The sequence below is a fragment of the Heteronotia binoei genome, chromosome 13, assembly GCF_032191835.1.
Source record: "Heteronotia binoei isolate CCM8104 ecotype False Entrance Well chromosome 13, APGP_CSIRO_Hbin_v1, whole genome shotgun sequence".
Lineage (NCBI taxonomy): Eukaryota > Metazoa > Chordata > Lepidosauria > Squamata > Gekkonidae > Heteronotia > Heteronotia binoei.
In genome coordinates this window covers 38,425,818-39,002,533 of record NC_083235.1, presented here as the reverse complement: position 1 = coordinate 39,002,533, position 576,716 = coordinate 38,425,818, and the positions used below count along the sequence as shown (strand labels likewise).

The 576,716-nt window shown below is 43.6% G+C and overlaps 4 protein-coding genes and 1 non-coding gene across 6 annotated transcripts; 3 read left to right on the top strand and 2 right to left on the bottom strand.

Moving 5' to 3' along the window:
• Nucleotides 1–6,260: 6,260 nt before the first annotated feature.
• On the bottom strand, nucleotides 6,261–34,991 carry TRIM25 (tripartite motif containing 25). The gene is made up of 9 exons (XM_060252277.1): nucleotides 34,064–34,991; nucleotides 31,976–32,071; nucleotides 30,285–30,518; nucleotides 28,249–28,405; nucleotides 26,663–26,755; nucleotides 25,126–25,179; nucleotides 13,486–13,512; nucleotides 12,322–12,429; nucleotides 6,261–10,160 (listed from the first exon to the last, which is right to left on the bottom strand). The coding sequence occupies exons 1-9, from the start codon at nucleotides 34,661–34,663 to the stop codon at nucleotides 9,631–9,633; spliced, it is 1,899 nt and encodes a 632-aa protein (XP_060108260.1). The 5' UTR covers nucleotides 34,664–34,991; the 3' UTR covers nucleotides 6,261–9,630.
• A 7,133-nt stretch (nucleotides 34,992–42,124) lies between these two features.
• On the bottom strand, nucleotides 42,125–58,025 carry COIL (coilin). The gene is made up of 8 exons (XM_060253434.1): nucleotides 57,824–58,025; nucleotides 51,571–51,985; nucleotides 49,683–50,817; nucleotides 49,157–49,243; nucleotides 47,811–47,858; nucleotides 44,571–44,640; nucleotides 43,070–43,158; nucleotides 42,125–42,323 (listed from the first exon to the last, which is right to left on the bottom strand). The coding sequence occupies exons 2-8, from the start codon at nucleotides 51,828–51,830 to the stop codon at nucleotides 42,234–42,236; spliced, it is 1,779 nt and encodes a 592-aa protein (XP_060109417.1). The 5' UTR covers nucleotides 51,831–51,985; nucleotides 57,824–58,025; the 3' UTR covers nucleotides 42,125–42,233.
• Nucleotides 57,955–85,460, top strand: SCPEP1 (serine carboxypeptidase 1). Its single transcript, XM_060253435.1, has 13 exons — nucleotides 57,955–58,216; nucleotides 65,994–66,139; nucleotides 67,626–67,715; nucleotides 68,786–68,941; nucleotides 69,675–69,749; nucleotides 70,463–70,535; nucleotides 72,436–72,473; nucleotides 72,720–72,848; nucleotides 73,750–73,834; nucleotides 75,305–75,418; nucleotides 78,689–78,826; nucleotides 83,188–83,351; nucleotides 84,011–85,460. The coding sequence occupies exons 1-13, from the start codon at nucleotides 58,150–58,152 to the stop codon at nucleotides 84,074–84,076; spliced, it is 1,341 nt and encodes a 446-aa protein (XP_060109418.1). The 5' UTR covers nucleotides 57,955–58,149; the 3' UTR covers nucleotides 84,077–85,460.
• A 15,465-nt stretch (nucleotides 85,461–100,925) lies between these two features.
• Nucleotides 100,926–397,710, top strand: RAB11FIP4 (RAB11 family interacting protein 4). 2 transcript variants are annotated; one of them, XM_060252683.1, is made up of 15 exons: nucleotides 100,926–101,191; nucleotides 193,062–193,149; nucleotides 218,806–218,894; nucleotides 368,975–369,198; nucleotides 376,452–376,643; nucleotides 378,489–378,623; nucleotides 380,985–381,020; nucleotides 382,507–382,606; nucleotides 382,903–383,006; nucleotides 384,052–384,192; nucleotides 385,301–385,382; nucleotides 387,592–387,729; nucleotides 389,285–389,443; nucleotides 391,826–391,969; nucleotides 395,550–397,710. In XM_060252683.1, exons 1-15 carry the CDS (start codon nucleotides 101,039–101,041, stop codon nucleotides 395,664–395,666), a joined length of 1,902 nt encoding a protein of 633 aa, XP_060108666.1. In that variant the 5' UTR covers nucleotides 100,926–101,038; the 3' UTR covers nucleotides 395,667–397,710. The 2 variants fall into 2 exon arrangements, with proteins under 2 accessions (XP_060108666.1, XP_060108667.1); XM_060252684.1 differs by lacking the exons at nucleotides 100,926–101,191; nucleotides 193,062–193,149; nucleotides 218,806–218,894 and adding an exon at nucleotides 319,410–319,430.
• Nucleotides 397,711–422,143: 24,433 nt separating this feature from the next.
• Nucleotides 422,144–422,215, top strand: TRNAT-CGU (transfer RNA threonine (anticodon CGU)). Its single transcript has one exon. It is a non-coding gene; the product is annotated as a tRNA-Thr (tRNA).
• Nucleotides 422,216–576,716: the final 154,501 nt, after the last annotated feature.

The following is a 576,716-nucleotide window of genomic DNA, read 5'->3' as shown; positions in this document are numbered from 1 at the left end:
CCCAACATGGAGGCTTTTATGTGAGTTGGGGGTCCCATGTAATGAAAAAACAACCCATAGACATGACATCACTGGATTGCAAGTTTCCTCACTCATACTCCACTGCATTGGATGCCGTCTCCAAGGGCAGGGATCTTGCAACACAAGGAACGTCATATTGTCTGCTTTAGTTTTCTGTGTGTTACAAGGTAAAGATGAAGCAGGGCTGCTTTTCTCAGTAGGTCTACATAACCACCGGAATGGCAAATTTCAGCTTCTGATTTGAAAGTGAGGTAGGATTGCAAAGAAAAGGTAGTATTGTGAAATCATGCAAAGCTATCTCCCCTCCCTCCTAGCCCCCATTAAGAATCTTTAATGAGCTTTTGAGTGACTAAACTATCCCTTTCAACAGCTGGCTGTGAACAGAGGGTGCTACTGTTAGATTCCACAGTACTCTTCCACCTGATCAGGGGCCCCAGGTTGGTGAGCATTACATTTGAACAATTAAAAACAACATTTAAAATTATTAATAAAACATGAACAAACAATACCAGCACCATGGAGGAAGGCCAGTAACTATTATGGGAGTATGCCAAATGAAACAAAGAAGCCTTCACCTGCTGGTGGAAGATACTGATAGAGGGAGGCAGATGAATCTCTCTGGGGAAAGAGTGCTAAAGTTTTGTTGCCACAGCCAAGAAGACCCTTTTTCAGGTTTCCACCCGTCTAGCCTCAGATGGTGAGGGCAACCAAAGCAGGTATGTGCTCAGACTCGGCTGCTTCTATGCATTGCTTTAAAAAAAATGCAGCAACCGGCATATCACAAACACACGTTTCAACATTTTATTCCAAAGACAAGATTCAACAATTCCATATGTAATACTTCCCTCCTCACACCACCAGGGAAGAAGGGAAGCCTAAAGGAAGAATGGAAATGCACACTGACTAAGGAAAGCCCAAGTGTCTGCCAGTCTTCCTCATCCTCCAGTGAAAAGCCTTTTCATTTGAATAATGGCAGCCAATAACAACTCCTACCTTACAATGGTCCCACCCACTTTTTTAAAAGCTGTGGGCACCAAGGGGAAGTACTGGTGGGTGGCATGGGAACCCCTTCCTTGGCCCCTGTCTTTTTGTTTTAACAGACGTTCATTACAGATAACCATTTTACCAATGTGTCCCTAGAATTCTGGAGATCTGTGTAAACTCCTAGAAGCTAATGCACACCCCAATGAATCCATGCATGCAGTCTGTTGTTACTCAAGTTGTTGGGCTTACCTTTTATTCACTTAGTACTGTTTCTCAGACTTTTGACATGAGTCAGCCACATCATTTCAGTAGTGTCTGAAACGCATTAACACATCTGAAAGGTAGTGTAGGAGATGCTAGTGGACAAAGGTTAGCAGCAGACACAAACAGCCTTCATATGGTGCAGAAAAAAATACTGACTCTCTAGTGGAAATAGAAACACTGAGGCAGCCTCTAAGGCCTGCTTGACATAGGACATGTTTTTCTTGAACAAATTTGTTCATTGAGAATGCTTTTTTGCGCTATACAGCAGCTTCCCAACTCAAATATTCAGGTCAAACAGTGAGCTGCATTTCATGTGTACAGAAATCCAGGACTCCAATTAGACCTTATCTCTGCTGGCTGAATGTTTGAACCCAGCACTAAGCTAGTCACCTAGAAAACAGGACATGAGTTTAAGGTGACAAAAGTTTGCAGCTTTCTTGCAACTTAAGGGGCTCTTCCTACAAAAGAAGAGGCCACTGTTGGCTGGAGGAGAGGTCCTTAGGCTGAACTTCCTCCAGCCCAAATATGCCACTGAGATTAAATGGCACTCCCTCTTTCTATACTATCCTGTTTTAAATCAGATCCTATGTCATCTAGTTTGATAATTCTTAATTCTGTACTTTTGCAGAGAATTTAGAGCTTCACATTTTCCTTTGAGAAGCAGCCCTTGTTCAACATTTTAGGAAATCAACAAAAGAAATGCAAGGAAGTCTACATGCCTTAAAGTGGTTCTAAAGAACCCTGAGTGGAAGGCAGATAATATGCTCATGTTGTTTTGCCTGTGAAGGAATTGTGCAAACCTTTGAGTTATGTTATAATAATAGTCAGGTAGCTTCTCTCAGATATCTCCACCTGCAAAACAGCTTCCAGATCCATTCCAACACAAATGTGCAGAATTTTCAAGGGTATTCAGGCATTGTTCTCCTTTGCAGAGAAAAAGGAATGGATGACAACATTAGCCAAATTGTGCTCAGAAAACTAATGATTAAATTTAGAAATATTCTTACTTGATTGTGGTTACTTAATGAGAATTTTTAGGAGAATTATAAGTCCAACCAGAACTACTCAAAGTGGGATTTCCTACCCATTTCAATAGAATGTGGCCTCTATCCTAAATTTTTTTTCAATTTCAAATTTTATTTTAAAATTGCAAAGCAAAACATTAAAAATAAATAAAAAACAATAATAGGAGCAAGCCAAAAAGACAATAAAAGAAACATCAATAAATACATACAAAGGTGTCTTAGACGTTATAGTAAAAATAAGCAATATAGACATAGCAAATCAATAAAAGATGAAATCTACATATTTCTTTGGCAATCTGCATAGTTTTAAAAGCTAAAATACTATTTATCCAACACTGAAATAATTTTTGGAAGAGTATAAAGCATTTAACTGTGACACCCCCCCTTCGTTTTTCACACACATATTGGTCTGTGCTCGAATCATTTTGGGAGCATGAATCCCTCGTGTTGGCATTTTCTCCTAAATTATCTCCTTCTTTTGAATTAGCTTTTATTATTTTAATGGATGATCCCTCCTTCCCTCCCACAGTTTTTGGACTTGCTCACATAATTGCCTATATTTTATGTAAATGGAATTGTTACACCGTAAAATGATATACAAATGTGTCTACCACACAAAGTCTAATAAAGAGCTTGAATAAACCCATTATTTACCATATAACGGCATCTGATAGCAGCCTGGGAAACACAGACCTGACAGATGCGGGCCCGTGACAAGGCCTGAAAAAAAGTGAATGAGGAGGGCTCCAATAGACCACAATTAATTGACTTTTAAAATAACTCCTTTTTTCACAGTTCTACTTGGCTGAGCAGGATTCACAAATTGCTGTCTTGAACTTCTTAATGGGACAAAATAGCTGCCAATGAAAGTCTAAATGACATGGACTTTGAATGGGAGCCGTACAATGACCACACCATGACATGTTTTTAACTGACATATTGATTATTTGAGAAGTAGGCACCACTCAATTGAAGGCAGAGGAGAAGGGGAGGTGAAAGAAGTGGGGTTGGGGGGGGGGCGGAAGGAAGAAGGAAATGGAAGCAGGGAAAGGATGCTATGCACATTCTAAAAAAGGTTGAACCTATTTGACACAAAGGAAGAAAACTCTTGTAAAACTGGAATTTTCAAAGCAAACTTTGATAATTGCTTCTAGACATTCTCACTGGAATAGCCACTTCTATCCATAGTTTGCAAGTGCAACCAGGTCTTGAAACTAACCATGGTTACTTTTGGCATCAGTACAGAGGGAAAGCTGCTGCTGCTGAAATGGAGAAGTTAGGATTACCAGCATGCCTAGAGGAAAAAATGTCCTGCCCCCTTAACCGGCTTAATGGGATATTGCACTCTAGATCAGGGGTGGCCAAATTTGATTAATGTAAGAGCCACATAGAATAAACATTGAATGTTTGAGAGCTGCAACATATGAACATCAGATGTTTGAGAGCTGAAAAGGAGGGAGGGAGGGAGACTGGAAAGAAAACAGATAGAGGGGGGAGGGAAAGGTAGAAAGAAAGCAACTCTAACTTTACATGCATTCTCCAAGCCAGCCAGCAGGGCAGTGGGGGCTTCAAGAGGCACACAATGTGTGAAAGGCACACAACATGTGGCTCCCAAGCCGCAGTTTGGCCACCCCTGCATTAGGTGTTCTTTACCTCAATGCCATGAAAAGCTTCAACTGCCCATTTTTTCACATGAAGCCTCTATTAAAAGAACAGGACATTTGTTCTCCAGACCTGTTTGCGTCCACAGAAGATGGGGAAAGTAATGTGTGATTTCCACTGTCATGGCAGTACCAGTCTCTGGTGAGTTCCTGGTTTTACTGAGATTTGAACCATACAATCAGAGTTGGAAAGGAGCTCCAGGGCCATTTAGTCCAACCCCCTGCACAATGGAGGAAATTCACCAATGCCTCCTCCTTCACACACCCAGTGCCCCCTGCTCCATGCCCAGAAGATGGCCAAAAAAGAAAAAAAAAACCTCCAGAATCCCTGGCCAAAATGGAGAAAAATTGCTGCCTGAACCCAGAGTAGTGAACAGCATTTTCCTGGGCATGAGAACTAAGCACCGATGCAGCCCTTCCTGCGCTCCTTCCCAGGGTCTGCCAGAGACCTCCTGCTTAATAAATCAGTCTCAAGCCACAATCCCAGGCAAAAAGAACCTGGTTTCTGAATAAAATATGCACCAGATTGCACTGTGCTATACCTCTGAATAGCTGCGACCTTGTATACCCTTGTTCTGCCTGCCCAGCACTGTTCTCTGTTGTAGAGGTAGGAAGTGGTCCTCTGGCACTAGGCACTTTCCACTCCCACACGACCACATCCTGCCTGAGCAAAAGGTGATGAGGGACCACTTTTGCAGAGGACAGCGACCCACATAACAGAAGGATGGCATCAGACCCAAGCCAATATGTACTTGAACCAAGCCCCATTAATTTCAGTTAGGCCTTCTTGCAAGTAAATTTAGAAATATGTCATATAAACCTGTTTTAATCCCTCATGCTCCCCTTGTAATATCAGCTAAGCAGCTTGGGAGTGCTGCGTGATACAGCTGTCACTTAGAAAACCAGGTGATTGATGTGGCTTGGAGCACATTTATCCAGCTCTAGCTGGTGTGTCAACTGTTTCCATTCCTGGGTCAGTCAGATTTAGTTACAGTGATCCATGCCTTAGGTACATCTACACTGGACTACTGCAATGTGCTCTTCTTGGAGCTACTCTTAAAGAGTGTTTGGAAGGCGCAGCTAGTGCAGAATGCTGAGGCTAGACTGCTGGTCAGGGCTAGCTATCAGCAGCATAAATCCCCACTACAGTAATTACACTGGCTTCTGATCTGCTCCTAAGCTCTATTTAAGGTATTGGTTTTGTCCTTTAGAGCTCTGCATGGCTAAGGACCAGGATATCTGAAGAACTGTCCTCTCAGACAGAGCCAGTTCGGTATAGTGGTTAAGTGCGCGGACTCTTATCTGGGAGAACCAGGTTTGATTCCCCACTTCTCCACTTGCAGCTGCTGGAATGGCCTTGGGCCATCCACAGCTTTCACAGAGCTGTCCTTGAAGGGCAGCTGCTGTAAGAGCTCTCTTAGCCTCACCTACCTCACAGGCTGTCTGTTTGGGTGGGGGAGGAGGTAAAGGAGATTGTGACCACTCTGAGACTTTGGGATTCATAGTATATAAGGCGTGATATAAATCCAATATCTTCTTCATGCCCTCCTAACTGTCCCACCAATTAAGACACTCATTTGGTGTGTACACAAGAGCAGACCTTTTCCATGATAGCCCCACAATTATGGAACAACATTCCCAGGGAGGTGCAGGTGGCCCCCTCAAGGTCAATTTTCAGGAAGCCACTGAAGAGTTTTGTTAAGGACTGCATTTTGATCAGTTGATTTAGCTTTTATGGCTTGCAATTAGAGTCTTTTGGGAGTTTTTTTAAAAGTTTGGAGTTTTTTTTAAAGAAAAAAACTCATTACTTATGTTTTAAAATAGTTGCTTTCATTTTTTAGAATGTTTATTTATACTGTAAGCTGCCTTGAGTTCTGCAAGACAAAAAGGCAGCCACTAGAGGTTTTAAATAATTAATGAAAAGAGAAACTAAAGCCATAAAAGAATGCTGGCAAGAACTTTGTAGTATAGAACCAATTGTCACTTGTTTACAAAAACCTGTCACAGCTTCAGGATGTTCCTGGCTTGGGGTCACCTTGTTATCTTCAAGTAAAACAACCAGTGTATTTTCAGTAACTTTTAAAAAATAACAATAGTGAGATAAATTTAGTGTACCTTCAGTTTTAATCCATATGTTCTATGGCTATAGGACAAATTAATATTCATTTCATATCTAAATAGACTGTTTAATTTAAATCAATTATTTGAATTGGGCTTTCCCCCTTAAGTGATTAAATCTCCATGATTTAAAATTAATCCACCCTGCAATATATTAACATTTTTAAAAAAACAAATCATACCACGATGATCGTCACAATCAAACTTTATTGAATTTTCCACTAGATTGAGATGCATGATGTAATAAGAACAAGTTGAAAGATTTTGGAAACTTCACAAGAATAAAACTGAACATTTCAAATGACAACATCTGGATTACAAACCGATCAGAACTACACATATAGTTGACAAATGACAAGAAATCGTGTGTGGCTATTTGTTTTCAAACGGTGCTTTTTAAACACAAAACCACAGATGAGCAAGCTAACAAAATCTCCTCTGAACTAGAAGTGCTACTTAGTGTTGTTTAGATTTAACATAAAATGTAAGATTATACAGTGAAGCAGTTAACATTAATTCAACTGTTTATTTTTTTAGCTTCCTCCCTTCTTTCTGTTACGCACATTCACACATGCTGAAACCTTCTCCCAATTTTTTCATCTCCTAGCCTAGAGCTACATTTTCTGCCAAACTTTTCACAATCCCTATGAAAGATCATCTTAATGGAGTTAACTACTACATGCACATATGACTACTAGATGTGCCTTCCTGAAGAATATCGCCTAGACTGAAAACCTAGACTGAAAACAGTTCACAGTGGGTTCCTATCCAGCCAAAAGGAGGATTTAACACATGACTTGACTCTCTTCCACTAAAACCAATGGGACAAATATGCCCAACTTTAAGCAGGGATCCATTACTATCCCTTAAGTATCTCTCTGGATTGAAATCAACCTCTGGCTGGTGATCAGCATTAAACCAAGCTGAAGACAAAAAACCATTAAGAGAAAAGGCATTGATCTGTCTAAAAGGAGTAAGATTCCTGAGGAAACCCAACCATCAATTCAAAGTCATTAAGAGATCCATTAACGGATTTTAGAAGACTTCAGTACAAAACCAAACAAAAAACAGCCCCAAAGCACTCAAAACACTAACTGAAGTACTGTCGTATATTCTAGGCTACACAAAACTTGGCTACAGTTGACTATCCATTGTATCCAATAAGGGAATTACTTCTAATCTGCAGAAAAGTGTGGCTAGTTTGTTATAATTTGTCAGAAGAGTGTCTAGAATACAAGACAGAGCTGGAGGAAGGAGTAGGCCTGTAAGACAGACAAAAATCTTTCCCCATGATGACAGGAAAAATTCTTCAACTACAGCAACTAAGCAAGGCTTACTGTGGGAAAATAACCTCACAGCTCCTGAATACTGAGTGATGTGCTGTGTTGGAGAAGAAATTATTTCACATAGAGATTTAACCCTCCACCAGTTCTCTTGGTGGATCAAAGGTTGATTTTTGCCCTAACAGCCACACTTCAGGTCAGTACTTCCGATTCCCATTTCTACCTTATATTCTGCTTGGTTCTGACTTGGGCTCTCATCTTTTGTAGCTCTCATAAGCTTAGACATGAGTCTTCCCAGTGACATCTGGATAAACTGTATAGTACAGTTCCCAACCTCTTTGTGACTTCTGTGTCTTGGGTTTCAGGAATATTTTCAAGAAACCATTTAGTGCAAAAACACAGTTGACTGAAGGCATACTCCAGATGTCACTACTAGTTTTAACGCATAATTCTTCCTTAACAGTACCCTAATGCTGGACCACTTATTTGATCAACAGAAGAACCCTTTAACTTGATTCTCTTCACCCACTTTTTTTTGAGAGAGAGACCAGTTTGCTGTACTTCTTTACTTAATCTTAAGCTTTCTCCAGAAGTCTCAGGGCTCTTACATGTTCCTGCTACCAGCACTCTCCAGTTTTATTTTACTTAAGCCATTATCATTATGTGTTTTGATGTATGAAGCTCTGCATTTTGAGAACATCAACACATTTGAGTCAAACTTCTTCCCAGTTCCTTATGTGATTCAGACAACACAAGTCTGCGTATGTCTCCCTAGCTTGTTTCCCCTTTACAAAAAAAGCAGCTGCAAAGTGATCCTCAGTATTCTGAGGGTGCACAGCTATCAGATCCAGGCTACATCATGCTCAAATCAAAACATGATGCCCTGCAATGTCACTGAATCCTTCCCAGACTGCTTCCCTTTTCAGCATAAAACAGAAGGTGAGAAGGACCCTTCAAAAACATGCTGCAAGCCTGGCTTATGTAAAGTGCTCTGAAGGTCTTGGGAGTCATACAAGTGATCTTTAAACATCTGGTTCCATAGCCAAATGCTACCAAAGATCTCACTTGAGAAACAACTTATGACACAAGCGAGACTGAACCAACTGTCAGTGGAGAGAAGAAGATCTGCACTATGAAGGCATGTCTGCAGCCTTTTGCCAGCACCCCTTCAAAATTACAGAACATTATTGGAGATATAAAGCTCAAAACAATAAGAAGAGAAAATCAACTTCCTCTTCTCAAGTAATCAACCACAGATGTGGTTCATTTTACATAAACCTCTCCCTTTTAGTAGAAGGCCTGGTTTTAAAATCATGACAATGCAACAAAAATCCTCCTTGTAACTTGTGCCCATTGCATGCTACATGTTGTGCCTTCTACAGCCCCTAGCTCTTTAGACCTGCGTAACTCTGAAGAAAAGAACTGAGCTAAGGGAGGGTTTATGTGATGCAAAAGGAACTTCTCCACATCTCCAGGGGCACTAAGATGAAGATGCTCTCAGAGCATTTTGTAAGTTCCTTTGTAAAAGCACTGCAAGTTGCAAGGTGCCCTGGAACACAAAAGGTGTTTTTTTAAAGAGTGCCTAGCCTCAACCCAGCAAAACTTCCAAAATTCCATCTTGCCGTTCTTCAAGACTAGGATTAACAATATTTGATACAAGAACAGACAAACACAGCTGTCTCCGTGCCCCAGCCCCATTCTCATCCATGAAAACAAAAGCCCTTTATAGGTCACTGAAAAAAATTAAAACAGATTCTAAATAAAATCTGGAAGGATCTGTCTGTGTATGTCCATCTATGCCCCTCTTTTGTCTGCCTGTCCAACAAAGATGGTCCAAAGAATTGTGAGATGCACAGCCAGCAATGGTATGCACAGAAAACATCTCACCTTCTGCTTCCTGACTGTGCCCTAAGGGAGTGATCAGGAAGGCACAGAAAACTTCTGCTCAAACAGGCCCACTGCTTTCCTCCAGAGTATAACTTGCTATGTGCACAATATCTACAATCCATCAAGCATTCTGTAGGCAAGCATCAATGAAAGGGACATTTCCCACAAGGACATTTCAGTGAGGCCTGTGTTCTTGACAGATTATGCTCTTAGTTTTCAGTAGCCCTGGATTTTCCTGACAGCAAATACAGCGGGAGTTTCAAAACCAAATAACTTTGTTTTGACTGCAGCAAGAAAGCGATACACAAGCCTAGATTCTAATATAAAAGGGAGATGGGTTCAGCATGCTAATGAACAGAATGAGCACATGCTGGTATGTTCAGCCACTCATTTCAACTGGCAGACTGAGATGGTGGTTCCGCTGGAGAACACCCAAAATGCAGGATACAGAGCTTCAGTAAACTGTGCTCGGAATTTGTAGAGGATGCTGATTTTCTCACTCACCCCAAAGAAAATAACAAATCCACCCTCATAATTCAGCAGGACCCCAATCTTCTTCACTTTGGTGTTGGGCAGGCACTTCTCGATGTCATTATGCCAAGCTGAAATCCGGGCATTGAACCATTCGATGCACCACGAGCTGCTGTTACGCCCAAGGCGGCTTTCAGCCCCCTGCCTTGCCATGGTCCCATAGCAGATCCCAACACCACAGAAGTTGTTGCGCTCCAGTTCCACTTCCCAGTAATGGATCCCTCTCTTGAAACACTGGAAGCCTTGCACTTGGGAGCAATACATGAAGCGCTGAGGGTGCAAGGGGTAAATCTGGGGGGTGTCGGACACGGATATTTTGGTGTTTTGTTCTGATAAAATCACCTTGTTATGCGCTGTATGGTAATCCAAAGTGAATTTTGTAGCAACTACAGTGGGGGGAAAAATTGATGGGCAATATGAGATGAACACTTATGTTTACAGAGCAAGACAAGTACAGGAGTACAAGGGAGAAAGAAGACAATCTTATTTCTGACTATTTGAAAGCAACTGACTATCTTCTACTTGGGTCTCAGATTCCTTGTCTGACAGACCATATGCAAAAACCAAGCCAACAGCATGAGAATGAAAACATAGAACAACATTTGGTTAGCATACAAGAATAGATTCAGGTGGGTAGCCATGTTGGTCTGAAGCAGAACAAAGTCCACTGGCACCTTTAAGATCAGCTAAGTTTTATTCAAGATATATGCTTTCATCTGCATGCGCACTTCTTCAGAAAGCTTATACCTTGAATAAAACTTGGTTGGTTTTAAGGTGCTACTGGACTTAAATTTTGTTGTACAGGAGTAGGCAAGTCCTAAATAAAAGACTTTGAAGATATCCAATACTAAGCCAAGTATGGCAGATCAGAATCTCCAATATATGAAAATATGGTCACACAATCCAAAAAGCATCTTCTTTCTATCATATTGGGGGGAACAGCAGTAGGCTTCATCACTCTTCTCCTTCCTCAACTATAAATCTTAATGCTCCGCTCCCTTTCTGTTATGCAACACACATACACATGTGAGTCTGCTGTTTACCTCAGGGTTCTCTGGGCTGCTGATCAATGAAGATGATTTCAAAAGGATATATAAAGCACAGGAAGATCAATAGGAAATTTACTTGTGCATACACTCTTCCCCAAACAATTTACAAAATGTGGCAATCTTTTCCATAAACATTATTTGTTATTTGCTTAGTACGTTAACTGCCACTTTTGGAAAGAAAGAAACAAGCATTGTGATGAATGGGTGCCATTTGAGATATTAATACAGCCGTCTATTAGATGAATAAATACAACAGGTATTGTTTTAAAGGATTCAAATATGTGTGGTATCTCCCACAACAATCCCAACTCATATCAGTGCAAACAAGAAAAAGCTAGGCTCAGTGGCAGAGCACCAGCTTTGGATGCAAGAGGTCCCACGTTCAGGCCTTGGTAGCTTCAGTTAAAAAGGATCAGAGATGACAGGGCAGGAAAACCATTTGCAAGCCACAAGTATCAAGAAAGACTGTTATAATCAACTAGCAGAAGACCAGCTGGAGGGAGGAGAGATCTGACACATCATTCTAATAGTCTTCCCACTACCAATGTTTACATTCATTGCTGATGAGCTTGTTTAAGCATAATAAGAAGCATCTATCCATTACCACCATCCTCCCACAGAACCTACTCTTTCTCAAGGGAACGCAGAGTGGCAAGCATAGCTTCCCTCTTCCATTTTATCCTTATAAAGGCCCCATGATTCTGACCTGGATGTCCCAGGCTAGCCCAATCTTGTCAGATCTCGGAAGCTAAGCAGGGTCACCCCTGGTCAGTACGTGGATGTGAGACCACCAAGGAAGCCCAGGGTTGCTATACAGAGGCAGGCAACAGCAAACCACCTCTGTACATCTCTTGCCTTAAAATCACTATGGGGTTGCCATAAGATGGCCACAACTTGATGGTGGTTCACGTCATCCTATGAGTTCAGTTAGGCTGAAAAGCCTCCAAGATTGATTCTAGTGAGCTTCATGTCCAAGAGGGGGGCGTACCCAGCATCCTAACCAGTACTCCACACTGGCTTCCTTTCCAATCTTGGCCTTCCTCCTACTGGCACCCCCACCACACCTGGACTTGGACTAAGAGAGAAGTAATGTTGCATTCAAGATGAGATGTGTATGAGTGCACACTGGCATTGAAAACACACTGACCCATCCACTCCTAAAGCTGCCTCGTTAGCAGCAGCTGAGTTACACAACTTGATGGATGACGACTGGCAACTCTGCCTCTAATGCAACCCTATTCCTCAAGCAAAATGCCTTACTTTCCCTACACAGGAATATACAGGTGCCATTCCCTACTGTGGCAGAAAGTGAAAGTTGATGCTACTTGCGGGGGCGGGGAGAACATGCAATATCTGTTCTTCACAATGCCAGCCAATAAGAAAAACAATGACTTTCCTCTGCTCAGTTGCATTCTGGATTCTATTTTGTGGCTGCATCAGAATGTGGAGGAATGCTGGGAACAATAGCAATCAGGATAGAAAGATCTGGGTCACTTACATTCCAGGAGCTCCTCTCTTGATTTAGTTAAAAAGGTTTCCAGAGTTCCTGATGGAGTTCCAGTTTGAGGCCTGCTGGAACTTCGTGCTCTCTGGGAAGGACTTGGTGCTATAGTTACAGAATGGAATAAAAAGCATGGGACACAAATACAAGGGAACGGCATGCTTTAAATGGGTTGATAAGCAAATCTTTACTAAGCACACCAAACATGGCAACTCATTTTCTGTTTTATATAAAACTACAAAAGCATCTTGCGGCAAAAAGCCTACCAAGTTCATTCAAAGATAAGCCTTGTGGTTTATTTCCATTCCGTGTGACTCAGGACTGTGCACCAGATTGTTGACAAACTACAGGACAGGATGATTGACATGGCGTGTTCAGAACTCAAAGCAAAGTGGGTTTATTTGCCTCCCCCTCTGCCCCTCTGCTAGCAGCAGGCATTCCTCGTCAGATATTCACAGCAGTATGCAGGCCACTGCATGCCTCTCCCACTCCCTCTAGTGGCTTGCTCATCAAACTGTGATTTGCTTTGGAACTGGCAGGAAGTTAATTACCTGCCATTTCACCCTGTTATAATATTACAAAGTGGCAGGAGGGAAGAGACACTACAAATGTGTAGCAACTTTCCCAAAATGAACTCTGTTCCTACCATCTCACAAGCAAAACAGTTCCAAACACTTCACAGTGTTTGCTCTTGCAATCACCCGTCAAGGTACAAACCAGGAGCTTGAGTCGACATACAAGACAGCTGGGAAATGTGAGAACCAAAGCCCAAATCTGTACATTCATGTCTTATTCTTTCCACAACAGACCACAGAGTGAGCAGTTCTGCTAGCTCAGCCTTCTGATCCTGCAGGGTTTTAGAGGGCAGGCCGTGCTGGTCTGCAGTAGAAGAGCTGGATTCAAGTCCAGTAGCACCTTAAAGGCCAACAAGATTTCCAGAGTGAAAGCATCTATCTGATGAAGGCAGCTCTGGCTTTCACCCAAAAATCTTGCTGGTCTCTAAGGTGCTCCTGGACTCAAATTCTGATCCAGCGCACATTCTGCTGAAATCAGTGGAATTTCTTCCCAGCCCATCCATACAGAAATGGGGTTCAACAGTTTCTTGGATTTAAAAAGCACCATATATTTGCAGGAAAGGGGCTTTTGCAAGACTGAACTTACTGCGTTTAGCAGGTCGCCTTCTTTGCTCTGAAAAACAAAAAGAGGAAATGTAATTACTCTGAAAGAAGATGGAAAAACATTTTCTAAACAGTTCTCTCAGAACATGCAAAGTGCAGCTAATGACTAAGGATGGAAAGACTAGCTTTGTGAGGATTACTCATTAAAATAGTTACCAGGAGTTCTTTACTTCAACCAGCAGCACAATTTTGCATGGTTGTAAAAACTAGTTGATTTCTAAGTCGTAATGTACAATGGGCCCACCTCAGCTGGTGAATTTGACCTAAACCCTCTATTTGTAGTGGTGGCCACCATGGCAAGAAAATGCACCCTGAACAAGCTCAGCGATACTCCTGTTTTTAAAGGATATGAAGGAAGGTCTAAATCCATGCATTAAATGTAATGGCAATGATGTGCCCCCACTCAGGGTAGAGGCCTCTTTCAAGCAAATTCTTGCTTTGATCAAGCAGTAAAGTTGTTCGAGAGGGTCTTTAAATACTTAAGCTTGCCAGCCAGTGTGGTATATGATCAGACAGCCACAGTTTCAATTCCCTTCTCTGCCTTGAAGACTGCTGCATAACCTTGAGCAAGTCACACTCTCAGGGCTACTGTGAGTAAGGAAGATGCATGCATTTGCATCTATTTATATCCCGCTATTTTCCCCAGTTAAATCAACTTAGAATTTAGTTCTCTCCTCCTCCTCTTACTTGCAACATCCACCCTGTGAGGCAAGCTAGGCAAGCTGAGAGTTTGTGATGGACCTCAGGTCACCCAGTGGGCTTCCAAGGCAGAGGTGGGGATTCAAACTCAGGTCTCCCAGGATCCTAGTCCAACACTCTATCCACTACCCCATGCTGGCTCTCATCACTGACCAGTGTATGATACCCTCAGATACCTGGAGGAAGGGTGGAATTACAATGTTCTAGATGTAGTTCCTTCCTTTAAAAATAAATATTTATCGTAGACAACTGTAAGGGCTTTGACATGATAAACAAGACTAAGCACCGGTAAAGTAGATAAAGTAGATATATCTTTGACAAAGAGGATATAAGAACTTTAGAATTCCACCGACTGACCAGAAAGTGCACCCACACAAAGACTTCAGTAAAACACAAAGTTAAAGTCGGACCTCTTCGCTTTTAAAGAGCCAGAGTGGTGGTAGTGGTTAGGATGTCAAGACTTGGGAGACCCAGGTCTGAACCCAGCCACCCCCTGACATGGAAGCTCACTCTGGGTTGTTGTCAATCTCATCTACACACGAATACATGAAGTTGCCTTCTATTTATTTATTTTTATTGGATTTATATCCCACCCTCCCCACAAGCAGGCTCAGGTCTCAGCTCTGCAAGGTCTCAGGAAACAAGCTGTCTTCACATCACCTACTACCTGTGTCTTTTAACTAGAGATGCCAGAGATTGAACCTGGGACCATCTGCAGAACACAAACCAGCTGAGAGGATAAAATGGAGGAGAGAAGAATGATTTAAGCTGCTTTGGGGAGAAAGGCAGCATATAAATGTGAAAAAACTGCACAGAGCTGGAAGACAGGAACCTTCCCTACCCCTGTATGCCACGGTCCTCATCAGGATCAGGCCCATGACATTCTGAAAGGTTAAAAACAAGTGCTAAAATGGCATCATGTCCTCCTAATAGACTCACAACATGGTACTGTCTAATTTGGCCCTTAGGCAGAGAAACTTTTTCCCCAGTGCTTATTAGCGAAACCCCTTAAACTCACGATTCTGAGGACCAGAGCCAGAATCTTCTGTGTGCAAAGCCTGTGTTCTACCACCTCTCTCAAAATGATGATGCAATGCCAAAACTACAGAAGCTGTCCTGCTGATTGCACAGGATGCTTGCATTATAAGGGTTTTGCCAGAATTAGGCGTGGCTGCATTCGCAAACAAGAAATCTTGGTTGAAGATATGGTGTCACGCAATAGAAAGGGTAGAGCTTCCTACTGAAAGCGAGTGAAGCCAGGCAAGAATAGTGCAAACTTCAACTGCATCTTTAAGCACAGTCAGGGCAATGGCCCATCACAGTAGCTGCAAAACCTCTGCTATGGCTGTATGGTGCTGCTTCAACATCTGTATAGACCAGGGGTGGCCAAACTGTGGCTCGGGAGCCACATGTGGCTCTTTCACACATATGGTGTAAGCCCCCACTGCCCCTGTTGGCTGGCTTGGTGAAGATATTTCTCTCTTTAAATCACTTCTCCAAGCCAAGCCAGCCAGCGGCTTGGAGAATGCATTTAAAGTTGCTTTATTTCAACCTCTCCTCCCCCCATCTATTTGCTTTCCTCCCTCCCTTGCAGCTCTCAAACATCTATTGTTCATGTCTCGTTGCTCTCAAACATCAGACATTTATTCTACGTGGCTCTTATGTTAAGTAAGTTTGGCCACCCCTGGTATAGATCCTGCCTTTCTTAAGCCTTCGTTTCCATGCAAGAGACTGCGGTTGGCAACAACCTGGAGAGAAGTTACTTCCCCCTTTAAGAGAGGCTCAATAATGTGGAAATGAGCAGCTGAAACTTTACATGGGATAGAGGTAAATAACATCACCTGATAAATAACATCTCTCAGTAACAGTAAGGACAGGTTTCTTACCTGTAACTGATGATCTTCGAGTGGTCATCTGTGCAGTCACACATATGGGTTTATCCGCAGGATCGAGCCCATCTCGGAGAATTCAAAGCAATCCTAAAGCGTTATTTTTGGCGCGCCTTTCCCCTCGTCCCGGGGAGGGGGCAGCGACTGCGCATGCCCAGACGAGGGGAAGGCGGCCAACCCACTCAGTTTCTTCCCGCCGCCGGGTAGGTGTATAAGGTGAAATTATGTGATAGTCCAGCAGCGGGGAAGGCTGGGTGGGTATGTGTGACTGCACAGATGACCACTCGAAGATCATCAGTTACAGGTAAGAAACCTGTCCATCTTCATTGTGGTCTCTGTGCAGTCCCACATATGGGTGACTGGCAAGCTACCTTGCAGGAGGCGGGTGCTGGATCTGTAAAAAAGATCTGCAAGTTAGAGTAGAATAAGCAAAATGAATTTGTACTCACAAAGTCCGCAGATGACTTAGTCGAAGATAGATCTCAGCACAGCCTGCCCAAAGGATGTGTCACGCCGGGCACGAACGTCAAGAGCGTAGTGCGAGGCGAAGGTAGATGGGGACGACCAGACCGCTGCAGCGCAAATGTCCTCCATCGGAACGCCCTTACAGAAGGCTGTTGAGGTTGCGACAGCTCTGGTAGAGCGAGCTCGCAAGTGCTCAGGCACGGGCTGCTTAGCCAGTTCATAGCATAAAGATATCGTGGAGGTAATCCACTTGGAGAATCTTTGAGTAGAAATTCGGGTACCCTGATTATGGGTAGCATAGGAGACAAAGAGTCTATTGTCCTGTCGGAACTGTTTAGTCCTTTCGATGTAGAAGGCCAGAGCTCTGCGTACGTCTAGGTGATGCAGAGTGCGTTGGGCTGTGTCTGTAGGATTCTGGAAGAACGCAGGCAAGACGGAAGGTTTCCCAAGGTGGAACGGCGATACGACCTTGGGTAAAAAGGCAGGATCAGGGCGCAGCACCACCTTGTCATGGTGAAAAATGGTGTACGGAGGGTCTGACCTGAAAGCGCAAATGTCGCTTGCTCGTTTGCCAGTGGTGACGGCTACTAGGAGGGCAGTCTTCCATGTCAAAAGGCTTAAGGAGATGGAACCCATAGGCTCAAATGGTGGCTTCATTAGCTGACTGAGGACCAAGGATAGGCTCCAAGCAGGTTGTATTTTGCGAATTGGAGGGTGAAGGTGGAAAATTCCCTTCAGGAAAGCCTTAGTGGCGGAATGAGAGAATACAGTGGAGCCGTCAATGCGAGGATGGAATGCCGAAATAGCTGCCAAGTGCACTTTCAGAGAGGAGTGAGAGAGACCAGCTTTGGAGAGTGTCAGGGTGTAGGTTAAAATCTGATTAATATTTGCCGCCTCAGGTTGAAAGGAATGTAATTCTGCATACTTAGAGAAACGCTTCCACTTGAGGTCATAGGCCTTTCTGGTGGCTGGTTTCCTAGCATTGAGGATGATATGACGGACCTCCGGTGTGAAAGTTAGGAATTGATTCTCCATGCTGTAAGTCGGAGGAGAGTAGGGTTGTGATGAAGAACCCTGCCCCTCTGCTGAGAAAGGAGGTCCTGAGTCTGCGGGAGGCGGAGAAAGAGTCCGTGAGACAGCAGAAGGAGAGTGGTAAACCACGGTTGACGTGGCCACCACGGAGTCACTAAGATGCAATTGGCATTGTCCGTCATGATTTTCTGCAATACTCTCGTGATGAGAGGAATTGGTGGAAACATGTACAACATTAGGCCGTTCCAGGATTGTAGGAAGGCGTCCCCTGCTGACAGTGGAGACGGCTGGCCGCGGGTGAAGAAGCGTGGGCATTGAGTGTTGTCTTGCGTTGCAAAGGCATCTACGTCCGGTGTACCGAACTCCCGAAACACGGGAAGGAGATAACGGCGGTTGATGGACCACTCGTGATCGTTGATGGGATGTCGACTCAGAGTGTCCGCTTGCGTATTTTGGATTCCGGGTAGATGTACTGCAGATAGGAAAATGCCGTGGGCAATGCTCCAGTGCCATAGGCTCAGGGCTCTCTTGCACAGTCTGATGGAAGCAGTGCCCCCCTGTCGGTTTATGTAGAAGACAGTTGCAACATTGTCCGAAGCGACTTGGACATGCTTGTTGTGGAGTGAGGGGAGAAAGGACCGCAGAGCCCTGTGAACTGCCATCAACTCCAGGCAATTTATGTGAAGGGAGCGTTCGTATTCTGTCCATTGGCCCTGTACGGTGAGCTGTCGTAAGTGGGCTCCCCATCCCCACTTCGAAGCGTCCGTAGTGACAATCACCGAGGGAGGAGTCCGAGCAAAGGACATTCCCCTGAGAAGGTGATGGCGCACAGTCCACCATTTGAGAGATGGAATGATGTGAGCCGGAATAGTGAGTAGAGTGAGCTGATGTTGACGCTGAGGATGAATGGTCCTCACGAACCAAAGCTGAAGAGGGCGCATATGTAGTTTGGCAAACAGGAGCACAGAGGTGGTGGCGGCCATGAGGCCTAGCATTCTCTGAAAAGTAAAAGCTGTCTGGGAGCGATGAAGAATAATGTCCCTGGCCAGAGACATGATGTGTTGTGCTCTGTCTTCTGGTAGATATGCCCTGCATGACAGAGTCGAGAGATGAGCCCCTATAAATTGAATGGATTGAGTAGGTGTTAGGTTCGATTTGGAGGTGTTGTCTCAGAGTCGCTACTACTACGGCCATGCATTTGGTGAATACTCTCGGGGCCGTGGAAAGGCCGAAGGGGAGAGCACGGAATTGGTAGTGTTGATCCCCTATGGCGAATCTGAGAAATCTCCTGTGATGATGGCTGATGGAGAGGTGAAAGTATGCGTCTTGGAGATCTATGGAAGCCATCCAGGCTTGTCCTGGGAGCAACGGAAGGATGGATTGAAGTGTGACCATCCGAAATTTCTTGTGATGAATATGGTGATTGAGTTTTCTGAGATCTAGAATGGGACGCAGGCCCCCGTCCCTCTTTGGAACAAGGAAGTAGCGGGAGTAGAACCCTGTGCAATGGTATGGGAGGGGAACTGGTTCTATGGCCCCCTTGGCCAGCAAGGTTGCTACTTCCTGGAGAAGATGGGGTGACGGAGGAGTAGAGATGAACCTGCGGTGAGTTGGGGTCGAATTGAACTCTATTGAGTACCCGTTTAGAATGATTGAGAGTACCCAGGAGTCGGATGTTATGGCTTCCCAGTTGTGGAAGAACGGCTGAAGTCTGATGTCTGAGAGAAAGGGAGTCGGAAGGGAGGCAGGGGAGTCAAAGAGACTGCTTGTTGGGGGGTGTTGTCTTCTTTGAGGTTTGAGGGCGAGCCCTTTGTTGGAATGGCTGCTTAGTTTAGGTAGGCTTGCGCCTCCAAGGTTCATTTTGACGAGGAGATCTGGACCGTTTGAAGTAATTGGGCCTCCAGGGCCTCTGCTTGGAAATGGATTGTGGCTGGGTGACTCCTAGCCGCTTTGCTCGTTTCCTGCTATCGTCGACGTTGGTGAGTATGTCATCCGTAGTGGCATTAAATAGTCCAAGACCATCAAATGGTAAATCCTCAATTTTAAATTTGATATCCAGCTGTAGGGAAGAAGATCTGAGCCATGCGTGTCTGCGCAGGGCGATGGCTGAAGCTAATGTCTTGGAGGAGCATTGGGCTGCGTGACGGGCAGTATTTATCTGTTTGGTCACTTTAGAAAGTTCCTGCAGGGCATGATTGGCTTGCTTCTGGGCAGGTTCCGGTAGGGCGGTGACCAAGGAACTCAGCTGTGAAGTGAGGTTGTAGGCGTAGGCAGAAAAATATGCCATGTAATTATGGATCTTGGTAGTCGCAGTAGTGAGGGAGTAAATTTTTCTCCCAATGGTATCTAGTTTTTACCTTCCTTCTCAGGAGGAACAGGGTGCCTAGTTTGTTTGGATTTAGAGGAAGAGTGGACGATCATAGAGTTGGGAGCTGGGTGACTGAAGAGGAACTTTGACTCTGGTGCATGCACCTTGTATAGTGCCTCAACTCTCTTGGACGTCGGAGGGACAGAAGCCGGCTTGTCCCAGGCTTCCTTTAGGGTTTCCAAATGGACTGGGAGCATAGGGAAAGAAGATCCCGTAGGGAGGTCTGCATTAACGAGGTCATAGACCACATCAGATACTCTAGGGACGTCAGAAGTTAGCTTCACGTTCAGAAATGTAGCCATGTTGGATAGAAGGTCCAGGTATGACTTGGGGCCCTCTGAAGGAGAGAGGTCTGCCGGCTTGGCTATGTCCAAATCAGGAGAATGGAGGTTTGAAGCTGAGGAACTGGATGATACGGACTGTTCAGCCTCCGAGTCATCTACGGTGTCAACCTCTGGGGTCTTTCGGAGCTGCTCGGGTGCAGGAAGCTCCAGTGTAGGTGGTTTCGCCGGCTTGATAGGTGACAACAGTTTAGGCCTGGGGTCACGTTGCTGATGAGGAGACTGGTCTCGATACTGACGAGGAGACTGGTCTCGGTACCGAGGGCGGTCGCGCTCGCGGGAGTAGTCCCTGTAATAAGCCCGTTCTCGGTGTCTGGAGTTTTCACGGGTCCGAAGGTCATCTCGGGTGCGATGTCTGTAGGAGCCGTAAGAGGGCGATCTATAGTATCTATGGTATCTGGAAGGAGATGGGGATCTCGACCTCGAAGGTGAAAAATAATAGTAGCGGTCTCTGTGTGCACTTCGGGATCTATCCTCTCGGAGCCGGGGAGGGTTTCTCGGAGTCGAGGGGTTCCTCCTTAATTCCGGTGAGGAGATCGGTCGAAGCGGTGAAGTGATTGGCTGTAGCGTGGGGAGCTCACGGAAGCGTTCCTGGAGAGGAATCGGGTGCTGGCTCCTGGACGAAGTCGGGGACTCGGTACCTAGGATTTGGTCTGGAGGTGACTCGTGCACCGATGGTGATCTAGAATCTATGCGCACGATTTCCAAAGGCGTGATAGCCGGTGTCGAGGAGGATGTCGAAGCCGAGGCGACAGCCGTCGAGGAAGGTCGAGGCGTAGGAGGTCTAAATATAGGAGGTCATGATGGGTTCGAGAGGGGGTCGAATCGCGTCGTCGGGTTCGAGTGTCTTATGAGCCAATTTTTGCCTCTTTGGAGACTCCGGGTTCGAGGAATCCTTCGGAGTCAAGTTCGAAGGGTCCCTCGGGATCGACTCGGTACGATGCCGTTTCTTGGAGTCGTCAGATTTCTTGTGGTGTTTGCCGGATTTATGCTTGCTGGGAATCTGAGCCACGGAAGCCACCGGCTGAGTCGTTCCCTTCAGAAGTAGGGAAGACGGCGATGATTGCGAGGTCGCGGCTTGCGCCATTTTGGGGTGTAGAGCGGACTCTAGCAAATGGCTTCTGAGTCTTGCCGCGCGGTTTTTTCTCGCCTGCTTGCCGAACTGGCTGCAGTGTGCGCACGAGTCGGTTCGGTGAGCCTCCTCGAGGCAGAGAGAGTGCCCGTCGGTAGAAGGAAGTTTTGCCGAACAGCGAGCGCACCTCTTAAAGGTAATTTTTTCTCTACCCTTCCCTTCCATCCGCCCGGAAAGAGGGGGGGGGGGGAAGAGGGGCCGAAAGGAAGTAAAGAGAAAGTTTTTTTTTTTTTTTAACGATACCAGAATGAAGAGAGAGGAATCGAAGAAGAAGAATGTAGATCAGGAGCGGGAACGTAGATCAGAGAGGACTGCAATGAAGCGGGAGATCAGCGAGATAGGTGTTTTCCGGACGGCGGTAAAGAAGAAACTGAGTGGGTTGGCCGCCTCCCCCTCGTCTGGGCATGCGCAGTCGCTGCCCCCTCCCCGGGACGAGGGGAAAGGCGCGCCAAAAATAACGCTTTAGGATTGCTTTGAATTCTCCGAGATGGGCTCGATCCTGCGGATAAACCCATATGTGGGACTGCACAGAGACCACGATGAAGATCATCAGTTACAGGTAAGAAACCTGTCCTTACTGTTACTGAGAGATGTTATTTATCAGGTGATGTTATTTACCTCTATCCCATGTAAAGTTTCAGCTGCTCATTTCCACATTATTGAGCCTCTCTTAAAGGGGGAAGTAACTTCTCTCCAGGTTGTTGCCAACCGCAGTCTCTTGCATGTTACTCTCAGTAACAGTAATCAAGATCAAATCCCCTAGTAACAGAGACCAAGATCTTATTCTATGATCAATAGACACTACTCAGGACCTCTGGATGACATCTATTTTGAGTAAATATTAGCTACCTGTCAAATCCCTCATGATCTCTTTTTTGCCGGCAGACACCAATTTGGACATAACATATTCTGTTGCTGAATTTGTAGCACTTGTGGTTTCTCTGTGCTATTAAACAGATGCATTTTAATTCACATATTTTAATATTTACTGTTTTGCATTTGTTTTGGCTTTGCTCAAGAGCTTTGTTCAGAGAAGCATAATAATAAAAGGAACAACACCCCCTTTAAGCCTGTTAAAGGGACAGGACATTTTTTTCTCCTCCAGATTGCGGGCAGTCCTAGCAGCAGTTTCATTTCCCAAGCATTTGTTAAGAAGTCAAACTAAGGTGTGTCCCAGCAAGCTGTTTTCCTAAGCCTACTAAAAACTAAGTGAAGCAGCCAGCACCCCCATCCAGTCACCTTTGAACTGCTGCAAGCCAGAACAGCACACACCCATATACACAATGCCATCAGCACACAGAATAGCCCAAGCAATGTAAGCCGCTGGCTTGTTCCAACTAGCTAATACCAACAACTATTCTACTTGTGGGAAATTAGCACATCAAAACAAAATGAGTGTGAAATGAGACTGATAATAAGAATCTGACCAAAACTTAATTATTAAAACTATTTAAATCTTTGGGCATGTGAGGACCCACTATTTAAAGCTTGAAGTGCTAGTGCTCTGACCTGGGTGGCCCAAGCTAGCATGATCTCATCAGCTCTCAGAAGCTAAGCAGGGTTGGCCCTGGTTACTACTTGGATGGGAATCCACAGCCTCTCTGCAGAGGCAAACAATAGAAAACCACCTCTTAGTCTCTTGTCTTGAAAACCCTACAGCAGTGGTGGCCAAACTTGCTTAATGTAAGAGCCACATAGAACAAACATCAGATGTTTGAGCCACAAGACAGGAAGGAAAGACGACAATTGGATGGGGGATAGGAGGAAGAAGTGAGGTGGAAAGAAAGCAACTTTAACTTTAAATGCACTCTGCAAGCTGCCAGCTGGCTTGGCAAAGTGATTTTAAGAAACAAATACCTTCTCCTAGCCAGCCAATTGGGGTGGTGGGGGCTTTGAGAGCCACACAATATGTGTGAGAGGACCATATATGGCTCCCTAGTCACAGTTTGGTCACTGCTGCCCTACAGCATTGCCATTACAGCTGCAGCTTGATAGCTCTTTCCAATGTAGCAGAAAGCCGTCTGCAAGAGTCACTTAGTGGTTTGGTTCAGTGACAGATCAGGCTGGAAGCAAAATCAGGAAAACAGCATTCTTGATTCACATCATGCATACATGAGGTCAGACTGAGGGCTCATGCCCAAAGGTCAAGTCTGAACCCTGGTACAAGGAAGCACATGAGCTTTTATAGCTTGCATTGATCATACATCATTCAGGATAATACATCATACAGGAATAGGGTGGAGACCCACACTTGAGTGGTGCACCTCAGGCACTTGGTACACGCTTTCCAGACATGGTCTTTACCTTTTGCATTCACAACATCTTTTACCACATAGTTTCCTGTGTAGATGAAGCTAACCATTTCCCATGTATACTGAGGTTTTTGGCCTAACCAACAACTTCCCGTGTAATGCATCTAATGTCAGCAAGTGTCACTGCTTCACATCTTTAAGCGTCTCCAGGAATTTCTCCCGGGTTGCCATATACTTCTACATTCTGTTTCAGCAAGCTCTTGGCAAGAAGCAAAGCACAGCTAACCACAAAGCTGCTTCTTCTTTACGGTAGGCCACAGCTTCAGTTCTCTTTTGCAAGCCGATAGACAGATTTCACATCACACACACTTTAATTTCTTTCCCTGCATTCCCCAGGCTTTGGGGCCTCAATCAATTTTCCTTAATTAATTCTCCTGGTCATTAAATTCAACCTGCCACACCACCACCAAGGCAGCTAGTAGTTCAACAGACACTTGCTTTTTAAAAAAAGAGCCAATTTATAGTGCCTATTGCCGCTTTGTGGGCTTTTGAAGTACAAGTTGTTTCTCATTTGGTCTATGAATTCCCAAACTGGGGTAACAGTGTGAGAAACACTGCTCTAAAAACAGTTTTCAGAGAGTTAACACTGTCCTTTCCACTAGGCAACATTAGAGCTGCCACTGTCACTGTGGATATTATATTACTGCAGCAGCTTCTACAATTAAGTTCATAATCATGAAGTATTAGCTACAATTGATGGAGAGTACAAGACCACTAAGATTCTGTCTTAGGACACTGCTGTTAGAAGCCAGCCAAGAATACAGGGATTTAGGGAGGCATGGGTTTTCTGAGGAATTACTGGCAAAGTACGTTTGTTTTTTTTTTATAAATAAATCCCAAAAAAAAACCAGATCAACCAATATTAAATGTCAAGATCTTACAAAGAGTGATAAATGTGGGTACGATCCTTGCCATTCCCAGTTGAAGGATTAAGTGGCAAATGGAGGGGATAAAGAAAGATCTTGTTCTTCCTGAGACTCCACACAGCATAATGAATGAGATGGCTTCTTGTGTCCAGATCAGAGTTGGGAGGGACCAGTAGCACATCAAGAATAATCATCAGCCCAAAGACAGCAAAATCCAAAATTCAGACTACAGTTTGTCACACAGCCTAGGAAGGCAAATAAAGGCAAATAACTCCAGTAAAATTAAGGCCATGAAGCTGGGGCTGCCTCTTCTTTTCTTCAGATCTATGAGAAATCTATGGAGTCTGGATTATATCTTTAATGAAACATAAGGGCAAGCTGTTCTCTCCCTACTTGGAAGAACTGCTCAGCAATCAAACCCCTCAAGCCTAAATCTCCCAAAACCTAAATTCACCAGTCTCTCTCTCTAGTTCTGCTTTGCATATAAAGCAAATGAAACTAATGCTGATCAGCACTCACTGGTCTCTGCAGCATCCTCCTCATTTGACTCCTTAGCAGCATCTTTTGAAGCATCTTTGGGAAGGAAGAACACAGACCCAAGAACAAAAACAGAAAATAGAATTCATGAAGCAGGAGTCACCAAAAAAACAAAACAAAACCCTGAGCACACAAAGTACAATGCAATGACTCGCAAGCAGATAATAGTTTCCAGTCTTAAAGCAAAGTGAGACAAGTAGGGGTGTGCATTTGGCTAAATTGCACCCAGAAAAATATCCAAAAAATACAGTGTCAGTATTCTCCAGATATTCTTTTAGACACTTTATTTGGCTGTTTTTCAGCTATCCAAAATGGTGGTGCCCCCAAAAAATCCCCAAAATATTTGGGATTTTTTGGGGCTGCCATATAAGTCCCTTTATAAATGCTTTCAGAGTTCACTCACACTGTGGAGTCACAGCGTGGAGAAATCATTTAAAGGGAGCATGATCCCTTTAAATACCTTTTCCCACCTCCATTTGTTTCAATGTAGGATGGAAGCACCATCTTTGGGGGCCTATAGAATTGGACTCCCTGGTCTAATCTTTTTGAAACATTATACCCTATGGAGACCAATGGTCCCCATATGAAGTCAAAGAATTCTGGATTTCCAAAAAATTCCCAAATCCAAATACCATACCAGTACTGGGATTTGGAAATATCAGAAAATACCATTTTTTTTGTTCAGTATACTTGAACCTGAAAAACACTGGGATAGTTTGCACTTCTCTGGACAAGTTATTTCATACTAAGCATAATGAATGAATGTGGATTCAATTTGTCATCAGCACACATGGTCATAAGACACATCCTATGAGTTGAGACAAATAATCTAGAATTCTGCTTCTGAATATAGGGCTCTCCACTTTGCTACCATAAGTAACAGCCATTGGTATACACATCTGTACCCATTCATAAGATATGCTGGACAATGTGTAGCATGTGGCATACCTGGCATTATACAATGACTGATACACTGTCTGCCCAGCCAGAAAGATACTGTTGTAAAATTTCCAGCTTCCCCAGACACAACCAAAACCAGGTGGGATTTGGAGATTTTCAGGCAAGCATTTGATTAAAAGACAGAAAAGCTTGTATCTACCCACCAAGAATCCCTATCTACAAACATACATTACCTTTTCAGTATTCAGTTTATGCAATCCCTAACATTTTCACAATAAAATCTGTAAAACAATTTCAATCTGTTACTCCATACTCTTTAGACACCCCCCCCAAGATGCTCAACAGTTCAGAATTCTCTGAATACCCCTTCCAGTCTCCTTATATCTCCAGCTAACAACAACAGTACCAACAACAGTCTGAAAAAGCTATGAAGGTACTAATGTCAGCAATCTGCACACACATCTAACCATTAATTCTGACAGAACAAAAGGAATGTGTCTACACAACAACAATGTCTCTATTATAACATCTTCAATCCTCCTAAAAATCTATGTCCATCTCTAGCTAATATTTGCTACCATGAAGAATTTGGCATGCAGGACTTGCATTCTATCCTTACTTGACAGAGCGTTCTTTTTTGCTGGTTGTTGGGGAACGTTTTTTCCCGGTTGCCCCATTGTCATTAGCGGCTTAGGTTTCCAGGGTACGTTTCCTGTAAAGAAATTATACACATGTAGTGATATGAATGAAACCAGCCTCATTACTAGCTCTGCACTGGGCATCTCCTTGTAATAGGGGGTGTGTTGTATGGGATTCAGGGATATAGGGAGATCTTATTCTTCTTGTTTCCAGTTCTGCATCTGCAGACAGTTGAGAAGGGACAGGTGATGCTACAATGCAGAGAAACACACAAGGACAATCTGTGTGCCACTTCTATGCCCATTTTATAAGATGAAAAGAATGAGGCTGAGATTCTCAACCTGACCAGATGATTCACACATAAATCCAAGTCAAATCTGAAAGTATAGCAGCGGGGATCGATATAGATCAAAATTAGATACATAAATAAATAGATAAATGAAATCAACCTGAATAGGCTGGGTTGGGGGGGGGAGCTTGAATAAAGAAAGTTTAAAAGGCATACATGATGTGAAATCTTCCCCTTGCCTTGCTTAAAAAGTCCCAGGCGAGTTAAGGAAGCTAGCAGTGTGGTCAGCTTGTGGGAACAAAGAGCAGCAAACAGAGAATTTGAAATTGCAACATGCTAAATGCTTACTGGAACAGAAATATCTATACATTGTGCCCCGGGAGAAATTCCTGGAGAAGCCCCAAAGATGCTAAGAATAACATGTGTATTATACCGGAAAATTGCCGTTAAGCTTGCCTTGTGATTGTAAATAATAATGCCATACATGGAAAGTACCTAAAAGCACCAACCCTGCTCCGCCTTGCATCTCCACCCAGTTCCTGTATGATTGATCATGCTGATGTATTAGAATTACAGCTATAAAAATTTGTGTTCTTCCTTAAATCGGGGTTCAGACTTTTAGATCCCGGCACTAGCCAAAAGTCTGACCCATGCATGCATGTTATTTCAATAAACAGCTGTTTTCCTGATTTTGCCTTTGGCTTAATCTGTCACTGACCAAACCACTAATTACATATTGCAGGGGGTTCCTGCTACAAAAGGATGCATTGGTCAGTCTTTTAAGGATTCCACAGTAAACCTATAACATCATGGATAGTTACATGTAAGTTTGCAAGGACACTGTGGTTTCCTGATATTCCAAGCAATAGTTAAAAGGTAAAGGTATTCCCCTGTGCAAGCACCAGTCATTTTAGACTCTGGAATGATGTTGCTTTCACAACGTTTTCACGGCAGACTTTTAACGGGCGGGTTTGCCATTGCCTTTCCCAGTCATCTATGCTTCCCCCCCCCCCCCCAACAAGCTGGGTACTCATTTTACTGACCTTGGAAGGCTGAGTCAAACTGGAGCTGGCTACTTGAACCAGCTTCCGCTGGGATCGAACTCAGGTCGTGAGCAGAGGGCTCTGACTGCAATACTGCAGCTTTACCACTCTGCGCCATGGGGCTCTTATAAGCAATAGTTAAGCAAACCTGAAGAATAACTATCCCCACAACTGTTAACAAAGCGAGTCAAGTCTCTGAAATTTGAACATGCTGATTTGTATCAAATTAAGCACCTTCTGTTTTCTTCTCCTGGGGCTGAGCCACAAGCTGCTTTACTGTTTCTTTAAGGACAAATGCTTTTTGATAAATTGTATGTATCAAGTTTTGATCCAAATCTATCTTGGGAATGAATACATCTTTGATAGAGGACTGCCGCAGTTTAGCTGCCTTCTGAAATAAAACAGAAAATTGTGAAGATTCACACTCTGTCAACTAAGGATTCCCGTTATCTTGAATGTAACAGGGACGCTTCACTCATTATGAATCAACAAAGACCACCAACTTACCACCCAGCAGTATTTTCTCATGCTTGGTCAAGTGTAATACTACAAAATGTCCCATGTGTTGTGAAAGTTGAGTCTTATCACACAGTAACATATGTGTTTCAGCACATGCACAACCAACTAACTCATTGTTGGGATTTTCTTTGCAATATGTACTCCTAGCTTAGTTTGGTTCCTAGTGCTGGTTCTGACCTTTAAAAAAATGAAACAATGTGGGGCCTGAACAATTACCTCTTCCCGTACAAACCTGTTGAGATTATCTTCACAGGTCCTGCTCTAGGTGCTCCACTCTTTAACATTAGGGGGAGTGGCAACCAGGCAGAGGACATTTTCAGTGGTGGTACCCTGTTTTTAGAACTGTATCCTGAGAGCCATTAACCAAGTATCTCTCTTAAGCCTTCTACATACCTGGCAAAGTCTCCTGATCCTTCATGGGCTTTTGCAACATGGGGAAGATATTTCCTTTCTTCCTTTCCTATGGTTGACCACAGAATCTAACTTTTCAGCTGCTCCTGGTTTAACTTAAACACTTCTTCAGTGTTACATTGGTGTTTTCAGTTTCCAACTATTTTTAATATATTGTTTTGCTGACTGTAAGTCATCTTGTGCTGATCCAACATACCCACTTGTGAGGAGGTATGGGAGGGGGGATCTCAACTTCAAGTACAAGCTGACAAGGTATGAACTTGCTGAGATTGAGAGGAAAAAAGATCTTGTGGTCATAACAGGTAGATCAATTAAAGTGTTAACCCAATATGCTGCAGTGGTGGAAAATGCAAACTGTACGTTAGGGATTATTAGGAAAGGGACTGAGAATAAAATGTCTCATGTTGTAATTCCCCTGCGTAGATCTATGGTGCGGCCTCATTTGGAATTCTGTGTACAGTTCTGGCCACCATATCTCAAAAAGGACATTGCAGAGTTGGAAAAAGTACAGAGGAAGGCAACCAAGATTATTAGGGGGGTGGAGGAAAGGTTGAAGAGTCTGGGACTTTACAGGTTAGAAAAGAGACAACTAAGGAGGGGGGTGGAGGGGACATGATAGAGGTTTATAAAATTATGCATGGGGTGGAGGAGAGTTGATGAAGAATTTTTTCCTCCAAAATACTAGAACTCAAGGGCATACAATGAAACTGATGGACAGAAGGTTCAGGGTGGACAAAAGGAAACACTACCCACAGAGTGATTAAAATGTGGAAGGTGTAGTGATGGCCACAGAAATAAACAGCTTTAAAGGGGGATTAGATGGATTCATACATGGAAAGTCTATTAGTGGCTACTAGCCATCGTGACTTAGAGAACCTCTGAACCCCAGAACCAGAAGGCAATATCAGAGAAAGGCCTTGGCCTCTATACCCTACTGTTAGCTGTCCAGCAGAACTGGTTGGCCATTGTGTGAGACAGGCTGTTGGACTGGTCTGATCCAGCAGGGATCTTCTTATGTTCTTATTACCAAAATAACAACCACGTGGAAGCTTAAGATAACCCTGATTGAATTACAGTAACCCACAGACCACCAAGTCATAGTACTACACACAGTGCAAATTATCTGTCTGACATTCAGAATTTATAGAATGCCAGGTCTTATAAGCAAATCTTGTTGTCCCAGCCTATCAAAATCTATACAAACTACCATAGGCATAACCTGTTATAAACAGATGAAAACGCATGACATTCCTATTCTACCTACATTAAATCTAATGAATCAAAGTTCTAAGCCTTTTAGAAGAGGCATATACAGAAAAGTTGAACAAAACAGTTTTTACCTTTAAAAATGTAATGTCATCATCTTCTATCAACATCATTTCAATCTGGTCTCTCTCCCCCTGGATTTCCTTTTTCTTCCGGCCCAAGATGGTATGGACATACTCAAACTTGTCTTTAACTCTTTTCTCTTCTGCTGCAACGTTGGTCATCGCTGCTTTTTCTTCTTCTTTAATTAATGCTATCATTTCCTGGAACTCTGCCCTCAACAAATCCATTTTGCGAGCAGCTATCTCCTGAAGAGAAACATTTGGAGATAGTTCACAGACGGTCAAGTGGGTAATGGGGCCAAAGGGCAGTGCACCACACTGTCTAAAGTGGTACAGTCTGCTGTAGTCTGATTTTTGTAAAATATCTGTGCAATCCTACATGCAGAGGATGGGCTCAAACTGCAATCACTCTTCATAGGCTCATTCTCCGGGATTATGAAACTCCCAAAAATTCAATAAAGTACTTCAAGTAACTACTGAATAAAGCTGTCTGAATTATTCTATCAATTATATATTGCATTGTTATCCTGTCCTTCCTCCAGGGTACTAGCAGTAGCAAATAGAAATATTCCCTTTTATCTTCTCAACAATCCCACAAAATAGGTTTGAAATAAGGACTGGTCCAAGGGTGCCCAAGGAGCTTCAGAGGACAACTGAGGACTTGCACCTGGTCCATTGTAGTCAAACAGTCTAACCCAGGGGTGTCAAACATGCAGCCCAGGAGCTGGATTAGGTCCCCAGAGGGGTCCTATCAGGCCCACGAGCAAACAGCTGTTTGCTTCCTTCTCCAATACAGCTTGCTTTGCCAGGCTTGCTCAATCACACAGGAGCTACAGAGCTAAATGCTCTCCTGGATGCAACTGGGTTTGCCTCCCCCTTTTCACTGTATTCATGCCTTCATGATCTAGTCTTTCTCAGTAGGAAAGCAATGTGAACTATTTAAAAGAGGAATAACAAGCCAGTGAGGTGGATGAGAATGAGAGTGTGTGTCCAGGCCAAGTTCACCCAGCACATTTGCTTTCTAGGCTGTGGATTTTTAACCTAGGCTTCCCAGATATGTAGACTGATTCTGATCACTATACATGGCTTTCTTTCTATTCTTGCACTGCCTCATAGGAGTTGCAGTTATTTTTCTGGGAAGATTATAGTTTTGAAGACAAACACATAGCCCTTACTCTGTGTCATGATGCCTCCACATGTTCTTGACCAGCATACAAAACAATTTATGTACAAAAGCTCACAATACCCAGCCATTTCTCCTAGGTTCTAGGCTCAAAGAACTGACCATGAGATTTCTGTAATGAATGTCTATAAATTAAAAGTAGGTTTGCTTTTACAGATATAAACCTGAACAGCAACCGAACAGCATAAGGAAGATTGCTACAGCGCATACAGCGTCTCCAGATTTTGAAGCAATAATTTAGAGTTAAATAAAGAAAATATTGCAAGAGTGCTTATCTTTTAAGCATGTTTTATTTTATTTTTTAAAAACGTTGTGTTTGTCTCTGTGTCCTTTATAAAATGTATCTCTCTGCTACCTGGCATTACATCTTATGACACAGATGGCTCATCCCAACAAGGTTTATGTCAGATCCGGCCCTCACAACAAATGAGTTCGACACCCCTGGTCTAACCACTACACCATGCACTCTAGTGCTAACTCACACTCCAAATCAAGCTGTAATTAAAATAAATTAACTTACACTGATTTGTTTCTGCTGCACCCGTACTTGATCCAAGGACTGTGAAGCTTTCTCATTTAGAGCATAGAGTTCTGTCAGTCTGTTCTTCAACTGAGACTGTTAAGAAATAGAATGTTCAGTTTTAGAACATGAAAAACCATTAGGGCTACCAGTAAGGCCCTGTTCTGCTCCAAACAACACTGCCTTCACCCACTTTGAGCAGTGAAAGGTCAGAGAAAATGCTGTTGCAGAGTAGAGTTGACTCATTCTCAGGTTACAAAGGTCAAATTTAAAGCCAAGGTTTGTTCTTTTTAAAGAGGGAAAATGGAATATGACTTCTCAAGTTTATACATGAAATGTATCCTGCTTTCTTACCTAAAAGGATTCCAAGCAGATCTCAGAGAACCAGAAGTACAGCAAAATCAATAAACAGACGTGCAGCATAAAATCTGTCAGTGTCAGTCAACAGTGCCTTATAAAATTCAAGTCTGGTCCCATGAAAACTCAACCCTCAAATCTCTCCATAGCCTAAAGGCCTTTCAAAATAGGAGGATGTGGACCAGCTTCTAAGAAATTCATTTACCAGCAAGGCTCTCCCCCCCTCCCAGTTATAAAAGATGACCCAAGAAAGCTAGTGACCCAGGAATCCTCAAGATGGTGCCCATGGAGAACATGGCATCCACCATCTCCTTTCCTGGCACGCACCAAGTGGTTTTAGAAAGGCCAGGTAGGGCTTCTGCCAAGCAGGTCTTCGGAGATCAGACTGCTATACAGATTTTTTAAAAGTTGCTTCAGCATCAGCTGCCACAACACAAGAACCTTCGCTGTGACAGTAGAGGTAAGCTGTTGAATGTAAAATATATAAATAACACATTCATTTTAAAAAGTCTTCAGTTTTAAATGTTGAAGAATTCGACATTTTGTGGTTGGCGGCCTAGCCTTCTATGGCAGCCATTTTATAGTTGCTCCAGTACTCTGTGTCAGAATTCCAAAAGTGCCTACAAGCTGAAAAGGGTTGGGGACCCCTGTAGGAACCACTTGCTAAAATTCAAGCAATGAAGGCCAACCAAGCAAGGACTCCTCTCCCAAAGATAGATGGGAAAACATAAGGGCCATTTGCAAACCAAAACAGGAGACTGAGAAGTAGATTTTGTGATTAACTGAGCTCAATGTCATATACTGAGATGAATCTTTGTGAGACAGTGTAAAATATACACAACTTTGAGAAGCTTTCCCATAACGAGTGTGTGGAATGAAGGGGAAATCTCCCGACCCAATGCCTGGACACAGAATTCTGCCCATTTCTCAATTCATCTGAAAACAGGTCTCTGCTTACCCCATACCCTGACATGAGTAGCCCAGGCTAGTATGATATTGTCATATCTTGGAAGCTAAGCAGGGTCTGCCCTGGGCTGGGTAGTATTTGGATGGAAGACACCAAGGAATACCAGGATCACCATGCAGAGACAGGCAATGGCAAACCACATGTGTTAGTCTCTTACCTTAAAAACCCTACATGTTCACTATAAGTTGGCTGAAACTTGACGGCAAATCTCCCCCCAGCCTAACCTCACATAAACACTTCCATGTTTGTCCATAATTGGATGACAGTTGGTATTTCCCAACTGGCTCGGCCACTTCTTTCTTCATGTCATTTCTCTTTACCTGACTGGTACTTCTGCACTTCCCAACAAGCTGAAGTGGCACTCTGTATACCATCTCTTTGGGGGTTTTTGGGAGGGGGGCAACGTCTTCATGGAGCTTCACAAAAGACTGTGCAACACTGGCTGGTACTCTTCAGACACGTTTGCATGTCTCCGCAAGCCTGCTCACTTCCAGTAATCCCAGGGTATCCATACAAACAACTATGACCACTCCACCACCCAAGTTCTCCAGTAATTGCAAAGAACCCCCCAGAGCTGAACAGGTCAAAAACTCAGTCGGAATCAACACCCCTTCTTGTATCCAATAAATCCAATATCTTCTTCTTATTCCCCCCCCCCCCCCAAATACTCCTGTCCCTCAGGGCTTTAGAGAAAGCATCTGGACTGAAGGCCCAAGAGCTCCCTCACTAATATGGAACGGGCCACCCCACTTCCCACGACTCACCTCCTTGGCCCCCTTGGCCTCTTGCATAGGGACGCAGGTGCACAACTTGTGCTTGACCAGGCATATGCAGCAGATGCAGGCGGCGTGTTCCTTGCAGTAGAAGTCCAGGAGCTTGTTGTGGGTCTGGCATTTCCTCTGCTGCAAGTCCTTCATGGGCAGGGATAACTGGTGGCCTTGGAAGGCTGGGCTGTCCAGGTGAGGCCTCAGGTGCTCCTGGCAGAAGGAGGCCATGCAGGTGAGGCAGGTCTTGGCCGCCTCCGCCTCCAAGCAACTGTCACAGGCCACTCTGGGGGGTTTGCTTCCGTCCCAGCCCTTCTCCTTGGAGACCTCCTGGGTGCCCTGCAGCTGCTCCACCACCTTGCACAGCACCGTGTTCTTCTTCAGCTCCGGCCGGCTGACGAAGGTGCTCCTGCACTGGGGGCAGCTGAAGGTGCTGGCTGCCCCGTCCCCCCAAGTCATCTCCAGGCATGGCAAGCAGAAGTTGTGGCCGCACGGCGTCGTGACCGGGCTCTCGAAGACGCACAGGCAGATGGAGCAAGTCAGCTCCTCTTCCAAGCCTGCCAGGGAAGAGATGGACGACGCCCTCAGCAGCTCCGCCATGGCCGCACCGAAGACAGGCTGCTGCAACTGCAACGACGAGCCAGCACAAAGCCGAAGAAAGTGAAACTCAACGCGAGCTAGCCGCTTGCCTATTCCTAGAAATCACGTGGCAAGAGGGGCGGGCGCCGCCAGTTAAACATCTCTCGAGAGCGAATCTGAAAGCAAACTGTTGCTCGTTGGCCCTTCGGCAATTGCTCCTTCCTTCCTCTGGATCATGCTGATAGAAAGATTGCAGAACGGCCCTCCTTCCTAACGACCTCTTTGCAAAGACGGCAGGTCCGCTACGCGTGGGCTCCTCTTTCCATGGCAGCGCTGGCCTGAGAGGAGCGAAGCCGCTTGCAAGTTCTGCCTTGTGTGCAAGTCATGCAAGCGCTTTCCGGGAACGCGGTTGCTCAAAAGTCAGCCCAACGGAGTTTGGCAGAACATATTCCCTTGGGCAAAATGTGCTTTGGACTGTAATCTAGATCTCTGGGTGCTTGACGTACGTCTACTGTCTATATGCACGAGCTGATTTGCTTTAGAGACAACTGTTTTTTTCTTGGATGGACCCAGTTGCAAACGAGGGCTTTTGTGCGATATGTGAATGTATCCTTAAACCAGAGATACGCATTCTGTGACTCGCAGCTTCATTCACTTATAACTATAGCGAGCTAAACGAGCCACTTCCAGGCCGCTATACGTGCAATAATATGAAATATAACGATTAACATCAAATATATAACTTTTAAAAATTCCCAATGTGCTAGGTTGCTAGTCTCCAGGTGGTGGCTGGAGATCTCCCGGAATTACAACTGATCTCCAGATAAAGATCAGTTTCCCTGGAGAAAATGGCTCCTTTAAAGGATGGGTTCTGTGGCTTTGTATCCTGCTAAGGTTCCGTATCTCCCCAAGCCCCGCCCTTCTCAGGCTCCACGCCCCAAATCTCTGGGAATTTCCCAACCCACACCTGGCCACCATATGAAAGTTGTCTCTCCCCAGCACTGTTGGACATGGACAGACCTCTAGGGTTGCCAAGTCCAATTCAAGAAATATCTGGGGACTTTGGGGGTGGAGCCAGAAGACTTTGGGGGTGGAGCCACGATCAAGGTTGTGACAAGCATAATTGAACTCCAAAGGGAGTTCTGGCCATCGCATTTAAAGGGATGTCACACCTTTTCAATTCCTTCCTTCCATAGGAAATAATGAAGGATGGGGGCACCTTCTTTTGGGTCTCATAGAATTGGACCCCCTGGTCCAAACTTTTTGAAACTTGGGGGGTATTTTGGGGAGAGGCACTAGATGCTATACTGAAAATTTGGTGCCTCTACCCCAAAAAACAGCCCCCCAAAGCCCCAGATACCCGCGGATCAATTCTCCATGATTTTCTATGGGAATAAATCTCCATAGGGAATAACAGAGTTCCCAGCACACATTTCCCTCCCCTCCTCCCGCTTTCTGACGATCCTGAAGCGGGGGGAGGGCCTCCAAACCGGGGGATCCCCTGCCCCCACCTGGGGATTGACAACCCTACAGACCTCCTGTATCGGAAGTTGAGGGGAAAGGGCTGGCAAGTCAGCCTTAGGATACAAAACAGTGCAAGCTTCCAAGTTCTCCATAACTTTTATTAGGCTGAATGTTAATAAAATACTTCCTTATGTTAAAAGAAGTGCTGGGAGTCAGTGGCGGACTGGGTCTAAAAATATTGGTTGCCAGGAGACATAGGGGGCCCACCCACAACTATAAGGCTATCATTTAATTTTTGTAAGAAATAAATAAAATTTTCAAAAAATATATCCATGGAAAAAAGGTACAATTAAAACTTTTGCGAAATAAATATATGCATTTCAGTAATTACGGTGTACATATTGTACATATCATGCAGTATACAGTAGATACTAAATGTAAATTCAGATTGCACTTTCCCTGGGGGAGCCGATCTCTGCCAGCTGGAGATCAGTTGTAAAAGCGGGAGAACCCCAGGCCCCACCTGGAGGCTGGCAGCAACCCTAAATACAACGTAAATTTTAGTTGCATTACAGTAATAATACTGGAACTTCTATTATATTTTCAAGCTACTAAAAGGTCATTAACATTTTTAACATATTGCCTAATGTTTAAGGGGGCTCACTTCATCAGGGGCTCACAGGGCACACTTGCCATTGGGCAAGCTGACATCCTGGCCAGTCCGCCACTGCTGAGAGTGCAGAGGCTGTGTAGGGGATGTTGGAGATGATGGACCCCTTGTCTCTGTCCCTGGCATGAGGCCCAGAGTTTAGCAAGGCTAAACAGTTTTTTGCAAAATAGGAACTACCTGCCAACCACAAGCCCCACAAGCCTTGCCTACTTTCTGAAATGTGGAGCAAGTGCCACACTGGGGAACAATGTCCAGAAGAGTCACATGTGATTCTCAAGCTCCTGACTATTGCCCTAGGCATATTTAAAGCATTTCTATGCTGGCTTTCCAACCAAATAGGGTGCCCCAAGGTATTGAACATTGAAATATTTAACACATTAAAAGAGTGGTTAAAATACAGTATACATGGAGGATTTAAGTAATTTAATAAAAAAAAATCACAACTAGGGAGGAGGGCCAATAAGTTTTAGTGTGGGGGGGGTGGTTGCTAAGCAGAACAAAAGTCTTCACTTACTGGTAAAAGACAGAGGGAGACAGGCAAAACTCCCTGAGGAAGTTCTAAAGTTTCAGCATGACTGAACACAGTGCATGGGTGGGTTAATATAGTCAGGCAGTCATTTTGGCCCCAAGCCATATAAGGTTTTAACGGTCAATAGTAGCACCTTGAACTGAGCCCGGAAGCAAACTGGGAGCCAGCATAGAACAGGCATTCAGAAGAATGAAGCAGGAGCAAGATGGTAAGGTACTATGGTGGATCTGAGGTTAATTCTGGGTTGGGAAATTCCTGGAGATTTTGAGCTCCCTGCAAATAGAAAGGAAAGGAAAGGTCCCCTGTGCAAGCACCATTCGTTTCTCTGGGGTGACGTTGCTTTCACAACATTTTCATGGCAGACTTTTTACGGGGTAGTTTGCCATTGCCTTCCCTGTCAAGCTAAAACTAGCTTTTTCATTTAAACCAATTTTTATTATTCTGTAATATATTGTAATAATGTTCATCATCTATTATTAAAAGTTCATATAAAAAACATCACATTTTTCTCCTCCCTCCCCTTTTCATGACCTCCAACGGTGTATTTTAAGTAAATTGCTAAAACTATAAAGTAATTTTTTCAATTAAAGAATCTTCATAAAAAAAATCTTACAAGATAAAAAGGAAAGAAAAAACCATATGTTATAATTATAATCCATCTTTGTTATAATCCTTTAGTCCTTTTTTGACTATAGTCCATATATTCTTCCTCCAAAGTTCAACTATTGTCAAAAATTGCCAAGTATCCTTTAACCTTCCATTGTTTTTCAACATAAATTTGAAATTTTCCCCATTCATTTTTAAACTTCTCTAGATCATTTTCTTTTAAGATTCTTGTAAGCTTGTCCATTTCACTCCAATGCATAACTTTTAAAGTCCAGTCCCACTTTTCTGGTATTTTATCCTGCTTCCACATCTACGCATATAATGTCCTTGCAGCTGAAAGCATGTACCAAATTATCGTTCTATCTTGTTTCAGAAATTTTTCCATTTATAATCCCAACAAAAAGATGTCTGGTGTCTTCTTAATATTATAAGTCAAAATTTTTGAGATCTGTTGCTGAATCATTTGCCAAAATTGTTTTGCCTTTTCACAAGTCCACCATATATGCTAGAAAGATCCTTCATGTTTTTTACATTTCCAACATCTGTCCAACACCTGATTATTCATTTTTGCCAGTTTCTTAGGTGTCATATACACCTATATAACATTTTAAAACAGTTTTCTTTAATGTTTTAACATGTGGATAACTTCATAGAGTTCTTCCATAAGTACTCCCATGACTCCATCTGTATTTCCTTATTTATATTTATCGCCCATTTTATCATTTGAGATTTGACTACTTCATCTTCCGTAGACCATTTCAACAATAGTTTATAAATTCTTGAAATCAATTTTTCGTTATCACCAAACAGCAGCATTCTCTCCAGTTCTGTTTGTTCTTCTCATTCCATCATTTTTAATGTCCTGTTCAAGCAAACTCTTAATCTGTTGCAATTGAAACCAGTTATATTTATATTGTAATTCTTCAGCCAATTTTAATTCCACCTTCCCTCTTTGTATTTTTAACAATTGTTTATATGATAGCCATTTCTTTTCATTGATATCAGAATATAATTTTATTACTTCTGTTGGCACAATCCAAAGTGGTTTCCTTTCATCTCGATATCTTTTATATTTTAACCATGTATTTAACAAATTGTTTCTTATATAGTGATGTGTGAAAAAACCATCCATCTCACTTTTCACATAACACATATATGCATGCCAACCAAAAACATTTCCATGACCTTCTAGTACTAGTAATTTTCTATTTAATAACGTCATCCATTCCTTAATCCACACCAGGCATACTGCATCATGATACAGCTTTAAATCAGGTAGTTGGAAACCTCCCCTTTCATTTTAATTCTTGTTTTTTTTCCCAGCCCATACAAATTCTGAAATTTTCCTTTGCCATTTGCTAAATTGTTTATTATCTTTCACTATTGGTATTGTTTGAAACAGGAACATAATTCTTGGTAAGACATTCATTTTAATTGCGGAAATTCTGCCCATTAAAGACAAATTCAACTTGTTCCATTTTATCAGATCTCCATCAATCTTACACCAAAGCTTCTCATAATTATTTTTGTATAGATCAATATTTTTTTGTTGTGATTTCCACACTTAAATATTTTACTTTAGAAGTAACTTCACATTCTGTTAGATTTTGTAGTTCTTTCGGTTTACTCTTTGACATATTTTTGCACAATATTTTTGATTTTTCTTTATGTAAAAACCTGCCAATTCTCCATACTCTTGTATCTTACGAAGCAACAATGGTGTTACATGAGTGGGATTTTCATTTATAAACATTACATCATCTGCAAACACTCTGTATTTATAAGAAAAACCTCTCTGTTTCAAACCCTCTATCTCCTTATCTTCTTGAATTTGCATAAGCAAAACCTCTAAAGTCATTATATCAATGGAGATAGAGGGCATAGCTAAAAGTAGTTTTATCCATGCAGTGCTTAAAAAAAAAAAAGATTGCATGGACTTGTTTATGTAAAGGAAAAACCATCACCTTCCATCCAAAGCGGCCCATTCCATTCTACCACGTCATTTTCAGGTATGGTTAAAATCAAGCCTGTCGTGGGTGGGGGATAGAACAGGCTGTTCCACTTCAGATTATATGTGGGGTGTCAAGCCCAGAGGCTGCTTCCCCATGCCAGCATTCCATCATTTTCCAGCCTGCCCAGTAAAATGCAGGCATCAGGAACCTTAAGCCTGTGGCAAATTACCCAGTTTGTTTGAAATAATGGCCTCCCAGATACACATCTTAAGGCTCTGGTCTTGCTCCCACAATTCTTTTCTTGCAGTTTTTAGCAGCCTCTGTGTCCTTCCAACAGGGCTACGCACTGAGGTAAACAGGTCACAAGAAAGTAACCTGCTGCTATCCTGATCAGGAATGCTGCCTCTCTCGATCATGGGAGGGTGTGACTACTTCTGTCTTTCCAGGCCTCGCCAGCTGTCCAGTTTTCTGCTCAGCTGGCTCTTTACCCTTTCTGCCTGCTCTGACTTTTTATTCCCTTTCCTCTTGCTATGCCCAATCCCCAGCTCTCTTGGTCTTCATTTGAGTGGGACTTTACTTCTGAGGCAGCCTCTTTCTCAAAGAGGCTAATGCTAGCAAGCTTTAGCCTCCCTTGCCTGTCCTTTAGATGCCCTGGAGGCCCAGCCCTGCATTTCCCTCCCCCTAGTGGCTACAGTGCAGCTCCTCTTGGGGAACTTCCAGGGTTCCTCTGCTTCCTACCCTGGCATGGAATATGACAAAACAAAAAACTGACTTTTGTAATACTCTGCCTTGTAAAAACTCTTTGCAAATAAAGACTAGCACATCAGAAGGGAAAATACTATCCTAACTTTTGGCATGCACCCTATTTGGATAGCCCAGGCTAGGCTGATCTTGTCAGATCTCAGAATCTAAGCCCTAGCTAGTGTTTGGATGGGAGATCTCCAAGGATTATCATGGTCATGATCATGACATGGAGGCAGGCAATGGCAAACCGCCTCTGAATGCCTCTTGCATTGAAAACCTCATGAGGTCACCATGAGCCAGCTGTGACTTGATAGCACTTCCCACCACTACCACCATTTGGATGGAAGGGCAACAAAGAGGCATAGAAATGTTTTAAGTAGAAAACTATTCATATCTAATTCAACTGGGAATTATTTATCAAGCGGACTGCAACTTTCTCAGGATTTGAGCTTGAACAATTCAGTGTGTAGAAAGATCAGGATAAATGCATGATCCTTAAAAGATAGGACAAAGTGGGAAATATATAAAAAAGACACTTTCCTGGAAAGAAATTGAGCATCTGAATGCATTTTTCCCTTCCAATAGTACTCCCCTTCTAACAGTACTCCATAAAACCTGTTCTCTAAATTGGCCTTTTCTTAAAATCCTTGATGATTCCTCCCAACAACTTTTCAAATGGTAATAATGTAGGTATGGCCTGCTTTTATGTTCTAAAAATTCTTGTGCCATCTCAGCTAGTTGAGTTTTGAACATGGGTAGGCTTGAAGAGTAATTTGGGGAACCTCTCAGAAAAATCTGAGTGTGAATACATTTACCCTGAGTCAGGGCCTCTTTGATTTATTTAACAATATTTGCAAAAAGTGTGGCTTTTAGTTAGACAATCATTAAGCAGCTTTAACGAGATGAGTTCAAACTATGATTTGATCCTACATGAAGGAAGTTGGGGAAGCTTTAGGCTTCAGAACTTCTCTTGACTGCAGTGATCTACTGAGTTACTCCTTTTATGCATGGTTTGCCATTATATCTGAAGTAGCAAACCATGGTTTGTCCTTGTTCTGCAAACTACAATTGCTAATGCTGGTTGATTTTCAGCCTACAGTCTTGGTTTGCAAGGCATGCAGAAGCAACTTTAAATTACTACATATGAAGGAAGAAAAGAGCATGAGAACAATCTGTGCAAAACTCAGAAATGTCCAGATGAAAGTAACAAAGAGAACCACAGAGAATGTGTAATGATTTTAAAAAACGGCCAAATAGTTTTGCAACACCCACCCAACCAAATTGGGTTTATGTATCACCTTAAGCTTACTGAATTTTCAAAATATTCTAGGGACATGATCCGCTTCACATGTAAGTCAATTGAAACAATCCTGCAGTGGCGCATTTCAAATATAAAGATAAAGGTAAATGTAATCCCCTGTGCAAGCACCAGTCATTTCAGACATTTTCACAGCAGACCATCTTTTCAGTTCTTAAGAAGTTAAACAAAAGAAAAACTGTTAAAAAGATAGCCATAATTACTTTTAGAAATCATTTATTTAAAAACATCAGTGTATGTATGCTATGCTCAGAACCAAAAGGAAAGCAGTTCAGACTATTTATACATGGGAAAAACAAGATCACATCCTAGGGATTTCCATTTTCAGTACTCAGTCCACTATTAGGAGGATCAATGATCAGTCTTGGCTCAATCAGCGCGTTCCAACTTTCGGTTATCTGAAAACAAAAAACATAAGACACCGCAAAATAAGTACATGAAATTTCATGAGTACTGAATGTGTTCAATACTTGTGGTGCAAAAGCATTTATCAAAAACATGAACTTCTACAAAAAAACATTAAGTGAACAAGGCTAGTGCACAATACAAATGCTTTCAGAATTATAGTTTTCCCTTCTATCTCTCTGTGATACTCTGCAGATTGAGAACAAAAGCAAAACAGTAGCCTGTTAAGTATCTATAAAGCCAAAGTGAGAAAATATCTATACTTTATTGTACTGGAGGGAGGGATCTAATATATATATATATATATATATATATATATATATATATATATAGGCGCGTAAACCTCTGTCCTGTAATTTACAACATAGGCTCCAAAACGTGATGCAGCACTCATTTTAGTAGTACTACAGACCCATAGTTTATACCAGGTGCCAATTAAAAAAAAATCAGTGGTAACTATCCAATTCCACTGTGGATACAGCACTCACACGTGAAGTATACCTGCAGAACCTCTACTCCTCAGAATACGCACAGACTGCGCAAAGTAAAATGGAAGGACTGTAGAATCTCCCAATCCCCATCCAGCCACCTTCCCTGTATGCTGCAAACTTGCATCCTGAAAAACAAGTGTTTTCTGCCACAGACATGGAACCATTCCCTACAGACTAAGTATGAAAAGTTTCAGAAGGATTTTTCAAGGATAATCCAGAAGGATTGCCAAAATAAACTGATACGCTACCTTTTTATCCTGAGAAACTGCATACTCTATAGTTTCTGCTCCATCTGCAGACTGGTAAACCAGATCAAACTTTCCAGGTTCTTTTGCCACTAAATACACATTAAAAAAAAGTACTGTTAAAATATTGCACAAAGGTACTCATAATTAGGGCTATAATCTTTATTTAAATACTCCTTTTGGATAAGTAAAAATGTTCCCCGATTAGCAGGTAACAGATTTAGCAGATCTGATATATTAAAAATACTAGCCCTACGCAAGAACAATAAATTACTATGATTATTGTAATGTCAGCACTTTAGCACTGTTTTAAGATAGTGTCTTCTTTATGACATATATATGTAAGCCTTAGGCCCACACCATAAGGAAAGGCGCTCAATATCCTTTTAAACAAATATTTTTAAGTACTGAAGATGGTAAGCATTTCCTCTTATCTCTCATGCAGGGGAGAAAACACGTAAGGTGCTACCTACTGCAGACACATGCATCATCTAAAAAACCAGAAATTCTTCTTGTTTCACACCTAATGTTTTTATTCCACTGCTATATCTGCATTTGAATGAAAATATTAGGTCTGCAAACAAGAATTCCTTTAGCTGAGAAACATGACAGGCAAAGCGCAGAAATGAATGCCAGCAACGAAAGGAACCAATGAGAGCAGTTCTTTGAAGCAGCCAATAGTTGGGTTCTTTGAAGCAGCCAATAGTTGGGTGCTGGGAAACAGTTAAGATGGGAAGAACTGGAGATCTAGTCAGTTACAGTTTGTCAGTGGAAAGGGAGAGAGAGAGAGGAGTTGCTGAAGGGCTAGTTTGACATAAGTATGAATTAAAGATATGTAGAGGCATCAGATATAACTTCCCCTATCTGGGGAACTGAGTGTACAAAGGCATGCCATATTCCAGAAGATTTGTTTGGCCTAGGGTGTAACTAAATTGCAGAGGAATGCTGTCATTATACTTTCATGAGATAAGGTTTTCCTTTATATCCCACAGTTCCTGGTAGATATGTTAATGGTTAATGTTAATACCTCAGTTGTGTATTTTATTTTGGAATCAACTTTGCTCTTGTTTACTTTTAAAAACTGAATAACCTTTTTCCCCCTTAAAAGTTTACCTATTATCAATCCAGGCTTGGCTGGGTTTATAGTTAGGCCCAGACTCTCATCACCACATCCCTTTTAAAAAATCCCATTGTAAAAAAACCCTAGTGTAAAGTGGGAAGCAGGAAACTGGGACAGAAAATCATGTGGGGTGGTGTCTAGCTCCTGGAAAACTGTCACAACAAACTCAAATTATTAACAGACTAAGATTTCTTTAATCAGATGACAGTGTTATTCATGTTACTGACAGTTGGCAGGAATAGAATTTCTATAATTAGTTTGCTGTTAAAACCAGATTAATGTAAGAATTAGTGAGAAATATAAAAGACTTCGAAGGGGATAGAGTATGATGCTCATAAGAACAACAAATATTAATGCTTAGCTATGCAGCTCTATAATACTTACCTGCTGAAAAAGAAAGAATTTCAAGTTCTAGCTGTTTGTTTGTGGGGTTCCAATTGGTTATTTTTGCCTCCTTTAAAAAAAAGTCAGATAAAAAGATAAAAAGTGGTATTGTTCAAGAGCAATTTCCACATTTTGTCTGCCCAGGATGGACACATTTATATACAACAACAAAATGCTGGCAGTGATAATCGATATATCATATATCATGGCATTTCCCATCGGCAGGGTCATGACCCAGCTTCGGGCCAGGGATCTCTGACCACTGGGTTGCGGGGAGACTAAGACAGCGCCCAGGCTCCCCTCCCCATTTAAACACCCACTGGCCAGGTGGGCAGATGGCAAAGGGAGCTCCAGGCTTCCCTCCCCTTTAAACACTACAGCGGGGTGTTTAAATGGGGGCTGGGGAGATCGCCTGCCTTTGCCATCTCCCGGCCAGGCGGGGAGATGGCAAAGGGAGATCCTGGGCTTCCCCACCCTTTAAATACCCTGGTGAGGTGTTTAAAGGGGGGGGGGAGAGAGATCGCCTGTCTTTGCCATCTCCTGGCCAGGCGGGGAAATGGAAAAGGGAGCTCCAGGCTTCCCTCCACCTTTAAACACCTCACCAGGGTATTTAAAGGGGGGGAGAAGGGAGATTGTCTGCCTTTGCAGTATCCCCGCCAGGTGGGGAGACATCATTTCCTGTCTCCCGGCTCCACTCCCAAAGTCTCCTGGCTCTGCCCCCAAATTTTAGTGGGCCAGGAAGGAGTGGTGTAAAAATAACTGGGCCACAGAGGGGGAAAGTCTGGGAAACCCTGATAGATCAAATCAACATATATCAAAGTGAGTTCCAAACATTTCACCACTCTGGTTGCATGAACAAGGAATAGAGGCCAAAGTAACTTCACAGACAGGAGAACCTTGTTTTTTCAGAGGTATAGCCAGGATTTTAAAAGTTGGAGGGCTTTTTCAGAAGTTGGGGAGCACTCTTTCCCATCCACTGCAGGGCTTGTCACTTCTCAGATTTCTTGGGTATGGACAAAAGCGAGAGGATCTGAAAGTGGCCAAGTCGAGGCAGCCAGCCCTAAAACTTTGGAGTCAACAAGGGACCGCACTTTGCATAAAAACAGGTGTGGGGGGGGTCCTTCCGTCACCCCAGCACTTTGCAGCCAGCAGCTCCATCTATTCCCCCCCTCCCTCCCTGGCCCATTCCAGGCAGCCTCCTGCTCCTCTGACTCCCTCCTTTCCACCTGCTGCTTTAATTGCTGCACTGCGCCCTGCTCAGCTCTCCTGGCTCTGGCTGTCGCTTTGCCAGCCCAGCCCAGCCATGGCAGAGGCACAGAGAGAGAGAGAGAGAAGCAGGGTGTTCCAGACCCAGCCTGGAAGATGGGGGCAGTGTCCTTACAAGCCCCTGCCCCATGGCTATGGGCCTTGGTTTTCTCAACAATAAAGATCACCTAACCCAAAGAAACACCAAACCAATGTGTCCCAAAATGCACTGAGAGGGGGAAAAAACCACTACTGTGACAGTGAGGCTCTCTTAGCCTTTCTAGGCCTCAGAAGTTTTTTAGATTGACCTCTAACAGGTGTACGTCAGCCTTCAGCATGAACTATGCCTGCATTTTTTAAAAGATATCTGTAATGTATAGGGTCAGAATGCTCTTTTATGAGAACTGACCTTGCTGCTCGAAACTGTTTTGCCAATTCAGAAGCCAAAATACCTCTTGTTCAGAAAAAGGGATTGTTTTTCAGGTAAGACAGAGAGCCTAAAATGATGGGGGAAAAACCACTGTTCTGACTTAGGGAAGCTTGTTCTTTAATCCTGCAATTTTTAATCATTTAATTTTCTCTTAGGAGAGTTTAAACCAAAGGATTCTCCCCCCCTTTTGGAAGGACAAAAGACCAGTTAGCTCTTATAACTAGGCAGTTACCAATGTACAGCTGACCTAACTTGAGAGTTGTCTGATCTCCTCAAAAGGAACACCTGTGATACTGCACTTGCAGCTTCAATGGCCCAAATTACTAAATGGCCCATATTACAAAAGCAGAGACTCTACAGTAACAAGGCATAGCCCAGGAGCATATAACTATGTAGATGTTGCCCAAGAATGCCTTTATATGGGAACAATGTAGTACAAAAACACACAGAGAGTGTTGTTAGCACAACCCATTTTGCTCTGCTTTTGTTAATTAGCCTAAGAAAAAAGTACAGCAAACCAAGAGAAAAAAACTATCAGTACACTTTTCAAAAATAAAGAAATGCAAGTTATCGATCCCAGCACAGAAAATATTTGTCAGCTGTATTATATTATTATTATTATTATTATTACTTAAAGTTATTAAATTTATAATCCACCCTCCCTCAAAGGGCTCAGGGTGGTGTAAGTCATAAATTAAACATAAATAATTAAACTATAAATAGAAAATAACAAATGGTTAGAACAAATAAAACAGTATAGTTTCTCCCGATAAAAGACGGCATAAATGTAACTTCACTCCCTCCACAGGATAAATTGCATACTGGGATCAATAAGGCCAGATTGAAATCATGATAAAAACTGTTGCTGCCTCAACTGTATATCCACACCCCAGACAGACAAACTGTCACATTTCATCCAAAACTTAAAATCAGCAACTAAGCAACTAAAATCAGCAACTAATTTATGGACGCTCTCTTGGCTTCAGCATTAAGGTACCTGGTCAACATGTGAAGCTTACTAGGAATCATACTGGGTGTTTTGCTTGCTAGGAGTTTAGATAAGATGCTTGTTTAGCAATACTGGTAGCTAACCGTATTGGTGCAAACTAAAATGCTTCGTAACTTAAGCATGCTAAAGGGAAAGACTAACAACATATTACTGGTTGAGGATAGGTAGGCTGGGTCAGAGTCACTGCATACCAGTTCAGAAAACATATTCGTGTAACAGACCCCGAAATTAGTCCATCTTAGAACACTGCATCCTGAAGGCCAGGTGGTTAGGCTGCATAGATGTTCCCCAAGATGCATCATCAGCTACTAAACTTCAACCTGCATTTGACTGAGATCAGACAGAGATCCTCAGTCCTACCTTATTGCCAATTTATTTGAGGACAGGACTGAACCAGACTTTTAAAATATATGGTATTTCCCCAAGCAAATTCATTGCATATATTACCTCAAAAAGCCTTTCAGCAACCCTGAAAGGTAAGCCAGCTTTATTACCTATCATTATTTTAGTATTTAAAAAGATATACAAGAAAATACCAAAATGTGAACAGCAGTACCTTGTACTCAGATACTTCAGGAGTGTAATTTTCAGTTAGTTCCAAAAGCTGTTAAAAGAAAATAAAGTCTTACAATATCAGTCATGCTTGTGGACTTTACAAATGACATCATCCCGCTAAGCGCCTGTCTCCACTCTGCTCCATTAAAACATTGATTCCCAGTAACCAGTTCCTGGGACTCAGAATGATCCATTTGGTCTTCACTAGTAATCTGATTTAAATCCCAACCTCTTGAAACGACTAAGGGCTGGTTAAGAGCATAGATGGATCCATGAACCTAAGGATGCACAACTGACACAGAACAAATAAATGAAGACTTTCGTACTATCAATCAGGGGAAAAAACCCTCTCACTCACTCACATTCCCCCCTCCCCATGAATTCTGCTAGGGGTGAGATGGAGACAAGTCCCAGCAAATGTGGGCAGGGAAGGGACACTATATATAAGATCCCAGGTTCAGTGCCTGGCATGCTGAGTTACAGCACTGCAGGATGCAAGACTGGTGAAAACTTCTGCCTGAAACTAGGAAGAGCTGCAGATGATCAGATGAGACTATACTGAACTGACTGAAACAACTATTTGACCAGGCATAAAATATTTAAATCCTGACCACCATTACCTTTCATTTAGGGGGAGTTGGTTGGTTCCCACACAAACATAAGCGTCTCACCAATAGCTTCTCTCACAAGACGCATGTACACAAGAACCACTTGTTCTAGCTGTTTGTGACTGAATCAGCACCCTCAGGAGAAATAATGGTGAGATCTTCAACCTGGCAGCTGTTTTCCATTTTGGAAGTATAACTAGTTTCTTTTTGACAGCTTATGGAACTGAAACATTTTCATTTCTAGTATAAGTTACAAGTTAAAATAATTTGCCTGAGAAGCTGTGCAGTCTTTTGGGACTTCTTTAGACAAGCTTTCCAATTATATATACAATATACACAAGCTTTCCGATGATATATACAAAACCTATTTTTCTTTAGCAAGGTTAACAGACATCAAGAAGCAATCTGTTAAATTTCCTTCTAGGCTACCTTTCTCAAAGAGATTCACATAGCCAACACTGTGTAGGCTATAACAGCAAGCATGCCATCTTTGAAGAATCACAGTTCCCATGCTTTGTAAGCAACACATTCACTGGCAGGTTTGGTAACAGCATACCAGAACTAAGCTAATAATCCAAGTATGTATGTACATGAAACTATACCTCACTTAACAAAACATACCAACAAAATGTGCAAACACAACACACCTATGTAGGTTAATTCTAGCCACCAGCATTGCTATGCCATGTTTTAACCAACAACTGGCACATGCTGCAAACACCAATTCAAAATTTCATACCTTAAAGGCTATTTTCTCTCCTACTTGTGGGGGAGCAGCTAACAGAGGCAGTGTACTATAGTCTTTCTTCGGAACTTCCACTGGATTCTATTAAACAATTATTAGAGACATCATTAGAGATTAATCCCAATTAAATACATTAATGAAAAGGGATAGGAGATTTTTAAAAATGTCAAAACTGTGAGGGACTTTCCCTATTCAGAAGCACTATAACTCTGATTTCCAGATGGCAGGGCACATGAGGAGGTGGAAATCACCATCAGGGTCTCCTGGCCAGCATCCAGAGGCATTTATACGGCTAATGCTAGAAACAGAATGCCCCACTATGTGGACTATGGTCTGATTCAACACGGCAACTGTGGAAGGGGGTAGGAAGAGTATCTAATGGAGGATACTGTTATATTTGTGGTTACATGTGCCATACACCTTGTTTACTTTTAATTTTGTGATCTATGTTTATTTAATAATGGTTTGTCACCAAACATATTGGGTATCAGTGAAAGCAAGCAGTGCTCATCAGACTCACCTGGATAATAACTGAAGTGTTGGTTGCTGCTTCATTTAACTGCTTTTGTTTCTGGTATTCACTGCTGTAATTAAAGAAAAAAGGACTTTCTCCCCTCCCTCTTCCCCTGGCCACCCCACGACACCCACGAACCCTAGGTCCTCTCCAAAAGGTGATTTCACCTCTCCCACGTCCCCTTCCAGCATCATTTGGGCTTGTAGTAAGTCCACAAGTAATAGCTGGCAGTTTTTTGCCACTATTTTCTCTCAAGGACTGACTCAATATAGTATTTGTCCTGGTCCTCTTGGCAGTGCAAGTCTCAGATTCGGAACTATCAGACTCTGAAGAGGAAGTTTCTGGTTTGGTCTTTGAAATCAGGCCTGATACAGTTCCTTGTCTGTTACTGGGTATTTTACATTTCAAGCTACTGCTCTGCTGCTGTTCCTTTTCCTCTGAACTGGAATCAGAATTCGAACTAGAGGACTGACCCCCAGCCTCCTTACTTTTTGCTGGCTTAGGCAAATCTCCAACTTTAGGCTTAGCAGCAAGTTTACAGGCAGAAGTGGGTTTCACAGGAGAATCCTCACACTGAGATTTCTGTGTGTGCTGTGCTGTCACCTTAGTTTTATGTGATAGCATTTGTTTGGTGCATGCAACACTATCATCACTGTCAGATGAAGTAAACGATTCACTTGAGGTTCCATCTTTCTTTGTGCTGGGTTTTGCAACTGTATTTTTCGTTGCTGAAAGTGTCTTTTGTGAAGTGTTCTTTGCTTCAAGTGTTTGTGCTTTTTGCTTATTGAGTTTGTTCTCTGCCACTTGCTTTTTCTCCTGGCTGACTTGATTTTTAAGTTTTCTGGAATGAGAAGTACTGCCATCACTTTTGCTGCCCACAGCATAATCTCTTTCTGTCATCTTTTTCCTTTTTTCCTTACGTTTTTTAGAACCCTGATTTGCACTGTTTTCTTCCTGGCTAGAAAAGTTGTCAAGGCTCCTCTTACTCTTCTTTGTTGTTCTGTGCTGTTCATCTTCTCTGTTAGAATCCTCTGCCTCCAACTTTTGCCTCTGTCGCTTCCTCTCTTTTTTTGAAGGGATTGTGAAACCATTGGTAGTTGCACTGTAACTGTCTTCTCCAATAACCTCTTCCAATTTAACTCTGTCAAGAAAACACACAAAAACAATTAAGAGTATATGTATTATTCTAAGAATTAATACATCATTAATACATCAGTAATACACCTTTAATCTGTTCTACAAAGATGTATGCAAATCCTATTGATTAGCAGAAATGTCTTCTTGCTAGTCCAGCTGTCTTAAGAACTAATAGTGCTCTGTGGACAGCTAGCAATCCAATTTCATCCATGTCTATGTGCAACTACATTCAGTGTGGCTTACTCCCAAATAAATATGCACACAACATATCCCAATGCTATATATGACGACTTGGAATATAGTGCACCAAGTCCATTGGAGCTTATTGCCAAGGAACATCCTAATCATGTGCTGACTTAGGCACATGCACAAGTCCATTGGTTTCTCCATGTTAAAAAAAACAAAAACCACCCAACCCGGGAGAGGGCAGAGTTGGGGAGGGGAGGGGCCTCAACAGGGTATAATTCCACAGAGCCCACCCTTCAAAGCAGTCATTTTCTCCGGGGAAGCTGATTTCTGCTAGCTGGAGATCAGCTGTAAAAGTAGATCTCTAGGTCCCACCTGGAGGCTGGCAACCCTAAAACCCCTAATTCGGGAATGCGATCTCATAAAGTATTATACAAATGTTTATGGTATTACAAAGTGCTAACCAGGTTCCCCCCGCCGGTTAACCTTTCCCACCCATCCTCTATCCTTTTTCCCCTCTGGGCTCGGCCTTCCCGCGCCTTCCTTTGAGGCGCCTTCGAAGGGTTCCCACCTGAGAGAGTCGTTATCCCGCACGAGCCGTGCACTTTCCGTTGGCGGCAAAAGAGCCCCGTCGAGGAAAAGGCTGAGTTTGGCGCGGCGGCTGAAGCCGAACTTATCCCGAATGAGGCTGCTCAAGTCGGTGACAAGGCGCACTTGACTCGGCTCCAAAAGCAGCCAACACAATCCACAAGTCGGGCTTCCCGGGGGCGGATAATCAAAAAGCAGCCGTACTCGCACCGAGCCCTGGCCACTCGCAAAGGCCGCCGCCATATTGGGAAAAAAACATGAACAGCTACGGCGTGCTGCATTGGACAAAGTAAATGAAAGAGGACGCACTCCGGGCGTGCGTGTTGGGAAACAGGATTTCGCGGGCAGCGCCCTCTGTCGGCGATGACGATGAATTGTGATGTTCCGGATTCTAGACACTATAAAGCAAAGGTTGATTTGACGATAACGGTAATTGTTGTTGCTAGTATGTTTCTCTTGAGCTGTACCTAGCCAGGCTAACGTTTCTCACCCCCCCTTACATCCTAGCTGACCCCTTGTGGTTTTCAGGTCAAGAGACGTTCAGAGGTCGTTTGCTACTGCCTGTCTCTGTTTAGCAATCCTGGACTTCCCAGGCAGTCTCCCATCCAGGCGCTAACTAGAGTCAACCATGCTCAGTTTCTGAAATCTGACAAGCTCAGGGTATCTAGCAGATTTTTTTGTTTTTGTGGAACCATTTACATAACAATAAACTGGGGTCTTATGACGCCTTAAAGACTAACTTTTTAATTTGACATTAAATTTCATGGTTTGTACAAACTTACAATGGAATAAAGTCTTGTTAGCCTTTAAGGTGCCCCAAGATTCTTGCTTAATTGTTGTAGTAGATTAACATGGTTGTTGTGGTGGAAAGTACTAACAAGTTGCACCAGGCCTGTAGCTACAGTGAGGCCCAGGCCACTTCATTCAAACCCCTCCCTCTTCTATCTGTATGACCCCTCCATTGGAGGGCCTCCAATCTGCCTCCTTTGCTTATCACCACTTGCACCTGCTCTGAACAAATACAGCATTACTACTGTAGCACTGCTGCCAGTCTCCTCTCTGCTGTTTCACTCAAAACAAGCTGCAGCCAGAGGCAATGGGGGTCTTGGAATCTAAGGGGGGCAGCCTTTTGGGAGGGTGGGAAGAAGGCTTCACTTTTGCCTGGCTAGAGAGGACAGCAGGGATGTGCTTCAGATTGACACAGTGTGGGGGGGAAGCCTACTTGCAGCCTGATCCCCCTGGAAGGTTTACTGAGACAAATGGGAGGGGGGGGGTGCTGTCACTTTACTTGAGAAGCAGAAAGTGTTTAGGACCAAACCAGGTGGTCCCCTGGCCCCCTCAAACAAAAAATGTTGCTGTGGCCCCACCAAATGTGAAATCCTGGCTACGGCGCTGAGTTGCACCCAAATATGGCCTCCTCTTAGGGTTTTCAAGGCAACAGGTGTTCAGAGATGGTTTGCCATTGCCTGGCTTTGTGTTGCGAGCCTTGTAGGCTTTGGCCGTCTCTCATCCAAATACTGACTGGGGCCAGACCTGCTCACATTCCAAGATCTGGGCTATCTGGCTCACAGCTGCTACTGTGGACACTCTGGAATTACTGATTTAACAATTTCATCACTCTGTTAAACATGCTGTCTTTTCTTGTACTCCTAGCATGGTTTCATTATTAAATTATGCTTTCAAGGCTGAAAAGTGGCCCAGTTGGATAGCCACCATGGTGTAGCAGCATCCCCCAAAGTGGTGCCCTTTCCTGGTGCCTGCCAACTGGTTTTTTTTTTAAGAAAGTGGGTGGGACCAAGTGGGGATTTGCCCAAACAGGGCTTCTAATTGGCAGTGCTGATTGAAAGGAATCAAGTTAAATAAGGCTTCTGCCTGAAATGTTGAAGAGTTACATGCACAATCTCTTTTCCTGCCATCTTGTGGTTGGCTGTGCCTCCTATGGTAGCCATCTTATTTTTGTGCCCACTGTGTCAGAATTCTAGAGGTGCTCACAGGCTCAAAAAGGTTGAGGACCACTGGGTTAAATTGTGGGAAGGGACTAGACTCAACTCATCACTTAACCATGAACCCCCCAGAGAAACACTGGATCCGCCTCTTTCTCTCAGGCTCTGAGGAGAAGTTGCTTGGCATTGTGTGTATTGGGAGGTAAAGCTAATGAATGATGGAGGAAATGCTCCTATGCATTTCATAATGTTATGAAGCCTAACCTACTTTTCAGCACCCCTCTCATGGATTGCTGCCTTGTCGTTGCAAGAGGGCTTGCGTGGTTCAATGAGGCTGTGGGCTATGCCATGTAGGGCCACCCAAGATGGACAGGCCATAGCTGAGAACCCAGACTAAATGTGATCCATTGGAGAAGGAAATGGCAAGCTGCTCCAGTATCCTTGCCAAGAAAACCCCATGAACAGAAACAAAAGGCTAAAAGATATGGCGCTGGAAGATGAGCTATAATAATAATAGATTTTATTTATATCCCGTCCTCCCCGGCTAGGCAGGCTCAGGGCGGCTAACAACATGTCCATACAACAATTATACAAACTTTTAAATCAACATTAGTCTTAAAATCATTCTAGTTTAAAATTGACATTAAATTAACAATAGGCATTTCTGGTGCTATTCTGCTATTCTGGAAGATGAGCCTCTCAGGTCAGAAGGTGCCCAATATGCTACTGGGGAAGAGCATTTCACAGAAACAGTGAAGCGGCTGGGCCAAAGTTGAAAGGACGCTCAGCTGTGGATATGTCTGATGGTGAAAGAACAGTCCGATGCTGCAAAGAACAATTCTGCATCAGAACGTGGAATGTAAGATCTATGAATCAAGGTAAGCTAGATGTGGTCAAACAAGAGATGGCAAGACTGAACATCAACATCTTGGGAATCAGTGAATTAAAATGGACGGGAATGGGTGAATTTAACTCAGAGGATCACTACATCTATTATTGTGGCCAAGAGTCCCATAGAAGAAATGGTGTGGCCTTTATAGTTGAGGAAGGCAGTAATGGGATACAATCTCAAAAATGACAGAATGATCTCGGTCCGTATCCGAGGCAAGCCATTCAATATCACAGTAATCCAAGTCTACGCCCCAACCACCGATGCAGAAGAGGCTGAAGTGGACCAGTTCTATGAAGATCTACAACACCTTCTAAAATTAACACCAAAAAAAGATGTCCTCCTCATCATAGGGGGCTGGAATGCCAAAGTAGGAAGTCAAGAGGTGACCGGAACAACTGACAAGTTTGGCCTTGGAGAACAAAATGAAGCCGGGCAAAGGCTAATAGAGTTTTGTCAAGAGAACAAGCTGGTCATAGCGAACACCCTCTTCCAACAACCTAAAAGGCGACTCTACACGTGGACTTCACCTGATGGGCAACACAGAAATCTGCAGTCAAAGATGGAGAAGCTCCTTACAGTAAGCAAAAACAAGACCTGGAGCTCACTGTGGCTCAGATCATGAGCTACTCATCGCAAAATTCAGGCTTAAACTGAAGAAAACTGGGGAAGCCATTAGGCCATTCAGGTTTTACCTTGATCACATCCCTTATGAATATACAGTGGAGGTGAAGAATAGGTTTAAGGAACCAGAGTTGATAGAGTGCCTGAAGAACTATGGATGGAGGTTCATGACATTGTACAGAAGACAGCATTCAGCACCATCCCAAAGAAAAAGAAATGCAAGAAAGCAAAGTGGCTGTCTGATGAGGCTTTACAAATAGCTGAGGAAAGAAAGAAAGCGAAAGGCAAAGGTGTAAAGGAAAGATTCATCCAACTGAATGCAGATTTCCAGAGAACTGCAAGGAGAGATAAGTAGGCCTTCCTGAAGGAACAATGCAAAGCAATAGAGGAAAATAATAGAAAGGGAAGGACGAGAAATCTATTTAAGAAAATTGGAGAAATCGAGGGAACATTTCGTGCAAAGATGGCCATGATAAAAGACAAAAATGGTAGGGACCTAACAGAAGCAGAAGAGATCTCAGTGTCCCAGACAACCATGACAGTGAAATCGATGACCTTGAGCCAGACATCCTGGAGTGTGAAGTCCAATGGGCTTTAGAAAGCATTACTAACAACAAAGCGAGCGGAGATGATGGTATCCCAGTTGAGCTGTTCAAAGTCCTAAAAGATGATGCTGTTAAAGTGATGCACACATTATGTCAGCAAATCTGGAAAACACAACAGTGGCCACAGGATTGAAAAATATCAGTTTATATTCCAATCCCAAAGAAGGGTAATGCCAAGGAATGTTCAAACTATCGCACCATTGCACTCATTTCACATGCCAGCAAGGTCATGTTAAAGATCCTACAAGCTAGACTTCAGCAGTACGTAGATCGGGAACTACCAGAAGTTCAAGCTGGGTTTCGGAGAGGTAGAGGAGCTAGAGATCAAATTGCCAACATTCGATGGATTATGGAGAAAGCACAGGAGTATCAGAAAAACGTCTTTTTCTGCTTCATTGACTACGCTAAAGCCTTTGATTGTGTGGATCACAACAAACTGTGGCAAGTCCTTAAAGAGATGGGAGTACCAGACCACCTCACATGTCTCCTGAGAAACCTGTATAAGGGTCAAGAAGCAACTGTCAGAATGGGATATGGAACTACTGATTGGTTTAGAATAGGAAAAGGAGTTCGACAAGGATGTTTATTGTCACCCTGCTTATTTAATTTATATGCAGAGTACATCATGCAGAATGCTGGCCTGGATGAAGCACAAGCCAGAATTAAGATTGCTGGGAAAAACATCAACAACCTCAGATATGCAGATGACCCTATTCTAATGGCAGAAAGTGAGGAGGACCTAAAGAACCTCTTGTTGAGGGTGAAAGAGGAGAGCACAAAAGTAGGCTTGAAACTCAACATCAAAAAAGCTAAGATCATGGCATCTGGCCCCAACACACCTTGGCAACACACCTTGGCCAGCGCAGAAGAATAGATGCTTTTGAGATGTGGTGCTGGAGAAGACTCCTGAGAGTCCCTTGGACTGCAAGAAGATCCAATCAGTCAGCCCTAAGGGAAATCAACCCAGACTGTTCTCTGGAAGGTCAGATGCTGAAGCTGAAGCTCATATACTTTGGCCACCAAATGAGAAGGGAGCACTCCCTGGAGAAGATCCTGATGCTAGGAAAGACAGAAGGCAAACGAAGAAGGGGACAGCAAAAGATGAGATGGCTGGACAGTGTTACTGATGTAACAAACACGAATTTGAGCAGACTTCGGAGGATGGTGGAGGACAGGAGGGCCTGGTGTGACTTTATCCATGGGGTCGCAAAGAGTCGGACTCAACTGTGCGACTGAACAACATTTTACAGCACGTTTATTTCATTTGTCACATTTATAACTTGCCTTTCTCACTGAGACTCAAGTTGGATTACAAAATATTTTTTAAAAAAAAATTCAATCAAACAGCATACGACATCCAGTAACAATGCAACAAGACTAGGATTAGGAATAGGATTAGAGAAAAGAGGGAAAAGTGCAAACAGGAAACTGTCTAAGGCAAGTCATATCCTAAAACAATAAAGGGAGTGGAGTACAAAGGTAGAAGACGGCACAATGAAAACAGTGGGGATAAAAATCTAAGAATTATAGTAGGAATATGGTTTTTCAAGGCAAGTGACATGCATTGTGGCGTTTTGAATCCAGACACTTCATTCTAAGAGCTCCCCTATGGTAATTATTCCTTGTAAGTGGTATACAAAGGGATAGGGTGCAACCTCTCTCTCTTGAGGAGCTAATTTTTTATGTCCAGGGAGTTTTCACACTAAAAGAGGGATTTCCCACCCCACCTGTAGTCTGAAGTGGCCCAGCCTTTTCCCTCACTTTATTCTGTAGCATGCATCTAACCCCAACTTAATTTATGTTGGGAATCCGAGCTGAGAGCCCGCTTAGAAACATCAGTTTCATCCATCCAGCCATGCAGGCATCCAACCAGCATTAACAGCAGGGCGCGTGTGAGCAAGAACAAAAAGTACCGCTCTGCGCACAGTTGTGAAATTCTCCCCTCAAACTCTGCCAACTCGACACATCCAGGCTCCTGCAACCTGAAATAAAGCAGCCGCCGGCTTTTGGATAGCAGTGCCGGCAACCCGCCATAGTACGAGTCTCTTATGCAGAGAATCACACCTGCAAGACGTCCAACAGGTTCACATCAAGCCTCTCTCTGTCCCCCACCCACTCCCCCCTTCTGTAATTTGCTTTAGAAAAGCCTGCAACGATTTGCTGCCAAATATGCACCTGAAGAAATGAGCTCATAAAAGCGTATGTTGTTGCTGGTATTAAAGGTGCCCCTGGAATTCGGTTTTAAAAGACCGCCACCCCACCAGCTCACAATGCGAAATATGTACAACGATCACGTGTCGAGCCTTGGGGGGAGTGGCCGTGGGAATGCTCCGGCTGCACTTCCCCGGAGGAGGCGGAAAGAGGGCGCCGCTGGGCAGCACGAGTGCCTGCCAGTTCCTTCACTAATCCCGGCTCCCCGCCACTTCCCTCTTTGAAAAGCAGCTGACTAGAAGCCGGAGTCATATGATTCCGACCGTGGAACTCCCCAGATACTCGCAGAGATGGTAGCGAAGCAGTGCCTGGCGGTGATGCTGCCGCTGCTGCTTTCTCTGGTGGCTTGCAGTTCAGGTGGGTTCCAAAAGTACACGAACGTTGCCGGGAGAGGGGACAGGTTTATAAAGGAAGTCTTTGGGTAAAGCCTATAATGGATAGCTTCGCTTGGATCTTTCAAATTCAAGTATGTGAGAGTGTAGTTTCACTTCCTCCGGGGAAACAGCTTGCTTTTTTAAAAAAGGCTTCATGAAGCAGAAGTTTGTGTCCGGTCTGCTGGTTTCGTTGACCTGACAAAACTGTCTCTGATGGTTCCCATGTGGGTGTTTGCTTAGTGCTACATTGGGGGCAGGGGGGAGAAGAGTCGGTGTCACTGGCACTATTTGAAACAGGCAGCTAGTCAAAATCCTTGCTTGTGTTGGTTTTGCTTTCCTATGAGCCCTCCAGGTGACTAGATGCAAAAGGAAATATCCTGAATCTGTGGCACGGAACTGGGTGGAACAATGCCTGGGAGGCTGTGTATGGGACCGGGCATCCCTAGTATAAATCTCTTCTATGCTCAAACCAGGGTCCTTTACCATTCAATATGAGGGAAGTTAAGTTGCTTACTTTACAGGGCTGGTAAAAGTTACAAAACAACATCTGTGAAGTGCCTTATGAATGATGCTGAGTATTATTACAAGCTGGGGGACTGTGAAGAATTGAAGGGGGAGTGTCATAAATGATTTGGAAGCTTCTTCCTTCTACCTAACTCTCCTTCTCTGGGGTTCTATAAAGTAGGGCTTGATCAGCACAGTTTCCCCCATCACTCTCTTTCCCTTTCTTTTATCTGGCTCTCTGGCCAACTTCCATTCTTCTGGGCCTCTTGTAGGATGTGGTGGAAAGTGGCATCAAATCGTAGTTTACGGCGACCCCTCATGGGGTTTTCAAGGCAAGCAGCATTCAGCTGGGAGGCTCTGTGCGGGACTGGGCATCCCTAGTATAAATCTCTGCTATGCTCAAACCTGGGGTTTCCTCAGTGGCCTCCCATCCAAGTGCACTTCGCTTCCAAGGGCTGGCAAAACTGGGCTAGCCATCCGGATTAGAACTCTTGTAGCAGGTTTGGTCCTTAACCGTCTCTGTGTTGCCAGGATGCTTTTCTTTTTGTTCATTTACTGTCATTAAAATGAAAGACATAACTGGGAGGTCTCCCTGAGTATGTAGTAACTCCTTCCTTGGCTGTGGATTTTTAAAATTTTACAGCTTTCATAAATGGCTTGAGCCACCTGATTGCCTAGATGTGTAAGAAAGATGAGATTTCAGTGGATGCTGCCTGCACCATTGTTGCTGGCTCTATACTGATTACAATTTCCTCTGACACCTATTTTTTTAACTGCAGGGATGCTGCTCGTGCCTGTATTTAACTTGCAGCTCCACATTCTATTGGTGTAACACTGTCATGTGCTGCTTAGAAGTAGAGTGCTGCCCTCTGTATGAACATTCTAGTTCTGGATCTTCAACTGAAGTCCAGGACATTTTTGCTGAAAAATAGATTCAATTCAAATGAATGGGATCTATTTGTAAACTACTTTGTATAGGGACACGTCCTATTAAAATCAATGAATCTCAAACTAGTTCCATTCCTGCGTTTTGCATGTCAATACTGAAGCTGGAGGCTATTGTCTGATTCTAGCAAGGTGGCTGAATGATCTTTCTGTCATGTAGTTAGATTTAGGCCCAGGGACAACTTTAATAACTGCTGAAACAGAAGGGCCATTGTGGTTTACAGCAGAGCAAGAGGGAAACAGCTACTCATTTCAGAGAAGCCCAGGTTTCATGGATGCAATATTTAATTAAGCCACAAGAAAACCCATTGAGGTCTGCACCTTAAAGGATTATATGTTTGAATGAAATTAAGGAGCTCTGGTCATTTTTAATTATTTGTGCTGATACCCTGCAAAAAGCATGTCTTTGGAAAAGTTAGGTTTGGCAACAGACCTGGGGGGAAAGCTATCTTGTCCCTTTAACAGAGGCTTAATGGGATGCCATTTACCAGGTGATGTGATTTGCCCCCATGCCCTGAAAAGCATCAGCTGCCCACTTCCACATGTTGGGCATCCAAGGCCATAACCAGAATTTTTGGGGGGAGGGGGCTCTGGGGAGCTGGGAGGGGAGCTAATTAAATTGATTTAAATTAAGTTGATGCTGTTGAAGGGGTTAGGGTCATTGGAAACCCCCCCCCTTCCCCAGCAGAGTTGGGTTTAGAGTGGAAAGATGGACAGAGTGAGAGAGCAAGAGGTGACAGCAGCAGAGCTCAGGACTGTGGGGAGCACTCAGCGCCCTGCCCCATTGCTGCAAGCATTGTGTTGCAACTGGACTGGCCATTCACACTCTCCAATGGCCCGGGGCAGCTGAGGCTGCCGCTCTTTTCCCCTTCTCCCATTGCTTTGGTGCCAAGAATAAAAAGGAGTGTGATGGAATGAGGCAGAGAGGCCAGCAGGCACTGCAGCTGCTCTCTGAAGCACCTTCCAAGTCTCCCCCCTCCCCCCCCCCCCGCTCTGCCATCAGCTCCCTGGGAAGCCGTGGAGGAGGGCAGTTAGGGGAAATGGGAGCTCACCTTTGCCTTCTATCATAATGGACCTCAATGAGCAAATGGCACACCTCTTGGGGGTGAAGGGATACTCACATTAGAAGCACTGCATTTTAAAAAGGGCATGGAGCCCTCTCTGCTGCACCTATGCCTTATTTGCCAAAAATGTATATGCACAATGTGTACTAGCTTGCAGGCAAGGCAGAATCGTTCAAGTCCAAGGTTGGGGGTCCAGACATTAGGCAAAGCAGAGTCAGTAGCTTAGCATCTATTAAACTTGTTGCATCAATGCTTAACAAACTTTCTTGGCCGGTTTTTATAGCCCCATACCTAAGGGTCATGCTTGCAGCCATCTATATGAAGTAATTCTGCAACTACTCATCTTTGTTATCAGCAGACAACTGATGTTAAGCCAGGAGGAGTACACTTCGCTGTCTTGTCTGTATCTCTGTTCTCATCCTCCATCTGCTGTGCTCTGTGGGTGATACTGGTGGGCTGGGAATGGCCAATTGAGGCTCACCTGCTGAACCAGGACAGGAGGGTGTTGGTGGCTCTGCACCAGCTGTTGGCTGTGAATCATGACAAGCCTGCTGCTCATTTCCTGCTGGTCAGCTCCTGTTAACTCAAGGTTGGCTACACGAGGCTCCTCTTCTCCTGAGGAGTCCTTGCTATCGCTGAGCCCTGGCTGACCCACGACCAGGGCTTTTTTTTGAGCAAGAACACACAGCAACTCAGTTCTGGCTGGCTTGGTCTCAGTGGGTGTGGCCTAATATATAAATGAGTTTCTGCTGCAAAACAAGGGTGACATCAAGGGTGTGTGGCCTAATATGCAAATGAATTCCTGCTGGGCTTTTTCTACCAAAAAAGCCCTGCCCACGACACAATACTTACAAAGCTGCCCTTTTAAATTAATATAATTGGGATTTCAAAGAACACTAACAGTAAGATTAGCCTTTTTCATGGCAGGAGTTTTACAGTTTATTGTGCAAGAGGTAGATATTTAACAGCAATAATTTATCTCTCCATAGAAATGCAGTCATGTACAGAACGAAGCAGCTGTTAGAGGCCAAGTAGGGGGGGAAAGGTGACGGCATTACTAGGGAGTAACTCCTTCTCCACCCAGCTGTAGGTGTAGGCCTGATTTCAGCAGACTGCTGTGTCATAAGTTTCTGGAGAGTCGTGTCCTACATCTTTCACAATCCACCAACAGGAGAATGAGTTTGGAAGCTCCATGAGATAGGACAGCTCTTGTGTAGGAATTGTTTTCCACACATAGCACTGCTCATCTGCTCATATATATTTCCACAATATAACCTGGAGACTCATTTATCTCTTAGTAAGTTTCAATCCCATCTTTCTTCCAAGGAGGGTGGCATTCAAGATCCTTCCCTTGACCGTTATATTTTCACTGGAGATTTGAACCTGGGTCTCCCTTGTCCTATTCCATGACAATAGTCTAACCACTACACTGCTCTGTCTCTCCCCTGACTTCTTCAAATCTTGGTGCTTTCTCCCACCCTGTCCCTTCTCTTCTGTCTGCAGGAAGGAGGGTGGGCAGTGGGACCCGGGGACAAAGGAGCAGAAAATCTAAAGACATAGGAGGATCTCTGCGTCCCTAACTGGTGGCGGCCAACATGGAAGTGTCAGCTGCTTATATGTGAGCAGGAACCAGATACTACCTATTACAATCTCATAGAATACGGGGATTTTGGCATACAACTTGTCCTCCAAGGATAAGAAAAACTGCACAACGAAAATCTCATCTACACAGTTATGGAAGGTGCAGGGGCAGTGGCAGGATCAGCATTGAGGGGTACCTGCTAAGACCTGCAGCCTGGCAGAAGATCTCGTCCTGGCTGGAGATGCTGACTTTTTCTCCCACTTTGCAGTAGGAGAAATGTCTCAAAGCAAAGAGCGAGAGATTGAGCTGTGATTAATTATCACGTATCAGGGGGTATAGTATAGCCAGGAGAGTCAAATATTGTCTGGCAGCCTGAAACTCTCTAGCTCTTATTGTGTCGAGCTAGGTTTGTTTTTTGGGCTGATTCAAGGTCACCCAGCTGACTTCTTGTAGAGGAGTGGGGAATCAAACCCTGTTCTCCAGATTAGAGTCCACCACTAAACCAAACTGTCTGTGGTTCCTATTCTAGATACTGGCCCAGAGGCCCTTGCCATTCCTGTTGCTTGCCCATTATAGACCTGAGAGTATCAGCTGAGCTCCTCAGCAGTTGGAAGGGGCAGAAGGGAGCTGTGATTGGATGGAGGGTTAGAAAGAAGGTGTGATGGTGGGGTTCTGGTTGGTTACTTTTCCTGTGGATTCAGAAGTACGGCCTGTTATGATACTGGAAGGGAGGAATGGAGCTAATATGTATCCCACAGATGGGCTTTATTTCTGAGTCACAGTGCTTAAGGATAGATCCAAGTGGGCAGCTCACAATACCTGATCCCCTCGTCTGATGAAGTGTGCATAAGAGAGTACACGAAAGCTTATGTTCTGAATAAAAATTGGTTGGTCTTAAAGGTGCAACTTGACTAGTTCTTAAGGAGATCAAGGGTGAAACAGAATGTCATTGTACTTTCAGGGTGTAAACAAAACAGTGCTTATTGCCTCTGAGAGAAACTGGCACATACTCAGGCCTAAGATAAGGATTGATAGAGATCACCTAGCGGAAGGTTTGTGGGCAGACTTATGCCCTCAGTCTTCTCTGTGTCAAATAGCTGCGGGCTGCTTCTGCCTTCCCCTCTCCTCTGCTTACTGTTTTGACGAATTGTCTGGCACTGGGGATGAGCTAACTGCCCACTGAATGCTGCCTCATTCAAGGCTGATGCTCACTGCTTTAATTTTTTTTTAAGTCACAGAATCCTTGAAGACAAAACAATTTATCTGGAGTTTTCTTTGAAACAAAAACAAGTGTGAATCTGTAGTGCTTTAATTAAGGGGGAGGAGACTGACAATCTTAGCTTTCTGTGTATTTTTAAAGAGCAACCAGGACTTTTTTGGCAAGAACTCATTTGTATATTAGGCCACACCCTCTGATGTTACCATTATTTCACACAGGGCTTTTTGGTAGAAAAAGCCCAACAGGAACTCATGTACATATTAAGCCACACACCCTGACACCAGGCCAGCCAGAACTGCGTTCCTGTGCATTCCTGCTCAAAAAAAGCCCTGAGACAACTAATCAGCAGCAGACATACCATTTTATTCTGCAGTGCAATATCATGATATAAGGTTGCCAGCTCTGATTTGGGAAATTCCTGGAGGCTTGGGGGGTACAGCCAGGGGAAAGTGGGATTTGAGGAGGGGAGGGACCTCAGTGGGTGTAATCCATAGAGTCTGCCCTCTAAAGCAGCCATTTTCTCCAGGGGAGTAATACAAGATAACCACCGGAAGCAATAAAACGTTCATGCAAAGCATGTAAACATGCATTTTTAGTGAAGTAAAACAAAAATAAAACTAAGGACCACTGAACATTCTTGAAATTTTTCCCACAAAGTCTCTCAACAGTCACAAATATGATAACCTCTTCAAATAGGACTTAATGAAGACGTGGGTGAAGTCTTTAAATTCTTAGTGTTCCACTCGTGATGCTACAGAGAGAATAAGGAACTGCTTTTAAAAGGACTCCTCATGGTTTCAATAGTTCTTCATCATCCTCTTTCTCCCGATGTTATACGGAGCCACAGCTCTACTCCTTACAACATGGATCCACGCATGCTCTAATTTGCTGCTACCAGCTCTTCTACTGGCCGATAGGAGCAAATTAGAGCATGTGTGGATCCATGTTGTAAGGAGTAGAGCTGTGGCTCCGTGTAACTTCGAGAGAAAGAGGAGTCTTTTTAAAAGCGGTTCCTTATTTTCTCTGTACCATCATGAGTGGAACACTAAGAATTTAAAGACTTCACCCACGTCTTCATGAAGTCCTATTGTCAGACCCAGAGGCAAGGAAAAGACAAATATAGTTCAAGATCTTTATTCCAGCATCATGAACAGATACAGGCCTTGTCGGAACTGGCTATCCCGCCAGTTCCTCACCCTTATAAACCTTTGCCTTAACCGTTATAATTCAAGCCAAGTGCACCAAGCTAAAGCAGGGGATTTTGTGCGAGTTCTTTGCTATTCTCTCATCACCTCAGGTGTCCGTTATCAGTCCCCTGGTTACATCTCCAGCTCTCTTGACCTTGGTTGCATAGTAACTAGCCAGTTCCCAAACATGCCACCCTCCCTTCAGATAAGCAGCAAGATGCTTCAAAGCTAGCATAGCAAAGCACAGCATTAGCATCGTATAATTGGATACATATGGCAAGAGGAACAGACTGGAATAAAACAAAATGGAGTGACTTTGACACCTATTTGAAGAGGCTATCATTCTTTGTGACTGTTGAGAGACTTTGTGGGGAAAATTTCAAGAATGTTCAGTGTTCCTAAGTTTTGTTTTTGTTTTACTTCACTAAAAACACATATTTACACGCTTTGCGTGCAAGTTTTATTGCTTCCGGTGGTTACCTTGTATTGCTTATCTTCACACCGGCTCCAGTTGTATTTACTATTTCCTCTAGGGGAGCTGATTTTTATTGACTGTATACCAGCTGCAATTCCAGGAGGTCTCCAGGTCCCACCTGAAGATTGGCAACTTTGGATGGGAAGCATTGTGCCGGTTGAATTAATTACTACCTGTCATGAAGATATTACAGACATAAACCATTTAGTGTGGGGGTGGCCACTGTATCCTCACTATGGTGTGAGGCTCACTGGGCAACACTGGAGACATCATTAGCTCTGAGCGTAATGAAACCTCTTTTGGAGAGTAGATTAATGGCAGCTTATGTGAGAGCTCTCTCAACCTCACCTACCTCACAGGCAATACTGCCTCTAAGCTGTGGAGTCTTGTGAGCAAAAAGTCTACTTGGTGAGCTATTGGCATTAAAGTTGTGAGCTACTGCGTAAATTAGTTTGCTCTGGTCCATTTTTCCTGAGCTAAGACAGAAAATGTGTGAGGTGGAGGCTAAAAAACTGTGAGCTGGCTCACACTAACTCAGCTTAGAGAGAAAACTGCTCACAGGGTGTCTGTTGTGGGGGAAGAAGATAAAGGATATTTTGTAAGCCATTCTGAGACTCTGATTTAGAGAGAAGGACGGAGTATAAATCTACGGTCGTTTTCTATATGGTGGGGTGCCATTTATGGAGAAGAGAGCAGTTTCATTCTCCCCTGCATGGGCATTCCTCAATACATTTGTAGCCAGATTGTCGGGTCTACACTGACTTTCATTGATCTTTTCTTTTAGGCTTTCTCCTAAAGGAACCAAAAGAACCCAAGCAGGCATGGGGGTATGTCCCTGTCAGAAGCAATGCAAGCATGTTCTGGTGGCTGTACTATGCAGACAACTCTGCCAAGAATTTCACAGAACTTCCTCTTATCCTGTGGCTTCAAGTAAGTTCAGTATAGGAAGTGATTTGTAAAAGAATTGTGCAGTCTTCATTTGGCAGCAGGCTGGAGCGATGCCCAGAAGTGCTGATCTTCTAAAAAGGAAAACGTCATGCTCATTCCCTTTGTTCTCCACCCTAATCCTAAAATATGTGCAAGCAGCAAAGAAAAATGCTGCAAATGCATCCCACCTCTGTGTCAATTATGCCCTGGATCCAAACAGGATTGTGTTTGCTTAGTTAAGAACATAATAAAGTTGGAAAGAACAATGACAAGTTCAGTCCCAGTATATCATTTTTCAGGGTTCAGCATTCTATCCCAACTGTTCTTCTTGTAATGGTGGCAGGAAAAAAACTCCACGAATGAGATGGTACTTTAAAGAAGTTATGAGCAACAAAAGAAATAGACAAATCTTTGCCCCAGAGAGCTTACGATTGAAATGATGCTGGTGGAGGAGACAGCAGATGGTGGGAGGAAAGAGAGAGCGAAGCAAGAGTAAAAAGGAATTGACTGAAAACTAGGTTACCAGTTTTTCAGCTGGCCCCAGTTGACCAACAAAGCTCTTTGCAGCATAACATGAAATGCCACCCCTTGGTGATTATTACAAGTCACAATAGGAGAAGGCTAGTTGGAAAGTTGGGAACCATTTGTGTACCATCCCTTGAGCTTCCTGGGAAAGTTCCCAGCAAGCCCCTGATGGCCAAGAGCAAGCTGAGCCGAGTGATCCCAGAAGTGTTGCCTGGCTTAGATTGGAAGGCATGGAGATGCTGGCCACAGGTGTTGGTTCACCTGTTTGTTGTCATTGCTGCAGCCCAACTCAGAGTGAAGCAGTCATTATGGTGTTGCTTTGCTTAAAATTGCAGCTTGCTCCAGGACTATGTCTGCATCCTAGTCCTCGGCCCTGGTCTTCATGATGGGGCTTCTAAACAGATGGAAACTTTGGAGCATTACTTATTAGAATGAGGTACCTTTTGCAGTATTAAGGATATGTGGATCACTCCTCTTCTCTGTGATAATGAGGGGTTGTCAACATCAAATAAGGTTAAAAAACTCTTGGCAGGTGTGGATTTAGGAGTTACATTGGTGGTAGCCAAATCTGTTGCTCACGTCATTAAATGTAAAGGACCTCAAGCACAGTAATTGGTTGGTTATTTAAGTTGTTCTTTTTGTTGATATTGTATCTAGTGTGACATTGTTCAAGGTATAGGCTATCTGAGCGGTATCATTAAAGCCATTAAAGTGTCCGAATCGCATGTTCCTGATGGCTGGCCCTGACTTAGCTGCAGTATTCTGGACTAGCTGCAGCTTCTGAACTTGGTAGCCCCAAGTACACTCTTGGGATTTCTGAGGCAATCACATTTCCTTTCAGCCATGGGCTTATTGTGTAAGACCCCAGCCTCCTTTTCAAGAGAAGAACAGTGGCAAACAAGTGTATAACTATACAGCTCTTCTGATTCCCCCCTTCTATGTTCTCATCTGCCTCATTTAATAGGGAGGCCCAGGGGCTTCAGGCTGTGGATATGGAAACTTTGAAGAGATTGGCCCTTTAGATGCTGATCTGAAACCACGAAGGACCACTTGGGTATGTGTCATGGCTTATCGCTCAAACATTCAGCTATTTTCCTAACCATCATTTTCCCCACAAACATGTGATTAAGCCGGGGGGAGGGGAGGGGGGGAATGCATGCTCTGTGCTATTTACGATGACAGCTCTTTCAAATTATGATTTTTAAATTTAGTTGGTCATATATTAGTGCATTTTTTTTTGTTCTCATTTGTTTCTTTCTGTCCATATAATGCATTTGGATATTTTCCCCACTTTTTCTTCCAGTCACCAATCTTGCCACCTTTGAGAGCCAATTTGGTGTAGTGGTGAAGAGCGGTGGACTCTAATCTGAAGAACTGGGTTTGATTCCCCACTCTCCCCCCCCCCCATGCAGCTAGCTGGGTAACCTTGGGCCAGTCCCAGTTCTCTCAGAACTCTCTCAGTCCCACCTGCCTCACAGGATGCCTATTGTGGGGAGAGGAAGAGATGGAGATTATAAACCACTCTCAGAGTGAAGGGTGAGGTATCAATCCAGCCCTTCATTTTCTTTTCAACTGGCCCCATTGCTTCATCTTCCATGGATGTCATGGAGAAGCTTTTGTTACCATTCTTACTGGTTTTGTTTGTTTTGTTTCCACTTCCTGTTAATATGTCAGTGGTGCTGTATTGTATAACCAGGAAAGGGAACCTTAAAAGTCAAACTGTACCAACACCAAATATATAACATCTGCATCCTTAAAAATCTTCTCTAAAAACATAAATGTTGCATGTGGAAAACAGCTTCTAAGGACACTCTGTTAACAAACCAGCAAAATTATTATTTTTTAAGCAGCTCATAGGAACTTCAGAGGGTCTGAGTTTGTTTGCTGCAAAATTCTGGGCTCAATCCACAACCCTGTTTTGATCTATTGTAAAGGGATCTCTTAATCTCTTAGGTGCTCTGCATGTTGACTGATTTGATTTTTAGCCCGCTTTGCCATGAACGGGTTCAGGATGGGGTACTATATAGTCATAACAATAAAAATACGTATAAACAAGATCAAAACTATCCACATCAAAACCATTGTTGCCAGTGTGGCTGATCCTGCTTTCCTTTTGTGGCACAGTTGCAGGCAGGAAGTGTGCTGTTCATTGATAACCCTGTCGGCACTGGCTACAGCTACGTTAATGACAGCAGTGCGTATGCCACAGATCTCTGTATGGTCACGTCGGATATGATGGTCGTTCTTAGAAGATTCTTCAGCTCGAGAACAGAATTCCAGGCAAGTGTGACCATTTGTTCCGTTCTCCTTAGGAGATAAAGAATTGCTTAATGAATGTCACCTGTGCAGGCCCTGACCAGGCACAGGAAGGATGCTGTGGTGTGCACCTTCCAGCCATCCCTGCTTGGGAACATCTATATGTGACAGACGGGGTTATTTGTCATTTTGCAGGATTGCCACAGTGCCATAACTAGCATTTAGCACTTGAACCTGGAATTCTGAGGCCAGGACTGTGTGTTCTGGCTGCCTTAAACAGTAATCCTTCTCCCCCACCACCCAAAATTTCCTCTAATGTTTTGTAAGGTGAAGTGTGGGTGTCTTTGTGCTTCCCCTACCCCTGCAAGTAGCAGGAAGTGTGGTGGAATGGCATTCTAGCCCCAAGAATCTCCCATCAAAATAGCACGTGTGTGAGTTGTTAAGCTTCTAGGTGTGGTGGTGATTATACTGAAATGCACTGAAAAGTCTAAAAATCTCTGAGCAGATCCGGGGAAGAACCTGGGGATATACACAGCACTCTGTTAGATGTGTGCTTCTTCATGTTTGTTGCACTAAATTCAGCATTTCAGGCTATCTTAAGAAAAATGTGCAGGAGCATAATTTATGTGATGGGTTTGTTAAGCCTCAAGTAGTTAGATTCTGGGGTGGAAGAAATGGATGAAGGTTTTAATTGGTGGGTGGTGGTGAGTGAATAAAATGCCCAGCACTCAAAGCCTTTATGGGGCTTCCCTTGCAGACAATCCCCTTCTACATCTTTTCAGAATCTTATGGTGGGAAAATGGCAGCTGCCATTGCTTTGGAACTTCATAAGGTAAAACAAATCCTTTCTTGATAAAGACAATAGACTCTTACTTGGTTACATGTTGTTGTTCTGTGACTCAGAGGAGATGGACATTAGGGTGGGTGGGCTCCTGCTACTCCACTTAGTTAAGATGTTTCCTTCGATGCAGGAATCCTCTTTCACCAGATAGTTGACAGAAGTGGTAGGATCCAACACATTATATTTGGAGCAGCTTTCCTCCTTTTGTGTCTTCTTCACCAGGAAGCAAAACCTTACTCTGCAGATAGTATGTACATTTTGGCAACTTGAATGCTGAATTGACAAGCAGTTGCCTCTCCCTGTCTGCCAGACAGACTGTCTGCTTTTTGTTTTAGAGAAACTCATGAATATAAATGTCACCTGCACAGCTATCTTGCATTGAGGCAGAAAAGTACTGTAGCCACTTCTCTCTGCTTGAACTGGTGAGTGTCACCAAGCATCCTTCAGGTCATTCCCAGCACTGTTCCTTGGATCCTTGAATTGGGGATTAACTCTGTGACTCCAGCCTGCAAAGCAGGAGCTTTTTCACTGATTTGGGATTCATCTTGCAAAAAAAGAAACAGACAGAGCCTGCTCAAGCAACTGGGTTGGAGGAGGGCATTGGTGATCTTATAAGCAATAGGTAATAAGGTCCCCCTGCATTGCTATAACTGAGTCAGCATCAGATGACAATCCTGACTTTTCTCTTGGCTTTGTTTTGAAAGGCAGTTCAAGCCAAGACGATCAAGTGCCATTTTCTCGGGGTAGCCCTTGGCGACTCATGGATTTCTCCTCTAGGTATGTCAACAGGAGTCTTCTGAATGTTTTGCCTCTTCCTCTTGTTTCACAAAGATTCCGTTAAAATCTCTTTTTGGTTTAAAGTGTTTTGTGTTTCATCTACAACTAAGGCATTTCTTTTAAACCAATAAAAAGCAGCAAGACAGATAAATAAAAGTCCAGATACAGAGGCACCTGAATTACACCTTAAGCATATCGTTATTGGGACCATCCCTCTGTCTTTTAGATTCAGACAGATGCAGGTTGTATGCAGAGAGACTTTTTACCCATTTTCTAAATGAGGGAATATGGTGGCAGTGCTGGCTTTACACAAGGAGGTCTGCCTCCAGCTCCCTGCAAGCTTTTGTTGTGCATCCTTGTGTCCTGAAATCTGTGCCCTAACTAAATTGTGTGAGAATGGAGCAGATTTGCAATGGTATCTAATCTATTTATTGTAATTTTATCACACTCTTCCTCTGAAGAGCTGTGTACGTAGTTCTGCCTGTTACTTTATCTTCACAGCAGTTCTGAGAGGCAAATTAGGCTGAGAAGGAAAATCTGGCCAAAGGTCACCCAGTTTGCTGTGCAGCAGAATGGAGACTTGCTTGACCACATGTTCAGCTTCAGTAGGGGTGGGGTTGCTGTGTTTATTCCAATGACTACTTTAAAAAAAAACTAGAGGCAGCTGAATTGTTGAATCAAGGAGGAAAGGGGACATAGAAAGAGAGGGACATTTTTCTGCCCTGTTATCTTGCTGGAATAGGCCCCATCCTGCCTTTATTCCTTCTGGGGAATACATATGGTTATCTCTGTGCCCCCATAGCAGGAGTAAAAATAGGTGAGGGGTGCTTTTTCCGGAAAGAAAACAGAAGTGGAAGAAACCATTAATGCTTCCCTCTTTCCTTCTACTATTGCCAACAATCCAGGAGGCTACATTTAAATGAGGGGAAGGGCAGCATGTGTAGTATGAGCCCTTGGTCTGTTTCGTTGTGTTTCTGCTTGCCATAGGGAGAAGTGGAAAGCTGTACAAAGCAGTCAGATATCCCTCCCCACACAGAAGTGTTGCTCATCCCTATCAGATGACTAAGACATCAAGTGACCCCTTTTCACATCACATTTAGGGGCAGGAAAGTGGTACTACATTGCCAAACTCTTCCCCTGCCCCCATTTGTTTAGGTAGGCCTTATTTATTTCCAAAAGTTGCATTCTTTTAAGGTGGCTAACAATTGAAAAAAATGATAAAATCACATTTTAAAGCCATTAAAATCGCCCCCCAAACACACATTATTAAACAATTTAAAACAGTTTAAAATGTACAAGACATTAAAAAAACACCAGCAAGACAGTAAAACATTAGGAAGGTGGGAGCAAGTTGGAACCTTGTTTTCCCCCACCCCCACCCCAGGGTTCCTCTTGAACATGGAGAGCTGCCTATATGAGTACTTTTCTTGTGCTGCTACACCTCTTCAAGGGAACATGCATAAGGTGAACATGAAGCTTTGTGACTACAGCACCATTCCTTCCCTCACTCTTGCGTTTAGTCCCTTCACAATATGGCGTGCAGAGGCTGAAAGCTCTAACCATACATATTCAAGCCTGTTTCATGATTAAAATCAAACCTAGGAACTCACTTTTGGGGGGAAGCTGATCGGCATAAAATTGCATGAAAATTCTATGCTTATATAGCGCAAGTTCAGCAGCACAGAATACTCCCAGCCTTCTCTGTAAGTAATTTGTGATTTGGTACAGGCCCACAGCTCCCATTTGTCTAAATCAAGCACCTGCTGGGGGAGACCTGCTTGGTGGATTGTGCTCAGTTGTAGGAAGCTTCATGGAAGTTAATTGTCATGCTGGGAAGATGCTACATCATTAAAGTGTTCTTTTTCTTTAACAATAACTTATTTTTCCCCTTGCTTCTTAGATTCTGTGTTGTCCTGGGGGCCTTACCTTTATAGCACTGTAAGTATTTACTCAGCACTACTTTTTAAACTTTTGCATTTTCATTCTTCATTCAAAAAAACCCCTCAAAAAACTGGTCATGCTGCATCAGGTGGGTGGCCCATCTAGCCCAGTCCTTATTTTCTCAAAGGAAGTCTGCTGGATGCTCCTGGGAGGATTGGAAACTATCTCCTCTTGTCTGCCCCAGGCATTTAGGGAATTGTATACCAATGACTCACCAGCTGGTGTTTGTTTTTCACATTGCAGTCTTACCTGGATGATAAAGGTTTAAAAGAAGTGACCAGTGCTGCCAAAAAGATCCTGAATGCTATGAATAACAAGGAATACAAATTGGCAACATTGCTTTGGAGTAAGGCGGAAGATATCATAGAAGAGGTAAGGGGGCTACTTTATTTTTTTTTTTTTAGTTGAGAGCAGATTAAATAACACTTTATGACACAGTAGCAACTTTGTCATTGAATAAGGAGGTGAGAAAGAAAATGGCTTCCCCAGCACTGGATGCAACTAGGGTCGAGGTCTCATTCACCTCTTTAACGTTTGCACAAGAGTTGGAGTGCTGCTGTCTCATGTGGAGGCGAGAAGTCATACCTATCCAAAATTGCTTATCTTATTAAAAGTACAGGACTCCTACACTTAGCTGCTTGTGGTTTCCCTCAGCCTGGATGGAAACTTGTGCTTCTGCTGTCTAGTATGGCTTAGCTAATTTGCTTAATCCATATAGATGGCTTTGTTTGTTTACATTTTTTAAACCCACAAGGTGGCATTTTATTAAACTGCTCCCTAACTGCAGCATGTACAGCTTTCTGTTACTGGTCACCAATGGTATGTGGATGACGCAAGTTGCTCTGTTTTGTGGCTGCAGGTGCATTTTAGTACATGGGAGGATCCTGCCTTATATTAAGGGCATGTTCTAGAATGGTGAACTTCAGCCCTGCATTAAGAATATATACATCTCATGCAAGCAAAGTAATTGGTTATTTACCTTTTTGGATTAGGTGTAGGCTTGGCTCCCATTCTTCCTCAATAGATTGTTGATAGTGAGTATGATGTTTGCTGGATCCCTTTGCCACTGAATTCCATTTGTAAACAAAAAAAACGGTTAGAATGCTGAGAATTCTTAGAGTTCAAAGGTCTCTAGTATTTGTACAGAAGTGCTGTTGGATGGGTTTTGGTGGCGGGAGATTGTTGTTTTGTTTCATTTTTAAAGGCATGTTTACAAAGTGCCACTTTGCTTTCTTGGTGAGACCTCCTTGCTGTATTCTCTCTTCTTTCCTAGAACACAAATGGTGTGAATTTCTATAACATTCTCACTCCAGAATCTTCATCCCTTACATCCATCGTGAGTGGATTGACTCCCTTTTGTAAGTTGAGATGGAATTTTTATGGCCAATTGGAAAAAATCAAGGCTTCTATGGGTTTATTAGCCTACCACAGGTTTTGAACCAGTTTAACAGTCATTTTCCTCCTCAGAGGACCCTGGGAGTTACAGATGAGTGAGAGAAGACTAAGAAACTGTGACAGAACTTTTTGCGCCCTCCCCAAATTATATTTCCCAGGATTCACATGAAACTGCCTTATGCCAAGTCAAACCACTTGTCGGTCAAGGGCAATCCTGTTTGTTCTGCCTTGCAGATGTTCTCCATGGTTTCAGGCGGAGATCTTTTGCATCACCTGTTACCTGATCCTCTTAATTGGAGGTGCTGAGGATTAAACCTGGACCTTCTGCATGCCAAGCAATTTTCCTGCCACTGAGCCACAACTCCTCTCTTCATTGGGGAAGCCATGCTAGTTAAGCTGGGTACGGCCAGTATTAGTAGTGTGGATAAGGGCTGTGTGTGCAGTTTATGAGATCTGGTAGTGTTTGTGTTGAGAATGGCTGTGTTCTCACAAAACATAGGTATTTGACTTCATTCCCAGACAGGAAACACACATGCTAAATAATGCACTTTCAATCCACTTTCAGTGTGCTTCGCAACTGGATTCTGCTGTGGGAAATGGCAAAATCCACCTGCAAACAGTAGCTGAAGTGGATTGAAACTGCATTACATAGCATGTGTGAAAGTGCCCATAATAACAAAAATGGGGAGAGGATACAAGGAATTGCAGGGAGATAAATGAATTCCGCCTTCATAGGGTTGCCAACCTCCTGGAGAGATCTCAAGCTCTTTCAGAATTACAACTGATCTCCAGGTTACAGAAAAAGGTTTCCCTTTAGAAAATACTGCTTTGGAGGGTGAACCTTATGACATTATGCCCTGTCTTTCCCAGGCTTCCTCCTCTCAATCCTCCAAGAATTTCCCAAAGTGGACTTGATAACACTAATTTTCATGGTGTAGTACTTGCAGGTCTAGGAAGTGGCTTTGGGGAAGGGACCCTCCTTGCCTCTTTGCAGCTGTTTGCTAACTGAGCTCTCCAGCTTTTTGTCTGCTGCAGAACTTCCTGTCTGGTTGTATTAATGAGGGTGGGGGAGAGGCTGGTGCAAACTCCAACAGAAACACTATTGAGCAATGGTTTCCAGTGTGTTCACTGTGGTAGTTCATAAAGTGGGCAGAGATTGCTGAATGTGGGTTTCATATTCCTTGATAAACCAGTTGAGCATTGTGCTCTTTTAAATTTGGTTTAAATGTGCAACAGAGATTACAGCATGTTCAAAATGTTGACCTTGTGTTAAAACTAAACATATAATATGGGCTCCCCTAACCCTAAAATGGAAGTGAAATTGGGGGACATCTGTAGGGGAGATGTGACAGGTAGGAAGGTGTAATGTCCTTAAATATTTGCTCCAACCTTGTTTTCCCTCTTACATAAATGTCTGCCTTCTTTTTTAAAAGTGAAACTCTTCCAGCGTCATGTGCAGCATCAAAATAAAGACAAGCTGAGTGATTTGATGAATGGACCGATCAGAAAAAAGCTGAATATAATTCCAGACCATGTCAAATGGGGAGGTATTGTACTATTTTTGTATGGCCTCTAAAGATTAGCTACTAGTAACATAATATGGCCTGCTGAGGAGTGCCCTAGACCTTCTCCATGACTTTCTTGCTCCTTGGGATATGTGATGCTAACTCTGGAACTCAGTGGGAAGCTCTGTCTGAGAAAGTGTATCTTAGGAAAGTATACAGAGGTATCCTTAGTAGGAACATAACTTTCTCAATAGGCATTTAGCTCTGGCCTGGTACTTCATTGACAAGAAACCTCCTCAGTTCATAGCTGTGGTTTTCAAATGCTTTCAGAGTTTGAGTGAGGTGACCCTGACCTGGATAGCCCAGGCAAGCCCAATGATCTCTTATCAGATCTTGGAAACTAAACACGGTCGACTCTGGCAAGTACTTAGATGGGAGACCACCTTGGAATATCAAGTCCGGAGGAGAGGGGCAGGCTTTATTCAGCCACCTCTCTGAATATCCTCCAGGCCCCCAATAGGGGTCAGTCACTAGAACAGGATTGCCAATCCCCTGGTTTGGAGGCCTCCCCCACTTCAGAGTAAAAGGACAGGTCCTCTTGTGGATCAAAAACTGGCTGAGTAATAGGAAGCAGTGAGTGAGTATAAATGGGCAGTCTTCGCAGTGGAGGACGGTAAGCAGTGGGGTGCCGCAGGGCTCGGTACTGGGTCCCATGCTCTTTAACTTGTTCGTAAATGATTTAGAGTTGGGAGTGAGCAGTGAAGTGGCCAAGTTTGCGGATGACACTAAATTGTTCAGGGTGGTGAGAACCAGAGAGGATTGTGAGGAACTCCAAAGGGATCTGTTGAGGCTGGGTGAGTGGGCGTCAACGTGGCAGATGCGGTTCAATGTGGCCAAGTGCAAAGTAATGCACATTGGGGCCAAGAATCCTAGCTACAAATACAAGTTGATGGGGTGTGAACTGGCAGAGACTGACCAAGAGAGAGATCTTGGGGTCATGGTAGATAACTCACTGAAAATGTCAAGACAGTGTGCGTTTGCAATAAAAAAAGGCCAAAGCCATGCTGGGAATTATTAGGAAGGAAATTGAAAACAAATCAGCCAGTATCATAATGCCCCTATATAAATAGATGGTGCGGTCTCATTTGGAGTACTGCGTGCAGTTCTGGTCGCCGCACCTCAAAAAGGATATTATAGCATTGGAGAAAGTCCAGAGAAGAGCAACTAGAATGATTAAAGGGCTGGAGCACTTTCCCTATGAAGAAAGGTTGAAACGCTTGGGACTCTTTAGCTTGGAGAAACGTCGACTGCGGGGTGACATGATAGAGCAGGGGTCCTCAAACTTTTTAAATAGGGGCCAGTTCACTGTCCCTCAGACTGATGGAGGGCCGGACTGCCGTTACTGTACAAGGCCGCGGGCCGTCAGTTCTCCGTCTTCTGCATCTCTCTCCCTTCCCCACACCACACACCCCGGCCTGGGAACTCACCTCACCTCGGTATCACCTCACACTCTGTCTCCGCCGCCTCAGCCCAGTGCCGGAAGTGTGCATTGCTAATGCGAGTTTAGGTCGAACGTCACTTCCGGTCTGATTTTGCCATAACCCGGCGGGCCGCATAAATGTCCTCAGCGGGCCGTAGTTTGAGGACCCCTGTGATAGAGGTTTACAAGATAATGCATGGGATGGAGAAAGTAGAGAAAGAGGTATTTTTCTCCCTTTCTCACAATACAAGAACTCGTGGGCATTCGATGAAATTGCTGAGCAGACAGGTTAAAATGGATAAAAGGAAGTACTTCTTCAACCAAAGGGTGATTAACATGTGGAATTCACTGCCACAAGAGGTGGTGGCGGCCACAAGTATAGCCACCTTCAAGAGGGGTTTAGATAAAAATATGGAGCACAGGTCCATCAGTGGCTATTAGCCACAGTGTGTGTATATATATAAATTTTTTTGCCACTGTGTGACACAGAGTGTTGGACTGGATGGGCTGTTGGCCTGATCCAACATGGCTTCTCTTATGTTCTTATGTTCAGGGTTATCAGAAAGTTGGGGGGCATGTCCTCTGGGCACGGCATTGTACTTGTGAAGCCTGGCACCCATCGCGTATGATGGAGAATCAATCTGTGGGTATCTGGGGCTGGGGGAGGGGGGCTGTTGTTTGAGGTAGAGACACCAAATTTTCAGCATAGTATCTGGTGCCTCTCCTCAAAAAAACCCAAGTTTCAAAAAGGTTGGACCAGATGGTCCAATTCTATGAGCCCCAAAAGAAAGTGCCCCCATAATCCATTATTTTCAATAAAGAGAAGGCTGCTCCATTTGAAAATCAAAATAGGCTAACAAAGCTGTTGCTTTGCCCTATGAGAAGTGAAGGCTCTCTCCTTCTCCTCTGACTTCATGTAAGCATGCTGTTCCTGGAAAATCTCTTCCAAGAAAGATCAAGGAAAATACAATTTAATGTGCATTATGAATCTTGTGAATGTGGCCAATGTATATTAATCTTCATACTTGGTGTAAGAATGTGGGGCAGATTCTATTTACCCTCTGGACAGTGAGGAAGAGTCCTTTAAAGAACAAAATGTTGGTTCCAGTGGGCTACTCCTCTGGGAGATGGGGTAAGCATACCTGAACTCCCCATTTATTCTTCCTTTGAAAGGAAGCATGCATGTGGGTCAAACCTTTCTATGAAGATATTTCTTTTTTTAAAAAAAAAACCTCTGTGAGTTTAGAAAGTACCATGATATGCTTTATGATGCCATAAATAGGTACTCTCCAGTTAGGTTCCTGTAGTAGCTACTTAGCCATCACTGGCATGGAGACGGAGAAGGGAAAAAACTGAGTTTAATCAGCATCTTTCCTTCCAATCCCAGTGTGAGTGCTGAAATACCTGTTGGTGGAACCAGAGTGAAGGTCTCTGTGGTCTGTAAATGAGTTCTGGGGCATAATCTGGAAAGTAGTGACATATCTCAGAACATATTCGCACAACCATGAAAGACTTAACACTCCTTTTTAAAAAAATAAAATCAGGATTCTTCTTCCAAATTCAGCACTGGTCATGAAATGCCATGCATTTCTTATGCAGAACAATAGGAGGCAATGAATCTACTTAAATGACTACCATTTGTTCCCTTAAAAGAAAGGAAATGGGGGTTCCATTTTGCTGTTCAAGTTTCTTTTTCAGATTACCAGATGTGCCCTGTTGATTTGGCTGATCACTCAAGCAGTGCTCTGCGAGTCCTCCTGATGATTATAAAGTCTCCATTGTCCTTTCTGTTCTCCACCCCCTCCCCCTCCCCCATTGCTCTAAACCTCCAGGCCAGGCACAAGATGTTTTCACACACATGGCTGAAGACTTCATGAAACATGCAATAGACATCGTAGATGAGCTGCTGGAAGCCAATGTCAATGTTACTGTTTATAATGGGCAACTGGATCTCATTGTTTCTACCATAGGTAAGGATGCTTCCTGCTGAGGGCAGAATGACAGAGACAGGGGGCAAATGACACTCTTCTGTTGCTCATTTGAAGTCAGTTCTGTAGGTCCCTAAATGGTCACACTGTCTCTTCCTATTAATAATTCTCTGGCTTTATACTCTGGTTTCTCTTCAGATTGAATCATTCTCTGGCTTTACATTTACTCATCTTTGCCATGAACTTTTATGTAAGTTTATTCCTTTATATCCCACAATTCTCCCTAATGGGGTCTCAAAGTGGCTTATTTCTTTCTCCTCTCCGCCATTTTATCTTCATGACAACCCTGGGAGGTGGGTTAAACTGAGAGTATGTGACTGGTCTAAGGTCACCCAGCAAGCTGCCATTGCAGAGTGGGGATTCAAACTTCATTATCTCAGATCCTCATTTCAACACTAACTGCAGCACATGTGGGTAGAAGGAGAGAACAAAATTTTCCTGTCCCATATCTGATGCAGTTAATTATTCCTTTCAGAAACCAGGATTTAACTAGTTTAATATCCTTTAATGCTGGCTGTGTCAACTCAATTCAATAAGTTCTTTAATCAATGCTGTTTGCCTCCAATGCATCTCACACTCCTTCACTGTGTGCCTGACACCTGTTCTCATTCTACACCCCACAAGCTTATTATTCCTTGCAAAATGCAAATGCAGTGAATTAAAAGTACATTATTGAAACTGATGTGTGGCAGTGAATTTGGCAGAGCAGGTGTGATGGTACAGAATGTTCACAAACATTCCAGTGGTCAGCGTGAGGAGAAGCAAGAGCTAGCAGTCTGCCAGGATTACCTAAGAGCTGAGATCACATGAGTAAGGAAGCAAAGAGACTGGAAACCCAAAGGAGCAGCCTAAAGCCCACCCTATAAGCTGAGTTAGTGTGAGCTAGCTCACAGTTTTTTAGCCTCCGGCTCACACATTTTTGTCTTAGCTCAGGAAAAATGGCCCCCGAGCTACCAAGTTTATGCAGTAGGCTCACAACTTTAATGCTAGTAGCTCACAAAGTAGCTACAGTTTAGAGGGCAAATTGCAAAGGAGAACAGTCAGAATAATGGAGCAGAGTAGTCAGTGAACTGAGTGGAGGAGTCTTGAGGGGCAAATGTGGGTAGAGGTAACCAAAGAACAAGGAACCTGAAGAGAGAGATGGGCTCAGAGGCTGTAGAAGACAAAATCACAAGTACCGTATTTTTCGCTCCATAAGACGCACCTGAGCATAAGACGCACCTAGTTTTTAGAGCTGTTTGTGTGAATTTAGAGGCATTTGTGTGAATTTTTTGCAGTATTCGCTCCTTAAGACGCACACACTTTTCCCTCCACTTTTTTTTGGGAGGAAAGTGAGTCTTATGGTGCAAAAAATACTGTATTTCTTGCTATATTTTGTATATGGAAGGCAGATATATGCTAGTGAGTTTATCTAATAGTAGCAGAGAGAGCAGTCAAGGGATAATACCAAAAAGTCCCCATTTTCTTGGGAGCACTCATCAGATATTTTTACTGAGACGTGTGGGCTTTTTGTTTTCAAGAATGTGCTGTTCCCTGATCAACAGCATGAGTGCCAGTCTTGGGACTCACTTCCTAAACACCCACATTCTTATGCTGCTCTAATCTGAGGATTTACCTGATTTCTGACTGATATTTGTAGTGTGAAACACTAAAATCCTGATTCCTCTCCTCGCAACTGCAACACCCCAGGTTAAGTCAGTTCAGAATTTCATGTACCTTACACAATATTGAGAAGCCATTCAAACAGAGCTTCTGCAAAGATTTCAGGTTTTTACGGCTGGTAACATCATTAGGGTTTGTAGAATCTTTCGGGCTCAAGTGCCGTGTTCTACTGGAGAAAGTTTTTCTTCTAGACGTTTCGTTCTCAGCTGCGGCAAACATCCTCAGTGCACAGCAGCCAAGAAGGTCAGAGCGCCTGCTCCAGCTGCAATGCCACTGAGGATGTTCTCCGCAGCTGAGAATGAAACGTCTGGAAAAAAAACTTTCTCCAGTAGAACACGGCACTTGAGCCTGAAAGATTTTACAAACCGTAAAGAGCTTCTGCAGTTCGCTGATGTTATAACAGGCACTGATAATCGGTTTGGGAACCATTTTGCTTGTACTCTAGTCATGTGCTAAGGGCATAGATTAGTTTGTTCTGAAAAACACATTGTACTGATGGAATGGCTGCACAATGTTTAAGGTTGCAGCTGGGTCATCTTATCTCTGACTGAAACCTGGACTTGTGTGTCTCATAAGATGAACTTATATTCAAATGCCCATATCTGCATTCATCATCCCTAAGGTGACATTTTGTGGATGTCTGACTTGGAACGAAGGTACTGGGTGTGCTTAAGATGCAGATAAATGGCATCTGGAGAGGTGAATGCAGAACCAATTAAAAAAACAATTTCAAAGGTGACTTCATGGGCAATACTAACTATGATTAGACAAAGCAGGATGGAGATGAGAAACTGTGCCATAAATTTGCATGCTTTCTCTCTGTTCAGTCCACGGGTGCACATCAGTTGCTTTGAGATTCTTGCTCCTGCTTTTAAATGACTCACTAATTATGTAATTAGAGTCCTTGGGCAATTACAGCCTACCTTTTAATATCTTTGGGATGTCTCATTCTGTTGCCAGTTGGAATGACTTCACTCTAGCATGCCTTTTTCATCTTCCAAGTTTCACACAATAACCTGGTGTTCTGTCCAGAGTCAATAAATCATAGAGTCATAAAGTTGGTTTCTCTGATTCTCTGATTCTAGTGTAGAAAGTCAGTTTGGGGATAGAGTTAAACCAGGATTAAAGCTCTAGTGCGAAATTGGTCAGTATTTCTCTTGGATCTTCCAGTGCCTCTGATATGAAGCTTTGACTGAGTAACCTAGAAATAAATGCATGATAAAGGGGCAGAGGGGAACAATCCCATTAATTAGAAGAAGAAGAAGAAGAAGAAGATATTGGATTTATATCCCGCCCTCCACTCCGAAGAGTCTCAGAGCGGCTCACAATCTCCTTTACCTTCCTCCCCCACAACAAACACCCTGTGAGGTGGGTGGGGCTGGAGAGGGCTCTCACAGCAGCTGCCCTTTCAAGGACAACCTCTGCCAGAGCTATGGCTGACCCAAGGCCATTCCAGCAGGTGCAAGTGGAGGAGTGGGGAATCAAACCCGGTTCTCCCAGATAAGAGTCTGCACACTTAACCACTACACCAAACTGGCTCTCCAAATTAGTCTCTCAGTAGGTCTCCTGATATTTTTTCCCACACCCATCTGGCTCTGATTTTTCTTGGCACTTAAAATTTAACTGTACTTTTGTGGTAGGTTTAAATGTCTCTAGAAATATCACATTACTTTCATGCTTGAAGTGCCTGTTTGCTAGAACGCCTGCTTTTGCCATTTTTTTAAAAAAATCTAAAAGTTTGGGGAACATAACCATTAAATTGCTGCAGTGATAACTCTGTCCCATTTCACTGATGAAACTGGAGCCTATCATTTGGCCAACTTTCTGAATTCAAGAATAATTCAATCTCTCCCCCACCCCCACCCCGATTTTTCTTGAATATTTGATGAGCAACATTTGACAAAATCCCCAGTTTATGCCAAGCACTGAAATTAGATTGACAGGCTGTATCGGAAAACGTTAGCTAGCTGACTTGCAGCATATTTAGTGCTTGACCTACAGAAGATCTCTGCATCTCTAGTTGATGCTCAGCAGCAGCCCATAGCTGACTGCCTTTGACGATTGGCAGTAGTGGCTGATGTTTTTGTAGGTGACTTGCAATTTGACATCTGACTACTATTGTTAATGGTCTTGTCTGCCCAAGCAGCAAATAAGGGAGCAGAGGGGACTGCATCACTGCAGGTGGGAATCTCCTGCATGGATAGCTCAAAACAAACCCAATAGGAAGTGAACGGAGCTAAAACCTCTTTCCTTGGAATGCCAGGCTTTCAGGGAGGTTTGTGTATGTATGTGTGTTTTTAATCATTGTGCAGTTGTTCCAAACAATCTGAAGTCCACCTTAAGGATTCTACCACTTTATTCTTCTGCACATGCAGATCAAATAATTGTCACTGTATCGCTGGTTTTCTTAGAATACAAAACCAAAAGGGGGATTTTCTTTCCCTCAGATTTTGTATTAAAATGTAAGTTCAAAAAGTTACCAGTATCTCCCTTGGATGAAAAACCAACCTTATTTGTGGTGATAATTAATTTTTCTTTGTGGAAGGCTGGTGAGGCTCCATTTGTTTGGACTGCAAACCTTCTGTTTCTGATTCCAACTTTGCATTCTGTGAAAATGGGCACCAGTCACCTTGTTGTCTATTATGCTAAGATCAGCCCTTTCTCTTTGTCTATACATTTAGGCCAAGAAGCCTGGGTCCGCAAGCTGAAGTGGCCCAAGCTGAAGCATTTCAGTAACCAAAAATGGCAAGCTTTATATGCGTGCTCCAAAACTGAAGAGACAGCAGCTTTTGTCAAGTCCTATGATAACTTAGCCTTCTACTGGATTCTAAAGGCTGGACACATGGTAAGTCTGTTTCAGAGGTCTCCAACCTTTCTGAGCCTGCAGGCGCTTTTGGAATTTTGACATGGGGTGGTGGGCACAGCCACAGAATTTGTCTGAATTGGGCCTTGCCACAATAATCCATGCAACAGTCACCTCCAGATTGGAATACTGTAATACACTCTATGTAGGACTACCCTTGAAAATGCTCCAGAGACTGCAGATTGTCCAGAATGTACTTGCCAAGTTGCTGACCAGAACATCAGGGTTGGCTCATATTACTCCAGTTTTGTGGCTCCTGCACTGGCTACCAATTAATCTCTGGATTCAATTCAAGGGGTTGGTGTTAACCCTTAAAGCCTTTAATGGTCTGGGACCCTCAAGGTGGCAGCCTACAATGAACAGATTATTTGTTTGACCTTGATGACTACACCAGGCCATGCTTCAGTCAAAATCAGTGGGACTTTTAGTGCTTAAACTGTGCTTGTGCTTGAGATTAGAAAGCCTTGCTTTTCTGAATTTCTTTTTTCATTTCATATGGAGATTTCTTACATTTTCTGGCTTATAGCCTCTAAATGGCAAAGGTCCCGGGATGATAGCAGGCAAAACAACCAAGTGGAAAGTGAAACCAGCTAGGAGTCTCTCTCAAACTGCTGAAAAATTGTGTGCTTTTCCTACCTCAGGTACCTGCTGACCAAGGTGATATGGCACTGAAAATGGTTCGGATGGTGACGCGCCAAGACCACTGACAGAATCGGGGCCAGCTGGCTTGGCTTCCTTGAAAATTGCGATGACCTGCTCTGCTTTTTAAAATTGCACATTGAACTACAGCTGGAACAATGGTTGTTCAGCACTGTTGTCTGTCTCTGCCATTGGATTCTATGCAAGATATTTCAAGGAGGGGTAGATGCTGCCCTTGAGCAGACACAACTGTGATTCTCTGTTCTGCACTGCATCCACCGGCTTCCATTGTGATGAACCATTTGCTGAAGGAGCAGCTTCTTGCTGTGTTACTTCTTGTATTAAATGCTAAGTGCTTTTGATCAGCTTCATGTTTAGGCAAAACTGCTTAAACAGTCCCTTCACAGTTTATGCCAAAACATGTTTACCAGGGAATACATCTCACTGACAACTGTGGGCTTAGGCCCATACAGCATGTACAGTGGAAGTCAATTCTTCTTCAACTCCATATGGGAGGGGGGTTAGCCTCAAGGGTAAGCAGTTCCTCTTCTCCATCCAGCCGCTTTTCCTGATTATGTTGGTTACAGCCATGTTTGAAGACACGGCTCCACAACCAGCATGTATAGATTGGCCCTTTGGCCTAGTGTAAGTGTAACTCTGGCTCCTGGTAATTTTTGCTTAAGGCCAAATCAGCTGCAACCTTCAGAGAAGGAAGGGGCTGGTTTAATCCCTTTTCCTCCAGCTTCCCAACCCCACCCCCCACTGCCTTTTGCTCCATAGGGAAAAACTCCCATATCTTCTGTAGGGCAAAAAGCAGCTGAGGGTGAGAGAAATTGAGTGGGAAAACAGCTGGAAGATCAAAGGCTAAGCAGTGCTTCCCCTGTTCAGTCAAAACAGCTGCAGAGGTGATTGGTATTATGATTGGGTATATTCTGAGCCTGAGCTCTCCCATCCAGAAGGCACGTTCTTGTCTTGTGTCTGGTCTACCTCCAGTACTCCCTTGGAAATGCTCAGGCTTAGTAGCCACCATGTTGTGAGTGCAGGCAGGGCAACGCATCGCAGTGTTAGGAGAGAAGTTGTGAAGGAGAAGTCCCTTCTTTTTACATTGCAATTTGACATCGGCTGTACCAAAATGAATCAGAGTACTGCCTAAATTTTTTTTGGGGGGGAGGGGGGCAGTAACTTCCTGTACTGAAGTCCAAGGGCTCTCTGTACATTTGGAGTGTGTTGTGTTGATGGCCAAAGAGCAGCCTGGGGAGCTAAAGAAGTTGACACAAGTGGCTGTTGTACGAGCCCCATAACCTCTATTGGGGCCCAGATTCATTCTTGTGCTCTGTTGAACCAGGCAGCCAGCCATTGGGGCTATTGCTGTGCACTCTAGTTTTCTTTTTCACTGTTTACAAGCCATTCATGAATTAAAAACAGCCACTCTTTTTGGAGTGGAAAATCCTAGATGTGTGTGAATTTCTTAATAAGAAGCAAAGAATCCCATAGTTCTGCAAAGCGAAACAAACAAGATTAAGGGGATTGTCTGATAGAGCAGGCAAACAGTCTTCAGTGTTAGCAGCAACTCATTTTCCCCTCATTCCCAGGTTCAAATTGCACCATTACTTGTGAACAATTAAGCTTTGCAGTAAAAGCTCTATTGCTTAAACAAGCTCTGTGTTGGGAGTGAAACCCAGTTGCAGCTTTATACATGGTTGAATGCATTCATTTCTAATGCTTTTGGATGAGGGGGAAGACTCAAACTATGTTGGCATGATGCATTACAAGCCCTGGATATGCTGCTTATAAAGCAGTCTTAAAGCCATCTGTAGGATTTGAATGCATCTTTATTTTAGAAATCTATAGTCCACTGTTCCACAAGTGTGTTCAGCATGTATGGTAAACTCATGTTGATTTGTTTCTAAGAGCTTGTCCTTCTCTAGTGGCCTGGTCAAGATGTGCAAACTAATTTTCTAAAAAAAAAAAAAAAAGATGTGCAAACTAATTAACCTTGGTATGGGTTCCAGCAAGGGTTACCAGCCCTGAGTTGGGAAATACCTGGAGCTTTTGAGGATGAAGACTGAAAAAGGGAGGGTTTGGGGAAGGGAGAGACCCCATCAGGGTCCACCCTCCAAAGCAGCCATTTTCACCAGGGGAACTGAACTGATCTCCATTGTAATACCAGGAGATCTCCAGGCCCCACCTGGAGGTTGGCAGTCATAGCTCTGACTCATAGCAGGGATCCATTTAGTATCCCTTTTGGCTTCACTTCTGTCGTTACTCCATTCTGCGAGGCAGCTGCCTTACTGCATATTTCTTGGTGTTTGTATGATTTTGGAATTGGTGGAAGCCCAGGAGAAATTTGGAAGAGGGCACTGAGTACAGAATTCAGCTTCCAAAGAATCTGCAATTATGAACAAGTAAGTTGTTAGTCTTCATACTCATGAAGATACACTTGAACAAAAGGTGAAGGGATAACTGAATCAGATTTCAAGAGAGGGGCTTTAGTGCCTTACAGAGCTTGCCCTTCCCTAAAGATTAGCAAAAGCAGATTATGCAAAGTGAGAAACTGCAAATATCAACCTTATTTACAGTGGTTGTAGTATTCTGCTTTCATTAGCTCTGAAATTGGATTGAGGGCACACTGGGGAGGGGAAAGATAGTAAAAATGCAAGTCTGGGGTTACAATTCCCTGTAGCCTTTTATTGTCCATACCTCTGTTTATGAAAACATTTATATCCTGTCTTTCGTCTTGATTCAAGGTGGCTTAGAATAATATATCACTTCTCTGACCTGGATAGGCTAGGCAAGCCCAGTCTCATTACATCATTGACTCTGGCAAGTACTTGGATGGGGACCTTGGAATACCCGAGTCAGGAGGACCGGGGCAGGCTTTATACAGCCTGAATATTCCCCAGGCCCCCAGTAGGGGTCAGTCACCATGACTTCCAGGCATTAAGAAATACACACACATCCAAGAATAATATACCATTGAAGTAGTTATTTTTTAAAAAGTGCTTTATTTTCTGCACAGAACTGCTCCCAAAATGGGAAAAGTGGTTTACATCTTTCTTCTTTCCTCCATTTTATCCTCAGAGCAACAACATCCCTTTGAAGTAGGTTAGGTTGAGAGTGTGTGAGTAACCAAAAGTCTCCCAGTGAGCTTCCCTTGGCAGAGTAGGGACCAAGACTCTTAACCACAACACCACAGTGCCTCTCATATCTCCTTCAGTGGAGATGTCAGGGCTGAACCTCGGGACTCTTGAATTTAAATCATGTTACTGAGGCAGGCACCCCATCTCCCTTTTCAAGCGGTGGGGCCAGAGGATTTGATGCTGTGTTTCTTGGAGCACCTTGCATATCATATGTAAATCCCTAGGCTTCTTTGTACTAAGAGCCCAGAGATGGAAAATGATGCAGAGAGATTGTACTATAAATGTTTGCCCAGGGTTAATGACAGTGCTGTTATTCCTCTGGAGTCTGGACCTTCATAAGGTTGCAATGAATTGCTGAGCCACTTGGTGGAGTAACAGGACTTTGAAATACCATAGGAATGTATTACTGTGAACTGATGGGGGCTTCCAATCGGTTAAGACTGAGGCTGACAGGCTGTTCCAGGAAGATGTGTATACCGTAATAAGCAGGAAAAATCATGTATTCCTTTACAGTGCATATGGTTTGAATATTATATGTGGGTTACCTCCATCATGGCGGGGAAATGAAGTTGCTCTATACTGAATCAGGTTCTTGGCAGTGGTTCTCTCGAGTTTCAAGCAGGGGTTTTTCACATCACCCACTAGTCAATTGTTTGCTAGCTGGAGATGTTAGGTATTAAACCTGTGAGCCTCTGCACACCTAGTAGATGCTCTATCATTGAACTGCAGCCCTTCCCACAAATATCATTCAGACAGCATTCTGGAGGCAATGTTCCTTCTATTTTTCCCTCTGAGCAGAGCAATTCCCATCCTGAACAGAATATAACAGCTGCAATCTTAAACTGTAGCTAGGATGTGAAATACCAATAAGATTCTCCTATGTATAGTAAATCTCATGTGTCACCCTATGCTATGCATACATTTTACTAAGTAAATATTAAGAAATTGTAATGGTCAACAACAAAGCAATCAAATGGTAACCCTGTGCACATATTAACACTGCAGAAAATATTCTATAAAGCTAAAGGGGTATACCATAAGAACAACAAATACAAACACTAAATACATGCAATGAATTCTCCAGGTTCTCAAGATTTAAAACAGTATGACACACAATGTCCAAATATCCATGTGTCAGGACTTCAGGGTTGTTTTTTTAAAAAATAAAGCAACCTGTTGCAATGTCCAGATAATGACATTTCAAAACACTTTCAAGCTGCAGAACAAACTTCCTGGCCGGAGCTCTTGCAGCAAACTTTCAAGGTCACAATCTTATCCAGAATCACCGAATCACTGTTAATGAAAAGCTTCCATGCAAGGGAGATGTAAACAATGGTGAGCACTGGGATGCACCCTTCCAGAATACAGTCGCAGTTTCATGTGTACTTTATCAACTTGCCTCAGTTGTTAATGAGTATTCCAAACTTCCTTTGATGGAATCATTCCAAAATTATTTGATGGAACCCAATGAGAATGAATAATTAGACTGTAGTGTGATTCCACCTGCACATTCAATATACTTCTCCCAAAAGTTCTTAATACCTTTTTACTAAAATGTATGCACACCATACGATGGCACATGAGATTTATTATACATAGGAGAATATTATTGTGGTTGCATTCGATATTTCACATACTAGCAACACTGTCATACTGAATCTCCTATATCTTTGCTGCTGTTGTAATCTCACAATGGGCAACGCAAGAACCTGTGTGGTTCCAGATTGCTGCTGAACAGGGTTTCCTGAGTTAATGTGCAGCTTAGAAGAAGCACTGCTTGGAGGGTTTGTTCATAGTGTATTATTGGTGTGTGGCCAGATTCACGACTACCAAGGATTGCTGGATTACAATTTAGGCCTTGTTGCTGTGCCCCTTCCAGTTAATTTGGTTTTCTAGTTGGAGCTGAGATATGCAAAGGTAAAAAAATTTCCACTTATCTTTTGGGTGTTCGAGTATTTTTTTTTTCTTTTTAGTCATGAAAATAGTAAGCCAGTTGGAGACTTGGGATTTATTCAGCAGATTTATACCCCATCCTTTCTCCATGAATCTCAAGATGGCACATATAGAAGCAAGCACATGTTATGCACACAACAAGCCTGTGAGGTAGGCTAGTGTGAGATAAAATTGGTCCCAAGATCACATAAAGTGAGTTTCAAGGCAAGAAGAAATTCAAACCCATGTTGGTGGGGCTCAAGCTGAATATGCTCTCCATTATGCTGCTCTGAGATGAAGTGAAGGATGGGAGCAAAAAGGACACAGCCAACAGCATAGACAACTATATTTTGCAGAACTCTTCAAATGTTGATCTGTTAGTATATTCCACATTGACTATTCTCTATATGCTAAGCACACTTGATTCTTTTAGTGCTTGCTTATTAAATTTGCTTCTATACTCTTTCTTCCATTCTGAAGTCCCTTGCACAAACATTTCTCATAATGCTATCCTCCATGGTAAATGTGAGGATTCTGTACCCGGTGGGTTAGTCCACTTGCATGGAAAAGTCCCATAAAAGCCTGTGTAAAAACTCAGTACAATGGCCCATATGACTGCAATATTCATTTACTATAAATGCAAAGCTTCTATAACATTGTCTCAGTGCGTTCTTGCAGAAATTCTAAAATTGGAAACCATATTGCTACAAAGTCAGAAGGAATATCAGGATTTTTCATTGATTTTGTAATATTATTTAATTTTGCCATAATGTACAAATTCCAAATTTTATTATGCTAAAGGTTTAAAGTTGGAGTCTTATCAATTTTCCATTTGCTGGCTATTGTCCATCTAGTTGCAAACAAAAGTAAGGTAATCTGTTCATGTACTACTTTAGGGGCTTTAATTTCTGGTCTAAAATTTAATAGTAAAGATACTGGAGTTAGATTAATTTGTTGTGTTAATGTATAAATTTATTTTATGATGTTTACCCAAAAAGTTCAGATTTTTGGACATTCAATCTAACAATGGATATATGTACAAATTTGTTTACAATTCCTCCAGCAATATGGTTGTACAGATTTAGTTATATGAGAAAGCTGTAGAGGAGTTAAATACCAAAAGGTCAGTTTTAAAAGATTGACGTTTTAATTTTATTATTGAAGAACAAATATTATTTCCCCTAATCTCACCCCAAACTTCTGAAAATGGAAAACTGCATATTTTGTGCCTTTTCAAAAAATAAGACAGAATAATATTTTCTTCCAAAGTTCCCAAAATCCTATATAATTTAGAAATAATAAGGCCATATCTATTCTCAGTGGCATATTGAATTAGGACTTCAAATAGAGGCAATTGTTACTTCATTATGTTGGGCAATTTTATTTGTGAGCATAAATGATATAAGCAACTATTGAACCACAGGTTTAAAAAGATGCAAGAATGGGCACACACAATGAACACTGGAAACCCTCACCAGCAGCATTGTACACATGACTCCTCTGCACAGTGACTGAACGCATGGAGAGGGACAGTAGGTGCAAGCACCCTGACTCAGGCCCCCACCTCCACATGACCACTCATTAATGATTAATGATGAATCATTAATGATTTCATTAATTATTTGGAGTTGGGAATAAGCAGTGAAGTGGCTAAGTTTGCAGATGACACTAAATTGTTCAGGGTGGTAAGAACCAGAGAGGATTGTGAGGGATCTGTCTATGCTTGCAGCTGCCACCACCTCCTGTGACAGTGAATTCCATGTGAATTCCTCCAAAGGGATCTGTCAAGGCTGGGTGAATGGGCATCAACATGGCAAACAAGGTTCAACGTGACCAAGTGCAAAGTAATGCACACTGGGGCCAAAAACCCTAACTATAAATTGATGGGGTATGAACTGGCAGAGACTGACCAAGAGAGAGATCTTGGGGTTGTGGTATATAACACACTGAAAATGTCGAGACAATGTGAGATTGCAATAAAAAAGGCTAACGCCGTGCTGGGAATTATTAGGAAGGGAATTGAAAACAAATCAGCCAGTATCATAATGCCCCTGTGGTGTGAGGTGTGGCCTCATTTGGAATACTGTGTACAAGTCTGGTCACCGCACCTTAAAAATATATATTATAGCATTGGAAAAAGTGCAGAAAAAGGCAACTAGAATGATTAATGGGTTGGAAGACTTTCCCTATGAAGAAAGGTTAAAACACTTGGGCCTCTAGCTTTGAGAAACATCGACTGAGGGGTGACGTGATAGAGGTTTACAAGATTATGCATGGCATAGAGAAGGTAGAGAAAGAAGTACTTTTTTCCCTTTCTCACAATACGAGAACTTGTGGACATTCAATTAAATTGCTGAACAGTCAGGTTAGAACGGATAAAAGGAAGTACTTATTCACCCAAAGGGTGATTAACACATGGAATTAACTGTCACAGGAGGTGGTGGCAGCAGCAAGTATAGACAGTTTCAAGAGGGGATTAGATAAACATATGGAGCAGTGGTCCGTCAGTGGCTATTAGCCACAGCATGTTGTTGGAACTCTCTGTCTGGGGCAGTGATGCTCTGTATTCTTGGTGCTTGGGGGGCACAGTGGGAGGGCTTCTAGTGTCCTGGCCCCACTGATGGACCTCCTGATGGTGCCTGGGGTTTTTTTGGCCACTGTGTGACCCAGAGTGTTGGACTGGATGGGCCATTGGCCTGATCCAACATGGCTTCACTTATGTACTTATGACCACCAGCTCCCTCATGGTGTCTACATGCAAAACAAGTGCCCCCTTCTGCTGAATGACAACATTCAGAAAGCAGTGTCCCCATCATGGGGAGGAAACGTACACACAGACACTTTCACACATTTGCACCATGCAACCAACTGAGAGATTCTTAGTCCCTATTCTGTAGCTTTAGAACTAGCATTGATCAATTATTTCAAACCAATATGTGAAAGTTTACCTCTGCAAGCTTCAGCTTGTGTGCTGTTCTCCTCCACCCTTCTAACCATTCTCTCCTTCTCTCCAACTCCGCCTGGTGGCTGCCTTCTCTTACCCTGATTTCCTCCAGATAATTTCATTTCAAAGCAAATCCTTGGGCTTTCCTGACTCTGCTCTGACACTTCTCCGGTTTCTGGCTCCTGCTTCGCTAGACCCACACTTCTTCAACTGTTCTCCCCCCCCACACACACTCAGACTCCTCACTATGGGACACCACGGTGCTCAGTTTGTAGGGTTGCCAATCTCCAGGTGGGGTCTGAAGATCTCCCAGAGTCACAGCTCTCCTCTGGATGATGAGGTCAGTTCCCCTGGAGAAGACAGCTGCTTTGGGGGGTGGACTCTGTGGGATTATACCCTACCAAGGCTCATCCCTACCCCAAACCCTGCCCTTCCCTGGCTCCACTCCATTCCTTTCCCAAGTTCCCAGGAATTTCCTAACCTGGAATGGCAATCCTGTGACAGTTTGTGCTCCCTCTCCTGGACTCTCTTGGTCTCCTGCTCCCACTTTTGGCCTTGGCAGGGAACAGGATGCTGCAGGCTCTGGGACTGGGCCATTACATTATCTTGGTACATCAGCATTATTCAGAACAAGCCAGTGTAGGCCTGGAGTGAGACAGTGAAACAACGATGTCATCCTATGTATGCGGATGCAACAACAGAACTCCCCAGCCTTTAATTAAAATTTACTAGAGCAAAAGGTTAATGTGTTTGGCCTAGAAGAGGAGTGCAGCTAGAAACACATGCACAATCATGCTTCTATTGTTCATCTCCCTGTTGAGAATGTTACATGGACCCCCTCTGGAGTGAATGCTGCCTGCAAAGATATTAAAGATGTTGTCACTGCCTGTTGGAAAGCAACCAGAATTACAAATGATAAGGTTACCAGCCTTCGGCTAATGCGGTTTCTGCACAAGCACTGTGACACCGGCTTCACGCTTACTAAATAAGTAGAGATGACACTGATGAAAAAACATCTGGCCCTGATGGAAATCCTACAAATGCTGCAGGTACCGGAGGGCGTCTCAGTGAAATTTCTCCTTCTCAGTCACTAACCTTTAACAAGCTGAAATGACAAGCCCATCCAAAGCGATATTTCAGGAGCAGAGAAATCACATCTGCTGTGAGCCAGGAAGCACATGATCCAAGCTAAGGGTATTTCTGGTCATGACTAATGCAGCAGCCAACACCTTATTATCCAGCAATTCTGGAGAGTTAGTTCCCATTCAGTGCTTCCATACCATTACAACATCAGCCCTGCAGCTACAACCATCATATCAGTCCACTCTCTCAGGCCCTTCTCACAAATTGGCATGCTCTAAGAAGTCAGTCCCCATCCCACAAAGGGATAACAAATTGCTTCTCAGTGACTACTAGAATAGAGAAAATGTCCATACCAATGATATATCATTATTAACTCTCAGCTCTACATCCTTCTGAGGTTGGTAAAATGAGTACCCAGCTTGCTGGGGGTAAAGTGTAGATGACTGGGGAAGGCAATGGCAAACCACCCCATAACAAAAAGTCTACCAAGAAAACATCATGATGTGACATCACCCCCTGGATTGGTAATGATTCAGTGTTTACACAGGAGACTACCTTTACCTTTATACATTATGCAGGAGACCCAATTAACTTTACCTGTAGCTCCACCCACCGGGGGCATAACAGCTTGGGAGAGGGGAAATTTAGAGCAGGAAAATGGTTCAGAGGAAAGGATTAAACACTTCTTCCCTCATGTTTCTGGGTGGTTCATCAATGTATCTAATTCTCCATATTCTCCATTACATATTCTCTCTAATCTGAGAATATGTAAATCCAGCAATGAACAGACAAGAAAAATCTTTTTACAGACCTGAAAAATGTTCCAAGTTTGCAGAAAAATCTGAAATCTTAAATAAAAATACTTTGAGGGGTTAAAACTCCCCAGAATAATAGAAACAGCAACTGTTTCTTAAGAAACTAGTGGGCTCAATGGCTGTTGCTTGGCAACCACAACAGTATTGGCAGCCTTTAATCATTGGTTTCTGTCAGTACAAGGCAGGAAGAGGGGGGCAGGACACTTTCCAGGTCTATGTGGGCCTTTGAGTGTGGACATCAGGGCCAGGCTTATCAGGAATTACTGGACAACTTGCTAACATGCAATTTGCATGGCTCACCCAGGCCCAGATGCTTGCTACTGTTCAATAGCAGTCACCCCACAAAATCAGTGTTGTACAGTGATTAGAGTTTCAGACTAGGATCTGGGAGACTCAGGTTTAAATCAACACTCTGCCATGTAAGTTCACTCAGTGATCTGGGGCCAGTTATAGATTCTCAGCCTAACATATCTCACAGGGTGGTTGTGAGGATAAAATGGAGGAGAGAAGAATAATGTTTCTTTGGGTCCCATTGAGGAGAATGGCAGGATTTACAAGAAGTAAATACAAAATACATATAGCTGAAGATAGAGAAGTAAATAAAAGTTAAGTTGGTGGGTGGGAAGGAGAGAAAGAAGCAAGGAAAGCTGAGGATATGGGGAATTCTAGAAAAAGGGACAGAGGAAACAGTGTGGGGAAGTGGATACAATGGGAAATGAGGTTCCTCCCCCACAAATCTTTGTGGATTCCCCATCATACAAGAGGGTCCAGGCTGTCAGCCAGCACCACACAACTAGGCCATAGTTTTTCCAGGCAGAGGCTGCCAGAAAGAGGGAAGTAATGAAAGCTGAAGGGGGAGGGGGAGGGCAGATAAAGTTAGGCTGGCTGGTGGATGGGAAGGAGAGAAGAAAGAAGGGAAAGGTGAGAGGTTAGGTGAGCCTTCAGGGAAAGAAAAAATAGTGGAGGAAGAAAAAATGAGATGCAAGTCCCTGTGGATAACCCGTTTGTCCCTTCCAATTAGAGTGTGTGGGATGAGCCATGCAACAGGGTACCCAGGTCAGTGTTTCACTTTGGTCCTGACCTCATATTCATTATACACTTGGGAAAACGCACGTGGATTTAGAGACAGGTGCTCAAGTTCTTGTTCAGCCATGAAATTTACTGAGTAGCTTTGGGCTAGCCAGTCTCTCTCTTAGCCCCACAAGTTTTTGCAATAATAAAATGGTATAATCTGTCCTTTATGAAGGGCAGGTGGGATACATAGATGATTAATGGACTGAAAATTCTACACTGACCACTGAACAATGAGCAATTTCTACTCTCTGACCCACACCAGCGGTATTCATAGTCATGTATTCTAGACCCAGATGTGAAAACAGGTTCCCTCCCTAAATAACTAGCACTTATTTCAGTAGCCTTATTTGTTTTCTCTCCCCCTCCACTTCTCCCTCTCCCCCCCACTCTCAACTGTTTCCAGTGACAATCTCCCTTGCCTTCATTCTCCCAGATTTTTTAGTACATTTGCAAACTTGATTGGCAGCTGTCAGATTTCAGTATTCAGCAACTTGTGATCTATAGCAAGCATATGCTACTTGTTCAGAACAAAGGGCCCTCAATAAATGTACCAGCAATAAAAGGTATCTGCCTGAGGGTGCATTTTAGTTGCATGTCATTAAACTATCACTGTATAAAATGCCATTACTACATGGCCAAACATGAAAGTTGCGCATGTACACACACACAATCTTCATATGTCTAAGAGCCACAAATAACAGTTCATGTCACTCTCCCTCCCTCACTAGAATACACAAACCACTGAACCCATGACGCTGGGTTAAGGGTCTCTACAGCTTTCTCATATAACTGTCTACTCGGACTGACAGTAGTTCTCTGAGACATCTTATTTACTGAATGCCATCTGAAATGTAATATTGTCAATTGATATCAGCACTAGATTGTTTTAATTGTTTTGTTTATTTTAATGTATAATGCAATGTATGTGAACTGTTCTGATTTTACTGGTTGTGAGCTGCCCTGAGCCTGCTCCGGCGGGGAGGGCAGGATATAAATCGAATAAACTTAAACTTCTCCAGAATTTCAGGCAGAGGTCTTTCACTTCACCTACCACCTGGTCGTTTTAGCTGGAGATGCTGAGGATTGAATTTGGGACCTTCTCTGTGCAAAGCAGATGCTCTGCTGCTCCAAGCCACAGCCCCTCCAAGATGGGGGGGGGAGGGAGAGGTGGAAAGAAAGCAACTTAAACTTTAAATGCATTCTCCAAGCTACCAGCTGGCTTGGCCTGGAGAAGTGATTTAAAGAGAGAAATTACTTCTCCAAGCCAGACGATGGGGTGGAGTGGGCTTCAAGAGCCACACAATATGTGTGAAAGAGTGGTTCCCAAGCCACAGTTTGGCCATCTCTGGCATATAGATTACGATTGTAGATGGGTTTAGTTTTAGATCTTTGGCAACCCTTAATAAAAACTTCTGTGTAAATGTGCCCCCACTGTTACATTATATAGGAAGCAGTTTAACAGATGGATTTGCTGGAAAATAAATGTAGCAACAAGCGTATGGAAGAGAACCATCATTTGGGTGGCCCAGATTAGCCCAATCTAGCTAAACAGGGCCTGCCCTGGTTAGTACTTGGATGGAAAACTATCAAGGAACAGGCTGCACCCCAGGGGGCCCACCTGGAAGTCGGAGGCAGTCCCTCCACAGGCCTCCCATGGCTACAAACCTGGAGGACAGCTATAGGGACAATATAACACGTGGCACTCTCTCATCTCCCATCCCTCACCTTCTGTAATCCCATTCATCCCTAGGCAGCTGTGGAAATAGAAATCTAAATGTTATTCCGCTATCTTGGGAAATGTATTGTTTATTAACAGAAGAGCAGGCAGCCTAGTAAATCTGATGATTGTGATGATCATGATGATGTCATCCAAGCCCTCATGGCAAAAGGTGTTCCTTGTGAGCAGGTGGTGGAGGAGGGTCTTCTGGGAGCAGAGCCCATCATGCAAGTGGTGATACGCTGCCTGTGGAGGTGGTGGATGGCTGCAGTGTTGAGGTCCTGTGTAGTGAGCGTCATGGCAGTTCCGCAGGGCCTGTAAGACAGCCCTCTTCCGGCAGGCCTATAACACCTAACTGATAATGAGAACATCTCTGGATGGAACAAAAATGCTCTTATAGACCGCTGGTTTTATTTTATCTTGTTTTATTAATTATGGTTTTAATTGTATTTGTAAACGTTTTAAATTGAATTATATGAATCATTATGTTGTAAGCCGCCCTGAGACACTTCGGTGAGAAGGGCGGGATATAAGTCCATTAAATAAATAAATAAAAGAATAAATGGTTGCCGCTACCAATAGCCCTAGCTGTCTTCAACTCCCCCGTCTATTGTCCCAGCTGGCGTCCCTCCACCCCAGAGGTGACTTGCAGGTGGGGATGATGTCATGGGCCTGTTCTCCTAGGTCAATGAGTAGGGACAAAGATGCAGTAGCAGCCAGAGCAGATGGGTACCAATCCCTGCTCCCATGAGGGAAGATGACTCTGCTATTGTCATACCTTCATCTCCACAGCCAGGGTGCTCATACAACACCCCTGGGATCTTGCCAAGGACTCTGCCCCCGCGTGTCTAGTGAGGACGAAATGGAGCTGAGAGATGGGAGCTGAGGTGCCTCTAGGGGGCAGCAAGGGCTTGGCACCTGCTTGGAAAGTCCCATGGACTGACGGCTGTGTTTTCCTCCTGTGCCCAAGTCCCTATTCCCTGACGTTCATTGCAACAATGGATGGGGGAGCTGGCAACATCTGTAACAGTGACTGCCAGGCACCTGGAGGGGCTTCTTGTTGTTAAGGGAAGTAGGTGAGGAACAGAGGCACATTGAGAGGCTGCTGGGAGACCTGAGTCTCTTTGGCATCCCTGGTACCTTCCACAGTCCCTGCCCAAGCCCATAGCTACAAGAGGGTTCTCACTGGGCAACACTCCCTCCCCAATTTGTCCAGCCTGGCTAGAAGACTGATTGTGCCATGTCTGCTCTGGTAGGAGAGACAGAGAGACTGAGGGGGGGGGGAACCCTTTTGTAGGTAAAAGCTGACCACTTATAGTTGGAGGTGTCAAAACTGACGATTTTATGGTTTGGCCAGGGAGGTCATTAGTATTTCTAAAGTGTTATTGGACTGGAGAGTAGGTGTGAACTGACCATGTCATTGTCTCTGGCCAGGGAGGTAATTAGCATTTCTAAAGGGTTAGGCCTGACGTGGAAAAACGTGGCTACTCAGTCAAAATAAAACAACAGCAGCTTCTCCATTCCTTTGCACAGTGCAATCCACTTAGCAGGTTTCCTTGCGAGTAAGTTCCATTGTGCTCAGCTGCCCCCTGCCAGCTCACCCCCTGTACCCTGCTGAGTCCTACCCTTCCCTAAATCCCACCATCCTCAAAATCTCCAAGTATTTCCCAATAAGGAGTTGGCGACCAAGCAGTCAGTAACACATCAGCTCCTGATTATATTGAAAGCCAATGAGGTTTATATTCACAGAGTAGGTTACTTTTTTCAAATTCTATCTGCCTTCTAAAAGGCACACAAGATGGCTTCCATAAACTTCGGAAACATCACTCCGACTGTATCTGAAGAAGTTTGCAAAAGAACTTTGTTGGTCTTAAAGGTGCCACTGGACTCAAACCTTGTTCTCCCACAGGAAGAGACCACACTAAATCTGGGAGTCTTAAAGCCAGCAAGCAGCAGTAAGAACAGCACACTGCTTGGTTAACTCTGCGGAAGCAACCTGTTAGAGAAGTGGAACACAGACCACTTCTCCCTTTCCAATCAAGGATTTCCAGTGCTGCAAAAAAAAGAAATGGAAATCATTTTGCTACTGAAAACAAAAAAAAATTAATGAGATGCACTTTGAAGCCAACTCCAAGCATTAACATCTCTTGCGGACAAACCTTTGAAACGCCAAGCCCTGCATTGCTCTTCAAAACAGCACTAATAAAAATCACAAGAGATGTAAAATGGCTGGAATAGCCAGGCAGGCTCATTAGCAGGCAGTGCTCCCCCTCCCCCCCAGCAAGTTGTAGAAATCTTGGCTGGACTCCAAACCCTCAAGTACCTGAACATTAGTCAACTCTCCCAGCAGCACTTGTTTCAAAAGCTCTAATCAAGATTTACATGACTGGAGGGCCAAGGGAAGCAGGCTCCTCTTCCACGTGTTTCTCCTGGATATCTGAGATTTGGTCACTTGACCCTTGTGTATATATATCTCCCAATCGCTGGGGGATTGGATTTAATTTCCTTTTGATTACAAAGCAAACAACTGGAAGAACAAAAAAACATTCTCTCAAGAAACCTGGCGACTTACTACTTACCAGTAGCGATGGTGCATTTATGTGCTAAATAACTTCAAAAATGCATCTCTCAAACTCAGGTTTTGAAAGTAAATATGAAAATGAGAATATTTACAAGTCTGGGCCAAAACTTCAAACACTCAGATGTCAATTTGGTTTTGGTGAAACTTTAAGTCACTTTGCTTTTCACTAGGGTTGCCAGCTGACCTGGAGAAAGATGTCCTTTCTCTTTAATAGATGCTCAGTGGGAAGTTATTTACCAGGTGATGTCATTTACCTCCATGCTTTGAAAAGCTTTGGCTGCCCACTTCTACACATTAAGCCCCTAGCCAAGGGAAAGAACATTCCCTCTGACAGGCCTACTTGCTACTGTCTAAATATCAGTGAACAGGCATTTTTACATACATTAAAAAGAACTGTCATTATGTGCAGATAAGCAATGATTGCTCATTATTATACTCCAAAACAAGTAGAAACTCATTTTAAGAATATAAGGTTATAAACTAGTGTTGGTGTAAGGGTTTTGGTTTGGACTAGGATCTGGGAAATCCAGGTTCAAACCCCAATTCTGGCCATGGTAACTTTGAGCCAGTAATTTCATTTTTCTTCAGGTCAGCAGGCAACCCTAATGTTACTCTGAGCTCCTTGGTAAAAGGGTGAGATAAAAATTTACTAACTTAAAATAGACATACTAGTTTAGTGAGTTCCCTTCTAAGGAAAGATGTTCAGGATTGTACCAAACCTTCCCTTAGCTGGAGACAACAAAGCCCTACTCTATGAAAATCTATGAATGCTTAATCAGAAATAAATGCCACTGAATTCCATGGGGCCTGCTGCGGGGCCCCTACTGAGTCTTATATAAAATCATGGCCTTAATGTGCAACTCTCTGCATTCTGGGTGAAGCCCAAACCTTGTAATCCTTGATACAAGTTCTAGGGATAAACGCTGATGAAGTTGTGTTTAATTAAACTTGCCCAGGGGTGACATCACATCACAGGGCATAGATCAGTCACTACATAATAGGCTTTTAGTAACCCTTTGTGCTCACAATTTGGGCAGCTAGAGAATTGTAATTTAATTGCTCCCCTCCAAATGTCAGTGAATTATTTTGGGAATTTTATATACTGCCTTTCCAAGATTTTACCTTTGCACGATCCGTCTGGATTCCCTTCTCTTGACCACTTAATATGGACTAGAATTCTTACAAATCAACCCCAGTATTGAAAGGAGAGGCATCGTCCATCTTCCCCTAATCCGCCTGTGGGTATAACAGAATGGTTACAGTCTGTAACTTACATGGTGCCATTGCATGTGTCCCCCAAAGAGCCCCCCGCCCCCCCCCCCCTTTCGCTCACGCATATAGACTTCTCATCTGATGATCAGAGTTAGCTGTAAGATGCAGATTGGTGGATTCATTTAACGGTGACAGAGGGATGCGAAGAAGGCAAATCTTCCGGGCCGAGACAGAGGGGACTTTACCCGCAAGCTCTCAGTGGTACCCGCCCCGTGCCGCGGTTTCCTTTGATGTGCATCCTTCCGCTCCTCCTGTCTCCTTTCTCCATTGTTCCCTCCCTCCCTCCTTCCCGCTCGCTCTCTCCCTCCTTGCCCGCCCGCGCCTCTGGCTCCTCCCTGTGCTGATGTCATTCGCTGGCTGCTCCTGCGAGGGGCAGCGGCACGAGCCGCTCGCGATGATGGCTACTGCGGAGCTGCTGCTGTGGGGGAGCCTCTCCCCGGCCGCCGCCGCCAGCTAAGCGCCGAAGGGCGCCATGGAGCCCGCTGGCCTCGGGGAGCCGCCGAATCTGATGCAGTTCCTGCGGAAGCTCAAGGAGGTCTTCGATGTGTGCGATGAGGACGCTGACGGCTTCATCCGGGTGGAGCACTTCGTGGCCCTGGGGCTGCAGTTCGGCCAAGAGGAGGAGGTAGGTAACGGGCTGGGGCAGCAGCGAGCGCTCAGGCAAGGGGAGGAATCCTTGGGGGGTGGGAGCCCGGGGCAAGCGTCTGGGTGCACCTACCGTCTTCCCGGAAAAGAGCCAGTTCTTGTTCTGCCCTGTGTGAGCACACTTTGAATTACACTGGGGGTCCTCCCCGCCACCTTGAGCACAGATTAAAGAATGGCCCAGGTCCCCTAGCCAAGTGCCGGGCAGAACCAACCCTGGGATCTATCTGAAGTAGCTAGATTTGGCCCTGGAATATGCGGAGTAGTGTGCCTTTGAGCATGGGCAGAATGCCATTCCCTGCCTGTTGAGGTCCCCACAAAATTGAGCCGAGCAGAAGAGCACCTTATGACGCTTGAGCCTTAATGGCTCTCTCTTTAGAAAATCAGCACTGATGGAGGCTTAACAATAAATAGGCCCCCACACAGCCACTTTTTTTCTTTTTCTATTGGCCATCTAGTTGCAACTGATGTCTGGTGGTCCCTCATGGGGTTTTCCCAGCAAGAGGCTAAGAGAGGTGGTTGACCTTAATGGCCCTCTCTTTAGAAAATCTGCCTCTGGTACTGCCTGGTGTTCCTTGGTGCGCTCCCATCCAAATACTAACCAGCGCTGACCCTGCTTAGCAGCCAAGGTCTGATGGGATCAGGCTAGCCTGGGCTATCTACCTGATTCTGATGCAAATGATAAACTTAGGAATTTGGTACACCCTCTCGCCCGCCCCACACACACCTGTGTTAGAGATCCACAGTGGAATACAAGAAGTCTATAAGAAAGATGATGGGGCTATGTCTTAATACCAATTCTGTAGTGCTAAACCCCATGGAAATGTACAGTGCTATAGAACAGAAAGACCCATCTATGGAGAATGGACCTACTGGCCTGAATTGCAGACTGCTGCTGTGGGGTTCCTATCTGGCCACCAGATGCCCTAATAGGTGTATTTATGTTCTTCAGTCCTGTACACAGTAGCAGTGCATGACTAACTGGCCTTGGGTGAGCAGCTGATGTGCACTGTACGTTAAAGCAGTTATATGCACTGATATGATTACTGCGAACCATGAGAATAATGTCATCGCTGTGATTTCAGTGGGCCATTATACTTTCCCTCCCTTTTTCTTAAGCTTTGTTCCCCACTGGGAGTCTTGGGTTGATCTAGTCACCTCTGGATGCTGTTGCCATCCTTTATCTTCTCCTACCGAGCCAACTAGTCTTATTTTCTCCAGGCTACTAACACACAACTTTTACCTGCTGTTTTTTATTGCCTAATTTCACTAGCAATTTACTGGTTTCATTGGGTGATTTTGCCAAGAATGTCAATATCCGTAGGGCAAAGCTCTGGTTCAATTTATTTTTATATTACTGAATGTAAATAGAATTCTCTTTCTCTAAAGCAGCCTTCAGGCAAGGAGGAACTTTGAATTACCACCCTTATTGGTTTAGTTTAAGACTTTGTTGCGCTTAATCAGTTTCACAGTGTTTGCTACTGTAGTCTTCCTTCTGCTGCTTGTATGGAGCACCACCAAGGTCTGTAGGCTTACTCCAGTGTAAAAAGCAGGGCCAGAGTCATAGGGACTCTGAAGTAATTATCTACTAAAGTAGAGTTCATTGCCAAAGGACATAAATTCTGTTCACAAGTTGCAGTGAATGCAGGTACAATCCATGTACAGTGTACATTTGTTTTTTGTTTATATGTGAGTTGAAGTCACTCTCATGTTACATTCTTGTACAGTGTACACTTGATTATCCCTTGTGCATGTGCTAAGTAATTCTTATGTTGGATTCAATGCATGTATATGTGGTTTAAACCCCACATTTAAAAAGTGCATTCACTGAGTGATTAAAATGTGGAATTTGCTGCCAGAGGACATAATGATGGCCACAAGAATAAACAGCTTTCAAAGGAATTCGATTCATGGAGGATAAATCTATCAGTGGTTACTGTTTACTAGCCATGGTTACTGAGGGGAACCTCCACATTCAGAATCACTAATCCTTTGAATCCTAGAGCCAGAAGGCAACATCAGGGGAAGACCTCAGCTTCTAGGCCCTGTTGTTGGCCCTCCAGAGGAACTGTTTGGCCACTGGTGAGACAGGATGCTGACTAGATGGACTATTGGTCTGGTCCAGCAGGGCTCTTCTTAAGCTCCTATATCATGTTTATTAAGCTCTTCTTCCTATCTATGGCCCCGTGGCGCAGAGTGGTAAAGCTGCAGTACTGTGGTCTGAACTCTCTGCTCACAACCTGAGTTCAATTCTGGCGGAAGCTGGATTCATGTAGCCGGCCCAAGGTTGACTCCGCCTTCCATCCTTCCAAAGTCGGTAAAATGAGTACCCAGCTTGCTGGGGGGAAAGTGTAAAAGACTGGGGAAGGCAATGGCAAACCACCCCATAAAAAGTCTGCTGTGAAAACGTGTGAAAGCAATGTCACCCCGGAGTCGGAAATGACCGGTGCTTGCACGGGAGACCTTTCCTTTCCTAAGTTCCTATATTGTGTGAATTACAAAAATGACCACTGGCATGGATGGCAGTAAAAGGGGACTAGGCACATTCAGGATGGGTCTGTCAGTGGTCACTAAATCGATAGCAAACCTCTGAATACCAGTGCTAGGAAGCAACAACTGGCCTTGTTAGTTAGCCCTTCTTGGCAACTATTTGGTCATTATCTTCAATGGAATACTGAACTAGATGGATCAGTGGTCTGGTCCAACTGGGCTCTTCTTAGCTTCATCTGAAATCAGTGGGAGGGGCTGGTGGTTTGCATTTTTTAAATTAGAGATCTTTGCAGTTTGTTTGAATTGTTTTTATTAATATTTTGTAATCTACGTTGAGTCGCAGTGAGAAAGAGAAGCTATAAATGAAGTCAATAACTATAATTAAAATACAACTTGAGATCTGCTTTCTTGATGTAGTTTAGCTGAGGTAGGTAGCCCTAAGTTATTTCAATGTCATACCTTATATTGGAGTTTGGTGGACTTGCTAGCCACCAAAACTGGTTTGGATACTTTGACTTTTTTGTTTGGAACCCCTGAGTTCCTCTTTTCGACTTGATTGCTTGAGCAGTAGCTAGTTTCCACAAGTGCAGTCATGTTAGTTTAAGTGTTTTTCAAGATTAATTTCTTTAGTCTGCTTGCTTGATTAGAAAAAGATGCTTCCTCTGAGGAAGTCCTGGTTCTGCAGAATGCAAAGTGACCAAGCTTTCGTTTTAGGGTTACCAACAAGCTTGGGTAAAACTGCCCTGTCCCTTTAATAGGGACTTGGTGTGGAAATGGATAGCTGAAGCTTTTCGTGGCATCTCCCATTTGAATGTTCTAGAGAAGGGGTGTCAAACATGTGGCCTGGGGGCCACATCGGGCCTTCAGAGGGCTCCTATTAGCCCCCTGAACAACTGGCTGCCATCTACTTCCTTTTCCCTCTCTCTTGCTTCCTCCTGCATCACAGCTTGCTTTGCCAGGCTTGCTCAATCACACAGGAGCTACAGAGGAAAGCCTCTATATTCTTCATTGGCTGAGACTCTTCCCTTGGGGAGGAAGGGGGGAGGGATAGCTTGCTTTGCCAGGCCCTCTAAATCACACAGCAGAGCTACTGAGCCAAGCCTCTCTTCCTTCTATTGGCTGAAGCTCCTCCCCATCCTGGTCCCTTGAGGAAGGAAGGAAAGAGCCAGAGCTTCCTTTGCTCACTTCCCTAGATCCCATGGGCCCAGTTCCCTAGATCCCATGGGAGAGATACAAAGAAAGCACCTTTAAGAGTAATGAGTGCTAAGATTTTAATCATGTTTTATTTTAAGTTTTAAAAAAATCTTTAATTGTTTGTCTGTGTCCTTTATAATGTTTATATCTCTGCTATCTGGCATTACATTTTATGACACACATGGCATGGCCCAATAAGGTCTCATTTATGGCCCTATGAGTTCGAACACCCCTGTACTAGCGTTTGCTTGGCTGGCTGGTGAACGGAGAGCTTTAATAACAAGATGTACATTTACCAGGTGAGATGAGTTGCCTGCATTCCCAGGGATGCTTCAGGTGCCCATGGGGTAAAGGCCATTTGCCTGGGTCTAGGAATGGTTTGAATAGTGAGTCTTGGCAGGTGTCCTGCCAGTGCTTCCCATTGATGCCAATTCCAGAGAGTCTGGGGACTAATGGCTGCCTAATGGATGTCTAAGAAGAGGAACATGGAGTCTGTCACTTTCATCCTGAGGGCACCTCCAATGGGCTGTGCTGGTTTCATTTGTGCACCAGCCCAGGATTGTCAACATCCTGTGAGCAGTTTGGGGCTTCTGAACCATTGGTGTTGGAAAACTGGCTGGCTTTGAGGTAGCCTCAGTGCAAAGGTGGATTCCTGATCCTGTCAATGTGGTTTGGGTTGAGCTTAGCATTGCTGATGCCATGTGCTGCCTTCATCACCTGCTTCCTTCCTGATTATGTTATGTTCATCTGCTTCAAGTTAGAGGCTGGTAGCATTGGAAATTTGGGGTAGTTAATGCCAACTGGAGATGATGCTTGTGCAGCTGCACATAGGGAAGGCTTTATATTACGGTAACTTGACAGAGGGCTCCTCTAGGTTTATCTGCAGTTGCAGACATTTGGGCAGGTGCAGCTTGTTATGCAAAGGCTGAAAAAAAGCTGCAGTTGCTAAGATTCCAGCTTTGGACAACCATAAAAGGAACATGAGGACTGGGTCTGGTTATCTTCTGCAAGGTATGGGTTTGGAGATTTTGGGAATGGAGCCTGAGGAGGGTGGGGTTTGGGGCATAATGCCATAGAGTCCAATTTCCAAAGTGACCATTTTCTCCAGGTGAATTGATTGATCCCTTTTGCCTGGAGTAATAGTGAGAGATCTCCAGCTACCACTTGGAGGCTGGCAACCCTACCACAAGACCTTATCATCCTGTAGCTATCCTGATGTAGTCCTGGGTTGTTGCATTAAGGCAGAACCTGGATGTGTTTGCTTTTGACACCGCAAAAGTCAGGAGGATTTTGCAGCATGATCCAGTGATCTCCTGTGGAAGATGTATGGGGAGGAAAACTAATGTTGCATGGGCCTGCTTAGTGCAGCCTGTCTAGGGGGCTGTCTAGATTTTCAGGAAGGGGGTTATTGGAGGGGCTGCGAGGTGGCTCCAGAACATTGTTAGGCGAGAAGTCACACCTCAGACTGAGTCAGCAGTGTGTGTGTGTGTGTGTGTGTGTTAGTGACACCTTTTTTTCTCATCTGACTCTGGCTCTTGCTGGACTCTCTCTGGGAAGCACATGGTTCTGCAGCACAGAACTCTTCCTCACTGATGCGACTTAGGTTCTCCCTTAAATCTCTGTCCTGGGCAACCCTGCTCCCTCCCATCAGCCTCCTTGATGCTTTATTGGAATTCCCCGCGTAACTCCCGAGTAGCAGGGCCTGATGTCCTTGTCCCCGACCAAGGAGGAAATGTCAGCAGCTGACCTGTTGGTTCACTGGTTGAGTTTGTGGCCCATTCTCCTGGGTGGGGAGAGGGAGCTCAAAGCTGGGGGAGGGCTCACAGGCTCGACTCCTGGACAGGGGCGGAGGGCCTTGAACACGTGTGGAGGCCTGGATGATGCAGAAATGTCTCCTGATCATCAGCTCTGGGAATCTTGCAGTGGACTGTGGAAGACTGCTGCCTAAGGCTGTGTGCATTAAAGAGGTACATGGAGGGGGGAATTCTGCTGGGTGTGACTGCTTCTTCCTGCATCTGACAGAAAAGCCTGTCTTAGAACAGTTTTCTCTGTATGAGACTCTTCAAAGTACAAGCATTGAACCTGTCAACCCCAGTGCAATCCCCAGGGGGAGTCTCCCTGCTGCAATTTCCTGAGGAAGCTTTTAAGCTTTGAAAAGGAGGCAACCAGGCTTCAAAGGAGTCCATGTTCTGGTCTTCCTGAAATGGAAAAGTCAAGAAATTAATGCTGAATCTGCCAAAAGGATTCCGAGCAGCTTAGCAAGATCATAGTGAATCCACACACACAAAACACATAGCATTGTGTTTTTGTAAAGAGTGCACCTGTTGAAATTCCTTTCTTTAACTGTGATAGGAGAGCTTGGTGAGCTTGGATTTTGGTGCATTGCTTGTTTTTGGTACATTGCCCTGGTGCAACAGTCTATGCTACATGAGTAGCCTCTGAGAACACCTACAAGAGAAGCAGTGGGAGTGGTGTGTCCCTCAATCCCCTGCAGTCTCTTGTTCGATGTTGGGACTCTACTTGCAGACCGTACATTGTGGGCATGTACTGCTGGTGTAGTGCTCCAGTCCTTTGATGCCTTTTTGAGGGATCCTTGGTTGCACCTTTCAGATGACACAGCATGGATGCTTGCTCGACCAAATGTCCCAGGCACGGACTGCTATGTCTATTTGTATAATGCTAGGCCAGTTTTTCCAGATGGAAGCAGAAAAAAACCCATTGTCCACCAAAAAACAATCCTACTGCTTCTGTTATCAGTGTATGGAACCAAAGCAGAACAAATCACTGCCCAGTTTAGGCTGCGATCAGTTGCACCATTTAATCTGTAAGTGAGGCAGCCCTGTTTCTGTCCATCCTTATTTGAAACTGAGTCACCCGATCAGACATCCTGACCATAATTCACCTCGCTGCGTGCCTGTCCCATCATTGACCGATCAGACAGCCTGGCCTTTGTGCATGCACATAAATAATGCCACTAATTGGCTCGCCCACGTAGGAACTATTTTCTAGAAGCAGGGCTTTTTTTGTAGCTCCTTTGCATATTAGGCCACACACCCTGATGTAGCCAATTCTCCAAGAGCTTACTGGACTCTTATTACATGGCCTACTGTAAGCTCTTGGAGGATTGGCTACGTCAGGGGTGTGTGGCCTAATGTGCAAAGGAGTTCCTGCTGCAAAAAAGCCCTGCCTAGGAGTGTGGACTAAACAATCATTGCTTTACTCACAAATCTCAGCTTTAAAAATAGAGTTGAAAAAAGTATTTGTGTTTGCTCAGAAGGTGTCCCTTGCAGTGCTTAAGGTACCTACTAGCCCCTGCTGCCTTTCACCGATTAAACAATTAAGTTATGTGCATACCACTAAGATTTTTTTTTTAAAGGCACTGAACCAGGATTTATTGGGATGCAAGCTGTGATGGCTTGATGATGCTGGAGTGATCAGACAGGGAAAATCCATTCATGGCCCATCATCTAGTGTTTAAGATCAGACTTTACATGCTGTCAAATAAGTCCAGAACTGAGTTGGGGCAGGACAGGTGCCTCACAGACCATTCCCAGCTGTTGCTTTCTGGATGTGCACTTTAAATCTGCATCCATGGCTTTGTCGGATATAAATGCATGCCTGGCCGCAGCCTTCATCTCCGTTGTCATGTTATTAGCTCTGTTCATTTCATATCTGCTCAAGGAGGTTGTGAATTTCTGAGGTAGACATTAAACTTAGGTCTTAGGAGTGCCTTTTAACTCAGAAAATCTGCAAAGAATCAGAGAAGGATTCAAGACAGCAAGATGCCAGACAGTATCCTCAAGTAAGATTTGTTTATGTCCCTTGTTTGTGGGTGAGAGAGCTGTCCATGTGAAATGGAAATAGCTGAAGTAACGATGACACTGTGGATTGGACTAAATATGTCTGCAGAGGGACAGATATGGTTAAGTGCTTATAAACCTCCAGTGAGAGATTAGGCAACACCAAGGTGGATGTGGCTCAAGCCCCATTTCTGCCACAATTGTCCGTGTTTTAGCATGTGAGACATATTCTGAAAGAGCTCTCTCAACTACTAATTAATATTGGATGAAGAGTTAGCAGAGGTTTTTAATTTTTTATTATATAACTATTCCTGTTTGAAACTCGTGCATTTAGTGATTTGTTTTATATGTAATTATAGTATTTTGGATCGGTTTTGATCTGGGTTTTGCATATATCTTAAATTAGATTGGTTTTCAATTGTTTGGAGTATTTGCTTTAAATTGAGTGGTCTTTTTGGCCTTTTCTTGTCTTCTGTATTAGATTATTTTATGTGTGTGTATGGGTTGTGTTTCTCTGCAATTTCTCAGGCACAGCAAAGGCTTTACTCGATTTGTTTAAATACTAAAATTATATCCCACCTTTCCTCATGTGTCTAATTCCATATGGTTCTTGTTTGCTCATGTGCTGCATGTGTGTTTATTGCACCACACTGGTCGTTGGTAACATGTTGGCCATGCTGTATCTTACGTCACTATGAATCCATGTATGGCTTCAGTTGCTGTCGTCATACAGACCGTAGAATTGTTATGTTTCCTCTCTCTGCTCCTGCAAAGAGCTCAGAGTGGCTTATGTGGGAGGCTGGTAAATAACATCACCAGGTAAACAAGTCTTTATGAAATAACAGAGTGCTTTTTTCTTCCAGGCAATTGGCATCCCTGTCCAGGCAGACTCTTGGGGGCATTCAAGTCTGGACCTCTTTATTTTAGCACTAGAGTAACATGTACCTTCTGAACACTTTAAAGCACTCAAAACGTTAAAAATGCTGGGGGGGGGGGGGAATTACCTGGTGCTGAATGAACAATATGTTGTGTGATGGAAGCTGCAGAATGCAGTGTTGGTCAGAATGGGATGTGTATAAATGAGAACCCTTCCAGAAATTATTTTTTTGTTTCTTTTACCACTCTTTTTATTTATTTTGTATTTATTTACTTTCCATTTATATCCCGCCCATTCCAAACAGACTCAGGGCAGCTAGCGATCATATAAAAACCAACATCTCCGTTTCAAATATAAAACAATAAGACAGTCAATTATAATTTAAAACAAAGTATTGGTGCTATACAGAGTATACAATTTATCTGTTGGTGGTCCTTCTGGTGAAGTTGCCCAGTAGCATAAAAGCGACAGCCTTCTCCCCTAGTTGTTATAGGCCTGTTTTAAAAGTTCAGTTTTACAAGCTCTGCAGAATTGGGAGAGATCCCGCAGAGCTCTTAGGACCTCAGGGAGCGCATTTCACAGCATTGGTGCTGCCACTGAGAAGGCCCTGGCCCATGTAATGCCTAGTCTGGCCTCCCTTGGTCCGGGGATGGACAATAGATTTTTAGTTCTTGAACGCAGTGCTCTCTGGGGAACATATGGGGAAAGGCGGTCCCTTAGATAGACAGGTCCTCGACCATATAAGGCTTTAAAAGTCAATACCAGCATTTTGAAACTGTCTCGGAACACAATAGGCAGCCAGTGCAGCTCTTTCAGCACTGGTTGAATGTGCTCCTATCTCAGAAGTCCCATTAACAACCGTGCTGCAGCATTCTGCATTAGCTGAAGTCTCCAAGTCAGAGTCAAGGACAGCCCCATGTAGAGGGCATTACAGTAGTCTATTCTCGAGGTGACCGTAGCATGGATCACCATTGCTAAATCACAGTGCTCCAGAAAAGGGGCCAACTGTCGTACCCACTGCAGATGGAAAAAGGCGGACTTGACAGTGGTTGCTACCTGGGCCTCCATAGACAAGGAGAACTCCAGGAGCACTCCCAGGCTCTTGACCTTCAGGGCCAAAATTAATGGCACCCCATCAAAAGCTGGCAAGGGGATCTCCCTTCCTGGGCCACCACGGCTCAGATAGAGAACCTCCTTCTTTATTGGATTCAATTTCAGTCAACTCAGCCTGAGCCAAGATGTCACAGCTTGTAATGCCAGGTCTAAGTTGTCTGGGATGCAGCCAGATTGGCCAACCATTAATAGATAGAGCTGGGTGTCATCCGCATATTGGTGGCACTCCAGCCCATACCTCCTGACAATCTGACAAGTGCACAATTGTATCATCCCGAAACCATTCCCCCCCTCCCCCTGGTCCATGGAAAAATTGTCTTTCACAAAACTGGTCCCTGGGGCCAAAAAGGTTGGGGACTGCTGTTGTAGAGTCTTCATTCATCTATTGAACAATGCATTTATATACCTAAAGGACATTATACCTGTATCTTTGTTGGTATTTGCATTGTTTTGTGGAGTAACTTGGCCAGTTTGTGTGGATTACAGTGTATGTTGAGATTTCTATGCGATAGGATGATCAGAACTGGAATTTATTAGTGCTTCAATATTGTTAAATTATTGTTGTGAAAATAGTCCTAGCGCTTTGTGGTGTTTGATTTATTTGTGTGAATACGCATTCAGCATATTGTGATGTCAAGTGTTCCAGTGAATTCTGACAAACACGGGTTCTTGCCTAGTGTCTGCAGAAACCAGTGTTGGCCAAGAAATGTAGTTAATGGGGAGCCAGTTTTTCTTGTAGTCTATCCCAGATACTAAATGTTGCTTCTAGAATAGGATGGAGTCTCTCTTTCTCTCGGCTTGACTTCGCGAACGAAGATTTAAGAAGGGTGCAGTAGTCCACGTCTGCTGCAGGCTCACTGGTGGCTGACAAGACCAATGAGGGACAGGCAGATCCGGCCACAGTGGCTGCAGGGAAAAGTCTGATTTGGGGTTGGTGCTGTAGCAGTGCGATCCTTCCTCAATCTCCTTTTGTCCTCAAGACCAGCTATGCGTGCGTTCTCAAAGGAAGGGACAGCCTGGTGGATGGTGTGCCCTCCATGCTTTGCGATCTGAGGCTAGGTCAGACCACTGGTGATGGTTGATGCGACAGGTGCCAAGGGATTTCTTCAAGGAGTCCTTGTACCTCTTCTTTGGTGCCCCTCTATTTCGATGGCCGGTGGAAAGTTCGCCATACAGAGCAATCTTGGGAAGGCGGTGGTTTTCCATCCTAGAAATATGCCCTGCCCAGCGCAGCTGCGTCTTCAACAGCAGTGCCTTGATGCTTGTAACCTCCACCCTCTTGAGGACTTCAGTGTTGGTCACAAAGTCACTCCAGTGGATGTTGAGGATGGTGCGAAGGCAGCGCTGATGAAAGCGCTCAAGGAGTCGCAGGTGATGACGGTATAAAACCCACGATTCGGAGCCGTAGATGAGGGTTGTCATCACAACCGCTTTGTAAACATTGATCTTTGTGCCTTTTTTCAGATGCTTGTTGCTCCACACTCTTTTGTGCAGTCGGCCAAATGCACGGTTTGCCTTTGCCAGCCTGTTGTCAATCTCCTTGTCGATCTTGGCATCTGAGGAGATGATGCACCCCAGGTAGCTGAACTGCTGGACTGTCTTCAGAACTGATTCACCCACAGTGATGCAGGGAGGGTGATAATCTTCCTGGGGTGCAGGCTGGTGGAGAACTTCTGTCTTCTTCAGACTAACTTCTAGGCCGAATAGCTTGGCAGCCTCTGCAAAGCAGGACGTCATATGCTGCAGAGCTGATACCAAGTGGGAGACGAGTGCAGCATCATCAGCAAACAGTAGCTCTCGGATAAGTTTTTCCATTGTCTTGGAGTGAGCCTTTAGTCGCCTCAGGTTGAACAGGCTGCCATCGGTGCGATAGCGGATGTAGACACCATCGTCATCATCTAGATCTACTGTGGCTCTTTGAAGCATCATGCTAAAGAAGATCGTAAAGAGAGTTGGCACGAGAACGCAGCATTGCTTTACACCTGTGCCTATTGGGAAGGGCTCCGAGAGGTCGTTGCAGTGTCTGACTTGGCCTCGCTGGTCTTCATGTAGCTGGATGATCATGCTGAGGAACCTTGGGGGACATCCTAAACGTTCCAAGATTTTCCACAGGCCTTTCCTGGATGGAGTACGTTATTTAGAAATCTCCTATTTCATAGACACCAAATTGTATTATGGAATGAAATAGATATTAAGTAAGTATCCTCTATTAGCTTCCAGTCTGCATGGTAAGAATTGTTATATTGAAAGAGCATTGGGAATAAAGCCTTCAGAGGATGGTGGAAGACAGGAGGGCCTGCTGTGTGAGCAAAAAAGCCCCCTGCTTTTCATACACATGGACATCGTGATCACCAGTACAGTTGCCAGGACGCCTGGAGATACAACTCACACACATCTGCCAAGAAATGTGGGGTTTTGTCTACCTGAATATAAGGGACTTGTGAGCACTAATAACATTGTAGCAAGCACTCAGCATCTCTGGAAGAGTGTTGACCAGGAGGAAAGATGGGTTTCCAGTCGCTCCGTGCGATAGCCATCTCAGCTGTTGCAGCGGGAGAAGGTGCGCTGTCAGGAACTGTCCAGACAAGTGGTTTCCAGCCCCTGACCATGGAATCCCTATGGGAAGGCTAACGCCACTAACCACTATCATTCTGCCTCACAAGACTCCATGATAGCAAAGCAGGATGCTCACGTACACAATAGATGTCACCTGTGCATAAGGCAATCAAACTTACCTCAGGAGGGGAATCTGCCGGACTGCCTCAGCCTTTGTTCATTGGAACCAAGACAAAAGATGGCACTAGCAGAGGAATAAAGAAGAGGAAGAACAGTATCATACAGAGCCAAGTGTCTTTGTATAGATTGGGTGCCACCTTAGGTAGCAATTTGGCCATCTATTGACACCTTTTTGGGATGTTTAATAGCTTTCAGTTACCCCCACCCCAGGAATGTCGCACATTCTTTCCTTTGATGGTCACCTTGGAGCCTCCCACCTTGGCCCTTTGTTGCCTGGAAGTCCAATCAGATGACTAAGGCTAAGTCTGTTCATTGGTTAGCTATGAGCATCCAACCAGGGGTTGCCAATTAACTGGCTATTGGCTACTGCATGTCCAGCCCTTATGGTCATTGCAGAGCTGCCCCTTTTGCTGAGGTCATGCACCAGCTGACCACCTGTCATCCTCCCCTGTACCTCCCACCCCTAAGGGCTCAGGGGAAGCCTTATAACCTCTGACCCAACTTTTTACATGTGTGCATCTAACAGTATCCCTATCCCGCTGTTTAGATCCACCCCCGATTCTTGGCCAAGTTGAGGGTCCCTTTCCCCCTAGTCCTCATTTTTCTGCCATTGGAGCCTTCCTTGAAGACTACGATTGGTAATTATCACCCTGTTTGTACATCCTTGTGTTATCTCTGAAATTTTATTTTTATTAGGACTGTATGTATGTTTCATGAGCACATTGCCTTGTATGTGAGTTCTATATTTTTCTGGAATAAATTTTAATTGTTTTACTTAATTGTCCTTGGTAAATTTAAGCAATAATTTCTGGACATGAATCCTATATTAAAAGATCCTGATTAAGCCAGGTGCCCACCTGACAATTCCCCAACCTCTTTTGAGGGCGTTTTGGCTTACAGGTGTGACTTGGTCCATGGGGTTGCAAAGCGTTGTACTCGACTATGCAACTGAACAACAACAACAAAGGCTCTGAAATAGAAGAGAAATTTTTGATAATATAAACAATTTGACAGTATTTATTTTTTCTGGCCAAGACAATGTCTTCAATGCTTGAGAAGTTCTTATATAGATCTATTAGTTTCCATATGATTCAGTCTCAACAAATCTGACAAGTTGAGTGGAATTTTGATGTCTAAATAAGTCCAGTGTTTTCTAGTCATTGATAATTATAGTGAGTTTTAATGAAGGATTCCGCCTCTGATGTACTAATAATCGGATATAGCACTGTTTTTTGTTGGTAACTTTTTAGTCCTGCCAACTCTCCAAATTCAGCTAAGGTTGCCTGCAAAGCTGGGATAGCAGCGCGTGCATTTTCTTTTAAGCCCAGGTAAAAACCCTTTAATATAATAATATAATAGAAAATCACAGTCCTTGGGAGGACCAAAACACCATTTACTAAATCCTTTGTTAAAGGATTATATGTGGGAAAAAAGGTAAAGGTAGTCCTCTGTGCAAGCAACAGTCGTTTTTGACTCGGGTGATGTTGCTTTCACAACGTTTTCACAGCAGACTTTTTATGGGGTTGCCTTCCCCAGTCATTGCCTTCCCCAGTCATCTACACTTTCCCCCCAGCAAGCTGGGTACTCATTTTATTGACCTCGGAAGGATGGAAGGCTGAGTCAACCTGGAGTCAGCTACCTGAACCAGCTTCCGCTGGGATCGAACTCAGGTCGTGAGCAGAGGGCTCCGACTGCAGTACTGCAGCTTTACCACTCTGCACCACGGGGCTATTCCAAGGAACAGCTCCTTATTTATTATTGGGGATATGCTCACAATAAAGATCAGATGCACCAAAACTACAAACATACAACTGAATACATTACAATGGGTATCTTCTAATAAAGCATTGAGCATGATCATTAGCACGTGGCCTTACACTATGTTCTGTATAGTGGAACCCTCCAGGTGGCCACCCATGTATCTGATTTGTGTTTGAAACACTGGGCCTGTTTTGATTGAATTGGTGGACCCGGTTATGATGATAATGTGATACTTCTTATTTTTATGCTCCTGGCTACTTTGGCTGTAGTGAGGCTAAGGCAAGCAGCATGAATGAAAATATTTTGATGCATGAGGCTTGAAGCGGTGTAGTTCCTTAAATCACTTTGTACTGCAAAGTCTGCAAGGCCGAGAATGCTCATTTACATAACAAATGCCTCTCTTCAGTTTTACTTCCTATATTTTGCTAATTTAAAACTATTCTAACATTTTTCATCATAACGTTATTCAGGTCACATATTTTATATGTATTAACATCAATCAGATGTTTGCATAGGCAACAGCATATAAGCAACTCAAAGCCTGGGATGTAAAAAACCTAAAAACAAAGGACACCCCCCCCCCCCCAACTGCTTCTTCTAAGAACTAGGCTCTGGTTTCCCTTGTGCCTCATCAGTGTGTTCTCCCAGCTATTTTGTGCTGTTGGGTATTTTGTTATTGCCTGTGACATCAAAGCTGGGAAGAGTTTAGCCAGCTCCCCTTATCTACAGCACAGCCAAAGATGCTTCTCCAAGTCTCGCTTGCTGGCTGAGCAAATTTACTAACTATGCAGAGTTACTCCAGGCTTAATTAATTCACTTTGGTGTTTATCAATAGAAGATGGGGAACCATTTTCTGGCACACAGTTCTCCAAAGTACCATATCATGGAATCCAGAATTGCTTGTTCTTCTTGATGTTAAATTTTTGAAGGTGTGACTTTTGGAAAACAACAACAACAGAACTGTTTACTATGTAATGCAAATGATACTTGGGGCAAATGAGATTGTAAATAGTTCCACTTTTTGTACCAGCAGCTGCTACACTAACATCAAATGGTTGTGATATTGTGCACTACCAGCATCATGCAAGAGTCAGCATGGTGCAGACAGTTTTCTTTTTGCTTGCATTGGTTTTCAGTTTTTCAGTCCTAGCCCCACTGCATTGTTGTTCATTGGAGAACTCTGCTGTTTGGGTTGTTTTTATCATATTTTGTAATCTACCTTGAGTTTTGGTGAAAAAGGGCAGGCTATAAAGGAAGTCATACTAGGGATGAGTATTAATTTCTTAATTAAATTAATTACAAAATAAATAGGAAAATTAATTACACTCATTTTTCTTCATTATTGTGGCACTGGGCTGGCTGATTTAGAAAGTTTAAGCTGAACTGAGTGTGTATGTGTAAAGAAATGAAACTGATAAGGAATCTTTCCAATCATCATAGTCAAACAGGTCTTGCAACAGAGGATTTTTCTTCCCCTTAATAGATCTTTTGTCCCAGGATTTCCACCAATAATTGCACTTTTGGAGAAGGCTTTCCTGATTCTATATAAAAAGCATCTCTTCCCTGTAACTAGTATGTCTTTTCTTGAGCTAGTTCTGTTTCCAGGTCTTTCTCTGGTGCTTTCCTATTATATTAGTCATTCATCAGCAGTCACAGTGATTGGCTTCCTGTTGACTTCTGGAGTTAATTCTAGTGTAACTCCTCCTACTAAGTCTGCTCTCACTCCGTAAAAGCAGTTAGCATCACTGTTATGTGTCAGTATGATTATTTGCAGTGCACACAAATACTCAGTACTTATGTACACAGTACAAACAACGCACATCAATAGTCATTTGATGTTTCTATGTTCCATTAGTTGCAGTTTACTAATGAGTGTTTTCTGGCAGGTATCCACATCTACTGTTGTGCTACCTGCCAATATTTTAGGGTGTTCAACTTTGTATTGTCTGACACCTGTCTGCCTTGGGGTTCCAAATGCTCCCTTGTACCTGCCTTTTGAGGTTGACAAATGTCTGCCTTTGTCCATTTTACTGCTTAGGAAGCTGGTTCCTTTTTCATATCTGCATGATATTTGACAGACATTGGGTTGCCAGGTCCTCCGTGATCATCAGCAGAGTAGGGTTGCCAGATCCAGGCTGGAAAACTCCTGGAGAGTTGAGGACAGAACCTGGGGAGGAGAGTCCACCCTCCAAAGCATCCATTTTCTCCAGGGGAACTGATTTCTGTTGTGTGGAGATGAGCTATAATTCCAGTGGATACCCAGGTCCCCTCTGGAGGCTGGAATCCCTAGAACGAGAAAGGCTCCTAGTTGATAGGCAAGCATGGGTATCACATTTTACAGCTGGAACACTGTTGTTGTTGCATTCCATCCTGCTAGGCAGGGAGGACCCCCTGGGTGAAGGCTACAGTCTCTGAAAATTTCATCCCTGTTGGTAGAAAAGAAAAGAAAAAAGCAGTTGCAGTCATTACAGGGCTTCATTTTGAAATCAATAGAAAAGCAAGAATTAATTAATTAATAGTGGCTGACATTAAAACACATACTATCCCCCCAAAATAAGAAAGAATGGAAATGAGAGAGAAGTTAGTCACATGAGATGTTAGTTATGTGAGATGATGAAAGAGAGGATTGTGAAGGGGTCTTGGTAGCTTCCTAAAGGCTAGGTTTTATAGTTTGATGCAGATAAGAAGACAACATAAGGCAGAATTCTTAACAAAGGACTTATTCTTCAGTCTTTCTTACAGCCCCTGCTCAGCTTTTCCCTCCATCTTTTTTCCCCTCCTCCTCTGCTCCCCCCTCCTTTCTCAGTCTGTAGCCTACTGCCCAGCAGTAGGCTATGGTCTCCCTAATTGAACACATTTCTGAACAACAACATTAAGATTTTATAATTTTGATTTTAACTACAAAGAGAAAAGGCACAAGTGTAGATACATTAAAAAGGGGAAGGGGTGGATACAAAGTGGGAAAAACAGAAGCAAAGAGAAATGCAAATATGTCAGTTACAATTCTACCTCCAAGTGAAATACCCAGTTCTTTCTACCTGCAAGTATGAGGTTCTCCCCATATGTTTTACCATCTTTATCTTTCATTATAGATTTTTACTAAACTATTACTTAAAATACAAGTCTAAACAATTCTTCTTCAGCACATATAAGTATAAAAGAGTCAGAGTCATCTCAACACAAAACCGGCTGGCTTAGCTTAACCATATTGAAAGCACAGACTAACTTGTTAGTTTAACAATATCGTCATTAAAATAAGCATATGAAACAAATATCTTTATCCTTCTAACTAACTTAATTCAAACAGAAAGAAAGAGAAAAAAACCCAATTTAAAATGTCCAAATTTTATAATTTTTATTGATTTTAGCTACAAGAAGAAAAAGCAAAAGCAAAGATACATAAAAAGGGGGAGAGGGCATGTACAGCGTGGGAAAAAACAAAGAAAAGTACAAATATATCAATTATGATTCTACCTCCAAATAAGATACCCAATTCGTTCTACCTGCAAGTATACAGTTCTCCATATATTTTACCATCCTTATCTTTCGTTACAAATTTTTTTACTAAGCTATTACTAACAATATAAATCTAAACAATTCTTCTTCTACACAAATAAGTATAAAAACTTCAAAGCCATTTCAACACAAAACTGGCTGATTTAGCTTAACCATGTTAAAAGCACAAACTAATTTGTTAGTTTAACAATAGCCTTATTAAAATAAGCACATAAAATCATCTCTTTATTCGTAACAAGTTAGACAAATTATTGTGTTGTATTTTTTTATCTCAATATAAGCAATTTCTCCAAATAATTATACTGTGCCTTTTTACCAATTTATCCAACTCTTATATCAGTATGAGCAATTTCTCCAAACAAACATACTAAAAATAAATCTGCCATATAAGAATAAATGTGTTGTCTGCCCCCTTTACCATTAATCCAAATTAACTGTATATTTATCTAACATTTTAACAACACCCTTCCATCCTTAGGATCTCCCTTGACCTTTTAAGATCACATATCGATTCTTATTAATCATTCCATCTTTATTTGACCACAAGGAAAACCAGCACTCAGGGATCCTTCTTCCAAGTAAAGTTTTTACGTCTTAATTTTAGCTACTTAATTTAGCCATATTGAAAATACAAATTCACTTGTTGGTTCAACAATATCATCATTACAGTAGGCATAAAAACATATATCTTTATCTATTAGATGCAAACCAAATTGAAAAGGAATTATGTTATCTACCTACCTAAATATCTAGCCCAAAAAACCCACCTAGCCTTTTAAAATCATATATGTCCTTACTATAAGTTCTATATCCAACTGCCCACCAAGTTACAATTTGATTACATTGTCTATCTTCTTAAAATTTAAAAACTTTTTGATTCCTTTAGCTTCTATGACCATATTACTCCAAAAAAGAAAAAAACCCAACTTTATATAACCCATACATCACACTTTGCCTTTTAAAATTGCATATCAGTTCTTATTTAGAGTTCCATATCCAACTATCCACGGAGAGGGAAAAAGTTCAAAAGTCCTTCTTCCTGAAATATTTTAACATCTTAATTTGTTGGCTGGGATGCACCTTCTCTCTTCTCAATGTGGCCACCCCTTTTGGTAACGGGGAGAAGAATTCTGCGCCATTTATTCCTCTCAGCAGGACTTCACTCAATCTTGATTTCTGGTCTTGCTTTGTAACTGCACCATAAGGATCCATTTTGGTTTTCTTTTGTTCATTTCAGAACAGATCACTTTCCCACTCTAATTTGGCAGAGTGAATCTCTTTAGCACTCAGCTGAATCTCTTTAGCACTCAGCTCGTATGGATTTGAAAGTTTTCTAGCTTTCAGCATAAAAGCTCCCATTTGTTTTCTAATCAACTGCATTAATGAACCAAGATCCTGTTTCAAAGAAGTAATATTCCATAATATATCTTTTTTATAAGACATTTCGCTTGGCAGTGCCATTTTTCTCTGTCAGCAAACACAGTCTCTTAATCCAAGTTGAAAAGTAACTTAAATATCCTGTTAAATCATCATTCCAAATCAGCTCCAGCTGAGATTTCAAATGTTGCCATTTCAATTACAGTCGGACGGCAGGGACAGATCTCTCTAAAATATTTTTCTTTTAAGTTCAGACCATATTGCAGCCAAATAATAGTCTCTTTAACATATATCCAATTATAATTCGTGTCGATTTAAGTATTTGTATTCAGTCCAAATCAAGTTGTTACCAATACTTAAAATTGCTCTTTGACTTTACGAGGCCTCATTTACAGGGAAAGTAGGTATATAGTCGACCTCTATCCCTTCCTTTGAGCTGCTCGTTCATTGTTATGTAAAACGATCCATTAGCCAGTGGTATTAAAAGCTCACTTACTTGCCGAGTAGAATTGCCATGCTCGGAATAGAGAAGAGATACATCAAAAGCTTACTGAAAAGAGCGAAAAAAAGCAGTTGGGTGTTCACCTTTTTCTGCTGCGTCAGCCATCATGGCAGCGGAGCCTCAGGGCATGCAAGAAGAACAGGAGCAACTGCCGCTGTATCCCTAACCTCCCACAAAAGTCCCATGCCGAAAGAAAACCCCTTCAGGGTCTTTCTTCCTGTGGCCTGATTCAAAGGTGCCACAGGAGGCGATGAAACCTGGAAGCCAAAAACCAATTTAAAATGTCATAGAACATAGGGAGAAAAATAAAAATAAACTAAATATAAGACATAATAGTTTATCTGTCTCAGAATAGACAGTTTCTCCAAATAAACATACTAAGAGCAGATCTACCAGATTACTAAATAATTGCGCTGTCTGCCTTCTTAACAATTGATCCAAATTAACTATTTATTTATATAACATTTTTGCCAAACTTTTCAATCCTTAAGATCTCACTTGACCTTTTAAAATCACATATCAGTTTTTATTAAAAAGTCCATATCTAATTACTCACAGAGGGAACAGTTCAAAGACCCTTTTTCCTGAAAGATTTCCACGTCTTGATTTTTTGCTGCTTAACTCAACCATATTGAAAATACAGACTAGCTTATTAGTTTAACAATATCATCATTAAAATGAGCCTAAAAAATAAATATCTTTATCTGTTAAGAGCAAATCTACAAAATTTCAAGATAATTATGTTGTCTACCTTCTTAACAGTTAATCCAAGTTAACTAGTTATTTGTATAAAGTTCTTTTCAAAACTTTTCAATCCGTTAACTCTTATATCCATATTACTCTAGAAGAAACAGCTTAATATAACAAAAAAAAATCTCAGCCTTTTAAGATCACATATCAGTTCTTATTGAGAGTTCCATATCCGACTACCCACAGAAAGAGAGACAATTCAAAAATCCTTCCTGAAAAATTTCCACATCTTGCTTTTTTGGCTGAGGTGCACCTTCTCTCTCCTTAATGCAGTCATCCCTCTTGGTAAAAGTAGAAGGGATTCCACGCCATTTGTTCTCGAAAAAACTTCAATCAGTCTCGATTTCCAATCTTCCTTTTTAACTGCACCATAAGGTTCCATTTTGGTTTTGTTTTGTTCATTTCCCAGCAGATCACTCTCCCTTTCCAATTCCACAGTTGTCACCAGGATCTGTTTAACACTCTGCTCATGTAGATTTGAGATTTCACCAGCTTTCAGCATAAAAGCTCCCATTTGTTTTTTAATCCACTCTGTTAATGAACCAAGATCCTGCTTCAGAGAAATTATGCTACGTAATATGTCTTTTTTATAAAACATTTCGCTTGGTAATGCCATTTTTCTCTGTCAACAAACTCAGTCTATTAATCTAAGTTGAAAAGTAGCTCAGTCTGCCTCTCCAAAGCCATTTCAACACAAAACTGGCTGGTTTAAAGACAACATTAGCACATGACATACTCCCTCCTCCCCAAGCCCTCTTGTCATTTATGGAACCCACAGATCCCAGTTGTAAGGTCAGCTCCCACCAATTCACCCTGGCTCCTACTGTTGCTCAGATGAACTGTGGAGGGAAATGTGGAATGGAAAATGGTGTTGCACAACACCATGATAGGCAAAGGAAGTAATATCACCATGTTTCCTAGGCAAAGGAAGTAATATCACCATGTTGCTCTAGGAGCCCCTTTATCTCTATAGTCAAAGCATAGAGATCTGTAGGATTCCTAGAGTGTATAGTGACATGGTGACATCTCTTTCAGGTTTTTTTCAGCCAGAAATGATGCTGTGGCATCACAATGACACCATTCCCCCCCCCCCCCCATCCCTACTGCCAGAGCTTCCTATCACTGGAGTCTCACGGCTTGGCAACCCTGCCCTGGATGTGATAGACCAAGATGCTGACTCAACTTCCTAGCAGTGAGTTATTTTCACTGCTTCCCCTTCTGCTGCAAACCTTTCACTAGCCCCGTTTCTGTTCTAGGGAGCTGGGTTGGGGAGTGGGGTCGTCTGCACTGGGAGTGAGAAGGCAAGGAAGTTCCATTTTTCTTCCAGCAGAGATTTACTGTAGAAAATAAACCACTGTGAAGAAATAGAAATTGAGGGGAGGGGAGAAGAGAGGGAGGTTCCATATGTTTTAACAATAGGGAACAAAGAAATACCTGACAGACTCTTGGCCTTTATTAGACAGTTTCTTTAGTGAAGCGAGTTCTGAAAGCATTATGGGGAAAAGAGCTGTCAGTCTTTCATTATCTGATAGGTTTTTAAAATCCCATTTCCTCTGAGGAGCTCAGAATGGCATACATAGTTTCAGTGAAATGGTCCCTGTGTGAGAGAGCCAATTAACATAAATTTGACATAAGAAATTGCAATAGAAACCAATGGGGAAACATTTTAATCTTTCTGAACATACTGTTTCAGATCTGAAAATCCCTGTTCTAAGGGGAAACTTCAAAAGCAACATACAATGTGATAGTGCTGAATTAGAACTCATCAAGAAATTAAACACGTTCTGTCATCCTGGCTTAAACTGAGAACTGGGTTTCCTTACTCATTATTTCTAATGGCAAGAACCTCTTTTTAGAAACTTACATAGGCATGTTGTCCCATACCATTGCTTTTTACTGATATTGGCCAATCTCCTCACACTTCAGACTGCCTCTTCCTTCATTAGAAAAGACCAAGAGTCCAGTAGGACCTTAAAGACTAACAAAATTTGTGGCAGGGTATGAGGTTTTGTAAGTGGCTATCCATCTTGATCTTCCTTCATTAGTTTATTTACCCTGTTTTATTGGACTTTGGTTTTATCTTCATGGTCTGTGAGAGAGGCTCAAACATATGACCTCTCTCATCATCTGTTTGAGTGGTTCAGTTTTAGTACATAGAAAATCACACCTGCTTTATGATACCAGGCCTCTGTTTGCTCAACTCCTCCCTCTCTCTTCCCCTTCAGTAATTTTCTGTATAATAGTGAGATAAATGGTTTTCTTTATTTCCATTGTATCTGAGGAAGTGAGCTCTGACTCACAAAAATCATACCGGAATAAATATTGTTAGTCTTTCAGGTGCTACTGGACCTCTATTGTGTTTTCTACAATAAACTAACACAGGTAACCCACTGGAATATAAATGGTTTCCCTCCATTTTACACTTTATCCTCACAACAATTTTCCTGTGAGGTAGATTAGGCCAAGGGATTGGATCCAAAGTCATCCAGGAATTTAATCACAGAGTGGGAATTTGGCCCTGGTTTCCCCAGTCCTGATCCCTGTCTGACACTCACCATAACAGCACACTGACTTGCACAAGGTTATTGCAAAATGTTAGTGCTTCTGAAAGGCAGGCAGCAAGATCCTTCATCCTGGGCATTGCTACACTTGTGGTGTTTGACCAAAAGGAATATGTAACAAGAGAAAGAAGCTGGCAAGCACACACAGGAAAAACTGATACTGTACACTTTGCCTGTGGGAGAAATCCTTGCTCTACAAGGGATATCTGCCTCATTACCCATGGAGAAAAAGAGCGTGGGAATTTTGATGGATTTGTGTTTAATTTTTATGTGCTTTAACCTGGTTTTTCTCCCCAGTGGGGACTTAAAGTAGTGTACGAAAATGACAATATACAATCTAAACCAAGAACGTGTTAAGTAAATTAAGGAAAATATACAGTAAATTTCAGGCAATTGCATAGCTTTTATGCATAGCTTTTATGCTCATCTGAGATGTTCCTGCCTCCCATGTGATGGACAGTAGATGGTCCAATGGATGGATCTTGGGGCACAGTGCTCTTTCAGAGTTGGCAAACGGGGAATGCCTTCCACCTGGCTGCTTTTATTCATTTGTTGAAATAAATCTCTTCTGTTCTGTTGTGAAGTGCAGTCTTCTGACAGTAATCTTCTGATTCTTAGAGGTTTACCTGCTGGGGCAGAGAATGTAGGCTTTGAGAGAAAGACTCACCCTAGCCAATGCAGTGCCTGCTACCACTGGCTGTGAACCTGCCCTGAGTCTTTGGTGGCAGCACCTGTAAATGGGAGGAGGTTAGGGGCAGTCATCTGGAGTTCACTAGGAAGTGGTTTTTCTTACATCACCTCTTTTAATAATATATTTTTATTTTTGAGGACATTGTGGGTGGGACCAGCCCTGGGTGAGCATAGGCTTGGAACTAAGCCCCATTCCTCCTTTGTTGCACACCCAGCTCTGCCTGAATTGTCTCCCTGCACCAGTGGTATCCTGCAGATAGTGATACATAGGGTAGTGATACATAGTGCTATGCCAGCATCTCTTTTGGCTTTGCCAGCACATCAGGATTTGAATTGATATTATCCACCAAATGGAAGTCAAACACTACACTGCAAATGCCTTTAAAACAGCACAGCAACTGCTGTCTGGCTTCACTCTGATCATCTCCATGTAGAAAAATGACTTTTTCCTGGCCATTCATCCAAGACCAGCTCCCCTTTCTGTTGGAGGTTAGATTGGTAGCCCAGAGAGGAAAGCTTTAGGGAACTGTCTCCCCTGTCGGTTTGCTGGGTTGCAATCTGGACAATGAATGTGTATCTCTCAAGCACACTGATAAAGCAACTCTCCTCCATTCCTCCCTGGTCCTTTTCATCTGTGCTTTATCTGAGACAACAGACAGAAATGGCACTTGCTGCTCCAGGTGTAGGGAAAAGGGCAACTGAAAGTGGAACAGGCTGGAGCAGCTGCAGTTCTCTTTCCCCATTTGAAATGCTCATTTTCTGCAGTGCACCCTGGCAACTCATTCCCTAGGGAGGTCTGCCAGACCAGGCTTTCAGAAGGTTATTTAAGACTATATTCTCCCGCAGAAGCCTCATGGCTTGGGGAGGATGCTGTTTGCTTTGCTGTTCTGCTTGGGTTGTACTCATTATATACTTTATATTGATTTTAGGAATGTTTTCATGTGGCTCTGATCCTTGGTTCTTTTATATCTGTTGCAAGAAGGGTTGCCAGCTTTTAAAACTGGCCTCTGCTCTTGTGCCGTCAACAACAGTTTGATTTGCATGTGTTATATAAAGCTCATCTCCATGAAATGAGCTTTATATAACACATGCTCCCATTCCAGTGGCTCAGGCTTGTGTTAAAGGCACAAAAGTAGGCAAGTTCGACACATTTGGCATATTGCCTATAACCATTTGGGGTACTAAGGAAGATAGTAAGAAAAGCCACCAATTAACTTGGTTTGTATATTTTTTCTATCTGTACATAAAGTTTCACCATCAGTTGTGTTTAGATCCGTTACAGTTGCAGACTCCTTAGGAAAGGAGATGCATGTTTATTTTCCAATATTATACCATCAGGTAGCAGTCCTAATAGGCTTTCATCAGAGGTTGGAAGCTAAGCAGGGTTGACCGCGGTCAGTACCTGGATGAAGAACTACCAAGGAAGATCAGGGCTACTGTTTTGAGGAAGGCAATAGCCAACTGTCTATGCTTATCTCTAACCTTGAAAACTTTAAGAGGTGGAATTACACAGGATCACTATAAGTCAGTTGGAGTTCAATGACACTCTTTACTTACCTGCTGTCAGGGGGTTCAGAGCAGGTGACCTCATAATCACATTCACTGTGCCAGAGGTAGAAAACTGTTTATTTGGGCATGTGCAAAGGTAGCCTGTAGATACTGATCTCAGTGGGTCTCAGTTCACAGGGTATATGAGCCAGTCATTCTGGCCTAGTGACTACCACATCCTGGGCCTCTGTCTGCAAAGCAGAGGGGTGTGCACCTCCATATTTCACACAGCCTTTCAAAGATGCACCTGCAAAGCACCTTTGAAGGAGGAGTTAAGACTCAGACCATGTGGTTTTGGATGCAGAAGGTCCTACGTTTCTCTTGGGTAATAGACATTGAGAAAAGAGACTTTGCCTGAGTAAATTGCAGCCAGTCAGAATATGGCTGCAGAATTCAGAATTCAGAATATACTGAATATGGGCCAGTGGTCTGATTCACAAGTAAGTTCTCACAAGTTCACCTCAGGCTGCTGTTTAAACTTTCCTTACAGAAGTGTGGGTCCAAACACTTTTGAAGTGGGAAGTGAAGGGTTGGAGTGGGAATAGGACTGTGGGTGGCATTTCCTCTTTGAAAACACTTGACTCCAAATCTTTCTGAATGTAGACTGAGTGTGGCTGATCCTCAGGTCAAGAACTGCTTCCCCATTCCTGCCTGACTGAACAGTTGTCTTACCTTATACATACTCCTTGGAGGAGCTAGTCAAAGAAGTTCAAGAATTGTGGGATCAAAACATTTTCAGCTGTGGTGCCTTGGGCCCACAAATGGATTGCTTTCCTCCCCATGCAGTTTACAAAAAAGTATGCTTTCACAATGTTTTCACAGTAGACTTTTTACGGGGTGGTTTGCCATTGCCTTCCCCATATCTAGCTTAGTCCTTTGTTATTTCCAAATTGGCTTTCAATTGGCGCTGTCCTGACTCCCTAGTGCTGAAAAATGAGTGTTCCATTATGTGTCTCTTTTGATTCAAGCAGTGGATTTTCAGATGATTTTGCAGGCGATATGACTATGTTAGTTCAGATATAAATGAAATTTGCAGAATATATGATGGATAATGTGTATAATGGATAGCATATGATATTGTACCATTTTAATTATTTGAAGTAATGAATGATAGAATTGTGCTTGAAATTTCAATCCTCTGGAGACAATTTTAATTTGGAGCCAGCAGGGGATGGAGTGCTGGACATAACAGTGAAATTTGGGCTCCAGTGTCCTTTAAGCCAGGAGTGTCAAAAATGTGGCTCGGGGAGCCAATCAGCCCTCTGGAAAGCTCCTATCAGGCCCCCAAGAAACTGGCTGTCATCTGCTTCCTTCTTGCTCTCTTGTGCTTCCATCTACATACCAGTTTGCTTTGCCAGGCTTGCTCAATCACACAGGAGCTACAGCGCAAAGGCTCTATATTCTTCATTGGCTGAGGCTCCTCCCTTGGGGAGGATGGTGGAAGGGAATAGCTTGCTTTGCCAGGCTCTCTCAATCGCACAGCAGAGCTACAAAGACAAGCCTCTCTTCCTTCTATTGACTGAGTCTCCTCCCCCTCCTGGTCCCTGAGGAAGGAAGGAAAGAGCAGCCAGAGTTCCCTGGATTGCATGGAAAAGATACAAAGATAGCACCTCTAAGACCAACAAGTGCTAATGTTTTAAGCGTGTTTTATATAAGCTTTTAAAGTATCTTTGTGTTTGTCTGTGTCCTTTATAAAGTTTATATCTCTGCTACCTGGCATTACATTTTATGACACACATGGCCCAGCCCAACAAGGTTTCATTTTTTTCAGATCTGTCCCTCATAACAAATGAGTTTGACACCCCTGCTTTAAGCCATTTCTCTGGATTGCCTTAGGTTGTAGATTGTGATTGGTCTGATCTACTCTACAAGGATAAAATGAAGGGGAAATCGTATTAACTGTCCTGAGTTTTTTGGAGAAGGAGTGAGATACCAATGCAATAAATAATTGTAAAGAGCAAGCATATCTTTGGAAGGTCAGCTAGAAAAGACCAGTCTGTAGGAAATTGTATAACTGATGATATGTAAGACTTTTATTCCATCCGCAGTACCTTGGCAGGTTTGGCCAAGCTAATGTAGTTGATGTGATCCAGAGTGTTCAGCTAGGATCTTGGAAACCCACGTTTGAATTCCATTCTGCCCTGGAAGCTTGTTGAGTGACCTTGGACCAGTTGCACACTTTCAATCTAACCTACCTTACAGGGTTGCTGTGAGGGTAAATTGGAGGAAAGCATTTCAATAGAAGCTGCTTTGGGTCTCTACCGGGGAGAAAGGTGGGACATAAATGATGTAAATACATTTCTACAGCTGGCATTTTCTTCTGCCTCATGTCTAGCACTGTCTCACTGACCAATTGCAGACTTTAATACAGAGCTTTCTCTTGTGTGTGGATACAACAACTATACTGTAGATGGGAAATGAGGGTGTCTGTTCAGGACATCTTGTCTGAACCTGTTATATGGCAGACTTGTGCAAAGGTACACTAGTCTAAGGCCAGAGAAACCAGTGGGTTTAAACTGGTGTAATCTCACACAGGATTGCACTGCTGGCAAACTTGGTGAGAGTCTGAAGTATTTGAACATATTTTCTATGCATTTGTATAATTTTGAATAAGAATGGCAAGAAAAGAAGACTCCCCAGATCTATTAGAAAGCCCTAGAATGTCCTTTCAGAATGAGGCCTCTACTGTAGATTGTGTGAGGTAATGAATCAGTGATTGTGTAGCTTTAATCCCTTTTCTTAGTAATTAATACTATGGACATGGATGAGGGAGAAAAGTTTTTTCACTCCAGGATAGGGGTTGTCGTTTTCTGTGAAGTTTTCCATGGTATCGCTAATTAACCTTTGTCTTTAGGTTTCCAAACAGTTAGGAGCCCACTGCTTGTAACCAGGTTTCAAGAATCTGATTAAGAAGGTTTCTTACACAGCTGCAGTGTGCCAGTCTAATTCCATATTACATATGTGTGCAGATTGTAGTGCATAAACTTTCTGTGTAGCTTTGTGCACTTAACGAGTGGAAAGGCAGATCTGAAAGAGAATTAATCAGGCAGTGGGGACAGCTCTAGAAGATTGTGGTTGAGAGAATAATGAGGAAACTATTTAAGGGTCACTGATTCTGTGAGGCACCAGTCGTTTATGGCAGTGGTCCTAGATTGGGGCAAATGAGAATAAAATGCAGCCTCATTGCTCTGATGAACCTGGTCACTGGTTTTCGAAATTTGTAGCCAGCGCTCAGTCAGGCTTCTGATCATTATTTTAATGCTTCTGCTGAGGGCTTCGATGATTGCAGATGCTGTAAGTCTGGTTTATTCAGTCAGGCTCGAGAGACTGGCTCAGCACTGCGTATATTCTCTCTGTCTCTCTCTCTCTCTCTGCCCTTCCCCCCATTCGGCTGGACTTATGTTTATAATTTTTTGTGCGTGCACACATCTGTTTGTATCTGTTCTTTTCAATATACTAGTCACCAGGAATTCCTTTACGTATTAGGCCACACTTCCCTGATGCAGCCAATCCTCCAAGAGCTTACAGGGCTCTTAATATGGGGCCTACTTTAAGCTCCAGAAGGATTGGCTGCGTTAGGGGGTGTGACCTAATATGCAGAGGAGTTCCTGCTACCAAAAAAAGCCCTGCTAATCACATTTTTTTTTACCATTCATAGCAACAAAAGACTTTCAGGGATTCTCCCCCAGTCAGTTTACAATCTTTTTTTTCCATTAAAAAAAGAACTAAAGCAAAGCAAACCAAGAGCAATAATTTAAAAAGTGAATTTTAAAAGGCAGTTTGTTTTATTGTTGGTGGGAGAGCATCTAGTACAAGTGCAGATAAATGCACACACATGATGCCAAGTGACAGTTCACTGCTTTCCTTCTGCCCCCTGTCTATGCAAACCAGGTGCTAAAAGCTGCTGTTTTGTACTATGTACAACCACAGCTAGATTTAATTTTTTAAATTTATTGTATCCTTTATACTGAACACCAAAATCGCTGGATGTCTAAAGGAAAAGGAAAGGAAAGGTCCCCTGTGCAAGCACCAGTCATTTCTAACTCTGGGGTGACGTTGCTTTCACAACGTTTTCACAGCAGACTTTATTGCCTTCCCCAGTCATCTACATTTTCCCCCAGAAAGCTGAGTACTCATTTTACCGATCTCAGAAGAATGGAAGGCTGAGTCCACCTGGAGCCGGCTACCTGAAAACCCAGCTTCTGCCGGGGATCGAACTCAGGTTGTGAGCAAAGCTTAGGACTGCAGTACTGCAGCTTTAACACTCTGTGCTATGGGGCTCTTGGGATGTCTAAAGCAGACACCAAATACTGAATTTTTCAGAAATATTTCACCTCAGAACTTACAGGTGTGAATTTGGGTGCATCATTTGGTCACAAGGATGGGAGTGAAAGCTTCTTGCAGCCAGGGCAAAGCTAGCAACCTTTTTCTAACAGAGGCCACTGGCTTGGGCTGCAGGCATCTTCAAACAGGATCAGAAAAGCAAGCAGATGAGTGGCCAGCATCACTTCCTAGGAATGCCTTGAACTCCATCTTGTTTATGCTGCAGGGACCCATGGGTGAATCTGTCCAGTTTGTTCACTTAATCTTACAGGTGCCAGGAACATGAGCATAGCTTTTGTGGGTGGTCAAAGTGGACCCCTCCCTTTCTTACTACAGTCTCAGTCCCCATTGGCTTTTGTCCATGCAAGTCCCACAGAAAAGCTGATTGAATCCAGCCCCAAGAACACTCTCTCCATGTCTTCTGGCTGCATAAATCTCCATAAATCTCTAAAACTGGTGGAAGAATTGGCCTGATGCCTATTTATTTGTTTAGATATTAATACCCCTCTTTTCTCCCCAGTGGGATCCAAAGCAGCTTTCAACATTCTTTTTAGCCATTTTACCCAGTGAACTTCCATGGCAGAGCGGGGATTTGAGCATGGATCTCCCAGTTCCTAGTCTGTTGCTCTGACCACTACACCACCACTGTTTAAATACTGAAGAATAGACTTTAAGGTATTATAAGACTACCTGAAGGTTTTTTAAGGCATTCCCCATGTGTCCCTCAAAGACAAAATAGCGGCAGTTATTTTCTGGGGACATGTATAGGAGGGGTGGTTTGTTGTTTTAAGACAGGGGTGTCAAACTCATTTGGTATGAGGGCCGAATCGGACATAAAAGAGCCCTTGTTGGGTCGGGCCATGTCGGGTTGGGCTGAGCCATGTCAGGCCAGGCCATGTGTATACCTTTTTAAGATTAGGTAGCAGAGATATAAATTTTATAAAGAACACAAACATATATTTTTTAAAAACTTAAAACATGTTTAAAATGTTAGCACTCATTGGTCTTAAAGGTGCTTTCTTTGTATTTCTCCCATGGGATCTAGGGAACTGGGCAAAGGAAGTTCTGGCTCTTTCCTTCCTTCCCCAGGGATGTGGGGTGGGGGAGGAACCTCAGTCAATAGAAGGAAGAGAGGCTTGGCTAAGTAGTTATGCGATTGGGAGAGCCTGGCAAAGCAAGCTATTCCTCCCCAAGGGAGGAGACTTAGCCAATGGAAAAAACAGAGGTTTTGTTCTGTAGCTCCTGTGCAAGTGAGCAAGCCTTGCAAAGCAAACCGTTATGCAGAAGGAAGCAAGAGAGAGGGGGAAGGAAGCAGATGACTGCCAGTTGCTCAGGGGCCTGATAGGAGCCCTCTGGGGGGCCTGATTTGGCCCCCAAACTGCATGTTTGACACCCCTGTTTTAAGATGTTACTATCTTGCTTTATTGCCTTAAATACAGAGCCACAGTCAAGGCTAAATGGAGATAGCTGGAATGTATGACATGCCATATGACTGTTTTTAAAAAGGGGTGGCAGGAATATTCAGGTCTCCATGTAAGGGCTCATGTTGCATGTTCTGTTTATTGTGTGATCTGAGAAGGGCTGAGCATCCTGGTTAAGATTTCCATGTACACTGCTGTGTGCAAACACTTCATGAATGTTTACTTTGCCATGGTTCCACATGTTGAGAAGTTACAGCATGTGGCAGTCCTTGGCATGGATCTCTAAGACGTATTTTGTAACTGATGAGAAATGATACCCAGAACATTTAGAGCCCGGAGGTGGCGTTTTAACATCAGGTTGCTCTATGTCAAAAGAACTGCAAGATCCTCTGACCTTATCAAAAGTGTTAGATGTACCAGGCTCTTCGGAGAAAGTCACCTCCACTCTGTCTCTGGTCTGTTGCATTTGAATTTCTTTGCTGATGACAGATTGCTTCTCTTAGTTTCTGGCTAAGGAGAAAACAAAATCCAGTGCTGTAAATAGCCCATTGGGATGCTTAGAGGTTATGAATGAGCTAGGATAGGGTTGCTGGACTCTAATTAAAAGTATTCACACAAACTTTGTGCTTCAATGTACTTAAAAATGGGGGGAGGGGAAGAACTCTACTGCTGATAGTCATATGATCCCATTCTGAATTCTGTTGAGAAGCAGTCCCCAATGTCATCCAGTGATCCTGCTTCAAGGGGTTCCTTGCTTGGCAGCTTCACCCTCCTTGTGTGATTGAGTTGGTCTCAAGCAGGGCTTCTTTTGAGCAGGAACACACAGGAATGCAGTTCCGGCTGGCTTGGCACTAGGGGTGTGTAGCCTAATATGCAAATGAGTTCCTACTGGGCTTTTCCCACACACAAAAATCTCTGTGTGAAACAATGGTGACATCAGGGGGTGTGGCCTAATATGCAAATGAGTTCCTGCTGAACTTTCCCTTCAAAAATAGCCCTGGTCAAGTATGTAGTGGGTAGCCACCTGGAGTACTGTTTTATCTATCTCCATCTAATGGGCAAAATAGACAAATGTCACCCTTTCAGAATTTTTGAATCATTGTGGTATCCTGATCAACATGCGCACCAAATGTCAGCTTCTAGATCATGTAGAAGACACCTACATTTTTAATACCATGTTGTGCACCATCAAGGCTAACACATATGTTGTCGTATTGATAGTTTTTGTTAGGGTTGCCAACTGCCTGGAGAAAAACATCTTGTCTCCTTCATAGAGGGTTAATAGGATGTTACGAAACCATGCTATGAAAATGTTCATCTGCTATTTCCACACACTAAGCTTCTGTTAAAGGGACAGGACACTTTTCTCGAGGTCTGTTGGCATTGTTTTGGCTACATTTTTGATATTACTTTAATATGTTGAATGAAACAAATACTTCCAAACAGCTGAACCACAGTGGACATGGATCTTCTTGTTCTGAGAATACAGTGGACAGAGGACCACTGTAGGTGATGAGCACAGTGATATTGTTGCAGAATTCACTTCCTTTTCAGTGGAGAACGTTCCATGGATCGTGTACTGGTGAACTGAAACAGTTATATAACATGCATATCAAAAACCCAAGCGCTGAAAGTGGGTTATCTATGAAGCTAAGCATTAGCTGTGATCCTGAAAATTGCTTGTACAATTGCAATGGAAAAGCAGGTTCTTTTCATATTCTCCTTTATATTTCTGTCTTCCTATCATTTCCATGTTCTTTGTATGTGTTTGCATTGCCAAAAACAACCTTATCCTACAGGTCAAATGCGGTTTTCCATTTTGTGTTCTTTTGGAGACTGAGCTTGAAATTCGTGTGGTTAAGCATCTCTCTTCTTATAACCGCTCAGCTATTTTCTAGGTTGCTTCCCTTCTTTTATGCCTGATTTAAACATTCATTATCAAGCTGTTCCAATCTGTATTCTTTGCTGTGACATGCCTCTGAGACTTTCTAAAATGTTGTTGTGGATCCTGGGGATATACAGATTTCTCATGCCTATGGATTTCCGTCTCCGTCTCTGAGATCATTAAGCTCTGGAAAGGGAATTATGTAGATGAGCTACAATGAAATGTACAGCACTGTACAATTAACATTTCTGGGAAGATAGCGGCTGCTGGTGGAGGTTTATTTGATCTTGAGCCTGCCTTGTCAGCTCTGCACAGTGGATCAGTGGTTGGCAGCCAACGTTTTAGTATAACAAGGAGGATAAAAATAAAATCCTTTCCTGTGTTGTGGAGAAGTAAGAATTAATTCAGGATTCTTATTTGGCTGCCTCACCTTCCCTCTAGGTAGGACTTCCTGTGCTTAGAACTATAATGCTTTAAAAGGAAAAGAAATTAAGAAACTGTCTCAATGATAAAGCATAAAATCAGAATTTTTGGCAGTGTGTGTGTGTGTGTGGGGGGGAACAGAAGAGAATATTATCAGTTTTTCTCAATAGGTAGTTTTCAACTTGCTTTCTGAATATAAGCAGCATTGAGCTCAGTTTGGTTTTTCCAAAGGAGGAAGTTCTACAAGGTCCACACTGTATCTTGCCATTCACTGAAGAGCCCTGCTGGTTCAGACCAATGGTACATTATCTTCCACAATAGCCAATCAGTTGCTTCCTGGAAATGTCCATAAGCAGGTGCACAAAGGCTCTTGTTATTGGTTTCCCCCTCTAGCAATTGTCATTCAGTGGTCTACTGAATATGGAGATTCTAGCTTGCTATCATAGCAAATAGTGGGCAGCCATTGCTGCATACTCTATGGTATTTCCCTCCCGAATTTGTATCCCATATATTGGTTCTAAATGAGTTATCCAGTCAGCTAGCAGAATCTAATATATTGTGGGCACATGAAGAAAAGAAATGCAGTTGCTTGTATTTTCTTTTAATTTGCGGCACCTAATAAATTGGAAGCTTAAGGAACTGATTGTAAATGGCTGAATATAGATCCCAGGACAGGAATTCCTTATGTTTGCAGTTCCTGAACTGTACGTGTGTGCACCAATGCTCCTAGCCTTTCCCCATCTATGCAGAATTTAATAGATTTGGAGAGGACACTACTTAAGCATCACTGAGCATCATGTTGCGAGCTCCTGGGAATGTCTTCTTTTTAATGAGCAGTGCTGTGTGAAAAATATAGGATGCTTCACAGACTGGATAGCTTTTAGCTGTTGCTGCATTGATACCCGTTGTTAGTTTTTTTAATGAAAGAAGGGAAAGTGTAGTTGGCTCAATTAAGCCAAGGAAGGAGGGAATGGTTAAAGGGATGTATGATAACAAGACATGTCAGATACAACTGCTGGCCATATAATGTATGATTTTTACAATAGCAGTGTTACTGTAAATAGGAAGCATAGCCACATTCATCTCAATTAGATTCTGAATAGAAAATAACAAAGTACTGTCTCTTGGAGGAAATCAACTGTGGTGGTCCCCCCCACCCCCCACCCCCTCCTCTGCATCTCATGATCGAAATGCTTGAGCTTTACACTTTAAAAAAGAATCCTGAACAGTAACAAGTAGCTTAATTGCAGAAGCCTTTAGAGATTACAGCAATTACTACAGGGCTTTTGGATTGATTATTCTCCTGTTCAGGGTTAAATGTTTCTTCTTGTCTTTCCTATGGTCCTTGATCATTCTCCATCAGTGACATTTGAGAAAGCTTGGGAAGAGGAAGTCCCTTTCACCTCCCTTTCCTTTGATGGTAGAGTTGCCAGGTCTGTGTTGGAAAATACCTGGAGACTTTGGGGGTGGATCCAGGAGAGGATGGGGTTTGGGGAAGTGAGGGGCTCCACCCTTCAAAGCAGCTATTTTCTCCAGGGGAGCTGATCTCTGCCTGCTGGAGTCTGTACCAAGAGATTTTTTAAAAACAAGGGGTTTGAACCCTCGCACCTCAGAAGATATACCATCATGTCCCTTTTGTGGCTCTTGTTTTGTATGTCTTCCATGATACCCCAGAGATATTCCAAAGTCCAAAAACAGGTGGAAAGGGCTGTGGCCCCTTTAACAGACGTGCAGAAATGAGAGTTTCAGCTTGCAGATGCAGCCTTTCTCCCTATGCAGAAATTTCCCCTTCTACATAGCTGTTAAAAGTTGCAGGATCCCACATCAGAAGCAGTCAAATAAATGAGACTGATGGTTCAGGTGTACATTCAGTCAATCTTGGATTGTCTCATGATAATTAAGGGAAACAACACTTGGCAAATACAGGTGAGGAAGGCTAAAAAAATTCTCATTAAGGTAGTCAGCTAATTTCACCCCCTTTCTGGCAGGCAGAAAATTAGTAATGGCAAAATCTTCCTCCATAGAGGTGAAGCAGTAGGCAAAGTGTCTCCTGCTTTGGTTCTACCTGTCACAAATCAAAGACACAGGAGTCCCACTGGGAAAAAGGCGGGCTCATATTTACAGCCATTATGATTTATAAATAATTTTCAATTAAAAAGTGACAGCTTACAGGTATTGATAAACAACATGGCTATTTGGCTTCTAGTGGTTTATATCAAATGTAACAAACTTCCATGTGGTTTCAGGCCTCTTGTCCTGTCTCAAGAGCTTAGGGGTTGGTGGTAACAGTTATAATAGTTGATAACAGTCCCAGTACAATCCATATGGCATTTTGAAGATAGCTTAGTCCCACCCCACCCCCCTTATCCTTCTGTTGTTGTTATGCATATGTAAACAGTTCAATTTGTATGTTTGCATGCTTATTAGCAGACTTGTAAGTTGCCTGTTGGAAAACATTGTTGGTTTCAGTGTTTGCACATCAAATAGCTAAATGTCTGTTTTTCCTAATTATGCCATATGGCATTCAGAGGATCTCTACAATGAAGAATTCACTCAGCGAACACATAGTGGGAAGAGGTGGGCCAGTTATAACTGCGGAAGAAAACCATCAGTACAGGAGGTCAGATTCCACACCCCATTTTTGCTATGATCTTGTGCTAGTCCTCAGCCTTGGTTTCTAGGCTGTAAGAAAGCAGACACAATCAATTAAGATTCCGAGCCACTTTCCAAACTCAACAATAAAAGAAGACAGCTATATAAATGTCATTTGTAATCTACTTTGATTTTTGATGAGATTAGAAATAATTTTGATGAGATTAGAAATAACTGAACTGTTTCATGTGACTTTACAGTGATGAATTGTAGTTCCATTTAGTTCACTTTGGAGCAGCTGAGAGTATTTTCAGTAAGGCCACAGATCAAGCCTTACTCTAATATAGCCTTTTTATCAGCATTGTTACAATTTATAGTGCCAGGAAAAGCTTATTATCCTGGCCCATTTAAAGGAAAACACATCAGTTTGCAAAGGAAGGCCATTTGGCATGTTTCTTTTATGACAGCATAATGTCTGCCCCATGTCATCATAAGCTGTTTGTAACCTTAATCATTAGAAGGTTGGATCCTACCATATTTCCTACTAACACAGAAGGGAGAAGGGCTGGTCTTACTGGTTTCCCCCCTCCTCACTATGGACTCCCCTAGCATTCCTTTTTGTTGAAGTGAGTTCCATAGTGCCTGCCATAGCCCTCTGGGGGGAGGTCAAAACAGCCTCCTCCTCTCTCTTGTGTCAGAGAGAGCCCTCTCCCCCTGCTGTTTAGATGTTCTAAATCTCCCCATATGCTGTTGTTATTTACACTATGGGGAAGGGGAGAATTCAGAATATCATACATGCCCTTGTGTTCTCCTCCCACAGGGAGAGGCAACTGGGACAACAAAGATGATGGAGGACGGACTTAATCCCACCCTTTCTCCTTTGTGTTGTCTCCTTGATTAGGTTGGGCCCCTGTGTGTCCTTTAATACTTAAAAGTTTTTAATACTTGAAGTTTAAAAACCAGCAGGTGATCTTTGTGTGTTTTTCATTGTGGCTTTTCCATTGTCCTATCTAGTTTATCCTGCTGTGGCACATACAGTTGTGTGCTTCTTTCATGGATCTACAAAAGCCCATTGGAGAAGGCCCCTCTTTTTAAAAAGTTCTGTACGATTTCAATCAGTGAATTGTTTTAATCTTGTCAATTGCAGTGTTGTGGTGGTTGTTTCCTTGCAACCTGATGCTGCACCTTGAGTCTGAAGAGATGAGATAGGATATAAATGCTTTAAACAAATAAGGTATTCCCTTACAGAGAAGGGCTTAGCAGGTTTATCTGCCAGTGAACCTAGCAAAACCTAAATCTGGTAAAGATTTTGATTTGTTTTTTTGGACTTCCGGGGGAGGAAAATGCCTAGCTGAGCTGCTTCTCATAACGGGAGCAGGCTGGAACTTCTGTTCGGGGTAGTGGAAGGCAAATTAATGCCTACTGCCTACTTTTGTCAGTTAGAGATTAGTCCAAGATATGCACAGAAAACTTTGAGGAGATTTACCTTGGCTAAAAGGAAGTCCCGGGGGGGGGGCTCCTTTGAGGGGTCTCTGGGAAGAGTTGTATTTTCATCATCTGCAGAAGTTCTCAGAGTCATTTATTTGACATAAGCTCGACAGAATCCTAACCTTCTTGGACATTGCTAAACATCTAAAGTTACACAAGACCGGTATGGATCTGGATAATTGGCAGAAAAGGTACAGATTACTATCTTTCATTCCGGGACTATTTACAGTTAAACAGAATAAATTCAGAAGGTGGGAACTGGAAATCTAGAAAGCTTGGAAGAAGAAAGGAGGAAGAGGTGAAATTTGGACTTTGTAAATTAAAGGACAGTGCTAAAAAGTGGAAAGGAATTTATTGTTTGGTCTACTTGCGGTTTTGAAAAAAGAGCACCATCGTCACAGACCTGCAGCATATACAATCAACACAGGAAGTACGTCAAGTATCGTGAGATCTCTCTACCAGTAAAAACGAGATTTGGCGGCAAGTAAAGCAGGAAGTAGCAGATGAAAAGCCTACTCTAGGACTATAATACCATAGAGAAACATCGGCGGCCATTGCAAGGAGGTTACAATTAAAATAATATTTTTAAAGTGTTTGGGACATTAAAAATTGTTGGAAATAATTGAGGTGATGATAAGAAGATAAATACTACTGGACATTGTTTATAATGGACTTTAGAAGCCTTTAAAAGAAAAAAGAAAAAATTTTTTAGAGAGAAGCAAAAAGTCGCGACCGCCATTTTGAAGGATTTAAAAACTTTAAAAATTAATATCTTGGTCTGGGAAGCTCTGAGGACGGCAAAATTAGGCTTGTTGTAAAAAGCAAGCTCTAATCTTTTGAACTTGATAGTCAAATTTGAAATTGGTGAGATCAAAATTTTCAGTGCTTTTAAATGTCAGAACACAAGCAAACCTGTGCAAGGGCTACTTCATTGGAGAAAATGCAGGATCAGTTAGAGGTAATGGAGGCCAGAATGATGAGAGGCATGAAAGAGATGATAACTGCATCTAAAAAAGAAATTAAAGAGATTAAAAAAGATATTGAAGATCTCAGAAATGAGACAGAGGAAACAGCTAAGAAAGTATAGGAGGTAGAAGGGAGAATAAAAGTACATGACTCCACCTTGAAATTTTTGAAAAATTAATTTCAAAAATATATAAATTACTTGGAAAATGGTCTACAGAGGATGAAGTAGTGAAATCTCAAATGATTAAATGGGCAATTAATATAAATAAAGAAATACAGATGGAAACTTGGGAATACTTGTGGAAGAATTCTATGAAGCTTTCGACGTGTCATAGTATTAAAGAGAACTGTATTAAAATGATGTATAGATGGTATATGACTCCTAAAAAATTGGCAGAGATGAACAACAAGATGCCAGACAGATGTTGGAAATGTAAAAAACATGAAGGTTCTTTCTACCATATGTGGTGGACTTGTGAAAGAGCAAAAAAGTATTGGCAGATGATTCAACAAGAAATTTCTAAGATCTTGGGATATAAATTTAAGAAAGTTGCAAAGACTTTTCTGTTGGGATTACAAATGGAAAAAATTCCAAAAGAAGATAGAACTATAATTTGGTACTTGCTTTCAGCTGCTAGGACATTATATGCGCAGTTGTGGAAGCAAGAAAAAATACCAGATAAATGGGATTGGATTGTAAAAGTTAAGATGTGGAGTGAAATGGACAAATTAACAAGAACTTTAAGAGACTATGATTTAGAAGTTTTTAAGATGGAGTGGAAAAAGTTTAGAAGATATATAGAAAAAGAGTGGAAAATAAAAGGACATTGGACAATTTTTGATAATGATTAAGTCTTAGAAAAAAGGAGAATATTAATTTTTGTTTTTATTAGTTAAGGGTACCTTTAAATATTTTTAAAGTAAATAACACCGGCAGGGGTCAAGTAACGGAGGGAGGGGTGGTCAGAAAGTAATATATGGGATAGATAAAATAAGTTATTAATGATGCAAGAAATATATTATGATACCATAAATTACCAAATAAAATTGTTTTAACCAAAAAAAAGATTTTGATTTGTTTTCGATGTCATAAAACTATGTATCAAGGATGATACTGAATATCATTGCACCTGGAATTTAGGCCAGGTTCTCTGTTTCTGGCAGTGCTGGACCAATTTCTAGTTGGTATGGGGTCCAGTAGTGTTCAAGGCAAGGTCAAACATGACTCGGGCCCATGGAGGACCAAGTAGCTCTAGATATTGCCCTTGTCTGGGGAAGTTATTTTAGTGTAGTGGTTAAGTGCGTGTATTCTTATCTGGGAGAACCGGGTTTGATTCCCCATTCCTCCACTTGCACCTGCTGGAATGGCCTTGGAGTTGTCCTTGAAAGGGCAGCTGCTGTAAGAGCTCTCTTAGCCTAACCTACCCCACAGGGTGTCTGTTGTGTGTGTGTGCGGGGGGTGGGGGGAGGTAAAGAAGATTGTGACCGCTCTGAGAATCTGAGATTCAGAGTATAGGGTGGGATATAAATCCAATATCATCATCAGACCAGATGTAAAGGGATTATTTAGGGAATTTACATGCTGCCTCTGCTGAGACCTGCTCAAGGTGGTCTACAAGTACAAAAATACTATAAGACAAGCCACAGGCAATATGGTAGGCAGCAGGCAAGCCTTTTCTGTGCCATCACAGAGGATGTGCTTTCTCTGACATTCGACTGCCTTACCTCTGAGAAGAGGGCCTCAGAGAGCAGGGCTTGGGGGAAAGGACTTAACTGGAAGGCTGGATGATGTGGGAAGAGATGGTCCTTTAAGTTCTCCTGCAGTTGCCCCTGGCAGAACAGCTGGTACTTGGTTCTCTTTGGTCTCTTTGGCCCGCAAAGTGGCCGGTGGTCTGCAATTAGGAGAAAATTATCATCCACTGTAATTGTTTTAATAATGCTGTAAATCACCTGGAGCCCTGCAGTAGCAGGGATTGGGTGCTCCATTAATTTAATAAATAATAGCCAAGCTGCCATGGTTTATGGAAGAACAGCTGGTTGCTTGAACTCACTGTTGTGTGAATATGGTGCAACTGAGTTGTGGATGTGTGGGGTCAAGCAGAAGTAGGTGTGGCTCACTGGATCAAGCAAATTGCTTGGAAAACATCTGTAGGCAAACATTTTTGTACATCTGCAGGGTCCTGTAGGAATTATATAGGACAGGAATCAACTGATGGATGCCAAGATGTGCCTTGGAACAAGCTTCCTGCACAGTCTCTTTGAACAGGCACAGCATTGCCCAGATGCCAGAGGGAATCCAGATGCTTGAGCTCAAGCTGTTTTTGTGTTTGCAGGGAAAGCAGCATTTTCTCAGTCATTGTTGCTGATTAATATACTGCCCCTGCCAGCCAGCTTTCCATGCAATTGTGAGTGCTAGGTGGATTAGGGTTGTCTGAGTGTTACAGAGCAAGTTTCAAGTCCAGTAACACCTTAAAGGGCAATGAGATTTGCAGGGTGTAAGCTTTTGAGAGTAAAAACTTCGTTTGTCAGATACCAGAGTTTTACAGGTGTCTGTTGGATAGTGCCTGTGCTTCAATAGCAACACTTGATGCTATTCCTCACACTCCATGCCTGTACCATTTATGAACCTTCCCAACTGCTGTGGTCATCTTCCAAGACCCTGATTTAGATGCCCCTGCCTTCTAAGTTTAAGTGAGTAGCAACCTGGAAGAAGGCCTTCTTGGTCATGACACCAAAACTCTGGAACTCTCTTTCCAGGGAGATTCACAAGAACATAAGAAGTGACCTGCAGGATCTGACCAGTGTTCCACCTTGTCCAGCATCCTGTCTCACTCGGTGACCAAACATTTCCTCTGGAGCACCAACAACAGGGCATAGAGGCTGAGACCTTCCCCTGTTGTTGCCTCCTGGCTCTGGGATTCAGAGGATTAGTGCCTCTGAATATGGAGGTTCTCTTTAGCCACCATGGCTAGTAGCTAGCTACCGATATCTTCCATGAATCTGTCTAATCCTGTTTTAAAGCTGTTTATTGCTGTGGCCGTCACTACATCTTCTGGCAGTAAATTCCACATTTTAATCACTCTCTGCCTGCCATCTTCTGTTTCATCTGGTGTTCCCTCAGTTGAAGGCTAGGACAAACAGATTTAAGGACAATTTCTATCCAAGCGCTGTGGTTAGGTTAAATGCAGGGTTATGAATGACTATTTGTTTTAGATGTATTTAAATGGTTTATATGGTTTTAATGGTTTTATGAATGGTTATCTGTTTTAGATGGATTTAAATGGTTTAAATGGTTTTAGATGTATTTAAATAGTTTATGAATATGTGTGTTTGATGTGTTGGTATGTTTGTGGAAGAGCACCTCATTTCGTTGCTCTCTTTTGTTGAGAACAATGACAATAAATTTATCTATCTATCTATCTATCTATCTATCTATCTATCTATCTATCTATCTATCTATCTATCTATCTATCATCTATCTATCATCTATCTATCTATCTATCCCTCCTCCCTGTCCTATACTTTATTTGTTGTTTTTTAAAAAGTTCTTGTATATGTATTTTTGTGAGTATTTTGTGTGTGCATGTGCATGGCTGACTTCTGGTGACCCCTAGTGGGACTTGGACATTTCAGAGAGGTGACGTGCATGCCTTTGCATCCCTGCCCCGGTATTTCTTGGAGGTCTCTTTGTTTTAACTTGGTTTTAACTGTTTAAATGATGTGATTGTGTTTGACTTTAATAGTTTTAATGGTTTTTAGGTTATATTTTTATTACATTTCTTATTCTATTAGCTGACTTGGTGGGGATGTGGGCTGAAAGACAGGGTTTAAATTTGGTTATATAAATGAATAACTTAAAAAAAAACCCATAAAGGCCAAGTGTTCCTTACTGCAACACTCTAGCACAAGGGATGTTCATCTGACTTTTAGCTAAAAATCCTTGTCTTTTATACCTGCCAAGTGCTCACTTTTCTTCCTTTAAAAACAGTTTTGAAAGCTTTGAGGCCTCACACTTTAGCACCATCTTGTAATATCCAGTGATTTCTTTTTGCAGCCCACTGCTGTGCCCTGGCACCGAATCTGGGAATCATTTCTTGCTCTGACTGGGCTGGGTAAAGCACTGCAAGGGATTTGTAGATGTGTTGCAGAAAGAGAGACTAATTGCAGCCAGGGTGTGTTTTAGGATTGTGTGGATCTGCACCTTATTAAGGGGCTCCCTTTCCTCCTCTGATCACAACCAGGACTCCCACTTATGCCTTCCTTCCAGCCCAAATGCATCCCAACCTGCCTGGGTACCCTCCCTCCCTGTTTGTGAGTCTTCCTCCTGACCATATGTCCTTTCCCTGATGCTGCTGGGTGGGTATGCAAATGGGAACACCACCACTGTGTCTGCCGGGAGTGCCCCCATTAGGACTGCAAGTTTTTCCCTGCCAGAAAACCTGGGCACTTGGCAAGTGCCTCACCTCAGGCTATTCTGATGCCAGTCCTTCCTAGAGACCCTCCAGCAGTCATCAGTGCCTCGCACTTGGATGGTACTTCATGCCTGTAAGGCTCTGTAGTTTCCTACTCTCCTCTCTTTATCCTGTTATTTTGCTTTTTTGCATTACAAAGCCACAGCTGGTATTTCCCAATCATGGCTTTTTGTAAGTGACTCAATTCAACAGAGCAGAAGACTTGGAGAGACCAGCAAACAGCAGTATATTGGCTGAAGTAAAAATAGATTCCTCTGCCTGCATCGGGCCATACCTAGCGATGTTGCATCTAAAGCTTGAACCTGTCAGGGAACACATATTATAGGTGGGGCTTCCATCCTCAAATCACTGCCGCATAAGGACCCTTAAGTACAACGGGGACGTTGATACTGCAGTGATCAGGCCTAGCTCCCCAAATCTCTCTCTTGGCAGGAGAAGGGGACAGTAGCAGCTCCCTGGAAATGCTTTGTAGGTGTTGATTATAAGCGTGAGACCCTAATCCCAACCTATTGTTCAGCCATTAAGTGTTGCACACTGGCAGGGACCCATGCCCTTGTAGGCTTCCCAATCCCCAGGTCCCAGCGGGGGATCCCCCATTTTGACAGGCTTCTCCCCGCCCCCAGCCAGCTGGCCGGTGGGGGAAGCCCCGCCCCCACAGTCATCCTGTAGTTTTAGAGCTCCTGCAGGTTTAGAAACCTGCAAACAGTTTTTAAAATGTGTGCCTTGAAGGCTGATCAGGAAGCAGGAAACAGGAAGGGCTTTATGGGAAAGGATCAGTAACAGTTTCCTCAGAGAACGGCCCTTCCCTTTCTTTTGCTTTTGTTTTTAGAGCGAGTAAAATTCTGCAGGAACAAGACCCAGTAAGTATTTGAATGTGTAGAGAGGGAGGGGGCATGGGATTTCCTGGTTTGGAGGCCTTCCCCCCGCTTTAGAAAGTGTGAGGGGGGAGGGAAATGTCTACTGGGCACTCTATTATTCCCTATGGAGAACGATTCCCATAGGGAATAATGGGGAATTGATCAGCGGGTATTGGGGGCTCTGGGGGGGCTATTTTTTGAGGTAGAGGCACCAGATTTTAAGTATAGCATCTAATACCTCTCCCCAAAATACTCCCCAAGTTTCAAAACGATTGGACTAGGCGGTCCAATTCTATGAGCCCCAAAATATGGTGCCCCTATCCTTCATTATTTCCTATGGAAGAAAGGCATTTGAAAAGGTGTGCTGCCCCTTTAAATGTGATGGCCAGAACTCCCTTGGAGTTCAATTATGCTTGTCACACCCTTGTTCCTGGCTCCACTCCCAATGTCTCCTGGCTCTGCCCCCAAAGTCTCCTGGCTCCGCCCCCAAAGTCCCCAGATATTTCTTGAATTGGACTTGGCAACCCTATGTCCTTGCAGTGTTGGGAACTGAAAGAAAAGGAGAATGGAGATCTGGAGAGAGAGCCTCAGCTCTGCTTCCAGGGGGCTATTAAGAGAGGCCCAGTGGGCATGCATAGAAGTACCAAGGTTTGCATGAACTCTTGGAGGCTCACCGTTTTCTCAAATAAATGCTCATGGCTGACAGAGGAGAGCTCCAGTCACTGAAATATATCCCAAGCCACTGAGTGTCTGGTGCTGGTTTTGCTTGGGGTTTGAAAAGGACACCTCTGTTTTTTTTATTTGCTCCAGCTTTCAAGGCCTTTTATCATTTCATTGATGTGGCCTCCAAATTCCTGGTACTTGAAAACATTTGTCACTGCTAGGTGTCTGGTAGTAGCTGATTTAGCCTGGCTGGCCAAAGACTTTTAATTATGCTTAAAATAGTTAATTGTGCAGCAAATGAGTTTCTCTAGGACAGAGGAGAACTTTGATGTAACAGTCATTTGGAATCGAAATAAACATGAATGATTAATGTAACAATTCCAAGGGAGGCACTGCTTGCCTGAGAAGATAAAATAAAGCTTGCAATAGATTCCCTCTGAAAAGGCTGCTGTTTTCTCCCCTATGTTAGAGATATCTCTTCTGAAGAAAAGTTGATTTCCTAATAGAGAAGTAAAAACAAACCAGTGGAGACATATTCGAAACTATGTAAGGTGTGCTTTGGTGAAGTTACATAGGCTAAGTGGAATGTGCTGTGACTTCAAAAATAAGTGACCTCGAAACTGGTACAAAGTTGTCTGAATCAATGCATGACCAGGAGCAGATAAAAGATACTAAGAAGTTAGTTTCCCTGGAGAATTCCAAGCTTAAGTGTAATAGCACATGCTTATCTTGGGGACTGTAAATGTGTTTGGATGAGCCTCCACCAAGATCTTACTTTTGCTCTCTCCTGTGAAACATACTATAAAGCAGGACTTTTTTTGTAGCAGGAACTCCTTTGCATATTAAGTCACACTTCCCTGATGTAGCCAGTCATCCAAGAGCTTACAGGGATCTTAGTACAGGACCTACTGTAAACTCCAGGAGGATTGGCTACATCAGGGGATGTGGCCTAATATGCAAAGGAGTTCCTACTACAAAAAAAGCCTTGCTATAAAGCTTTGGAAATTACATTTTCTGTGTGTCCTTCTTGTACCCAAGGAGTAGTTTCTTAAGTTGGTACCTCATAGTTGTTGGCTTTTTTTTAAAGTGTTGAATAGTGTGCAAAGAATCCCACAAAGAATCTGTGGAGTAGAGTGGTTAAGACTGCCAGACTAATATCTGGGAGACCGAGGTTCAGATCCCCACTTGGTCATGGAAGCTTGCTGGGTGACCTTGGGCCAGTCACACAATCTCAGCCTTACCTACCCACAGAGTTGTTGAGAGAACAATGTAAGCTGCTTTGGGTCCCCATTCAGGAGGAAGGTGGTGTGTTGACACTTCATCCTAGAATAATGCAGAAATATATTTTGATGGCAATTATTGTGATTTATTAAAGTTTTTGGCACAGTGTGTTATTTATTGAATTTTTTGGCACAGTGTGTTTGTTGTCATTTGTTGATTTTGTATCCACCGTGGTCCCTGTTTTTGTAGTGCCTGTGTACAGAGCGCATCAGTCTAGATCCGGTGTGATCCACTGCATGATTTGATACTTTTTCCCCTGGTGAGCTTCTTGCATTCCTCAAAGGAAAATAGGAGTACATAATCCTGCCACCAGACTTTCCTGTTCTCATTTACCTCTTCCTTATTTCTCCATTGTTTTTCTCCATCCTTTGTAACCTCTTTCCTCACCCACCCACATTGGCTAATTGTTCCCTTGAGACTGGAAGAAACTATGTCATTTCACCATGTTTCTTTTCAGTGTACACACAAGCACTGCCATATTTACCATTTGCATTTTTGAGCAGACATCACATAGGATGTGTTTGCCAATATTTCTGCATTAACCAGATGTCTGCTCTGGAGGTGAAGGACTAAGGTGCTGATCCATTGCATCACCTCTTCCACCAGTTGTACCCTGAGTAGACTGAGATGTTGAGCTGTGACTTTGTCTAGTGAGAAGGATTTTAGTACACATGAACAGTGGCGAACTTCACCTTTCCAAATTATTGTAAGTAATTGCCTGTAGGCAAATCTTTCATAATATAAAATCAATAGGGAGTTGATACTTGGCACTTGGACCAGCATCACCAGAATCAAATGTAGGGTGGTGTACAGTCAACGTCTCCACTGGGATACAGAGCTGGATCGATAGATTTTTTTTTTTTGCTTAATTGCTATAAACAATTGTTGAAGTGCAAAAGCTGTGTCTGGATTAAATTGCTTCCAATTACAGATGTGTAATCATTCAAGATTTCAAAAGTTAAAAAAACGTTCCAACAAGAGAGGGAGAAGTCACTTTGTGATGTCTCAAGGAGCCAGGCACAGCAGCAAGCAAGAAGTATGGGTTTTCTCTGTAATTGCACTGATCCTTAAACAACATTGTATACGTAACCCTTTTAGCCTTAAAGAAGTCAAGTTAGCGGCCACAGAATTGTGGATTCCCCATTAAAAAACCAGAACTGCACTTATACAAATAGTTTTTATTGAAAGGTAGGGAAATAATGTGTTCAAAACTGAGAGTTCTAAAAAAAAAAAAAAAAAAAGCAGTGTGAATAATAAATTATATTGCACAGTCCCAAACTCAGGATGAAAAGAGAAGGAAGTACCTTTTGTCTCTCTGGGTCCTGACTCATAAACTGATTCTGGGACTCATGGATGAAGACCCTGCACCACCAGTGAAAGACTCATTATAGAAACATGCTTCCTGACACCAACAAAATCAAATTTATGGAGAGTCCATAGGGTTTGTCTAGAGATGAACAGACTTAGTTGCCATTGCCCGCCTCTGCATAGCAACCCTGGACTGCCTAGACGGGGGGTTTCCCATCCAAGTACTAACCAGAGCTAATCCTGCCTAGCGCTTCCGAGATCTGTATGATCAGGCTACCTAGGGCCATCCAGGTCAAGGTACTTAATATGATAGAAGCTACATATTTTCAACCCTTCTTAGCAAGGCACTACTCTTACAGTGGAGATAAGCAGTTGCATCCCTGATTCAAGGTCATTCTTGGTCTCCATTCTTCAACTTGAGAGCCAGTTTGGTGTAGTAGTTAAGTGCGTAGACGCAAATCTGGGAGAACCGGGTTTGGTTCCCCACTCCCCCATATGCACCTGCTGAGTGGTCTTGGGTCAGTCACAGTTCTTGAAAGAACTGCTTTCTTGAGAGCAATTCTCAAAATAACTCTCTCAGGCCCACCTACCTCACAGGGTGTCTGTTGTGGGGAGGGGAGGGGAAAGGAGATTGTAAACCACTCTGAGACTCTAAGTGAAGGGTGGGATATAAATCTAATTCTCCTCCTCCTCCTCTACAATTTAGCTTTGGTTTAGAGACCTCTTCAATGCAACAAAGTTTCACAACCATTAAACTAGATTAGTTAGCTGCAGCACATTTTCCTCACAAACTTCATTATCTGCAAAAGCCCGCCTTTTCCAGAGGAAGCTTAAAAGTAAAGGGCACAAGGATATTGAGCTGCCGCCCAGGGCTGTCACTTTCGATATCAGTCAGAGTGAGAGTACATGGTGCATATTCCAACTTCAGAAAAATCTGCAAAAGCAGCATTGAATGTAATCCTCACTCAGCACTGCCATTACTGTTAAACTGAGTACTGCTATGCAAGCAGACAAAAATGTTGTTCTGACCTCTTATGAAAATGAATATATTCTAACTTGGATAGAGACAGAAGTCAACAGTCACAAGAAACTTCATTCAAGTATGTTTAAGCTTTTAAATCAGAAATCCACTAGTAATCCTCTAATTGGAGATTTTTTTAACAGCAGCTGGTGAACTAAAACTCTATTTCATCTTCACTGTGCTCCTTCTTTGTGTGTCTTTTTATTTTTGGTATAAGAGTTGTACTTGCCAATAGCTTTCTTGCCTCCAGCCCCTCTACTGATAGTCCTTTTCAGTCTTTTCCTTCCCTTCCTTTCACAGTGGCTGAAGTCTGCCTTTAATGGGCTAGATTTTAAAATTTAGGCAACTAAGAAGACCAGCTCCAGATTTCTAACATCAACCCTCCCACCTCATTTTCACCTCCTTGCTAATTTAAGAATGCAGGATTTACTTTGTTGTTCACTCTTGGCAGAAAGTTCCAATTCTGACCCCTCTGAGTTTCAAAACATTTCAAGGGAATGCTTCATCTGTCTGACCTCAACTGTATCTTACCACTTTCCAAGTGTTGGTTCAAAGTTATATTCAAATGCACTGGGGGTCAAAATCATATTTGCATACTGTATCTGGCTGACTAGTGCTCAACCCATCTATCTTGTTCAGTTGACACTTTTCACCCCACCTATGGGAATGAATCCACAAGCCTCATAAGGTACCTGTAAAAGATGTACTTGTATACCTGTTCAAAGGTGTTTCTAGCAGAAGTTGAATATTTTTGTTGATTCCTTACTAATATGGTTCAAGGTTCTTGCTTGCTGCTTCTAAGGAAACATACAGCGGACTCCGTTTTGAAACAGCCTAAACAAAGACTAAGAGCGTTTTCGCACACAGCTTACCTCGCAGTCACAATCTTGTTCCCTCCGCAGCATCCGGTCGGATTTCGCACCATCTGCGCCGGAGTTACAGGAAGTGCCACGGCTTTTGCGTAGGAAACGTAAACTGCTAAAACCCAGTTTACGTTTGCTATGCAAAAGCCGCGGCACTTCCTGTAACTCCGGCGCAAATGGTGGGAAATCCGACAGACGCTGCGGAGGGAAATCCGACAGACGACTGCGTGGTAAACTGTGTGCGAAAACGGTCTAGAACTCATGATAGGTTTGGTGCCTGGTCTCCCTTAAGATTCAACACCTAGTGGTATAGACAGTCTGTTATTGCTATAAAGCCTTTTGCCATTTTAAGAAGTTTTATTTTTCTTTAGCTCTTCAGGTATCATAAATTTTTAATTTTGTTATGATAAATCAGTTTTAATTTTTGTTATACTTTTGTGCTTCCAATAATAATCATTTTTAATACTGCACACTGTCTACCAGCTGCCAGCTTCAACTGACAAGTTTCCCCTCAGTTTTCCTAGTCACCAATAATGGCTATTCCACCCCCCTCTTTTGTGTCATTGGGTGGATTTTGTTGTTATTTGATAATGGTGGTAGTTAGTAGAGTTTTTACAGATTTTGAACCTTTGGATAAGTCAAGAAGATGTGCTGGAAGTATGTGGCAGACATTTTGCCTAGTAAAAAAAGTCTACAGATCCTCTGCCACTTCTCCATCCAGGGATTTTTAAATAGTTTTTCATTCAGTTTGAGACACGGTTGTTTGCTCTATTGGCTAGATATCACAGTCCCATAGAGCATCACAGAGACCTGTGAATGCCCCAGAGTACTCCAGAAAAGAGAATGCAAACACCTTGGCAATGTGTTATTTGGATGAAGAGAAGCTGCCTGTACAATTACAATCCTGAAACAATCAACAATTACTAATTACAAGTTCTGGACTGACACTCAAAATCCTGGCAGGGCTGAAGAGAATCACCAGTTATTGCCACAAGCTTCCTTGAGATGATACTCTGCACTTTATCACACAATCCTAAGAATCTGTATAAGGCAACCTCATTGATAAATGTGTTACACTGCAGTTTCTAATCTCTATTCACCAAAAGTGATCAAGAAACCCTACAGTTCTGTCTACTCCACATGACAATCATTCTGCTAGATTTCAGGAAGAAACTCTTCCCAGCAATACCAGGAACTGAACTTCTGCAGGTAATTTATAGGTTCAGACAAGGAACAACTTCTCCTTCCTGTAACAAACACATTTTAAAAGAGCTGAATTCTTAAGAAAAAAAAGAGCATTTAGATTGTTAATTTCATCTCCACAGATTAAAGAACAAAAGAATTGGCTAAGAAGGTTAGATCCAAAGGTGGTGTTCCACAACCTTCTTTGGTGGAGCCTTCCACCAACACAAAAGCCTTCCTCTGCTGCACATTCCACTGGAGGCAGATTCCTTGCACCTGAGGAAGGCTTGATCATTAGAGGAACAGAACCTTTGGGTCCAATGCAGTGACTTTTCCGGAGTATAAAAGATCAAGAGTCCACTAGCAATTTAAAGACTAACAAAATTGGTAGCAGGCTATGAGCTTTCATGAATCACTGCTCACGTCTTCAGGGTACAGTCTCTGGGAGCTGTAATCTTCTCAGAGGCTAACATAAATAAGAAGAAGCTCAACAACATTCTGAGAACAGTTCTGTCACCCATGTGAGCAAACTGAAAACAAAATTAATCTGTAATTCATGCAGCTTTAATGAGATAAACAGTAACTTGCAGAGGATCCGTGACTCACCAGAGAAGTCTGTGCAGAAGCTCTGGAAATCCCTAAGCCTGGGATCACAGTCCAGACCACAAAGTGTCGTATCAAAGGCATGACCTACTTATACGAGTAAACTCCTGTGAACCTGAACTTCTATTTTAAAAAGCAAGTTTCTAGCCATCAAATTTTTTTGAGAAACCCCTGAAAATTAAGATAGGCATTTTTGGTGGAGGGCTGGGTGAAGATTGCCAAGGGAGTTGTGGGGAGGCTGATGGGTCTGTGGTGTAGTGGTTACAGTGCTGAACTCGGAACCGGGAGACCCTGGTTTGAATCCCCACTCTGCCATGGAAGTTTGCTGGGTGACATTGGGCAGTCACATACTTTTATCTTAACTTGCTTCATAGGGTTGTGGTGAGGATAAAATGGAGGACAAAATAATGTAAGCTGTTTCAGGTGCCCATAGAGAGAGAGGCAAGGTATAAATGAAGCAAATATGTAAAAAAAGGGGGGGGGGATCAAGACAGGTATCATTGCCTGGTTCACATCTCAGTTAAGTCCCTATTTAAAAACCTATTTAAAAAAAAACCAAAGGAAACTGATGTCCAAAATGGCACTCTCATAGTAATCATGTGACAGGCCCATGTTGACCATGCTCTCATGCTTGACCCTATTCCTGTTAGATGCAGGGCTTTTTTGGTAGAAAAACCCCAGTAGGAACTCATTTGCATATTAGGCCACACCCTCTGACACCACGCCAGCCGGAACGGTGTTCCTGTGTGTTCCTGCTCAAAAAAAGCCCCTGGTTAAATGGATCTGCACTAATACAAGACCCTGCATGCTGTTCACACACAACTCACATAGGGACCTGCTACGCTTGTTTCCCCATTAGCCAGTATCACTTTTCATTAAACAGTTTTAAAGAGCAGAAGTTACTACTCCCTCTTACCAACAGTGTGTCTCACATAGCCCCTTGTGATTCACAGATAGCCTAAATGAAAGAGAATCAAGCTCCTTCAATTTACCTCCCCACCCAACCTCCTCAAATAATCCTCAAGTCCTCTGTTTTAAGCCATTTAAGGCTTTATGTGGCTCTTATTTTTGGATTTTGCTTTGGACCAGCATGTCTATCTACAACCTCTGCTCACATAGAAAGCTTCCTTTCCTCACTGCCTAGAGTTACATGCAAGAGCCATCTAGTTGAGTGGTTATTCTTCAGCCTGGATTAAGCACTGTACAGTTCATGGGCAAGCTATGAAAATTATTCCCTTTCTTCATACACATGGTCTGGCTTTTCCTAGATAAAATCAAAACAATAGAACAAGTAAGCAAGTTGATGTGTGTGAATGAGCTGAAGAGCATATTGAACCTCTTAACCCAGTTCACTTTAATGACAAAGAATGCTTTCCATGTTCAATATGTTTTCTAAACTAGGACTAAAAGCACAAGCAATTCATCGTCTCCTGTTAAAGCCACACTGACGCTCAAGGTGCAGACAGACAATTCAGAGATTCCCCAGAGAGCTGCAGTGGTGTGTCCCTGCTCTAATACTGGAAATGTTTGCTAGAGATTCATGATACTGATGCTGAAATCAATAGAAAAGAATGAGAGAAAGCAGGTTTGATCACAGCTAAATTGTGGACGACAGAGTAGGATGGAAGTCTTCCATAGCGGCTACCCTACACAGAACTTAACAAGGAAAATGCAGCTCTCCCTGAGGGAGTACAAAGTTAACATGCAATAGAAAAGTTAGTCCTGTAAGCCGCCCTGAGCCTGCCTCGGCGGGGAGGGCGGTGTATAAATAAAATTTATTATTATTATTATAAGTAACAGTAAAAAAAACCTGTTCACATGCTACAGCAAAGGCTTGCGTACGTTTGGAAGAAAGAGCCAACATGCAATCACTTTCCAATTGAAAATAAGGACCAGTACCTAGTTAATGTGGCCTCCAAATTCCTGGTACTTGAAAACATTTGTCACTGCTAGGTGTCTGGTAGTAGCTGATTTAGCCTGGCTGGCCAAAGACTTTTAATTATGCTTAAAATAGTTAATTGTGCAGCAAATGAGTTTCTCTAGGACAGAGGAGAACTTTGATGTAACAGTCATTTGGAATCGAAATAAACATGAATGATTAATGTAACAATTCCAAGGGAGGCACTGCTTGCCTGAGAAGATAAAATAAAGCTTGCAATAGATTCCCTCTGAAAAGGCTGCTGTTTTCTCCCCTATGTTAGAGATATCTCTTCTGAAGAAAAGTTGATTTCCTAATAGAGAAGTAAAAACAAACCAGTGGAGACATATTCGAAACTATGTAAGGTGTGCTTTGGTGAAGTTACATAGGCTAAGTGGAATGTGCTGTGACTTCAAAAATAAGTGACCTCGAAACTGGTACAAAGTTGTCTGAATCAATGCATGACCAGGAGCAGATAAAAGATACTAAGAAGTTAGTTTCCCTGGAGAATTCCAAGCTTAAGTGTAATAGCACATGCTTATCTTGGGGACTGTAAATGTGTTTGGATGAGCCTCCACCAAGATCTTACTTTTGCTCTCTCCTGTGAAACATACTATAAAGCAGGACTTTTTTTGTAGCAGGAACTCCTTTGCATATTAAGTCACACTTCCCTGATGTAGCCAGTCATCCAAGAGCTTACAGGGATCTTAGTACAGGACCTACTGTAAACTCCAGGAGGATTGGCTACATCAGGGGATGTGGCCTAATATGCAAAGGAGTTCCTACTACAAAAAAAGCCTTGCTATAAAGCTTTGGAAATTACATTTTCTGTGTGTCCTTCTTGTACCCAAGGAGTAGTTTCTTAAGTTGGTACCTCATAGTTGTTGGCTTTTTTTTAAAGTGTTGAATAGTGTGCAAAGAATCCCACAAAGAATCTGTGGAGTAGAGTGGTTAAGACTGCCAGACTAATATCTGGGAGACCGAGGTTCAGATCCCCACTTGGTCATGGAAGCTTGCTGGGTGACCTTGGGCCAGTCACACAATCTCAGCCTTACCTACCCACAGAGTTGTTGAGAGAACAATGTAAGCTGCTTTGGGTCCCCATTCAGGAGGAAGGTGGTGTGTTGACACTTCATCCTAGAATAATGCAGAAATATATTTTGATGGCAATTATTGTGATTTATTAAAGTTTTTGGCACAGTGTGTTATTTATTGAATTTTTTGGCACAGTGTGTTTGTTGTCATTTGTTGATTTTGTATCCACCGTGGTCCCTGTTTTTGTAGTGCCTGTGTACAGAGCGCATCAGTCTAGATCCGGTGTGATCCACTGCATGATTTGATACTTTTTCCCCTGGTGAGCTTCTTGCATTCCTCAAAGGAAAATAGGAGTACATAATCCTGCCACCAGACTTTCCTGTTCTCATTTACCTCTTCCTTATTTCTCCATTGTTTTTCTCCATCCTTTGTAACCTCTTTCCTCACCCACCCACATTGGCTAATTGTTCCCTTGAGACTGGAAGAAACTATGTCATTTCACCATGTTTCTTTTCAGTGTACACACAAGCACTGCCATATTTACCATTTGCATTTTTGAGCAGACATCACATAGGATGTGTTTGCCAATATTTCTGCGTTAACCAGATGTCTGCTCTGGAGGTGAAGGACTAAGGTGCTGATCCATTGCATCACCTCTTCCACCAGTTGTACCCTGAGTAGACTGAGATGTTGAGCTGTGACTTTGTCTAGTGAGAAGGATTTTAGTACACATGAACAGTGGCGAACTTCACCTTTCCAAATTATTGTAAGTAATTGCCTGTAGGCAAATCTTTCATAATATAAAATCAATAGGGAGTTGATACTTGGCACTTGGACCAGCATCACCAGAATCAAATGTAGGGTGGTGTACAGTCAACGTCTCCACTGGGATACAGAGCTGGATCGATAGATTTTTTTTTTTTGCTTAATTGCTATAAACAATTGTTGAAGTGCAAAAGCTGTGTCTGGATTAAATTGCTTCCAATTACAGATGTGTAAGCCAAAATGCCCTCAAAACGAGGTTGGGGAATTGTCACGTGGGCACATGGCTTAATCAGGATCTTTTTACCTATGTATACAGGATTCCACATCCAGAAATTAATGCTCAAATTTATCAGGGACACTAAGTAAAAACAATTAAAATTTATTCCAGAAAAATATAGGCTTACATACAAGACAAATAATTCACAAAACACACATACAATTTTAAGAAAAATAGAGAGAGATATAGAGACAACACATGGGTAGACAAACAGGATGACAATTACCGATCGTAGTCTTCAAGGAAGGCTCCAATGGCGACAAAAGAGGATGGGGGAAATGGGACCCTCAACTGTGGCCAGAATCGGGGATGGATCTAGACAGCGGAACTGGGGTACTGCTAGATGCACACATGTGGGGAGCTGTGTTACAGGTTATATAGACTACCTTGAGCCCTTAGGAGATGGGAGGTACAGGGATGGATGACAGGTGGTCAGCTGGTACATGACCTCAGAAAAGGGGAGGCTCTGCAGTGACCACAAGGGCTGGACTAGTGCAGTAGCCAATAGCCGGTTAATTGGCAACCCCTGATTAGACGCTCATAGCTAGCCAATGAGCAGACTTGGCCTTAGTTACCTGATTGGCTGTCCTGGTAACAATGCGCCAAGGGGGAGGCTCCAGGATGACTGTTGGGGAAAAGAATGGGGGGAATTACTGGGTGGAGGTGTGCTTAAGGCTATTAAACTTATCTTAAAAAGGTGACAATAGATGGCCAAATTGCTACCTAAGGTAACACCCGGTTTACACAAAGGAACTTGGCTCTGGCTGAAGATGGTCTTCCTCTTCTTCAGTCTTCTTCTTGGCACAAGTCTTTGTCTTGAGTTCCGTTAGACAAAGGCTTAAGCGGTCCAGCAGGATCTATGCCTAAAATAAGCTTGATTGCCTTATGCAAAAGTTGAAGCAGCTGTTGGATATGTGAGTCTCTTGCTTTGCTGTAATGGAGTCAGGAAAACAAGATGGATTCTGGTGGTGTTAGCCTTTGGTTCATGGGAACAGGCTGGAAACTGTTTGCCTGTACAGTTCATGGCGGCATGGCTTCTTCCACTGAGCGGCCAAGACTGGGCATGCAAGGAACAGCTGGAAGCTCGTCTGTAGTTCTGGCTAACACCCATCCAGAGATGTAGAATGCTGCTGCAAAGCTAAGGCTTATAGTATCCACATAAGCCTTAGAAACTGTGGGCAAAGTCCACTTCTTTGAGCATATGTGTGAGTCAAAACTCCAGGCACCCTGGCAACCATATTGGTGATCACGATGTCCATGTTTATGAAAAGTAGGGGGCTTTTTCTTACAGATGGAAGTCCAGACAACAGACTGCTTCTCCATACAAAAAAAAAAGTCCTGTGCACAGAAATGTAGCATTCCTAGAAGAAGGGTTTCTGCTTAGGCTTCTCCCTTAACTTAGCTCTTCTGTGTTTAGGGATATTTGTATATGGGAGGGATCTCAAGATCATGTGAGGTTCCACTGGAAGGCTAATAATAGTAGAATATTGGGGCACCCAAAGAAGTGAATGGGCAATAGATTTAAAACAAATTGAAAAAGTGTTTCTACACACAATTTGTGAAAATTGCAGCTACAGGATGTGGTCTGTGGCCACCAGCTGAGATGGCTTTAAAAGGGGATTATACAAATGTATGGAGGAGAGGTCTCCCTATAGCTTCCATCCTCTAAATCAGGGGTCCCCAACTCCCGGCCCATGGACCGGTACCGGGCCATGGCCTTTTAGCAACTGGGCCATGTTGTATAGTTATTTCATTATATATTACAATGTAGTAATAATAAGAATAGTAAGAGTAATAAGAAGACAACATTAGATTTATATCCTGTTCTCCACTCTGAATCTCAGAGTCTCAGAGCGGCACACAATCTCCTTTATCTTCCTCCCTGACACCAGACACCCTGTGAGGTGGGTGGGGCTGAGAGAGCTCTCACAGAAGCTGCCCTTTCAAGGACAACTCTGTGATAGCTATGACCCAAGGCCAATCCAGCAGCTGTAAGTAGAGGAGTGGGGAATCAAACCCAGTTCTCCCAGATTAGAGTCTGCACACTTAACCACCACACCAAACTAATAGAAATAAAGTGCACAATTGTATCATCCAGAAACGAGCACACACCCCTCCCCAATCCGTGGAAAAATTGTCTTCCACAAAATCGGTCCCTGGTGTCAAAAAGGTTGGAGACCACTGCTCTAAATCACTTCTGCATAAAGACCCTCAAGTACATTTGCGACTCTTATAGGCCATTCAGTTCCATTAATATTGCAGTTACCAGGCCAAATGGGATGCAGTGACCATGATGGCCAAATGGGATGCAGTGACCATGATGGCCAGAACAGTATACTTCTGAAAGCCAGTTGCTCAGTAGCAATGAGAGGGAAATTCCCCCATCCCCCCCCCCATTAACCTGTTTCTGTTCTTCTAGGCACTTGGTTACCAGCTCTGTGAAACAGTGTGGACCAGTGGTTTCTTCCCAGAAGGCTGCTCTTATACAGAGTCTGTAGTAGGGATGGGCACAAAACCAGCTGATGAACCAAAGTTTGTAACAGATTTTGGCCCAGTCAGAGTTTGTGAACTGGAGTTCTAAACTGAAAAACTAGGATGAACTGCCGTGAATTTTAGTATAACTCATGGTGGTTCGTGAGGGTTTTCTTCATGAGAAACAACTGAGTGGTTGGGAGCTCCCCACCACCCACCTGTTTTCAGCACTCAATAGTTTTTCATGGCAGCAGAAAGCATTGAAAACCACCTCTGCTTTCTGCTCCTTGCAGCTATCAGCTGGGAGCAGAAAACAGAGGTTTAAATGCTTTCTGCTTCCTTGGAAAAAGCTGTGGAGAGCAGAAAGGAAGGTTCAGATGGTTTCCACTAATTTAAACCTTGCTTTTAACTTCTCATGGAGAGCAGAAAAAGGGTTTAAATGGAAAGGGGGCACTTTAAATGGCCTCCTCAGGGGCACTTCACCCCTATCTTTCTGCTGTCTGCAACAAGCCATGGCCAGGAGAAAGGTGGAAGGGAAGTCCCTTCCTGGAAGATTCCACCCTCAAGAAAGAAGGAAGGAAAGTCCCTTTTTATGAGATCCCACATCCCTTTCTCTCAGCCCTGGTGAGTAAGGTGGAAGGGAAGACCCTTCCTGGGGGATTCCCCCTTCTTGTAGCTGGACCAGCAGAAAGGAGGAGGTGAAATGTCTCCAGGAGGCACTTCACCCGCATGTTTAATTCTCTGGTTTTGCTCCCCCACACTTTGAAGTGGCGGGGAGCCAAACTAAGGGGCTTAAATGACTCAGAGCCATTTAAAACCCTGCTTTCTGCTCCTTCCACTTTCACATGGAGCAGAAAGCAGGATTTTAAACTTTAAATGGCCCACAAACCTAGGTGAACATTTTAGTTTGAGAACTGGGATATCTGTTCAGTTCATGGTTCGGTTTGGTTCCATACTCTGTAGTGGTTCATACCACCTCACTTGCTGCTTGTGAAAATGTAGCCTTCATTTCTTGAATCAATCTCTTGCGCAAAAACAGAACTGAGGTGATTAGGGGGGGTGGGGGCTCCCTTTAGAAAAAAAATTCTTTATTACTTGTGACTCATATTGAGAATCATAGTTATGAGCAGTTATGCCAACTCCTAGTATTCAACTATGTGTGATTGTGGTTCTTCCAGATTTCCTCCCACCTAAAAAAGCTGTTATCTCCTTTACATGTGATGTGGAAGAATATTTGCTACCTAGCACATCAGAGCTTTGCATAAAGAAAAACTGTGATTCCAGTAGAGGCATGTGAAATCTCTGTTAAATGGGTCACCCCGCACCAGACAATACAAACAATTTTTGCAGTGCTTCTTGGAAATAGACACAGGGCTGGGTGCAGGCTTCTGCCGACACTGATGTAAGCACCAACTGCTAGCAGAAATCAAGGCTCCTTAAATATTGCAGTCTCCAAATTAAGAATCTTCAACCATTTTTTTTAAACCTGTTTTCAGAGCTTGGAACTCTAGGCTGTAGAGTGGGTGTAAATTAATGCAATTAAAGTGTGTGAATATGTGCTCATGCTATAGCCATCATAGGGCTTATGCTGTCAAAGTTGTGATGAATTGGATATGCGTTTTTGAGTTCTGGAAGACCGGCTTAACTGTCTATAGCCTGTGAACAAATATAGTGAGGAATACTTAAAGCTTTGCAGTTATGTGAGGTAGAGAGTGGGTAATTAGGTCTGACAGCTGATTTACAGAAGTGATTTGGTTTGTTGAAATTAAAAGTTGCTTGTTACCAAAACTCAGTGTAGGAAACACCTTTAAGGTACTGGAGGAAGCATGATGACTTACAAAGCAACAAAAAGCTACTTTTTATTGTTAAAAGAAACACCTTTTCATTCCATATTGTAGTAATCAGGGCTTTTTTGTATCAGGAACTCCTTTGCATATTAGGCCACACATCCCTGATGCAGCCAATCCTCCAAGAGCTTTACAGTAAGCCCTGTAAGCTCTTAGAGGATTGGCTGCATTAGGGGTATGGCCTAATATGCAAAGGAGTTTCTTTGTGTTTGGTAATTTTACATTCAACACATGTAGTGCTGAACATGTGATAGAAACCCCACATTTAACTAGGTACTGGTCCTTATTTTCAATTGGAAAGTGATTGCATGTTGGCTCTTTCTTCCAAACGTACGCAAGCCTTTGCTGTAGCATGTGAACAGGTTTTTTTTACTGTTACTTATAATAATAATAATAAATTTTATTTATACACCGCCCTCCCCGCCGAGGCAGGCTCAGGGCGGCTTACAGGACTAACTTTTCTATTGCATGTTAACTTTGTACTCCCTCAGGGAGAGCTGCATTTTCCTTGTTAAGTTCTGTGTAGGGTAGCCGCTATGGAAGACTTCCATCCTACTCTGTCGTCCACAATTTAGCTGTGATCAAACCTGCTTTCTCTCATTCTTTTCTATTGATTTCAGCATCAGTATCATGAATCTCTAGCAAACATTTCCAGTATTAGAGCAGGGACACACCACTGCAGCTCTCTGGGGAATCTCTGAATTGTCTGTCTGCACCTTGAGCGTCAGTGTGGCTTTAACAGGAGACGATGAATTGCTTGTGCTTTTAGTCCTAGTTTAGAAAACATATTGAACATGGAAAGCATTCTTTGTCATTAAAGTGAACTGGGTTAAGAGGTTCAATATGCTCTTCAGCTCATTCACACACATCAACTTGCTTACTTGTTCTATTGTTTTGATTTTATCTAGGAAAAGCCAGACCATGTGTATGAAGAAAGGGAATAATTTTCATAGCTTGCCCATGAACTGTACAGTGCTTAATCCAGGCTGAAGAATAACCACTCAACTAGATGGCTCTTGCATGTAACTCTAGGCAGTGAGGAAAGGAAGCTTTCTATGTGAGCAGAGGTTGTAGATAGACATGCTGGTCCAAAGCAAAATCCAAAAATAAGAGCCACATAAAGCCTTAAATGGCTTAAAACAGAGGACTTGAGGATTATTTGAGGAGGTTGGGTGGGGAGGTAAATTGAAGGAGCTTGATTCTCTTTCATTTAGGCTATCTGTGAATCACAAGGGGCTATGTGAGACACACTGTTGGTAAGAGGGAGTAGTAACTTCTGCTCTTTAAAACTGTTTAATGAAAAGTGATACTGGCTAATGGGGAAACAAGCGTAGCAGGTCCCTATGTGAGTTGTGTGTGAACAGCATGCAGGGTCTTGTATTAGTGCAGATCCATTTAACCAGGGGCTTTTTTTGAGCAGGAACACACAGGAACACCGTTCCGGCTGGCGTGGTGTCAGAGGGTGTGGCCTAATATGCAAATGAGTTCCTACTGGGGTTTTTCTACCAAAAAAGCCCTGCATCTAACAGGAATAGGGTCAAGCATGAGAGCATGGTCAACATGGGCCTGTCACATGATTACTATGAGAGTGCCATTTTGGACATCAGTTTCCTTTGGTTTTTTTTTAAATAGGTTTTTAAATAGGGACTTAACTGAGATGTGAACCAGGCAATGATACCTGTCTTGATCCCCCCCCCCCTTTTTTTACATATTTGCTTCATTTATACCTTGCCTCTCTCTCTATGGGCACCTGAAACAGCTTACATTATTTTGTCCTCCATTTTATCCTCACCACAACCCTATGAAGCAAGTTAAGATAAAAGTATGTGACTGCCCAATGTCACCCAGCAAACTTCCATGGCAGAGTGGGGATTCAAACCAGGGTCTCCCGGTTCCGAGTTCAGCACTGTAACCACTACACCACAGACCCATCAGCCTCCCCACAACTCCCTTGGCAATCTTCACCCAGCCCTCCACCAAAAATGCCTATCTTAATTTTCAGGGGTTTCTCAAAAAAATTTGATGGCTAGAAACTTGCTTTTTAAAATAGAAGTTCAGGTTCACAGGAGTTTACTCGTATAAGTAGGTCATGCCTTTGATACGACACTTTGTGGTCTGGACTGTGATCCCAGGCTTAGGGATTTCCAGAGCTTCTGCACAGACTTCTCTGGTGAGTCACGGATCCTCTGCAAGTTACTGTTTATCTCATTAAAGCTGCATGAATTACAGATTAATTTTGTTTTCAGTTTGCTCACATGGGTGACAGAACTGTTCTCAGAATGTTGTTGAGCTTCTTCTTATTTATGTTAGCCTCTGAGAAGATTACAGCTCCCAGAGACTGTACCCTGAAGACGTGAGCAGTGATTCATGAAAGCTCATAGCCTGCTACCAATTTTGTTAGTCTTTAAATTGCTAGTGGACTCTTGATCTTTTATACTCCGGAAAAGTCACTGCATTGGACCCAAAGGTTCTGTTCCTCTAATGATCAAGCCTTCCTCAGGTGCAAGGAATCTGCCTCCAGTGGAATGTGCAGCAGAGGAAGGCTTTTGTGTTGGTGGAAGGCTCCACCAAAGAAGGTTGTGGAACACCACCTTTGGATCTAACCTTCTTAGCCAATTCTTTTGTTCTTTAATCTGTGGAGATGAAATTAACAATCTAAATGCTCTTTTTTTTCTTAAGAATTCAGCTCTTTTAAAATGTGTTTGTTACAGGAAGGAGAAGTTGTTCCTTGTCTGAACCTATAAATTACCTGCAGAAGTTCAGTTCCTGGTATTGCTGGGAAGAGTTTCTTCCTGAAATCTAGCAGAATGATTGTCATGTGGAGTAGACAGAACTGTAGGGTTTCTTGATCACTTTTGGTGAATAGAGATTAGAAACTGCAGTGTAACACATTTATCAATGAGGTTGCCTTATACAGATTCTTAGGATTGTGTGATAAAGTGCAGAGTATCATCTCAAGGAAGCTTGTGGCAATAACTGGTGATTCTCTTCAGCCCTGCCAGGATTTTGAGTGTCAGTCCAGAACTTGTAATTAGTAATTGTTGATTGTTTCAGGATTGTAATTGTACAGGCAGCTTCTCTTCATCCAAATAACACATTGCCAAGGTGTTTGCATTCTCTTTTCTGGAGTACTCTGGGGCATTCACAGGTCTCTGTGATGCTCTATGGGACTGTGATATCTAGCCAATAGAGCAAACAACCGTGTCTCAAACTGAATGAAAAACTATTTAAAAATCCCTGGATGGAGAAGTGGCAGAGGATCTGTAGACTTTTTTTACTAGGCAAAATGTCTGCCACATACTTCCAGCACATCTTCTTGACTTATCCAAAGGTTCAAAATCTGTAAAAACTCTACTAACTACCACCATTATCAAATAACAACAAAATCCACCCAATGACACAAAAGAGGGGGGTGGAATAGCCATTATTGGTGACTAGGAAAACTGAGGGGAAACTTGTCAGTTGAAGCTGGCAGCTGGTAGACAGTGTGCAGTATTAAAAATGATTATTATTGGAAGCACAAAAGTATAACAAAAATTAAAACTGATTTATCATAACAAAATTAAAAATTTATGATACCTGAAGAGCTAAAGAAAAATAAAACTTCTTAAAATGGCAAAAGGCTTTATAGCAATAACAGACTGTCTATACCACTAGGTGTTGAATCTTAAGGGAGACCAGGCACCAAACCTATCATGAGTTCTAGACCGTTTTCGCACACAGTTTACCACGCAGTCGTCTGTCGGATTTCCCTCCGCAGCGTCTGTCGGATTTCCCACCATTTGCGCCGGAGTTACAGGAAGTGCCGCGGCTTTTGCATAGCAAACGTAAACTGGGTTTTAGCAGTTTACGTTTCCTACGCAAAAGCCGTGGCACTTCCTGTAACTCCGGCGCAGATGGTGCGAAATCCGACCGGATGCTGCGGAGGGAACAAGATTGTGACTGCGAGGTAAGCTGTGTGCGAAAACGCTCTTAGTCTTTGTTTAGGCTGTTTCAAAACGGAGTCCGCTGTATGTTTCCTTAGAAGCAGCAAGCAAGAACCTTGAACCATATTAGTAAGGAATCAACAAAAATATTCAACTTCTGCTAGAAACACCTTTGAACAGGTATACAAGTACATCTTTTACAGGTACCTTATGAGGCTTGTGGATTCATTCCCATAGGTGGGGTGAAAAGTGTCAACTGAACAAGATAGATGGGTTGAGCACTAGTCAGCCAGATACAGTATGCAAATATGATTTTGACCCCCAGTGCATTTGAATATAACTTTGAACCAACACTTGGAAAGTGGTAAGATACAGTTGAGGTCAGACAGATGAAGCATTCCCTTGAAATGTTTTGAAACTCAGAGGGGTCAGAATTGGAACTTTCTGCCAAGAGTGAACAACAAAGTAAATCCTGCATTCTTAAATTAGCAAGGAGGTGAAAATGAGGTGGGAGGGTTGATGTTAGAAATCTGGAGCTGGTCTTCTTAGTTGCCTAAATTTTAAAATCTAGCCCATTAAAGGCAGACTTCAGCCACTGTGAAAGGAAGGGAAGGAAAAGACTGAAAAGGACTATCAGTAGAGGGGCTGGAGGCAAGAAAGCTATTGGCAAGTACAACTCTTATACCAAAAATAAAAAGACACACAAAGAAGGAGCACAGTGAAGATGAAATAGAGTTTTAGTTCACCAGCTGCTGTTAAAAAAATCTCCAATTAGAGGATTACTAGTGGATTTCTGATTTAAAAGCTTAAACATACTTGAATGAAGTTTCTTGTGACTGTTGACTTCTGTCTCTATCCAAGTTAGAATATATTCATTTTCATAAGAGGTCAGAACAACATTTTTGTCTGCTTGCATAGCAGTACTCAGTTTAACAGTAATGGCAGTGCTGAGTGAGGATTACATTCAATGCTGCTTTTGCAGATTTTTCTGAAGTTGGAATATGCACCATGTACTCTCACTCTGACTGATATCGAAAGTGACAGCCCTGGGCGGCAGCTCAATATCCTTGTGCCCTTTACTTTTAAGCTTCCTCTGGAAAAGGCGGGCTTTTGCAGATAATGAAGTTTGTGAGGAAAATGTGCTGCAGCTAACTAATCTAGTTTAATGGTTGTGAAACTTTGTTGCATTGAAGAGGTCTCTAAACCAAAGCTAAATTGTAGAGGAGGAGGAGGAGAATTAGATTTATATCCCACCCTTCACTTAGAGTCTCAGAGTGGTTTACAATCTCCTTTCCCCTCCCCTCCCCACAACAGACACCCTGTGAGGTAGGTGGGCCTGAGAGAGTTATTTTGAGAATTGCTCTCAAGAAAGCAGTTCTTTCAAGAACTGTGACTGACCCAAGACCACTCAGCAGGTGCATATGGGGGAGTGGGGAACCAAACCCGGTTCTCCCAGATTTGCGTCTACGCACTTAACTACTACACCAAACTGGCTCTCAAGTTGAAGAATGGAGACCAAGAATGACCTTGAATCAGGGATGCAACTGCTTATCTCCACTGTAAGAGTAGTGCCTTGCTAAGAAGGGTTGAAAATATGTAGCTTCTATCATATTAAGTACCTTGACCTGGATGGCCCTAGGTAGCCTGATCATACAGATCTCGGAAGCGCTAGGCAGGATTAGCTCTGGTTAGTACTTGGATGGGAAACCCCCCGTCTAGGCAGTCCAGGGTTGCTATGCAGAGGCGGGCAATGGCAACTAAGTCTGTTCATCTCTAGACAAACCCTATGGACTCTCCATAAATTTGATTTTGTTGGTGTCAGGAAGCATGTTTCTATAATGAGTCTTTCACTGGTGGTGCAGGGTCTTCATCCATGAGTCCCAGAATCAGTTTATGAGTCAGGACCCAGAGAGACAAAAGGTACTTCCTTCTCTTTTCATCCTGAGTTTGGGACTGTGCAATATAATTTATTATTCACACTGCTTTTTTTTTTTTTTTTTAGAACTCTCAGTTTTGAACACATTATTTCCCTACCTTTCAATAAAAACTATTTGTATAAGTGCAGTTCTGGTTTTTTAATGGGGAATCCACAATTCTGTGGCCGCTAACTTGACTTCTTTAAGGCTAAAAGGGTTACGTATACAATGTTGTTTAAGGATCAGTGCAATTACAGAGAAAACCCATACTTCTTGCTTGCTGCTGTGCCTGGCTCCTTGAGACATCACAAAGTGACTTCTCCCTCTCTTGTTGGAACGTTTTTTTAACTTTTGAAATCTTGAATGAATGTTCATGCTGTAAAAATGTGGTGGGGGAGACAGCCAACTGATTTTGGTGCTTGGTTAACTCATTAGTATGTCAGTGGCATTGTAAAAGGAAGAGGATGTTATAACCATGGGGGATCTTCCTCACGTGCCACAACGCGCCCAGGGTGAAGTGGTCCTTCGTTCAAAAATACATTGTCACAGATCTTGTGCACGTTATAAATTTGACAGGGTATCTGTCTGAAATGTAATCCGTGGTAATCCAGAAGTGAATCCTAGTTTTGAAACTCACATATGTTCATTTTTTAGAACCTTACCTCATATTTTGACATTTTTAAATTGTACCCACTATCTTCTGCAGTAGGCAAAGATGCTTTATGACATTATGTAACAGTGTTTGCTTTGCATTACAAATTCTGAGTGGTACTGCAGTCTTCTTTAATCATTAACAAGTTGAGAGTCAGCTCTGGCAAACACTGGCAGATTGAGTAGTTGGGATGCTGAGTTTAACATCAGAATAAAAAAATGTGGTCCTTCTTTTTAAACTTACTAAGATCTGCTGTTGTATTTTCCTAAGGTGATGATCTGTTTCAGAAAATTAGGTGATCCACTGGCTGTGAGAAAATCCGAGTTAAGCTCTTTTTTATCTCTCTGTTTTTAGAGTTGTGTTGAGTAGAGTCTGAGGATAAAATTGTTTCCAGAGCAGGAACTTTTCTAAACAGAAGTGGCTATCTGATTAATAGTTGTCCAGTGGTAAAATCTAGGTGGGCAGCCATGTTGGTCTGAAGCAGCAGAACAAAGTTAGAGTCCAGTGGCACCTTTAGGACCAACAAAGTTTTATTCAAGGTATGAGCTTTTATCTGCACGGACACTTCTTCAGGTACATTGAAATGTCTGACTTTGTTTGCCAGTTAGTAGTTCAAAAGCTCTCAGCTTCATGTTAGGCAACCATACAGTTTCCTTCTTCCATCTCTTCCAAACAAAGAAACCACAGTCTTGTATCTCTCCATTAAAACAAAGCTTTTAATTTGTTTTTCAATATCTGTGTACAATCTAAGCAATCACAGCAGTATTACAGTCAGGCCATGATTTCAGCAGGAACTCACAGGAGCACAGCTCCTGAACCTTTCTGACAGTTCCCTCTCCTCCTCCCCACCTTGTCCATTGAATAGTATGTACAGCTGCATAACAATCTCTGGATGAGCTCCACCGCCTATTTTTCTACAAAATGACCCCTAATTAGAGTGTTGGTAACAATATTTTAAAAAGATAAAGGTAGTCCCCTGTGCAAGCAGCAGACGTTTCTGATTCTGGGGTGATGTTGCATCACAATGTTTTCATGGCAGACTTTTTTACGGGGTGGTTTGCCACTGCCTTCCCCAGTCATCTACACTTTCCCCCCCAGCAAGCTGGGTACTCGTTTTATTGATCTCGGAAGGATGGAAGACTGAGTCAACCTTGAGCCAGCTACCTGAACCCAGCTTCCACCAGGATCGAACTCAGGTCATGAGCAGAGCTTAGGACTGCAGTAGTGCAGCTTTACCACACTGCACCATGGGGCTGCTGGTAACAATATTAACCCCCTTTTTATCCACCTACTTCTCTTCCCATGAAGTAAACGTTTTCTTGTTTAGGGGAATTCTCTTTTGAGTTACTATTAGAAGATACTCTGAATATGCAGGTATGTAAGTTCTGCTTTTTCAGATTTATAAAGGACTGGTTATAACTGTCATAGGAATGGATGTATAGTTGAAGGATGGAGTTACTCAAGTTAGAGGGTGATGATTTTTTTAATGGCGTTCACTGTGCAAGATTGTAAGATGATTTATGCTTCACACTCATGAAAAATAACTGTTAGGAAAATCTGACCTGGTGATGTAAGTGTGAAAATAACACAACAGTCTGGGTGGGGCAGAGGATTGCAGTGGAATACATGAAGCTGTATTATACTGAGACCCAGACCTTTGGTCTGTCAAGCTCAGCACTGTCTACTTTGACTGGCAGCAGCTTTTCAGGGTCTCAGGTGGAGGTCCTTCACATCACCTTTGCTATCAGGGATGATAACTGGAATTGCTTCCATTCTGCAGGCGCACTACTGGTTACTGATCAGTTACTGGGTTCAATTCAAGGCACTAGCCATCACCCACAAAGCCATTCAAAGCATCAGACCCACATACTTGCAGGGCTGCTTCTCCAGCTACGTTCCTCTGTGACAGCTTCACTCACTGGAGCAAAGCCTTCTGAAGGTGCCACCTTGCAAACAGGTGAAACCAGCAGCTGCCCATTCATCCACATTCTTTGCGATGGCTCCTACACTGTGGAATGGCCTGCCTTATGGCATTGTATCCTGTTATGGTTCCTTCCCTCCCCAAACTCTGCCCTTCCCAGGCTCTGCCCCCCAAATCTCCAGGTACTTCCTAATCCAGCACTGACAACCCAATTTCTATGTGTAACTCCATCTAATAAAATGTCTGCATGCCAGACTGCAGTTAAAGAAAGTGGAGTGGAGTGGAATCAGTAAATGTTTTTTTAAAGTTGGCAACCCTGCATATGAAGGGTGCATTAAAATTGTTCTTCAGACTGCAGTTTGGACAAGAATGTTATAGTTCCTTTATTTTCTGAGTGATTAGATTTATTGGGACTTGAGTGAATGGACTGGGAGAACTATTTTAAACTTGCCAACACCCTCTGCAATGTGACAAGGCTCCAAGATGTCTGTTCTGCCAAATGAACATGTAAACGCCCAGCAGTAAGAGATTCCATACTGCTGGCAAAGTTAGCATTTATTCATAGGAAGCAGTGAAGAGCTGGCCTCTAAAATATGCTAAAACACCTTTTAAAGAAAAGTGCTTCTTCACCTTTCTTGAAACACTGTATGCCAAATGAGGGACGATTCATTAGTAATGCAGAAACTAGCCTGTTTTTCGCACTGAAGGCATTGCACACCAGAATTCTAGGTCCAGGGGTATATACTGCTCGGTTCTCCCAGCTTTTGACATTCATGTGTAGGCCTTGTAGCATCAGGGCCCCCAACATCACATCTGCCCTGGGCCCCATAAACACAGAATGCCCTCTTTCAAGAGCAAGACTCTAGCCCTCAAAGCCATACTAATATGCAGAAAAGTATATTGTGGACAATGACCGTTAGAAGTTCAGATGCCAAAGACTGTTGTGTAAGATTATTTTTGGTTGGGGGCCAGGGATTCAGTGACCCCACATATAGTAAATGATACCAGAAATGAATAAATGATACCAAAAATGCAGAATAAATTGTTCAATTTGCATAACTGAAGCAAACTTCAGAGCAGAGTATTTGCATTGCCAGGGCACAGAATTTTAATTTTTATTCACATGCCCTAGGTATAAGCTGAGGATGCCATTTAAATGCAAGTCTTGGATTCATGAGAATTTTGTTGATACCAGAGGTATGCCTGGCAAGTTCTGCTGTTTGGGAGAAGAACTCTGCACTGGCTGGCAGATTCCACATTGTGCTGGGTGATGATTGTAATGATTAACATCCCGGATTTTTCTCTCCAAAGAGAAGAATTGGAGGAGGTGAAGTATTCCAAGAGTGTAATGCCTGAGAGCATGTGGATCCATCTTGTGTCTAAAATCCAGGGAAGCTCATGGAACAGGGACATCACTAGGGTTGCCAGCTCTCCCCTGGCTGTTGGTGGGGAATAGGGGGGTAGGGTTGCTAGATCCAGGCTGAGAAACTACTGCAGATTTAGGGACGGAGCCTGGGGAGAATGGGGACTTTAGTGGGGTACATTGCCAATAGATACAGCAGTCATTCTGCCCCCGGGCTTCTGCTTTCCTTGGAGCAAGTGACCAATTCCTCACTAGTTGTTGCATGGCCACATTTTGACTCACGGCTCCCTCCAATTTCCTCCACAGTACCTTGGTCTTGTTTTTTGAAGATCTGGAAGCTGCAAGGGAAATTGGAGGGAGTCACAAATCAAAATGCAGCTGTGCAGCAACTAGTGGGGAATTGGTCGCTTGCTCCAAGGAAAGCAGAAGCCCAGGGGCAGAACAACTGCTAGCAAGAAATCGGTTATAGTTCACCCTCCAAAGTATCTATTTTCTTCAGGGGGACTAATCTTTGTACTCTGGAGATGAGCTGTAATTCCTGGGGAATACCTGGAGGTTGGCATCCATAGGTCCCCTCACTTAGAATGTTGTTACACTCTAGAGCTACATGCCAGATGTAGGCACTCAGGGCAGTTGTTGACTTGACTGGGTGAACTGCAAATGGAGGCTCTAATGTTACCTTCTTTGACCTGAGCATCTCTGACTGGCTCTGCTTTTCCTCCTAGGCAGAGTTATGCTAATCTAATTTCATGAATGAGTTTAGACTAAAGTAACTGTGTGTAGGATTGCACTGGAAGACCTCTACACAAACTAACCCACCCTTAGGTTAGTTATTGACCCATTTGACCTGTGAAGATGCTAGCATGCGGAATGTTTCTGGGCAGCTAGAAAAACAAATGAGAATGGTGTTACTTGCTGAATTTTGTGTTGGGCAGTTCTTAAAAGTTCTTGTTTTTATAAAGGTTTTAAAGGTTGTTGTAGGTTTTTTAAAAATCTACTATGTTGGTAACCTTAATGGTCTTTTTGGACACCTTACTTAGCAGGTCTTGACTAGCAGACTTCACTGTCTTGACTTGGCTGATCTCTGTTTCTTCCTGACTTGATTGTAGTGGTTACTTCACCTTTCAGTCAACTAGGGATAGTTTACTTTTGTCAAGATGGCTGCCATCCAGGGATCACCATTGGATGACTTCCTTCCTTACTGGTTTGACTTTAAACAGTAACCTTACCTTGGTTACAAAGGGTGAGGAAAAGCCCTTACACATTGTTACTGTGTTGTATATGACTTTATAACCATTTGAATGGCTAACAACAGTTTAGCTGAAACTTTGCTCTCCAGGGTACCTGTTGTCTTTTAGAATTATCAGTAACCAATATTTTAACGATTTCCCTTCAAAAAGAGTGGGGTGAGTTGTGGCATATCATGCAGGCCTCTCTTGAAGGTGCTTTTCCTTTGAGAACCATGAAGCTGCTACCGATCTCTGTTCCACTCCCTTACACTTGCCTCTGACACAGACATGTCTTATATAAGAAAGTTATAACCCTCATCTTGGGAACAGTAGCCTCATGATCAATTTACGCTTTCACAGTTCAGAAGATCCCAGCTGCTTCCTGCCAAGCCACATAAAATGCAAAGTGCATGGGCAGCAAAGACACCTCTAACCTCTGCTGCTCTAGTGCTTGTGTGAATTACCAGTAGGAAAAGTGATGGATGGATGTTATTAGCACCAGTTCTTGGAAGACAATTTAATACTGCGGATGTAAGTTATGTGCGGGTTATCTTGTTTTCTGCTGGATTTATGACAGATAAGCCAAACAAAGTGAATTTGTTTTTGGTGGATCAGTTGGTTCTTGTCACCAGTGTAATCTGTTTCTTCATCTAGATATGCAACAAAATTATGTGATGTTGAGGGATCAGAGTGCTGAGGCAGTAGAATGGGCTGCACCACGTCACACTGCAGAGGAGGGATTTTATTTTCCCAAGTTCCCTCTCTGTGGAAAACCAGCACAATATGTGAAAGGCTAGAATTTTTTTAAAAAAATCTCTTCATCTGATGTACTGATTTTTTATATGGCAGAGAGGTTTTTTAAACATGGGAGATACAGGTGCCAACAGGCCTGGAGAAAATGGTTCTGTCCTCTAATGTATGGAAATTGGTCACTGAGGCGTTTCATGGAGGTAAATAATATCACCTGGTAAATGACATCCTGTTAAACCTTGATTAATTTTTAGCTATTATTATTTATTTTACTTAATTCACACCCTGCCTTTCTCTCCAGCGGGGACCAAAAACACCATACATCATTGTCCTCTCCTTTCTTTTATCCTCACAACAACCCTGGGAGGGGAGTTGGGTTGCCAGATCCAGGTTGGGAAATACCCAGAGATTTGGGGGGAGGGGGGAGCCTTAGGAGAGCAGGGTTTGGGGAAAGGAGGCAAGGGACTTCAATGGGGTATAAGGCCATAGAGTCCATCTTCCAAAGTGGCCATTTTCTGTTGCCTGGAGAACAGTTGTAATCCCATGAGATCACCAGCCATTACCCGGAGGCTGACAATCCCTAGAAGTAAGTAAAGCCAAGAATATGTGACTCTCAGGTCACCCAACAAGTTCCCATGACAAAATGGGGATCTGAATCTAGATCTTCTGTCCAAATTCTAGTTTGACAGTCTGTTACATCACACATTTCTCCAGGGCTTCAGCCCTAAAGGAGCAATGTTCAGAATATGAAATCCTCATATTTTATTTCATTTTTATCCTGCTCTTCTTCCAAGAAACTCAAAGTGGCAAAAACCATTTTCCCTCCTTCATTTTATCTCACAATAGCCCCGTGAGGTAGCTTAGGCCGAGACAGTATGACTGTTCCAAAGTCAAGCTTGTTCCAACAAGCTTCCTGTCAGAGTATGGAAGGTGGACTCTGTGGCATTATATCTCATTGAAGTCCCTTCCTTGGCTTTCTCAGATCTTCTCATTATCAGATTTTTACCATATTCTGCTTCATGAATAGACCTGGACTGTTTAGGTGCTTAAGATGCATGCTCTTGATACATTTCAGAAAACCTGGTGGACCCACTTAGAATACAATCCTAATGCCCAGTTCTTCTAGTCTAAGCCAGTCTAGTATATAGAATTACATTATGACTATGCAGCAAGTACATCAAAAGAATCTACTGAATTAGTCTATAAAATGCCTCAAGACTTTTGGTTCTTTTCATCTGGAAGCAGAATGAATTGGAACACTAGGCACAGGAATGGGAAGACCTCTGCCCTAGACCCTGGAGAGCAGATAATATTGAGACCTCTGAGCTAGACTCTGGAGAACAGATAGTATTGACCTTGATAGGCTATCGGCCTGATTCAGTGTCTTCCTACATTTCTGTGTGAAACAGATTGTTTGGGGTGCCAAGTGAGGAGGAACTGAGTGACTGAGGCTGGGGAGGACCAGGGCCTCATGCCAGGCTAACACAAAACACTCTTCCTTCTCCTTGAAGTTAGTGTTGTCAACAGCTGTCACTCAGGTGTCAGATACATTTCCTGCCTTGTAATTATCCTTGTCAAAACTGGCAATGTTTCCCGCCTGCTTCCTTTTGTATGCCCCTGGGAGGGGAGATAAAATCACCACCATGCTGCAGGCTTGGAAAGGTTAAGTGAGCTTCTCCCTCTTCAGCTAAGTGGAAGATTGCTCATTTAATAATGCTTTTCTGTGTGATTGCTGCCATGTAAGATTCTGTTATTCCCCCCACCACACACACACAGTCTTTCTAAGGATTTGTCAGATCTTTTTGTGTGTGCGTTTTGCAGGCCTCAGGTTCAGCAGGAGCTCACAAGAGCACAGCTCCTGACCTGAACCTTTCTAAGGGTTCCCCCTCTTCCTCCTCACCTACCTTGTCCATTGAATAGGAGGTGCAGCTGCATAACAATCTCTGGATTAGGAGAGCAGGCAGCCAGCCAACTGAAGCTCTGATACCCCTCCAGCAGCCCTCATTAACCCCTGGAGAAGCCCACACCACCTTTTCTCCACTTCTTATGTGATTTTGGGTGGGGGGGTGACTTGCTGGCCTGTTGACTGTGAGGGTGGGGCGGCTAAAGAGAACCCCAGGTGAATGAGGCCTGCTTGGGCTGACTAGATCTCTAGCCAGCCCAAGCATGCCTCACTCGCCCAGGGGTCTCCTTTCTTGCATTGGTTGCTTTTGGCTGGGAGCGGGGGGGGTGGGGGCGGCATATGCTAATACATTGTGCTAATGAGCTCTGCCACCTATTTTTCTACAAAACAACCCCTGGTGTTTTGTAAGAAAGGATCTATTTCTTTTGTTCCTTGTAGTATCTTTTTCATGAAAAGCAAAATACATGTTCCTGTGTGTGTTTGGCTGCTTCAGGTGAAAACAAATATGCATGACCTATCATCTTCAAAGTGCCTAGTCCTCAAGATAAAAGTGGTGATTATAAAATTATGCTGCATTTAGTACTTTTCAACCCTATCCTTTTCTAGGCTTCCCAAATCCCCAGCCTGGGCGGGGGACCCCCGATTTGGAGCCGTCTCCCCCCGCTCGCCCAAAATCCAGAAAGCAGGGGGGGGGAATGGTGGCCCTTCCTACGCAGCCTAGATCCCAGCAGCTTCTCCTCTCCCCTTCCCACTGATCCCTGATGCTTCTCCTCCTCCCTTCCCTTCTCACCTTGGATCGCAGCAGCTTTTCCTTGCCCCTCCCCTTCCCACCCAGCTCCATCGCAGCAGCTGGAGCTTTCCCAGGCTGCTTCCTGCCCCGCCCCAAAGGACCATGTGCCTTTGCACCAATTCTATGAGCCCCAAAAGAAGGTGCCCCTATCCTTTATTATTTCCTATGGAAGGAAGACATTTTAAAAAGTGTGCTATCCCTTTAAATGTGATGGCCAGAACTCCCTTGGAGTTCAGTTATGCTTGTCACACCCTTGTTCCTGGCTCCGCCCCCAATGTCTCCTGGCTCCACCCCCAAAGTCTCCTGGCTCCACTCCCAAAGTCCCCAGATATTTCTTGAATTGGACTTGGCAACCCTATCCTTTTCTCAAGGAGCTCAGAGCGGCATGCACACTTTCCTCCCTTTACTCTCTTTCTATCCTACCTCACAGGGTTGTTGTGAGGATAAAATGGAGGCGAGGTGACTGATATAAGCAGCTTTGGGTCACCATCAGGGAGAAATGCAGGGTGTAAATGAATTAAATAAAATAAGTTATCCTCACAACAACCTTGTGACTTGAGGTAAGTGTATTCTTGAGAGACAGTGAGAGGGAAAGTCAGCCCATTAGTTTCATGGCAGGGTAAGAATCTGACACACAAGTCCTATGCCTGACATTCGTAACACCACCACATCAACATTTTGGTTGGGGACTATCTGACCACTGGAAGTGCCAACACTTGCTAAGATTACAACACACTGAGAAATGTTCAAAATATGGCTTGAGATGGGGATGCTAGTGGTAATACACTGCATTTTCAATATGCATCTTTGTTTCATTTATTTATTGCATGGGTTAAGGTGCTTCTCATTTTGGAGCCCCACAATACACCCCTTTTTAAATGTGAGATCTTGTGGCTTTTCATTTTTTTTTTTTTTGGATGGCAGACTGGTGGTAAAACATGATCTCAGTCTGTATGTATAGTGTGATGTAGAAACACTCCCTCTTTTTGGACACATGTTTTATACACCAATTATCTACAAATTAAAATGTGCTGCAAGATTGCCAGGAAAACATGCTAATTAGTTGCGTCGCAGGAAGGAGCAGCTGTGCCTTGTGAGTTATCTCACACCCATTATCTATTCAAATCCAATATACTTCCTACCCCCTGGTGAGTTAACAGTCTGATGAGTATCTAGTTAAGTGGCAGTTCTTAAGAAAGCGCCTTGTCTCCTTGATAGGTAGCTATTCTTTTTCCTGCTTTTCCTTTTGTGTTGAACAACAAATCTCGGCTGGCTGGCCGGGTTCAAAATTAACTTTGGCTGTGATCATACACACTAAATAATGCACTTTCAATCCACTTTCAGTGCACTTTCCAACTGGATTTTACTGTGTGAATTGATAAAATCCAGTTGGAAAGTGCTTTGAAAGTGAATTGAAAGTGCTTTATATAGTGTGTGTGATCGCAGCCTTCCTGTTTGTCAGTGACATGGAACTCCGGACGAAGAATTCCTAAGCAAAACTGTGCCTTTGTGTGTGTGCTTGGAAAAAGGAAGGTTTCTTCTGGGGAGGGGAGCTGAAAATCCTCTAGTTGAGGGAGATGCTGCCCATCATGTTTAATGTCTGCAGATGTGTAGGTGGATCCTAATTTTTAATCTTGTTTTGGGATAATACAATTAGTGGCTGTCATCAATGAGGAGCTAGAAAAGAAAAATAATAATTGCATTTTTTCTGTTGGTTACTTTTAAAAAATTGCCTGTATCTGTTGAAGCTTCTGTTTTTGTGCGTTTTCCAATTAAAAATGTCCTTTTCACTGGTTTAAATATTTTACATTAAGTTAGCTTTAGGATGCTATACTATGGGTTTATGCATTCAGCTAATATTTCTGATTGGAAAAGGAAGACGGATGGCTTTGCTTCCAGAGTGTCATCACTGCACCGGGAGTCCACCTTCCTACACAACCTCTGCAGTAACAGGGAATATTATAAGGGGGCTGGCAGTGAAGCAACTCTGGTAAACCCCAAAGGAGGAGTGTGTAGTTGCAATTCATAAGGCCCTGTATAAAAAGAGTGGGCACCAAAATAGGCTCGGTGCTTGCACAGATTCACCTCCACGAATAATTTTGTTCTGTCTACAGTTGGGGATCTGCAGATTAATTTGTGGACCCTTTTGCATGAACTGGTAAATTCACCAATATGTTTTTGGGGAAGAAACCATATGGGAAGGGCCTTTAGTTCAGAATGGAGATCTTCTCTTCCTAGGAGATGGGCTGGCTTGTGTGAGTATGCAATATCAGCTACGTGTGTATCTGAAAAACTTGATTTAATAGACAGAATAATACGACTACCCATCACTCTCTGTTTTTTAAAAAAATCTGTCTCATTTGTACCCTGTCCTTCCTACAAAGACCAAAGATGCTCCTGTTTTAGCTAGTTGATGTAATGGTTGAAGTGTTGGACTATAAGATTTGGGAGACCCAGGTTTGAATCCCCGCTGTAAGACAGAAACTTGCTGAGTGACCTTGAGCCAGTCACACATTCTCAGCCTAGCCTACCTCACTCTCACTGGATTGTTATGTGGATAAAATGGAGGTAAAGAGCTATGTAAGTAGCTTTGGATCCTCATTGGGGAGAAGGGCTGGATATAAATGAATTTCAGCGTTGAGGGCCATTTAATACTGCATTTTAACAACAGGTGCTCTATGTATAGAACCTGTCATTTGGACAGAAATATTGGTGATTCTTAGAAATAATTCTGTGTGGTTTGCAATGTGGGGGAGGGGCAAGAAATGCTGCCTGAATGGCTCCTTTGCTTGTACCTCTGATCCCACTGGTGGGTGGTTGGAACAGGAATCTGCTGTTGCTGAGCTACCAGGTGAGCTTTCTGCCAAATACAGAAAAGCAATTTGTGTGTGCAAATCAGAGCTTGCCCTCTGAAAACCTATTTTGCTTTTTCTGTCTCCATCCCAGCCCCTTTTAGCACAAGGGAAATGTGTTAAATCTACTTCAGGGTGCAAATGAATCAGTGTTTCTTCAAATAAAAAAGCAGCAATATTCACCTGCTATCTTCAATCAGAGGTGTTGCCCTAGCAGTTGGTTCAGAATTTATTTTTAGCTCTTCTTTTGGTTTCCATGGTATTTAGTTCTCTGCAGGGATTCCCCTTGGAGGAAAATGTGGGTGGCCAGTTGTTGGGAGGAAGATGAGTCTGCCGGCTGACTGCACAACTGGAACATTACTTAGCTTCTTTACTGCATTAGATGGGTAGTAGCAACTGATCTCATGCCTGGTGTACTGCAGATATAGGCTGTTTCCCTATGAAGATGTTCAGCCATTCAGCTGCAGTTTCCATCTGTTGGCTGCATGGATTTAGGTAGTGCTTACAGAACCCATCAATCCAAACACCGTCTTAATGTCCTCCACTGTGCTTACCAGCTGCAATGTTTTCCTGAAAACAACAGTGGCTCCATAATTCATTGGTGCATTTTATGAGATCTCAGCTCTAATGGAAGAACAGAAGAGACGGCCTTTATCTTTGACCGGCTGTCGGGCTTGAGCTTCAAGAAGACTTAAAGAACCCTTGGTTTATCAAACTGTAGTCAGAGGAGCCCAGGGGTTCTTGACGAGGTTATCAGAATAGAATAGGAACTGCAGTGTGTCTTATGAATCAGGCCACTGATGGATATAAGGAGAAGCACTTTTTAAAAATCCAGATACAGCCTTCTGGGCTACCCATTGTGTATGTCACCAGTCAGGATAATAGGCTGGAAGGTATCTCTCAAATCCTCCTCCCACCTTGAGATACCTCAAATTCCATTGCTCACCCCCATACCATACCAAACCTTTAATGGCATAACAATCACAAATGAGAATATACAGAATGTAAAAACTTTAAACGTTGGAGATAAAAAACAGCCCCCCAGAGATTACATATGCATTTATACATGGTCATAATTAAATTTAAGAATGTCAGCCAAAACTTTCACCACAACCTCAGTAACCTCCCACTTAGTATCATTCAGTAAATAACGACAGGGTGGCAGAGTAGACAAATCTGGGGACAAAGAAAGCTTGCAAAATAGTTCTTTACAAAGATTATGATATAAGAACATAAGAGAAGCCATGTTGGATCAGGCCAATGGCCCATCCAGTCCAACACTCTGTGTCACACAGTGGCCAAAAAACCCAGGTGCCATCAGGAGGTCCATCAGTGGGGCCAGGACACTACAAGCCCTCCCACTGTTGACCCCCCCCCCCAAGCACCAAGAAAACAGAGCATCACTTGCCCCAAATATATGGAACAGTTAAGCAATATATGCTGAATTGAGTCAGGAATATTCACTCCACAGGTACAGAGTCTATCCCATAAAGGTACTTGATGATATCTTCCCTGTAAAATGTTAGAGGGGAAAGCGTTTAATCTAGCCAACATGAATGCCCTGCAATGACTTGGAATAGTTGAGTCTGATAAACAATGGGGCATTTTTCCACAGAAAACATTGCGACCTAAGGATGCTGGGGAGCAGGTATAAGAGTCTGTTGGATTGGGCATAGTTTCGTTAACTCCAACTCCAACAGTCTCAGATTAATACATCTGAAGATATATGACTCATCAGATATAAGAAAATCATCAACTGCTATCCCCAGGTGGTTATTGCTCACTCCAAACACACATGTGAACAAGATTTCTTCATTAAAGCCCTGTTTAGCGGATTAAAAGCGTCTTATGAATAAACCAAAGTTTTTAGTTCTAAAAAGAGGAAAGGGAACAAGCATTAATTAAAGACAGAGATGCCTGCTAGTCAAGGAGTAAATGTAGGGAGATGGGACTGCTTGCAGCCTGCAGCAAAGCTGCTAGGCTGCTTTAGCAAGATTTGCCTCCCTGGTTAGGGAAGAGCGAATTTTCGGCCCATTTGGGCGTAATCTTGAGGGGACAGGGCTTGGCTGTGTTAACGGCCAAGCCTCTACTTCCCTGTGCAGTCCTCTTGTAGATCGGCCCTCCCGTCCGCCCTGTTTGTTATGTAAGCAAATGCTGGTCATCTCTGGTGAAGGGCTGGGTAGGAATTTTTTTCTCCCCAGCTGATTGATTGGCTGTTGCCGGGGTGTGTTTTTTGCCTACCCTACATGGATTGTGGAATTGGCTATTGGGAGGTGTGGTTAATAATTGGTCACTTTGGTTTGGCAGGTTTTGGTGGGTTAGAGTACTTTGCGGCTAGGGGAGGACCACGAAGCATCCCCCTTTTGGGGAGTCAGGGGTCTGGCATAATCAACCTTGGGGTTTGATGACCCGGGGTGGGAAAATGCAGACTGTCCTGGAGGCTCGACTAGAGGGTGCCTTCCATTGAGATGTGCATCTGGTGGTTGGGCCCTCTGGGGCGGGCTTCCTTGCTGGGCTTGCCTGGTGGGAGCTGTGTCTCACAGCTCCAGCTGGGGGCTGGGTCTCTCGCCTGTGAATGGCAGGGGAGCAGTCTGTTGAGACCCCTAGCCCTGACCAGGCCATGCTTTTGGGTGCCCTTGCCGTTGTGATTATTATGATTAATAAAGTGGCCCTTAGTTATGTCAAAGCCTTGTGTCCGACTCTTCATTCCGATCTTGGGGGGCAAAATGGAGTTCCTTGTTGGTTAACCTTTTCTCTAAAATATTTGAAACTTTTTTTTGTTTTCCAAGAAAGAGCTGAGGAGGCAAAAGAGTTTAGACTAATACACTAAACCCAACACACTCTCTTAGCTTGGGGTTAGTATTCTAACAGTCTCTTACATTTTTATTTTGTGCTTTGGAGCTCAAGGCAGTGTACATGATATGACTCTTTTCCAATTTATCCTCATAACAACCTTGAGAGGGAGGTTAGATTAAGAGGGAGTGACTGGCCCAATTTTACCTAGTGAACCTTATGACAGAGGAGGGATGGACCAAGCTGGCCCAATTTCAGAAGCTAAGTAGGGTCAGCCCTGGTTACTACCGGGATGGGAGACCACCAAGGAAGTCCAGGGTTGCAGTACAAAGGCAGGCAATGGCAAACCACCTCTGAATGTCTCTTGCCTTGAAAACTGTACATGGTTGCCATAAAACTGGCTGTAGTTTGACCGCAATTTATGTGAACTGCAGTCTTCCTAGTGCTAGCCAACAATCTAACCACTTAATTACACTGGCTTTTTAATTATTAACTAATACTTAGTAAACATATGTTAAGAGAGGTTACAAAGCTTTCCTCCTGCTATAAAATTATTTCAGTTCATAATCCAAGCCTGAATTCTGTTAAGCAGACTCCTTGAAAGTTTCATCATAAGATGTCAAACGCTGCATGCAAATAGCTTTCTTATGCCACAATCCAATATAGGTGTTCAAAAATCCATTGACTTCAGTGACTTTAAGCAGGTACTAGATTGTGGCCAAAGCCTATTGCTAAGCCACAAAGAGAAAGATAATTCCTAATCATGAAATTCAAAGTAACCAGCTCTTATACTGACACAATCCCTACTGAAAATGAAAAAAGGGATCCTTTGGCATGTTTAAAGACCAACAGATATACGGCTGCACAAACATTTGTGGATCAAAGAGCCCATTCCAGCAGGTGGATCCACTGAAAGGGGCTCTAGGCCTGGGCATCTTCTACCTCCATAATTCTGTTGGTCTTTAAGGTACTACTTTCCATTTTTGTTGCAGCGGATTAACACAGCCTGCCCCCTTTGGAATCAGTTGACCTTCTGATCAGACAGCTGCTGGTGAAAATTTCACAGAGCAGCATGATGGTGAGAATCCTTGGGGGGCTAGATTTGTCTCCTTTTCCTCTGGCGAAGACTAACAAGTCTGTCATATTGGGTAGGCTGGCTTCTCTTTCACTCTACTTCGGGGCCAAGGAAAGCTCCAGCTGTTCCATTTCCGTAGGGTGTGTTGCACCTGTTAAAAGCTTAAAGACTGTGTCAAGAAACCAGCGGTAACCTTTCTTGGCACTGTGTGCAATGCAGCCTCTGTAGAGAGATTGCCAAGAAAACTGCCCCATTCTTCTAATTAAAAACTTACAAAGTGGGTTAATTGGAATCAACAGTGCTCTCTGTAGTGACCGGAAGCTTTTGGTCCACTACTCTAAACTGGCTTGAGAATTAGTGTGGAAGATTATTATTATTATTATTATTATTTTATTGTTTATTTGGAAAATGGTCTTTATGTAGGGCTGCCTTTGAAACTGTCTGGAAACTTCAGCTTGTTCAAAATGCAGCACACAGGCTATCGTCAGGGGCTAGATACAGGGATAGTTTAAAGGTCTGTACCATAGGGCCGCCAGCTGGAATTAAGCCATAGAGTCTGGGGCAAATCCTAGAGCATCATCCTGATGTGATCCTGATGTCATTTCAGTTTTGCACCAACAGGCCTCCATTTTCTATCTGAATTGAATTACTGTATTCTGCTATCTCTGCGCTTGAGTTAAATTTAAGATGGCATTGTTGTTCAGTGCCTGTGATAAATCATGCATGAGCCTTTTTATACTGTGTTGAGGAGAGAGTTTGATATATTTGATTTCATGCCACAATGAAAATTTCAGCTGTATGCAAACCAACTAGATGTGTGCAATCCTGTCTTAAAATGCTAACAGAAGTGCCCATGGGATACTTGACCTTTAGAGGCAATATTTGTGTGACTTTCTGAAGTCTGTGAAATGTTAAGCCCTTAATATATGATGGGGCTTACAAATGCCTACAGAATGGGACCGTGGCTCAGGCATCATTTTAAAATAATCGACACAGAAGGAAAACAGCTACCCCCCTCCCCCCACTGTAAGCCACAATGGGAAGAAATGCGAGACGTTACTAAGACTGCTTTCACATTGCAGATTTTCTGAGTGGACAGCAGGATGTCTCCATTGTTTGGGCTGGGCCATGTGTTGTACCTATTCAAGATTAGATAGCAGAGGTATAAACTTTATAAAGGACACAGACAAACATGCTTAAAACATTAGCACTCATTGGTCTTAAAGGTGCTTTCTTGGTATCTCTCCCATGGGACACAGGGAATTAGACAAAGGAAACTCTGGCTCTTTCCTTCCTTCCCCAGGGAATGAGGAGGGGGAGGAGCCTCAGCCAATAGAAGGAAGAGAGGTTTGGCTCAGTAGCTTTGCTGTGCAATTGAGAGAGCCTGGCAAAGCAAACTTTCCTTCCTCCCCAAGGGAGAAGCCTCACCCAATGGAGAAAATAGAGATTTTTCTCTGTAACTCCTGTGCTATTGAGCAAGTCTGGCAAAGCAAGCCGTGATGCAGAAGAAAGCAAGAGACAGAAGGAAGCAGATGACAGCCAGTTGTTCGAGGGCTTGATAGGAGCTGATTTGGCCCCTGGACCACATGTTTGATGCCCCTGCCTTAGCTCTTCATAAAAACATAACATTAAAAGAGCCCTGCTGGGTCAGACCGGTGGTCCGTCTAGTCCAGCGTCCTGCTTTCTCACATCAGCCAACCAGTAGGACCAACAAACAGGGCACAGAGGCCAAGGTCTTCCTCTGATGCTGTGTCCTTGCACTGGTATTCGGAGGTTTGCTGCCTCTGAATATGGAGTTTTTCTTTAGTCATCATGATAAGTAGCCATCAATGGACCTCTTCTCCATGGCTTTGCCTCATCCCATTTTCAAGCCATTTATGCTTGGAGTCATGACCATCGTTACATGCCCTGGCAGTGAATTCCACAGTTTAATTACTACTTAAGTTAAAAAAATATATTTTTATCTTTTAATTTCTGACTGGGTCCCTGTTGAGAAGAAAGGCAGGGTAGAAATGAAGTTAAATAGGAATAAAACAGGGCTCTCTCAAAGGGCTGTTTTAAGAACTACAAAAATGTAATATGTGTGAAGCCTTCTGAACCTGGAATGAATTATGCAAATATTAAATATTAAACACTTCCTATAGCCATTCACACAGGTGCCTTTTGCAGTATGCTTCTTTTCATTTGCCTTCTGAAACTGTGCTTTTAATGGCCTGGATCTCCACGCAACAAGGGAATGCCACCTCTGACTCCCCAATGCTCTTTGATGTAATCTTTTCCTTTAACTGGTCCCTGAAGGCTGAAGGGTTTTCAGCACTGGCTTTTACTTAGCAACTGCCTCCTCCAATGCTTTATAGCTACACAAAATCAATTAGAGCCCCTGCCCTGCTTGGGCTTATTAACAAAATCCACCATGTTCTGCTTATTAAATGATAAAGGCTATTTGAAGACCTGGCTGCACAACTGATAAGCATGCCCTTTATGGTTAGTCTGAGGATTGCAGTAATATGCAGAATGATGCAAAAAAGCAAACTTTAGGCCCAAACGGAAAGGGGTGTGGGGGTGGAACTGAGCTGAGAGTAATGCAAATTTATTCTTGTTTCAAGGCACAGCTGCTGATCATAATGGATTTTCCTTTCCCCTGCATGTCCTGCTCCTTGGATGAGTGATCTGTGATTCTGCCTCACTCAGGAAGAGTTGGATGAAGAGGTAGAGCAGGGGTGGCCAAACTTACTTAATGTAAGAGCCACATAGAATAAATATCAGATGCCTGAGAATAGAAGGAAGGAAAATAGTGGGGGGAGAGGTGGAAAGAAAGCAACTTTAACTTTAAATGCATTTGCCCAGCTGCCGACTGGCTTGGCTTGGAGAAGTGATTTAAAGAGACAAATGCCTTCACCAAGCCAGCCAACAGGTTGGTGGGGGCTTCAAGAGCCACAGAATATGCGTGAAAGAGTCACACATGGGTCCCGAGCTGCAGTTTGGCCACCCCTGGGTTAGAGTATCAGAGAGAGGCTGAGGAGATCTGGGTTTAAGCCAGAAGCAGAATATAAAGATGATTGGATTACAGGTAAGTGCCACTCTGTGGGATGATAGTGAAATGAAACAGAAATTCACCCCGAACAAGAACATCTGCATCGTGATGAATCCCCTTTTCAACAAATCCTCACTGATAGCCCAAGAAGTTTGTGCCCCGAATCACCATGCATCTTTTACATGTACTGCAATTTCTGCAGTTTCATCTAACCCATTCAAAACTGCAGTTTGCTGATGCCATTAGTCTGTGTATCTCCTTTCTAACACAATGGCCTAGGTCAGGGGTATCGAAATTATTTGTTATGAGGGCCGAATCTGACATAAATGAGATCTTGTTGGGCCGGGCCATGTGTGTCATAAAATGTAATGCCAAATAGCAGAGATATAAACTTAGCACTTGTTGGTCTTAAAGGTGCTTTCTTTGTAGCTCTCTCATACAATCCAGGGAACTGGGCAAAGGAAGCTCTAGTTCTTTCCTTCCTTCCCCAGGGAACTAGAAGTGGGAGAAGCCTCAGCCAATAGAAGGAAGAGAAGCTTGGCTCAATAGCTCTGCTGTGTGATTGAGAGAGCCTGGCAAAGCAAGCTATCCCTCCTCCTCCCAAAAGGAGGAGCCTCAGCCAGTGGAGAAAATTTAGGCTTTGCTCTGTAGCTCCTGTGTGATTGAGCAAGCCTGGCAAAGCAAGTTGTGATGCAGAAGGAAGCAAGGGAGAGGCAAGAACTCTCATGAACACATAAAGCTGCCTTTAGACTGAATCAGGCTATTGGTGTGTCATTGTCAGTATTGTCTTCTCTAACAGGCTCCAGGGTCTCTGGTTGAGGTCTTTCACATCACTCCATCCTTTTAACTAGAGGTGCCAGGGAATGAACCTGGGACCTTCTGCATGAAAAACAGATGCTTCCCCACTGAGTCACATCTCTTCCTGCATTATAGTATTGCTTTATGGGCATATGGGGAACTAGATGCTCATTTGGAGAACAATGGCTAGATAGGAGTCTGGGAGCAACTTAGAGGCCAACAAGACTTTCAAGGTCTGAGCTTTCAAAAACCAAAGCTTCCTTTGTCAGATTCCTGGAGCTTTGACTCTCAAAAGCTCAGACCCTGAAAATTATCTTGGTCTCTAAGGGGCTACTGGACTTGAATCTAACTGTTCTACTGCAGACCAACAAGGCTACCCTCTGAAACTATCTTGGAGAAGAAACTCTCACATTGAAGGGGGGAAGGCCTACTTGCACAAACCTGCACATGCCAAGAACCTTTACACACCTGCAAGAGAACCAGTGCTTTGCCCTGACTTGGATAGTCCAGGCTTGTCAGATCTTAGAAGCTAAGCAGGGTAGATTGTGGTTAGTACTTGGATGGGAGACCTCCTAGGAATACCAGGTTGGAAGGATGGAGCAGCCTTTTTTCAGCCACCTCTCTGAATATCCTCCATAGGGGTCAGTCACCAGAGGTCAACATGACTTCCAGGTGCAGACACACATACACACACACAACCCTCAAAGAGAATTAGTCCTTTGCATGGCTTTGCCACTCACTTCCTCCTTCCGCATTTTCTATCTCTTCACAATTTTGGATGAAGGGGGCTAGTGATTGTTGTCCAATGTGAGAGATTTAACCTGGGACATTCTGCATGCAAAGCATTGTCTCTGCCTCTGAGCTGTAGCCTTTTCCTGAGACATTACCCTGTCCCCAAATGCAAGGAAAGATAGGGAAATATTTGGCATTTGAAGATACACAAAGAGTGTGCTTCAGCCATTCCTTTTCCTTTTGCCTTGAGCAGGGCTGCTTGGTGGCTGGCAGCTGGTTGGGTTTTTTTTTTAAATTCTGTGATAGCATTCCAACGTGTTCAAGTAGATTATGTCTTTGGGAACAAAAGGGGCTCTCTGTCGTGCATCTTGATTAGCCAGGCGACAAGCCCTTAACCTTTTACAGGACTGTAAATAATAGTGGTTGCCTTGATAGCCTTTTGCTATTACAGCGAGGCTGATTAATTGCTGCTGGCCTGCTCCACCAAGCGGCAAGGAGAATGGAGCTGTGATTGCTTCCAGAGGAGACACGAAAGTGGCATAGAATAGGTTGCAGAGCTGTGTGGTAACTGGGAGATCTGAGTTAGGGGTGTGCGTCATAATGGCCAGAAGTCAGTGCCAAACTACTAATGGGATTCGGCTTGCTTATCCCTTCATTGGACCTGTCAGTTGCAATCCATTTATCAATGGGATGGAGCTGCTGCCCTGCCCTGGATAGCCCAGGCAAGCCTGATCTTGAAAGCTAAGCAAATACTTGGATGGGAGACCTCCGTGGAATACTAGCAGTCGGGAGGCAGGGGCAGGCTTTATTCAGCCACCTCCCTGAATAGCCTCCGGGTCCACAGTAGGGGTAGGTCATCAAAGGTCAACATGACTTCCAGGTGCACACACACTCACACATGTACACACACATACAGAAAACTCTCACAAAAATGGTATAGAGTTGCTGGCACCAACCCCCTTTCTTGCAGTTAGCCTCAATGCTGGATTGGCATAATCTAAAAGCACCAATCACATGAGCCACTCGGACTGCAAGGTAACTTCCTGCAACTTCATCAGGGCCATGGATGTAGGCATGTCACCAGTGTTTTTTATATGTTGCCAAAGCAACACAGATCAGAGCCCTGAACACACAACAGATTGGTGTCACGTAGTCTTAGAACAGCATAAGTTGTATCCTACATGTATGAATGTGGGCTCTAGGTTTGTATACCTGTACTCCATCCTGGTGACCAGGACACAGATTGTTTTTGCACTAGGCTTGTTCTGGATGGAGAGCCCTTTTTACTCCCAGTGTGTCTCTCCATTTTCACACAAGCTGCTGTGAACCTGTGAGTTGGTGTGCCACTCTTCCATGGCAAGCAAGATCCTTTTACAAGTGGCTTCTGCTTGCCACAGGAGAGCGGCACGCCAACCCACAGCTCTGCAGCAACTTGTGCAAAAACGGTAAGAAGTGCCAAGGGCAAAAGGGCTCTCCACCCGGAACAAGCCCTAGTGTGAAACTGGTAACAGGAATGAGTTCACTGAGTACAGTTTTGCACAGTTTTTGGCTGGGGGAAGCTGGCTCTATTGATTATGAGCAGAGTCAACATGGGCACATTTACTCTCGTTCTTTCTTTATACACATTGACCCTGTATGCTAATATGTTGCATGTAGAGGGGTCTTGGGGAGGGAAAGCAGCATGGTCTCATCAGATCTTGGAAGCTAAGCAGGGTTGATACGTGAATGAGAGACCACCAGGGAAGATTCTGCAGAGGAAGGCAACGGCAAACCATTTTCTTGAAAGCTTCTTGCTTTAATTGTCATAAGTTATTTGCAATTTGGCAGCATGTATGGCAAATCAGTTTTGGGGCATCAGCTGTAAATTGGGTCTTATCCCATCTGCTGTCTGCTAAAATGACAGAAGGCTCCAGAGAAAAAACGTTCTTAAGTCCTATTCTAATACCAGTGTTCCATTCATCCTTGAACTCAGAGACAATGTACTTAAGGCTCCCTCCTTCAATGTTATTTTTGCAACAACTTTATGTAAGCCAAGGTCACCCACCCAGTGAGCTGAGCAAGGATCTGAACTACACCTCTGCTTTCTCAGAAAGCTCCCATCCACATGGATGATTGTGCAAAGAAGCCCTGAATTGTTGCAAAATGTACTGGTTGCCTCTACCAGGATTAGTTTGAGCTTTTTGGGTAATAGTTTCCTGAGGATGTGAGAAGGGCTCCTACAATAGCTTGTTTCCATAAATGATGCAAGGCCATTTTAAATAGATAACTAATTATGTGGAGACACACTGTGTGGATGTGTGGTGTGTGTGTGTTTTTTAAAATTCTGTCATGTATATGCTGTCTTTCTCCCTCAATGGGGATTTAAAGTTGCTTACATTATTTGTCTATCACCCATTCTATCTTCACAACGATAACACTGTAAAGTAGGTTAGGCTAAGAGTGAGTGTCACTTTACCTACTCACTGTTGTCCTTCCATGTAGGTAGCATCTTCTCATTTTATGCAAATAGGGTGGTCAGTCGGAAGGTGTCTTCCTCAAAGAAGGTGCAAGAATAGCTCTTCCCTGCTGGTTCCCACTCTCACCTCCCCATCAGATAGAGAGGGTGTGGTTGTTTTCTTTTTTTGGTTCAAGGAAAAACCTGTGCATTGATTTTGCACAAAATGTCTCTTAAACGAAATTTCCCCTTGGGGTGTATTTGTTTGGCGCTCTTTGTCTTTGTCAATAGAAATATGAAGTAACAACAGCATCAACCAAATACTTTTCTCTGAGGACCAACCAAAATGCAGCCTAGTGAGCAAGTCTTGATCCCTGCCTTTCACACCTGCAAAGGGATTTTGTCTTGTGCTTATCTCCTGCCTTTCTGTGACTGTGGCACTGGACTATAGTATGGATGCTGGCTGTGCAGTCACACAGCTGGTCCACTCTGTTTTGTTTTTGCTGATAATGTGGGTGCAGGCTGATGTAAAATAGCATCACAGGTGGGAGGAGATGACAATAGAGATCTGCAGAGGAAGAGAGATCAGTTAACCAGCTTGGGCTCCCTACCAGGCATGAATAAAACTAACCTGAGCATGGAATTTGGAGGGATGTGCTGTTTCTCTACTCCATTTACTGCTGTCTCCTGCACAGTGGAGATTTACTGCTTTTGTTATAGCAGAACTGGCTCTGTGACTCTAAAATAAGCAGGCTGAACACTGGAAACCAGAACCTTTATTTCTATTTATTTTCACAGGCTTTTAAGAATAGTTTCTATTTTGTTTTAGTTTGTTCAAGAAAAATGTTGCTTACTGCCAGGCCCTAGTAACCATTTAATTGTGTTTCCCCTGCTCACAGATACTGTGGATGTAGCTATTTTACTGGTCCTTGACAGAAAGATGCTTGACAATATAACCTACACTTTGAACAAGATAATTAGAGACTGTGCCCTACAACTGCATAGTAGGACCTTTCCCTTCACACTCATCTGGCTGTGAGGCCTGATTCACACACGAGCGTTCACTTCTCTGTTAAGAATCTAAGAGCACTGATGGATGAAACCAGTGGTGTATTTAATCTAGCATCCTAGCTATGTAATAACTTTTTAAAGATCAACAAAAATATCATTGAGTGCATGCATGGGCCTGCCAGTGAGAACACAGATTTGAAGACCAGTGAGACTTGCATCTATGTCATGGGCAGCTTGGAGGTAGAACTGGGAACTTGGCTTTTGATGAGCAGAACTGGGGGCTCACGGTGGGAAGAGTGGATAGTGATGGCTGGGCCTTGGATTAGAGTTGTGATTCATAACCAGGACCATGAGGCTTATCATGAACTAAAAATCTAGAGGGCATTACAAACTTGGGGAAGCAAAGGCAGCATTTGGAAATTTTACACAGGAGCCACCTCCCTGCATAAAAGAGGAGATAAATTGGCTCAATAAAGGAAGCCATGGCCCTCAGTTTGCAAGACTTGAGCAAGGGTGTTAATGATAGAATATTTGGGAGGTCAGTAATTCATAAGGCTGCCGTAAGTTGGAAGTGACTTGATGTCACAACACACAAACACTACTTGGAGTGGCTTCTCACAGCCAGAAGAGGAACAGTTGTCACATCCCTCCTTGAGGATAAAATCCCAGATCCTGTACTTTTCCACCGACCCTTTAAAAGATACACAAAGTAAATAGGAATCAAATGCAACGTTAATGAGTTGGCCCACGGCCATCAGACCCAAATGTCTCATGAAATCTGTGCCTGATATCAGTGTATCGTACATAGTAAATATACCTATATAAAATTGCAGTTGTGTGGGGTGCTTTTAATATCCAGATTTGGAGACCATTCACTGCTGATGTTGTGTACTTGATGGGTGGTAGTGGATTAAAAGTTAAGAATGCCAGTTTGCTGTCCGTGGTCCTGAATTAATTTTCATTCTGCAGCAAGATCAACTGCTCCATCCTAAATTGAGTTACAATTTAGGTTACATTCTAAACTGAATTATAACCATCCTAAATGTAATTACATTGAACTTGACTGTCTTAGAAGTGCTTAGCACTGCTTAAGGTGGAACTGAAGCTTCCTTAGATCTCTCTTTCCTGCCTCCAGTCTTATTTTGAAGAAACCAGTGCCTGATATTTTTGTCAGTTTTTGATGTGACTATATATGTTTCTCAAAGTTACTGGAGACAATAGCATATAAAATGTGAAAGTGGGACCTAATTTTATAGCCCCATCTTTCCTCTGAGCAATGTGCTGTGTTCCCCACTGGGGTTAATTTAGCTTATGGCATCATAAATGTACTCTGTTCAAGAGGTAGGTATTTGTCAATGAAGAAGAAATTATTCATCACCTTACTGAAAGGGAGGTCAATAGAAATATGAAGTAATCACATAAAATACATCATACGAACCTGCTTTATACTGAATCAGACCATCGGTCTATTAAATTCAGTTATTGTTTACTCTGATTGGTAGTGGCTCTCCCAGGTCTCAGGCACAGGTCTTTCAACCTAATATGTGGTACCTTTAACTGGAGATGCTAGGAACTGAACCAGGGACCTTCTGTATGCAAAGCAATTGCTCTGTTATGGAGCCACAGCCCTTCCCGTCATCAGAATCATTCAGACTTTCATAGTATCCCACTGTTCTGATTGGCTGCAGCTGGAGATGAGCCATTCTTCTGATCTAGCAAGTCAATTTTTTAAATTAAAAATAACATACATTACATCACATCACTAGATAGTCTTTCGTGTTCAGTATCATATTTCCTGAACACACTAGAACCTGCCTTAAGACTTTTGGCCCATCAAGGTCAGTATTGCTTACTCAGACTGGTTAGTGGCTGTCTAGGGTCTCAGGCAGAGGTCCTTCTCATCACCAGCTTCCTGATCCTTTTAATTGGAGGTGCCAGGGATTGAACCAGGGACCTTTTGCATGCCAAGCAGAGACTGCTTCACAGAGCCATAGCCCCTATATTTCAACATATATATTTCAACAGAGAGAACAGTTATTTTTTATAATTTCAAACCCTGTGCAAATAAAAATGTAAAGCCATCCCCACACCCCTGTTTAAGAAGTTAGTAGGATTTGTGGTTGCATCTAAAAACACAGAAAATAGGGAATCTAGGTCATGTCAGGATTCATATCTGTCAACATCTCCAGCTTGGTTTCTTGCCTTTCTCTATGTAGAAATGCTGATGCTCTTGTTTTTTTACTTTCAGAAATCTGCTTCCTCTCTAACCCAGTCAATTTTTCCCAGTGCTTCCCCCCCTTATCACTGAAGAGCAGAATAAAATGCTTTTAAAAGATAAATGCATAGAGTTGGATCCAGTGGAATGGAATTCAGCAATAATCTTTTTGTGGATATCTACCATTACATTTAACCCACAATTCATTCACTGACCCTTCATGAATAGACCCTGCTCTATCGTCTAGAATTAAAACTTGTAAGTCCTTTTAATGACAACAGTGCTTGGATATTGACATAGATGCTGCAGAGAGGGTTTCCCACACAAACAAGAATTGCTGTAGCAAGGCTGTGTTTCTCAGCAATACCAATGTAAAGGTTTGTTCAGGTGAAATTCTCCATTTTGGTCAATGACCATGCAGTCCAAAACCATTAACTGTTCAAAGACCATTAAAGTTTATGAGCTTAGAAAGGACAACTCTGCTTAGGAAGACTGCACTGCAAGGGTCTCTCTTCATTGGTAGATTTGCAGCAAAGGAGCCAGTAGAGCATATTCCCCTTGCAGTGCTTGTTGGGTCATGCCTCTGATCCTATGGGAGAAGCTCATGCTTCAGTTCCTTCCACAGGCTACCTTACCTCTCCTGGAACCTGGGACAATGCTGATGTTGGGAAGAACCTCAACATGGTTCCTTTTATGGTTCCTGGGGCTTTTCATGTTACTTGATCATTTCTACCATGGTATTCTGTCTCTTCTCTACACATTCCTATATGTACTCTAAGGGCACTTGCAGATTTCAAGTGAGTACCAACGATAAAAGCTGTACCTTCAGCATTACATCTGTACCTGTGACACATACGTATTGTATTCTATACATGCTGGCCATTGTGAATTCCTGCTGCATGTATGCCTGGTGGAACAGGCATATCAAACTACTTCAAGTATGTTGACATGCAGCGTATAAAAGTTCCCAGCGTACTCTTAATCCGTAATGCGGGAAACAGGCCTGAGGCACCTACAGAATTGCACTAGAGCTTTCATGATGAGAGTGCAGAACATAACTTTAAACAAAATCAATAACTCATCTGTACCTTTGCACTGCAACTGATTATCTCCAGACACTTGATAACTAAAAAATGGCACTCTAGACAGAAAAAGTTTACAACTTTTAATATCGTTTTGTATCTTAGCTGCCACACTTTTTTTTACATATGATGCTTCCCAGAAATTACACTTAGCAATTTATACAGAACAACAAATATGTTTGGAAAGTTTGAAGGCTTTGAATCAGAATGGATCAAATTGAAGGTCAACTATAGATAGACAGCTCCCTAGCACTGGCTGAAGTCCCACCAAAATAATCTCCTATTATAGCTTTTGGGGAAGATCTCTGGCAGATCTCATACCCTGCTCATGTAACTTGCAGCCCAGCACTGGTAAAACTTTTCAGTCCTCATCAAGGCTTTATTTGTAGCAGGAACTCCTTTGTATGTTAGGCCACGGCAGCCTGATGTAGCCCATCCTCCAAGAGTTTATAGGGCTCTTAGTACAGGGCCTACTTTAAGCTCCAGAAGGATTGGCTACATCAGGGATGTGTGGCCTAATATGCAAAGGAGTTCCTGCTACAAAAAGAGCCCTGGTCCTCATAATGTTATCCTAAATATCAGCTGACTACTTGTGGTGTTAAACCATTTGACTTCCTATTTCTGCTCTGTCTTTTCTTTTAAACTGCTCTCCAGTGATAACACAGTAGGAATTAACATATACTTAAGATCAGTTACACCGTATTACCCATTTTCTCCATAGTTAAATTTTGGAAATGACAACAGGTTTTCATAGGGAAAAATGTTTCTATTTGCTAATTTTCTTAATTTTATTTTTTAAGGTGGAAAAATTTGCCAAATATTTGGATCCAAATGATTTGGGCAAGATCAATTTCAAAGATTTCTGTCATGGAGTGCTTGCAATTAAAGGTAGGTATTTCTTATTTGTTGCAATTTTAATTTGTGTTGTTTCTACCTCAAGGAAGTTCAGAGCAGTTTGCATGGAACTTAAGGTGTTTTCCCATTCAGGTGTTACTCAGGTCCACACCTAGTTATTTTCTGTTGCCCCAGAAGGTCAGACCAGAACTAACAGGTTGAAATTAAATCAAAAGAGTTTCTGGCTAAACATCAGGAAGGACGTCCTGACAGAGTGGTTGCTCAGTGGAACAGGCTTCCTTGGGAGGTGGTGGGCTCTCTTACTTTGGAGGCTTTTAAACACTGGCTAGATGGCCATCCAACAGCAATGCTGGTTTTGGGAACTTAGGTAGATCATAAGAGAGAGGGCAGGAAGAGTTGCATTAATGCTTAGTTCTCGTGGCCCTTTCTTACATGCCCAGGGAACTGCTGATTGCCACTTTGGGGTCAGGCAACAAATTTTCTCCAGACCATTTTGGCCTGGGATCCTGGAGGATTTTTGCCATTTTTTGGGCATGGAACAGGGTTGTTGGGATATGTGGGGGAAGGTGTTTGTGAATTTCCTACATTGTGTAGGGGATTGGACTAGATGACCCTGGAGATCCCTTCCAACTCTATGATTCTATATAGAGAGAGTGTGTGTAAGAAGAGGAAAACATTGCTTCAATTTTAATCCAGAAAAAAAATGCATTGAGTTTTTAAAATCTGGGGATGCTCTGAATTACTTGGTCTCTACTGGTATGATTATTCAGCCCCCCCCCCCCCCCAAGACCTTAGCAGACTAAGAATAGTTCACTGTCTGCAGTTTGCTTTGCACAACAGCAGGAGGCAAGTGATTAGTGTGGGTGACACAGCCAACATTTGAAAAACCCTATGAAAAATGGAGCCTTCATGGGAGAAGGACGGCACTGTTGCTGGTACTTCTAATCTGGGGTCAGTGAGGAATCTGGGAAGCACCTAAGTGTTAAGGTGTATTTAATAATCTTGGTCACAGAAAATGGGTCTCTTAAATAAAAGGCTTGCCTGATTTCATCAGATCTCAGAAGCTAAACAAGATTGGCCCTGGTTCATACTTGGGTGGGAGACCACCAAGGCAGTCCAAGGTTGCTATGCATAAGGAGGCAATGGAAAACCACCTCTGTTCATCTCTTCCCTTGAAAACCCTACAGGGTTGCCAAACATTGGCTGTGACTTAATGACACTCCACACCACCAATGTCAAAAACAATTTCTTGACTGATTGATTTCCAAGAAAGAGGCCTGAGAACCAATATGAGAGTTAATAGCAGACTAGTTTCTGGGAGACTTGGGCTCAGCTCCCCAGCTAGCATTGAAGCTTCAGTGAGTGACTTTGGGAGAGTCACTCTTTCTCAACCTGAACTAATTCATAGGGTTGTTATGAGGATTAGATGAAGAACTGTGAACACTAGGCTTGTGTAGAGAACATGGTTGATGAAGACGTTCTTTCCATTGGCTGAATCATGCCTTTATTTAGCTCCAGCAGTGTGTAGTCTGTACAGCAGCTGCTAAGATACATGTGTATATATAATCCTCTCACAAAATGTGGGTTGAATATTGCACCTCCGTTGTGTCTGAATCATAAGCCAAAAATCCATTTGTGTCAGTGTGCGTGGAAGTTCTGCAGGTATGAGTGCCCTGATAAATGCAGCCACCAGTAAAAGTTCTATGAAGACAAAACTTCAGCAAGCCAGTTGAGACAGTTGTATTTGGTGTAAGGCAAAGAGAGTAGTAATAGGCAGTCCAGATAGTCAATACACAGTAAGTTTAGTCCATCCAAGTTAGCAGTACACAGTCACAGTCCAAGAGAGTAGTCTACACATACCAAGTCATCATCATCATCAAGCAGTCCGACAGAGTAACAGCCTCTGATCAAAATAGCTATCCACTCCTCTGCACGTCCTCCGTATTCATCAACCCACAGAGAATGAGAGTTAGGCTCTCTGTTGATATAGTGCAGCTAGCCAATCATGTTACCCAATTCTTAACTAGCTGCACATGCTTCTCACATGCATTTCATTAGCAGGTATAGTAGGAGTTACATAACAGTGCATCAGCACTTTTCCCCTTAAAGTGCCCAATGCTGTCATCCTCCCCCTATGTAACGACATGGGTTATACATTGCATGTAACTTTAACATTCATAGTTAAAATATTTCCACAGCATGGCATTACTGCCTTTCTCATTTTCTAAGACCTAAAGATAGACAGCTTTCTTTATGCTTCACATGTGTTTGAACCTTTGTAAACAAGTCTGCAACATTGTCATTGGTTTCACAGTATTCAAGCACAATTAGTCTATCTTCCAAGCATTGTTTAACGTTATGGAAACGTACATCAGTATGTTTGGATCTACTCTTGACACCAAGAGTTGTTGTTAACTGAATAGCAGCCTGATTGTCTTCCTTCACAATTATGGGATTGACATGACGTATTCCAAAGTCTAATAACAATTGCTTGAACCATATGAGTTCAGTACACACAGCGCTCAAGGCCGCGTATTCTGCCTCGCACGTAGACAGAGCCACGTGTTTTTGCTTCAGTGACCGCCACCCAACTAGGGCGCCACCCAGAAAAATAGCCATTCCTGTAGTAGATTGCCTTGTATCAGGATCGTTGGCGAAACTAGCATCTGCATAAGCATGCATGGTAAGTTCTCCAGTAGGAGTTATAAATAAACTTAAATCCATGGTCTGCTTTAAATATCTTAAGATATGCTTAGCTGCTAGCCAATGTTTTTGCTTTGGCTCTTTCACTGCTCTTGCCAATACATTAGTAGTCATGGCTATGTCCGGTCTGGACCAATTAGCAAGATATGATAGGCTGCCAATCAGGGATTGATATATCCCCTGATCGAACAGTGGACTCTGTTCGCTGTCTGACTCATTACATGGGAACATAGGACTTTGCACCCCTTTGCACTGGTCCATTTTGAACTGTTTTAGCAAATGGGATATTTTTGCCCTTTGTGATACTCTGTATCCACCATCTACTTTTTCAATCTCTAGGCCAACATATTGCTTAATTTCTCCTAGATCTCTCACAGTAAATTTGGACCTTAGAGCATCAATAGTATCATTCATTACTTTGGCAGATTTACATATTATGGCCAAATCATCCACGAATACTAGGATGGTGCATTGTTGCTCTCCCTTCTGCTTAGTAAACACACAGGGATCTGCAACTCCTTGCTTATAACCTAACATTTTAAGGTTATCTACTAAATGCTGGTTCCATTCGAATCCAGCCTGCTTTAATCCATACAGGGATTTCTTAAGCAACCAACAAGTATTGTCATTGTCACCAGAGGCACCTGGTGGTTTCTTCATATACACACAGTGTCTCAATGGGGCATGCAAATAGGCTGTTTTTACTTCAAGATGCCTAATCATACAGTGCTGTTTTGCTGCGATAGTTAGAGCACAGTAAAGTGAAGTGGCTTTAAGGGTTGGAGCAAACGTCTCGTCGTAATCTTGCCCCCCTTGCAATAATCCCTGGGCTACAAGTCTGGCCTTGTACTGAGTAGTACCATCTGTGCCAGCCTTGAGTTTATACACCCATCTGCAACCTATGAGTCTCTGACCGGTTGGTAGAGTAGTTTCTTCATAGACGTTTAGGTTACGCAGGGACTCAAGTTCAGAGCTCATTGCAGCGTGCCATCCAGACTGTTCCTCCTGTGATAGATGCTGAATGCTCTCAAAGTTAGAGGGCTCTGCAATCACAGTACATGCCTGTCCTGGACTGTAGCGATCCGGTGGCCTCGTCTCTCGCGTAGACCGCCTGAGCACCGGTTCTGCAGATTCATCAGACACTGTCTGTTGTGCTGCCATCTGCTGCTGGGAAACACCAACTCCTGGAGATGCAGGGGTTAACGGCTCTTCCTTGACTCCTCCGTTGCTGAGCGACGGGCTCCTCCTCCCCTTCCTAGGAACGGGTGGTGTCTCTTGTTTCGCTGCTGTCGGCAGGATTAGAGTCGAGGATGTTCGCTGCCAGCCAACAGATCTCTCAAGGAAATTTGCCGATGCGCTGGTCGTTATCTTCTTCTCTCCAGCATGGCAGAACCTGTAAGCTCGATGATTGTTAGAATAACCAACAAACAACAATTTTACAGCTTTGTCTTTTCCCTTCCTTCTGAGCTCCTTTGGGATATGGACGTATGCAGGGATCCCAAAGATTTTTACATGCTCTATGGAGGGCTTCTTGCCATACCAGGCTTCTGCAGGAATCATTCCTATAGCAGATGACCAAGACAAATTTAGTACATGAGAAGCACACATCATGCTCTCCCCCCAGTAACTCAAGGGTAAATCACTGTCTTTTAACATAGCCATACACATATTGTACAGGGATTGGTTCCTTCGTTCGCAGAAGGCATTATGCTGGGGTCTATAAGGAGCTGTACATTTACGTTCTATGCCATATCTCCTGCACAAAGAAATCATTCTCTCATTGCAGAATTCAGACCCATTGTCACTAAGAATAGATTTAGGAACTTTGCCTGTCTTCCGATGCACAAAGCGAAGCCAGTTATGGAATGCCTGGAATGTTTCCGCCTTGGACCTAAGAAGGAAGCAGAAACCATACCAGGAAAAATGGTCTTCTATGCATAAACAGAACCTTCCCCCGCCCAAACTCCTCGTAGGGAACGGGCCAATCAGGTCGAGGAACACTAAATCAAGTATCTCATTAGTCTGAAACTTGCTAGGAGACATAGTTGCTGCTGCTTTGGACTTGACAGCCTTACATACTTCACATTCTATGAAACATCCACATGGTTTGGGGGTAATTCCAGCAGCTTGAAGAGTCTTCTTCACCGCCTGGAAATTAATATGCCCCAGTCTGCGATGCCAGAGATGTATGCAATCATCATGTGGTGGTTTATGCATACTCACATGCTGCACTGAATGCTCCTTCTCAAGGAAATATAAGTCGCCTTTCCTTTTGGCTTTAGCAGATATGCCATCTGCACATATGTTGCAGTCTGTAGCTGTAAAACAAACTTTAAAGTGCTGTTCAGTCAAGGCTGATACTGAAAGCAAATTATAGTTCAGGCTTGGAACATTAAGCATGTGTAACTTTCTCCCAAGGCTCGGGATGTTGATAAGACCACTCCCTGCTACATTGGCAGACAGCCCGTTTGCGAGCTTCACACACTGACCTTGTGTAGGAGTGAATGTCTCAAAAAGCCTTCTATCCTTGGCAATGTGCTCCGTTGCACCACTGTCAATCATAAATTGCTGGCTACTACAGGAGGAATCATTAATGATAACATTACACCCACCTCCTTTTGTAACAGCAGGAGAATGTTTCTTTTTGTTCAAGCCGCACTGGCGTTGTAGGTGCTTGAGACTTCCACACAAGTAGCACTTACGTACAGCATATGCTTTAGCTGCAGCTGCTTTGCATTCTGCCCCTTTAAGAACCTCCCGGGCAGGAACATTTGTTGAATGGGCTGGAGCCGCATGGAATTGAGCTGCGTCTCTCCTCCTCATGGCCTCATTCAACAGTCGGTGGGAAATGCTGGACACGGTGAGCTCAGCTTGTGGAACAACGTCAAGGTTAGCCACAAATTGATCATAGCTCTGGTCCAGGGAACAGAGGATTATGTAGACTTGCTGCAGGGAAGAAAAAGTTACCTCTTTTTCCTGCAGCTGGAGTAAAGTGCGCTTCATGTATTCCAGGTGAGTCATCATGTCTCCACCTGTCTCCAAACGTGCACTTCAGAGCTTCTTCATTAGGAAAATGTGGGACCCGACGCTCTCTCTCACATATAGAGCCTTTAGTGCATCCCAACACGACTTGGCAGTATTAGACCCTTTAACATGGATGAGCTGTGAATCTTCCAAGGTTAAGCCAATTAACGAGAATGCCTTATCATCATTACTCCGATGCTTGGCTATTACATCTGCATCATTAACAGCATGTAACACGGTTAAGTCTGGCGGAGTTGCCACATACTCCCATAAACCTTGGTACTTTAACAGCATGGTGACTTTTTCCGACCATGTGACGTAGTTGTCTCCATTAAGCCTCGTAATGAGGAAGCCAGAGACATGTACGCTGGACTCCATTGGTTCTGCCTTATACACATACAAAGTGCCACGCCCAAAAACTGTTTGTCTTACTCACGAGTAGAACGCTGGAAAATGCTGCAGCAGACAGAGCTTACTCCCCCGTAGACCACGCTGGGCCCCTAACCGATGTCAGTGTGCGTGGAAGTTCTGCAGGTATGAGTGCCCTGATAAATGCAGCCACCAGTAAAAGTTCTATGAAGACAAAACTTCAGCAAGCCAGTTGAAACAGTTGTATTTGGTGTAAGGCAAAGAGAGTAGTAATAGGCAGTCCAGATAGTCAATACACAGTAAGTTTAGTCCATCCAAGTTAGCAGTACACAGTCACAGTCCAAGAGAGTAGTCTACACATACCAAGTCATCATCATCATCAAGCAGTCCGACAGAGTAACAGCCTCTGATCAAAATAGCTATCCACTCCTCTGCACGTCCTCCGTATTCATCAACCCACAGAGAATGAGAGTTAGGCTCTCTGTTGATATAGTGCAGCTAGCCAATCATGTTACCCAATTCTTAACTAGCTGCACATGCTTCTCACATGCATTTCATTAGCAGGTATAGTAGGAGTTACATAACAGTGCATCAGCACTTTTCCCCTTAAAGTGCCCAATGCTGTCAATTTGAGCCTCTGCCTTGCTGTTGACATAGCTCTTTCACAAGTTGTGCATATGTGAACAAGCCTTTCAATATCTATGTTCATTATAAATTTAAGTTTTTCCTGCCTGACCATCTGTATCCTTAGCCATTTTTAACCCTTTTATGCCAAACAATTTGCAGTCTCATAAATGTGTGTGTAGAGGACCTGGAGTGCGTGATTGCACAAGAGGGAATTTTAACAGATGCTTTCAGGAGTGTGAAAAGTTCCCCCTGCTGAAATTCCCTCTTCCACAAGGCTTAAAAATGTACAACCACAAACTATTTACAAGGAATAAACTTACAGTTTACAAAAGTCCATGATGCAGTGGGACTGTGTGAGCAATATGCAGTTATTGAAACTAAATGTAGAAGGAACCATAGCACAGAGAGTACCAGCTAACAGATGAATGGTATTTTGCCATGAGAAACTAGCTGGGAGCCAGGAAAGCAGAACTAAAACTGTAATTCTGCTTGACAGCTTCTTACATGCCTAGTGCAAAGTAATCTACAGAACAATGTGAGAATTCTAAAAAAAAAGGTTCAGTGATATTGTTTGAATGAACTTGCCTTTTGAAATAGTTCCAAGCTTTCATGTATTCTATTGTATCCATTAATTGGCTCTCCAGATTTCTTGTATCTTTCTTTCTGTGGGAGACAGCTATGTAGTACTAAAACAAAATATTTCAGGCTAGTATCTCCCAACAAGCAATTCTTCATTCTGCAAGGTTATCACATTCATTTTAGTAAGACATTAAGGTCATTCCCATATGGGAGCTCTCCCTGGCTTGGTTGCTCTTGGGAAGTGGGGGGTTTACCTTGCTTCCCCACATGGGACAGCTGCAGCTTAGTGGTAGAGCATCTGCTTGGCATCTCCAGTGAAAAAGGGACCAGGTGGTTAGTGAAGTGCAAAACTTCTGCCTGAGACTTTGGAGAGCTGCTACCAGTCTGAGTGGACAATACTGACCTTGATGGGCCAAAGGTCAGATTCAGTGCAAGGCAGCTTCATGTGTACTTCTGTGCACCTCCTGGGTTTGCCTAGTATTTCTTGCAATGTTTCCCAATCCTGATTTGCTGTGATATTTTGAGAATGATTGCAGCAAAGGGTGCTGTGTGTGTGCCACCCACATAGATGGAAAAGTCCAGATTTCTCTTGTCACATCCACTTCATCACCATTTCCCTGTGACCACCATTTCCCCAACACCAGTGAAGAGCTTTTTAAAAAATTGGCCATTGGCATATCCAACCATATCAGGTTGTCTAAATTCCCTGCTTTTGTTTATTTTTCAAAGTAAGTCTCTAGCCTCTTTAGTTGAGAGATATAGGGGTACAGACGTATCTGCAACAAAAGGAACTAAATAAAAGCTGAGAATTCAGAGAACATAATAGACTGTGATGGTGGTATGTCAAATGATGGTCACAGAGTTACTCAGGGCAACTTTGTCGCCACAGTGCAAGGGGCCAGGATGGGAAAAGGCTACCCTGTCTTCAGCTGTGGTGGTGGGTGGATGCTTAAGAAGTAAGAAGGATACCTAAGAAGCACAGTCTTCATTCTGGTCCACTTCTCCCCTTCTTCAGGCCATGCTGCTCCATTGCTGTTTTTTAAAAAAAAATCCTGGAAAAATCTTCTGGTAGCATGGGGGGAGGGGCTGCTGCAGAGGACTGGGACAGGGGAAATGCAGGGAGACCTGCCATATGGAACCTCTGTAACAACAGCTGCAGCAACAACAAGGAAACCAGGCCAGCCTTACCTATGTGGAAAACACCTGCATTTCAACAGTATGCAGAAACTGGCTCTTTAAATGCTATATTACTTCTGACCTTTACAGAATGCCCATATTCTTATGCTAGAATGTAAATATTGTGATACCCATAGTAAAATATTCCACTACAGAGCAAATTATAACTAATTTAAAATGATTACTGAATGGATACTCAGTAGCATTTCTTTATACCCTTTGCCCCCCAAGGTCGGAATAAAGAGTCGGACACAATACATTGGAATAAAATTGGGCCACTTTATTAACTTAACAGAATAAACAGCAAGGGCACCCCACCAGCGGCCTGGCCAGGGCTAGGGGTCACCGCGACTGCTCCCCTGCCATTAACGGGAGAGAGACCCAGCCCCCCAGCCGGAGCTGAGCAACTCAGCTCCCTCCAGGCAGGCCCAGCAGGGAGACCCGCACCAGAGGGCCCAAACCCAGACGCACGTCTCGCCGGAAAGGCACCCTCTAGCCGAGCCTCCTGGACAGTCTGCATTCTCCAAACCCAAGGTTGATCATGCCAGACCCCAAATTCCCCAAAATGGGGATGCTTCGCAGTCCTCCCCTAGCCGCATAGTGTCCTAAACCCCAAAAACCTGCAAACTAAAGAGACCACCTATTTAAAGGCACCATCCCGAAGCCAATTCCACAATCCACTGTAATGCTATGCAGGGTAGGCAAAAAACACACCCCAGCAATAGCCAAACAGCCAGAGCGTAAAAAATTCCTACCCGGCTCCTCAAATGAGGCAACCAGCAAAGCCTACATAACATACAGGGTGGGAGGGAAAGCCGATCCCCGTCGAAGTGCCTGGAGGGAGCATAGAGCTAGCCGTTAACACGGCTATGCTCCGCCCCTCCAATTGCTATGCTCCGCCCCTCCAATTGCGCGCCCAAACGGACAAACTCCTCCTCCTCCTCCCAGGGAGGCAAACGGAGCGAAAGCAGCCTAGCAGCTATGCTGCAGGCTGCACGCTCTATATTCCGAATATTGTTAAACTAAATATTGGAGAACCATTCGTGCAAGCTGCAAAGTAACATTGTATTGTAATGTGTGAGCAATTGCCTTTAGCATGGGTTCCAAAGCTAAAAGAAAGCGGCCAGTGGAAGGTGAACGAAACACAGAACTGAACCTAGGACCTGTGTAGCAGCTGCACCTGTCAGACTTCGGTCTGCTACCCATAGGAGGAATCATATACAAGTGTGGTACTGTCTACGTCTTTCGAGCAAAGGAGAACTGAGATAGTGGACTGTAAAGTACTACCGTACAAGAGTGGTGTGAAATAACATTCTGATTTTTCTATGGACATTTAATGAATTTTGGTTTGTGATGATAATATAATTTCATCATTATGAAAGGAATCCCCAGGTGGGGGCAGGGGATCCCCCAGTTTGGAGGCCCTCCCCCTGCTTCAGAGTCATCAGAAAGCAGGGGGGGGGAGGGAAATGTCTGCTGGGATCTCTATTATCTCCTATGGAGACTTATTCCCATAGGAAATAATGGAGAACTGATCTGTGGGTATCTGGAGCTCTGGGGAGGCTGTTTTTTGAGGTAGAGGCACCAAATTTGCAGTATAGCATCTAGTGTCTCTGCACAAAATATTCCCCCCCCCCGCCAAGTTTCAAAAAGGTTGGAGCAGGGGGTCCAATGTTATGAGCCCCAAAGAAGGTGCCCCTATCCTTCATTATTTCCTGTGGAAGGAAGGCATTTAAAAGGTGTGCGGTCCCTTTAAATGTGATGGCTGGAACTCCCTTTGGAGTTCAATGATGCTTGTCATGACTTTGCTCCTAGCTCCACCGCAATGTCTCCTGGCTCCACCCCCAAAGACTCCTGGCTCCACCCCCAAAGTCCCCAGATGTTTCTTGAATTGAACTTGGCAATCCTATTACTGAGTACCCACAGCTCACATACCATACACTATGAAACAGTCTTTCCAATATGATTGAATCCTGCTACTGCTATGTTAAGGAACTAAACATGGGTGACTTCTGCTTCATGATTTTAGAAACCACAACAAGGGCTCACAGATTCTTAAACATATACTGGCCTTGTCATGCTAATTTTAAATGAAACACTGGTCTTCAGCTAGTAGACTCACTCAAGGCTTTTTTTTGTAGAAAAAGCCCAGCAGGAACTCATTTGCATATTGGGTCAGACCCCTGATGTCACCATTGTTTTGCACAGGGCTTTTTTGTAGGAAAAGCCCAGCAGGAACTCATTTACATATTAGGCCACATCCCCTGACAACAAGCCAGCCGGGACTGCGTTCCTTTGTGTTCCTGCTAAAAAAAAGCCCTGGGCACAGTCGTCTTTCAAGCTAATAAACTTATTAAAGTTGCGAGAAACTGTGTGGCCAACATCTAGTATTGAAAATGCTATTCTTCATTCCTGCCCTCCCCCTGCCCCCACTTTGTCGCCAGGTGCCAAGAAAATGGCATCAGACATCAAGCCAAAAGCAATCTATTGAGATGGCAAGAGATGAAAAATATTAAGCTAGTCTGTTCTGTGTTGGTCATGTGTGCAGTAATCAGCATCCAATGGCAGTGTGAAAGTCCGTAATAAATTGTTATATGTATGTATATTTATATATAAGTTATTGAAAAAATAACCAGGATTCTTGTTGGCAGTTGGAGCCTCATTATATAGTTGGAGAGATGGTAGCTCAGTGGTAGAGCATCTGCTGGGTAAGCAGAAGGTCCCAAGCTCAATCCCCAGCATCTCCAACTAAAAAGGATCCAAGCAAGTAGACATGAAAAACCTCAGCTTGAGACGCTGGAGAGCCGCTGCCAGTCTGAGTAGACAATACTGACTTTGATGGACCAAGGGTCTGATTCAGTATACGGCAGCTTCATATGTTCTTAAAATGTAAGGTGTATAACTCTAAAACTTTCCCATGGTTCTTAATAATTAAATTAAGGTGACCAAGAGTTGAGTTTTCAAGAGAAATAATTTTTTGCATACAGCAGAGGAAATGACCATTTTGTGTCTTCCTGTTGGAAATTTTGTGGATATACTGCCCAATCCATTGGTTAGTTACCATTTCTTTGAACAGCAGCGTGCTGCTTTGAACTTTAGCATGAGGAGCTTTCCTAAGCACAGAAACACTGTGAGAGGCACAGAAGTGTGCTGCCTCTGCTTCTAAAAAAAACCCAGTACCTCAGTCAATATATTGAAAACTGTGCTTGACTAGTTATCTCATCTCTGGCACAGATCACAACTAGATTATCATTTATCTAAACCTTTTATTTATTTATTTAGTTATTATTTCTTAAGATGAATTACAAAATGTAGGTTACAGCATATAAAAACTGCAATCAGAGAGCAAAAGACATCCAATAAACAGTGCAATTAAACAAGAATTACAAAATTAGAAGACAGTGCATACAGAAAACAGTCTAGGACATGACATAACATAATGCAGAGAATGGATTACAAAAGCAGAAGTCAAAACATTGAGAGCAAGCACAGGTAGTTCATGGGAAGTTAGCTGTTTTTAATTAATTGGATTTATTGATTTTATATGTATTTTATGTTGATGTGCATCACCTAGAGCCTGGCATTGGCTGGGATAAGGCAATTCACAAATATAATAATAATAATAATAATAATAATAATAATAATAATAATAATAATAATAATAATAATAATAATAATAATAATAATAATAATACACTAAACAGTACAAAAGGCTGCAATCCAACTCTCTTTATAAAAGTGTCCTTCTGAACCATGCTATTATACCACAGCCATATTCTGATATAAAAATGCCCTCCTAAACATTCTGTTTTTCATATTTTGCAGAATATAGCCGTATGGGTGCCTCCCTGACCTTAGAAGAGAAAGGAATACTTTTCTTTCATTTTTTAAAAAAATCTAGTCTGAGGAAGAATTCTCTGAAATTTGTATACCACATAGTAAACCTTGGGTGGTTTTAATTGTGATGGTGGAACACCTTTTTCTGTAACATTTTTATGTGAGAATAACAGCTGATTAAAAACTTCCTTTTTAAAAAGAAGACATATTAATATCTAGAATTTCATACTAAGATTGCTGACACAGCAAGTATCTCCCTGAAGAAACCTGAGTTCAAATTGCCATTCATCCACAAAGCTCACCCTCCTCTCCAGACTTAGAAACAAGGGATTTAAATTTTACACCCTACAAATTCCTTTTTAATATACATTTATTTTTATAATTGAGGCTTTAGGGACTGCTTAGTCTCCTAGCCCTCAGTGAGGGCAATGCCTATATTTAGAGTGCCACTCGGCTATTACTTGCCTATTTAGAGTGTCACTTGGCTATTATGAGGGTGATTATAGTACAGGTTTATTTCAGTGGTATGCATGACTTGGTTGTTTCCTTGTTTGGTGTAGTGGTTAAGAGCAGCGTACTGCTGGCATGTCAAAATGTGTCTGGTGCAATGTCACCCAGAAGTGATGTCACTACAACTTGTGAGGGGATGGTCTAGCATTTGGAAAGAACCCTGTGATAACCAGAGAGTTTTTCTACCAAGTGCTTGAATGCCCTCCTATTTGCATAGTCATCATAAGCCAACTGGGTGACCTTGGGCCAGTCACAGTTATCTCAGAGCTCTCTCAGCCCTACCTACCTCACAGAGTGTCTGTTGTGGGGAGAAGAAGGGAAGGGAAGATTGTAAGCCACTCCAAGACTCCTCCAGATAGTGAAGATTGAGGTATAAAACCAACTCCTTCCTCACCCCTCTCAGTATTATACTGGAGAGCTGGGGCCTGAGAAAGTTGTGAGGAGAGCCACCTACATTCCTCTGAGCTCCTTGGAATAAGGAGATAGGATAATTAAAAGCAGCTTGGGGTGGATTCTTTCAGCAGGAAACCAACAGCAGAGGAAAAATTAAAAGAACCTCTCTCCCAAATGCTGTTCTTGTTCTGCCAGATTCAAAATGTAATGTGTGGTTTGACCTTTGTGTATGACTGGTTATTTATGTTCAGTTTGGTTGGGCTACATTCAGTGCATGTCCAGCAGCAATAATCAGTTTTCACAACCACAGGCCAAGCTTCAGTAACTAAAGTCTGATTCCTTAGGTAGACAGTTAGCTGACTGAAATCTCAGCACTCCAACCTGAATGGCATATTTTAAAGACAATTCTGTATAATACATGGGAAGAAATTCAAGTTTGCCCTTGATGTAGAACTGCAGCCAATCCTGTTTCTTCAGTGAATGTATTTTTTTTTTCATTTGCATGTAGGGTTCCCAGGTCTAATTCAGAAAATATCTGAGGACTTTGGAAGTGGAGCCAGGAGACTTTGGGTGGAGTCAGACTTTCCCATTCCCAAAATAAATACATAAAAATACAGCAGTGCAGTTCACCTGAATAGTCATCATTTCCTCATCCCCCAATAGCGGCAATTCTAGTAAATGAAAGTGTAAACACACAAAAAGCAGCCAAAATGCACAGAGTTTGCAAGCGCACATTTTTGTGATCTCACTCAGGCTTTACTCACAGGAATTGCTGTTCTTCAGGCTAACACTGGCAAATAAAGAAAGAGAGATGGAGTTTTCTTCCATCCCATAAACAGGTTAGAACATAAGAACATAAGAGAACATAAGAGAAGCCATGTTAGATCAGGCCAATGGCCCATCCAGTCCAACATTCTGTGTCACACAGCGGCCAAATATATATATATATATATACACACACACACACACACACACACACACACACACTGTGGCTAATAGCCACTGATGGACCTCTGCTCCATATTTTTATCTAACCCCTTCTTGAAGGTGGCTATGCTTGTGGACGCCACCACCTCCTGTGGCAGTGAATTCCACATGTTAATCACCCTTTGGGTGAAGAAGTACTTCCTTTTATCCGTTTAACCTGTCTGCTCAGCAATTTCATCGAATGCCCACGAGTTCTTGTATTGTGAGAAAGGGAGAAAAGTACTTCTTTCTCTACTTTCTCCATCCCATGCATTATCTTGTAAACTTCTATCATGTCACCCCTCAGTCGACGTTTCTCCAAGCTAAAGAGCCCTAAGCGTTTCAACCTTTCTTCATAGGGAAGGTGTTCCAGCCCTTTAATCATTTTAGTTGCCCTTTTCTGAACTTTCTCCAATGCTATAATATCCTTTTTGAGGTGCGGCGACCAGAACTGCACACAATACTCCAAATGAGACCGCACCATCGATTTATACAGAGGCATTATGATACTGGCTGATTTGTTTTCAATTCCCTTCCTAATAATTCCCAGCATGGCGTTGGTTCCTATACAAAGACTCTGAAAACAATACAAAACAATACAAAACAAGCACAGAGACACACACACACTCATAACTGGCTCTGGTTCTTCCACAAGGACATATGAAAAGTATGCTCTCTTTCACGCTGCTCTCTTTCACACTCACACACACTTACTTGCTCTGAAACGAAAGCAAAACAAACTAAGGGACTGTGCTCTCAGGAGGCTCTGCTGCTGACCCTTTCCCATGTAGTATTTCCTGCTCAAATTTAAAGGCACACACACACATTTTAAAATGGGGCCTGTTTTCAGGTTTCTAAACCTGAGGAAGATCTAGAGGTACATGGTGACTGTGGGGGCGGGACTTCCCCCGTTGGCCAGTTGGCTGGGGGCAGGGTGGAGCCTGTAAAACCGGGGGATCCTCCGCTGGGACCTGGGGATTGGGAAGCCTATTTGTTAGCTAGCTTTTTAGCTAAGCACTTACAGCTTCTAGCTGAAAGAAGTAATGAGAGAGCCATTAGACAAAGATCATGGCTGGCAAACTGCAATCCTAAGATCACTGGCATTTGGAGAACCAAATTAATAACAGAGGTGGCCTCCATTTCTTGTCTCATCCTCGATTTGTCACAGCAAGGTCTTATACAATTAAACCCCTAAACAAAATAGTTCCAATCAACTGTGTAATTGGCTTTCAGTTCAGCTATTTTCTGGAAAGTGAAATTGAAGCAGTCGTTGGACCGCTCAAAGCCAAAAGCATCTGAAAGCAACCCTGGCCAGAAACCCATCCATAGAGTCTCTGCCTTGATTTTCTTAAGGTCACAGAGTAGCCTTGAAGGCACATTAATGCACATCTTGAAAAATCCACACTGGCATTTCTGCATGCATGAATAAATACATCCCCTGTTGTTCCCCCCTCCTCCCAAGCTGATACTAGTAGCAGTATGCTTTTGTGTTTCTCCTGGTACAATCAGGTGAAGTCAACATCCTTCTACCCTGTCTAATGGTGATGCATTAATTCAACACACTGGCATTTTCTAGGCTGACTGCCAAGCGTATGTCTGTATTAGGGAAACATATGTATGTGTGTCTGAGGCAGCCTGGGTTAATACACTCAGTCATTCATATTATGCTTTCCGTGCGAACCTCCCAGGGTGCCTGTAAAACAAAAGCAGCCGAGGACGTGCCAGTAGTGGGTAAACAGCAGCTTCTGTGGCTCAGCCAGTGGTCGGCAGGCCCAGGATGTTGTTCCCTCTCTAAAACTCTGTCAGTACCTGGGTGGGAGACTGTGCAAGAACACCATGTACACCGTCCTGAGTTCCTTGAAGGGAGGGCAACAATAAGGGGATGAAAACTGGCTCGAGGAAATTTACCACAAAGAGCTGGAAAGACAGAGATGCCCTAAAAATAGGACTTGTCATAGATCCTGCTAAGATAGAGATGATAGGGTGGAGCCAATCTAGAGGCATCACACTGGAAATCTGGACGCCCTTCAGTTCCTCAGCACAATGGGGAGATGAGGCTACTGTGGCTTCTGCTGCTTTTGTACCTGGTTTTGTCATCTGTGCTCCTCCCTCAAAATTGAGGAGAGGAGAATGATATAAGACAGGAGTGGCCAACGGTGGCTCTCCAGATGTTTTTGCCTACAACTCCCATCAGCCCCAACCATTGGCCATGCTGGCTGGGGCTGATCCGAGTTGTAGGCAAAAAACATCTGGAGAACTACCATTGGCCACCCCTGAGTAAGCTGCTTTGAGTCCCTGCTGGGGAGAAAGGTGTGGTATAAATGAAGTAAATCAATGGATAAACTACTGCTGGGAGCAGGGTGACAGGTGTGCTGCTCAGAACAGGTGAGTGTGGGGGAAGGTAACCAAACCAGGCAGGAATAGGTGGGAGAAACCATGACTGCCATGTCTCCTGATGCACCAGGAGATTTAACTGTGTTAAGGGTTGCAAGGTAGCAACCCTAAAAAGAGCAACAAACCAATATCTTTTTCCAGTGTGCCATGAACCTACCACATTTTCATCTCAGTTCTTCTTGGGGTTGCCAAGTCCAATTCAAGAAATATCTGGGGACTTTGCAGGTGGAGCCAGGAGCAAGGTTGTAACAAGCATAATTGAACTCCAAAGGGAGTTCTGGCCATCACATTTAAAGGAACTGCACACCTTTTAAATTCCTTCCCTCCACTGGAAATAATGAAGGATAGGGGCACCTTCTTTTGGGGCTCATGGAATTGGATTGCCTCTGCATATCAACCCTGGACTTCCTTGGTGGTCTCCCACCCAACTACTAACTAGGGACAACCCTGCTTAGCTTCTGAGATGGTTGGACTAGCCAGGTCAGAGCATTCAGCTTTTACAAAAAACAAACACACTCTGAGGTGCCAACAATTTAATAATTCTATAACAGTTACATTGTTGTATGTCTAAGTCAATGTGGTGACAGTTGTTAGGATTTATTCTTCTTTGTGAGACTTCCCTCCCCCCCCCCTCCAGAGGGAACAAAATACAGATAACCAGTTTGCCACATGGTGATGTTTGTTTGTTTACCAGTGTCCATCTGCAATATTAAAATATGGTTTAATATAAAATATGATATAATTTTTTGCGTGACTCATTCTCATGTGTGTGGTAAAGACTGAGCTCTTTGCCAGCTTGTGAGAGTTGGTTCCAGTTGTGGGTGGGTGGTCATTTGTAGCTGGTAACAGTGCGTGGAGATTTTGTTCCTCTTCAGCTGCAGAATTTCCTGGCTGGAGTCTTTTTAAAGTAGGAGCTTGTTTTCCAGCCTATCTGTTTATAGTTTACAGATTATACAAAAAGTGTTCAAAATGTTTAAGCAGCAGTCTTGTGAGATTTTTTTTTTCATTTGTGTACTGGTACATGTGCTCTTAAATAATGTGTGTTGGTGTGCTAGGTGAGGAAGGAACTGGCTATTGTGGATACAGACACACAACCTTTATTTACGGAGATCCCCCTGCCCCAATTTTTCCAATTTCACAGAGGTGCACAAAGAAAGCAGCATTTTGGGGGGGAGGCATTAAAATCCATTTGAAAAAAGTTTATGTTGAGAATTTAAATTATATGCAGTATATGTTTTAATCTCTCATTTGACCATCTACATCAGTAAAGAAAGGGGCACACAGCAGTAACAAAATGCCGAAGCAATGCACAGAAGATAAAGTAGAACTAACATCTTCATTCCATAGCAACAGAACAAGTCCGTAACTAGGGGTGGAGCAACAGCATCCACAGAATATTACCAACCTGATGCTCTCTTCTGATTTGCAACTTTTTGGCACACGTTCATCTTAAACGATATGTAGGATCTAAGTTTTAAACTTAAAAAAACCTTTTATTGCTGGTTCTAGCTTTTGCTCATTTTAATTTAATTGGGTAAGGTTGGAGGGCATGCGATTCAGCCATCTGTGATTGTGTTGGGTCTTGTTCATGCCTGGATGAAAGACTACATGGAAATTCGGTGCATGCTGCCTTGTGTTCTAGAATGGAAGAATCAGAGAATATCAGTGTGAGCTGTTATAATGCTTTTTCTATGCTATTTGGTCCCGCTTTGCTTTTTTATGCAGTTTTCTTGTGTTCTGTGGTTTTACTTGGCCTTGAACAAATCCCCAAAGAGGGTTATATACATATAAATCAGAGGTCCCCAACCTTGTTGAGTTTACAGGTAGTGTTCAAGTCTGAAAACAGGTAGTGAGTGCCGTCATAAAATGGTGACCAACATAAAATGGTATGTGTGGGGGATGTACTGATTGGCAAACCACAAAATGGTTGCCATGGGGTCTAGGGCCAGTCAAAAAGACAGAGGAAAGAAGGAAACTGGACACCAGAAGACATATCAGCAGGCACCATGCTGCCCAAAGTACCACATTCAGAAACATGGAAGTTACTAAATGCATAAAGGTGTTGGTTCTCACCTATATGGCCAGGGGCCTGCATATCTTCAGGACCACCTCTTCCCATATGAGCCCCCTCCCCGAGTTCTGAGATCTGCTACACAACATCTGCTTGTGGTCACTGGTCCTAAGGACATCTGGCTGGCTTCAATGAGGGCTAGGGCCTTCTCGGTCCAAGCCCCTACCTGGTGGAACGAGTTTCTGCTGGAGATCTGAGCCCTGCGGGACTTATCAAAGTTGTGCAGCACCTGTAAGACGGAGCTCTTCCACCAGGCTTTCAACTGATCCAGCAGGCATCCTCTTGTTACCATCTGCCTTCCCCCAAATTTTTACCATTACTGTGACCGTGCTTATGTTGCCAGACATTGACCTATACATTGTTGTGTAGATATGCCCTTTTGCGCCTGTTGGTTGATATATTGCACTGCCCTCAGATTTTTATGCTGTATGCTTTTATTAAGTTTTATATTTTACTTTGTAAGTATGTTACACTTTTGTTGTAAGCCGCCCTGAGCCCACTTGTGGGAAAGGGCAGGATATAAATCTAAAAATTAAATTAAATTAAATTTAAGAAGTGAACAAACTGCTCCATGTTTCCCTCATTGTAGGACAGTAATCTGTATTCACTCAGTATTAATTGTTGTTGCAAATTATTTTCTTTGGATGAAGGAACTGCTTTGTTGCTGCCACAAGGTCATGTTTAATGTGCTGTGGCTGGAGATATTGTGCTGTTGTGATGAATTGCAGCAACGTATTCCCTTCATCGCCCCAGTCTGCATGCCGCACGTTCTTTTGCCCCTGATAGCTCACATTTAACAATGAATCCTGTGTGTCTCTGGCAGGGAGTTTGGCACAGTGTGTTGCATATTTCTCTGTTAAAGACTCTCTTGAGGCTCAAAGACATGCGACAGTGTGATGACTTTAGAGCTTTTGTTATTAACATCTAAAGAGTATGAACAGAAAATTAAATTGCCCCTGCAACAAGGCCACAGAGGAACCCTGGAAAAAGCTTTGGTTTTTTAAAAGCAAAAACAATTGATTTGACAATGTGTAAAACAAAGAGCTGCTGCTTACAAAAACCTTCACCATTCCTTAGTAGCCATCAATCAGGCAAGCTGGCTTTCTTCTTTCTACTTTTTTTTTTAAAGGTAGCCAACAGTGAAGTAAATTCTGTAATTATCAGCAGTCCCCTGTGTGTTCACTGCAGCTTTTCTTTAATGATTGGACCAGTGGGCTCTCCTTCCTTGGAAGTTTTTAAACAGAGGCTAGATGGCCATCTGACAGAGATGAAGATCCTGTGAATTTAGGGGGAGGTGTTTGTGAATTTCCTGCATTGGACTAGATAACCCTAGAGGTCCCTTCCAACTCTATGATTCTATGAGTTAACCAGTTGAAAAGCTGCTATTTAACTGAATGTCTAAAGCTCAGACTGCATCTGGTTGGAATTCCAGATGCATTACAGGGCTAAAAATGGTCCATGGTGTGAAGAGAGGGGGGATTATCATACCCTGTTCTATTTACCCATTATGAAAACATTCCACTCGGAGTGGAGTGATGAGAGTGGAATGGAGTGATGAGAGGTACCCTGGCTTTGGGTGGGTAAGGGTCTTTCTCTTCTTTGCTCTCACCATCCCACACTTGTAAAAACAACACCTCACACACATCCCATGCTGGAAGCCACTGAGATGGTACAAGTTCAGATTCTGTCCCACCCCCACCAGCTCTGCCCCAGTTGCTGCCTTGGATTGCTTACTGGATTCTGCCAGGCGCAGAATTCAGGTGTGTTCTTATAGCCTACAGTCTATCTAGTCAAATTGGTAGGGGGTGTTCTAAGTCAGGTGGTATGACTTCCAAAATAGCTTCCACTTTGTTAAAAGTAAAGGTAGGCAAGCTGGGTACTCATTTTACTGACTTCGGAAGGATGGAAGGCTAATTCAACCTGGAGCCAGATACCTGAACCAGCTTTCGCTGGGATCGAACTCAGGCTGTGAGGAGAGAGCTCAGACTGCAGTACTGCAGCTTTACCCAAAAAATCATTAATCTGTTGGAGAGGAAGCAGTGATCGCTTGATCAATATTTTTTGTGAGAAAGATAATATTCCCCTGTTGAGGGGGATATGGGAATCATACCAAACTTGAGTGGGACCTGGGGATCTCCCACTACTACATTTGATCTCCAGATTACAGAGATCTATTCCTCCAGGTGACAGAGATCTGTTCCTCTAGAGAAAATGGCTGTTTTGGGGGGTGGGCTCTATGGCATTATACCTTGCCATGGTCCTTTCTCTCTCCAAACTCCACCCTCCCCAGACTCCACCCCCAAAATCTCCAAGTATTTCATCACCCAGAGCTGATAACCTTACACCAAACCACAATTTCCAAGGCTGCCTCTGCCAAGATATAGCATATCAGAAAACTTTCCCAGAAGATTTCAGTTCCTAGTCCCCCACCATTTATATCTTCTTTGTTTGTGTGCAGCTGTTAAAATAATTAATGCCTTTATCAGGAGGATCCCTCTCTTCCTTCCTCACAACCATTATTTTGTATTAGGAGAGGTGTGGCCCCCGTTGCCCAGATGATAACAAATTGGAGATTAGGCAAGTAATAGGCAGAGACAGATTAGTAGAGGTGACTATGGTGATGGGTTACTGGGTGTTTGATGAGTGGTCTGTTTTGATGTATGTAAATTAATTATTTGTTCCTTGTAACATATATAAAATTTAATAAAAGATAAATAATAAAAAACAAAACAAATTGTGCTGCATTTGACATCTGCTTCCTTGGTTCCTGCCTGGCCATTATCATTTGCCATAAGCAACAAGGAGGAGCAGATACCACATTATCAGGCTTCCTACCTCCAGTGTTATTATTTTGCCAAAAATCATGTCATTAGTCAAGAGATTTTCTTCTGTCTATGCAGCCCGTGGACTTTGCCTGTAATTCTTCCCTAAGGCAGCTGCTCTCCCTCCCTCCAAACACCCAGAGTTAATGATTTTCATAACTTGGTATGGTTTGCTTCTCTGGCTTTACCTGCTTTACAGCTGGGAACAGCAGGGTGGGGGGTTGAGGCCAAAAATATATCCCATCCCATAGCAATAAGCTCCAAAGAGAAGTACCACAAGATAATTGCAGCCTTCCTGGTTTTGTCGGTTTCACTGTGAAGAATCTCACATTTGAGACAGCAAGAAAGTCATCAGCCGATTTTAAAATAAGCTGCCCTGTTATTGCCCTTGCTGCATTTCACTTCAAGGTCATTGTTTATTTTGGGGGAGTGGGACTCAGGAATTGGGCTGCTTCATTAAATGGCTATAGTTAGCTTGGGTCCTTGGAATTAAAACACAGGCATTGATTATGTATTTTTAAATTTCACCTCCTAAGGGATGAACTACAGGTAGCTGCACTGTTTAGTGGATCCACATGTATTTGTGCAGGTGTCTGCTTGTTTGCATTAAACTGGGAGGTCTATTTTTTTTGTAACAAAAATGAAGCACATGCACCAAAGGAGCTCTACCTTACTTCTCTCCCTGACTTAACCTTATTGAGTTCCTTTGCATTTAAGACTTTTCTCCCAGCCCAACTCACTTCCGTAATTGGAACTGGACAAAAAGTAGAATAGAGAACTAGAAAGTTGCAAAGTGTGTGTTTGTTTTTGTTGTTTCACTGTACTATTTGGTATTATTTGGATTATTGTTTCTTGATATTTTACTGCAAGCCACTTTGGATCCCCTTGGAGAGAAAAACAGCATACAGGTGCTACTGATGAATACATTAGAGCGAGGGGCATTATTTAGCTTCCTTCACCTACATGCTCCATTTTTTAGTTAGTGCTTCTAGGGTTGCCAGGTTTGTGTTGGAAATACCTGGAGACTTTGGGGGTGGATCTGGGAAAGGGTGGGGTTTGGGGAGGGGAGGGGCCTCAGCATGGTACAATGCCATAAAGTCCACCCTTCAAAGTAGCCATTTTCTCCAGAAGTGCTGATCTCTGCCAGCTACAGATCAGTTGTAAAAGCAGGAGATCTCCAGGTAGGGTTGCTAGGTCTCGCCGCCATTGCGGTGGGGGACTTGTTCTTTGTGCGCGCTGTCCCTGGTGTGATGACGTTATTATATTAGAAGCAGGAAACCAGCCAGGGAGGCAGTGGGGCCCTTGGATGACCAAGGGGTCAAAGGATTACTGAAGGAGGATAGGGAAATGGCTGAGAAGCTGAATGCATTTTTTGCCTCTGTCTTCACTGTGGAAGATGAGAAGTGTTTGCCTGCTCCAGAGCCACTTATATTGGAAGGGGTGCTGAAAGACCTGAGTCGGATTGAGGTGACAAGAGAGGAGGTCCTACAACTGATAGACGAATTAAAAACTAATAAGTCACCAGGTCCGGATGGCATACATCCAAGAGTTCTGAAAGAACTCAAAGTTGAACTTGTGGATCTTTTGACAAAAATATGTAATCTTTCATTGAAATCTGCCTCCGTTCCTGAGGACTGGAAGGTAGCAAATATCACCCCCATCTTTAAAAAGGGTTCCAAGGAGATCCGGGTAACTACAGGCCAGTCAGTCTGACTTCAATACCGGGAAAGTTGGTAGAAACCATTATCAGGGACAGAATGAGTAGGCACACGAGTTATTGAGGAAGACTCAGCATGGGTTCTGTAAGGGAAGATCTTGCCTCACTAACCTGTTACATTTCTTTGAGGGGGTGAACAAACATGTGGACAAAGGAGACCCGATAGATATTGTTTACCTTGACTTCCAGAAAGCTTTTGATAAAGTTCCTCATCAAAGGCTCCTTAGTAAGCTTGAGAGTCATGGAGTAAAAGGACAGGTCCTCTTGTGGATCAAAAACTGGCTAATTAATAGGAAGCAGAGAGTGGGTATAAATGGGCAGTCTTCGCAGTGGAGGACGGTAAGCAGTGGAGTGCCGCAGGGCTCAGTACTGGGTCCCATGCTCTTTAACTTGTTCATAAATGATTTGGAGTTGAGAGTAAGCAGTGAAGTGGCCAAGTTTGCAGATGACACTAAATTGTTCAGGGTGGTAAGAACCAGAGAGGATTGTGAGGAACTCCAAAGGGCTGTGTTGAGGCTGGGTGAGTGGGCGTCAACGTGGCAGATGAGGTTTAATGCGGCCAAGTGCAAAGTAATGCACATTGGGGCCAAGAATCCCAGCTGTAAATACAAGTTGATGGGGTGTGAACTGGCAGAGACTTACCAAGAGAGAGATCTTGGGGCCGTAGTAGATAACTCACTGAAAATGTCAAGACAGTATGCATTTGCAATAAAAAAGGCCAACGCCATGCTGGGTGTTATTAGGAAGGGAATTGAAAACAAATCAGCCAGTATAATAATGCCCCTGTATAAATCGATGGTGCGGTTTCATTTGGAATACTGTGTGCAATTCTGGTCACTGCACCTCAAAAAGCATATAATAGCATTGGAAAAAGTGCAGAAAAGGGCAACTAGAATGATTAAAGGGTTGGAACACTTTCCCTATGAAGAAAGGTTAAAACTCTTGGGGCTCTTTAGCTTGGAGAAACGTCGACTGCGGGGTGACATGATAGAGGTTTACAAGATTATGCATGGGATGGAGAAGGTAGAGAAAGTATTTTTCTCCCTTTCTCACAATACAAGAACTCGTGGGCATTCAATGAAATTGCTGAGCAGTCGGGTTAGAACGGATAAAAAGAGGTACTTCTTCACCCAAAGGGTGATTAACATGTGTAATTCACTGCCACAGGAGGTGGCGGCGGCTACAAGCATAGCCAGCTTCAAGAGGGGGTTAGATAAAAATATGGAGCAGAGGTCCTTCAGTGGCTATTAGCCGCAGTGTGTGTGTGTGTGTATGTGTGTGTGTGTGTGTGTATATATATATATATATATATATAAAATTTTTGTCCACTGTGTGATACAGAGTGTTGGACTGGATGGGCCATTGGCCTGATCCAACATGGCTTCTCTTATGTTCTTATGACATCACCAGGGATGGTGCATGCTGATGGGGCTGTTTGGGGGCGGGGATCCCCCGGCAACCTGCTCCCTGCCGGTGGGTTGAGGCCCTCCCGAGTTGGGGACCTCCCGGGCGGGGAATCCCCTGCTCCCGGTGGGAGCTTGGCAGCACTATCTCCAGGCCTCACTTGGAGGCTGGCAATCCTAATTGCCAGTGTGGCATAGTGGTTAGAGTACCAAACTAGGATCTTGGCATTCTAGGTTTGAATCTCCACTCTGCCATGGAAGTTTACTGGGTGACTTTGAGCCAGTTACACATTCTCAGCCTAACCTGCTTCACAATGTTGTTATGAGGATAAAATGTAAGACCCTTTCAGTCCCCATTGGGGATAAAGTTGTGGCTTGTATACATGAATTTGAAGGTATCCTCCATTAATCTAATTCACTTTCAGAGCCATCCATGCTTGTGGCCATCATCATCCATGCTTGTGGCCGGTTTGGTGTTGTGGTTAAGCGTGTGGACTCTTATCTAGAAGAATCGGGTTTGATTCCCTACTCCTCCACTTGCAGCTGCTGGAATGAACTTGGGTTAGCCATAGCTCTCATAGGAGTTGTCCTTGAAAGGGCAGCTGCTGAGAGAGTCCTCTCAGCCCCACCCACCGCACAGGGTGTCTGTTGTGGGGGGAGAAGATATAGGAGATTATAAGCCGCTCTGAGTCTTTGATTCAGAGAGAAGGGTGGGGTATAAATCTGCAGTCGTCTTCTTCTTCTCATGGTTGTACAGAGGGAACTTTAGGTGTGTGATATATACAGTTCTGAGCCTGCTGAGGTGGGGAGGGCGGGATAGAAATAAAATTTATTATTATTATATTATTATTATAGTTCTGTATTTTTAGGTTCAGTGAAGATATCTGACTGATCTCATTGATCCTGAGATTAAAGATACTTCCCCCCTCTGCACAATCACTGTAATTTACACTTAGGCCCATATGGCCCTAGTCTACACCATAACACTATCCTAAGTATTACTTTGCGTTTCCTTTAGCTGTGATCTCCACAAGCATTCCAATCTAAATTATTCTTCTGAGGCTCTTCTGAACATCAGTTCCTTCTTCCCATTTTCAGGCTGTGAAGAGTTACTGAAAGATGCGTTGTCTGTTGAAAGCCTTGGGCCTCGGCGCTATGAGACAGAGTACGTGGATTACTACTACCAGGTAACAAGAGCTGATTCTTAATTACCTTCTTTATGCCGTTCTGTGGGTGTTGAGTATTGCAGTGACATTTCCTGCTTGTTGCTCATGGTGGTGCGTGGCTGCAGTTTACAGAGAAAGAATATGGCAGCCATTAGAAGCAGGAGAAATTCTGACAGAGCCAGATGAGGAGTGTTTGGTGTAATCTGGCTGTATAGCTGAGAAGTATTATGTTCATATAAGCCACAAGTAAGGGTGGTGGTGGTGAGTCCCACTTTTGTGTGATTGCAAAGCCATGGAGCCAAGAAATGTCAATGTGAATTTTTTACAATTGTTATATGGGCTGTGAATGCACTTCAACATTATGATCAGAGGTTCTGTGCTGAAACTCCCGTGGGTTGGCAAAGGTTTTCTACTTTCCAGCCTGACTCTGAAATGACAATGAGGCCATTATCACTGTGACTGATGTGCACAGGGAATGATGATTATAAAACAGATCCAAACTGACACCCCCCCCCCCCAAAAAAAAAGCTACACAGTCTTCTGAGAAGTTCTGCTTAACCATTGACACATCTTGGGAAGTGTGGTTTAGATGCATACTGTGATTTAGAATAAGTGATTATTGAATTGTAACTGTTCCAGGCAGCTGTTTGTCTCTAAAATACCATTAGACTCCTGTTCTGTTTTGCACGGATGAGTTATTCATGTTCATACTTCAAGCATAGTTTTGTGCTCACAGTCAAGACAAACTGTAGTAAATAGATTAATCAATTTTCTGAGATTTGATACATGTTAATGTGGGCATGTATCATGCTGTTATCCAAAGTAATGATTGAGCACAGGTTTAACAAATCTGGAACAAAGAAATATGATCTTGCATGAAAGGAAGAGAGACTGTCAAGATGCCCTACCAGTGTGGTGTCGTGGTTAAGTGTGTGGACTCTAATCTGGGAGAACTGGGTTTGATTCCTCACTCCTCCACTTGCAGCTGCTGGAATGGCCTTGGGTCAGCCATAGCTCTCGCAGGAGTTGTCCTTGAAAGGTCACCTGCTGTAAGAGTTCTCTCAGCCCCATCTACCTCACAGGGTGTCTGTTGTGGCAGGGGGGAAGGTAAAAGAGATTGTGACCATTCTGAGATTTAGAGTATAGGGCGGGATATAAATCCATTATCTTCTTCTTCTCTGGGGATATTTATTGATGGAACTACTAAATAGTACTGTTCTTGTCCACTTTAATAATATTACTTACAGAAACAGAGGAGCAAACACACCCTACATTGCTGATGCCTGAGGTAAAGAATGAAATGACGTAGACAGGGGATCCAAAAATGTAGAACTTTGAGAAACCACGCTATGTTTTGTTAGCTGTGATGCAGAGAATGAGATGACAGGTAGTTTGGGCATGCCAGCCTAAAGGGCTTTGAGAAATCCAGATATAATACTTTTCTCAACAGAACACATAAGTCAATACAAGGTACAAGACCAGGCTGGTAGCATTTTTGGGACCATGTAAAAGTGGTTCATTTTGTAAACATGAGAAAAAGTTGTTATATATTTAGAGGATGCAGGCATGTAAAGTTCTGGAAAAGCAGCAATTTCATTTTCCTGCTTGTGGATCAGAGGGAGATGCTGCTCCAGGCATGAGTCTTGTTGTAGCTGAACTTCCTTTGTTCATCATTAAAACTATATTATTCTGTAGTTATAAATGGTGGTATTCATTGCAGCCTTTTTAAAATGGGGATGCCATTGTGTTTCTTTATTTTTGGAAGAGTTGGTACTAGTATTAAATATTGTGACAGAGGTGATAGTGAGGCAAAAAGGATACTTTAAGCTTGTGACAGTTCCTGTGTAGACTTTTTACATAACAGTTACAATCCATATAGAATAAAGTTAGAGTCCAGAGACACCTTTAAGACCAACAACATTTTATTCAAGGTATGAGCTTTTGTGTGCACGCATACTTCTTCAGATACAATGAAATGAAAGACGACCATTCACATTTATAGACAGTTCAGAAAAACAAATCAGCATATAACATGATGCAGACATTTGAGACAAATCAGGAACAATAAGCCAGTTGTACGTCAAAATGTAGACGTCAAAATGTAATGTTATATGCTGATTTGCTTTTCTGCCCTGTCTATAAATTTGAATGGTTTTCTTCCATTTCATTGTATCTGAAGAAGTGTTTGTGCACATGAAAACACATATCTTGAATAAAATTTTGTTGGTTTTAAAGGTGCTACTGGACTCAAACTTGATTCTGCTGCTTCAGACCAACATGGTTACCCACCTGGATGGCAGCCATGTGAAGCCTCCTGAATGTAGCACTGAGACCAATCACAGCTAGCACTCCCTTGGCCTTAGGTGAAGTCTTCATTCATTTATTTGTACACTGTTTTTCAATCACAATTGTTCTCAAGGTGGTTTGCAACAGGAAAATCAGTCTATTTATAGACAATGTATTCATTGAACTGCTTGAAATGAATGTGGATGTTGGAGAAGATAGTGCCTTGGCCTTGCTCCCTTGCTGCTCTTTCTGAGGCAAAGAGAGGTGAGCCCCTTCTTCAAACAGCCTGTCTGTGGAATAATAAGTGCTGCCAGTGGTTTCAAAAGCAGCCAGGCTGATTTCCAAATGCATCAGCTCTTAGTTCTGCTTCCCATCAACAGCAATAGTAGTGAATGTTAGGTACTGGTGAAGGGGGGGGGCGCAGTATTCCTCAGTGTACATTCCTTAGACTTTCAGGTTTTCTTTCCTTCAGTGCTTGTTAATCAGGGCAGATGGCATCAACCCTCCAAGCTCTCAGAACTCCTTGAGGTGGTGGGTGTTGGCAGTTTTTTGAGTGAAGACAGTGATGGATAAAGTTCTCTGATCAACTCTGCTGTTGACCCTGGGACTGCAGCAGTTGCTGTGGAGATGTAGCTCCATCTCCACATGTCATAGGCTACAAAGTGTATGTAGCTTCATGCTTTCTGTCTCTTTGTGAGTGTAGCTTCCTTACCCAAGGTGATATCCAGCTGCCATAATTTCTGGCTCTGCTTCCCCCCCAGCAGCAGCAGCAAACATTTAACCACAAGTATTGATGTTCTTCAGCATCTTCTTTCCCAGTCCAGTGGGTACCAATGTTCCCTCTAAGCTGTGGAGTCTTTTGAGCAAAAATTCTACTTTGTGAGCTACTAGCATTAAAGCTGTGATCTACTGGCATTAAAGTTGTGAGCCATTGCATAAATTAGTTTGTTCTGGGGTCATTTTTTTCTGAGCTGAGGCAAAAATGTGTGAGCTGGAGGCTAAAAAATTGTGAGCTAGCTCACACTAACTCAGCTTAGTGGGAACACTGGTGGGCACTACTGCAATCAGCCACTCCTGCTGCTGTCTTCAGTTATCACCCTGACTCTGTTCTCCTCGGTCTGAATGGGAAAGCCCTCTCGGCTGTGAGATTGAACTTACTGGGAGGCAAAGGTATGCTATATCTATTTATTTACAGTATATATTTATCCCACCTTTCCCCTAGCATAGTCAGAAATGAAGGCAGGTAGCACCAACCAAAACAAAAATTATAAAAACAAAAACATTACAGCACATCATTCAGACAAGCAAATAAGCCAGAGCTTGTTCAGACTTACCTCATAAGCTCTTCGTTCTATCTTGTAGCCTTGTTGGAAGGCCCCCGTGGTAGGTGCCTGTCTCTTTTGGCAGTTCCATAGTAAAGGGGCAGCAACAGATAAGGCCTGGGTCATAAAATTGTATCCTCAAGTATGGAAACAGGGAAGAGCTAGGAGGCCTTGCTGTGAGGAGGGCATTTTGCTGCACGTGTTTATATTGGGAAAGGTGATCTTTCAAAGGCTATGTTGTATAATATGTTTTCTCCTTTGAGCTTTGCTGGTTCTCTCTGACTGTCCTCCTGCGGCTGCTTCCTGGTGATAATGATTCAGGAATTTAGATACTGATTTGGAAGGCCTTTAAAAATATTTGTAGCTTAATAGTGGCAGCAGTGAGGCATTTTATGAGGCAATAATTTTGGAGCTTTGCTCAAAATAAAACTGCTTACCATTCATCTCTACGTTTGGCTAGTATTAGCACTGCACTCTCCTATCTTTGTGCTAGCCGTTGACTGTATTTCAGTGTTGCTGCAGCTCTATCTAGTGGTGGCAAGAAATAAGAACAAAGGATAACAGATAAACTTTGCTAAATGGTGCCAACTCCAGGTTCAGAAATTCCTGGAGATTTGAGGGTGAAAGAATTTAGTATGTATAATGCCATAGAGTCCACTCTCCAAAGCAGCCATTTTTTCCTGGTGATTGCACATTATCTATGATACATTGGCTCTTATCAGTATTCCACATCTGTACTCTCTGGACCAAGCTGGAAGGCATACAGTAAAAAAACATCACTTTGCATGTATACAATTGACTAAAATACAAGGCCAGATTCTAGGAGGCCTCACAAACATTCTTTTCCCTTGTATTAAGCATATTTGATTTTTAATACCTTTCTTGGTCCTATACCAATTTGTATATTGTTTTTGGATAATGCTTTTACTATTGTATCATGAGCCTTTATGTACAGATGTTGTTGACCTTTGAAGAAGGTTGATTTTGGCTGAAACATGTTGGGTCGCGATCGTTCCCATTTGTGTACATTGTATTTTTTTTGCTATAACGAGGCTAAAGTTGGGCCCATAAATGTTTTTAACCATTTTGATAATAAATATATGTATTTCTGATCATATGTAGGTTTTACATATAGTTGTTAATTATTGACCCTATGTTGGTTTGCAGTTAACCTTTCTGGTTTCTTAACCAGTTTGACTTCATTCAGGGAAATAAGAAAGACTTAAAAGAAGGGCTAAATTGTGTGGTCAGATAGTATCAATCCCTAATAAGGCCTATAGTGGAGAAAAATACAAAGGGCTCTAGTAAGAGGCTCTGGGTGAGTGTCCCCCACCCTTGCTGTCTTCCTACCCACCCAAAAGAAGGCATTCACTTCACACACACCTCAAGGGGAGCTGATCTTTGCCATATAGAGAGCAGTTGTAATTCTGAGTGATCTCCAGCCCTCACCTGGAGATGGGCAAAAGTGGTTCCCCAGGAGGAAATGGCTAATTTGGAAGGTGGAGTCTATGGCATGGCCTGGTACCTGTCAAAGGCAATGTCCCCTCTAAGCTGCAGAGTCTTCTGAGCAAAAATTCTACTTTGTAAGCTACTGACAGGGCTTTTTTTTTTTTTAGCAGGAACGCAGTTCTGGCTACCTTAACATCAGGGGTGTGGCCTAATATGCAAATGAGTTCCTGCTGGGCTTTTTCTACAAAAAAAGCCCTGGCTAGTGGTATTAAAGTCGTGAGCTACTAATATTAAAGTTGTGAGCTACTGCATAAATTAATGTGCTCTGGGGTCATCCTTCCTGAGGTAAGACAAAAAAGTGTGAGCTGGAGGCTAAAAATCTGTGAGCTAGCTCAGGGTAACTCAGCTTAGAAGGAACACTGATCTGAGGTCCCACCCCTCCTCAAACCCTAGCCTCTCCAGGCTCTATCCCTCAAATCTTCAGGAATTTCCTAACCTGGATTTGGCAACTGCTAAGTCCCTTTGGCTGTCATAGAGGGGCTGCTGCAAGCAGCCAGACCTAGTTAAGTCATTCCAGTCAGGTGGCATCAAGTCACCCAGTGGGTGCTGCCGGGCCTAGAGTAGCCAATCTCCAGGTGAAAGATCTCCTGGGATCACAACTGAACTCAGACAACAGATATCTCACCCGATCCTGGAGAAGATAACTGCTTTGGAGGGTGGATTATATTCAGCTGAGGGCTCTTGCTTTACTGACAGACGCAACTTTGATTGCCTAGCAATGGCCTCTAGCTAGCAGGTTTCCTAGTGGCCCAATCCTCATCTGACCTGGCGTGATGCTGAGGGGAGGAAGGAGGGAGGGAAAGAGGCAGTCTGAGGAAATGTTTTGTGAGGCTGCAATAGAGCAGCAGCTCTTTATGAGGCAAGTTGATGGAGAGGATACAGAGAAGCATTAGAAATGGTGTCTTTCTCTGAGGTGAGAATGTTTTGGTGGTTTGTTCAGTGTTCCTGGGCCTGCAGTAGGTGGACAACAGGGGAGTCAGGCAATGAAAACCCAGAGGTGGTGACTGACACATGATGGGCCAATGGTCTGTTGAGTGCACCCATCAGCCAATGGGAGCACTTCATTTGGTCAATACCACTACAATTTTATTATTATATAAAGAATTAACACAGCACTGTGCTGCATCTGGTTTATACACCATTCTCAGCAAAATTCTGCTGACATATCATAGCACCTCAGTATGTTCAGACAAGAAACTTAATCAAAGATGTTATCTCATCAGATATTTAATTCTCATTCATTAGACTAACCGGCTTCTCTTGACTTTATAACTTATGACTAGCCCTGAGAGTATGAGGGAGGAGGCAAAGACTTATTGGAAGCAACTTCCTGATTTGAAACAGGAAGTGACAGTGGAGGGACAGTGGCTCAGTGGCAGAGCAGCTGCTTGGTAAGCAGAAGGTCCCAGGTTCAAACTCTGGCATCTCCAACTAAAAAGGGTCCAGGCAAGGAGGCTTGAAAAACCTCAGCTTGAGACTCTGGAGAGCCGCTGCCAGTCTGAGTAGACAATACTTGACTTTGATGGGCCAAGGGTCTGATTCAGTATAAGGCAGTTTCATATGTTCATCATGATACTCTATGATGTTCAAAACCTTCAGTTTTATCTTAGGGGTTTTGAAATTCCTAGAGTGCCATCATGTCACTTCCTGATTTCCCCCCACCACTCCACTGAGTGAGGACAGGGGACAGGCAGCATCACTGGGAGGTCCTTGCCATTACTAGGTAAGTGGAGACCCTAGTCCTTACTTAGTCTTCAAAATCTAACTTCTTCTGGCTAACTTAACCTTTCCCTGTCAGATCTTTTCAGGTACACAGCTATTGGCTGATCCAGAGCACAGCTCTAATTGGTGTTGTGTTTCTTGTGTACGTTTCTGTGTTTTACATCTACTGTGTCAAAGGGGTTGTAGCTCAGCGTTAGAGCATCTGATTGGCATGCAGAAGGTCCTAGGTTCAGTCCTCAGAATCTTCAGTTTAAAAGATCAGGTTGTAGGTGATGTGAAAGACCTCAGCCTGAGACCCTGGAGAACCACTGCCAGAGTAGACAGTATTGATGTTGCTGGACCATTGCTATGATTTAGTATAAGGCAGCTTCATGTGTACCTCTAAATCTTTATTCTAAAGCCAGCCAGGTGGTGACAAACAACAGCGCTCATTAGTATCAATTCAAATAGTTCTGCAACAAACATTTAAATGGATATGCAGAGAGGGAGTGGGCACAAGAGCAGTGGCCCCACCCCTGCATGACTGCTGGCTTGTGAGGAAGCATCAGCCGGGACATTCCATCCCTGTGATTGGCAACATTAGGAAAGCAGTATCCATGACCACAGGGAACCAGCATATGCTGGGGTTGCTGTGCCATACCTGGACACTGACAGGAGGGTAGAGGCAGGAACATGACGGAGGCACAATGTTGTGTGTCCCCTCTATGGTAAAAACCATAAACTTTCCAGCATCATCTGTGGTAAAACCATAGAGTTACTGGTGATTCCTTGATCTAACATATCTCCTCCTCGGTTTTCCCCAGAAGTGATGTAGTGCTGCAAACTTAATTTTCCCCCTGCCACAGCTTAGAGCCATGGCAGGCAATTAGGGCTTCCAGTGGGAGGCATTCTGTCACATATCTGGCAACCCTAGCATATGTGTAGATATTTGCACTATGGAGATGACCAGCTGACTGTGCCAAGATGGGGAGCAGAGCCAGTGTGTTCATATCCACTTCCCCTTCCAGTCAACATGAGGAGGTGCTTACATGTAGAAGGGCACTGCATATGTCCCATGAATTCTGCTTCTGCCCAATGTCTAGGTTTTCTTGCGATCAGCCTTAACCAACAGCAATCAATAACCCCCAGACTGACAGCCAAGTGCTTATTGCTTTCGCTTTAGCATAGCTAGCACACCATCAAGCTGTCATGGCTGGTGCATGGGATCCCCTATTGGTGCAAAGATCTGATCCTTCTCCAGGTACCAGAGTACCAGCAGTCAGCTTGCAGCATTGTATGGCCCACAGCCTGGAAATTATTGGTTTGTTTTATTAATGTGAGAACAAGAAAGCTTAAGTTTAAAGCTAGATGAACCAGAAACTACCTGAGCCTACTTTCAGGACAGGGTGGGACATAAGTATAATAAAGAAATAAATACTTTGTCAGATAACATTTTTAAAAATTGAACAAAGCAGTAGACAAATGAACCTTTAAGACCAACTAAGTTTTATTCAGAATGTAAACTTTCGTATGCTCTTAAGCAGACTTCATCATACAAAATGGGAATGGAAGCAGCAATTCTTAATATAAGTGGCCTGTGTAGAATCATAGAATCACTGCCCACTTATATTAAGAACTGCTGCTTCCATTCCCATTTTGTCTGATGAAGTCTGCTTAAGAGCATACGAAAGCTTACATTCTGAATAAAACTTAGTTGGTCTTAAAGGTGCACTTGTCTACTGCTTTGTTCTATTGCTTCAGACCAATACGGCTGCCTACTGGGATCGATTTTTAAAAATTACCCACACATCCCTTGTAGCTCTCCTGAATTCCCCCGCGTGTTTTTGGACTCGGGAAGGTTATCATTGTAAAGTTCTGTTTTGGAGGAATCTGGCTGGCTGCTTTCATAAACAGTGTGATGGACTCAATAAACCTTAGTGCAATCCACCAAGACAATTCTTATTAATAATATGTAATGGTCGGTCATGACCTGAATAGCTAGGCTAGCTCAGTTTCATCAGATCTCGGAAGCTAAGCATGGTAGGCTCTGGTTAATAGCTGGATGGGAAACCACCAAGGAAGCCCAGGGCTGCTACACAGAGGCAGGCAATGGCAAACCACATCTGAATGTCTCTTGTCTTGAAAGCCCTATGGGGTCACCATAAGTCAACTGCAACTTGACGGACAAAAAAGGATCAGCCTTAAAGCCATAAGTAGTTCTTACTAAGTCTTCGGTTCTTAACCACAACTCTCTTCATCTTTTTTATCCAATTGGAATTTTTATCCCAATAGTGTCATTTGCAGACATGGGGACACTGTCCCCAAGTGTTTTCCAGTAGGGGAATGCAAACCTTTATTAACATGCCTATCTCTGTGTGTTTGAGCCATGACAAAAACTTTAACATGCTACCCAACTCATGTCCTTCATTACATGCAGAATTCAGATTTTGGCACTTTGCTGTCAATGAATGCATATTATCCTGAGACAGGTGACTGGTCTATCAAGCCTTACAATGGCTTTCCTCCTTCCTCAAAGGTCGGGGACAAAGGGTGGCAATCGGGGGTGAGCTCTCCCGGAGGCGCACACTAGATTGTGGGGTGCCTCAGGGAGCAGTTCTCTCCCCGATGTTATTTAACATCTAAATGCGCCCCCTTGCCCAGATTGCCCGGAGTTTTGGACTAGGTTGTCATCAATATGCGGATGACACCCAGCTCTATCTGCTAATGGATGGCCGGCCTGACTGCGTCCCAGTGAATTTAGACCGGGCACTGCAGGCTGTGGCAACTTGGCTTAGGCTGAGTGGGTTGAAGCTGAACCCGACGAAGACAGAGGTCCTTTGCGTGGGGCGCGGCGCTCTGGGAAGGGAAATACCTCTCCCGGCTTTTGACGGTGCGCCGCTGAAAGCGGCGGGCCGGGTCAAGAGCCTGGGAGTCCTACTGGAGCCTTCACTATCAATGGAGGCCCAGGTAGCGGCCACTGCCAAGTCGGCATTTTTCCACCTGAAGCGGGCAAGGCAGCTGGCTCCTTTCCTGGAGCGCCAGGACCTGGCAACAGTGATCCACATGATGGTCACCTCAAGACTAGACTACTGCAATGCCCTCTACATGGGGCTGCCTTTGTGTCGAACCCGGAAGCTGCAGCTAGTGCAGAACGCAGCGGCCAGGCTGTTATTAGGACTCCCGAAATGGGAGCATATACAGCCGGGGCTGCGTGAACTGCACTGGCTGCCAGTTACATACCGGGTCCGATACAAAGTGCTGGTTATCACCTTTAAAGCCCTATATGGCCAAGGACCTGCCTACCTGAGGGACCGTCTCTCCCCATATGAGCCCCAAAGAGCACTGAGGTCAGCAGGGAAGAACACGCTGACTATCCCTGGGCCAAAGGAGGCAAAATTACAGAGTACACGGGCACGGGCCTTCTCTGTTATAGCCCCGTGCCTTTGGAATCAACTTCCGGAGGAGGTACAGGCCCTGCGGAATTTGGACCAATTCCGCAGGGCCTGTAAGACCATCCTTTTCAAGCAGGCTTTTGTAGACGTTGATAGGATGGCTGTTTAATCCACCAATGATTTATCTAGTGACCCCTGCCATAATATAAGTGTACAGAATAACATCAGGAAGATCACCACCGTTTAAATTATGGAATGACCCAGACATTCGAACTGGTTTTAGATTGTTGTTTTAAATTAATGTATAATTTCAATGTTGTTTTAAATCACCTTATATTGTATATTCTATATTGTATAATTTTATTGAACTGTTGTTAGCCGCCCTGAGCCTGCCTAGGCGGGGAGGGCGGGATATAAATAAAATTTATTATTATTATTATTAAGTTCAGTATTGCCTACTCTAACTGGCAGCAGTTTTCTAGAGTTTCTGGGAAAGGTCTGTCTGTAGGTACCAGGGATTGAATTTGAGACTTCCTGCATGCAACGCAGGTGCTCTACCATTGAGTCACAACTCCTACCCAAAGTCACTTTGCAGTGTGCCAAAAGCTAAATCCTGCATATGGCATACAGCCAGCTCATCATAGGCTTTGAGGCCCAGCCCTACAAACTTTGTCAGGCTTTCCCTCCATTTGTGAATGGTCCCTCTGTTGATCAGAAAGTCTCCCTATGTTTATGAATGTGATATTGAGAAATGGCCACAGGAGGTCAGTGTGAGATAAAAAGAGGCATCTCCATGTTCTACCTTCTGAGTCCTCTGCTTTTATGAGCAGCCACTAAGGCTGTCAATATCAGGATTCTGATTTTGTCACACACACACACAAACACTGGATACACACCAAAGAACAAAAGAGAGGCAGTATGTTAACTTGGGCAACCTTGAGGATTCACAGTCGATAGCAATAAATGACAGCGTCTTGTGATGTGAGCTAGCATACTGTTGGTTAATTTATTTTCAAAGAGCAAAACTGAGAACAAATGGAAAAGGAAAGGAAAGGTCCCCTGTGCAAGCACCAGTCGTTTCCAACTCTGGGGTGACGTTGCTTTCACAACGTTTTCATGACAGACTTTTTTACAGGGTGGTTTGCCATTGCCTTCCCCAGTCTTTTACACTTTCCCCCCAGCAAGCTGGGCACTCATTTTTCCGACCTCAGATACACAGGAACAGCACTCTTATCATAAAAGGCTCTCTCGGAAAGATGGAAGGCTGAGTCAACCTTGGGCTGGCTACCTGAATCCAGCTTCTGCCGGAATCGAACTCAGGTCGTGAGCAGAGAGTTCAGACCACAGTACTGCTGCTTTACCATTCTGTGCCACAGGGCCGCTGAGAACAAATGATCATGTACCAATTTGGTGTAGTGGTTAAGTGTGCAGACCTGTGACTGACTCAAGGTCACATCTATAGGTGTATGTGGAGGAGTGGGGAATCAAACCCAGTTCTCCCAAATAAGAGTCCACACATTTAACCATTACACCATACTGGCTTAGGGATGAGCACAAATCAAAGTACAAATAATGATTTGTGCCTAAAATAGCCAATTTGTGGTTCATTCTGAATCGGTTCAGGTACTTGTGCTATGCATGACTTACAAAACGAAGTGGCTGTTTTTTGGGGGGGCAGTACATCTGTGTCATTATCAGCAGGGGATCATCTTCGTACGCTGTGAATGTGTGCGGTGTGATGTCATCACGCCAGGCACATTCATAGTGCACCAACGCTTCCGATCCAAATGAACCAACAAACCACAATTCATTCAGAAAATAAAAAACACAAAACAAAACGAACCAGCATTTTCATGTTCCATGCCCATCCCTAGTCCTGATCCTAATCAGCCGCTACAAATGCAGGAAATGAGAATACTATATGATTCTTCTGACAAAGGGTAGGTATTCCAGACCCAATCTCTGTAGTTGAGAAGAGGGCTCATTGTATTTGCTAGTGATGCTTTGCTGCATAGCAAACTGCCCCACCCCCCAAAAAAGGAAGGGGAAAAGAAAGCATTTTCACCGTATAGGTCTAGATTTGCTATCCACCAGACCTGCTTGAGACAGGTCTGTGTTCAGAGACTTCACCTTTATATCTGGTTGAATCCTCAGTTGATAAGACAAGGCCTGGTCTATATATGCAGCAGAATGAATGACAGAGTGTGGAGATGATCACATTTTTTTAAAGGAGCTCCAGTCTTGTAAATAGCAACCCATCACAGTAGGCTGAGAGCTGGGCTAGAATCCATTCTCTTTGTATTGCTAATTTTTTTTGTTTGCTGATGGGGTTTGTTTTTCCCCTTCTGCAGTCTGAACTAGTGCAGTGTAGTCCACCACTACATTCTTCAGCATGTGTAGAGCAAGGCTGAATAAAGCCATTCACTCCAATCCATCAGTTTATTGTGAATGGCAGAACTCTGATACAAATGCGGGGCTCCCCTTCCAACAAAGAGGCCCCTGTTCATTGCAGTAGAAGAAGCCCATCTACACTGGGCATCCCTGCATTTTCAGCAGTAGCAAACAGGACAGGAATGGACCAAAACACGGTTCTGAATGGAGTATCAACCCATTCTTGCTCTGTCACTGTTGCTCCCACCCCCTTTTTTTTCTCTGTTGCCCTTGCGCAAAACCATATCATAGGGTGGTGATTTAAGAGCCTCCCCCCCTTCCATGCCGAGCCATGCTGTAATGCTATGATGTGACTTGGCAGGGCAAGAATAAATGTCCTGAGTCTTTGTCCTTTCCCTTGTAGTCCAAGGCAGATTCTCCACCTGCAGACACCCTGGCCTGTAGTGCCAGAGGAAACGAGGTGTTTATTTTTTTTTCTCATGCAGAGGGAGAAAAGAGGGTGCCCTGTTGGGCATGGCATCATCTCAGCCAGGGCTTTTTTTTGTAGCAGGAACTCCTTTGCATATTAGACCACACACCCCTGATGTAGCCAATCCTCCAATAACTTACAGTGGGCCCTGTAAGAAAAGCTCTGTAAGCTCTTGGAGGATTGGCTACATCGGGTGTCTATGGCCTAATATGCAAAGGAGTTCCTGCTACAAAAAAAGCCCTGATCTCAGCCCTTTCTTCCCCATGGCCCATGTCGGGAAAAATCCCTGTGTAGAAGCTGTTCTAAGTATATGCCATTCTCCTGCCTCAACTGACATTAAGGAGGCAGCCAAAATCCTGGGAACTCCATGTCACCATAGGAGCTCATGTTGGTTCACTGTGTGTATACGATGTTGCCCCTTATCTGGAGAGCCTTTTATGATAGGAGTGCTCTTCCTGTGTATCTGTGCATAAAATGGTCTGAACTTTGGGTGTGCCAAAGAAGGCTGCATCAGGTTATAATACAGCGGAGCACAGCGTGCATTAGGATTCTCACACAATACAGGCACTGAATGCTGCTGGCTGTTTATTTGCAGCCTTCTTTTTTTTTTGGCTCTGGCTCTCCCTTTCCGAACTGTCATGCTGCCTCTTTTGCAAGGTAGAAATTAAAAGGTGCTGGCCTAGTCTTGGGCATTTTCACATGTCTGCCAAGTGATTAAATACACAGCATGAACAAGCAGAATATTGTTTTGTTGTTGGTTGAAATATGATGAATAAATTAGGCTAGCTTCTGGAATGTAGCCCAACCCAGCAGCTTGATCGGCTGCTTAGGAAATAGTTTCAGGAGCAATTAGTGGGGTCCCCATTGGTATCTCAAGGCATCACACTCTTCTTCCTGTCTTCCTCCCTCAGATTTTTTTTTAAAAAAATCTTTCTTGAAAGCCTCATTTGCCAACTTTTGCAAATATCCAGAGCAAGTCAGAGACAATGGTGACCCTCTTTCAATTCGCTGAATAGTCTAGAGCAGAGGTGTCAAATATGCGGCCCAGGGGCCAAATCAGGCCCTCAGAGGGTTCCTATCAGCCCCTCAAGCAACTGGCTGTTATATGCTTCCTTCTCTCTCTCTCTTGCTTCCTTCTCCACAGGAGCTACAGAGCAAAACCTCTATTTTTTCCATTGACTGAGGCTCCTCCATTCAGGAGGAAGGGGGGGAAGGCAGAGCTTGCTTTGCCAGGCTCTTTCTATCACACAGCAGAGCTACTGAGCCAAGCCTCTCTTCCTTCTATTGGCTGAGGCTCCTCCCCTCCTTGTCCTTTGGGGAAAGAAGGAAAGAGCTAGAGTTTCCTTTGCCCAGTTCCCTGGATCCTATGGGAGAAATACAAAGACAGCACCTTTAAGACCAATGAGTGCTCATGTTTTAAGTATGTTTTATTTTAAAGGTTTTTTTAAAAAAAAATCTTTAATAGTGTATGTCTGTGTCCTTCATAAGTGTATATCTCTGCTAACTAATCTTACATAGGTACACACATGGCCCGGCTCAGCCCAACATTTATGTCTCATTTATGTCAGGTCCAGCCCCCATAACAAATGAGTTCGAATCCCCTGGTCTAGAAGCTTAGGGGAAGTTAGGGCTTTTCTCACGGGTTGCAGAAAAACCCAAAAAGGTATGTGTCTCCAAATGTATTTTGTCAAGTTTTTAAAATTGCATCAGTTTCCCCAAAAGTGCAATAAATGTGTGTGTATATACAATACTGAAAATGCTCTTAAGTAGAGAAGTAAAACCAAGCATTTTTCAATAAATATCTTCATCAGTGGTCAAAATTAGAAACAGAAACCCACATGGATCAGACAGTTAGGCTTCCCAACCGCCCTCGTCCTGGTGGGGGACCCTTGAATTTGCAGCCTCCTCCCCCACTCTCCAAAAATCCAGAAGCGGGGTGGGGGGGGAGAGAGAGAACATACGTGTAGGCATCATGTCGTTGAAGAGCTTCTGATCCGTTTGTAAAATGTGTGCCCCTTTAAGGCTGCGCAAGAAACAGGACGGGCTTCATTGGAAAGGGTCAGTAACAGTTTCCATGGAGAACGGCTCCTCCCTTTCTTTTGCTTTCGTTTTCACAGCAAGCAAAGTTCTGCAGAAAGAAGATCTAGTAACTATTTGTGTGTGAGAGAGAGGGAGGGGGCAGGGGATTCCCTGGTTTGGAGGCCCTCCCCCCCTATAGAAAGCATGGGCGGGGGAGGGAAATGTCTACTGGGCACTCTATTATTCCCTATGGAGAACGATTCCCATAGGGAATAATAGGGCATTTTAAAAGGTGTGCTGTCCTTTTAAATGTGATGGCCAGAACTCCCTTGGAGTTCAATTATGCTTGTCACATCCTTGTTCCTGGCTCCACCCCCAATGTCTCCTGGCTCTACCCCCAAAGTCTCCTGGCTCCGCCCCCAAAGTCCCCAGATTTTTCTTTAATTGGACTTGGCAACCCTACAGACAGTACACCCATTACATAGTGAATGTGGGGCTGAGTCAAGCCTGCACATAAAAAGTAATAAACCTCACCCCCCAAATAAGAGGAATGGAGAAGCCTAACTATCAGTGTAAATTGCATGAGAAATAGTATTCTATTTTGTTATACTTTCAGTTCAATAATATACTTAATAAGCAGAAAGTGAATCTCTCTCTTACATTTACAATTTAAAGAACAAAGTTGGAGTCCAGTGAGTTTTTGTGTGCCAAGCACACTTCCTCAGACAGAGCATAAATGGTTGTGTTTAATTCCAGTTTATTGCTATAAAATCTATAGATGTTGGTTAACATAGTACCTGTAATGGTACTTACGAATGTAAGTTGTTGTTATCTGTATAACATATGCTGAATTAATGCTTTATGCAATGTACTATATAAATAAATTAATAATTTTAAAAATCCTCACCCTCAAATTAATAATTCTTAAAACTCTTTTCACCAGACCTTTTTGTATATAATGATATTAACCAAGCAGCAACAAGAAAATCTTCAGGCCTGGCTCCACACAGCATTCTTGTTCCAAAATCCTATTGAGCTGGAGGCCAAGCAAGAGAACAAGTCCGACTTTATGATTCAATTTATGGTTAACAACTACTTCATGAAAGGATTTTTATTACTCTTTTATAATGTGCAGGCCTAACTTGGCTCCACGCTTAATATGTCTGCAAGTCTGATTTTAACCACTGACAAAAAAGTTTGTCATAATATGTTTGTATTTTTCTTGACAACATGCCATAATTAAAGGCAGGTTTTTTAGTCCTGTTAACATGCATGCATATTTATAATTTTTTTAAATATACATATAATGAGAGTTCATTTTTTGATTGATGTGTTTTCTTTTTCATACATATGTATTCGGGTTTTTCTTTCCCCCCTCCCCTTTATCGTTCCTGATTTTATGGTCTGCTTTTAACCTGAGGGCTGTTTCAGGAATATTATTTTGGGATGTTGAATATTGTTCTGTTTTTATGCCTCGGCCTGATTGTTGTTGCATTCTTTTATGATTTTATTTTATGTTACTTTGTGAACTGCCTTAAGCTAGGGTTGCCAAGTCTAATTCAGAAAATATCTGGGGACTTTGGGGGTGGGGCCAGGAGACTTTGGGGCGGAGCCAGACTTTCCCATTTACAAAATAAATATATAAAAATACAGCAGTGCAGTTCACCTGAATAGTCATCATTTCCTCATCGCCCAATAGCTGCAATTTTAGTAAATGAAAGTTAATATACACAAAGTAGCCAAAAAGCACAGAGTTTGCAAGCTCACATTTCACTGGAGCTTTACTCACAGGAACTGCTGTTCTTCAGGCTAACACTGGCAAACAAAAAGAGAGAGAGATGGAGTTTTCCTCCATCCCATAAACAGGTTCCTACACAAAGACTCTGAAAACAATACAAAACAAGCACAGAAACACACACTCTTACTGGCTCCTCTACAAAGACTTCTAAAAAATACAGGGGCTACACTGCTCTCTTTCTCCCCCCCTCACACATACACACACTTACTTGCTCTGAAACAAAAGCAAAACAAACTGAGGGACTCTGCTCTCTGATGAGGCTCTGCTACTAACCCTTCCCCATGAAGTACTTCCTGCTCTTATCTAAACACACACACACACACATGTTTTAATACGGGACCTGTTTGAAAGTTTCAAAACCTGCTGGAGATCTAGAAGTACATGGTGGCTGTGGGGATGGGGTTTCCCCCTGCCAGCCAACTGACTGGGGGCGGGGTGAAGCCTGTAAAACAGGGGGATCCCCTGCTGTGACCTGGGGATTGGGAAGCGTACCTTAAGCAGATCTCTGGAGAGACAGCATATAAAGTTTCTAAGTAAATAAATACCATCAGATCTGTAGATTAGTTTTGTATTGATGATGCACTGGTCCACAGCTGACCATTATGACCAACGCAGTCATATTGGTTGGTTACATATGGATTGTATGGTAATGAATAATGAAATTGTAGTATCTAGGCATAAATTTGCCATGTTCCATCTATTAGTGGCTATCTTGTCTAGTTGACTCCACACACACAAACCCCAATATCACTACTATCAACTGTTTGTATTTAGTCTGATACAAAAGCCATCTAGAGCAGGGGTGTCAAACATGCAGCCCAGAGACCAAATCAGGCCCCTGGAGTACTCCTGTCAGACCCCCAAGCGACTGTCATCTGCTTCCTTCTCCCTCTCTCTTGCTTCCTTCTGCATGCTTCGCAAGGCTTGCTCAATTGCACAGGAGCTACAAAGCCTCTATTTTCTCCATTGGCTGAGGCTCCTCCCTTGGGAAGGAATAAGGATAGGCAGAGCTTGCTTTGCCAGGCTCTCTCAATTGCACAGGAGAGCTACTGAGCAAAGCCTCTCTTCCTTCTATTGGCTAAGGCTCCTCCCCTCCTGGTCCCCTGGGGAAAGAAAGAAAGAGCCAGAACTTCCTTTGCTCAGTTCCCCGGATCCCATGGGAGAAATACAAAGAAAGCACCTTTAAGACCAACAAGCGCTAATGTTTTAAACTTGCTTTATTTTAAGGGGTTTTTTTAAACACACCTTTAATTGGGTTTGTCTGTGTCCTTCATAAGTGTATATCTCTGCTACCTTTTCTTAAATAGGTACACACATGACCTGGCCTGACAAGGTCTCATTAATGACAGATTTGGCCCTCATAACAAATGAGTTTGATGTCCCTGAGAGTCTTTGTTTTTAATGGAACTCAACTGATGGCTAAGCCTTTCCTATTACTTCTTTTGCTTCTAATCAGTACAAAAATCTACCTAAGGAATATATACTAGATAGAGAAGAAAGGAAGGAATGTGTGTGAAAGGTGATCTGCATTAAAGGCCATTCTAGATGTTAGAGAAAATGGATTTTTAAAAGTTCAACACTAACAGTCTTGCTGCATGGGAAGAAAGGATATCTTATGGAAAGGATATCTGTTTTCCAGCTGGGAAGCATTTGTCTGACTTGCAGGGGTGCTATGAGGATAGCACTATTAATTCCAGCCTAAGCTCCCTGTAAGACCAGTTGGATTCAAAATATATGCGTTTTACTCTTTTCCTTCTCCCCTCTTTAACTGGGGTTTCAGCTTTAGATTTGCTTATACTTCCAGATGTGTGGCATTTATCATATCTAAAGACAAAAGATGCTCACTTCCTTCTTTTATCCACAAAGCATCCTCAAAAGCAATGAGCTTGGCATATGGTTCTAATTGCTATGATACTTGATTTCCCTTCCAGCATACTAATACACTAATTCTAAACATTCAGCAATTGAACATGATGCCAAAGGAGACTGTGCAGAGTATGAAGGTTTAAAATTTGAGGTTAGACCAAGGTCAAAAATTCTTCAGTATGGGAGGGGATATTCTGGTTAGGACACAAAGTTGGACTGAATAATCTACTGCATGACTTCTGGTTTTTGGAAATAGCTTCTTTTGGAAAACACTTTGTGTAGTCAAACGCTTTGATCTGTTTATAGCATCATATGCCTTTTCTTTTCATAAACTATAAAAGGTGAAGGGTTAACAGTACTATATACTGAATTCCAGCCCTTACTTGCTAAATGGGGTTGATTCAGAACTTTCATCTATACTGCAATCATAGAACTGGTACAGCAGTGGAATGCAGTGGAAAGATAACATGAGCCCACTGTACATTTGGATATGTAATATTCTTCATGGTGCTGGCCAGACCCAGACTGATGCACAAGTTGGTCATAATACAGTTCAGAGTTCTATGCATGTTTAGTCCAACACAGATTATAAACATGCTTAAACCCAGAACAAAATGCTTAAACCCAGAACAAAGATTGAGTCCAGTGGCACCTTTAAGACCAGCAAAGTTTAATTCTGAATATAAGTACTTCTTCAGATACATTGAAACAGATTTCACCAACCATTACCTGTAGGGGGGATTAGTTGCAAGGAAGGGCTAATTGGAGTCAAGATGTTAAAAAAAGCCCTTCCTGGCAATTAACCTCCCACCTTCTCTCAACCCATTTTGTTGACTGTACTGACTCACTGTGTGTAATCTGTAAAGTTTCCAACCTCCAAATAATGACTGGAGCTCTCCAGGAACTGCAGCTAATTTCCAGACAATGGTGATCAATTCCCCTGGACAAAATGGCTACTTTGGAAGGTGATTGTAGAGCTGAGGTCTTATATCCTGCTGAGGTCTCTCCACTCCCTAAATTCCACCCTTCTCCGGTTCCACCCTGAAATCTCCAGGTATTTCCCAACCCAGATCTGGCAACTCTAGTAGTCTTCATTGAGTCCCTATGAGAAAGGCAGTCTATAAATAATGTAAATAAAATAAAGCTAAAGGATGAGTCTTCCTCCCTCTCTTAGGAAGTGCATTCCTTAAGGCAGGGGAGACAATGGAGAAGGCCTTTAATAGCACAGATGTCAAAGGGGCCAGCTGCAAGAGGCCACTAACAAAGAGCTGATTATTTATTTATATTTAGACTTATATCCCGCCCTTCTCACTGAAGTGTCTCAGGGCGGCTGCAGATTAGTCTTTAGAGCCACCAGGTATTGGTAGATGGTGGATGCAAGGGGACACAGAGTGGAAATGGTGCTACTGTGTATGGCACCTTCTGCTTCTGAGAACTTCATAAGAGACATCTAATATTGGAGTCTCACCGACATGTTCATGACACGCCACTCCAAAGCTATTTTCAGTTACTGCACAGGACCACAGCTTGGTGGTAAAGTCCCCATGCATTACATGCAGAAGGTTCCAGGGTTAATTCCTGTCATTTTCGTTGAAATGTTGCAGGTGGTAGCAATGGGAGTGGACTCTTCTTGCAGTTCTGTAGAGCCACTGCCAGTGAGAGATTTGGGCCAATAGTCTGATTTTTAAAAAGGAAGCTTTATGGGCTTTCAATTTGGAGAATTTAGTGTTCTTCTCTAATGGATGTTGCTTCCATCAGTTAGTCTTATTTTCTACACATCTCTTCTTTGTGCATATGATAAACTTCATCAGGATTCTTAATCCCTCTTCTCCCTTCCCCCTTCTTTTATAAATACACACAAAAAGATGTCCCTTTGGGCTGATTTCTTTCATCTTTGAAGACAAACTAATTGGCCACTTAAAATGGACAAAGGACACCATGTGCATAAGGAAAAGTAGGTCATTGGCTCTCAGTTCAAGTGCTCCTTGATTAATATGTGTGATGTCATCTCTCTGTTCAAGTGCAATGGGATGCTTCAGTCAAACACAGAGCACTCATTTTAAGCCTCTGGGTCAAAGAGCAGCAAAAATGTCTCCTGAAACACTGAGGAAGAGAAACAATCACTAAATATTATGCAGTTCTATCACAAGGACTCATAGACAATATAATCCCATTCAATAAGCAAGGTTTGATATGCCAAAAGATTCTGGTGGCAGCTGATCACTGCAAATCTGAATGCTTCAGACAGTCATGAAGACAGTCATGAATAGTTGTTAGGGCTGCCAGGACTTACATGGCTGCCAATGGGGGACTCTGGTCCTCTTATCAGGAGAATTCACATGTGCCTCAATGATGTCATTCAGAAGTGGCACCAATGTGCTGGGCACATCGCACAGAGGGCACTATCATAGAGTTTTTACCCAAATGCTAGAGTGTCCCCTGTGTGACGTGCATGGTGTGATGATGGCATTTCTGGGTGATGTCATCATGCTGGTCATGTGGGGCACACCAGCACTCTTTAGGGGTTGGGCTTCCTTCGCCAGCTAGTTCTGTGGCGGGAGGTTGGAGACCCCAAAAGTGGGGAATACCCCACCTCCAGAGGGAGAATGGGAACTCTAATAGTTGCTGACCACATATTTATTAAAGTAAATAAAATGGCATCTCCGGAATCATCTGAGTTGCTGTTGCATTGGCTTCTTCTGATCTATGAAAAGAGGTGGCGGGGATGGCCTAGACAAAGAAATGGCCCAGAGAAGGGTTGCTGAGAATTTTGTAGCAAATTTTCTCAATAATTAAGCTTACTGTGTTTAACTCTGATGGTCAGACATGAGCTGATGGTTTGGAACTAAACTTAAATGCCTCCCCCATCAGTTTTCTCCCCAAACCACACATGCATGAAAATGCTGGCAATCCAAACAGATGGACAGCTACTTAGGACAACAAAGCCAAACATTTATGAATGATTTATGTGATTTGTGACTGATTTAACTGTCTATTTAAGTAAGTGCCTGCTGAGCACAGCAACAGAACAGCACAGCTATCTGGGTACCAAGATTAGATTGTACTGCACTATTAAGGTATATGGCAAAGAAACCTGCCAAGCAGCCACTAATGGGTTGATGAACAGTTGAAAGATCTCTTGAAAAGAGTTGAAAGATCTCTTGAAAAATTGTCTCCCTGTTTGTGACTGGTGATCACAGTATGAACTGAACAGGCAGATTTTTGAGCATCCCTAGTTAGATGGTTATAGGACCAAGAATCTGGCAGCATCCAAGTACAAGAGAATTACCAGTTAATTTTCTGATCAAAGGCTGGATCACAGGGTCAGTGCTATCCACAGCCTTCCAAAAGAAAGCATAGATATCTCCAGTCAGCTTTAGTCTAAAAAGTTTTCATCTTCCCTTTGCAAAACAGAATGACATGGATACAATTAGCCAACTGGATTTCCATGTTTATTTCTAAGTTCCTTTCAAGGTGCCAGTTATACTCTTTATAGCCTTTTATGCCCTAGGAGCCATACAGCTAAACGACTTTCTTTCCCTATATTGTCCCAGTAAGCCTCCACATTTCCCCCCTATTTGCCAATGGGGCTGCTGGCAGGAAGTCACTCACTGGGAGACCTGGCAGCTCAAGATGCAACACTACCTGCAATCAACAGCATAAGGAGTCCTGCATGTTTGGCACTGTAGTGTGAGAGGACAGAAAGTAGTCGTAAGGAAGGTAGGGATTATCTGGGCCACATCACAGAAAAGCATATAAGAAGGGGAAATCTGTGATTATGGTTGCTGACTCCATTCCCTTGTCTCCCCTATTGCATGTTGGAAGCTCACACAAATTGGGTTGTATATTATGTTGTCCCTTGAGCAGAGACATCACCTTAAATTTGTGGAGCCAAGCAAAGCAAGGTAGAGAGGCCAGCAGGCTATGATCTCAGTTCCTTCTCCGCATGTGTCTCTGCACACATAGAACATCTGCACAGGGATGCTATGGGACCCTCTTTCTGTGTGTTTTGTAAAGAAATATTGTCAGAAAGAATGGAATATGTGCTTCAATGACCTTATGCAACACTTGCCCAAACACATTCTCTGCCTCAGTGGGTGACAACAACAGAAGCCAACTATCTGTCAGAGCAGCCTTTCACAACATGTAACCCTGCAAGCAAGCAAACACCCATGCAGTGATAGCATTTCCATGCAGAGACATTCTCCTCTGGTCTCTGTCTGTGGACCCAGAAACATCATAACAAGGAATGTCTTTTGGCTTGCCAAGCGCTTGCAGTCCCAGACAGAAAGAAAAAACAGGAAGGCATACCCTGGTGGGAGACACACAGCCACATTCAGCTATGTGTCCCAAGAAGATTCATATGATGCTGACATGAATCTTGCTGGATGCAGGAAACTATGATTTAAAAAGATGCATGCCCTCCTGTTCTAGTGCTCACACATACACTTATTTCTTCTAGGATCTCTCTGTTTGTCATTAACCTGCACTAGACACAGAATTTCATTCCCTGCCTAATTTCCATATCTCTATCTAAACTGAGGTCACATTGACCATATCATCATTTAATGGTTAATTGAAATTTCATGGTGTGATCTCAGCAGCGGGGAGCTGAGTTGCTCGAATCCCTTGAGAACTCTCTCTATAGCAGCACTTCAGACACTGCCCTATTTTTCATTTCTGCTTTTTTGTTATGTTCTTGTTCTACTCAACCCAGTGGTGTGCTCAAATTGAAAGCCATCTCTGTCTTACTTACTAGAAACCTCCCAGTTTACAAGCCCAGAAATTGGACAGAGCTGCACTTTTTCTTAAAAGATTTCTAAAAATGGAAGGAGATAATCATCACATCTCTAGCTCTGCTCTCCCCCTTGAATGGTTTTTCTGTTCAGCATTTTTCAATCACATTTCACTGTAACCTTGCTATAGCACCTGACTTGGTATTAATTTTTTTAATGCATCTGTCTCCTCTGTCTCCCCTCCTCTTTGTTGTTGTTCAGTCCAGTCCGACTCTTTGTGACCCCATGGACAAAGTCACGCCAGGCCCTCCTGTCTTCCACCATCCTCTGAAGTCTGCTCAGATTTGTGTTTGTTACATCAGTAACACTGTCCAGCCATCTCATCTTTTGCCATCCCCTTATTCTTTTGCCTTCTGTCTTTCCTAGCATCAGGATCTTCTCCAGAAAGTGCTCCCTTCTCATTTGGTGGCCAAAGTATTTGAGCTTCAGCTTCAGCATCTGACCTTCCAGTGAACAGTCTGGGTTGATTTCCCTTAGGACTGATTGATTTGATCTTCTTGCAGTCCAAGAGACTCTCAAGAGTCCTCTCCAGCATCACATCTCAAAAGCATTTATTCTTCTGCACCTGGCCTTCCTTATGGTCCAGCTCTCACAGCCATACATTACTACTGGGAATACCACTGCTTTGACTATACAGACTTTTGTTGGCAGGGTGATGTCTCTACTTTTTATTATACTGCCCAGGTTCGCCATAGCTGTCCTCCCAAGGAGCAAACATCTTTTAATTTCATGGCTTCAGTCACCATCTGCAGTGATCTTGGATCCCAGAAATGTGAAGTCTGTCACTACTTCCATGTATTCCCCCTTCTATTTGCCAAGGTGTGATGGGGCCAGATGCCATGATCTTAGTTTTTTTTATGTTGAGTTTCAAGCCTACTTTTGTGCTCTCCTCCTTCACCCTCAACAAGAGATTCTTTAGGTCTTCCTCATTTTCTGCCATTAGAGTAGGGTCATCTGCGTATCTGAGGTTGTTGATGTTTTTCCCAGCAATCTTAATTCTGGCTTCTGCTTAATTCAGGCCAGCATTCTGCATGATGTACTCTGCATATAAATTAAACAAGCAGGGTGACAATCTATATCCTTGTTGAACTGTTTTCCCTATTCTAAACCAATCAGTAGTTCCATATCTTGTTCTGACAGTTGCTTCTTGACCCTTATACAGATTTCTCAGGAGACGTTGTGAGGTGGTCTGGTACTCCCATTTCTTTAAGGACTTGCCACAGTTAGTTGTGATCCACACAATTAAAGGCTTTAGCATAGTCAATGAAACAGAAATAGACGTTTCTCCCTAAGAGGCGGAGGACATCTTGGGTGTTTTCCCACCATCCAATCAGGGAGGCAGGAATCTAAAAGATCTTCCTCTTCCTGTGGCTGTGGGAACCACCCCTCAGTTCTGTTCCTGCCTCAACAGGGAGAGCAAGTGTTTAGAATAGGCTCCTATTCTTTTTGATTGTAGGCTACCTTGCAAGTTTTCTCTATCCATTTCTTCTTCTTCTTCCTACCTTGAGCTATTTTTCTTCCTTCATCTGAAGCCTGATACCTTCTATCACCAGCCATTCTTCGCTTTTCTATTTCCCCCCCCCTCCCATTTCCCTCTACGACGAGGAGTGGCGCCGCGGCATGATACTCCCATGCTTTCTCCATAATCCATCGAATGTTGGCAATTTAATCTCTAGTTCCTCTACCTCTCCGAAACCCAGCTTGAACTACTGGTAGTTCCCGATCTACATACCGCTGAAGCCTAGCTTGTAGGATCTTTAACATGACCTTGCTGGCATGTGAAATGAGTGCAATGGTGCGATAGTTTGAGCATTCCTTGGCATTACCCTTCTTTGGGATTGGAATATAAATTGATCTTTTCCAATCTTGTGGCCACTGTTGTGTTTTCCAAATTTGTTGACATAATGTGTACATCACTTTAACAGCATCATCTTTTAGGACTTTGAATAGCTCAACTGGGATACCATCATCTCCGCTCGCTTTGTTGTTAGTAATGCTTTCTAAAGCTCATTTGACTTCACACTCCAGGATGTCCAGCTCAAGGTCATCGATTTCACTGTCATGGTTGTCCAGGACATTGAAATCCTTCTTGTATAATTCTTCTGTGTATTCTTGCCACCTCTATAGTTCCTCAAAAAGGGATAAAAGATCACTCCCCATCTTAAAACATGTTTTAGCCAGAAGTGAATTCAGTGGGACTCTCATAGTAACTATATGTAGGATTTCTATCTTTCTTTATCTTTTAGAAAAAGCCTAACTGACAGGCTACACAATAATGGTTTATAAAATTATGCATGGGGTAGAAAAAGGGGATCATGCAGGGCTGACTTATCCATTATGCACAGTAGGCACACTGCCCAGGGTCCGTGATACTTAGAGGCCCATGAAAATGTTTCATTTTTTTAAATCAGAAGAAAAAATAAACTGGGAGGGGGTAAAGTGGGAGGACTTCTAGTGTCCTGGTCACACTTATGGACCTCCTGATGGCACCTTGGTTTTTTTGGCCACTATGTGACATAGACTGGATGGACTGGATGGGCCATTGGCCTGATCCAACATGGCTTCTCTTGTGTTCTTATGTACTTAACTTTTAGGGTAGAAGAAAATTTTTGATTTTTTTTTCTTACATCAGAAAAAAATGAAATGTTTGTGGCTCATGAAAATCTATTATAGTATGCCTAAAACAGGAAAAACTGTTGAAGTATTTAAAGTTATATAAAATATTTTAAAATATTTTTTATGGAGGAAGGGGGTGGGGTCCACAAAGGCAAGAGTGCCTAGGCCCCACAAAAGTCATAATGCAGCCCTGAGTTAGTAAGTACTATTTTCTTCTTTCTTATAGTACCAGAAGGTGGGGCACTCAGTGATGTTGATAGGCTACAGGGCAGAAAAAAGGAATACAAGTAATTAAATTGTGGAATTCACTGACAGTGGACATCACAAGAACCATAAGCATAGATGTTTGAAAGGACACATTCATGGAGGGGGGTGTATCAATGGCTATTATTTATTTATTTATTACTTTTGTTTTCTATCCCACCCTCTCTGCAAGCGGACGCAGGGCAGCTAACAGTCAATTAAACACAATTTAAAATTACAATTTAAAACAGTAAAGATTAACAATTAAAATACATTTCCTGGTGCTACTTAAAAGTTCAATATAGGCGGCATCATTAGACCAGTTGACTGAAGGGAGCCTCCATTCTGTTCAGCATTTTCCATCACATTTCACCCTCTCTCTCTCTCTCGGCTTGACTTCGCGAACGAAGATTTAAGAAGGGTGCAGTAGTCCACGTCTGCTGCAGGCTCGCTGGTGGCTGACAAGACCAATGCGGGACAGGCAGATCCAGCCACAGTGGTGTGAATGTGGATATGCCCTTCAGGCCTGCGCAGAGGAATTTTTAGGTGAAGCACAGTGTGCGCGGTACTGGCTCCACCCTTTCACCTTGGGGTCATCTGCCATGGCCCAGTAAGCTGGGACGCCGGCAGCGAGTCCTCCAGGTGGTAGGTGTTACATTAACGAGCTCTATCTGCCCGGGTTTGATGTTAGAGTTTTCCTTCTCTTGGCTGGCGAGGTTGGTGAGCCCAGCCTGCCCATCCGGTTATACCGCCAGACATTTGGTCGCACCATGACGTGGCAAACTCTGTGAGAAACGGGGGGGACCAGCGGGAAGGTGTTGCCACGGATGCAGTAATGCAGGAGAGGCCATTGCAGTGACCATCTGCCAGGCATAGCCGGACAGTGACCACGCGGCGTTCACTACACCGGGAGAGGAGAGGCTATGTATTGCGCATACACTTTTCCTGGGGGGGCAGGATACCCAAGAGGGAGCCCACCCCTCCCCCCCCAACCTTGCTATAACTGCATTATGGTGCTAGGAGACAACATCTACAGAAGGCCTTAGCCTCTGTGCCCTGTTTACTGGCCTTCTAGGGCTACTGGTTGGCTGTTGTGTAAAACAGGATGTTTGGACTAGATGGACCACTGGTCTGATTCAGCTCTTGTTATGTACCTTTGTTCAAAAGAGCGAGCCAAGCAGAAGAAATAGATCTATAAGGGGAACACGATGTGATGAACCTTGCTGCCAGAACAGCTGACTGGTACAATTGTGTTACATCCTCCTTATTTAGAACAAACAAACAATTGTAGGCTGTTCTCATAGGTACTGGAGAACAATACTACTTTCCCACAGCCATTGCAAATCACAAACAAAGAAGCAGAATAGGAAATGGAATTTCTTCAGGAAAGCCCCAATGTATAGCTGCTTTCTCCTTGACTTTAATGGAGTAGAGGAAGGAGGTGGAGCAAACTGGGAAGCCATAGAGATGGTGACTGCAGTTCTGTTTATCTTTCTAGAAAAGAGAAACAAGCATGGAAATCAGGATACATTTGTCTTTGTGATGTGTTCTTTGCAAGAACTAGATAGAATGGACCAACTTTAAAAATACTAAAACTCAGATTACATTCAACTATGCAATAATAAATGGCTTGCATATTATCGGATGTCAGCTCCTTGAGTTAACATTTTGTAGAAATGTCTACAAAAGTAACATTATTTGGCCATTAATGGCATTTCAGTCTGTGTATATTCAACTGAAGTACCTCCCCGCAAAAATAGGTACAAAAAGGAGTAGACAGTGAAAAAATTCAAATCCTGAGAATCTCTGTTCATTTTAAGACAAAAAGAGGCTTATGACAATATTCTTGGAGATTGTCCATAGCTCCTTCAGCATCTTGTTGTACATGGCAACAACCTGCCGTGTACAACAATCTCAATGACCAATAAAAACAGGAGAAATTTTGCAAATTGTCTTAGCCTGCATAGATCAGTGGCCCCCAATCTTTTTGGCACCAGGGACCGGTTTTGTGGAAGGCAATTTTTCCACGGACTGGGGAAGTTGAGGCGATGGTTTCAGGATGATACAACTGTGCATTTTATTTTGGTGTGGTGGTTAAGTGCGCAGACTCTTATCTGGGAAAACTGGATTTGATTCCCCACTCCTCCACTTGCAGCCGCTGGAATGGCCTTGGGTCAGCCATAGCACTCACAGAGTTGTCCTTGAAAAGGCAGCTTCTGGGAGAGCTCTCTCAGCCCCACCTACCTCACAGGGTGTCTGCTGTGGGGGAAGAAGATAAAGGAGATTGTGAGCTGCTTTGAGATTTGGAGTGGAGGGCAGGATATAAATCTAATGTCATCATCTACTTATTATTATTACTAAATTGTAATATATAATGAAATAATTATACAACTCACAGCCCAGTTGCTAACAGGTCACAGACCGGTACTGGTCCACGGCCCGGGGGTTGGGGACCCCTAGCATAGATGATACAGGTGTCAGCATTTAACTATTGTTGCAGAACTGTGAATGCATGCTAGGAAAGCAGGTACAGGACTTTGGATCAGGAAGAGGTCTGATTCAAAATGGGTGGCTAGGAAGAAAAATCAAAGGGAGAAAAACCCACTAAGGATAACATTTCCATAAATACCCCCAAATATTGATATTTTATGTCTGGCTTTATACCTCCCCTTTTATATTTATGCTGGTTAACCTTTTAATTCAAGATACAGAAAACAGATACTTCAAAGAATAAAAATACTGTTCAAAGAAACTATTAATTGGGATACCCATAGCACTTACCAGGAATGCTAGAAAATCAATACAATGCTGCTTCTCTAGTTGAAAGCTATCAAGTTTGTGCTCTCACTCAATTTCATCCCCCTTCTAAAAGAGAGATCCACAGCACTTTGGATGGCTCCTAGATCAGTTCATCTATGAAGGAGTGTTCTACCGTGCAAACAGTAGACCCTTCTATCTTCTTTGGAATTAAAAGGAATCCAAAAGCACTTCAAATAAATATGGGCAGAACAGTTGATGAAAGAGCTTCATGTCAATTCTACTGCAAGAAGAGTCAAGTATTGTTTCTTTTAACTCACCTGCAAAGTTTATTTTTCCCTGTTCATACCATCATAAGATCTGTATACTACTGAGTCTTGCTAGCATGTGTGCGTGCACACACGATGCTAAGTGTTCAATTTTCGAGCCACCCTAATCTGTAAATGTGATTTTTGTAATATGTGAAAGTGTGTTAACTTTTGCTGAAGACCCAGATTCAATCTTACCAAAATTTGACAGGAAAAACCGTTCTGTGGTAAGGTAGGGGTAGTACTTGCATGAGAGACCTCCAAGGAAGTCCAGGGTTCCTATGCAGAGGCAGGCAATGGGAAACCACCTCTGGACATCTGTTGCCTTGAAAACCCTGTGGAGTCACCTTGAGTCAGCTGTGACTCGGCAGTATTTTCCATCAAGCTGGGAGAAGAATTGTTACTTGGAGCCACAGAAACTAAAATTTGGTGCCACTGGAACAGGATAAGGCAGCCTGAAAAAAAATATTTTAGTAGTTTGGGGAATTAGTACACTGCAGTTGAACCTTTGAAGCTCCCTTATGATTGGACTATTGATCTGGTGCTCCGGAGACTTTGAAGGAGAAGAGTCTTTCCTAACACCTACTGGCTGAGATTCTTTTGCTGGAGATGCTGAGAACTGAACCTGTGATTTTCTGCATGCAAAGCTGTGCCCTGTCACTAAGCCAGAGCCCTTTCCTGATGGTTATGACAATGGTACCCATTTAGAGAGGACAAGTGGGGAGCATCACGCATACCCTCTGTTTCAGATTCCATGGGACTGCACCCATTGTTCACACAGATTTTCAGCTGTATCTCTAGAACTACGAACATTTGAAAAAATTAAATGCTGAAGCTCTAAAGAATCCATTTCATTGTATTAGTTTCTGACCATGACCCACACAAAAGAAACAAGTTATTGTATTTGTAGATATAAACCACAGAGTTCAATCTGCAGGGCCAAGGAAGCAAGAAAAGAAGAATAATAAAGAAAAAAAGGCATGCTTGTAAAATCATCTATACCCTAATGCAGGCTCTTAGATAGAGATAGCATCTACTTCAGGCATGTCCAACTTCGAACAGGTTGTGATCTATTTTTTCCGGACAAAAGTGCTGGTGATCTACCACCATGAAAATTAAGTTTCCAATTAATTTCAAATTAGATTTTAACCCACCACCGTTGGGCTTCACCCCCCGGCCCCCATGCACGTTCTGTCATTTACTGGTAAGCAAAATAAACAAAAACAAAACAGAGAGACGAAGATCCAAAAAGAACTGTGAACAGTTTTTCTTAAATTTTTATTGTTATAACTTTCTTTAACTGTCTTAATAACTTTCTTTTAACTTTTATTGAGAAATTTGTGTTAAATGCAGGTCAAGTATTGATCCAGGCTGATTTTGCACAATCTTTAAAACTTTGCTCTTGCTAATTAGTGAGACATCTGAGCCTGCATTTCATCCACCAGCTTTTTGAAGTTGGGTGAATATTGCGTGAGGGCCAGTCTCAGGGAATCCTGGAGAAGTTCATCTGTCATGTTGGAATGATGTATACTCTTTGTCATTTTCAGATGGGAAAACGAAGATTCACACAAATAAGTTCTGTAAGGGAAGATCTTGCCTCACTAACCTGTTACATTTCTTTGAGGGGGTGAACAAGCATGTGGACAAAGGAGACCCGATAGATGTTGTTTACCTTGACTTCCAGAAAGCTTTTGATAAAGTTCCTCATCAAAGGCTCCTTAGAAAGCTTGAGAGTCATGGAGTAAAAGGACAGGTCCTCTTGTGGATCAAAAACTGGCTGAGTAATAGGAAGCAGAGAGTGAGTATAAATGGGCAGTCTTCGCAATGGAGGACGGTAAGCAGTGGGGTTCCGCAGGTCTCGGTACTGGGTCCCATGCTCTTTAACTTGTTCATAAATGATTTAGAGTTGGGAGTGAGCAGTGAAGTGGCCAAGTTTGCGGATGACACTAAATTGTTCAGGGTAGTGAGAACCAGAGAGGATTGTGAGGAACTCCAAAGGGACCTGGTGAGGCTGGGTGAGTGGGCGTCAACATGGCAGATGCAGTTCAGTGTGGCCAAGTGCAAAGTAATGCACATTGGGGCCAAGAATTCCAGCTACAAATACAAGTTGATGGGGTGTGAACTGGCAGAGACTGACCAAGAGAAAGATCTTGGGGTCGTGGTAGATAACTCACTGAAAATGTCAAGACAGTGTGCGTTTGCAATAAAAAAGGCCAACGCCATGCTGGGAATTATTAGGAAGGGAATTGAAAACAAATCAGCCAGTATCATAATGCCCCTGTATAAATCGATGGTGCGGTCTCATTTGGAGTACTGTGTGCAGTTCTGGTTGCCGCACCTCAAAAAGGATATTATAGCATTGGAGAAAGTCCAGAAAAGGGCAACTAGAATGATTAAAGGGCTGGAACACTTTTCCTATGAAGAAAGGTTGAAACGCTTGGGACTCTTTAGCTTGGAGAAACGTCGACTGCGGGGTGACATGATAGAGGTTTACAAGATAATGCATGGGATGGAGAAAGTAGAAAAAGAGGTACTTTTCTCCCTTTCTCACAATACAAGAACTCGTGGGCATTCGATGAAATTGCTGAGCAGACAGGTTAAAACGGATAAAAGGAAGTACTTCTTCACCCAAAAGGTGATTAACATGTGGAATTCACTGCCACAGGACGTGGTGGCGGCCACAAGCATGGCCACCTTCAAGAGGGGTTTAGATAAAAATATGGAGCAGAGGTCCATCAGTGGCTATTAGCCACAGTGTGTGTGTGTGTGTATATAAAAATTTTGGCCACTGTGTGACACACAGTATTGGACTGGATGGGCCATTGGCCTGATCCAACATGGCTTCTCTTATGTTCTTATGTTCTTAAGTTGAACTGAAACAGGAGTGTACAGCTTCACTGCATCTTCTCAAGTTAGGAAATTTGTCTCTAGGCACTAGCTTCCAAAATGATTCTTGCTCGGCGCGGGTCTTGTCATTTTTAAGGGTTACTATTTCATTTTCAAGAGATGCCTTGTTCAATGAGTAATTTTTACTGATAGCAGCTGCAGTTTCCTTAATCCATATCTGCTTTGAATGGGTATGACAAGTACTCCACAACTTTTTCAATTTTTTGGAAGTCACAGAATATTTTTTCGAATTCCTGGATAACAGAGCAGATTTCTGTCACATGCTTCTCATTCTGAAAAACAAAATTTGGATATTGTCCCAGATGTTTCTGTATATTAGAAAAATGATCAAAAGTGTTGTTTGCAAGGTCAGTCATCATTAGCTGAAATTGCTCTTGTAGGATGAAACTGTACTCATCATCTCTGATCACTCATCACAGGCCCTGAGCCTGCCTAGGCGGGGAGGGCGAGATATAAATAAAATTTATTATTATTAAAAAAAAATTTATTATTATTATCTCGCCAATGCATTTGTTTTTACCTTGTAGTTCAATGTTCATATCACTTAGTTTGCCTGTAAAGTCAGCAAGAAATGCCAGATCATATAACCACTCCTCATCTTCCAACTCTGCTTTGTCATCTCCCCTCTCCTTCAAAAACCTTCTTATTTCATTCAGCAAATCACAAAATCTTTGCAGAAATTTGTGCCTATTTAGCCACCTTCCATCTGTTTGCAAAATTATTTCCACTGCCCCTTCATCAAGAGTAAGATTGAAAAGCCGTCTTTGAAGTGAATTTACAATTTTGAAACTGATCTCCATGACAGTCTTTGTATTGAGTCTCTTGCTTGCCAAAACTTGCTGGTGAATGATGCAGTGGTAAGAAAAGAAATCTGGAAAGTCGTCATGCTGTCTACAGAGGCCTATGAAACCGTTAACCTCACCTGTCATTGCTCTTGCTTCATCAGTAGTGATGAAAGATTACCTTTGTCACAAAAGAATGGAAAGAGCTGAATATTTCCTGACCAGTAGTTCTTCTTTAACACTGAAGTCTTCAAAAACTGTCCGGATAAAGACTAGTAACGGGGCTATGTCTCTTATCTCTGTAGATTCATCGAGCTGGAGTGAGAAAGCAACACAAACTGAAACATCCTCCAACAATTGTTCAGTTGTGTCTCCACACATCTTTTCTATTTGCCGCACAACGGTGTTTCTTGACAATTGTACATCTTGAACAGCAGCTATGATCTCTTTCTTATTCTTAAATCCTTCAAAAAGATTGTCTTCTGCTTCAAGAAAACAATCTTTTACAAATTCTCCTTCATTGAAAGGTTTGCATGTCTTTGCGATCAGGTTGCTGACCTTGAAGGATGCCATGGCTGCATTGACCGAATGTGACCTTGGCTTCGCCATCAACTGTTGCTGTGCAGCCAATTTAGATTTAAGTTCTTTGAGCTTCAGTTTACGAATTTCACTTTTGGATGAAACTTATTGCTATGCAGAGCCTTATAATGACGCTCCAGATTACCCTTTTTGGGCAAGGATACAGCAGCGTTACAAAGTAGACAATAGCACTTGTCTTTCACCACGATGAAAAAGTAGTCCATTTCCCATTCATCATGAAAGTGGTAGGTTTTGTTCTTCTTTGGAGCACTAAACTTCGTTATTCTGGGGTAGCTGAGGTGCTAAGTTAACACTGGCTGAATCTGGTCCAAAACTGTCACTGTCCCAAAGTGTTAAAGATCAACAGGAACTGAAGTCCTCTGGATGATGCCAAAACCACACATGCAGTTCTAAAAGTAAAAATAAGAATTCATCATACTGGCACCAATAATCAGATACCACCACACCAAACAATCATCAAAAAAACCTCCAAACACCTGTCCAGCAAACCATGAGACCAAGTGGGGCTGGTGATCTACCTCTGACCCCTCTGTGATCTACTGGTAGATCGCAATCTACCTGTTGGACATACCTGATCTACTTCATTGGAAGCAGACACAGTTTTATCAAACAAAAGAATGATTAGCAGAAACAAATCTCCAAGCCTTTGTAACTGGCACCAATAATCAGATACCACCACACGAAACAATCATCAAAAAATCCCCAAACCTGTCCAGCAAACCATGAGACCAAGTGGGGCTGGTGATCAACCTCTGAGCCTTCTGCGATCTACTGGTAGATCGCAATCTACCTGTTGGACATACCTGATCTACTTCATTGGAAACAGACACAGTTTTATCAAACAAAAGAATGATTAGCAGAAACAAATCTCCAAGCATTTGTAACAAGATACATGAATTCCTTTCTTTAAATTATTGTTGCTTTTAAACAGCATTGGGGGGTTTTTTTAAAAAAAAATGCAAGTGCTTTATATACTATAACAAAAAAGACATGGATTCTTAATGTATAGTTGTAGACATTACATGTATAATTCAGCTGACTGTCAGGTGAACACAGGCAATTTCCATTTAAATTAGTTGCGGCTAGGTGGCACATTATTCTTTTGCCATGTTGGATAATTGTCCACCGGGGATTTTCTTGGAAATTGTAGTTAATACACTTTCAAGATGCCCAGGGAAAACAGTGAAGACAAATTGCCAAAAGCACCATATTCAGCAGAGACAACAACAGGAAAGCAATTTGTGGTCCATCTGTTGGCACTGCAATATCTGACGGAGCCATTTTGTAGTTTTAAATAGGATTATAGCCATAAACCACAGACAGCATATGAATTTCTCATACAGATTACTAGAATAATCACATCTGACACCAAACAAAATGCACTCGAGCCATGATTTCCAAAGTACCGGTATATAGAAGTTTTCTCTCTTGGGAGATGTGAAATTTCTGTAGGAGGCCCAGTTTTTCCCTGACTCTTCCCAAAGAGCAAAGATTCACTGCCAGTTCCTTGCTTCTCAGTGATAAGAACCAAATGGGAACAATGGTCTCTTCTCCTTCCCCCAGTGATACATTGATGCAAAATCAGGTTATGGGCACAACTAACTTTACTTCCTCCTTTTTTGTGCTGAAACAATTCTGTTGATTTCTCCATAGGGTGTTTGTCATGCCTGTGGCCTTTTTTCCAGTCCGCCGTGTCAGAGCTGGATCTAGATGGGGGCAGAGGGGGGGGTACTTGCTCCGGGTGTCGACGGAGGGGGGTGGGCGCCAAATTGTGTATGGAGTCCATTGTATTCTATGGGGCCATAAGATAGAATGGCCCAAAAGGGGGCATCGGTTTTTAATTTTACCCCCCTCAAAAAACATGTAGATCCAGACCTGCACTGTGTAGCACAATCTGTAGAGGGTTAACCGGTGAGGTTGCCAGGTAACCATGCATGGCCAATTTGGCTGCCCTGCTTCGGCCTGCAAACCAGCTGAGCGTCAACAGGCAGCACCCAAATTGCCAGCAGTTTGCCCACTGTTAGCAGGCACCTGGCAAGCCTATTAAAGAGTGACAGGACAGGACCGTCCCTCAATCACAACAATCCCACCAAGAGGTGCTGCTGTGTGCCAGCCTACATTCTAGGGCTGCTAATTCCAGTTTGGGAATTCATGGAGGTTTGAGTACAGAGTCTGGGGAGGGTGGAAGCTGCTGTTTCATCCATGGGAACAGAGCTCTGTAGTTTGGAGATCAGTTGTAATTCTGGGAAATCTCTGCACCTCTCTTATAGGTTGGCAACCCTACTACATCCTTACAGCAGGTTATTACATACCCTTTAAAAAAACTTATGCTGAATTCTTCCTGTTAATTTAGCAAGTTTTTCACTACTATTTTTCCATCAGTTACCTGGTGCCTATTGGTAACCAAAAATAGCATAAAAGAAACACAGCACTGACAACAGCATTGGACATTTGGTGGAACTAAAATACAAACAGTGGTTAAATGAAACGAGAATGTCTATCTCTACACCTTCCTGTCTCAAAGACTGAGAAGCCCTGCCCCAGGGATCGACCCAACTCTGTTATCCCTTTGTTGTTGTTCAGTTGCACAGTCAAGTCCGACTCTCTGCAACCTCATGGACCAAGTCATGCCAGGCCCTCCTGTCTTCCACCATCCTCTGAAGTCCGTTCAAATTCATGTTTGTGACATCAGTAATACTGTCCAGCCATCTCATCTTTTGCTGTCCCCTACTTCTTTTGCCTTCTGTCTTTCCCAACATCAGAGTTTTCTCCAGTGAGTGCTCCCTTCTCATTTGGTGACCAAAGTATTTGAGCTTCAGCATTTGACCTTCCAGGGAACTGTCAGGGTTGATTTCCCTTAGGACTGACTGATTTGATATTCTTGCAGTCCTAGGGACTCTCAAGAGTCTTCTTCCACACCACAGCTCGAAAGCATCTGTTCTTCTGCGCTCAGCCATCCTTATTGTAATAGGAAGCAATTATATTTAATACAACTTATTTTTTTTTAAAAAGAGTGCCAACAGCCCTCACATTTGTTACTCATCCCAATACTTTGGTGATTGACTGTTTGATTTATGGTGCCATCCTAAATGGAGAGACCCCATTCTAAGACCATTGAACTCAGTGGACTCTTGATAGCACATATAATTCTCCCTTACTCCATTTTTTCCTGACAATAACCCTGTGACGTGGGTTAGGCTGAGAGGATAATAGACTCAAGGTTAATCATTGAGTTACATGGCAGAGTGAGGATTTGAACCTGTGTCTCCCAGGCCCTTCTATATCTACTTTCTTCTTGTTAGTTGGTCTGTGGCTGTCACATCTTTTATCTTTTATTTAGTAAATAAAAGATGGCACTTGGGGTTTTTGGCCACTGTGTAACACAGAGTATTAGTCTGGATGGGCCATTGGCCTGATCCAACATGGCTTCTCTTATGTTCTTATGTTCTTTGGGGGTGGAGTCTGGGGTGGGTGAGGTTTGAGTAGAGGAGGGACCTCAGCATGCTATAATGCATAGAGTCCACCCTCCAAAGCAGCCATTTTCTCTGGGGGAACTGATCTTTGTCACCTAGAGATCAATTGTAATAGCATGTGATTGCCAGGTGGTACCTGGTGGTTGGCAACCCCAACAGTCAGATAACAAATGGCTTGCATGTTTCCCCTTTTCTTCCCACAGGAAAGCCACCATGGCAGAGTGTCAGACTATAATCTGAGAGACCCATGTTCAAATCCCCACTCTGCCATGGAAGCTTGCTGAGTGACCTTGGGCCAGTTGCACACTCTCAACCTCACTTACTTCACAGGGTGGTTGCAATGAAGATGAGGAAAAGAAGAAGATGATGATATTGGATTTATTCTCCGGCCTTCACTCTGAATCTCAGAGCGGTTCACAATCTCCTTTGCCTTCCTCTCCCACAACAAACACCCTATAAGGTAGGTGGGGCTGAGAGAGTTCTCACAGAAGCTGCCCTTTCAAGGACAGTTCTACAAGAGCTATGGCTGACTGAAAGCCATTCCAACAGCTGCAAGTGGAGGAGTGGGGAATCAAACCCAGTTCTCCCAGATAAGAGTCTGTGCATTTAACCACTACACCAAACTGGCTCTCAGAGAACTATGTATGCCACTTTGAGTCCCTACTGGGGAGAAAGGTGGGGCATGAATGAAGTAAATGAGTAAATAAGAAAAGTACAGGGCAATTCTAGACAGTTGCATTCTCTTAAGTCCCACTAATTTCAAGGGATTTAAAAGGGTATAATTCTGTTTAGCATTCCACGACTCAGCCCCCCACAAAAAAATTAAGGAATGTCATGAATGTATTCGTGTTTCAACCAGGACCTCACAGCTTTCCCCAGCCCGTTGGTACAATTCTAACTTTATATGAGATGATGCTTCCTGTTTTAGAGACAAAGGTGAACAGAGAGGATAAGGCACTTCTATTTAAACCAGAAGGGATGGGATTAATTTCTACCAATAATCACACTTCCTACAGATCTCATTGGGTTGCTCAGATCTGTCTTTGGATCCTCTGATGCTAATTACCCCAGATTTAATATTGAACAGACTGCAAGTGCCTTGTAGGAACTGCAAGCATTGAAGGGGCCTTTTTCATCTTTCACCACCATACCACCCCTGCGTGCAAAAGCCAAGTACAGATGTGCCCCATGGAATGTTTGAGTGAGTATTTGCAAAACAGGAAAAGAAATTAGTGGTTGATGAAACATCTGGGGAGAGCTCCCCACCACTGCTGACAACATGTATAAAATGTATACAACTCTACTTATTTCCCCTGGATAAAATGCCTGCTTTGGAGGAAAGGCTGTACTGGATTATACCCTACTGAGGTTCCTCCCTTCCTCAAACCCCAGCATTTCAAGTTGGTGTAGTTTTGCTGTAGTGGTTAGGTACATGGACTCTTATTTGGGAGAACCGGGTTTGATTCCCCACTCCTCCGCTTGCACCTGCTGGAATAGCCTTGGGTCAGCCATAGCTCTCATAGGAGCTGTCCTTGAAAGGGCAGCTTCTGTTAAAGTCCTCTCAGCCCCACCCACCTCACAGGGTGTCTGTCGTGGGGAAGGAAGATAAAGGAGATTGTGAACCACTCTGATTCAGAGTGGAGGGTGGAATATACTGTAAATCCAATGTCGTTGTCGTCTTCTGCTACTGGCATTAAAGTTGTGAGCTACTATATAAATTAGTTTGCTCTGGGGCCATTTTTCCTGAGCTAAGACAAAAATGTGTGCACCGGAGGCTAAAAAACTGTGAGCTAGCTCACACTAACAGCGTAAACCAGGTGTGAGATTGTGACTTCTGGACTCGTCATTGAAAGAGGAGAGGGGATTTCTGACCATTGAACATCGGCCAAAAACTGAGTAGTTTGAGCTCAGTCCTACTATTAGTGTACGTCCTCAGTCAGAGAACAGGGCTGGAAGTTGAGATATACCTCCTTGCACCTTTATTTCTCCCATCTGTATTTTTTTCTTGTCTTCCTCTTACTCCTTCATTCTTTCTTTGGTTCCAGCTGATCCAAAGATTTGAGTCATATCCCCCATCCCTGTTCTCCATGCTGAGCTGCCAAATTCAATGTCAGTTCCCAGCCTTTTCTTCCCTATCTCGGGTCTGAGGGTGATTGCTTCTAATCTTGCTGCAGCTGCCTCAAGGGGAGGGGGAAAAGGAGAGGATCATTCACTGGCCTTTATATTCCTCTAATACCATACATTCAGCAGGGTCTGTGCAGCAAAGGGGCCATTGACAAACCCAGCTGATTACTTGGCAGTGCTGTTTTAATTAGAAGAAAGCAACCAATGTGGTGAGCTGTCAGGCTTCTGTATGCAGGGAAGAAAGTGATCAATCTGCTGGACTGGGCAGAGCATGGGCTGTCCAAGGCAAAAAGCAAAGCCGTCTCTACTTCTTGTTTTTTGGTTTAAACAATAATGTAAGCTGAGCCATTTGCACAGAAATTGTGGCAAAATGATGAAGAAAATAGCCTTTTGCTCCAGCCAGCCCTTGGCAACCCATCGTGCATTGTATGGAACTGAGTGACAGCAGGCAAGCACTTCATCTGAGGTAGCCTTATGGAAGTAAATTATTCGGGGACTGCTGCCAATGCCTCTTAAGAACCGTCTCTGTGCACTTGCAACCACTGGCAACAGTTTTGGATTCCAAATCAGTCATGCCCACTGCTGTGGAGCTTGTTGACTTGCCTTTCCATGTGCTACTGAGACGACCTGGGCTTGTCACCTCTGACAAGGGAGACCCCCATCCCCTGACCGGGCCAATTGCACGTGCTAATCTTCTGTACTAATTTGAAAGAGAGATTGGATTGAGCCCTATTCTTTTATTTTGTATTAGTTTAATGTAATCTAAGGCTCCCCAAAACTTGGTTTAATGTTTCAGTCTTGAAATAAAAAGGTAAAGGTAGTCCCCTGGGCAAGCACCGAGTCGATACTGACCCATGGGGTGAAGTCACATCAGGATGTTTTTTGGCAGACTTTTTATGGGATGGTTTGCCATTGCATTACCCCAGTCATCTACACTTTAGCCCCAGCTAAATTGGGTGCTCATTTGAGTGGTAGGGAGGCTGTTGGGTTCTTCTTGGCTTTGGCTTCTAGTTTTGCACCATCACATTTAACTCTATACAGCTGAGCTTTTTCTGTATCTATAATTTTCCAGCAGAGTTGTGCTTGCATAATACAAAACTTTGGTTTGGATCCTAAGCCTTGCTTCTGCTTGTACTGTACCCTTTTCCACTGTGGGGGTGGTACTCCACTTTAATGTGTGTTTTATCTGGTGCTAGGAGCTTCCATTCATGCTAGGTCAGCATATTTCAATGAGTCAAAAAGCACCGAAAGCCAGCAGAGGATGGCCTCCACAATGGATGAAGAAAGGCATGGATGGAAGCAGGTGCAGGATCCAAGCAAAGCAATGTAAATAGCCCAGTGTATGCAATTCATTGCCATTGTTTTAGTAAGGCCAGTGTGGGCATAACTTAAGCTTCCCATTTACCTGCCTGAGATGGATAATCACCCAACCTCAGCCCCAGTTTCCCACCCCTAAAGAACTGAGGAACAGGAGAAAAAAATGACCTCCACTCAAGGAATTTCTAGGGAGCATAAAGTGCCAGCTGGCAATGGCATCTTTCCCAAATCCCAGCCTTCCCAAGAACTATCACCCAGATTTCATGACACGTATAGGCAGGGTTGGAATTCTAGCAGGAGCTCCTTTGCATATGAGGCCACACACCCCTGAGGTAGCCAATACTCCAAGAGCTTACAAGGCTTTGTGTAAGCTCTTGGAGGATTGGCTACATCAGGGATGTGTGGCTTAATATGCAAAGGAGCTCCTGCTAGAATTCCAATCCTGTGTATAGGGATGTCATTTTTCTAGTGGGACTTGGGAATCCCCTGGAATTACAGATCATCTCCAGGTTACAGAGATAAGTTCCACTGGAGCAAATGGATGCTTTGGAGGCAGTGCTGGTGCCAGGATGCTCCGCCATGCCTGCCACCTCAGGCAAGGAGACCCCTGCAGGCAAAGCATGCCCTCCCCCCCCCCAGTCTCCCCTTACAAATGCCCAGCCAGCCTCGCCACAGCTGCCTTACCAGCCAGAGCTTACCAGCCAGAGCATGGTGTGGCACAATGTGACATGACCTGGCTGTGGGTGCTGTAATCTGGATGCACATCTGGACACCCCCCTACCTCTGCCACCTCTTCCTCCTGCATGATTTGAAACATGCTGGAGGGCGCCGGAAGAGCCCATTGATTAGCTGATCGCAGAGCCTTTATTTGCAAGAGGGAAGGGCAATGATTCTCCCTTCCTTGCTCATTCTGCCCACCCACCCCGGGGGGGGGGCGCCCAATTTGGCACCCCCCAGAGCTGTGCCTATAGGCGACTGCCTATGGTTGCCTAATGGATGCACCAGCCCTGTTTGGAGGGTGGACTCTATGGGGCCTCTGAGGCCCCTGTCCTCCCTAGGCACCATTCCCAAATCTCCAGGAGCTTCTCAGCCTGGATCTGGCAATCCTACCCCACCAGTGGCCAGGAAGGATTTGGCAACCCTATTTCCTGAGACAATGTTGGGAACCCTAGCATAACCCTGTGCAGGACTTACTTCCTTAAGGAAGAGCGATCCTTCATGTTCCCTCATCTGCAGCTGCTGCTCTTTGTGGTCTCCACAATTTCCTTCCTCAGATGCTTGACATACTTCTTCAAACTTGAGCAATGGGGACCCAGAACTTGTGTCAATATCCTTGTGGTTCTTATAGCTCCAACACATTTTTTCATTCTGTGTTCGTTGCCAACCCTTTAGACTCAGCTTCTTTTTTCTTCAAGGGCAGACACATAAGTATATTTCTGCTGTATTAAAGGTGGATGCATTTCTGAAATGTGATTGATTGCCTACACTTGGTGATATATCCTAAGAGTCTGTACGTACCTGTCCAATTGTTCTGTTTCTGACCTTTAAAAATAATATACTTTTACAATGAGAAGAAGCATTAACAATCTGGACATGTTAATAGATATTGTAGTTCAATAATCTCTATAAATGGTTCTTTCTCTACACAAACTAATGGTGTGGAATAGCACTGCTGCATCCTTTGTTTCATGATTCAGCCACATGTTCCAGAAAATGCAGATGAGCAAATGAGAGCAATATCAGGAGTTGCCCCTATACAGAAAGAGCCTCTGATGTTGGCTGCAGTAGATTAGCATGGCAGTTCTTATGAGGTTTGTCCTTAAAATGTGCTCATTGAGAAAAGACTGGCAAGTGAATATTTAGTGGATGGTGGATGATGGGCAGGGAGCTTGACCATGCACCCCTTCACTAGGAGGCACATCTCTCTGGATTCAATGGGATGTGTTCCTAAGTAATTGTGGACAGGACCAGGGCTCATTTTGTAGCAGGAGCTGCTTTGCATATTAGGCCACTCCTCCCTGATGTAGCCAGTCCTCCTGAAGCTTACAGAAGGCCCAGCACTAAGAGCTCTGTAAATTCTTGGAGGATTGGCTACATCAGGGGTGTGTGGCCTGATATACAAAGGAGCTCCTGCTACAAAATGAGCCCTATACAGGACTGCTGTCTTATCTTTAAAATGCCATGCACGCTGAACAAGACAGGGGTAGTCTTATGATGAATTGGCTGAAATTGCAGCAGAATTAGAAGCATGTCTAGAATGGATAATAATCTTCTCAGATTTTGGGATGCAGTGGACAGAGTATTTTGGCTTTGAGCCGAGAGACTAGAGTTCAAATCCCTGCTTTCCTATTCTGTCTCACAAGGAGGATAAAATGGAGCTTGTTGTGAGGATAAAATGGAGCTTCCCCAGAATATTGCCCCAAGATCCTGTAAAGAAGGATATGTATGTAATAAACACCCCCTCTTATCTGCCCTCACACCCAAAGCATTGGAAGCAGGGCTGGCTCACCCACTAGGCAAACTAGGCAGTTGCCTAGGGCACCAGGAGGGGATCGCCAAATTGGGCTTCCCCCCTCCCTGTACCCAAGACAACCTCCTTAATTTGCCCCCCCACTGCTGCTGCCGCCATTGCCATCCCCCTCCTGCCGCTCTGCCCCCCCCTCAAAAGCTCGCCGTGGCAAGGCTGGGCCCCTACCGGCTTTGAGGCAGCTGGCATCTATGTGTTTTTCGTAGCGAGCACTGGAGGAGGCTTCGCTCCCCCCTCACTTCCAGTTCCGGAAAGGAGGGGGGAGAAGCCTCCTCCAGCGGTAGCTTCAAAAACCCCGCAGATGCTGGCTGCCTCGAAGCTAGTAGGGCCCAGACTCATCGCACTTCCTGGAGGGAGAGGGGCGCTGAGGAGGGAGGGAGTTGGCAGTGGGGGGGGGGCAGCAGGCAGGGAGCCTGCCTGAGGTGCCATGCATCTTAGGACTGGCACTGATTGGAAGTACCTGAAAACTGTCTCATAGGGATGAGCAAGATGGGTAGCCATGTTGGTCTGAGGCAATAGAATAAAGTTTAGAGTCTACTGACACCTTTAATCCAGCGAAGACTGAGGTCCTTTGCATAGGTCGCGGCGGGCCAGGAGGCCCTACCTTTTACAATGCGTCACTGGAAGCAGTGCGCAGGGTCAAGAGCTTGGGAGTGCTATTGGAGCCTTCCTTGACAATGGAGGCCCAGATAGCTGGCACTGCTAAATCCGCCTTTTTCCACCTTAGGAGGGCGAGGCAGTTGGCCCCCTTCTTGGAACGCAGCGACCTGGCAACTGTGATCCATGCAACGATCACCTCGAGGCTGGACTACTGTAATGCCCTCATACCGAACGTGGAAACTGCAACTAGTGCAGAATGCAGCGGCCAGGCTGTTAGTGGGACTACCTTGGTGGGAACATGTACAGCCTAGGCTGCGGGAACTGCACTGGCTGCCAATTGTGTACCGAGTTCATTATAAGGTGCTGGTTATTACCTTTAAAGCCCTATATGGCCAAGGACCTGCCTACCTTAGGGACCGCCTCTCTCCATATGTTCCTCAGAGAGCACTGAGATCTAGTTCTCAAAATCTTTTAAAAATCCCTGGTCCAAGGGAGGCCAGACTGAAAACAACAAGGGAGCAAGCCTTCTCAACAATGGCTCCCCAATGGTGGAATCAACTACCAGAGGAGGTGCGAGCCCTGCGAGATCTAAATCAGTTTCGCAGGGCTTGCAAAACCGTCCTCTTTCAACTTGCTTTTAAGATAGAACCCGGGTAATGACATCTAGCCATCCTATACATATATTGAACTGTAGCACCTTAATTGATAATCTATAATGGTTTTAACTGCTTTATTTAACTTAATTCATGAATGTAATTTAACTATATTTTAACTGTTTTTATAGTAATGATTGTATTTTATTGTAATCATTATTGTACCGTGTCCTGTGAGCCGCCCTGAGCCTGCCTTCGCAGGGGAGGGCAGGATATAAAAATAAATTTATTATTAATTATTATTATTATTATTATTTAAGACCAAAAACGTTTTATTTGAGGTAAGAGCTTTCATGTGGACTGTGCATTGCCCAGTAGAGGTTGTTGATAATGTGTTGAACTTGAACTTTTTTGAGTTGGGGGTTATATGTGACTACTGGACAATGACAGCTGTTTTTCACAAAGAGTGAGGGGCAAATGTTTTCTTGCGCACAAACCACCACGCAGTCTCAAACAACTCTTCACCCACAATAATGCAATATCTAATTTGAACATGGACACAGGTACCTGAGCTTGCAATAAACCCAGATGCCAACTTTGCTGCCACATACACCCAGTCACTGGACCTAACAACATCAACTGCACCATTTCAGGCTCGTTCACTTGCTCATCTTCTAACATTTTACATGCCATTAAATGCCAACAATGCCCTTCGGTTCTCTACATAGGGCAAAGAGGACAAACCCTACACTGAAGGATAAATGGACACAAATCTAATATCAGGAATCACAAGACTGAGAAACTTGTAGAAAACACTTCATCCTCCCAGAGCATTCAGTGGGTGACCTCAAAGTAGCTGCTTTTATTGCAAAGGAACTTCAGGAACAGAATGGAAAGTGAAATTGCTGCATTACATGTTATTACAACACTCAGAACAAATACCCCCCAAAACTTAACAGGGATATTGGTTTCTTATCTCATTACGTATTCTGAACTCATTCTCACCAAGAAGGACTATACATTCTCTGTATTTTTATGCATTCCTTTTTTTTTTTTTTTGGGGGGGGGGATAATATTTTGGAATAGTTTAAAATAGATTTATGTGACATAACACTTCTATAGAACAATACATTGGTATAGTATTTAGACCAACATAGTGGGTATAATGTAATATTCCCCTACTTAACACCCACCCCCAAAATGCCGTTTGTTACCTTCTTGCTTGAGAGGAGACAAATGGGGAGTTGCAAAGAAGTCTCAGTTTACTTCCCACAATTAGAAAAGACTCTCTTATACATTTATCTCCAGACATATTTATTGCTTTAACTGTTTTTCCCCCTTAATTAAGTCCATCTAGCTGTTGACGCTATACACTTGGCATTCCTGCTTTGTTTCTGCATATCTTAAAATGCTTTCATCATGTTATATGCTAATTTGCTGATCAGGCTCTGTCTATAAGTTTTAATGGTTTTCTTCCATTTCATTACATCTGAGGAAGTGTGGACACACATGACAGCCCTACATAACACTGAATAAAATGAAAGCCGTACATAACACCTTGAATAAAACTTTGCTGATTTTAAAGGTGCCACTGGACTTTAACTTTATTCATCAAAATGAGAATTTGTTCTATTAATGAATGAAAATGGCAAAAGGAAAAAGTCCTATTCATTAGGAAAACGAACAGCATTCATTAATATTAATTATTCTGGCTCCTCCTGGCTGTTTGGTTTGAAGAGCTCAGATTGGGTTCATATTCCAACAGATGTAGGAGGGTTTCCCAGGAAAGTATTTAGAATGTGAAAATTGGGGATGGTGCAAACTCTACAAAGAAATCCAGCAACCCTGCAATCAGCATTTGGGCTTAACACATTCACGCTGAATGATTGCCTTGATGATTTGCTCACAATTCAAACTGTATGGCGTTTTGAGCAGGTTGGCATCAGCCCACAGGCAGCATTCACCCAGAGCTCTTTCAATCTAACTTCAGTTTGTTTGTTTGTTTAGGAAATGTGTATGCCACTTCTCCATAATCTGCTTGAGGAGACCCACAACAAAACAGTTCCCAAGCAGCAGTCTAAGACATAAATCCAGTGAATGCAAATGAATAGGAACACACTAAGCTTTGGGAATCAGGCAGGGAGGTGAAATGGGCAAAGATGGAACAGCAGACAAACAAGTCCTGCATCTCATGGCAGCACATGAGCTTTTTGTGAGTCACTGCTCACTTCTTCAGAGAACTAACTGAAGAATAACTGTCTGAAGAACTGAGCAGTGACTCCAGAAAGCTCATGCCCTGCCACAAATTTCATTCATTTTTAAGGTGCCACTAGACTCTTTTCTATACCACATGAAGCTGCCTTCTATCATTAGACCATTGGTGTGTAAAGGTCAGTACTGTCTACTCTGATTGGCAGCGGCTCTCCAGGATCTCAGGCAGAGGTCTTTCACATCACCTATTGCCATGATATACAAGCTAAATCCAGGGTTGTCAGATCATACTTCTTCCCCAACGGGGAACTTTGGAGGGCATTCCTGAAGGGGATGGGGATGTCCCCAACATCATGACATCACACAGAAGTGACATCATCACATTGGGGACCGGTGCCCTGCACACCTGAACTCCAAGCATCTGTTTCGCTGCTGGAGTTCAGATGCCACCCTGTTTCTTGCAAACAGCATTTAAAGAGACTCTTTGAATGCCATTTGTAAGAAGTGGGAGCCACACAAGCCTGAACTTGAAGCAACAAATTCGCCACAGCTGATCAGCAGGCCATGTGCTCTTGACGATCAGCTGGAGGTGTCAGAACTGGCAGAACTTCAAAAAAGGCCCAAGACTTAGTTGCAAGTATAGGCATTTATTAGAGAACTTCAGAGCTTGAGGTGCAGAATAACACTGATAACAGACAGCCAGTATTCGATACACTTTATGTGATTCTGTTGACAACAATAAACCGATCACTCACATGAGTGGAGACAACAGTCTGCTTCTCAGGGTCGTTATCAGGTAAGGAGGATGGAATCCCACTGAGAAAGTGTGGGCCGGCCTGGCTTCAAAAGGCCATCTGCAGATGTTGACCCTGAGCAATCTGTTACCCTTCAGTGATCACAGTTTGTTTGAAATGCACAGGCATACACAGCAAGGGAACTGGTTAGTGTTTTGGGACAAGCTGCCCGGGTTAGTATTTGCTTTCAATATGGAGTCGGTTAGGCTAACAGCATAAAGGAAAGTTACAAGTTCTGACAGGAGGGCCCTTTAAATCTCCCAGGAAGGGAGGTAGCTGCTAGTGATCTCTCTTGGGGGCAGGGCTTCCCCTGCCAGCCAGCTGGCCAATGGCAGGAAGAAGCCTTCAAAATTGGGGGATCCCCCACCCCCACCTGGGGACTGGCATCTCTAGCAACAATCTGTGTGTTCTTATTTACTTCTCATAACCTTTGAAAAAGTTAATCAATCCATCATGGAAAGTACAGGATTTCTTTAACTTTGGCAGCCAATTATTGTAGCTGAAGAAAAAAAAGTAGACATTGCCTTGTAATTACTAGAAAAGTGCTAAAAATAGCTTTTTAAATCTTGCTTTTTAGCAGCTACCAAGCATTATCAGATATAGCTCAGCAAGGTTGTATATAATTTCAAATATCATTTGAGTATCAATCACATCTACAAAATCATCACATAATAAACATAATAATTTCTCTAAGTGACTGTCACCTCTATATAAAGCATCACACAGAGAGTTACTAAAGGTTCTGTGAAAGGACTGCCATAAGGATGTAGGTGAAATTTCTCTCTTGGTGTGTGTATTGAGCTTCCAAAGCTTTCTAAAGCATTATTTGAAAATGTATTTCCTTAAAAGCTCATATATTCAATTATGTTAGGTGACCTGATTTTCCTTGCAGGCAGGTTTTCAGCAACTTTTATGCACTTGTTCTATTTCTTATTCTCCTATCTAATAAAAAGAGTTTTCAATAAAATTTTTCAATAAAAAGATCATTACCTCACTGAAAGATTGTCTGGTTTGCTAGTACACAGTTAAACCCAGAACTCATTTATAAATATTGTATTGTGGACTATTGCACCCTTCTTAAATCTTCGTTCGCGAAGCCAAGCCGAGAGAGAGAGAGAGAGTGCAGATAAAGGTGTCCTCTTAGCGGGTCTTGTCTGTGTAGATCCTTTTGGATTTTCAGCGGCTGCTTAACTAGAAAAAATAATTTTTCTACAAACTGGTGCAGGCTTCTTAATAGGATCAGGGCTGGCACCAGGTTTTCTGGTGCCCTAGGCCCCTGGCTGCCCCCACAACAGTGAGGATGAATGCCATGGTGGCGGGCAGCACAGCTGTGCCTGCTCAGCCTTCCCAGGTCTGTGAGCATGGTGGTGGTGGGGAAGGAGCACTGGGGGCAGTGGGGAGGGGGAACGAACCCCTGCTGGCTGCCCCTAAGGCCAGGTAGTGCCTTAGGCGGCTGCCTCCCTGCCCTACTGGGGCGCACCGGCCCTGAATAGGATATGGGATAATTATCTCATTACAATACTGATTCTTTAAGAAATGGTGGGGTTGAACCTGGGACCTTCTGTCTGCAAAGCAGACACTGCACCACTGAGCAATGGCCTCTACCTAGAATTCCAAAAGAAGCTTCTTTTATTCTGACCCCACAGCTTAGGAGACAGTAGATTGTTTAAAAATTGAGCAGAAGATTAAATGAAGATGGGGAAATTCCCAACTTTTTATTCACCCTGCTGTTTCCCACAGTAAAAGCATAAAACATCAGTGATATACAGGCATATTTCAATTCTATGTGCATGCCCATAAAACCAGATGGAATTTGCCCATATTTAGCAACATCGGGTACACAAACACCTGTAAGATTTAGTACAGAAAATGTGAAGTTTCCCTGAGTATTCCATGTCCACACCCAGCAGTATACTTTTTTCATACTTTTCCATCATTTTCAATAGGAAAAAAAAACAATTTATGCTGTGCAAAATGAAATACAATAAATAAGGCTGCTGTGTTTTCTTTCTGCCATTGGAGTTGGTGACTCTGCAGAATTTTGATGCCAGTTCTGCCCTGTCAATTTCATCTCTGGCCAACTTCCAGGTTCTTTATAATGGAAAAACTGTCAACAGCTCCGGGAGTCAGATGGGGACATGCTATTATGCACCTTTGAAACCCTGGCCAGACTTCTCCTCTCATCTCTGCATCCAGACCTCATTAGTCAGCCTAACCTATTCCTTTTGACCTATTTTGCTTAACAATGGGTACACTGGAAAATGTGTTCTCGAGGTGTCTATTCACAGAGAAACGGTGTGCTGTGTAACTGGTGCATGATTGAAAAGGGTAAGGATAATTAACATTTCACAGAATGGCACAGTCATGTAGATTTGGTTCCTATGGAAGCGAGGGGCTTAAATCCATGGTAAATCGCTGATGGCCAGGCTTGCCATCTGGGGAACAGGGTTTCTTGATATTCTCCGCCACCACTGCAGTCCAAAATGATCTTCCAAATGCTGCTCCTGAGGGATGAGAATCTTCCCCCACCCCACAGCATGAGGGAGAAGCTGGAGGTATGCAAGAGGAGGAAAATGCTTCCTCCTCATTAGCACAAATACTCCATGTGTTCCAACCCAGTGGATCTTGGGGTTGAATCTTATAGGTTGGTTTAGCTTTCTCCAGTATAAGGCACCTTTCTCTGATGCAAAAGGCTGTGGAATCTCTTGCATCAGATGAAGGCGCCTTTCAGGAGAGGAAAATGCTACTTTTTGTGGAACAAATCTGTAGGATTCAACTCATGGCTCTCAGGAAGCATACTTCTATGTGTTGCATTGTACACTGCTGTAGAGTGTTCAAAAATGTGGCATAAGTTATTTGAGTAGACCTTACAACAATTCTGGCAGTGTTATTGAGCATTCCTTATATTTAGTGATCAGATCTCACCTCCACCAAGTCATAATCTGGAAGTTGGAGGTCTCTGGCTTTCATTCATCATGTGTAAGGCCTAAGAAGAATTAGAAGAAATAAGAATTTTAGGACTGTATTGATTCGCATCCCGGCTTTCTGTTTGACTGAGGGCACTATGCGTACTGTTCTAGGTCAGCTCAGCCCTGAAACAAAATGTTCTGTGTATAACCTGTATCCCACAAATTAAAACTTCTTTATTGCAACCTCCCTAATATCTCTTTCTATCTGCTGCCATCTTCCCTTTCCTTCACAATCCTTTAAAACCAGACTGTTCAAACAGCCTTTTCCATTCCTTCTGCTTTTGCTTGTCATTGTGGAACTCATTTTATCCCTCCAATGGCAAGTCATAACATTAATGCTATCCAGCTGTCAACATCTGGATCACAGCTGGAACAGTTCCTGCTTGTCCCCCAGGTTCCTGGCACTTAAATCAATCAAAGGTTTGTAAAGGAAGAGAAAAACTGCTAACAATCGACCCCCCCCTCCCCTGGGGTCTACTAGTAATAATTATTTCCAATAGTTTCTATTGTCTTGCTGAAATGTTGCTGTTCTCATACAAATACACAGATGTGATCCCTGTGAGAAATCCAGGCTGTTTCACTGGGCTGTTGCCTGCCAGAGGTGATACTCCTTGGCAGGTGCTTCATTCATGGAACTGGCAGAGTTTTCCATAGATCATCATAGCCTGATGCAATATCCTTAGTGCCAGTGGCCTGGAAACTCTGTATCAGGGGTGGCTAAACTGGTGCTCAGGAGCTACATGCAGCTGTATCACACATATTGTGTGGCTCCTGGAGATCAAGGAGGAACTTAATGCAGACTTACTCTCAAATAAATGTGCTTAGCATCAGGACCTCAGTCAGCCTCTGAGTGCTGACCCATAGGTAGGCAACTATTTCCGCCATGTGTGAAGTTGGGAAGGAGGGGGAAATAGTCAGGCTTGCAAGCTCTTGTCCTCCACCATAGAGGTCAGAGTGTTGTTTGCCTGCCTATTCCTCCTCTCCGATGGCTTCATAGAAGAGAGTTATTTGCCATGTTGAATAGTTACCATGTACCCACACAGAATGTGGCATCAGAATTTGAATTAGGAAATCTGGCTTTTCTAGCTTAGATTTTTCAAACATTTCCAGCTTTTATTTCTTAGGGATAGATAACATCTGGTGAGGAAACCAAAAGGGAGCTTCAGCATACCTTCAATTTCTTTTTCCCGGGTCTACAGTTCCTTTTGGACCTACCACTCTCTTTCCCCCAGTGTACCCAGTTTCACATTCTTCCATGTCATTATCCCTTCCACATGTTAAAAACCCAGGAATTTGAAACAATTTCCACACATTATCAGGACTATAATCACATTTGCATGATTTATGTTGCGTGGGATATTTGTTTTCATGTAAAGTGTACTCTTCCAGGTACAAGTTTACTTCAGCACCACTTGCCTGTATGAGTCCTATGCAATATCAGAATCCATCATTCTATGCATAACAATCTATTCTTAAACCAAGGGTCTAGAACTTTTGATGTGAGTTATGTACAGTTGCTCTAGCCAAAGTGATTGTAGATTGAAATAACTGCATATGGTTGCACTGTTAGTCAGCTTCCTCCATCAACCTGCCTAAAAGAACATTCACCATGGATGTAGCTACTAGCATACACATTGTTCTGTGTACCTATAAACCTACAGTCATAATACAAGTGTGTTTATTTCTTCTGTCTACCCCTCTTGTAGCGTGGAATGGGGGGACGATGCCTGTACAACATCTGTAATTTTATTCCAGAGATTTATAGCCTCTCTTTCTCCACAGTGGAAGGAAAGGCAACATGGTGAAGTCTGATCTTGGAAGCTAAGCAGGATCAGTACTTGGAAGGGAGTCCACCAAGGAAGGCTGCGCAGAGGAAAGCAGTGTCATAATGTCTCGCACTTGCTTTGAAAGCCTCTTACTGGGGTCACCATAAGTTGGTTGTGGCTTGAAGGCACTTACGTTTCCCTACTAGGGACCCAGAGCAGCATACAAAGTCTTCCTTTTAAAAAATTATATCCAGTTTTTCTCCCTGATTAGGATTTAAAGCAGTTTTTTGCATCATTCCCTCATCCTCCACTTAATCCTCACAGCAACAGTTTTGTGAGGATAAATTAGGTGGAGAGATTACAATGGGCCCGAGGTCACCATGGGTAAGTGAAGGATTTGAACCCAGTCATCCCAGGCCCCAACCAGACACTTTGACCCCTACACCATATCAGCCCATCACACCATTCCATTTAATCCTTGAAAAAAACAATGTGAGGTAAGAACATAAGAAAAGCCATGCTGGATCAGGCCAATGGCCCAACCAGTCCAACACTCTGTGTCACACAGTGGCCCAAAAGCAGGTGCCATCAGGAGGTCCATCAATGGGGCCAGGACACTAGAAGCCCTCCCACTGTCCCCCCTCCACAAGCACCAAGACTACAGAGCATCACTGCCCCAGACAGAGAGTTCCATCAATACGCTGTGGCTAAAAACCACTGATGGACCTCTGCTCCATATGTTTATCCAATCCCCTTTTGAAGTTGAGACACTGATGAGCCCAAGGTAACCCAGTGTGCCTCTGTGTCAGAGTAAGGATTCAAATCCACGTCTCCCAGACCCTAAGCTGACACTTTAACTACTACTGGTTCTACCTGGCAGCCATACAATACTGCTATTTCTCATGTACTCAAAGTATTCAGCATTAAATTATGTACCTCACAGAACAACACTGTTAGGCAGAAACAGTGGCTATATTATCAAGATGTTTTCTTCCTCCTCAGGCCTTCAAGTTTTACCACATTACCTTGTCACTGTTTCCTTATTAAGAACTTGTGTCTGCATAATGCAAAATTGGCACCTTGTCACCAGCCAGCTGTCAGGTTCCTGTAATCCTTCCTCTGAGAAACATGGCAATGCTAATTTTACTGGCACTTTGTGTGCCTTTGCTTTTATATATTAACCTATGTGTGTGTTAGCTGGCTCATGGCTTCTTCTCTTGAGTCCTTATTCCCACAACAAGGGCACAGTGTGTGCTTTTGAAACCCAAACCGAGAAGGATTTTGCTGTGTTGAAGCAAACACTCCATGTGTAGTGGCTTGCCTTGGGGATCTGGTCACCATTTTGCCATATGCAGTGGTCTTAGTCTTGTGACAGTTTCAAAGCTACAGTAGCAACCGAGAGGGAGGAAGCTGCAAGTTGTAAGAAGAGCATATTAAGGACAGCTGACAACCAGTTTTTAACCAGCTAATTCTAATTAACAAACAAGAACATTATAACATGTCAAGCACATGCATTTATTGTACATGCACAATGGTTTCCAGTACAGATCTATTTAAAACAGTTCCTTCTGGAGACTATATGTGAAGTGTTTTGTCCATAATCACAATTCTATTTGTTACTTATTTGTTACAATCTAGATTACATTCTTCCTAACTCATTGCTGTCTTTAAGAATTTCCCTCCCGACAATTATTTTAATGAAGCACTAGTGAAGTGTTGTGTAACTGTTACGGATCTCTGCTGCACACTTTGACCTTCTAACCAGGGTCAGAGTTTAGTGCTTTCCTCCCACCATTACCGGATATTTAACTGTCCCCAATCTCGCCATATTCCAGAAACACTGTATTGTCTCCCCATGTTGTCATGTGATATGATATGATGCACTCCTCCTAGACCTGTCCACCATAATTTATGGATTTTGAAACACCAGTACCCCCTTATGATTGCTGTCAGTGTGCAAAGTGTTAATATGACACAATGGCTGAGGCTCTTCTGTTCATATGTGTGCAGACACTGACCACTGAAAAACAGTTAAATCCCTAAAACCATCTAGGGATGAAATCAGAACACACCCATCTACAATGCTCGGCCCCATTCATGTCACTGGAAATCACCTGGGGATATGGGACAATGCACTGCATTGTCTGGATTCTCTACTGTAAATGTGGTCTGGATTCATTATAATAAAGCACTATCATAGGAACAGCCACTTAGAGATGCAAAGTGTTATTTCTGTTTGTTTATATGCCACTTCTCACCACCAGGCAGTCTCTAGGTGGCTAAAAACAGTTAAAACATTGTCAAATCTTAGTTTAAAATGTAATAGAAATAAAATAAAAAATCAGCCCATAAATGCAAACCCAAGTAACAACAAGCCAAGCAGAAGAGCTCTGTTTTGGAGTCCTTGCAGAATGTAGATAAGCCTTGCAGGGCGCACATATCATCTGACAGCTGGTTACACCAGGATAAGCTACCACAAAGAAGACCCTCACTTGTGGATGCCAGGGGTCCAGGCATCACAAGAAGGTTGTGAGTTGAAGAGTGTAAATTTCAGGGGGGGGGGGGGCTTCATTTATATTTCACCTTTCTGCCCAATGGGGGTCCAAAGTGACTTACATCTTTTCTGCTGCATTTTTATTCTCACAACAGCCCTGTGAGGTGGGTGAGGCTGAGAGTGTACAACTGCCCCAAGGTCACCCAGCAAGCTTTCCTGGCAGAATGGGGATTTGAACCTGGCTGTCCCAGATCCTAGCCTGATGCTCTCAACCAGTGTACCAAACTGAATCTTGTGTTGGCTAGAAGGATCAAAAATGTGATCCAACTGAGGATATAAAAAGAGGAACAATTGCCTCTGCTGTTTCTGAAGCCAGTTGGTATATATAAGCTGGTATATATCATACCTGAAATACAACTAATCAGCTGTATAAAAATGCAGTGTTTTCAAACTGTGCAGAGTTCTGAGATTCAGGATGCATCAAATAATCTTTTCTCAAATTGACTATGATGGATGTAAATGCCCAAATCCTTGTTAAGTTGTAAATGGGTGCACAAATGCTTGCATAACCAGTTCCCTGTAATTTTGTTCTACCAGCAGAATTATAACGGAACACTGGCTACCCAGGCATTTGTGCTCCCAGTTATAACCTTTCAAGAACTTTCAAGAGCCAATCAGTAATATGTCAAGCTTTATGTTGAGCAGCTACAGAAAAGGCAGTTGTGCATTTACTGTATGACATGTTTGCATCCCTCTGTTCAACACTTCAGGTATTGATTTGCCATGGAAGCTTCCTGGGTGATCTTGGGCCAGTCACAAACTCTCAGCCGAATCTCAGCCTGTGAGGATAAAATGGAGGAGAGAACAAAATAAGCTTTTTTTCAGCCCCCTTTGTGGGGAAAGGCAAAGCATTAATGAAATAAATAAATTGTTGGATAGCATTAAGTAATGGGGGGGGGACTCTTTAAAATTACGTATATCTTTTGGGGGGGGGGTTGTGAGTGTGTCTGCACCTGGAAGTCATGGTGACTTCTGGTGACTGATCCCTACTGAGGGCCTGGAGAGGTGGCTGAATGAAGCCAACCTCTGTCATCCTGCTGGTATTCCAAGGAGGTCTCCCATCCAAGTACTTGCCAGAGTTGAGCCTGTTTAGCTTCCAAGATCTGACAAGATTGGGCTTGCCTGGGCTATACAGGTCAGGGCAATATCTCCCCACCCCCTTAAAATACATCTTTATTTTGATAATTCGAGTTATCAAACTAGTTAAATGGTGGAACTCACTGCCACAGGATGTGGTCATGGCTGCCAACCTGGAAGCCTTTAAAAGGGGAGTGGATTCATTCATGGAGAATGGGGCTAGCAATGGCTACTAGTCATGATGAATATCGCCTCCCTCCAGTACCAGAGGCAGTGTGCCTTTTTGTATCAGTTGCTGGGGGATATAGGCAGGAGGATGCTGTTGCAGTCATCCTGTTTGTGGGCTTCCTTCCTAGAGATTGACCACTGTGTGAGTAGAATTGATGGGCCTTTCATATGATCCAGCATGGCTCTTCATATGTTCATAAATTATTAGTTTGTTATGACAAACAACAATTTGTGGTCCTGAATGAGAGAGATGTAGTGATCTAAACATTTGTACAGGACTGGGAAGACCAGGCTTTGTGACTGAGTAACCTTGGGGCTGTCACATGCTCTCAGCATAACTTCCCTCCCGAAGTGATTATGAGGATAAAACGCAGAAAGAGGAGGACTGCGTGTACTGGGTAAAAATGCAGTTGATGCTGATGCATCAAATGAGCCGAATCCAAGCACTTGGCCGGGGGGGGGGGGGGGTGCGGTCAACCAAACTCTTGCATGGACTCACTACAATTCTGAGAATGGAGATGGTATAGCATTCATTGGGAACAAGACAAGGAAGTGAAGCCTGTTGTGCTTTGGGGAAGACTTTGAACATATATGAACATATGAAACTGCCTTGTACTGAATCAGACCCTTGGTCCATCAAGTCAGTATTGTCTACTCAGACTGGCAGCGGCTCTCCAGAGTCTCAGCTGAGGTTTTTCACACCTATTTGCCTGGACCCTTTTTAGTTGGAGATGCTGGGGATTGAGCCTGGGACCTTCTGCTTACCAAGCAGATGCTCTGCCACTGAGCCACCATCCCTCCCCCGTCCCTTTATGAAGGACCAGTTCAGCAGACAATACATTAAAGGGAGCAATACCCATTATACAACAAGCAGAGTTTCTTGTGCTAGTCATTGGGTTGGATCCAGATGAAATGTTCCACTAACAAAAGAAGGTTAGGTAATTTCCACCCATTCTGTTTTTCTACTGCAGAGCCTGATGTGCCCCTCATGCTGTTCCTGAGGGTCCCCTGTCACCCAGGAGCAGCATTCTGGGCTGCAATGGGAGACGGGAATATTCAGTTCCGCTGACAGAAGTGCCTTGGATGAGCACAAAGTTTAGTCTAGATCCAACCCAAACATCATAGGTGTTCTTAGGCTGAGTGTTCCCACTCACCTTTCGCTTTTCTTACTGGGGTCCCAAAGCAGTCACCTGATGTCTCTTCTTCATATGCCTCTTAGTTTTTCCTGTATTATCTGCCCCATAATTTGCCATTGGGCTGCTTATTTATTTATTTATTTATTTATTTGCTGGGAACTATTTGCCAAATTTAATCTCAAATTGCAAAGCCACTGGGTGCCAAGACCTGTGTGTCACCTGTGAATTGCTTTGGAATGACTCATTGTTTACTGGTAGTTTAACATAATCTGTTGTGTATGTTTGGGTCCCATTCATATGTGTTTTTATATAAACTTGGAAACAAGAACTGCAGATTAAAATATGCAGTCAAACTGTGATAGCTTTTGTTGTAAGATTAACATAAGAAATTGTGTCACATTTACCCGAAAGGAAGACAACCCTACATGTAAAACAACTCCCCTAAAAATATTATACACAAAAAGTTTTGATCACACTTGTAATGTGTATGCAAAGGTACTGTGGTTCCCTCTTTATGAGACACCTGGGGAAAAGTAGTCTTCCTTTTAGGTAAATTAGAGTGAAGTGAAGAGTTTTCAGATGGCCATGGAGCGGCTTAGTGGAAAATATATTTACAAGAGAAACTGTCTTCTGAGTCACACTTGCTAGGTTAAAATATCTACATGCAGGTGTTTGGGGGAGATTTTGTTGATTAAACAATGATTTGAAGAATGTGTATGATTCCCAAAAAGGGAGGTAGATGGGCAAGGAACTTTGTGTGCCTGTATATTGCCAGTGGACTCCCATGTGCACACACATGCAGGTCGCAGATCCTGGTTCCAGGGATCTTATGTATACACAGTTTATGTATGCACAGGAACAACCTCCGTGGAATTTGTAGGAGGCCAGAGAGAAAGGCAACAACTTTGAATAAAACTAGATTTGATCTGCATATAATAGTAGGGTTGTCAACCTCCAGAGGAGACCTGGAGAGCTCATAGAATATTGACAGATCTCCAGCCAAGAGAGATCAGTTCCCCTGGAGAAAATGGCTGCTTTGGAGGATGGACTCTATGGCATTATATCCTGCATTTCTGATGCCAGAGCTGGCAACCCTTTTGAAGACACATAAAACAGGGCAGTGACTTAGGAAGCAATCCTAAGCAGGTCTGCTCAGAGGTAGGTCCCATTTTATTGACTGAAGCTTATTTATCCTCTTTTCCAGGCAGTCTCTGTTTCTTTCCCACTTCCCTGAGACTCCCTTCCCTCCTCTACCTTGTTTTTTTCCCCTTACCTGTTCCTCCCTCTCCAGCTTCACTCTTCCAATCCCATCCCATTTTATCCCTTTCAGTTTATTTTCCCCTCCCCCAGTATTGGTACTAACTGAGGCTGAGAATTCTCGGCAAAGTTGAAAAATAAGATCTGTGCTGTTTAAACAAATATGCCTTTACCTGTATGCATGTCTCAGTGAATATTATTATTCCTTGCCTATTTTCACTGTTTGACAATAATCAAACTGAGTAGGATGGGTTTATCAGTATAGGGAAGAAATGAAGTATTGACAGGATCTTTTTAAAAATCTATCCTTAATTTTATACTAAATTTAGCTGTTTATAGTTTTAAATGGCATTTTCTTTTATAATATAATTGTACTGCCTCCTGCTTCCTATTATCTGGATTCTTATCAACAAATGCCTAATAAAGGTTTCAGTATCAATATCAGACTGGAGCTTTATTTCCAGGAAAGCAGTCTTAGGTTTGCACTGTGATTCTGCTTCCCTGGATATCTGCTCTGAAAGGAGCCTTAGCCTGTTTCTGAAGCATTCTTACAGGCTCATGACATTCCTGCTGCCTGTGGAACTGGCTCAGTGATGAAGCAGGTTTTCAGCAGAGAGGATTCTGGAAGGGAGAAGTCTCATTGCTGTCTGAGGATGTGGGCAAGTAGGTCCTCTATTCAATAGTCTATTGGTCTTCTTCTCCTGTGGAAGTTTCTGGTAGAGAAGTAGCTTTGCTGACTGCTTCCAGAGAGAGGCTTTACCCATCCCCAGTTTCCTGTATTGCACGTCTAGATCCTGGGCTGAGACATGCAGCCCTTCTGTGACATCACAGCAGCTAAGCCAGTTGCAGGTGGACACCTCCTGCTTGTGAGTCCTAGTGTGACCTCAGAGCAGATCAGACAGAGCCTGCTAGCTAGAATTCCATTATATCTCATCCGCATGTAGCGGATGGAGACGCTGGTTTTGGTGCAGGGAGGTTGCCTTGAAAAGGAGCAATTAAAAAGGCACTTAATTTCTGATGAAGATAAGAGGAGACTGGGCATTAGAAATGTCATCTTTGTCTTCAAAAAATTGTCAGGGATATGAGGGATAATTTGGATTCCAATTGAAGAACTTTTAGACATTTTTGAGAGATATTTGGGTACTTTCATTCTTTTCTTCCTTCATTATTGAACATTTGCCGCTATTAAGTGCTTTTCTCCAATCAATACCACTCATTCAGTCTGATCTTTAACATGCAGTAATGAAGATCAACTCCCCCTTGGGCTTATATTAACAAGGCAGTCACGTTTGCTTGCTTATGGAAGGAATAGTTTAACATATATTAACATTATCCAGGTAGGCAATGTGTATCATTCATGCTGTGTCTTGTTCACTCACCTCTTACAGGGACAGCAGTGCAGAAAGAACAAGAACTTGTTATTTCTGAGGGATGAGGCAGATTCCATTGCCTCTGTGATACATAAATATAACTGGTGTTTTCAGCTAGCTCTTGGAAAAGATGAACCTCACATAAACTCTTGGCTGTATCTCTATCCCATCTATAAACATGGCCATTCTAACAACAACAACAATAATAACAACAACAACAACATAATGCAACGGGACCACTTGTGTTTGCTGTTTGTTCTGAAAGTGGCATCATTTTGTGTAAGCCATGGTCTACTGATGAACATTCTAGATCCTGGGAAAGAGTGGGATGCTGGTAAATGTTTTCCAATCAGCTCTCTAGGGGAGAAATACACACAATTTATTATAAATTTTACTGATCTAAAGGATGTGTAGCACACAATTTACAAATAATAATAATAAAATACACAATACTCTTTATTGTAAATGCCGTATAGCTGATTGATTCTCACAGAATGCTTTCACTGATTTCATTGAGACTGGGAACTCTTGTATTGGTAGCCACCCTACTGGTAGCCACAGTTGCAATTCAACCATGATTTGGCAGATGGAGTTGCATCCCAATTTGCGAACACTTTCCCCCAATGAATTTATTGTCATTAAATTTTATATGTGATCTACTGTTAAACTATTTCTCAGCCTCATACAAATTATATTCATTAAACTGAAACCTCTTTCAGCTTCAGCATTGTCTCCACCGGCACCTCTAGCAAAGCAGCCTCCTACTAGTCTCACAAAACAAACAAGAGAAAAGAGCAATCTTTTACCAGTATATTTGAGGGAAGGTGAATAAAGAAATCCTCTCACTAGCACACTGCCCTTGGAAACTAACTCAATCCTGAGGTAGGTTTTTAAAGCAGCCCACTGCTCATGGATTCAGATTAAGGATGACTGACTAATTTGCTCTCCGTCATGCTCTCTATACACGCAGTGAGAAACATCCACCTCCTCCTGCTCTCAAGGCCTGGCCAACATCTTACATTCACTCCACACATTTACTCTATTCCACCTCTGAGAATGTGAATGTGTGAGGAAGGAGCAGGATTGGATCTACATGTTTTTTGAGGGGGGGGGGATTAAAAAATGGCACCCCCTTGAAAGCCCATTCTACCTTATGGGTCCATAGAATAGAATGGACTCCATACCCAATTTGGCGCCCCCACTTCTGGTGGCGCCCAGGGCAAGCATCCCCCCACCCTAGATCTGCCCTTGGGAAGAAGTGAGGCATCCCAGAGCTCCTGTAGAGTTTTCAACCTGCAAATTTGCTGAAAATTTAACAATTGGCTCTTGTGAGCCGGTATGAGACAGCTCCAGCATACTGCTGCTTTGAAAGCATACTTTACTTTGGGTGATGGCGGAAAGTGCTGTCAGTTGCATCTGACTTATGGCAACCCTTTCAGGTTTTCAAGGCAAGAGACATTCAGATGTAGCTTGCCATTGCCTACCTCTGTGTAGTGACGCTGGTATTTCTTGGTGGTCTCCCTCCAAACACTAACCTGAGCCAACCCTATTTAGACCTGGTGAGATCAGGCTAATGTAGGCCATCCACGCCATGATGTGCTTCATTTTAGGGTATAATATTTTTTACAACAGCAAAGCTTCTTGGGTAGCAGCCCTGCTATGTACAGAACAATCCTGTCTTTCTTGGCCCCTGAGTGAGCTCTAAATGGCAAGTTTAGAGCAAGTTTGCAGAGTGATCTTGGAAAAACCTGGTGTGGAAAGTTGGTTTACATGTTGGATTGGATATGTGAGTTTGATTCGTGCTAAAAATGAATCGTGATTCGTGCTAAAAATGGTTGATTCATGGCTCCTTTCAAGCTGGTTTGTCTGATCCCATGGCACCCAAACGCAAAAACAAACTAGCCTTTTTTCTTGGCATGTTGTTTGGCTCATGTTTAGTTTGTTTTTCCAGACAGCCTGGCATGATTCCTCAACCCTCTGTACTTCTGGTCAGTTTCCAGTGAAATGGACTAGATGCGGCAGCTCTGCTTTGCCCAGCACCTTGTGGCTTCTAGTCAGTTTTCAAGCTCTTTGCAAGCTCATTTAAAAAAAAAGTTTGCTGTCATATTGAAATCTTACCAATAGGTGTGGGAATTTTGTTGTTGTTGTGGGGGGATTTCTTACATTTCCCTTCCTCTATAGCTCATTCACATTTGGTTTGTGAAACATGGTTTCAAAAAGTATCCTAGCTTATATGGCAAAACTGTGCAGGCACACAAAAGCTTATACCTAGAATTAAACTGTGTCTTAAAGGTGCCACTGAATTCAAATTTTGTTCTGTTGCTTCTATTGCTTCAAACCAACATGGCTAACCACTTGAATCCATGATAACACTCTGTTAGGAATGGTACATTCTTCCTTCTGTACAACTGTTAAAAATACAAGGTGGGGCATTTTTGCACCGCAGAAAGAAGGTACTTCTGTTAACATTTTCATAGTAATAAACTTTTGGGTAAGACCTTTATGCTTAGCCACATGAATACTGTAATCTTAGGCAGACTTGCACCCTTATAAATTCAATTATAAACAATGAGCTTAGAAGTATATTACTCTGTTTAAGATTGTACTGTGAGTGGCATTGATTGTAGAAAAACAATCTAACATGAAATCAGTGGACTTAAACTGAAGTAACTCTTAAGTTTGCACTGTAAGTAACTTTTTCTTTTGCATGGGTGGTACATGCATTTCTTGGTAACCTTGGCAGCCGTTGTTATGCAAAGTGAAATTAGCCTAGTGCTAATTGTTATGACTGCGGCTATGCAGATTGGGGAAGAAGTTGATGCTCCCTCTACAAAGGATTTAGCCATCATTCTAGTGGCTGCAGGCTTCTGAGCTCACAAACAGTTCCTGGCTAGGGGCCCATGGAGTATATTGTCTTGCAAGGAACGGGGTGAAAAGAAGGTCAGGGTCTACTGCACTGTGGAGGCAATCACCTCCTTTTGGGTTACTAACACTGCTTAGTTAAGAGAAGCAAAATGTCTGTTTATCTGTCTTAAGACTCTTGCCAACTCCAGATTGGTATATTCCTGGAGTTATGGAAGTAGAGTCTGGAAAAGGTGAGGTTTGGGGAGGGACTTCAGTGGGGTATAATGCCATGGAATCCATCCCCCAAAACAGACATTTATTTATTTATTTATTTATCTGAGATTTATATCCCGCCCTTCCCACTAGGTGGCTCAGGGCGGCTTACAACATTTATTTATTTATTTATTTATTTATATTGGGATTTATACCCCGCCCTTCGCACCGAAGTGTCTCAGGGCGGCTTACAACATGATAATACAAATACTACAATTTAAAACACTTACAAGTAAAATTAAAACCATAAATTAATAAAAGCAAGATAGATAAAAGCCGGCGGTCTACAGATGCATTTTGTTCCATCCAAAAGATTTCCTTGTCAGTCAGTATTATAGGCCTGCCGGAAGAGGGCTGTCTTACAGGCCCTGCGGAACTGCCCTAGGTCCCGCAGGGCCCGCACCTCCTCCGGCAGCTGGTTCCACCAATAAGGTGCCGTTACTGAGAAGGCCCGATCCCTGGTGGATTTTAGACGGGCCTCCTTTGGCCCGGGGACTATCAGCAGGTTTTGTGAACCCGAGCGTAGTACTCTCTGGGGAACGTGTGGGGAAAGACGGTCCCTAAGGTAGACAGGTCCTAGGCCATATAGGGCTTTAAAGGTAATAACCAACACCTTGTACCGGACTCGGAATATTACTGGCAGCCAGTGCAGATCCCGGAGCCCCGGCCGAATGTGCTCCCGTCTTGGGAGCCCTAATAACAGCCGGGCAGCAGCGTTCTGCACCAACTGCAGTTTCCGGGTCCGGCACAAGGGTAGCCCCATGTAGAGGGCATTACAGTAGTCTAACCTCGAGGTGACCGTAGCATGAATCACTGTTGCCAGGTCGTCACGTTCCAGGAAGGGGGCCAACTGCTTCGCCCGCCGAAGGTGAAAAAACGCGGACTTGGCAGTGGCTGCTATCTGGGCCTCCATTGTCAGTGAAGGCTCCAACAGCACCCCCAGGCTCTTAACCCTGCCCGACGCTGTTAGTGGCGCGCCGTCAAAAACTGGCAGGGGGATTTCCCTTCCCGGGCCGCAGCGACCAAGGCACAGGACCTCTGTCTTCGCCGGATTCAGCTTCAGCCCGCTCAGCCTAAACCACCTAGCCACTGCCTGTAACGCTCGGTCCAAATTTTCTGGGGCGCAGGCGGGCCGGCCATCCATAAGCAGATAGAGCTGGGTGTCATCAGCATATTGGTGACACCCGAGCCCGTACCTTCGGGCAATCTGGGCAAGGGGGCGCATGTAGATGTTAAATAACATCGGGGAGAGCACCGCCCCTTGAGGCACCCCGCAATCAAGCGTGTGTCTCCGGGACAGTTCCTCCCCAATCGCCACCCTTTGTCCCCGACCGTCAAGGAAAGAGGAAAACCATTGCAAGGCCAACCCCTGAATCCCTGCGTCGGCAAGGCGGCGCGCCAGAAGCCGATGGTCGACCATATCGAACGCTGCCGATAGGTCCAACAACATCAGCACTGCCGAGCCGCCTTGATCCAGATGCCGCTGAAGGTCATCCACCAGGGCGACCAGCACCGTCTCCGTCCCGTGGCCCGGGCGAAAACCAGACTGGTAGGGGTCAAGGATAGAAGCGTCCTCCAGGAAGCTCTGTAGCTGCAACGCCACTGCCCTCTCGATAAGTTTGCCCAAAAAGGGCAAATTCGATACCGGCCGATAGTGTGCCAATTCGGTCGGATCTAACGATGTTTTCTTCAAGAGGGGACGGACCACCGCCTCTCTGAGCGCTGATGGAAAATGCCCCTCCAGTAGGGATCTATTTATGATATCCCGTATAGGATATCTTAGCTCCCTCCGGCAGGTCTTAATAAGCCAGGAGGGGCATGGATCCAATTTACAAGTTGTTGGGCGTGCAGATAGGAGGATCCTGTCAACTTCTTCCAGGCTGAGCGCGCCGAAGCCGTCCAGGACGCGATCCGAAGACAGGCACGGAGCCTCAGGTTCGCTAACTGTATCTAATATGGCAGGAAAGTCGGAACGGAGCGATGCGATTTTATCCGCAAAAAAATCCGCAAAAGCCTCACAGCCAATTTCCAATTCATTAAAATTTGGTCTGCCCTGTGGCAGCGTTGTAAGGGTCCGGATTGTATTGAACAGTTGTGCCGGGCGCGAAATTGCGGACGCAATCTCCGCCGCAAAGTAAGTTTTCTTTGCGGCCTTGACTGCCATCTCATAGGACTTCATAACCTCTCTATAAGATGTTCGAGTCGCTTCGTCTCGAGTACGCCGCCATTGCCTCTCTAGTCGTCTGAGTCCCCGTTTCAGCCGACGCAGCCCCTGGTTATACCAGGGTGTCGGCCTTGCGCGAGGGCGCAGAGGACGCCTAGGCGCGATCTCGTCGATGGCTCCGGTGAGCCTATTATTCCAGGACTCCACCAGGTCATCGAGGGAATCGCCAGGGGGGCAGGGATCCCGCAGAGCCGTCAGGAACCGTTCCGGGTCCATCAGGCTCCGCGGGCGAGCTAAAATAAGCTCGCCGCCCAAACGGGGTTGGGGTGGGACGTCCACACGAGCCTTGAGGGCATAGTGATCCGACCATGGCACCGCTATAGAAGCAAGATCGTCCACTAAAACTCCCGACGCGAAGATCAAGTCTAACATGTGACCGGCCTGGTGAAACTGTAAAACTAACATAAGATATAAAAACTGGTGAAACATGTAAAACTAACATAAGATATAAAATTAAGCATTAAAATTAACATTACATAATTTATAGTTAAAATCTAAACATTTGTTATATACGTAAAACATTAAAATCATTCAGCGGTCTTAAGCTACGCTCAATTCAAATTCGATGTTCAGTGTTCAGTACTCTACGCCGGTTGGTTGTGGGCCAGTCGGAAGAGGGCTGTCTTACAGGCCCTGAGGAATTGGGTAAGGTCCCGCAGGGCCCTTACCTCTTCCGGCAGCTGGTTCCACCAAGATGGAGCCATTATGGAGAAGGCCCTGTCCCTTGTAGCTTTCAACCGGCTTCTTTTGGCCCGGGGACAACCAGGAGGTTTTGAGTTCCCGATCTCAGTGCTCGCTGGGGAACGTGTGGGAAGAGACGGTCCCTCAGGTAGGCAGGTCCTAGGCCATATAGGGCTTTAAAGATAATAACCAGCACCTTGTACCGAACTCGGTAGGATATTGGCAGCCAGTGCAGAGCCCGAAGTCCCGGCTGAATGTGCTCCTCCAGGGGAACTGATTTCTCTCATCTGGAGATCAGTTATAATTCTAGGAGATCTCCAGGCCCCACCTGGAGACTGGGAACTCAAGCTCTTTCTAGTACATTTCTATCCAACTCTTCCTCCGTAGACCTTGGAATGGTGTACCTCATCTTCCCTTCTTCTGCTTATCTCCACACAACAACCCTGTAAAATAGGTTAGACTGAAAAAAGTGTGACAGGTCTAAGGCTTTGTAATTATATACACACAATTGTTGAGAGCAGTCACAAAGAGAGGAATCAAATGGAATAACAAATGACTGAAATTATTAAGAACTATTTATAAAGCAATTAAGTTTTAATACAAATCATATCCAAGACAATAAACACAGTTTCCAGTCCCAAAAAGTCCAACACCCAATTGTAAACGCAGAGGAAATCCTTCCTTTCCCAAAGAAATAATAATTGTACTCAAAGTTGACTGAACAGCAGTCTCAGTAATTTGAAGCACAACTTTAATGATATAAAGCAGCAGCTCCTTCATTAAACGCCATTTAAACGTTCTGCTTTCCAATGCAAACTCATATACTGTCAAGCATGCGGTTCCAATGACGAGTCGGGTTTGATACAAGACTACGTTTATTGATAGACCGATACTTTCAGTGTAACAGATTCTTGAGAGTGATGCTAAAGATACATTGATACAATACTTTTAAGGCTAACTTCAAAAGGATTCCAAAAGGTGGGGGCGAGGGATGCACTCTCACACATAAACTATCATAAATGTCTACATTCTCATGGCATTATCAGGACTCCATCCTTGCTTTCCCCAGATGTGTCGCACTCCCTAACAAGAATGTATGGGAAAGTGCCGATTACTTTTTCTTAAGTTAGTTTCGTTTCTCTCTACTTCTGCTTTGCAAGCAATAAAGCAAAAAGGGGGAAGGGAAAGAATAACAGAGCTAACAGACCTTGGTCCTCCATAATATTTCACAGACCAGTTTTATGGAGGACCCTAAAACAATCAATTACCAATGGAATTTTACCATGCTTGACACACAGAAGAATCCATCTCCTCACTCCTTCCAATATTATATAAAATCCCAAAATGAATGAGACAGGCAGTTGACTAAATATCTGTTTCAAACCAGTTTTCTTCAGGCATGGGATTATTCAAATAATCAGAACAATCCTTATGCAATTCTTGTGTAAATTCTCAATTGGAAAACAAAGCCTCCACAACAACTTCTAATTGGCAGCATGCTTAAAGAATGGCTTAAAGCCGAAACAGCACAGGGAAAGAGATGGAGGTCTGAGGCCAGAGCAGGAATCCACATAAGTGGAAATCCTCCACAGGGCCCAGCCCAAGTGTTTAATATGGCCTGGCATGACTTTGTCCATGGGGTCGCAAAAAGTCGGACTCGACTGTGCGACTGAACAACTGAAACATTGTGAAAGCTACATTACCCCAGAGTCTGAAATAACTGGTGCTTGCACAGGGAACTACCTTTACCTTTGTGTCATGAACAGTTGGGATGTTTTTGCTTGTTAAAAATGTGAATGAAATCCAGTGTCAGAGTCTAGGAGCTAGTTATGTTTGCTGGTTTTACCGTTATTCAGGGCTGAGACCATCTGGATATTATGAAGAGGCATTCAAGCATGCCACTTGGGAATGTTCACACTGAGTTTTGAAATCCACCTAGCCCCCATAAGGTACTTTTTAAAAAGTATCAGCAAAATCTCTCAACTAACATATGTTAAGAATCATACCACCTGCCATTTACTGATTTTTAGGGTTGTTGGTTTCTCATTGGATACTGAGAAAAAAATCTTCCCTGGTGTTCAACTTGGCAATCCCTTTATAACAGCAGGCCTAGGACTGAAAGATGAGACAGCATCACCGCTTTCCATGGCTACTCAGAAATAAGTCCCACTGTTTTCAAAAGACCTTGATCCCAAATACACATGCACACAATTGTGACCCTGATTTTTATGGAAATGACTGCATTTATTATCTACAGGTCTAGCTGCCAATTGGCTGAACTGGAAGAATAGCATTAAATATGTGTGGTTGGTGCATATCAGCTGCTCATGGAGCATTGTTGTTGGAAAGCTGACAATCTAGTTTATGTGTAGGAAGAGACAGGAGTTGGTTTGGTTGGGACTGACACCTCACAGAGACCCTAAGAACAAAGCTTAAGAAGGCTGACGATTGGCTAGATGTTAGATGAGGAAGAAAAACTAAGGAGCAGATATATCCTCATTGCCATGTTTTCAAATGTTATCCAAGACCCATAGGTTTCTCCAATATTCTGATTCTATGAAGACTCATCAAAGGAACTGTACTGCATTTTGCTTGTGATTTATATGCTGCCCACCTCTGTTTTACATAATTTCAATTGGATCCAGGCTAATTTTTCCATTAACAAAAAGGATGGAGTAAATTCCACCAAATTCCCTCTTCCTGATGAAGACCTCTGATTTGCCTCTCATGCTCTTGCTGTGGGTCCCCAGTTCCCCCAAGGACAGCATTTCAGGGAGGTCAGTGGGCAGCAGCATGTAGAAGGGTGGGGGAACATTCCATTCCACTGACCAAAAAGCCAACCCATTGCTTGGAATTTTCACTTTGGTTTTCTTGTTGAATAACTATAGAAAGTTGGACTGGTTTAAGAGAGAAATAAAGACTAGCATGATGCATTTTAGCTGGTTACTCCTCAGACTTGATTATACAGATGTGAAATGAAAGGCCTAAATCAGAAGTGTAAAATGTCCAGCCCACAGACCAGAACTGACTCACCCAGAGCTTTAATAAGGCCCCCAGGCTCTTTTCTCCCTCTCCTCCCCCTCCTGTCCTCACCTTTTGACGTTCCAAGGCCATGAAGTTCCCTGTTCTTTCAGTTCCCTGCCTTTTCTGCTTTGTCTTTGCAGGCTCCGCAAGAAGTAAAGCTGTAAGGAAAATGTGGAATGGATTTTCCATTCAGGTCTCTGGGCCCTATATATAAAAATCCACACCATGTTATCCTAGGGCTGTTGACCTCCTACTTTGAGCGGGGTTTCCCCTGATTTGGGGGCTCCTTCCTTCCTGCCTCAAGCCAGCTGCCTGGTGGGGGAAGCCATGCCCCCCAGTGGTCCCATGGGCACAGGCCACACCTACCCCCGAGCCATGAATTTGCAGCTTGCGAGGCAAGTGCACTCAGCACCAGCTCTCTCAGAGAGAGCAGGAGCCACTTGCTCCTGCCTTTCCAAGGCTCGATTGGGGCTTAGAAGGGTAGCTGAGCCAGGCGCCCACTCTCTCAGAGAGAGTGGGAACCATTTGCTCCTGCCCTTCCAAGCCTCAGTCAGGGCTTGGAAGGACAGCTGAGCCTGGTGCCCACTCTCTCTGAGAGAGTGGGAGCTGCTTGATCCTGCCTTTCCAAGCCTCAATCGGGGCTTGGAAGAATGGCACCATCAGCACCTGCTCTCTCCAAGAGAGTGGGGAGCCACTTGTTTCTGCTTTCCAGGCCTCAATTGGAGCTTGGAAGGGCTGCAGCACCCAGCCCCTGTATCCTCTCCAACCATTTAAAGGGAAGGTTCTTTTAAATGTTTGGGGAAAGGGCATGAGTGTGCAGTGCTGCATGATGACATCATTCTGCATGAGCCCCCAGCATGATGGCATTATTCTGCATAATGTCATCATGTTGAGGACAGCCCCTCCTCCTCCTGGAATGCCCCCCAAATTGAAACTTGGCAACCCTATGTTTTCGTTGCAACTTGTCTGTGCTGCAATGTATTTCAATGAAGTGGAGATCAGTTTCACTTTCAGTGTTCCTATATAGACAGCTGAAGCTCATGCTTCCTGGATTGTGTCCTCCAAAGGAAGGGTTGGTGTTTTGAGCCAGTTTATCTCTGCCGAATGGACCTGACCTAGTAATTACTTTAACCTGGGAACCCACAGCCAAATGGGGATATTATACTGGAGAACCATTGCCAATTTGAATAGACCCAGGCAGGAGGGTGGTGGTGGTGGAAAAAGCATTTCAATATTTTCCCAGGCTCAGAGCATTTTATACTTTTAGTTTCTGCTGTGATCCTCGTGCTTTTTCTTGTTGTTTTATTTTTAAAATTTCATTGCCTGATCCCACTATTTTTGCATCTTTCCATTTTAAACAAAATATTGCAAGAGTTTTAAGCATGTTTATATTTTTAAGTTAAAAATAATATCTTTAATTGTGTTTCATGGAATCATAGAGTTGTCAGGGACTTCCAGGCTCTTTTAGGTCAGCCCCCTGCACAATGCAGAAACTTCACAGATAACCTCCCCCCCCCACACACACACACGTTCCCAGTGACCCCTGCTCCATGCCCAGAAGATGGCAAAAACCTCCAGGATCCCTTGCTAAACTGGTCTGGAGAAAAACTGCTGACTGATCCCGAAGTGTCAATCAGCATTTCCCTGGGTGTGTAAGAAAGGGCCACAAGAACTAAGCATTGTTGTCTGTGTCCTTTATAAAGTTTATATCTCCACTACCTCACATAATTAATCACTTTACATTTTATGACACACATGGTCCGGCCTCACAAAGTCCCATTTGTGTCAGATCCAGCCCTCCTAACAAATGAGTTCAATACCCCTGGCCTAAATGCTCAGGTGAAAAGTCAAAATAAAAACGGAGACTCATGAATGCCTCTGTTCAGGAGTGTTGATGGTGGGATTCAATACACAAGGGCAGTTTGAAATGAAATTATTTTAAAAGGGTGGGGACCCTCTAGATTTCCTCTCTGGAATGTATTATATGAGTTAAAATTCAGATCACAGTTTCTGTTCTTTTTCTAGAGAGAAAACTGAAAAACAAAAAGGGCCACATACAACCTTGATCTCTTACAACTGACCAGCTAGTTCCCCCCCCCCCCCAGAGTATTTTCTGTCACCTTATTGCAAAAACACAGACAAACACATATATATCAACTTATGGCACATAGAATTGTTGACAGAATGGGGCTCTGATCTGCAGAAATCAGTTGGAAGAAAAGTGTGTGGGCTAGGGAAGCCTCAGAATATAGGGTGAGTGGTAGAGAGTCCCAATAAGTTTTTCTGATGGCCAGAGTTCTGCAATCCAGTGCTGTGCCCAGTTTCTTGCTGTGCTCCATCCATGACCAGCAGAAGTTGACTTAATGATGCACATTTGAGTTTTGTGAATAATTAAACTGGTTGCAGCATTCCAGGTTTTTTTAATGCAGAATTTCAGGTACCTTAACATAGAATTGTGTGGAGGAGAGTTGTTTCTAAGCACAAAAAGTCTGTGCAGTTCTGATTATGACATGTCACACTCAGTGTTCCCTCTAAGCTGAGTTAGTATGAGCTGGCTCACAGTTTTTTAGCCTCCAGCTCACACATTTTTTGTCTTGGCTCAGGAAAAATGGCCCCAGAGCTAACTAATGTATGCAGCAGCTCACAGCTTTAATGCTAGAAGCTCACAAAGTAGAAGTTGTGCTCACAAGACTCCACAGCTTAGAGCGAGTATTGGTCACAGTGCACCTACTGAGAGCTGATCCTTTGTAGAACTAGTAAAGAAAAGGGGTATTGCATCTCAACACTCCGCAGCACCTGTTGTGTTGTGCAAACAGCAGATGCAATTTGATACACCTCTGTGCTTAACAGGAACTGTTTATTTACAAAAATTATCGGGATGGTCCAGGGCAGTCTTAACAGATGCAGTCAATATAAGAAACTAACCTGAAATGAATTCCTTATGGAACTTGATCATTTGATGAGACCACAGAGATACAGTTGCCATCTGTTCTACAGACTGGTTTTGATCTCATGGCCCTGGTTTTGATGCCATAGATCAGACAGCAAAACTGACTTCCTCAGGATTCCCACAACAAGCAGTTTACAAGCTCCTGAGGAAAGGGAAAGCACCCGTCTGGCAGAACCACAGCTTTGCATTTGCTGTATTAGTAGACTACCAAATCCTTATTTATTTATAACTCTATTTATAGAACAAATCCAGGCAAGACACTCTGCCAGCAGGACTTAAGGTCTTAACGATGGTTGTGGTGCCATTTGCCTTAAGTCCCTTTTCCTATCGGCTTGTACACCCATCTTAGAGAGTATGTTTATTTTCACTTGTTTGACAATGTATACCTATTTCATTATATCCTTAGCATCTTTCATTGTAAAACTTCAGGCCAGTGTTCTGCAGCCACTTAAGTACATCTCTAATCAGAAGCTTATTGAAAGTCAAAAGATGAAAAACCATTTTTCAATTTGATTTTCCTCTTTTAAATATGTCCTTCCATACAACAAGAAAAAGCATCTTACCTTACAAATCAATAATAAAACAACTATATACACATATATGACCATAAAATAGTAAAGTTTATCCTAATGAAAACCCACTAGAACATCCATGATGTACGTAGATGGCAATGAAATTATAATATAGGTCAGTTAAAAACAAGCAAAAAACCCCAACCACCCTGGAAGATTTTAACTCCAAAATTAATATCCGTAAGAATACCTTATAAGTGGGGTTGCCAATTAAAGCTGCTTCTAATTAAGACAGATGGTGAACTGAAAACCATTAAAACTAGGCGTGAAGCAGACAAGCTTGTGCTCTTTGTAGAATCAAATAATACAGAATCAGGAGTACTTAATGATGATGCTAGTATAACAGAAGTTCAGAATTCTTTTAATAACTGAGAGAAAAGTATTGCTTTAGCCTTAGCAGAAATGGGGGAAAGGAATAACACAATTCCAGGGAGTCAAATAGAAGGGAATCTATTTCTTTATGTTACAGAAGTTCCCGTCACTTTGTTTAGTCAGCTATGGTGGATTTTGTCTCAGATGTCTTTTTTGACAAACTGAGAATTGGCTATTTAATAAAATTGAGAAAATGCATATTTTAACACTGAATGTCAATTTGAAGCTCTGCATTGTGCTTTTTGTATACCTCATAGCAAAGTTTGTGTTGAGGACACTAACCGATTTTCAGTTCAACACAAAGCATTCGGTAGGCAGAGCCAAAGAGGTACATGCACAGATCTACAGAGGGAATTTCCGAAGGGAACCTAGGGGCAAGAAAGACTGAACCACTGCGGGGAATAATCAGCATTATAGAGCTGAGGCCCTTTTTTCCAGGCACCTCTTGCTCAGCTGGGACTCTGACACCAGAGGTAACCCTAGCTTAGACTCAAAACCTCCAGGTGGTGGCTGTATATCTCCTGCTATTACCACTGATCTCCAGGTGACAGAGATCATTTCGGAGAAAATGCTGCTTCAGAAGGTGGACTCTATGGCATTATACCTCACTGAAGTCTCTGCAAAACCCACCTTCCACAGGTTCCACCCCCAAAATCTCAAGATGCTGCTCAACCCTGACCTTGCAACCCTACTCAAAATGGATGAGACCATAATAGATCCATAGCAGGATTTTTGGGAGCAGTTGCAGTTCAACTAGGGTTGCAGTACAGGAAGAAAAAGGGTTCAGCATTTCCATTCTACACAATTTTGCTAATCCAAACCTCCACCCCCTCAGCATACTTATTAGCCCTATAGGATCAGTTTTCTTTAATGTATGAGCATACCCAGGATTTTTTACGTTGGGGGATTTTAAAAAAATTCAGGGGGCACTTTTTTAAAAGCCTCCCAACCTAAAAAGGTGGGGCTGGCAGGCCAGGTCTTTTTGCTTCTTGCAGTTGGCTAGAGAGCTGCCACCTCTTGCTCTCCCATGCTACTCAGCTGGGGCTAGCTCAGGCTCTGAGTTGGGGGGGCCCCTCATCAAGAGGCCCCTCCATATCTGTGAACCTGCATGTAAGTATAAAAGGGCTAAATCCTTTAAAAATCACTGAGAAGATCTGATCATGGATTTCCCAACTTCTGTTCTGCCAGAAAAACACATGGGGAAGGGGGCTGCAGTTCATGTAAGCCCCAGGAGGGGGTTGCGGTGGGGTCAGATCCCCTTCTGTATTTTTTAAGATGAGATTCCCCAACCTTCCCGTTTTGCATTTATATCCATGTTTAAACACATAGAACTGCCACCACAATGTCTAGTTTTGCTTCTTAAAGCACCTGTGCTACCACCAGCAGTATTTTACATTTTGACAGACTCCCCAGGTATCATTTGCCTCTCTTTGATGCTAGTTCAGAACATGGCCTTCTGAAAATGCATGAGTTTCTGCCCCCCGCCCTCTTTAAAGATGTTTCAGCTTAAAACAGAGTGAGAAGGTACCCTGGAGAACACTTGTTGAAATGTTCATATCTGTTTTTCATCTGCCACTCCCACTTTTAGCAAAATTTACTGTTCTCATCTATGGAGGGTTCCAGTCACTCTTTTTTTGCTTCCCTTCAACACCAGAATCAAGACTATTAAGAGAGGACCTAAATCAGGGGTGTCAAACTCATTTGTTATGAGTTATTGTTATTTATCTGACATAAATGAGACCCTGAGGGGCCGGGCTATGTTGGGTTGGGCTTAGCCATGTCGGGCCGGGCCATGTGTGTATCTATTTAAGATTAGGTAGCAGAGATATACATTTTATAAAGAACACAGACAAACACAAATATATTTTTAAAATAGTTAAAACATGCTTAAAACATTAGCACTCATTGGTGTTAAGGATGCTTTCTTTGTATTTCTCCCATGGGATCCAGGGAACTGGGCAAAGGAAAGCTCTGGCTTTTTCCTTCCTTCCCCAGGGACAGGGGGGGGGAGCCTCAGCCAATGGAAAAAATAGAGGTTTTGCTCTGTAGCTCCTGAGCAATTGAGCAAGCTGTTATTCAGAAGGAAACAAGATATAGGGAGAAGGAAGCAGATGACAGCCAGTTTGTTCGGGGGGCTGATAGGAGCCCTCTGGGGGCCTGATTCGGCCCCTGAACTGCATGTTTGACACCCCTGACCTAAATGAATCCCCCAAGTTATTCCTATGATACTCTGTATGTCTACAGTACAGTGTTTCATCCTGATCTTTTAAAATCAGCAATCTTGTCAAGCTTTTGGAAATCTTTTATAGCAGCCTTTCTCCCTGCTAACTGGAGAGGTGGCCCAATTTTATCAACAACACAAGAACAAAAGCAATCTAAGGTGATACTTAGGGCAATAGGGGCCTAGAGAGACGAATACAATGTGAAGACATTTAAATCTAGCTTGTTGAAAATTAAATGCATTTTGGATTTACAGCAGCTGATACGCAGTGCTGAACAAAGGGAGATCAGCTCAGATGCTTTGTCTGAATGAAGGATCAAAGGTTTAAAATAATATATGAAAATACAATGACTTCAGCCTAGCCAAACATAGCAAGAGCAACTGCGCAGGACTGACCACATGAATATTTTCTTATAAAAGAAAAATGGAATCCAAACCCCTCCTTACACTTTTCCCCCAGATAACTCATTGATAGGATTTTTGTTTTAAAAATAATTTGCAGTCCCCCGGCATATCTCCTACTGTTGGGCAACATTGAGCTTGTGGTACCCATTTCTCTTTGCCATGCCTGTTCACATGCATGGCCCATAGCTTGATCAGAACACATGAGTATCTTCAAACTGAAGACCTTGGTTGCTTATACAGAGTGTGGTGAGAAATGGATAATACGCCAATAATTTAAAAAATCCATTACTATTGGTGTATTTGTGATGCAGTGGGTAGAGCATCTGCTTTGGATGTAGAAGGCTCTAGGTTCACTCATCACCTCTAGTTAAAAAGACCACTATCATAAAATTAATGAGCTGTCTCTTACATTTAATGCATATTAGCAACAGATTAGAGTAATTAAATAGTAGCTAGCTATATGTATTTTATTATGGAATTGGGAGTATGAGCAAGAAAACTGTGCAACTTTGTGAAAAAGGGAAGGCAGGAGCCAGATTGTAAAGGAGCTAGGAGTGTTTCCCACTGTATAGGAAAACACAAACACACATAGGTTAAGTTTATTGTAATCATTTTAATTAGTAATTTAGTATTTGCAAATACAGCCAATGGTGACAAAAGTTGTGTATAATATTACTTAGTTCCAGATACAAAAGATTAGAGGATCATTTTGGAGCTTCAGGGCTTTGAAGAAGAAGGAATATTTGAAATGAGTTGACTCAAGCGGGGAACCAGGAAGGGCCTTCTACTGGCTGCCACCACTTTGGTATGGGCCAGTCTGGGAGGGGCCAGAGCAACCCCTGTGTCTTCCTTCTCAGCAAATGCCTCTACCCATGACCAAAGAGATGTGAGGACCCAGGCAGTATAACAACAATAATTTTATTGCAAGTGAGTTTTAATTATTAGTGCAACAGTGAAAGGTAAAAACAGTAAAGGAAATGCAAAGAAAAAACAGCCCTGATGTGAGTAACTAAATGTTCCCTTCCTAGGGTTGCCAAGTCCAATTCAAGAATTATCTGGGGACTTTGGGGGTGGAGCCAGGAGAATTTGGGGGTGGAGCCAGGAGACATTGGGGGTGGAGCCAAGAGCAAGGGTGTGACAAGCATAATTGAACTTTAAGGGAGTTCTGGCCATCACATTTAAAGGGACTGCACATCTTTTTAAATGCCTTCTTTCCATAGGAAATAATAAAGAATAGGGGCACCTTCTTTTGGGGCTCATAGAATTGGACCCCCTGGTCCAATCTTTTTGAAACTTGGGAGGTATTTTGGGGAGAGGTACTAGATGCTACACTGAAATTTTGGTGCCTCTATCTCAATAAACAGCCCCCCCAGAGCCCCCGATACCCACGGATCAATTCCCCATCATTCCCTATGGGAATCGTTCATGGAGGTGCATGATCGCTGTGGGGGGCGGGGCTTCCCCACCAGCCAGCTGGCTGGGGTAGGGGGGAAGCCTGTAAAACCAGGGGATCCCCCTCTGGGACCTGGGGATTGGGAAGCCTATCCCTTCCTCTAATGCCAACAGACTCACCACCCCTTGGGCGAGTGAACCGTCCTGCTGCAGTCTTTTCAGAGAGAACTCTCTTGACTTCAGCCTTCCCCGAGAGAGAACCCTCCCTCTATAGCCAGGCCTATTTATTCTTTCTTTCAAGGCCCACCCCTATGTTCTTCACTGGGCAAGTTTTCCCTCCTAAACTTCTGCGTACCCAATCAGAAGGACAGAAGGAATCATGAGAAATGTAGGTTCTGTAGTTACTCTGATGCAGGCTTCCCTGGTGCCTGTAGGCCTTACTAGGATCATGACATGGGTGCATATCCGGAACCCCTTCCCTACCAACCATCTTTGCTTATTGGGAATCTGCAGAATTCTTGTATCAGACATTCCTCTTCAAGTTAGGCTTCCCAACCCTCCCGCCCTGGCGGGGGACCCCAGGATTTCCACCCTCTTCCCCCGCTCCCCCAAAAAACGGAAGCAGGGGGAGGGGGGAAACGGCGCCGGGGTGCCCACCTTTCCCATCTCCTAAGACTTCACAAGGACAGGGGAAGGCGAAGACAGCGGCAGCCCGTCCCTGATTGGAAGGGGGTATGGCAAAAGGGGGGCGGGGAGAAACGCACGGGAAAAGGCGCTTGCCTCACCAAGCCTCGCCTCTGCGGCGCGAGGTGCTCCCCGGCCCCGCCTACTAAATCGCCGCTCTCTTTTCCGCCTCCCTCCGCCGGCGCTGCCTCCTCTCAGCAACTGGAGCGTGAGGAAGGGAAGGAGGGGGAGACGTGGATTGTTTGCTCTCCCTGCTGCCTCCACCGCTGCCGCGAGGCTCTTCTCCCTTGGAATGGCTTTTGCGGCCGGCGGGAAGCCGGTAAAGGGGCGCACGAGGTTCTTTCGCCTCCATCTCCCGGCGGCAACGAAGCTGGACGGCCCTTTGTCCAGGTTCCCAAGGAAAGCACTGCTGGCTGAACGTCCTTCCCGGTGCTGCTTCCTCATTGGCTGGCTCTGACAATCATATATTGTCTTTTGGGATCTCTTGTGTGATGGGGCGCCCTAAACTGTCAGGGAGGAAATGCAGGAGAATTCGTGATGGAGGTTGGGCCAGGCAGAAGAGAATGGCACCAGGTGCTTTGGGTCGATGGGAAAACTGGGCCTCCAGCAGCCAGCCGCGGCCTGAGGGAAAGGCATGTCAGGGAGAGCAGGGGGTGCACACGGCGGGCGGATCTTGCCAGGCCAGCCTGCTCCGTGAGAAGCAAAGTGTGGGGGGGAGGGAGATTCCTTTCATGAGTGCCACTGAGGCTGGCGGAGCCCTTCCCTCGGGGCTGGCTGATAAACGGAGAAATGGCACAGCTGGAAGTGGGGGGCCTGGGAGATGGGGGGGGTCCCCCAAAATGTGAATGTCCGGCAAGGACTTGCTTGGCCTCTCCTCAGCCACTGGCCCTCCAAGCCCATACACCACGCTGGGGTGGCAAAGCCCTTTGGAGCCTCCCCTTCTCGGGTTCTTAAGCATCTGGCCGAAACTTCCTCCTTTCTTGCTTGCTTGCTTGGGGAGAGGGGCAGAGTTTCTCCAGATTATAAACTGGGCTGAGCAGAAAGGTATTTTGCTCTTGTCACAGCAGGAGCACAGGTGGGATTTTGGCACCAAGGCAAGCTGTCTAACAGATGGATTCTTCCTGAACCCCCCCCCCCCAAAAAAGGCAGAGGTGATGTAGAGGACGGAAGCACTTAACCAGCGAGGCAGTTTGCAAAATGTCCTCTGAAAACCTCACTTAGTAACTGACCCCTGGAAGCCGCCCGAAGAAAGAGCAGGACATTTTAGCCACCCTTCCTCAGGTCGGGATCTTCCTGAGGTTGAGGGTTGCCAATCTCCAGGTGGGGGCAGGGGATCCCTCGGTTTGGTGGCCCTCCCCCCACTTCAGGGTTGTCAGAAAGCGGGGGCAGGGGAGGGAAATGTCTGCTGGGAACTCTGTTATTCCCTAGGGAGATTTATTCCCATAGAAAATCATGGAGAATTGATCTGCGTGTATCTAGGGCTCTGGGGGGCTGTTTTTTGGGGTAGAGGAACCAAATTTTCAGTATAGCATCTAGTGCCCCTCCCCCAAATACCCCCCAAGTTTCAAAAAGATTGGACCAGGGGATCCAATTCTATGAGCCCCAAAAGAAGGTGCCCCTATCCTTCATTATTTCCTATGGAAGGAAGGAATTGAAAAGGTGTGCCGTCCCTTTAAATGTGATGGCCAGAACTCCTCTTGGATTTCAATTATGCTTGTCATAGCCTTGATCTTGGCTCCACCCCTAATGTCTCCTGGCTCCACCCCCAATGTCTCCTGGCTCCACCCCCAAAGTCCCCAGATATTTCTTGAATTGGACTTGGCAACCCTACTTCAAGTACAAGTTGCTTATAGTAGAGTATCAGAAAGACTGTATTTGGACTTTATAACATGGATTGTTAAAAAGATTCCTGTTTATATTTTGTATATAATTACATTCATTAGTTCAGTGGAGCCTATTGTAATCTCATTTTTTTAATATTAGTGGACTTTGTCAGTTGTCAATATACACTGACATTTTGTTCCGTATTGTGTCACTCCACCGTGGTCCCCAGTCTATTTTAGACTCAGGGAAACTGCACCCATCTGTATTCATGTACCATCAGTTCACCTGTTACATTTTTCCGTGTGAGTATGCCCCAGAGGACAATTAGGACTGCTTGCAATAAGAGAGGAAAAAAATCTTTTGTGTGAAGTGAAGCCTTTCACATCTCCTCTGTCACAGTAGCCGTGAATTGCGTGAGTTAGGTCCTTCCATCTGTTACATCAATGTAGATTAGCTCAAGGACCATCAATAGCATAAGAACCGCCATGCTTTTCCAGACCAATGGTTCATATGAATAGCCCTTTGGACTACATAATTACAGCAGTGGTTCCATATTTATCAATACAACAGCACTCTCCATCATTGTGGTGTTTGATGCAGTCTGTATAGTGAATACCACTGAGCTTTCAACAGATCATTTTCTTCCATTTCCCATGGACTGCAGGGAGGCGACCTGCAAAGCGTTGATTAATAATCACAGCCCAAGCTTGGGCTGGACATTTTTAAAAAAATAATGGCAAAAGATGGATATAGGAAATTTTAAAGGTGGGACTGCTCAGTGTTCTGCAGTTTGATCGCAATTGCACATAATATGATTAATTACATGCTGCAGAATAAATAGAAATGGCAGTGCATTTGACTAGGAGCACTTTTCTCTGTTAAATGATACTCGTGGGGTTAGCATGAACTCATTGTTTTTACCACTTGAATATCACAGTAGAAATATGACCTAGAGAAAAACTCCTCTTTTATAATGTTAAATGTAATAATGTTTAGTATAATATTGAATTTTCACAAACAACCAAGCACACATGGACTGTCCTACTGTCATTATGATGGCAACTGGTTAATTCCACTGATTAATAACTATGATCACCGAAATGTAGGGGGAAAGCTCAGGATGGTGTTTTTCCCCCTAGTAAGAAATGTACAGTGAAGAAAGTGTTCCGTTTTCCTCTCCCTGGGGAACTCCTTGAAAAAGCAAGCCCAGTTGTATTTGCAAAAGAAAGCAAATGTTCTTTAGAATGCAGGGGGTGGAGCAGTTCGAAAACCCATGGATTGCTTCCATCGTTTTAAATGAAGTCAATCAGGAAGCCATTTTCATCGGGTTATTTGAAAGGTCATCTTTGATAGGGTGGCAACAGAATCATGCCTATTAAAATATGGTGCTGTCCTTATATATACACAGAAGGAAGAGGGTGTGGGGGTCTGATTTTAACAGCCAAAGGGGTGCAACTGATGAGGAAGACAGGTTCTTCCCCTCCCTGTGTTCAGTTCACCTCCACTCAGCTTATTTGCCTACAGATCAGCAGTTCCAGGTTCCCCTCCACAAAATATACTTTACTCCCATGCCACCTCCACATCCCCTTCACTAGCCCCCTTTACACACATATGTGTTCATTAAACCTAAATATATCTGCCTGTTTGGGGTCAATGAGCAGGCAGAATGGTGATGTTTCATCCTCTCTATTATTCTCCAACTTGGAAATGAGAGATTGCTACAGAACTGCCATAATCTCAAGTGGGAATCATTTGCATATTAGGCCACATCCCCTGGTGTCACCATTGTTTCACACAGGGCTTTTTTGTTGAAAAAGCCCAGCAGGAACTTATTTGCATTTTAGACCACATACCCCTGATACCAAGACAACTGGAACTGCATTCCTGTGCGTTCCTGCTCAAAAAAAGCGCCCTGATCTCAGGTAGTTTGCCTCCTCATTTGAATAAGTTAGTCATTTACAGGCCCTCCTGTCTTCCTCCAAAGTCTGCTCATATTCGTGTTAGTTACATCTGTAATGCTGTCCAGCCATCTCATCTTTTGCCATCCCCTTCTTCTTTTGCCTTCTGTCTCTCCTATTAGGTTCCAACAAAGAGAATTTTCTTTAATCTCTTCTGTGTTTGTGATAGGGCAGGATAATGCTCCCTTCTGCCTTGTTTGTTTCTCTCTCTGTTTCTCTCCTTGCAACTGCAGCATGCTTAGCATCCCAGAATGCTTTGGCAGTTCTTCCCTTCTATGGAAACAAAAGCGAGGTGAAAATATGGCCAGGTGACATGACATGGGAAGTACGAGTTGTCTCTATATCACCACACCTCTATAGCTATTAGAAATTGACTTGCTGCAAGTTGACAGCTGACAGCAGCCCTCACAGGTTGGGTGCTGATATGGTTCAAAGATAAATTGCCTTCTGGTGATGTCAGGGGTGTGTGGCATATGCAAATGAGTTATGCTAATGAGTTGTGCTGATGAGCTCTGGCTCCTTTTTTTTTACAAAATGACCCCTGGACTTTTCCAGTGACTTTTGTCTTCTCATAATGTGGCCAAAGTACAATAGTCTCAGATTAGTCATTTTAGCTGCTAAGAAGGGTTCAGGCTTGATTTGGTCTAGAACCCACTTATTTGTCTTTTTTTGGCAGTCCACTGTAGCTGTAAAATTCTCCAGTGTCACAAATGAATCAGCTTTCTTCTTGTCAGTTTTCTTCTTTTTCCAGCTTTTGCACCTATACATAGTAATGGGGAATACTGTGCCATGAATTAACTTGGCGTTGGTCACCAGCAACACATCTTTACACTTGAGAATCTTTTCTAGCTCTTTCATACCTTCACTTATTCTTTCAAGAGGTATTTGACTATGCAAATGTAATACTCCAATTTCAAACAAGAAGTGTGGCTTAAGCCCCTCTGCATCAGTCTTAAAATGAAGTAAGGAACTTATGAATATAAAAGTTAGACTGATAAAACAGAAGTGTCATTGCCCTGCCAGTTATGAAAAATTACATCAATATGTTCTGCCTTAATTTATTGCCTAAATAATGTAACTAGTGGAATAATATCATTGATCACATGTGCTCTCATGTGGCTAAGACTTTACAGTTCTTGTACCTTGAGATGGATCATTTGTAAAGATAATTTAACCCCCTGCTCCCAAAGATGATGTATTTTCTGTTTAGCTTCTAATTTTCATCCCAGCCTTCTGTGGAATTTACTATATATTTTATTGTTTCTCTGAGGGGATGTCCAAAAGAAATAAGATTCTAATGTACAGTATAATTTAACTGACATGAATTACATGTTTCCCATAAATACTATGTAGCAGTTAACTAAAAAAGAATGGAATGGGATTTGCCATGGAGATTTTTCAGTTCCTGGAGGGACCAGTGAATAGTTAGAATATGCAGATGGCAGTTTTGTGCTTCACTGCAGGGCATGCATGAATTTTTGGATATAGTCTTCATCACTTCATCATGAGCCCACCTCGGTGGGGTAGGGCAGGATATAAATTGAATAAAATAAATAAAATAAAATAAATCAACCCAGCAATTTTCAGACTCAAGAGCAAATGAAAAACCAAAACACATAGAAGTTCTGAGCTTCCCCCTTTTTATCAACAAGATCTAGAATAAGAAAACACACACGGAGTATCAGAGTGCATTAAATGTATGGACATTTTGCTCTTCCCACCCTTTGATTCATAATTATAGGTCACAGAAAATTTCAGGATGCCAGCAATGATCCAGCCATGTAGGCATATTAGGTAGCTGCCTAGGATGGCACAATTCAGAGGGTGCTTTGAAGAAGCAGTCTTGGTTTTCATGGGCTTGTGACAGGACTAATTCCATATAGGCACTAAGAAAAAGGCAAAGAAGTCACTGGAACATTAAGGAGACTTTCCGAGATTTAGATTGGGGGAAAACAACAACAATACCACAACTCTGCTGGTCACCATGTGTGACGGAACCGGCCCGATTCTGCCTTCAGACCCGGTCCCGTCAGACTTGGCGGCAGCGGTGGGATAAGAACAAACAGAGAACTTGATTGGCCAGGCATTTTTGGTTTTTGATGCGTGCAAGCACCCAGAGGAAGCAACAGAGGTTTTGTTTTATTTTCGGGTCAACTGGAGTAGGGAAAGTTTAGCTAGTTAGGATGGAGCGTGCTAAGATGCGGGAAATCCTGAAGATGACAAAGCCACAGCTCCAGGAAGAGTGTGCAAAGCACAAGCTGGAGTGTGACAACATGACTGTAGTAGATATGAAAGACCTCCTTTTGGAGTATCATCAGCATGCAGGGGCACTTGCAAAAGTGGCCCCTACCCAGTCAGAAGCAATTTTGCGGCTACAGATGGAACTGGAGAGAATGCGTATCGAGGCGGACCGAGACCGCAGACGGGAGGAAAGAGAGAAAGCTGAGATCCTCAGACAGGAGGAACGAGAGAGAGAGGAAAGACAAGCAGAGAGGGAGCTGAGACAAGCTGAGATCCGCAGACAGGAGGAAAAAGAGAGCAGCAAGGCTAATGTGGGCTCAGAGGAGCACATAGCTGAAGGCTTGGGGGAACGGGAGCGGTTCCAGAAGGGGGTCCTGAGCGGCCTTAGGTTGGAACCGGTTCACCAAGTAGCCGTGGATCAGGAAGTGGGATCGTCCGAGACGCTCTCAAAACAGGTCGTCTTGAAGCAGGGCAGACAGGAATCCTGGGAAGCTGTGGAACCTTCCAGGCAGGAAGGGGGTCAGTTGGGTAGTGCTGAAAAACCAACCGAGGGGACTGAGAACCCAAGCCAAACCCTCAGGGGAAGGTGGGGGGAGGAAGGCAACTTTAGGGAAGCCACCTCACCACCAACCAGGGAGGGGGAGGACCAGCCTGTCTCAAGTCCTGGAGTAGGGTGTTCCCAAGGGGAAGAGGGGTGTAGCTTTCCCCAAGTGCAGCAAGAGGCTGTGGATGTTCCTAGCGAGGAAGGGAACCTGTCTAGCGTAAAGGATGTGCAAGCTGAAGAGACCGAGGTGGAGAGTGGAGATTTCACAGGAGGTTCTGAGAGCAGCAAGGCTAATGTGGGCTCAGAGGAGCACATAGCTGAAGGCTTGGGGGAACGGGAGCGGTTCCAGAAGGGGGTCCGGAGTGACCTTAGGTTGGAACCGGTTCACCAAGTAGCTGTGGATCAGGAAGTGGGATCGTCCGAGACGCTCTCAAAACAGGTCGTCTTGAAGCAGGGCAGACAGGAATCCTGGGAAGCTGTGGAACCTTCCAGGCAGGAAGGGGGTCAGTTTGGTAGTGCTGAAAAACCAACCGAGGGGACTGAGAACCCAAGCCAAACCCTCAGGGGAAGGTGGGGGGAGGAAGGCAACGTTAGGGAAGCCACCTCACCACCAACCAGGGAGGGGGAGGACCAGCCTGTCTCAAGCCCTGCAGGAGGGTGTGCCCAATGGGAAGAGGGGTGCCAGTTTCCGCAAGGGCAGCAGGATGCTGTGGAGCCTTCCAGGCAGGAAGGAGCTCAGTTGGCTGACACTGAAAAACCAACTGAGGGGGCGGAGAACCCAGTTCAAACGTTGGCTGGGTGTTCTGGAAACAGTGGGACTAGGGGTGGCTTGAAGGAACAGATGATAGGAAGTCTGGGGGAGCCAGAAATGTTCCTGTCTGAGGTTCAAAGTGACCCTAGGCTGGATCCACTGTGTGAGGTGGCAAGGGACCAGAAAGTGGAGTTCTCAGAAGCTGAGACAGGGGATAGGGTGATGGATGTCTTGCCACTTCATACTGGTGAACGGAAAGTGGAATGGGAGGGACCCCATAGGATTGTGGATGACCTGGACGATGCTACTTATGTGGTGGCTATGGAGAAGACGGGAAAGGCAGTTAAAGTGGTGCAGGTGAATATACCACAGCCATTCTCTGAGAGGTCCATGGCGTTGCATATAGGTAGGAAGGAAGGAGACAAAAAGAAGCTGGGACAGCAATTGTTTGGAGCCCCAGAGGTGGTTTTCTGGGAGGTCAGAGTGGACAGAGGGAACATTCCACCAATGAGGGATAAAGAAGAAGCAACTGTGTGGGAACTGGGCAGTTTCCACCCTCATATGTGGGGCCAGGAATTTGCTCCTTGGATGGGCCACTCACCCCAGCAACAGCAGCAACGGAGGGAGAGCACCAAACTCCAGAGGTGGTCCTGGGAGATGGAGGAGTACATCTTAGACTGGACATTCCTTCTGAAGGCAGCAATGCGACTTGTTGTCCAGAAGGGACATGGGCACCTAGGGTGCTGGACTTTGTGTATTATTGGAGAAATATCTGAATGTTTGTGTAATATTTTGGTTAATGGGTTTCTCCTTGTTTGATTGGATTCTGCTACGGGGTCACCTCTGTAGGAGGCAACCCCTCCGGCTCAGAATTTAAGGAGGGGGAAGTGTGGAGAAACGCCATTTTAGTCAGTGGTGGTGCTTCATTTGGCAGGGGTCAGTAAATCCCTCAGCAGGCTTTGTAGCCTTCCCCTCACTCCCCCCCTCCCTTCCAGAGCCAAACCAACAACGCTAGGGGGAAAATCTCCTAGAGAGGCAGGAAGTGCTTTTGTTCTTGGCATGTGTGTTAGCAGGAAGAGAAGGGCAGTTGGAAGCCAGCGCTCGAGCAAGCATGTGGTGAGCAATGGAGGCTCCTGCCTGGGGGGCCCCCAGGCAGGCAGACTAAGTAAGTAATTCACAAGACAGGACAAGTTTAGATCAGGGCCAGCAGGACGCGTTTATAACACATTTTGTTTATCAGGCTGTTTGCTGTGCGTGTGCTGTGCTGTGCTAACCTTTTAAACGCAACTGTTTTTGTTTTGTTTTTCTTTTCCTATCTGTTTCTCTTTTTAAATAAATATTTTTTTTCTGTTTTAAATACTGGCAGTCAATCTCTGTACCACATAGATCCCCAGACCTCTTTAGACCACGCTGTGTTGAGAAGGGGGCCCCAGGTGAAGGGGGGAAGGCATGCAGTTGGATAAGGTGCCAATCCTCCAGGGGTGCCCCAAAGAAGTGCTGAGGTCTCTGTGAAACCCAAGTGCAGGGTGGCAGAGGACCTGGAGGCCTAGCCTCATAGCGGGAGAGGGGGATTGGGAGTCCTGCTCCTCTCAATCTGAACCCCGGGACTGAGCAGGTGGTGGCAGTGAGCCCAAGGGGCAGGAGGAGAAATAGCTCCCTCCAGGAGTTGGCGACTCCATAGGGAGCAGACGGGACCGGGTCTGAAGGCAGAATCGGGCCGGTTCCGCCACACCATGCATGATGCCTTCTGTGGTCCTCTTGGAGTTAGCTACTAAAGGGTATTTTTAATAGCCTAAAATCTTTCCTCTGTAAACATTTCTTAGTTGCTTCATCAGGAATGGAAGTGGCTCAGACTGTAAACATTTAGAGTGGAAAATGAACATAAAAGAGCCCTGCTGCATCAGACCAGTGATCCATCTAGTCCTGAATTCTGTCTCACAAAGTGGCCACCCAGTTACTCTGGATGTCCAACAACAGGACTTAGAAGCTGAGGCCCTCTCTCTTAGTTGCCCACAGTATATTCACTTCTTTTTCTCCATCTGTTCCACTATAGTGCCTGATCAAACAACCTTTGAAAAGTAATTATTCAAAAACCTAAAAAAAAAATCTATTTAACAAAAGGATAGTGGGGGAGGGGGAGAAATGCGTGTATGGCAGCTCCATCACACTGCACTCAGTTCTCTTACGGTCATCTCAGTAGATCTACTTAAAGACATGCCCTTTACCCAAACCATTCCTGTCAGATGGCTGTCCATCCTTTTTTGAAAAATCTTAAAGAGGAAAACCCAGAACACTTTTGCGCTGCATAGTGGAACTATTCTTATCCCTAAAATGTTTTTGTTAACATTTAAACTACTCATTCTTTCTGATATATTTATAAATAACTGATCACATACTTCCCCTCAACTTATTTAAGACAGTTTCAGCAGGGTAGTCATGTTTGTCTGTAGTAACAAAACAAAATTAAAGTCCAATAGCACCTCAGAGATGAACAAAATTTCCAGGTTATAAGCTTTTGTGAGTCAACAATCATTTTGTCAGGTACTGACAAAGCTTTGTTGAGCTTTGGGGTTCTACTAGACTTGAATTTTGTTTAACTTACTTAAGTAATAGACATGGAAACAAAAGGAGATCCGGAGAACCTATTTGTGCAGTGAAATTGAACTGAAAGTGGGAGCAGGTTGACCAGATACACACTCCTGAGCTTTGAACATTGTGGATTTTTTGTGTGTGTTATTCCAAGGGCAGTTGTGAAGGGAGCCTTTTGAGTGAAGTCTTGCTGTCTAGAGGTTTGCAGCTCATAGCAAATAAAGCAGATTGCTGTCGTTATTGATTTCTCTGGCTTGCCTTTATTGAGAGCACATTGCACATGCTTGTTTTTCTACCTGCCTGTTTATTAAAACTGACAAAGAGGTATCTATGTCCAAGAGATGAATCTCAAGGGTCGCTTGGGGTGGTATTTGTCTGGCTTAAAGTGATGCTAGCACTCTTGATCCATACAACCTTTTAATATGCAAATAAAAACAGAACAGAAGGGGGGGGGGGAGGAAGACCAGATTTCTTATAGTTTTTAATTCCATGCGTCTTATGGATGAACTCCTAGGGATACTGGTGCATGTATGTGTGTGGAGACACCTAATATGTTTGAAAGAAAGAAAAGAGTGAAAGAGAAACTTTTAAAACTCCTGAACAAACAGCGGAATTCAGGAAGATCTCATTCTAAATGCGAGTTTCCATGTGATATCATGCTTGGGGGTTTCCCAATCAAAAGAAATCCTCCTTTGATCCAGTTCAGAGGAGGAACAGTGTGTTGGCTGCTGGTGTAGTGTCCATTTAGCCATATACACAGTCACTATGGAGAGTGGGCCAGAGAGCTAAGCTCTGCCTCCAGAATGGTGGCACTAAGATCCACACTGGCCCTTTAAAAAGCTTTTTTCTTGTCACAGCTCAGTCATCCTGTAGCTTTACAGGTTAACTCAGCTGGGAGGGGGAAAGAGGGTTGCTGGGCTGTGAGAGTGGCACCAGAATAATCATAGACAAGGGTTTGTTGATGCTATTATTGCCTGATTCTGTGCTGCTTGTTACTGCTGCAGCTGTTGCCAGAACAAGAATGTATGTTTTTGCAGCCCCATGCACAAACAGCCAGTGATGTCCATGATACACTTTGGTTGTAACACTGAAAGAAGATGTTTGACCCAGAGAGAACTTGAGACCTTTTGATGCTGCAAATAGAAAATCTAAATGGCAATTTTCAGGATAGCTGAAGTGCAATTGTTGAAGAAATGATTGTTTCCTATCTTTTTAATGGTATCCCAAAATTTTCTGCATGAGGTCTTGCCCTGTTTAACAGGAAGGCCAATGCTGGCTTCATCCTATGCTGTGTTGTGTAGCAGCAAAACATAGAGTTAAGTCCACAGATCCCAGTCATGATGCAGGGAGAGAGCTCATCCATCCTGTTGCTCTGTTATTGTGGCCCAAGCAGGGGCCCTGTACCACCATATTGGAGAGCCACACACCCACCCACCCATTACCATTGCATCTGTACCATGCAAGGTTCTTTTTCAGTGGGGATAACTGAATGCAGGATGGGATGGAGTAGAAGGCCCCATCACTTGCGTGGAGTTGTGCCAGTGTTTTCAAGCTGCCCATTTCTTTGGTGCTATGAAATTGCAAGTGTGACCAGAGATGAACAGCTCTGCTATATTTGCTGAGGATAAGATGCTACTTTAGCCATTTCACAAAACTCTTCTTCCTTTGCTGCAACAGCCAGTGTGGCAACTCTCTGAGGCAATGACTATCAAATATGGAAGGGGGATGTTTGTGATTTTTGTGATACCTGATAACGTTTCATTGTACTCTGTGAGTTTGTGACATAGATCCAGCCTTCCACAAAGGAGCCTTCCTTCAGCTTTACTGGCTTTTCCCATAGGAGGAAGAGAAGCTTGTGTTGGAGGAAGGCTGCTTAGGCTAAAGGATGGTTTCAAAACTTGCTTAATTGCTTAATGGATTAGTAGGATAGGCACTGGATAGGCACTTCCATTCTGAGAAGCAACAGATAGAATCCCTCTCCCACATAAGGTGCTCTTTAGGGAAGTCAGGGCACCCCCCAGTCATTTAAATGAGTCCACATGTGATTATTCTTCAAGGATATGTCTGATTCTAGCCAATTCACTAGTTCTACATTCTGAATGATGTTATGAATGGGCCTGTTTGCTAACTATGCATGCCAAAGGAATAAACTATTTAGCTTCCAGATAACACCGGGATGAGAAAGTATGTAAGTTTGATATTGACAACATGGTTATAGCTGCAGTAATAAAAAGTAATTGCAACAATTATTTTTAAACTACATGACTTAGTTGCAATTTCATTTGAACATCCAATAGAGTACACTCTCAAAAGAAATCAGACTCGAAAATCTTTCCTATCCTTCTTGACGTCTGAAAGACCACGCTTGCAAATTGGTTTTCATTAGATTTCTTTCGTTTTTATCTCTGCATAAAAATGCCCTTGATAGATGACCTTTTGGAGCAGCAAGGACACTGTTATTTATTTATTTAGAATATTTCTATGTGGCCTCTTCAGAGTCCTGCTCAAGGTGGCTTACAATTAAAAACCACGGTATAAAAACCCCACAGTACTTTAAAGAGACATTAAAAACCTGACCACTGGACATCAGCAGCATAAAAACTATCCATAAAACAGAAACAGACCATTAAAAAGCAGATAAGATAAAACTCTGAATCTAAAAGTTGGTTAAAAATATGTATTTTAACCTAGTGCCTAAAAGAAAGTAAAGGATTTCCTAGAGGAGCCTCAAGGGAAAGTGTATTCAAAAGGCAATGTGCCACCACTGAAAACATGCTGTCTGTCTCTAGGCAGCACCCACTTGTCCTTTGAAGATGGTGGACAGAGATCTGGGGTTGAGAGGCAGATATTAACCAATGTGGAAGTAGACAGTCAAAAATATGGTGATGGAGGAGGAGAAGCACAGCAGCCTTCATGACAGCAAGAAAAAGTTGTAATCCAAGTTGTGTCTGCTGGTGTAGCTGCAATGGATAAAGTTATAATTTGACAAAGAAAGGCAGATTCCTTGGGAGAGTTTTGGGTCACTGCTGAAGCCCATACTCACTGACACTTAAGCTAATGAACTAGGTTTTAAAGGTCCTTAGACTTGCTGAGACTATGGGTATTTTTGGAATTTTTAGAAAGAAACTAACCACAATATGGCTTCAATGGAGAAAGGTGATAACTATATTTTGGGAGGTTCTAATGCAATGGACATTTCCTGAAGGCCAAAAGGTGATGCTTCACTGAATCTTATGAAGTCCTCCTCCAGTGAAGACAGACGACTGGCTTTCTGCCTTGGGAAACTGTTATTTGGGACAAGAATAATTTGTGTGCCAGGAAACACATTAGTGGGCATCATGATGCCATGGGAGTCACACTGGGAAGTACTGTTCAGAATGCACGCTAGCCTCCCTGCTTCTGGCACTGTGGAGAGGGGAAAATCTTCAATGGCTCATGTACACTGCATTGCAGATTAGATGGAAATGGGACAAGAAGCCACTTTTACTTCCAGCCTGCTTCATAGGAAAGGTATAAGCATTCATACTGCCTTTGTTACAAATTAATGTGCTCACCTTTGGGACATTTAATAGGCTTTATACTAGAAGACACACTGTACGTTTCAATCTTTTAAATGTTGGTAGTGACTCAACTTTTTGGAGTGGGTTATAAATCTAAATAAATACTGTAACCCTACAGAATACCGAACAAACTTTTGTCAATGAAGGCAGGTCTTTTTTATTACCACAGTCTAGGAACTAGGAAATGAAATAAAGACAAAAAATTGTTTCTATTGCATAAGAATCATGGTTAATCAAAGAAATTCCAGCACAGAATAAATTGAATAAGGCATGAAAAGAGCTGCTTTTTTATGAGCTAATTATGACTTCAGCTTCTATGTTCTGACCATCTCATTATTTCTATTATTAATTAGTTTCTGTTCCTCACATTTCAGCTCTTGTTTCATGCTGTTAGCTTGCATAGCCTGGGATTAAAACAATGGTTAGATTCAGGACTGGATCTACATGTTTTTTGAAGGGGGGCCAAAATTAAAAATGATGCCCCCTTGTGGGCCCATTCTATCTTATGGGCCCATAGAATAAAATGGACTCCATACCTAATTTGATGCCCCTCCTCTGGCGGTGCCCGGGGCAAGCACCCCCTCCGCCCCTCCCTAGATCCAGCCCTGGTTAGATTTGGGAGTATAATATGTTGTCTCTTTTAAGAGTTACAGGAAAGAGGGCTTGAAAATATTCAAGAGGCAGCTACAAACATCTCACATATCACTCACATAACACTCTTAGCAGTGCAAGAAAATATTCTGGGGTATTAAGCATTTTGCTACTCTGTACTGATGATACATGTTTCACATGCTGGGGGAAGGCTTTAGCACTGTGTTTGTGTGTGAACTTCCTTAACACCAGTTATGATTCACTGCACCATTCAAAAAAGCTTGACATTAAAGCCATGTAAAAATAAACAGCCCTTTGCACGTGCACACGCACAAATTTCCTGTGGAACAAAATGTGAACAGACAAGACATTTATTCTCTTGGAAAGTCTACTTGGTCCACCTTATTACCAGATGTCTGAGAGGACTGGTTGTTTTAGGCTTTGTCCCAAGATCACAGACTCTTAGACTTGCTTCCTTTCCCCCCACCACTTAGAGGTTGAGATCTCTATAAGGACTGGAGGAAGTAGCAGCTGTGGAGGGTGGATGGAGGACCAAACTAAATGTGATGGCACCGCAGGTCCAACCTGTGGAAAACACTGCCATTTAAAAAATGAATTTTAAATGCCACAAGGCCAGCAGTGCAGCTGGCTGAGATGCTATTGGTTCCCCTATGGACCATTTCAAGTACCAAAATGGCCACACAGACACCCTCCTCTGTAGATGTTTTTGGCACTTGAGAAAATGTGGAGGGATACAAGAGCTTCTCAGCCTGCCACACTGCCACAATCTTGATTGGGTCTTCACACCATTTTAAAAAAACTTTAAGATGGCAGCAGCATCCATGGGCCCTTCCTGTGGACGCTGTCCCCTCTAGTGTGGCCCTGTATGGCATCACACCTCCACAGATCTCCTTTTCCTCCCCAAACTCTGCCCTTTCCAAGCAACCCCCCCCCCCCCGCCCCAAAAAAAATCTCCAGGAATTTCCCAGGTCAGAGCTAGCACCATAGTCTGCAGCTATTGGCCATACATTCTTTTCAGACAAATTCTTGGTCTTTTGGGAGACTTACAAGAATCACTGACACATTCTCATTGCCTTGTAGTATTCCATGTGTCCCCTCAGTGGGTCACATGATACCCCTAAGGGGCTGTTTCACATTAGGAAAATGATGTAGAAGAAAACTGAAGCCCCTCCCCCCATGTTGCCGTCCCAGCCCAAATCACCTCTTGCAGCAGCTTGTTTGGGCCTTACAGCAAGCAGTACATAGTGGCCCAGGGAGTTAGAAGTCCCAGACTTGGATCTGCATTCTGTCCCAGGTGACCTTGGGCTTGCCACCCTTCTTTCAGCCTAACTTTACTTCCAGGGTTTTTTGGAGCAGGAACACAGTTCTGGCTGGCTTGACATCAGGGGGGCATGGCCTAATATGCAAATAAGTTCCTGCTGGGCTTTCTCTATAAAAAACCTTGTGTGAAACAATGGTGACATCAGGGCTGTGTGGCCTAATAAGCAAATAAGTCCCTGCTGGGCTTTTTCTATAACAAGAGCCCTGCTTACCTCACAGAGAACAACTTGAATTCAGAGGCACCTTTAAGGTCAACCCAGTTCTACTTGAGGAATAATTTTTCATGTCACACTTCTTCAGATAAAGTGAAATAGAATTTCCTCAACCAATACATATAGGGGGAGGGGGAGGTTTGTCATTTAGTTGCCTGGATGTACCTTGCAGAGCTGTTTCATATGAGGAAAAGGAGAACTACCCTGAATTCACTGGAGGAAAGGCTCCCTTAAAAAAGCACAAAGATGAACAATTATCCCATTTTAGAATCTAAACAACCCCGTAAAAGTTAGACTGGGGCACTGTGGCTGGCCCAGGTTCACTGAGTGAATTTATAGAACAAAGTAAGAGTCAAGGAGCACCTTAAAGGCCAACAAAGTTTATGACTTTCCTGGGGACTTCTGATTTTAAGGGTATGTTCACACTACACTAAATAATGAGCTTTGCAACTGGATTTTTACTATGTAAGAATAACAAAAATCCAGTTGCAAAATGTGTAGTGTGAACGCACCCTAAGTCTCCCCAGCCTAAATGCAACATCTGTCTACTACACAACATATAATCTCTTCATGGGAATGTGGGAGAGACGTTTCCTTGCATTTCTGTCACTTTGTGAAAAATGTCATTATGTTAGTTAATGAAGATGAAGGGAGGGACAGCATGAGTGTTATAGGAAGCCAATGGGAATAACAACTTGTAGTGATGGGGATCTAATCAAATTCACATAATACCATCACTCTGCCGGGGGGGGGTGACTGATTGGGAGTCACATTTTGCAGTCATTTTGTTAAATTCTATCAACAAGGCATCTATAAATTCTTAATTATTGCCTTATAATAAATGAGCCTGTCCATTTGGTCCATGTATTAAACATTAATATATAGCTCCTGAGCAACCCTCAGTAATAAAACATGTTTCCAATGCAGCCCTGTCTTATTAAACATTTATTACTTGTATATTTTTGCACCCATCATAAGTTATTGGGAAATCAAGCTTTGTCCTCTCAATCACTTGAAATGTCTAAATTATTTTAAAACTGGCAGGTTCTAGAATAATGTTGGATATTCACAATTTAATGATGCTAATTCACAGTTAAGGCTATGGGGCAGCTCTGAAAAACACACCTTGTGGATTGCTTTATTTATGAGTCATTCAGTTTTATAAATGAAATTTCTCACACAATCATATCTTTCACGCCAAGCCTTGTAAGACACAATGTTCTGAGGCATTTGCAGTGCGGAAGTTGCTTCTTGTGCCGTGGAACCCTCTTTGCACAGGAATTGCTCAGTTGTGTCCAATCATCAAGTGGGAGGAAATGGAACTAGAATGTTTGAATCATGGCCTTGTCTACACAAGCCACTGCATGAAGTGATAATGAGGCTGCAGGGTGGACTGCACTGCTTTGGACTGCAGGGAAGGAATTACATTTTTCAAACTCCCCCAACATTAATATTCCCTGTGAAAGGAAAATGTGTACAGCATGCAGAAGTCTAGGTGTCCTAGTGTGCCAAGACTGTTATTAGGTGTTCTAGTGTGCCAAAATTGTTATTTGTAGAAAGCTTTCATATAGGAGGGCATTCAAAATATAAATCTTCCAGCCGCAGAGATTCAGCCCATTCTAACATATTAGAATTCTACCACTTCATTCTGTTCATAGGCCAGGCCTATGTTACTCTGTAACGCAAAACTGAACACCATTCAGATCCAGAAGAGTGTGCATGACCGTGGGGCTCATATTAGTATCTAGACAATCTCATCTTTAAATGGTCCCTTTTTCTTTTAAACCTTGTTTTTCTGGGTTAGAATTGTACGAAATTCCCAAGTGTTTTTTTTACTGGTAAATAGCTGAGGGGAGGGGTCCCAGTTTAGTGCCAGGGCAGTGGGATTCAACCCTTTCCACAGTTTCATATTTCTGACTTCCAGTGCTCCTTTGGAGAGAACCTGTTGGAGAAAATATACTAGCAGCCTTTTTGTTTCCTCCAGAAGTGCAAACAGTAGTAGGGTGGGGGCATTTGAAGGACTGAATGGGGAAAGGATTACCTCTCCATTCAACAGCCCAGATCTATATTTTTTTTATTTCATTTGATTTATATCCCGCCCTACCCCACCGAAGCGGGCTCAGGGCGGCTATCTATCACTCCCCCTCTTAGAGTTGCCAATCCCCATGTGGGGGATCCCCCAGTTTGGAGGTCCTCTCCCTGCTTCAGAGTCATCAGAAAGAGGGGGTGGGGAGAGAAGTGTCTGCTGGGCACTCCATTATTCCCTATGGAGACTGATTCCCATAGGGTATAATGGAGAATTGATCCATGGGTCTCTGGGGGGCTGTTTTTTTATGTAGAGGCACCAGATTTGTAGCATAGCATCTGGTGTCTCTCCTCAAAATACCTGCCATGTTTCAAAAAGATTGGACCAGGGGGTCCAGATCTATGAGCACCAAAAGACGGTGCCCCTATCCTTCATTATTTCAATGGAGGGAAGGCATTTAAAAGGTGTGTGGTCCCTTTAAATGTGATGGCCAGAACTTCCTTTGGAGTTCAGTTGTGTTTGCCACACCCTTGCTCCTGGCTCCACCCCCGCAGATATTTCTTGAATTGGACCTGGCAACCCTACCCCCTCCCAAAGTTGCTATTTAGCTATTTTAAAATGTTCATGAGACCCGAGGCCAAAGTAGATAGGATTTTTTTCCACAAGTTAGATCTGGGTTTCCCCAACCCAACTCTCTTATTCTTATAGTCAGGCAGCAGCAGGAAACTAAGTTGGCAAACTTTTCAGGTGCCATAGGCATTTCTGTGGAAAACTCTTCTCTTTACCCTTTGACTCTACTCTTTTCTCCTCTCCTTTTGCCTTTGCCTCCCTGCCCATTTTCTTCATTCCTCATTTTCAGCAATGTGGTATAGAGCTTACCACAGCATGATATTGGGGCTCCAGACTAATTTTCTAGTGGCTTCTTTTTCGTCTTCTGGCCAGAAGACCAGCATGCCTATCAGGAGTCAGACTGATCAGCTACTATAGCTCAATACCTGGGGAAGTGTGCAGCACAAATGTGGTTGTTCATGCAGCTTTCTTTCTGCTGTCAAGTCCGAAAGGAAATGAAGAAGGAAACTCGGTGCAACACTGTGGCTCTTGCATGTTCAGGCATACACATCCTCTGGCCACCAAGGAAAAAGTAAGGAATAAAGTAGTGTTTTTGATTATGTATTGGAGATTACACTGGCTGTTGTTTTTTTAAACAATCTTTTATGGGTCTGAAACGGTGGAAGTCACCATTTTTTAAAAGCTGACATGAGTGTTCCACACCAAAGACTGACAACTTCTGAATAAAGGGATTGTAAAATATGTGCCCAATATCTATTAGCTATGGCTCAGAATCCTCCAATGTTTGTGACACCTTCCGAGAGCAAGTAAGATCAATGGAGAAGTGTCTTTTGAGCCTGCTCATGTCTGAGTTTTACCCACTCATCACCACAAGATGAGTGCAGTGGGGAAACAAATGCTTCTCAAAAATTAGCTTCTTTTTCACAGTCTCATTCCCATTTCTTTATTTTTGCCCACACTCCATCAGCATATGTTTGTACAAGAACAAAGTAATCGTTTGCACAATAGAAAGCCGGATATTACTAAGAAAAGGAAGTTACTGACAGCCACTTCTGAAGCAGAAGCATAATAAACTAGCAGCAGCCTTCCCAGTGTTTGGGTGCCCATCCATTAATCTGTTTTGAGAACTCGGTGCCCTTCCTTCTAAATCCGAATCCATTTCAGCCCTGATTTAGCAGCTTGGGCAACACACCCAGCTGATGCACTCATTGTGATAAAGGAATGGGTTTTGGGCTGCTTTCATAAATACCTGTCTACAGTTTAATTCCAGAAGTTCTCATGTACTTGATTTATAGTATATCTTGGCTTCACAACTTGTAAATTCCAAATGTATTCCCAGAAGAAAGTTGTATGACTTTAGTGGCATCTTGCGCATACTTACACAAGTATGCATGGCATCATAGCAATAATTTTCCTTTCTTCCTTTGTCTTTTCTTTCTCTCTTTGCTTCAATAACATCCCAATATGCTGTTTCAAATGAGATGCCTGCCTCTGCTTAAAACAGTTCCACTTCTCCTAGGCTGTCTGCTTTTCTTTGTCTCCTGCAGAGAATGTGTCGAAGTTCAAGAAAGAGAATATTGCTTTGCTGCGTACTCATGATGGGATATTTCCTTTCATCTTTCTCTCACAAGCACAGGCATGTCATCGGGGAAATAATTCAGCAAAGCCATAGTCTGATGTGCCCCCTCCTCTTCCTTGTTATTCTGCTGTTGTTTTTAAATCAGACTACTGTTCGCCAAGGTAAAAGAAGGATCACTGTGGTGAAGGATGGCTCTTCCACTTTAAGATGTCAAGGGGGTGGTTCAAGAAACTGTTGTTGTAGGATAAATTGTACTTATCAGAGATAAGAGCCCTGCTGGATCAGACCAAGAGTCCTAGAATCTAGCCCAGAATCCAGTCTCACACAGTGGCCAACCAGTTCGAGACAGCTTGGGAAACAGAGACAGCAGAAGCATTGCTTAGATCAGAGGGAATCAGATTTGGAGCTATGGTGGAAGGCTCCTTTTCCTCTGGCCTCCTTTCAGCTATGAACAGAATAACTTTGTATAAAGCACATATAACAAGGCAACCTTTTTGGTGGCAGAAGTATGGACAGTATTTTACCTTCCCACTTCAGCTTTGCCAAAGAAGCCTCTAGTGCTCAGAAAAATGGTGGGAGGATTTGACAGCTTATGGGAGGGAGGGAAGGGAAGGGAAGGGAAGGGAAGGGAAGGGAAGGGAAGGGAAGGGAAGGGAAGGGAGGAAGGAAGGAAGGAAGGAAGGAAGGAAGGAAGGAAGGAAGGAAGGAAGGAAGGAAGGAAGGAAGGAGGGAGGGAGGGAAGGAAGGAAGGAAGGAAGGAAGGAAGGAAGGAAGGAAGGAAGGAAGGAAGGAAGGAAGGAAGGAAGGAAGGAAGGAAGGAAGGAAGGAAGGAAGGAAGGAAGGAAGGAAGGAAGGAAGGAAGGAAGGAAGGAAGGAACAGTAGCATGAATAAAGCTTGGTCAGGATTCAGGACAAGAGCTTACTGGTTAGGCTTGGTTATTTCTTCTTCTTTGTCCAGAAAGCACCAAGTGCTGAACTTCCTTATACACTCCAAGAATTCCTTACACACTCTGCAAGAATTTGTAGCTCATTATTTCATATCACAGGCCATTCTGGGTTAGCCTTAATACTAGGTAGCTACCTAGGACAGCATTTCTCAGCCTGTGGGCTTGGGGTTCCAGGAGGATACTCCAGAGGGCTCTTTTAAAGGGCAATCCCTTCTTGTGTCCATCTGGTTAACATGAAAACTAGGCCCTCTCCACTTCCTCTCCACAATGGGGTCAGGGACAATCCGTCAGAGGACGGGGACAGAACCAGCTTTCAAGGTCTCCCAGTGGTGGCTGCTTGCTGTCAGTTAACTTCCAGAATGCTGGTCAGGAGGAACCAGTAGGTCAGTTCTAGGAATGCTATTAGGATGAATGGTGCCAGGCAGATACCATTCTAATGCAGCCATCTTGATTATTTCCACTGTCAACAGAGCTGTTCTACCCTCTGTTTTTCAATACAGTATCAGCAGAGAGAGGGGAGGAAGGGGAGAGATGACACTCTGCACTCATAAATAGACAATGACAGTTTTCAACTGAATACTGGAAGTACAAATGTGTGATGCTGGTATTCTGTTCCAGTCAACAGCTCTGGGGAGAAAAAAAACAAACATTCCAGGCCCTTTCCTACCCACCCCTCATTTGACCTCAGGGCCAGATCTATACTGTGGCACCCAAGACAAGGCTAACTACTTGTGCCCCTCCCCCCCCCCCCCCGCAGTGATAACCAATTCTATTCTATGGGCCTACAGAATAGAATGGAAATATCAGGCTGCTGCTGCTGCGCAATTCTAGAGGACTCTGAGAGGTGTGGGTCGAAGGAGAGATCTTTTTCCTGCTTTTGCACCCCAAAGCAGGAGGAAAGCCCCACTGCCCTGTGCCTCTTGGAGACTCTGAGAGGCATGGGGACGGGGGATATTTTTCCTGCTTTTGCATCCCAGTGTGCAAAAGCAGGAAAAAAGCCCCACCAGTCTGGGTGGTCCAATTCTGTGCCCCTGGACTGGTGGCACCCTAGGTGATCACGTGTCACCTACTGGGAGGTCCAGCCTTGTTTGGCCTCTATCTAGAAGTTATTAGCCAAAAAGAAGTTCCTTGCTGCCTTTGGAGTGAAGTTGTTTCCAACCATGGGGTGCAATTGATTATTATTGTGAGTCAGTGTCCACTTGCATTAAAAAAAGCATCTTTGGCAAATGATCTTTTTATTCTGTATATATTGTATTGTAAGTAGGATCCCATTTATGTAATATCTGTACCACTTAAGATGTATTTTACTGCAACTTAACTCAAATATATGAACGTCATTGGTTTTAATTCCCACATGGAGTCAAGATCTAACCAGGCCATCTTTAAATATAGGCAAAAGCAGGACTTTTTTGGAGCAGGAACGCACAGCAATGCAGTTCCGGCTGGCTTGGTGTCAGTCAGGGGGTGTGACCTAATTTGCAAATAAGTTCATGCTGAACTTATTTTGGTAGAAAAAGCCCTTTGCAAAACAAAAGGTGTTCAGAAGGTGTGGCCTAGTATGCAAATGAGTTCTTGCTGGGCTTTTCCTACAAGAAAAGCCCTGGGCAAAAGTCAGTCTCTGATGTAGATAGCACAGGCTCCCCAGTCTGAGGAGCTTTTGGAGCTAAGCAAATTCAGCCCTGGACTGGTTAGTATTTGGATAGGAGACCACCAAGGAAGTCCGGGGTTCCCTTGCAGAATCAGGCAATGGCAAAACACCTCTGTTCCTATCTGACCTTGGAAAAACGGGTGGTGGTGGGGGGGGTGCGCCATAAACCAGCAGTAACTTGATGGCACAAAAAAAAGTGTTTTAAGATTACAGGCTAAGGCTTTAATCATACATTACTAATCATGCATCACTAAGCAGCAACTTCTCTTGAACTCGGCGCATTCAGTGTATGAGTGAACCTGTTTAAGTCCCAACTGCACTGCAGGAGACTCAGCTTCGCGCTGCCCTTTACAAAGACCCGTGCCTAGAAATCGCTCCCTCCCTCTCCCCCCGTGAATTTCCTTGGAACGCTTTTTCTCTCCTTCGCCTCCGGGATTAAAAAACCCCACGGCTGCCTTGACCGCTTTAGAAGTTATTACCTCTCGCCTGCTGGCTCCTCCCCCTTTTGGAATCTTCGCCCACCCCGGCCATTCTAAGATGACAGAACGGTTACAATGAAAGCACCCGCGGCGCTTAGCAACAGCCTGGGGAGGCGTGGCTTTCGCGCTCTTGCCAACTGTTGCCCAAGGTAGGGAGGAGGGCTCGCGGCCAGCGAGTGCGGGGAGGAAAAGAAAAGGGAAGGCTTTGCTTGGTCTTCGGCGCTGCGGCGGCGGGTCCTTTTCTTCCAGGGCTGCTGAGGACAGGGGGATAGAGGCATCGCTTCATTGCTGAGTCAGGTAAGAAAGGGATGGCGAAATCCAAGAAAGGCGGCGGGTGTAATGAATGGGGAAGCGGAAGGATCCTTATAGGAAGCAATGGGGAGGAGAGTAGCGGGTCTTTCCCGATAGCAGAGTGCAGCCTAGGTCAGAGGAAAGTTTGTGTGGGGATCTGTGCGACGTTAAAAGCTCCCCTCGCCTGGCTGAGCAGTTGCCCTCGTTTGGAAACGGTGATCGCTCTTGGGTTGGCCGGTTCTCGTTGTCGCGGGAGCTGGGGCTTAAAAACGACCTGCCTCTTCTGTTGGCCATTCATTCTCCTCACTGTTTAACAAGCTCATTATTGCTCCTTTCCCCCTCCTTTCTCCGGTCGTCCCACTTCTTCACTGGGGAGAAGTGGGCGACTGATGGAATGACACACGCGCGCCCCCCCTCCCTTTTTATCTCGAGAGCTCGGAGGTCTTTTCGATGGTAACAAAGCAAAATTCGAAATCTCTTTGTTAGGCTGGATCTGTTTTTTTCCGGGGTGGGGGTGGGGATATACTCCTACTTTCGAGCCACTGCGGTAGCGGTGCTTAAAACTCTCTTGCACATCTTCGTTTCTGAGATTGTGCGAGGAAGAGACGGCGTGGGTGGGCGGCAGGGACGCAGTAAAAGGCGCCTGATCCGTGACCTCCCCCGGTTGCTCTCGCAATGTGTGAGTTCTCTGGTTAAGGACGCGGAGTCTTCGGGAGGGCGCCCAGGCAGCGCCGGGTGAGGAGGCGGCTGCAGCAGCATGTCCTCTTTTTTGCAGGAGAAAGAAAACAGGAAGCCCGTGTCGGAGCGGGAGTAGCAGAGTGAGGGAGATGACTTGCCCGACACAGGGCTTCAGGAAAGAAAATCAGGCAGACACGTGCAACTAGTGCCAAAAGGTGTATTAACATATATACACGACAAGTGCTCTCTTGTGCAGTCTATACAATATCACCTCCACGGACAAAGTGCTTCGCCTAACCACCATCTCACAGGGAGAGACCTGTGTGATGCACACACAGATCATATATAGTCCAAGCAGCCAATCCTGGCCGTGCTGACTCAGCAGATTGCATCACTTGGCTTCTGCCGGCTCAAGCCGGTCTGCTGATCAGGTCACTGTGACCTAGCCTGGCAGCTAGATCACCAGCTGTCATACTGTAGCTGTCAGACTGGGTTTATGTAGATTCTTGCTCCAACACACCTCCTAATCTATTTAAACCCAGTGCACCAAAACACTTTACACAGTTTACATACATGTCCACCAGCAACATTACAGTTCATATTTACGTAGCTCGGAACCCTTTCCGGAATTCGTTCAGGAACTCATCATGATTGTAAAACACATCATCGTGTTCCTGTTCAGCCAGCTCTTTCAGACGCTTGGCTTCAGCCTCCTTCTCCCTTGCCTCGCACTCTGCCACCCAGGCTTTCCATTTCTTAGCCTTTTCTTTTAACATTTCCTCTAATCCGGGTGGGTCTGGATTGACAGTCAGAGTGACATAGGGACACTTGTACCTAGCGGGACGTTGGCCTTTGGTGGACCTGGCAGACACCCGTGGCCCTGTGCTTGGACCAGCTTTGTCTTCTTCGGGTTGCTCTGTTCCCACCTCCTGGGCTGGTTGCTCTGCCCCTGTAATTGGGTGTTGAACCTCCTGACTCTCACACTTTACCTCCAGTTCCTGCATTTGAGGCTCTGCCTCCTGACTCTGCTCGTCAGGCTCTGTGCCAGCATTCGGCTCACCTTCTCCAGCCCCACTGGGTGCCACCTCCTGGGCTGGAGTTCTGGGCTGCGCTCCAACATCGTTATCGCTACTTGGCAGCAGGACAAATTGTTTCTGCAAGGAGTGCAACCTTGGCCAGCTGCTTTCTTCATTGAACTGGGCACTCTTACTAAGTGTTATCTTGCTTTTGCTATTGCAGAAACGATAACACCTGGCCCTTGGCTTGTAGCCCAGAAAAATTAGGCTCTCTGCCCGGACATCCCCCTCCCCGCTACTCGTGGAGTGGATGCCAACCCGAGCCCGTGACCCAAAGACTTTTAAAGAACTCAAATCTGGGGTCTTGTTCAACAGTAACCTGTAAGGCACATTTTTCACAGTATTACACCAAACCCTATTTTGCAAAAAAACAGCTGCATGTATGGTTTCTGCCCAATAGGTCATTGGCAGTTGTGCATCCTCTAACATGCAATACATCACATTCTGCAATACAGCCCCATGCCCATTTTCTCGGGGCGTTGCCGGGTTCGTCAGACGGTGGGCGATGCCCTTGTTCTCCAGCCAACGTTTCATCTGGTTAGATAAGAATTCCCCCCCTCTGTCGGTTTGTACAGCCAGGAGATTAACCCCTAATTGTCTCTCCACTGCTTTGACCCACTTGGTGAATGTCTTATACACCTCAGACTTATGCACCATGGTGAAAACCCACGCGTACCTCGTGTGGTCGTCGGTGGCCACCAAGCAGTATCTCCTCCCCGACAGACTCTTTGGCAATGGGCCAATAACGTCTAAATGGACTAGTTCCAGGGCTCGTGTGCTTTCCCTTGAGCTTTCTTTAGCAACAGCACACGCCTTGCTTTTGGTCTTCTTGCAGACCTGGCAATCCAAGTAACATTTGCAAGGATTTACTTTCAAACTAGGCACAAGCTCCAGGGTTTTCTTTAACGCCCTAAATCCGCAGTGCCCAAGTCTCCTATGGAGCAAATGTATACAATTATTGTGCACAGGCTCATTCGACACCTGAGCCACCTGGGCACAATCACTCTGGACCACATACAGTTTACCTTCCCTCTTTCCTGTCACAAGCAACTTTCCCCCACCTCCCAGGATTTTGCAGCAGGTTTTCTCAAATCTCACCTGGTATCCCTGGTCAAGCAGTGTGCTAACACTCAACAGGTTAGACTGCAGTGAGGGTACATACAACACATTTTGCAACATACATTTCAGTGCAGGAAATTCCACATTGCCTGAGCAAACAGAATTGGCAGTGGTCCCATCAGCCAATCTCACATACTTATGCTCAGGACTGTCAATGTTTTTCAACAACTCCTTCTCGCAGCAGAGATGGCTCGTTGCCCCGGAGTCTAAAATCCAAGCAGACCCTGTGCTCTCTACTGCAGACGTGACCAGCCGGGTTGCTTCCTCACACGGGCTGGCGGTCCTCCGCTCTCGCCGCACACGCCCCCGCCTCTTCTCCCTCTCAGGGCAAGCTCGGAGCAGGTGCTGCGACGACCCGCATCCATAGCAGCGACGGACTGCAAACGCAGTCGGCTCCACTTCCTCCACCTTCGGACGCCTGCCAGCAGCAAAAGCTGGCTCATTCTTGGCTGTCTTCCCGGACACACCGATAACAGCACGCTGCCCGGCCGACACCCCCGGACAGCTCACGGCCGCAATTCTCTCTTGGAAGTCAAGCAGGTGGGCACAGACGTATTCCATGGTCAGGGTCGCTACGTCCACCGTCTCCAGAGAAGTTATCAGGGGAGTGTACTCAGGTGGCAACGACGACAGCAAAATGTACACTCTGTCGTCTGGAGCTACAGTCTTGCCTCTTGCCTCCAGCTCAACGAAACAGTCCGTTAGCCGTTTGATGTGATCTTTCACACACCCTCCAGCCGGCATAACGGTGCGGAACATCCTCCTTGTCAAGGCCATGAGGGAACCAGCAGTGGTGCTAACATGCACCGCACTCAACGCGTCCCAGGCAGCCTTGGGAGTGTCCTTCCCTCGCACATAAACCAGCTGGTCATCTCCTATAGATAGCACTATGTTGGCCAGTGCCTTATCCGATAACACAGTCTCGGCAGGAGATAAGTCAGCAGGGGGGTTACTCACGAACAGCCATTGCCCTTCACGCTTGAGGTAGTGTTGCATTCTCAGGCTCCACACCGCGTAGTTGGCTGAGGTGAGCTTCTCAACGGCTACTCCAAGCTGTTGCTGAGCCATCGTGCCGACTCCTCCTCACAGCTGGCTGCCGACGTCCCTCTGGCTCTCAAACAGAGAACGGTGGTGCTTCTGTGTCCTTCACCGGCGTTCCTCGCCTCCGGCTCTTTCCAAACTCACAGTCAGCTCAACTCGCAACTCTCTCCTCCGCGCAGCGGAACCGCCCTGGGCCCATAACCCTGTCGGAGCGGGAGTAGCAGAGTGAGGGAGATGACTTGCCCGACACAGGGCTTCAGGAAAGAAAATCAGGCAGACACGTGCAACTAGTGCCAAAAGGTGTATTAACATATATACACGACAAGTGCTCTCTTGTGCAGTCTATACAATATCACCTCCACGGACAAAGTGCTTCGCCTAACCACCATCTCACAGGGAGAGACCTGTGTGATGCACACACAGATCATATATAGTCCAAGCAGCCAATCCTGGCCGTGCTGACTCAGCAGATTGCATCACTTGGCTTCTGCCGGCTCAAGCCGGTCTGCTGATCAGGTCACTGTGACCTAGCCTGGCAGCTAGATCACCAGCTGTCATACTGTAGCTGTCAGACTGGGTTTATGTAGATTCTTGCTCCAACAGCCCGAAGTGTGAAAACGGCATAGAATATCGAGTGCCCGAGGAAGTTGTGGCTTGAAAGTTGACCCAGGGCAAAATTTAAAACCCGAGTGTAACTTGGTTGTCTTTAAAACGGAAGAAAGTGCTCTCAACGGTGCACAATTCTTTCTCCCCGTTCTGATTGTCCTCAGAAGGAACTGGTGAGACTTGCATGGGGTGTGAAAAGCCAGGCATCTTTGTGTAATATCAGATGGAGCCAGAGATAAAGAGCTGTGGTACCACCTCTTGAAGGAAGTGGGTTGGAGGGAGATAGCTCTTTCCCCTTTTTCTGAGAAATCACACTTTGTATTTTTTTTTTTTCGAGACTGCTGGTAGTTCTATGTGCTGATAATTCTGTAATAGAAATGGTGGGGAAAGGAAAAAGGAACGGTCCCCTGTGCAAGCACCAGTCCTTTCCGACCCTGGGGCGATGTTGCTTTCACAACGTTTTCATGGCAGACTTTTTATGGTGTGGTTAGCCATTGCCTTCCCCAGTCATCTACACTTTCCCCCCAGCAAGCTGGGTACTCATTTTACCGACCTTGGAAGGATGGAAGGCTGAGTCAACCTCGAGCCAGCTATCTGAAAGCCCATTTTCTGCCAGGGATCAAACTCAGGTCATGAGCAGAGTTTAGGACTGCAGTACTGCAGCTTTAACACTCTGAGCCACGGGGCTCTTTGAAATTGTGTGTGTGTGTGGGGGGGTTAATCTCAGACTAGATAATTGAAAAGAAACTGTGTCTCTTCCCAGAAAGGTCCCCCTGTTCTCTGCAGCACCCAAACTACTACTAGCCTGATTCTGTGAGACTGTTCATATGCTGTCTTTATGCACTCACTGTGTTTTAAATTGTTAATGTTTTACTTTGTAAGGCACTTCAAGCATGTTCTTTGGAGGACATCTACATTTTAAATGCTGGTCTCACTTTCCTTCTCATAACACCTTTGTGGGGTGAAACCAAGTGGCTGTGATCTAGTATCTGAATATTTTTGAAGTTCTTCAGTGTTGTTGGTTGAGGCTTCCTGGCTGGATACAGTTAGGAACCAGGGTCTCCAGCCTGCACTGTCTAGTCATTATATTCCATCAGCCTTTTGCAAGGGCTGGATGCCCTCATAGCCCAATAAAAGGAGTTCTGGCACTTTGAATGGAGAACTCCTTGACTTCTGCCTTGTGGGAACATTGCAGGTCAGTGGATGGTATCCACCTGGCAACTAAACTCCACTGAAGCATAGCATACAAACAGTGCAGCTATGTACTTGCTGTGCTCATTCCTAGGCATATGTTGTAATATCGAAAATAGCAATATACTAGTTATACTTGGCTGAACTAGCTTAGTGTTTTGATGGTTGCACAAATATTCGTAAGAAAGCAGGGCTGGTATCTGAAATTTCTTTGGAACCACATGCAACCAGTTAAGGTTCTCAGTAATAATAGAGACTTTGAGAGTCTTAACCAGTGGTGTTTGTTTGTGGCTAACCTAAAAATGATGAACTATTTTACGCTGAGTCTTGCTGGCTGATGGGAAAACTGGTCTGTAGAAAGTCCTGTAGTAATGAATTGGGCTAGTGGGTGAATCTGCTTGCTATGCATGGTCAGTAGATTTCTGTTATGCTGCGGACTTTACTAGCACTCAAAACTGTGCTGCTAGCAATCAAGAAACACAGCAGTTCTCTAGGGAAATAGCTGGGTTTCTAAAAGTTAACTTTACTTTCCTGGTGGTCATGCCAGCATGGCATAGATTTTCATTTGATGTACATCTGTGTTTTGAGAAACTGCTGGACTTCCTTGGAAGCTTGTTGAGGCTTTCTCAGTAGAAAGATCAGTAGTAATGGGAAGCTATCTTTATTATCAACAACAAAGATTGCACAGGGAGAACTGTGGCCAGGATATGGCTAAGAATATAGGGAAAGATGCTTCTGCAGGCTAGAAACATGGCTGCCTGGTTTCTCAGCTAAACATTCTGAATAGGAGTCCAGAGGCCCAGAACAAGCTTGGAGAGGGGTAAAAAGGATTAACAGACTGATATGCCTCTAGTAGACGATAAGCAGTATAATTAATATCAATAGATATAATATGTTGCTGCCCAGGCTGAAAATGTCAGGAATAGAAGTATAGTTCAAGATTGGCTGGGGTCCAACAGATATTTGTATGAATGACAAACATGTTGTTCCCCTTTTTAATGTTCTTTGCTGTGACAAAGTATAAAGAATGCACTAACTCAGCTTTTATATATTTCAAGAAAATATATGAATATAGATAACATCGTATGGTGTTTGAAATTGTTAGACAATTAGCTAAGAATGTGTGCTAGTTATTGTTAACAGATGCTGTTAAAAACCTATCAGTCTGGGCAACTGAACTGACCTGGAGCATCTTCTTTGTTGACGCAACTTCTCTGTAACCTGCTTACTTTTGGTAAGAAATAATTAATGGGCTAAAATAATTGCTCTCTTTGAATTATTCATGTAGAATCAATGGTTAGTATTAGCATATTTTTTCCCAGTGGTAAAAGGGTAAATAATATGTTTTGAAAAAATGGAGACAAGATTATCTAGTAATATTTATATATTATATCCTGAACAAATTAAAAAAACCACCGAGGTATATCTCTTGCGAAGACATTAATGGTCTGATATAGGGAAGCTAACTAGGTGCCTAGGACTTCTTAGGTTCATGCTTAGATCTGAATCAGGCCTGACCAGAGTAATCTGTATCTACAGTACAGGGTGGGCAGTGAGCAGGTGGGGTGGGGGTTGTTGGGTGTGTACAGAGAAACACTCTCTCTTCATACAATGAGACCCAACGAAAGCATTTGAAGCATGAGTTTACCCGGGCCTTTTTCTGTAGAAAAAGCCCAACAGGAACTCATTTACCTATTAGGCCACACCCCTGATGTCATCATTTTCTACAGGGCTTTTTTTTTTTTAGAAAAAGCCCAGCAGGAACTCATTTGCACATTAAGCCACACCCCCGCACCAAGCTAGCCAGAACTGCGTTCCTGTGCATTCCTGCTCAAAAAAAGCCCTGCGTTTACTTATAGGGTACTCACTGTTCATATCTCCAGGTTTCTCTGCAGTGTGCTGAAGATCCCCAGTAGACAAGCTGATGCAAAATGCATTTCTTGAAAGCAAAAAGTTTAAGAATCACCAGTGTACCTGAACAAACCTTGTTCATTTGCGCCCCTATGTTCTTGGGCTCCTCCTGATGTGGTAGTTGTAAGACTTGTAATGCAATCCTATATAAAATTACTCTGCTCTAGACTAGTTGATCTCAGTGTGCTTAGACTGGAGAAACTCTGCATAGAATTGCAGTGTGAGTCTAGCCTTGGTTCCCTGTCTACAGCTCACCTTTGTGTTGAGCAACTAATGCAAATGAACTCCATTGCAATCCTAGAATTAGAATGAGAGCTTTGTTTCCCCAGCCTTGCTAGTTTTTTTTTCTTCAGATGGAAATATCCAGTTTCATGAGAGGCCTTGAGTTCTGCTTCTCTTTTCATGCAAAGCTGGAGCTCACCTGCTTATACTGAAGGTTTGTGGAAAGTTTTCCTTTTGGAAAACTCAGTAGCCAAAAGTGACTTGCTTTTGCTGCTGTTCTTCATATTTTTGGTTCAAAGAAAGCACTTTCTGCTTGCCCTCTATGGTCACAGTTTGATGGTAACTACACACATGACACAGCCCTTATGTCTGCCATGGGTCATGTCAAAAGACATGCTGTGGGACTCCCATACACAGAAGTAAGTTAGCCTGCGAGTATGCTAGTGGCGCAAAGTCACCCATGGCACAGGAAGTGAGGGCCTTGCGGAACCTTGTGCAGTTCCGCAAGGCCTGCAAGACAGTCCTCTTCCGGCTGGCATTTAACTGACATGGAGCCTATATCGCAGGGTGTTGGAAGAAATACCAGCGTCATTGAAATATATAACATCGAAGAATTAGCACGGAATCAATTTCTCTGTTTTAATTATTGAATATGTATTTTATAATATTTATTGATTTTAATTGTTGTGATTTTATATTGTGAGCCGCCCTGAGCTTGCCGCAGTTGGGAGGGCGGGATATAAATCAAATAATAATAATAATAATAAAAAAGTATAGGGTTTTGAACCCAGGTCTTCCAGATTTTAGTCCAACATTCTAACTGCTACTACACCACAGTGGCTCTTGATTTCAATGGGCTTAGACAAAAGTAACTCTGCATAGGATTGCACTACCATCTAGCTTGATTGGATGAAGGTCCAAGTAGCCCTGCACTGCATTCCTACCATTGACCAACCAAATGCTTTCTGAAATTCCAAGTGGGACATGAAGGTGCTAGCCACTCCTATAGCATGGATCTGCAGTCTTTGGCTCAGTACAGAACCAAATATGGCTCTTCAAAAGGAAAAATCAAATATTTGAAATAATGTATATTGGAGAGGTAATTGGGGTGCTAGAATAACCAGTATGTGAAGGGAATGGTGAGCACAGGTTTTTATGAGAGTAAGGGGTTTCTGAGAGATACTTTACAACAAGGGAGATGATAGAGTTGCCACTGATCCAAGTGCAAGCCATGCTCAGATTTATGTGCCCTAAAACTACCATGCATGGTGCTTTTGTATATATCAGTGACTTACGGTGACACCTTGTGTGTGCACTCCTAATTAAAGGCTCACAACACCTTGTGTTCAGGCTGCAGAAACTTTATGGCAGGGGTCCTTAACGTGGTATGTGTGGATGCCATTGTGCCTGCCAGCACCTTTCCTGGTGCCCATAAAGTGTTTTTAGGAAGTAGTTGAGGCCAGGGGGACTGTCTGGGGTCAGGACAGACTCAGGCAGAAGAAGCTGGAACAGTCAAGCCTAAACACTGAGTAAAGTCACATAGTCGAGAATTCAGATCAAGAGTCGTGCAAGGATGCATTAAGCAAGAGTCCAGAGGGTGAAGTTCTACATTTGTCCTATCATGTTCTATATGCATGAACAAGCAGCCTTAGTCAAGCATGCCCATGTATTCATTGTTAGCTGCCCACTTCAAAGAATGTTTGGACACTGCAAAAAGTTTCAGGAGCCATTACATTAAGTTAGTTGCTTGTTAGTGTTAATCAAGTTAATGATTAACAACACTAGGTCAGACTTGGGAGGTCAGTTGAGTTTCACATATTTTTGTGGTTGCAGCAAATCTTTTGTGGTCCTTGGATATTTGCACAATAGCTGTTTCAAGGTTTGTCACAAAAGACTGGACAGAACAGTGCAGTAGCTCTGGAAGAAAAGGTATGCAAACCTTTTCCTAACAGTCAGTTAAATGTAACAGCAACCACCATGTTTATTTAATGGTCAGTATATTCCACTTATGTATAAAGCAAGGGGTGGGAGCCTGATGTTAATATCAAAAGGTCATTTGGTGAAGAAAGTTAAGGGCTTTGACCTCCACTGTCCTATCTTCCTGTGATCACTGGGATGTAGGAAAGCATTCTTTGGTTGCATGTACATCAGATGAGGTCTGGAGGCCTCACTCTCATCCTCCTTTTTGTGGTGAAAGTCAGATCCCGTGTTTTATATGTGAACATGGGAGAGATAATGCATGTAACTGTGATATTTCCCCTCCTCCAGCTTGTATACTCCTTAAGAGAATGCGCTGTGATTTGTACAGTCTTCTGTTGAACTCTTGCTTCAGCCTCAAATTCCCAAGGCAGTTTTAAGTAAGCTAGGTGTTTTCCGCACAGGGACAGGCTTTGTTTCCTTGGAAGCTGGTAATGGCACTTCCACATGGCAGATTTCCTGCTCCAGGCCCCCAGCAGTGTCAACCCCCACACTAACAATGCTTTTCATTTTGTTTTTTTTTTTAAAAAAACCATTTTTTTAAAATATAACCTTATATCCAGGGCCTTTTTTGTACAAAAAGTCCTGCAGGGACTCATTTGCATATTAGGCCACACCCCCTGACATCACCATTGTTTTACTCAGGGCTTTTTTGTAGAAAAAGCCTAGCCAAAACTTAATTTGCATATTAGGCTACACTCCCTGATGCCAAGCCAGCCATAACTACGTTCCTATGTGTTCCTGCTCAAAAAAAGCTCTGATCATAACAATCTGTTTCAGGTTCTGTGAATTCCCAGCTTTCCTTCAAAAAAAGTATCTAGCCCCTTTTGGTGAAGAGGTATGTCTTTCCCCTTGTATCTCTGAAATGAAAGGAACTACAGGGTTTAAAAAAAATAGAAGGGAACAGGGAATTGAGAGAACCTGATACACAAATTGTTAGACTGTTATAACAGTATTCAACTGCCAGTCTTTAAAAAGCCAACTGCCAGCAGGGATGAGAGAAATGGCTGCAATATGGATGGGTGTGGGGAAATCTATACATGGTTATTGCGGTCTTTCCTAAAACTTCACAGCAAAACAAGTTTGGGAAGGATTGAAGAAAATCTGGGAAACCCCCAGAAGGTGCACAAATAAACCACGATGCTTTGGAGGAGCTGGAGAAAAACTCTACTTCCCAACAACACTGAACCTGGGACAAGTATGCCGTGTTAGGCCCGTAGCTACAGTGGGCCACAGGGGGTTCAGGCCCAACCAATCAACCCCCGTGTAACCTTTCTGGTCCCACCAATCGCTCCCCGGTCCACAGGAGGAAGGGGAGAGGTGGGCAAGGGGAGCCGACACGGAAGGGGACGCTGGGAGAGACAGCAGGCAAGTGAGCAAGAGAGAGCAAAGCAGGCTAGCTGCCCTTTCCTATAAGCCATCCCCTCCATGTCTGTAGAGTTTGTGATTCCTCCAGTTCTCCCCACCCTTCCCAAGACAGATGGCCTGTGCAGTCGTCATGGGGAGTACTGAACTGGGAAGAGAAATCCAGTGAGCCAGGTGAGTTGGAAGGGACAGGTGCCACTGGCTGGCAGATTCCCACCTCTCTCAGCATGCCCCTCACCTACAGGGTCACGGCCACTGGCCTCCCCCCTCCAAAATGCCCTTTCTCCTCTAGCACTCCTCTAAGGGAATGCGCTGGAGGAGCGGTTCTGCTGGGCACTGTTGGGCCAGCTCGAGGAGCATGTGGTTAGCAGGAAGTGAGGCAGGCTTCTGCCAGGCAACAGGAGAAGGAGGAGGGAGAAGACACCCCACTCTCCTAATTCTGGGGTCCCTCTAGTCCAGAGGCTCTGGAGTGGAATGGGGAGGAGGGGGCCAAGGGAGAAGAGCTGTCTTTCCTGTAAGGCAAAAAAAGAACCTGGAGTGTGCAATGGGCTCAGGACAGAGCAGCAGATTTGGAGTGAAGCCTTGACGCTGTCAGGAAGTCCCAGACTGTTTATTTCCAGGATTTTAGGAATGCCTTCTCTGGGGTTCAGAGAGTCCAGGTTTCCATGTGATGTTTGGGGTCGGGGGGGGGGGGTAGGTAATGACAGAGCCTGCTTGCCTTCTCCGCCCCCCCCCCCAACATTTCATCCAGACAAAATCATGTCTTTCAATGGGAAGCCATATTTCTTTCTGACAGAAGAGCAGCTGGCACAAGGGAGGTACAGTTTGGAGGGACACAGGCGACCTTCCCTTCCTGATGTACAGACCACCCTTCCCCCCAGACATACATATACATTTCCAAATTTCTCTTCATACATATACATTTCCAAATTTGAAGGAAAGCTGAAAATCTCAGCTTTGGAGGCCACCAAAATAGGTGGCTCCCTTGCCCTCAAACAAACAAACAAAAATCCTGTTGTGGGCCCCACCAAACTTGAAATCCTGGCTATGGCCCTGTGCTGTGTGTGGAAATGGGCCTACACTTCTGTGCTCTCAGTATCCCATCTGCCATAGCGGGGTAATACTGGTCATTCTTACTTAATATTATTTATAGTCTGCCTTTCTCACAGGGTGGTGGACTGTTGTAAGAATTATAGTGTGCTTAAAAAGCTAACAGAGAATTTTTTTGGTAAGCATTGATAGAGTTTTAGAACATGGTGCAGATAAAGATTTATTGCATTAAAATATACAAAGAAATTGTGCTTTACCTTGCTGTGTTGTGTTTTGTGGCTTGCTTGGTTCAAGTGAAATGCTAAACCATGGTGAAAGGAAGCTGTGGCTTTCAAAGCCCATTTGAAATGCAGGTTGTATAATGTGGTTTGCAGCCAGTCCCTATTCATGGTTTAGTATTCCAGCATAATGCTTAACTATGGTGTGATGTATGTATTATCCTAATTTATTCATAGCATTGCAAACCAGTAAGACTGGAGGTTGTTAGAAAATAGCATTTGGAAAACAGCAGACTGGGAGGAGGAGAAATTAGCAGTTGCTAGCTAAGGTGTTAAGGGTATTTACTGGACCTTGGAATTGTTTTAGACCGCATCTTAAGTTAAAATGTTTAAGTTATAAATGCCTCGGTCTACAAACCCTTTACCCCTTTTTGGTAGTATTTTTGAGTTTATATGAGCATATGTGTGTGCACACCTTGAAGTCATGGTGACCTCTGGTGACTCACCCTACTGGGGGCCTGGAGGATATTCAGGGAGGTGGCTGAGTAAAGCTTGCCCCCACCTCCTGTCTTATGTTATTCCAAGAAGGTCTCCCATCTAAATACTTTTGCCAGAGTACTTGCCTGCTTACCTTCCAAGATCTGACAAGATTGGGCTATCCAGGTCAGGGCCAAACCCTTTACTTTTTGAGCAGTTGTGTATATGAACTTACCACTTCAACCATGGCTAGGCCAGAAGTGTGTCCATTTACAGAATAAAATCTATTCTAGCCCCATTGAAGTCCTTCTGGCTATCCCAGGGAAGGGGGAAAGCAGGATGTCACGTAGTAAACCAGAAATCTGCATGGGATCTTAGTAGTGGATTTCTGCAATGAAGCAGTAGCCCTCAACAGATTTTTGGCACTTGTAAAGCATATATTCCCAAATGTTTGGAGACATGCAGTCCATTCCCACATGTGTTTCATACGTGTAGACAACAAGGCATGTGGGAAAGGTCTTAAATACAAGATAAGTTGGTAAAAAGAGTATTTATAGTTTGAAGTTGCATAGAGCCTTTGCAACCATTGCCTATCCTTGTTATTTCATGAACTGATCAAGCTGTTACTTTCTTGATTTGTTTGTCAAGGCTCAGAGACAGATTCTGTTTCCTTACTAGCCATAATTTCTTCTGGTTTAATAGGTCTGTTTGTTTTAGCGGCCTGTGCTAGGCCAAAATAAAACATTGCTTCTACAAACAGCAACTGGAATGTGCTATAATTTTAAACTACCAGTTCATTCATACTGCTAATCAGCTGCTGATTTAAGTGGTGTAACTGGCTTCTCTTCCTCCTTCCTGTTTTCTGTGAAACAGTGCAGACCCTCAGTGGAATATTGACACAGTTAGACCAATGTATTATCCAAACTTTTTTTCAGTCCCAATATTGACCCCTATCGTCCTTCCCTACATAATTTAATCGGGGTGCAGCCAGGGAAGAGGCTGGAGGAAATGCCTGGCATCTCTTAAGACCAGGGTGCTTTTTTGTAGAAAAAGCTCAGCAGGAACTCATTTGCATATTACACCACACCCCCTGCCATCACCATTGTTTCACACAGGGCTTTTTTGTACAAAAAGCCCAACAGGAACTCATTTGCATATTAGGCCACACTCCCTGCCACCAAGCCAGCCAGAACTGCGTTCCTGTGTGTTCCTGCTCAAAAAACCCCTGCTCAAGATTACCATCTAATCACTTGGTTGAGAGGGCGGCAAGGGGTGTAGCTGCCCACAAAATGCTGTCATAACAGTCTTGTCTAGTGGGCAGGTAGAGCCGGGCACAGTGACCATGCCCTGTCCCCTGCATGCTTCTGCCAGCCCAGCCACAGTGAGCATACAGCTGCAGGTGACACCAGCCTCTGGACAGCACACATACAATGGCAGCTGAAGAGCCCAGCAGGAAGGAGAAGGAGCAGCTCAGCATAGGGCTTTTGGATGCCCCTCAAACTGGCACCTACTTTGGTGTCTTGGTGGCCGAGCAGTCCCTACCCAAATATGTAAACTCCTTTCAAAAGATACACATATAAAGCATCTGGGCATTGAAAAGGACTCCTGGTTTTTTAAATTACATAGGTAAATCTTTTAGAATGTTAACTTGGAAGGTGACTAATATTGCTTCCGTAGGTGTTGCTTTTACAGTATAGTGGCCAAATGGGAAAGCTGTGTTGTATGTTAAGTGCTGTCAAATTGCTTCCCACTTATGGCAACCTTATGAATTACTGACCTCTAAACATCTGAGGTCTGTGGCTTCAATCCATCTCATGTTGGGTCTTCCTTTTTTCCTACTGCCTGCAACTTTGCCTAACATAATTGTCTTTTCCAGTGACTCTTGTCTAGAGCTAGAAGTGAACAACAGGATTTCTGCCTTTTGTGGGGTGGAGAAGAATGGGGAAAAAATAGGGAAGATTGAAATACCATACGTACTTGAAAGGAAGATGACCCTGTATGTAAGAAAAAGGAAAGGTCCCCTGTGCAAGCATCAGTCATTTCAGACTCTGGGGTGACGTTGCTTTCACAATGTTTTCACGGCAGACTTTTTACGGGGTGGTTTACCATTGCCTTCCCCTGTCATACCACTGGACATAACTGTAACTTGTATGTGAATGTGAATGTAAAACAACCTCCTTTTTTTAGAGAAGTGGAAACCTAAGTCTTGCATTTGTGTAAGCACTGTATATGCAATACTTGTCAATCCTAAGCTTGTTTTACTGCTTTAACGGTATTAAATGTGTCATTTGTAACTTTAAAAAAAGGTAAAGGTAGTCCCCCGTGCAAGCACCAGTCATTTCAGACTTTGGGGTGACATCGCATCATGGCGTTTTCACGGCAGACTTTTTAATGGGGTGGTTTGCCATTGCCTTCCCCAGTCTTCTACACTTTCCCCCCAGCAAGCTGGGTACTCATTTTACCGACCTCAGAAGGATAGAAGGCTGAGTCAACCTTGAGCTGGCTACCTGAACCCAGCTTCCACCAGGATCGAACTCAGGTCGTGAGCAGAGTTTAGGACTGCAGTACTGCAGCTTTAACACTCTGCGCCAAGGGACTGCTCATTTATAACTTAGTTAGCCTATATTATACTATCTAGTGTATTTATGAAGCTTGACAATATAAGCAAAAATACACATAATAACAAAGGAAGGGAAGTATAAGGTGCTCTCTTATCTTTGTTTTTGCCACTTGAGAAGCAGGGAAAAGTTGGGAAGAGAAAACAAGAACTTTGTGTTCCACACTGTCCCAGAAAGACTAACATTGATTGATTTCGCACTAGGGTTTGTTTCGAGTGGAGAGCCATTTTGCCTCTGGCACTTCTCTCTATTTTCGCACAACCTGCTGTGAAGCTGCGAGTTGGTGCACTGCTTTCCCGCAGCAAGCAGAAACCGCTTGTAAGAGGATCTTGCTTGCTGCGGGAAAGCGGCACGCCAACTTGCAGCTCTGTGGCAGGTTGTACAAAAACAGAGAGAAGCACCAGGAGCAAAACAGCTCTCCACCCAGAACAAGTCTAGTGCAAAATTGGTCTGTTAACATGTTAAACAAGTTAAACTTCAGTAGCATAGTACCACACATATTAGATTGTATATTGGGAACACAATTTAAACAATAAATATGTCACTGCATATATAGTACAGTATTATATACTACAGACAGGGCCGGCGCATGAGAGTAGGCGGGGTAGGTGGCTGCCTAGGGCGCTACTCTGCCCTGGGGTGCTGCCAGGCACCCCATAACTCCTCCTTGCCCATGCAGAGTGTTCCTCCAAGCCTGCCTTGAAGGCAGGCTCAGAGGAGCGCTACACAGTGCATTATGCTCTTCAGAGGCTTCCTTGGAAGTCTCCGAAGAACGCACTGTTTTAGCAGTGCCCAGCCACTTTTGGGTTGAAAGCAGCCAAGGGATACCTTCCCATTGTGCTCATCAGTGCAGTGGGAAGGCGCCGCTCGGCCGCTTTCAACCCAATATTTGCTGGGCACCGCTAAAACAGTGTGTTCTTCTGAGACTTCCAAGGAAACCTCCAAAGAGTGTACTGCAGGGGAAAGTGATGGTGCAGTAGCACTCTCGTGTGCCGCCCATCGCTCCCTTGTTTCTCGCTCACCCGGCCTGCATGATGATGTCACTTTTGGTGACATCATCATGCTGTGTGCATGTGAAGTGCACATACAATGATTTCAACAGCTTCCAGGGGGAGGCAGAGCAGGGGTCTGCCTCAAGTATCAGAATCCCTAGGGCCGGGGGCTGACTACAGTATTATATGTATATTATATAGAAATTACTACAGTGCTATAGATTTTCTTACTATAAATATTTTAATTACACAGTTTATTAGTAAAACTTTAAAAAGCACTTCAGCCATCGCAAAAGAGCAAGTATTTCACAAGTTTCACAGTGCTCCCCCAAATTTTCAATTTTCCACATTGTTGTACAGGTGAGGGAAGCCACACTCTTCCTCATACTCTATTACTTCAACTAACCCCTCTCCTTGCGCAGTATATATTGAGTTTCCAAGGCAAGCGAGTGGTGCCTACAGCAGTTATGCTGGGAAAGGGTTCAACTCTTCTTGCCCAGATTCTTCTTCAGATGTAAAAAAATTGGCATCATCTTCTGCTTTATACATGAATGGAGCAGATACAGTATTAAGCAGACAGGGCTACTTCATCATGTCTAGTCTGGACATAGGAGATAATCAGTGATCTTCATTGTGCGAATTGAAGCGTACATGTTGAATTTGTATTGATTTTTTTAAAACGTAACTCTCTCCTCTTACAGGAGCTGATAATCAAACTTGACTTTATGGGCACTAATTTGCTATTGTAGATTTATAAAATATGGCTTTATCTCTGAATACTTCATGTATACACAAATGAGCATCTCTCCTTATATATTTAGTACTTGCTAATATTAAAAATTAAGTATAATCTTCTGAACCAAACCAGGAAGAGCTGACATTGATAATGCATAGAAGATTTGTCTGGGTTTCCAAGAACTTTCAGGAGTTGCATTAAGCGCAGGAAACCTAAAAATACCTCTTTATTTTGCAAGCCATGGAAGATCTGCTAATACTTGAAGTCACTTTGCAGCCTGTTGAAGTGTTTTGGGAATGGTTTGACTTTTGGAATATGTATACAACCAATTTCTATTACATATTTTTCCAGTTCTGTTGGCCTGTTTGTAGCTGGTAATGTGGCAAAAGCCCCCTCTATAACAGTACCCAGAATCCAGAAGGGTGTCTTTTTAATATGGGAAGTGCATTTATAGCAAGCATGCCATGAAGAATGTAAAGTCTGCTCCCCAACGGCTTGCTGGCTTTTGTAAGTATTTGGAAGCAGCAAGATTTCTTGGTTCTTCCTAGCACCTCTGAAACTTGGTATCCTTCTCCCAGATCAGGGGAGGAGGGGTTGGCTGCTTCGCGGTGTTCACAAATATTTTCAGCAGGGCCTATCACATTTGTGGCCCCTTAATTATACTGTTATATTCTCAGTGCTGAATTTGTTCCATTGTTTTATGTGAGGTAGAACAGCTAGATTCAAGTCTAGTAGCACAAGATTTTTACAATATGAGCTTTCAGGTCCTTTTGTAAGGTAGGCATCTTAACTCTTGATTCAACTTCAGTTGGCTCTGCAAATATGCAAAGATTTCTTACAAGTGATCTTTGAACTTGTGCAATCACACTAAAATGCTTTTGTACATACAGAATGAATCAGTCTGAAGATTCTACTTTTCTCCCCCTCTCTGTGGTTTGGTCAGCAACTCCTGAGAGGAAGAAGCCAGAGAGGTCAGCAAAGGGAGAGTTCCTATTTACCACAACAGCATCTAGCATATTGTTAAAACTATTATATCGAAGAAGGCTCTTTTTAAAAATTAAAATTCTCCCTGATGTGGCTAACACATACCACAAGACAGCACATTTTAAAAGCTGACTGCATGAAACTGATGTTGTGGAAGAAGAAATTTTGAACCCAGTGGCACCTTTCAGACCCAGAAAGTTTTTTCAAGGTGTGAGCTTTTTTGTGCATGCACAGTTCCTCAGACACATTGATGCTGCAGAATTTATTTGTGATTATCATTATTACAGCCCAAAAGTTACATGAGAAACCACCCTAAAGCTTGGGAAACTCTCCAACCTTAAGGCCATCTGACCATACAAAAAAAATAACCATGAATAACTTGTGCCCAGTGTTTCAGAGGGAACAGAAAGAAGGAACAGTGCTAACACACACAAACACACACAGAGAGGTTTGTTATAGTTTAATTCCCTGAATTTCCTGTGAGATGCACTAGTGACTAGAACTTCATGTGGCTTGAAACAGTCATTCAATGTGTGGGGTATAAACTTCCCTAGTATTGCCAGCAATACTACATCCGCTATCTACATCCGCTATCGCACCAATGGCAGCCTGTTCAACCTGAGGCGACTAAAGGCACACTCCAAGACAATGGAAAAACTCATCCGAGAGCTACTGTTTGCTGATGATGCTGCACTCGTCTCCCACTCGGTATCAGCTCTGCAGCATATGACGTCCTGCTTTGCAGAGGCTGCCAAGCTATTCGGCCTAGAAGTTAGTCTGAAGAAGACAGAAGTTCTCCACCAGCCTGCACCCCAGGAAGATTATCACCCTCCCTGCATCACTGTGGGTGAATCAGTTCTGAAGACAGTCCAGCAGTTCAGCTACCTGGGGTGCATCATCTCCTCAGATGCCAAGATCGACAAGGAGATTGACAACAGGCTGGCAAAGGCAAACCGTGCATTTGGCCGACTGCACAAAAGAGTGTGGAGCAACAAGCATCTGAAAAAAGGCACAAAGATCAATGTTTACAAAGCGGTTGTGATGACAACCCTCATCTATGGCTCCGAATCGTGGGTTTTATACCGTCATCACCTGCGACTCCTTGAGCGCTTTCATCAGCGCTGCCTTCGCACCATCCTCAACATCCACTGGAGTGACTTTGTGACCAACACTGAAGTCCTCAAGCGGGCAGAGGTTACCAGCATCGAGGCACTGCTGTTGAAGACGCAGCTGCGCTGGGCAGGGCATATTTCTAGGATGGAAAACCACCGCCTTCCCAAGATTGCCCTGTATGGCGAACTCTCCACCGGCCATCGAAATAGAGGGGCACCAAAGAAGAGGTACAAGGACTCCTTGAAGAAATCCCTTAGCACCTGTCACATCAACCATCACCAGTGGTCTGACCTAGCCTCAGATCGCAAAGCATGGAGGCACACCATCCACCAGGCTGTCTCTTCCTTTGAGAATGCACGCATAGCTGGTCTTGAGGACAAAAGGAGATTGAGGAAGAATCGCACTGCTACAGGACCAATCCCAAATCAGACTTTTCCCTGCAGCCGCTGTGGCCGGACCTACCTGTCCCACATTGGTCTTGTCAGCCACCAGCGAGCCTGCAGCAAACGTGGACTATTGTACCCTTCTTAAATCTTCGTTCGCGAAGCCAAGCCAAGAGAGAGAGATTGCCAGCAATCTTCCTTTCTATTTCTTAGCTATCATAAAGTATGGGAAATTTCTAAGGAAATGTGTTTACTGTATTTTAGTAGTTTTAGTTAATTAATGTGATTCCTTCTGGTTTGATAAGAAGTACTTGGGATGGTTAGTTATGGCAAGAAACATGAAATGATTCCACTGAATAAAAAGTTTACTTTTAAAAAGATAATCAAACACCTGTTGGAGGCCATGTACAAATAATGCCCAGTGGTCTCTTCCAGACCACAACAGCAGACACAAACCCTGTCTAAAGAACCTGCAAACTGAATAGTTGGTAATGTGGTTTCCCACTGGAAGCCTTCGCTTGCTGGCCTGAAAATCCAGAGAGGATGATCTGGATGGACCCAAACTGCGTATATTTCTTTAAAGATAAAGACCAGTATCTTGAATCAGAACTAGAAACCAACTGGAAACCATCCCTTTCATGAACTGTTGGCTGTGCAGATGGTTATAACTGTGTGGGGAAATCTCCAAAGCCCTGCGTATTTATTGCCAGAAATGTAAAGTGGGGAATGTAAGGAGTTGTCATACTGCAGTATCCACCCATATCTTAGCAATTTTGCATCTTATGTCAAAGGGGGGGGGGGCTGGAGAAAGTATAGAGGTTGTAGGTTTTTTACGAAGAGCTTCCCAACAAGTGTTAATGTTAATGAAAAGACATAGGCATAGTTTTCTTGTAAGTCTGTGAATACTTTGGAATTTCTGCAGTGATTAAGGCTGTGATTCCTGGACCAGACCTGCAGATGAATGGGCAACGAATATCAGTCTTTAGTTCCAAAATACGCCCTCAGGCCAAAAAGTGTCAGATAAGCTAAAAACCTGGACTGCTTTGACAGCTTTGCCTTGAAAGTATTCTCGTAAACTTAGGACACCATCAATTGGGACAAAGTCTGTCTTTATTATTACTGCTGGGAACAGTCAGGTTGTATATCTGGTGTTTTGGGGTTGGGGGAAGCAATCTCTGTATGAGTCAGTGTGCTATTTTCTGTTTTGCAGAAGTTTTTCTTTTGTATTTTTAGGTTTCTTCAAATTAGCACTTCCTTGCAATTGGGATGGGTTCACCTTCCCCAAAGGAGGCCATTTTGTCAGGTTTTTTATACATTTTTGCAGAATTGTGTGAAAAAAATGCCTCTTGCAAGCATGAACTTGAACTATGAATGAGATGCAAATTGGGTGATAGACTCCATGCCTTGAGGACTTGTAATCTATTTGTGTTACATTTTAAGGCTCCTTTGAATCTTAGAAACAGATCTTTCTATGATAATCCTTCATGGAAAATTGGTGGTGGTGGGAATTCTTCCAGAGATTTACCATGATCCTAAAGGCATGTAGTTCAGGCATTTTAAAACCAATAAAACTCAATAGATAAATGTAAGGAAGGAAAAATAATTTTTACGCTGGCACCTATAAAGTCTGCAATAATATCTTTCCTCCAAAGATCTTTCTAGACATGTTTCTTTGCCATTAAATTAATATGGGGATTTCTAGCATGACTGAGTATACATTGCTCCTGTAGAAAGGCTCATGAAATAGTTTAAAAAGTATGCATTCTCAGCTATCAAAAAGCAAATAGTTTTTCATATGTAGAATAGTCCCTTTAAGCCCACAAAAAAGCTTTTGCCATAATAACTTTGGCAAGCTTTAAGGTGCCACATGATTATTTTGTATTTGATGCAATAGATGAATGTGACTACCATGAATGTTGACGAGTTCCTCTATTAGCATCTTTTGTTAATTAGACACAAGTTCAAAACTGCAGACTTTACTCCAAGATTAGTTTCACCTTCAGTACTTGTTAAGTGCCAGTATATGGAGAGAAATGGAATGGTGTAAATGGGTACAGTTGCAGTATAGGCTAATGTTGTCGGATTGATTCATGCATGCAATATTTCAGGGGTGGCCAACGGTAGCTCTCCAGATGTTTTTTGCCTACAACTCCCATCAGCCCCAGCCAGCATGGCCAATGGCTGAGGCTGGTGGGAGTTGTAGGCAAAAAACATCTGGAGAGCTACCGTTGACTCACCCCTGCAATAGTTAGATGCAGCATGTATGAAAGAGCAGGCACAGATCAAACCACATGTAGAACTTTCATACATCCTTGCATTACTCCAAATTTAGTGTTTTGCAGTGGGCTGTATAATTTGTCGGGCTTTGTTTTAAATTGTATATCTTTTTTCTCATATACAGGATGTTCATAGGGTAACAAGTATAACAGCTTTGGGTTCGTTGCCATAATGGTAGATAGAACACAGTGATCTCTGAGGCAGAAGTTGTATGTAAATATAAAGAAGACCTGCTTATTTACGAGTTGGTTTTAAAGAACAAATCAGCAGCACAGGTCTTCAGATAGTCAAAGGATAAATCTGACTGAGGCACAAATAGGTTTTCATTGACTAGCTACTAGATTGGATCCTCTCACACACACAGGATTTCACCCATCTCAACCTGCCTTTCCCCAAGAGTCAGATTAAACGGTACAAGGTCTGCTTATTGAGACAAGGCTAACAATCAGTTACTCTGTTCTTTCTCAGTTAAACCACTTTGCCACTCTACCAGGCAGAGCTGTCCTTCTGTCTGCTCCTTTACTGAGATCCATAACTATCACCGCACTCTCCCTGAGGCAGACCTGAATTATTGCCTGCTGGGCTTCCTTCCAAAATTCAATTCCCCCTTCTGAACAGTGAGTGGAGGCTAGAGCACACTCCCGTAAGCTCATCTGAGTGGCTGTATTTTTTTTTCTTCAGGGCCAGGAGAGCCTTCTGTCTGTCACAGGTGCCTCTTTCCCCCTTGTCCTAAAATAATCACATATTTATTCTTCTTATAGCTATAGCTATACTTGTTTTTAACAGCATTTCAGTCCCGCCATAAATAAGGCTGTTACAGTACTTGAACAAGGCTTCATTATCTATCTGCCATATTCCCCCTGTGGGCAGATGTGATGCAACTCTGTAGCCAGCTCTTCAGCCTTGAGGCATCTCAAGGGGAAAAAAGAGCACTTCAGCAAATTGCTAGTTAGAGCCAGCATTTTGCCTTTTGGTTCATGCCAAACCTTTGAAGCAAATATTTAGAGTAGTTTTAAAGCCAGGCAAAACCTGTATGTCTCCCTCTGCTTGATTTCACCTAACCCTTTGTGTGAACTTCTTCATCTGAAGAAGTGTGCATGCACACGAAAGCTTACGTTCTGAATAAAACTAAGTTGGTCTTAATCGACTCCTATTTTGTTCCTTTGTGTGTGTGAAAGAGACTCTTCAGCATGGTTGGTTTCAAATTTAGATGCACAATATACCTTTTGTCTTGTGCCTTCCAAGAAAAGGAGCTGCACTGAGTCAGCTTTACACAAGATAAGTCTGGCACTATTCCTGACAAATCCTGCGTGTTTGTGTGTGTGTGTGTGTGTGTACATATATATATGTATATATATGTATGTATGTGTATATATATATATATATATATATATATATATATATATATACACACACACACACATATATATATATATATATATATATATATATATATATATATATATATATATATATATATACACACACACACACACACACACACATCCAAGTGTATTGCCTTCCCAATTTGTATTTAAGAACTGAAATGTGTTAATATGTAATGCTCTCAGAATACCATAGTGGAGCTATCACAGAATGTTCCTTTTTAAATGTTTGTGTTCTGTATGGTGATAAATAATACTTCATTACACACACACAACCACGAACCTGCAACCGTTCAAACCAAGCTGTCACCATCTTGCCCCACCCCCCCTCTACCCACTGATGCTTGAAGGCAGAAACTAATAGCATGCTTAATGTGATGGTATTATGGCTAATGCTAGTGTTTACCCTTAACCAGGGCATCTTCACATAACCTGTATAAGGAGCCCAGTTCATCTGGTCCAGTGAATAGTCTTGTCCCTGTAGTAGAGGCTTATTGAGTAAAAGCACCTTGACCTGTCAGATCGTGGAATTAAGCAGAGTCTGGCTAGTATTTCAATTGGAGGTCACCAAGGAATAGCAGGGTTGCTGTACAGAGGAAGGTAATGGCAAGCCACCTCTGAATGTCTCTTGAAAGCCCTAAGTTGTCTGTGACTTCATGGGAGGGGGGATGTAAATGGGCAGGTAAAACTTCTTCACAGCATGGAGGTCAGTAACAGCACCTGTTTAAAGGGCATGATACTGTTTCTTCCAGCCTGTCAGCAACCCAACCAATAACCTATAAGAAAGGAGCAGGGCCTTTTACTTTCCTCCATCTTGCATCATCCAGGCCACAAAGCTCCATCAATAGAGAGCTGGTGCACTGAAGAAAGTTACCAGCGAAGGGAATAGCTTTGCATGTTTCTGACATCAGAAGCTGATGGTTCTGATAGTAACAGTTATGTGCTCAGAATCTTGAAGTGTCAGAATCTGGTGCCAGTTTCTTGCATATCTTGCTGAATTGTGTTCTTGGTCAAACCTAACGGGGGCAAGCCACAACTGTATCGATTGATATCGCTTCTTATTCCAGTCACAGTTGCCCTGTCTTACATCCTCCATACCACTACTGACCATTCACCTATCTCATAACCACCCCCATCCTGGAACTGTTGTTTGCATCAGCTCCAACTTTTCCAAGAATATCTTCTGCTCTAGAGTTACTTCTGTCACCCATTCTTACTCTCTGTTGCAAGCACTAATACTGCCTCAGGATGTCTCCTGTAAAACCAAACCTGACCTGGCACTGTAGATATTTTTAGATTTGGGTAGATTTTGTTCTAGTGGCAGGATGGTTCTGTGTCATACTGATGGTTGTCTTGTGCACTTCAGTGCTGTTACTAAGGTTACTTCTGCTGCACACTTGCTAAGAAAGAATCAACTGGTTCAGCGTAGGTGGAAACACATGTTCAAGTGTGGGTGCTGCAGTTTTTTATTTACTGAAGATAAACTAGTGATACAGTTTAGGTATAGAAGAAAGGAATGCTGATCTTCCTGGTCTCTGAGATGCACAATCAGACTTCAGGGGGCTGTTCATACGCACAGTATAATCATATACTGTCACTGCTGTTTCATACCAGATTAAAAGTGGCTGATCAGACAGCAACATCTGCCTCCCAGTATTAACTCGCAGTAGACCCCCCCCCCCCCCACAATACTTCTCAGAACCGGAGTATTTTGTTACCTGTCTTGTGGTGTTTTTTGAGTTCTCCGGTTTCACATCGTAGTTTCTCCATCTGGATAGTTCTCCCGACCAACTTCCGGATGACTGAAGGCTGTCTCAGAGCAAAAGGAACCTCAGACATCCAGTTTACGGTCACCATTTTTTTTTACTACTTAGCGATATGTGCATAACTGCATAACCACATAATGTTTTAACCCATGTGCATGTGTGCATATGCACATGTGCGCATGCACATAATGCACACATGCGCACGACACACATAAAAGTGGAGGAAAAACTGCATGGTGCCATCGTGTGGACGGCAGAAGATGGTTTCACCACGGAGTGATTCGAATTGCAGTATGGCAGTCTGATCGATAATATCCGGAACAATGATATTTGGAACAGAACCGGGTCAGTTTAACACGGACTCAACACGCTGTGTGAACAAGGCCTAAGAGTGCCTGTGGCCAGTATCCAACTACACACTTCCAAAGACTTAAGGGCACCAGTTTTTTTTAAGAGTTGGCATTGACTTCTGCTGATCCCCCCCATCCTGTTGTAGTCCACTGAGCCACTTGAAATGTTGATTTGGGGGGCAGTGAACAGAACCATTAGAGTGCGGCGGGCAAATTGGGGATCTGCACTGGGAGTGGGAAGTCTCTTACCTAATATATTTTATTCTGCCAGCTCTCCAAGGTACTCTAGGTAGCTTACATGATTCTCTCTCCTCCACTTTAACTTCACAAAAACTTTAAGGTAGGTTAGGTTGAGAGGGAGAGATTGGACCAAGTTCCATGGTGGGGTTTGGATCAAAACTCAAATCTCCCTGTCCTAAGTTTGATGTGCTAATCACCTCAGCACTGTCTTCTAATAAAACTGAAGTGAAATGTCCATAAGTTTTCAGAATAATGTGGTTGGATAGAGACCTATATTTCTGGCCTTTATCCTTGGCTCTACAAATAAAATGTTACCCTCAGTCCTCTGACTACTTAAGAGCTCCCCTTGAAGTTTGCACTTAAACCATGATTGCTCTTATTCTTCTTCCTTTAAAAAAAAAGTTATGTCCAGCACAGTATGGGGAGGGGACTGCAAAATCTCTGTGTTAACCTGAAGTACCATTTAGAAAATACTTGTTCTGCTTCCAGCTGAGAGATGCTGAGACTGAAAGATAAGCTCCAAGGCCATTGAGTGAATCCAGGACAAATAATTCTTAACAAAGGAAGCTTGTGCCAGTACTCATTCTTGTTGTTACCATTTGACAGCTAGGGGATGCAGAGGCAGAGCTGGATGGAGCTAAGGCTTTACAGGGAAAACATTGTATTTTAAAGAGGCCCTCTCTTTGTTGTTGTTGCTGTTTTACAAAGGTAAAAGGTAAAAAATGATTTTTTTTACAAAGGTATGGGGACTGGAATGCTGGTGGGGTTAGCAAAAAATATTAGACTAGTATCTCGCCCACCAGGTCTGAATTCCCACTCTGTCGTGGCAATGTCTTGGGTTACCTTGGCCAATCACCTTCTCCCAGACCAACCTACCTCACAGGGTTGATAAAATGAAGGAGAGGAGAAAGGTATTGTAAGATGCTTTGGGTCCCCATTGGACAGGAAAATGGGGGTATAAACAACTTAAATATACTCCCCCTTCTACTGGAAAGATAAGGTTTAGTCTCCTGCTCTGCAGGAGATATACCAGATGGTTGGAGGCAGGGTTAAAACATGATTAAACCTGGTTCCTACCAGAAGGCTGTGTCTGGTCTCTGATTCAGATACTCATTGTAAGTTAGGCCAAGTTTACAACACTCTGATTTCTCTGTTGTAATCACTACTTTCAAACACAGTCCTAATTAGGGTGGCCATAATGTCTGAAGGCCAGCCAGGGACACCTTGGGGGGGGGGGTAGGTGTGCGCGCCGCCGGAAACAGGAAGTGGCGTCACTTCCGGTGACGTCACTTCCTGTGACGTCATGCCACCGCCAGGAGCAGGAAGTGACATCACTTCCTGTGACATCATTTCCCCCGCACCACCTGCCGGAAGCAGGACGTGACATCACTTCCTGTGACATCATTTCCCCCGCGCCACCTGCCGGAAGCAGGACGTGACATCACTTCCTGTGACATCATTTCCCCGCGCCACCTGCCGGGAGCAGGACGTGACATCACTTCCTTTGACAGCACTTCCTGTGATGTCATTTTCCCCAAATATTACCACCCCCAAAATATACAACTTGAAAAAAGAAGAGAAACTTCACGATGTTCCCTGCTAAAGAAAAAAAAGGCCCCTCTTGAGTCAGATTCACAGGAAAACAATCCACTATCCTTGATACCTGCTTGTGCTCACAAACATTTCAACAAGACTGTCCACAATATCAAAGGGTCTTGATCACCCCAGTAAAAGCAACAAAGCAACCCTTATCTACAATCAAACTGAGATCAGAACTAAAACCACCACTGCCAGTCTGTGCCCCGTAGCCCAGCCTGAAGGCAGGCGGATACAGGTCTAGAAAAGCAGGTCCTCCCCAAGCAGCACACAAAAAGAAAAAGGTGTTCAGGTGTCACTAAAATACTAAAAATTGCAAAAGAGAAAGGAAACCAAGTTCTCTTCATATTATTAAAGTGGTGGAACGAGCTGTCAAGTCACAGCCAATGTGTTCCTTACCTTCTGTTGTGTGATGGAAGCGATCTACTGTTGTCTGTGGTTGCTAGTTTCCTGAATGGAGCTTATCTGGAAAAAAAAGAAACACACTGTCAGCAGTTTAAAATTACTTTGCATCTTGGCAGCTCTTCCAACACACCCAGGAGGTGGCTGCCTAGTGTCGTTTTTTTTTTTTTTTGGGTATCGCCATTAGCCCTAATCCCCAGTTTTGTTTTGTATTCATTTTATAATTACTATTAAATTCTGGTCTTACATTAACATACGCCCACACAGTGGAGCTTCTTGGACCTCGACTTCTCCCTGGACAAAGAACACGGCTGGTAGGATGGGACTTGCGTGCTGTGGGCCCAGGCGGTGGGCCCGCAGGTGTGGGCCATCCCGACTCCCACGTTGGACGAAGGGCTGTGGTCTGGAAGGAGCGACACAGGTTTCAGTCTTTCGCTTTTTTACAGAATTTATACTTCTCTGATTTCCCTGAAGCCTTGAGGATATCTTTCTTCTCCCTAATAAAGTGATAAAATTGATCACAATCCATATTAAAATTCAATCTGACTTGCAGCTCTGCTTTCACCAGGTCTACGTTACAACGATTCCTGGTGTCCGTCCAGTGAGCTGACATGAGGCTGAATACCCTCTCCGCAAAAGCGTTTGAGCATGGGATACTCAGGATCTTGCTTACAAGAAGTAAGAGGTTTTCGCACTTCTGAGACCGAGTTCCCATCTCAGAGAATATGGCCACCCACTTTTTATCCACAGTGATTTCTGGGTCAACACAGGCCACTTGCTCATCCAGCAGGCTCTTGGCATCGGTGTATTCACTGTATAGGTGATCCATGTTTATTATTTTCTCCATTTTCAGCTGCTCAGCAGCACACCGCAGGTGGTCATAAGTCACACTTTTTTAAAGAGAAAATGGTGTCAAAGCACACAGGTGATTTTTCTCAGAGAAATCAAACTTTGCTTCCAGATATGTGATGGTTTTTTCAAAGAACTTGAGGAAGTCCTGCTTCGCTTTCCTTGCCTTCGAAGGTGGCATTTTGCGCAGCGCCTTATCTGTCTCCGTTCCAAAAAAGGAGTCAGCTTTGCGTTGCTTAAGGCTGTTTAGCAACCTGAGCATGGCCTCAAACAATTCAGGTGCTGTCAGTGCATCCCGCTCCAGAATCAGCACAGTCTCCTCAATAGGCGTCAGAGTGGTCTGGAGAAACATCATGTAAGTTTGTGATGTACTGTAGTCCTTTTCTCCAGACTCATCTTCAATGTGGCGCCATATCATAGAAGGACAGTCGTCCTCTCCCAGCTTTTGAAAGTACGCTTTAACGGCTGGCCAACACTTCAACATCTTGTTTATGGCAGGCAAGAAAGATAGCCATCTTGTGGGTACATGTCGAAGCAGGCGATCGCCCTGCATCTCCATAAACTCAAACATCTCCTGAAGTTCCTCTGAACGTTTGGCAGAAACAGAAAAATGACCAAAAGCCTTCAGTATGAGAGACTCGATGTCGCAGGTGAGCGAATCACATGCTTTTTTGGCAGCATTGTGCACAATGTGTGCAGGGCACCTGGCGGGCACGATGTCTTCACGGCCTCTACTCAGAAGTGTGTACACAGAATGGTATTTTCCAAAGTTTACATTCGCGCTGTCTGCTGAGTATGCAGACAGACGAGCTAAGTCCAGCTGGTATTTTGCCAAGACATCCAAAATCCTTCGTGTGACATTCTCAGCCGTTTCATTGGCATCTTCATAGAAATCAAGAAGACGATTTGAGATGCCGTCCTTCAAAGTGAAGTATTTAAGGCATAGGGGGAACATTTTCCTGTTGCCATGATTTGATGCGTCGCTGGAAACGCTGTAGAAACAATGTGCTGTGTCGAGATCTGACAGAATCCGTTCTACAGAGTAAGGTGCCAAGACATCGCTTATCAAAGCTGCGCCCTTTGTTTTCCCAAGGGTCATCTTGGTCACAGTCTCGGAATCGGAAAATGCGGCTTTGCACAATTTGACACCGCAATCAAGAGACCGGTATGATAACGCATGCCTGTTATTGTGGTATGCCAAGGCTAGTTCAGCAGCCGAAATTCTGGCCTGAGCAGCGGTGTCTTTTTGGTAGGCGAAAAAACTTGTGATGGATTTTGAAGTTCCAGCTTGGCTTGCCGCACTCCTGTGAGAGTCAGTGTCCTTATGAGCTTTCACATCATTCACTCCACCGTGACCAATTCCTATCTCCTTAGAACACATCGTGCAGAATGCTTTGTTCTTGTCCTTTGTCTCTTTTAGCCAGGGGTAGGTGTTTTTCCATTCAGGATTGAACACAACCAAACGTTTGGGCTTCTTTTTTGGTGGTTCCTGGGGCTGGTGACCTTTGCCACCCCCAGCACCTGATGTTGAAGCCATGGTCTGCTGTAAGGGCCTAGATGAAGAGGGCAGAAGAATCGTGATTAAGTCCTCGCCACTTCTGGAGGACGTGGGCCTTGGACTCCAAGCTGGGGAGAGAGGGCTTGTTCAGCGGGGGGCAGGATTAAACCCGTAGAGGCCCATAGGCAGCTGAAATCTTGGGGTCTCCTCTCGCAAATTATCTCCAGTCCTAATGCATGGAGGCTGGGAGGGCAGCAAGCGGGGGGGGGAATGGGGGGTGAGGCAGCCTGGGGCATCTAAAGGCGTGGGGGCCCATAGGACGGTGCCTACTTGGCCTATGTGTTACTAGGGCATGCAAGACTGCAATGAAGGGTATTGATGCAATAGGCATACACACACGTGTAATGGCAGTGTTTGTGCAATGGAAGAGGTGAAGGGGGGGGGGGGGCGGCTGCCCAATGGGAGCCCCGTTCACACGTTCGCACGGAACCTGGTGCTGCTGCCGGCGCGTGGAAGCAGGCCTGGGATTCAGGGTCAGGTCAGATGCCACTGCACCTCGGCAAATGGGGGGAAGGGGGGAAGGCCACTTACTGTAGTCTGTAGGGGAATCCTTTTCTCTTCTTCTCCCCTCTCTCTTCTCCCCTCTCTCTTCTTCTTCTCTCTCTCTCTCTCTCTCTCTCTCTGCAATGGGCAAGCAAAGCAGATCGAGTCCCGGTTAGGCCATCCCTCCACTGGAAATAATGAAGGATAGGGACACCTCCTTTTGGGGTGCATAGAATTAGACCTCCTCTACCTCAAAAAACAGGCGCCCTCCCCAGAGACCTGCATATCAGCTCTTCATTATAGCATATAGGAATCGGTCACCATAGGGAATAATGGGGAGCCCAGCAGACCTTTGCCTCCCCCGCTTTCTGATGACCCTGAAGCGGGGGAGAGGGCCTCCAAAACGGGGGATCCCCTGCCCCCACCTGGGGATTGGCAACCCTATCTCATGAGCTTTGGATAACACAGAAAGAGCCAGAAGTGCACAGTCAATGGCAGGGGGCGATTCCACAGTGCTGCAAGAAACAAAGCCAAATAAAAGATGTTGTTGCTAAAGAAAAACTGGTGCATGTTTGTTTGTCAAAGACTTAGGATATAACATACTGTTTGTCATACTGATGTCATGATATAACTTCCCTTTTTCAGAGGAAGCGACATTGTACACTGGTGCACATGTTTGCACTCCCCCAACTCCCTGTCCCCCCCCCCCCACACTGGTTTTTGTAGCAGGGGGAAACAGGGTAAATTGCTATCTGCCTAACATTTGTACAATTCAGAATCGAAAACCCATTAAGTATAAAATTACAAATATAAAAAGCAGCACAAAGTATATTGATCCTCCTTGTTTCGCAATGCATGTACTTGTGACAAAACTAGTAGTTCTACCACAAAAAAGCACAGTATGTACGTGTTTTGCACAACCAGAGGTAAACCTGCTGTGGGTCCTAACTGAAGGCCATTAGGAATATTGCTTTCTTCATATTCTGCTGTTTCTGCTAATCCCCACACTCTTCCACAATTTCCCCAACCCATCCTCATAAAGAAATATCAGTGAAACATCCTTCATTCAAATACAAAGCTTGAAGACTAACGTTCAGCCACAATCATCCCAGGGCCACTTCACTTTAAAAGATGCCTGCATGGATGGCACTGTCACATATTTCTTTATGTTGCTGCTTGTATTAAAGATTATTATATGCTTCTTATGTAAAGCATTTGCAGTTGCTTTATGTCTATGTAGAATGATTCAAAATGTTTTTTTGAAAGATGGGGCATTAACTAGAAGTAGGCTCTATAACAGGGGTGGCCAAATTTGCTTGTCACATAGAAGAAATGTCAGATGTTTGAGAGCCGCAAGACATGAACATGAGGAAGAGAAAGTGATAGAGCAAGAGGGAGGGGATGAGGATTTTTTAAGCAACCATCAATCCTTGTAACTTAGGAGTGCGCTGATAGTCATTAATGCAGAACCAGTGGACTAATGAAAACAGATTTCAGAGCTGAGTTGCCAGCTCGTCCCTTAGCCAAAGAGGTCATATAGATATATTTGGGCAAACTTTACTGCTTTCCCAAGAAGTCATTAGTTGACCTACACAAGCAGAAGATGCAGTCATGATTTCATCCCCTCTGGAACTGAGATCACATCAGTCCTACATGCAGAATTGCCTTTTTAGCCTCCAACAACTTGGGAGCAATAGACTTAAAGGAATGTGAATGGATGGTCTCTTATTCACCCCACCCCACCCCTACCCCAGGAACCCATCTAACACATTATAAACAGATGACAGCCCAGCTGGCATGACTACAAGAACAACCATAATATCACAGGCACTCGGTGGCCAATTTGTTTTATGAAGGTATTTCAGCTAAATAAATTTAAAAAAACAACAGGCATGCAGAGTTTGCCAAGAGTTCATGGCTGCCTGAGGTCAAAATATACCACAGTTTTAGAGACCAGCAGACAGATTGATTTGTATTCAAAATTCTGACTGGGTATGCTAACTGAGGTCAGTTTGAGGAAGAAATAGCTGGCTTTGCCCTGGGTCACCACCGATTAAGACATACTGAGGCCAGTGGTGGGATTCAAATAAATTAACAACAGGTTCCATGTCCTAATGACCATTTTAACTATACCAAAAGAATCTACCTTCCCAAGCAGCCATATTTGCCAGGGGCACTGATCTTGGTCAACTGGAGATCAATTATAATAGCAGAAGATCTCCAGATCCCATCTGGAGGTTAGCAACCCTATGACACTCTAACCACTATATCATACTGTCTCTCCTCGTGACTTATCCACAAAGTTGCTAGAAATACAGGCAATTCTGAAATGTCAGGCTCTTAAATCACTTGAAAGAAAACTGCATTTCCTCACTAGTCTTTTTTTCTCCCTCCCCTTTTTTCATACTTAATATTCATCTCAAGGAAGAATTCTGGAGACGCTGAAAGCTTGCACTCATTATTTTGTGATATTTTGACTGGTAATAATAATAATGATTGTGATGATGATGGTGATGGGATTTATACCCCACCCTTCACTTGCGGTCTCAGAGTGGCTTACAAGCTCCTTTCCTTTTCCTCCCCACAACAGAAACTCTGCGAGGTTAGTGGGGCTGAGAGAACTCTTTCAAGAACTGCTCTTGAGAGAACAACTCTGAGAGAACTGTAACTGATCCAAGGGCACAACAGCAGCTGCATGTGGAAGAGGTGGGAATCAAACCTGGTTCTCCCAGATTAAAGTCCACGCTCAAGCCAAGCGGAATGTATGCTTTTAATCTGTTACAGCTCTTTAACTCCCTCTCCTATTTTGAACCAACATACCGTTTTAGTCTGCCCCCCCACCCCAGTCTGGGATGCCATATGAGGTAGCAGATTGCTGGGCCCAGGATTTGCTGCCTCTTTGGATCCTTTTGAACCTGCATACATGTCAATAAAACAAAGACTACGAAGATGACACAAGTCTCCAGGGCTCTGCCTTCCAAACCAACCTGGGTAAGTAAGCGCTAGTCCCTGGAATTGCTTGGGCAAGTGAGGTGTGCATACATAATATGCATTCACCAAGCAATTCTACCCAGAATTCTTAGGTCAATTCAGTGGAGCTTACTTGCAGGAAATGGTTCTTAGGATTGCACTTAATCAACCCGACACAGCAGTAAAACTGCAGGTAACCCCCCAATTCCAATCCCCAAATACCCAATCTACCATTTCTAGGCTGGATATACAGAGGAACACACACACACACAAATACAAGGGAAGAAGTGCCTTACCTTACTCTTTGATCACCTTGGGTAGAGTGGAATCTGTTTTTGTTTAGTTCTATCTGCACTACAGATCTATACTCTGATACCAGTTTAATTCTCATGGCTTCCCTCTTGGGAAATGTAATTTAGCAATGATACTGAGTATGCTAGATATCTCTTGCTGCCCTCACAGAAATAAAACATCCAGGATTCCCTGAGAATTGGGAACATTAACTGATTTGTTTCTATAGTGTAGTTTCAGGGTTAGATCCAATCAATTTTACCACAGTCTTTCCACAGTGTTGCATATAAAATCCAATTTAAGATAAATTACAAGTTAAAATTTACGAATTATAACAAGATGGTAAAACATTAGAACATAAGAACATAAGAGAAGCCCTGTTGCATCAGGCCAGTGGCCACTGGCCCATCCAGTCCAACACTCTGTGCCACATAAGAACATAAGAGAAGCCCTGTTGCATCAGGCCAGTGGCCACTGGCCCATCCAGTCCAACACTCTGTGCCACATAAGAACATAAGAGAAGCCCTGTTGCATCAGGCCAGTGGCCACTGGCCCATCCAGTCCAACACTCTGTGCCACATAAGAACATAAGAGAAGCCCTGTTGCATCAGGCCAGTGGCCCATCCAGTCCAACACTCTGCGCCACATAAGAACATAAGAGAAGCCCTGTTGCATCAGGCCAGTGGCCCATCCAGTCCAACACTCTGCGCCACATAAGAACATAAGAGAAGCCCTGTTGGATCAGGCCAGTGGCCCCTCCAGTCCAACACTCTGTGCCACATAAGAACATAAGGAGGGAAGGGAAGGGAGGAAGGGAAGGGAGGAAGGGAGGGAGGAAGGAAGGAAGGAAGGAAGGAAGGAAGGAAGGGAGGAGGAAGGGAGGGAGGAAGGAAGGAAGGAGGGAAGGAAGGAGGGAAGGAGGGAGGGAAGGAGGGAGGGAAGAAAGGAGGGAAGGAAGGAAGGAGGGAAGAAGGGAAGGAAGGGAGGAGGGAGGGAAGAAAGGAGGGAAGGAAGGAAGGAAGGGAGGAGGGAGGGAAGAAAGGAAGGCCGCCCCCCCCCGCTTTCGGCCCCCTTACCTTCTTCCAGGGCGGCGACGAGTCCGGCGGCGGCGGCGGCGAGGCCCGCGCTGGTCGCTGGAGGGCAGTGGCACAGCCAGGCAAGTCCGGGGATTGCTCGGCGCCTGGGCCGGAGGGCCCAGCCGCCGAGCAGGTGACGGGGGCCGGGCGGGGAGGGGGAAAAGCCGTGGATCGGGGGGGGGCTCATCGGAGCCCGCGGCTGGGAAGCCGCGGGCCCCGATGAGCTCAGGAAGGTGACGGGGGCCGGGCGGGGAGGAGGAAAAGCGGTGGATGGGGGGGGGCTCATCGGAGCCCGCGGCTGGGAAGCCGCGGGCCCCGATGAGCTCAGGAAGGTGACGGGGGCCGGGCGGGGAGGAGGAAAAGCGGTGGATGGGGGGGGGCTCATCGGAGCCCGCGGCTGGGAAGCCGCGGGCCCCGATGAGCTCAGGAAGGTGACGGGGGCCGGGCGGGGAGGAGGAAAAGCGGTGGATGGGGGGGGCTCATCGGAGCCCGCGGCTGGGAAGCCGCGGGCCCCGATGAGCTCAGGAAGGTGACGGGGGCCGGGCGGGGAGGAGGAAAAGCGGTGGATGGGGGGGGGGCTCATCGGAGCCCGCGGCTGGGAAGCCGCGGGCCCCGATGAGCTCAGGAAGGTGACGGGGGCCGGGCGGGGAGGAGGAAAAGCGGTGGATGGGGGGGGGCTCATCGGAGCCCGCGGCTGGGAAGCCACGGGCCCCGATGAGCTCAGGAAGGTGACGGGGGCCGGGCGGGGAGGAGGAAAAGCGGTGGATGGGGGGGGGCTCATCGGAGCCCGCGGCTGGGAAGCCGCGGGCCCGATGAGCTCAGGAAGGTGACGGGGGCCGGGCGGGGAGGAGGAAAAGCGGTGGATCGGGGCGGGGGAGCTCATCGGAGCCCGCGGCTGGGAAGCCGCGGGCCCCGATGAGCTCAGGAAGGTGACGGGGGCCGGGCGGGGAGGAGGAAAAGCGGTGGATCGGGGCGGGGGAGCTCATCGGAGCCCGCGGCTGGGAAGCCGCGGGCCCCGATGAGCTCAGGAAGGTGACGGGGGCCGGGCGGGGAGGAGGAAAAGCGGTGGATGGGGGGGGGGCTCATCGGAGCCCGCGGCTGGGAAGCCGCGGGCCCCGATGAGCTCAGGAAGGTGACGGGGGCCGGGCGGGGAGGAGGAAAAGCGGTGGATGGGGGGGGGGCTCATCGGAGCCCGCGGCTAGGAAGCCGCGGGCCCCGATGAGCTCAGGAAGGTGACGGGGGCCGGGCGGGGAGAAGGAAAAGCGGTGGATCGGGGCGGGGGAGCTCATCGGAGCCCGCGGCTGGGAAGCCGCGGGCCCGATGAGCTCAGGAAGGTGACGGGGGCCAGGCGGGGAGGAGGAAAAGCGGTGGATGGGGGGGGGCTCATCGGAGCCCGCGGCTGGGAAGCCGCGGGCCCCGATGAGCTCAGGAAGATGGCGGCGGGTGGGCGGGGAGGAGGAAAAGCGGTGGATCGGGGCGGGGGAGCTCATCGGAGCCCGCGGCTGGGAAGCCGCGGGCCCCGATGAGCTCAGGAAGATGGCGGCGGGCGGGCGGGGAGGAGGAAAAGCCGTGGATCGGGGCGGGGGAGCTCATCGGAGCCCGCGGCTGGGAAGCCGCGGGCCCCGATGAGCTCAGGAAGATGGCGGCGGGCGGGCGGGGAGGGGGAAAAGCCGTGGATCGGGGGGGGGCTCATCGGAGCCCGCGGCTAGGAAGCCGCGGGCCCCGATGAGCTCAGGAAGATGGCGGCGCGGCTGGGAAGCCCAGGCCTCCGAGCAGGTGAGCGGGGCGGGGCGGGCAGCGTCCTGGGCGAGGGAGAGAAGGGAGGAAGGAAGGCTTACCTTCTTTAGTGGATGGCCTCCCTTCCGGCGGGCGGGCGGGCAGGAGGCGCGCAGCGGTGGCTCATGCAGTGCTGCTGGCGGCGAGTGAGGGAGCCAGCGTCCCTGCACGTGCTCACGACGGTGTGGCGGGCCCTACGCATGCGCAGAGCCCGCCACCCCCCGTGCGCACGCGCAGGGACACCGGCTCCCTTACTCCCCGCCTTCCCCGCCCGCGCGCGTGGCCACCTGGCTAAACCGGGACGTTTTAATGGTCCCGGTATAGCCAGGGCGGGAGGCGGGAAACGGGTGGCAAAAACGGGAAAGTCCCGGGCAACCGGGACGGTCTGGCCACCCTAGTCCTAATGCAGTTATACTGTATTTAATTTCTTTGTCTCTGCTTTAGGGAAAGAATGGCTGTTGTTCTGCTTTGTCTTTGTCTTGAGAATATGAAGTCCAATCTTATCCATGTTGATTTGGAAATTTTCACTAGGACTTACTGAGCATTTTTCACACTGCAATCTAAGTCTCCAGGTGTGGATTTACGAGTTACATTGGCTGTAGCAAATTATTATTACATTTTGCTTATGTAATTAAACTCAAAGGAACCCAAGCATAGTAACTGGTTGGTTATTTAAATTATTTTCTGCTGTATCTAGGGTGACATTGTTCAAGGCCTGTAGGCTATATGAGTAGTATCAAGTAAAATAAAGCAACCAGAGTAGGCTTGCCAGGTCTGTGTTGGAAAATATCTGGAGACTTTGGGGGTGGATCTGGGAGATGGTGGGGTTTGGTGAGGGGAGGCCCCTCAGCATGGTACAATGCCATAGAGTCCACCCTTCAAAGCGGCCATTTTCTCTTGGGGAGCTGATCTCTACCAGCTGGAGATCAGTTGTGAAAGCAAGAGATCTCCAGGCCTCACCCAGAGGCTGGCAACCCAAAGGTGCCTTATTCTAACAGACAAATATTTCAGCCACCTCTCTTTACAAAAGCCAGACTATTTTTGGGTAACCTGTCCATAGATGTTGGGGATGCTCTTTGAAAGAAGTTGCTAGTGTGCATATGTATCCTAGAGATCATTGGGCTTCATCTTCCCTGGATCTCTGGAAATGAAATGGGTCTCTTCTCTGGGTCTCTAGAAATGAAATGTATTCTAGTGAGCATCTGTGTAAATGCATGGATATGGAAAACATGTGGGTTTTTATTTTCTAGATGTAAGTAAAGACCTGTTAATGATCAGTTGTGTGTTGCATCTTGGATCAGAGGCCACCATAGAACAGGCTGTTGTTCAGTGAATGAATGCAATCTAGGAGAAGAGTTTTCAGTGAAATGAGGACAGAGATGTAGGCTGGTTAGTGTTATCCCAGGGGTGCTTTGAGTGTCTGTCTCCATCTATGGAATGTTAATGATTGCTTTATCTAGTGTTTGGTATGATCAATCCAGATCTCCAAGGCCACTTTGAAAGACTTTGTATATCAGTGTGCTTTGACCACTCAAAAATTATATAAATTTTTAATGCACATTTTACTTTTGCACTGAATTTGTCATGTAACAGTCTGAGGGTTGTGAGGGTGAGCATTTAAAATAGAACAGCTATGTTTTTGTGACCCAGATTCTCATAAGGCTAATAAGATATTCACTGAATAATTGTGTACGCTGAAGTGTAAGTCATCAGCACTTGCCATAGGAAAAAAGCATAAATTATGAGCCTCTCTCATCACATATACAACAATTGCTATCTGTTAACAGTAGAGCATCTAGTTTCCATAACTGCTTTAGAGAATTTAATGCCATATGAAAATTATCCCCACATTTCAGTGTTAGTTTAACAAAGAACTGAAGCGGAAGAGCACTATAAGCATTTTGTGTCTCTCTGCACTTTGGAAAGCTTCATTTGTGAAGGATTTCATGCTGTATTGCCAGCTGTGACATCATGTCATCTCAAGGGTCTGTGTTAACTAGGTTTGCCTTTACTTTCCATGATCAACACCTCAGTGACACTTTCCATAATAGACAGCTCAGTGCCCTAGTGTGTGCGTGGGGGGGCAGAATGCTGTTCATTGGCAGTCCGCTTTTCTTGCTTGGACTTTCTGAATTGCCTTAGTCAAAGTGTAGGTTACCATAGTAACAAGACAGACTGTATTAAGACAGAATTTTATGTCTTGATTCCCAAAACTGGTGAAAGTTGCCCCCATTTAAATTTGCTTGTTCTGTTATTGCATTTCCCAGGGGAAAGGTGGGGAGGGAAGAGTTGGCATAGATTCTTCTGCATCTCCTGCATGATTAGAAATCAACTAGATGACACATGCTGTGATAACTCTATCATAGCATGGATCTCTGATGATGAGGTACACAGAGAGAGACTCTCTGGACTTAGTTAAAGAGGCTTTTATTCCTTATAGAATAATAAACCCGAGAGAATAGTTGCCACCCTTTACTCAGCTCCAGTGATGTGAGTTTTCCAGATAATAAATATGAATTGGAAAATATTTTCCATTGTCCTAAATAAAGTATGATGTGATCTAATATTTAAAACTAAACAATTTAAGGAGTACTCCATGATTTCATGGCCAGCTAGCAGCAAATACTTGAACTGATATATTTTATGAAAGAAGAACAGCGTGGTTTAAATATTGCATTTGAATCTTTATCGGGAAATTGGTAGTGGAAAAAGGCCATTGTTACAGCTGATTTATCACAACTCCATGGGGTTTTCAGGGTAAGAGACATTAAGAGGTGGTTTGCCATTGCCTATCTCCACGTTATGACCCTGGTATTCCTTGGAGGTCACCCATCCAAATGCAAGCCAAGGCTGACCTTGCTTAGCTCCCAAGATCTGATGAGTTTGAGTAGCCTGAGCTATCCACATTGGGGCATCTGGAAATTACTTTAACAGAACAAAACCTGTACAAATTTAACGCAATATGGCATTTAATTTCCTTACACTGTTTAAATTTAAGAGAGAAACACCCAAGGCACTAAAAATTGTTCACACAGTAGCAGAGCTCTGTAAAGTAATAGTAGTCTCTAGCAGATTGATTCTAATAAGTTTAGACTGGATTAACTCTTGATAGGCTTGCAGTGTAATTTTAATGTGTGTTGTTTGAATGGGATATGCCATGACTGTCTACTCGTCCATTTCAACAGAATTTAACTCTTCCACTGAGGTCACTGAAGCACCTCAGTTTCATTGTCACTCTCAATGGCATCACTTGCTTTACTTGTTGTAGTTCCATATCAGAGTGGTGATCATAATATCATTTGCATATTAGGCCACACCACCTGGCCTGGAGCAGGTGGCTGCCGCATGGCGAGTTGGGCAAGCTAGAGCTCTGGCCAGCCCAGGAGTAGCTCTGCCCCTGGGGCTCCAGCAGAAAAAAAAAGGCCTGACGACTTTGCAGGCTCTCCTAAAAGAGAGCAAAGAGAAAGCAGCCTGCAACCATTCCAAAGAAATGGACCTTCCACAGGAATATCCCTCTTATGGACCTTATCAGTTGTCCCTCTCTTAATCTCCAGACAACATAGATCAGTTCTTCTGGAAGAAATGGCAGTTTTGGAGGGTGGACTCTGGCATTCCTGCTCCCAAATCTCTAGAAATTTCTCCAAGCCAGAGTTGACAACCCTAGATTCTCCTAGAGGTGGTCCAGAGGAACAGTGGGCCTATAAGAAGGAGGGGGAGAGGTGGTTCTTCAGATGTGTGGGACATAGATCATGAAGGGCTTTAAAGGTCAGAATCAGCACCTTGAAAAAAACAAGACCAAGCAGAGAATATCAGGGCTATACAATCTACAATTCCAGTCCTTGCAATCTGGGAACAGTTTCCCATATTACATGGCAAGATTATTTAAAAGTTTCTGGTGTTTATGTTTTGTGGCAAAGATGGCAACACTTGATTATATTAGTAGAAGCAAATAGCTTCCAAAATATGTAAAAGTAGCTGTGTCCCCCCCCCGCCCTTGATTTTAAGAATTAATATTTTAACAACCCAACTACCATTAGCATATTCTCTCCCCTGCCCCTCCTGATGTTAATAACTTTGATTGGGAGTAGAAATAGGCTTTGCCCTGTAAATGCCCAGACTTCTAGCCTAAGCATGGGGTGAGTTAAGCACACATGCGTGTGTGCATGCGTGCACACACACACAGAGTTTCAAATATTAAAGGATTAATTTTCTAAAACAATATTACATTTAAAATGTAAGCCTTTTAAGCACCGAAATTTTTTTTATGATGGTAACTTTGGCTTTCAAAAGCTTATACCCCAAAAATCTTGCTGAATGATACTGGACTTGAATCTAGCAACTCTTACAAAGACTAAAAGTTCCCTTGGTTAGTTCCCTCAATTGAACTCACAGTAACTAATGTGTAAACAGCCCCTGTCAGTCTGAGGAAATCTAATAGAAACCATTGTGCTTAAGCCAGTTGCTGCCCCTGCTCTTCCTTACCCAGTCTAACCGCTGTTTTCTAACTGTCCTTTCCTAACTGGCCCTGTCCTTAGAATGCAATCCTATTGGCTTAGGAAGTTATGAATAAATTATGATAATATTTCTGTGGCACTGCCATTGTGCTATTTTCAAAAAGCCTAGCTAGCTACCCTGGTTTCTTATTGCTTCCAGCTTAGTTTTGTGCTGGAGTCTCCTTTGGCACATTTAAAATATAAATGCGCAGCAAATGCTGCTCAGTACCCAACAGCCTTTGGAACAGAACCCTGCATATTAAAAGGTCTAGCCTTTCTGTTACCTCCTGTTAAAGTGACAGGTAGGGTAAGTACAAACATTCCCAGCAATCCCTGGCCTGGCTCCAGATTCTTGGCTCCAGATTTGTTTTGACTTTTCCTCACAGCCACCACCAACAAAAAAAAGTTAAGTTACATTTGAACTTCCTAACAGGAGTACAAAACTGCTTTTCATGTTTTGGGAGGGTTTTTGCCTTCTGCCTGCAAAGAGCATAGACTTTATTTTCAATTGGAATGTGGACTTCATTTTTTACAGTTATGTAGTTCTCAAATAATTTTCCCTTCCCACCTCGACTTGAATAGTGTTAAATTCTTCCTCAGTGGAAGGTTACAACGTCTAGCATTGTTCACTTACCTTGTAGGGTGTTAGGATTTATACAACATGTATGTCATTTTTGGAGTCTAATTAATGCATTTGCAGGCCTGTCTTTTTCACCTGATTTTTTGTCTATTCCTAAGCCATGTATCTGTACATTTCCAGATTTTTTTTTGGGGGGGGGGCGCAGGGAGCAGACTTCCACAACACAATCTTCTAATGAAAATAGAGTAATATTCTGGAGACTGCCTGAAAACTAAATAGCAGCCACCTTTGGGGATGTCCATCAACTCCCCCCCCCCCCCGTTTCTGGCGACTCTGAAGGGGGATTGGCCTCTCTACTCACGAGTTGCTGCCAGCTTCTTCAAAGTAACACAGACACACCATCCCAAGAGGAAGCCTTTCAATCAGAGACTGAAGCCTCCAAAGCCACATGGTCCTCTGGGGGCGGGGCTTCCCCCCACCGGCCAGCTGACTGGGGACGGGAAGGAGCCTGGGAAAGCGGAAGAACTCCCGCTGGGACCTGGGGATTGGCAAGCCTAAAAGTGAGCAATATTGGAAACAGTAGAACAGATTTTGAGTCCAGTGGCACCTTTAAGGCCAACAAAAGTTTATTCAAGCTATGAACTTTCTTGTGCACGTATTTCTTCAGACACATATTCAGATAATATTGGAAGCAACTAGAGCTATCTTTCAGACTGGCTTTTCCAAAGTGTTGTGTAGCAACAGGTGACTGGTATGCAACTTCAGATTGCTGCACACCCGCTAATGGTGTTTTTACATGGAGAGAAAGGAGACTGTGCGTACATGAGTGTGTATGATTATTTATAATTGCTTCTATTGCATATGGTTAACAGGTTCAGTGTGAGTGGGGGAAAGTCTATAACTTCAACTGAAAAGTGACAGTAGCTACAAACCCCCACAAAAGGATATACTTTTTATGTTCTGGAGGCTGTCTTCTTACTACTGTTGCTCCTACCTGCCATGTACTTTAATTAACTTAATCATGCTTCCAAAGCTTACTTTGTATTATGTCCCATTAAAGTTATTTTGGTATAGGGTTGAAGGAGTTTATGCAGCCAGCACTGATGAGTAGTTCTTAGCCAGAACTTAGATTTATTCCTTTAATAACATGGGATCCCTACTAGGGAGAAGGTAGAATACAAATGAAATTAATAGTAATAATATGTGGGGCCCAAGACCGCCTTATCCCATAATGTCTCCATGAACTCAAATATCCTCAAATGAAGCTGTTTTGCACTTAAGTGGGCTGAAGTTGAACCCAGCGAAGACAGAGGTCCTTTGTGTGGGTCGTGGCGCTCTAGGAGGGGAAATAGCTCTCCCAGCCTTCGACGGCGAGCCATTGAAACCAGCGCGCCAGGTAAAGAGTCTGGGTGTTTTACTGGAGCCTTCATTATCAATGGAGGCCCAGATAGCAGCCACTGCCAAGTCAGCATTCTTCCATCTGAAGCGGGCAAGGCAGTTGGCCCCTTTCCTGGAGTGTTGCAACCTCGCAACAGTGATCCATGCAACGGTCACCTCAAGAATGGACTACTGTAATGCCCTCTACTTGGGGCTACCTTTGTGCTGGACCCGGAAGTTGCAGCTAGTGCAGAACGCGGCGGCCAGGCTACTGTTAGGGCTCCCGAAATGAGAGCACATACGGCCGGGGCTGCGCGAACTGCACTGGCTGCCAATTACATACCGAGTCCAGTACAAAGTGTTGGTTATTACCTTTAAAGCCTTGTATGGCCGAGGACCAGCCTACCTGAGGGACCGTCTCTCCCCATATGAACCCCAGAGGGCACTGAGGTCAGTTGGAAAAAATAAAATGACTATCCCTGGGCCGAGAGAGGTCAAGCTCCAGAACACCAGAGCACGGGCCTTCTCAGCTACGGCCCCTGCCTTATGGAATCAGCTTCTGGAGGAGGTACAGGCCCTGCGGAACCTTGATCAGTTCCGCAGGGCCTGCAAAACTGTCCTCTTTAAACGAGCATACACCGGCTGCTGAATTATTGTGAATTAAGGACCCGCCAGCACGGTCCTGTTTCAAGGACCTACATTATCATAGAATTATTTAAACTGGCAGAAACCAGCGTCAGAATGCCACCATTGCTGCCAGATTAACTTAAATTAATTTAAATTACGAATTTTTAAATATTAACTGGTTTTTATAATGTTTAAATGTTTTTATTGTTAAACTTTAAGTTTTTATTTATTATTGTACATGTATAAAAGGTTATTAGCCGCCCTGAGCCGCCTTGGCGGGGAGGGCGGGATACAAATAAAATTTATTATATTATTATTATTATAATTTTATAGCTGCAGAAACCTTATTTGTGGTGATCTGCCTTTGGAATGTCTTACCAAATGGTGTCCTCCTTGTCTGTCTTTTTGTTACCAGCTTTAAAAAGTCCATGTAATGCATTTTTGGCCATTCTGTTGTAAAACAAAACAAGAAACAAAACGACCTCTACATAAGTAAATATCCTATGATAATTTTTTCCCTACAGGGGGACAACAGGCCTAAAACTAGAGATGTCTTTTTCTCGAGATGGGACAAAGCATTATTAACTGCAAAAGATTTGAAGCATAAAGGGCCCAAACCTTGGCTGATCCCAGCAAGGGACTGACATCTCCAAGATCCAAGTGCTTCGCTAAGTTTGTAATACCCTCCTTCCAGGTTGACTCAATTATAAATACCAGGATCCCTGCCATTAGACAGTGCTGTTGGCCCTCCAGTCTCTGCTTGGACTTCATCCTCCCTAAGCAGGAGGTCCGTCTCTTTGAAACCTTATGCCGCTCAAGGCAGTTTACAGTAGAATCTAAAGTTCTCCTTAAAATGCCCAAGAGCAAAACAATTGCCTTTGTTTGTTTTTTTTAAAAAGCTCATTAACTCAGAAATTGCATTGAGAGGTAGCGATGTCTGAATTTTGTCTCCCTCATACTTTGTTTCTGTTCCTCCTAGACAGCTTAACTATGACTTACATTTTAGTTTCCCACTCAGCCTTTGCTTGCTCCTAATGGACATGGTACTCCAAGACCATTTCTTTGTCCCACCTCTCTCATTTTACCTGAGAAAGTCTCCAGTAGCCTTCAGTCTGGCATAGACTGCTGCCATACCTGCTGATGCAAGTATGGTATCTCGGCTGTCAACAATGTCTTTATCTTTTATTCAAGCAAGTGGAGGAAAGAGCAATGCACTAGCTATCTTGGGACTGGTGATGAACCTACTTCCTTAGCTTTCCTTTTCAAATAACAAAGCTGCTTTTGAAACCCCCTCCTCTATACTTGCTATTTCATAAATACAGGTAATGGGTTCAGACAAAATTCAGGGGCAAAAATAATCAAGAAAAAGATGCCTTCCTATTCAAAGGAATCTTTCTGGAAATGATATGCATTTTTAAACACAAAGCAGAAACCATAGTGAACTACAGAAACTTTGCAAATTATGCCCAAGCTTATTTATTTACTTCATTTATCCACCTTTCTCCCCAATGGGAACCCAAAGCATCACTCTATGGTGATGCCATTGTGCCGCCTGCGCATGCCCCCTGCCAGCAGCTGTGGGGGACTTGGGAACCCTAAATGGCCATCTGTTTAAAACTCTCCAAGGAAGGAGAGGCTGCTGCCTCCCAAGGAAACCTGTTCCACTGAAGAATCGCTCTGTCAGGAAGTTCTTCCTAATGTTTAGCCAAAAACTCTTTCTTATTTAATTTCACCTATACATCCTCTTAATTTCCATCAGTTTACAAAATTCTGACTCTATAAAGTAGTAAAAGCCATGCAAAGAGACCAGGTTTGAAGAGGAAGCAAGGTTCTGTATATTGGGGAGGTAGAATCCATGGTCTGTAGAAATTCTTGTATTCCAAATTTTACTTCAACATTTTAGGGGGAAGTTCTGGCAATGCTATGTTGTCAAGGCAACCAAACTGCCTTCCATAATCTCACGGCCATTTTGTGAGAACTTGGATGCCATTTTGGGTTGGCAAGGCAACTGCTTAGAATGCTGAGTCATCTTCCTCATGTTGTACAGTAAGAATTCCTGTACAGTTTAGTGCCCAAGTGTAATGGTTGTGCTTGAGAGAGGACACCAAATTCCAAGACATTCCTTGTAAAGCAAATACTACATGAGGCAAATAGTATACCTTGGCTTTCTAAGGGGTTGCTACAGCAACTAAGGTTGCCAGGTCTCATCTTCACCTCAGCGGGGGGGTTTGGGGAGGCATTTTGGTAGGGGTGTGCTATCCCCAATGTGATGACATCACACAGGGTGATATCATCTCATCAGGAACACAGTTCTGCCCGTGCATGCCCCCCCACTTTCCCCCAATAATTTAAAGAAAGTGTAGATGACTGGGGAAGGCAATGGCAAACCACCCCGTAAAAAGTCTGCCGTGAAAACGTTGCTCACAATGTCACCCCAGAGTCGGAAACGACTGGTGCTTGCACAGGGGACCTTTCCTTTCCTTCCCTTTAAGTGGTTGGGGGGAAAGTGGGTGTCACCCACGCCTGCCCTGCAAGCTGCTTGAAAAGAGTAGGCACCCCATGCACCTGCCCTGCAAGTTGCAAATTCTCCACTTGCAAGTCAGGAGCAGATGGTCTCCTCTTGAAAAGAGTGGGTGACCTGTGTGTCCACCCTGCAAGCCATGAAGTTGCTGCTTACAGGACACGAGTGGGCAGCCCCCACTTGAAAACAGTGGGCACTGCATGTGCCTACCCTGCAAGATGTGAATTCACTACTTTCAGGGCAGGAGTGGGAAGTCCCTGCTTGAAAAGAGCAAGCACCATGCACAACTGCCTTTCAATCTGAATTTGTAGCTTGAGGGGCAGGCGTGCACAGCTTTTGAAGCAAGGCCATGGACAACTGTTGGGGGCAAGGCTTCCCCCCTGCCTGCCAGCATTTGGGAGGAGCCCAGAGAATTGGGGGATCCCCACTTCCACCTGGTGACTGGCATCCCTAAAGGCACCCAACAGTAGCTTTTAAAATTCCAAAGTCAGCTGAGCAACTGTGTCAGGATTGCATTGTACTGTGGGGCATTGGATGGTGTGGTGAGTGGATATTCTTCAGAGTCCTGCGCAAGGTGGCTTACAGTCAGGGTTGCCAACCTACAGGTGTGGCCTAGAGATCTAGCACTATTTACAACTGATCTCCAGATTACAGAGATCAGTTCCCCTGGAGAAAATGACTGCTTTCGAGAGTGGACTCTGTGGCATTGTTCTCTGCTGATGTCCCTGTCCGTCCCCAAGCTCTTCTCCCAAAATCTCCAGGTATTTCCTCACCTAGAGTTGGCAACCCTACTTACAATTAAAAGCCACAGTATAAACATTAAATTTTAGATGTGGCTCCCTGTCTAAGGAACTGGAATTGGAAAAATGTAATTGTATTATGAGACATGGCTATATACAGTGGATCATATGGTTTGTCCTGGATGTTAGCTAGGTATGTGGAGATACCCATAGTTTTCCAATTCTTATTTTTATCTGAAGAAGTGAGCAGTAACTCACAAAAGCTCATACCCTGCCACAAATTTTGTTAGCCTTTAAGGTATTACTGGATTACTTGTTCTTTTCTTTTGTTTCCAATGTAATGCAACATGGAGCTTATATATCCTTTATGACCTTTTACAGAAATATAAAAAAACCCCCTGTTTTCTGGACTAGTCCAAACTCAGGTGGGTGATGAGGTGGAGGTTATTGAAGTCATGATGAAATCTCTCAAGTTTCTCATGGATCCAGATAATAAAAATATCACAAATGGCTTACAAATCCAAAAAGAATGTTGGGGGGGGGGCAGGATCTGTAAAAGTACTCCAAGATGCATATAAAAATGTTGCAGTGCTTTAGAGTAATATGGGTACCTATTACAGAAGTGTTAACTTGGTTGATGTAAGTACTACCTGAAAGAAAAGTATGAGGGAAACAGACCATACTAATTGGATACTAACAAGATCCTTCCTCTGTCTGCCATACTTTGGTCTTGATTCTCCTTCTTTCCATCCTGTGGTAGTTGGTGGTCTTCTACAACATTATATTAAAAGAGCTTTCTTTCTGTTGTATGTTTTATTTCCTGGAAAACTTTTCTGAAACCTTAAAAGCAAATTCATTTACTAACCTGTTCTTTCAACGGCCATGCATTGTGAACTCTTCATTCAGATGTTGGTCTTCATCCCATCATTGCCCTTTTACTTTCATTATTGATAAAGTAAATAAAATTGGCTGGTTTTGATAACTTGCATTCATTCATAGCACACATTTCTCTTTGTATGTGTTAAGTATAGCTAGCATTATCAAGACACTTCATTTGACAATATTTTAAAGTTAGCAGGTAGGTCTAAATGTCTGCCTGATTTGTGTTTACAATCAGCAGATTTATTACTAGCCTGGACTTTTAAATCTTTTTATCTTATCTGGCCTGCATAGAAGCTTAGTTCTTGCAGTGATTGACGCATTGGTCCTGAACATGCAGAGGAGCCTAAAACATAACAAGAAACTCTGGTGCATTTTAACAGCTGAAGTTTTGCACATCTAATAGTCTGAGGAGGAGCAAATTGGTCTGCAAGGTTCTAGTAAGACCCCCTTCTACCAATGCTAGGATTTTACTGGCTGGAGCAATACTGGGGGGGGGGGGGGGCGGCTTCATTTAAATCTGTAGTTTGTCATTCAAAGATGTCAGATTAATGCATCTGAAAGAGAAGTCAATAGCAAGTTTGAGAAGCAATTTCCATTAAATGCATGTTGGATGGAAAGCTTAAAAAAAGAGTTTAATACCAGAATACAAATTATTTCTCTTCCTATCTCTTTTCTTCCTCTCTTGCTTCATCCTGTTTTGCTTTCTTTAGTATTGCTGATGCCAGACTCCCACTGTTCATTTTATTAATCTTTCTGAACCTGGGGGGGAGGATATAGATAAGAAATTGCATTTAATGTAGTTTTCAAAGTACATTTTGAAACTTGGAATATAGTCTTTAATTTTATCAGATTGAAGTTGTGAAAGGAAGATCCTGAGGTCAAAAGGGAACTTTGTGCTTTTCAGAACATGTAGAAACTGAGACTATGAACTGCCCTGTTTAGCTTGGTATAATAAAATACGTGCTAATGGCCCATGGCATCCATTCCTATTTTATATATTCCTTTACTTGGAACTCCAACATCTTATTTTGTTCAGTGCTAGGTAGAGTCTATTATTTGGAATGGTAGTTATCCCTTAGTGTATACTTTGCAATATTAGAAAAGGGCTTTTACCCTGTTGTAACCCAGGGTTGCCATCTTCCTGGCGGGACCTGGAGATCTCCTGTTATTACAACTGATCTCAAGATGACACAGTTTAGTTTCCCTGGAGAAAATGGCTGCTTTGGAGGATGGACTCTCGTCATTGTACCCTGCTGACATTCCTTCCTTGTTCAAACCCCACCCTCCCTAGGCTGCACCCACAATCTCCAAATATTTCCCTACCCATAGCTGGCAACTCTACATAACCCTAGCATTGAAGTCAATAAAATGTGGTTTTTGTGTCAGAACACTCCTTCAACTACATTCAGTTCACTGAAACCTAGTAAAAGAGAACTTAACTGCCCATCTTTTAAAAAGATTATTGTGTCCTTAGATTACGTGTCCAATCATCTTCAAACGCTCCTAGACTGCAGTAATTATAATTATAAATGGTTTCTGATTTCTCTTCTCCAGGGTACTGAAATCCAAGGCAGCAGCTATTTGGACAACGAAGGTGTGTACAGCGAATCGGATCTCTTTCCCGATGAAGACAACATGACCCTAGCCCAGCAGGAGGTCCACCATGAGTCTGATATGGACAGTGCCATTGGGAGTGCCCACAGCTCCGAGGCTTCAGATGTGTGTAGGAGTGAGGAAAAGGATAGTGTACTGGGTGGCCTCTTCCTGCCTGGAGACAAGTGAGTAAAAGCTCCAAATTAGAGATGTTTTAGAGATTTCTTTTTTTCTGTTCTCCTCTTCAGATGCTAGACTGAATGGGCCATCACATGTGCCCAAAATGCAGTGCTGCAACTCAGAACAGCAACTCCATGTCTTAACTCCTTTTCTGCAGTGTTTAGTGTTGAAAACCTGTGATGTCATTGCAGCACCCATTTTCTCACATCTGTTCTATCTACATAATTGGGGGCTGTTAGGATTAGGATTTCCCAACTTGGAAGCCATGACATGCCATAGATTTCAGTTGCGGCACGTTGCAGTGGACTGGTGTGGGAGCTTGACATCACACTTTGTGTATGTATAAAGTGCCATCAGTCCACAGCTGACTTATGACAACCCCAGCAAACGGCTTTCCAGGCAAGTCAGAAGCAAAGGTGACTTGCGATTGCCTTCCTGTGCAGCATCTACTTTGGTGGTCTCCCTGCCAAACACTGACCCTGCTTAGCTTCTGTTATCTGGTGAGATCAGGCTATACAATGCCACCTCCCCCACCCACCCGCCCCCAGGCAGGCTTGACATGGGGCCTAATGGCAGCCGTAGTGAAGCTAAAACAGAGTTGCAAGCTGACCCATTCCTGCCCTGTTGTCTATGGAACAAATATCATCTTTATCTAGAGATGTGAAGCCTGGGGGGAAAGGGGGGGGAGTTTTCATCAAGGAAATTTTTCATTTTTTTTAATGGCAAAAATAAGAAAATTTGGGGACCACTGAAGAAAAATTCTTATAAAATATTGTAAAAAGAGTGAAATACTTCTTGAGGCAAATTTTTTTTCATATTTAAAAATATAGCATGAAAAAGCCGAGGCCTTTCTCAAGAGTTATCAAGTTCAACGTAATATCCAAATGCTGGTGATGTTACCTGTTGCAACTGTGTGAAAGTATGTGTCCAGTAATACACTTTCCTTTGTCTTATTAGAGAACTTGTTTTCTATTTTCAGCTTTAAGTTTTTGCCCTGCCTCTCAGATGGCAAAAATTAAGATGCATACGATATGGTAGCTGAAGGTGCTTCAGTCTGCAACTCCTATTAGTTATACTTACAGTTCTTCTTTTATAAATGTCTACATTTTCTATTTTTAAATTACATAAGTATGCCAAATAATTTTTATGTTAACTGTTATAAATGATGCACTTTATGTTGCTTAATCAGTAAAATAGGTTTAAATTTTATGGAAAAGTATTGCATAATTAAGGGCTTTTTTTGAGCCGGAATGCACCAGAATGCTGTTCTGGCTGGCACAGGCAGTGTTCCTGCTGCCTGCACTAGTGTTCCAGCTCAGCCCCAGGGATCCGGAAGCCCAGCCGCACCTGCATGGCCTCTTCCGGGCTCTCTGCTTGCCAGCCATGGTCGGAGGGCTGAGCCGCACTTTTGCGGCGTTTTCCCGGATCCCTGATGGCCGTCCGGGAGCAGAGGGCCAAGCCGCACTGCGTAGCATCCTCCCTGGGCCTGGCTAGCTGGGAGGCTTTCGGGGCCCAGCTGCAGCAGCGGGATTGTTCCTGGCTGGGGTTCCCCTGTGTGGAAGAGTCAGCATTGCACTTCAGGTTAAGTTTGCTCACTCCCATTCCCTTTATTTTCATTTCTTTTTCCTCTTTCTTTCTTTTCATTTCTTCCTCCTTTCTTTCCTCTTTCTCTTTTCATTTTCTTTCTTTCTTTAATTTCTTTCTCTTTCTTTCACTTTCTTTCTCTCTCTCTTTTGCTCTCTCACTCTTTCTCTCTCTCTTTCCGTCCTTTCTTCTCTCAAACATCTGACATTCATGTCTTACAGCTCTCAGATTTCTGATGCTTATTTTATGTGGCATTATATTAAGCAAAATTTCTCTCTCTCTCTCTCTCTCTCCCTTCCTTCCTTCTCTCAAACATGTGACATTCATGTCTTATAGCTCTCAGACATCTGATGTTTATTTTATGTGGCTCTTATATTAAGCAAAATTTCTTTCTCTTTCTCTCTCTCTCTTTTTTCTTCCTTCCTTCTCTCAAACATATGACATTCATGTCTTATAGCTCTCAGATGTCTGATGTTTATTTTATGTGGCTCTTATATTAAGCAAAAATTGTTTCTTTCTTTCTTTCTCTCTCTGTCTCTCTCTTTTTTCTTCCTTCCTTCCTTCCCTCAAACATATGACGTTCATGTTTTACAGCTCTCAGACATTTGATGTTTATTTTATGTGGCTCTTATATTAAGCAAAGCAGCCCCATGGCGCAGAGTGGTAAAGCTGTAGTACTGCAGTCAAAAACCCTCTTCTCAGGACCTGAGTTCAATTCCGGCGGAAGCTGGTTCAGGTAGCCGGCTCCGGGTTGACTCAGCCTGCTATCCTTCCGAGGTCGGTAAAAGGAATACTCAGCTTGCTGGGGGGAAAGTGTAATGACTGGAAAAGGCAATGGCAAACCACCCCGTAAAAAGATCTGCCGTGAAAACGTTATGAAAGCAGCATCACCCCAGAGTCGAAAACAACTAGTGCTTGCATAGGGGACCTTTCCTTTCCTATATTAAGCAAATTTGGCCATCCCTGTGCTAAGGGTTCTTTTGGGTCACAGCCAGTGTTCCCTCTAAGCTGAGTTAGTGTGAGCTAGCTCACTGATTTTTAGCCTCCAACTCACAGATTTTTTTATTAACTCAGGAAGGATGACCCCAGAGCACAATAGTTTATATAATAGCTCACAACTTTAATGCCAGTAGCTCACAACTTTAATGCCAGTAACTCACAAAGTAGAATTTTTGCTCATAAGACTGCAGCTTAGAGGGAGCATTGGTCACAGCCAGTGCCTCCCAAGTGATTGCTAAGAAGTCAGCCCAGATGCTGCATCTCCTTTTGATACAGCACGTGTGTGTATATGAATGCTGTCAAAAAAGAAATGTGTTCATAACTGAATTGCCAGGGTGCCAGCATCCACTTGCAAGTAAGGAACAGTACAATCCTAAACAGATCTATTCAGAATTGTGATTCAGTTGTGATTATTTCTAGGAAGATTAATGTCCAGTAGCACTTTAGAGACCAACAAGATTTTTGGGGTGTAAGCTTTGAGAATCAAAGCTGGGAGGTTTATACCTCAAAAATATTGTTGGTCTCTAAGATGCCTATGCCTAGCTGTTCTCCTGCAGAACGATACAGCTACCCTCTGAAACTATCCTAAGATGTGAATTATAGACACAATGAGAATATGGAGAAATTATCTCAGTGGATTGCACTGAAATCTCCTGGAATAACTTGTTAACTTTTGGGAGGACTGTGTAGATGTGTATGTTTATATGGCACAGTTCTAGAGGAACATGGAAATACTGAAGAATTCTGTTTCCTAAGAATCTCCCATTTTCATTAAAAAAGCAGTTTTCTAGCCCTTATGCCTGTAAAGCTATGATGTTAATAGCCCAGACTATCCTGATCTCATAAACTACAAAGGGTTGTGGCTCAGTGGTAGAGCATCCTCTTGGTATGCAGAAAGACCTAGGTTCAATAGCTAAATAAAAAGGTAGTCCCCTATGCAAGCACCAGTCGTTTCCAACTCTGGGGTGATGTTGCTTTCACAATGTTTTCACGGCAGACTTTTTACAGGGTGGTTTGCCATTGCCTTCCCCAGTCATCTACACTTTCCCCCCAGCAAGCTGGTTACTAATTTTACTGACCTCAGAAGGATGGAAGGCTGAGTCAACCTTGAGCCAGCTACCTGAACACAGCTTCTGCCGGGATCAAACTCAGATCATGAGCAGAGCTTAGGACTGCAGTATTGCAGCTTTACCACTCTGCGCCATGGGGCTCTTCAAAAACAAAATAATACCTTCTTAAAATTAGGTGTGTATTAAATGCCTAATTCTTGCTACCTAACTGTCCTGAACATCTCTTTATGTAATCACTATATCCAAGCAAATAGCATCCTTCTTTTCTTCCTATTCCAGTGGTGGAAAAATAATGATAACTCAGTCGCCTGCTGCATATTTAAATTCTTAAATGGAACTTTTGTTAAAGCTGCCAGATGTGTATTAGATCAGCTTTAGCACCACCACATTGTCAACCACAAGAATTAAAATCTCCATGGTGTTAAATATGTGTATGTAAAGTGCCCTCAAGTTGTTGCTGACTTACGGTGACCCGAGAAAGGGGCTTCCAAGGCAGGTGAGAAGCAGAGGTCATTTGCCATTGCCTTCTTCTGCAGAGTTTTCCTTGGTGGTCTCCCTTCAAGGTCCAACCCTGCTTAGCTTCTGATATCTGATATTGGACCATACAATGTCACCTTCCCTCCATGGTGTTAAATACCATCATGTTATAATCTTGTAATTATCTGTCAATATTGCAGAGGGGGTTAATTTCCTTTCCGTGTCTCAGTAGTCTCCCCTAGAGCTTTATCCTATTTTGCCCAAAGATTAGGTAACTCTGTTCACTGTATCAAGGTATCCATTCATCTGCCTATTTTAATAACATTTCCACCCTAATAAAGTACGGTATATATAAAAATAACTCAGTAAAAACACACATAACACAAAATGAGAAGAGAGCCAGGGCCACTTACTGGGGATGTACCAAACAAAACAAAAGGTCTTCACCCACTGGCAGAAGACAACAATAAAGGGAGGCAGATGAATCCTGCTGGTGAGGGAGTGCCAAAGTTTTGGTGCCACAACTGAGAATGCCTTTTGCCAGCCATCTAGCCTCAGATGGCGGAAGCACCTGAATCAGGGCCTCCAAAGACAATCAGAGTGGTAAGGTAGGTTTATATGGGAGAAAGTGATCCTTAAGGTATGCTGGCTCCAAGCCATATAGTGCTTTTAAGGTCAATACCAGTACTTTGAATTGAGCCCAGAAGCAAACTGGAACAAGACTGGAGTGTTATGGTTGCTACAACCCACTCCAGTCAACATTCTAGCCACAGCATTACATGGCTGCTGCTCTTCCTCTCCTCCCCCCCCCCTCTCTCAAGACACATTCAATGTAACACTATTAGCAAATTTACAAGACAGACAAAGAGAGGGAGAGACAGAGATTCAGTCACTCCGGAGACTCGGTCACTCTAGAGCAGGGTTTTCCAAACTTGTTTCTCCTTCGTGGCCCATTAAAATTTGGGGGTGGAGCCAGGAGACTTTTGGGGTGGAGCTGGGAGACAGAAAATGTCATTTCTGATGGTGTCACTTCCAGGTCAAGGGCCAAGTGATGTCACTTTCGGGGCACACTGAACCAAACTCCACCTCTTCCTGTGATGTCACTTCCAGGGCACTCACTTCCCCAAACTTGCCTTTTCTTTTGAAGTAACTTTGTTTTCAGAAAAATCTCTCTGAAACTCATGCTGAGCCAAAATGGGGGCGGTCTGCAACTTTTTCATATATTCCCAGGCACCTCTAATGCTCATGTTCAATTACCTGCATCACCTATACACCCCTTCCTCAACAGCACTGGCCAGTGTATGCAGTTGGGAGTGCTGTTGCCATTGCCATCAGGAATGCCAGCACTGTGTACCACCCACAGTGAACCCTGGCACCTCAAAATATTCTGACACATTTAGTAGGCCCTTCCTTCAGCTGCTACTACTGGAACCCTGCCTCAAGCTGCAGCCAAGCTTGCTTGGTTTCAAGAAAATCTTTTGACAGCTATTTTTCATACTTTTCCTTGGCCGAAACACAGGGAAATTGCTGTGAAAGGTATCAGAGAATTGTACTGCAATTAATGAATTAATTTCGAGTTATATGAAGTTCATACAAGCTTTTCTGCAGCTATCCCAAAAAGGATATTTATGAGGGGCTTGCAGCTTTTTACTGACTGTGTTTCCCATACCTTTAAAAGCCACCTGTTCTGCAGATATTTAGCCAGTGAACTTCTTTCATCCTTTTTAATATCTACAGGAGGAGTTTAATTTTGGTGTCAGACAGCTGTTAAAAGCAGGACCAGTAAAATGGTGCCAAATTCATAGTACCATCACTTCCAGTGCTGGAGATATACAGCAGTAATCTCCAATAATCTCTTTCTGCCCCACAGCTCTCACTCACACACACAGAAATCTCATAGAAAGGCCAGTGGGTTACAGCTGGGGGTCCCAACCTTTCATTGGCAGAGCTCCTATGTCTGCAACAACAGTATAATGAACAGAAAAGATTCATCTAGTAAAAACAGAAGGGAAAGAAGGAAAGGAAAGGAAAGGAAAAGAAAAGAAAAGAAAAGAAAGACACGGAAAGAAAGAACATAAGAGAAGCCATGTTGGATCAGGTCAGTGGACTATCCAGTCCAAAATTCTCTCACACAATGTCCAAAAAGCACCAGAATGTCCACCAATGGGGCCAGGGCACTAAAAGCCTTCCCACTGTTGTCCCCCCCGCCCCCCCAGCACCGAGAATACAGACAGAGCATCACTTGCAGGGAAAGACAGAAAGAAAGACAAAGAAAAAAAAGCCTTACTCACCATCAGATGACCCCAGCCAGCAACAATTCTGCCCAGGGGTCGTTTGGTAAAAAAAAAATAGCTACTGGAATGCCCACTCCCCGCCCCTCCCAGCTGGAAAAAACATCCCCCCCCCCCTTCTTTGCCACCCAGGCCTCCCCCGGGAAATCTCTCCAAAAGAACATACTGCAAGGGACATGAAAGCTCATACCTTGAAGAACACTTCATGGGTCTAAAGTGCCAGTGGACTCCAGCTTTTCTGTCAAACACTGGGAGGGGAGAGGAAGAAAGAAGGAGAGGCAGCCCAACTCCTCTCTGCACAACACAGAGACGGGAGATGGCAGGAAGCAAAACGAAGTTCAGGCTTTGAAGCCTGTGTCAGTCTTCAAGCCCAGCTTCTCTCTGCACAATCCTCTCTGTTGGAGGATAGAAGGAAGGAAAATGGAGCTCAGGCTTTGCAACCTGTGTAAGTCTTCAAGCCTAGCTTTTCTCTGCACAACAGAGAGATGGGGGGAGAAAGGAAGCAGAGCAGAGCTCATACTTTGCTGGGGGCAGAGCTAGCTTTGGCTTTTCATACGACCTGGTATTGAGGCTTCCATGGCCTGGTGCTGGCTCATGACCCTGCGAATGGGAAATGCTGCTCTAGAGGAATGATAATCAGATATGGACAAGGAGCATGGTGGGAGGTGTTGTGGTGTCTTGTTTGGGCCAAGGAGTTAAGCTAGCAATTTAAATCTCTGCCCTACTTGACTCTGGTTCTTCAACGTGGTAGTGATGGAATCAACTTTTTAACCTTCAAGTAGCAGAAATCTGTTATAATTACTTCCTTGTAAATGATGCGATGCTTCTTTTCCCCAGGTCAGGTCTTCTCAACCCTTCTGCAGCATCTGACCTTTCTACCTATTCCACTGCTTCCTTGATTAGTAACGAAGAGCAGTTTGAGGATTATGGAGAAGGAGATGATGTGGACTTCACTCCCAGCAGCCCATGCCCCGATGATGAAAGTAGAACAAATGCTTACTCAGATCTCGGCTCATCTGTTTCTTCCAGGTGAACATAAGAACATAAGAGAAGCCATGTTGGATCAGGCCAACGGCCCATCAAGTCCAACACTCTGTGTCACACAGTGGCCAAAAATTTTATATACACACATACACTGTGGCTAATAGCCACTGATGGACCTGTGCTCCATATTTTTATCTAAACCCTTCTTGAAGGTGGCTATACTTGTGGCCGCCACCACCTCCTGTGGCAGTGAATTCCACATGTTAATCACCCTTTGGGTGAAGAAGTACTTCCTTTTATCCGTTTTAACCTGTCTGCTCAGCAATTTCATCGAATGCCCACGAGTTCTTGTATTGTGAGAAAGGGAGAAAAGTAGTGCATTATGTTATAACATTATTCCCTTTCTTTTTCTTGGAGCTTGGGAGGGAAATGCATATGAAGTTTACTGCGGTATCTTTTGGAATGGATTGATTTATCATCAGTATGAATCCATCTCTCTCTTTTTTGTATCACTTTTGGCAAAAGCTTTGCTGCCGATTTTCCTCAGCCATAAGATTTATTATGGAAATGAGGCACATCACGCTGTCCAACTGTCTACAGAAGCCCTCCCCCGGAAAAATTGGCACACAAAGTATTTCCTTTCTGTGTTAATTTTTTTTAAAAAAAATGTCATGCCTGTATACCAGAGATAGTGATAAATGTTGCTATAAGCACATTTCCAGGATAAAATTGTGGTACACATATTCCATTAAAACTAGAGGCGTTAAACAGTTCAATCCTGAACCGGAAGCCAGCATGGTGTAGTGGTCAAGAGTGGCAGATTCTAATATGGAGAACTGGGTTTGATTCCCCACTCTGCCACTACATGAAGCCTGCTGGGTGACCTTGGGCCAGTCACAGTACTCTCAGAACTCTTTCAGCCCCATCTACCTCACAAGGTGGCTATTTTGAGGAGAGGGAAAGGGAAGGCAATTGTAAGCTGTTTTGAGACTCCATAGAGTAAAGAAAAGAGAAGTATAAAAACAACTCTTCTTCTACATTCTAAGTGCACTGAAGTCACTGGACTTAGGATGGTGTAATTGTGCTCAGGACTGTGCTGTGTGTGAGGTACAACCTAATACAGACTACAGAAGACATTGTGTCCTCTTAAGATTCTCAGCCTTGACAGCATTTAACCTCTACAAAAGTTAAAACTGTGTCTTGGAATTATAGTTACTAATCAGGGACTGTTCTTCCTGCTTTCAACTTACATCTGCCTCTGACCATGTACAGTCACAGGGCCTTTTTTGTAACAGGAACTTCTTTGTATATTAGGCTACACCCCTCTGGTGTAGCCAGTCCTCCTGGAGCTTACAGTAGCCCCTGTACTAAGAGCCGTGTAAGCTTTGGAGGATTGGCTACATCAGGGGTGTGTGGCCTAATATGCAAAGGAGTTCCTGCTACAAAAAAAAGCCCTGTATAGACAGGGTGGTGATGGAGGAAAGCTGATATGGTATACCAGTTAGAAAGTGTGTAGACTGGACTGTCTCTGTTGGCCTCTCAGACACAGTCAAAAACAGGAAATGTATTCTTTGAAACCTGGCCTTCAAAAAGCACCACTCTCCTGATAGCCTTTCTGGAAATGTTGTAATAACTGTAGAGGATGACGCTCACTTTATTCAACAAAGGACATATGTATTAAAGCTGAATAAGATTCCCTAGCCTCTAAGCAACAAAAAGTCTGTCTTTATCTACTTGACTGATCCATGTATTCCCAGTAGTCGCTCTGCTTATGTTCTCTCCCAGGCATAATTCTAAATAAAAAAAATTAAATTTTACATGGAATATGCATGCCTCAGACACAGCGGACATACATGTTAATAGGGTAATCTCTTCCCTTTCTGCCAACAGTGCTGGTCAGACCCCAAGAAAAATGAGGCATATCTACAATAGTGAGTTGCTGGATGTCTATTGCACTCAGTGCTGCAAGAAAATCAACCTGCTTAATGACTTAGAAGCCAGACTGAAAAACCTGAAAGCAAACAGGTAAAAAAATGCTCACATGGTCAAATCCCTTTAAAAAGAGTCAGGGCAGCTATGCTACAGGCATCAGGAAAGCGGGAGGTCTGCAGCATCCTGATTTATTTTATTTGTTGGATTTATATCCTGCCCTTCCTGCAAGTGGGCTCAGGGTGGGTAGCAACAGAGGTTAATAGGTATTAAAAACCCAGTTAGCATATTATGCTCTTAAAAAAAATTAAAACAGTTAAAAGATGGCGAAGCATGGATAGCATTATAATATAGCCCCATTAACTGGAACAAACAGTAATAGGAGTCATGACTCATCATTACTAAAAGTAATAAAAGGCCAGGGGTAACTTCTGTTCTGGCTGCATCTAGATTAAAACCATTTTGGTTCTGTTAGTTTTCTAATAGGTCAACCACTTTGAATTAGTGTTAAGTATTACTGAAACCTCAACTTGGGTGCCTTTTTGAAGAGAGAGTAAAAGTTTCCTTTATTACAGTTAAAAAGGTGAATCAAAATGGTTCACAAAGTTTGCCAATGTTCCTTTTGCTGAAAACCAAGCCAGTTAAAATTCGACCAACTTAATTTTTAGTTAGTTAAACTAAGGTCAATCCAATTAAAATTGCAACCCTAAGTGTGTATATAGGCATTTTATATCACCCCCATTAATTCTGGACCCCCCCAAGAAAAACAACAACAGCAGCCTGCTTTTTGGGTTTTCATGAGGAGTTGGAGGCAAGAAAGTTACACTCCATGGGCAGAATTTCTTCCACCTATGGGAAAGATTCAGTGGATCCAAGCCAAAGCCTAGCCAGGTTTGTATGGGCAGAAATGGTCAATGGGAGACACTGTGAAAACCAGTGTCTAGAAACAGACCAGAAACAAAATTTTATATATTTATATATATATATAATGTATGGCTAAAACTAAACAAAATAAAAATTTACCATTTTAGATATATTTCTAATACATGTACATAAGAACATAAGAGAAGCCATGTTGGATCAGGCCAATGGCCCATCCAGTCCAACACTCTGTGTCACACAGTGGCAAAAAAATTTATATATACACACACTGTGGCTAATAGCCACTGATGGACCTGTGCTCCATATTTGACCATGATACAGGAATTTCCTGAACATACATTCTGCTGATAATTAGCCAATCCCTGTTTGCTGTGTACCATATATTTCTTTAAAGGAACTGGAAGGCAAAGAGAAATCTGGAATTTTTATCTTCACGGTGCGGAGTGTAAAACAAAACTCTTCATTTTCTTGCTGTCAGAAACCATTGCAAGTAGAGAAAATCTAAAATCTTCCAAAAGTTGTAGATAGCCTCCCCCTAGGGTTGTATGGTCATGTAAAAGAATCACTGTTTTATATCCTTTTATCCTCATTATTGTCTCTCTGCAGCTTTTGCTCCAGTTCCAACCACCTGTGACTGAGCCATTGCAAAGGCTTCCATGCCCCAATCACACTTACTCCCATGCCCCCATCATAGCTGCAGTTTCAGTGAACCCAGTCCCATTCATTTAAATGAACGAGTCTTATGATTAAGGCAAAGTTCAGTCTATCTTTGGCATTTCTGATTCCCTCTACCCCAAGACTGTGATCCAGGCTTCCTGAAACCTTTTGGTGGTTATGTAACAGGTATAAAACATTAAATAAATACCCAGTCTCTCAATGCCTTGCTGTTTTTTCACTTGCTGCACTGTTTATTTTGAGTTTTTACATTTTTGTTTTTGTTTGCTTTGTATTTGATTAGGTGTTACCAGACATTGAGAGAGCTAGAAACTGTGTGATCGCCAGCATTTCAATGTAGCTTCCTCAAGATATCCACACATTAGTCATAGTAAGAATAGTACTATTGGTAGTCACTGTGGTATAATACTTGGACTGGGGAGACCAGGGTTGAACACACACACAGCACTCTAGGAAACTCACTGAGTAACCTTGGGTCAGTCACAATCTCTCTACCCCTATCCTCAACCTTTTGGGTTGTTTTGGGGATAAAGTAGCGAAATGACTGCCATGTATGCCATGTGAACTCTTAGGAGGAAGAACAGAATAAAAATGTGGAAGATGATAGTTTGGGATTTTTGGGTGTGTGTGTGTGTGTAGGTTATAAGCATCAGAGTACAGATCTCCCATAAAGATTGACATTATCTTACTTTGGTAAAAAATGCTTTTTCATTTCCCAGTATTGCTTTTTTGCTAACTGCTGCAGCAGCAGCAATCACACTCTCTCTTTTTTAATCAATACAGGTTAACTGTTACTGCCACTTAGTGGGTTTTGAGGTTCTGTTGTATCACACAGCAGTAATACAGAAGAAACTGCAGATTGCATCACATCAATTTCTTTTTTTGTTTCTTTTTTTCTAGCCCAAACAGAAAAATATCTAGTACAGCTTTTGGAAGGTAAGAAACATTACTGCAGCATGTGAGACAGTGCATTCATACAATTGTCTGCCATTCAGAAATGTATTGAATACAAAAAGGAGGAGCTGAATGGGTTTTGAGTTTTATCTCAATGTTACTAGGAGGAAATCCATCTAACTGAGGGAATCTGTTGTTTCAGGACAGTTCCCACTGCACCTGAATCAAATCCAACAGACTTTCGTTATTGTTTGATCTACCTCTTGAGGAAAAAATTCCCATTTGCTACCTTTGTTGCCTCTTGTTCACAGCTAAGATAAGAGGTAACAAGCACTTCTGTCCTTGGACTTTGGGTCCTTTCTCATGAGCCATTGTTCTGTTGCCATCGCCACCCTTCTCTTCCAAACCAAAACCAGAACAGACTTTGGCTTTGCTGCTGTAGCTATCAACCTGCTCTTTGGGAAGTATTTTCCTCAAATGATGAGTGCAAAATCATGGCAAAGAAGATCATTGGTGGATCTTCATTAAAGAAGACTCCCAGTCTGAAGGAAGATGTTGGGAGTGCATGCCTTCATGATAGAGACATGTAGTAGTAGTAGTAGTACTTTATTCACGGTCATCCGACCAGCTTAATACAAACAAAAACAAAATCATAAAAACAAACCCATCACCTCTTACACAAAATTCCTCACGCCAACTATTGCACATATTGTTAAAACTCATAACCAAGATTTACATTCTCAATTTCCCTCCTTTCCAACTGAGCAACATAACAGAAACGGGCAATCTTAGATGAAACATCAGAATGAGTGTCAGACAGGATAGAGACATGAACAACAGCATGTCAGAGTATGGCTAAAGTCTCACCTATTCCACTCTTCCTTTTTGTATTATGTAGGGAAATGCTCTAGCATTTATGGAAATTCACAGTTGTGCACAAGCTTCCTTGTTTGTGAAAGAGTGGAGCGGGGAAGAGGCATACATGCTTTCAATTGGTGATCAGCATGGCTTTGTTAAACCATAAAACAAGGGTCTCGAATGGAGTCCTCAAAGTCCCATGGCACCACAGTAACTTTCCTGCCACCCAGAAAGTGTTTTTATCAAGTGGGTGGGACCAGGTGGGACTTTCACCCAACAAAGCTTCTTGATTGGGGGTCCGTGCCTTAAAATGTAGTACTAAAGAGCAGGAAAATTAATGTCTAGTTTAATGCAGCAAATTGTAATATTTGCATTTGTGATTTAGTTTTACATATAGCTTTTCTGTGTGGGAAGCGCTTCTCCCCCAAATTCATACAGGAAGCAACCTTTCATTCATATGGAAAGTCTTTGGAGAGGGATTTTGAATGCAGAAAGTCTCAGGTTCAGTACCTGAAACCTCAAGTTTAAAGAATTAGGTGGTAGGTCACGCAAAAGACCTCCACCTGAGAGCCTGAAGAGCTGCTGCCAGTCAGAGTAGACAATTCTGTGCGTTCCTTACCCACAGGCTTTTCAAAAGGGTCAACTAGCTTTCTTCTTTTCTTCCTGACAGACAGCTCTTCCACAACAGTAACTTCAGCAGCAGCAATGGCAGTACAGAGGACTTGTTCCGAGACAGCATAGATTCATGTGATAATGATATCACAGAAAAGGTGAGGCCTGGCTGTTGTGCATCACAATGAAGAAAAGCTCTGGGGATTTGCTGATACACCTAAGATATTTCTGTGCCTATTTGCGGGGATGAGGCCATCTCCAGTGTAAACTGAGTGTGGCTTGGACAGAACCTGCTCAGTGAGCAATTTTAAGTTTGCAGTTAGGAAAAAATGCAGAGTTTTCATGCAGTTGGAGGTTAGTAAACTGGTACAGGCTGGTGCCTATGACCTTTCCCCTGTTCTATATATTCCTCAGCCCCAGTAGAGAGGAAACTTGCATCCTGTTTCTTTTGCAGGTGACTTATTTAGAAAAAAAAGTGACAGAACTGGAAAATGATAGCATGACAAATGGTGACCTGAAGAGCAAATTGAAACAGGAGAACACACAGCTAGTTCACAGGTAACTGAGCACACTGCCTACTGTTGCCTTTCCGTCATCTCCAGAAGCAGAGTGTAATGAGAAACTCCAAAGAACTAAGATACCACTGATAATATTTTTGACTGTCTGCTCGGGAAGCCAGAAAACAGTCCTCAAATGTTTGTTTGAACCTTGACTTTGAAAAAGAGGAAGAAAATGGTGTGTTGAAAATTAGTTCCTCTGTTATGAGACTTGTAGCCTGGCATATATTAACTAGGAAGAGTTTTGGGGATAGCAACTGTGGTTTCCATGGCAACTATGTGCCTAACCCACTGATGGGCTTTATCACAAGGAATAAAGAACACATCTTCCTGCCATAACGGCCATGCAGGTGTGGTAATGGAGAGAATGGAAAGGAATTGGAGTGTGAGTGAAAAAGAGGCAAAGTGGGAGGCCAGCTCCTGTCCTTCCCAGATGTGACCTTGCTGTGGTGGGGCAACAGTTTCTTTGGCTGCTTAAAAACTATCCTCCAAAGCTCACTAGATGGGGCTTACACAAAAGCAGAACTAGCATTAGTCTGTTAAATGGAGGTGGTCAAGAGAGGTGGTAAGTGGGAATGGAGTCCACTGGGCCCACTATTTTTATGAACAGTTTTATTTCTTTCAAGAAATTCAATCTATAGTACACATTTTTTCTAAAAAAAATCCCCTTTATCCTTATGGAAATGGGTGTGGTCATCATGTGAGCACACTTTAAAATTGTGTGAAGGGGGCTTAGTGGGGAGCCAGTTACCTTGTGTGCCATGAAATCCAGTTCTTCTTCCTTTATTGATCGTGTTGTTTTATATGAACAAGGCACAAAGAACTACTGCTAACTGCAGAAATTACAATCAACTATGTTTTTTTGAGATGCCAGCAAATGGACGCAGCATCCCATGGGCCATATAATTAAGGAACAAGTCACTTCAATTGCCTTTTGGTTTGGCAGTTGCCAAATCCAGTAGATACTTAAAGGAATGGAATGCAGAAGTGTGTACTTGCAAGCAGATATGTTGAGCTATTGGGTAAACATGAAATCACTTTGCTAGAGTTCATGAATTAGAAGAACTGTTGAAAGACCAAGAGGCATCAGCTGAACAGACTCTGGAAGAAGAGCTAAGGAGGCACAGAGAAGCATACAGCAAATATGAAAAGGAGAAGAGCACTGAAATTGAGCTGCTCAACACAAGGTACTGTTTATACAGATAGTGGCTCTCTTCAGCCACCATGTTGTTATCTAAGTTGCTACAGATGTTTTAAAATGGCTTTACTGCAAGTAGTTAAGGCCTACTTCTCATGCTTGTGCACACAATTATGTACAGAAAGGTATCATGTGGTACCTTGCTATTACTGTACAGATACAGAATTGGCATTGATTTCTGCCATAGCTGTATAAATGGCTGTCATTATCACAGTAACAGTCATTGGTTGTATCCCTCTCTCCACTACAGCCTTCCAGTCCTGGATCCCATGACTTCAAAAACAAACTGCGGCTGGTGGTTGGGAGGGGGGGGGGGGGGGACATGGGGAAGATCTGCGATCCTTGCATCTGTAGGATCCAACACATTGTTTGCATATAATGTGACCATGTGAATGTATGAAGTTGTAAGTGTAGAAGCGAACCTGTCACAGTTGGTATTGTGGCTTGGACTATATGAATTCTGTATTTTTAAAAAAAAAATCTACACCCAGGCAACCCAGATTCTTTGCCAAGAAAAGCTGTGCTTAGTGGGGATTTGAACCTAGTCTGACACTAATCATTACACCACATTATAACAAGTGATTGACAGAGAAACACCTTTGGATCTTAACAGTAATACAGCATTAAATTGTTCACAGCTAAGGGCCATTATAACACAAAGTTGCTCTGAGTCACAGACGGTTTCAGTACACCCATTACAAGAATTAGATCTTGAGGGTCTTGCTGCCTTTGTTGGAACAAGGAAAAAGTTCAAAATAGGTAGCTATGTTTGTCTATAGCAGTAGAAAACAAAGAGTCCAGTAGCACCTTAAAGACTAACAGAAAACCTCAGCTATACCTGAAGAAGTGAGCAGTGACTCACAAAAGCTGATATCCTGCTGCAAATTTTGTTAGCCTTTAAGGTGCTACTGGACTTTTGCTCTTTTCTACTGGAGCAAGGGAGAAGTTTGATTTTTAAACCCCTGCCTTGGTTCTATGTATTGTATGTTTTTTGAAACATTTTTTCCTTCTTTAGATGGTACTTAGTTGTCCTTTAATGCCTGTACCAAGGATAGCTTTCCCTGTCCAATCATTTCATTGTTCTCCTTCAATTTCAGGGTTCAACAGCTTGAAGAAGAAAACTGTGAGCTCACAACTACTGTTTTACGACTGAAATCACAAACTGAGAGGCTAGATGAGGTAACAAGAGCCCCTTGTCCTGTGTCACTTTCCTTCCCACATTGGTTTCAATGGGCCTTGCTCAGTTCAGATGAGTTTGAGTGCTTTGAAGATCATTTCAGGCATTCAGTTAAGGCTCAGCATTGTTGTGATCAAAATGCAGACATAAAAAATGTACATATGATATGAAAATCTCTGTGTTACATTTGGCAGCATTCATTCAATGCGATAGGAAGCAAAGAAAGGGGAGGCAATACTGCTTATTGGACCTAGGAGGCTTTTAAAGGCTTGCAAAGAAAGAGATTTTAAGGCATACTGTCTTCAGGGCTTTCAGTTCACCTCCAACTTATGGCAACCATATTTAATGTCCTCCAAAACATCCTATTGATAACAGCCTTGCTCAGGTTGGCAAACTGAGGGTTGTGGCTTCCATGTTTGAGTCAATCCATCTGATGTTGGGTCTTCCTCTTTTCCTGCTGTCTTTAAATTTTTCTTAGTGTTATTGACTTTTCTAGAAACTCCTGTCTTCTCATGATGTGACCAAAGTACAATAGCATTGGTTTAGTCATTTTAGCTTCTAGGGAGAATTCAAGCTTGATTTGATGTAGAATCAGTGGGGAGGGGTATAAAAAACAATGTTGCTTGGGCTATGATCATGCAGTTGAAGAAAAAGGAGGGGTAGAGCCACCCCACCACCCTGGAAAACAAAATCTTAAAGGGAAAGGCACCTTTTTAAACAGCACTTATATTCTGTACTTAAAAAGAATATTCTCTTGGGTGTCATAGTCAGTGAACTAGAGTGAGAAACTTGAAGGCTCTTTGGCCCCACGGAAGACTGTAATTGACACAGTCATCAATGTGCTGCTTTTAATCACAAGTTTGAGGCTATACAAAGCTGTCTCTTGAGCAGATGGATTGTTGTTCTTTGAAACAAAGGCATAGGAATGTTGTCACAGTCAGGAAATGGATTGGAAGCTCTGAGCAGCAATAGTAGGGGACGGTGAGTAGGATTGCCAGTAGGCCTGGAGAAAAACATCCTGTCTGTGGAGAATGTCTACAGAGGCTGAACATGTGGAAATGGGCAGCTGAAGGCATGGAGATAAGTAGCATCCTCTTAAGGCTGTATTAAAGGGATAGGACATTTGTTTTTCCCAGGCAGCTGGCAACCCTAAGAATAAGAAGCACAATAGGTTATTTGTTTATCTATTTAACAATAATCTCTAGAGGACTTAGAGCTATTGTTGCTGTCTTTGCCCAGTAGTACTTGGAATCATAGAGTTTGAAGGGACCTCCAAAGTCATCTAGTCCAACCCCCCCCCCCCCCCCCATGCACAATGCAGGAAATTCACAAATACTTCCCACCAACACCCAGTGACCCTTGTTCCATGCCCAGAAGATGGCAAAAAACCTCCAGGATCCCTGGCCAAACTGGCCTGGAGAAATGTTGCTTCCTGACCCCAAGCTGGTGATCAGCTTTTCCCTGGGTGTGTAAAAAAGGGCCATGAGAACTAAGCACTGATGCAACCCTTCCTGCCCTTCCTGTTATGTTTTGCCTAAGTTCACAGAAGCAGCATTGCTGTCAGATGGCCATCTAGCCCTGTTTAAAAATCTCCAAAGAAGGAGAGCCTGTTCCACTGAAGATCTGCTCTGTCAGGAAGTTCTTCCTAATGTTTAGTAGCTAAAAACTCTTGATTTAATTTCAACCCATTGGTTCTGGCCTGACCTTCTGGAGCAACAGAAAACAACCGTTTTCATCTGCCTGTCCTGCTAGTTCACTTGGGGTCTCTGCAATTTATGCATGGACTGCAACCCTGAGAGCATGGATCACAGATGACTTCTGTTGTTTTTTCAAAAACTGCCTCTGGGGGCACAGAACATTACTTAAGTTGCCAGTACTTCAGTTTTTTGCCCAGGGACTTGAGTAATACAAATCCCTCTTGAAAGCAAGTTTCAATGAATTCTCCTGAACTTGTGGTCAAGTAAATCTACGTAAGATCAGACTTAATACTTTTTCTGATTCAAAACTCTGCATCTTTTCAGGTGTTCCCCTTTGAGCAGCTTACTCTACTTGTTTGAGACTGTTTTGTTCTGTTTTAATTCTGGGAGAGCACTCAGATATGCCAGTTCTCCAACATGCCCCTAGGAAGTAACACCGTTCCAGGAGGGCAGGGTCATATACATTGACTGCAAATCAGGGGCAGCTTGTAAATACTCTTTTCATTGTGCTCAGGAAAGGCAACGAATGTCTGACAGATTAGAAGACACCAGTCTGCGGCTCAAAGATGAGATGGATTTATATAAAAGAATGATGGACAAACTCAGAAGGAATAGACTGGAATTTAACAAGGAGAGGGAGGCAACTCAGGAGGTGGGTAATGATGCTTGCAGCACAGGTTGCCTAGTTTTGTTTTTATTTATTTATTTATTTTTATTTTATTCGATTTATATCCCGCCCTACCCCACCGAGGCAGGCTCAGGGCAGCTTACAACACAAAAACTAACAACTCAATTTAAAATACCTTAATAATACATTGATAATTATAATTATACAATAAAATACATATAAAATACATAAAAACATGTAAAACTCACTTCAGTATGTGCTATGCTACCTTCTTTAAATCAATTCTTCAATATTCCAGTATTAAAAATCTGATGTTCGAGATTTGAATATTCAGGCATTTTGATAACAATTAATTATATGCCAACCGGAAGAGGGCTGTTTTGCAGGCCCTGCAGAACTGTTCAAGGTTCCGCAGGGCCCTTACCTCCTCCGGGAGCTGATTCCACCAACAGGGAGCTGCAATCGAGAAGGCCCTGTCTCTGGTCACTTTCAGACGGGCCTCCTTAGGCCCAGGGATTGTAAGAAGGTTTTGGGACCCCGATCTCAGCAGTCTCTGGGGAACATGTGGGGAGAGACGGTCCCTAAGGTAGGCAGGTCCCAGGCCATAAAGGGCTTTAAAGGTCATGACCAGCACCTTGTACCGAACTCGGTATGTTATCGGCAGCCAGTGCAGTCCCCAAAGCCCCAGCTGAATGTGTTCCCGCCTAGGGAGCCCTAACAACAGCCAGGCAGCGGCATTCTGCACTAGCTGCAACTTCCGGGTTCGGCACAGGGGCAGCCCCATGTAGAGGGCATTGCAGTAGTCTAACCTCGAGGTGACTGTTTCATTTTTCCATGAAATTGAAACTTTGCTTAGTAATAAAAGGAAATGCTCAAAATTAACTCATCAAAAGAGTATTACCATGGAGTTTAAAACTCCCCCCCCGCCCCCCCCCCCCAAAAAAAAGTTATTAGGAACATCAGCTAGCTGGTGCAGTTGACTGTATTACTAAAACTCTAAAGCAATAGCTTTCAAATTGTGTTCCTAAAAATTGGGGGTGGGAGGAGAGATTATATGCGGATTTCAACAAGAAGACCAATAAAGGCAGTGAGTGTTGGCCTAGAATCTCGCAATGAGGTAGTCAAGGCTTCTCAGAGTTTCCATCTGAGCTCTTTTTGAACTGAGTGCAAAGTTTTCTGAACTCTGATACTTTGGGAAGGGGAGAGTTTAGTTCAGCACCATTAAGTATCTCAGTCACCAGTTCTCCATGCCAATTTACTTTTGCAAAGGAGAATTAGCAGCAGTGAGGCCATCTGGATGTGGAGACCACTCATTCAAGCTTTAAACATCCACTGACAGCTAGCAGCCCTGACAGCTACATATCTCTACTCTCTGGCATACTATTCTGTTAATGTCCACAAGAGAAGATAAGTTTTATGCATGAATCCTTCACTGCTGCCAATCGTCTGTTTTACTGTCACCCCATTCTCTTGCCAGGCCAACTTTGGGAACAGAGGCAGTAGCCAGGAAAGCTGGTGAGGAGGGCAAGTTATAGGCAAGGTCCCTTTCACCTGACTTTTTTCCCTGGGTTTTGTGCAGCTTATTGAAGATCTACGAAAGGAGTTGGAGCACCTGCAGTTGTATAAACTTGAGTGTGAGCGGCCAGGTCGTGGGAGAAGCTCTTGCTCTAGCTTGAGTGAATTCAATGCAAAGGCAAGAGAAGTGGAAATGGAGCATGAAATTAAACGCCTAAAGCAGGTGAGGTGTCATTGGGACTGGGATGGGAAAATAGGGGAGGATATGTTGACAGATGTCTACAAGGAGCTGTTGGAGGGAAGGTCAAAGGATCTGCAACTTCCCCAGAGGTTTTGGTTGACTGAAATGGAGGAGTCATCTCGTTTGGCTGCCTAAAAGGCTTTCAAGTACTGCCTGCTGGAGAACGTAAACAGTGCAGAGAACGTAAACATGCACAAGCCCCATTAAAAGAGCAGAGAGTACACTTTGACAATGGGCTACAGCTGATGCTTTCACTTATCACTTTTGCTATCAGCACAAGTCATCATTTTGAATCACACAGCTGACTGTGGCATCCACATGACCACCTGGGGGCTTGTGTACACATGCCCATGTTCAGGCTTTAAGTTATGAATTTGAAGACACATTGAGCAGTCAGTCATATACCACTGCTTCATACCATGAAACGTCTCATTCTAACAAACCTAGGGTGATAGCATGAAGCAGAAAGCCAACTGCATGAATTACACTTGGTGTCACACATGATATGAAAACATTGTATGGCTGACTAGTGTAATTGAAAATGGATGGGACAAGTATGTGAAAATCCAAAATTGTCTATTGAAAGTGACAGAAACTGGCATGAGATGGCATGAGATGTACAGCAAAAGAAAAGTCTTCCTCTCTGCACCTTCCAAGAAGGTTCCCACATGTTTTATGGTTTAGTAATGCCCTCAGCTCCAGGGCTGATTGTGCAGGCTAGCAAATTAGTTGGCTAGGTGAAATTACCCTGTGAGGAGTCTGGTTGAGGTATGGATCCATAACCTGCAGAACTGAACTCAAACGTCTTAATTGCATGGCAGCCATGGGTACAGTTTGGGAAGCTGCAAACTGTAAAGGTCTAAGCCAGGGATCCCCAAGTTGGTGCTCATGAATGTGTTTCCTGGTATCCACTTGCTGTTCCCCAAAACAGAGAGCCATTCCTTCCCTCACCTCACTGGAGCAGGAGGTATTTTGAGAGGGTTATTTGAGGGGGATTCCAAACTGGCCTGTTTCTCTAATACTTGCACTATTTGCTTATTTATTTCTTCCTGAGAACCCAGGTAATATTTCTCTGTAGCTTTTGCATTCTTTTTCACCTAGGTGCTGTCCCAGTTCTTAAAAGTCCTAGTATGTAGCAATTTTAGATGTTTCTGGTACAGTTATGGCATACTACTTTTCAAGTGTGAACTAACATGATGGTATTTCTAGTACTGCTGTTGCCTGATTTTTAGGGGCATGGTGAAGAATATGCTCAGTGATATGCAGTTCTGTCTGTTGCTCTTCTACCATTGCTGGTTCTAGAAACAGATCTAAAAACTAGGGCATATAGGTGTGCCAAAATTGACAAGGGGCTGATTGATCATGTCTTATTTTTGCCTGAGAGTTGCAATAGGATCTTGGAAGTGGAGGGAAAACTATTTCAAGTCCACTTTTAAAAATTAAAATATGTAGTATACATTCTGACTTCACCCCGTCCTGTATCGTCCAGGCTAGCCCAATCTCATGAAATCTCAGAAACTAAGCAGGGTCAGCCCTAGTTTAGTGCTTGGATGGGAGACCACCAAGGAAGCCTAGGGTTGCTACACAAAGGCAAGAAATGGGGCAGGCAATAGCAATTCACCTCTGAATATCTCTAACCTTGAAAACCATACAGAGTCGCTGTAGCTTGATGGCCAGAGAGAGAGAGAACCTGGCTGGCACTACCTCTTTTGAGGGAGGGATGATATGAAATTGATATGGTCTCTTTTACCTGGAGTTTCCCTTCATTTTCAAAGTTAAGGGGGAGCGGGGAAATTAACAAATCTATTGCCAGTATCACCATATTTTTGCCCCTGTACAGGAAAAAAGGGTGAGCAGAGTTTCATTATGCTCAGCCCCTGGGCATGTGGGGGCAGAAACTTTATTGAAGGAAAGAGTGACTTCATTTCACTGCTGCTGCACCTCTTTCAGTATTGGCCTCAGAGACTCTTTATATGGAAAAAGGTGGCCAGTTGGCAATTGCTCTACAGGTAGCGGTGGCTGTAGGTTGTCAAGAATGAAGTGCACAAGACTTTCACCTCCAGAAGGAATACCTTTAATCTGTTGCATAAGAACTCCATATTGTGCAGTTAGCATAGAATCAGGCTAGAGCTCTGTATAGTATTAGCAGAAGCATTTGTTGATGGTGATGCTCTGAACCACCTCAGGTATGCTGAATTGTTGCCTTTTTAGTAAAATGTCAAATATGTGTGTGTGAAAGACTTGTGTTTGTTAACAGCTTGTGTTGTATACTGCATTGTTAAATTGTAAGCTGCCTCTAACAGGAGGCATAGAAGTAGTCTAGATAAATGACCTTCCTTGCTCATCTCCATCACTTCTCAACAGGAAAACCAGAAACTTCGTGATCAGAATGATGACCTTAATGGGCAGATCCTTAGTCTTAGTCTTTATGAGGCCAAGAATCTCTTTGCAACCCAGACAAAAGCCCAGTCGCTGGCTGCCGAAATTGACTCCGCCTCCAGAGACGAGGTGAGATGCTTAACTGTCATCCCTTCCAGCTGACGACTTGCAAGCATGGGAGAAAGCAAAGCAAAAACAGCATTCTGTTTCTCTGTAAACAGCCTGCAAAACCAACAGTTGTAAACACTGGAATTAATGAAATCCAGCTTTAACTTGACAAGGTTGCTTTAGGGTCTATGATTCAAACATCTGATTCATTGTGGCCAAATTGTAAGGCTTCCTGTATGTCAGGGTTGGCAGCAATTCCAATCATTTTTGCACCTTTTTATGTCCATCCCAAGATATTTGGGGACCTTGTTATGCTACTTCTCTTTTTGCAAACACCTTTGCATTCCAGTGAGGTGGGGCAGGGAAAATAGATGGCAAATCTTTTTAGTTGTCTATGATCCATTTAGGAACTGATGGAGAAACATATGTGGTGAAACTGGATTGGGAGCCACCCCTGCCTTGTGTTGAATGAGCAAGCCTAGGAGTCTCAAACTTTTTTGAGCCTGCTGGTACCCTTGGATTTCTGATACGGGATGGTGGAGCTAACCAAATGGTCAGGGAAGTGAGGCTATGCATCACTCTAATAGCAGTTCTTCAATATTTCAGGCAGAAGCTGTGTTTAATAGGATGCCTTTAAAATGAACATCTTGTTTAATATTTTTTTTTTTTGCATACACACAGCTTTCTTTTCAGTCATGCAGTGAAGATCCTTGTGCTATGGTGGCAGCTGCTGCTGAGGCAGTTTTTTAAAAATCTGCACAGCCAGTCAGAAGCCCTGTTGGGTGAAAGCCCCACCTGGCCCTGCTCATTTTTTTTAAAGTAAAAACCAGAAGAGTTGTTGGTGCATGCAGTGATGTGGACCTCTGCTGTAGATCCCTGCTAGATATCTAGATCCATGGCCTGATAAGTCTTGCTTGAATCCTATTCTTGGGCTGTACACATTCCTCATTCAGCATTCATGTATTGGTGCTCAGGCACAATTCTTCTTATTGCTGACAGACTTGAAAGAGATACTGAGCCATAAAATTGGGAAGCATATTGAGGGTGGGTGAGCAGCCACCACTGCAGTGAGCCAGCCACACTCATCCCATGCAGAGACTGCCTAGAGTTATGCACAAGCATGGTGAGTGAGGCAGCAGATATCATTACAAGTGAGTGAGCTGGCTATTTACAAGTGGCTGACATGGCCAGTGAGCAAATGGGCTACCCAAGGGAGGTGCTGCCACTACAAGGGAGTGACCTAGTTGCTCCAATAGCTCACAAATAGCCACCAGCTCTTCTTGCTTTCCATACTGGAGTAGAGGGGGAGCTTTCCAGGGCTGTTTTAGCCTTCCAGTCTGCCCCTTCATTGATGTATGTTAAGATTTCTAGCAGGTGCAAAGTAATACACCAGACGTTGGTTGGTGGTCCCCTGCTTACTCTCAGCCTCTCTCCCCAACCCTATTCTATAGCCTTGCTGCATGTTAAATTCATGTTTGTGTCATGCAGAAACTTCTGGTGAAGCCTGTGTCTCTTAGAAGGCTGAAGTATTAGATATAAAAACAAATCAGAAACTTGAAATGAAGCATGTTTCAGTTGTGTTATTTAAGTGAGAATGTGATTTAATATTTAGGGAGCTTATAGGAAGGAGCTATTGCATGGGGACAGGGAACCAGAGCAGAAGATTCAGAAGGTTCCTAAGGCTTATGAACATCCAGAGTCCCTAAAGGTACAACGCAGCAGAACATGGACAGCGGTGGGTGGCAGATGAGTAGCTTTAGATTTGTGCAGTTTATTAATTTAAAAAAAGGATTTCACCATATCGCAGCATTTGAAGTTTTATGAAGATGGACCCTCCTTCTAAAAGTGATCGCATCCTTGCATTAGATCAAGTTGGGTAGTCATGTTAGTGTGTCTGCAGCAGCAGAAAAGAGCAGGAATCCAGTAGCACTTTAAAGACTAACAAAAGTTGTGGCAGGGTATGAGCGTTTGTGAGTCGCTGCTCACTTCTTCAGATACAGCTAGAATGTGAGTCCATCTGGAGGAATGCTTTTCTCTCTTGGCTCCTTCCTTTATCTCATTTAGCTTCTACATGCATATGGCATGCCAGACTCTGAGAGGCATCCTCTGCCCACCTCCCACCTCCACTGTTTCATTTTCAACAGTCCCGGCCTTTCAAGCACTCAAAGGTTTTATTTTTATTTTATTTTATTTCATTTCATTTGATTTATATCCCGCCCTACCCCACCGAAGCGGGCTTTTGTAATCCTACCTGGTTAGTCAGAGTGGGTTTATGACTGACCCTTTAGATGCCTCCATATCTTCAGACATATTGTTGACCATATTACAGAATGTTCAGCAGCAATATTTCTACCCCATCCTCAGCCAAGGATGTTTCTCCTACCATTTTTTATTCTAGAATTAAAAGCTCTGTCCCAGATTAGAATGCCTGTTCCTAGTAACGTACAAATGTGTAAATTTTGCATAACTGGTTCAGCTTTCAGAATCTAGTTTTTTTTAAAGAACCCTTCTTCATGGCATACCCTTAGCTTTAAAAGCAGGATTCTATTTCAGATTATGCCCAGAATTAAACTTTCAACAAGGTTTTAAAGGATATATTTATATCTTGGATATATTTCAGACTAATTGAGTATGGAAATTTTTTTTTAAATACTGGTGATTCTAGGAATCAACTTTCCCTTGGTTGGAAGGATAAATCGGGAAAGAACTGTGACAATCAGCATGTTCCACTAATGGATTGCCATATCCAATCCATTAGATTAGATTAACAATAATCCTCATCCTCTTTCTTTTTTGCTATAGCCAATTCCAGGGCGTTTTTTGTAGCAGGATCTCTTTTGCATCCATGATGTAGCCAGTACTCCAGGAGTTTACAGTAGGCCCTGTAAGAAGAGCCCTGTGGGCTCTTGGAGGATTGGCTCCATCAGGGGGGGGTGTAGCCTAATATGCAAAAGAGTTCCTGCTATTAAAAAAGCCCTGGCCAATTCCCAGCTTCCTATCACACTAGTATGACTAAGAAAAAGAACTGAAGCTTAGGCTGTACCCATGGTGCTGGTTTGATTTTTTAATAGCTAGGGTCTCCAAAGGCAGGGAATATTCCCTTTAAATTCTTTGCTAAAGGACACAGATGCATTTGGGAGAACAGTGCTATGGTTGAGACACAGCCTATCTGCCACCCATGACATGAGGTAATTGTTGATTACACATGACATGAGAGCTGGTAGGGTGTTAAAGGTTATCTATTACAGCCCCTAGTTCTGAGCAGGAAATCCAAAGCTAGAGCATCCCCAGCAAATAGACACTGCTGTAGCCCCAGCGTGAAGACACCCAGCATCTTGCCAAGGAGCTTCCATTGAGTTAAGAGGACAAACTAAATGGACCCCAACTGTGGGGGAATAGAAGCTTGGACAGTGTTTAGAAGAGGAGGCCTGGGACTGCCCAAGGCAATGCCCTCAGTGACATGGGTGAATGGAGGAGGAAAAGGAGGGAGATAGAGACTAGAAATCTCTCTGTCTTTCACCACCTAGAAATGTTTGTTGAAGAATGCAGAGCAGTTGTCACCTTGCAGCAAACATGTTATGACTGCCATTTCTTCTTTCAGCTCATGGAAGCCCTTAAAGAACAAGAGGAGATAAACTACCGATTGCGCCAATATATGGACAAGATTATCCTCGCTATTCTAGACCATAACCCATCCATCCTGGAAATAAAAAACTGAAGACCCAGAACCAGAAAGGAAAAAAGCAGAGACTTGTACCTCTTACAATGCTGCTAGATCCAAACATCACTCTGCTATTGTAAATAAATAAAACTATAAATATATATATATATATCATATATATATTATATAATTTCTGTGGATACACAGGGCGTGTTTATATGAGGTTTGGTCCACTTGGTCTGTGAATCCTAATTTGGCTGGGTCTGTTTCTCATGCACTTTCACCACTTTGGGGGAAGGGATACTGTTACTGGATTGTAATGACATAATTGTGTAACTGGATTTTGCACTGCTTTAGATACTGGACAGAAATGACACTACCTCTAGCTGCAAGGTTAAATGACAATGGAAAACTGTTTAGTGCCAATCCCCTTCCTCATCCAAAACAAAGCTGAGTTTCTTCCTTTTGGTCTCATCTCATCCCACAAATGTGTTGCATGTCCAGGTTTAATTCTCTGGTGCTCACTATATTGTGTTAAGGGTTTTGTTGTTGCTGCTGGAGTTGTGCTGCTGAAGAAAAAACATTGTGTGCTTCTTCCAAAAGAAGAGAAAAGATTTCAGATAATTATTTTCTTTCTCCCATCTTCCCACACTCCCTCCCCTTCAGCATAAAGCACTTTTCATTCCAGACTGAGCTGGTTATCTTTTTGAATGGTTGGCAGTCTGTGGTACACATATTGTATGTACAAGTATGCATATGTCAACATTCTCCTGGGCCTTGCAGCTGCAAAATCTGTTCTCCTTATGTTTGGCTTCATGTTTTATTACTGCCCTTCCTGAGATCAAGATCTCTGATCCTTACAGAGATCAAGTTCTTAACTGTGTTAGGAAACAACTTCAGACTATCCCTGCCTCTGGGGAAACTCTTTCCATTGTGACGACAAGCTCAGGCACTCCATTTGAAATGTGGAATGGACACAGGGAACCACATGGGTGTGCTCTTGGGGCTAAAAGTTTGCCATTGTAGAGGCTCTGTGCGGCCTTCTTGACAAACAGAAATTGGCAGAGGAAGCTGTCAGTATTTCCCCTGGCATCGTTGTTTGTATGTGACAAAGCCATTAAGGCACAATTTTTAATTAAAAAGAATTGGCACTCCTAAACCTACCCCTTGATTTAGCAAGTGGTCAGAACCTTTCAGATGGTCTGTCACTGTCTGCGTTGTAGAGCAAGGTTAAAATTCCTCTCTGAAGCTTGGGAAGTGTGTGTTCATACGTCACAAAATGTATTCAGCATGGTCACTCTGGAGCTCAGGGTTTGGGTTTTGTGCCATTGAATAGTTGGTCAGGGGCTGGTCACTTTAGAAAAATCAGCAGTGATCACCTGTACCAACTTGCATAGTCATCAGTAGTTATTGAGAGGGCTGCTGTGGGCTGTGCCATCTAAGAGAGCTGGGTATTGCTTTTGTTCTTCTTTTGTCACTTTATGTCTTTGTTTTTAATCCCATTCATTGGGAATTCCCTTCACCTATCACCTAAGGACACTGTAAGAAAGCTGGTAGGGAAATGGCGCTTTCTGTGTTGGCTGGTGGGAAGAGCAATTTTTGTCTTTTTCTGTTAAGAAAGACCTTGTAAGGGCCATTCCCAATATGCTTCTTTATCCAGCATGGAATGTACTTTTGTATAGGAAAAAGCATGTAATCTGCTGTTAAACTTTCGTATGGGTAATTGCACATACATATGTGTCTGAGTATGTGATCATTAAACATGAAGAATGATCTGCATGTGGGCTTCATGCTGTTCCCTACACTAAAGTGCTTCACATGTAGAAAATGCATAATGTGTAATGCAGCCATAAAACTTAAGGACACCTGAATCCATGATCAAGTACTGCATTTCCCCCTTACCTACCTGATTGCAATGCAGTTCCAAGTTAAAGCATTCCTTGTTTTTAAACATTCACTAAGTCAATTGTATCATTAATCCTAAAGCTAGGAACTACAGCTACCAAAAATAAATCAGAAGATCAAATATGCTGGCATTAATCATTTTGATCTCTTATTCTACATATTGGAAAAATAACAGGAATTATTCCAAATGACATTTTTTAAAAAAAGCATTCTAACTTTTACACTTTCTGTCAGCATATTGGATACAGTGCCATTCAAGCCAATGCATTTTGCAGAAGTCTTCCTGTTTCCCTCCTGAGTTCTAAGCATGCAGAAATGGTTCTGTGATAATCTTTGTAGAATTATTCTGTAATCTATACCTTCTCTTTCAGATGATCCCACCCTTTCTGCTCTAAACTGTCTTGTTAGAAGCATGTTGCCCTCTGTTTATTTGGGGGAAGAGATGAGAATAAACTCCCAGAGAATCTTCCTTTCTTAAAATGCATAAGTAGTTAGGACTGAGCTATCTGGCTGTAGATATTCCATATGTACATAGTGTTTACTAAGCTCATGAAATCTTATGCTTAAATTTGGAAGCATGTTGGCTGTCTTTGTAGAAGACTCAAGTTCCAGGCTGAACATTTGGATGATTGGCAGAGATAATATAGTAGGGCTTTGATGCCTTGAGCAACTCCTGGTCACTTTCATTAGCTAACTACATTTCAGATGTATTCCTGGGAATCAACCAAGGAGTAGCCTTTTCTTCCTTAATTAAAAAAAAAAGATAGAGGTAGGCCCTTTGCAAGCACTGAGTAGTTACCAACCCGTGTGGTGACGTCACATCATGACGTTTTCTTGGCAGACTTTTAAGGGGTGGTTTGCCATTGACAACACCCCAAACCCATTTACCCTTCTTCCCCATTAATGTACAGTTCTTGTAGCTGTACATTAGAAGACCAAATGTTCAGTGGGGTAGCTAGCAAAGAGATGCATAATTTGTCCACCAAGATGGCCAAAATAAGAATTTTTTAAAAAAAAAAACCTAAAAGATGGTAGTTTCACTGCCATTATATCAGCAGTTAAAATTCTTTACATGAAAACTACTTCTATATACATCTTAGCTCAGGCTGGTGCTTGCTGCTGTGCTGGTTCCAGGGCTTTTTTTGTAGAAAAAGTCCAGCAGGAATTCATTTGCATAGTAGGTCACTCCTGCTGACATCACCATTGTCACACAAGGCTTTTTGTAGAAAAAGCCCAGCAGAAACTCATTTGCATAGTAGGCCACACCCCTTGGCACCAAGCTAGCTGGAACTCCTTAACTGTCCATTCCTGCTAAAAAAAAACCCTGGTTGGTTCCATTCTACAAAGGCAGTACATTGTGGTTGATGTCTTACTGATTGTGGAAGTGCAAACAGGAATGTGTTGCATATGTGCATGTGGATGCTTATGGGGTTCTATCTCCTAAGCCAGTGTATGCTTTCCAGCTGTGGATCATTTCATAGAAACATTCTGAAGGTGTGGTTTCTCCTGCCCATCATCCTCTTGCCCTTCTATACTACTGCTTGTAGCCATTGGGTCCTTCCCTCCCCCCTTCTGCAGCAAGTTACAAAGATGGGCATGTGGCTGTAGTACAGGTGAAACCTATGCCATAGAAGTTTCTTATTCAAAGGTAAGATGGCCATTTATCAGGTGGTATATTATTATGTTGTGCTGGACGCCATCTGGCGAGCTCTACAGCAACAGTAGCTACAGTGATAGAACTGTTTCTGGAATGTAGCACTTGTAGGTAGATGTTACGTGTGTGTGAACATGTGCACGCACAACTGGATGCTCTTTAACAAAAATGGCTGCATCTAACAATAATAGACAAAAGGATTCTAGTTTAGGCTTCAAGTGTGGACTTGCTAGTTTAGTGCATGTTTCATAATCCCCACTCTTGTGAAGCAGTATTCAAATATATCCAATTGTGCATTGAAATTGTGTCATGCAGGGGTGGCCAAACTTGCTTAACTTAAGAGATATATAAAATAAACATCAGATGTTTGAGAGCCACAAGACATGAACAACTATTACACATGTCTTTATTAAAACTCTTAATACTTTCTTTGCACAGAAAGTACCTATGTATGTACTTTTCAACATGACCACGCTAAAAGTAGACTTAAAAAAAAAAAAAGCTGGGAATGACTGTCCCCATAATACTAGCATAGGGAAAGGTTAGGGAATTATTTTTTGTAACAGTGGGAGAAGGAAACACACATGTACCATATAATTCACTTTATGCATTATGCATCTCGCTTTGCCTTGACACCAGGGTTAGTAAATACAGTTCCTACAAGAGCTATGAAACGAAGGGGGAACCCTGTGTCACCCTCTTTAATTCCATCCCTCTTAGTAGCTCTTGCATTCTGTTTCCCTGCTCCAGGTCTCCGACTGACCTCTGTGTTGGGGGAAAAGCGCTTCCTTCACACATGGCAGAAATAGTTGCCTACCTATGGGTCCCAATGCTAAGCACACTTCCTTGAGAGTAAGCCTTCATTAAGTTCCTCCTCAACCTCCAGGAGCCGCACAATATGTTGTACTCTGCCCTGAGCCCTATGGGGAATGGGCAGAATAGAAATATACTAAAATAAAATAAAATATGTGTGAAAGAGCCACATGTGGCTTCCAAGCCTCAGTCTGGCAGTGGCCACTCTGATATAGTTTTACTATCCCTTCTGTTGTTTGCATACACCTGACCTGTGTTATGTCCTATTGATATATTTACCATGCTTCCAAACTGATCTGAGTGGCAGGGGAGTGGGACAATTCTCATAATTTGTTAAGATGACACAGAATATCAGTTTCTTGTACTGGTGATTAAACAGATTATTTTTAGCCTGTGCTGTTAGAAGTAAATGTGTACATACATGTGTTTTTGTGTGTATTTGAATTAGTACCAGAACAAATCAGAAGCGGGGGTTAGGGAAAAGTCTAGATTTTACTGGATTTGAATCAACAAAATGCTAACATTGCTATGTGCTGTATAATTTAGAAAAATAATTCTCTGCCTTGCAGGTCCATGGTCTAAAAGAGAACAGAGTGAGTGAGGGAAGAAGAGTAGAAAAGCAACATAAACTGGGTTCAAGAGATTGGCCAGGCCAACACATAAAACATGGGTCCATCATTCGCTGTTAGCCATGATAGCTCAATGGAACCTCCATGTTCGGAGGTTATGTACCCCTGCACTTCTCCTTGTGGGCCTTCTGAAGCATCTGTTCAGTGTAGGAAACTGTACTGACCTAGATAGACCACTGGTCTGATCAAATGGGGCTCTCACAATAGGTTCTGAATAAAAAGCTATAGCACATTTTTTTAAAAAAATATGTAAGATAAGTAGATTTTAAAAGAAGAAAGAAATATTCCAGAGTTCTAGGCATAGGGGGCTGCTGAAGCAAGTGAACAAAAATGAGATAGTGCCAAGGAAACGGGAGGCCAGACCAGGAGATAAAACTAAGCAGAGCCTAGCTAAATTTCCCACTAATGGAAGTGGTGGGGTGATTTCCATCAGTTCTCCCTTCCTGCTGCAGATCTCTGATTTCCCTCTCATACTGTCTTGGGGGGCAGTCTGTCCCCCAGGAGCAGCATTTTGGGTGATCAGTGGGTTGGGGGAAGCCATGACAAGTGCCTGATGTGAATAGAAAATTTAGTCTGGATCCAATCCAGACCATAGAATGATAAATCCAAGGGAAGAAAGAGAAAGGAGTGAGATCCTGAACAGTAAGAAATTAATAGGGCCAAGTAAGGTTGCAAGCTGAAAGGAATAAGAGGAAGGTGGTACATGATAAGAATGAATTGCTACAGAAAGAAACAAGACAATTGAGTGAAAGAATAAGAATGATGCGAGACCAGAAAGAATATTTAACATACTTAATAGATGAAAAATAAACATTGCTTGAACCAGTGTCCTTGTACCATTGAAAGGGAGATTGTGGGATGTATGATTTTAGTAATGTGAATAATGTAACAGCACATCTATGGGATGAGTACTGAAGGTAAGAGTAGCAGATGCAAACCACATTACACTTAATGCCATCTGCTACTCAAATTCCAAAGTTATCCTAAAATTACCCTTGTGTTTGTCACTGATCAATTCAACATGGTCACATTGTTTTATAGCAATCTAGTGTAAGCTCCCCCCCCCCCCCGCTCCAAACTTTTCCAGTGCATGTTAGGGGCATTTACCAAGTCTCAAGCATGGACTGGAACTACTTAATGCCTTTTTAAAATGTTCTTTGGAAGAGTGAAAAGTATGCATCATCCATTTATCCATCCCACTGAACAAATGATGAGGAATTCAGTCCTTGAATCACCTTCCCTTACTAAGCTAATGTTCATTAATCAATAACTGTGTAGTATATGTTCACCTTGGCTCTCCTTGGAGTGATTAACAAAATATACAATACCTATAACCTAACTGTCTTTGGGGGAATGCTAGATGGGCATTCCAACATTCTATATGATCTAGACATTTTTGGTCTATGAGTGATTATTGTCATGGATTGGTGGAGCTGGTGGGAGAGAGGATTTGAATGTTTGTTTTCATGCAGTTTTTAACTGCGTGTCTTATTGGAAAAACTGAAAGAACTGGGCATGTTGACGTTTGAGAAGACTGAGAGGGAGATGTTGATGAGCAGGAGAGAGAAATTGCCTTTGCTGGGGGGCAGGAGATGGAACAATGACAGAGATGTTAAACTTGAGAGTAACTTGTTCTGACCTGGGGAACGTGGAAACCGCTCTGAAGGGAGATCGAGAAAGCCACATTGCTGGAAGCATTATAATGTATAGTTCAGATTGCTTGTGTCAAGGATGGTTCCAGTTAGGATTCCAGTATTCACTAGAAGGAAATGGATGATGACTCCTTGAGATTTAAACCCAAAGAATGTTGGATACAATCTTTAAATGGGCCTTTTGTGAGAAATGTGCCAATGTCTTTGTTGCTGCTATCAGTTATGCTGTTTGGATAGTTCTGCCAGTGCCAATTCAGTCGCTTGAAGCTCCTGTGTCTTCTGTGCCTTAGTGTAGCCATAAAGGGGTCAGTAGACATATCTGTTTTTTGTTGGCAGCACAGCTCTTACATTCTGATAAGTGATAGCTATCTCTGGGCCTGTGATTTGGCCACTGAATTAGAAATGGTTTCCAAAAGAAGAATTTCTATACAGTGGCTTTGGACCATCTGGTAGTGGAGGGCTTTGCTAGCAGATTATCAGATGAGTACTTTGGCACCATGCATGGTTTAAAATAGCATCAAGGAAGGGATAGAAGCCTTGGGGAAAGAAGCCTAAGCTTCATTTTTTTAAAAAAAAAATCCATTTGAGGGGAACCTGCTGAAAAAGGTTTGGGATGGGAACATTTTAAAAAGACAAAGGAGATTAGTGTTTTAGCCTAAAGAATACACTTAAGAAGTCTTCTTCTGTGCCTTTCCAGGGACTGTAAGAATACTGGGCTCAGACTATAGCCAACACATTAGGGCTGAGCATTCATTTTTCATTGTAAGACTGGAACAAGGGCCAAGGGGTTCATGGGATCTTCTTCCCTGGCAACCTGTCAAGGATGGGCAAAGAGTTGGCTTCATATAGACTGGATTCAGGAAGTAAGAGGGATGAATGAGTAATATCTTGAAGACTGCTCTAATTCCTTATCGGGGGGGGGGGGGGGGGGCTGTTAACAGTCCATGAGGATGGACAGTTTTCTTGCAAGATACATTTAGACAGGATTCCAGGAGCTGCCCTTGAGTTGGACTCCTCAAGCCTCACTCCCTCTTTTTCTGTATCTTTGAGTTGGTTCAGATGCTGCTACATGCAGATATTTGGGACCCTTGGGCATGGAGCCAAGCATGTCATGTGATTTTCAAAAGTGATTTTGGGGTTTGGTGTAAGGAGGAGGCCACAGAAGAAAATTTTTCTGGACCCCATTTGGGCTTTTAGCAGCCCTGTGGACTTGGATGAAATTCTCCTCCCTTGCAAGAAGCAATTCTTCTAAATATATAGGGCGGCCCATAATTTCATGCAAGTTCCCTTCTTCATTGTTGCAGTGTCCTCTGAATGAAGTGATTTGGAATGCTGGCAAGAAGGGGTACTCCTAGCTTCTTTGCATTCCCATTATCTGGTCAGATCTTTGACAAATCTCAGCAAAGGGATCAGTGTAGTCTATAGACCTCTTGCGCGACCCACTCTGTAAGTGCAGTCATGGATGCAATACTCTTCTGCTCAATAATAACGAGACTTTGCAACCAGCTTGGCTCTCTGTTTGGAGGGATATGATGCCCTAATGGTTCTGTGGTTTCACCACCACAAAAAGTGGAAGGACCTAGAGAACCTGCCAAACCTTTCCCCCAAATAAAGATTCCCTGTTACGTTGCCAAAATCTTAGTGTGCTTACTCAGATGAAAATCTGCTGATGTAGCATCACATGATTATTTCCATTAATGCCCAGTGCCAAGTAGAATGGGCCAAGGTATTGAAATTAATGACTGCTGCCCAGAGTAGGTTTGCTTTAATATGGGTTGATTTAATATGTGGATGGCTTTATGTGCTATGAGTACCTCACATATATTTAAACCAGATAACAGCTTGAAAATACTTCTTTGCATTTCCAGTTTCTCTCCCCCCGCCCCCAATCCAGCACCATTGACCTTAAAGGCCCTGGAGCTCAAACTATGAAAAGAAGAGCAGCATCTTTGAATGACAGAGTGTGTTGCCATTTGTAAGGGCAATTGGAAAACTTGTAGGAATCTCCAGTTGCTTCCAAGACATATTCACCATGTCTAAATTTTGATGAAAAGTCATGATGTTGACTTGCAGTTATGGATGAAATAGGTTGGGTTAGATAGAAATTTCCAAAGCCAAGGATACTTTGGAATGTGATGGAATTCAGGATATCAAGTTACATCCTTTCCTTTAAGTATCATTAAAGCTGCCCAGACTCAGGAAGTAACACTCACCTAACCAACCACCTGTGTAATATTTTTCCCCTTGCCAGTGAGCCACAGTGGCAAAGGCTTGAGCTAGAACAAAATCCTATTTTACTATATATTTGAGACCAAATATACAACCCCTACATATTTTGAAATATGTGCATTTTAAATGTGAATGTTGCCTTTCAATTTCTGCAATTTTTAAAAAATGGGATGTTGTTTCTCCTCTCCCTTTCTATTTTTGATGGGAAACTGGACAGTCAGAAGCCAACTTGAGTTGTGGGAGAGGAAGGGACTCATTTGGTAGGTGTGTTGGCATTCAGCTGCTGCCACCTCAGATGCTGGAAAATCCATCTAATGTTTGTGTTAATGTCTGCTCTGTGCTAGTGAAGATATGAGGAACTGGGATGAAGGGTAAACATGGGTAGACTGTGGAGCAGTCTTATTCAAGCAGCCAGGTGCTTACACAAGTAATATCATAACAGGGAGAACTGGGGGGGGGGGGGAGAAAGTCCCTGCAATACATTTCCATCCTAAAAACTGAAACTGTACAAAACTCTTGGCTTTTATCCATTACCCATCCCCAACCTGTATAATTAACACTGCCCTTTGAAGCTAGCAGGACAGAAGAGAGCAGCTTCAACCCATATGAATAAAAACCCAGCTAAACATTACATACGTTGCACTCCAGTGTGTTTCAGTACTGATCCTATACTGAGAATTACTGTAAACCTTTACTGTGGGAGCCATTCGTTTTGCTTTGTTGCACAGATTGTACTTACAAGAAAGGATTTTTATTTTTTAATCGTTTTGCATGATTATAGGTTCTAGTATTGTGCCTTTTGACTTGCCTGTCATGAGTGTGTACAGAATTCTTTTTCACCTATGATCAACTGTTCATTGCAGATTTTATATATTTTTGACAGTCATTTTATTTGGTGGGGGGGGTCTTCCTTCATTTTGCTGTGTTTGCCCTGATCTATTGTAAATGTGTACATATGAAATAGAACTGGGTTTGTATTTCATGTGCCTCAATAGGATGTAAAAAACAAAATCCATTTTTGTACAGAACTTTCTTTTTCTTTCTTTCTTAGAAGCACTAATTCTTGTCCTGAGTATTTAGCAACTGGCAAATTAACTAGTTGATCTGTCTTATTTCAGAATTGTTGTGTTGAATGGAAGGAGTGAATCTCCCTGTCTTTTTGTAAAAGCAGTTTTTCTCTCGCACACACAAAAAAAGAAGCTGTAATCCTTTCTGGCTTGCTTGTCATTATTTATGATGATTTATTTTCATTTGGTCCATTTTTAGATTCTGGAACGAATTAAATGAGTAGCTTACACACCCCACTAATGAAGGTCTGTACCCATTAAGAAGGGATTAGGTGCTGCTTCCCTCCAAAGAAATTGAAGTGGACTGTTTCTGTATGAACAAAGCAGGAGTCAAGTGGCACCTTTAAGACCAACCAAGTTTTATTCAGAACGTAAGCTTTAGTGTGCTCTCTAAGCACACTTCATCAGACGAGGTGATCTGATGAGGTGTGCTTAGAGAGCACACGAAAGCTTACGTTCTGAATAAAACTTGATTGGTCTTAAAGATGCCACTTGACTCCTGCTTTGTTCAACTACTTCAGACCAACATGGCTGCCCACTTGGATCTGTTTCTGTATGAGGCTTTCAGCTGTAGCTCCATTCTGTGATATGGGAGTCATACTGGCCTAATTTGGAAGGATTTTTGAAGTAAAGCTAGTGTGGGGTAGCAGTCATTGTGTCAAAATTAGATTTGCAAGACCAGGTTTGAATCCCCACTCTCTCTCATGAAAGCTTTCTGGGTGACCTCTAACCCTCTGCCTAACTGACTTCAGTTTGCAGGCTGGGTGCAGATCTTTTACAAAACCTTTTCTACATGACAAGATTAAGCATCACCCTCTTCCCCTTTGTGGAGACAGGAATAAAGGTGGAGAGAAAGTTGACATTTATTTAGTACTAAAGGGGACTTCTATGATTAGGTTTAGGAATTCCTGGAGATTTGGGGGTGGAGCTTGGGGAGGGTGGGGTTTGGGGACAGAACTTAGGGAGGTATAATGCTACAGAGTCTGCCCTCCAAAACTGCCATTTAGGCAGAAGCTGATCTCTGTATTCTGGAGACTGGTTATAATTCTGAGAGATCTCCAACATTGGCAACCCTATTACCTTCATAGGTCTTGTCCCCAGCCTGCCTAACCCAGGTGTGTGTTGCAGTTGCACACCTGCAGAAACACAGAAAACCTGAGGGGTTGAATTGTGACCTGGATGCATATCCAAGGCTGTTCTTCAAAACTGCCATGGAAAATATTACTGCCATCTTCTCACTTTGGCCTTGTATGCAGATCAGTTAGAGCTATCAGCCAAATTAGGTAATACATCACTCTGAATTTCCATGATGAGCACCAGTGCGGGCAGGACTGGTCCTGCAGCACTAGAAGGAGACTGAGCTTTTCCTTCATGCGGTTTCCCTAACGTTAATCCCCCTCCATTGGACAAAAGAGAGGTCAAAGTTCGCCGTTATACACTTTCCCTAGAGTTACGCATATGTTTTGCTATTGGGACAAATATCAGAGGAGGCAGTAGGGGAATAGCATGCAGAAAGGGTTGGGTTTTGTTTTGTTTTTAAATCCTTTAGACTCATATTTTTCATCCCAGTTTAGAGGCCATCAATCATGCTCAGCAGGGTACAACCTCCCCCCACCCTTGATATTTTCCCTTCAGAAGCACTATTAATCTCTGTGTTCCCTTCGTTGGGCATATTCCACAGAAGTTTCCAGTGGAGTGAGACCAGAGTAACACTTGATACAGTGGCTGTTATTTAAATGTGCAGAAGGTTTTCTTTTTTAATTGAGATTTATAAAAGTCATCAAAGGTCATCCAAAGGGCACAGTTCCCCCCAGCTCTCACAAGAGGCCACATATTCCTTCAAATACAAGGTGACTATTGAAGTTTCAGTTTTTGTTGGTAACTTAAAAAGGGAATTCTTTATAGGCTACCAAAATGTATTTTTTTTCCTGAATACAACAGAAATTGCTACTTCATACATCATAAAAAGTAGCTATCCATTATCTTCCCAGGTTTCCTTTATTGGAGTCCAGCCTCACAGTGTGAATTTTCATCTGTAATGTAATGATAACTTCCATAAAAACACCATGATGAGCATTTGAAATTTAATTCACAAGATAATGGAATTCCAATGGTTTCCCTCCAGGAGTAGAACAGTAGGTTAAGTGAATATCTTTTTGGCAATGGATTTAACAAATCATATTGCATCATTATGAGTTCTGTATAACTAAACATACATGGCTCAGAAAATGCAACAGCTATTATAGCCATGTGGTAGTTAATGGGAAAGGTATATATATTGTAGGTGCAAGTGAACATAGGAGGCATATTTTGAATCAGGGTAGATACTGATCAGTCGCAGTGAGGGCAGGAACTATTGCCCTCACTCTGACATTACATAATCAAGTGTGTTTAGCTATGTGACATCGTTGGTATTCTTAGACAAGGGCCATGCTTGCCCATCTTTCTGATTTGGCTTTATGCTTTCATCATATAGCCAAATCTGACTAGCTGTGCCATGGCATTATATCCAAATCTGACTAGCTGTGCCATGGCATTATATCAGCACATAGCCAATGTGATTGCTGATAGGCTAGGATTGGCACAAGCCCATTTTTAAAATAGATTCAGAGGTGAACACCAGAGAAAGCAGCTCAACAGGCAGTGAAGGCTGCATTAAAAAGGTAAGCAAAATGGGTTTCATCAAATATTTCCTTGCTCAGACCCAAAATTTCCCCTTGTTTTTGTGGATGAAAATTTGTCACAACTGTGTTCTAGAGCTATATTGTTTTAAAAATGTAAGTAGCCAGCATATAAACTATCAGCACATTTTTCAATTCAACTGCTACAACTAAACTTTAATTGACCTTGCTTGTGCTTTTAGCAGCATATACATTTAGCTTTTCCCACCATTTATTTTCCTGTCAAGAAAAGGCAATCTCAACCCCATAGGAGAACAAATGGAAGAGCCTCGGTCTCTCTGCACTGTTCCTAGATTGCTGAGTGAAGCAGTTTTTCTGGGTCTGCCCTGGGGGCCTGTCAATCAGATACGCACTGGGACTGCTAGGTTGAAATGTCAGGTGGAATGGGGGCTGACTTCGTTTAGGAATGCAGTGCACAGGGAAAGGGAAGCTTAAGTTATCTCCCCCTGCCATTTTCCTTTCCTGAAACGACCACCACTGTAGCTACTTGTCTGCAGCTCCTTGTTCCATGCCAGTTTCTCCAGCAGAGCATATAAGGGATCTCCTGTGCTGTTTCAGGTTGGAAAACCAAGGCAAGGTGTAGGGCTGAAGCCCTGTGTGCTATGGTCCCAAACCTGATTAGTTCCTAATCAGTTTGGTGTAGTAGTTTAAGTGTGTGGACTCTTATCTGGGAGAACTGGGTTTGAGCCCACTCCTCTTGCACCTGCTGGAATGGTCAGCCATAGCTCTGGCAGCTGCTATGAGAGTCCTCTCAGCCCCACCCACCTCACAAGGTGTCTGTTGGGGAGAAAGATAAAGGAGAGTATGAGCAGCTATGAGGCACTGAGATTCAGAGTGAAGGGCAGGGTATACAGTATGTCACAGAAGTGAGTACACTCCCTCACATTTTGTAAATATTTATCTTTTCATGTGACAACACTGAAGAAATGACACTTGGCTACAATGTAAAGAAGTGAGTCTAACAGTGTAAATGTGCTGTCCCCTCAGAATTATGCGACAAACTGCTGGCAACAAAAGTGAGTACACCCCTAAGTTATAATGTCCAAATGGGGCCCAAAGTGTCAATATTTTGTGTGGCCACCATTATTTTCCAGCACTGCCTTAACCCTCTTGGGCATAGAGTTCACCAGAGCTTCACAGGTTGCCATTGGAGTCCTCTTCCACACCTCCATGACGTCACGTAGCTGGTGGATGTTAGAGACCTTGCGCACCTCAGCCTTGCGTTTCAGGATGCCCCACAGATGCTCAATAGGGTTTAGGTCCGGAGACATGCTTGGCCAGTCCATCACCTTTACCCTCAGCTTCTTTAGCAAGGCAGTGGTCGTTTTGGAGGTATGTTTGGGGTCGTAACAATGTTATCATGTTGGAATAATGCCCTGTGGCCCAGTCTCCAAAGGGAGGGGATCATGCTGTGCTTCAATATGTCATAGTACATGTTGGCATTCATGGTTCCCTCAATGAACTGTAGCTCCCCAGTGCCGGCAGTACTCATGCAGCCCCAGACCATGACATTCCCACCACCATGCTTGACTGTAGGCAAGACACACTTGTCTTTGTACTCCTCCCCTGGTTGCCGCCACACCCGCTTGACACCATCTGAACCAAATAAGTTTATCTTGGTCTCATTGGACCTCAAGACATGGTTCCAGAAATCCATGTCCTTAGTCTGCTTGTCTGCTGCAAACCGTTTGCGGGCTTTCTTGTGCATCATCTTTAGGAGACTTCCTTCTGGGACAACAGTCCTGCAGACCACTTTGATGCAGCATGCGGCGTATGGTACTAGTAGTAATGCCAGCAGCACTCATATGTCTATTTCCCAAAGCCAACCTCTGAATATGATGCTGAGCAAGGGCACACAACTTCTTTGGTCAACTATGGCAAGGCCTATTCTGAGGGGAACCTCTCCTGTTAAACAGCTGTATGGTCTTGGCCACCATGTTGCAGCTCAGTTTCAGGGTCTTGGCAATCTTCTTATAGCCTAGGCCATCTTTATGTAGAGCAACAATTTGTTTTTTCAGATCCTCAGAGAGTTCATTGCTATGAGGTGCCATGTGGCACTTCCAGTGACCAGTATGAGAGAGAGCGAGAGCGATAACCTGCTCTCCCTTCACACCTGATACCTTGTACCACTAACGAGTCACATGACACCAGGGAGGGAAAACTGTTACTTGGGCCCCATTTGGACATTATCACTTAGGGGTGTATTCACTTTTGTTGCCAGCAGTTTAGACATTAATGGCATAATTTTGAGGGGACAGGACATTTACACTGTTATACAAGCTATAGACTCACTACTTTACATTGTAGCCGTGTCATTTCTTCAGTGTTGTCACATTAAAAGATATACTTAAATATTTTCAAAATGTGAGAGGGTGTACTCACTTCTGTGACATACTGTGAATCCAATATCATCATCTTCTTCTATGCACCTGGGTACATACCTTTCAGCTGGTAACTCCAAGCATACATACACTCGACAGGACCCAGAGGAATGTGTTCCACAGCTTGGTCCTGAGCTGCACAGATTTTTTGGTTCAGATTCTGTATTTTCCAGAGCTAATGAACCAGACTTGACCTCAAAACGTTATTGAAAAGGTATATATCCTCTGTAGAATGGGACTTGACCCCCAAGTGTTATTAAAAAAGGATAAATCCTACTGTAGATGAAACTATCAATAAAGTAATTCCAAAATAACCCCTCTAGTAATATGCTAGAACAAACAACATCAATAGATCTGTGTGCCGCTATTGCTCTGATGTTCCTTGGCAAAGATAAGGGTAATTATACCATCCGGCATCCCCGTGGATTGTTTTCCTCCCTGTAAAGTAGCTTGCCTATTTGGACTATTAGGTGTGCATTTAGAGCACTAAAAGGTTAGGAAGAGGAAATGAAGACAGCCGCTAAATGTCTGTTTCTGTTTTATTTTTGTGCACCAGACATCTTTGTCAACTGACACGATAGCATTTTAAGGTATTTCCAAAAGTTACCCAGGAAATGATATGCCAATTTCCAAGGCCTTTTATGCCATCTATTCCACATTTAATACTTTCCATATTCTATATTTATACAAAACAACCACTTGGATCCATCTTCAGCTAATGGGAGCTAGAATCTGCAAATTGCTTGTTAGTATTCAGTGAAGGCATTTTAATTTGAAAACTCAATGAAAAGATCCAACAACAACAAAAACCACCCTGTCACACTTTCCTTTCTTAGAAGACCCTGGAAGTTCAATGTACTTGGGGACTGTTTGTTTGATATTGTTCAGCTGACAAAAGTTAAGAGATGCTTCTCCATGCTTTCTTACGAAAAAAAAGGACAACCAGGTTGGATGTTTTCTGCTGTGATGGTTTCCAAAAGGATAAAAAAAAGCACTTGGTTAACCCTGATGCCAACTCCATGACAGCCGCCTCAGCCACCAGGGAGAGTGGAATTGGGATTGCCAAGTGATTATGCCTCTACTTCCATTCACACTTAAAGTGGGAGACAGACAGTCATGACTTCTGCTATTTTTGTTGGAGCAAGAATCTACATAAACCCAGTCTGACAGCTACAGTATGACAGCTGGTGATCTAGCTGCCAGGCTAGGTCACAGTGACCTGATCAGCAGACCGGCTTGAGCCGGCAGAAGCCAAGTGATGCAATCTGCTGAGTCAGCACGGCCAGGATTGGCTGCTTGGACTATATATGATCTGTGTGTGCATCACACAGGTCTCTCCCTGTGAGATGGTGGTTAGGCGAAGCACTTTGTCCGTGGAGGTGATATTGTATAGACTGCACAAGAGAGCACTTGTTGTGTATATATGTTAATACACCTTTTGGCACTAGTTGCACGTGTCTGCCTGATTTTCTTTCCTGAAGCCCTGTGTCGGGCAAGTCATCTCCCTCACTCTGCTACTCCCGCTCCGACAGGGTTATGGGCCCAGGGCGGTTCCGCTGCGCGGAGGAGAGAGTTGAGAGTTGAGCTGACTGTGAGTTTGGAAAGAGCCGGAGGCGAGGAACGCCGGTGAAGGACACAGAAGCACCACCGTTCTCTGTTTGAGAGCCAGAGGGACGTCGGCAGCCAGCCGTGAGGAGGAGTCGGCACGATGGCTCAGCAACAGCTTGGAGTAGCCGTTGAGAAGCTCACCTCAGCCAACTACGCGGTGTGGAGCCTGAGAATGCAACACTACCTCAAGCGTGAAGGGCAATGGCTGTTCGTGAGTAACCCCCCTGCTGACTTATCTCCTGCCGAGACTGTGTTATCGGATAAGGCACTGGCCAACATAGTGCTATCTATAGGAGATGACCAGCTGGTTTATGTGCGAGGGAAGGACACTCCCAAGGCTGCCTGGGACGCGTTGAGTGCGGTGCATGTTAGCACCACTGCTGGTTCCCTCATGGCCTTGACAAGGAGGATGTTCCGCACCGTTATGCCGGCTGGAGGGTGTGTGAAAGATCACATCAAACGGCTAACGGACTGTTTCGTTGAGCTGGAGGCAAGAGGCAAGACTGTAGCTCCAGACGACAGAGTGTACATTTTGCTGTCGTCGTTGCCACCTGAGTACACTCCCCTGATAACTTCTCTGGAGACGGTGGACGTAGCGACCCTGACCATGGAATACGTCTGTGCCCACCTGCTTGACTTCCAAGAGAGAATTGCGGCCGTGAGCTGTCCGGGGGTGTCGGCCGGGCAGCGTGCTGTTATCGGTGTGTCCGGGAAGACAGCCAAGAATGAGCCAGCTTCTGCTGCTGGCAGGCGTCCGAAGGTGGAGGAAGTGGAGCCGACTGCGTTTGCAGTCCGTCGCTGCTATGGATGCGGGTCGTCGCAGCACCTGCTCCGAGCTTGCCCTGAGAGGGAGAAGAGGCGGGGGCGTGTGCGGCGAGAGCGGAGGACCGCCAGCCCGTGTGAGGAAGCAACCCGGCTGGTCACGTCTGCAGTAGAGAGCACAGGGTCTGCTTGGATTTTAGACTCCGGGGCAACGAGCCATCTCTGCTGCGAGAAGGAGTTGTTGAAAAACATTGACAGTCCTGAGCATAAGTATGTGAGATTGGCTGATGGGACCACTGCCAATTCTGTTTGCTCAGGCAATGTGGAATTTCCTGCACTGAAATGTATGTTGCAAAATGTGTTGTATGTACCCTCACTGCAGTCTAACCTGTTGAGTGTTAGCACACTGTTTGACCAGGGATACCAGGTGAGATTTGAGAAAACCTGCTGCAAAATCCTGGGAGGTGGGGGAAAGTTGCTTGTGACAGGAAAGAGGGAAGGTAAACTGTATGTGGTCCAGAGTGATTGTGCCCAGGTGGCTCAGGTGTCGAATGAGCCTGTGCACAATAATTGTATACATTTGCTCCATAGGAGACTCGGGCACTGCGGATTTAGGGCGTTAAAGAAAACCCTGGAGCTTGTGCCTAGTTTGAAAGTAAATCCTTGCAAATGTTACTTGGATTGCCAGGTCTGCAAGAAGACCAAAAGCAAGGCGTGTGCTGTTGCTAAAGAAAGCTCAAGGGAAAGCACACGAGCCCTGGAACTAGTCCATTTAGACGTTATTGGCCCATTGCCAAAGAGTCTGTCGGGGAGGAGATACTGCTTGGTGGCCACCGACGACCACACGAGGTACGCGTGGGTTTTCACCATGGTGCATAAGTCTGAGGTGTATAAGACATTCACCAAGTGGGTCAAAGCAGTGGAGAGACAATTAGGGGTTAATCTCCTGGCTGTACAAACCGACAGAGGGGGGGAATTCTTATCTAACCAGATGAAACGTTGGCTGGAGAACAAGGGCATCGCCCACCGTCTGACGAACCCGGCAACGCCCCGAGAAAATGGGCATGGGGCTGTATTGCAGAATGTGATGTATTGCATGTTAGAGGATGCACAACTGCCAATGACCTATTGGGCAGAAACCATACATGCAGCTGTTTTTTTGCAAAACAGGGTTTGGTGTAATACTGTGAAAAATGTGCCTTACAGGTTACTGTTGAACAAGACCCCAGATTTGAGTTCTTTAAAAGTCTTTGGGTCACGGGCTCGGGTTGGCATCCACTCCACGAGTAGCGGGGAGGGGGATGTCCGGGCAGAGAGCCTAATTTTTCTGGGCTACAAGCCAAGGGCCAGGTGTTATCGTTTCTGCAATAGCAAAAGCAAGATAACACTTAGTAAGAGTGCCCAGTTCAATGAAGAAAGCAGCTGGCCAAGGTTGCACTCCTTGCAGAAACAATTTGTCCTGCTGCCAAGTAGCGATAACGATGTTGGAGCGCAGCCCAGAACTCCAGCCCAGGAGGTGGCACCCAGTGGGGCTGGAGAAGGTGAGCCGAATGCTGGCACAGAGCCTGACGAGCAGAGTCAGGAGGCAGAGCCTCAAATGCAGGAACTGGAGGTAAAGTGTGAGAGTCAGGAGGTTCAACACCCAATTACAGGGGCAGAGCAACCAGCCCAGGAGGTGGGAACAGAGCAACCCGAAGAAGACAAAGCTGGTCCAAGCACAGGGCCACGGGTGTCTGCCAGGTCCACCAAAGGCCAACGTCCCGCTAGGTACAAGTGTCCCTATGTCACTCTGACTGTCAATCCAGACCCACCCGGATTTGAGGAAATGTTAAAAGAAAAGGCTAAGAAATGGAAAGCCTGGGTGGCAGAGTGCGAGGCAAGGGAGAAGGAGGCTGAAGCCAAGCGTCTGAAAGAGCTGGCTGAACAGGAACACGATGATGTGTTTTACAATCATGATGAGTTCCTGAACGAATTCCGGAAAGGGTTCCGAGCTACGTAAATATGAACTGTAATGTTGCTGGTGGACATGTATGTAAACTGTGTGAAGTGTTTTGGTGCACTGGGTTTAAATAGATTAGGAGGTGTGTTGGAGCAAGAATCTACATAAACCCAGTCTGACAGCTACAGTATGACAGCTGGTGATCTAGCTGCCAGGCTAGGTCACAGTGACCTGATCAGCAGACCGGCTTGAGCCGGCAGAAGCCAAGTGATGCAATCTGCTGAGTCAGCACGGCCAGGATTGGCTGCTTGGACTATATATGATCTGTGTGTGCATCACACAGGTCTCTCCCTGTGAGATGGTGGTTAGGCGAAGCACTTTGTCCGTGGAGGTGATATTGTATAGACTGCACAAGAGAGCACTTGTTGTGTATATATGTTAATACACCTTTTGGCACTAGTTGCACGTGTCTGCCTGATTTTCTTTCCTGAAGCCCTGTGTCGGGCAAGTCATCTCCCTCACTCTGCTACTCCCGCTCCGACAATTTTCCCATCTGCCCTTCCACCTCCACACCCCTTTCCCATGCAATAGTAGGATGCCGAGGCTGATTTCAAAGCAAGGTTAAACAGATTAGCAGGACTGCTTCTGCAGGAGAAGTTGTGGTTCATTTGGGGTGTATTTTAAGTTATGTGCTGCTGAGGATTTCAGCTGACAACTCCAAAAAATAAGCTATCAGCAAGGCGGGGTGGTTAAAAAACAAATAAATAATGAAGTATGCAGTTTCAGTTTTGATAGGGTATGTGTCACAAAGAAGAGGCTTAACCCCCCAACCCCCCATGCTGTTTCCCAATCTGGATTGCTAACCTCCGTATGGTGCCTGAAGATCTCCCAGAATTACACCTGATCTCCAGAGGTCAGTTCTAGACATGGGCACAAACTGGACCACAAATCGTGATTCATGCATGAATTGGGCCAATTCATAGTTCACTCCAAACCAGTTCGGACCTTAGTACTTCATTTGATTTGTTTTTTGCAGTTCCTAGACAGCCTGGAGTTGATTCAATCAATTCCTATGCAACACTGAGGATGGACTTCTGGGACCCCTAGAAACAGCAGTTGTCTATAGCTTGATTGGCAACATTCACGGAGCTCCCATTCTGCAGCTTGAAGAGTTGTGAGAGCTGAAGCAGAGCTTTGCTGGGGGCACCTGCTTTGGAAGGCTATAACTTGGACATTCCAAATCCAATCTCCACCAAACTTGGAAAGCCGGTGGAGGAGAACCTGCTGAAGACTTCTGGTGCGTTTTACACCTCCTGTATCAACAAAACATGAACTGGGTCACAGGGCCGGTGCTAGGCTTTCTGGCGCCTTAGGCAAATCACCCACTAGCGCCCCCCATTATTAAAAAATATAGAGAAATTGGAGTGTCAAACTTGAAACTTTTCACATTTTTAATTTACTGATGTTTAATTTTAATTTTTTCAAAAAAATGTGATATTATATAAAAAATTGTGAGATAAGTGCTTGCCGGACATGTCAGGAAGGAGGGTGGCAGGATAAGATGAGGTGGGAGGCCAAGTCACACATCGGGGAGAGGGGGGTGGCTTGGTGATGGGAGAGGACAAGGTGACAGTGGTCAGGAGCCAGAGTCATACATCAGGGAGGGGGTGCTTCAGACTAACACAGTCCTGCTGCTTCAGACCAACACAGCTGCCCACCTAGATCTAGCTTCCATTAGTTAGGGTTCTCCCTTCTCCCATTTCAGCAATATCCACTGCTGTGTTTAACCATTTTGAATACCTGAGATATTCCAGTATCAGAAAAATCTGAGGGCTCCTCTATCTGCAACTGGTATGGAAAGAAAGGGAAAATGGCTGGTTCAGTTTGTCACGCAAAGATTAGAAAATGTCCACCTACCTACACTTCTTGTTCTGCACAATATTCACAAGTTCTTGTACTGACCAAGAAACCTCTGCTCATTTGGTTGCTACAATGTAGAGAGGGAACTATTGGTTCAACACAAAGCACAGATTGCCTTCAGGAGCAAACCATAACCCAATGGCATATAATAAATCTGAATTATAGGTCCTTGTAATAGTACACAGCAGGGCCAGAAAATGGGAAGAAAACAGGCTTGACTGAACCCTAAATACCTTTCAACTCTGATCCACTGTCCCCCTGCCCCAAGACTAGTAACCTGCAAAAAGTAAAAGAAGACTGGGGAGGGGCTTCTTAGTTTTGAAGGAAGAACTCTTCCTCTGAGCTAAATTAATATTCCTCCCCACACAAAGGGCCATCCTAAATGGAGTTCTGCCCTTCTAAAGCAATGGCTTAAGGATGAAACTGTGCTGGAAAGCATGGCCCTGACCAGCTTCAAGTGTGTATTTATGACTTTTCTCCAGTAGGTGGCACCCTAAGATCTATTTTGAATCTTGAAATACCAAAAAAGGGGGAACAGAAAGAAAAAAGGAGAATGCAAAAAAGGAGGAAACAGCAACCTGGAATTACAGCAATCTTCTGATTTTAGCAAGCCACAAGGGGGAAAAGGAGCACAAACTCTCTGTGTATAAATAAGCAAACGTGAAGTCACACGGAGCCACCCTTGTTGTTCAGTCACAGTTGAGTCCGACTCTTAGTGACCCCATGGACCACATCACTCCAGGACTTCTATCTTCCATCCTCCTAAGTTTGCTCAAATCGGTGTTTGTTGCATCGATAACACTGTCTAACCATCTCTTCCTTTGCCACCCCCTTCTTTTGCCGTCAATCTTTCCCAGCATCAGGGGAAAGTGAGTGCTCCCTTCTCATTTGGTGACCAAAATATTTGAACTTCAATTTCAACATCTGACCTTCCAGGGCACAGTCAGGGTTGATTTCCTTTAGGACTGACTGATTTGATCTCCTTACTGTCCAAGAGACTCTCAAGAGTCACCTTACACTGTGCCAAATTCTGGTCCTTCAAGGTTAGTGTGGTCTGCACTGACCTATCAGCAGCTCTCCATGCCCTTAAATCGGGAATTTTCATCACCTCCTACTGGATCCTTGTAACAGAAGACTGAACCCAGGGGACCGAATGAAGAATGTTCTGCATGAGAAGCAGAGGCTCTGCTACTGAGCCACAATTCCTTCCAAAGCCTTTATACTTTATTGGGTGTGAGAAGCTGTTAGATGGATCAGCACGTGCCCGCAAGATTCAGTACAAAACGTGACCTGCACAGCATTGGATGATCCCTGGTGAGCAGAAAGCTCCTAGTGGGGAAACCAATCAATGTATCTGGCTTTTCCAAAAGTTCCTGTCCTAGGATATATTTCTTTAAAAGGAGAACAATACATCATGTAGCCACAAGCCCTTTGTTTCACCAGTCTGATCCACTGTATGCAAGGCAGCAAAAGGAATGGTTGAAAAAGCATCCATCAGGACCTGCCCAAGAAGTGAAGTCAGCTGGTTGTACCCATGCTATCAGAAACAAGTTTTGCCAATGCACTTGTTTCATTGATAGCTCACTTTTCTCCCCACAGGGGACCAAAAGCTGCTTACACCATTCTCCTCTCCTCAATTTTATCATCACAACAAACCCATGAGGTAGTGAGGTAAGTCAGGCTAAGAGAGAGGGGGGGGGGGGTGACTTGGGTTCTCCCAGATCCTAGTCTGATACTCCAACTATTATACCATACTTGAGGGAGGGCCTTATCAGCAGTGGCCTCCAGGCTAATAGAATTCTTTGCCTCCTGAAGTTCATCTGTTTTGGCATTACAGTGGGCTGTGAAAACTTGTAGTTCCAGAACTCTTTTGGGACCAAATGACTTTTACATTTCGTGCACTGATATTTTTCTTTGAGCGCAGTGGTAATATGCTGCAATAATTATCTTGTGCTGGGAGCTCTTTTCACTACCTGAAAGCCACGGAAAAAATGGGATGCAAACAATCCAGGTTAAAAAGAGCTTAGAAGCCTGATTTCCCTTGAGATTCAAAAAAATATACATATTCAAACTGCGAGGCTATAAAAGATTGCTGTGTAGAGCCCTAACTCTCATCTAAACAAATCACAGCACAATAAACGAAACTTCAAGCCAGCATGAACATGAAAATCTGTCAAAGCAAGCAGGGTAAGGAAGCTAGAGACTAGATTATGGGGGGTAAAAGTCAGGGTTAGAGGTTTAGTGACAGGGTCCATGTTAGAAAGTTTGGTGTGGGTTAAAGGGTTAGATTTATGGTGTGTAAGTTAGGGTTGTCCCAGTCAGGAGCAAAGAGCTGCCCCATGATGGCCAAGGTCACCCTGACAGCAATGGAGTGCTTAGAATGCCAGATGTGGGATCTACTACAATGGAGTCCAGTAGCACCTTAGAGACCAGTAAGATTTGCAGGGGGAGGCCCTGGCCTGGATAGCCCAGGCAAGCCCATCCTTCTCAGATCATGGAAGCTCCATAGGATCAACTCTGGTTAGTACTTGGATGGGATTTGCTTAGTACAAAGGAGCACCAAAGTCCAGAGGTAGGGGCAGGCCTTTGTTCAGCCACCTCTCTGAATATCCTCCAGGCCCCCAGTAGGGGTCAGTAGTCACCAGAGGTCAACATGACTTCCATAGGGAAACACACACACACAAACAAAAGAATATTGGGGGAGCATAAGTTTTTAAGAATCAAAGCTCCCTTCATCAGGTATCTGATGAACAGAGGTTTGAATCTCAAAAACCTCAAAATCCTGTGGTCTAAGGTGCTATTGGACTTGAATCTAGCTGTTCTGTTGCAGACCAGCACCACTAATCTCTGAGACCCGGGCCCAGGAGCCTCAGATGTGAATTCCTCCTCTGCTGGGTGACACTCTTAGCCTCCCCTACTTCGCAGGGCAGTGGTTGTGAGGACAAAAAGGGAGGAGGGGAGAATGCTGTTGTAAGCTGCTTTGGAGAGAACCATGCAAGGGAAATATCTTTAAAAGCCTGGGAATCAAGCAAGCCTGAACAGCAGTTCCCTACCAGATCACCAGATGCAGCCACTGCTCTGATGCAACACAGGAGGACGGCATCCCCACTCTCATAAAACGATTCCTGCATTTGATGTTTTAAGTGCAAGTGGATCCAAAATGGCAGAATACATTTAGAACTGGGGTCCCCTTCAAAAAGCTTGAGAATCACTGGGCTAAAGTAGCTTTCTTTTCTGCTGCTGAAAGGTGCTCTTCTGAGGCTTGCCAAAAATAACCAACAAGGGCTGAGCAGCTGGACACAACCATTGCACAGTAAAGTTGTAAAGCAGGCTTCTTCAGGCTCAAAAGAAAGGCATTTCAACGGGAGGGAGTAAAGAGGGGGTGTCTGGTGCTTTTATTGTTTTAGGGTTTCCAAGTCTGCAAGCTCACTAGATGACCCTAAGCCTACCTTACAGAGTCTACCTTACAAGGCTGTCGTAAGGATTGGTGGTGGAAAGTGTAAGTCTGTCGCACCTGACTTTTGGTGACCCTGTAGGGTTTTCAAGGCAAGAAACTAACAGAGGTGTTCTGCCATTGCTTTCCTCTGCATAGGTACTCCTTAGTGGTCTCCCATACAAATACTAACTGGAGCAGATGCTGCTTAGCAGCAGCCACAATCTGATGAGGCTGGGCTAGTCTGGGCCATCCACATCAGGTCAGGTCACAAGGATTACAAGATTGTGCCTCCACACAAAGCTCATACCTTGAAGAAACTCTTCTTGGTCTAAGGTCCCACTAGACCACAGGTGGCCAAACTTGCTTAACATAAGAGTCACAAAAAAAAAACATTGGATGTTTCAGAGCTGAAGGAAGGAAGGAGGGAGGGAGAGAAAATAGGAGGGGGAAAGAAAGCAACTTTAAATGTATTCTCTAAGCTGCTGGTTGGCTTGGCTTAGGGAAATGATTTAAAGAGAGAAATGCCTTCTTCAAAGCTGGCCAACAGGGCAGTGGGGGCTTTGAGAGCCACACAATATGTGTGAAAGAGACACATGTGGCTCCCAAGCCACAGTCTGGTCACCCATGCACTAGACTCAAACTTTATTCTATTACTTCAGACCAACACAGCTGCCCACCTGGATCTAAGATTATATATGCCTTTAAACGCTGGGAATGCTATGGGTGCACCTAGCATTATTGTGGCATGTTCAAAGGTATTCTGACTAGTTCCCATTCCCACTCACGTTTTAAAAGCAGCTTTCAGAAGGAGAGAGAAGTTCTCAGCCCTGCAGGCTGGGCTCCTCTCAAGAACGGAAGTTGCTTCCTATCCCTAACAGAGAAGCACTCAGACCCTTCTCTTCCCATGCATTAATTCAATAGAGAGGAAAGGGCACTCTGCAGATGCTCAGAGGCGTTCAACCTTGTGTACTTAACAAGGAAAAAATGGGCAGCTCTAGTACACTACAACTCAGGTTAAATGTTTAACAAAAGGCGACTGCTTGTGGAGGAAATTCAGTTCTCCCCCCCCAAAAAAAAATATTGGACGGGGGGGGGGAAGGGGGGGACGCTGCCGCCGCTTAGCTAAAATGGCCCCGAGAATGCAAAATTACAGGGTGCAAATTTTAAGCTAGCGCTTCGGAGATTTCCACCCGATAAAGCGCGCAGCTCATCATTTCAGGCACCATCCCCCCTCCCTCCGAGTTTTAGAAAGTACCCGGCCAAAGCCTTCTGTCTCCGCACAGCCCCCCCCCCCCCGCCCAATCGGCGGCGGGCTTTAAAAAATGGCCGCCCGCCACGGCTTTTCTTCCTCCCGCCGTCCTGAAACTTGCCCCTGATTCGCCTTGCTCCGAATTCCCGAGCGCGCCGCGCAGCCGGGGACGGGGGGGGGGGGGAGGAGGCGGGCGCAGCTGGTTTGTGCGGGGCGCAGCTCGAAGCGTGGCTGGGAAGGCGCCGCCGGGTTTTGCACGGGCAGCAAAGAGCGCGCGCTGCCGCCGCCGCCGCGGCCCCCGAATGCCAGGCAGGCTCTGGTGCGCCCGGAACGCCGCGTCGCCCATTTTGGAACGACCCGCCGGGGCTGGAGCAGGAACCCGGGGATGGACGGAGGGGCGAATGAATGGTCGGCAAGCGCCGCGCGTCTTCGCTGCCTCTGCAAATTTCCCCCGCCGAGCTCTTCCATGCAAGCGACGAAAAGGAGGCCAGGAGAGGGACGACGACCTGCGCCGCCTGCTCCTCCCGGGAGCGCTCGCCCGCGCAGAGAGGGAACACGAACCCGGAACCTGCCTTCCACTGGCTGCTTTGGCGTGCTGCTAGCCCGTCAGGCGCGGTGGCCAAGTGGTAAGGCGTCGGTCTCGTAAACCGAAGATCGCGGGTTCGAACCCCGTCCGTGCCTCAAATTGGACCTCGGCGTCACGGCTTGCTGGAGTGGGGGATGGAAAGGGATTCCCTTTCACAAGCCGCTTTTTGTTTTTCGGGGCTCGCCTTCCTTTGCCGAATTACTTTAAACAGAGGAAAGAGGGGGAGGGCTCGGCCTTCCCCTGCCAGTGGCCTGCTGCTCCTCCGCTAGGAGGCACTGAGACGCACCGTCGGCGCTGTTGGAAGTGGTCGGTGCCTTTGGCCCTGCGGGGGTCGGGACTCTGGGATCAACCCACGAGCGGATTTCTCTAGCGAGAACTGTCACGTTCCTCTTCCATCCGCACTCCCCTCCCCTCCCCCAGCCCCACCGGAAAGGGGCGCGCGAGGGCCTTGGTAGTTCCGCCTCCATTGTGCGGGGTGTGGGGGGAGGCAATCGCAGTCTGGGACGGCCGGACGATTAAGTTGCCTGCCTGTTTGCCCACCAAAGAAGGTCGGGTTTGGCAGCTCAGCGGGCAGAAGAAATGGCAGCCTTCCCCAGCTGAGACGAAGAACCCTCCCCCTCCCCCACGTTGCCATGCGTCGGGATTTTTATATATACCAGGCCCCAAATAACCCCCCCCCCCCTTTTCGCTGATTGCAGTTTCTGCCCTCAAGCTTGTGTGCAGGGGATAAAATGCTGCTTGCAAGAAGAGCTGGAGGTGGGCTGGGCGCGTCCTTGCAAGCACAGCATAGAAAGCAGCAAATAGCTGGGGAAGGCTCCGGCTTGGACGCGGCGAGGGTGCAGAGAGGGAGGCACGTCTGCACGCATCGCTGTGCGGCAAAGAAACGTTGCTTTGTTTCGCTGCACGGGGACCTCAGTCCAAAAAGGTTTAGCAGCAACACTGGGCCCGGTTAAGAAAGGGCAGCCAGATCCAGAGAGATCTGCCGGCTGATTTCTCCGCCTGCAGTCTGCGCAAATGCATACCTGAACTGCAGTGTTTATCTGGTTGAGGCTCGGGGGCCACCGCTTGAACCCTGGCTAAGACCCTTCTGGTCGCTTTTCTCTTGATAAATGGGAGAGAGGGGCTGAACTGCCACGCAGGCCGACAGCGTGTGATGTTCGCTTGCAGATGCTGCCATAGGCAACAGAAGTGGTAAGGAGCTGAGACAGAACAGGAGCCTCCAGGGTAACTAATGGACATTCTCTTATATGCCTGCTATATTTCTAGTCCACCTTTCTCCGTGAGACTTCGAGTAGATTACAGTGTCAATCAATGTAATCAATAGAGACATCTAATAAATAATGTGATCTGACTAGGATTACAGAAATCTGAACAAGCACAATATTAAACCTGATTCAGTATGCAGATACTATACAGAGAAAAAAATAGTATCACATCAGTAGGAAATAATGCAGTGGCAGAAGGATAATACCTGTAGCAAACAGATATTTATTTATTTATTTATCAGATTTATATCCCTTCCGAAGCAGCTCACAGCAGCTAACAACAAACTAATATAATAAAACAGTAGATAAACAATTAAAATTTTAATCCATTAATACTAATTAATATTAAAACAGCTTAAAACGATTTAAAACAATTTAGGTGCTAGTTTTGATTTCATTAAGTTCAGCGATGTTGGGCATCTGCATTATACTATAATTCAGCTAAAGGCAAGTCGAAATAGGGCTATTTTACAGGCCTTGCGGAACTGAGCAAGGTCCCGCAAGGCCCGCCCTTCTTCTGGAAGTTGGTTCCACCAGTGGAGGGCTGCAATTGAGAAGGCTCTTTCTCTGATAGCCTTCAGTCTCACCTCCCTCGGCCTGGGGATTGACAATAAATTCTGCGATCCAGATCTAAGTACCCTCTGGGGAACATGGGGAGAGACGGTCCCTAAGGTAGACAGGTCCTTGGCCATATAGGGCTTTAAAAGTGATAACCAGCACCTTGTAGCGAATCTGGAATACTATTGGCAGCCAGTGCAGTTCCCACAGCCTTGGCTGTATGTGCTCCTGTATAGAGAGACTCAATAACAGCCTGGCTGCAGCATTCTGCACCAACTGCAGTTTCTGGATACGAGACAAGGGCAGCCCCATGTAGAGGGCATTGTAGTAGTCTAGTCTCGAGATGACCGCTGCATGGATCACAGTTGCTAGGTTGCTGTGCTCAAGGAAGGGGACCGACTGTCGTACCCACCTAAGGTGAAAGAAGGCAGATTTCGCAGTGGCTGCTATCTGGGCCTCCATTGCCAATGTGGGCTCCAGCAGCACCCCCAAGCTTCTGACTTTGGGCGCCGGTATCAGTGGTGCCCCATCAAAAGCTGGTAGAGGGATTTCCCTTCCCAGACCGCCACAACTCAGGCAAAGGACCTCTGTCGTCGTCGTATTCAGCTTCAGACGACTCAGCCTAAGCCACCCTGCCACAGCTTGCAACGCCAGGACTAAATTTTCTGGAGCAGTAGATAGAGCTGGGTATCATCAGCATTCTGATGGCAACCCAGCCCATATCTCTGGGCAAGGGGGTGCATATAGATATTAAACAACATTGGGGAGATCACCACCCCCTGAGGTACTCCACAATTAAGCGGATGTCTCTGGAACGATTGTCCCCCAATTGCCACCCTTTGTCCCCAACCAAAGAGGAGAGCCATTTCAAGGCCAACCCCTGAATCCCTGCGTCGGCAAGGCGGTGGACCAGCAACTGATGGTTGACTGTGTTGAACGCCGCTGACAGGTCCAACAACATCAGCACTGCCGAACCGCCTCGATCCAGATGTCGCTGGAGATCATCCACCAGGGTGACCAGCACTGTCTCCGTCCCATGACCCAGGCAAAAGCCGGACTGGTGTGGGTCTAGGATGGAAGCGTCCTCCAGAAAGCTCTGTAACTGCAGCGCTGCTGCCCTCTCAGTAATTTTACTCAAAAAGGGTAAATTCAAGACCGGCCAATAGTGTGCCAATTCGGCCAGGTTTAATGTTGGTTTTTTCAAGAGGGGGTGGACTACTGCCTCTTTGAGGGGCCTTGGAAAGAGCCCCTCAGAGAGGGATCTATTTACAATATCCCATATAGGATATCAAAGCTCCATCTGGCACGCTTTAATCAGCCAGGATGGGCAAGGGTCCATATCATACATAGCTGGGCGCACAGTAGAGAGAATTCTGTCAACTTTCTCCAGGCTAAGTGTTGTAAAACTGTCTAAAGCTGATCTGGAAAACAGGCACGGAGCCTTGAGCTTGCATAATGTTTCAACTGTGGCAGGGAGGTCGCGGCGGAGCAATGAGACCTTATCTGCGAAGAAGGTTGCAAAAGCCTCACAACCAATGTCCAATTCCCTACAATTTGGTGTGCCTTGTGGCAGAGTTGTAGGAGTCCAAATAATACTAAATAATTGAGCCGGGCATGAATTCGCAGATGCAATCTTGGCCGCAAAGTAAGCTTTCTTTGTGGCTTTGACTGCCATCTCATAGGCCCTCATAAACTCTATATAAGATGTTCTGGTTGCTTCCTTTCGAGTACACCGCCACTGCCTCTCTAGCCGTCTGAGCCTCCATTTCATCAGCCACAGTTCTGGGTTATACCACAGCGCCAGCTTTGAACGAGGGCGCCAGGGAGCGATCTCATCAATGGCCATGGTGAGCTGGTGTTGCCAGGACTCAACCAGGTCATCGAGAGAATCACCAGGGGGCCAGGGATCCCACAGTACCCTCTGGAACCTATATAACCTATATATAAGACCTATATGCAGTGGTATAGTTTGCAGTACCTTTCCATTTCTTAGTCAGGGTCCCAGGATAGGCAGTATAAAAATTTGATAAGGCTAACAGAATACTAACCCAAGACCATCCTGCAAGTTTTCATGGCAGGAAGGGAATTTTGAACTTGGGTCCCCCAGATCCCAGTCAGACACTTAAACCGCTACATTACTGTGGTTGTTCATGTCTGTCCACCAAGAAATTGTTTGAAAGCACAGCAAAGGATGGCAGAGTTGGTGACGGTGTCAGCCTATTGGCTCAGTTCCTTCATTTCCAAGTTTTGCATTATAACTAATGACCACTACCTACATCCCATTGAATTTGGTATCCAAACTCTGATAGCTGCAGTAGTCGCTTTGTGTTCAGTGCGTAGCAGCTCTGTTGGAATGGAAAATTGGTAGTTAAAAGGATCAGTTGGAAGTCAGTGCTGTGAAGTGGAAGAATTGCCCGAGAACCTGAAGAGCCACTGCCAATCAAAGTAGACAATACTGACCATGACAGACACAGTGTAAGGCAGCTTCTTGGGTTCATCAGGAAGTAGAACTAAGTGGTGAAAATACCAAGACTAGTGAGATGACTTGCTCGCTTTGTGAAATAGGCTAGCGTTAATAGGATCTTTTCTGGGGTTTTGGACCACAGGTCCTAAGGTTTGCACAGCAAGCAGAAATTAAGCAGGGGAATGTGCACTGCCCTGACCTGGATAGCACAGGTTAGCCCAATCTCATCAGATCTTGGAAGCTAAACTAAGCTGGCTGGTATTTGGAAAGGATTCCTCCAAGGAATACCAGGGTCGTGATGAGGTAGGCAATGGCAAACCTCCTCTGTACATCTCTTGCCTTAAAAACCCTGCAAACTTGTCATAAGTCAGCTGTGACTTGACAAACACAACCACCCAATACTGATAGTATGTCACAGTAGTGAAGTTCTACTTGTTGCTTCTGTCTGTCTGTTAAACATGCAAGAATCCTGCCAGGGAGAGAAACAAATTTTAAAATCAAATTTGGCAACACAAAATCTTGGTTATTCCCTGTAATGCTAGCATATTAAAGCCCGGATCAGGCAGTTATAAAACCCATGGCTCATCAGTGGTGGTTTAAGACTAGGTAAAATGCTGCTGCGGCTTTACCTGAAACGCCAGCCCCTCATGTGAATGTCAACAAGAAGGAACTTCAGCATGGGAGATGATGTAAATACTGTATTTGTGATTATGTGTTTTGTGTTTTTTCTTACTTGTTTATGACTAATTGGTCTGTGAACATTAATAACCAAATGGAATGGATATGGGAGAGCAGAGATCTAATACAATTTGATGCAGAAATCCCAATTGGGTTGGGTCTGCCCGCAGACCCTTTGGAAGAACTTAATCCCAGGGCCTTTGTTGTCAATGCTATTTTTTGTATTAATAATTTTTTTAAATTTACAATTAGTAAATATAGCAATTTCCAGTATTCATATTAAAAATCTTCAAAGATGAAAATAAATGCAAATAGAATGATCTTAGCTAAAATATCTGGGTTACATTTTCATTTCGGTGCTTTGTTAATACAAACTAAAAATATATCATGTTAGTTTATAAGGGATTCTTTGATAATATGCCTTGCTGCATCAAATAACTTACCACTGGGTACAAAGGTTCAACTACTTTTTTCCTCATATTGAATTGGAAAAGGAGAATGTCAGTACTATTCACTGACTTTACCTAAATCTTCTATAACAGTTTTCCACACTTATTGCTGCCAGCTGCCTGGAGAAGAAAAAAGACAGGAGTCCCAAATTCCAGAATTATGGCTTGCTTTTAGTCCCACCAAATAATGAGGGGAATTTTGCATTTGGCCAATTAATGCCCCTACTTACTTAAAGCTACAGTTCTCCTGTTTGGGAAGTGAGCACTCCCATTTAGCATGCCAGCAATTTGAGCCTGTGCGTATCCCATCACCTGTCTTCACCCGTCTGCAGCGCCAAAGGCAGCAGCTGTGGGAGCTGAGCACAGGGAGAAAAGGTGGTTTCGATTTGGGGCACAGCCCAGCCATAGTTAAGCACTCTGAGGTCCCATTGTAAATCTCCCCTGCTGAAGTCAATCTGATCCTATGCATGCTTACATATCATTGATTTCCCTCCTAAATCTAGCAGGCCTGATTCCCAAATAATAGTGCATATGATTCCATCTGTGAGCATCTTCCCTCGTAATCAGCAGGACATTAAAAACCTCACATTCCTTATCTGATTTCTTGCCTCCAGAAAGATCAGATCAAGTACAAACTGCTTAGCTGGTTAAAGAAAAAGACTGACATAGGTGCCTTTAAGTGTTGTGCAGAAGAGGGAATTTCGCAGGTTCAGCTTGTCAGGCAGAGATGGCTTCAAGCTGAAACTGACTCCTGCTTGACTAATATTCACTCTAGCAAGAGCTCAGTGACATGGTCAACTATGACCCATCCTTCTTTGAATGAGTGCAGCTGTAGCGATGAGGAGCTGAGGATGCCAGCCATCCCTTAGTGAAGGCAGTGGGAGATGGGCAAGAGGGGTGGCTGGCTCAGGATCTCCTTATAAGAGAAGCTTTGTTACAGGCTGGGCTGTTGGAATGCAAACCCAAGCTGGATGCTGCCACTGTGAATGTATATCTTGTTTCCTCCCCACATTCAAGCAAAATCAAGAAGGTCGCATTCCAGAAGCTCGCTGGGCCTTGTGTGATGCAACAAAGAAATCAATAGCTCATTTCACTCTCTCCAGCTCTTGGCACTGTTCGAACAAAGAGGGCATGGTGGTAACAGAGGATGGAGGTTCTGATTTCTAGCAGCCAGTCAGTACGGTGGATAAGGTTTGCCAGCAAGCTTCGTAAAGAGCAGTGCTCCGGTTACTGTCGTAATTTTCTGTTTTGTGAAGGAAATGCGTGGACATGCTGAGAATGAAGGCATTCAATTCTTTTAAGGCAACTTTCTATCCGCCATGATAGCAAAGGAGAAGTATAGGAATTAGGGCTGAAAGACTGAATGGGTGTGAATAGCGAAACATTGTTTGCAGTGTGGTGGGAATACATATGTGAAGATGTGGCCCCACAAATTCTATTCCACCTCCAGCTTCCTGCCCCAGATTCTGTTACCCCACCTTTCCCCAGCCCCATGGCATTGTTTGGTTTCATTGCTGAGTTGTTGTTGTTTTTACTTTGTCATCTGCCTTGAATCTCAGTGAGAAAAGTGGGCTATTAATGAAGTATGCATGCATACAAAAGCTTACATTCTGAATAAAACTTTGTTGGTATTAAAAGTGCTACAGGACTCCTACTTTGTTTTACATAACTTTACTGTGAATGTTTTAACTAAATTGTATGTTAAACATGATGTACACTGCCCTGAGCCCTTCAGGGAAGGTGGTTTATAAATTCTATTATTATTTTTCCCCTTGCCTAAACCCGAAACTATTTGGGGTATCCGTTCTTCAATGCTAGAAATGTACTCCCTGGTTTTGCTCAATCTCTTTTGCCTTCAGTTGGCTCACCTTTAAGTCTCCAGAATGAATGGTCTAAATACACCTCCTAAAAAAAAGGTAAAGTGCAAGCACCAGTCGTTTTCGACTCTGGGGTGATGTTGCTTTCACATTTTCACGGCAGACTTTTTTTTATGGGGTGGTTTGCCATTGCTTTCCCCAGTCATCGACATTTCCCCCCCAGCAAGCTGGGTACTCATTTTACTGACCTCGGAAGAATGGAAGGCTGAGTCAACCTGGAGCTGGCTACCTGAACCAGCTTCTGCTGGGATCGAACTCAGGTCGTGAGCAGAGGGCTTCGGCTGCAGTACCTCTCGGCTAATCCACTGAACTGTTCCTCTCATCTCTTCCCTCTGCAGTGTTGGTGGAATGGAAGTGGGGATTGCAGAGAGAAGACATTGAGGAGCAAGGTGACCAGAAGGTGAAGCCTCCTTCTGCCTTGCCATACAAGAATTTGTTCAAGGTGAGAGGGTGGAGTTTCTGAAGGGAGGCAGACAAAAGCAAGAACTGGAAAAGGGGATTCCTCTGTTCTCTTGCCTGGCCATGTCTGTCTCTGACTTGCTTCAAGAGAAAGGCCCTGACCTGGATAGGCCAGGCAAGCTCAATGTGAGATCTTGGAAGCTAAGCAGGGTCAACTCTGGTAAGTACTTGGATGAGAGACCGCCTTGGAATGGGAGGATGGTCAGGCTTTATTCAGCCACCTCCCTGAATATCCTCCAGGCCTCCAGTGGGGCTCAGTCACCAGAAGTCACCATGACTTCCAAGTGTGCATGCACATACACATTAAAAGTACCAAAAGAAAAAAAAGCTTCAACAAGAGCAGGGTTGGGGGACCTGGAGGAAGGGAACCAGAGGAGGAAGCCTTCACCCACCTCTTAGTGTCTTTCCCCTTCTCCATAGGATTAAACCAAAGGCTTATTGGGGGAGGGGTTCCCTCGAGAGCCAGATAAAGCTCAAGAGTTGGCATCTGAGTGTATTGGCCCTCAATGGGTTGCTGTGAGGGAGAGGATGGGTGCTGCTTTGGGTAGAAAGATGGGGCATAAATTAAGTAAATTGCAGGTTGCCCTCTCTGTAAAATCAGGGTCATTCTGCTTCACAGAAGGCTGAGGGCAGATGGGAGAAGGCTTTTGCCCGGCTTGCAGATGAGAAATCTAGATGCATTGTCTTCATGCTGCTGCTAGTCCTGTGTTAAGAGAAACCCCAAGCTGTTATGCAAATCTCTTGGCAAATGCGAGCAGACTTTCACCTCCTAAATTGAAGCATGTTTTTCATCACAGCCTCGTTGATTTAACCCCCCCCCCCCTTTTCATTGCTCAAACCATTAACAACATAACACTCGCAAATTACCAAACCTATTAGAATGTACAAGGCTTTATTTCTTAAACTGGAGCTAATAAGGTGGAAGGGAAGGATTCCAGATCTCCAACAGAGCAAGTCTCGGTGTGAACAACATGAGCGGGATTAGTTAATCTCCAGGATGTGGGATTACTGTGCGAAAGAGGGTCCCCAGCAGCTGCTCATGCCATTGAACTTTATTTTTGTATGCAGATTGTTACTTGGAGTGTAATAATTTCAGCCACACAGGGAATCATGTCAGCTATGGTCAGTATGTCAATTGCAACTGCATCTGGTTATGCCTGTCAGTTCTTGCAAGTAATTACCAGAAAGCGAGGCAGCCTAGGAAGAGAGCTGTAACTTCATATTCCGGACTAGTGGGATGGGGGGGGGGGGGGGAGAGAGAGATCTTTTCCTTGGATCCAGGCCCGTTGGACTCTGCCACCTTGTGGTAAGCAAGAGGAAGCATCATCCTGATTGACAAAATTTGCATAGTCCTAGAGATTCACTTCTGCAAGGCTTTGGAAGACATTTTGTTAACTTGACAGCCAGCCTCCAGTGCTGTTAAGGGTTGCAAAGGAGTCTCAGATGACTGCAAAGAGAAAATCTAGAGGGAGGGGTTATCATAGGCTAGGAAGGAATGATCTTGATGATGCAGCAAAGAAAGAGAGGATCACTTAGTCTGTCTTGCCCTGAAAGGGAGGTGGCTGAGATCTCAGATGTTTAACATGCACTGCCACACTATTGCCATACCCAAGAGCTGCCAGAAACAGCTGTGGAGAAGTAGCTTCCGAGTACCTGCATGATTATCACAATTTTTTTTAAAAAAGTTCATAATTCTTTACTTTCGTTTTAGAGAGCAGGGTTGCAATATTGAATTGACTGTTCAAATTAGAGCAAGTGCTCATAATCCTTTTGAGCATTTCTAAAGATGATGATATTGGATTTATATCCTGCCCTCAACTCTGAATTTCAGAGTCTCAGAGCGGCTTACAATCTCCCATATCTTCTCCCCCCACAACAGACACCATGTGAGGTGGGTGGGGCTGAGAGGGCTCTCACAGCAGCTGTCCTTTCAAGGACAACCTCTGCCAGAGCTATGGCTAACCCAAGGCCATTCCAGCAGGTGCAAGTGAAGGAGTGGGGAATCAAACCCAGTTCTCCCAGATAAGAGTCCGCACACTTAACCACTACACCAAACTGGCTCTCCTTCCTGCTGAATCAACCAGCACATTTAAAAACTAGTGACCTTAAAATATAGGAGTTATAAGGAAGGCAGTTCCCATCACAGAAGGGTCTTACTAAAAGCCTGTCAGCTGCTATTCCAAATAATAGCTTTATGTAAAATGCCTAAGAAAAAGGCCCAGTACACCTCTCCTCTGTCTTGTTTGTTGGCCCTCAAGAGTGGCTAGATGACCACTGATGAAACAGGAGGCTGGACTAGATGGGCCACTGCCAGTGTAAAATTCCTCACCATCTTAAAACCTGTTATGTTCAGGGAGAATACCCTACCATTCCTCCCTGTCAATCTAATCAGCAAATAGTTGAAGCAGAAGAGCAGAACTCCCTCTGAAGAACTCTTGGCTGGTGAAAGACCATAGCTCAGTGACATGTTGTAGGTAGGGCTGCCAGGTCTGTGTTGGAAAATATCTGGAGACTTTGGGGGTGGATCCAGAAGAGAGTGGGGTTTGGGGAGGGGAGGGCCTCTGCATGGTACATTGCCATAGAGTCCACCCCTCAAAGCAACCATTTTCTCCATGGGAGCTGATCTCTGCCAGCTGCAAATCAGTTGCAAAAACAGGAGATCTCCAGGCTCCACCTGGAGGCTGGCAACCCTAGTGGAGTCCAGAGTTGATTACCTGATGTCTCCAGTTACAGGAGCATCTCAGCAAATACATATTGGGTAAGACCTTTCTCTGTCTGAAGAATTGGTCAGAGGAGTCAGAAAAGGCAGCTTCATATGACGGTGAGTGTAAGCATTCCTGAAACTATACTGGGCCTGTGTAGAAGATTACTAGCATCTTGAATTCTGCCCAGAGGACAGAAACTAATACAAATAAGGAACAAAAACTAATACAAATAAGGAACAAAAATAAGCAAGAGTTGTGATGTCTTAAAGACAATAACATTTCATTTGTTTTTGCTGCAACAGACTGACTTCTCTGAAAATATTTAAGGTACCCTGTTATGTGTCCCAGGTCCCCCCATCCCCTCCAAAATACTCATCAGTATGCTGCACTAGCTATAAGTAGCCCCACATAACTTGAAGAGAGTCTATAGAGACATATCTACTCAAGGGATATTCCAGGTCCATTTCCTGCATTTACTGTAATTCTATCCGCTTGCTTAGTAGGCATCAAAACTTGTGTCCCCCTTCCAATGTTCTGTCCAATGGAGCAAAGGGACTCGGATGATTGATGAACATTTGGATGTGTTGCTTTTAATTGGTATCCAGTTACAATATAATATTAGACTACCTGGATTTAGATTCTGGCTGGCTTGGTGTGCATGGATTCCCTGCCACTGTGTACCCTTAGGCCTCCTCGTTACAAAATTTCTGGCTACAGGCCTGCATGCAGAACACATTGCAACGATCAGTCGGAGTTGCCTTGGAGTAGGCATGGCAGGGGCTGTTATTCACAGAGGGTGTGAAAGACCAGTCAGACAAAACTGGACCCACTTGCAAGTCAGGGTTTTTAAAGGGTTTTTTTATTGCAGAATGTCACTCCAGTGCAGCTGAAATCCCTCTGGAATTAGACACAACTGGAAGAGACTGGACCTTACCTCTACTCCTTTATGAAGCACCAACAAACTTTGGGATGTTACCATTGCACTGGAAGTCTGGTGGTGGTTGGAGCCTTGCCAGTACTGATGTAACACTGCCTGCTAAGTGGTGGCACCATCACAAAAACATTGGTGTTGCTCCACCAGAGTTGACTTCATACTGCATTCCAAATACAGCGCATAGTATGGATTACCTTATGGATTTCTTATGAACAGCAGATGTAAAAGACTGATGAGCATATAGGTTGATTCTGGCTGCTGCTCATAACTCTGATGCTAGACAAGAGTGTATGTGTTAATGCAGTTGAAATAATAGATGCTATCTTGTTACTATTTGACTATTTTATACTAATAATCATTATTGGTGCGTTGTATGAATTGTTCACAAACATTAAGGAGTGGCATTTGCTCCCAAACCAATGACTTTGCCGTATTTATACCAGTATTCAAGATTGGTTTGACCACATGCCTTTTTTATTGTAGGTTATTTACGTGGCTTAATATACACTGCGGATCCCGCAGGCAACAAAAGAGCCCCCGGATTATCTTGGGCCTCTTTTTCTCACCATTGACTCCATTCAGCAACAAATTCACTCTCGACTCATGAAAGGAATCCATATCTGAAAGAAAATTCAGGGAATCGGCCCCAGTTCCACAAGGCGAACCAATTTTGGAGGCAATCTGAGGGAGAGCTGCCATTGCAGATTCTGGGACTTAGGTGTGTTCTCATCAATGCCAGTCAAACAGCTATTTTCAGTAGCAGATTAATCCATCGTTGCCTGCTGCCCCTGACTGTCAAACCCATTCTTCATATATTAGCCTTCTGATTGCCAAATTGGCAGGAATGATACCTTTTTACATTTATTTTTAGAGACGTGACAGTTAGGATGTGTCACAACTTGTTGTGGTTGTGATCACATCTGAACTGAATGTTCAATAAGCCTTTCCGTGGCCGCCTCCCTCCGCAATCCCCTTTCCCCTGCTCTTATACCAACAAGTCAGAAAGGAGCTCTTATCACACGTTTCCCAGGTGCCAGCTTCCAGTAGCTTGGCCATCTTCCAGCAGGTATAGATCCTTCTTCTAAACAGGTTTCTCCTGGTGTTAGTGCACGCCTTCCCTTTTGAGAAATCTTCTGCACCCACCCCATGGAAATGAGCAGGTGCAGGGCAAGAGAAGGGAAGTATCTGTGTGAAGATCATAGTTGTTTCAGTAGGGCTGGCATGGAAGAAACGCCCTTTGGGTAATGGCATTCTTTTTTTTTTTAAGTATCTTCCTTTTAATCTTTTTCTAATAGTCCTGCTCATCAACCTGGGTTAGGTTGTCAAATCCAGCTCTTTAAGTCCTTTCCTGAGAAGGTGCTCAGATCTTTCCCAGTTGAATAAAAGAAGATGGTGCCCCAAAATGTTTCCCAGACTCTACAGTACTGAGTCCCAAGTTTACAAGTTGTACAGATCCAGAGGAGTTAGCCATGTTAGTTTGTTGCTGACAAATAGTAAAGAGTCCAGTAGCACCTTTTTAGTGTAGCATCATTTTATTATAGCATAGGCAATGGCAAGGAAAGGAAAGGCTCCCTGTGCAAGCACCGGTTGTTTCCAACTCTGGGTGACGTTGCTTTCACAACGTTTTCACGGCAGACTTTTTATGGGGTGGTTTGCCATTGCCTTCCCGTCATCTACACTTTCCCCCCAGCAAGCTGGGTAATCATTTTACCAACCTCGGAAGGATGGAAGACTGAGCCAACCTCGAGCCGGCTACCTGAAAACCCAGCTTCCGCTGGGGATCAGGTCGTGAGCAGAGCTTAGCACTGCAGTACTGCAGCTTTAACACTCTGCACCACAGCATTAAAAAGTCTGCCATGAAAATGTCGTGAAAGTAACATCACCTGAGAGTTGAAACGACTGGTGCTTGCACAAGGGACTACCTTTACCTTTATAAGCATCTGACAAAGAGAGCTGTGTTTCTCAAAAGCTTATGCTACAATAATTTTTTTTAGTCTTAAAGGTGCTACTGGACTCTTTACTTTTTAACTTGTACAGATGAGCTCAAAGTCCACTGCCAGCATTAACACAGTGCATTGCTTCTAAATCAGATTTAGAAGTTTTTAAGACGGAATGGAAAAAGTTTAGAAGATATGTAGAAAAAGAGTGGAAAATAAAAGGACATTGGACAATCTTTGATAATGATTAAGTTTTAAAAAGAAGAAGAATATAAATTTTTGTTTTAATAGTTAAGGGTACCTTTAAATATTTGTATTTTAAGTAAATAACACCGGCAGGGGTCAAGTAACGGGGGGAGGGGTAGAAAGTAGTAGAAAGTAGAGTAGTAGAAAGTAATATATGGGGTAGATAAAAGAAGGTTTTTTAAAAGATGTAAGATATAGATTTATTACCATATGTTACCAATAAAATTGTTTTAATTCAACACAGTGCATTGCTTCTCCGTAGAGAAGACCCAACTGCAAGGAGCTGAAAGGATAGCGACTGTACCAGACTTCCTAGTGACAATATCCTGCAACACCACCCCCTCCCAGCAAGCATAGTGTGGCATGCCAACAGTGCCCCTGTGCCAGCCATACACAGAAGCAGCCAACCAGTGCACCCCAGCACATCTCTTTTGATGTCACCCTGTCCTCCCCCCAAGAATAGGACAAAGGAAAAGCCCAGTAAGAGCCCCGTAACGATCACGCTATGGGTAGCTTTACACATGCAGGTTTGAATTCTCTTTTGCAAACACATACGCTTGGGACAGGACAACATATAAGGAAGGCCTCAGCCCTCTCACCCAGACACCTCTGCAGCTTCCGAAGGAAAGTCCACTCCCTCTCACACTCAAGGGCACACAGCAGCACTGCACTTGCTGGCTGCTCTGCTGGTGACTTTCTGAATTCCACCATGGTCCCTGAATCATGCTCTCTGTGTTAGGCCAGCACGGGGCTTAGTTGCTATTCTCAGCAGTTCACAGACTGTCTTTATGATTGTGCTGTGCATCTTTCAAAATGTATTTTATTTATAGATTTCTTTTAAAAAATCAATGATTGAGCAAGAGGGATTTCCTCATTTCTATTTTCTTCATGCTACTCCAACTTCAGTCTTATCCTGCCAGGGCCCCACATTTCAGTAGTGTAGTTCACTCAGTTCCAAAAGATGATGGGGAGCTGAATAAATCTATGAAAGGAACCTCAGCTATGACATATGAAGAAGATATTGGATTTATATCCCGCCCTATACTCTGAATCTCAGAGAGCGGTCACAATCTCCTTTACCTTCCCCACCCCCCACCCCACAACAGACACCCTGTGAGGTAGGTGGGGATGAGAGAGCTCTTACAGCAGCCGCCCTTTCAAGTGAGTGCTATGGCTGACCCAAGGCCATTCCAGCAGCTGCAAGTGGAGGAGTGAGGCATCAAACCCGGTTCTCCCAGATAAGAGTCTGCACACTTAACCACTACACCAAACTGGCTCTCTGAAAGGAGCACTAAGGGGTGGGGGTGGGGGGCTATTCAACCACATTATCTATCCTTGTCATTCTTTAGCCAAACAACAGCCCTGATATACATCTCAAGACCAGCTCACACAAATGCGTGTCCATCATTCAGGGGTGACCTGCATGTGTTAATGAGAGATTGCAGGTCTCACGCTGTGGGTGGTACAGTCTGGAGAAGGAACACACAATAACGCAGTTCCGGCTGGCTTGGTGTCAGAGGGTGTGGCCTAATATGCAAATGAGTTCCTATGTGAAACAATGGGAGTGTGGCCTAATATGTAAATGAGGTCCTGCTGGGCTTAAAAAAAAACCTGACAACATCCATATGTGAAACAGCCCTTAGAGAGTCTGATGAAACACAATGGATTTCATATCTTGACTTCCATGCAAGGAACAGTATGCAAATTACATGTAGATTCTCTCATACTTCTAGGAAATATACATGCAGTGAGGCAGACGAGTGTGAGCTTAATAATAAAGACTGATTTGGATCCCTGGAACATTTCTGAGTGTGCAAGGGCTCTTGTACAGTGGAAACAGAAGAAAGTCATTGCAAGCATCCTTTGCTCAATCAGCTCAGCTGCATCCCACTCTAGTGCTAGATATATTTCAGCACACAGGCACACATGCTCTGCAGTAATGACCTTCTTTGAGCCAATTGTATTGCAATGGCTGCATGAAATAACCTTTTGATTTTTGTACACAGCAGCACTGATCAGAAATGGAAAATTAGCTCTTGATCTTATGGTAATGATTGTGCAAATGAAATCGTATTGAGTAATATTTCTCTTAGATTCTTGCATTGTGGGGACCCAACCCACTATTTTCTAACCGCTCATGGTTTGTTGGGTACCAAAATTGATTTGTCATTCTTGAAGCAGCTCATGCTGCATATGCTCAGAGGCATTTGTGACTGCCATTTTTACTTAATGAGCCTGACACCAGGGCCTCACCATGAATCAGCTCCTGGATGAAGAAAGAAGGCATGCCTGGATCCATAAGCTTGTCTGCAATCAGGCTGACATCAGGAAATGATCAGAGAGGGAGAGAGAGAGATTATGATGGTTTGTAATTAGAGCTGGCTTGCCCCTGTGTGTTCACTCCTCAAACACTGAAACATGAAATGGCGCTATGCACATGAGAATTGACCATCACAGCCCTTCTAGAACTTTCCTCTTGTCTAATAGTCTCTTACACAGAGACAGATTTTTCAAAAGTGTGAGTCAAACCAGCTAAGATGTTTTTAAAGGAACACAGCAGCCCAGCCCTGACCCAGGTCTTTCAAAGGCCTGTAACTGTTCCGGGGGGCGGGGCAGTTTTGATGTGCAAAACTATGGAACCAGAGTTCCTTTATCCCATACCCATGCAATCTAAATCCAAATCAGAGGCCTTGTGTGGCTGTAGGAAGGCTTGGAAACTGACCTCAAATTATCTTGTCTATTTTGAGCATCAGTCTACATGGTCGGTCTACATGGTCAGTCCAGAATTTGACAGTTTTACATATATGGATGAACCAACTCTCAAACCGGTAGTGCTCACTCCATAGCTGATGGTGAGCCACATTTGGAGTCACCAAAAGAGCCAAGTGACTATTGTACACACTGCAAACTACATACATACAATAGATATGTAGGTGCTGTCAAGTCATAATTGAGGCAAATGAGAAACAGAGGTGGTTTGCCATGACCTTCCTCTGCAGAGTCCTCCTTGGTGGCCTCTTAAGTACCAACCCTGCTTAAATTCTAAGATCTGATGAGATCAAGCTATACTATACTATTCCACATCTCCACACATATGGCTGTGTGTGTGTGTACAAATATTAATATAGTAATAGAATAATTCAATAATTCAAACAATATTGATCAAGGGTGGCCAAACTGTAGCTTGTGAGTCACATGTGACTCTTTCACACATATTGTGTGGCTCTTGAAGCCCCCCACTCCATCAGCCAGCTTGGAGAAGGCATTTGTCTCTAAATCACCTTGCCAAGCCAGCCAGATGCTTTCTTTCTTTCCACTTCTCCCTCTCCTCTCCCATATATTTGTCTTCCTTCCTTCCTTCCTTCCTTCCTTCCTTCCTTCCTTCCTTCCTTCCTTCCTTCCTTCCTTCCTTCCTTCCTTCCTTCGTGGTCTTGTGGCTCTCAAACATCTGACATTTATTCTCTGTGGCTCTTACGTTAAACAAGTTTGGCCACCCCTGATACAGATTAACAGCAGGTTGCATTATCGATTAAAGTGCAACAATTAGACAGTCAGCCAATGAGTGAGTATCTCTTTCTTAGGTATTCAGAAAGCCAACTGATATCTATGGGATTTAACTTCACCCATAACAACTCATTTGAGCAAAAGGTTAATGCCTGGCAAAGGGGCAACTGACTGTCTTACTCTTCACATATAGATTGGCTTTTCTAGCTTTATCCCATTGGTTTGACACTTGTAGCCCACTTCAAGCCCTTGGGGTGAGATTAAGGGACTACAAATCAAAATGAATGAATGCATTCATGGGTCATTGAAAACCCTACCATCTTCACAAGGCTAGGCAATAACACTTTGTTGTGTTTATATGGACATTTTAATGAAGGGTGAAAGCGTGCACCAACTGGTACAATTAACTACAGATTTTAACTGGGTTCTTCAATCTGATTGGAGCTGTCCCCAAACTCTGGATGTCTTGTGCATTCATGTACATAGGTTTCCAGCAAGATGATTAAAAAAAAACCTCCATCAGTTGTCAATGTGGACTAACTTGTTTTTTAAAAGTGCATTCCAAAATGCTTTTTAAAAAGAGGGATTGGGGTTTGACCGGTCTTGGATGGTGTGGAGTGAGCAGACTGAGAGCTGGGAGATCCTCAGGGGCCCAGCTTCACACTGAGCTGCAGCTGCTTTTCAAACAACGGTGGCCAAGAGCACCTTCTATCAGCTTCATTTGACTTGCCAGCTCTCTCCTTTCCTAGGCTGTTTTATTTGGCAGGGCTTTAAATGGCTCTTACTTGCATTTCCCCAACACTTTTAATGGGGTATATAAACTGCAAGCATCTTGAAGGGGGGGCATTGAGAATCTGGGATTTTATTCGATAGGTTTTACATCGTAAAGGTGTCAGCTGTGATGTCAGCTGCCCTGAGCCACAAGGAAAGGTGGGATTTAAATATGTAAATTTTGCAAAAAGTGTGTTTGTATTAATTGAAAAGAAAGAAGCAATAATGTATTGGCTGTGCCGTCTTTAGTAGAGTCACACCCTGCTAAGTCTAATTGGCTTAGAAAGAGCAGGGTGTGACTTAGGATGGCCCTGCCTATCTTCCACACTTTTGCTTTTGCTGTAATGTTCGGACTTCTGAATCTTTAAACTGCAAGATATAAACTTTCAATACATGGTGGCTACCTACGGTTTCCAACTAAGCTATCCTGCTTCCCTCAGCTGCTTACATTCCTACTGGTGTGGGGGGGGGGGGGACTTGCAGTTGTCTGCTCAATTGATTGTTAGCCTTAATGTTCACATCTACTGGGTAATGAGGGGAGGAGGGGGAGAGGGCTTTGTGTCTCTAAACTGATTGTGTGAACAGCTCTTCTGGAGGGTAAAGTCAACTAATTCACTCCATACGTTTTGCTGTATCCAAAGTTCTGTGAATGTTCCCATCAGGTCTTAGTTCCACTCCCCTCCTCCCTGCCTATATAAGGGAGATTTTGGATCTGGACCAGAATATTATTTATTTATTTATTTATTGCACTTATATCCCATCTATCCCATGATGGGCTCAGGGCAGCCTAAAACCCAATTAAATAAAACAGAAAGGCAGCTAAGAAACATACATTGCTCCAGAGCAGTCCAATATGCCTCCTGTTAAATGTCATTAGTAGGACTGGAGGCCTCTGTAGGCTTACTATGGTCAGGGAGGCTGAGATGGTGGTAGCCCCATCCCCTACTTCAGCCAAAGGCCTGGTGGAACAGCTCCATTTTGCAGGCCCTGTGGAACTGTTACAAGTCCCATGGGACTCTGCTCTCAAATGGGAGCATTTTCCACCGCGCTGGGGCTGGGACAGAAAAGGCTAAGTACAGTAGCCTGGCTGAGGCTAAGTGGATATCTTTCGGGCCAGGGACTACCAGACAGGGGTCCTTTCATAGAAAAAGAGGTGCTGGAGCTCATTAGCGCAACATGTACATAATTCGTTTACATATGCCACATACCCATGACATCACCTGAAGATGTGCTAAATTATAACAGCTCAGCATCTTCCTTAATATGCTTCTTGAATTATAATTGTCAGAATAAAACCTTACTTCCATCATGCTTTTTAAATTACTTTCTCCTATGTGGCCACAGTGGCATGAGGAAGATTTCCATCTGCCTGCTTTATATGTTTTGGTTATTTTACCATTTTTTGTGGGGGAAAAATATTAGAAAGTTTATCAAATCTTAAGAGTTCAGCAAAATTCTCCCAGAGAGTTTGAACAATGGAGCCCAGAAGCAAGTATTTTTTTTGGGGGGGGGAGGGGTAAGAAAGAGCACAATAAAATTTAGAGGTTCCAGAGCTCTGCTCCTGTGAGCTCCTGCCCAAAATGAGGCCTGCCAGTAGATGTTGGTGTATGGAGCGCAAGGCTCTCCAGGGCATATATGGATCCAGACGGTCCCAAAGATATGCTGGTCCTTGGCGTGTAGTGCTGTAAAGGTCAGCACCTTTATTAGAGAGCTAGAGAGATATGTTTACGCTCCAAATGAGCTTAAAAAGCTCTAAAACAAACACCACCAGGTATGCAGCCATCGTGTTAGCCTTGCTTGTCGAAGGGGTACCTTTAGAGAAATTACAGCAATTGACGCCTTTCACCACTAGAGGTCCGTCTCACTCCTTGATTGCAACTGAGAGGGAGGAAAAAAAAGTCTGATCTGAATGCTCAAATGGCAGCGAAAAGGGGGGGAGGGGACAGGGGGGGATGCTGGAACCAAGACAGTCGTGTCCAGATTTTGGCGCCCGGGCGTGGGGGGGGGAGGCAGGACAGCCCCAGGCCGAGGATCCCGTAGATTCCTCCTAGATCAAGCAATTTCCTCCGGAGCTGGGCCGTGGGGGGGGCGGGGGGGGGCGGCTCCTGCGTGTGGCGGCTCTGCCCTGTTAACTCCTCTGCCAAGCGAAATTGCACCATCTAACTTCAGTGGGTGGGGACCTGGGTGCTTCCTTAAACAGGCAGGAGAAGCGGCGAGCCAGCGAGCGAGGGGAAGCGAAGCAGCGCCGCGATCCCTTTGGATTTTTATTTATTTATTTATCCCTGGCTTGGGCGGCTGCCATCGCCGCTGTTGCCGCCGCCTCGCTTTGCTCTTCTGCAGCCCAGCGGCCGCCTTCGCTCCGGGAAGTGTCATCTCACACGTGGGGCTCGCCTTGCGCGGCGAAAACTTTCGAGGGATACTTTGCTTCCAACTTGGACACTCGGCTCGGTGACATCGGAATGGGAGGGGGAGAAGCTCCGCGCCGCCCTGATCCGGCCGCCGCTGTCTCCTTGCGGGGAGGGGGGTGTCTTCTCCCCTTTGCCCTTTCTGGACGCTATTGGGATTCCGCCGTCGCCCCCTCCCGCGTCTACACTGGACCGTCTCCCCACCCCACCCCTTTTCCCCAAGCACGGAAGATCTTGCAGTATGTCTTTGAACGACTCGGGTACTGGTTTTCTACTTTTTGCTGCGGGGGGGGGGGGAGCCTTCCTACTTCTCCCTCCCCCACTCCCCCTCCCTCTAGTTCAAGACGATCTGGTAAGGGACAAGGAAAGCCAAGCAACTTCAGCCAAGAAATTTCCCCTGACACAAGGTAAGTGAAGTGGGGAGTGGCCGGCGGCGGGAGAGGGGGGGGGGGAGATCAACTACGCACGCGTGTGTTGTTGGGGTGTTAAAACTTTTCTTGCTCGGTTGGAAGGGCTGTGGTCAATTTCACCCTCACGCGTGTCTGTTTCATGCAGCTGATCTGGGTCTCGGGACAGGTCCCTTTAAATTGTCCTGCTCGGTTTGGGATTAATCTCGGACACCTTCGGGAGAGATCAGTCAGCAGTGGGCTAGTCGTACGGAGGGCCGTGTGTGTCCCCGTGGGCAGGGCTCTCTCCCTCGCGTCGCTGCCTGGAGACTTGACCTGCATCCGAGTGGCGCGGCCGTAAATCCTTCCAGAAGCGCCCCCTCCCCAAAGAACCCCACCCTTCCTGAAATGTTCACACCCTCTCTGGTGCATCTCGCCCCGCTTTCTTGAGAGGCGCTTATTTTGTCAGCGTGTTTTGAATGCATTTTTAGGGCATGTTTCTTAAACCGGTGTGTGTGTGTGTTCACACCGTGCACGGACCTTCCAAGGAAATAATTGTGCGCCGGTCGTTTGTTAATTTAATCTCTTGTCCGTTCGAGTTTTAAACAATCCCCCAGAAAGGGTTGCGTTCATTCTTGCAAGATGTATTTAAAAAGAAAGAAGTGCTTTGAAAGTCCTGGGAAGTGTCATCAGGCCGATCGCGTGGATGACAATATGGGGAGTTTGGAGCTGGGTCTTTGCGGGCGAGATGAGAAGTTTCTGCCTTCAACTGGCCTACAAAGTCCCAGTCCCCGGCTCCTAACTTTGCGATGCCGCTGCTAGGCCACCACCCTAAGTGGAAGGAAAGGACTCTTGACAGCGGATGCAAACGGCAAACTTGAGGGGGGGGGGGAATCGAAGAGAGCTGCTACCAGGGGAAGGAGGAGTGTGAATCCCTTGGGTGCCTCAGCACCCCCCCCCCCACCGCCGTCTAAAAACGAGGGCTCCCGGTGTTGTTCTTCTGCAGCTTCCAAGAAAGTAGTGTTTCCACAGACCAAGGGCAAGGCAGGGCTTGACGCTGAATGGAGCCATCCGGTCGAAGTTCAGCCCTTTCATTTCAGTGGGAGAGTGAAGCACATGCTCAGCCCATGAAAAATCATTTCGACCCATCAGCACTTCATCTTGGCTGGATCTCACTTTAATTGGATAAACTGCTACAGTCACAGGCCACTGCACAATCAAAAAACCCAATAAAACATAACAACATATACCAGCTTCTTGGAGGTGATATACATACTTTTTGAAATATGAAATATTCACTTTAAATCTTAAGACAGAGAACAATTTAATTCCTTACCCTTTAAATACCATTCAAAACCTTTTATGCAGTCAGCTCAATATCTAATCATTGTCAAAGGTTCTGCTGGTACAACAGCTTTCTCCCTCTTTTCCTCCTGCCTGTTTGAAAAGCCTTTATGTCTTCCAAATCTGCAAGTCATGCTACAATAAAGGAAATCTGTTTCAAGGCCTTAATCTAATGTTTATGATACCAGTGCCCTGTCTATCTTTTTTCAAAAGCCTCTTTGATCTGCGGGGAAAATGGGGAACAGTATTTTATACTAATATATAGTTCTTTTCTAAAAAAAACCCCAAAAACCAACATAGAGCTGGCAATTTGCATTCCACTACTAACAAAGTTAGGCCTCCGTTTAACCTATAATCCTGTTTCATGTGATTAAAATAAAACAGGAGTCCACTGACACTTTATAGCGCAATCCCCAAACAGAGTAACGACCTCCTAAATCCGTTGAATTCAGTGGGGTCAGAAGGGGATGAACTCCGTTTAGGATTTAACAGCATTTATTCCAGCATCAGTTTATGTGAGTTGGAGCACACTTCATCAGATGCGTGAAGTGTACTTCATTAGGCCAATGCATTTATGTTAACAACAGAAAGGTGGAAAGTGGTGTTAATATAACTGCACTGGTATAATGGGCGTACAATTCATGCCTCTGATGCAGTGTGCTTTGACTCTTGAAGCTGTAATAAATTTTGTTAGACTCTAAGGTGCCTCTGGACTCTTATTTTGTCGCTACAGACTAAGGCGGCTACTGCTCTGCAATTTCCATATGGGTGTGTTCATAGGCCTGTGCATTGCAGCATGAATACAGTAAACAATTGCCCCCATGTAATTACACGGCACATTTTTAACATGTTGCCATTTATAATTTTTAGTGCTATGAAGGCAACTTTTTAAAAAATGCCATCTTCGTTCTTTGGTTTATATGCGTTTCTGTATGTGATCTGAAAAACCTTTAACTTGAAAGTGAATGGTAGAAATATGAATTATGTGGGAGAGAATGAACAGTACTCACATAGTACAATCCAATCCAGATTCAGAAGTAAGTCTGCTGGTTCAGCGGTTCAGCCTTGGAAAAAAAACCTTTGAATTTTAACCTCTAAGGAAAAAGCCATTAATTAACAACTTTAGTTACATTTGCCATAACTTACAGATGTGTACAGTGTGCTTGTTTAAGATCTCACTACACTCAAGTGCATTACAGTTTACATTTTTTGCTAATTTTTTTCCCCAAAACAAAATCCAGTACTTTTAGTCAAACACATTATTTTGCAGAAGGTTTAAAAAAAAAAAAAAGGGAACAATCCTAAACAAGTCTACTCAAAAGTCCCATTTTCCCCATAAGGCTTACTTGCAGGAAATTGTTCTCAGAATGGCAGTCTAAAATGCCTAACAAATCTTCGTTTTCTTTCCAAGGAACAAACCCCTTAAATCCCTGATCCCTGGAGCTGTTTCTTTGAACTCTGCTTTCAGGTTGATCACAGTTGGATCTATCCACAAGTTAGACACAATTTGGTATGTTTCACATACCCCCTCTATGCTCTGCCATTGGTTAAGAAACCATTACCCTGCAGCTTTGAAAATGTCTGCATCGTTTGCCTTTATTTGCCATGAATGTGTAAAAATTCTTATTTGCTATAAACAGAATGTCTTGAGATAAATATTGTCATCATAACAGTTCCAAGGGGATGAATTTTGATGGGGAGGCATAAATTTGTTTGTATATTTAGTATTTTGCAGAGGCTTTTAGAGTCAGCTAAATGTTGGAGATATTTAACTTTTTATCATTCCAAAGGTCTCTCTGTGTTTTTATATATGGCAGAGTTTAGGCCAAGGAGACCTGCAATCCTAATCGGCACATCATATCGAATTAACAGTCTACTGTTGCAATTCTAAATGCACGTCTTTAGGAGATTAAGCCATTGCAACTGGAGGACTTTATTTCAAGCAATTTGTCAGTTTAGGATCAGGGTGTTAGTTTTGGATCCACAGTCTGGAATGTAACATTCCTGTACCAAGTTTATGCCAAGTGATTCATAAGCCAAGCCGATCAGATATGTGCCAGTTGCTGTTTCTGAAGAGCTTAGTTTCCCCACTAATTTTCTTCAAGGAATCTTCACTAAGAAATGGAATTATAAATACGATACCATTATAAACATTGCTTTTTTCAGTTGCAGCTTTTGGTGGTAGCAGTGGGGGAATAGATCTGTGTGTAATGCCCAAATGCTGTCAGTGTGTTCAGATAGCCTGCCCTGTGCATTTTTTCTTTGAAATTCCCACTTTGGTCAATGGGACAGGCTTCCTACTAAAAGGGGTTAGATCCCAGGCAAGACATACACAGAATACAATCCTATGATATGCGAGGAGGGCAGACTTAATTCAGGTGGAGCTCTGAATAAGCAAGCATAGGCTTGGGCTGCTAATTTTATTTTACATTTATAAATTGCTTTGCTGGCTCAGCTGTATTATTGCCCAGTTGCTTTAGGAGACAGCGGCACTGAAAACTGTGAACGATTCCAAACTCATTCCTGCCAGAAGTGGGATAGAATGTTATATCCAATTCCCAATTCCTAAATATAATTAATTGCAACAGAAGCCAAATTCCGAATGATATGATCCTTTGGTTTTTGCAGCATAATTAATCAAATTGGTTCTTAAGGAAGCACCCTAAAACAGTCTAGACAAGATGCGTTCCTGCATATGTGAAATACAAGTTCCACTTATGGTCTCCTAGTCTTCGCCTTGCACGTACTCATTAGAAGAACTACCATTCTTGCGTTGTTAAAAAAACAAGCAAACCTGGGTAGCCTTTTTTTGAGGGGGGGATTAGTTTTAAAAATCTGTTTCCCTTGCTTTCTCTCTTTCTGATTAGCTGTGTTACTTAGCACATACGTGAAACAGATGTGCAAGCAGGAAGCCAATGAAGGGGGGATTAATTGGTGGCCCTTCTATCCAAATACCTCCAAAAGATCTGTTCTAAATCCTGTTTAAGCAGCTCTCCCCCCCCCCTCCCATTTATTTCATTAGAACTCTGTTGTGTCCGTACCATAGTCACAGAAGGAGAAATGCATCTCTTTAAGGGCACCTCTACTCCTTGCAGCTGTACGAGCTCGGGTAGTGATTGTGCTATGAATTCACTAGCTGGCCTTGGGCAAGCCATTTAGCTGTAAGTTCTCCTTGCCCCCACCTGTGTTGTGGAGATGATAGGACTAACCTACCTTATAGGGCTGAAATGAGATCATATTTGTAAAGTGTTTAGAATGTTCAAAAATGCTAACAGAATGTTTATTATTGACACTCAAGAAAACAAGGGCTTCATCCAGCTCACAGTTACTTGTGCTTGTGCATAAATCTATATCAAAATCCAGTGAAAACGCAAGCCAACCTGTCAGTCCAAAGCTTGGGGCTCTGAATTCTTATGCACACATGCGCACGCTAAATTCAGCTAAAGGCGGTGATCTATGCATAAATGAATGTGTGTTGGACTCGGTTCCCTCATTTGAAGTGAAGCCACAATAAGCGTAAGGACGCCATGCTCACTTCTCCCCTCGAACAGGACAATTTATCTTTAATGAAATTACAATGTTATGACTCCCAAAGTAATATGAGGTTGGGGAGACTCACTGAGGGCCAAACAAGACGGAAGTATAAATGGAACACAGGAGGCATTACTTTGCCCAACTGCTTCTAATTTGAAAGGGGCATTCTGTGTCTTAAAGTTTCTCTTTCATTTCCCTAAGTCACAGCTCCTCGGAATACTAGGCTGTCTCTGCTTTCATTAAGCCAGTGATAACAGCCCACAGTCAAGAGAGCATTTTTGTGCTCCGAACTGACTGATTAGCTCTTGAACACCTAGTCTGGGCCATCCTTTTCTTTAATCAGCTTCATGAAAGATTCCTACTGAACTCCAGGGGATGTTTTTGACATGGACCAAAAACTTTGGGAGAGCCACGCAGTTTCTGTCTTCTTGTGAATCCCTATGCTGTTGCTTTTCCTGCCCTCTCTCAGAGAATGCTCTAGGCTTCGCTCATCTTGCAGTTTCAAGATTTTCTGTGCAATGTCTCTTTGTTCAGTTTCCTCGGGAAAATTACATGTTCTTATGCAGAACGTACTTTTCTTTGGTGTACTTTGACAGCTTGCAACACATAAGAAGTTGCCAGCTGTAAGTTCCGTAAGCAGAATACTTTAAAAAGATGACCTATACTATTATAGGCTGCGGGTGAGATGTACAAATATATACTTCTATGGCCTGCAGATGTTTGGACAAACAAGAATGCTCTGTATAGTCAGTAAATATATATGTGGAGTGAGGGTGCCAAGGGAATTGTGTAAACACACAGCAGTGGGCCCTGTTTCACACTAGATGTTGCAAGAATGTTGGCTCGGAATGAACCACTGTCAAACCAACGTCTTCTGTAGCCATATATACAGCGCAGACACAGTGGGGAGCAGTAGCTGATCATAATTCCAGAGTATATGTACACTCTCCAGAGTAGCCATTTTCTTTAGCAGAACTGATCTCTGTAACTTTGAGAACAATTTTAATTCAGGGAGTTCTCCAGCCTGGAGACTGGCAGCCCTGTATAACCCCAGTGTTTAGAAACACGCATCTTCTCATCTTTTTAAAGCAAAAAAAAAAAAGTGCATGTGATAAACACAGCAGTAATGCAGCACCGCACCTATGTGGTAAACAGGAATTGGGTTGTGGTGCCTAGATTTGTATGCATGGGTATTTCTTAGGTATCTTGGTCACAGAGCTTACGTATTTGCTGCAAGATGTGGTCATATAGCGCTAGTATATATGCGGCAATTGTGCTCTCCTTGTAAAATGGGGAGGCCTCCAGAGACAGTGGTTTTACTAAAGTTTTGAAGTACAGGATGCAAGCTTTTAAATCACACAGAATTCTGCTATAGCTGAACATTGTTGTTTTTCTAAGTTCAGGATGTAAGCTTTTGAGACACACAAGATTCTTCAATAGGATATTTTTTTAAAAGGGAGGATTTCAGAAGCAAGTTTGATGCAATGGGGCATACCGTTCACAGGCAACAGTCCCATTAGCTGTGCCTCAGTTGCTCTGCACGGCAAGGGAGGAGCTCCCTGAACTGTGGCCTAGATCTGCAGTGTGCTATGGAGAAGCCGTGTTCTAAAAATAAAGGGCTATCCATGATGGTCAGTGCTGCAGAGAATTCCAGGATTTATCACCAGGGTTTGATTTCTAAGAGAAGCAGTCCTGGAACTGAAGCGTGCTGGAACTTACAGCCTTTGACCTGGTGGCCGCATTTGTCCCTAATTCTTAAATTGGGGTGATGCAAAGGAAGCCTGTTTATTCTGTAACGAAATGCAATGGACAGCCCAGCCTGGCTTGTTCTTCTATCCTTAACAGCATATTGAAGGCACCTGAAAGGGAATCTTAAGTTAGCTCATCATGGAGCATGACCACATGCTAATGTCTCTGCCTCATCAAGCTGTTGTTACAGGCAGGGTTTATTTGAAAAAAAAGGGCAATGTTATTATCCAGCACCCATTCAGATATAACTCCTCAGAGGCAAGGCAGGCCCACTGGCACAGGTCTGATCCACTGACTTGTACAGGCACGGTGATTGGTTTGCTTGTATTGGCTGGGAAAGGTGCTAGGGAGCGTGTGCAAATCACCCCAGGGAAGCGATGCCTGATGCATCAGGTCCAGCGTTACTGCTTTCACACAGCCATGTGCATGTGGAAAGAGTTTTCAAAGGGGGGCTTGGCTTCGATGCCGAACAGAATGGCAGCATAATCTGTGAGCTCCGTCCTTCCCTCCCTCTATTCTCTTAATCTTTGGGCACTTAAGACAACCTTTTCACTTCATAACATAACAAAACAATGGGCAAAATTGACATTGATAAAGCCCATTCATTTAACGCGGCAAGAAAGGACATAACTACCTTCTTTCCCAAGGCGACTCAACCCAGCCTCCCCCTGAACGACGAGACCGACACAGACAGCATGGTGCTGGATGAAGCCTCCTCACCGCCGATAATTTCCGCCATCAGCGATACTGCTTTTGCCGCGCTCCTCAGCACTATAGCAATCAAAATTAAAGAAACTATCGCCGCTTCAATACAACCACTGACTGACAGGTTTGCAGATTTTAAGATCACCCTTCAAAATGTAAGTAAAATGGCGGATGGGGCGAGGGAAATGTGCACAAATCTACAGGAGGACATGAGCACCTTCCGTTCAGAAAATGGCGCGCTACAAGACAGAGTCCTTCAATTGGAAGCCTCAGCCCAGCAAACCCATTTAAAATTCAGAGACTTTGCTGAAAATATGGAGTTTGAATCAGACTTAATAGCCTTTATTGCTGACCGGCTGGCACAAGAATTAGGGATGGATGATGCCGTCACACCCGTTATTACTGAAGCGTATCGTCTCGGCCTGCCTAATCTCCCATCTAGAGTGGGGCCCAGGGACATCGTAGCTGTTATACCGGAGGCGAGATCCAGAAGAGAAATACTAAAGGCAGCCCGCAACAATGGCTCACTACATTTTACAGGGGACCAAATACAAATTTTTCCTGATTTGCCCCGTGAAGTCCGGTCCAAGCGTTGTGACTTAAAACAAATAACTGACTCCCTGAGACATGCTAAAATACACTACCGTTGGGTTAAGCTTGTTAACGCTAAAGTGTCTTACAAGGACAAGTTTTACACCATTTTTGACCCTTCTTCAGGCTTTGCTTAATGCAGTCCCTGCATATACTGCTGCTGTCAGACACGTCTAAGTCCTCCCAGAAGAGAAAGCATCCCACATCTCTGCCGAAGGACAATAAAGTTGTGGTTCATTAAGACTACCATACTGTAACATAACGTTCTTTAATATCTTACTAGGTTTTTTTCCCGATGACACGTCGTGTTAAGGTCTTCGCTCATAGCCTACTTTAACTGTTTGCTTGCTGTTTGCCCGAGTTCACTGCATTACTGTAATTCAATGCTAGAGGGAGGGGGGGAGGGATTTCGCTTATGTTTTCTTTGTGTTAATTCATTGAAGTCCCAGTTTGTATAGTCTCTTAACTCTGTTGGCTCTGAGGCTTTTTATTCCTCTGGGTCAAGTGAGACTTCATATTGCCCATTTGCCTTTTAGAGTAGCACATTGATAAGCTTTTTAAACTTATTGTTAACATATCTTACTGTTCATAATATATAGATTGGCTTCTGTACATAGTTTTTACCATTCATGAATTTAACACTGTACATACCAAAGGGAAATAAGATTTTTATAATAGTTTAGTTTAAAATTGATTCCATCCATTAGGCTTGATTGTAATCAATTGTTACTGCACTTTAATCAATTCATTAAGGTTCAACCTCTTCAGATCAACTAATTGATTCTATATAGCATATTTTTACACCTAGATTGAGGAGAATCCATTGTTTGCTTTGTTAAAATCTTTATAATCAATTCTGAATTTATTTGCAGTCAATCTCTGAACCCCCTTCGGGTCATCCTTTTTTCCTTTTTTTACTTATTAGTCTTCCTTCCTCATCTTTTTTGAGACCTGTGTCGAGACTCACCCGTGATAAATATTAATTCTCCTTATACTAATATACTCTTGTAAGCTTCATCACACTTCCCACATGGCTCACACTTGGAACATCACATCTCTCAATGTCAGAGGACTTCACAACCTAGTCAAGAGAAAATGCATTCTAAGCAATTTGGCCCACCAACGCTCAGACATCATTTTGCTTCAAGAGACTCGTTTAAAAAAAAACCTGATCAACCCTCCTTGAAAGCCTAATGGATCCAATTCTAATTCCATTCTAAAGACAGCTCAAAATCCAGGGCGCCTCAATTCTACTGTTGCACAAGTTAAGATTCAATCACCAAGCAACAAAAGTGGACCCTCAAGGTTGCTTTATCTTTGTGAAGGATCTGTTGGATGACCAGAAATTCACTATAGCTTCCATCTATGCCCCGAACACTTCACAACTAACTTTCTTAGAAGAAACTTTCAATACCCTTCAAAACTTCCAGGAAGGAGAGCTGATAATTGGGGGTGATCTGAACTGCATCCTAGACCGGACGCTGTACCATTCTTCTCCTCAACCTCATTCTTTGAAGAACTCACAAGGCACTTCTAAACTTCAAAATCTTCTGAATGACCATTTGCTGACAGATGCTTGAAGATTCCTCCACAAAACAGAGGAAAACTTCACCTACTATTCCCCAAGATTTGGCACTTACACTAGGATTGATTTTATCCACTTTTACATCGGATCCGCAAGGCAGACATCAGATCAATCATTTGGTCAGATCATGCATGGGTGACTTGTGCCTTATCTTTACTTCTAAACCACAAGACCTCAAAAAATTGGACATTTAACAACAGCCTTCTGCTTAATGAAGAAGCTACAAAACAAATAGACCTAATTTTGGACCAATATCTACAAATCAATTCAGGTGGCGACACCTCATCAGCAACAACTTGGGAAGCCCTAAAGGCAGTAGCCTGTGGAAACATAATTTCACTAGCCTCCCATTTAAAGAAATGCAGAGAGGCCTTCAAGCAAGGTATACTGACCAGAATTTGACAATTGGAACTAAAACATAAAGAACAAGGGAGCAAGAAAACCTATACCAAACTTCTCTCTGAGCGCAAAATTTAGAATCCCTTGAAAGCACTCAAATACAAAAAAATCTTCTTTATCTTAAACAAAAATATTGGACCAACTCATCCCAATCGTTAAAATTTCTATCCTGGAGAATCAAACATGTATCATCTTCCAAACGTATTTATGCCTCAAAAGACAATCATGGGAAGTTGCTCACCAAATCTGAGGACATTTTGCAACATTTTCTGGACTACTATCAAAAGTTATACTCATCCCACAGTCCTTCTCCTGACTCAATTAGAGACTTCCTCACCTCACATCCTTCTCTGAGCAAGCTATCCTCGGAACATTGGGACTTTTTGGATCGACCTTTTGACACCAATGAAGTAAAAGATACCATTTTCCATCTTAAAAACAACAAATCGCCCAGGCCTGACGGGTATACAGCTGAATTCTACAAAAAATTTGCTCCAAAATTTCTGCAACCTCTGACAAATGCCTGAAATGAGATTTTGAAAACGGGTATAATGCACAAAACTTTGAACAATGCCTCTATTATAGTCCTGCCTAAACCTAATAAAGATCTCACCAACCCTGCTTCGTTAAGACCAATTTCGCTGCTTAATCAAGACTACAAAATTTTTACAGCTATGCTGGCTAAATGCTTAAATACTCTCATCACATGATATATACACCCCAATCAAGCAGGCTTCATGCCAGGACGTGAGATTATCAACAGCATCCATAAAACTCTTCACATCTTATCCTCATGCGCAACCTCCAAAATGGAAGCCCTTCTCCTATCCCTCAATGTGGAGAAAGCATTTGACTCTCTAGAAACTTCTTACCTAATACCCTTATTAAGACATATGGGATTTGGTGACATTTTTCTAAGAGCCGTCCAAGCTATCTACAGGGAACCCTCCCTACAAATAAAAATCAGTTGTTTGAATTCACCGAACTTTTGCTTGCATTGCGGCACCAGGCAAGGATGCCCACTTTCCCCTGCATTATTTGCTTTGGCCATAGAACTGCTAGCAGCTTCCATTCGTCAGGACCCTCTTATTAGTGGTATCAAAATAGGCGACCATAGCTTTAAAGCAGCCTATTCGTGGATGATATGCTATTGTATATAACTGATCCTGAGACCTCATTGCCAAGACTCCAAGAGACTCTGCAAGCTTTTAGCATCATCTTTGGTTTGCGTATCAATCACTCAAAATCCTAAATCTTGCCCCTGAACTTGTCAAAAAACTCTAAAACTTTATTAGTTCTCACTATCCTTACCAATGGTCCAAAAAGTCCTTACAATATTTGGGAATTCAACTGCCCTGCCACTTGAAAAACCTAATTGCAGTTAACTACATCAAAACATTCAAGGAGATTAAGCGAAGTATTCAAAAATGGGAGAAACATATCTTATCAATCACAGATCAACTGCATCTCCTTAAATCATTTGCCATGTCGAAACTTCTATATATATTTTAGGGCCATACCCATTGACATTCCAAACACAATTTTAAAAAGTTGGCAATCAACTTTCAATAGCTTTTTCTGACAACACAAAAAACCTAGGATAAGCTTTCTCACATTAAGACACAGCAGAACTGAGGGTGGCCTGAACTACCCAGATCTCTCAACATATCATCGCTCAACATTGTTAGTATCATCGGTCAAGCTAGCCCGTTGTGGAAATGACTCTAATGGTCTAAACCTATACATCCACTGGTAGCTCCGCTCTCCCTTCAAGATCTTCTTTGGCTGAAACCTTCAACTCGCCCATCCTCAATCAATTCCAATCCTTTTTTGCTGTCCATCTTAAAGGCTTGGGATTCTATAAGACCAAAGGCTCTACCTCCTCTATCGCGATTTTCATCAATTCATCATCAGTCGTGGTTACAGCTAAACAACAGTGCTACTCACCTGAAAATCGTGAAAACAACTGGCTTCAACCATATTGTAGTTATCTCCTCCCATACAGGCTTATTGCCCAAATCCGTGCTAGACCACAAACTTAGTATGACACTACCCTGGTTTTTCTACTTCTAATTAAATCATGCTATGTCCCCCATTAATCTCCCCAAAATCCTGAAAACACCGTTAACGGCCTTCAAGAAATTGTTAGACCCATCAAACGCACGATCAAAAGGTCTCATTTCGGCTCTGTATGAAATTGTAGCAAAATAGACAATAGCACTCCTCTGCGCTTCCAAAAACAATGGAACCGTGATTGCAAAACTATTGTCATGCCAGACCAGTGGTCTAACATTTATTCCTCAAATATGTTCAACTCGTCAGTGTCGGTAACCAGATTACAATCCTTTAAAATATTGCATCGATGGTACCTCACCTCACAAAGGCAAGCACGGTTTGATAAAAGTAAAAGCAAATCCCCACATTGCTGGAAGAAATGTGGAAGCGTAGGATCCTATGCTCACTGCTGGTGGGAATGCCCAAGCATTCAGACCTTCTGGGCAGATATTCTGAAACAAATTAAAACAATCACGAATTACACTTTGCCTTTTTCACCTGCTCTAATTTTTCTAAACTTATGGGAAGGCTTGAACATTCCCGAGATTAGACAAGATCTAATCATTAGTTTATTGGCAGCTGCAAAGTCCTCTATTGCCTCTTACTGGAAGTCATCAGAAGCTCCTCCAAGTTTGAATTGGCTAGAACATGTATGGGACCACTTTCTCATGGAGAAAATAAATGACAATCTGATGCAAGCTGAGATTTTTCCAAAAAACACTAACTTCGCCACTAAATGGCTCCCCTTCATTACTTTCATCTCTTCGCAGGATAGTTCCCTTCATGATCCTCTACATCTAAAGTTACTATATTCCTAACTGTTATCTTTCTTTTTTTCCCATATCTCATTTCTTTCCTCACTCAAACTCATTAAAGTTGAGCCTCGGCACAGGTCAGTTACTTTAATTATTTCAATTATTATGGGTTGTTGTTATATGTTATCTTCAATATTATATTTAACATTTATTTTATAACCGCTACTCAAATTGGTCGCTGTAGTATCTGTAGAGTTGGCATTACATGCTTTTTCTTAGCAATCCCTTGCTTACAAGTATTTTACTTTTTCCAGGCCCACTACCTCGATATCAAAAGTCTAGCAAAGTATATCTTTTAAGCTTCTAATATTACCAATCACTTTCAGCGAAGTGATGATTTATGAGGTGCACAGTTTTAGGTATCAACTTTGCTCACCGTAGCTCCTTTGAATTCATGGTTTAGAGTGTCCGCATTCTGTTTGCTCTGCAGTAATCTATTTACTTGTTCAGACACTAAATAATTGTTGCATACTAACCATTTGTTTGAAATATACAATGTAATCTTAATATAATTAACATATTTTTTGATTGTATGTACAATGAAACACTCAGTAAGCATTTATTATTGTATGCACAAATCTTTCAATAAATTCATTTATTCAAGAAAGAAAGAGAGAGAGAAAGAGAGAAAGAAAGAAAGAGTTTTCAAATCCCTGAACCTGACCCAACTTGCAGGGCAGGATAGATACTCTGTTCTGTGCAAATGCGGAGAAGGATTGCCTGTGTGACTGACAGCATAGTTTTTTGAAATACAATTCTGGCATTGCACAGGCCATGTGCTTCCAGCGTGGACAAAATGTCTCATCCGCTGAGCAGCATAATGTATTTTAAAGGAGCACAAAACATGCAGAATAGCATTGCAAGAATTTTTTTTTAAAAATCTATGTGAGGACAGAGTGTCTTTGAGTGTGGGCAGGATACCTCTTAAAGATGCCATCTTTCTTTTCATTTATTTTTTTTAAAAAAAACAGAGAAATGAAGGAGATGATGAAAATACCAACTACATGATCTCCCTCTTTTAATGTTCCATGATTGGTGGAACAAAGGGCTGTCAAGTTGCAGCCAGACTTCTGGCACTCCTGTACAGTCCTCAAGGCAAGAGACGGTCAGAGGTGGTTGGCTATTGCCTGCCTCTGCGTAGTATTCCTTGGTGGTCTCCCATACAAATACTAAACAAGGCTCACCCTGCTTAGCAGCCAAAATCTGACAGGCTGGCCAAGGCCATACTGGCAATTATAAGGATGAAATTTGGATCATATGGCAACCCTTGGAGCATGGTCAGCATGCTTCATGTTGGAAGGAGTGACTGTTTGGGTTGCCAGTCTCCAGGTGCGGCCTGGAGATCTCCTGCTTTTTCAGTTGATCTCCAGCAGAGATCAGCTGCCCTAGAGAAAATGGCTGCTTTGAAGGGGAGTCTCTATGGCATTGTACTATGCTGAGGCTCCTCCCTTCTTCAAACCCTCCTGGCTCTACCCTGAAATCTCCAGGTATTTTCCAACACAGACCTGGCAGTCCTAGTAGAATTTGATGCTGTGGGGTGGGGTTAGACAAGAGGTGATACACAGACAGTCCTTTTATTCCACACCCTACCTCAAGACTTAATCCTTCTTGAGCAAGCCAAGTGGATCCAACCAGTCTACTCCACCCTGGCCCAGCTGGCTGTTCTGGTGGAAACCTTGTCCATTACTCCACACTTCAAGCAGATTCCAGCTTTAAGCAGTGAGTTTTCCCCCTATCTCCAGCCAGCTCCAATCTCCTTCCTACATCAGTGAATTCCTCTGGGTAAGATAAGGATGTATTGTGACTCACCAAGGAGTCCTTGGAATAGATCAGGAGCCAGATCTCAAGGGACAGCTGAGCTCATCAGGCTGCAATTCTCCCCATCACAGAGGCTTTATGCCGCTCCCCCTTATCAGCCCACAGTAGCGGTTTGCTCTGGCCTTGCCTTGAGGTCCATTCACCAAAACCAGCCACATCTGGCGGCATTCTTGTGAGTTTCCATATCTTATTTCTTCTTGCACAACAATAGGATGTGCTAATGGTTCTGACTCGTTACTTGTTCAAGTAACATCTTTTTTAGAAATCATTTAAAAAAAAAATACGCAAGCAATTTTCATAATGCCTAACACCATTTTTTTCCAGTATTTGTCACTTATGCGATTCAGGTTTTTAAAAAATGATTCATGAAGAATATGTATAAGATTGTACACAATCAGAAAAATCAAGTTCAGGAGATCAGTAAATAAAATCCAACTTTCCACAAATGTGTTTGATAGAGGCGCATCTACTTTCCTTTTATCATAAGTTAACCTGATTAGCAGTGCCACTGACCACATCTTTTTTGTAGCAATCCTTAATTAAACTTGCTGTCTTATAAGTAACATCCTCAGCAGAATTAAACCCTTCTAATCTGTTGAAATCTATTTACAATAGCATAATTTCACTTAGAATGGCACTGCCAGTCTTCTAAACTTTTGCTGTACATATTTTAGCAATGGTAATCATAACCACCTAACCTGGCTGGCCCAGGCTAGTTGAATCTCATAGTATCTTGGAAACTAAGCAGGGTCATCCCTGGTTAGTCCTTAGATGGTAGCCTACTAAGAAAGTCCAGGGTTGATATGCAGAAGCAGGCAATGGCAAACCACTTCTGCTTATCTCTTGCCTTGAAAACCCTATGGTGGTGGAATTTGATAGGATTTTCTACCACCCAGCTGAAGCCACAATTAATTCTGTAACATCACTAAGATTTCAGAACTCCCAACAAAAGGATAGATGCATGCAAGATTCTAGCCCTACTAGTCAACTCTAGCCAGTGTAGGTCCATACAGATGAATGATTGACTGAGAAGTGCCAGAAGTGATTGGAGCATAACTTGACAAAATGATCCAATTTGGGGAAGCGACTTTCATGACACTGCGATTTTAATTGCTGTGATCCAAGTGTACATGTTCACAGCTGTCATACATGATGTTGGGCTAGCATGGTATAGGGCAGGGGTGGCCAAACTGTGGCTCGGGAGCCACATGTGGCTCTTTCACACATATTGTGTGGTTCTTGAAGCCCCCACTGCCCCATCAGCCAGCTTGGAGAACGCATTTATCTCTTTAAATCACTTCTCCAAGCCAAGCCAGCCAGTGGCTTGGAGAATGCATTTAAAGTTGTTTTCTTTCTACCTCTACATCTTCCTTCCTTCCTTGTCTTACTTGTGGCTCTCAAACTTCTGACGTTCATGTCTTGCAGTTCTCAAACATCTGACATTTATTCTATGTGGCTCTTATATTAAGCAAGTTTGGCCACCCCCAGTATAGTGCTTAAGAGCAGTAGACTGTAATCTGGAGAGCCTGGTTTGATTCCCACTTCTCCACCACATGAAGCCTGTTGAGTGACCTTGGTCCAGTCACAGTTCCTTCATAACTCTCTCAGCCCCACCAACCTCTCAAGGAGCATGTTGTGGGGAAAGGAAGGGAAGGTAATTGTAAGCTGTGTTGAGACTCCTTAAGGTAGAGAAAGCGGGGTATAAAAACTATCTCTTCTTCATACCTTTGATTACTGTTCAGATGGAAGAAGGGGGGTTGTTTAACGAGGTGCATACCACCTTGGCAGATGGATTGGGGGAGGCACTACACTTGTGGCTCCCTCCTGTTTCCATGCACACCCCAGTCAAGGATTCATAGCTCTTTTCTCATATGGCCCCTAGCAGGGCTTTTTTTTGGTAGAAAAAGCCCAGCAGGAACTCATTTGCATATTAGGCCCCACCCCCTGACATCAAGCCAGAACTGCATTCCTGTGGGTTCCTGCTCAGAAAAAGCCCTGACCCCTAGTAGGATCAGAGTGAATAATGCTAACCTTATATGACATTCTTCCTGCAGGAATTATAGTCTTGGTATAAGAAAACCATGTGTTCTGTTGCTTCTCTGTGAGCGTTTGTTCTGCCAAATAGATCAGGATGCATTCATCAGACTGTGTCTGCACATCATCGGGGGGTAGTGTGCTAATGTTGCACTACAGCCATCATTTGCAATTGGATTACCTTGTGTGGACATGCCAGTCCAGCTGCAAGTGACTGCTAGATGGGAATGATTGCTCAATATGCAAACAATGGGTGGATGCAACCTCAAGAGAGATTGGACCAGCTGAGAGTATTCCGTAGCAGTTAGCCCATCCATTCACAGTAGTTAGGAGGTCAGCAGGCACTTGGAAATAGCACAGAAATGGTTCTGATTGTGAAAGGTGCTCAGCTGAAGTCTTCCAGCTCAATAGTATGTGGCCAATGTACAATCCATTGAAAAATCTTTATGAAAAATCCTTAGCAGGTATCCATTAAGAAATAGATGCATTTCTGATCCCCACTACAGCTATTTTCATTCATTCATATTCCACTTTCCTTCCCAATGGGGACCCAAAGCCAGTTTACATCATTCTCCTCTCCTTTATTTTATCCTCACAACAATCCTGTGAGCTGGGCTATGCTAAGAGACTGACCCAAGGTCACCCAGTAATCTTCCATGGCAGAGCAGGGATTCAAATCTTGGTCTCCTAGATCCCACCCGAACATTGTAGCTACTATACTGCTCTGGCCTCTTGAATGTTAGACTAGTATTTGGAAGACCATGGTTCGAATAGGATGGGCATAGACCTGAACTCGAGCCAAAGTCTGGGCTGGACATTGCCTGGTTTGCAAACCCTGAACCATGGTTTGAAAAATCACCTTCCCCTGAATGCTCACCGAGCTTCTGCTTGGTTTTGTTCAGGTGTTCAGCCCCCCAATGTGCCCACGCCACTTCCGAGGGTTGAGAGCATACATCTACTGCTTAGATATTCTTGGAGGAGGGATACCAAATGTGAGGAATGGAATGGGGGAACTATCCAGGTGCAAAATCAAGTATTGGCCTGTTCATGCCAACAAAAAGCCATGGGGTTTGTTTATTTGTTTATTTATGAATTTCTATACCACTCTCCCCTGGAGGGCTCAGGACAGTGCACAACATTGTTAAAAACGGTTTCACAGGCAAATGTAATATTAATCTAAAACCTATTTAAACTAAATCTTCACAAAACATTCTGATATTGTAGATAAATTATTCACTCCTTTTGGGTGGGGCAGATCAGGGCCAGATATGATGGTAAACCATTGCTATCCTCAACCATAGGCCTGGTGGAACACCTTTGCCTTGCAAGCCCTGCGGAACTCTCTCAAGTCCTGCAGGGCATGGATGTCACCTGGTAGAGTTCCACCAGGCAGGAACCAGGACCGGTTCTGGTCAAGGATAGCTGGATGTCCTTTGGGCCAGGGACCACCGGTAGATATTGATCTTCTGAGTGCAAGGCTCTCTGGGGGATATACCAGGAGAGGCAGTTCTGCAGGTATGCTGGTCCCAGACCATGTTGGGCTTTATAGGTCAAAACCAGAACTTTTCTTATGTATTTGGGTTGCAAGGCGAGGGGCAGGCAGAGGGAGCTTTTGCCTGGGGGCCCAAGGCAGCTGTCAGCAGACCTGCTGAAAAAGTGACATTTCCAGCCTTTTCAGAGGTCTGGTAAATATTTGTCAGATCTTGCTCACTGGATGCAGAAAAGCCCTGTCATATCTTATCTGTGATAAGACTTGAAACAAAACTATCAGTGTAATAACAGCTCAGCTGAGGAGCAAGGGGGAGGGAAGAGTGATAGCTGAATGCCCATCAAGGCATTGAAGAAAAACATCAAAACTCTCAAATATCTCTGAACAGACCCTGAATTACCATCAATTTAGTAGGAATGATTTTTATTGGATTAAAAAAAAACCCTTTTATGTTTGAATATATCAGTGCATATATGAAAACAGAATTGCCAGCTCCAGGTTGGGACACACCTAGAGATTTTTTTTGAGGGGGGAGCCTTTGGATGGTGGAGTTTGAGCTGGCCATCCAAAGTGGCCATCTTCTCCAGGTGAACTGTTCTCTGTTGCCTGGAAATCAGTTCAGATAGCTGGAGATCTACAGCCGCCAGCAGGATGTTACAGCACCGTCAAAACCACAACTCTATACAACAAAATACATTATACCAATATCAATTATGAATCACAAATGATTTCATTAATCCTATCAATCCAATATATATCAATACTTTAGAAAAGTCTCTTTGGCTGTGATCACACACATTAAATATTGCACTTTCAACCCACTTTCCAACTGGATTTGACTGTGAGAACTGGCAAAATCCATTTGGAAAGTGCATCGAAAGTGCATTATTTATTGTGTGTGATCACAGCCATAGAAATACAAATAAGTCCACTTCCTTCCAACCAGATTGCTGAAAAAGGTAGGGAAAATTCCTCTTCTGATGCCGAGATTATAGTTGAAAAAGTCTTTCAATTTGGCTGTTCCTTCTCAAAGTACTCTTCAAGTCAAGAACTCATACAAATTTAGGTTTATTTCCCACTTACCTTACGTCACTTTCACCTTACGTTCCTCTTCTCAGTGGGGCTTCCTTCTGATTTCACACTATCTGCCTCGGGGCTTACAGCTAGCGTCAGCTTTTTCGTGCCGCAAACAGAAACCTCTAAAAACCAGTTTCTGTTTGCAGTGTGAAAAAGCTGATGCTAGCTGCAGCCCCGGAGCAGATAGTGTGAAATCGGAAGGAAGCCCCACTGAGAAGATGAACGTGAGAGCAGCGTCAGGTGAGTGGGAAATCCCATCTGGGGATGGCTTGTGAGACTTAAAGTCCAGTCTAACAAGTTGTTGACTCCTTGATTGTTTTGCTTGGAACTATGTCAAAGTCAGGGCCCTAAATAATATCAAAAATATCCTTCAAAAGACAGTCCTTTGATAAAGTTCACATTTCTTGTACTGAGAATACAAGAACTTCACAATACAATTTCACAATATTTCACAAAATTTCACAATACAAGAACTCGTGGGCATTCGATGAAATTGCTGAGCAGACAGGTTAAAACGGATAAAAGGAAGTACTTCTTCACCCAAAGGGTGATTACCATGTGGAATTCACTGCCACAGGAGGTGGTGGCGGCCACAAGCATGGCCACCTTCAAGAGGGGGTTAGATAAAAATATGGAGCAGAGGTCCATCAGTGGCTATTAGCCACATTGTGTGTGTGTGTATATATATATATATTTGGCCGCTGTGTGACACAGAATGTTGGACTGGATGGGCCATTGGCCTGATCTAACATGGCTTCTCTTATGTTCTTATGAGCACCAGGACTCTGATACAGTTGCTCTTGGTGCACCAGCACATTTTCTTTTAGTTGCCATTTTGAAGGACATCTCAAACACTTCTCACTGTGTGATCTAATTCTCTCCAATTGGTTTTATTTCTCATCCTTCTATTCTTGCCTTTATCCTCCTTCTATTCATTTCCCCTGTGCAGATGCTTTCAGCACTGAAGAAGGAAGCAGCTTTCCTTCCCATTTTTAAGGGACACATTGGGTGATAACAGACAGGCAGTTTGGGGTGGTTGGGAGGCATTCCAAATCAGGCCAGCTCAAAAAGAGTCATCCCAAAGCCTCCACACACTCCCCAGCAAAGCACCTGCATCCCATCTACCAGGCATCCAGGCATCTCCAGATGCGGAGGTGCCTCAGAAGCCGGACCGCTCTTTCTTCCTCCAACATGTTAAGCACTCAAGTGCTCAGGCGCTCCTGACAGGTTTTAAGGGGGGAAAGGGCAGAAGTGAATTGGAGCGGATTGGCGCTTTCACACAGTCAAGTCGCCTCGCATCTGCCCTGCTGCTTCCGGATGGCAAGGAGGTGACTGGCGGTTAGCTCAAAGATTTGAGTGGTAGCTTTTAAAGTGGTAGCTTTTTGAGCTGCCCTGCAGAGTCTGGAGGACGGGGTGAGTATGGGACAGGGATGGGAGGCAGATGTTGCCATCTGGAGGGATTTTGGGGTTGATTTCAAAGGCGTCTTTGAGTTGGCCCAAAGTGCCAGTCTGTAATCATCCATATTGTCTAGAACACACACACATTTCAAACTTGAGGGATATGTGTACTTCAGTATGTTTACCCCAGCATACCCTCCAATTATTCCTATACCTATCCCATATAAATCTTTGTCATTATTTTGTTTCTGAGGTTGCTTTAAAAACATTTTTTAGTTTCACTACATGCACACATACTCACACACATGCAGACACTCACACGCAGAAATGCTTGTCTAGGGAATAAATGCTGCTGAATGTGTTTGGTTTGCACTGCAGTTTTTTCTACAGGAAATACAGTCCAGTCTTTGGGGAGGCTGAATGTTCTATTAAACTTGGGAGGGGAAAATACAGCATAGTCCTGAGCAGGCTTACACAGCAGTAAGTCCCACTTAATTCAGTGGGATTGTCTTTCTAGCAAATGTCCATAGACTGCAGCTTCCAGAGCACCAAAAAGTGGGGTACAAATTGAAGATCAAATCAAATGTAAAAATATAATAAAAAGGAAACTGTTCTGGTCAGTTTACTACCAGACCTGGCTATAGAAGCCAGGACAGGGTTGGTGGTTGCCAAGTCAATGAATGCAGAATGCGGTAGAGAGGAGTTTCAGCAGTTTTCTGCAAGGGGGCAGGGCACTCAGTCATCCTTCATGTGAGAATAGGTGGGTTCTAAATACTTGAGAATGTGTCTCTTTTCTTGTATGAAATGTTTGAGGGTACAAAAAATAGAGAATCAGATTCAGTCCTCAGGAATCCAACAGATAGTAACAACACTGAAAAAATGTGTCTGTTGAGATAAAATAAATGCCTTGTTAGAAAAACTTAAACTCTTTGTGAAATTTGGTTGTCACCTTCCTTTATCAGAACCAGTCTTTTTGTTTGTTTTTAAGAGGAACGCATTTTGAAGGACATCTCAAACACTGGCTGGCTTGGTGTTAGGGGGTGTGGCCTAATATGCAAATGAGTTCCTGCTGGGTTTTTTCTACAAAAAGAAGCACAGATCAGAACAGTGGCAATTCAGTTAACATCATAATGAAATCACAGCAGAGTTTGAAAAAGTATCAAAACTCAAGAGGACCTAATAATGAAATTGTGCCATAGAGAAAAATGTGTACATGCAACATTTAACATTAATTTTAACTCCCTCTTGCACAGAAACAGATTTCATTTAAATCCAGAATTCAATCTCAGGAATTGCAAGACCAGAAGCTGGTGCTATTAAATGCAATGTTAAGTATAGGGTTAAATGCAAGTGTGCCAGGGCAATAATTAAAGGAATAAATTCCAGAAGCTACTAAAGGCTCTGTGTTGTTACAGAACAGTGATGGGTCTGCCTTGTGCTGAAACATCTGGAATAATATTGAATTTCCACTAAGAGGAATTTTCTTCCAAAAGAGCACTGATGGACTGAGATTTGAGGGATCAGAGATACATTGCCCATTTACACTGAAGTTATGTAGATTTCAACAGAATAACCCGAGTATACACTCTAGACCACCTTATGTATGTTTAGTTACATTTTTAAAACATTTAAATCATTCTTTGGTATGAATAATCAGGACATTTCAATAGAAGTAAGGGCGGATATTTTCCCTCCACCTTTTCAATGCAGTGTGATTTTTCTTTTGTGTGTGGGATTATGAGAGGAATATCAGAAAAAAGTAGTTATTGACGGATACTTAAACCTGAATATGTGAACGTGTATGTGTGTCCTTGTGTTGTTTTTCCTTTAGCTTCAATGAAATGGAATCCAGTTAAATCCAAATAATTCAGTCCAACTCCTCCAGGGATAGGGCCCTGACTCAGTGGTAGAGCATCTGCTTGGCATGCAGAGGGTTCCAGGCAGGGCTTTTCTTTGAGCAGGAATGCACAGGAATGCAGTTCTGGCTAACTTGGTGTCAGGGGATGTGGCCTAATATGCAAATGAGTTCCTGCTGGGCTTTATCTACTGAAAAAAAAAGCCCTGGTTCCAAGTCCAGTCTCTGGCATCTCCAGTTAAAATGATCTGGTAGTAGGCAATGCAAAAGATCTCTGAGACCACAGAGAACCACTGCCAGTTTTAGCAGATGATTGATCTAGATAGACTAACGTAGGGCTGGAAATCCCCATGAGGGAGGGGGCAAGGGATCCCCCAGTTTGGAGGCCCTCCCCTACTTCAGGGTGGGGCCGGCCATAGACTGTCAGTCACCCTAGGCAAGGCTAACTTCTGGTTCCCCCCCCCACCGAGTCACATGGGGGTGCCCAATTTGTCACCCCCAGGTGGCCGGAGCCCTAGGCAATCATCTAGTTTGCCTAGTGGCAGGGCTGGCCCTGGGGACTTTGGGGGTGGGGCCAGTAGCAAGGTTGTGACAAGCATAATTGAACTCCAAAGGAAGTTCTGGCCATCACGTTTAAAGGGACTGTGCACCTTTTAAATGCTTTCCCTCCATTGGAAATAATGAAGGATGGAGCACCTTCTTTTGGGGATCATAGAACTGGACCTTCTGATCCAACCTTTTTGAAACTTGGAGGGTGTTTTGAGGGGAGACACCGGATCTTATGCTGAAAATTCAGTGCCTCTAACAAAATAAACAACTCCCCCAAAGCCCCAGATACCTGCAGATCAATTTTCCATTATTCCCTATGGGCAGACATTCCCTCCCCCACTCTCTGATGACCCTGAAGTGGGGGGAGGGTCTCCAAACCGGCGGATCCCCTGCCCCCACCTGGGGATTGGCAACCCTACCAGTGACTCATTCTCTGCACAGAACCTACTTGTTTCATAGCAAAGAGTTGTGGGGAGAGAATGGAGGAAGGGAGACCTATGGTCACCCCTCTGAGCTCCTTGGAAAGAATGGTGGGATTTTAAAAAAATGCAGCACAAGATATCTTTGACTTAGAAGTGACTGAGACAGCTCTGATTCATATGAGAGGCCTGTGTGCACACTGGAGCCTTGTGGGCAGTTGCCCTGTTTTAGGACCAGGAACTATCTTTTTATTATGGCAGGGGCATTTAATAAACAGTCCCTTGCAAGTGACAGAATATACAGAAATTGCTGGTCCATTTTTTTTTCACCCATTCTCTTTAAACCAGTTTTTGTATCTCATGTGACCTTTGATTTCAAACCAGCTCCTTTTGCTTTCGGTTCTGCATTAGCCACATTCTCCAGAAACACATTCCAGGCAAAAAGGCATTCTTTAAGGCCAGTCTATATAAACATGTGATCATGTGGTAAAACTATTTCTGGAATGTATCACTCAGTTCAGGCTGCCAAGTAGGGAACCGAATGTTTAAATGCTACCTCAAATTTATTAATCAAAAAAGAAAGAAAAAAATCTTCATACACATACAATGCTGGCATGTTAGAGAAAAACCTACCGTCCTTTCCAATATGCTGGTTTTGAAAGTGTGGGGAGTTTCTGACAAGACAGTGGAGATTTTTGGAGATAAGAAGGAGAGGTTTGTGAGGGATGCAGAAGGGGATGGAAAGTCACCTCAGGGGATTTATTCATTTGTTTGGTATATTTTTATCTTGCCGTTCCTCTAGTCTAAGGAGTTCACAGTGGCATACTTCATTCTCCTCCTTCTCCATTTAACCCTCACAACAAATTTGGGAGATGTCTGTGAAATCTGGTTCATCATTTGCTGCCATTTGCTTTTGTTCCTTGTGAAAAGTCTTCAGTGGATGTCTTAATAAGACAAGCATGCATTTCTGAACCGCAACCAGCTGAAGTTAGTTATCATATTATCTCATCACCAACATTAGTAGGATTAGGGTCATTGTCAATAATTCCTAAAGTCGCCAACTCCAGGTTAGGAAATTCCTGTTTATTTTTTTTGGGGGGGGGTGAAGCCTAGGGAAGTAGGGTTTGGGGAAGGGAGGAACTTCAGCGGGTCATAATGCCATACAGTCCACCTTCCAAAGTTGCCATTTTCTCTGGGGGAATTGACCTCTGTAATATGTAGTATGGAGACCAGTTGTACTTCTGAGGGATCTTCAGGCCTGGAAGTTGGCAACTATTATTTCCCATAAATACTGCAATACTTTTCTAACCTCTTACAAACTGCTGTATGACTGTCTGTATGATCAGGGCTGGCTAGGGGTGGCAGGTCCAATTCAAGAAATATCTGGGGACTTTGAGGGTGGAGCTAAGAGACTTTGGGGGTGGAGCCAGGAGACATTGGGGGCAGAGCCAGGAGCAAGGGCATGACAAGCATAATTGAACTTCAATTGAGTTCTGGCCATCACATTTAAAGGGATCACACATCTTTTAAATCCCTTCCCTCCATAGGAAATAATGATAGGGGCACCTTCTTTTGGGGCTCATAGAATTGGACCCCCTGGTCCAATCTTTTTGAAACTTGGGGGGTATTTTGGGGAGAGGTACTGAATGCTATGCTGCAAATCTGGTGCCTCTACCTCAAAAAACAGTCCCCCCAGAGCCCCAGATGCCCGCAGATCAATTCTCCATTATTTCCTATGAGAATAAGTCTCCATAGGGAATAATAGAGTTCCCTCCCCTCCTCCTGTTTTCTCTCTCTCACTCACATAAACGCTTAACTGTCTCTGTTGCAAGTGGGCAGCCTGTTGGTCTGAAGCAGTAGAACAAAGCAGGAGTCTTTGGTGCCTCCACAACAAGGTCTGGAAAGTACAGGGGCTACGCTGCTCTTTTTACACACAAACTCACTTGTCCGAGAAAGAAAAGCAAAACAAACAGAGGGGCTGCACTCTCATGAAGTCTGCTGTTGCTAACCCTTCCCCATGAAGTACTTCCTGCACCAATTTAAAGGCATACACACATTTTAAAACCAAACCCGTTTGCAGGTCCTGCCCAAGATCTAGAGGTACATTGTGGCTGTGGGGGAGGAGCTTCCCCCACTGGCCAGCTGGCTGGGGATGAGGGGGAAGCCTGTAAAACCGGGGAATCCCCCGCTGGGACCTGGGGATTGGGAAGCCTAGGGCTGGCCCTAGACTGGCGCTCTAGGCAAGGCTAACTTCTGGTGCCTCCCCCCTGCACTGACAACATCACCACGTCACATAGGGGCGCTCAATTTGGTTCCCCCAGAAGGCTGGTGCCCTCGGCAATCACCTAGTTTGCCTAGTGGCAGGGCCGGCTCTGTGTGTGATCGGCCTCTTCAGGTGTGAGAAGGTTCCGTTTCCCTTGCCTGCATGCCTTTTTAAGGTGTAGATCTTTCCTGTTTTATGGGGAGAGTAAGTGTTACAATTACAATGTAACAGAGTACAAAGAAGAGGAAGCCGATTCATTATACTTGATCGTGAAAGAACGATGTGATGCTGTTAATTCAAATAGACAATTAGGTTACACAGTGGCAAAAGTTGCAAGATTTTTGGATTCCAGATGTGCATCATACTTGCAGATTCCAGCACCCCCTGCTGTCTGCATAACAGGTCCTTAAGATGGCATTTAAGTGAGCTGTATGTAATTCTGCCTGTCATCATGCTACTCATTTCTGTCCTGTATAACGGCAAATACTGAGATCTGCATCACTGGTGGTCTATTCCTGAGCTTCTCCCATCTGGAAATGTAAACAAGCTTCCTTCCAGGTATGGTTTCCAACTCTGGGTTGGGAAATTTCTGGAGATTTTGGGGTGTGTAGCCTGGGGGAGATGGAGTTTGGGTAGAGGATAGATTCTATTCAGTAAGGTATAATGCCATAGATTCCAAGGCAGTCATTTTCTCCAGAGGAATTAATTTCTGTTCTCTGGAGATCTGTTGTAATTCCAGATCTTCAGGCCCCACCTAGGGGCTGGCAACTCTGCCTCCAAGTGATTGCTTCCAACAAAATAATTCCAAATTTATGCGAGGCCTCAGTGAACTAAGATTAGCTATGGGTGCCCTGCTATGCATCAACAGAGATAAGTTTGGCAGGTATAAAGGACAGGGCCTTTTCAGTCATGGCCCCTAGATAGCAAAATTCTCTGCGCCAAGAAGTCCATCAAGCTTCTTTCCATTTTGGCTTTCTGAAAATGCTGTGAAGATTATTTGGAAGGCCTTTGATGTTTATATTGCTTGTATAAAAAAAGTAAAGGTAAAGGTAGTCCCCTGTGCAAGCACCAATCGTTTCCGACTCTGAGGTGACGTTGCTTTCACAGCGTTTTCACGGCAGACTTTTTACAGGGTGGTTTGCCATTGCCTTCCCCAGTCATCTACACTTTCCCCCCAGCAAGCTGGGTACTCATTTTACTGACCTCGAAAGGATGGGAGGCTGAGTCAACCTGAGCCAGCTGAAACCAGCCTCCGCCGGGATCGAACTCAGGTCGGGAGCAGAGGGCTCCAACTGCAGTACTGCAGCTTTACCATGCTGCACCACGGCTAATAGCTGATTTTGTGACTGACTGCCACCTTTGGGCATCTGCTGCTTTTATCTCTTCTAGAATGTTAAAATGCTTTAATTGCATGCTGTGAGCCACCTTTTGAATGTCATTTAGGGGGGAAATAAATAAATGCTGGCATAGATCTCAGGGGGCTGAGGACTGCTTGCCTGGTCTTGGCTAAAAGAGATCTAGGCTGGAAAGGTGGCTGTTGCCTGTTGTTTGCAAGGGAACCACCACGTTAGGCCATTCATTGCATCAGTGCCACAAGAAGAGGATATGCTGACACTGCAGTCTGGGCATTCTCCCTTTGACACCTCCTTGTTGATGCAACGGCTCACGGGATTAAGGCATCAATTCATTTTCAATAGTCTATGGCTGAGCTCCTCCCACCTGCATTAATGAGCTTCTCTGACAGGATTTCACTGCAGAAATGATCTTTTCTATTGACTATATTAGAGCAGCTGCTTCACTAACTGTATGTTTATTAAAATCTCAGCAATCCAAACACTATGACAAATGACTGTCAGAAACTTGTCAAAGAGTTCTTCTGGGGGTATTTGTTTTAGTATCGGGATGTGGTCTATTTTTCTAAGTATGTATCATTTCAGAAAGTCGGTGGTGGGGGGGGGTCGTCATCTGAAATGTATTAGCCTGTTATGCAGCATTGTTCCCATTTAATGTAAAACAGAAGCCAAATTTTGCAGTAAAATGGGAGCCTCTGTGACAGTACTGGGTCATGTGGACCTACTGGCCATCACTTCAGCCAAAAAGCAGGTGTGGCTGAATGTGGAGAGGGAGCAATTTGAGAAAGCAAAGGAAAAAATGAGAGGCGCTTACCTGTCAGAAAAATCTTATACAGAGGAACTCCATGGATTTCAAGCTGTTATGACTGGAGCCTCTCTGTGTAGGACCGCAATGTAGGGTTGCCAGCCTCCAGGTGGGGCCTGGAGATCTCCCGCTTTTACAACTGATCTCCAGCTGACAGAGATCAGCTCCTCTGAAGAAAATGTCTGCTTTGAAGGGTGGACTGCAGGGCCTTTTTTGTAGAAAAAGCCTTGCAGGAACTTATTTGCATCTTAGGCCAGACCCCCTGATGTCACCATTGTTTCACACAGGGCTCTTTTGTAGAAAAAGCCCAGCAGAAACTCATTTGCATCTTAGGCCACACCCTCTGTCCCCAAGCCAGCCAGAACTGCATTCCTGCGCGTTCCTGCTTAAAAAAAGCCCTGGTGGACTGTATGGCATTGCACTATGTAAGGCCACTCCCCTCTCCAAATCCCACCCTCTCCTGGCTCCTCCCCCAAAAGTTTCCAGATATTTTCCAACACAGACCTGGCAACCCTACTGCAATGTCAATCCTGCAAAAGAGCTTTTCATGGTGAACAAAATCTGAGTACCAAACTAGATTAGATGCCATGTCCTTGTGGCCACCAGCATAGGGCTGCCAACTTCCCGCTGGGAGTGGAGGATCCCCCAATTTGGTGGGCCCCAACTGCCAGCAGGGAGGAGGCCACCAGGGGATCCCCCCCCCCGAAGAGTCCCACTGCTGCGCAGCACATGTGGCATAATGATATCACCATAGAGTTTTCTGCTATTTCCTAGAGTGTCCTTGCGCAATGTGCCCAGTGTGATACGTCACCTCTGGGTGATATCATTACACTGCATGTGCTGTGCACATGTGAAAAAAGTCCCCTGCCAGCAGCCAGTGGGGACTTGGCAACTCTACACCACCACCACTTTACAATGATTTAAAATGTTGTGAGGTTCCAGTCAGGCCCACAGCATGTTGTTCTTGTGTCCCCACCCCCGCCACATGGTGTCTTTCCAAGTGCGAAAACAGCCATACAGAGACCCATGCAACTGCTTTGGCACTTGAAAAGGTGTGGGGGGAGGGTCAAGAATGCCATGCTTTGGGTCTAGAGCTGTCAGGCCTCCCACTGAAGTGAGAAGCCATCCACCAGCAGCCTTAGTTGCCTGCAGCTGCTCAAACTGGCAGTAGACAAAATTTTTAAAAAGTGAGGTGGTCTGCACCACTGCATCACTTGTAGGGAAGACCTGGAAAAGATGTAGGGTAGTGCTAGGTATTGCCAGAAACTCTTATGGTTTTACCGTCATTTTACCATAGAGTTTCTGGTAAATTCTAGCACTACATTATGTCCCTTCTAAGTTCTCTCTGGAAGTGATGTAGCAGCATAGCTGACATTGTGCCATCCCATGTCCCTGCCCCCAGCTTTTCTGCACTTTGCAAGCCCAGTCAGGTTTGGGCCCTCACAGCATTTTATCACATTAAAATGGAGGCCACGTGGCAGCTGTTCAGATATTATTTCATCTGATTTGTCCAATCCCATCTCCTTTCACTTGCTTGTGTGCCTTCCGCTGCAGGCTCTCCCCTTGCTCTTTTGCCATTTCTGTGTGTCAGGGATGGCAGCCCGGCATTCACATCCTTCCCCCGAAGGCAGCCATTTGACCCACCCAACTGAACATTTTAAAAGGGCCAGTAAAACCAGTCTGGGGAATCAAGCAAAGCAAGACTAGCACAAGACTGAGGAGGGGTGGGGTGGGGTTATGAGATCGTTTTCAAGCAAATGATCCTCATCTGAATGTTCTGTGATCAGAATTAATGTGTATTCTCCCAGTTAAAGGTACCACTGGACCTGGGGCAGGGCTAGAAAGAGCAACATGTAAAAATGTTGACATTGGCAAGGAGACGGCAGCTACGCTATTTGTCTTACCATCAGTAACTTGCAGTATGCTCCTAAAAATACTTTCCAGAGAATAAACCTGCTCGAGTAGACTTGAGTAGTCCTCCTGAGAAATGCACCCTGAAGATTTCAAAGGAATTCCCTCAAGGCCAAACTGCAAAACAAGTGTGAAATTCTGCTGAGTCTGAAATGAAAAAGACTGAATTTGAATTCTGAAATTCTGCAGAATTTTGAACTTGCACAAAAAATGTCAATGCTCCATTAAAAAACAACAAGAAGCCCCTTGTGATTATAGCACTTTTGGGCAACACAGGCAGGCTGCTGTTTCTCTGAAGAGCTCCAAGCAACTTGCCACTTGCAGGGCAGGTGCGTGGCACTGCAACCCCAATGCAATCACATTACTCTGTGTAATATTATTACATCAGGGACTGCCCCACCTCCTCCCAGAATGCCCCCAAATCTCCTTGCTTGGGAGAAGATGAGTCCTGGCAACCCTAAATTGTTGTGAGATTAAAATGGAGGAGAGAAGAATGATTTAAGCCTTTTTGGATCCCCACTGGGGGGGGGAAGACAAGGTATAAATGAAGTAAGTAAGTAAAAGTGGCACAAGGAGAACAGAGGAAAATTAGTAAGAGAACAAAGCCAACAAGGAGACTTTCTAAAGGAGTTCTATAGAAATTAACATACGTCTGCCATGTTTTTTTGAAGGGAGTGCTTTTCCTCTTTTGTGGGGCATTTATAAGATGGCAGATGTCTTTTGAAAACACCCACCAATAAGGTACTGTCCAAGAGAAGAGTGTTGCCTGTATTTCTCCCTCTTTGCCTTCAGGTAGGGATTGGGCTCTGTGGTAAAGTGTTTTCATGAAGAAAACCCCAGGTTTAGCCCCTGGCATCCTCAGTTAAAAGGGCCAGGTAATCGCCAGTTTGAAGTACCTGAGACCTTAGAGAACTGTTGCCAGTTAAAATGGACAAATAGAGAAAATGGAATGGGTACCAACACATGAGATCCGTTTCACTGGAAGTGATGTCATGTCATTAGGGGCAAAGCTGTAGGTTTTGCCAGAACTCTGGCTTCACCTCTATGGCTTCAAGGTTTTGGTTCTAACCTTTAAGACCCTGGATGGTTTGGAGCCAACATACCTGCAAGATTGCCTCTCTGGTATGCCCCTTGAAGAGCTTTACACTCACAAGATCAAAACCTGCTGATGATCACAGGAACAAAATATATCTGGCTGTTCTTGACCCAAGCCATAGCTTTTTTGGCCCTGACTCCCACCTGGTAGAACTCTCTACCTGGAGACATCCATACCCCGTGGGTATGTAGAATTCTGCAGGGCATGCAAAACAGAGATGTTCCACTGGGCTTATGGTTTGTCCATCTCATATAGCCCATGACCCCACCCCCTGGGGGAAGCAACCACATACAGACTGCCATTTAAGATTATGGGTTAATGGTTTTACCAGTTTTTATTTGCAATTGTGATTGATTGTTTTGGTTTTATACAAATTAACCTATTTACTGCAATGTCTTAACTAAATTGTATGTTATATATGATATACATTGCCCCAAGCCCCTTGGGGGAGGGTGGTATAGAAATTCAATAACAGCAATAACAACAACCAGGGCTTTTTTGAGCAGGAACACAGTTCCAGCTGGCGTGGCATCAGGGGGTGTGCTCTAATATGCAAATAAGTTCCTACTGAGCTGTATGAAACAATGGTGATGTCAGAGGGTGTGGACTAATATGCAAATACATTCCAGCAGGAATGATTTTGGGGGCATCCACACAGCCAGAGTGAGTCCAAGACTGGTGGTGGCCGTGGAATTACAACTGATCTCCAGACTTTTTCTGGAAGTGATGTCACACCATCACTGATGGCACTTGTTTTTAAAAAATAATTTCCTACCAAATGCTAGATATTTGGTGACCTGGGAAGCTCTGCTGAGGTTGGGAGATCTCCAGCCCTCCCACAGGCATATAGCAATCCTACCCAGCCCTCCTACTGCACCACTACTAACTCAGGGCAGCCACTGACTTTCCCAGCATCATCATGTCTGGCTTGACCCTCTTTGTTGTCTTCCCTGAAAGTGCATATGGAACAAGGAACAATTTCAACCATCTGGGCAACCTGAGGGATAGAACATGTGCTGGAAGATCCAATCTCCATATTATTTGTACATCATTTTAGTGATTTTGATAGGTGACATACTGCAGCTGAGTGACATGTTTGGCCTCCTGTGTAATGACTCTGATCAAAATGTTACTCTTTAAAAAATGAAAAAAGCATGAGTCAGAGCTGGTAGAATCATCATAGAATTTGTCAGAACTAAGCAGGGGAAACAGTGAATATGTTTTCACAAGACCAGCATTTAGGCAGCACCTTATCCCATATTAAGTTTACTATATGGGAGATTTTAAAATTCAAGGGAGTCTATTCTGAATCAAAGTGCAAGTTTCCATTTAAATTACAGATGCAAAACCCACTGTCTGGGTCACCTAAATAAAATGATTGTTTTATTTTAGGACACACTAGACAACATGCTGAGAGAGCCATGAACTCCCCTCCACCAATGACTTTTTGATTGAAACTGTGATTCCCCCTCAGCTATTATTAGATGTAAGAAGGGGAAAGAGAGACATGGCAATGCCTGTCTTCCCTTCCATGGCTAACAACAGCCTCAAGTAGAGCTTGCCAACCTCCAGGTAGGGTCTGGAGATCTGGAATTACAACTGATCTTCATATGTAGTCACTGATCTGAACTGGGAGACTCAGTGGCTCCCATTCACTATAAATATAGAATCATTCCATTTGCAGGTCTCTCTTGGTCGTGTCTAGCTTGGTGCAAACTGGTGACTGGGTAAGGAAAGACTCTATGGAATATAAAATTTGGGCTATTGTATTTACCCAAAGGGAATCTAATTCTGAATGTAAGATGACTCACCCCCCCCTTTTAAATGTTATATTCCTAAATACTTTTATTATCTGACAAAACTGTAAATTGTATGTAAATTTCAGATGACACTCCCCCCCCCAATCTTTCAGGGGGAATAGCATATCTGTCATATCTGGGGGGTGGGGAATAGTCTTGCAAGTGAAGCTATTCCTTGACTGGAGCACTTAGGTAGAGATAGAGGAAGGTTGCATGTCTGAATGTTCCTCCATGACAACCCTTCCCCCCTACCCTTGTGCTTGGGAAGGCAGAACATTAGAAAGTTGGCCACACTCCATCCTTCTCTCCAACAAACACTCTTTAATAGATGCAAGAAGTTTTATTGGAGGTGTATTCAAACATAAAACTCCATGCCTGCACCCTGAAATGATACAGTGTAGGAAAAGCTCTTCCACTGGTTCTTTTGAACATATAAATTGGCACTTGATTGGACCACAAGGTAAAACATGACACCTGCTCATAACCCTTCCCAATCTGCAAAACAGAACACTGGTTGCACAGGTGTGTCATCTATGTTAATCACTAGGAGTTAAGATGTGATCCATAGATCAGTTGAGCTGCCGACTAATTGTATCCAGCTGCCAGGCTGTCTTAGACATTGGCTTGCTGCTCTTAGCGATGTTGGTATGGTTGGTTGGAGTGACTTGCCACTTTTCTATTTAGGCTAGCACTTTGCCTTTGAGAGAATCACCACTTGCTGTTGCCCAATGGGGGCAGAGGTTGCATTTGGCTAGCAGTAGCTGGAGGTTCCCTTTGCGCTGGGACTTCCCTCCCTGAAATCCAGTGATAAAAGAGACAACATAAGCAGTTCTGAAGTCCTTTTTCTGTATGCTCCTGGACAACGAATAGTTGGATATCTAAATTAACACACTGTTTTATGCAATGAAAGAGAATCTGAAAATAGCACACTTGCTTCTCAACATGGATTCAAACACGAGAGGAAAAGCTAGACTGTCATTTGCTCTTCATTGGAACAGCAAAAGTGTTTTATAACTGATAGAGCAGACTGTTGTGCTGAAAATGCAATTGCGGATGCACTGAATGTTGTAACATTAGTATGTTTACTCAGAAGTAAGTCCAATAAAGGGTTGCAATCTTCCTGTGTTACACAGGAACATTAACAGAAATTGAGGAAGAAGAGTTGGATTTATACCCTGCCTTTCACTTGGTGCCTCAGAACAGTTTACAATCTCCTTCCCTTCCTCTCCCCACAACAGACACCCTGTGAGGTAGGTGGGGCTGAGAGAACTCTGAGAGAACTACTCTTGAGAGAACAGCTGCATTTGGAGGAGTGGGGAATCAAACCTGGTTCTCCAGATAAGAGTCTGCCCTTCTTAAGCATCAATTCAACCAAAGGCCCATCTAGCTAAGCTTCCTGTTTTTCATGGTGGCCACTGCGAGTCAGCTGCTTCTGGGAAGCTGTCAAGGAAGATATGAAGAAGTAGTGTTTTTTCCCATTGTATTACTCAGCATATCTCTGCAGCCATGAAGACTAGAAACTTAGAGCAGGCTCTCATAAAATGCCAATGCTTTTTGTTTCTGTATAGTCAGGGGCTATATCTAAAATCAACTGTGTGGGATGGTGAGGACTGCCAATTCCTTGTGTCCCAGACCCCAAGAGCGATGACTGTACAGTCTCACCCAAGACTTTATGAGAGCTGCAGTAATGTGAAGTATGCTGATAACGTAACAGGAGACATGTTGGTAGACGGTTTTATGGTGCATATCAGTCTTGCACAAACAACAGACCCAGGAATATGCACAGCACGATGCAGAAAGAACTCGGCCATATGGTTATTCTGCTTTAAAGAGGCTGTTTATCATATTAGCAAAATATGTTAGGCTTGAGTGAGTGAGCAATCTTTTTTTTTTTTGGCAGCCTCATCTCCCCCCTTTCCCTCTCTCTCTTTATTTCCTCCTCTATGAATAAATTGTGTCCTTTTATGAATTTATTGGCAATAAACAACATGTGATTTGCAATGGAGGTTGAGCAAGAGCCTCAATTGATCAATTATTTCATTCACAACAGCCACTTGTATCCGAGGACACTTTTTTCCAGACCAACACAATCTTCTTCTTTAATGCTTATAATCAGATCTCCCTTCACTGCTGCCACCACCCTCCGCATACCTGGCAGGGCTGGCCATTAAACACAGAGTTGTACATGCCAGAAATTAATTCAAGTCTCATGGTTTGTTGATGTTACAAGTGGCTTCCATTCTGCTGTTACCAGTCCAATTGGCCCAACCAAATGGGTCATGTGAATTTCTCACTGAGGACATAGTTTGTTTACTTCACAGCGCTTGTCAAAGCATTCATTTCATTAGTGGAGCTGTAAAGAGCACTCAGTGATGTTTAAGGGTTGCTGCAGAATTCAGTCTTGTACCAAAAAGCAAACAGACGGGGTCCTGGGGATAATCAAGCTCAAGCAAAGGAAACCCCCAGTAAATAGTACATTACAGTCTTCACTAATACTTAACCATTTAATAGTATATAATAATATCAAACAGACACCTCTCATACAATATCAAAATACACAGTAAGTAATGAACTTTCAATAGAACAATTAGGAATAACACACAACAAAAATATATAAATATATTCCCAAGTCTATACTTTCATTAGTTAAAACTGCTCTCCAAAATTCTGTTACAAATTCTCCAGGTAGCTACATGGAAATGTCTCTGATGGTGCTACTCATGGAGATAAAAATATCCATTCAGCTGACCGGTAATCGATGCAGAAGGTCCATGCCTGCTGAGAAAGACATAGAAGGGTCAATTAAAAATTACTTGAGGTCTGGGCGCTCCATTCTTTGAGAATTTTTTCTCCTCTGTGTTTAAAATGATGCATTAAGAAGATATTGCTCTGTGAGAGAAGCTCAGCTGTGGACCAAGATTCCGAAACCGGAATGGCTGCATTGCACTGAGGTCCCCCCTTTCTCCAAAACTGGCCCTCCCCAGGCTCCACTTTGAAATTGCCAGGAATTTTGCAACATGGAGTTGGCAATTCTAATACCACAATCTTCCATTTTAGATGGGTACTCCAGGTCAAATCATAATAGTCATGTTTTAACTGCCCTGAGCCTGCTTCGGCGGGGGAGGGCGGGGTACAAATAAAATTTATTATTATTATTATATTAACTTAAAATTTAGATGAGTATTTGTCCAACAAATACAAGACTTCTAATCTCTCAAGAATCCTTCTAAAAGGATGTTATTACTATTTAGCCCATTTCTTTGTGTATATTATAAAAAGTTGTTGGATTTAATAGTAGTAGTAGTAGTAATAATAATAATAGTAGTGGTAGTAGATGTTTTATTGTTATTATTCTGAATCTAAAGACTGCTCTTTTGACAAAGGCCCTCAAAACTATTTATTCACAGGTTTTTCTTATTGTATTCTCAGCTCCATGTTTTTGTATACTTTAATTTTCAGTTAAAGAAATAGGAAAAAGTTAAATCCATATAAATTCCAATTAAATTATTTTTTTTTTAAAAAAAATGTCAATTAATATGGCTGACAGAAGGATTTTCCTTTTGATGGCTTTTATTCCTACCTCCCAACCCCAATCACTTGGAGTAAGGGAATAACTCAGTGCTGAGAAGGTGGAAAGTTACAAGAAGTCCCAGCCATAAATTCTGGCAATTGAAATGTGACTTGACACAAATAAGGACAAGTGACACAGGATCTATTTATTACACCCTGTCACATGCTGGGGTCCCTCAACTAATAAGAATAGTTGGCATTTTTTTATTTGGTACTCAGATTGCTTCATAGACAACAAGGTAACAAATCTCTCGGGTGGAATTTTCCCCTACCACCTTCTAGTAACAGCTATTGAGATAAGAAGGGGAGGTTTGTGTGGAATTTCCAAAACAGAGGGAGAGCAAGGATAAAGGGAGGTGGACCCCTTCCCCAAATTCATTTCCAAAAAACAGGGCTCAGCTTGGAGAAGGAGTGGTAAATCAGTTCACTTTACCAGAGTATAGGAAAACTACAAGACTGTGACCATAATAAAAGATAAATGTTTCTCACGTGCAGGGCTATTTTTTGTCGGAAAAGCCCAGCAGGAACTCATTTGCATATTAGGCCACACCCCCTGACATCACCATTGTTTCACACTGGGCTTTTTTGTAGAAAAAGCCCACCAGGGACTCATTTGCATATTAGCCCACACCCCTTGACGCCAAGCCAGTCAGCACTGCATTCCTGTGCGTTTGTGTTAAAAAAAAAGCCCTGCTCATGAGTCATGACACTGTATGAATGGGATAAAATTATGTGTATGTTGGGTTGCCAAGTCTTACCTGGCTGCCGAGGGGTGTGTGTGGGGGGAGTTCTTTCACGTGTATGGCATAATGATGTCACTCAGAAGTGCCGTCATCCCACGAGGTGTGTCACATGGGGACGCTCTAGTATTTGGGGGGGAAACTCCATGGTAGAGGTTTTTGCCCAAATGCTACAGCATTCCTGCGTGATGTGCCCAGCACAATATCACATCGGCCAATTATGTGCCAGGAAGTTGGAGGCCTCAAAATTGGGGGAATCCCCACCCTCAGAGGGATGCTAGGAACCCTATATGTATGCATGCAGACTCACATTATAATTTTTTTCTAGGCCTAGAGAAATAATGTTTGGCCCCTCATCTAAAGATGCCCAGTGAGTTGGTTCTACCGTGCTGATTAAGTGCGGATATATATATTTTTGTCATTTCATATCAGTGTTGCCGTGTATAGAAATCAGGAGGGAAAAGGCTATTTATGTATTAAACTATTTATACCACTCCTTTCCCATAGCTCAAGGTGGCTTTGATACAGTCCTTAGAGTGCAATTTGGAGGTGTGGTATGATTTCACCAATGAGGATCTTTATTGTTGTCTGGGCGGGTGTTGTTTTGCCGAAATATACCTTGCACTATGTCTTGCATAGGTGTAAATGCAAGATGGGATACAGTCAAGCTAAGTTAGTGGAAAGACTGCTTGCAATGACTTTCTTGTGTTTCTGCTTATGCAAGAGCTCTTTTGTGAATGGAGATGTTCCATGGAATCCAACTCGATAAATGTATCTTCAGCCTTTTTATGTCCTCATATGTCTAGTCTTTGCCTTGATTTTTGTCTTTGAGAGTGAAGCTGTCTCGGGTATTTGGGACCTGAGGAAACAATACGGCCAGCTTTCAAAGTTACAAGATGTACACAGTGTGAAAGCGGTCTTGAGCACTGTTATCTACAATGCAAATCTGGTCCCTACATTTTGCAGTTTATTCACCTTTCCTGTAGTATCAACTCAGATATTATTTTAATCTTGAGGTTTTTATGTGCAGTTAATGAATGGAGTTTCTTTCTGTTCATAAGACCAAATCATTTGTCCTTTATTGCAAGCAGACTTTTTGACAACTCATAGGTAGTGTTCTTCGCATTAATGATTGCCTATTGACTTGCATTAGCTAGCACTCTGGACATATTAGTTTGTATTTGTTTATTCCACTTACGACCCAGACAGCCCTATTGCTAAATTTAAATGAACTGTCTAGACTTTCAGGGAATTAATCAAGCAGTTAAAATAAAGTGCTGGACCACTTATGACAACCACCCCAAAGTTGCAAAATGTCATAGACTTGCAGAAGCACAATTGGAAGACTACTTAATCCCAGGGATTTAAAAAACATCGGGGAAGGCAATTGTGGAACAAACTTCAACTGCTCTAGCAGAGGCAAGGTCATGATGACGGTGGTAATTGGGACAGTGCACTGCCCTTTTCTCTATAAAGGATAGCTGGAAGATCAGGGGAATAAGCAGCCTGGTCTGTTGTTCTGTTTCTTTTCCTACCTACTTGATCTGCAGAAGGCAGTGGGTTCAGATTCTACCGTAATTTCAGCATATCTCCAGACTACAGAGATCAGTTCCTCTGGAGAAAATGGATGCTTCAGAGGGTGGGCCCTGTTGCATTGTGCCCAACTGAGGCCCCTGTCCTCCCCAGGCTCCATCTTCCCAACCTGAATCTAGCAACTCTAACTCCCATCCCCCACCAGTGGCCAGGGGGAACCTGACAACCCTAACAGCTTCTCACAACAGGCTGACAGCTATTTATAATTAAAATGATTCCCTGAGGTTGGGGCTGTATTTGCATGGACAATGAGATGGACAAAGCTAAAGAGAATGTCCATGTAAAGTCAGGGGCAGGGGGCCTTGCCCTAGGGTGCAAAAAACCCTGGCACTGGTCCTGGTCTCCTGGCTGCACCCCCAAAATCCCCAGATATCTTTTGAGTTGGACCTGGCAACCCTATGTGGGAAAGACTCGCAACCACTGCGTACTCCTTGATTAAATAGTCCCTGAAACGCATAGAGAATAAGAATATCCTTTGGAGAACATTTATCATAATTTTTTATGTCCAAGATTCATCTAGGTAGTCATGTTGGTCCACAGAAATTTTCCAAAAAACCTCCAAAACAAAACAGTAGAATAATATTTTTGTTGTTAGGATCAACCAAATATCACAGTGTCCAAGATTTTGATTTCCCTAGTAGTGCAAAGTTCTTTTTTGTTATATTTGTATTGTTCATGCTAATTTCTGCAGACCAGGTTGCTATTAAAGTTTTAGGATGTCATCACCGCTGTTCTCTGTGTTGCAGTGAATCTTAGGCTGCAGTTGCAACTTAGCATACATAATTGGAAGTAAATGGCACCAAAATCAACTGGACTTGTTTGTGTGCTTTAAAAAAGTTAAAAGGCGATTTGTAATGATGTGCTTGAATTTAAAATTAACAGAAAGAGTAGGAATTAATCTAGGGTTGCCAACCTCCAAGAGGGTGTGTGTGTGTGTGTGTGTATATATATTGGAAAAGTACTGTAATAGCACTGGAAATTAATATAATATATTATATTTTAAAATTAATATAATATAATGTATTATTCATAGAAACAATTTCTCAATGCTGAAAATATATAAATATCAATATTCCAAATTCATCAAAATACAATCAATATTCAAGAAGCAAGATTCAGAATTCCAATTCATATCCAAGAAGCAAGATTCAGAATTCAAACTCATCAAAGTCACATGAGAATTCCCAGGTACTGTGTCTCGTTCCAGTCACCTTCATCAGTGAACTGAATGTTGTATAGGAATTAATGCAACAATACAATTCAAAATTCTGTGTAACAATCTACAGGTAATAATCACTTCCTTCCGGGCAGCATCATCACTATTTACGGCACAAATAAAACACAAATTTCCTAATAGCCTCCTCTATGACATTGAAAACCCTGCCCTCTTGCTGATCTTCCCCTGAAGTTTCCAAATATTACTTTCCAACACTGATCTGACAACCCTATTTGTATGACTGTCCAAACATGAACCACTCCATTACCTATTTGTAGGGCAGTTCCGTACAGGTGCAGGAAAAGTCACACCAACTGTGGAGATTGCACTGAGCAGGGTGAGGCATGCCACTTTCCCATGCTACTTGTTGCTGTCCCTGCTGTAGCAGTATGGAAAAGGCTGCTTTTGTTGTAGGTCCTGGGAGGAGCCGGAATTAAGGCAAGAATAACACCTACTTTCTGGGCTTGGGCAGAGTGAGAGAAGGCCTGGGCTCTCTGTTAATAAGTTAATAAAGAAAATAAGATTGTTGAATTTGTTCAAAGACAGAGATTGCTTTTTTATGAATATATAAAGAAAACATTTGAAACAAAACAAAAACAAAACATATTTTAAAAAAAAAAACCCAGAGAAAGAAAAGAGGGGGGAATGGAGGGTTTGAAACGATCATGGACACAGAACTTTCAAGCCCTGAATAGGTGGGTTCCAGGTCAAATCAAACCTGAACTCTCTCTGGAAGCTAAAATGACTAAATGGAAGCTGTTGTACTTTGGTCACATCATGAGAAGACAGGAGTCACTGGAAAGGACAATATTGCTAGGATCAGTTGAAGGCAGCAGGAAAAGTGTAAGATCCAACCTGAGATGGATTGACTCAGTCAAGGAAGCCACAAGGGCCCTCAGTTTGCAAGAGGTGAGCAAGGCTGTTAGCGACAGGACATTAATTCATAGCATCATCCTAAATCAGAAGCAACTTGATGGCACATAATACATATGGAAGATCTGGAAAGAAGAATTTAATTTGTAAGTGGGCATTGCTATGGCAAATAAAGAGTAGAAACAGAATGTGGGTGCTATTGTTGCCTAATTCCTGGCTCCAGCCTGGGAACTACAGCATAATCAGTCTTTTCCATATTGCTACACCCTCCCACACAGGGACCCCACCCCTCCATCACATTCACACAGAAATGCTGACAACCAATGATCATGCCAACCCGTGGCCCTTTCACAGCACAGAAAGCACCATGATTCAGTCGGTTAGGGAAAAGCCCATAAAAGGCTGGGAAATAAGGAATTTAGCTCTGCCATTTTGAAGGTGGAATTTAGTTCTGCTCAGAGGAGAAAAGTGCAAGTCTTGCTTCAAACGAGCATGAGGTCATATGGAAACTCCCCCTCCCTCAAAATGTGTGTGTGTTGGCAGAGCTCAGCTACACAGGGCAAAATCCCTGTGTGGAAGTGGCTTTAGTTAAGCTCCATCAAACCAGGATGTGAAGCCATGGCTTGAAGATGGCTTATTATTATCCAAAACTAGTTTTAACTATGGTTTCACTCAGCATACAGATGTGGACATCCTGGCTTGTTCCCTGGTACCACCCTCACCATAGGCTGGGATATTAGCCAGGTCTCTGCAGGAGAGGAGGGGTAAAGAGTGAAGGCAGTAAAACCACCCTGCATCGATGCCTATCAGGATCTGAATGATTGTCTGTGAGCAAATCCAGGCATTACAGACTAATCATAGTTAAACTAAAACATAGTTTTGTGTTACATCTAAACCAAGCCAATAACTAAACCATTTAGCAAGGAAAAACTACGGGGGGGGGGAGGGGGTGCGGTTCTGCAGCAGCAAATATTCCTATAAAATCACATGTCCTACAGAAGGCAAAGTCTGCCATCTTGGTGGGAGCAAAAGAACCATTTTGCTGAAGTATGCAATCTGAAAGGGGAGGGGTTGCAAAGAAGCCACAAACTGAGTAATAGCAAAAAAGAACTAGGAATTGTGCCAAAAGAACTAAAGCATACTCAGAACAGGCCAGGCAGCAACTTCAAACAATGACTGACATGGGAGACAGTGAAATAGAATTAGTTGAGGCTGCAGAAGCAACTAGTGCTCTGGACAAAGCAAACAGTGGAATCCTTCAGGAGTTTCCTGCACTTGAACACATACGAGAACAAGGAGAAGAGACAAATAAAAGACCAACTTATTTCAACAATGATCCTAGAGATTCTGGGGTCTTGGGGAAAAAGTCAAGGATGGGGTCCCCATAATCCCTTTATTCCCATTCCACTCTGAAAATAATCAAGTGCCCATTTCACAATGCATGTCCTTTAAAAATGCACCAGTCTGCATTTTGGCTTTATTTCCCACCATTATTTTATATCACCCCCACCCATCTGGGCCCCTCCAGTACAAGGCCCTGGGAAATTGTCCAGACTGCCCCCATAGGGAAGACCACCCCTGAATTTACTACCATGGTACCTCTGAAATTACTGAAAGAATGCCAATCCTGTGCATAGCTGGGGGGAATTCAGGCTCACTGTTTGGCAGCAGCACTGCAGAAGATCTAGGCAAGGGAAGTCTGCCTTTCTTTGCTACTCTATCATGTAAAACAGAGGAGCCACTCAAACTAAGTGCCTTCACCCAATCAGCATGGTGAGAAGCAATGCTCCCTCTAAGCTGTGGAGTCTTGTGAGCAAAAATTCTATTTTGTGATCTACTGGCATTAAAGTTGTGAGAAAGCAATTTGAGTACTGCATAAATTAGTTTGTTCTGGGGCCATCCTTCCTGAGCTAAAACAAAAATGTGTGAGCCAGAGGGTAAAAACTGTGAGCTAGCTCACACTAACTCAGCTTAGAGGGAACATTGGTGAGAAGCAATGTTCCCTCTAAGTTACAGAGTCTTATGAGCAAAAATTCTACTTTGTGAGTTACTGGCATTAAAGTTGTGAGCAACTGCATAAATTAGTATGCTCTGAGGTCATCCTTCCTGAGCTAAGACAAAAATGTGTGAGCTGGAGGCTAAAAAACTGTGAGCTTGCTCACGCTAACTCAGTTTAGAGGGAACACTGGTGAGATTTGTGATCAAGACCTGCTGACTGTCATTGATCAATTCTCCTGATGCTCTGTAGTGAAGATTGTGATACCCACATCTGTTAAACTGATCATCCCCCTATGTGGACAAAATATTCACTCCATTTGGAATTCCAGACGTACTGAAAACGGACAATGGCCCACCTGTTCAAGGAGTGGAATTTGTGTCAATTGCAAACTCTGCAGGGCTCACTCACAGGAAAATAACACCAGTCCACTCCAAAGCAAACAGAAGTAGAAAGATTCATGACGAGCACGGGCAAAATGATAAGAACCTGAACAGCTGAAGGAAAAATAAAACTCAAAGCTGGGAATGTACGCATTGTTCTATAGAGCTGAACTGCATGTTGCAAGGGGTTGTGCTACAGCAGTGTAATTTTCAAGCAACATATTTGCAATCAGTCTCCACAATGCTCTTCTCCAAGGGAGGATGGGTCTGACTTCGGAGACACTGATTACAGCATTAAGTTAAGAAATGAAGCTTGGTGCACATGGAAGACACAATGCCAAGGAGTCGGTGATAACATGAGATCTAATCTTAGCGAAACAAAAGCAGGAAGGAAAATTCTTTTTCTGCCTTGAGATCATTTTAATTGAAACAGCTCCCTATAAATATTTTAAAACAACATAAATGAAATTGTTTACACTACTTTCAGGGCAAATCCAGTGGAAGTAACAAAAATTTAGGGATCCACAGCACAGAGAAAATTCGTCTCATTTTAAGCTCAGCAAGAAGAGAAAGAAGAGAAAGAGGAAGGAAGGGGGCAGACACAAGCAATAGCCTGACAATGTGCAATAACAGAAAATAAATTGCTTTACGCAGGGATTTTTCTGTAGGGAAAAAACCAGCAGAAACTCATTTGCACATTAGGCCACACCCCCTGGTTCCACACCCCCTGCGTTCCTATGAGTTCCTGCTCAAAAAAAGCTCTGGCTTTAGGCTACAAAGGAGAGGTGCCCATCAAAATGTAGATATGCTAATTTAATAGGGTTAGTCAGTGTTGTGTAGTGGTTAGAGCAGAGGCAAGGATCTGGAAGACCTGGGTTCAAATATCCACTGGTGTGAATCTCAGTGTGAAACCTCGAGCCTATGATACTTTCTCAAGCTAAGCTACTTCACAGGGCTGGCTATTTATGCCTCGCTTTTCTCCCCAATACGGATGCAATACAGCTTATAATATTCTCCTTTCTTCCATTTTATCCTCACAACAATCCTGTGAGGTAGGTTAGGTGGAGAGAGAGTCCCCACCAAGCCTCCCCACCAAGCCTCCATGGCAGCAGGGGTCTCCCAGATCCTAGTCCAACACTCAATGTTGGCTTAATATTGAATAATTTGCAGCCCAAAAAAGTGCACCATAGCTGGTGCTTGGTATGATGAAAAGCCTGCAGGGTGTAATTGGCTTACAGTAGAAAAGAGGAGGTGTTACAAAGTTAAGTAGGTCATGTTGTAGTAGGTGCGAAGACAACTCAAGTTACACCAAAGCCAGCTGAGACAAAGAAACAATGCAGCAACTGAATATTAATTATACAGAAGAATTTATGTAAATGTCGAGGGATTCAGTATATGTGTTAGCAAGCTTGACTGTCAGTTTAAGAGAAGGACAAAGCAGCCATATGGATCCACAGACAAATTCCAAAATCATGTCCATACCTTATATTACGACCACTCAAAATATCACAGAATCATATGCATCACAAAGCGGTGTGCAAGCTCATGACTTCTCAAAAGCTCCCTATCTGGCTGAACACTCAATGAAAACAATCATAAAATGGGGTGAGGAAAGAGAAAGGAAAGAGAAGTCAGTGTGTGGTGGCAAAGCCCAAAGTTTGCAGTACAGCAAAAAGCAGGACATTCAACAGACTAAAGCCTTTTTTAGACATTCTGGTGCTCCAGCCATGTGCAATGCATGCAGCTTCCATTGGTTGTATGAACTGAGCAATGTCGATATTTCCAGGCGAGTAGATCCAGGTGGTCAGCCATGGTGGTCTAAAGCAACGAAGTTGAAGTCCAGTAACACCATTAGGACCAACAAAGTTTTATTCAGAATGTAAGCTATCATGTGCATGCACACTTCGTCAGACAATGAAATGGAGCACAGTGAGCAGTGCTACATATAGCTGGTGGGCAGTGGTTAAGCATGCAAAGTTAGAATCCATTGGCAAAATAGAGAAATTAACAAATTGAAGGAATAATGTTTGGATAGAATTTGCATGGGAAAACAACAAAGGCAGCAAACATGTCAATTTTAATATAGTGGGTTCCATACAATAATGAAGCGAGATGGTAGTGAACATAGCTCTTTTATTGAATACAGCATGGTATAGCGCTGCCTACGAAGACTGACTACTAGGGCCGGCTTTGCCTGCAGGGTCAGCAGGGGTGGGGATGGAGGCTGGGGGTGAGGGCAGGTGGTGGGGCTTTTCCTAAGGCACCAGACACTGTAGGGCTTCCCCTGAGGGAGAGGAAGGGAAAGCAATTGTAAGCTGCTCTGAGATTCTTTCAAGCAACTCTTCCTCCTCCTTCCCCTAGCCATAGATTTCTAGCAGCATTTGACCAGAAGTTTCTGGAAATAGGATGCTGTGCTAAATGGACCTTGGTGTGATCTACCAAGGCAGTTCTTACAACATTCATGTCTGACCATATGAGGAACAAAGTTTGAGTCCACTGGCACCTTTAAGATCAACAAAGTTTTATTCAGCATATAAGCAGGCACACTTTTTCAGATACCATATGAAGAGAAAGAGATACAAGGACATTTGGGTGAAACAGGATGTGAACTTTGGAATTCTTTTCAAGATGGAGGCACATCATATGCCCCTTGTTGTCAGCTCTGGAACAGGAGATTCCTTGAAACAATTGTTGGTTCCCTCGATGGTTATCATCCAGTAGAGACAGGGAGCCTTGAAGTCCATACTGAGTTTAACTTGTGGTTGGAATGTTTCTGCCAGTCTTGCCTCTTTATGGAGAAGACAGCTGAAGTGGGCTGATTGGCTAAGCCTTCAGGTTTGTTATTCACAAAAAAGAAATTGTGGACTACCCAGGGCTTGAATTCAGCAGGAGCTTGCAGGAGCACAGCTTCTGAACCTCCAGACAGGGTCTGCATGCAGTGGGGAGTTCTTCCCCTGCTACACACAAATCCCAGGGCATATGCAAATGAGATATGCTACTGAGTTCCTGCGCCTTTTTTTCTACAAAATGACCCCTGGGGCTACCCATGGGGCAGGTTTGAACATGGCCTACCAATGCCTTTCACTGTCCTAGAGAAAGGGAAAGGGAATTTTAGTGCTGCCAACTGCCTGGAGAGAAAAAATGTCCCATCCATTTAACATGTGATGTACCAGGTGATGTTATTTACTTCGACCCCATGAAAAGCTTCAGCTGCCCATTTCTGCACTTTAAGCCTCTGTGAAAAGGGCAAGGCATTTTTTCTTTCATTATCCATACCTCCCATGTTCCAAGAGGCACACTCAAGGTTAAAAGGGTTTCTAAAGCATTCTCCCCAAAAGGTCAACTGGGTTTTCTAACTTTGCCACAGCTGGGCATGGACCAGTGTCTTCAATGAAGCAATTCTGATTTAAATTCTGCACTAGACCTTTAATTCTGGTTCAGCCCTGTCCCCAAACTGATTTTCTACACTAAAATCATAGAATCATAGAGTTAGTTTCTATAATTCTGTGATTCAAGAATTATGTAGCTTTACCCGTTGATGGATGGTAGACTGTCCTCCACCCCTGATCATCTGTCTGAGGCGTTAGAAGCCATGGCCGGATGGTTACAGCAGAGCTGACTGAAGTTAAATCCAGCTAAGACGGAGGTCCTGTGCCTGAGTCGAGGGAGGGGGGGTTGTGCATTTAGCTCCCAGCCTTGGACGGTGTTGTTTGGTGCCAGCCCAACAGGTGAAGAGCTTGGGAGTGATTCTGGATGCATCCCTTTCTATGGAGGCCCAGGTCACAACTGTTGCTGGGTCTGCCTTTTTCTATCTACGGCAGATCAGGCACTTAGCACCATATCTATCCCCCCAAGACTTAGCTACAGTGATCCATGCAATAGTCATTTCCAGGCTGGACTACTGTAACTTTCCTCTATGCTGGCTTGCCCTTGAGGCTGATCCGGGAACTGCAGCGGGTGCAGAGTGTGGCAGCTCGCCTGCTGATTGCATCACCTGTACAGGTGAGCATATGGCCAATGCTCTGCAGTCTGCACTGGCTGCCTATAGAGTACTGGGTCCATTTCAAGGTCTTAGTTTTGACTTTTAAAGCCTTGTGTGGCCTGGGACCAACATACCTGCAGGACCATCTCTTCCCATATATGCCCCAAAGGTTGCTTTGTTTGGCCTCCCAAGATCTTTTGACTGTCCCTGGCTCAAGAGATTCACGTCTTGCCTCTACCAGGACCAGGGCTTTTTCGGTCCTGGCCTCAATAATGCCATTTCATTGTTATTTGGATTGTTTGTTACTGACGGGGGCCAGTGGGTTATGTAATGTCATAATATATGGTATGTAAAGTGCTGATTAGATTCCGAGCACAATGCTGTAACTGATTTGATTATGATTTTAGCTGTTCTTGATTGTTAGTTTTATTATTGCATATTTGATGTACTCCACCCTGAGCCCCCATGGGGGAATGGGCAGAATATAAATAAACTGATGATGATGATGATGATGATGATGATGATGATGATGATGATGATGATGATGATGATGATGATGCCGAAGCTGAATCAGGATTAAAGGTCTAGTGCAGATTAGTTTAAATCTCATTTAGATTATTTTTAAGGCAGCTATATTTTATTCAAAAACCCTTTGGCAAGGAAGGGTTTAAAATCACCACAACATTTAAAATGTTTCTAGTAACCGAAAACTGATAAGCAGAAATTCTCAGCTAATGGTAATACTTTTTGCCATCCAGACATTTAAAATGCTGACGTATCCCACAATCAAAATGTATAAGAATTCTTCTTTAAAAACCCTGCTAAAATATTTTGTTAATAAAAAACCCATCTCCAGCAAAAGCAAGCCAAAAAATGGCAGGGTTTTATTTAAAAAAAATTCTGAACGCCTTCCATTACATATACACTTTTTTTAAAAAAACAACCTCAAAGTGCTCAGTGTCTTCATTGAGAATGTTCAGTGGTGGCATCCAGGTGGTTCACCAAAGTGGCCTGCTATAAAATTAGAAGAAACCTTAAAGGGTGAGCTTCTTTGCCATTCCTTCTTGCCATTTGCCTTTATGATTTTAAAACTTTTCTCAGCCTCAGAAAGGTCAACAAGGAAGTTTGTTATTTTTTAAAGCCAGGCAACCCCCCTCCCCCCCTCAAGATTTCATGAACACAGAGATGAAGATAAACTCAAAGCCTAGGACAGAATGCAATGTGTTGACAATGTTTAGTCATGTATGGCTGCCAACCTCCAGGTGGGGCCTTGAGATCTCCCAGAACAGGGCTTTTTTTTTTTTTAAGCAGGAATGCACAGGAACACAGCCCCAGCTGGCCTGGCATCAGGGTATGCAAATGTGTTCCTGCTGGACTTTTTCTACAAAACTAGCCCTGTTCCAGAATAACAACAGCTTTTCAGACTATGGAGATAATTTCCTCTGTAGAAAATGCCTGCTTTGGAGGGTGGATTCTATGACATTATACTCACACTGAGGTCCCTCCCCAGACCACTATACCCAAATTTCCAGGAATTTCTCAACCTGGAGTTGGCAATCCTATCATGTATATGATGCAGTGTGACTTACTACTGGGCAAGGGCTGTGGCTCAGTGGTAGCTTTGCACACAGAAGGTTCCAAATTCAATTCCCAGCATCTCCGGTTATAAGGATTTGATAGTTGATGATGTGAAAGCATTCTATCTGCTGCCTGTCAAAGTAAACTTAGTAATTCTGACCTGCAAGAAGAACTTGGTGACTGTTCTCCATAATTTAGACTCTACCAGACATGCTTTCTAGCAGTGCTGCAAGCTCTGCACCAGCCAAGGTAGGCTTTGAATGGAAGGGTACCATTATCAAGCTTATAGATCAGCATCTGTTTTTATTTGGTTAACATCGCAAGTCCCATTGATCCTAGGCTGACAATCTCTTCTAGTTCTGGATTAATCATGACACTTGTGAGAAAATTCACTGCCATAGGTAGTATAATCATTGGAAAGGATGGAGGAGAGAGGGTGGTCAGGTACCCAGCATTCTTTTGGTTTAGCACATAGTGACTTCAGGAAAGGATAGTAACGCCACAGTGTAACTTGAAGGGAAAATAGGGAAACCAGGCTATAGGACAGGAAGTACTGGACGAGAGTATGGAATGATGGATATTATAGCTGTCTTAAAGTAAACCTGTGTCATCGAAAAGTGTGACATATAGATGTATGTGTTACACTTGCATCCAGAGCTTTTTTCCTGGGGGAACGTGGTGGAACAGAGTTCCAGAACCACTTTGTGAAAACAAAAATCTCAAAAAATGTTTAAAGGTTAATGAGGGGCACTCGTGTGTTTCTCCATAATTTCCCTCTTGAGAGTCCTGGCACCTCTTTTTCCAGAAAAAGATCTGTTTTGACATAAGCCATACCAGATTTGGACTTGATAATAGCTTATCATCCAAACATACCTTATTGTCTGATGGCATACTAGCTGTCCAGCTGTGGTTCTGGACCCAATACCTACATTGGGTCTTTCCAACTTGTCAAAACCAGACACACCTCACCAGAAGTTGACTGTGGCCTCCTGGGTACTCAATAATCAACCTATTGCTACATCTAGGCAAAAAAAGGCATGATGATGTTCTTGAATTTCTGTTGGGATATCACACATGGTTGCTGGATGGTATTCAGCTTAGCAGGACACATATGTAACCAGTGGTCCCCTGTATATATTTGTACTGTTTAGCTACACATTATGTGTGTTCAGGCTTGGTTCTGGTTGCTCTGGAAGCCCTACCAATCAAGTACCGTTTTCGCACACAGCTAACCTCGCAGTCACAATCCTGTTCCCTCCTCAGCGTCCGGTCGGATTTCGCACCATCTGCGCCGGAGTTACAGGAAGTGCCGCGGCTTTTGTGTAGCGAACGTAAACCGCTAAAACCCAGTTTACGTTTGCTACGCAGAAGCTACGGCACTTCCTGTAACTCCAGCGCAGATGGTGGGAAATCTGACCGGACGCTGCGGAGGGAACAGGATTGTGACTGCGAGGTAAGCTGTGTGCGAAAACAGTAAAGACGTTTCCTCAGGCAATCAAAAAGATAGTTGATTTCTTATGAGAGGAAGGAATGTCACAAAACTTTGGGAAGCCCTAAGGAGCATGTCTGGTTTGCCATGCTGTTTTAAAAGAAAGCTGGAGAAAGGGGGCCTGGAGGACTAACTGCTCCATGTCCTGGTCAGAGACTGGAGAGTGGGGAGAGGAGGGGAGTGATGGTGGTGGAAGAGACAGGCAGGTGGGGTGAGAAGCTGACAACAAGCTGGTGGGATGTGGGAGGGGGCTCCAGTCCTCAAAGCCCACTTCCTGAGGCAACAATTTCAGTTGGTCTCATGGTGGAACAGAGCTCAACCACTTGGCATTCACATTTGGAAGCATGGATTATCAATTAAGCGCACCTTCCAATTAAAAGTGATGCTTCTGATACTCAAAAATTCTTGCCATGAGGCCAGACTTTGGCACAACATAATTGCGGCAACTGGACCAGAGGTCAAAAATTCATCATGCTCCCCCCCCTGCTGATCAGCTGATAATTTTGCTTTGTCCACTATGTTACTATGAGCTATCCTTTTTGCTGAATATGAAAAAAATTACACTTGGGTTTTGTTTGACAAATGCTGCAGGGATGCGTCTCCTGCAAATATGAGTCAGCAGAAGCCTCAGGCACTGGGTTCCATTCCTCTTGCTACACATCTGGCACAACTGCATTTCTCTCTAGTAACCAAGGTGTGTCTGATGGAAGGAAGCTCAAGGTGGGCCATGAAGCTGTGCTGTTATGTAGACTTGGTGCTGATTTAACATTTCCTTCGAGATGTGCAGTATAAATTTTCAGATGATGATCAGCCCGATCGTCTATTTTTCAAGAACAAATCTGAAACAAGGCTCTATTCATAAAAGATAGTATGTCCTTCCAGAGGATAAATTCCATAACTAATGGATTTTGGAACGCCTGCTTTTCCAGTGCCTCTCAGAATATATGCGTGAATTCTGAGCAGATCTTGCATAAGGTCTCTGTCAGGGATAAAGAAAGACGCACACCATCTTCTTGCTGTTCCGATTTGCTGTGAAGTCACTCTGTGACTGATTTACTATATGTCACAGGAGAGCAGCTGGATGTTGTTGCTTGCTTTATATTTTGTAGTGTAAGTACAATCTAGGAGTCATATAGCACCGTAAAGGATTGGATCCTTTATCCTGATGGGACCCTGAAAAAGCAAAAGGGGTAATCTCACTTTCCCCTCTTTAATGCAGCCCTATTCTGAGAAGTTTTGGGGGAACATGTAGGTTTCACCAACACCAGCATAGCCTTCAAGGAGCTCAAGAGGCACCCTTTGCACTAGCAAAAAAGCTGGTAGATCTAGTCCGTTTTAGTCCATTTATAGAAATGGACTCTCGTTCAGGAAACCTTATACTGGAATACAAATATGTTTGTCTGTCAGGGACTGTAAGACTTCTGTTTGGTTTTGCTGCAATAAACTAACAAGGGGTCTACTCCTTTGGGATAAAGTACAAAAAACTCCCATTGATACACCTTCCATCAATTCCGAATGGAAATCCTCCACATGGCTGCACACTTAAATCACTATTTTAAAAGAATCGGATCCCTGTTTTTTGTGTATTTTGCTGAGAAAAGCAAAGGCTTAAATGGTTTAGGTGCATGTTATGCAGCTCCAAACTTACATTCATAGGTATTTAAAAAGTCAAGTTAGAATCAACCTTCTGATGTATTATCAGGGAGGGGTTCTGCATCATGGGACCTGCCATGTGTTAATTGTAAAGTTTCACTAGTACTTGATGTGCTTAATATACAGTGGGTTGCAGTTGGATCTAAGAAGCCTGGCCTCAGCCATCATAAAAGCTCACTGGGTGGTCCAGGGCAAGAGTCCTCATGTGTACAATCAGACTCTCTCTCAGCCCAACCTATTTTACAGTGTAGTTGTGATGCTAAATGGGGCTCTGTAGAGGAAGTGTGGGATAAAAACGTATTCAATAAATAAAATAGGTGTAGCAATTTATGAAGAAAAGGCACCAGAAAATTAGTACCACCCAAGGCCTATAATCTTATTCACAAGTTACAAAGAATGCATGTATAATTCGTGTACAATATACACTTGATTGTTCTTTGTATGCTCACTGAATAATTTTCAGGTTACAGTTGACACATGTATTTATTGAGTAAGTGGCCCAATGTCACCTAACTAACTTCACAGCACTGGGTGGATTTGAACCCTGGTCTTCCAGATGCTAATATAAACTGACAGTCTACAATGGAGAATTTGTCGTTTGCCTTTGATTGATGCCTTGTTAAAGTTCTGTTAGCAGCAGCTGCTAGAGTTGTCATTCTGCAGGTTTCACCTCCCTTCCGCAGAGTCTCTAAAAGTTAAATCGCTGAGTACGGAATGGATGTGTCATCTTAAGTACAAATGTGTGCACATAACCACTACGGTACCATATAGCACCAACTGTTTAACATATTTCAGCTGCTGGGGGATATATTGAACAGTTGGTAGTCTGTTGATAAACTGTTGATAACAATTATGTTTTTCTAGAGTGGCTCTAATCTGAAGAGTGAACACCGTTCTGACTTTTAAGTTGGTGGAAAATAATTGTGAGTTAAACTGGGACATATTGATGGAAAGAGCAGGTAGATCAGCATGGACTTTCCAGGATCGATGATAATACAGGAATCCATGAGGGATTTATCCCAATATGATGCCAGTACAAGTTCTTGAACAGCTATGCCTTTAAACTATGAGTACATATAAAAGTACATATTTATAAAATGAATTAACGTACAAATAGGGAATTGGGTTGTTCTCTTCTTGCAAAGAGAAACACAGAGCCGGAAGGGACCCCAATGGTCATCTAGTCCAACTGCCTGCACAGTGCAGGAAATTCACAGCTATCCCCCTCCCACTCCCCTGGTGATCCCCTGCTCCAGGGCTGTAACTAGACAGGGGCCATGGGGGAAATGCCCCCTCCCAAATCTGCCAGACAGACCCTCTCCTGGTCTCCTGACCTCCCTCTCCTAGTGTTTATGCTTGGTTGATTAAATTAGTGCCCCTGGTGCCCCCTCCGGAAATTGGGCTGCCAAGTTCCCACCAGGGGCAGAGATCCCCCAATTTTGGGGGGCCCAACCGGCCGGCACAGAGCAGGCCACCAGGGGGATCCCTGCCTTCAAAGAGTCCCATCATTGCCCAACGTGCCCTCTGTGATGATGTTACCTGGAAGAGATGTCATCACACCAGGCACGTCATGCCAGGGACACTGTAGAATTCTCAGTAAGACTCTATGGTATCATAGCATATGGTACTGCAGCAGCAGAGGGACTTGGCAACCCTATCCAGAAAAGAAAACCTAGATCCAGGCCTGCTCCATGCTGAGAGGAAGACAAAAAAACCTCCAGGATTCCTGGGCCTATCTGGCCTGAAGGAAAATTCCTTTCCGACAGCAAAATGACCTTCAACTTGAAATTTGGCCACCTCCATCCTCCCCAGCATGGATGATCCCACAAATTGGCTTGAAAATGTGCTCATGCACCCTCGTGAGCATGCACAACGCAAGCAAGTGTGCATCTGAAACAGTTCTTTTGTTTTGAGCATGCAGCTCCCAGTGTCAGTGTGCTTTTTATCCTGTGGGGATGGAATGGAGAGACTATTGCAAAACAGTTTGTGCTAGGGGTTGCGGTAGTGAAAAGAGAAGTGCGGGTAATTCATGTCACACAACTATGCCTGCCATTGTGTCACCCTACTCCGTTGCAAATGGCCCTGGAGAGACCCAAGCCCTAAGCTAACTGTAGCTACTGTAAAGCCAGCAGCACTGAACAGGAAGCATTCCTGCCCTGCTCATAAAAAAAGCTCGCCCAATTATTTAAACCTCTGAAAATAAACTCTGCCGATCATGTCATTCTGTCCCCTAAAAATCCACTTCGCACTCATTAGACAGGAATTGATCTCTCTCTCTCTTTTTTAAAATGAACAGAGCAGCTGTCAGGGCTGACTGCAGAAGGGATCTCCCGCTGCTCTGACTCAAATGTTGCCTTTCAAAAGGCCGGTCTCTTTAGAGCTACTTCATCCATTAGTTTTATTTTTCCCTGGGAAAAGCAGATCTGCCCTCTCTTGTGAAGGATGGCTCCAGTGCTTATTTGCCTTGATTGCACGGCTTGAAATGCCAAAGTGTTACCATTTCTGAACAGCTTCTTAAAACCATAAATTGTTACACTGCCTTCTTTCCTCCCCCCACCCCTCCTTCTAAGGCGCTCCAGGCTGCTTACGCAAGACTCCAGGCAATCGCCTGTCTGAGTTGTTTTGCAGGGAGACCTGCCATAAAGCATATCACACCTCCAGAGAAGACATCAGGAACACTGCAACACTGTGTGACCCAAAATAGGTAGTGGTGGGGGGATTGGCTGTTAATGATGCCAAGTAGAGGCGGCCGGGGGGGGGGGCGAAATAAGTTTTTAAAATGAGATGTGCTTATGGCCCATCTCATGATAGCATTTTTTTAGTGTTAGTATAGTATTTTGATTAGCGACAGGCTCAAAACAGTGAGTTCTAAGCTCCACCATTCCCCTGTGAGCAGTGTAGCTTGCAGCTGTGCAGTGCAGCAATTCAAGTGCTAGACATGGATCTAGGAGACCCAGGTTTGAATCCCCACTGTGCCATGGAAACGTGTTGGGTGACTTTGGGCCAATCACATGTTCTGAGGAATGAAACGGAGAAGAAGGGAATGATTGTAAGTTGCTTTGGGTTCCCACTGGGAATTAAGATGGGGGGGGGGGTGTAAAATGAAGTAAATAAATAAATGGATGACTTTGGCCAGTTGGTCCTTCTCAACCTAGCCCACCTGGTAAGGTGGTGATGTGATGAAAGAACCAGGTGTGCTTCGCAGAGCTCCTTGGAGGAAGGATTGGAATGAAAAAAAAAAGTGATGGACTGATACGTCATCAGATATGTATGCCATGCATGGTGTAAACTTAACCTAATTTCCCCCCCACGCCTCCCCAAAATCTCAGAATGTATAAATGTGCATTTAGTCATAGATTTTTTTAAAAAAAAAAAATCCTGTCCTATGCAGTTAATAAAATATACCCCAAGGTGCATATTTTCAATACAACTCTACTGAAATGAGATCTATAAAATGTGCTGTGAGTGAGGGTTAGATGTTGGCCAAGCAAGGAGAGGGCTCAAACAGCATTTATTTATTATCGAGATGGGTTTCAAACAAGACTAGAAGGTCATCATGCATCTGTTGTTAGAAACAGCAGCCCACCCCCTCTGAATCTGTTATGCTGCAGAGAAAGAGAACACTCCCTTTCTCACCACCTTTTCCCCTGGTTTGGCATCCATGAGTCAGAAGCATCCACTAAATTACACATACATGGGGGGAGGGGTTTTACACATACATGAGTTACACAAACATGAGTTTGGGTGGAGGGGAGCAATTCAGACCAGTAAATATATTTGATTAGCATACTCTTGGTCAAGAGATGTACCCAACCAAACCACCTTTTTAAAAAAAGTTTTTTTAATTGAATCTAATCCAATACAAAGGGAGCATAGGAAAATAAATAATAAAAATATATATCTAACATACAAGAATCTAATCTAGATCATTGGATGCATATAACAAACAATTTATCAAAACAATATACAATATGCTAGGTATTAAGAATTAAAAAATAGCAAAAAGGAAATATTCCCAAAGAATTCCAAAACAGTGGTCCAAAGCAAATCATAATCTATAGCCAAATCAGTATCATTTTCAAAGAAAGGGTTATCCATTGCCTTACCCATTACATACTGGTCCCATAACATCATACCACATTTCAGTCGTGGGGATATGTGGGGGTTTGAATGAAATCACAGTGCAAAACTCTTCCCAAACTGTCCTAATTAATCCCATCAATAGCAATGACAAATTATGCCCACTTTCTCAGCCAGAGGGGTGTCTGTTCAATCAGAGCAGTTGAGCTCTAAATAGCCATAGTTTAATCTCTTTTTGTAAGGCTATTGTAAGGCAAAACGTCCCCAGTGGCATTTCTGTTCTCTTGCTCACTCAGAGGGACACATGGCAATGGCACGTGCATTGAATCAGACCTAGAAGGAAGGCTAAACAAAAGGCATCTTGAACTCTTGTCAGGTTGTCCATTGGATCTTGTTGCTGAATCCTGAAGGCAGTCTGGTAAAGTGGCTGCTAATATAGAATGTGCATTCTCACCCTCATTTTAGTAAACCTGTTTGATGCTTTTAGCTTCTTAGGGATACGTTGGAGAGCACCAAGAGGCAGCAAGAAAAATGAGGGACTTTCAGGGGCAGCTGTGTTTTACTAACCCAGTCATAATGCCCCTAAAAATCCTTATTGTTCTTGCAATGTTCAGCTGTGATTGCCGGCACACAGAATCTTTCAAAAGTGAGTATTTATTTTATGGAAAACCAAAGATTACACCAGGTGACCCTCAAGAAGTCAAAGGGGCTACTATTAAAGAGGAATTGCAATCCATCCCAGGCTGCATTTTTGCCTTTAAAATTATTGTTGGGCTTTTGTGCAAATCCATTTCTTTCAGTTGTTCCTATAATATTTTAAGGTAAAGACAGATGCAACAAATACAAACTACAGTTCTCCCAACATTCAGTACCTTTCCCTCTCTAAGATTCAACTTTTGGGCAAAAAAAAACAACTTGTAAATTTGCTGCACTAGTGCTGATTGGCTAGCACCAAACTCTACCTCCAGCCAAATCCCCAGAGTGCTTTGCCAGTTGTTTTTAAATGTTCTAATTATTTTATTTAATGGCAAAGAAGAAACAAAGTACATAGGGTGTTTTTTTTAAAAAAAAAAAAAAACAAAGCTGAGCAGCCTGCCTATGCTTGCCAAAGCAATTCTAACAATTGACTTGATGTTCAAATGAATAACATTTATGTCTGTCATGTTAATTGTAAAATCAACAGGAAGCTAGACTCATATTATGGGCAAAGAAACCAGAGTAGTTTCTTTTTAAAAATTGGATCTGTCTTATCCTTTGAGTTCTTTTCCTAGCAACTGACCAACACATCTCATTGATAAGGGTTGGAATGTTCTCTCAAAGTTTGGGGAGTGTGCATTCAATTTTTAGGTACTTATACCGCCTGGGTGTTTGTTTGTTTTTTAAAAAAGCTCTTGTCATATATACAGTTCAGTGTATCCCACAGCCTTGTTTCACCTTGTCAGTACTTGATTTTAATAGAGGTTTTCACAGATGTTTTAAAAGTATAATGTGGGTGGCTTTATGTTCTCACTTTTCCAAGCATAATGTTAAGCAACTAATACATATGGGTTCTGGTGCACATCTAAAGCTTCACAGGAAAGGCGGCTACTCCATTTTTATTGACGAATGCTCCACAGAGTAGTTCTGACCTGCTTCCATGGAGCCATGGTTGTGTTTCAGAGACCCTTGTGTATCACAAAGCTATTGTTGATTGGTTTACACCTAGCTTTTATGCCCCCTAAGTGGAAGATCTGAGATTTTATAACAGGATGTTCTCCTCTGAGCAAAGTTATGTATGCTTTGCCCAAAGCAGGAGAAAGTAAGAATTCCCTGGTGAGGAAATTCTGTTACTGTGCCAAGAAAAGCTGAATTTATCACTTGTGCTCATTATACAAAAAGAAAACCAATTTGCACACATACATTGATTTTATGTAATTTTGTTTGGCTTCTATTAGTCAAGGGGAAATGTAAAGAGCTATTCAGAGTTCCAGCTTCTGACATTTCACCTGGCATTGTTCAGATATTTCCAGCATCCCTGCAATCTTGAGGGTTGGAAACTTGATGTTATGCTGCATGTTATATCCAGTGCCATTTCTGCACTCACATGGTGGTGGTGATGGTATTGCACCCAACCTTGCTTATAAGGTATTTATAACATCTAATTCCCAGAGCCACTTCTGTAATTTTAATGTGCCAGGAAGTCTTGAAAAGCATGCTCTTCTTACACTTATTGTGGAATCTAATAACTTATCTTTTGGTTGATCCACAGAGTTGTATTCCCATGAAAGGCTTCTTGATCCACGACCTGGGAGCTGATGCAGACTATCACAACTCACCTCCATACAACGGACACTGTACTAAATGGGGTGGTCTTATTTATGTGCTGCCTCACACATGTTAGACTTTTACCTCCCAGCCATGAAAAGAAGGCAGTTTTCAAGTCTTGCACTTAGTTCCAGTGAGCACATGGATGCAACAATATTAGCCAAGCACTTCCTGGTGCCTGCTGTAACGTATTCGCTATGGCTGTGATGTTGATATTGCTGTGCTGAACCTGAATGCAGAATGAGGAATGCAGTCAAATAAGGATGTGCTTCCAACCCTGGGGAACAGCCGACAATAGAGGTGGGTGGCTTCAGGGGTCTTCAGTCTTCATGTTAATGAGAGCTACTTCTGAGTAATGGAAACTATCCCAAGCTACTTTCCCCCCATCCTGGCAGATTACCAAGTTTTCTTCTGTCCTAGAAAGAGGACAGCAGGATTCCAGGGAGGCTGCATAGAAGTATTCTAAATCCTTAATATAATAAAAGACTTCCTGTGGGGGCAAAATCGAGCTCCCTCAATGGTTGGGACTGGGAGGAACTGTGGGGTATAGATAAATAATCAAACAGAACCCAGACTAGGAAAAGCACCAGGAATGAAGCTGTCCACTAAAGAGCGTAAAGAAAAACCAAGGGTTTGGGTGAGGGGATGCTTATAGCATAGCTTTTTTCAGTCTTTTCCTGGGCCTTCTGGGACAGTGGTTCCCAACCTTTTTCATATGACATGTCCAAATGTACTTAATAATAATATAATAATAATAATAACATTTTATTTATATCCTGCCCTCCCTGCCGAAGCAGGCTCAGGGCGGCTAACAACATAATCAATCTGTACAATAAGTTATACAACAAATTTTAAAATCAACATTCAACTTAAAACATTCCAATTTAAAATTAACATTTCTGGTGCTATTCTATTAGATGCAAGTATGTATGATGGCGGAATCACTTAAGACGAGTCCATCAATCATTCAGTCAGGTAAAGGCCATCCTAAAGAGGAAGGTCTTGCAGGCCCTGCGGAACTGTTCAAGGCTCCGCAGGGCCCGCACTTCTTCCGGGAGCTGGTTCCATAGATGTGGAGCTGCATGGAACCAGCTCCCGGAAGAAGTGTGGGACCCTTAACATGGTGACCCTCTTCAAAAAAATGAGCATGCCCAAATCAATGAAACAGCATGCACAAACCAATGCAGAAGCCCAGGACCCATTATCACAGGTTTTGTGGCACACTTTTTGGTCAGAACCAACAGATTGGGAAACTGTGTTGTGCAGCAACTACTGAGCTACCTGGTGGTGAGCCTGTTTCAGAAGACCTGCAGCTCAGCCAGGAGGACACTACTGCCTTGCAAATGCAGACTTGTCAGATAAGCTACAAAGCAGTTTGATGGAGTGGGAATGCAAGAGGGGCTAAATGCAGGCCTGCCTACTCTTGCTGATCAGCCAGTCAGTTCTGTTGCTGATTATCAGAAGGGGAAATACAGAGGTAGCCTGGATTGCCAGTGCATCAGACTGGGCACCTTACCAACAATAGTTCCCCACCCTGCTATAGAGACACAAATGCAGAAACCTGCATCTGTTTGCATCCTTCCATAATGGCTTCTAAGAGGACTTCAACTGCAAAAATAATAACATTAAAAAAACATTCAAATCCACCCCAGAAATTATAATGATAGAACAATATGGTAGCAGAGTACACCTTAACACCACAGGCCAGGGTGAATAAGATTACTTTAATTTGCTACAGAAATGACACTAGGCCTGGTGGCAGATGAGTTTCTCTGGGGAGGGTATTCTAAAGACACAGTGCCATTGCACAGAAGGCCCTATTCTGAAACAGCACTATCTGCCTAACCTCTAAAGGCGAGGCATCCAGAACAGGGACTTTGAAGCTAACCTTTAATGAAGGAGAAGGTTCATATGAACCCCTAACTGTGACAAGGAATTCTTTTTGGCATTTGCCAAGTGCCAAATGGTTTGCAATAACAGTGAGTCTAAAATAACTATTTGTATTTTCAATAAATCTTATTTATTTATTTGGTTGCTTGCTTGTTTATTGCATTTGTATCCTACTGTTGCCCAGGCTAACCTGATCTTGCCAGATCTCAGAAACTAAGCAGGGTCAGCCCAGTACTTGGATGGGAGACCACCAAGAAAGTTCAGGGTTGTGCTGTGTAGGCAGGCAATGGCAAACCACCTCTGAATGTCTCTTGCCTTGAAAACCCCTCAGGGTTACAATGTCAGTTACGACTTGACAGCAGAAAAACAAACTAACCAACCTACTGTTCCTTCACAAATAACATATGTGGGATGTTCTCAGTTTATCCTCATAACAACCCCATGAGGTAGGGTAGGCTGCCCATGGCCAGCCCAATAAATTCCATAACAGAGCAAGGATTTAAAATCCAAATGTCCCAGCAAATCTGGCCGAAGAAATAAAAGACAGAAACTACTTTGCAGCAGCCAGTGTTATATAGTGATCAAGTTGCTCAACTAGGATCTGGGAGACATAGGTTCAAACCCCTCTGCTGTGAAAGCTGGCTGACTGACCATGGGCCAGTCACTCTTCTCAGCTTAGTCTACCTCACAGGGGTATAGTTGTGAGAATAAAATGGAGGAACGCACTTTGGGTCTACATTGGAGACAAAAGTCAGGAACAATAACTTAGAAAGGGCCTAACAATGGGGGAAAGCTAGTAAATGCCAATACAGTAGGCTTCCCAAGTTCCCACTGGGGACAGGGGATTCCAAACCCTTAGTAGGCCTTTCCCAATGCTGCTGTGCTGGACAGTAGGAGAAAAATAATAGAAAGGGGGGCTCTCCAGTGTACCATCATGCTGATGTCACTTCCTGGCAACCAAAAGTGATGTTAGTGCATCACCAAGGATGCTCCAGCATGTGGGCAAAACTATAGTTAACTCTATGGTTAAATTCTATGATCAGATCTCAAAAAAGATATCATAGAGCTTAGAAGTGATGGAGAAAAAGACAAAACAATCAAGAGGTTGGAACAGTTTCCCTCAAGGTTGAAACATCTTTCCTCAAGGAAAGGGCAGGGGTGGAATTCTAGCAGGAGCTCCTTTGCATATTAGGCCACACGTCCCTGATGTAGCCAATCCTCCTGGAGCTTACAAGGCTCTTCTTTATAAGCTCTTGGAGGATTGGCTACATCAGGGGTGTGTGACCTAATATGCAAAGGAGCTGCTGCTAGAATTCCACCCCTGGGAAAGGGTATGGCTTGGACCCCATGACCATGTTCCTCATGAGCTTTGCTCTGGTGGGAAGGGCAGCTATCTTTCCATGCCACCAATATGTTCATTTGTGCAAGACCAGTCATCTTCAAGGCGCCATGTGCAAACAGAAGTCTTAGTGCAAAGAATGTGAGTCATGCTGCAGCTGGAGCAAAGCACCCGTGGGATGCAGTCACAGGATCCAAGCTTAAATTATTAATTTCAAAAAAAGGAAGATTTATGAGAGGAAACTTGATAAAGAGTATGCAAAATTATGAATGGCCTGGAGAAAGTGAATAGCAGGGGACTCCCCCCTCTCATCCAGTAAAAATAATTGGCAGGAGATTCAGACCAGCAGGGCTTTCTTGTAGCAGGAATGCCTTCGCATATTAGGCCTCACCCACTGGATGTAGCCAATCCTCCTGGAGCTTACAGTAGGCCCTGTACTAAGACCCCTGTAAGCTCCAGGAGGATTGGCTACATCAGGATTTTGTGGCCTAATATGCAAAGACGTTCCTGCCACAAAAAAAGTCCTGCAAGACCAGCCATCAGAAAATACTCAAGGACAGTGTATAATGAGAGTTCATTGCCACAAGATGCAAAAGCTTCTGGTTTAGATGTTTTTAAAAGAAGACTGAAAAATTCATGGGGGATAAATCTGCCTTCGGCTGCTATTGACCAATTTTATTTGCTATTAACAAACTGCAGTAGCAAATCTTAGCAACCATTAACTGATTGCAATCTCCACACCAAGAAACGGCATGTCTGGATGCAGTTGCTGGTGGGGAAACAGAAACGGAAGGCTGTTACCTCCTTACTTGGCTTGTGGACTTCTCAGTGTCCTTTGGGGTCTCAGCAAAAGACATCTACTTTGCATGCAGAAGGCATTTCCAGTTCAAAGGGTATGTTGTACATGAGGCCCCAGAAAACTACTGCCAATAGACAATACAGACCTTGATAGACCAGTGACCTAACTCAGTATGAGGTGTATTCATGTAATCTTTGCCACATCTTAGAAACCAGCTGTTGGAGTGGATGGACCAATGATTGGCTCCAGCAGGGCTCTTCTCTATCTTGGTTTAACTATCTATGTTCAGAAATTCTGATTCAGGAATGCTACATCAAGGAATTTACAGCCTGAAGTTTAACATTGGACAAATCAACAAATGAATCTCTTCAGGATGCAAACGTTGAAAAAGGTATAGAAGACCTCAAACCGTTTAAGTCTGTGGGACACAAGTGAAGAATATACATTCCACCTTACTTTCTATTATTTGAGACCTCTTATGCCTTGTGAGCTCTTGTTACGAGCCTGCCTTTCATCCACTGCCTTTTAGGAACTTACCACAGGAACTCCCAGGATCAGGATTTGGTTCGGCCTGTTTCCCACACATTCTCGCTTGACAGTTTCCCCACCTAACATCTTCTCTTGGTACAGAGGTGAGAAGGAAAGGGCTGCCTGTTTGTCTTGGCACTGCGTGTGGATGTGATTAGCGTTATCTCTGTTTGGATTGTTGTATTTAACACAGAGGAGAGAACATTACCTCACTAGTGGAGCAGGCTGCAGACCAAAAAGCTATTACATTGGAATATTTTTAGTGCTCAAAACAGGAAAGGCCTGCCATGGCTAAAAACATTTTGTGATTTTTTTTTCTCTTTCTCTTCATGATGCCATTTTTATCTCCTTGTTCTAAAGCATCGTGATGCTGTTGATGATTGTTTGTTTCAGAAGGAAATGATTGTGCGCTGTTCTTTTTGTTTTTTCAAACTTGGGAATGATTCTCTTCAGCTTCCTTTCGACAATAAATCATGGTTGTTAAGACTAGAAGGAATTCTTGTTATATCTTTTCTAAATCCGCTGCTTTAAACTCTGGAGTCTAGAGTTTCTCTCACAGCCTGTAACTCAGACCTTGGTATTTATTCCTCAACTGGAGATTGCCTACAGTGAATGGTAAGTCTGTCACATATCCCCCCCCCCCCCAACTTGCATCTGGAAACGGAGGCTGTGGCTCATGAAAGCTTGTGGTCTCATATATTTGTTAGTCTTTAAGGTACTGTGAGGCTTTTGTCATTTTGATGGCAGCTGACTAAGCTGGCTACCCTTCTGGAAGATGACTGTAGTGTGTTCTGTATATTTTTGAGCTGCACAGTTTAATGTACATAAGCTCACGTACCACATGCCTTGTGATTAGTTCATTCCTCCACTTTGATCACTTTGTTCCAGCTCATATGCACATACATCCCACTTCTGCACGTGCCTTCATCTGCACATTCATTTCCACAGAAGGTCATGAGCTCCACATGCATTCCTTCGCTCACAGAAGCTGAACAGTTGTTTCATTTAAATGAACAAAGTGGCCATTTGCAGGAGATGCAGCAGAGGGTACAGACAAGGCTTCTCCAATAATGAACTCGTCGATCAGGGTGCACATCTGTACAGTCTTCTCTGTTCTTCCAGATCATCAAAGGCTAAGGTGCTAGATGATTCTGGTGGGATATTCTGGACCAGCTGTTTTCCCTGGGCTTCTGCTTTCCCATTGTATTAAACTAAAGCATAACAAGAGTGAGAGATTATAGCAAAAAACGACTGTGTGCATACTGGGTATGCTTGTCTAATGGAATGATTAGCATGGCGATGTCAACTGATGAAAGAACTCCAAGTGTCTGTAAAGGGAATAAAGCTGTAGTATGGTCTGTGAAATTTTAGGCAGTTTTTTGCATACTTCTAGGAGAAGAAGGAGAATGATTATACAGTATCTAAAAATGTGTGGGTCCAGTCTAAATCTAAATGTTCTACCGAATCGCCATGCAAAGAATAATAGCTACTCAAAGAATAATAAGGTGTTTTTGATGGCTGAAAGATTAACAAGAGTTGTATTAAAGCATTTGTGGACTAGCATCTTCTATATTTGAAGAAGTGGACGTTAGTTCATGAAATCTTATGCTGAAATAAAATATTGCTAGTCTTTAAAATGCCATGACACTCCTCTTCAGTTTTGCAATTAACAACAAAGCTATCCTCTTGGATTTTTAAAAGAATAGAATGAATCAGGATTTGTAAAAAAAAAAAAAAATCTTTGGTACCTCCTGACAATGCTGCAAACTGCTCCCATTTGACCTAGCTGGTTCTGCCTACCCCAAAATTTCCCTGCTGTATTTTTCCAGATCTCAACTTCCCTAATCAATGGGTCTGTCAGCACCATCCAAAGAACATCCTATGAGGTGAAGTACGGTAAGTCCCACCTAATAGACTTGAGTAGGATTCTCAGCAGACATGCTCTGGATTGCAATGTATGACAGGCTGCTCAACAATACAGTCCTAAACAATTAAACTCTTCTAATCTCTTTGGTTTCAATGGACTTAGAAGTGTAACTCTGCTTGGCAGTGCACTGCAAAAGGATTCAGGACAACTTCTTTACATTCCGTAAGTTATTCATCAGGTGTTCTTTGTAAGGACATAAATTTTATAAGTTTTTGTAAAAAAACCCCTATAGTCCTTATTCAAGTTATGTTTTGGACAATAACAGTTCAGAGATGCTAAAATGGGCAGAGATGTTTGGGGGAGATTGCAGATGTTTCAGTGGGCTGTGTGGAAATTACTGGTTCCATTCCTTTTTCTAAAGCCCTGGGCACAAAGATTGTAGCCCCGCCTAACAAGTAGAGTCAAGCCTAACAAATAGGGCTGGATTCAGTCCTGAATTCATGTGCATGTTATGATTTGTGCCCCAATAATAAAAATCCCTAGATTGGAGCATAAGGGTGCTGTATAAACAATTAATATATCAATAAAAATAATTATAAAAGCAGTAGCAGCAGTAGTATCTTGGCACAATGAATAAGGTGACAATGAACTATGAAATAAATATGAAAGGTCAGAAACCCACAAAACACTTAATTAAAAGCAACTCCCTCAGAACTGAACATGTTTAAAATGTGCATGAAAAAAGCAAATGCATATCAGCAGGCTCTTGCTGGTTATAGTTCAACCATTATGTTACATGGGACCAGTCAAAACACATTGCTGTGGCTGTATGAGAATTTTACCCTGTAATAAGTAATAATTTACAACATTGGGCTTTTCAACATTAAGGAGGACTTTGTATAAGTATGTCCATGGGATGCACACACCTTGCTCACCAAAGTGCAAAATTAAAGATGCAGGGCTTGGCCCCAGGGCTTAGAACATAGTGTGAAAATATGAATATGTATTAGGGTTGCCAAGTCCAATTCAAGAAATATCTGGAGACTTTGGGGGTGGAACCAGGAGACTTTGGGGGTGGAGCCAGAAGCAAGGGTGTGACAAGCATAATTGAACTCCAGGGGAGTTCTGGCCATCACATTTAAAGAGACAGCACACTTTTTAAAATGCCTTCCTTCCATAGGAAATAATGGATAGGGGCACCTTCTTTTGGGGTTCATAGAATTGGACCCCATGGTCCAATCATTTTAAAACTTGGGGGGTTTTTTGAGGAGAGGCACTAAATGCTATAATGAAAATTTGGTGCCTCTACCTCAAAAAACAGCCCCCCAGAGCCCCGATACCTCCAGATCAATTCCCCATTATACCCTATGAGAATCGATCTCCACAACGGAAATAATGACGTGCCCAGCAGATATCCCCCCCCCCCTGTTTCTGGTGACACCGAAGAGAGGGATTGGCCTCTCCACTCACGAGTTGCTGCCAACTTCTTCAAAGTAACACAGACACACCATTCCAAGAGGAAGCCTTTCCAATCGGAGACTGAAGCCTCCGGAGCTGGAAAGTCACATGGTGGCTGTGGGGGTGGGGTTCCCCTCGGTGGCCAGCTGACTGGGGGCGGGAAGGAGCCTGGGAAAGTGGAAGAACCCCGGCTGGGACCTGGGGATTGGCAAGCCTAATATGTGTGCATTTGTTAAGATAGGTGCTGATTTAATCATTTTTGTTTGAGCAAGCATTCCCCGCTAGCCACAGATAAAGATGAGCTACCTGGGGAAGAGGCCATGGCTCAGGGGTAGAGCATCTGCTTTGCAAACAGAAGGTCCCTGGTTCAACCCCAGGTGCAATTTCCAGTTAAAGGATCAAATAGCAGGAGCTGTGAAATACTTCAGCCTGGGACTCTGGAAAGCCACTACCAATATGAGTAAATATCGACTGCGGAGCTGCTGCCAGTCGGAACAGACAATACTGACCTTGATGGGTCAATAGTTTTGATTCGGTATTAGGCAGTTTCAGTGTTTTACACATTTTTAATAATTGATGACTTGGAATGCTTAACATCTGAGGCCTTCTTACAGTGTCTCCCAAGAGTGGGGTCATTTTCTTGTAAATGGTGTGGAGTCAGAAGCCAGAGACCTAGTCAAGAACAAAGTTTCCTCTAAGCTGTGGAGTCTTGTAAGCAAAAATTCAACTTTGTGAGCTACTGGCATGAAAGTTGTGAGCTATTGTATAAATTAGTTTGCTCTGGGGCCATTTTTCCTGAGCTAAAACAAAAATGTATGATCCAGAGGCTTAAAAATTGTAAACTAGCTCACACTAACTCAGCTTAGAGGGAACACTGGTCAAGAACCTCAACGATGAAGGAACTTCCTGTTATTCTTCAGAAATTTGAGACCTATATAGCACATGCATTTTTCATCTATGTCATTGTTCAACATTTTCATAGTTATGTTTTTCAAAAAAATGTGAATCTTCAGCATGAAACATGTGAAGCAACACTCAGCAACTCCCAAAACCTGTTGTCCTTTGGTTATCTTAACTGAAAGGAGTGGGTGCTGAAAAATAGTAATGTCTCCAAAGATTAGTGAATCACTTAAAAATACAACAAAGTAGGTGGCCTAAAGCACTTTTTTAAAAAGGTCACTGGAATGACCTATCCCCTGCTGCATATTTTGAACACAGTGATCCTGACGACAGTGAAACCGAACAAGGGCATGAAAACCCCTTTCTCAATGTGAGCAGCAGGCCATCCAAGTACATCATCCTTTTTGATGATATTTCAGCATAATTCACCCAACAGTATGGGAAAAAAGTGTTTACAAAGCCACATGATTTTAATTTATCCAATGACAGGAAGTTTCCAAATTTCACAGCAGAGACTGCTGATTCTTTCAATGGGACTCTTTATAAGGGTAACAGCAAAAAGTTACATGACAGAGGAAATGGGGCTATTTAGAAGAATTTAATTTTATTAGTAATTTAAACACTATTTTTTTTCCTTGGGAGATGGATGAATTCCCAGTTGGTTAATCCTCCCTTCCTCCCACTCTCTTTACTGATGCAGGGCTTCATCACTTCATATTAAAACCATTTTTAAATCAAAACAGATCTGGCTGCTCCAAAATACAAGTTGTCTGAATTTCATGTAAGCAGCTCAGTACTAGAGAATACAATCAGGCATGGAAAGGGGAGCAGAAGGGATGGGGCATTTTCAAAAGTATGTTAAGGGTGGTATTTGAATTTGTTTGCTAACTCCACACTTAACTAAATTTGGAATATGCAACACACAATTTTCTTTCTTTCAGGGCACACCATAAGTTATGATGTCAATGGATTAAGATTTGCTGATTTCAGGTGCCATCCACTTCCGCTAAAGTAGCACTATTGACATGGTAGGACTGGTGTAGAATAAGCAATGCAGCCACAAAACACAGTGAATTTTAGAATTATGACCATAATCGTTTTGTACCCCTTATGAGGATGGCTTGAGTTAACTTCAAGCTAAACCTAGGAAGTCAGGAAACTCATGTTAAGAGTACGTTGTGAAAAGGCACATTATGACAACCGCATAAAGTAGCAAATCCAGACCAGGAATGCATTTGAAAATGACCTTCAAGCTAAAGTTGTCTTGATGTGTCCTTCTAATGTCTGGTTCACTCACATACCTATGTACATTGCTTGGTGAGTCCATTAATTTATGAACACCTGAAACTACTTTGTACTGAATCAGGTAATCGGTCTATCAAGGTCAGTATTGTTTACTCATGCCAGCAGCAGCTCTCTGAGTCTCAAGCAGAGGTCTTTCACATTTTTTTTGTTTTTGTTCAGTCTTTAATGCACAGTTTAATCCGACTCTTTGCAACCCCATGGACAAAGTCACACCAGGCCCTCCTGTCTTCCACCATCTGCTCAGATTCGTGTTTGTTACATCAGTAATGCTGTCCAGCCATCTCATCTTTTGCCATCCCCTTCTTCTTTTGCCTTCTGTCTTTTCCAGCATCAGGGTCTTCTCCTGTGAGTGCTCCCTTCTCATTTGGAAGCCAAAGTATTTGAGCTTCAGCTTCAGCATCTGACCTTCCTGGGAACAGTCTGCGTTGATTTCCCTTAGGACTGACTGATTTGATCTTCTTGCAGTCCAAGGGACTTGCAGGATTCTTCTCTAGCACCACATCTCAAAAACATCTATTCTTCTGCGCTCAGCCTTCTTTATGGTGCAGCTCTCGCAGCCATACATTATTACTGGAAATACCATCGCTTTGACTATACAGACTTTTGTTGGCAGGGTGATGTCTCTACTTTTTATTATATTGCCCAGGTTCACCACAGCTGTCCTCTCAAGGATTAAACATCTTTTAATTTCATGGCTACAGTCACCATCTGCAGTGATCTTGGAACCCAGAAATGTGAAGCCTGTCACTACTTCCATGTCTTCCCCTTCTATTTGCCATGGTGTGATGGGGCTGGATGCCATGATCTTAGTTTTTTTGATGTTGAGTTTTAAGCCTACTTTTGTGCTCTCCTCTTCTTTCACATTACCTACTGTCTAATCCTTTCAACTGGAGAGGCCACAGATTGAACCTGGGGTCTTCCACAAACAAAGCTGATGTTCTACACCAGGGGTGCCCAAATTTGCTTAATGTAAGAGCCACATAAAATAAATGTCAGATGTTTGAGACCTGCAAAACATGAACAAATATTGCACACATGTCTATATTAAAACTCTTAATACTTTCTTTGTACAGAAAAATAAAATATGTATGTACTCACTTTACAACATGACCATGCTAGGAGACTTTAAAAAAAAAAAAAAAAGCTGAGTTCCCATAAACCCAGCATAGTGAAAGGTTAGGGAACTATTTTTTGGCACAAATAGAGAAAGAAACACACATGGACCATGTAAATCACTGACCATCATTTTCATAATTATACATCTCTCTTTGTCTTGACACCAAGGTTAGTAAATACAACTCCTACAAGAGCTATGAAACAAAAGGGAACCCTGCAGCACCCTCTTTAATGCTGTCCCTCCTTCCAGTGGCTCCCTCAGCTCTTGCACTCTCTTTCCACACTCTAGGTCTCCAGGCAACCTCTGTGATGGAGGAGAAAAGTTTGCAAGCCTACCTATTTTCCCCTCCTTCCCTACTTCATACATGTCAGAAAAAGTCACCTACCTATGAGTCAGTGCTCAGAGGTTGACTGAGGTCCTGATGCTAAGTATGCTTATTTGAGAGTAAACCTGCATTAAGTTCCTCCTTGAACTCCGGGAGCCACACAATATGTGTGGAAGAGCTACATGTGGCTCCCGAGTCACAGTTTGGCCACCCCTACTCTACACTGAGCTGTAGCCACTCGCCCCCACTTACAGCTGAATGTCTGAACTGGCTCCAAGCATTTGAGGTGATAGTGGAGCAATAAGAAAATGTCAGTTTCTGGTTTTGATCTGTGATAGCTCATTTGCATATGTAAACTCAGGGCTTTTTGTAGCAGGAACTCCTTTGCATATTAGGCCACACCCCCTGATGTAGCCAATCCTTCTGGAGCTTACAGTAGGCCCTGTACCAAGAGCCCTGTAAATTCTTGGAGGATTGGCTACATCAGGGATGTGTGGCCTGATATACAAAGGAGTTCCTACTACAAAAAAAGCCCTGTGTAAAATGCCACAGGTTTTATTCATTTATAACTGGGAGTAGATAACAGAGACAGGGCCAATCTACAATATATAAAACAGCAAAAGAAAGAACATTGTTGTTTCCCAGTTTTACATGGAGATTCCTCAATCTCATACCTGCCAACATTTCCAAAAAAGAAACAGGGAGACCTTCTTTGCAAGTCTTTATTCTCCTGACAGGTGCTCTCCCTTCAAATTAACACCTAATACTCATTGCAAAAGCCTCTTCTCAGGCGCCTCTACAGTACACTGTACATGTTCACTTTGCAGCAACATGCCTTCAAAGTGAGTCTCCCTTTGTAAAATAAAAATAAAAATTCAAGAATGCCTAACCTTGCAACAGATCTGGTTATACTCAGTACAAAATAGCATCGACTCTCATGGCAATGGAGGATAAGGGAAGGAAGCTGAGTGCAGGCATTTTTAGTCCACACATGCATGCCTTTACATGGCAACACAGCAGAGTCGAGATGCAACAGGTCCCCATGCAGAGATTTAACTTCTAGAGCTCCTGCAGCAGGGGCTAAAGGATGGCAACTCTTGGAATATGCAGTGGGTTAAATCCTGTGACTCACTTCTGCTAAGCTGGATCCTATGACTCTCTTCTGCTATGTCTTCCTTCAACAGAGAAAGACTTTGTCCAATGGAGAATACTTTTTCCATGCAAGTTTTTTTTTTCTTTCTTAGTTGGAGGTAGACTTGGCAGACTTGGGATCCAACCCAGTAACAACTGTTTAAAACATCACACCCCACAAAAGGATAACACAAGGGCAAACAGACTCACACAACTGCAAGGAGTTTTATTGACCATGTAGTCAGTGCAGGAAATCCAAATCTAGACATCAATTGATGACTGTCCAATCTCTAAGAGCCAGTTTGGTGTAGTGGTTAAGTGCATGGACTCTTTATCTGGGAGAACCGGGTTTGATTCCCCACTCCTCCACCTGCAGCTGCTGGAATGGCCTTGGGTCAGCCATAGCTCTCACAGAGCTGCCCTTGAGAGCTCTCTCAGCCTCACCTACCTCACAGAGTCTGTTGTGCGGGAGGAAGGTAAAGGAGATTGTGAGATTTGAAGTGGAGGGCAGGGTATAAATCCAATATCTTCTTCTCTGCTTGAAGACCTCCAGTGAGGGAGAGCTCCACTCATTCCCCAAGGTATTTGGTTCCACTGTTGAACTCCTCTCACTGTTAAAAACTTTCTCCTAAAATTCACCTGGAATCTACCCTCCTAAACCCATGAGATCTAATTGTGCTTTCTCGAAAGCCTTGATCTGTCCATCATAGGAGTCAGAAGATCAAGGGTGTCCCTGGTAAGTAGAGGTCTCTAAGCAGAGTCAAAAATCCAGGCTGTTAAGGTTCTAAGACACTGATGATATTCCGTCATGTAGTAGATGGTTGGCACTCTCTCAACACCACGGCTCCCCCAAGAATGACTGCGGCAGTAGCTAGAGTAGCCAAGCATGTGTGAACTGTATGAGTTACAGAGAGCATGGCCTGCAAGTATAGAAAACAGCCTCAGACGATGGGAGATTATTGGCTGGACTGGAAACAAAGGTCAGCTGTGGCGATCCTAGACTTGAATTAAAGTCTTGCCCTTGGCTGCTTCAGATTGTTACATTCCTGGAATGTGAAACACAAAGTTACAATGGGAGGATATTGTTTCCTGCTTGTTTATAATCCCTAAATATTCTTGGAGGTGCTGACAGTGGATCGTTGCATGGTGCATGCTCATCTGTCACCAAGCTTAACTCCTTTGTCCTGCAAATGTGACATTACCAGGGCTGCCAAGTACATGCGACACAGAGACTGAAAACAGAGATTAATAGTTAAGTCCACATTCATATCTACAGAAGGCCAATGGCCAAAATCTGCCCTTTCAGTTGTAATCCTGGAGACTGTCATTAAGGCAGTGACAAATTATTTAGCTCTCTTCTTTTTGTTGCCTGAATACCCTGTGCATGCTTTGGAATGCATTAGGTTACAATGGGATGGGTATGGGAACAATTTGCCATTGTTCTGTCATTCAGTTCATCCAAGGGATGCCCAGTGGTTTGTAAAAGTCAAATCAAATAGAGCAGGGATGTCAAACATGCAGTTTGTGGGCCAAATCAGGCCCCCAGAGCACTCCTATCAGCCCCCCGAGCAACTGGCTGTCATCTGCTTCCTTCTCCCTTGCTTCCTTCTGCATCACAGCTTGCTTTGCAAGGCTTGCTCAATTGCACAGGAGCTATGGAGCCAAACTTCTATTTTCTCCATTGGCTGAGGCTCCTCCCTTGGGGAGGAAGGGGGTAGGAATAGCTTGTTTTGCCAGGCTCTCCCAATTGCACAGCAAAGCTATTGAGTCAAGCCTCTCTTCCTTCTACTGGCTGAGGCTCCCCCCCCAGTCCCTTGGGAAAGGAAGGAAAGAGCCAGAGCTTCCTTTGCCCAGTTCCCTGGATCCCAAGGCTGAAATACAAAGAAAACATCTTTAAAACCAGTAAACATTTTAAGTTTTTTTAAAAATATATCTTTGGGTTTGTCTGTGTTCTTTATAAAATTTATATCTCTGCGGCCTAATCTTAAATAGGTACACACATGGCCCGGCCCAACCCAACATGGCCTGGCCCAACAAGGTCTCATTTTTGTCAGATCTGACCCTCATAACAAATGAGTTCGACACCCCTGAAATAGAGTATGAGGTTCAAAGCAGTTCTTGTTTCAATAGGGTAAGTAATGACTAAGTGTTGCCTACATTGATTATAAAATATGTTAGGTTTTTTTATTTTGCATTTTCAGTGAACAGGCAATACTATAAGGGTACATCCACAGCCTGGACTTTACTAAACAAATCTTCACTTCCTGGCACCTGGAAACCATAATTCTAAGGGGAGGAGATATCTCCTGGTCTCTAAGGGATGCTCACCAAACTACAGTTCCCAGTATTTTTTTGAGGAAAGCATAACAAACAGGTGCAAATCAAGGTGATTTTATAATGCTACTCATACAGCTTCAAAAGTTCAGAGAGGTAATCTGTTCTGAGATAGGGGCTTATTGAAGCAAAGCTGAAATGCAAATTGGAAATTATACTTGATGCATATATTATTCCCTGGCTCTCTTTCATGGTGGAACATGCAAGACAGCGTATATGTGATTACTCAGAGGTTTCCCACCCAAGACTTGACTTGAACCAGACCTAGTTAGCTTTAGTGAAAGTTCTGCTGCCCACCAGGAAGTAGAATCTAAACCTGTGGAGTTAGACTGAACATTTATTTACTACTACTGGACTGGAACTATTTCACATTCTGGGGCATTATTATTTATCAAATTTCTATCTCACTCCCTCTTCCCCCGAACAGGACTCAGGGTGGTTACCAGCATTTAAAATACACCAATAAAAACAACACAAAGGTACAATAAATAATTTTTAAAATATAAAACAGGTAAAAATCTTTCCCCATCAAAATGTATCCACTATCGAGCAGGGTAGGATGTGTGGGTGGTGAAGTCACAGCTGAAGTATACCAGCTGCCTACTGGATCACAATCACCCAAAGGCCACCTGAAAAAGAGCAGCCTTGCATGCCCTGCAGAACCTAGGAAGGTCCCACCAGACACACACCTCTTAGGGCAGCTGGTTCCACAGGATGGGGGCCACTACTGAGAAGGCCCTCACCCTTCTAAATGCCAAGATGAAGATGAGAGAAGATGGGGAGGATCATGCCAAGAGAGGTGGTTCTGAAGGTATGCGGGTCCAAGGCCATTTAGGGCTTTAAAGGTAGTACAAAAACTTTTAATTGGCACCAGAAACTAATTGGGAGTCGGTGCAGCTTCTGTAGGATAGGTGTTACATGCACTGACCAGGACACTCCTGTCAACAATCTGGCAGCTGCGTTCTGGGCCACTTGTAGCTTTTGGAGCATCTTCAAAGGCAGCCCTACATAGAGGATGTTGCAGTAGTCCAGTTTTGAGGTTAACTGTTGAGTAAATTACCATGGCAAGGTAATTTACTCAAGACAATTCCCAAGACAGATAGGGAGCCAGTTGGTGAGCTCAGTATAGCGGGTTAAAATGCAATATTTGTCACCACATACGTTTGTTCGTGAAGAATGAAGAATTGAGCCATACTCCCAAATTCCTGACTGAGTCAACTACATAAAGACAGCTCACATCAAAGGTTGGTAGAAGTGGCTGCCCAGTGGTCTGGGCTTCCCCAGCCATATAATCTCTGGGTGTTTTTACATTCAGTTTTGATCCAGAGTTATTGAGTATTCAAATCGCCTGCCACTGTTCCGTTTTAATTATTTCCTTTTTACATTTGTGGATTTGCTGCGCTCATCTTGCAGAGCTAAGCTTCTGTATTGCAGCTCATGCACAAACTGCTGATGTCAGTTGCAGGAACTGCAGATATATGGTTCTGAGACATCACATTTTATCCTGAAGCCTGGTTGCTACATTCTGCAGATCTTTCCAATGTTCAGTTTCCTTATTACTCTATGATGTGGATTATTGTGAGCAAAAATTAAACTTTGTGAGATGAGCTGTGATCAGGGCATCCAAAATACCATTGCTTAGTATAGAGATGTATACAATTGCTTAGAAATCATCACCATACAAATGTAAATTGAGGCAAGCAATGAGAAGTAAAAATTTCAAGTGCTGTAAATTCTCATGCAAATTGGTTCAAAGGGACAGAGTGGGGTCTGAAAATACAGAGGAAAACTTCTACAACCATTCATTTGATACGATTCTTGAGAAATGTCCAGATCAAAACTAGTTTCAAGAAAAACGAGGCAACAGCAGAGTCGGTACCCATTTAGCCTAAACAAATGTAGATGTTTCGGGAAGCAATGATGCAAGACAGTTGTGAGCGCATTCTGTAGTGTAAAAGGTGAGTTTCCAATGCGGAGATAGAGAGCAAAAAACTGTCAGTGTAAACACAACCTCTGACTGATTCCACACTAGGCTTGTTCCAGATGGAGAGCCCTCTTGCCCCTGGTGCTTCTCTCGGTTTTTGCACAAGCTGCCCCAGAGTTGCAAGTTGGCACACCACTTTTCCATGGCAAGCAGAAACTGCTTGTAAGAGGATCTTGCTTGCTGCAGAAAAGCGGTGCACCAACTCGCAGCTCTGGGGCAGCTTGTGTGAAAATGGAGAGAAGTGCCAGGAGCAAAAGGGCTCTCCACCCAGAACAAGCCTAGTGTGAAATCTGTCTCGGTCCAGGGCCGGATTAAACCCTGTGGAGGCTCCTAGGCAATCAAAATCTCGGGGGGCCCCTCACAAATTAACTCAGAGTTGCAGCGGCTGCCCCATTGCCTGCAATTCTCAAAAGCCTCTTTGATGAAGCTGTGGGAAACAGGCAGAGAGAGGCAAACTTGGCGAGGACGCCAGCAGCCGCTGCACCAGGAAAGTTAAGCAAAGAGTGGATCAGTTGCTGGCTGTGCATGCAGGTTGGGATGGCTGCAAACAGGGGGAAAACTGAGGGGGGGGGGAGAAACTGGCCTGGGGCCCCTAAATGTTTGGGGGCCCATAGGTCAGTGCATGGGGGCTCATTGGCCATTGCCTACTTGGCCTGATTGTTAATCTGGCCCTGGCAGCAGGCAAGTCAGGCAAAGAGTGGCTCAGTTGCCAGCTGTACATGCAGGCTGGGAGGGCTGCAAGCAGGGGGGAAACTTTTTTTAGGGGGGGGGACCGGTCCAGGGCCCCTAAATGTTTGGGGGCCCATAGGCCAGTGCCTACTTGGCCTAATTGTTAATCTGGCCCTGCCTGGGACAGAGGTCAGGCTGATTAGCCTATAGTTTCCTGCATCATCCCTCCTCCCTTTTTGAAGAATGGGATGACATTCGCCCTCCTTCAGTCTTGTGACATATTTCCTGTCCTCCAAGAGGTCTGGAAAATGATTGACAAAGGCTCTGCAAGCTCTCTGGAAAGTTCTTTGAGCACTCTTGGGTGCATACCGTCTGGCCCAGGGGATCTGTACTTATTCAGTGCAGCCAGGTGCTTCTCAACTACCATTCTTTCAAATGTTAACCAGCAGTCCAAATGCCATGCCTTGCCTACTACCATCTCTAGATGAGCCTGTACTCTTCTTCAGGCAAAAAACTGAGGCAAAATAGGCTTTAAGCCTTTCTGCTTTTTCTCTGTCTCAGTTTTTCCATTTTCATTCAACGGTGGGCCTAATGCCTCTTTTATCTTGCATTTGCTCTTCACTTGTCTGAAGACGATTTTCTTGTTGTATCGAGCCTCTCTGGCCAGTTTTAGCTCACCTGTGAACTCTGGCCTCTCTGATGGCCAACCTAAGGATCCTGTCTGTAGGCACCCAAAGATTAACTTGCTCTCCCTTTTCTCAGATCCCTTGTAGAGAATTTCACCCCCACTTCCAGATGTTTTCAAGTGGAACACAACTGTTTTGATTACAAGTACTGAGCGTTTCTGGGCTAATCAGACTATTTTGACATTTGGGAGAGCTTAGCTATCTTTTAGAACAACAGTCTGGAGATAGTGTTTCAGTGCTGAGAGTGCAAATGCTGTATTTTCTGTGCACTGTTCTGTTGTGACTTTAGTGGATTTTTAAAAAGATGTATCCTAGCAGAACAAATAAGAATGTATAAGAGAAGGAAAGACCATCTGGGGCCTTTCTAGCTGAAGCTTTGTGCAAATACTGTTTTGGCAAAAAATCTACAGCAAATTCAGTTTTTCAGTCAACAACCAGAAACTGAAAATTGTTTTATTCAGTGTAGTCTTTTTTTAAAAAAAAAAAGCTGCAAAAGATAGCAAACAGCTGATATACTGCTTTAGCAGGGTCTAAGCATTCTTAGAATTGTTGTAGGGTCTCTTCTTTATCCGACAGTCTCTCAAAAGCCCACTCCTTTGAATTTGAGTTGCTACTTGTGTCAACCAGCTATTTCCTCAACCTATTTTCAAGTCTGGATTAGCCAGTGCCTTTTTTATGGGTTGGCAAAACGTGCTGCAGCGAAAGGGAAATGCCAGTGGAACAGCTTTTCAACATCAGCCAATCACAGACGATCGGCTGGATGTGTTAAAGTTTCCTTTGAGACCAATGACCATGTAAGTAATGCAGCACAGAACTACTGTGACTCAGCAAGGCAAGGGGAGGATGTGAGAATTACTCACTGGGACTGGAGGATTTGTTGCATTTAGTTATTTATAGGAAAAGACAGCAAGCAGGCCAATAGCATCATGTGCCTTCCATCCATGATTGGTCAGATTTCTGAATACCACCCCAGAAGTTCAGAGAGGACTTTGGCACAGTGGAAGATATGCAGCTGGTCCTAGGTTGGGACCCACGCTTAATCCCTGGTGTCGCTGCTTGCTGAAATATCTCAGAGGTGTTTTAGGTGTGAAGCAGAATGCAGTGGTCATGAAGGGCAAAGTGTTATCCGTTAGAATAGACTATACCACTGCAGGCATTCAGTTTCTTTTTGTTAACATGCTTCCCTACATTAATAATTCCCTATGAGCAGGGAGCTGGAACAAAATATGAAAAGCTAAGCTATTGTTTTCCCCTCTAATGACCTTTTTTAATTTGGAAGGGATTTTTATGCAGTAGGAATTTTTACATGTCAGCCTCCACGTGGGACCTGGGGATCCCCTGGAATTACAGCTCATCTCCAGACTACAGAGGTCAGTTCCCCTGGAGAAAATGGATGATAGAATATATGGCATTATACCCTGCTGAGGTCTCTGTCCTCAGCAGGCTCCACCCCTCATATCTCCAGGAGTTTTCGAACCTGGATCTAGCAATCCTACCCCCCCCCCCCCCCCTCCATCTCCTGCCAGTAGCAGGCCTGGTGCTGGAGTTTCCAGTGCCCCAGGCTACATGTTGCTCCTCCACCCCCATCTAATTAAATTTGCACACGCACCTTGATTATGTCATTATGATGTCGCTGCCACATACATGACTTTGCGAAGGCCACCCGAGCCTCGGGCAGCCTCCACAAAGCGCTCCCTGCCCGACTTTGCGAAGGCTGCCCAAGCCTCGGGAAGCCTTCGCAAAGTCCCGAAGGCAGCAGGCGCACTTAGAGCGCCTGCGCTTTCCGGGGGCGACGCGTGCTGTAATCTCGCCGGGTGGGGGTGGAAGCAGAAGGGCCAAGGCGCAGCCGATTGCGTCAGTGAGGGAGGGGGAGGTGAGATCTGAGGGGCAGCCGCCGATTGTGCCGGGAGGGAGGTGCCCCTGTGGGAGCCGGTGCCCTAGGCCATCGCCTAGTTCACCAACTCCCATGCACTGGCCCTGGCCAGTGGCTAGGGAGGACCTTGGAGGGGGATGACAACCCAATAACATGGCAAGGATTGGAAATGTGAGGCCCCCCCCGCCTCCCCCCACAGTCTGAATTGGTACTAGGCCATTCTACCACTTCAGAATTCTATCACCTAATTTGGTCATAGGTGTAGACCAGGCCAGGTTTGGACATGCAGCAGAATAAGGCTGCAGAGTTCTGTGATGATAAAATGAACTGTACCACTTCACAATGCAGGTGAGGAGTTATATTTGTAGCCCCCCTCCCTTAGATTTTCTAGATTAATAATTTCCTGTAAACAGAAAACTAGAACTGCATGCAAAAGGTTAGGTTTGAACCTTTCTCCCTAATTTGCAGGTTTTTTTATTTTTTTAAAAGGGAAACATTAAAAATATGACCATCCTTACCTGCAATCTGAAGTGGAACAGCCCATTTTCCCACCTCACAATTCTACTGCCTCATTCTGCTCCTGTGTAGACCATGCCTCAGTTAGCAGGTGCTGGGTAACAACATGCTCTGCTTGGAATTAAATCTAAACAATTATGACCGTATAAATTTAGCTTGTTATTCCTGTTTGCATATGTTAAAACATTTCATTATATTGTATGCTTGTGTGCTTATTTGCTGTTCAACCTCTGTCTTATATATATGGACTGGTAAGTTTCATTCCAGTTTGTCTGAGGAAGCCTGCACACAAAAGCCCTTACACTCTGAATACAGCTTTGTTGCTCTTAGGCTTCCCAACCCTCCCGCCCTGGCAGGGGACCCCAGGATTTCCACCCTCTTCCCCCACTCCCCCCAAAAATGGAAGCGGGGGAGGGGGGAAACGGCGCCAGGGAGCATGGCGACCCGCCCCATCCCCGAGCGGGTGAGGCCGTCGCACCGTCGCCACCCCCTCCTCGCCCACCGCAGCTGCTCCTCCGAGATGGGCCCAGGCTGAGCCCATCTTGGAGGAGCAGCCAAGAGGCGGCAGCAGCGCAGGCAAAACCAGGGGAGGGCGGAGGCAGGCCAGGAGCATGGCGAGCCGCGAATCCGGGCCCTTCTAGGACCCGGACTCGCGGCTCGCCACGCCCCTGGCCTGCCTCCACCCCCCCCTCTGATTCCACCCCAGAGGCGGAGCGGGCGAGGCCGCCGCGCCGCTGCCGCCTCTTCTCCGCTCGCCGTGGCTGCTCCTCCGAGATGGGCTCAGGCTGAGCCCATCTCGGAGGAGCAGCCACGGCGAGTGGAGAAGAGGCGGCAGCTGCACAGCGGCGTCGCCCGCTCCGAGATGGGGCAGCTGGCCACCCTCCCTGGCGCCGTTTCCCCCCCTCCCCCCTATCTCCACCCCAGTGTCTCCTGGCTCCACCCCCAAAGTCCCCAGATATTTCTGGGGTTGGACTTGGGAACCCTGGTTGGTCTTAATGGGGCCAGTGGACTCTAACTTCATTCTATTGTTTCAGACCAACATGGCTACCCACCTGGATCTATTCTCTGCCTGAGATTCTGAAGAACTGCTGCCAGGAAGACAATAGAAAGTTCTGTGAGATAAATTCATATGCAGGGCTTTTTTTTGAGCTGGAGTGCACAGGAGCACTGCTCTGGCTGGCTTGGCCAGGGCTCTGGCTCAAAAAAAAATGGTCTCTGGCAGCCACGTGCTCCTAGGCCAGCCACACTCTCCAGCCAGGCCTGTGGGGCTGAGCTGCACTGCAGCTTCCTAGGGCCTGGCTCACTAACTGGGCTCGTGGGGCCTGAGAGTTCCTGGAGCTCTTGCTGGGCTTTTTCTAGAAAAAAAAGTCCTATTCATATTTATGTTTGCCAATATTTTTTTCATTCCGTAAATGTTGTAGGGAGTAGAGGGGGAGGTTGAAGAGGAAAAGAGATGATGAAAATGAAGAAGATTAGGATTAAGAAAACCAGGATGTCTTCTGCATTGTTGACTCAAGAGTACAAATACAGTTTAAGCCGAAGGACACCTTTATGTTTAATAATTACTCATTTGCTAAATTTCCACTCCATCTTCAGAACCAAAGTTATCAAAGCAGATTACAGTTGTTAAAAAAACTTAAATGATATAATAGCTGTGTAATAGATGAGGGAGTTCCACTGGATTCTGCTTTCCCACCCTTCCCCCCACATGACAAGCTGAGCCTTTTGAAATTTCCTCTTCGACACAATAATTAAAAGTAAAGGGAGCCTTCCCCTCCCTTTGCCTCAGGTCACCCTTCTGTTGGCACAAGATAGAAGTTAAATAGCAACCATACTTTTAGTTGTAGCAGTATTTGACATTAATCAGTCCAAGAACAAGGTTTTCAAACTCTGTCATAGCAAGCTTTCCCAGATCAAGGGGGGGGGGAATTGTCTTTTTCCTTTAAGGGCCAAACTACATGTCACAACAGAGCCAAGGTGACCACTGAAAGCATAATTCCAGTGTCAAATCCCCCTCCCCCCATTTCTCCTGTAGCATAGCGTTGCCAGCTTTGTGTACGGAAATTCCTGGAGATTTTTGGAGTGGAGCCTTGGGAGGGCAGGGTTTGGGAAGGTAAGAGAATTCAGTGGGATATAATGCTATACCAGGGGTGGCCAAACTTGCTTAATGTAAGAGCTACATAGAATAAGGTCAGGTCTTTGATAGCCACAAGACATGAACATCAGGTGTTTGAGAGCTGCAAGACAGGAAGGAAAAAAGGTAGGCAAATAGATGAGGGGAAAGAAGGAGGGAGGGGAGGTGGAAAGAAACCAACTTTAACTTTAAATGCATTCTCCAAGCTGTTGGCTGGCTTGGCTCGGAGAAGTGATTTAAAGAGAGAAATGCCTTTTTCTAGCCAACCAACTGGGTGGGGGGGGCTTTGAGAGCCACACAGTATGCATGAAAGAGCCACAGTTTGGCCACCCTTGTGCTATACAATTCACCTTCCAAAGCAGACAGTTTCTTCAGGGGAACTTATCTTTATTAGTTGGAGACCAGTGGTAATTTTTGGTGATCTCCAGCTACCATCTGGAGCAGGGGTGGAATTCTAGCAGGAGCTCCTTTGCATATTAGGCCACACACCCTGATGTAGCCAATCCTCCAAGAGTTTACAAGTCTCTTTTTTGTAAGCTCTTGGAGGATTGGCTACAACATCAGGGGTGTGTGGCCTAATATGCAAAGGAGCTCCTTCTAGAATTCCACCCATGATCTGGAGAGTGGCAACCCTAAAACATGTACCTTTGCTTACATATGCTGTTATATCATATTGTATATCCCCACCTCTTCTTATCATGAACCACATTGTGCATCAATGGTGAGAAACCAAATCTTAGATAAATGAAACAACATACTACCCTGGGGTGGTGTGAGGGGGAGAACATAACTAGTGCAAACTAACAAGTTCTCCTGAATTCTTCATCAAGATTAAAAAAGGAATGGGGAGGGGGGGGAAAGATATTTTAAGTTAAGTTTCAGACCTCTTGTTGTAACCTGTGTATTATGCCAGTCATAAATGCATAGATGAAGTCGTGTCAGGTGGAATTGGTAGCAGAACCTTCAGTCTTCTCAAAAGATCTTTAGTCTTTGGGGGGGGGGGGAAGAAGAGAAAATGACAATTTCCAAATACATTGGGGTCATGTGGACCCCTCCTGGCATGGCTTAGCTGCCCATTTTTCCTCGTCCTAGATTACCCAAAGAAACAAGAAGGTAATGGAAAACAAGGTATCATTCCTTTGGACTTCAGTATTGTCAGGGTCTGTCCGGATTCTGGACAACCATCTCACTGGGCAGTAAAGAAAAAATCGGGAAGATGATGGATTGTGTGTCTGGACATACATTCTGTGGGGGAAAACATTTGTGTAGATTTTTTCAGAACAGTCACATGAATATACCATCCAAGTAAAAACTAGAGAGAATTGATTTCAAGCTAGGTGCATAATTGAATGTTATATTTTTGTCATGCTGTAGGAATCATTCTCCACAGGATTTGCTTGTCCACATGAGGAAATCCAGTTGTGAATAGCTACAGTGCAATAGGTGGTGGAATGTACACCAAAAGTGAAAAGTGGAAACCTATCTTCCAATGAAGCCATATTCTTTGACTCAGTTTTGGTAAGATCAATAAATTATTGGGGGGGTGGTAAATGGAAGATAACAGAGGTCTCATGTTAGAAGTCATTTTCAGTTTTACTTTTTAATTGAAAAAGTTAGTGACGTGACTCTCTCAATGACTCCATTTTGCAAGGCTTATCTGTCAAGCGCAGCTGGCACTGTTCACGGCTCGTGTCACTTGGAGATGATGCTGCCCTCAAATTTTATAATAGGAGAGCTCTGAATGGGGATTTTGTTCACTTGCCAATAGCTGTGCCATTAATTTTAACTTAGTCTGTAGTGGCCAAGATGGCTGACACCCAACCCATTGAAGAAGCTGGCGGTGTACGCGTCATGCTTGACATATCCCCAGCATTACAAGGACTGTGATATAATTAAGAGTCCAGTTGCCAGAATTAATTCCTTCATCATTAAACTCTTTATGTGTTCATATGAATGGTGTACACATTTGTGAATGTTTCAGAACTGAACTGTACTCTCAGGAAAAAAATAGAAACTAATGTCTTCAAACACTGAATGATTTAGGAGAAGGAGGAGGAGGAGAATTAGAATGTCGATTTATACCCCTTCTTCTCTCTGAATCAGAGTCTCAGAGCGGCTTATAATCTTTATCTTTCTCCCCCACAACCCTGTGAGGTAGGTGGAGCTGAGAGAGCTCTCACAGAAGCTGCCCTTTCAAGGACAACTCCTGCACGAGCTATGGCTAACCCAAGGCCATTTCAGCAGCTGCAAGTGGAGGAGTGGGGAATCAAAACCAGTTCTCCCAGTTCTCTCTGCACGCTTAACCACTACACCAAACTGGCTCTCTTAAAATAATAAAAAAAAAAAAACCAGAATCCTGTGAATTTTTCAAAACACTTGTGGATCGTTGAAGTACCAACAGCAAAGTATTTTGAAGTTCAGGATGTCACAAAAACTTGATCGAATTGCCATGTTGCCTCTGAAAACATTACATATGATCCATTTCTCAATAGACACAGCTGTATGTACTGATGTAAATCCCCAATGGTCTCAGCTGAGATTTTTCCTCCCTCTCCCTTTCCTTTTTGTCTTCTGCTAAGAACATGAGAACTACCATTTAAAGCCAAAGCAGGTACATGCTGTGGGAGTTTTATACATTATCATGCATTAGGGTTGCCAGTCCCCAGCTGTGGGTGGAGGATCCCCCAATTTTGCAGGCACCTTCCCACCACCGGTCTGCTGAAGCGATGTCATCACATGGCAACGCTCTGGTTTTGGGGCAAAACTCTAGTTTGGGGGCAGCTTTACCATAGAATTTGTCCAAAAACCAGAGCATCACCGCACAACATCCTCAATGTGATGACATCACTTCTGTGTGACATCATCACATTGTGGCACTCAACACACCTCTCCTGGAAAGTTCCCTCTCCCCCACCAGCATGAGGTTAGGGCCTGACAACCCTATCATGTATGGGAGTTTGAGTGTGTAACCAGAGGGAGGGCAAAACCATTGGATGTACAACGGGAGTCCAGGGATAGGTTCTCAACAGACAATGGAGAACACATAGAGTTGCCAACACTGGCTTATTCCGGGAGATCTGAGTTTGGGGAAGGGAGGGAACTTACTGGGGACATAATGCCATAGAGCCATTCTCTCAAACTGCCATTTCCTCCACGGGAACTGATCTCTGTAGTCTAGGCTTCCCAATCCCCAGGTCCCAGCAGGGGATCCCACCGTTTTTACAGGCTTCTCCCTGCCCCCCAGCCAGCTGGCCGGTGGGGGAAGCCCCCCCCCCAGTCACCATGTAGTTTTAGAGCTCCTGCAGTTCCATTTTTAAAATATGTTCCTTTAAGGATGAGCAGGAAACAGGAAGGGCTTTGGAGAACGGTCCCTCCCTTTGTTTTGCTTTCATTTTCAGATCAAGTAAAGTTCTGCAGGAACAAGACCCAGTAAGTATTTGTGTGTGTGAGAGAGGGAGGAGTCAGGGGATTCCCTGGTTTGGAGGCCCTCCCCCCACTTTAGAAAGCATAGGGGGAGGGAAATGTCTACTGGGCGCTCTATTATTCCCTATGGAGAACGATTCCCATAGGGAATAATGGGGAATTGGTCCACGGATATTGGGGGTTCTGGGGGGGCTATGTTTTGAGGTAGAGGCACCAGATTTTTAGTATAGCATCTAATGCCTCTCCCCAAAATACCCCCCAAGTTTCAAAACGATTGGACCAGGGGGTCCAATTCTATGAGCCCCAAAAGATGGTGCCCTTATCCTTCATTATTTCCTATGGAAGAAAGGCATTTAAAAAGGTGTGCTGTCCCTTTAAATGTGATAGCCAGAACTCCCTTGGAGTTCAATTATGCTTGTCACACCCTTGTTCCTGGCCCCACCCCCAATGTCTCCTAGCTCCACCCTCAAAGTCTCCTGGCTCCACCCCCAAAGTCCCCAGATATTTCTTGAATTGGACTTGGCAACCCTACTGTAGTCTGAAGATCAGTTGTAATTCTAGGAGCGTTCCAGCCTGACCTTGAGGTTTGTAGGCTTAAGAACATGTGAAGCACACATGCCCAAGTGAGAGATTAATGAAGACAGGAGGGAGGGTGAAGGGCTCCATTAGGCCATGCAGGGATCTCTTTCCTCCTTTACAGAGAATTGCATGCATGAGAGGATGGACCATGCCCATGACTTTTCATTTTCAAAGGTGCATCTGATTTCAAAGTTTTCTGTGGTAATAAAACCACACTTGTCTGTCATGTCATGAGAAGGTATCTATGGAGCTTTGAGAATGGAGGATGTGTTTATTGGCAGATGCCATCTTGTGGGCTACATTGGACTGTGTCAGGATTTGATTGCTTTTCCATGGCATGCGAGGAAGGAGAAGGTGAGGAGAAGACCTACTAACCAAAGTGAACTAAGAAAGGAACTGAGTTCAAAAAGGAAAAATAAGGAAAAGCAAGCTGCATTTTGTCTCTCCTTCTTCCCTGAAATGCTTGAAAATACTGAAATACTTGGGTGTGTAAGTGAAATGCGCCCTCCGGCATGCCTGGCTTGCATGAATAGCACTTTGCAGACCACCTCCTGACCTTGGCACCCACTCAGGAGTCACATTTTTCCAAATGAGAAATCTCGGTGTGAGTGACAAACCTCACTGCTGCAGGAAGCACAAAGCAGCCTTGTCTCCCAGGTGTCCGTGGCTTTGCTTTTGGGCCTGTTTGTTTATTTCGTTGCTTAAGGTTTATTTTCAGCCTTGCAAAAAAAAAAAAAAGACACACACAACAACAACACACACCACCTGTTAAAGAGCCAGTGTTCAGTTTATGAACTGAATGTCAATGCCTGATTTTAAAGGGACAGGCATGATAAGCTGCAGTTACTTCTTCCTCCCCTACAGCTGTAGCCTTATTGCAATGACAGTGGTGTTCTGTTCACACATTGTGGGAGCCTGCTAGTTGCTAGTATCAGCAGGCTGTATGCCCCTGCAACATACTAAACAGTCACCACCCCATATTTGAATTGGGCAATGTGTGGATTTTTGATGTGGGTGTGTCTTGTCTTCACCTGAACCAGAACCCTGATAATTCAGTTGTACCTACATGGAAAAGCCACAAGTCACTTAACGCATGTTACTGCAGGTATTGAGCTCCTGAAAAGCGCAGCTCCCATGGTGTGTGAATGGTACATAACATCAGCAGAGGGTTTGTATAGCTCTTAGATCCGGTTATGTCCCACAGGAGACTGTGATCCACCACTCAGACAGTGCATGCCTGGCTGCCGAGACAAGAATGGGCTGCACATGCCCTGGAGGAGTGGTCATACCACTCAAGCACATGGCAGGCACTTCTCTGGTGCGCCCTGGCCATTCAGATGGTCGGGAAAGGTGTCAGGGATGGTCGGGAAAGTGCTTCAGTGATTTGCCACTGTGAAGTAACCGGTGGCTTTTTGAAGCAGACTAGAGGCATTGGAAAACAAGGTAGGGGTGAGTGCGCAGTGGGGCTCAGATATGTACATATGAATGAACCCATTTAATCTGGCAGTGGGGTGTGTGTGGCTATGTCAGCCCAAGTCTCCCATCTGAATGTAATTGGGTAGTGGCAAACACCTCTGACAATCCTATTGTGGTTTCTAGTGTTCGATTTGAAAACTTCTGAAATGTAGAAAGCTGGAACAAAGTCAAAGGGAATAGTTGTGCGGATTCTGGCGGATCAGGAAAAACAGAGAATTTCTTTTGGCTCCTGAAGTTTGCACTGGCAGCCTTTGTGAGGTAGGTCTATGCTGGGGTTCCTAGGCACAGGAGAAGAGTTCATCAGCAGTGAGAAAAAGACAATTCTCTCAGCTGCCCTCAAGCTGCCTCCTCTGTTTTCCTCTATTTATCAGTTTGTTAGCCTGTCTGGGGGCTGGCTACAGAGGACCCTCTCATGCATACATGCTGCAGCAATCTAACAACAGCACAAAGTGAAATGATGCACCACAGAGGGTTGCCAACAGGCCTGGAGAAACAAAGTGGCTTGAAAGTCAGTTACATCATTTGGTAATTTATTTTATTTATTTATTCATATTATTTATAGTCTGCTTTTCTCACTGAGATTCCAGGCGGATTACACAGGACAAGCCAAATAGGGTCAGTGACTGGGACATTAAAATAAATGATGCAATAGGGTTTGCATTGCAGAAATTTGAAAACAAGCAGAAATCTGGTACAGAACTGAAACCAAGCATAAGCATTTAGAGGTGACACATTAAATGGTGCAGGAATTACCTAGTAGGAGCACACACAGCCACAGACAGTACACAATAGCAATATGTTCTATACTCCCTATCCCTTTACCAAAGCATTTTTCTGAACCTCTCATTAAGCCTCTATTAAAGGGACAAGATATTTTTGCTCCAGGCCTATTGGCAACCTACAAACCAACATAAAACTCAGTAATCTGCAACTTGCATGCATACACTGGTTACACTTTAAAACTCTGTTTTACTCCTCAAGCAATTCTGCCAACAAGCTTCAAATGCTGACTTTTACACAATAAAAATCTGGTCCAAGGGTTTTTTTTTAAACCTTGCCATGAATCCTAAATTCTTGCACATTTAATGTTTTTTCTATTTGTATTTTTCACTTGTTGGCCTAACCTATAATCTTCCCACAACCATGAGCGGTAATTTAGGACAGAGTGAGTGAGAGAGCAGGGCCATTCATTCATATTTTGCTTCCTCCTTCCCCAGAAATAGGCATGCACCACTGACATGGAGCAAACAATTCCACTTTTAATTTGTACACAAAAGGGCATTGCATTTATTGTAACAATAATCTAATGGAGAGCAGTCCATTAGTGAAAATTGCTTGTCTACAATAGACAATAGCTCTGTAAGTGTGTTTTTGCATTTTAATCATCAGGATTTTCCCTCCTCTCCTTGCTGGCTAACAGAAACAACAGGCCCAGTTTGCTGCCTCTTATTCTAATGAACGGGATTCTTGTTGCATTGGAAAAGAGCAAGAGTCCAGTAGCACCTTAAAGACTAACAAAATTTGTGGCAGAGTATGAGCTTTCATGAGTCACCCCTCAAAGCTCATATCCTGCCGCAAATATCTGTAAGTCTTTAAGGAGCTACTGAACTCCTGCTCTTTTCTACTGCTACAGACAGACTAAAATGGATACCCATCTTTATCTATCGCCATAGAATTCTTGTTGCTATCGACAGAGAGCTGAATCAAATCCCCTATGAACACCGGATGGAGTAAAACCGGTAAAATGTGTGACTTGGAGAGAGGACTGGGCTTGCTAACTTCCAAGTGGGTACTGGATGGCTGTGGTCACACTGGAGACTTGGCACGGTCTGGGTGCACCTCTGATTTGACTTGACACGCCACCCTTACCCTGCATTCACTCCGTGGTTCACTGATCCAGACATCCACTGCTTGGTAGCCTCGGGGAGGGGAGTTGGGCAGCTTCATCTGTACTGGTCTTCGTGCTCATGTGTGTAACTGCTCAATCACCAGAAGTGACCATGCAATTAAGCACACATTGCTTCCTAGAAGGGAAAAATGACAGCCTGAAACCAGAAGCCTCCCTCCCTGAATGGCTTGACATCCAGAAGTATGGGGTGAAACTGTGAACACCCATTAAGATTGGACTTTCCCTGGTGCCTGGAAACTTCAGCTCCAAGACGGATGAGTACCAGGTTCCAGATGGGTACTGGGAAATGGAAGACAGATACTGCTGTCTGAACCTGCATTTTAAATCCACACAGCAACAGTGACTACAGACTGCAGCTGAGGTCTCTTGGAATTACAACTGATCTCCAGACAAGAGATCAGTTCCCCTGCAGCAAACGGCTGCTTTGGAGGATGGACTGTATGGCATTATACCCTGATGAAGACCCTCCCTAGACTCCACCCCCAAATCTGCAGGAATTTCCCAACTGAGAGCTGGCAATCCTAGCATATCAACAAGTGAAAATGAAGCATAATTTTAAAACGCCGCTTTCATCTCTCTTACCACAAGATGAGGCTTTGTCTATTAATGACATCCTTTAAACTACATTGTAAAAATCAATTAGCAATGAAAGCTTTCAGATGCAGGGCAGGTGGTTTGCTGGATATGAATGCTGTTAACATGCATGACACAAATATATTTACAAAGGTACCGAAGCTTGCTGTGGAATACCAGAGGCTTTTGCCCTGTCTTTCCCAGCAGATTTAACATAGTATTTACCCCATGAAGAAACCTTTCACAGCAATGAATACGCTGTTAAATGCTGAATTCACTGGCACTTTCACAAAGACGTTTTACTCCTTCTCTTGAGAGTAATTGCTATGCAATTGTCTGAACCAATCTATGCTGTAAAGCAATGTCTGTCTACTGGGATCAAACTACTTGGGTTTGATTGAATTTTAGTCCTTAGACTTGTCTCAAAATAATCACCATAAGATGCATTCTAAAAATAAACACCTCTTCTTTGTTTTATCCTTTGGAGTTACGTTAAGTTTCTATAACACTGGCTTTAAAAAAAAAAATCTGGTTTTTTTCATATCTGATATTGTTGTTGTCCCAGAAAAGAACACTCATGTGTCAGGAGTTACAGTCAGGTGGTGAGAGGATGCAAAAATGTATGAGGACACAGAACTTTGGGGTGTGGCTGAGGGGCAGTCCTCAGTTTCCACAAATACTCCATTATTTATGAAAGTTTCTTTATAGAGTTAAAGGCAGCAAGAGAAAAAGAGACAGAGATGCAGCAAAGGAAGGGAAACAAGGCATGCGCTGCAGAACTGGTGCCAAATACCTTTTGTCCATATACACGCAATGCCATCCTGAGTACCACTGGGCTCCATCTACAGATTACAAAGCTTTCATGTTTGTCAGGGGAATGTACAAGGACTTTTCATCACACGTGTGATGGGAGTTTAGTGCCTCCCAGATGCACACTGGCTCTTTTCTGTTTGCAGCCACCACATGCAAGGAGAAGTGGCTTTAGCTTCTCTCTGCTGCCATGCTACTTTAGCATCCACAAACTGATGCATGGCGCATGCATGTTTTTTACAGTGGAACCAATAGTGGCTTCTGGGAGGGCTTTGCATAAACAAAAACAGCATGGGGCACTAAGCTCTCATTGAACATGAGACACAAAGTCCTTGTATTGTTCTTCAACAAACACAGGACTTTTTTTTTTTAGCAGGAGCATACAGGAATGCCATTTTAGCTGTCTTGGTGTCAGGGGGTGTGGTCTAATATGCAGATGAGTTCCCTCTGTGCCTTTTCTATTTAAAAAACCCTGTGCAAAACAATGGTGAGGTCAGGGAGTGTGGCCTAATATGCAAATGAGTTCCTGCTGGGCCTTTTCTACAATGCAGATATCTTTGCGATGTGCAGATGGAATCTTACAAGCTCACAGATGTCAATAGGCCTATAAGGGTACAACTCTGCTGAGGATAGCCCTGTTAGCGTAATATTTATTAAATAGTCTTCTTTCATTTAGGCGACTAGCAAGGTCCTCTTATGCAACACAAGAAATAACTCGAGTTTTTTCTAAGTTTTAGAACATACTTATTGAGGCTGCAAATTTTAATAAGTGAACCTTGCAAAAATATGCAGAATAATTCCATTCTATGACCCTCAAAATCATTGGGAGTGGGCTAACTCTGCATAAATTTGCACTGTAAATTAATCACTTACTATTTTCGATTGCTTAAAAAGGCACCCCCAATTAATCAGGCAGCATTTTTTTTAAAAAAAGTGTATTATTTTAATACAATAATAACCAACAAAAACTGTGAGTGGCAGGAAACATCTCAGAAGAGGCATTTCCCTATGCATTAAAATACCCAAAAGGAATGCTAAGATGGTACATGTTTGTGTGACACACATGCGCACCTTCAGAAAACAAGTGTGCTTTCTCCTCCAGCAGTATGGAGATTTGTAAAGTACTGGGGTCAGCGCAGTAAGAGACCAGAGTCGGAGAGTGATTTCAGCAAGCTTTACTTCAGGAACACACACACAGACTGAGCTCTATTCAAACTTCCCGCTCCTTTATACAATTCTTGCCCCCTTCTGATTGGTCCTTAACTATGTACATGGATTGGCTATTTACAGGGCCCTAAGGGCCTATCAGGGTACAGTATGAGCCTAGATGTTGATTGGCTACTTATGTTTCAATCCTTCCCCTGATTGGGCACGCTTAGGCCTTCTCTGGAACCCTGGTGTGGAGTACAAGCTTTGGCTTGTTCAGCTTCCCTCCAAAAGTAACAGTTCTCCCATTTGAGCCTAGGACACAACAAGATTTAATCAATCAGAGTTATCTGATTAAAGTTTAAAATATTAATTGATTGAAATTGCTTTACCTGGGTGACAACTCTAATTTTTATTTATCTGATTTCTGTGGCTGTATATGTGTGAAAGAAAAAGAAGAACTCCCGTTGACTTGCGGACAATATGAGTCACCACAATCAATCAAAAAGGAAGGACAATATGTCAGCAGTAGAATATATGCTTTGCCTGCCAAAGCTCCCCACCCCACCCCCGCTGCCCCCAGCTTCAAACCCTGTCTCAAAGGACCTCGGGCAGCCAATGGTAGAAAAGATTTCTATCTGCCTGAGACCCAGTCAGGAAGCTGTCAGAAGCCAGCATAGGTGAGACTCAGCATAAATCTGACTCAGTAGCAAGGCAGCTTCACATGTCCATTAGAAAAGCCCATTCTGATTTCCAAGTATGTGCATCAAGATTTTCAGTCTGAGGGTAACTGTACCAGAATGCAATACCACAGGACATTTATAGATCAGCCATTTTGGAAAGTCAAACTGTGAACATGGAAACATTTTATCAACTAATATGGATTGCTTACACAGTTCTTCCGTGAGCAGAAAGCAGGATCTTGCTGACAAACCTGTCCTTTGGAAAGTTACGTGGATCTTGTGTCCTGATACAGTTTTTCCAAATGGGTTGTGGAGTCACTGCCTTGAATGCAAAGTGTCCCTTGAATTGACCTTGACCGCTTCAGATCCCATGCATGGTTTCCCCACCCCCCCCAAGAACTAAATCACACCAAATTCAATGATGCTTATGTTCAACCAACTGTGCATAGGAATGCATCCTAACTGTGAAATCCTATGTACTTAAAAGGGAAGTGGGTTCAGAGTACAGAACTAGCAGGGTACACCATCTATCCCATCATTGAGACAATAGCGCCAAAAAGTTTGGAAAATTCTAGCTATGGACAAGATATCTGACTGTATTTCAACAAATGAAAATTCTTCATTTCACTTGTATTTTCTGGGAAAATGGATGCCCTTTTCTGAGTTCATTAAAATTTAAATTAAAGTTTAAAATTTAAAATTAAAGTTTACTAACAAATACTGTTGCTTAACATTATATTGAGGTATTAATTTCTGTAACAACCTTTTCCCACCTAATTTAGGGTTGCCAGATCTTACCTGGGTCCAGGCAGGGGGATTGTTCTCACATGTGCTTTGTGCACACAGTGCAATGACGGCACTCAGAAGTGATGTCATCACACCAGGTATGTTGCATGCGACAGAGCTCTCTGGAGGTGGGTATCCTTCCACCAGCCAGCTCCATGCTGGTGGGTAGGGGGGCCGCAAACCGGGGGAAAACCCACCCCCAGCAGGAGACTGGGTATCCTAACCTAATTACTGTTTTATGCTATAGTTTGATTTTTATGTTTATTTGTATCTTACTACCTGACTATTAAAAAGAGCCCTGTGGCGCAGAGTGGTAAAGCTGCAGTACTGCAGTCTGAACTCCCTGCTCATGACCTGAGTTCGATTGCAGCGGAAGCTGGTTTCAGGTAGCCGGCTCAGGTTGACTCAGCCTTCCATCCTTCTGAGGTCGGTAAAATGAATATCCAGCTTGCTGGGGAGGGGGGGGGGAGTGTAGATGACTGGGGAAGGCAATGGCAAACCACCCCGTAAAATGTCTGCTGTGAAAATGTTGTGAAAGCAACATCACCCCAGAGTCAGAAATGACTGGTGCTTGCACAGGGGACTACCTTTACCTATCATTGTAATGTCTGACTTATTTATTTCAGTTGCACCTACCATGTTGTATGCTTACTTGTAAAAAATAGAAGTTTATTATTTTTAAAAAGTCCTTATCATTAGATCTAACCTAAAATATTGTGTTCAGTCTTGGTTACCACAATTTAAGAAGGATATAGACAAGCTGGAACATGGCCAGAGGAGGGCAACAAAGATGGTGAGGGGTCTGGAGGTCTTCCTACAAGGAAAGGTTGAAGGAGCTGGGTATGTTTAACCTGAAGAGGAGACGAATGAGAGGTGATATGATCACCATTTTCAAGTACTTGAAGGGCTGTCATATAGAGTTGCCAGTTTGGTGTAGTGGTTAAGTGTGCACTCTTATCTGGGAGAACTGGGTTTGATTCCCCACTTCTCCACTTGCACCTGCTGGAATGGCCTTTGGTCAGAGGTTGTCCTTGAAAGGGCAGCTGCTGTGAGAGTCCTCTCAGCCCCACCCACCTCACAGGGTGTCTGTTGTGGGGGAGGAAGATAAAGGAGATTGTGAGCCACTCTGAGATTCAGAATGGAGGGTGGGATATAAATCCAATATCATCATCATAGAGGATGATGTGGAGTTGTTTTCTGTTGCTCAGGGAGTCAGACCAGAACCAATGGGTTGAAATTAAATCAAAATAATGTTTGGCTAAATGTTAGGAAGAACTTCCTGACAGAGCAGTTCCTCATTGGAAGAGACTTCCTTCTTCCTAACATTTTCTTTTTAGTGGACATTACTAGAAGACAACACCATTAGATTTGTGTTTAATGTCTGCTTTGACCCTAAGAAATGTAATTTTGGTTTGCAGTTATTTTAGATGGAAGAGGGGAAAGGGGTTACGGCTAACAGCAGGTTGCCCCTTGTGAACTACCACCTAGTTTTCCCCAACATGACTATCCTTTCTGTGACTTCTGTGGTCTTAGAACTTCCCTGCTTCAAGTGGTCCTTCATTCATTTCAATGGAAGAAGGTCAGCATGTGCATTAGCATTCTCTGGCACATGTGAATCTACTTCCTCTGATTAAATGAAGCTGGAAACCCATGTATTTGGAAGCTCTGTGCACTAAAAGTAGACCATTCTGCATCAGGAATGACTATGCCTCTCTCTTGCCTTATATGTGTAATTATTTAGAACATATATCCTAATAACTATTTTTGATGTCCAAAGCTTTTCTATTTAGCTATGCCACAGAACACCTCATGTTTGTTTGTTTGTTTGTTTGTTTTAAATATGGAATCCAACATGGAAACAGCCAAGGAACAGCGACAAGTTATAGATAATGGCTGCATGAACCACACCCCCACATTTCAACTGTAAGGATTATTAACCAGCTAAAGTTTGGCTCAGGTATTAATGCTGCCTTCACTTCATCCCAGAAAATGAGGGAGACGAGGTATTAAAAACAACCCAGACGTCTCCTGTTTGGGCACACCTCTATCTCACTGGAACCATCAGACTTGGCGATATTTCCTGTTTTTCTCACAGGGATTGTTCCTGTCTCTACTTGCAGTTTGGGAGATGTGGGGTTGCTGATACGGCAGCCTGTGTGGAAGGCTGGTAAACCCTGAGCCCAGCACATGTAGAACAGGATTATCTAGCAGATGCAGTGGTGTTTAGAGTCTTCTGCATGGGAGACATCAGGAGAGTGTAGAGGGATGAATGTTACAGATACTGGAAGAGGGCTACACACTTCCACACACACAAATTCCAGAGAATACAAGATTTTTCCTACAAAAACTGTACACTGTGTACAAACTGTGAAGGGAAATACTGAGCTATGTTTCTCTCCATTCCCTATTCCAGATCTTTGTGATTTGTTTTTTTGCCAAGCTCAGGCAAGGCAGAGAGTTCAGGAGTCTGGTGGAGAGCCAAGCTTGTTCCTTCACAACCTGGCTTGAAACCAAACATTCCTTGAAGCCAGTGTAGTTCCAAGGAGGAGGACCTGGAGGAAGATTGGAGGCAGTCAAGAAGCCTATGTTCTTGGGCACCCATCTCCCCTGATCTTGGAGATCTCAGATATGGGGAGGGCTGTAGGATCAGCTTTGTTTTCTCACAACAAAAGAGCATGGCATAGATCCATTTGGAAGAACAGCTGGATCCAAGGGAATATTCCACCTTTCCCTCTCAGCAGCCAGTAGGGTTGTCACGTGTGCAGGGTGGGGAATAAGGGTTGCCAGCTCCAAGGTGGAAAACTCTTGGAGATTAGGGGGTGGAGCCTGAGGATAGGATCTCTGTGGGTTGCAATGTATTAGAGCTCACCCTCCAAAAGCATCAATTTTCTCTAGGGGAACTGATTTCTGTAGTCTGGAGGTGAGCTGTAATTCCAGGGGATTCTCAGACCCCACCTGGAGGCTGGCATCCTTAGCAGCCAGATAAGAAACCTCCCCTGCTTTCTTCTGCTACACAATCACAAGACAGAGGAGCTCAAGGTTCATGCCACTGCAGCGCTACAGCAGCTTCAAGGGCTGCAATCACACACACGCAATAATGCATTTTCAATCCACTTTCCAACTGGATTTTGCCAGTTCACGCAGTAAAATTCAGTTGAAAAGTGCAATGAAAGTGGATTTAGTGTGTGAGATTGCAGCCAAGGACTATTTTAGGTTATGTAGAAAGCTCAGGTGTGAGCATCATGAGTGACATGACTGACTGGGTATGAGAACTCCCATCTCCCAGTCCTAGTCTGGAACAGCTCTTTCCAGCCTGAGCTCATGACAATAGCTAAGAGTGGCAGGCAAGCGTGAAGAAACCAAACACAAAGCAAAACACCATTATTTGTCATTCGTTGCCACTCCTGCATCTTAGCCTGTGGAAACCCTGCCCTCTGCAAGTCTGTTTTGATTTCTGTTAAGAAGTCAGCGGCCTTTTTGGTTTAAGCAAAACTTAAGTGGGATAAGAAGCCTCTAGTTCAGGGACGGGAGCAAAGTGTTTGGTTATGAACTTCTCGAGCCCAGTTTGTTTAGCTTGGCTCTTGGGAGGAAGTTGTTGTTATTAGAGCCAGCAGTAAAAATACATGCAATGATAGAAATTGCATTAGAATAACAGAGAGGGCAGCAGCAACCAATTTTTTTTTTGAGAAAGCCAAAAAGTGTGATGTTACAGCCATCACTGCTAAAACGTCTCCATAGGTCCAGCATAACTGCACGAACCCAGAAAGCTACTGTCACAAGAGGTGCTGAAACCTCTCCCTGTGCCTGAAATGAGCACATCATACCAGCCTGTGTTCTGCATGTTCAAATGTGAGCATTTATTTGCAGTGCTACCTCAAGCAGAGTTACACCCTTTTAAGTCCATTGATGCCAGTGAGCTGAGCAGGGTGTAACTCTTGGTGCCATCAGGCTCCCAGAAATGGCCTGAGCATTACTTTCCAATGCAGGTAGGGAGACTTTGGATGTTGTTATGGCACAGGTGAGCAGCTGGCAGCCCCAGGGCCAAATCCAGTCCAGCTTTCCAAGTGCCCTCTGATTCCTACTTTCTCAGCCATACTGACAACAGAAGGGTGTGAATTAGGAGCACCCAGGGGTGGAATTCTAGCAGGAACTCCTTTGTATATTAGACCACACACCCCTGATGCAGCCAATCCTCCAAGAACTTACAAAAAAGAGCCTTGAAAGCTCTTGGAGGACTGGCTACATCAGGGGTGTGTGGCCTAATATGCAAAGGAGCTCCTGCTAGAATTCCATCCCTGGGAGCACCTATTAATGGGGTGACTCCAGGCCTGTACAGGGGCTAGGGCTGTAGTAATGACTGAGATTTCAAGCAGTTCAGGGCATGGTTCATGGTATATTTCATGCTGTCTGGAATGTGTTGTTCTTAAACTTATAATCTATTTCATTGTACAGTTTGTTGTTTGTGTAATATTGTCCTTACTTGCATTATTTGTTCTTTCCATAATACTGCCTTTATTGCATTGTGTTGAATTGGTTAATCAACCTTGATCAGACTATACATGAATGAGAGAAAGAGAGAGAGAGAATTCTGGTCTAGCAGCTTCTGTTATCTTGTCAGAGCAGTTCCCTGGCAAAGCTAGTTGCTGACCATGAAGATGGGGCCCCACCAGTGATGATAGACATTATTAGTACTACCAGAGTTCCCTCTAAGATGTGGAAACTTGTGAGCAAAAATTCTACTTTGTGAGCTACTGGAATAAAGTTGTGAGCTACTGGCAATAAAATTGTGAGCTATCAGATAAATTACTTTGCTCTTGGGCCATTTTTCCTGAGCTAAGACAAAATTGTGTGAGCCAGAGGCTAAAAAACTGTGAGCTAGCTCACACCAACTCAGCTTAGAGGGAACACTGAGTACCACTTATGTTCAAAAGAATAGGATAACATTTGCCAAGCCTATCAATTAAATTGATCTCTAGAAGTTTATTCCAGAATAAAAATGCTGTTTCCTGTGTTACATGCAGCATCAACCACACTCACAAGTTCAAAAAATTGCCATGCTGCTTCCACTAAAATTCCATTTAGGTAGGCATTCATATGCCTTTGGTGACCAGATGCTGGGGGTATAGAATGACTATTGCCTTCATGCATTCTTTGCATATTCCCCAAAGGAATAGGGTTAGTAGAATCAAGGAGCTACAAGGCAATGCTTCTAATAATCTTGCTCACTTTGCCTCTAACCCCAGCCATCCAAATGACCCTGAGCCATTCACATGTATGACAGTGCAATGGCTGTCCTTTGTTCCTGGTCCTTGGCATCTGAAAATTAAAGGTATGCTGCCTCTGAACATGGAGGTTTCATTTTTACTATCGTGTTAGAAAATAGCCATTAACACCAGCACAGAGTCTAGCTAGCATTAAAATCAGTCTTTAAAGTCAATGCTTAGGTATTTGGATTGGGCACAGTATTTTTTAAAGAAAAGAAATAAGACCAACAACAAACAACAGTTTAGAGCTGGTGTGAAAGTACCTTCACTATCACCTTCAGTTCTCTCCTAGGCTGTGGTCAGATAGGCAGTTTGGGCTGATATAGTTGCTTTCCCCTAACAGATTAAATGGGCTAATTCACACAGCCATATCTGGCAGCTGTCCCCCAGTCATACTCACCCCATTGTATGACAAGCTGGATACAGAGTAAATAGCCACAAGAGAAAATCAGATGCTTATGGATCCCCACACATTCATTCCGTGTTGAAGGATGTCTGAACTCCCCTGGTGCATGCTCAAACCAGTTCAGAAGTGTGAACCATTAATTCTGTTTTTGCCATTCTGTTTAAATGTGGGTGCACATGCACTCCCTCTATCTATCTATCTATCCATCCATCCATCCATCCATCCATCCATCCATCCATCTATCTTGATCGAACATCATCATAATCTATAATTTCAAAGTTTTTTTTTTAAAAAAAGACCATAGTTGATGTGCAGCACTAATCTGAATGCTCAACCATGGAAGAAGCATGTGGTGAGGCCAGATCCAGGTGGGAATCCGATTGAAAATCTCATTCACAACATACGACAGAGTTATTAGGAGTGCGCCCAAACCACACCAATCTTCCAGTCTGACCACAGCCCAGGTTAATTATGTACTTTTGCAGCACCATCAATTTAAACTACAGAGCTCTGCTACAGAACTACAGAAAATGAACTACAGAAACTACAAACAGTTGGTACTGTCTCCTCTCAAATAGTCAGAGACATTTTACAGTAGTTGTCTAAAATGGCATGATTGGAAGGGAAATATGAAATAAATATCCATGTGTGGCTTTAGATTTTATTTTTTTAAGCAGACATCCTGCATGATAGACAAAAGGAAAGAACAACCAACTTGTGGCACTGTATGTATGTTAATGCAAGCTGCATTGCATCAAAACTGGATTTGCACAACAGACAAAGGACCTGCCACGACTAGTCTTAAATCTTCTGCGTGTCTTCACACAAAATACCAATTTCTGTGTATTATATTTCCCTTCCACACAAGAAAGTATGTTGAAAAATCTACTTAGAAAGCATTATAATCTATGTCAGAATAAGGGGGGGGGGAGTATTTCATCTGTGGATTTTTTGCAAGGAAGATCCAGGAATGAAAGTTGGCACAAATTCAGTCTTCAGCTTCAAGACCTTTTCCTGAAAAATGCATGTGGATTTTACATTCCAGTATAACCTTTTCCACATGCATTCTTCAATGGAGGAAAAATATTTTATCAAACTGGGCCCCATTCTCCAAAATATCCTAATCTACTTCCTTGAATGCTTGGTAATACTGTCAGGGGTAGAATCCTGATCAGCAGCTCTAGGAGGCGGAAGTTAGTATGGTATCAACAGATCAAATAATGCCATCATATTCCTTGGATTTTGCATTTACTCACTTTGTTTCTCCCCTCCCACTTTTAAGAATGCAAACGCAAAGTTATTGGCAAGACCACACACAGAGGTGTGTATTTATGAATTCATGACCTCCAACAAGCACAGCTATTGTTTACCATTCTGCAAGAGAGCCAGAAAGAGCTATAATGTGATAATAACAGTGAAAGTCTCCTAACATATATATTTCTGGTGTGTCAGCAAAAAGTCAGCAGGAGTTCTGCAGCTGGCACTGGCATGCGAGTGAGCTGCAAAGGGAGGTTATGTACTACAGGATCTGCAGCCGTGTAGAGGCTTGTGGGGGGGAAGGCTGTAGGGAATGTGACTCAAAAGTGAGGAGAAAAGGGGACTATAGAGAAACAAGAAGCAGATTTCTCCTGTGGTGCATTTCTCAGATATTTTCTGTATAGCAGGAGACCTACTGTGCAGATAGATTAGATGATGCCCAAAGAGAACTGTATTGTTTTTATCCACTGAAAGGGGAAGACCAGAATTAGGGTTGCCAACCTCCAGGTGAGGCCTGGAGATCTCTTGGATTACAATTGATTTCCAGACAATAGAGATCAGCTCTCCTGGAGAAAAGGGCTCCTTTGGAAGGTAGATTCCATGGTATTATATCTGCTCTGAGGTCCCTCCACAAACCCTATCCACTCCTGAGTCCACCCCCAAATCTCCAGGAATTTCCCAACCCAGTGTTGGCAACCCTAATTTGGGGCTATATTTTTCTTCTGCAAGGAGGTGGGGGGAGGGGGAGGACAATTTCAGTCAAGGAAACCTATGAAGGAAAGAGTTAAACCTCCCCTCCCCAGTGCTGAAGCCCTGATTCACATTGCCTCTAACCTCAGCAGATTTTTTCAGGGTCTAAGTATGTGCAGCTGTCCAGTCACAGAACCCCAACGTCATGTGCAGTTTGACCCTGAATCACTCTGATTTCAGCAGGAGATACTGAAACCTTAACTCTTGGACTGAAATGAAAGGCTGAAGACTATGCGAACATGCTAGGAGTAAGTTGTCTTGTATAGAGAAAATGACCCCATCTTGAGACACACCTATGATTAGTGAGGAATGTAAGAGCAATCCTATTCAGAATCCTACTCAGGTCTGTTCAATGAGACTTAATATCTAGGGACATGTTCTTATTGCACTGTTAGTTACTTAGATTACTCTCTTGAAGAACCCTGGGTGAATCATAAGTATTTGAAATCAGTACAAATCTTAGATTCAGGTGGCTAACTGTCTCGGTTTTGAATAAAACTTCGTTGGTCTTCAAGGTGCCACTGGAGTCAGTACAAATCTTAGTCGTTTGTCTCCCATTTTAGTGCTGGGCCTACTCTGTCTCCTATGTCCACAAGATGATGACGATGCAGCAACAAACTCCTACCTATAAGAAGCATGAATGTGTGTGTGTTTACTATAGGTTTGCATCACTATATGGAAACTGAGTGTTGCAAACCTATAGTACACAACTCTAAATTAGTAGTGCCGGAACAGGGCCTTCTGCAATAAAGCTGTATGGGACAAAAAGATAATAAAACCCAATTCCATTTCAACACCTTATGTCTATTGCCACTAGGGATGTGCATTCAAATACAGCTGAGCTGAATATATATCCAAAAGATATATTACCAGCAAGGGTCATTTTGCAGAAAAAGAGGTGCCAGAGCCCATTAGCACAACTCATTTATAGGCCACACACCCCTGACATCACCAGAAGGTATACTAAATTATATCAGGTCAGCATCAACTTTAAAATGCTTCTTGAATTATAATTGTCATAAAACCTTACTCCCATCATACTTTTAAAATTACTTCCTCCCACGTGGCCAATGGCATGATGAAAATTTCCATCTGTCTGCTTTATATGTTTCACTCCCCCCCCATTTTTTGTGGGGAAAAATATTAGAAAGCTTGTCAAATCTTAAGAGTTCAACAAAATTCTCACAGGGGTTTGAATAATGGAGCCCAGAAACAAGTATTTGGTGGGCGGGGAGAGAGAAAGAAAGAGAACCATAAAATTTAGATGTTCTGGAACTCCGCTTCTGTGAGCTCTTGCCCAAAATGAGGCCTGCTTTATAGGTATTTTTCAGATGTATTTAGGTCTCTAGATAATATCTGGGATTTCCTGGGATACTAGTAAATGGGTCCTAAAAAATCTTGGAAATATTTAGAATTAACTGGGAATACTGAGAACCAGCATTTGAAGGTCCCCAGGATTGTTTTTTCTTCTTCTTTTCCTTTTTTGAAGTGTCTCTGTCTTCCTGGGCTTGGTATTGGCTTGCCAAATTGATGTCTCTTATATTATACACTTTAAGATTATTTTTGCTGACTTTGCAGAGTGGTGTTCTTTGAGTGAGTTGCTATGTGTCAGGTTTGGTTTTAATGGTGGACTCTTGGGTTTGACATTGCTATACATTTTCATGTTGTACATTGGCTTGGTTCTCTGATTTTACATTTGCTGGCCTTACAACAGCATTTCTATTAGATTTGGCTTGAGCAATTGTCAGGTTGTGTACTGGTATGAATTCTTGGGTTTGCCAACTTGGTAGAGTCTTGGGTTTTACATCGCTGTACATTCTCACGTTGTACATTGACTAGATTCTCTGATTTTACATTTGATGATGATGATATTGGATTTATTTGCTTGGCTTGCAACAACATTCCTATTGGTTTGGCTTGGGTAATTCTTGGTTTGTACACTGACACGTAATCTCAGGCTTTACATTATTTTTTACATCCCCCCCTCCCCATAGAAATCCATGGGAAATGGCTGGGAGCACCTCATTCAGGGGCCCATAGAACTGGACCCCTTGGTCCAATGCCCTTGAAATTTGGGAGGTTATTGAAAAGACAGGCACCAGCAGCTGTACTGCAGTTTTGATGCCAGTAGCTTTAAAGTCGAGCAGGGAACAAGGTATACACCTCCGCGGAAAACCAGCCTCAAAAAAATATAACAAATGATACAAATGTTTATAAATATAGCAACCAAACATATAAAGTGAAATTAATCATAAAACAGACAAAAACCACGTTCACACTCAAGTCCCTTTATAAGCGAATTAACGGCAAGAAGATGAGAAGAGTAGTCCAAGTCCTGGCAAAGGTAGGTTCTTCTAGGGAGTCCAATTCTCCAGGACGTCTTCACAAATTTTAAAGATGAAATAATCCAGTGCAACAGAGCACAAGAAATGCAACAGTGCTGTACTTGATCCCCTGTTTCACTAACAAGCTTCTACGAGCTTTGGAAAACCATCATACATTTTACAATAGAGCAGAGCTTCAAATATCTTAACAACGTTTGTTTATATGTTTGGTTGCTATATTTATAAACATTTGTATCATTTGTTATATTTTTTTGAGGCTGGTTTTTCACGGAGGTGTATACCTTGTTCCCTGCTCCATTTTTCCATGAGTCTCTGTTGGTTGCCTAGTAGCTTTAAAGTCAGCAGTTATGTTAAAACAGCCTCCCCTAGTGTAGGGCCACTAGAAGCCCTACTGAGGGGAAGTACTCTGCATGTACACAAACAACATTTTTGTTTGGGTGAAGATTTATCTCCTTTCAGTGTGGGCCCATAGATTGGGTCAGATGAGGAATATGAACATTCCAATCTAGAAAGCACCAATTTGCAGTTTACATTGTTTGAATCTATTGTATCACCTCATTCTCCTGCATGCCCAAATCAGGCAATTAATATTGCTCCTATCACCCCATCCATACCCACAGCAACCTTCTGCAAGAATGCACACTGCAACTGTTCTGAGTTACTGCATCAGTGCAACTTCCTGATGCTGGGGCAATCCTCTCACTCATTGGGAAAGTGCCATAATAGCTTCCTCGAGTCTCAGTGGATAGCACATAAACCACTGCCTTAACACCAACCGTAGGCAATAGCCAGCATTGCGTAGTGGTTAAAATATTGGACTAGGGTCTAGGGGATCCAGGTTTGAATCTCTGGGCCAGTCACACACTTTCAGTATCATCAACCTCACAGGGTTGTTGTGAGGATAAAATGGAGGAGAGAAGAATGAAGCACTTTGGGTCCTCACTTGGGGAGAAAGGTAGAGTGTAAATTAAGTAAATAAATAAATAAAAATAGTGACCAACTTAAAGGGGTTGTTGTGAGGATCAATGAAACCAAAACTTTATACAGTTACATGGTGATATTTACGTGATTTTTCAATAAAATTTAAAGAAAGACAGAACCTTTGTTTGTAACACTCCTGTATGGTTATCAATAGAGAAACAAAAATAGAGTAATCATCTCAAGAAATACATCGGTGACAATCAGCAGACTGTTTATACACTCACACTCACTCTTTATAGATGAACCATCAGTGTTTAGCACCCGGTGAGAGTTCAAATCCTATTCCAAGCCTCCTGGGCTCATAAACATCCACATGTTTTCACCGTGACCAACCTGGACATTAGTGAGAGCCATCACCTATGATTGATGGGGATCTAAAAATACTTGCTGGCCAGAGCCTGGACCCCTCAGAGTCACAAGTATCAGTGTTTACCAGAGACTGTGCCAGTGTTTGTCACTTGGCTGCTTCTCGTCAGTTCTTTGGGTAACAACCTGCTTTAAAAGAATACCATTATGCTAACAGAGGTCAGCAAAGACTTAATACTGGGATCTATTTTGTCTTCTCTTCAGAAACAGTTACCACATCCTGCTTCAGGAGACTTCCCCCACCCCTTGTCCCTAAAGTGCTTGTACCCTGCTGCCAGTATCGAAGCAATCTGATGTATCTAATGCTAACAGAAGCCTGCCATTTTGCATACCTGGTCTTAGGATGGTCTGCTATCTTCCAGGTAATGCAGCCATTGCAAGTAGGATGAGAAGGGAAAACAGGCAGCCATGTGCACCAGCTCTGAGCTGGCATTTCTCCAGCACCATGTGATTTCTTCGTCATGCTCCCAGTGGTTTCGAAACAGTGGCTAGGATCCAAAGGACTGCTGAGGTTCACACAAGGCCAGTGGAGTTTACTTGTGTTTTTCCTCCTAAGCAGCTGACTCTCATGACATAGTGGGCAGGAGGGAAAGTCCTCTTACTGAAAAGGCAGCCAAAATCTGGGACCAGTTCCATTGCAACAGGCGTGAAAGTGACAAGTAAGGTGGTTACTTTGACAGAGTGTCTGTGGTGGCAGCAGTCCTGCAAGGTGGGCATTTGGGAGGTTCCTGTAAATAATTGTACGGGGACAGCTGGATGCCATAGATTTCTACTGCCTCCCTCTGCCTGTCAAAGGTGCAATTTGCCCTGCAGTTGGGGAAGGTATACAAACTGCCAGAGAGTGTCCCTTACTGTGAAAAATGCTTTGAGAAGGCCTGGCTGAGACTGGGGGGGAAGTGTGAGAGAAAGGAAACAATTCTTTTATCTACACTAAAATTTCAGTCCTTATCTAGGTCCCTTAAAAAAGTTTGCAAAAAATGGGCTCAAAGGTGTCCCAAAACATCACTTCTACCCCCTAAACTGCTTTTTGCATCTCTAAAATTTATTTATTTATTTATTTATTTATTTATTTATTTGGGATTTATATCCCGCCCTTCCCACGGATGGCTCAGGGCGGCTTCCAACAATTAATCAAACTTAAAAATAAACAATTTCAAATGTAAAACAATTTGCTCTGGATGTTGGTGAAATGACAGAAATAATAAGCAAAGACTTGCAAAAAGCGGTTTGTGTATTTTGCTTCTTTTTACTATAAAAGAAATGCATCAGTATTTTAACTTTAAACATTGCATTTTAGTTTGATTTTAGTAAACTAAACAAAAGTTTTCAAAAATGAACCAGGTTTGATTCCCCACTCCTCCACATGCACCTACTGATGTGACCTGGAGTCACAGGTTCTTGCAGAGCTGTTCCTCTTAAGAGTAGTTTCTGTTAGAGTTTTCTCAGCTCCACCTATCTCACAGGGTGTCTGTTGTGGGCAAGGAAAGGGAAAAGAGATTGTAAGTCGCTATGAGACTCCTTCAGGTAGTGAATGATGAGGTATAAATCCAATCTCTCCTCCTTTTCCTCCTCCTCCAAGGAATTTTATTGGTTAGCATCAGTTGAGCACAGAAAGCCTTGAGAATGGAATGCTGAGGAGAAGGGAGTCTGATTTCAGCCCTGACTGAGAAGAGTCTGGTACTGACAAGTCTGAGTCTAGCCCTGACAGAGAAGGGTTTAGTGCTGACAGGGTTTGTGTTTAGCCCTGACTGAGAGCAGTTTAACACAGATGAAGTACTGGGAAAGTTGGCAGGAGGAGTGGGTAGTCAGGTGAAGATTCCCATTTGGCCCAGAAAAGGAGGATAGATCTTCCAGTGAGAGAAGAATTTCCCTACCCAGTTAAAACAGGGAGATACCTTTCAAAAGTACAGAGATCCCTGGTCTGGTGTGTTTAGAAACTGCTTTTTATATCCTGAAGAGTCAGTAATAAACTCAAGAAGAGTACTGGTGTGCTTAGTAAAGGAGTTTGGGTACTTGACAAAGTATTCCTGCTTTCTAGAAACCAAAAGAGCCAAATACACTCAAGAAAATATACTGGGGTGTTTGGGAAACACAAAAACAAAAGTTTCTCAGTCATGTTAAAGATTTTAAGTCTCTGTGAACAACTTAAGAAACTCTCAGTTGCTTGAAACATGTGAACTGTAGTCTCTGTCTGTATTGATTTATCTCAGAAATTTTACTTCTGATTTCACCTGACCTTTCCCTTCTATGCTGAATAAAATATTTTGTTATTTTTGAACTTTAAAAAGCCTTGAGTGCCATGTATGTGGTTTAAATTAAAGGGGGGGGGGATCTCAACCCTTCACTCAGATTCCTGGGTTGAGCCAGCTGCAAAATATACTGTGACAGGATGGGACAGCCATGTTCTTCAGAAAGGAAGAAAACAGATAAACAGGACTGCTCAGTCAGAAAGGAAGAGAAAAACAGAGAAAATCTTGCCTCAGAGGGAAGTGGGTGAGGATCACTATTGTAATCATTAGAATTATTGAAATGCATGCACACCAGATTCTTAATATACAAGTTGTATGGATGGGCTAACTATGATTATTAACAACAATAGTAACCCACATATATACATACATACACACTTACACACACACAAAACCCCAACAGTAATAATCTCAAGGAACAGATTGTAAGTAGAACAGTCCCCCTAGACAAAATGGCTGCTTTGAAGGGTGGGTTCTATGGCATTATACCCTGCTAAGGTTCCTCCCCTCCCCCAAACCCTGTACTTCTTAGGCTCCACTCCCAAATCTCCAGGAATTTCTCAACCCTGAGTTGGCAGCCCTGTGTAACAGTCTCTTTCTGTTTTCACACCCAAAGGGCCTATTCAGAAGTAGGGTTCTCAGCGCAAACAAGCAACCCACCTACCCACATGCTGAAGTGGTACAATCCTAGGAGGCCTGTATTATGCGATATTTATATCTGATCAAGTAGTTTTGCTTGCAGCTCAGTTAGCTGCACTTTGAATCATGTTACATGCTTTCCTTTCCCACCCAACATCATTGCCAGAGGCCATACTAACTGCTTGAGCGCTAGGATGTAATTTATCTAGGCCTGGTGCCCTATCAATTTTAATAGGTTTAATTACTCAACTGTCTGCTTTGATTAAACATAAAAACCTTGTAATAGAAGTCTCACCCTTCCCTCCCTCTCAACATACACATGCAAAATGAAAATATTATGCTTCACAGTTACCCCTACAGTGAAATGGCATTCACTTTCTATTCGTTAACAATTAAGAAAAATGATTCAGCTGGAGCCTGAGCAAAAAATTGGCAACAGTTAAGTATAGCCATCTCATTCTTTCAATTGTTGCAGAAATAAATTAACAAATTAACATCAAACTGCAAAAATGCACACAGGCGTGTTATATCATGTCCAGAACTTCCATTGCAAAGAATATAAGTCTTATCTCACAAACATATATGACACTACTTTCTATCAGTCTACAGTGACGGGCAACAGCTCTCTCCAGAAGAGGTATGCCTTCCCTGGGACCTTTTTATTGGAGATTCGAGGGACTGAACTAGAATGACTTCTGCATGTGCTTTGACAATAGGCCTCAGCTCGACGAAGCAGTTTATGCAAGCTTTGGTTTATGATACCAGAGCCTTATCTCTCGCCCACTGAAGCCAATTTCAAGTCACTGTAAAACTCTACTATGTACATATATTAATGTATGTACACAGCACTCAATATTTTTAATAGTTCATTGCCCTCACCTGGATAGCCCAGGCAAGCCTGATCTCATCAGATCTTGGAAGCTAAGCAGGATCAACCCTGGAAAGTACTTGGATGGCAGACCGCCTTGGAATACCAGCAGTTGGGAGGCAGGGGCAGGCTTTATTCAACCACCTCCCTGAATATCCTCCAGGCCCCCAATAGAGGTCAGTCACGAGAGGTTGCCATGACTTCCAGGCACACACACATTTAAAAAATAAAAAAGTAGTTCATTGATGTCATAGTTGCTCAATTGCAAAAGTGATTAGTGGAACCAGACATAATTTTAAAGCATTACTTTTTGTAGAGACAGACAGACAGCTTTCACAGTCCCTCTCAGCTTCAAGGCATTCATGCAGCTGACCTATACAGGGTCAGCTTTTACAGTTTAAGGGCAATACAATGTTGTCATGTCTATCAAAACCATCTTTGAAGCCATTCCTTGAAGCCATTGCCATCAAATGCCCTGTGCCAACTCCTAGCAATATTAATGGCCCAAATGTCCAAATTTGACACATCATACCCTGGACAACATTACAAACTTCTCAATGGAATGAGTCTTCCTCACAAAAAGGTGCTGGGAGAGGTTATCTGGAGATCTGGGCTGAGTTGCCACAAATATGCAGCTGATACTCAGCTCTATCCAACAAATCTCAGGGTGGCTGGAAACTGTGAGCGGGTGCCTGGCATAGCATTGCAATGGATGAGGGCTAATAAACTGAAACCTAAACCAATCAAAATAGAGGTGCTATTGGTAGAGGGAAGGTTTGACCCAGGAAATGGGATATCTCCTGTTCTAGACGGGATTATACTTCCCTTAAAGGAACTGGTTCATAGTCCAGAGGTGCTGCTGGACCCAGGCCTCCTGTTGGAGAAACAGTCGTGGCTAAGAGAGCCATTCAATTTTGGCTGGTGAGCCAACTGCAGCCCTTCCTGGGCAAGAACAATCTTCTCACTGTGGTGCTTGCCCTGGTAACATTGAGATTAGATTACAGCAATGCACCGTATGTGGAGCTGCCTTTGAAGATTGCCCAGAAGCTACATTTGATATAGAATGCTGCAGCCAGAATATTCACTGGAGTGGGTTGTGGAGACCGTGTTCCATCTATACTGGCTCCCACTTTATTTCTGGACTTCATTCAAGGTGCTGGTTTTTCCCCGCACCATAGTCTCAATCTAAACAGGGTCCCTATGGGCAGGGCTCTTTTGGAAGAAAAAGCTCAGCAGGAACTCATTTGCATATTAGGCCACACGCCCTGGCAACACCATTGTTTCACATAGGGCTTTTTTGTAGAAAAAAGCCTAGCGGGGACTCATTTGCATGGTAGGCCACACCCCCTGATACCAAGCCAGCCAGAACTGTGTTCCTGTGCATTCCTGTTCAAAACCTCCCCCTGCCTATGGGGCTTCATAACCGAGTTCCCACAAGGAACTACCAGCTACTGTATAGCTGCAAGTCTCTTGGAGATCACATGTTATATGTAACAAGTACTTTGGACCTCCCAGTGGCCAAACATTAGGCTTGCAATGATTCTCATAATGCCTCCTTCATAGCATTTTATCTTTTGCTCTGGCCACATGGCATTTTACAGATTTTTAAAAAATAATTGTGCTATATCTGTCAAGTGGGAAAAAAATGGCATCTGCTAATTAAAACTTAATGAAGACAAAGCAGGCAAGCTCACAGAGGAATAACACACTGCTTTTGCCTTGGGGACATGCATCTGAGTGACACTATGCCAGAGCAACATTGTTATATGAGCTCAAGAACTGCTGTGAGAGCAACATATGGATGTACCCTACAAGCCCAGTATGCTGCTGTTGGCTGTGTCTACCTCTCTAATACTCAGAATCCCTCTAATGATATTCCCAAAGCTGGATCTAAGTACAGTACATTTTCACAGCCCTTCTACACTACCCTTCCAGTTGTTCCAACTGATGCCAGCCTGGACAATCTGTTCCATTCTTAATCTCTCCAAGAAAGTTATTAAAATTCAGACTCTGCCCAGCTGAAACCATATAGCCTTATTGGTGACAGCCTGGGCAAAGGCTGTACTCATAGAGACTTTTTCCGCTCTCTAGGACAAATTCAAACTTTTGAAAGAGCTCTGTTCTCCAGCTAAAGTCAGTTGCTTTAAACTAATAATGGATCTCTCCCATTGTATGTCACTTTGGGCCCTGATTGGGCTAAGAATCAACTGATGTATTCTGAGGGGGTCAATGACCAATAACTGCTCTTGCTGAAATTAACCAGCACTGCTGATTCATGTAAAATCAATAGGTCCACTCTGTTGTGGACAGAGATAAATGCTTTGTCAGAGAGTGGCTAGACATGATTATTTTCCTTAGAAACTAAACACAATCCATAGTGAAGCAGTTATTCTAGTAAATTCCCAGGCAGTGAAATTACATATTCTCCCCCCAACCACAAACAAGTATGTAGAACACACAATTTTAATTACTGTTTTATACATTCTCATTCTTCTTAGTACAGGAAATTGTGTGTTATTCATTTGCTAAATGGCTCCAACTGAGTAGAACTGCAATTACAACAGTGCAAACCTATTTTAGAAACATATCGGCGTTCATTCACTAACACTAATTGGTAGGAGTCAGAGATGGGTCAGGAAAATGTGGGTGAAGCCACTGGGAGATAGCATCATATCTTTTCTGACAGGGTATGGCATTACATTTTACCATAGAGTATCTGGAAATTCTTTGAATGGCATGATGTCACTTCCAGGATTCCCCAGAAGTGATGTAACATCATCAAGTGGCAACAAATTCTAACTTCTTTTCCTCCCAAATGGCCCAGATAGCAGCCACTGCTAAATCCGCTTTTTTTCATCTTAGGCAGGCGAAGCAGTTGGTCCCCTTCCTGGACTGTGATGACCTGGCAACAGTGGTCCATGCAACAGTCACCTCGAGGTTGGACTACTGTAATGCCCTCTACATGGGGCTGCTGCTGTGCCGAACCCGGAAACTACAGCTAGTGCAGAACGCAGCGGCCAGGCTGCTATTGGGGCTCCCTAGATGGGAGCACATACAGCCGAGGCTGCGGGAACTGCACTGGCTGCCAATAGTGTACTGGATTCGCTACAAGGTGCTGGTTATTACCTTTAAAGCCCTATTTGGCCAAGAACCTGCCTACTTTAGGGACCGTTTCTCCACATATATTCCCCAGAGGTACTACGATCTGGTTCACAAAATCTATTGGTAATCCCCGGGCCGAGGCAGGCCAAATTGAAAGATACCAGAGATAGGGCCTTCTCAATTGTAGCCCCCCACTGGTGGAACCAATTGCCAGAGGAGGTGTGGGCCCTGCGGAGCCTTGCCCAGTTCCGCAGGGCCTACAAGACTACTCTTTTCCAGCTGGCCTATACTTAAGAAGGAATCTACTGTAGAAGAATACCGTCGCCACGGAAAAACTGTAAAATGTGTAACATCAAGATTTTAGCTTCAAACCAATTTAAGTGGTTTTAATGTTTGACTTGTAATATATGATTTTAATGTATGATTTATAATATGTATTAATGATCTATTATATATGTATTATGATTGTTAAAGTTTTTATGCTGTGAGTCGCCCTGAGCCTGCTACAGCGGGGAGGGTGGGATATAAATTAAATATTATTATTATTATTATTCCCACCAGCCCCTGGATTAACAGTGGACAATTGGAGATGTCCCATTCCCAGCAGACAAATGGCAAGTGTAACCCTAACTTTTCTGAGTCTGCAGACACTTTTGGAATTCTCACACAGTGTGGTAGGCACAACTACTAAATGGCTGCCACAGAACGCAGAGCCTTCACAAAAATGTCAGGCAGTGAAGTAATACACATTCGTAGCGGTAACTCTTCAACACTTCAGGCAGAAGATCTGTTAAACAAATTGTTTAAAAATATTTTCTTGTATACTCACAGGCATGCAATGAAGATCCTTGGGCCATGGAGGCAGCTGCTAGCTGATACAACTTATAAAAAATCTGAAAGGCAAATTAGATCTTTGATAGCCAATCAAAAGCTCTGCTGGAAAAAAGCTCCACCAGACCCTACCCACTTTCAAAAAACACTTTGTAAGTATCAGGAATGGTATCAGTAGATGCCATGTCACTCATGTGTGCCATACTGTGGGGATCCCTGCACTAATACAACACCCAATATTGCTGGATTTAAAGACTACGATCCAAAGGGCCATATGGACACATTCCATGCACAAATCTGTTTTCCCATTTCCTATTGTGAAAGTTGCTACTGACCACAAGACTCCCACAAATGACTCTTTAAACCTCCTTAAATCCCAAAAGCGGTTTGAAGACTGAGGGTGAAAAAAGTGCAAAAGGTGAAATATTGGCTATAGTATCCTGAACACAATCTTGGACCAATCTCGCACTAGACCTTTAATCCTGGTTTAACTCTGTCCCCAAACATATTCTACACTAGAATCATGGAATCAGAGAAACCAACTCTATGATTCTATGATTTTAGTGTAGGATGTCAGCTTGGGGCCAGTGCTAAACCAAGATTAAAAGTCTAGTGTGAACTCAACATCACAACACTGTCTTTTCATGTCAGTGAGGTTTAAACAGGAGATTGAGGATTTGAGAGAGAACCTTGTGAGTATGAAGTTCAGCGAGAGAAAAGGTCCACAGAAAATGTGCACACATCCTATTGGACTCCAGCAGGACCTAGGTAAAGATACCATAGCTAGTAGCCTCTGATCGACGTATCTGTTAATCCCCTTTAAAAGTAATCCATGCCTGTGGCCATCATTATAAAAGGAAATTAATCAGATTCATGGAGCTTAGGGCCACAGGAAAAACAGCATGGGGAAGGAGGCTGAAGCCCCTTTTCCTCCGAAGCTGTGATTCCAATCCAGATTGAACTCAGACATACCTGGGGATTTAGTTCCTGTCACAGAATTCCAGGGAAACATCTGGCCTAAAGTAGTGACCATGTGCCCACCAGACAGACTTTGAATCAGGTGCATCAGCCCTCAGTCCAGCTTCAGGCAAACCTTGCCATCCCTCCCTCTTACACTGCCATACTTTCTCTCAACTTCACAGTCACACAGGCCTGTTGTGAAATTGGATGCAATATTGAGGTAGAACTTCCAAGTAGTAATGGTAATTGAGGGCACAGCCTTAGTTCTCAAGTGTGCTTTTCTGGAACTGTTGAACAATTTTTCTTCAGAAGGAAGATAGTAAGATGATTCACATGGCCAAATTGAAGCATTCAGTGGAAAACCCGCTAAAATTGGCTATGTAGGAGAGGAGTCATATGATCACTCTAGTACAATTCCTGAGGATTGTTTTTTAAAGCAGCATCAATTGCATATGGCACTCTGCAAAGCAGCATGTAATGACCCAGTTCTTTAACCACTTACCATTTCAATTTAGACTCAAGGGACAAAGTGGCGATGGAAGGATAGCAAGAGATGAACGCAGACAAATCCAATTCACTGTTCAGCTAGTGAATTTTTCCACTCCATACATAATGACTTGAAGAGCCATCAGGACATCCAGTAATGCAGATTTCTGCTCAATTCACTATGCATGACCAGATGTGTCAGCAAAGGAAGACACTGAAGTGGTCCTGGAGCAAGCTGAGTTGTGTATCCACTGGTGCTGGGGGTACTGCAGGGGCTGCTCAATGCTGACCCCACCAATGCAACATGTCACTGCTGGTGAGGTCAAAGCTGAGTCATGCCAAACACCACTGGGACACAACTCAGTTTGCTCCTGGCTGGCAATAGGCCTCCAGAACAGTAAGCCACTGGAAACTTGCACAGTAGGTTAAAAGGCCCAACTGCCCCTGCACACTGGCCTTGAAAGGTCTAAGGAGGACAGACCACTTTAAGATGTATATCTGAAATTCATGAAAGGAAATATTAAATAAACTTTTGCCAAGATTTTATAAAATTGATCTGCCATGATAACAAGGCAGTATCTCCACAGATATCTGATATCAATAGCTCTATATTGCCTTTGAAAGGGGGTCATAACCCTTTATTTTTAACTTCTCTGCAATTACAGAAAAAGTATTTTGGAGTTCTCTAAGCACACAGGCTGCTCAAAAGAAGGAAAGCAGTTCAATCTGCACAGTATCCACTGCCCCCATCAATGTACCTATTTGACAATGTGCCTATCTTCTGAAGCCCTGAGACTGTGGCCATTTAAGCACACAGCGCATGAGCCATCCCCTTCATGCCAAAGGATTGGCCACCCAACTCACCTCAAAGAGAGGACTCAGTATTTTTCAGGCTCAGAACATAGCATGAATTACTGGCAGATGACAACATAGAATTAGCAAGTCCTTTAAGAACACTCAAACTCTTGTCTAAAATGCCCTCAGTTCCTTATTCTACAAAGGCACTTCTTAACTGTATGTGCATATATGTGCACAGTTCCTTTGAGAAATGAAGTGCTTCCAGGTAAAACCACCCTCCAGTTCCAAAGTGCCAAAGAAATCACTTCAGAAGTGAATGGCTTGTTGTGAGTAGCTTAAATAAGATGGACCCCTTCCAGCATTCCCCTGCCCCCAAGGAACAATAGAAAATATGTCTGCAGGGACTGGGAGGGAGGGCATTTCTGCTCAACAGCTTCTGTCAGTATGAGGCAAAAGCAAGCAGCATTCTACAAGAACATTCAGAAGAGAATCAGTGTCAGAAATTGAGGTCCAAAGTCCCTGTTTCTCTCAGCTTAGCCTACCTAACAGAGTTGTGGTAGGGATAAAACTGGAGGGAGGACAATGGGAACCATAACTCCTTATGAGCTCCTTGGAGGAAGAGAGGATATTAATATACTAATACAGGGAGTAAACAACTTTTCAACTTACCCCTACTAGTTGTTTTATTTATGTTCAAACCCCACCCAGATGAATACCCCCATCAGAATCAACTGTGAAGCCTTGTGTGCCCCAAAAGCAGTGATGCGTACAGCATGCAGAAATTATTAACTGCAAAATGGCTGCGGTGGGGGGAAATTACATAATGACAAAAATGTTGTGTGAAGTGGCCCCATAATTTAGAGATAGGTGAATGCTGAGCTAATAAAACTATGACAAGATACCAGTCGGAATGAAAATTCTAGGATTTTTCAAGTAACAGCCAACAAAATAGGAGTGATCACTCACACAAGATTCAGAGTCTAGAGAATGTAAGTAACTTGCAATGTGATTCTAAACAGACCTGCTCAAAACCACTGGGTTTAGAAGTATGAAACTCTGTTTAGGATTGTGCTGTTAGACTGCAATCCTGGAAGAAAGACCCATTGAATATATGGAATTTGCTTCGGAATAGACGTTCAGGATTAGCAGGCCTACTCAGAAGTAAGTCCCATATTATTCAATGGAGTTTACTCCACAAAAAGTACTTTTAGGACTGCACTTTAACTCCTCTAATGGCTGAAAAAGTTGGCCGTATCCCTCAGGAGTAAGCACATCGATCAATAGTGAGTCTAGCTAGAGGACGAAAGTTGGCAGCGAGATCAGATTGTTAGACCTCATCTAATTGCAGCCTTCATAACCCTTCCAACATTAATATCAGGATATTCATATGCACCTTCCTTGCAGGGTCTATATTATTTATCTGGAATATTTCTATGCCACCTTTCCACCACTGGCAGATTTAAACAGTCTGGAGGGGCAAGGGTCATACAAGCAGGTGGTAGCTCCAAGAATCCCATCCACATCTGCAGACTGAACAAGCTGTAAGGTGTCCCACACAACTGGCCAATGCAGCACCCTTGGACCACCTGATCCTGTCGCTGCTAATGTAAAATCCCAAGGATGCAAGAGGATTTTATCTGCAAAGTGTTGAGCAGGAGGTTTGCAGCAGGCAGCAAAGCAGCTCCTGAAGACTGGAACACAACAAACCTCTAATAACCCAGAAGAGTTCGGTAGGTCTGCAATGTGTGGATGCTATAGTGGCATTGTTCTGTTTAAAATGAGTAGACTTTAAAATGAGCTCTACCCCATGTGTTGTTGGATTTATCAAGAGTCTTTGTCCACTGTTGCTCTGTCTCTTTTGCCTTTTAATTGTCTGCAGTCCTTCAGTAAACCAAGGAGCTACCCTAGGGTTGCCAGGTCTTACCTGGCTGCCAGTAGGGAAGCCACTCACATATGCAAAAATTTGATCCATGGTTGTCATAAAGACCATGAAATCCTGAGCTTCTTCAGAATGGATGTTGTGGTCCCCCCCAAACAACTAGGGAGTGGTTTCAAGTGGAAGAGCAGGGAATTGAACCCAGTCCTCCAGATTAGAGTCCATTGCTCTTAACTACTACACTAAGCTGGCTCTCTGCAGTAAAGATATAATATTGTAACACCCAATGAGAGGTTGTTGACTGGGAACAATGACTCCAAATGAAAAGTTTTCATCTTTCATGTGAATCCATGCATGCTCTTTTGCATGGTTCAAGAAACCTAGTTCAAACCTGTCAATTAATCATGGTGCACTGATTTGATGAAATGACTACAAATTGATATAGGAGCCAGTATGGTCTAGGAGGTTAAAAGTTTGGACTAGTATCTGAGAGACCCAAGTTTGAATCCCATGGAAGCTCACCTGATGAACTTTGACCAGTCACTCTCATTCAGACCTAACATACGTCATGGGTAGAGGATAAAAGTGTGGAAGGAAGAATAAGGTTGTAAGCTGCTTTGACTGTCTATTGGAGGGAAAGCTGGTTTAAATATGGAAATAAATACGTTGTAATCTGATCGTAAATATCATGGCAATTATTTGGGGGGACTCAATTATAAATATTTGTGATTTTTTTAAAAAAATCTGTATGAACTAGAAAGAAAAAAAATCTGGCACAGGTACCCAAAACTCTATGGGGTTTAGATATCCAATCCTTTTACACAAATAAATATCTATCAATATCAAACACATTAACAAATAACAATTGAATTGAAGTGTTGCATAGATTTATGCTTAGGCCCAATGATTTATTGTAATTGAAAGAGCTCCTTTCTCCTTTGGTGCTCCCTCCTTTGGATCAGTTCCCAAGACTCTTCTCTGGAGGTAGACCAAAATGCATGAAAATCCCTTTCAGTACAAAAAGAAAAATCAAATATTTCCAATTGAACTGGATAGATATGTCCACACAAGCAAGAGACAGTGCACATATAGCAGCCAACTCAAATCTCTGCACTGCATACACAAGATCTGATGCCGAGGCAGCGTTACAATGGTGTATGTGAATTTATATTCAAAGAGGTTTTCAAAATAAGTACCATACATACACATGCAAACAATCTATGCTTCAATTTAACTTACATCCACTTTCAAATTATATAAGGCCTGGCCCAAATCCTACAAAGCCCAATGGGAGCATTTTTCACTACTTTCAGTAAATTCCAGACAGGGCCCTTACTTGAGCAAGCCAAAAACAGGAAATGCAAAGGTCAAATTGCTCTTGAATTTCATTCTGAGGACTTGGATTCCATCAAACTTTCAAAAAGGAAATATGGCAGATGTACAAAAACATTGCAGCGATATGCCAGCCTTCCTCATTTGGAATGTGTAAGAAAGCAAAGGCATGCAAGGCTCTGGGGATGATGAGGCCACAGAGGTGTATTGACAGATCACCCACAACTGGGCACGGCATGGCAACCAATAGGAAATTGGGAGGGGGAATGATGGGGTGCTGGAAAGGTGCAACATGATGATACTTCCAAGGAAAACTGGAACTGATGTCACACTACTCTAGAAATCTCTAGGAGCTCTATGGTAAAACCAGAGTTTCCAGCAATTCCCATTGTGATGTGATGTCACTACAAGGTTTTCTCCAGAACCAATGTCATGCCACAAGCTTTGCCGGGGGTTTTAAATTTCCACCCTGCACAAAATGGATGGAAACCACCACCACATTGAGTTGCTGCCCCCCATAAAGGGAGCAGGAGCTATTGCCACAGCAAGCCAGTGTCCCCCATCCTGCAGAAGACAGGTGCAAGCAGCAATGAGCCTGCTCCTTTACTTTCCCTAGGGTTGGCAGGCAAAGGCACCTGGCAGGAGTCTGAGTGGCAGGGACATGGAGGGTGTCATTGGCAATGACATGACGTCCCTTCTGGGGAAACTTGTGATGCCACACCACTCTAGGAATCACTGGAAGTCTATGGAAAAACCACAGAGTTTCTGGCTCTTTGTAGAATGAACTCATGTCTGCTCTAATGGGTTTTCCCTTGAAGTCAAGCTGTCACCAAAATCTTTTTTTAAAATATTATTTTTCTCTCAAGAGCAGCAGTGAAAAACAGGAGATGGGGTGAGGGATTCCTCCCCATGGGAAACTGGGAACCTTACCTTTTGCCCTTCATTGGGGAGGGGAGCAGACCATGGGGCAAGGTCCTTTCCAGGGCTGTTTTTGTCTTCCAATCTGCCACTGTGGACAGGCCAATCATGAGGGTACCTCTAAATCTGTACTTTGTTGAGGGTACAGCATGTAAGGTCAGCTACATATTCATAGACCCTGGCCTGTTCCTAGAACCCATTGTATTTCTCCTCACAATGGGCCTTATTCCTGGTAAATATATAAATGCCATCACAGGGAACCCAATGAACCAATCAGCCTCACCCCTGTCCCCAGACAAGATCTCTTGATAAATACTTGTCCAGCTTTCTTTGAAACACCTCTATGAACAAAGCAGGAGTCAAGTTTCACCTTTAAGACCAACCAATTTTTATTTAGAACGTAAGCTTTCGTGTGCTCTTAAGCACACTTCATCAGTGTGCTTCATCAGCTTTGCTCACTGTGCTGAATTCCTCTTCTGATGAAGTGTGCTTAAAGCTTACGTTCTAAATAAAAATTGGTTGGTCTTAAAGGTGAAACTTGACTCCTGCTTTGTTCAACTGCTTCAGATCAACACGGCTGCCCGCTTGGATCTACCTCTATGAACAGAAATTCCACAGCCTCCTTCATTAGTTTATGACACTGTTTAATTGCAGTGGTGGATGCAAGTGTGTTCCTAATATCTACTGTAGATGTGGCTCCCTTTATTTTAACCCTAAAATTTCCTGTTTGATTCTCATCAGACAACTAATCTTGATATTGAGAAGAATCATGTAAGGCAGACAGTATGTCACTGTAAACAGCAAGGAAAGGATGGGGTTCTCCACAACATAAAATTTTGTGGAAAGCCAGCATGTCAAGTGGAAGAGTTCTGGCCAAGTCTTCTCCTACATGTACTTCTGTATTTTCAAGGAGTCTAATGATTGCTTTTTAAAATGTGTGTTAATCTCGTGCATTTTTAGTCCTGGATTGGCCCAGTTATAGCCAATAATCTGGTACATTTTTGGCCCTGGATTGGCCCATCTTTCAATAAAATGGAATTCAGACCTTGACTTGGTGTTAGGGTTGCCAGTCACTAGGTGGAACCTGGAGATCTCCCACTATTACAGTTGATCACCAGGCAACTAAGATTAGTTCCCCTGGAGAAAATAGCTGCTTTGGAGGGTGGACTCTATGGCATTATAGCTGGCAAAGTCTCTTCCCTCCCCAAACCCCTCCATTCCCTGGTTCCAATCCCCAAATATTCAGATATTTCCCAACTCAGAGCTGGCAACCCTACTTGCCACCGGAAAATTGTGACTCTTACAGTCTCGTGATGTTAGATTCAGGAGGGTAGCTGTGTTAGTCTGAAGCAACAGAACAAAGTTTGAATTCAGTGGCACCTTGCAAACCAACAAAGTTCTTCATGTCATGACTCATGACAGCTCATACCTTACCACAATTTTTTTTTGTCTTTAAGGTGCTACTGGACTCTTGCTCTTTTCTACAGCTACAGACAGGCTAACATGGCTCCCCAGCTTGAGAAATCAAGGCATTTCCGAACACCATAATCTGAGCTGGATTATATTCTTCCTTTTAAAAAAACAGAAGCTGAAAATTCAGGCAGGTCCCAAAGCATCCATGAGAGGACTATGACCCCATTTTATCCTTTCCCCATAGGCCCCTATTATCCTGATGCATACATTAATTCCTGGATTGCATCACTGCAGTTCCTGGAGTCATCAAAGAATCTCAAATCTATTCTAGTAAAGAGCTTGCACAGACACTGTCTAAAAACCTGTACATTCCCCAATGAAGGCAAAATGCAGTTTCACTCTCCTAAAAGGCTTGCTAAACAAGATCCTAAGTGATGGATTTATCTGTCCATTCTGGTCCACCCCTAGCAAGAAAGAGATGTAATATACAACACATCAGTGCCAAAACACATTTTCCTTGGCTGTACCTGGGGTGCCCAGAGCTAATTTACACAGAGGTGAAGGAGATATTAAATCTTCTACAAAGTAGGGTGCATTTTCCAATAAGGAAGCCTGTTCTCTATTTTCCAGGGCTCTAAGAATTCACCTCAATGGCCTGACTTGAAACACAAGGCTAGTTTTTCCGCCTTGTCTCCTGACAAATTTCAGACAGAAAATTAACACAAATCTTACGTCTCCTCCCATTGCCCCTCCTCTGACAACAGAATTCATGGGAATTTGCAAAATAAGGACTAGGCCTAAATTCTGAGTTCCTAACACTTCCCACTGCTAAAGTGAATGGTTTTAGAGATTTTGTTTAGAATGGCCGGTGAATATTTGAGATGTGCATTTCTGCATTACAAAGAGACGCCAGCTGCAAAATACTCAAACTTTTTGAAGTAGTATTACCTGGCAGCCATTTTTCTGGTTTTTTACTCTTCCCTAATTAATTTAATCTTGTTGGCCATTCAAGACTTTTTTTGGGGGGAGGAGGGGGTGGAAATGAGAGGGGGTATTTAAATATGGAAAGTTCCAGTAAGTGATTGTCTGTGAAATAAATATCCCTCTTGGAGATTTTGATTTTAGTTATCTTTTGCATCTTAAAAGCAGCAGAACACTCTTGAGTTACCCTGTGGTAAACCAGGAATTATATAATTAATTGCAAACTTCTCTAGAAGGACCTGGGTCAAAATGTATTTTCATAATATGAGCAACATAATGTGGTTCAGACACCTGAACCAATGAAGCATTAATATCAAACAAATCAGCATTATCTATCACAATTATATCCTATTCTTTTGACCAATGAACTTGGGGTAGCATACATGATTGCCTTTCCTACAGTTTATTCTTACAAACAACCCTGTGGAGTAGGTTAGGACAATGTGACAAGCCCAAAGGCATTTAGTAAGCTTCATGACTGTGGGACTTTGAAGCTGATGCCAGTCTGACATAATAACCACTACAGCACTCTGATTCCCATCTGCTTAGTTCACATGCCTGCAAACTTTTGCACACATAGTTGGCAGTAAGTCCCAAGGAATTCAGTGAGATCTTGGGGTGGCAAGTGTGATCAAGTCAAAGCTGACTTACGGCAACTCCCTGTAGGGTTTTCAAGGCAAGAGACATTTAGAGGTGGTTTGCAATTGCCTTCCTGTCTAGCATCCCTGGACTTCCTTGATGGTCTCTCATCCTAATCAGGGCTCACTTTGCTAAGCTTCCAAGATCTAGTGAGATCATGTCAGCCTGGGCCATCCCAGTCAGGGCCAGTGGTGTTACTTTCAAATATATACACATAATTGCATGTTTTTTGACAACTTCTGTTGTCTCTGGGTTTGACTCAAAAAATAATGGGCACAACGTGGGACTATGCACTTAACTGTGCAGGATGTGAAGGTCATCACTCAAATGTTCCTTGATGAAAGGAATGCCACACCCTTGACGAAATCCTGCCTGCCGACTGCAGTTGCGCTTCTCATTCTCCTTGCAAATGTCTCATTGCACAACACAGGTTTTATGAATTCTTAACTGGGTGTGTAATCTTCTTCAAGAATGGGCCAGTTAAAATCATACACACTGTTAAATGAAAAGCATGGAAAATGGATCTGGGAAGGCCTCAGTCTGAGTCAGCACATCTCTGTATATTGTTTTTCTGCTGAGTTAGTCCAGCACTTGCTTCCCACAGACTTGCAGAAAGTGAGTCACTCTAGCTGCTTTATGCAAAGGAACTAGCTCCATGGTTGAATTGGTACTGGATTGTCATTCAAGTGCCCAAAGGCAGAGAAAAAACAAATTGGTTGACTTTATTGGCATTAAAAGGTTGAGTGACACTTCTCACAATGGTTGGTTGAGAAGGAAGGCTACTTCAGATATTATGCAACCCCCGCAGGAAAACTCATGCTGATGCTACAACAGGGAATACAAATATTTAAAAAACCACTTACCTTTAAGTGACTGCCAGTCCACATAGCTTCTGCACATAGGGTTACAACTGGCAACTCTCTGTCCCTCTCCATCACACAAGCAGGATGAGTCTTTTCCACTATGAGATGTTTTAACCATACAATCTTAAATGAAGTTTAGGGAGGCTCTATGCTTGCATTGGGGACTGATCACCTTTACCTTTTTATGCCTAAACCAGTTCTCATATGTGGAGGGTTGCCAAGTCCAATTCAAGAAATATCTGGGGACTTTGGGGGTGGGGCCAGGACACTTTGGGGGTGGAGCCAGGAGACATTGGGGGCAGAGCCAGGAGCACGGGTGTGACAAGCATAATTGAACTCCAAGGGAGTTCTGGCCATTACATTTAAAGGGACAGCACACCTTTTAAAATGCCTTCCTTCCATAGAAAATAATGAAGGATAGGAGCACCTTCTTTTGGGGCTCGTAGAATTGGACCCCCTGGTCCAATACTTTTGAAACTCGGGGGGTACTTTGGGAAGAGGCACTAGATGCTATACTGAAAATTTGGCACCTCTACCTCAAAAAACAGCCCCCCCAGAGCCCCCAATACCCGCGGATCAATTCCCCATAATTCCTTATGGGAATTGTTCATGAAGGTGCATAATGGCTGTGGGGGTGGGGCTTCCCCCGCCGGCCAGCTGGCTGGGGGAGGGGGGAAGCCTGTAAAACCGGGGGATCCCCCGCTGGGACCTGGGGATTGGGAAGCCTACATATGTGACTGCAACTGAAACCTTTTTGATCCTTTAAAAAAAAAAATTCTGCTCTGGTCCACCTCGCTAATTAAAGTTCTTAAACAGAAGTTTGAAAGGGTGTGAATCTCATGCGCAGATCTTTCTTTGCCATAATGATACACATGTGCAAGTCACACTCTTTAGGAAATGGTAATTGAAGACAACTGTAGGTATAAGCGCCAATGGCCATTTACATGTGCACAGGATTTTTTTTAGCATGGGATTTGGACACTTTCCTCCAGAGGAGTTCTGTCCAGAGAGAAATTCTATAAATGCAGAACAGCCCTCTAAAGACCTCTTTCCTGTCCAGGTTCAGGACAATCATTTGCAGCTCAGGGCAAAGCTTGTTAAAGAACTGGATTTGTCAAGAGGAAATGGCTGCTCTAACAATGCAATCGATATGTGCTTGGAAGCTTGGCTGTCTCTGAAGAAATTTAACTAGCTGATTTCTCTCCATTGTACAGTCTTTGCAGCTACACAGATAAGTCACGGCAGTCAGGGAAAGAGTCACACTGGAATTCAAGGCACATTATTGAGGCTCACAAGAAACTCTGGGGAGGTTGAACCCATGCCCCCAGAGTCCTGAGACAAATATATTGCCTCCAGTTCCAGTGCATTAACTTTATATTTTTAAAAAATTGCTCAGGAAACAGCATCAACAATTATTAATTTAAAAATTAAGAGTGATGATAAAGTCTGTAATCAACAGCATTGTGAACTTGGTCGTATAAACCCTGACTTGATGGCAGATCAAATCATCCCCCACATCCCCCCTCCACGAAACTAAACTAAACATTATCTTACAGGATCATTTACTGATTTCTTTTGTTATATTGTATCTCACAGGAAAACATCTGGTTCTATCTTGGTTTAGAATTCTTCCTGGATTGGACCAAAAATTTGTCGACTCCTGCTTTGTGTTTCCAGTAGGGCCAGCCAGATGCTTCTCAGGAGCTTCCAAACAAGAATGGGAGGCAACAGCTTCATCTATGGTTTGCCTCCAGCATTTGGTAATCATTGGCAACCATAGCTGCTGAAGGCTGAGACCAGTCAAGCCTCTGCAGTGCCATCTTCATTGCATCAACCCAAGCAGTTGCTTGGCCTGAGAACCAGCCCTGCCAGTAAGGTCACTAGCCTCCAAATGTGGCCTGGAGTTCTCCTGGAATTGCAACTGGTCATCAGGCTACATATATCAGTTCCCCAGGAGAAAATGGCAGTTTGTGATGGTGGACTCTATGGCATTACATCCCCACCAAGCTCCTTCCTCTTCCAAAACTCCACCCATACAGGCCCCAAATCTCCAGAGCTTGCAACCCTACCTGTCAAGCATGGTGAAGAATGAGTCTATAAAGGTTCCTAATTATTTATTTAGAATATTTTTCAGCACTTGCCTCCCCTCTGAAGCCAGGGCACAGAGAGCAGGGCTTAAGAGGCAGATCTTAATTGGAAGGCTGGATAATATGGAAAGAGATGGTACTTCAGGTACTCACCAACACAAGCATTTTTAAAGGATTATATAAGTAACATTTTGTTCCGTAATCCAGCACCCATTTTATGTGATTTTGTTTGGTCTTTTGATCCTGAAATTGCAGTGCTGTAGAAGGCATACTCCATGGAATATGCAGAGATCTGATGATGTCAGATTTGTCGCAAGTATTACAATTGCTGGAAGTCTGGAATGTCAAGCATCAGGACTTGTGAGGGGGGGGGGGGGATCCTATTTCCCCTCCCCCACTGTTTCTTCTTTCTCTTCCCTGAAAGCCCCCATAGTTTCCCCTCCTTTTCTGCATCCTTCTCTTTCCCATCCACCAACTAACCTACTTTTTACCTGGCCTCCATCTTTGTCTATGTTTATTATTTATTTACTCCATTTATACCCCACCTTTATCCACAATGGGGAACACAAAGCAGCTTACATAATTCTCCTCTCCTCTATTTTTACCCTCACACCAATCCTGTGAGGTAGGTTAGGCTTAGAGTGTGTGACTAACCCCAATCATCCAGTCAGCTTGCACAGCAGAATGGAAATTCAAACCTGGGTCTCTCAGGCACTGAAACTATAACTACTACATCATGCTGGCTTTCACATGATAAAAAACAAAAACACTGTAACAGCTTATGGCAAAGTGCAAATTAACTGATCAATCTCAATATGATAAAGACACAATTTAAGAACATTAATAAAGTCCATAAAATAAAGAGATCAATATGCAGTTCCTTTGTTTATTTCACAGCAAAAAACTCCTCTGAAACAGACTCGTCCGGACCTTAAGAAAACTATTTCAAATCAAAGATTCTTCCTCAAGGTTGCTTTACAATGAAGAGTCAATGCTCTTATCAAAGTTTTGCATTCAGAAAGCTATTCACCCATTTCATAGGCATGTAGGCTCAAGAAGAGTTGTTTTTTATACCCCACTCTTCATTAACTGAAGGAATCTCGGAGTGCCTTACAATCACCTTCCCTTCCTCTCCTCACAACAGATATCTTGTGTGGTAGCTGGGCTCAGAGAGTTCAGAGAGAACTGTGACTGTCCTAAGGTCACCCAGCTGGCTTCATGTGGAGGAGTGGGGAATCAAACCCAGTTGTCCAGATTAAAGTCCACAGCTCTTAACCACTACACAAAGCTGGCTGTTTACGAGAGGCCATGTTGAAAATTAGATAAATAGGTAAGTACTCAGTACCCATTGCCTCCACTTTCTTTTCCTCATCCACTTCTTCTAAAGCAGCAACAGCTGCTGGTGTATAGTTGGAGTACAGGGATTGCTCAGGTCACTATTTTTTTCACTATCACAGATACGGAGGGACCTACGGTTGCCTGCCTTGAAATTTCACCTGAAGCAGAATTCAAAGGAAATTTGGAGACAGAACATCAAGCTGAAATGAAACATCTAAGCTGAAGAACGCTGAAAGAGTTTTGCTAAAACTAGTAGAAATTCTTCAGGGTATTCTAGAGGGAATTCCCTAAACTGTGAACAGATTTGATCCTAAAATAAAACTTGAAATTAATTTGAGGATTGTTCTGCAATGAAATGTGTGAGGAATTTAGAGGGAGACAAAAAGATGTTTAATATTTGCCTAGTACTTTTGATGTTCAAAGTACTTCACTTACATTACTTTGTAAACCTTACATAAGCTCTGCAAGATAGGCCAGAATTATTACTCCGTGCTGTTGGTGGGCAGTTTTGGGTGAAGATAACTGACCAAAGACTTCTTGGGAAAGGAGAAAGCAATCTCCATGCTTTCCCCCCCTAGTATAAAACAGCTTACTGTTTTTCTGCATCACACTCTAGAGACGTACTAATTTTGACACTTAAAACATTCCTAAAGTGCTCAAGAAAGCCAAAATAGTATAACAGTTATTCGGGGGGAGGGGAGGTCAGATGTCAGTTATTCTCTCTCAGCCTACCCTACCTCACAGAGTTGTTGTGATGACCAAATGGAGAAGGGGAAAACCATGATTGCCATTTTCAGCTTTCCAAAGGAGGGGGGGGAATTCCAATAGAGCTGGATAATTTTTTCTGCTCAGTCTTGCCTGCTTCCCTCTCCTAGCCCCCTTCCACACTGAGGCTTTTGTTCACATGGGTCTGACAATCCCCGGCACCTCCTTTCCTGCAGCCAAAGGAGCCGCCTCTTCCCTGATTTGCCAGTGCAAAAGCTGCCAGGATCCACCCACGGCAGCTTCCAGACAGACTGCAGAAATTAATTGGCCATGGTAGGTTTTTTTAGTGTCCAAAATATGCAGGTTAGCCAACCCTTTAGCTCTTCTTGGTGAGTTCCAGGGCAAGCTCCTCAATACTCTGATCAGAGCGACAAATTTCCAGCACAGCCCATCATTTGGAATTATTATGTGACCTAAAAGCCAAGCTGCCATTGCTGTGGCTTTCACTGTGATTTATAGACTGGAGCATTCGCCTCAACTCACAAAACACTTTTGAAATTTGAATTAAACTTTAATGGTGAAAAATGTAATCACTGCACTACTTTATTATGCATAAGCAGTAAAAACAATGTACTTTCAATTTACATAATATCCAACTTTAAAACAACTATTAATTAGCCCAGCATGCTGCAAATTAGAATTGTTTATCCTGCTTTTCAAAAAGTTTGGCATTTCCTGACAGTTTATCACCAGGGTTGCTTTCTTTAATAAGAATAGATAATTGAGAATTGATTGTGCTGGTAAATAAATGTCTGGCTGCATTCAATTTCTGAAACCTGCATGTGAAATCTACCGAGCATTGCTCCATTGATTTTAATACGGCATATAGGGAGCATATTTACAAACCCCTAACTTCCTTCTTGCCCTGACCTGCATAGCCCAAGCTATCCTAATCTCTGCAGATCTCAGAAGCTAAGCAGGGTCAGCCCTGTCTAATATTTGGATGGGAGACCTCTAAGGAATACCAGGGTTGTGATGTAGAGTCAGACAATGCAATGTCTCTTGTCTTGAAAATCTTATGGCCTCACCATAAGTCAGCTTTGACTTGATGGCCAGGGGTGTCAAACATATGGCCCGCGGGCTGGATCTGGCCCACAGAGGGCTCCAATCAGCCCCCCCCCCCCCAGCAACTGACTGTCTTCTGCTTCATTCTCCCTTGCCTGCTTTTTTTGGTCACCATTTTGTCTTTCTCCCTGGACAGGCCAGAGCAGCAAAGCAGCCTTTCCCTCTCCCCCCTCCCTTTTCCCAAAGGGAGGAGCAGGGAGGAGCAGCCTCAGCCAATGAGGAAGCTTGGCTCTATAGCTCTGCTTGGTGATTAAGTCTGCCAGGCTCAATTAATCACCCTGCAGAGCTACTGAGACAAGCCTCTCTTCCTTCTAATTAATGGCTGAGGCTCCTCCCCCTCCTCGTGCCCCAGGGAAGGAAAGAAAGAGCCCGAGCTTCTTTTGCCAGTCCCCACCATCAGGAGAACTACAAAGAGTGCTTTTAAGACTAGCAACGTTTTAGTGAAGGTATGAGCTTTTTGCCTCGCTACAGAAAGAGAGAGAGAGTTTTGTTGGGCTTGTTACGGGTGTAACTGGGTTCCCCTCCTCTTTTTCACTGTACTCATGCCCCCAAGTCTTTCTCAATAGAAAGCATGTGAACTATTTAGAAAAGAAATATCAAAATTAGGCTGAGAATGTGTTCCACCCCAGATTTACCCAGCAAATTTTCCTTAATTTTTCGTTCACATTTTCCTTTGATTGGGGGTCTTGAATTTAGACTTCCCAGATAGTAGGCTGACACTGACCACTGTACACGGCTGTCTTTTTGTTCTTGTAGTAGGGGTTTTTTTTTGGGGGGGGAGTTGTATTTTTTTTTTAGTTGTAGTCAGTTTTCTAGGGAAAATTATAGTTTTGTAGACAAGCACATAGCCCTCAGTTTGTGCCATGGTGCTTTCACATGTTCTTGACTAGTGTATGAAGCAACTTCTGTACAAACGCTCACAGTGTCCAGCTGGGTCTTAGGCTCAAAGCATTGACCATGAGATGTCTGTAATGAATGTCAATGAATCAAAAGTAGGTTTGCAACTTACAGATGTGCACACCTGAACAGCACATATTCAAGACTGGTACAGCACAGACATTATCTGCAGTTTTTGATGCAATAATTCATAGCAAGAGGTGACATTTATCAGAGACTGTAAAACAAAATATTGCAAGCATGCTAATATTTTCAGCATGTTTTATTTTAATTTAAAAATCTTTAATTGTGTGTCTGTGCCCTTTATAAAGTTTATATGTCCGCTATCTGGCATTACATTTTATGATGGCCCGGCCCGATAAGGTCTCATTTATGTCAAATCTGGCCCTCATAACAAATGAGCTCGACACCCTTGCCCTACAGTGTCACTATTAGTCAGCTGCTATTTAACAGCACTTTTCACCACCAACCACTTTCTTCTCCTGGCCTAAGGTCCCACATTATAAAAATGCCACACTTGATGTGCCTCAGTGGTCCCCCAAGAACAGATTTGCATTGGGAACTGTGGCTGGTACTGTTGTCCGCAGATATTGCAAAAGGATCATAGGAGCAAACAGTAGTTTTGGAAATGTGTCACTGCAACAGCAAGGATCACCACCAGGGCAGAGTACTTATAGTAATCCATGTGAATGTATCCCCAGGAATATTCAGCATGCATTTCATGCAGCTCTTTTGCAGTATACAAACCAGTCACATGAGGTTCCCCTTATAGAAATCCCCTAAAACAAAAGACACGTCATACCTTTTATTAGGACCAATCCAAATGACATAAAACAGTGTGCAAGTTTTCGAATCTGAGAGATATTTGATCAACTGCTGGTTTTGATATTTTCAGGGGGATGCTTCCATATTGTTGCTTCTTCTTTTTAAAAGGCTGTGGGTGCAACCTGACACTAGCACCATTGCAAATCTGCATTCCTGCTCAGCATCTCACACAGGATGCTTGCGAGACAAGGATTTGAGATCATGGCCGGAAACATTTTTTTTTTCTCATCTTCCCTTTAAAAAAATCCAGCCAGATAAAGAGTTCTGGAGAAAAACATGAAAGGCTGTGCACACTGCTTTGTATTGTGTTGATTGGTCAGAATAAAAGGCATTACAATCTCCTTTGCACCAATATAGCTTCCTGCAACATCTCACTGTATGAAAAAATTGATTCTGTTATGTTTAAAGTACAAGAAGAGATTCGGCACATGACTTGAATGACATGACAGACAGACAGACAGACAGACAGACAGACAGACAGACAGACAGACAGACAGACAGACAGACAGACAGACAGACAGACAGACAGACAGACAGATAGATAGATAGATAGATAGATAGATAGATAGATAGATAGATAGATAGATAGATAGATAGATAGATATTCATAGTAAGTAATCTTTTAGACTTCCTACATGCTTCATAAAATCCTGTTAACTCTATGATACAAGTAATACATGCTATGTTAGCCAGTTCTTGCAGAATCTTTCTGACCTGTGGAAATTCTTAATCTCAGGCTATAATGTAAAATCCTGCATTGCAACTGGCAGGGCAGTCCTCAACAGAGTTACTCCCTTTAAGATTATTATGATAAAAATTTAAAAAATAAAGATGAATGTATGGAGCATAATATACAGGGTGTTATTCTACAAAGACACCATGTGAGAACAAGATGTGATGCTCCTAAACTCTCCAAAGTGCATTGCTCCAGAGGGCAGGGCTGGTCCAAGATCTTGCTTCTCTAAGCAGCTGCATGCCTCACCTGGAATATGCACCTTGGGATCCCTTGCAGGGTCACAGAGCGGGCTGAGATATAACTCTTAGTTTACAAACACAGTGAAAGCATACCTCTAGGATAGTAGTTTACGTGTTACTATTTCTGATTTGTACTATTTGGCCAGTAGCACTGACTCCTACTGTTTCTGATCAGCCAATTGTACAGATTTGGCTAGCTGGCCTAGATTAGAAGGGTGGGAAAGTAGTAAGTTTTTTGAGGTTTTTTAATGAACAGTTTTAGCACTTATTTTTCCTTTACTTGTATTCTGAGACTGTCTTCCGAGTGCATTGTTACTAACACAAATGAGGGACATGTTGGGATGAGAGAATTTACATAGCACCAAATTGTTTTAAATCATTTTAATCTAATATTTAATTTAAATGTTTTATTGTTGTTCTATTATGCATTGTGAGCCGCCCTTCACCTGCTTCGGTAGAGAGGCTGGGATATAAATCAAATAAACATAAACATACATTCAGGGCTTTTTGTGTAGAAAAAGCTCAGCAGGAACTCATTTGCATTTTAGGCCACACCCCCTGGTGCCAAGCCAGCTGGAACTGTGTTCCTGTGCATTCCTGCTAAAATAAAGCCCTGCTTACATTCAACATGCACTTATTTTGTGTGCTTCATATTCACAGTGCCCTTCATCTTGATATGTCCTTCATCTCCAATGTGTTTTATATTGGGTTTTATATTGAATTCTGTATTGTTTTTCCTCCACAACATCCCAGTGAAATAGGACACCATGGCTGGGTAGAGACAGGCAGCTTCGGGCACACCGGAGGCACCTCAAACTGTGCCGCCCCAAACGAGTGGACAAAGAGTGATCAGACGCTCCCGTGCAAGGTGCTGGTTTCTCGCACGAGGGGTGCTTCAGTGAAGTCAGACAGTTGTTGCACAGCATCCCCTTAGTGTGGTTTGAGTTTCTTTTGTTCCTTACATTTTTGGTGGTCATACACTCATGTGCCTAGGGCAGTTTTTTAAAAAAAGAATACTGGTGAGTGCCTAGAGCGGACTGGCGGGTCCACACTGCCAATCCACCTCGCTTGCACTCTCCGGCATTCAGAACCCTGGAAAGGTGGATGGTGTGTGGCAAAAGAATTTGCTACCACTTTGTGAAGTGGTAGCTTTTTGAGCTGCCTCAGAGCTGCGAGAGGACGGGGTTAGTACGGGAGCTGAACAGGACGCAGATGTGCACGTTTAGACTTGATTTTTAAAATCTGTCTGCAAACCGTCTCTGTGTCAGCTTAAATTGCTGATCTGGATCCAGCCCTCAACTCCCATTTTTACAATCAATCAAAATAGAGACCCAGCTTTTTGGCTAGAGCCATTCCTAATTTCATGAATGATGGGAACCTAGTTTTATTGGATTGCATGGCTGTTAATGAAACACAGATATGAACTGCTATTTTCTACTATGAGGATGGTCACCCATAAATTATTATGTGACCTGCAGTCCTAGTCTTTTAAAAAATGGGGGATATTTCTAAATGGGCTGTCAGACAAAGGGTGTTACAGGGAATCGGTACATTGAATCCATGCTCCTGATGCCACTTGGTAACTGAACTAATTCCTGTGGGACTGAGGTAATTCAACCTGGATTGTTAAATCAATGCAGATGGCACACAAGGCTGCTGAGATGGTGACTGGTGGGACAAAGCTCAGGAGGCCTTTGTTACCTTGGAGTCCATGAAACTGAGGAAGAAGAAGAGGTGGAAGAGGAGGAGATTGGATTTATAGCCTGCCCTTCACTACCTATAGAAGTCTCAGAGCTGCTTACAATCTGCTTTCCCTTCCCCTCCTCACAACAGACACCCTGTGAGGTAGGTGGAGCTAAGAGAGCTCTAACAGAAACTGCTCCTGAGAGGAACAGCTCTGTGAGAACTTGTGACTGATTCAAGGTCACATCAGCAGGTGCATGTAGAAGAATGGGGAATCAAACACAGTTCTCCCAAATAAGAATCCTTGCACTTAACCACTACACCAAACTGAAAGTGCATCCAGAGGAGATAGTTAGCTAGTATGGGGGTTTGGAGGTCCATTAGAGCATTTGGTTGCTAGGTCGCCAGTGTGGATGCTACAATGATAAGTCCAGTACCACTATGTGCTGTTTGATGCACCCTATTCAGTATACTGAAAATGTACATAACTATCTGTACCCTTGCTTCCAGTCTGCTGGAAAGAATGTCTGGAAGCACCTCAAGAACACTTTATCTTAGCTTCTGTTCATCACATCCAGTCCCCTCACTGTAAGAAAGGGTTTAGGACTCCTTACCTGACTCACTTATAAAAATAAACTCTCATCCTGCACTTGAGGGTTGTGAGAAAGAATGAAAAGCTTGCTCAGATGGCAGTTCAGGCCTTGCCTGTACAGCTCTACACGTTGTCATCTTATTTGCCTATAAAACAGAGACCCTGACTGAAATTGTGGAAGAAGGATCCCTTGGGCGAAGAGTAAAACTCTGAGAATTTTATACCAATTGAAATGGAATTTCAGTTGGAAATATGTTTCCTACGAAATCCAATGAAAACAACTGTTGGAGTGATTTTCTAATCTAACTAGATGATATGAAAGAATCTGACTTAATTTTTTTTAAAAAATGACATATGACCCCATTCCAAATCTGACCACTACTAATAATGGATAGTACTTCAAGAAAACCACTGAAAATAGAGGGAGGCATTATTGACAGCTCTTCCTGTCATACCAATATGTCAGCATAAAGCAAGTCTCTGGTGGTAACTCAACAGCTGTGGGGCAATGAATTACTCTGTTAAGGAAGCAAAATCCCTCTAGGCCCTGAAAGAGGTGATTGCTATAGCTTAGGGATAAGACCCTTGTGTGTATAATAAGCCTCTCATCAAATCAAAGGTCACACAGCTTAAGTTTAATTCAGAAGTGATCCAGTCAATTAGCATGCTGAATGCTACATTTAAAGTGGTTAAGACAAGTGTTATTACAGACAGAGATGAGGGGATAAATATCCCCCAGGTTTTGGAAGTGGGGGAGATATGAATAGCTTGACTCTGCCTGTATGTTTTCAGAAATTCCCAAATTCCTAATAGTAATGGTGGAAGTAGTAATGGGAACCTTACACATTTCATTTTTTTTAAATGCCCTGTTTATTGTGTATGCACCAGACAGTACATTTTGCTTTTCAGAGGAATTCTGTGCTTATAAAGGGCTCTAATGGGGAAAATACTTGCCAATAAATTTTGCTTCTCTTCAGTTTTCTATTCCTTGCATTTTCATCCTACTCTTCCTCAGAATACATAAGGTTCCCTGCCCCCACATATCTTCACAATGACCCTGTGAATAGGGGACAGCGAAAGAGTTACTAGCTTAAGGTCACACTGATCACCATGGCTTCAGTGTGTGGGTGGGGGGTGAATCTGGTTCACCCCAGTGTAAATAAGACAGATTCCACAGTAGCAGTTGCTCTGCTGCTGGGCTTCTGCTTTCCCTGGATTAACCAATCTGTTCTCCACCAGTTGCTGTGCAGTCACATTTTGACCTGCAGCTCCCTCCAGTTTTCTCTGCGTCTTCCTGATCTTGTTTTTTTAGCGATCAGGAATACACAGAAAAATTGAAGGAGCTTTGGGTCAAAATATGGCCATGCAGCAACTGGTGGGGAATCAATCTCTTGAGCCCGGGAAAGCAGACGCCTGGGGGTGGAGCAACTGCTACTGCAGAATCAATGTAAGATTCTCTAACTACGCTGGCTTTCTCGGATTTTTATGGTCTAGCAAAACCAGTGCCAACTAGGCTAAGTATGACACGCATTTTGCATTGAATGTGTCAGTAAAACTTCCCCTCATTGTGAATGTTATCAGGAGTCATTTCATAGAAAAAGGGGTGCTGGAACTCATTAGCACAACTCATTTGCATATGCCACACACCCCTGACATCACTGGAAGGTGTACTAAATTATATCAGCTCAGTATCTACCTTAAAATGCTTCTTGAATGATAATTGCCATAATAAAACCTTATTCCCATCATACTTGTTAAATTACTTTCTCCTGCGTGGCCACACTGGCATGAGGAAGATTTCCATCTGTCTGCTTTACATGCTTTGGTTATTTTTCCAATTTTTGTGGGGGAAAATATTAGAAAGTTTGTCAGTTCTTAGAGTTCAGCAAAATTCTCACAGGAGGTTTGGGGGGGGGGGGGAGAAAGAGCACAATAAAATTTAGAGGTTCTAGAGCTCCTCTCCTATGAGCTCCTGCCCCAAATGAGGCCTGATTGTGATGATTAGAAATGAGAAATGATTGTGACGATTAAACATGATCACCAGGTCAGTTCAGTTTAGCACAAAATA

Bases quoted from the DNA above. Each gene is read 5' to 3' on its own strand.
- TRIM25 (XM_060252277.1), bottom strand. From the start codon at position 34,663: ATGGCGGAGCTGCTGAGGGCGTCGTCCATCTCTTCCCTGGCAGGCTTG. The intron at 12,430-13,485 runs GTAAGTTCAGTC...CTGTAACTATAG, and splicing joins AAGGCGACCTGCTAAACGCA to CACCAAGTCCTTCCCAGAGA. The intron at 10,161-12,321 runs GTAAGTGACCCA...CCCCCACTGTAG, and splicing joins AAGAGAGGAGCTCCTGGAAT to TTGCTACAAAATTCACTTTG.
- COIL (XM_060253434.1), bottom strand. From the start codon at position 51,830: ATGGCGGCGGCCTTTGCGAGTGGCCAGGGCTCGGTGCGAGTACGGCTG. The intron at 50,818-51,570 runs GTGGGAACCCTT...TTTTCTTGACAG, and splicing joins CGGGATAACGACTCTCTCAG to AGTTAAATTGGAAGAGGTTA. The intron at 44,641-47,810 runs GTACTGCTGTTC...TTTTTTTTAAAG, and splicing joins CTGAAGTATCTGAGTACAAG to GAGGCAAAAATAACCAATTG.
- SCPEP1 (XM_060253435.1), top strand. From the start codon at position 58,150: ATGGTAGCGAAGCAGTGCCTGGCGGTGATGCTGCCGCTGCTGCTTTCT. The intron at 67,716-68,785 runs GTATGTGTCATG...TTTGTGGCACAG, and splicing joins AACCACGAAGGACCACTTGG to TTGCAGGCAGGAAGTGTGCT. The intron at 70,536-72,435 runs GTATGTCAACAG...CTTGCTTCTTAG, and splicing joins CTCATGGATTTCTCCTCTAG to ATTCTGTGTTGTCCTGGGGG.
- RAB11FIP4 (XM_060252683.1), top strand. From the start codon at position 101,039: ATGGAGCCCGCTGGCCTCGGGGAGCCGCCGAATCTGATGCAGTTCCTG. The intron at 369,199-376,451 runs GTGAGTAAAAGC...TCTTTTCCCCAG, and splicing joins CTCTTCCTGCCTGGAGACAA to GTCAGGTCTTCTCAACCCTT. The intron at 391,970-395,549 runs GTGAGATGCTTA...TTCTTCTTTCAG, and splicing joins ACTCCGCCTCCAGAGACGAG to CTCATGGAAGCCCTTAAAGA.